This window comes from Homo sapiens, chromosome 8, assembly GCF_000001405.40.
Source record: "Homo sapiens chromosome 8, GRCh38.p14 Primary Assembly".
NCBI lineage: Eukaryota > Metazoa > Chordata > Mammalia > Primates > Hominidae > Homo > Homo sapiens.
This window is the reverse complement of record NC_000008.11, coordinates 17,490,399-18,053,216: the sequence shown is the minus strand read 5'-3', so window position 1 is coordinate 18,053,216 and position 562,818 is coordinate 17,490,399. Positions and strand designations below refer to the sequence as shown.

The 562,818-nt window shown below is 39.9% G+C and overlaps 7 protein-coding genes, 5 long non-coding RNA genes, 1 other non-coding gene and 1 pseudogene across 77 annotated transcripts, besides 21 other annotated features; 7 read left to right on the top strand and 7 right to left on the bottom strand.

Annotated features, from left to right (window-relative positions):
- The first annotated feature begins 12,869 nt into the window (after window positions 1-12,869).
- Window positions 12,870-19,229, top strand: LOC124901894 (uncharacterized). The gene is made up of 2 exons (XR_007060836.1): window positions 12,870-12,989; window positions 19,051-19,229. It is a non-coding gene; the product is annotated as an uncharacterized LOC124901894 (long non-coding RNA).
- PCM1 (pericentriolar material 1) lies at window positions 23,269-130,229 on the bottom strand. 33 transcript variants are annotated; one of them, NM_001352633.2, is made up of 42 exons: window positions 130,029-130,229; window positions 128,437-128,504; window positions 118,359-118,511; window positions 117,900-118,083; window positions 117,511-117,628; window positions 115,838-116,083; window positions 114,208-114,477; window positions 113,356-113,526; window positions 113,059-113,175; window positions 105,854-106,031; window positions 102,493-102,602; window positions 100,031-100,247; window positions 97,564-97,747; window positions 96,440-96,613; window positions 95,796-95,953; window positions 95,442-95,677; window positions 93,052-93,203; window positions 92,773-92,902; window positions 91,043-91,183; window positions 89,926-90,116; window positions 88,449-88,649; window positions 86,999-87,218; window positions 86,744-86,889; window positions 86,047-86,237; window positions 83,469-83,640; window positions 80,530-80,888; window positions 72,462-72,647; window positions 67,598-67,770; window positions 67,130-67,258; window positions 63,238-63,358; window positions 61,541-61,675; window positions 59,598-59,734; window positions 46,820-46,954; window positions 43,473-43,670; window positions 42,549-42,608; window positions 41,851-41,980; window positions 41,390-41,550; window positions 39,181-39,253; window positions 38,377-38,633; window positions 27,764-27,856; window positions 27,559-27,673; window positions 23,269-25,580 (listed from the first exon to the last, which is right to left on the bottom strand). In NM_001352633.2, exons 5-42 carry the CDS (start codon window positions 117,604-117,606, stop codon window positions 25,555-25,557), a joined length of 6,189 nt encoding a protein of 2,062 aa, NP_001339562.2. In that variant the 5' UTR covers window positions 117,607-117,628; window positions 117,900-118,083; window positions 118,359-118,511; window positions 128,437-128,504; window positions 130,029-130,229; the 3' UTR covers window positions 23,269-25,554. The 33 variants fall into 33 exon arrangements, 32 of the variants coding, with proteins under 32 accessions (NP_001339562.2, NP_001339579.2, NP_001339564.2 ...); NM_001352650.2 differs by having other exon boundaries at window positions 61,517-61,675; window positions 72,462-72,626; NM_001352635.2 differs by lacking the exon at window positions 113,059-113,175 and having other exon boundaries at window positions 72,462-72,626; window positions 95,442-95,680.
- Window positions 126,425-126,484: an enhancer, noted in NCBI's record as "active region_27050". NCBI's record gives its function as "activates an Ori minimal core promoter by ATAC-STARR-seq in GM12878 lymphoblastoid cells {active_cell/tissue: GM12878}" and the evidence as "EXISTENCE:reporter gene assay evidence [ECO:0000049][PMID:35858748]".
- LOC124901867 (uncharacterized) lies at window positions 128,230-132,189 on the top strand. The gene is made up of 4 exons (XM_047422505.1): window positions 128,230-128,303; window positions 128,990-129,060; window positions 129,451-129,708; window positions 129,871-132,189. The coding sequence occupies exons 1-4, from the start codon at window positions 128,230-128,232 to the stop codon at window positions 130,551-130,553; spliced, it is 1,086 nt and encodes a 361-aa protein (XP_047278461.1). The 3' UTR covers window positions 130,554-132,189.
- Window positions 129,202-129,261: an enhancer, noted in NCBI's record as "active region_27049". NCBI's record gives its function as "activates an Ori minimal core promoter by ATAC-STARR-seq in GM12878 lymphoblastoid cells {active_cell/tissue: GM12878}" and the evidence as "EXISTENCE:reporter gene assay evidence [ECO:0000049][PMID:35858748]".
- Window positions 129,723-130,017: a silencer, noted in NCBI's record as "tiled region #9839; HepG2 Repressive DNase matched - State 1:Tss, and K562 Repressive non-DNase unmatched - State 1:Tss". NCBI's record gives its function as "represses a minimal TATA promoter and a strong SV40 promoter by Sharpr-MPRA in HepG2 and K562 cells {active_cell/tissue: HepG2 | K562}" and the evidence as "EXISTENCE:reporter gene assay evidence [ECO:0000049][PMID:27701403]".
- Window positions 130,412-130,861: an enhancer, noted in NCBI's record as "active region_27048". NCBI's record gives its function as "activates an Ori minimal core promoter by ATAC-STARR-seq in GM12878 lymphoblastoid cells {active_cell/tissue: GM12878}" and the evidence as "EXISTENCE:reporter gene assay evidence [ECO:0000049][PMID:35858748]".
- Window positions 132,743-133,037: a silencer, noted in NCBI's record as "tiled region #2266; K562 Repressive non-DNase unmatched - State 9:DNaseU". NCBI's record gives its function as "represses a minimal TATA promoter and a strong SV40 promoter by Sharpr-MPRA in K562 cells {active_cell/tissue: K562}" and the evidence as "EXISTENCE:reporter gene assay evidence [ECO:0000049][PMID:27701403]".
- On the top strand, window positions 137,230-150,431 carry LOC124901892 (endogenous retrovirus group K member 25 Env polyprotein-like). The gene has a single exon (XM_047422511.1). The coding sequence runs from the start codon at window positions 143,656-143,658 to the stop codon at window positions 144,793-144,795; it is 1,140 nt and encodes a 379-aa protein (XP_047278467.1). The 5' UTR covers window positions 137,230-143,655; the 3' UTR covers window positions 144,796-150,431.
- Window positions 140,145-140,933: an enhancer, noted in NCBI's record as "H3K27ac hESC enhancer chr8:17769793-17770581 (GRCh37/hg19 assembly coordinates)". NCBI's record gives its function as "activates a minimal SCP1, AML or CMV promoter by ChIP-STARR-seq in naive H9 embryonic stem cells {active_cell/tissue: H9 hESC(naive)}" and the evidence as "EXISTENCE:reporter gene assay evidence [ECO:0000049][PMID:30033119]".
- Window positions 140,934-141,724: an enhancer, noted in NCBI's record as "OCT4-NANOG-H3K27ac hESC enhancer chr8:17769002-17769792 (GRCh37/hg19 assembly coordinates)". NCBI's record gives its function as "activates a minimal SCP1, AML or CMV promoter by ChIP-STARR-seq in primed H9 embryonic stem cells {active_cell/tissue: H9 hESC(primed)}" and the evidence as "EXISTENCE:reporter gene assay evidence [ECO:0000049][PMID:30033119]".
- A 7,247-nt stretch (window positions 150,432-157,678) lies between the features above and the next one.
- FGL1 (fibrinogen like 1) lies at window positions 157,679-188,828 on the top strand. Of its 5 annotated transcripts, none has more exons than NM_201552.1 (9): window positions 157,679-157,770; window positions 161,410-161,536; window positions 167,646-167,725; window positions 171,038-171,218; window positions 178,696-178,855; window positions 179,101-179,198; window positions 184,213-184,301; window positions 184,482-184,669; window positions 188,466-188,826. In NM_201552.1, exons 3-9 carry the CDS (start codon window positions 167,663-167,665, stop codon window positions 188,623-188,625), a joined length of 939 nt encoding a protein of 312 aa, NP_963846.1. In that variant the 5' UTR covers window positions 157,679-157,770; window positions 161,410-161,536; window positions 167,646-167,662; the 3' UTR covers window positions 188,626-188,826. The 5 variants fall into 5 exon arrangements, with proteins under 5 accessions (NP_963846.1, XP_047277533.1, NP_004458.3 ...); NM_201553.1 differs by lacking the exon at window positions 157,679-157,770 and adding an exon at window positions 157,813-157,992; NM_004467.4 differs by lacking the exon at window positions 161,410-161,536 and having other exon boundaries at window positions 157,693-157,770; window positions 188,466-188,828.
- Window positions 188,829-192,147: 3,319 nt separating this feature from the next.
- Window positions 192,148-192,749, bottom strand: LOC124901893 (uncharacterized). The gene is made up of 2 exons (XR_007060835.1): window positions 192,449-192,749; window positions 192,148-192,259 (listed from the first exon to the last, which is right to left on the bottom strand). It is a non-coding gene; the product is annotated as an uncharacterized LOC124901893 (long non-coding RNA).
- Window positions 192,750-231,020: 38,271 nt separating this feature from the next.
- On the bottom strand, window positions 231,021-251,875 carry MTUS1-DT (MTUS1 divergent transcript). 4 transcript variants are annotated; one of them, NR_186406.1, is made up of 4 exons: window positions 251,475-251,873; window positions 244,212-244,275; window positions 243,530-243,620; window positions 231,021-232,859 (listed from the first exon to the last, which is right to left on the bottom strand). It is a non-coding gene; the product is annotated as an MTUS1 divergent transcript (long non-coding RNA). The 4 variants fall into 4 exon arrangements; NR_186404.1 differs by lacking the exon at window positions 251,475-251,873 and adding an exon at window positions 249,351-250,737; NR_186403.1 differs by lacking the exon at window positions 244,212-244,275 and having other exon boundaries at window positions 251,475-251,875.
- Window positions 251,520-251,709: a silencer, noted in NCBI's record as "silent region_18965". NCBI's record gives its function as "represses an Ori minimal core promoter by ATAC-STARR-seq in GM12878 lymphoblastoid cells {active_cell/tissue: GM12878}" and the evidence as "EXISTENCE:reporter gene assay evidence [ECO:0000049][PMID:35858748]".
- On the top strand, window positions 251,696-409,415 carry MTUS1 (microtubule associated scaffold protein 1). Of its 13 annotated transcripts, NM_001363058.2 has the most exons (16): window positions 252,123-252,156; window positions 257,664-257,721; window positions 297,256-299,500; window positions 309,418-309,613; window positions 329,384-329,545; window positions 337,316-337,450; window positions 339,965-340,003; window positions 368,675-368,889; window positions 377,965-378,031; window positions 397,152-397,354; window positions 398,551-398,656; window positions 399,719-399,792; window positions 399,936-400,031; window positions 403,255-403,371; window positions 406,138-406,235; window positions 407,078-409,415. In NM_001363058.2, the coding sequence occupies exons 3-16, from the start codon at window positions 297,410-297,412 to the stop codon at window positions 407,289-407,291; spliced, it is 3,813 nt and encodes a 1,270-aa protein (NP_001349987.1). In that variant the 5' UTR covers window positions 252,123-252,156; window positions 257,664-257,721; window positions 297,256-297,409; the 3' UTR covers window positions 407,292-409,415. The 13 variants fall into 13 exon arrangements, 12 of the variants coding, with proteins under 12 accessions (NP_001349990.1, NP_001349987.1, NP_001349986.1 ...); NM_001363061.2 differs by lacking the exons at window positions 252,123-252,156; window positions 257,664-257,721 and adding an exon at window positions 251,696-251,756; NM_001363057.2 differs by lacking the exon at window positions 257,664-257,721 and having other exon boundaries at window positions 407,082-409,415.
- Window positions 251,750-251,809: a silencer, noted in NCBI's record as "silent region_18964". NCBI's record gives its function as "represses an Ori minimal core promoter by ATAC-STARR-seq in GM12878 lymphoblastoid cells {active_cell/tissue: GM12878}" and the evidence as "EXISTENCE:reporter gene assay evidence [ECO:0000049][PMID:35858748]".
- Window positions 251,890-252,009: a silencer, noted in NCBI's record as "silent region_18963". NCBI's record gives its function as "represses an Ori minimal core promoter by ATAC-STARR-seq in GM12878 lymphoblastoid cells {active_cell/tissue: GM12878}" and the evidence as "EXISTENCE:reporter gene assay evidence [ECO:0000049][PMID:35858748]".
- Window positions 287,424-287,923: an enhancer, noted in NCBI's record as "H3K4me1 hESC enhancer chr8:17622803-17623302 (GRCh37/hg19 assembly coordinates)". NCBI's record gives its function as "activates a minimal SCP1, AML or CMV promoter by ChIP-STARR-seq in naive H9 embryonic stem cells {active_cell/tissue: H9 hESC(naive)}" and the evidence as "EXISTENCE:reporter gene assay evidence [ECO:0000049][PMID:30033119]".
- Window positions 287,924-288,425: an enhancer, noted in NCBI's record as "H3K4me1 hESC enhancer chr8:17622301-17622802 (GRCh37/hg19 assembly coordinates)". NCBI's record gives its function as "activates a minimal SCP1, AML or CMV promoter by ChIP-STARR-seq in naive H9 embryonic stem cells {active_cell/tissue: H9 hESC(naive)}" and the evidence as "EXISTENCE:reporter gene assay evidence [ECO:0000049][PMID:30033119]".
- On the bottom strand, window positions 304,987-305,099 carry RNA5SP256 (RNA, 5S ribosomal pseudogene 256; annotated as a pseudogene).
- Window positions 318,658-318,707: an enhancer, noted in NCBI's record as "active region_27047". NCBI's record gives its function as "activates an Ori minimal core promoter by ATAC-STARR-seq in GM12878 lymphoblastoid cells {active_cell/tissue: GM12878}" and the evidence as "EXISTENCE:reporter gene assay evidence [ECO:0000049][PMID:35858748]".
- Window positions 371,560-371,639, top strand: MIR548V (microRNA 548v). The gene has a single exon (NR_036103.1). It is a non-coding gene; the product is annotated as a microRNA 548v (primary transcript).
- Window positions 377,803-378,097: a silencer, noted in NCBI's record as "tiled region #14364; K562 Repressive non-DNase unmatched - State 22:ReprW". NCBI's record gives its function as "represses a minimal TATA promoter and a strong SV40 promoter by Sharpr-MPRA in K562 cells {active_cell/tissue: K562}" and the evidence as "EXISTENCE:reporter gene assay evidence [ECO:0000049][PMID:27701403]".
- Window positions 391,243-391,537: an enhancer, noted in NCBI's record as "tiled region #10631; HepG2 Activating DNase matched - State 5:Enh, and K562 Activating non-DNase unmatched - State 22:ReprW". NCBI's record gives its function as "activates a minimal TATA promoter and a strong SV40 promoter by Sharpr-MPRA in HepG2 cells, with weaker activation in K562 cells {active_cell/tissue: HepG2 | K562}" and the evidence as "EXISTENCE:reporter gene assay evidence [ECO:0000049][PMID:27701403]".
- Window positions 393,335-393,835: an enhancer, noted in NCBI's record as "H3K27ac hESC enhancer chr8:17516891-17517391 (GRCh37/hg19 assembly coordinates)". NCBI's record gives its function as "activates a minimal SCP1, AML or CMV promoter by ChIP-STARR-seq in naive H9 embryonic stem cells {active_cell/tissue: H9 hESC(naive)}" and the evidence as "EXISTENCE:reporter gene assay evidence [ECO:0000049][PMID:30033119]".
- On the bottom strand, window positions 403,260-406,138 carry LOC124901891 (uncharacterized). Of its 2 annotated transcripts, none has more exons than XR_007060833.1 (2): window positions 404,665-406,138; window positions 403,260-404,568 (listed from the first exon to the last, which is right to left on the bottom strand). It is a non-coding gene; the product is annotated as an uncharacterized LOC124901891 (long non-coding RNA). The 2 variants fall into 2 exon arrangements; XR_007060834.1 differs by having other exon boundaries at window positions 403,260-403,654.
- Window positions 410,073-476,784, bottom strand: PDGFRL (platelet derived growth factor receptor like). 2 transcript variants are annotated; one of them, NM_006207.2, is given in 7 exon segments: window positions 410,084-410,604; window positions 419,004-419,143; window positions 424,437-424,730; window positions 432,015-432,166; window positions 463,452-463,749; window positions 475,910-476,081; window positions 476,457-476,784. In NM_006207.2, coding segments are annotated over 6 exon segments (1,128 nt in total). In that variant the 5' UTR covers window positions 475,965-476,081; window positions 476,457-476,784; the 3' UTR covers window positions 410,084-410,415.
- Window positions 442,035-447,571, top strand: LOC107986919 (uncharacterized). The gene is made up of 2 exons (XR_001745819.2): window positions 442,035-442,177; window positions 447,171-447,571. It is a non-coding gene; the product is annotated as an uncharacterized LOC107986919 (long non-coding RNA).
- Window positions 460,523-460,817: a silencer, noted in NCBI's record as "tiled region #10035; K562 Repressive non-DNase unmatched - State 23:Low". NCBI's record gives its function as "represses a minimal TATA promoter and a strong SV40 promoter by Sharpr-MPRA in K562 cells {active_cell/tissue: K562}" and the evidence as "EXISTENCE:reporter gene assay evidence [ECO:0000049][PMID:27701403]".
- Window positions 475,596-475,645: a silencer, noted in NCBI's record as "silent region_18962". NCBI's record gives its function as "represses an Ori minimal core promoter by ATAC-STARR-seq in GM12878 lymphoblastoid cells {active_cell/tissue: GM12878}" and the evidence as "EXISTENCE:reporter gene assay evidence [ECO:0000049][PMID:35858748]".
- Window positions 475,736-475,795: a silencer, noted in NCBI's record as "silent region_18961". NCBI's record gives its function as "represses an Ori minimal core promoter by ATAC-STARR-seq in GM12878 lymphoblastoid cells {active_cell/tissue: GM12878}" and the evidence as "EXISTENCE:reporter gene assay evidence [ECO:0000049][PMID:35858748]".
- Window positions 482,651-559,148, bottom strand: SLC7A2 (solute carrier family 7 member 2). Of its 12 annotated transcripts, XM_047422113.1 has the most exons (14): window positions 559,050-559,148; window positions 558,720-558,782; window positions 550,915-550,957; window positions 509,502-509,899; window positions 508,611-508,766; window positions 504,374-504,539; window positions 502,783-502,916; window positions 501,231-501,453; window positions 498,518-498,657; window positions 494,820-494,922; window positions 492,684-492,889; window positions 491,107-491,273; window positions 489,506-489,614; window positions 482,651-488,267 (listed from the first exon to the last, which is right to left on the bottom strand). In XM_047422113.1, exons 4-14 carry the CDS (start codon window positions 509,875-509,877, stop codon window positions 488,071-488,073), a joined length of 1,977 nt encoding a protein of 658 aa, XP_047278069.1. In that variant the 5' UTR covers window positions 509,878-509,899; window positions 550,915-550,957; window positions 558,720-558,782; window positions 559,050-559,148; the 3' UTR covers window positions 482,651-488,070. The 12 variants fall into 12 exon arrangements, with proteins under 12 accessions (XP_047278069.1, XP_047278070.1, NP_001357267.1 ...); XM_047422114.1 differs by lacking the exon at window positions 550,915-550,957; NM_001370338.1 differs by lacking the exons at window positions 558,720-558,782; window positions 559,050-559,148 and adding an exon at window positions 555,980-556,129 and having other exon boundaries at window positions 550,915-550,960.
- Window positions 515,038-515,537: an enhancer, noted in NCBI's record as "H3K27ac hESC enhancer chr8:17395189-17395688 (GRCh37/hg19 assembly coordinates)". NCBI's record gives its function as "activates a minimal SCP1, AML or CMV promoter by ChIP-STARR-seq in naive H9 embryonic stem cells {active_cell/tissue: H9 hESC(naive)}" and the evidence as "EXISTENCE:reporter gene assay evidence [ECO:0000049][PMID:30033119]".
- Window positions 515,538-516,039: an enhancer, noted in NCBI's record as "H3K27ac hESC enhancer chr8:17394687-17395188 (GRCh37/hg19 assembly coordinates)". NCBI's record gives its function as "activates a minimal SCP1, AML or CMV promoter by ChIP-STARR-seq in naive H9 embryonic stem cells {active_cell/tissue: H9 hESC(naive)}" and the evidence as "EXISTENCE:reporter gene assay evidence [ECO:0000049][PMID:30033119]".

The following is a 562,818-nucleotide window of genomic DNA, read 5'->3' as shown; positions in this document are numbered from 1 at the left end:
TTTGTTTTTTTGAGACAGAGTCATGCTCTGTTGCCCAGGCTGGAGTGGTCCAGTGGCGCCATCTCGCCTCACGGCAGCCTCCACCTCCCAGGTGCAAGCAATTCTCCTGCTTCATCCTCCAGAGTAGCTGGGATTACAGGTACCCACCACCACGCCCAGCTAAATTTTGTATTTTTAGTAGAGACGGAGTTTCACCGTGTTGGCCAGGCTGATCTCGAACTCCTGACTTCAAGTGAGCCGCCCGCCTTAGCCTCCCAAAGTGCTGGGGTTACAGGCGTGAGCCACCATGCTTGGCCGATATGGCAATTTTGATTGAATTCAAAACTCTTCCCAAGATAATTTAGTAGTACATGTATCAATGAAAGTTAAATAAAAATTAGTTTTCAAATATAATTCCAATTTCTGTAAATTCTTGAATGCTTGTACAACACTGCTTTAAATTTATCACTCAATTAGGCATACAAATTGATCCTTAATGATTTTTCAAAAATTTGAGGAGATCATAAAGTCTCGGCCAAGAATTGTGTATAACAATTTCAAATAGAAAATAGGTTATAAAAACACGTTAAGAAAATGGCCGGGCTCTGTGACTCACGCCTATAATCCTAGCACTTTGGGAGGCAGAGACGGGTGGATTGCCTGAACTCGGGAGTTCAAGACAAGCTTGGGTAACATGGTGAAACCCTGTCTCTACTAAAATACAAAAAATCAGCTTGGCAAGGTGCCGGGCGTCCGTAATCCCAGCTACTCAGGAGGCTGAGGCACGAGAATTGCTTGAACCCAGGAGGCGGAAGTTGCAGTGAGCCAAGATCATGCCACTCCACTCCAGCCTGGGCAAGAAAGTGAAACTCTGTCCAAAAAAAAAAAAAAAAAAGTCTATAGTTTTGCATTTTTATGTGTAATATCTCCCCTGATGCTTTATCTTCTGTTCATTACTTAGACATTTCATAATTAATATAAAGAAAATGTAATGAATTTTTCACCAAGTCCATATATCCCCTCTCGTTTACAAACACTATCCTTTTCAGTATGTACTGGGACATACAAACAGGCCAAAAGGTAACAAATCTCACATTGTTTCCATTGCTTCATCACCAGCCTGGGTGACCAGCGACACATGACTTAACTCCTTGCATCCCCATATCTGCCTTTGTAAAATGAGGGTTTAGATCCAATTTTCTCTAAGGATTCCTCTAGCTTGATAAATCTAGATTTAAATTGTGTCTCAGTTGCGCAGGGAATCCAGTAGCAGCCGACACCCAGGTGTGGTTGGACTCGTCAGAACCATTGTAGTCTTTGTTAGTCATACACATGCATGGGTGAAATCTAGTCAAAACTTTCATATCAAGTATTTCAAAATGATGCTCTACTTGGCAGAAAGCACATGCAGTTTGGGCAGTCACGGGCAGGTAGCCAAGATGCCTCCAAAGTGGCCTGTGAGCTGCAAATGACAGTTTCTACATGTATAACATATACAAAATATGATGTATATTTTAGTAGAGATGGAGTTTCATACATATATACAATTTATATATACACATATATATATAATTTGTACACACACACACAGATTTACAGTAAATATGTTTAAATTTGAAACCATAGTACCTGAGTTCAATGCCAACCCTCACTGAATGTCAGAAAAACATAGTAAGGCTGTGCATGGTGGCTCACACCTGTAATCCCAGCTCTTTGGGAGGCCAAGGCAGGAGCATCACGTGAGGCCAGAAGTTTGAGACCAGCCTGGGCAACATAGTGAGACTTGATGTATACTAAAAATCAAAAAATAACTAGCTAGGCTTTGCAGCATGCACCTGTGTCCCAGCTACTCAGGAGGCTGAGGCGGGAGGAGCACTTGAGCCTGGGAGATGGAGGCTGCGGTGAGCTGTGATCGCGCCACTGCACTCAAGCCTGGGTGACAGAGCAAGATTCTGTCTCAATTAAAAAGAAAAAAAAAGACATTTACATTATGCTCTATGATAGTCTAGTGGCCTACACAAATTCTGCTCTTCCCATGTTGTGGATATGAAATAATGAGGCAGGGTTGATAGCATTATTTCAAAATATTATAAGAAGTAGCAGTTCTAAGAAGTCAACTGCAAGGCTATGCATGTCCAAGGCTGTGTGTGGGTGAGTGAAATCGCCTTATGCCAAGGAGCCATAACCAAGGGGAAATTACTTGATGCATACACCAGTTCTTGCTTTTCACCTGCTCGGTACAATGGACCATACATATTACCAAATGGAATAAGTAAGACTTTTCATCTTAGTTACTGAGAAAAAGTATTCCTTGGTAAAGCAAACACCCAGTGATTGGCTCTGTTATTAAAGAATTAAGTTTACTGTCTTACTATAGAAAATCAAGTTTCAGTAGTTGAGTTTCATTACATTTTTGTTTCTGATTGTTACAGTTGCTGGGTGGGAACAATGTGTAAAGTTTTCACTTGTTTGCTTTCAAGGGTACTGACTTCATAATATATAGACATATACACACACACACATATACACACACACATATTCATGTGTGTGTGTGTATATGTCTCTGTCAAAGACACATATGCAGTAGTTTTTAAGTTATTACATTCATTGCCAATGAGCAATGGTGTATATAGGGGAAGATGAACTTGAGACTTGTTCTGGTGTTGTCTCTGGCACTCAGTTTTCCTATATTTAAAATGTGAAGGAAGTAAGGCACTATGAAAGATCTTTGATATCTGCAAAATTTTTAGGGCTGTCAAAGACAAGGGACTGTGAAAAGTTGACAGCCCTTTGTTGTTTGACTGGGTTTTTTAACCAAAAGAATATAGAAATCTATAGCGATCATATTAATATGTATTGAATAATACTACTGTCTTATAGACCAGATAAAAATTAATATTTTTAAAATCATTCTCCATGTGGAAAATCTGCTATAGCCAAAATAATCTAATAATATTAAAAATATTTCCCTATCATCTCCTTAAGTTCTCAATATGCTAAAAGCTAATATGATGGATTTTTAAAAATCTTAAGTGGTTGTTTAGGAAAAGTTATTATAGTTCTTATTTTTTTTAATCATATAATTGATAGACTGTTCTTCTGGATCCAAGATTTCAAGGGCTGAGTACAGGTGCTTAGTTAACTTGCATTTCTTTTTTCAACTTAGCTACGTAAGAACAGTGACAAATCTAGCATTAAAAATATACAAGAGCGGCCAAGCATGGTGGCTCACGCCTGTAATCCTAACTTTGGCAGGCCGAGGCAGGTGGATCGCCTGAGCTCAGGAGTTCGAGACCAGCCTGGGCAACGCGGAGAAACCCCATGTCTACTAAAATACAAATATTAGCTTGGCGTGGTGGCGGGCACCTGTAATCCCAGCTACTGGGGAGGCTGAGGCAAGAGAATCGCTTGAACCCAGGTGGCAGAGGTTGCAGTGAGCCAAGATTGTGCCACTGCACTCCAGCCTGGGCAACAGAGCGAGACTGTGTCTCAAAAAAATAAAATATACACAAGCTAATAAAAAAATTAAAGTGGATTATTAGAATCATGACCAAAGCAATTGTTATTTGGTGTATCATTCTGTATAAAATACTTTAAAATTTTAAAATATCTGTAGATGTGCCAAAATAGTGATAATACAAGTGTAAGGTTTTTTTAATTTTAATTTTGTTTTTCCATAAATTATTGCGGTACAGGTGGTATTTGGTTACATAAGTTTTTAGTGGTGAATTGAGAGATATTGGTGCACCCATCACCCGAGCAGTATATACTGCACTGTATTTGTTGTCTCTTATCCCTCGCCCCCCTCCCACTCTTCCCCCCAAGTCCCCAAAGTCCATTGTATCATTCTTATGCCTTTGCATCCTCATAGCTTAGCTATCACATATCAGCGAGAACATATGATGTTTGGTTTTCCATTCCTGAGTTACTTCACTTAGAATAATAGTCTCCAATCTCATCCAGGTCACTGCAAATGCTGTTAACTCATTCATTTTTATGGCTGAGTAGTATTCCATCATATGTGTGTGTGTGTGTGTGTGTGTGTGTATATATATATATACACACACACACACACACACACACACATACCACAGTTTCTTTATCCAATTGTTGATTGATGGGCATGTGGGTTGGTTCCACGATTTTGCGATTGTGAAATGTGCTGCTATAAACGTGTGTGCAAGTATCTATTTCGAATATGACTTCTTTTCCTCTGAGTAGATACCCAGTAGTGGGATTGCTGGATCAAATGGTGGTTCTACTTTTAGCTCTTTAAGGAATCTCCACACTGTTTTCCATAGTGGCTGTACTAGTTTACATTCCCACCAGTAGTGTAGAAGTGTTTTCTGCTCACTGCATCCATGCCAACATCTACCATTTTTGATTCTTTGATTATGACCATTCTTGCAGGAGTAAGGTGGTATCGCATTGTGGTTTTGATTTGCATTTCCCTAATCTTTAGTGATGTTGAGTATTTTTTCATATGTTTGTTGGCCGTGTGTATATCTTCTTTTGAGAATTGTCTATTCATGTCCTTAGCCCACTTTTTGACAGGATTGTTCTTTTCTTACTGATTTGTTTGGGTTGGTTGGAGATTCTGGATATTAGTCCACTGTCAGATGTATAGATTGTGAAGATTTTCTCCCACTCTGTGTGTTGTCTGTTTACTCTGCTGACTGTTCCTTTTGCTGTGCAAAAGCTCTTTAGTTTAATTAGGTCCCAGCTATTTATCTTTGTTTTTATTGCAATTGTTTTTGGGTTTTTGATCATGAAATCCTGGCCTAAGCCAGTGTCGAGAAGGGTTTTTCCAATGTTGTCTTCTAGAATTTTTATAGTTTCAGGTTTTAGGTTTAAGTCGTTAATCCAACTTGAGTTGATTTTTCTATCAGGTGAGAGATGAGGATCCAGTTTCATTCTCATACATGTGGCTAGCCAATTATCCCAGCACCATTTGTTGAAAAGGGTGTCCTTTCCCCACTGTGTTTTTGTTTGCTTTGTTGAAGATCAGTTGGCTGTAAGTATTTGAGTTTATTTCTGGGTTCTCTATTCTATTCCTTTGGTCTATGTGCCTATGACAAATTTATTTAGAAGAAATATTTTCTTATCTTTTCATGCTTTGCTTTAGATATTGCTACAAACTTTATTTAATAGTAATTTTAAATTTTGACTAGTAAAGTTATGTGAACCATGTACGGCAAAATAAAGGATTTCACTTAGACTTGTTTGCAGAGATAGCACCTTAAGCTTCCATTAGATCTGTTTTTATCAGCTCATCTTATCTCTGAGCTACCTGACACTTTATCTGTCTCATCAGGTACAATCATTTAAAAACCACTGAGCTAGGTTATCTTAAAATTTTCTTTAAAATATGCAAATAATATATTTATCTTTTTTGATAAAACATTTAACAAACAGAAGTCTCCCCTTTACTTCACTCTTCGAAATTCCACTCCCCTCCCCAGAGGTAACCTCTTACCCATATTCTCTGTTTGGCTCTGCGTTCATGTTTGTTTGTGTTTGAGATGGAGTCTCACTTTGTCACCTACGCTGGAGTCTCACTCTGTCACCTAGGCTGGAGTGCAGTGGCACGATCTGGGCTCATTGCAACCTCCGCCTCCCCAGTTCAAGCGATTCTCTTGCCTCAGCCTCCCAAGTAACTGAGATTACAGGCACCTGCCGCCACGCCCAACTAATTTTTGTATTTTTAGTAGAGATGGGGTTTCACCATGTTGGCCAGCCTGGTCTTGAATTCCTGACCTCAGGTGATCCATCCACCTCAGCCTCCCAAAGCGCTAAGATTACAGGCGTAAGCCACTGCACCCGGGCTGTTTGTTTTGAGAAAGGGTCTCACTCTGTCACCCAGGCTGGAATGCAGTGGCACAATCATGGCTCACTGCAGCCTCAACATCCTGGGGGCAAGCAGTCCTCTCACCTCAGCCTTCTGAGTTGCTGGGGCTACAGGAATGCACCACCATGCGCTGCTTCTTTTTATTTTTTTGTAGAGACAAGGTCTCATCATTTTGCCCAGGCGGGTCTCGAACTCCTAGGGTCAAGTGATCCTCCCACCTCAGCTTCCCAAAGTGTTGGGATTACAGGCATGTGCCACTACACGTAGCTTTTGTTTTTCATTCAACAGTATGGAGCTCTTTGCATGTGACTGTTTATAATTTTTCTCATCTTTTTTAAGTGCTTTGAAGGATTCCAAAGTATATCGATGGACATTTAGTTTGTTTTCAGAGCTTTGTAGTTATAAGTAATGCTGCAGTGAACATCATATGTTTACATATCTAACAGTTTATATAATAGATAACAGATACACAATAAAGAATAGATGTGGTAGGTGCACATTTATTTTGTAAGATACTACTGAAGTGCTTTCCAAAATGTCTGAATCACTGCACACTCCCAGCAGTGGGGAGAATGCGTTTTTCCCCAGACACTCAGAAACAGTAATTACCATAGCTAATGAATCTATGACATCAGTGAACACACTTGGAAGAGTGAGAGGATTACTCTATTCCCATCACCGCGTTCATTTTCACAGATTCCTAGGGCACCCTGCAAAAGACATTCCTGGGGAGATGGGGCCGACAGGGCTCCAACCCTAATCTGACAAAGGGTCCATTGTGACTACTGATGCACAGGTGCCTGTGTCAGGGCAAGTGAAAGGAGAAGGCACATCAGAACAGAGAACCCTCTAACCTGGGAAATCTGATCTGAAAGGGTAGCAAAAAAGAATGTGATTGTGACTCCCATGTTAAATACAAAAGACTCTTAGCAGTTGCCCTGTGTTCCAAGCCACTATTTTTGACCAAGATCAAATCAATAGCCTGTAACCCACATACTTCATGTAGAATTCAACCAGCTCACCACTGAGTGAAAACCACGGCAGGCACTGTACTGGGCTGGCTAAGAAACAGCCCCTTCCCTGAAGGATCATACAGCCCAAGATGGTAGTTAGGAGAGTAAATCACTCAGTGGGATTGGCCATGATGGGAGTTGGCACAGGGTAAACACAGAAATGAGAAACTGCAGCCCAAAAGGGAGGGCTGGAGAAGAACAAGGCCTTGAAGAATGAGCAGGAGTTCCATGGATAAAGAAGGAAATAAGTGGTTTCACTGACAGAGAAAAAGAGTGTATATGAAGCATGGAAGCATGAAACAGTATGACCAGTTTGGAGAACTACAAGTTGTCAAGTGCTTGCAGCAACGCAAGGTTAGAGAGGTCAACAGATGGGTCCAGGGATCTATAATTGCCATTTTGTAAATCAAATCATGTTGGAAAAATAAATTTACTTAACATTCACACTACCCTCTTGGTTGCTGAGTCACTGAATTCCAGAAGCCTCTGGGGACAACAACTCATTGTAGCAGAGGAAGAGAAAAAAGATGCTACTCTGTCCTCAACGTTACTGGTTAGAGACAGAACCAGGCTGAAGCGACCCAGTGGTCTTATTCATAAGGGCAAGATGAGGTTCTGCGAACAGTTCTCCATGTAGTGGTCTTTGAATGCCATCCTAACCACGTATCCAGGGGACTGCTTTTAACATGATTGCAATCTTATAAGTACAAATGGGCCAGCACCCTTCTTCCTATCCTTTCTAACCACCTGCAACTCAGTAAAGAAACGAACTCTGCAACTCCCATTTATTCATTCAACAAAATATATAGGCAGGAAAATGTCATTACAACGTATGCTTCTAGGCAGGATGAAATAACAGGAGTCAGATTCACCTTCTACCTGATACCACAGAAAAAACAGACAAAATATATGAAATGAAGATTTTTAAGACATTGGATATGAGATATCTGAAAGGTGGGAAACAAGGAGAGCCCTGCTTGCCCCAGCCTACTGCCATGCCATGGAGAGTTTGCATGCCATGGAGCAGAAAGAGGGAGCAACGGTAGAGCCTGGGGTATCTCTGAAGTGTGATAGAGCTGGGTGTAAGTAGCAGAGGCAGCTAAAGATTACAGGGCAAGGGCTGAGTGTGGAGAATAGCTATAGGAATACAAAAATATCCACACCCAATAATGTAAAATATACAATATCTGACATCCAATGAAAAGTTGCCAGGCATACAAAGCAGCAGACAAAGATGGTTCCTAATGAGGGAAAAAATGAATTAATGAAAATCAGCCAGAAATAACACAGATGATAGAATTAGCAGACAAAGATGTTATAACAGTTACTCTAATTGTACTCCAGTGCTCAAGAAGGTAGAGGAAAGATTAAGTTATAGAAACATGGTAGATATGGAAAATACTCAAACCTGATAAGGGGCAAATATGAAAGCCATACAGCTAATATCATACTTAATGGTAAAATACATTTCTCCTAAGATTGAGAACAAGGGATTGTTGCCCACTCTTACTACTTCTATCAACATTGTACTGGTTGTTTCAGCCAGTGCAACCAGGCAAGATAAAGAAGTAAAAGGCATCCAGATTGAAAAGGAAGATGTAAAATTGTTTTTTTTTTTTTTGAAGATGACATGATTGTCTATGTAGGAAACCTTTGGAATCTACAAAAAATTTTAAAAATTACTAGAATCAATAAGTGAGTTTAACAAGGTTGCACGATGCAAGATCTCTGTATAAAATCAATTATATTTCTATCTTCTAGCAATGAATAACCAGAAATTGAATTTCAAAACAATACCATCAGTGATGCAGGAAACTCTGTGAGTTTGCAAGAGGCAGAATAATGACCCCCAAATACGCCCATGTCCTAATCCCCAGAACTTGAGCATATGTTACCCTACGTGGCAAATGGAACTTTGCAGATGTGATTAAGGACCTGCAGTGAAGGAGATTTATCCAAGTGGACCTAATCTAATCACATGGATAGCAGATAATTTTTTTCTGCTCTGTCAGAGGTGTGACTACTGAAGAAGGGTTGCAGTGAGATGCAATTCTGCTGACTTTGAAGATGGAAAAAGGAAGCCGTGATCCCAGGAATGTGTGTGGCCTCCAGAAGCTGGAATGTGCAAGGAAATGGGTTGTCTCCTTGGGGCCCTAGAAAGGAAGGCAGACCTGCTGACACCTTGATGTCAGCCCATGTGATCTATGCTGTAATTCTAATCTATAGAGAACTGTAAGATAATACATTTGTTGTTTTAAACCACTAAGCCTGTGGTGATTTTTTATGGCAGCAGTAGCAATCTGTATAGGATAAATCTGCAAATTATCAGTAAATCCTACACACTGAATACTGTAAAACATAGCTGAGAGGAATTAGACAAAACTTAGAGCTATCATGTTCATGGAAGACTTGATGTTGTTAAGATGAAAATTCTCAAATTGACCTATAGATTCAAACCAATCCCAAACAAAATTCCAGCAGATTTTCTAGTAGAAATTGTTGATTCTCAGGTTCATATAGAAATGCAAAGGACCTAGAATAGTTGAAGAAATCTTGGAAGTTGAAAAGTTGGAGGACTTATACTACCTGATTTATTATAATAAAGTTATAGTGAGGAAAACAGTGTGCTAATGGTATAAAGACAGACAAATATATCAGCAGAATTGAAAAGAGTCCAAAATTAGATCTGCACACATAATACAGTCAATTGATTTTCAACAAAGGTGCAAATGGAATTCAGTAGAGAAAGGATAAGCATTTTCAACTGTGATGCTGGGGCAACTGGATGTTCAAATGCAAATACATGAACATTAATGAAAACCTCACACATATACAAAAACTAATTCATAATTGATCAGGCTGGGCACTGTGGCCCACACTTGTAATCCCAGCACTTTGGGAAGCCAAGGCAGGCAGCTTGCTTGAGCCCAGGAGTTCAAGACCTGCCTGGGCAACATGGCAAGACCCTGTCTCTACAAAAAATTAGCCAGGCATGGTGGTGCATGCTTATGGTCCCAACTACTTGGGAAGCTGAGGTGGGAGGATCACTTGAGTCCAGGGAGGTTGATACGGTTTTGCTCTGTGTCCCTACCCAAATCTCATCTTGAATTGTACTCTCATAATTCCCACATGTTGTGGGAGGGATCCAGTAGGACATAATTGCAATCATGGGGGTGGTTTCCCCCATACTGTTCTCGTGGTACTGAATAAGTCTCATGAGATCTGATGATTTTATCAGGGGTTTCCGCTTTTGCATCTTCCACATTTTCTCTTGATGCCACTACGTAAGAAGTGCCTTTTGCCTTCTGCCATGATTCTGAGGCCTCCCGGGCCATGTGGAACTGTAAGTCCAATTAAACCTCTTTTTCTTCCCAGTCTTGGGTATGTCTTTATCAGCAGTGTAAAAATGGACTAATACAGGGGTTGAGACTTCAGTGAGCCATGATCGTGCCACTGCACTCCAGCCTGGGGGACACAGCAAGACCCTGCTACAAAAATTAAAAACTTTTTTTAATTGATCAGTGAACTATAAAGCCTCTAGAAGAACATGGGAACATCTTTGTGACCCTGGGTTAAGGAAAATTTTCTTAGATATAATGCTAAAAGCATGATGCTTAAGAGGAAAAAATTAATACGTTGGACTTCATCAAAATCAAGAGCTTAAGCTCTTCAACAGGCACCAAAAAGAAAATGAAAAAACAAGCCTCAGAGAGAAAATGTCTGCAAAACACTTTATCAGATAAAGAACTTGTATCTATAATACATATAAAACTCACAACTCAAAAATAAGAAACCTGACAACCATGTTTTTAAAATGGACAAAATATTTGGACACTTCACCAAAAAGATATATGGGTACCAAATAATAAGAAAACAACCGGCAGGGCGAGGTGGCTCACGACTGTAATCCCAGCACTTTGGGATCCGAGGCGGGTGGATCATGAGGTCGAGACCATCCTGAGTAACATGGTGAAATCCCATTTCTACGAAAGATACAAAAAATTAGCTAAGCATAGTGGCACCCCTGTAGTCCCAGCTACTCGGGAGGCTGAGGCAGGAGAATTGCTTGAACCCTGTAGGCGGAGGTTGCAGTGAGTCCAGATTGTGCCACTGCACTCCAGCCTGGGCGACTGAGTGAGACTCCGTCTCAATAAAAAAAAGAAAGAAACAAACAAAGAAAAAAAAAACCTATTTTTTTAAATGCGCAAAATGTTTGAATACTTCAAAGACAATATATAGTTGGTAAATAAGCACATGAAAAGATGCTCAATATCATTAGTTATTAGCGAAACACAAGTCAAAACCATAATGGGATACCACTACATATGTACTAGAATGTCTAAAAATTGCAAAGACTGATAATACAAAGCACTGGCAGGGATGTGGAGCACTGGGATTTTCCAAGTGTAAAGGTGGAATAATGTAAAATGGTACTTTGGAAACAGATTAGGCAGTTTCTTTTAAAGTTAAATACACACACTTAGCATATGATAAAGCCATTCCAATCCTAGGTATTTACTCATGGGAAATGAAAGCATGTCTATTCAAAAAAGTGTACAAAATTTTTCAATAACAGCTTTACTTGTACTAGCCCCAAACCAGAAACAACCTAAATATGCATCAAGAGATTAATGAATAAACAAATGAGTATATCCATGCTATGGAATATTATTCAGCAATACAAGGCAATGAAGTATCAGTACTTGCTACAACATGAGTGAATGTCAAAATATAATGCTGAGTGAAGAAAGCAAGACCAAAAAACATGTATACTGCATGGTTACATTTAGATAAATTTCTAGCAAATGCAAACTAATCTGTGGTGACAGTAAGTCAGGGCTTGTCTGGAGATGGGGTTAGGTGGGGGAAAGGTGAGAGGGAGGGATTACAAAAGGGCATCGGGAAACTTTTGGGGACGATAGGTATGTTTATTATCTTGATTGTAGTGACAGTGTTACATGTGTCAAACAGCAAATTGTACATTTTAAAGTATACTTGATTATATGTCAATTATCCCTCAATAAAGGTGTGAAAAACGTATTGAGAATACATTCAACAATACAGATGGTTGGCTAGGTATTGGAGATACCATGTTGAACAAAAAAGACAAAGCAAGGTCTCTGTCTTCATGGATTTTAAGATATTAAGCAAAGAATCTTCCCTTCCATTTCTTTCATCAGTTTCCACTTCTGCCCACATACTTGTTCTCTCTGGTGATTCTTTATTGTGTGACAGGAGCAAACTGTTATCACCAACAGGATTTCTTAAATCATCGCCTCAGGTAAGGGCTGCTAGAGTTGGTTGATCTAACAGTTTGAAACTAGAGTTTGCAGCTATTTGGAATAGGATGTAATTTTCCTATTTCTGTTTACAGAGAAAGTTATAATCATTTTTGTGCTTAGAAAAAGCCCGTTCATTTTCCTCAGAAGAGCCAGCACTGGGTTAGTAACAAAGGCTCAATTCAAAGACACCTAAGAAGACATTAAGAAGAGTATGTGTTCTCTGGCTACAGGTGAAGAGGCTGGATGTTCTATATCTACATGTGGCTTTCTCTTTTCCCTGTGAACCTTGGGGTTGGGTGTGAGAGGATGTGAGTGGTAACTAATGGCAGGTCTGGGGCAAGAGTAATGAATGCCTATAGGATTGACTCAGGTGCTAAGGCAAATTCCTTAAACATACTGGGGTGCAGAATGGTTTGTATCAGTATGGATATGCACACAATCCACCAAAAAATGGCTGATTACAGGATCGGTGAGGCATTCATAGGCTTTATGTTTTTCTTTTCTTTTCTTTTCTGAGACGGTGTCTCCTTCTCTCGCCCAGGCTGGAGTGCAGTGGCGTCATCTCAGCTCACTACAACCTCCGCCTCCCAGGTTCAAGCGATTCTCCTGCCTCAGCCTCCCCAGTAGCTGGGATTACAGGTGCCTGCTACCACACCCGGCTAATTTTTGAATTTTTGGTAGAGATGGGGTTTCACCATGCTGGCCAGGCTGGTCCTGAACTCCTGGACTTCAGGTGATCCGCCCGCCTCAGCCTCCCAAAGTGCTGGGTTTACAGGCGTGCACCACCATGCCCAGCCCACAGGCTTTAAGTCCTGGCAACAGCTACTCTTGACTGGTTGGCAGCATCACCGTGAGCACTATGAGCAGGTAGGCAACACCCTGACTGGGGTGGAAGAGTTGGCAGACTGTGCCAATACTTATTTTCTTAAAATTTTTGTATAGTATCTGACACATCCAAAAGCATATAAGTAAAGTACAGCTAAACCATGAAGCACCATAATGAAACAACAGTATCAAACCCACTATCAACTCACTCACACTGAAATTACCAAGTTTCTTCTCATGCCTTTCTCATTATTCTCAGAGGGAATCACTGTCTTAAATTTCATCTTTAGCCCTTCCATGCTTAAAAAAAAACAGTGCATATGTATATATTCCTTATCCATGTATTAGTTGTTTTGAGCAATATGAAGATAGAATCATACATATATAATATTCTGTGACTGCTCCTTTCTTCAACATTGTTTTTAAGATCTGTCCATATTCTTACTATAGAAAAATTTATCAATCTTTTATGGATTGTTTTTGTGTCTAAGAAATCTTTTCTTACCTCAAAGTAAAAAATCTTCTCATGTATTTTCTTAATCAAGTTTGCTCTTTCACATTTGTCTTTAATTCACATGGAGTTGGGTTTTTATGTATGATGAGAGACAAGGGAGATAATTATATTCTTTTCTACATGGATAATCACTGAACGGCATGTAGTGATTAGTTCTCCTTTCACTACTACTCTATAACATCCTTTGTCAAGTATAAGACCTTATGTATGCTTGAGTTCCTTCCATTATTCAGTTTGTCCATCCCTGGACCTAGGTATACTATCTTTAAGCAGTATAGGTTTATGATAAGATTTTATATTTGGTAGGGCAACCACTGCCCCTTCGTTGCATTCTTTTGCTTCCAAAGTATCTTGGCTATTTGGGGGCATTTGATACTCCCTATTACTTTTAAAATTAGTTTATCAATTCCTTGAAAAACTATGTTGGAATTTTTATTTTTTTCCCCCAAGTTTTATTTTAGAATTTGAGGGTACGTGTGCAGATTTGTTAAAAAGGTATACTGTGTGGTGCTGAGGTCTGGGGTATGAAGGAATCCATCACCCACATTGGGTGAGCCGAGAACCCAATAGGTAGATTTTTAGCCCTTGATTCCTCCTGCTCTATCCCTTCTAGTAGTCCCCAGTGTCTTTTGCTCCCATCTTTATGTCCATGTGTGCCCAGTGTTTGGCTCCCACTTATAAGTGAGAACATAAAGTATTTGATTTTGTTTCTGCATTAGTTCACTTAGGATAACAGCCTCCAGCTGCATCCATGTTGCTGCACAGGACATGATTTTTGTTCTTTTTTATGGCTGCATAGTATTCCATGGTGTATATATACCATATTTTCTTTGTCCAATCCACTGTTAATGGTCATTTGGGTTGATTTCATGTCTTTGCTATTGTGAATAGTGCTGCAATGAACATACAGGCGCATGGGCCTTTTTGGTAGAATAATTTATTTTCCTTTGGGTATGTATCCCATAATGGGATTGCTGGGTTGAATGGTAGTTCAACTGTCAGTTCTTTGAGAAATCTCCAAAATGTTCTCTACTGTAGCTGGACTAATTTACACGGACTTTTGATTTTGATTGCATTCAATCTTTAGGTCAATTTGGGGAAAACTGAAATCTACACATTATTGAGTAGTATTCTCAAAATGTATTGTACGTCTCTCCATTTATTGAGATCTTCCTTAATGACTCAGAAAACTTTATAATTTGTCCATCTTTTGTGACATTTATTTTTATCTTGTATTTGTAAGTTTCAAACAATTTTAAATAATTTCAAAACATGGCTTATTAATTGCCGATGTATAAAAATGATTTTTAAATTATCACCTTATATAACACAATTTTGCTAAACACACTTTTTCAAATGATTTGTCTGTAGATTTGGATTTTCTTTGTTGACAACAAATCATCTGTGAATAATGGCAGTTTTTTTTCTTTCCAAATTCTTACACATTTTTTCTTGCCTGACAGTGTTGGGTAAAACCTGTAGTTCAGTGTGGAATGTAAGTTATACTTAGGGGCATTCATTTCTTTTTCATGGTTTTAAAAGAGATTGTGTCTAATTTTTTAAACTGCAGTTAAAGAAGTTCTCAAATCAATGAGGGGCATAGAGTCTAGCAACAGAATAGAGTTCCACATATATGCTCTTTCCTTCAACCTTTCTCTTTTAATTAAAGTGCCAGGGAAGAATGATGGTAAGGGTGGGGAAGTAGAATAGTGTGTGAGTTGATATACTATTGACGACTTTCATTGTACTTCTTCTCAATAGTGGCCTGATTACTTTTTTCTCTGTTATCACCCTTTTGAGCTTATCCTTAGTTTACAATTAAACTCGTTGACATGACATTTTCCAGTGGAAGTAGAATGTAGAATTTTTTAAATTCCATTGAAAAGCCACTATCAGAATTATTGCCAGCTATTATAATATTAAAGACCTTCAGTAATTATAATGTAAGTTCAGAAAGATTTCAAATTAACCTTTTCCTCTACCCGAACTTCTTTGTATAGTTTTTCCTTGATAAGTCTGCTGCTTTGCTGATTTGATACTGCATTCCACATAAAAAGAATCTTCTTACTTGGCATAGAGACAGCCTTCAAAGGGCTTGACCAGTCACTGATGTCCTACTTAAACCTTGTTGGAAATACAGTGTCGCTGGAAAGTTGACAAAAATTTATATGCCCTCCACCCCCACCCCAGCCAAAATATATATATACACACAGACACACACACACACACACACACACACACACACACACACGAAGAAACTAACCCTCTAAAAAATAGCAAATAGGAAACAGCACTGTTTTAGGTGGAAATGTAGGCAGACGATGGTGGCTGAACATTTTGATAATATTGTAGGCTATTCCCTGAGCTCCCATTTGATCAGCAAATTGTATACAGTCAAAAATGACAGACACTAATACTGTTCTTTCTCCTCTGCCCTACTCAACCAAACTCTGCAGTTACAGAGAAATACCGAGGGCAAGGTTCCATTCATCTTTGAGGCCAAAGTGTTGATAAGGTTGGCCCTGCCCTATACCCCTCTCACATCTAGGATCCTCAATAACAATAAATATTTTGTGAACACTTGGGATATGTGGCCATTTGGAGAGGTAGACAGAGTAGAAACCATTTGCTTTGAAGAGTTGACATCAAGTTGTTTTTGTTTCCCTTAAGCTAGAGGTTCATTGAAGCACCAGGCAGTAATAATGGTGGTGATTTAATAACAATTACCCCTTTTCTAGAACAACAGTGCATTTGGAAAAATCTACCTAATCCTTTCCCTTTTAACATATCAGTATCTGACACTGAAATAAGCAATGCTAGAATACTGTGGGTAGCTGATGTACAGCAAATATTAGGACGACTGAGTTATTATCCTACTGGTAAATGTTGTAGGCAATAATATACAAAGCTAACAAATACTGACCACCAACTCTGTGTCAGGCCTTGTTTGGTTGCTGGGGATACAGTGTTGAACAAGTTTGACTCCTTAACAAGGAGAGACAGATGTGAATATACTAATCATGATAGTTTCAGATGGTGACAAGTATAGGAAGAAAAAAAAAAAGAAAATGATGGGATAGAGAATAACTGGAGGGTGTGAGGCAAATTTGATGGAAACTACGAACTCACATAGGCTCAGTGAACCCCAAGCATGATACACACATCCACATACACACGGGCATATCATATTCAAATTGCTGAAAAGTACACATTACACACAGAAGAAAAATGACAGCAGACTTCTTTCCAAAAAACTATATAATGTTCATGGATTGGAAAACTCAATATTGTTTCCATTTCCATTTCCTCCAAATTATAAGTTCAATGCAATTCTAATAAAACTCCCAGCAGGTTTTTGGTTTGTGAAAACTGAAATTGAAAATGCAAAACATGAAAATGAAAAGAACATAGCCAAAAATGTCTGCAAAAGAACAAAGTTAGAGGACTTAACGTTTCTTTTTCTTTCTTTTTTTTTTTTTTTTTTTTTTTTTTTGGGGGAGCAAGATGAAGACAAACTTTATTGAGTGTTAGAACAGCTCAGAGGAGATTTTTTTTTCTGTATCCCAAGTCATCAAGCAAGGACTTACGTTTCTTAATTTCAAGACTTACTATAAAGCTATAGTAGTCAAGACAGTGTAATACTGATGTAACAATAGACATATAAATCAACAGAACATAACAGAAATTCCAGACATAGAGCCACACATATATGGTCAATTGATTTCCACAAAGGTAACAAGACAGTAGGAAAAGTCCTTTGAACAAATGAAGGCACTGGATTTCTATATAGGAGAAAAATAGAACCTGATCCTTACCTCATACCATACCAAAAAAAAATTACTTAAAATAGATGATAGAGCTTAAATATGTAGGACAAAGAATGATTATCCATATATTTTATATATATAAAGATTCTTAGAGCTTAAGATATTTATTGTTAGGATTTCTAGCAATTAAATTGCTATGCCAAAGACGGTACCTTGAACTTTTTAGTGCACGTTGCCAAACTACAGGTGGCATCAATTTTTCTGGACCTTTTAGTGGGAAATTAGGGCAGGGGTCTCTTTCCAGAAACCCTTAGGAGATATTCTTCAATTTGACTAACAGCCTAGTTTTTCTGAAGGTTTTCCAATGATTACTTTAAAATCTATTGTTGTATGTTATCATTAGATTCACTGCATTTTAAACTTAAATTTCATGTTAATTTCAAATTATATCAATCAACTAATATGACTTACCTATTAGCAGACTTGGAATAGATAAGCATATATTTCATTTTCCTCAGCTGAAACTTTTCTCTCTGAAAAGTACTATTATAGGAATATTCCACTGTTTTTGTTAAAACTGTTGAAGTGGAGAAGAATCCATTTGCCATAGTTAAATAAGATGTCCAATCCTTCTTAGTAAAACATACTGATGACCTTGAATCTCTCTTCGAAATACTCAAATTTACTTGTTTATGTAACAGATATTGAAAAATTTCTACATTCCAGGATCTGCTTAAAGACAAGAAATATTGCAGTGAACAAAGCAGAGAAAAATTCCTACCCTTAAAGAGCTTACATTCTAACTGAGGGGGTGGAGAAAGACATAAAATAAGTAAAATATTGTTAACTGTGGATAAGTAATATGGAGAAAAATAAGCTGAGGGCAAGAAGATAAAAATAAACTGTGGGGAGGTGCAATTTTAGGTTGGATACATAAAGAAGATTCACTAAACGTCTGCCATAAAAATATCTGAGGAAAGAACATTCTAAGTAGAGGTAACAGTAAATGCAAAAGGCCCTGCATGCAATGATGCCTGGCAGGTCTGAACAGCAAAGAGGTCAGTGTGACTGAAGCACACGGAAAATAAGAAAGGAAGAGGTAGAGAATTGTCCTGTAGGGCCTTCTGAAGTCATTTTTGCTTTTACTTGGAATAAAATAGGAAGCTACTGGTATCATCTGAACAGTATCACTTTGGTTGCTGTGCTGAGACTAGATTATAGAAAGTCTAGGAAGTGACGGGTCTGGCCATTAGGAGGCTACTACAGGAATCGAGGCAAGAGATAAGAGTGACTTGAATAAAGATGGCAGTGGAAGAGGTAGTGAAAACCAGCTGGATTCGACTTACTTTTTAAAGGTGTAGCTGACCATATTTACTGAAGGGTTGGATGAAGGGTTTGGGATACAGAGTTGAGCCACAGACAATGTCAAGGGGTTTGTCCTAAGAAAGTAGAAGGATGGAACTGGCACGTACTAAGATGAGAAGACTAGAACAATCAGATGTGGGGCAACCAACAACTCCGTTTTAACACGTCAATATCTAGTATCTATGTGAACCTTAACATAAACCTTAACATACTTCCATATGAATTTTTTGAATCTTACCATACAGAAAGACTCTAACGCCAAGGGTGGCAAACTAACTTAAAGTATCATTTAGTTGTTTAAGGTTGGAGAATGGACTACAATAACTGACTAGTTTTTCAAAGCCTAGGAGTGGGAAGAAAAACAGTTTATTGTAGTATCCTTCTTCTGTGTTGTCGACTAAGTAACATGCCCCAAAAAGACTTGAGGAACAAGAAGTCCCTGTTTTTTTTTTTTCAGGCAGTGCCACCATGCCAAAGAGAAGTCCAGAAGCCTCCCAAGTCATAGAAAATGGACAAAAGTTGGGGTCACCTGAATCCTTGTAATTTAATCCCATTTTTGTTATAAAATAAAGAGTTACTATGGTTTTTCACTTTCTTATTCGCTGGGACTTCAATAAACACCGATAATTATTTGTATAATTGCTCATTCACTAATTTCCATTTTTAATTCTTTTCGTAAGTCTTCCTTTGAAAATACTAAAAGCATCCTTGGATCTAGGATAATTCTTCCTGCATTTCACAGATAGGAAAATGAAGAACAGCAGGGTTTTTGGGTTTTTTTTTGCATTGTACATTTCCAAATGTCATAGAAACCCTATCTCTTTGTTGCTTTATTATAATACTGTCCAAATATTTCCTGGTAAGGAATTGTAGGTTAAAACCAAAAGCATTCTAACATATATCTAATGTATATATGACTGCTAATATAGATAGAAGAAAAAAATTGAACTACATGATGTTACATAAATTGAACTTTTGAATCCTGATAAGCCCTGGAAGAGTATAGAAGTTTTCTACATAAAAATTGAGACTGACCACTGAAACTACCAGATAATAAGCTTCAGAATTATATGAAATACAAAATACATATACTCATTTGGCTAGAAAACACCACCTGAAATATGCTTTTTTTTTTTTTTTTTAGCTATTATATACTCAAATTCAACAGAATTCGATGGGCCACAAAAATAAGTTATTAGTGATTTCTCTATTGAATATTTGTGTAATATAAATTTGACAACTGGTGGTGGGGGAATACAGAGAAAGGTAGGGAAGGGCAGAAAAAAGAGGCAAAATTACATAATCCAAGGTAAATTTGAAAATCATAATCCAAAAAGCTATTTGAAATACTGATTTTATAACTTAAAATTCATTATCTGTCTTAAATATTTTGGAGGGTAGAGGGAAGAGTGAGGGAATAGAAAGATTGGAAATGGCAAAGCTGATACTGGGGGGAAACTGCACATCTAAGATCCAAGATCCATTATAATGAAGGCCCTTTAGTCTCTGTCACCTAAGAAAAGGAAAATCTACAAAAAAAAGTATATAGGCAGAACATGTTCACAAAGGACACATAGAAGCAACTGTGGGTTCTGGTGGACAATCAGTATTTAAAACTCTGCCCTGGAAATTGATTTAATGATACGTTGGTTAGAACATTGAAAACAAAGCAAAACCACTCCACATTGAGCGTCCCAAACCCAAAGATCTGAAATGGTCCAAAATGCAAAACCTTGTCAGTACTGACCTGATGCTCAAAGGAAATGCTCACTGAAGCATTTTGAACTCTAGATTTGAGATGCTCAACCAGTATAATGTAAATATTCCAAAATCTGAAAGAAAAAAAAAATCCCAAATCCAGAACTTAATCCATACTGAGTTGTCTTTTTTCTCCAACATAGGTAATTTGTATAGCACTTATACTCAAAACATTCTTATGAGCATTATTTCATTGAATAGAATAACCTATACCTATTCCCAGTCTAGGGAAATTCTCAATGTAACTGTGAGACAATAGCTGATGGTCACACTAGTAAGTGAAATTTTTATAAACAGCAATGAAGATGGGATAAGTCTAAATTTGTGTCCATAGTCTCACTAAAAGTGGTTTAACACAAATGTTGACAACTGCTAGTGTGAAATGACATAGCTCTTTGCATCTTTCAAAGTATTTTGTGATCTGATCCACAGAAAAGCTCTAGGCAGGAAGCTATTTATTAAAGGTGAGGATTCCTAGCAAAATAATATTTGCAACTATATGATTTGTTTTAAAATTAATCATGTGATTTGTTAAACCTACATATGGGGGATAGCCAACTAACTACACTTTGGAAAAGTCTTAAGGCAAGAAATACATTTACTATGTAAAAGAGATATAATAGAACTCTGTTGCATAGAAACTTTATACTGTGATTAGTTTTTAAAACAAGGAAATCAAGAGCTCTTTAAATTGCTGCTCCAAAATTTATTTTGTAACAGATTTTTCTAAGCTTATAAAGAAGAAATGAACTGGTAATTAGAAGTGTACATATATATGTATATACACACACATACACATACACAGGCTGAATATTGTTCATCCGAAATGCTTGGAAATAAGTCTTTTGGATTTTGGATTTTTTGAATTTTTGAATATTTATATTTACTGGTTGAGCATCCCAGATATGAAAATCCAAAATCCCAAATGCCCCAATAAACATTTCTTCTGAAGGTCATGTCAGCACTTAAAGTTGTGGATTTTGGAGCATTTCTAACAATGGATACTGAATCTGTTTGTGTATACGTGTGTGGGTGCATGCTTGCGTGCATCAAAGTCATTTGTAGGCACAGAGCTCCCTTCTGTTCCTTAATTTTCAGAAAATGATACCAGTGAATCTGAGGAAGAAACCAGACATGTAAAGACAGGGACTGTAAGAGTAACAATTAGAGTTGTACAACGGGAAATGCTGGCTCTTCCAGTCAAGGTGACTTGGAAACTTTATTTGTGTAGTGAAATAAGGGAAATCTAGAGTCAATCTCTTTTTGACAGATGAGCTGATTAAAGAAAGTTGGACAGGCTTGGTGAGGTGGCTCACACCTGTAATCCCAGCACTTTGGGAGGCCGAGGCGGGTGGCTCATGAGGTCAGGAGTTTTGAGACCAGCCTGGCCAATATGGTGAAACCCAATCTCTACTAAAAATACAAAAAAAAAATTAGCCGGGCACGGTGGCAGATGTCTGTAGTCCCAGCTACTCGGGAGGCTGAGGCAGGAGAATCACTTGAACCTGGAAGGTGGAGGTTACAGTGAGCTGAGATTGCACCACTGCACTCCCGTCTCGGCAACGGAGTGAGACTCTGTCTTCAAAAAAAAAAAAAAAAAAAGTTGGACAAGAAACGAATCAGTCTATTTTTGAGTAAATGTAAGAATGTTCTCTCTAGAGTATATATGTTATTCATGCTTTTTATTTGCTGTATTTTATGATGCTTTGACATCTTTAAATGCTTGCTGATCAAAGAGGAACCACCCCATTCAGGGTCTGTCTCTTAGTGATAGCAAAGGTTCTTTGAGATAGCAAAGGTCTTTCTTAGCGATAGGTCTCTTAGAGATAGCAAAGGGCTCAGCCAGGAGCAGGTCTTTCATACACATACCTATCAATCCCAAGTCTACAGCCCCAACCACACTCATCTAATACTTGCACACTAAGCCACTATTTATCCATCCTAAATCATCCTAGGACAAGGTCCCAGAGAATCAGACACCATCCCTATGGCCCACCAGTATTATTCAAACTAGCCAATCTTAAACCATTTACTCTACCCCGCCTGGCATTTCCTAAGGAAATCTCAAAAAAGGATCTAGCTAGTCTTGCTCCTTGCTCCTGTCTTATGCCACGTGACCAAAATTTGGTGCTTTGCCCATGACCCTATATAGCATGTGGTAACTCAACCTCTTTTTTCCTTTGAGACAGAGCGTCGCTGTATCACTGAGGCTGGAGTGCAGAGGCATGATCTTGGCTCACTGCAACCTCCACCTCCCAGGTTCAAGCGATTCTCCTGCCTCATCCTCCTGAGTAGGTGGCACTACAGGCATGTGCCACTATGCCCGGCTAATTTTTGTATTTTTTCGTAGAGACAGGGGTTTGCCATGTTGGCCACACTGGTCTTGAACTCCTGACCTCAGGTAATCCGCCCGCCTCGGCCTCACAAAGTGCTGGGATTACAGGTGTGAGCCATCGCACTGGCGGTAATCCACTCTGAAGCCTTTGAGTATAATAAACTTACTTCTTTGAAGTTTATTCTTCCTGTGGCCAGTGACTTCTATCATACCATTATTCAACATATACTTTTTTTTGTTTTTGTTTTTGAGATGGAGTCTCGCTCTGTCGCCCAGGCTCGAGTGCAGTAGCACCATCTCGGCCCACTGCAAGCTCCGCCTCCCGGGTTCACGCCATTCTCCTGCCTCAGCCTCCTGAGTAGCTGGGACTACAGGTGCACACCACCACGCCCGGCTAATTTTTTGTATTTTTAGTAGAGACGGGGTTTCACCGTGTTAGCCAGGATGGTCTCGATCTCCTGACCTTGTGATCCGCCTGCCTCGGCCTCCCAAAGTGACATTTAAAGCTGTCAAGTCACCACTGTGGAACAAATTCTAAAACATAAATGAGCATGTGAATTTAAAAGAAAATACAATTCAGGGTTGTATACAGGATATATATTTATTAACAGTGAAAAAGCATTTACCCAAAGTCAATGTTACAAAATACAAAGAGTACCTCCACAGTCTGGCCAGCTCATTATTTTAGGCATTATCTCAACCTGCATAAAGTTCTCTCTCACTCATTTTGAACTTTTCTCCCTCTATCTATCTGTAACCAAAATTTTTAACTTCAAAATTAGGACAAATAGGAATACTGAATGCCTAACCCTTCAGCAATAGTTACTAGAGAAAACAGATTAAATAAATATATCTGCTCTCAAACCCTACGTATTTTAAAACTAAATTATCTACTAAAATAGAAAAACAATAGACTTAGATTAATAGCAGCTGTAACACCAGTCAAATAAGCAATTTTGATAAGGTTCATAGGTACTATGGTAATAACTAAGATATAAATACAATTTTTCCACTTTAATATGCATGCAGACAGAGAGAGAAACACAGTATGTAAGGCTGGGCTTGAGTACCAAAACAGTTTTTACCCTTTCCTGCTTAAAGTGGAGAAAATAAAGAATTTGAGTGTGCATGTAACATAACTTATTGTTCCAATTTCCCTGAAGTTAGTTAGAGCACCTGGATAAGAACTCCGAATTCTGAATTGGTAATTTTCTGAATAGGTTTTATTAAAGTTGAAGATATATTGTCTTCCATAATTTAAGTAGCAATACAGTAAATGTCCTCGCAGGGAAATCCTCATTTAATACTCCTTGAATGGACATTACACTGAGGTATACAGCAAGTTAACTTTTTTTTTTTTTTTTTTTTTTTTTTGAGACAGAGTCTCGCTCTGTTGCCAGGCTGGAGTGCAGTGGCATGATCTCGGCTCACTGCAACCTGCAACCTCCACCTCCCGGGTTCAGGCTATTCTCCTGCCTTAGCCTCCCAAGTAGCTAGGACTACAGGCACGTGCCACCTCTCCCAGCTAATTTTTTTATTTTTAGTAGAGACGGGGTTTCCCCCATGTTGGGCAGGATGGTCTCAATCTCTTGACCTCGTGATCTGCCCGCCTCGGCCTCCCAAGGTGCTGGGATTACAGGAGTGAGCCATGGTGCCTGGGCAGCAAGTAACCATTTTAAAGAAATACTCTCAACAAGTTCTTTTTTTATGGGGTATTTCAGTTGTTAACAAAGTTAAAATACTTATTGGAACTAATTCTTTGTATTTTATTCGAGGAAGAAGAATCTATAAGATTGACTTACTCATTGTTGACTGGTTTTTTGAAGCCTTACTGGGTATATGGACAGTTTGGGATAAAAAGCAAATCAATCACTTTTCAAAAGCTGACTTAAAGTCACATAAACTTTCAATACTTCACCTGCAAATCTGCTTCAACCTCACTACACACAAAAGAAACTGCTATGCTTTGGCTTTAAATTACCATCTCAATAGGCAAGTTTATCTGAAGGCATACAGAATCTTACTATTACAGAAATTTAGTTGTATTATTTATCCCCACTTGAAAAAGTTAAGTTTTTCATTTAAAATTAACCACAATGTTACTTCTCTGTGCAGAAATCTCCCTAATTATATAAAGCTTATTTTTTTTACTTTTAGTCTGAGGCGATGTAGATAAATATTTTCCAGAATTTCAAATCCTAACAAACAGATGATAATGATGTAAGTTCTAGATACTGAGAACCTATGTTCTAAACTTATTATCCAATTTCAATGGATTAATAAATATTCTATAATAACTTCATAGGTATCCTGGATATCTTGATAATCTGCCCTATTCTTGCACAGGAATAGGACCTGCAGGTATCTAAAAGAAGAACATCAGACCCAACAGCAGCAACACTGGCATTAGTTGGAAGACTGGCCTAATGGATGGGCTTTATAACAAATAATATATTTCTCTAACTAACTCTTAACCATTGCTCTTCTCTGAGCAGCCTAAAGTTATATAAAACATTGACTTGCTGTATAGAATTCAATATAATTTCCAAAAAAGATACTTTATAGATAAGTCCAAACTTTATTTAAAACTACATTTTAAATTCGTTACCAAACATCACAATGGGGAAAAAAATGAAGACCCAAAAAAGAAGGGGGAAAAAAAAAAAAACACAGTGTGTCAAGGCTTAAATCTGTCCAGAATTCAGTTTCTGATGTTTTAAACTACCATGGGGAGAAATGACCACACCTATCAAAAAAGCAGTGTCAAACTAATTTACATTTTTATACAGATCAGATGTTTATTTAGTATTGTTTTCATATATGCATTGAGTATGTAAGGACAGAGTTAGATGAGCCTCTGAAGACATCTCATATACTCTGGGCTCCCACCGTTTCTGAAAAACAGAATAAAAATGCTTTATAAATTACTTATCGAATTACTAGAATTTAACATTGTTCTCTGTCATTAAAGCTTTTACTTTTAATATAACGTTATTATAAAAGAAATCCTAAATTAGCTTGCTAATACAATTCCCTAATAGCACACAGTAAAAAAAGAATAGGTGAGGCGTTTCTGATTCAACAAGGCAGACTGAGCAGATACTTCGTGTCTCTCTAAAAACACTCCACTATGAAAAGAAAACAACTATAGAATAGAATAAATCTACACCAACAAAAGACTGGTTGTGAGAAAACAGAAGAGGGGATATCAACAAATTACCAGAATGCTCAATGCAGATGGAAGCATACCCAATGACAGTGGAGGAAGCTGCAGTTCAAACACTTGCAAGAGGCTGCAACTGAGAAGGGTACCATATTCTAACAGGTAGAAGTGGGCTGAAAACAGAAATTAACTGAAGGTCTGATATCTGAAGGGTCTTTCCTTCTCCTCAACTCCATTTCCAGGAAAAACAAAAACAATGAGATATCATGCAATTTTCATCAACTGATGAACTGATGGAGAACAACAAAAAGAAAACCCTTTGATCCTGATGCAAGAAACATTGAGTGGCTCCAGAGCTGTGTTATTAGACTCATACAGAAAATCTGAGACTATCGCTTGGCTCTACAATGAATGATATTTATATAGAAGCAACCTCAGAGAAGGTATAGAACCATTTAATTATATTACGAAAACAAAATGTAAGCGTATATAATAGCCTTAGTAATGTAAGAATATGGGTAAAACTGAACAGAGAACCAGGAAGAAAGCAGAGGAGGAGCAGCAAGGGATAATGACCAAAGTTGATGGAACAAAATGCACATATACTTAACCAAAATTGAAAGTAAAAAATAGAACAAACAAAAATAATATGAACACTGAGAGGAGGAGGAGAGAGAGGTAGGGCTAGATACATACTTGTCATCGGGTAGAAAAGAGGTATTATCTGCATCTTAAAAACTAAGAATCATAATATTTAGAGTTATAGTCTCCTAAAGAACTAAAAATCAATAATAAAAAGTGGGTTTTTGGGCTGGGCATGGTGGTTCACGCCTGTAATCTCAGCACTTTGGGAGGCTGAGGCAGGCGGATCACGAGGTCAGGAGATCGAGACCATCTGAGTAACTTGGTGAAACCCCGTCTCTACTTAAAAAATACAAAAAAATCAGCCAGGCGTGGTGGCGGGCGCCTGTAGTCCCAGCTACTTGGGAGGCTGAGGCAGAAGAATGGCGCGAACCTGGGAGGCGGAGGAGCTTGCAGTGAGCTGAGATCACACCACTGCACTCCAGCCTCGGTGGCAGAGACTCTGTCTCAAAAAAAAAAAAAAAAGTGGGTTTTTGCTATTTATAATATTTTTGTACCTTTCTTAAACCATGGGCATGTCTACATTTTTTTTTTTTTTTTTTTTTTTTTTTTTTTTGTTTCAGAGAGGGAGTCTCGCTCTTTCACCCAGGCCGGAGTGCAGTGGCGCTATCTCAGCTCACCGCAAGCCCCACCTCCTGGGTTCACGCCATTCTCCTGCCTCAGCCTCCCGAGTAGCTGGCACTACAGGCGCCCGCCACCGCGCTTGGCTGATTTTTTGTATTTTTAGTAGAGACGGGGTTTCACCATGTTAGCCAGGATGGTCTCCATCTCCTGACCTCGTGATCCACCCGCCTTGGCCTCCCAAAGTGCTGGGATTACAGGCGTGAGCCACCGCGCCCAGCCAGCATGTCTACATTTTTTAAAACTAAAGATGTGAATAGAAAAAAATTATCTGACACTGTTTTATAAATAGTTGAACTAAAATTCTTACAGAATTACACTTTCTTTCTAGTATTTGGCTTAAATCTCCCAGGTCAGTAGTAGCATATTTAAAAAATAAAACACAATAGTAGTATGAAGATTCAATGATTTTTCAATATGGCAAGATTTAAATTGATAACTCTTACCAGGTTCTTTTAGTGTCTCAGAATTTCCAGCTAATTCTTCGGTCTGCATTTCACATATTTCACCAGATAAATGGTTTTTCTGTTCTTCTTCTACCATTTTCTTTCTTAGATCTGCCTTTGGAATGAAAATTAAAAATACAAATCATTTTTCATTTTAACAGTATTTGTTATGTAAAGACAAGTTTAATTAAAGACAGCTAAATACCTCTGAATATATTGTCAGTTTCAGTGGTAAATCTTCAACTTTTACAAAATCTTCTTCATCAGACTTTTGACTTATATTACCAGATTCTGCTTCCTGTAATGTAATGAAAAAAAAAAATACATACTCTAGATCCAAACCAGTCATCCATGTAAAGAAATAGTGAATTATTTTCTCAGTAATTCTATCACATTTCGTTTTCTTCTACATTCAGCTCTATGAATAATTTAGAAATATGCAGTTCATAGGAAAAGCTACAATCACAGCTGTGAAACATACTGTCAAGCTGTTACCATTTTGTCACAAAAAAAAAAAAAAAAAAAGGCAGGGGGGCAGTTCATACATGCTGAAGAAATAGTTACAACCAGGACTAAAAACAGAAAGACAACTCTTGTTTTTTCATATGTTTACTGAACACGAGAGCTGTACCCAGCAGAATGTAAGTAACCACTTACAAACTTTTCAGTGTATCAACTCTGATGGGGCTGTTAGAAAGCTGAGGTATGAATTTAGTAACTGTCTTTTGTGATCACCTTAAACTGTTTTTCCTAAACTTGAATTCTATTTTTTTCCCTCCTAGTTCTCCCTTCTGATTTTTAATAGTATCATAATTCTACCAATTATCCAAGTAGAAATCTTAGGTTTTTCTTCTTCTTGCACTGTTTCTCACCCTGCTCCTGTTCAGCTTATATTTCATACTTATATAATAGTAGATCCCCCAATCTAGCTTGATAGTATATGCTATAGTCAGCAGATTAATCTTCACAGCCCATAAATTTGACCATTTCACTTCCTTGCACAAAAACATTCAGTAGGATCCCTGACTAAAATTCAAATTCAAGAGCTTTTATAATCTACCTTTGACTTAATTTCAATTAAATGTCTTCTATGGCAACTAGACAATGATCAGATAAGAATAAATCTAACCAGTAATTTTCGAAGTTTTAAATGTATAATTGTACTCGTAGTGAGGCAAACAAAAGAGTTAGAAGAGTTACTCTTTGTACTAACGTTTTTCAAAGATTATAAGCCCCCTTTCTAAGAAATTATGAATCATAACTGTAAATATATATTTAAGAAGAAATTTTAAGACACAGGGCCTCACTCTGTTGCCCAGACTGGAATGCAGCAGGGGCAATCATAGTTCACCATAGTCTAGAACTCCTGGGCTCAAGTGATCCTCCCGCCTCAGCCTCCTGAGTAGCTAGGACCACAGGCCTGCACTCTCACGCCTGGCTAATTTTTAATTTTTTGTAGAGACAGGGTCTTACTATGTTGCCCAGGTTGCTCTCAAACTCCTTTTAGTTCTATCCAACAAAAGCATTGATTGGAAATGACCCAAGTTAAGTTTCACTTATGTTTGCAATTCAAGGAAGATTAAGGCTGTTTTAAAGGCCTTTGTTTTATGGGGGTTTTGGTCAGGTATTTTCAGGCCTGATCTCCATTTTAATTTTGCTTTAACAATTCCCCCCTTTTGGCTGCCCTCTCAGCTTGAGGGTGGCCAAATGGAGTAGCATTATCCTGTAACCACTACTGACACAGAAGTTGGGATGAAAAGTCAGGTAAAGTTGTTATCATCAAAAGTTATGTTGGGATTCAGTCATGCACCCTCCATCAAGTTTACACAGTGTTAGCTTCCCTGATGGCAATCATCTGACGTGTGAGTGGCTGCTGGAAAGCATTTGAACCCCTTGTGGGGATATAAAGCACAAAGGAAGAAAACACAGTAACTGTAGCAAGAACTTAAAGATCCCTCTAAGCAAAGATTCCCAGGGGCCTAAAATTTAACCAACTGAATAAATCAATGGAGGAGGCCTTGCTTATCTGATAAAAAAAATTCTGATTTATTAAGATCTTTTAAATTTGGGGCAACAATATCTAATTAACATAAAAACAATACGTTTCACCCAAAGCTCATCCCTGTGAGCAGCTAAACTTCTACTGGAGTTCCAGTGAGACCAAATGACTCATCTCAGATTGTATTGCTTGAAGAGTATCGAAAGTATCATTAAAACTTTTTTTCAAGGGTTGCTGAAATATCCATAAGCCATTTTTCCAATTCAGAGACTGCCAGCTAAAGAAAAAGCGATCTTACCAAAGAACAAAATCTAGAACCCCTTCATATATTCGAGTTTGGGAGATCACAGGGAGTTCTTTTGTAAGGGATCACTTCATGTACAAACAACCCCAGATTAAGAATTTCACAACCATTTAAAGAGTCATATCTGGTCATTTTAGGTAGGAAATAGCCCAAACCACAGTGTCCAGACCATATAGGTGAAAACATTTATATATTTTGTTGCCATACAAGATGAATAATCCAGTATTACTGAGAGAAAGGGGCAAAGGAGATCCTATTACCCACCAATTGGGAATGATGTGATTGTCATGGTTATTCTCTGTCATATCTGCATCTGCACACTGCCAGGTAGAATGGTTATGATTTAAATAGAAAGAGGAATAAAAAAACACTTCTATGTATTACACATGGGTACCATCGCCAAATAAGGATGACTTGTTTCCTTTTCAAATATGCCCTGAATACTGATCTTAAAAACCCTATTGTATACAGTGAAACTACAGGGGTATTCCATTTGCCTCTAGAGTTTCCTTTGAACCAATGTCAGTTTCAGTCCGTTCTCTACTAATATAGTCAAGGGTATCATGGTGAAGTTCTGATTTTAAATATGTGTCATTATATAGGAGAGCAGTCTCCCTAATTGGTGTTAAATCATAAAGTCTGACTGCATATAGGGAGACTGGAACCCTGGCTAGATTAGGCCCAGTTCCATTAAGGTTTTCTGTCCATAGTGATAAAATTACCAGCAATAAAATCAATAGTAGTTACAGGACATACCTTTGCTTCTGTAACTTCTTCCCAGTGCGAAGTCAGTCAACCATAAATATCAACCAACCTGCTAGGGGAAGGATACCAAACCTTTTCATAAAACCAATTGCTCACCCAAGTGTGTGTGGGAGTAGATTTCGGTATTAGTTGTGATTCCATTCATCTATATGACTACATGGCCAGCAATTGCTTTGGTTGAGTGAGAGTGGCTATTCTTTGAACATCAGACCTTAGAGGATATTCTGTTTGAGTAGGAAAAGTTCCCAACAAAAGTTTGAACATTTTGTGTTAATGCAAAACCAAATCAAAACTTAATGAGAAAAGTTTTAAATGTAGTCGTTTCATTGTGGTGGTAAGTTGTTTACTTCACGATGCCACCTGCTCCTAGGGAAAGGCTTTCCCTTTTATATCTTTAAGTCACCTATAGGTTGTCAAGTCCAAGAGTCTAAGGAAGCTCTCTCTACTTGAGATAGATGGACCCAAGGCTGAAAACCCTGAAGTTTTGCTGCATTGTGAGTAGTAAGAGCTGTCTGCTACAGTCCTTTCCAATGAGGCTCAAGGGCAATTTTTCTCTGCTGTTGTTTCCAAAAGATCCAATCTCCACGTTCTAAGTTATGGAAGCCAGTCATAGATCATCACTGGTAGGCAGTTCACAAAAAGCCTCCTTCAGCTGGTAGAAATAGACTTTTGCATAATCCATTAAGGTCTTAGAGTATTGAGTCATTTCAGAGCTAACAAATACAGGTGATACATGGGGTTCTGGTATTAAAGGCATAGGTCTTCCAGTTATTTCATAAGGGGTCAAATTTGTGTTTTTCTGTAGGGGTTGATGTAATTGCCATTAGGGCTAGTGGTAAAATTTTTGGCCAAGGTAATCCAGCTGACAATTTAGCTAATTTTAGTTTCAAGATACAATTTGTCCATTCAAGCTTTCCAGAAGACCGAGGATGACAAGGCCAATGGTAGTGCCACCGAGTTTGAAAATCCTGTTTATCTGATAACCTGTTCAGGAAAATGAGTTCCCTTATTACTGGAGATCTCTCCAGAAAAGCCCCATAAAGGAAATACATTTCCTAAGAATTTTTTGCTACTGTTGTGGCATCAGCCTTTCTATAAGGGTAAGTCCCAATCTATCTTGCAAACAGGTACACTACCGCAAGAATGTACTGATACCTCAATGAGGGTGGCAACTGAATGAAATCCATCTGCAGACCTACATATGGTCTAGCAGGTGGCAGAAATCTTAAGGGTCTTTCCAGCTTTATGAGTTTGACAAGCCACACTGCTGTAAGCCATTTCTGCTTTCATAATCTTTTTCATAATCTGAAACGTTTTTCTTCACCATGATGGTTTGTAGAGTGCAGGGCCTTTAATAATAATGACAGTTTGAAGGACTCAGGAAGGACCAGCTGGCTGTCTGGGCCTTCACTGAGTCCTTGTTGAGCATGAAATTTGCAACCTTTAAGATTCCATTTTTGTTGTTTCAACTCAAGTGCACAGCATTGTTTACTGAACAAATTATCCTGAGTGATTTGATCTTGGTCAATTCTGTGGAGTTCATTCAAAATGCATATTTTGTCAATTTCAGACTTGGCCATAAAAGTCCACACATGCATTTCCTTGATACTCAGGTTCAGTCCTACGAGCATGAGCATCATTTTTATTAAGAGCTACTTGTGAGGGCAGCAGAATAGCTGAAAGAAGCTCATCTGGCAGAGGTCCAGTACTGATGGGGGTTCCACTACAAGTGAGAAACCCTTTGTTTCCACAACATTCCAAAATCATCACTCACTCCAAAGGCATACCTATTATCTGTATAAATGGAAAATGATTGGCATTTTGCTATATGGTTAAGTCTTAGATCACGTAATTCTTCGGGTTGTCCTGACTTAAACTGAGAAAGAATTCCCTTTTCTATTAGTTCATACTGAGTTGTTACAGCATGTCTTGCTCAGTATTTCTTCTCTACAGTTTTTTCATAGGATCCATCAATAAAATGTATTTATTCAGAATTATTTAATGAAGTTTTCCATAAGTCAATGTGAGGAGTCAATAGTTATGATACCACACACACAGTTTTGGTCTTCCTATTGTTCAGACAGAGGCAGCAAAGTGGTAGGGTTAAGCAGACTGACATCTGAGATAGAGATTAGAAGGTGACAGGAGAAGGATATCATAAAATGTTAGTCTACTTATTAAGACATGTTGGATCTGACTGGAAGGTAATGAGCTTTCAACTGCACGTGTAACTTGTAGGTAACATTTATTCCCTAATACTAGGTCAGATAAAGTTCCTATCAATTTAGCTGCTGCTGTCACTGCTTTTAGATGGTTTGGATATGCTCTGACAACTCGATTTAACTGTAACGTATAATAAGCAATGGGTCAGTAGCTTCCTCCACGTTTCTGAGTAAGGACTCCTAAGGATGGATTATCATATTTGATAATCCCAAAGTGAAAGGTTTTAAATAACTTGGGTATCCTGAACCTGAAGGGGTTATAAGGCCAGGTTTATTTTATTGAAAGCTTGTTCCTAATTATCTTCCCATGGCAAAGCTCTGGGACAGAGATTTTTCTAAATTCAGGCAAGGGGGAAGCCAGCAGAGAAATGTGGGACTCAAGATCTGCAGTATCCCATAAGACCAATGAACTCCCTTAACTGCCTTAGTTGTGGGCCTAGGGAACCCTTGGATTGTTTTTATTATTTCAGTTAAGAGGAAAATTCTCTCTGCAGTCAGATCACATCCTATGTAATGGACCTTTACTCTACAGCAGGGATCTGCAACCCCCAGTACCAGTCCAGGGCCTGTTAAGAACCAGGCCAAATAGCAGGAGGTGAGTGGTGGGGGGAGCCAGCGAGCCAAGCTTCACCTTTATTTAAACCTACTCCCATCACTCACATTCTCACCTGAGCTCTGCCTCCTGTCAGATCACTGGCGGCAACAGATTCTTGTAGGAGCTTGAACCCTATTGTGAACTGCTCATGCCAGAGATCTAGGTTGCGTGCTCCTTATGAGACTCTAATGCCTGATGCTGTGTCATTATCTCTCATCATCCCCAGATATGACCATCTAGTTTCAGGAAGACAAGCTCAGGTCTCCCACTGATTCTGCATTGTGGTGAGTTGTATACCAATTTCATTATATAACGTAATAATAATAGAAATAAAATATACAAAAATGTAATGCATTTCAATCATCCTGAAACCATCCCCCTTACCCCAGTCCATGGAAAAATTGTCTTCCATGAAACCAGTCCCTGGTGCCAAAAAGGCTGAGGACAGCCGCTCTACAGAACTAAAGTTTTGCCATTGAGGCCTTATGTCCATTGTAAGCTAAAAGTATGAAAGATTATCTACATATAGACAGAATACAATTTCTATGGAATTGTAAGGTTGACAGGTCTTGGTATAATGTCTGAGAAAAACAAGATAGAGCTTCAGCGAACCCCTGTGGCACTACAGTCCAAGTATATTGCTGGTTCTTCCAGGTATAAGCAGAGAACTACTGGCTTACTGGAATACTGAAAAAGGCAGAGGAAAGAAAGATTACACTGTGAACCATTTAGAATCTGTAGGCACATTAGATAACAAAGTGTTAGGATTTGGAATAGCAGGAAATCTTGGATTGACAATTTATTGTATGTTTAAGTCTTGAACAAATCTCCAACTTTGTTATATATTATATGTTATATATTTATATATATATATGTGTATGTATATGTGTGTGTATATATATATATATATATATATATATACACACACACACACATATATATATATACATATTTTTTTTTTTTTGAGACGGAATCTGGCTCTGTGGCCAGGCTGGAGTGCAGTGGCACGATCTCAGCTCACTGCAACCTCCACCTCCCGGGTTCAAGCGATTCTCCTGCCTCAGTCTCCTGAGTAGCTAGGACTACAGGTGTACATCAGCACTCCCAGCTAATTTTTATATTTTCAGTAGAGATGGGGTTTCACCATATTGGCCAGGATGGTCTCAATCTCTTGACCTCCTGATCCGCCCGCCTCGGCCTCCCAAAGTGCTGGGATTAAAGGTGTGATGGATTTCTTAACTGTAGGATTATAGTATTATAGAGACAAGTACAAGGAATTGTTTTATTAAATCCTCTATAACTGGGTAAAGCCCTTGGATTGCCTCTGACCCTAGGGGGCATGAGGGCAATTTAGGCAATGGCTTGGAATAATGTATTTGTATTTTTATAGGCTTACCACTTTTAATCTTCCCTTTGTCAGTTGAGAAACAAGCCCACAAACATCTGGGTACTTCAGAAAGGTCTAGGTTGGTATAAGAGTGAGTTTCAATATGATCAATTCCTGCTTGTAGGAAACAGAGCAGTTCAGGTTTAGAAGGGTCAGGAAGCTCTAAAATTAACTTTCCTTCCAGAGAGAACTTTAAGTGCCCTCTCAATTTAGTGTCATATTGTAGGAAGGCATGCTTTTCTGAGATTAGTCCAACTGTCATTTAGACTGGTTCACAGAGGATTCTCTGAACTTGATTGGAAACGTGAAATATTTTCTTTCCTCCAAGGGACTGGCTGATTTATTAGCATGGGGTTGAAAGTGGATAAGGTATCCACCAACACTGTACGTGACTCCCACTGATGCTGATCTTAGTTTCCTCCCCATGTTTGTTTAAGGGCCTTATGGAGAGTAACATACCAGAGAATCCCTTGATGTCCCATTGGTGTTGATTATTGTCTTCAGAGTCAAACCCTTGGGAACTTTTTTTTTTTGAGATGGAGTTTTGCTCTTGTTGCCCAGGCTGGAGTGCAATGGCACCATTTTGGCTCACGACAACCTCCACCCACTGGGTTCAAACGATTCTCCTGCCTCAGCCTCCTGTGTAGCTGGGTTTACAGGCATGTGTCACCACGCCTGGCTAATTTTGTATTTTTAATAGAGACAGGGTTTATTCATGCTGGTCAGGCTGGTCTTGAACTCCCGACCTCAGGTGATCTGCCTGCCTTGGCCTCCCAAAGGGCTGGGATTACAGGCATGAACCACCATGCCTGGCCCAGCCTTGGGAACTTCATCTAATGAGGAAATAGTCTGGCCCAACACAGGTAGGTCCATTAGAGGACTGGTCAAGCGTGGAGACTCTTTTCTTCAATGGCCTCTTTACAGAAACTGATTTTTTTCTAGTTCTAATGTTCTCTCAAAATGTTCAGCTATGGTGACTAATATAGCCATATCAGTGACTTGCCATCCAATCTTGTGTTTTTTAATCAAGTCACCAGACTCTAGTCAGAGACTATTAATGAATAAAACCATAAAAACCATTTCAGTTCCCGCAGGAAATACTCCCTGCTGTATTTTAAGACCAGAATGTTTAACAAATGAGATTTCCAATTTAGCCGTGTAATCAGAAATAGATTCAACTTTTTGGACTAGTCAATCTTTTGTGGAAAGACCATGGGGATAGCTTCTAGATGTTTTCCAGTTGTTTTTGTAGCATCTTTTGGGCTATCCACAGAAGTAGCTCTTAAAGGGTTGGCAATACTCTTCTGAGGCTTATGCCATCCTGCCGTAGTCATCCATTAACATGCTTCCCCAGTGGCTAATATCATGCGTAGAAACTGACAGAAATCAGGAAGCCCAGGGTCATTCTAAATCTACATTCCTCAGCAAACTGTTTTGGATTTTCCTTGGGATTTGGAAAATCTTTTGCTATGGCTCTGAGTTCAGCTTTTGACCCAGAAGTAAAAGTACTTACAGGAGCCAGACCTCGGTGTCCTGGCTGAGGGTCTAACTAAGCAAAGCATTAGCCTAACTTCCTTTCTGTCACATCGTCCAGAGTGAAAGGGTAATTGTGCAAAAGGATTAAGATGACTGAACAAATGGGTTAGTGGACTCAGAATAATTAGAGGAGGATAAGCAGAGTAACAGGTCAGAGTGAAATCACTCCCTACATACAATTCATTTTATTTTGGTTGTCAATTCACTGCTTAAGCTTTTCATCTGTCTTATTTGCCTTTAGCAAGGAATCTTTTAGCAAGGCAATTTTGGAATTATGTCTTTTAGAAGCCTGTATACAACAATCAAAAACTGCTTCCCATTGTTTCTAAGGCATTTAGGATCCCTTCTTTTCTAATGTCCCCATAAACAATTTTATCTAGATTAAAACTTCTCCACTGTAACTTTAACTCTTCTCTTCTCTGGTAAAGTGTAACCATTTCTCCAGAAAGGCATAGTTAAAGGCATAGTTTCATGTTCCTAATTTCTAAACATAAAATTTGCTAGAGTTCTAGAAAGAGGGGTCCCAGAGTCTTTAGGTGTTAATGAACCCATAATACCCTATCTTTCTAAACCTCACCTACCTGAGGCTGCCAACTGGACCCAGTCTAGTTACTGTCAAACATCTAGTTCGACCTCTGGATCCAGTAAAAAATAAAATTACCCAGCTGGGTGCGGTGGCTCACGCCTGTAATCCCAGCACTTTGGGAGGCTGAGGCAGGCGGATTACAATGTCAGGAGATCGAGATCATTCTGGCTAACACGGTGAAACCCTGTCTCTACTAAAAATACAAAAAATTAGCCGGGTGTGGTGACACACGTCTGTAATCCCAGCTACTCGGGAGGCTGAGGCAGGAGAATCACCTGAACCCAGGAGGCAGAGGTTGCAGTGAGCCGAGATCGCGCCACTGCACTCCAGCCTGGATGACAGAGCGAGACTCAGTCTCAAAATAAAATTACTCAGATAAACTCAGAGAGCTCAGGACACAAACTGTGGAGCCTGAAATCCGAGAGGGACTTACCCAGGACCTCCAGATGCAGCGAGAAAGCAGTGAGCACAATGGACACCTTTTGCCTGGTTCCTCGATGCTTCCAGAGGCCACAGGGGGTCTCTTTCAAATCCTACTCTGACACCAAACTGTAAAAGACAAATCTGAGACACAATAAAATTTTACAGTTTATTTGAGTAAGAAGCAATTCAGGAAGTGGGAACACCAGACCAAAAGAGATTTAGTGTTCCACTGACAAAATATCAGAGGCAAGTATTTATTTGGAAAATGTGGAAGTAAAATAAATTATTTGCTTGGTTTGCAATTACAAAATTGTCTTTTATCAAGTACCTTCTCAGAAAGTCCCTAGTCACATATCCATATGTTAGGGGGCTACTTATGACAGGCTGGGGTTAAGCTTTGGTTCTAACAGAAGCATTTATCAGAAATGACCCAAGTGAAGTTTCATTTATGTTTGCAGCTTAAGCAAGATTAATTACTTTAAAGGTTTTTGCTTTCCTCTGCTCAAGTATTTTTCAGACCTGGGCTTCACTTGAATTTTCATTTAGTAAGTACTATCATGAGTACAGATTTCCTAGTTTTTTTTTTTTTTATCATTCACTGTATAAAGATTCTGTTGTCAAACTGTTTTATTTCCTATCCCAAGTGTAAACCTTTAAGTTTATTGAAAATTTGCAATATATTCTAAACAGTTGAGAAGAATAGGTAGTATAAAGGATAAAGGAGGATTCATGCATCATTACCACTTCAGAGCCGAACTTAAGATGAAATCTTTTTATCCCTTTGGTTCTCAAAATTATAAAACAGCATGTGGGTTTTGAGATGGTCATCTTAATTCACTATTACCCTTCTGCTAAAGTTAAAGTGTGAATTAGAAAAATGTTCCAACATGTTCTAAACCTAAACACAAAATGGTTTACATGTGGAGAATGCTAATCTGAAAATGAAGAAATATGCACAGAAATGAAAAGTAAAAATATTTGGAAATGTAAATGATACATACATAGTCATTCACTAACACTGGAGATTCAGTATCAGGACTTCCAGCCAGAGAGCTTTCAGGAGTTTCCTGAGCAGATTTAACTTCTTTGACTCTAGGCACTAAGGGTTCCATTTCAGGTAAACGTAACGGCAAAGGGTTAGGCTGTTGAGTTGAATCAACAGTAGGAGGTGACTCCTTATGGGCAGCACTATTTAAAGGTTGCTCATCTTCCAAGATATTGAGGTAACAGGGTTTCACAGGACAGTTATTTTGGTCATCTGTCATCAAAAGAAAGTCTTAACATTAGTGTAATGCAAAAAATGTTAAATTTTACTATTATACTAATAAAGACAATACGCCTGAATAAGAGCAATCAAGATATTTAAGACCAAAAAGAAAAGGCAACTACAAATTTTCCTTATCAATGGTTCCCAAATTTAGTTGATCAAAATCACCTGGGAGCATTTTAAGACTCAGATTCCTGAAATCCACCTGATTTCTAAAAAATTAGGACTTTCAGTAATAAGGCCTACAAATAGATTTTTTTTTTAAATCTACCATTATTTGTATCTAAAGATGCGATGCTCTTGACAGAATTTTTGTCTGTGCAGGTAAATATTTGTCACCTTTTCTTTATTGTTTATAGAAACAAATTCTTATGTTTTCTACAAAGGATTTATAGGGAGAAGAAAAACATACATCAGGTCCAAAGTACTTTCAAACTAAGAATTTTAGTGTTTTCTGTGTGTGTTTTTTTTTTTTTTTTAGCTTTAAAGCAAATAAAGGAAATTATCTTAAAATCAAAGACTTATTTAGATTTCTTACTTTTACTAGTGGCTTCTCGTTCCAATGGGACATTTTTGCTTTCTGCTGTCTTTTTAAAGTCACGTTGTAGGACCTAGAAGGGAAAAATGTTTTAATAGCAGGGCCTGAAATATATGGTCACTATAAAAGAGATGATTACTAGTGTGTAGTTTTTGTCCAACCCAAGACCTTCATACAAAGAAATTTAAAAGTATCTTCTAAAACTATTTCAAGGAGGCGGCTTTGGTTGTGATTTCAAGATGGCTAAGTTAAAGGGTTTCCTTGTTGCCTTAAAAACACACACACACAGTATAATACAACTGGAACGAACAGACTGCACTGTTCATTTTTTTTCAGACTCTAAAAGACACTTAATGCAGACAAGAAGGGAATGAAGGAGGAAGTGACGAGAGGAAGATGAACAAAGCTAAATGCCTTCAGCAGGGAGAGGAAACAAAAACTGAGATTCACCTCATAACTGTAAGTAACAGATCTAGAAAGGAAGACATGATGATGTTGGGGCAGGAGCTGGAGATGAAACGGTGGTGGTAGTTGTTTAAAACTGTTTAAGGAAAATGTGCCTACGTAGGTTCTCTCCTCCCACCTCAACAGAAAATGGCAGATTATATTTTAGAGAAATTAAACTAGTGAGCCCCAAACCTGGGGCCACTGGGAGTAGAGGTGGAGACACAAATGACACAGTAAAGTATCAGACTGGTGTAGAAGTAATTGTGGGTTTTGCTATTGAAAATGACCAAAACCACAATTACTTTTGCACCAACCTAAATAGAATACTGAAAACAGAATAATCTAGTGCATGCCTGTATAACGGTGGGACCTCAGCCCCATTCCCAATCTAGCTTCAGAATATCAGCAGCCAAGCTCATACACTCCAGGCAGGACGACAGTGAAGGACCCTAATTTGAAGAATCTAAACCATCTCAAAGAAAAGACCAATAGATACTAACATTTAGAAGTTTGTAGGAATATGCTGGCTGTCTCCCCAAATGCCCTACCTGCAGTGAAGCCCAAAAGAACCTTAACTTGCTTTTTGATATATCACTGTTCAATATAAAGAACCAAGGTTCAGCAGACATTTGAAAACGGAAGGTAATGCTTCTGTGAAATAACAGGGCACTATTAAAAAGTAACAATCAGAAAAAAAGAAAGTGTTCAGAAGTTAAAAATATGACAGCTGAAATAAAAATAATTTCATACAAGTGTTAAAGTCAAAGAAAATCTCTCAAAGTAAAACCAAAAGATAAGGAAAAGAGGAGAAAATCAGAAGATCAATCCATGAGTACTAATAATATCTGATAATTACAGAAGGAGAGAAAAGAGAAAATGGTGTGGCAGTAATAAAGAGAATTTAAAAATTTACCAACTTGAAAACAATCACTGAGTATCCACTGCAAATAATGAAAAAAGACCCCAACAAGGCACATCACAGTAAAATATCCAACTCCAGAAGAAAAGATCTAGACCAGGGAGGAAAATAACATATAAAAAAGCACCGCCTCATCCATAGAGTGTATGTTCCAAAACTGTGGATAGCACCAAACCCCATTTATACTGTTTTTCCCCTACACACTTATCTATGATAAAGTTTAATTTATAAATGGAGCACAGTGAGAGATTAACAATAACTAATAATAGAATAATTAATTCTCTTGTGCTTTGGGGCCATTAAGTCAAATAAGGGTTGTTTGAACACTGTTATACTGCAAGTCTATCTGCTACCCTAGATGGCTATTAAGTGATTAACAAGCAGGTAGTGTATACAGTGTAGACATGCCGGACAATGGAATGATTCACAACCCAAATAGGAAGGAGAGGGCCGGTGTGAAATTTAATCACACCACTAAAAACAGTGTATAATTTAAAACGTATAAATTATTGGATGGGTGTGGTGGCTCATGTCTGTAATCCCAGAACTTTGGGAGGCTGAGGTGGGAGGATCGCTTGAGCTCAGGAGTTTGAGGCTATGAGCAATGAGCTACAATTACACCACTGCACTCCAGCCCAGAAGACTGAGCAAGACCCTGTCTCTAAAAAACAATCATAAAAAATAAACTGGTTTTTCAGATTTTAATAAGCATATTAATGAGGCTTGCATTCATGAAACCTGAATATTTAGAAGGATCTACTTTGATTAGTTAAAATAAGGCTGATGGAAGTTTGATTAGTTAAAATAAGGCTGATGGAAGTGTGTCAGTCAATACGGGAATACCTGTTCATCATGTTCATTTTCTTCAGTAGCTTCAGTGTTAGCCTGGAGGGAAGTCTGGACATCCACAGGGCCTTCTTCAAATTCTTCCATTTCTTCATCCTCATTTTCATCTTCTCCACTTCCATAATTAGTTAAAGCCTGAGTTTCAGCTTTAGACAAATCTAAGTTGATTAATACACAATTTTTAGTAAATTTCAGCACATAATCTTAACAATAGCTACCACTTACTGCATTCCTGCATGGCACAGATGCTTTATATACAGTATCTGAAATCCTCAAACAGAATGTATTAAAAACTTACAGTGCAGAAAGTCTAGATAATTTAGTCAGGGTCACAGTGAAATTCAAAATCAGAGTTCTTTGACACTTAATTTTATACTTGTTACACTCCACCAAACTGTTCCAATAAATGACCTACAAAAAACTAAAGTATAAAGATAGTACAGAGCCTTTAAACTTACTAATAGACACTGGACATCCTTCACTTTCTTCATCTTCCTCTTGATCAGAAATATCAGATCTTACATTTTTGGGACCATCATACACCTCAGATGTTTGAGTCTGCTTAACTGTTTCAGTTTCATCCTTGTCCTAGACACAAAAATATTTGAGTAATTAATTCCTTAAAGTACATGTGTAAAAGGTATATAGTAAGTCTATCGTATTAATAATGATCATTATCTAATAAAAAATACAAAGAACCATTTTTGATAGTCTAGTTTTATTTTTAAAATAAAAAAGTGTCAGGAAAAAGGTCATTTGATGATACAGTCTGCTTTCAAACATTAAGGTGAAAGCTGTTAAAATAATTTTATATTGTTTCAAAAGCATTATTTGTAGGCTTTTTATTTTTTTGAGGCACAGTCTAGCTCTGTTGCCCAGGCTGGAATGCAGTGGCATGATCTCGGCTCAATACCACCTCTGCCTCCCAGGTTCTAGCAATTCTCCTGTCTCAGCCTCCTGAATAGCTGGGACTATAGGCACACGCCTGGCTAATTTTTGTATTTTTAGTATGGACGGGGTTTCACCATGTTGGCCAGGCTGGTCTGGAAATCTTGACCTCGTGATCCACCCGCCTTGGCCTCCCAAAGGGCTGCGATTACGGGGGTGAGCCACCGCGCCCAGCCATATTTTTAGGCAAAAATTAATTAGCACATACTTTGTCTTCATCATCAATCTCTCCAGCAGGTGAGCCATGATCTTCAAGAATCCTTTTAGCCTTTAAAACAAATCAATTACACAGAATTTAGCAACATACTTAGATACATAATTTAGCATTTCTCATGTCTCAGCCTCCCAAAGTACTGGGATTATAGACCTAAGCCTGGCCTGTATTACTTTCTAATCATTTATTATAGTATCATGCTGTTTTATTTTCATCAAGCTCTTAGCAACGTCTGAAATTTATTTATATCCAGAAAATAAATATCATGAAAAGTGTGAAATGGACAGCCTGACTTCGTCTACTTTAGATTCTAAGAAAGAAGAGCCATCTCTGTTTGGGTCTTGGCTTGTTTCCTTCTCATAAAAGAGGGTCAGGAAAAGGGTACACATCTAGGGAAAAGGCTTCCTGGTATGCCTCAACTTGAGGCAGAACAGTCATCCAATCTCACCTGTGATCAAAATTAATTTGACAAGGCAGAACAAACTACAGGGAGGTAAAACCAAAGCCCTAACTAATAAGCATTTGTGTTGACTGGGAGTGACCTCTGGGTAATGCATATTCTCGAAGAATCTACAGGGATCAATAACAGACATGGCAGGCACCTGGCACTGGCCCAGGATCAGATCCCAGTCCTTCTCTCATCTTTCAAGACCTGAATACAGGACAATAATGTGAACTGGTTATCTGACAATGTACATTTAACATCAATTCCTGCCCGCATTCCTGATCTTTAGCAACTGCTGTTAGTCCTCAAATTCCACAAGTGACTAGCATATGTAATGACTTATAATGTGATTAACTGGTATTACTAAAAACAACTACTTTTGCTGAGGTAAAATGTGATTTCAGTTAATAATAATGATCAAGAACTGTATTTATGTGTCAATTATCCTAAAAATCAAAATGAACGTTATTTACCTCTTTGGCACAAGATTGTATCACTCCAGTTGCTTCTATTTTCCTTTTGCATCTCTGTTTAACAGTTATACTATTATTATCCAAATCTTGCATAAGCTTAAAGAAAGCCAATTCATTGAACAACACTTCAGATATCTCTACAAGAAGATCTTCTCCACAGTCTTTCAGTTTTCTGCCAGCAAATTTTGCCAGTGAATCCTATTCAAAGATAAACCAAATAATTTTTAAAGACAGTAAACTTCAATTATAAAATACTATTACTTTTAAGTACTGAAAAACTTAAAACTAATGTTTATGATTACTAAGGAAAGATAGGTTGTTAGTATTACTAAAGAATACTGCTATATTACTAAGTGGGAATGTTGCTAGTCCTGCTTAAAGAGTATACACAAGGGAAGAACATATATGGTCATCTATATTTAGTCCCTATTTGATGTAACTGCTGGGCACAAATGAATTCAGACAGGGATTTCTAATACCAGAAAGTTCCCTGACAGTACAGGAGATACAATATATACTACAGTAATAAATACTAAGTGCTATGAAAGGAAAAGACAAAATCTTCCACCTCTAAATGTACCATTAGAATACTTTTAAAGCTTCCACCTTTACTTAAGACAACCATTCTAATTTAAATTTTTCTTCAAAAGTAAACATTAGTTCTATTCAAGTTGATATATAGGATCATGTTTAAAGCTTCCTCCTTTACTTAAGACAACCATTCTAATTTAAATTTTTCTTCAAAAGTAAACATTAGTTCTATTCAAGTTGATATATAGGATCATGTAAAAGAAAATAGGATTTCAAGACCCTCTACATTTATTATGTCAAGGAGGAAGTTAAGCCCTGGCAACTTGAACGTTGGTGATTTCTTCTTCTTAGACAACACATTAACTCTTTTCCTCACTGTTCTTGTTCTGTAAATGACTAGGAAAGATCAAGAGACCAGACCTCCTGCCTCCCAACCACTGATGTTTGTTACAGATTAACTGCCTCCTTTACTGTCCTGTACCTAAGTCAGATCAGGGGGCAGAAAAGACTCATCTTCCACCTTTTCTGAAACAAAAACATCACCTCAACTAATTAGACTGTTGTAACTATGCATTAAAGCCTTATATAGAAAGATGCTGAAACTCTGTTAAGCTTCTCTAAACTCTGTCCACATAAATTAGCAGTCCCCAACCTTTCTGGCACCAGGACCTGGTTTCACAGAAGACAACTTTTCCCCCAACCATAGCTTGGGGGAAGGTTTCGGAATGATTCAAGCACATTACATTGACTGACTGTGCCCTTTATTACACTGTAACATATAGTGAAATAATTATACAACTCACCATAATGTAGAATCAGTGGGAGCCCTGAGCTTATTTTCCTGCAACTAGATGGTCTCATATGGGGGTGATGGGAGACAGTGACAGGTCAGGAATTAGATTCTCATAAGGAGCATGTAACCTAGATCCCTCACACGTGCAGTTCACAGTAGGGTTCACACTCCTATGAGAATCTAATGCTGCTGCTGATCTGACAGGAGGTGGAGCTCAGGCGGTAATGAGAGCCGTGGGGAGGGACTGTAAATACAGATGAAGCTTTGCTCACTCGCCTGCTGCTCACCAGCCTGGGGGTTGGGGACCCCTGATATAAATGATCCCAAACTTCTGATGTCTATTCTTTGGAATCTGTGCTTCCCAGGCAGCTATCCCTCCAACACTGTGCTTGAATAAACTCTCTTTAAAGTAGATTCTGACCCTTTTGATTATTTTAGGTTGAGAATCTTCAAATAAGGAAGTATACTGTATACATTTTTAGTAAAACCACTCCTCTTTTTCCTTCTAAAATATGGACTACCCTATTTAGCAAACAGGCAAACAACTATGATGTTCAATGCCTGCTCCTCTCCCCCACCAAAAGACTATCTTATCTAGTACAGTTATGGTAAAAACGTACATATGCTGGGTGCTTTGTGGAAAAAACAATTCTTGAACGGGTTTCAGAAGGAAAAATGTAGAAGATGGTAATTTAAGCTCTAGCTCATAAAAATTTTTCAATACTCTGGGCAATATTTAACGTAAATTAACTTGTATTCTTCATGTATGTCCTCTTGTGAAAAAATCAAGAACGGGATGAAAGAAAAGCAGTCAAACCTTAGACTGAGAAAAAAGTCTTTAGAAATTAATGCTTTGGGATCTGTCCACAATTATCATAGAAGGCAAAACTGAGGAAGGGCTACATGGATCTTGATAAAAAATATTTAAATTATAATTTCTCTTTCAGCCTTATTCTAAAATGGAGTTTCCTACAATGCACAACACCATCAATGTTTTGTAGTCCTTAGAAATTATCTGTTAGTACTAATAACTGCTAACGGGGCCAGGACAATTTGTCCTTTAGTCCTAATACTAACAAAATGGAAAATTACAGTGATACAAATTTGCATCAAGCCCAAGGTTTAAAAAAAGTTAATAGTGATTATCTAAAACCAGTTTAAACACAGAAATAAGAAGCAAAGCCAAGTTTCATAAGAAAATTCTGTAATAAAGATGAGAAGAAAAATGTATCACCTAATGTGGAGTAAAAATACACATCACTGAACTATCTCAATGGAAAAACATTCAGGTAAATATAAAGGTAAAGATGTTTGTCATATGGAATAAACAAGGTAATTTTATTAACACTAACATGGGATTTCTCAACCTTGGCACTGTTGACATTTAGGGCCAGATAATACTTTGCTATGGGGTACTGTCCTGTGTATTGTCAAATGTTTATCAAGATTCTTCCTGGTCTCTACCCATTAGTTGCCAGTACCTGTCCTCCTCTCAGCCCTCCTACCTTCTCCACACTACTTGCTGTGATAAACAAAATGGCTGCAGACACTGCTAAATGTCTCCTAGAAGGCAAATTCTCTCCCAGTTACTGACTTACTATAATTTAAGCGTACTGGTACACCCTAAAAAGTCTCTACAACCAGCTGGTCTCTGGCTTCCAAAATTTCCCTGATTAGTCAAATTACTTTAGCCAATTATTTTAGAAACAGCCACAGAATACTTTGTAAACATTTCAAACTCAAAATGTTTTCAGTGAGAAGATAAACCAAACCAGTAAAAGCTTATAAGAGACATGCCTTAGAGATGACCAAATTAAATGAAGATACAAACAGGACCTAATAATACAATATTATTTTAACCAAGTGACAACTAAAAAGTATTACAACATCATCCCAAATGGACGCTAGATTGGATGTCCACCAGAATAAATTGTGTAATGCAAGAAAATGCCTCACCCACCCCCCGAAAAAAAACCTTACCACACAGTACATATTGGTAAATCATACAAGTATAAACTCTTACCTGTAATATACTTCCAAGTTGTTTATGAAAGAACTTTACAAACTCTTTGCTCTCATCATTTTGCTGGGTAAGGGTCAAAACCATGCGCCTTACTGAAGTTAGAAGCTGCGAGGAGCATACTTCATCCATGTGCTCCTGAGAAAAATCCTAGTTGGTTAGAATATAAACTTACCTATTGTTTAAAAAAAGAAAATCAATCCATATAATACAAAATGTTAATTTTTAATTTTCTTGCCGTAGATGCTCCTCAATTTTCAGATGTCTGTTTAGAAATATCCATTCATAAGAAAAGCCAAACTCCTACTTTATTCATACGTATTGAGAGGTTTGGCAATTTTGACCCACGAAAGCAGATGATGGCCAGTAAAAGAACTGGCTGATCCAGTACTTTTCAGCACTTTCTTTCTGTACTTTTCTGTACCTTAAGGAGAACTATTCATGCTAGTTTCCATTTTGCCAATCTTTCTGTTTTCATTCAGTTAATTTCAAATACTCTTACAAGCATACTCACCTTGTACCCAATTCCCTATTATTTTCTAACTCAGGGTTTCTCAACCTTCACATTATTGACATCCTGTGCATTGTAGGATATTTGGCATCATCCTGGCCTCTACCCACTAGATGCCAGTAACACCTCCTCCCTACACCACCTCGACAACTAAAAATACCTTTAGACATTCTGAAATGTCTTGAGGGTTAACATCACCCCCTAACTTTCTTAACAAATCACTTCAGTCAAGTGTCTCTTCTTAAACTTCCTTGAGAAGCATGTGTGAGCTACAAAATAATATGAATCATGGTTAACTTTCTGAGGTTGAGTCCATAAATCATCGATATCAAGTAATCTCAAGGTTCTAATCCTTCTTATTCTACTAAATCCATTTAAGCAAATCCTAAACCTTTTCTCAGTTCAGTCCCCCCCACCAATACATATCTATAAAATGAGGGTGCCAAACTAGATGTTCAAGGTCCCCTCTCAGACTTAAGCTCATTTAAAATAATGTATGTGTCAAGACAGGCGATTTAAAAAAAAAAAAAAACAACAACAACAACACAACTGTCCCTGTCTTCAGAGAGTCAAATACTATGCAGGAGTCAGATACGTATATAAATAATCACTATAAGCTCCGTGCTGTCTGGTAGATAACACTTTTTTAACTGCAGGTATTCTTATTTATCACAAAATACAGTGGCTCACAGGAGACATTACTTACTGAATAAATAAATATTTTTAAAAAGCACCCACTAGGTGCTCTAAGGAGCTGTAGGAGCATACTGGAGGCAACAACAAATATTTCTGAAGAAATATTTCAGCCAGGCAGAAAAGAGTGAAAGTATTTTACCTCTTGGATAGACAAGACAACTTGTACAAACAGCTAATACGTGAAAAAGTAACAGTAGATATGGAAAATGTTGAATAATGTGAAGTGAATGTACCTAGATGGAGAGTAGCTAGAGGGGGAAAGCACACCAGATCCAGCAGTGAAGCCACTTGAAGACTAAGGAGTTTGGGTAGGACACGGCTTAGTAAAAATGCACTTCATGCCTATTACGACAGGTAGTCTAAGCAAAAGGTAAGAATATGAATTAAGGTCATGCTACTAGAAAGAAGAAAGTGAAGTCAAATTGATGACTCTAAGGAGGAGAATACATTTTTGACTCACTAGTGATGACATAAAGAGAGTCAAGAAGTCTAACTCAGGTGACTGGGTGTAATGCTGCCTGGGCATAATTAACAAAGAAGTTCTACAGTCCTACAAAAAAAGTCAAGATCTGAAGTGAAATGAGACATCATAAATAATTAAAATCAGATTATTAGTTCTACTCTTTACTGGCCTCAGACACTTTTTGAAATGCTAAATTAGTATTTATTATTTCATTTCCTCATGAAATGAAATCACTTAAATCAGGGCTACACAGGTAAAGTGAGAAGGAACAATTTAGATTTTACACAAGGTGACAAGATAAGTGTTGTGATTTAGGTAACTCTAGATATGCTAGTAGCGCTTAAAAGGTCAAATGGAAAACCTATTAAATGAGTGTCACTAGCCACTTTAGCCAACTAAAATACCATTGATATTTCCTAATATCTTAGACATTTAAGAAAAATCACTTTAAAAAATGTAATTCTTTTAAATTCAAGACTTTTTAAACATTTCACAGACTCAAGGTGACTTCTATTTCGCTCAAGTATTAAATATTTTATTGTATAACAGTTTCTGAGCAGATAGCATGTAACTTACATAATTCTTCCATCAAATCAGACACAAAAAAGTAAAAACAATCAATTTCCTAACTGAAGGCTGCACTCCCTAAGCATAAGGATAGATCATTTAGGCTTTTTTTTTAACCCTTATAAAGTAACTGTACATATCAAATAAATATTACTACAAGCATACCTATTAGTTTTTAAAAGACATGTTGACAAATATTTATTGTACTATTAATGCTAAAATAAAAGTATAAAAGCAAAAAGGCAATACTTTAGGCCTAAGATGAAAGCAAGCATTAACTAAGAAAATTTAAACCAATTCACTTGAGGCAATGGTTTCAAGCTCTGAGATAAATATCTATATAAAAAATCTATATTCTTAAAATTTATAAGTATATTCTTTTATGGAAGGTAAATATATACATATATTTATAAGTAACAGGAAATAAATTCACAAAACACTTGGTAAAACTGATGTATTTATGCCTTATCCCTCAAATTCTTTTTATCCAGTATCTTAAGTGCTTCTTGGCTGTAGGTACTATGAGATACTATTCTAGGGGGGAGATACAAATAATTATGATCCTTTGTCATAAGTGCTATAATGAAGGCATGAATCCAGTATCTCAGGAACAGTGAAGAGAGGAAGGAATTCTGCCTGTAAACACATGCAATAACATTTGGGCTGGCTCCTGAAAAACAGGAGAAACTGACAGAGAAAGAGGAGAAGGTCATTCTAGGTAAAGGACATAATGTGGGCAATGTGCCTTTTTCAATAATGTCAAGTAGGACACAAGGCTTAAGAGGCCAGACCAAGCTGTAAAAGGTTTTATGAGTGACAATGAACCTGGTCTTTATCCTATGGGCCAGTTGTTTTCACACTTAGAGCGTCTAAAGAGCTCAACTACAGTTGAGGGTTGAAGATTCCAGTCATTTATTAATTCATTAATGTTTACTGAGTGTCTACAATGTGCATGTACTATTTTTGGACAGTGACCAAAAGAGATTAACATCTCAGATGTCATGGATCTTGTATTTTAGCATGGAGAGGCAGACAAATATTACATAGGTTAAAGGTGGCGTGCAAGCACTAAGCAGGTAAAGGATAAGGCAGAGGTTTACTCAGCAAAAGTTAACATTTGACCAAACAGTTGAGTTCAAGAAAACAAGCCATGCAGGTAGGTATGTGAAGGAAGAGCATTCCAGGCAGAAGTATTAGCAAGTGCCAAGGCCTCAGAAGTGCTAACAACTCTAGTAGGAGAGTTGAAAGGTCAAAAAGTGGGCGAAGGACATGAACAGACACTTCTCAAAAGAAGACATTTATGCAGCCAAAAAACACATGAAGAAATGCTCATCATCACTGACCATCAGAGAAATGCAAATCAAAACCACTATGAGATATCATCTCACACCAGTTAGAATGGCAATCATTAAAAAGTCAGGAAACAACAGGTGCTGGAGAGGATGCGGAGAAATAGGAACACTTTTACACTGTTGGTGGGACTGTCAACTAGTTCAACCATTGTGGAAGTCAGTGTGGCGATTCCTCAGGGATCTAGAACTAGAAATACCATTTGACCCAGCCATCCCATTACTGGGTATATACCCAAATGAGTATAAATCATGCTGCTATAAAGACACATGCACACGTATGTTTATTGCGGCACTATTCACAATAGCAAAGACTTGGAACCAACCCAAATGTCCAACAATGATAGACTGGATTAAGAAAATGTGGCACATATACACCATGGAATACTATGCAGCCATAAAAAATGATGAGTTCATATCCTTTGTAGGGACATGGATGAAATTGGAAACCATCATTCTCAGTAAACTATCGCAAGAACAAAAAACCAAACACCGCATATTCTCACTCATAGGTGGGAATTGAACAATGAGATCACATGGACACAGGAAGGGGAATATCACACTCTGGGGACTGTGGTGGGGTCGGGGGAGGGGGGAGGGATAGCATTGGGAGATATACCTAATGCTAGATGACACATTAGTGGGTGCAGCGCACCAGCATGGCACATGTATACATATGTAACTAACCTGCACAATGTGCACATGTACCCTATAACTTAGAGTATAATAAAAAAAAGAAAAAAAAAAAAAGAAAAAAAAAATTTAACAGATCTCTCCACAAAAAAAAAAAAAAAAAAAAAAAAAAAAAAAAAAAAAAAAGAAAGGTTAGAAGCAGCGGCAAAAGGATAGTAAGGCCATTTAGGAACTGTTGCAATTGCCCAGAACAAGGCTACGTGTTTCTGTTTTTACATGGAATAATCTGGACACGATCAGCTGACTTTTTCCTCTCAGCTGTAAAGTCAGATACAGAGAAAGCAGTTTCTACAGGTGCTTTCTCAAAGATCTCTCTTCTCTCAAAACATTCCAAAAAAAAGCAATTACTTCTGCTGAGGGAAGAAATATGAGCACAATGGAAGCAATTCTCTGTGGTACATGTCTTACAAAGAAAAGTATGAGTACAATATAAGAAACTAGCCCAGTGACAATGTATTTTGTAGTTTACCATATCTAGATGAAAAGAAAACAATTACTTTTCACTTCTAATTGTTAAAACTTCCATTTTAAATTAGAATGTAATGAATGCCATCTCAGAAAGAAGTCCTGTCTTCCTATTCCATTTGTTGCACATGTCTCCATCTGCCCTGATCAATGTTGTTAAATGAAATTAATAGTACTGCTTACCAGTCTGATACTATCAATGTTGATGGGAATATAAACTGGTTAGTTTCTCTGAAGGACAATCAGCTTGTCTAAAAAGCTTTAAAAATGTTTATGACCTTTGAACTAAAAATTTTATGTCTAAAAATTGTTTCTAGAGAAACAAAAGTAAACAGATTACCTTCAATCATTCAATAAGTGTTTGTAATAGTGGAAAAGAAACCAGAATAAACACAAATATTTAACAACAGGGACTGAAAAAATAATTAATAGAAAATTGTATTTTATGACTACTTGACCTCATAGCAGCCATCAACATAACTAACTCCTTGCAGTCCTTCTTGGTCAACCCTGGCTCCGCTTTTGTACAACTTACAAATGCTGAATCACCTGGTCCCACATCACAGTTGCAAGGCCCCTTTCTATTCTCAAATCAAATGCCCTGGCTTTAGGCAGCAGCTATATGCTATAATCTACCTTATGTCTATCTCCAGCTGTGCCTGGAATTAGCTGAGTAACCAAATGACTACTTGACCTCTCTACGATTGTCTAAAAGACAGTTCAATTTTAAAGTACAAAATAAAACTCTTGGCTGGCACAGTGGCTCGAGCCTATAATCCCAGCACTTTGGGAGGCCCAGGCGGGTGCATCACTTGAGGTCAGCGTGGTCAACATAGGGAAACACCATCTCTACTAAAAATACAAAAAGCAAGCCAGGCATGGTGACAGGCACCTGTAGTCCCAGATACTTGGGAGGCTGAGGTGGGAGAATCGCTTGAACCCAGAAGGCAAGGGTTGCAGTGAGCCGAGATCGCGCCACTGCATTCCCGCCTGGGTGATAAGAGTGAGCCTCTGTCTCAAACCCCACCCCCCTCAAAAAAAACAGAGCTCTTCATCTCCCCCTTCTCCCAAGCCTTCTTCATTTTGGTAAATCGTATTTCCTCCTAGCCAGTTTTCTCTCTCTCTCGACACTCTACCCATTAGTAGGACCTACTGATTTCCTAACTATATCCCAATTACGTATTTCTTTATCACCACCCTTATCTAAGCCACTATCATTTCTCTTCTGATCTCACTGCACTCCTGACCCCCTTATAATCAATTTTCTAAAAACAAGCCAGACTTTTTTTCTCTGCTTAAAATCTTCTAGGAGTTTCCCTTCAAACTTTGAGCAAAGTCCAAACTTCTAACCATGGCCTGTAATATTTTATACAATTAGCCCTTGCCTCCCTTTCAACTTAGTCTCATACAAATATCCTCCAACCATATAGACTTTCCCTCTAGTTCCTTCAACACGCGAAGCTAATTCTCACCTTAAGGCCAGTGCACTGTCTAGAACAATCCTGGTTTACACTGGCTCCTTAGTCACATCTCTACTTAAATGTTCCCTCATTAGAAGCTTTCCCTGATCATCCAATATAAAACAGACACCATCATATCACCAAATTTTAATTCTGAGCATGGCCTGTATCATTAACTGATAAACAGTTACTTATATGTCTTTTATTTACTTATGTTATTTCAGAGTGTATTCCCACTCTAGCATGCAAGCTCCATGAGAACAAAGGCCTTGTTCACTGCTAGGTCTGCCAAACCTGGCATTAAGTAGGCATTTTATAAATATTTTGGAATGAATGTTGTGGATCCATTAAAAAAAAAGGCAGGGGTGGAGCAAGATGGCAGAACAGAAGCCTCCACCAATCATCTTCCCCTTCTGGAACACCAAATTTTAACAACTACACACAAAAAAAGCACCATTATAAGAATAAAAACCAGGTGAGCAATCATGGTACCTGCTTTTAACTTTGTATTGCTGAAAGGGACACTGAGGGTAGGAAAGACCATCTTGAATTGCTGACGCCACCCCTCCCCCAACCCCAGGCAGCACTGACTGCAGCAATGCAAGTGACTCCTTCTGCTTGAGGAGACGAGAGCAAGGAGTAAAAAGGACTTTGTGTTGTATCTTGGATACCAGCTCAGCCACAGCTACAACAGGGCACCGGCAGAGTCGTGAGGTCGCCATTCCAGGCCCCAGCTCCAAGATGACATTTTTAGATACACTCTGGCCCAGAAGGAAACCCACTGCCTTAAAGGGAAAGACCCAGTCCTGGAAGGATTAATCTTGGCTTAATCTTAACCTGCTGACTAAAGAGCCCTTGAACCTTGAATAACTGACAGTGATACCCATGTAGTATGCCATGGGCCTTGGGTGAGACTCAGAGATGTTCTGGCTTCAGGTGAGATCCAACGTATACTGAGCTGTGATGGCTATGGTGAAAGATTCCTTCTGCTTGAGAAAAGTAGAGGAAAAAGGGGACTTTGTCTTGCACCTTAAGTACCAGAGCGATCACAGTGGGGTAGAGCACCAAGCAGGCTCCTGGGATCCGCAATTCGAGAACCTGGCTCCTGGACAGCATTTCTGGACCTGCCCTGGGCCAGAGGAGAGCCCACTGCCCTGAAGGGTGAGTCCCAGGCCTGGCAGCATTCACCACAAGCTGACTAAAAAGCCCTTGGGCTTTAAATGAATATTAGCAGAACTCATGGGCCGGTGGTCACAGTGGTAGCCACCAGGAGAGACTCCTTTGCTTATGGAAAGCAGAGGTAAAAGTGGGAAGGACTTTGTCTTGTGGTTTAAAGGCCAGCTTAGCCACAGTAGGACAGAATACCAGGTAGATTTCTAAGCTCAAGGACAGTATCTGTGGACCCATTAGGGACCTGGGGGAACTCACTGCCCTGAAGGGAAAGACACAAACCTGGCTGGCTTCCCCACCTGCTAATAGTAGGAACCCTAGGGCCTTGAGCGAATTTAGGCAAATTTAGGCGGTAGTCAGGTAGTGGTTACAGAGGGTCTTGGGCAAGCCCCAGTGCTGTGCTGTGCTGGCTTTAGGTATGACCCAGCACAGTCACAGTGGTAAGTCACCAAAGGGGTGCCTCCATCACCCCATCTCCATCCAGCTCCAGGCATTTCAACACAGAGATTCCATTTATTTGAAAGAAAGTAAAGGAAGAGAACAGAAGTCTCCACCTGGTAATTCAGAGAATTCTTCTGGATCTTATCCAAAATCACCAAAGTGGTATACCGCTATGAGTCTGCAAAAAGCACAGTGTTTTTGGGCTTGGGACCCAAGTCCCTTTGAATACCTGGAAAGCTTTCCCAAGAAGAATGGGCACAAACAAGCCCAGACTGTGAGGCCTACAAGATACAAGGCCTATATATAACTCTTCAATGCCCAGACACCAACAAACATCCACAAACATCAAGACCATACAGAAAATCACGACCTCAACAAAGGGACCAAAAATCATGACCTCAACAAAGGGACCAAATAAGGCACCAGTGGCCAATCCTGGAGAGAGATATGTGACCTTTCAGACAGAGAATTCAAAATAGCTGTCTTGAGGAAACTCAAACAAATTCAAGATAACACAGGAAGGGAATTCAGAATTTTTTTTTTTTTTTTTCAGACGGAGCCTTGCTCTGTCACCCAGGCTAGAGTGTGGTGGCACAATCTCGGCTCACTGCAACCTCCGCCTCCCGGGTTCAAGCGATTCTCCTGCCTCGGCCTCCCAAGTAGCTGTCATTATAGGTGCGCACCACCATGTCCAGCTACTTTTTTTTTTTTTTTGTATGTTGTAGTAGAGGCGGGGTTTCACCGTGTTGGCCAGGCTGGTCTCAAACTCCTGACCTCAAGTGATCACCCGCCCCAGCCTCCCAAAGTGCTGGGATCACAGGTGTGAGCCATAGCACCTGGCCGGGAATTCAGAATTCTATATTCATAGATAAATTTAATAAACAGATTGAGATAATTTAAAAGAATCAAGCAGAAATTCTAGAGTTGAAAAACGCAACTGACATACTAAAGAATGCATCAATCTCTCAATAGAATTGATCAAGCTAAAGAATTAGCTTGAAGACAGGCTCTTTGAAAACACACAACTTGAGGAGACAAAAGAAAAAAAAAGTAAAACACAATAAAGCACACCTACAGGATCTGCAAAATAACCTCAACAGGACAAATCTAAGTTATTGGCCTTAAAGAGGGGGTAGAGAGAGACAGAGGTAGTAAGCTTAACAACATTCAAGTACAAGAAGGTTACAGAAAACCAGGATAGTTTAATCCAAATAAGACTATCTCAAGGCATTTAATAATCAAACTGCCAAACATCAAGGATAAAGAAAGGACCCTAAAAGCAGCAAGAGAAAAGAAACAAATAACATATAATGGGGTTCCAATATATCTGGCAGTAGACTTGTCACTAGAATCCTTACAGGTCAGGAGAGAGTGTCATGACATGTTTCAAGTGCTGAAGGAAGAAAACTTTTACCCTAGAATAGTACATCCAGCAAAAATATCCTTCAAACACGAAGGAGAAATACTTTCCCAGACAAAAGCTGAGGGATTTCATCAACACCAGACCTGTCTGACAAGAAATACTAAATACTTTATTTCCATCTAAAAGAAGACATTAATGAGCAGTAAGATATCGTCTGAAGGTACAAAATTCACCAGTAATAGAAAGTACACAGAATATTATAACACTGTAATTGTGGTGTGTAAACTACTCTTAAGTGGAAAGACAAAATGATGAACCAACCAAAAATAGTAGCTACAACAACTTTTCAAGACATGGTACAGTAAGATATAAAGAGAAACAACAAAGAGTTAAAAAGCAGGGAAACAAAGTTAACATTTGCATAAGTTTTCATTTTGTTTGCTTGTTTGTTTATGCAATCAGTGTTATCGGTTTAAAATACTGAGTTATAAGACAGTATTTGCAATCCTCATGGTAACCTGAAATCCAAAAACATACATATAACAGATACGAAAACAATGGATGTTAAAAAACAAGAAAAGCATGAGCAAACCAAACCCAAAATAGAAGAAATAATAAAGATCAAAGCAGAAATAAATGAAATTGAAATAAAATACAAAAGAGCAACGAAACAAAAAGTTGGTATTTTAAAAGATACATAAAATTGGCAAACCATTAACCAGACTAAGAAAAAAAGACAAAAAACCCAAATAATATCAGAGATGAAAAAGGAGACATTACAACCGATACCTCGGAATTCAACAACACATTAAAAAGATGATCCATCGTGACCAAGTGGGATTTATCCCAGGGATGCAAGGATGGTTCAACATAGGTAAATCAATCAATGTAATACATCATATCAACAGAATGAAGGACAAAACCCATATGATCATTTTAACTGATGCTGAAAAACCATTTGATAAAATTCAACATCCTTTCATGATAAAAGCCCTCAAAAAACTGGGTATAGAAGAAACATACCTCAACATACTAGAAGCCATATACAACAGACCCACAGCTAGTATCATACTAAATGGGGAAACACTGAAAGCCATTCCTTTGTGATCTGGAACACAACAAGGATGTCCACTTTCACCACTGTTATTCAACATAGTACTGGAAGTCCTAGCTAGAGTAATCAGACAAGAGAAAGAAATAGAGGGGATCCAAACTGGAAAGGAAGAATCAAATTATCCTTGTTTGTATATGATATATATATAATCTTATACTTGGAAAAGCCTAAAGACTCCACAAGAATACTATTAGAACTGATCAACAAATTCAGTAAAGTTGCAGGATACAAAGTCAACACACAAAAATCAGTAGCATTTCTATATGCCACCAGTAATCTCATTTACAACAGACACAAATAAAATTAAATACCTAAGAATTAACCAAATAAGTGAAAGATCTCTACAATGAAAACTATAAAACACTGATGAAAGAAATTTAAAAAGACACAAAAAGGGAAAGATATTCCATGTTCATGGATTGGAAAAATCAATATTGTTAAAATGTCTGTACTCCCCGAAGCAATCTACAGATTCAATACAATTGTGATCAAAATACCAATGACATTCTTCACAGAGAAAAAAGAATCCTAAAATTTATAGGAACCACAAAAAAAGCTCAGAACAGCCAAAGCTATCTTGAGCAAAAAGAACAAAACTGGAAGAATCACATTAACCTGCCTTCAAATTATACCACAGAGCTATAGTAACCAAAACAGCGTGGTACTGGCATACAAACAACAGAAACACAGACCGACAGAACAGAACAGAGAACCCAGAAACACAGACCGATAGAACAGAACAGAGAACCCAGAAACAAATCCACATACCTACAATAAACTCATTTTCAACAAAGGTGCCAAGAACATACAGTGGGGAAAAGACAGTCTCTTCACAATAAATGGTGCTGGGGTAACTGGATATCCATATGCAGAGGAATGAAACTAGACCTCTATCTCTCACCATATACAAAAGTCAAATCAAAATGGATTAAAGACATAAATCTAAGACCTCATACTATGAAACTATTATATGAAAACAGTGGGGAAACTCTGCAGGACATTGGTCTGGGCAAAAATTTCTTGAGTGATACCCCACAAGCACTGGCAACCAAAGCAAAAGCAGACAAATGGGATCACATCAAGTTAAAAAGCTTCTGCACAAGAAAAGAAACAAACAACAAAGTGAAGAGACAACCCACAGAATGAGAGAAAATATGTGCAAACCATCCGACAAGGGATTAATAACCAGCATATATAAAGAGTTCAAACTCTATAGGAAAAAATCTAATAATCTAATTTTAAAATGTGCAGAAGATCTGAAGACACACTTCTCAAAAGACGACATACAAATGGCAAACAGGCACATAAAAGGTGCTCAACATGATCACGGAAATGACAATCAAAACTACAACGAGAAATCATCTCACCTCTGTTAAAATGGCACTTATCCCAAAGACAGGCAATAATAAATGCTGGCGAGGATGTGGAGAAAAGGGAACTTTCATACACTGCTGGTGGGAATGTAAATTAGTACAACCCCTCTGGAGAACAGTTTGGAAGTTGCTCAAAAAACTGAAAATACAGCAAGAGCTACCATATGATCCAGCAATCCCACTGCTGGGTATATACAGAAAAGAAAAGACATCAGTGTATTAAAGGGCTATCTGCACACTCATGTTTGTTGCAGTACTGTTCACAACAACCAAGATTTGGAAGCAACCTAAGTGTCCATCAACAGATGAACAGATAAAGAAAATGTGGTACAGACACACAATGGAGTACTATTCAGCCATAAAAAATAATGAGACCTTGTCATCTGCAACAACATGGATGGAACTGGAGGTCATTATGTTAAGTGAAGTTAGCCAGGCACAGAAAGACAAACTTCATATGTTCTCACTTACTTGTGGGAGCTAAAAATTAAAACAATTTAACTCATGGAGATAAACTGTATAAGGATGGTTACCAGAGGCTATGAAAGGTAGTAGGGAATAGGGAAGATGGTTAATGGGTACAAAAAGTAGTCAGAATGAATGAATAAGATCTATTATTTAACAGCACAACAGGGTGACTACAGTCAATAATTTAATTATACATTTTAAAATAACTAAAAGAGTATAACTGGATTGTTTGTAACACAAAGGTTAAATGCTTGAGGGGATGGATACCCCATTTACCATGATGTGATTATTACATATTGCATGCCTGTATCAAACTATTTCATGTACCCCATAAATATACACACCTACTATACACTCACAAAAACTAAAACTAAAAATAAAGGTGATAAATCCTGAAAAAATGCAGCAGAAAAATAATGATCTAGAAAGAAGTTTATGATATAGTAAATGAAAAAGGCAGAATATGCACATGTGTATAAAATATTACTGAAAGGTTCAGAGAATGTTGGTAGGGTGAAAAAATTATGGGTGATAGTTTTTTTGTTGTTGTTTACCTATACCGTTGAACTTTATCACAATAAGGTCTTCTGTATGAATTAAAAAACAAAACATAGAAGGTTTCGTTTATTTTTTAAAATAATTGCTTACCTTCAAAAAAGGAATGACTTCTTTCATAATTGCTTTAATTTGCCGGTCCAGCTGCTGAGTATCAATTCTAGGACATGGGATGGTAGAAACTTCACTTACAGGTTGTTGTGAACTACGATTTTCAATAACGGGAGTTTCTAATTTTTAAAAAGAAAATACATTAGCCTAACAAAGCCTATTATATATACATATATGCCTTTATGTTGAAATTTGAAAAATATTAAATTTGATGATTTTATGCTAACATAATACAAAGAAACATGTTTGTAGTTTAAGCACCCCTATCAATTAAAATAAAGTAGTAATAAAACCACCATTAGATATCACATATTTAAATTTTTTACATAGAATTATTATTACTTGTAATCAATAAAAAATATACCTTCAAAATCTAATACCTGAAACCACAAAAATTCTAGAAGATAACATTGGAGACACCCTTATAGACACTGGCTTAGGCAAAGACTTCATGACCAAGAACCCAAAAGCAAATGCAACAAAAACAAAGATAAACAGATGGAACTTAAACTAAAAAGTTTCTGCACGGCAAAAGAAATAATCATCTGAGTAAACAGACAACCCACAGAGTGTGAGAAAGTCTTTGTAAACTACGCATCTGACAAAGGACTAATACCCAGAATCTACAAAGAACTCAAACAAATCAGGAAAAAAAAAAAAAAAAAACCATCAAAAAGTGGGCTAAGGCCAAGTGTGGTGTCTCACAGTTGTAATCCCAGCACATTGGGAGGCTGAGGTGGGCAGATCACTTGAGACCAGGAGTTCAAGGCCAGCCTGGACAATATGCTGAAATCCCATCTCTACTAAAAATACAAAACTTAGCTGGACATGGTGGCACATGCCTACAATGCCTGCTACTCGGGAGGCTGAGGCATGAGAATCACTTGAGCCTGGCAGGCAGAGGATGCAGTGAGCTGAGATTGTGCCACTGCATTGCAGCCTGGGCAACAGAGCAAGACTGTGCTCAAATTAAAAAAAAAAAAAAAAAAAAGTAGTAGTAGTAGGCTAAGGATATAGACAACTCCTCTCAAAAGAAGACACACAAATGGCCAAAAAACTTTTTGGTGATGTTGAGTGAAAAAATGCTCTAACATCACTAATTATCAGGAAAATGCAAATCAAAGCACAAACTACAATGTGATACCATCCTACTCCTGCAAGAATGGCCGTAATTTAAAAATCAAAAAATAATAGATGTTAGTGTGGATGTGGTAAAAAGGGAACAATTTTACACTGCTGGTGGGCATGTAAACTAACTAGTACAACCACTATGGAAAACAGTATGAAGATTCCTTAAACAACTGAAAGTAGATCCACCATTTGATCCAACAATCTCACTACTAGGTATCTGCCCAGAAGAAAAGAAGTCATTATATGAAAAAGATACTTGCACGTGCATGTTTATAGCAGCACAATCTGCAGTTGCAAAATATGGAACCAGTCCAAATGTCCATCAATCAACGAGCGGATAAAGAAAATGTGGTATATGTATATATGTGTAGATAGACAGATATATTTGTTTATTTATTTATACACCACAGCATACTACTTAGCCATAAAAAGGAACAAAGTAATGGCATTTGCAGCCATCTGGGTAGAGTTGGAGACCGTTAATCTAAGTGATGTAACTTAGGAATGGAAAACCAAACGTTGCATGTTCTCACTCATAAGTGGTAGCTAAGCTATGAGTATGCAAAGACATAAGCAGGATACAGTGGACTTTGGGGTTTCAGGGGAAAGGGTGGGAAGGGGGTGAGGGATCAAACAATACACACTGGGTACAGTGTATACTGCTCAGGCGATGGGTGCACCAAAATCTCAGAAATCACCACTAAAGAACTTATTCATGTAACCAAACACCACCTGTTCTCCAAAAACCTACCGAAAACAAAAATATATACCTTCTAAATTATTAACTGTAGTACCTGCACCAGCACCATCTCCATCCTCAATAATCCTGCAGGTGCATCTCATATTTGAGTTACTTTCAGCCTCAGTCTTCATACGCTCATATTCTCTCATTCTGGCTAATGCTTGATCTAAGTGAATCACGGTGTTACCTACATTTGGAACAAAAATATTTTTTGAGTATGTAAAAGTGAACTTTTTCATATATTCCTCAAAATGCATTAATAAAAAAATGTCCAAACAAAAGGGAGGAAAATTAGCTTTAACAAGTTCTACACACTATACTACTTGAGCACTTCATATACATTGTCACACTTATTTAATCCTTAAAATAATCCTATATAGTAGATGACATTACTTTCATTTGCAGAAAATTTAAGTAACTTGCTCAAGCTTTCACAGACAGTTCAATGTAGGAACAAGGATTTAAACTTAGTTATCAAACTCTGAAGCCCATATTTATTTCATTTTGTTGTTTCATTTAAACAATACAAGTGAATTCCAAAATGTCATGCAAATTCTGATGAAAACAACGCAACCTAAAACAAGCAAATTAGGTAAGAAAAAGGCCTATCAATGAAATTTCCCAATTCTATGTCTACTTCAGACACAGCTACTGGTGCAGGTTTGTAAGAAAAAAAAAAAAATACCAGTAAATGAAAGAAAATACGTAGGAGTCGAAGTATTCTGGCAACTCAGAAAGAGAGGGACAACCTAAGGGGTGAGGGTTGGCAGGCCACACAGTAATTTTTCTCTGTAATGGGATGAACTCAATGCAGACCCAAATAAGCATTTACTTAGAGGTCAGCTAAGGCTGAGTCCTCAATAATTACAATAAGCAAAAGGAAGACTTTTGTTTTGGCGAACAGTAGGAATGTAATGATAGGGCAAGGCTAAGTCCTTTTCTTTATAGTGGAAAAATACCTTTGAAATAATCTAAGTCTTCTCTTCATCACGTGAACAAACACTAGAGTAACAGGACATTACATTATTTTATCAACTAAGCACCCTGGATGGCAAATGACTGAATTCTCAGGTTCTCTTTTGATTGGCCACAGTCTAGAAACGTATCAAGTATCTACATATTTTTCTTTTCCTTAAATTTCCTTTCCAAGTCTAGGACTCGAATTTTTTCTCCACTGCAGCCAGGCAACCCTCTAAACCTCTTTTGTTTTACAGCTGATGGGAGAGGGGGAAAAAAAAAAAAACCCAAACAAACAAAAAAAAACAACCAAAACCATTTGCTATGCCTGAGAATTACTTGAGGTTTTCACTACAGGTTATTTAAGAAAACTGACTGCTTAACTCAAATTACAAAGTTAATATTTTTATTAAAAATATGATTAGATGAGGCCTGAATTGTTCCCATGAATTAACTAGATGACCTTAAACGATGACCTTTCCTTTAAGGAAAAGGAAATTAACATTTTCTGAACTCAAGCAAGTAAGTTACATTATATTTTCACAAGAACATAGCAAGGTAGGTTAAAATTCCCATTTCCTTAGTATATGCAGAGTCAAAAATGTTGGATGATTTGCTCACAGGGTTAAGAGTCAGAAGATTCTTGATTTTAGACTGATAGATAATTAAGTCCACATTCTTTCAACCACACACACTTCGCCTTTCTAGACTTGTTTCCTTATCAACGCCAATTCAAAGACTGGACCAGATCAACTTAAAGTTGTTTCTAAGATTATAAACAATTCTGCTTACCTAGATCATCTGTTGCAAAAGGCTCAAAATTTGATGATACAGACAGGACACTAGCATTATCAGCATCATTTTGCTCACTTATTTTATGGGTTTCTCTTTCAAAGTTCTTCTCAAAAGTTTCCTAAGTTACAGTAAAACAAACAAAAATCACTAATACTTCTAAGAATTTCATATTAATAATCTAACAGAGATAACTAAGTATTTACATAAAATTGTACACTTAAAAGATATTCATAAGTTTCCTCAGTATTCTGTCCAAACAAGATGATAATATAACCAAAGTTATTAAACGCTGAATACAGAGTCACAGAGAACAGTGATATAAGTAGCCTTGCAGAATATTTATTATGTAGATAAACACACACAAAGACAGCTACTGATTAAATTCTAATTTGGCAAAGTTAACATTTTACATTATTTCTATACTCTCAGGGACATTCTCCTATCTCCAAATGCTAACAATGTCTAGTAGCTTACTCTACCTGGTTGTCTCACATCAGAAAAGAAAACATCACAACATCATTTGCATTTTTAAAAAATAAACTTTATTGAAATATAATTAATATACAATGCACTCACTTTAAATGTACAGTTTGATGAGTTTTGACAAATGTATACACTCATGTAACCAGATTCCCTAAAGATAAAGACCATTTCCACTGGCCCAGGACGTTTCTTCACAACCCTCTACAGTCAATCTCCACCACACCCTACTCATGATTTCTATCACTGTAGATCAGTTCTGCTGGTTGTAGAACTTCATACAAATGGAACCAGCCAATATACACTCTTCATTGTCTGACTTTTCACTTAGTATGTTTCTGAAATGAATCCATGTTTTGTGTTTCAGAAGTTCAGAAATTATTTTTTAATGGCTGCACAGTATTCCACTGTATAGATATACCACAGTTTGTTTATCCATTTATCTCTTGATGCTTCAGTTTGAGGCTATCATGACTAAAGATGCTATGAACATTAATGTGCAAGTGTTTTTGTGATGCATATTTTCATTTCTCTTGGATGAATACCTAGAAGAGAAATTGCTGGGTCACATGCCACGTTTATGTTTATAAGCAACTGCCAAACTGCTTTCCAAGTGGTTGTGCAATTTTACATTCTCATAAGGACTGTGAGAGTTCCAACTGTTCCACATTCTCACCAACACTTCTTATTGTCAATCTTTTCATTTTAGCCATTCTTGATGTGAAGTGGTATTTTCTGTGGCTTTAATTTGCATATTAGCCATTCATATATCTTCTTTCATTAAGTGCCTGTTCAAATCTCTTGCCCAGTTTTTACTGAGTTGTCTTACAACTGAGTTGTAAGCTTTATACAGTCTATATATCAGACAGTTGTCAGATATATATACTGGGATTATTTTCCCATAACAGTATCTTTTGAAAAGCAGAAAATTCCTATTTTTGTTAAGTCTAATTTCTTAATTTTTTCTTTTATAGTTAGTGCTTTCTCTGTCCTAAGAAAACTTAGCCTATGTCAAGGTCATAATTTTTTCCCATTTTCTTTTAAAAGTTTTAATAGTGTTGGCTTTTACACGACTTTAGGTCATTTCAAATTAATTTTGTGTATAGTGTGATGGTGGTAGGGTGTCTCACTTACACTTTGATTATGACATTTTACAGTTGTGTTCTTTCCCTTAACTAATGATCTTTTTAAAGTTTCCTATCTTCAATTATGAAATCAAACATTTGTCCCTGATTAAAGGAAATTTAGACATTAAGGAACGTATTTTAGGAATAGGGAAACCATTTTTTTTACTGTTTCAAGTAAGACTTGATGTGCTTCAAGTCTTCAAGACAGATGTGCTTTTACCATTTTATTATCATCGGGAGCAGGAGACACAAAGTGTGTTTTCTTCTTCCTAAACCTCAGTGTCTCCACTCCATCCTCCTTGACTTACAGCTCCCAGATTCCCAGTTTCACTTTCATTTCTCTCTTCCCTAGGCAAGAGAGGTATCTCTTACACATCTTAATATACGTTTGTAAAAGCTCCAAAAATGAAGCTCAAGAAGCATAGAAGCATCTAGAGAATGAGGCTCTGAATCTGTCCAATACAAAAAACACCATATGGCTATTTAAATAAAATTTAAAATTTAGTTCCTCAGTTACAATAGCTATACTTCAAGTACTTGCTAGCCACATGTAGCTAATGGCTACAGCATTAGACAATGCAGACATAAAACAATTCCATCACTATAGAAAGTTCTACTGGACACTGCTGCTTCAGATCTGTGAGTATCAACACTGGATATTGTGGTGCTGCTGATTAAATGGCATTAGTAAAGGGAAGATGTTGACCTTAATGCTGAATTTAAGTTTTGGAAGAAATATCAAAGAACTGATTTAGTTACTTAATTAAAAGTAATACTAAATACAATTACTATCCCAAGTCCTTACGTATCAAGTAGTACAGCATCTTTAAATTTCATTTAACTTTAAAACCTTCTTAGGTTAACTTTATCCTAAACTGTAGCTCAACTTTCAAAATGTGCTATCGATGGTGCAAACCAATGTGCTCCAATCTCTTAAAATAAATGGAAGTAATGCTGCCTGTATGAAACTTGGATAAAAGTGAAAGCACTGGAATTAAGGATATAAAATTATTGAAAAATACGTCTAGGAATGGAGACTGTTCATTCTCTCTCAAGTTGTTTCAGTGCCCAATAAACCTTAATATAATTTAACATCTATTTTTAATGTATTCAAGCAGGTCGCATTTCATTTCCCACAAAAAGGAATACACAATTTTCAATTAGTTATAACAATCCAAAGGAGCAAACACTGACTGACACTAATTTACATTTCACATTGCAAAGTTAATTAAAACCATGTAGTTTTTAGACACAGGTTTATGTTATAGTACTAAAGGAGTCAGAGTCCAGTGGGAAAACATTTTAAACAGAAAAGATGAGCTGGGGAAGTTATTATTTTAAACACGAGTAGAAGTTAAAGAGCAAAAATTCAGAAAAACTCAGAAATTACTGTATCTGAAAAGGAAAGACAATCCTTTGAGAAAACACTGGCTTCAGAAAAAACTTAGTATTAACACTTCAACAAAAGGCAGAAACAGTAAATTCCAACTCTCTACCTATAGCTGATATTTGCTAATCAACTACGAAACTCTTACCCATGTATCTCTAGGTGCTAGAGTTGTCATAAAAAAAGGAATGTATTTGCTATCCCACGACCACATGAAATATTTTACAATAAAATCAAGGCCTGAACCTTGAAATAGGTGATTCCCAAACACCTAGCACATTATCTCCTCAATATACTAGCAGTTCTGTCACTGTTATTCAATCAACGATGTGCTAAGTGCTATTTGGAGGACACAGCTTACTGAATTTATACCATTCTCCTTAGCACTCTTCTCCATTTCCAGGTCCTTTTTACTCTATTCAAAATTTTCTCCATGAATTAGAATACATTAAATTACAATTTTTTTCCTGGAAGACTTTTGTCTAGGCTTTTTTTTTTTTTTTTAACCCAAAGACCTGATTTATCCTGTATTTATTCATTCAAGTGTTTTTACTGTAATCTGATACCTGTTTTACTGAATGTCTTAAATAAATACAACATACATTTGTAAATGTCTTTTAAGAGTCAGCCCCTATACTGGGTAATAACAACATAAATATGGCTATCTCAGACCTCATAATCTATCATACATACATAATTTTTGGTGTTTGCTACCATATTTTGATTGCATATTATATCTCGCCCTCAAAATAAAATAACACATTATACCCAAGTTTTAAAAAAAGCTGAAAATCAAATATATTAGGTCTACCTACAATTTGACAATAATCTATTTAACTTTTATTTACTGCATACTAAAATTATATCTACAATTCACTAATCATTATCAGCTTACATCATCAGTAGTAGCAAGGCTCTCACTAGGAGTAAGTTCTGAGTTTGATGCTATCCAAGTACCAGAGTTTACTGACTTTACATTTTCTCCTTTTTCATGGCTCTCAGAAATATGTCTGGATACTATGTCCTAAATAAGAAAATAAGATCATCATTTATATAAAACATACATGCTTAATCATTCATTTATATTACAGATTCAAAAATAAAAGCAGATGGAAGGAAAAATGTACTGTTTCTACCCTCACAGGTTAAGTGTGAGGAAGTAGACAAAACACTGAAAAAGTACTCAAAAAAAATACTTTAATGCTACTTAAGCTATACAAAAATTTTAAATAAAATGTCAAGAAAGCACATAGAGAACAGATGAAAATTCATATGGCACATGCTTCAGTCTAAGACAGCAACCAGAGATAATCATGAAGAAGGTGATAATAGGGTAGGAAAAATTATGTTAGGTACCAGATACCTGCAATGCATATAAAGCCCTCTGTCTCAAGTAGTCTGTGTTTAGTAGCTGCAGCTCATGGAAGAGTTCAATAAGAAAATGTGGACGAGATTCATTTTGAGAAATTAATGTAGCTACTTCAGAATAAATAGTATCTCGCAAAGCTTCAAACATGGAAAAATCACTCCCAGTTTCTGGAATACATAAAAGACCAGAAAGTTAATATTGATGAAGTACCTTCATGACAACTTTTATTAGCTAGTATCATTACTCTCAGCTTTAAATTATCTAAAAATTCTATTTTAGACAATTCTATTTCAGAGCTTTTAAAGTAGAAAAGAAGCTTAATATTACCAAGATAAATAAAATCTTAAAATATCAAGATATGCATTTTATACTAAAAATGAAACTTTAATGAATAACATTACCTAGCATTACTAAGAACCATGTTTATTTCTGATCATATAAAATATACAGAAAATATTATACATTTTATAGGAAAAATCAGTGAAAATCTTTCAACACTTAGAAATAAGCTAAGTGCTAATTTCTTTTTTGCTTTTGCTAATATGGACTTCATTACAGAAAAGGAAGTTTGTATATTTTGTTAATGTTAAAAAGAATAAACTGAATGCTGCCAATGAAAGCTACTAGATTAAGGTCTATCCAGTATAGTCTACTAATTATCAAATCTCATACATCACACAGAAAAGTGCTGTGATGATGAGTAACCAAATCTGTAACCTAACATAATAGGTCAATTTCACCATTGTGTCTTATTTACATACTCAGTGTATATTGGAGCAGGCAAGTGATCCAACTGAAGTTTTCAGTTTCACAGAATCTAGGCATCACTCTATTATTTAGCTACAATTCGGCTAAATTTACTTGTTGATAACACAAAATTATTACACTCAAAGGTATCCATTTAAAATGTTGAGTATCTTAATACATTGCGCTTTCAAAGAAGTATACAAGATCATAAAAACTCATTTTTGTGAGAGGAATAAGAAAATGGAAAAAGAATGTGCTCTAATAGAAAAATTTTCCACTACTTGGCTAATAATTTAATATCTTCAGGTCTCAATTTCCACAAGCATGAAATAATAACATTACTAATATAAGATATCAATAGAAAAATATATTAATTATATGTAACAATAAATATGCAACTTCCCTATTTTGCCTCAGTTACAGGTATAAAATCAAGTGATACACTAAAGTTCTCGTAGTTTTAAGGTATGAACTATCACAAAAATGACACTTATTATAATAAGCAGGAACCAAAATTATCTCTGTAAGCAATCTCTTCTAATGGGAAAAATCCAGGTAAAAAGAATTTTGATATGCAAACTTTTATCTTATATACTATATTGCAGTTTAATCATACTTAATTTAAAAAATTCATTTCAAAGCTATAACTGTTTAATGACATATTTAATACCTCTGTATGTGATAAAATTATCAATCTAAATTGCGTATCATTAAAAATTAAATTATTCTCAAATAATGAATATGCCATTTAAACACAAGCTTCATTCCCCCACCACTTCTGCAGTCAAGAGGTGGAAAGTTTATGCCAGTTTCTCCTCCTGAACTGAAATTTATTAGCTTTGGCTGGAAAAATCCCTAATCTTAATCAGGTTTCTCTAATTCCATCTTGTTTTTATATCCTATTTTCAGAGTTCCTTATTTTCAAAGTGCCACTGATATATTCAGCTTTGTCAGTTCTGGATCCTTGTTTTGTATCTTTAGATTCCCCTAAAGGTTCCATTCAAACTGGCTTTTACTTTTCATTCATGTAAAGCTGCAAGAGGAGTTAAAAAAATATTTACAACTCTAAATCACAAAGAACCACATTTAATGAGAATACTTATATTAGAGACTAAAATAGTATTTGGGAATCTTTGTAATTTCCATGATCTTTATTTATCACGTCTTTGCATGTAATCATTGTTTTGTTTGATGACTTTTCTAAGATGCTGACTGAAATGGAAAGATAAACTATAAAAGTAACTATATTTCTAGGTCTAAGAAATACTAATGCTTTGAAGAAGTACAAAATAACCTCAAATCAAGTACTAAACCGTAAAAAAGGTTTCTGTTACCCTTATGAATGTGTTAGGTTACATACACTAACAGAATATGAAAACAAAAGCAGCAAATTTTACCAAGAATTATAAATGAATGGGTTCAGAATTTTATGAATATAAATTATCTTTTACAATAGTCACATAACATATATACTCTCAGCTAAATTTAAAAAAGAAAAAAATCAGGACAATAAAACCTTTAGGACCAATGGGAAAAAATTAACAAAAAGTGGACACCAAAACTACGCAGATTGTTACCTGGCGCTTCATTGCATGCATTTCTGTTAGACTGCTGTAGTATTCTCCTAGCATGTGCTGTAGGAAAGGGCAGACATAAGGATGAACATAAAATGTGTATGAGTAGTAAAGACAGGGTCTATAACATGAATAAGTGAATGAAAAAAAGAAATAAGCGAATTTCTTTAAAATTGTTTGCCTGAACTAAGGCTTACGCTCTACTTAAAAATAATCTCAAGAAAAAAAATCTCAAAAGGTTTGCTATAAACGTATATTAAGGCGACCGATGATGACTATCATAATAAACTTCTATCATTCATTTTTAGAAGCATACACATCAAGGTGAACCTCCCACAACACCCACGGGAGAAGAAGACTGCGTAATTTAATACTAGCAGTCCTATTATGCTATACTCTAATAATCATATGTTATGAGTACAGTTACAAAAAGTAACATGCCTTACATGCTATAAGGAATTTTAGGGTAATGATTAAAACTAAAAATAAATCTTTTCAGGGCTGGGCATGGTGGCTCATGCCTGCAATCCCAGCACTTTGGGAGGCCGAGGCGGGCGGATCACGAGGTCAGGAGATTGAGACCATCCTGGCTAACACAGTGAAACCCTGTCTCTACTAAAAATACAAAAAATTAGCCGGGCGTGGTGGCACGCACCTGTAGTCCCAGCTACTCAGTGGGCTGAGGCAGGAGAATCGCTCGAACCCGGGAGGCAGAGGTTGCAGTGAGCCGAGGTCGCACCACTGCACTCCAGCCTGGATGACAGAGCGAGACTCGGTCTCAAAAAAAAATTTTTTTTTTAATCTTTTCAGAATGTAAATATGTAAACTTGTGTATATTTATATATTCAAACATTTTTTAATTCACCAAAATTCAATCATTATATTTCACTAAGTAACAGTAATAGGGCCTGAAGTACTATGTCCAATTATTATTTAAGTAATTGATACTCAGTTTATTAAGACTTTCAGTTTAGTGTCCTTCTTCGACCTCTACCGGACTGTTTATTTTTTGAAGATATCACTATTTGGTAGAGAGTAAAAGGAGATGAAAATTATAAAATTTTAGTAAAATTCTGGGTTCAGAAGAATAGGATTGATATTTTTGCAGAAAGGAACACAGACTTAACAGAAGCCCAGCTTCTAAGTTCAGCTTTACCATTTCCTAGCAATGTAAGCTTGAGAAATTCATTTCAAAATGCAAACAAATGTGATGTTTCTTTTCTGATTACAAAATGATAAATGCTCATTATGAGTTTAAAGATGATAAAACCACTATTAACATTTTGATGCATTTTCTTCCGGCCTTTTTGCTTTCAAATTTTTGTTTATACATAGTTGAAACCATACTGTTGAGACAACACTAAATCTTAATGTCTTTTTTTTTTTTCCCCTTTTGTCTTCTTAGGATGGATTACTACAAGTACAATTACTGGATTAAGGGCATGACTTCTGAAGCTTTCCAGGAAAGTTGTACCAGTTTACATTACTGAGCCTTTATGAGTACTGAAAAACAAAACAAAAAAAAGTTCCCTCTTTGACCATGTTTCCTCCGAAAAATGGAAATAAAACCAACTCAGCATTATGAGGCTCAAATGAGATTTGTTGGTAATTTGAAAATAATGGAGCATGGTACAAAAGATAGCTGCTGTTATCATTTTTAAACAAAAAACGCATGCATTTTATACTAATGTCAATGAAAGCTACTAGATTAAGGTCTATCCACTATAGTCTAATGTCATGTTATTGCCTCTCTCTCTCCATATTTCTTTGAGATGCTCTTTACAAATTAGGAAACTACTGGTGCTTTTATCTGCTGCCAAGGGACTCAAAAAAGTGACAAACAGGGAAATACTATAATAATGTGATTAAGGCAACAAAATAGGTTTACACAAGCTACAAGGAAAACAGGAGAAAGGGGAAACTATCCTAGCTTGGATTAGAATGGAGTTTCAGAATTAAAATTGTATTAAGAGTCCAGCAGAGAAACGAACTTACAAAAAAGGCAGAAAGGACTTGAGATAGAAAAACAGCTACCAAGGTAAGAAAGAATGTGATAGCTATACAAAAACTCCAGTTCAGTGCCACAGAAAGAAAAAAGTTCAAGGCAGAGTGTGTTGAGAAATGAGTCTGGAGAGGCAGGAAGGAACCAAATCCCTGATGGCCATGTACGTTCCATGAAGGCATTCAGACTTTATCCTGTAGGCACAGTAAGCCAAAGGATTGAAGCAGGAGATGACATGATTTCATATCTAATTCTTAATCAGATAAGATTTTCAGAATTTGAAGAGTTCCACAATTGTAACTATCCTTTGTTTAGAATTTTATTAAAATGTGTCCAAAACTATTAAATAGTATAACACAAAATATTTTCAGTTTTTATTTTTCAGTATCAAGGAATGTGTACTATAATTTCCACTATAAAACCTTCCACATGATAGATACGTGTGAAACACCAATTTTAACACCTGCTTTATTATAGCTTTTCAAATCTAAGCTGAAAACCTCCTTATATTAATGCAAACCAAAAAAGAACATACCTGAAGATATTTCTGTAGACCTATTACATTTTATTATTTTTTCCAGTTGCTCATGATTCTTTCTGCTGAATACTTTTGCTTGAACAGGCTCTTCAGTCTGGGCTGAATGTCTGTTCCTACTTTTGCAAGGTTCACATGTGCTAGACATACTGGCACTTTCATACCCTTGAGTAAAAAAAGTGACAACTGTTATCAGTTGCAACTAACTCAAACTAAAAGGGAAATCGGTTTCCATTGTGTAACAGTACAGGTAACTCAATTTACAATGCTAGGAAGGCCTGGTATAAATAGAATACAAAACAGTAAATATGTCTTGGAGGTATCTTTGCAATACCCTTTGGAAGCATGAGCTAACAGTAATAAATCTAACCTTCACTGTTCTTTGATACTCATCTTAATGAGTATATTCCAATTCGAAGTATATGGCAGACCTTACATGACCCCAAATCTCTACTAGAATTCCAAGTTAGCAATTTTTAATATTAGGAGACATAAGAATCACATCCGATATATACAAATATCCATTATAGAGGGAGAGTAGTCAAATACATTTGCCTTTCTTATTGTTATCTTTTATGTGACATGACTTGGTTTAAAAGGTCTTACCCACTGATAGGTTATACATATATTCTATAAAATTTTCAAGTTTTTAAAATATTTTGGTATATATACAAGGTAGAAATTCCTTTTTTTTTTTTGTTCCACATGGATAGGTGGCTATACCTACCCTCTTTCCACTGAATTAAAATACACATCGGTCAATATATTAAATTCCAATATTTGGGGTTTTACTTTTGGACATTTATGTGTTCAACTTAGCTATTCCAATGCCATTTTTATTCATTTAGAAACACAAGTTATACAGGATGATCAAATATCTGCTAAGGCAAGTCCCACTAGCTTCACTTTTTTCTTGACTATTCTTGGGCATCTGTCCTTCCACATAAGCTTTGTTGTTTTTTGTTTTTAATTTTAAAAACAATCTCTGGGGACTCAAAATGGAATCAAATTAAAAGTATGTATTAATCTCAGGAGAAATGGTATTTAATAATCTTATGCATTTCCATCTTTTCCATCTTAAGAACATGGTTATGTTTTTATATTTGTTCAATCTTTCTGATGTTCTTCAAAAATACTTTATAGCTTTTTATAGACCTAGTACTTTCCTTGTTAAATTTGTTCCTTACATTTCATACCCCCCACTCAAACACTTAGAGTACTACTATGAGAAGAGCGTTCCTCTCCACTTTCATGCTACTGGATATTACAACAGAGAAAAATATTCACACACTTATTCCATAACCAGCCACTTTAACAGTTTACCTTGTAACTCTAGGAGCTACTTTCCAGTATCTCTTGGGCTTTCTTAGTATACAAAAATGCCACTAGAAAAGAACACATAAAACTTGCTTCCTTCCTTTTCCAATATTTACTACCATTATAATTCCAATTATTTGACCTAATGCTTCCCAAATAATGGTAAATAATGATGGTGGGACAGAAGGAATCCCTGTTTAGTTCCTAACTGAGATAGAAATATCTCTGGAGTACTTTCATTTACAATGATGTACACTGGCTAACAGTCTTTATTACACTCAAATAACTGCTTTTTTTTTTTTTTTCTTTTCTTTTGAGACTGAGTCTCATTCTGTTGCCCAGGCTCAAGTACAGTGACACAGTCTTGGCTCATTGCAAACTCCACCTACCAGGCTCAAGCAATCCAACTGCCTCGCCCTCCCAAAGTGCTGGGATTACAGGCATAACTGCCTTCTTATACCCATTTTACTTCAAATTCTCATGAGAATAGCTTCTATGATTATTTGTCCCTTTGATAGAATAAATTATGTTGACAGATTTCCTGGTAACAAATCATCATTACATGTCTGAAATAAACTCTAGTGTTGATAGTCTAGAATTCTTTTGATACAATGGCAGATTCAATTTGCTAATATTTTATTTTTACTTTTGAATTTATATTAGTGAGACTGATCTACTGTTTTCTTTATTAAACTGTTCTCTGTCTTCTTTATCTTCCCCTGTATAAAGGTCTCTATTTTGATTCACAGGTTGTTTCTTTAGTTTTCCTCAGATAGGATAAACTAGTATCTCCTTTTCATTCTGACATGTGGAGGGTCCTTTGGCTGAGTACAAGGTTCCTGAGTTGCAGTTCTTTGTCAACTGTGTAGCGTCATTCCACTTTTTTCTACTTCTGCTTGTGTGGTAAGGAAGATTGCCTGGTGTCGGTTTGGTTCTTTTTCTTTGTATGCAACTTGGTCTTTCATATGGAAGCTTAGAGGATTTTTACTTTTTCCTTGGAATTCAGGGATTTTGCCAGACTCTGCATAGGTGTTTGTGTGTTTCCCTCACTTCTCTCCTGGCTAGACAACAGCCAGCTGTTCTGATCTGCAGTCTCAAGTCTTTCTTCATCCCATCTATTATTTAGTTATTGCTTGTCCACCTGGTTTTTTATTTTCCCCTTCAGAACTTCTTGTAAGTCTCTAATCGTCTTCTCTTGATTTTATCTGTTAGTACTTTCATTCCATTTAATGACATAATTCTTCCCCCTGATTTTCTAGGCCTGTAATTTGGAACTTAATAGCACGTGTCCTCTTTTTTAAATAATCTAAACATTAAAACTTAATGTCATTTTTTTCTAGCTCTAAAGAATTTGTTATAATTCAATCTGCTTATGTGCCCTTATTATTTTGTTCAAGTGTATTTGTTCAATATTTTGTTCAATAATTCTATTTTCACTAGGTTTTGCCTCTTTCAGTGGTCTACTTCTGTTTTCTCCCTGGTAACTAGGTCCCTTTTATATGCACTGTTATATTCACTGGCCTAGTCATGACTCTCACCTTCTCTTAAGGCTGGACCCAAATGCTGGATAGCTTTAATAATGGCAAGATGAGGGTGCATGGAAGTCTCATTCCTGTGGTCAAGCAACATTTTCGCTAGCAAGCTGTCAGTCCCTCATCAAGACAATGAGAGGAATCTTCTCTACTGCTTAGTCTCTTCAGCTGCAAAGACTAATGCTCTCCCATGTACAGGGTTAAGGAAGACTGCCACCTACTTACTCAATAACCTTTCTGCCAACTAGTAGCTTGCAGTAGCAAAACACTGCTACTCTTGGGGGTAAGGGGAAGGGTTAATAACAGGAGGAATTGCAAGGATCTCCTCCAACATAGCTTTCTCCAAGAATCATGGAGATCTGACCATGCTCCTGACACTCTAGGAAAAAGCCAGCAGACCCTAAAGCCTTGCTTGCATCTTCCAGATCACCGCACAGGTCTACTAACAACAAATAATTTTCCCAAATATTGTCAATTTATTATCTGTGATATCCCATCTAGATTCAGCCCTCCCTCTCTATTTCCAAGGCCATTATGTAAGACTTCATCATCTCAACTTTAGGTTCCAGGTTTTTTCACTGGTCTCTCAAACTAAAGTTTAGCCTCTGCCACCGAGTCTGCATGAAATTTACTGAAAAGAGAGACCTCTTGATTATTATTGATCTTAATATAAAACCAGCAATAAAGAGTATGAGTGCCAAAAGCAATATGTAAAATGACATGACTGGTAGTACTATTGCTCATTTAATAACATACAATGATCTAAAGAAAAAGATTTTAAGTATGTTATTCTAACATGAACATTTATATAAGTGAAATTAAACATTTAAATGCTGTTACTGTATCACATGAAAAGTGATGAATAAATTTTAATCAAAATTAAAATGCACTTAATGTGGCATATACGAAATTCTCAGTGGGGAGTCCCAATAGGTACTTTAAAAAGGAATACATACAGTCATCCTCCAAAATAGCTGAAACTGTGAAGAGAAGTAGGCTATAATTATTAAGATGCTACGAAAAGAGAAAAAAAAAAAACTGGTTTTATATATGAGTCCCAAATTAAAAACATCAAAGGCTAGATTTCCAAAGTTAAGGTACTAATGTGTGACTGATGAGAGATAAGGATGTTATCGCCTATGCCACTTCACCACTCTTTCCCTTTCTCATTCTGTTTTTCTCAGCATGAGGGGGTGACATTAGTAGAAGAAACAGTACTTCTACTTGAGCCTCCACTGAAGGGAAAGAGATCAGCCATGGCACTCTGGAGACCTTGCACATGTCCAAAGAGCGCAGAGAGGTTAAGGTCTGAATCACAGTGCAAGCTGTCTTGGCAGAAGGCCATGGAATCATCCTGGAACATGGACAAGAGAGGCTTGTGAGAAGTTGCTATATGGATGGACGTTTTCCACTCACCTCTCTCTTGCCCCAGGATGCTTCTGTCAGGAGAGTTTCCCATCTCCTCTCAGGTTCTAATGAAACATGAGACCTTTCTTCCTCAACCTTGTAGGGTACATTTGCAGACTAAACAGGCTTAGCTGCAGTATAACAATGATTCCTCAGCAACAGGGTGTCCCACCATTCAAGGGACAATCGTTAGCTAGCCCCTTTTATTTCGGTGTCACTCTTTTCAAGTGTGAGACAAGGGGCACAGAGAAATGGCACCTTGGACTACTTTTTTCTCTGCCTAAGTAATTAATAACTGTCTAAATTCAAAAAGTTGACTAGTTGTTTACCAGCCAAATCTGTCAGGCCTTGCCTTGCCTAATGTTTCACGTCCATTTCATGTCCATCTTCATTAGTGTGCAACAGGAAAGGGAGGAAGGAAGAAATGAAAAGATTCAAGGACAGTAAGAACCCAGAAGGCTGTACCTTAACAGTTCTATCCAATTTTCCAAGAAAAGAGTGAAGAAAATCTTGGCTACTACTAATAATATCAGAAGAGTATAGTGTAAACAAATTATAGGTCTGATAACAGAAAAACTCAGTAAGGCAGGAAATCACCTTCAACTCATAAGGTCTAAGTCTGAACTCAAGTTTAAAATACGATTATTACATAATTTATATATTCTTACCTCATATGCAATATCTATTTTCATATATAAAGACCTTCTAAGGATTAAAACACATTACCATCATGGGAAACAAAGTTATATGAGATTTATCAAGCTACTTCTGAAAGAATGTCAACATGCACAAAAAACACATATATATTTGGATCAGTCTAGTAAGTATGGGACAGTATAACTGGCTGTACCATATCTCTCAAGACAGCAGTGTAATTCCCACTATGCTGAAATATCTGTCATATCCGTTCCCAATTCCTCTCATCCTGCTTGTTCCCCACTCTATACTTTTCTTACTGTAGTAACAATTTGAAAGGCTTTCTAAACTTTTCCCCACCCACCTCTATTTACCACTTCCTTTAAGATATAATAAAAATTGGTCGGGCGCTGTGGCTCACACCTGTAATCCCACCACTTCCGGAGGCCAATGGGGGTGGATCACCTGAGATCGGGAGTTCAAGACTAGCCTGACCAACGTGGAGAAACCCCGTCTCTACTAAAAATACAAAATTAGCCGGGTGTGGTGGCACATGCCTGTAATCCCAGCTACTCGGGAGGATGAGACAGGAGAATTGTTTGAACCCGGGAGGTGGAGGTTAAAGATACAGTAAAAATCCTTTTTTCTAACAAATCTTGACCATTCCTATAGCACAAAAGGAACAAAAACCACATAAACCAGTGTTCTAGTTCAGTACTTTTCAGACTTTCACGTACATATCTTCATACCAAAAATCTTGCCAAAATGCATACTGAAGAAAAATACATACTGATTTAGTTGGCATAAGGTGAGGCCCAAAAGCACGCATTTCTAATAATATCCCAGATGATGTAATGCTGCTTGTCCACAGTTCAGAGTTTGAATAGCAAGGATTGAGCTAATTTGATTTTACCCCATATTACTTCGGCTCTGCTATGTATAGTTTGATTCTGCTATCAAGCCTTTTATTTGTGTGTGTGTGTGTGTGTGTGTGTGTGTGTGTGTGCCTTAAAGTGGGGCACTCACTGACAGATGGTCTTGAATGCTTGTTGAGCAAATGTGACTGTACATTTCAAACAGCAGGTATTTTTATACTTCAATATGAAGGACAAGAGCACAAAGATCAGAATGTCAATCTTTGTCTTGAAGTTAAAAGGCTGAATTATATATTTGGAAAAGTAATTCCCGAGAATAAAGGGGTTTCAGAAAAATTAAAACATACCAATATTTCTAGGGTTAGGTGGTCATAGCCATAAATTAGCTAAGGTTCCTGTAAAATCTGCTACTTGAAGTGTAGTCCACAGACCAATACTGGCAACACAAGAGAGTCTGTTAGGAAGGCAGACTCTCAAGTCCCTTCCAAGTCAAATGAATCAGAATCTGCACTTAAAACTGTATTCCTAAGGAGATTCATGTGAAACTCAAGTTTATGAAGTATTGCCCTATCAGATTCAAATTAACTATCTGAATGAGACAATGCTGAAATTTAAAATGTCAGCTTTTCTTCATTTATTTATATGACAAAGAGCATCTCTGTGAGGGCAAAGCACTAGGAAATAGAAAGTTCTGAGTTGCCTAACGGCCCTGTCTCTAAATGGCCATTATCTACTTAAATCTTCTCTGGTAGCACCAACAGTAATCTTGGAAAAGCGCAGTAACTTTCTGAATAGCTTCAGATTACCAATTAATTTACTAAATAAACCAGCTTCTCCTAAACCTTTATAACCAGAAAATTACTTCAAGGCTGATAATGTGTATGCTAAGAAAAATGTCACCTCTTTCACTCCTGTTCAAACTTGCTTTTTAAACCATCCGTCAGATTCTTCACATGGGGTTCAAGGTAGGAGCCAAGGACTTCAAGGATAGATGAATTACTGAAATTTTTAAAAATGTGCCAATATTCTCTTGTATCTGTGGTTTTCATTAGATTTTTCTAAGGTTTCATTATCCAAAAGTGATTAAGATGAAGGTTGCCAAAGTTTACAAGTGTATTTTCTTACTACAGGATTTCTCAGGGCATTTACTATACTTGTATGTGTTGTGAACTTCCAAGAAAGGGAGTTAGCAGTGTGCAATGCATTTCAAACTTTCCTGATTATAAGCCTAGAATACTTTGTTCTTAAACACCAATTTTTTTTTTTTTTTTCTGACAGAGACTTGCTCTGTCACGCAGGCTGGGAGTACAGTGGCATGATGTTGGCTCACTGCAACCTCTGCCTCCCAGGTTCAAGCGATTCTTGTGTCTCAGCCTCCTTAGTAGCTGGATTACAGGCACGCCCACCATGCCCGGCTAATTTTTGTACTTTTAGTAGAGATGGGGTTTCACCATGTTGGTCAGGCTGGTCTCAAACTCCTGCTCTCAGGTGATCCACCTGCCTCAGCCTCCCAAAGTGCTGGGATTACAGGCATGAGCCACCGCAACTAGCCTTAGGCACCAAATACTATCTCCTTAAACTCAGAACAACCTTTCAAGGCCATAGCCCATCCTTTGCAAACATAAAAAGAATATCCTTCAGCTGTAACACTGCAGATTTTAGCTAATGAAACTATTTTTAACCTAGTACTACACTTCAGTAAATAATTCAAAAATCACAGAAAACCTATTTTTGTAAGAGGTATGACTAACACCATAAAGAAAATTTTAAAAAAATTTTTTAAACAACTTTAATATGACATTCAATGGCAAGACTGAGTAAAATATGAGTTTACTTCCAGAAGGACTTAAGCCAGCCTGTTTTAAAACTGGTTTTATCATATGATATTCAAAAACTGCAATGTATTTAGAAGCCCACTATTCTTTAAACTAATCAATCAAGAATCCATCTAAAAGTCATGACCAAAGAGTTGGATGCAGGATCTGATACAATAGCAAAAGAAAAAAAATAGTAAACGTGGGCATTTGGCAATTTTTCAATAATCTACAAAACTGAAGCTTTAAGAAGTACAAAAAATAAATGCCATGTTTTACAACATTAATCCAGAAAATTAAACCCTATTTCGAATATTATTTTGTAAAAAAAAATTATATATATAAAGGTAACTAAAAATGACTGTTCAACTAAGTCTAGAACAGCACCTGCACATCTAGCCTTACTGAAACTATATCTATGTCAACATGTCAAAGTAAGATTACCAAAATTTACACTGATCAACATTCAACAAATTTCAACACTTACTGATGTTTTTAACTCTGCTTTTCAGCTGAGTAGAATTCCTCTTCTTACTTTTTGACTTGGGAGTTTTATCTTTAGATGCCAGGCTGGCCTGTGCAGACGCTTTTCTTGTCTTGAATGTTTTAGTCACTGTTGTTGGATCTACTGGATCAGGCATACTGCTAAAGCTTTCCAGTGATTCTTCATCAAACTGGCGTCTTCTTCCGTTTGTATCTAATTGATTTTTGCGGTTACTACTTGTAGATTTTTCTACAGACACTGAAAATCCAGTCTTGATAAATGGTTTCTCTACTTCACCTTCTTGTTCATATAACCATGGTGTCCTACTGCTTTCCACCTCCTCTTCAGGCAGTTTTTTATTCCTTACCAATGAAAACAAGTTTTTATAAGTTAACAACTATAGTTTACAAAAACTCCAAATACACTGAATTTATAGTCTACTCGAGTAGATTTAGGTGAATAAAATTGTCAACAGGCTATAAAAATGTTTTCACAAAAATACACATTAAATATGCAAATATCACATAAGCTAAGGTAGTAAATTAGTTTTAATTCTGGACCCATCTCACTAAACCACTTTTACTGGCAAAAGTTCCTTATCAAAGATCTAGCATTAGCAATGGAAAACAGTGGGAAAGAAAAATCAGGCTAGCTGCAGTGGCTCATGCCTGTAACTCCAGCACTTTGGAAGGCGGAGGCAGGAGGAATGCTTGAGCCCAGGAGTTCAAGACCAGCCCAGACAAGTTGGTGAGACCCCGTCTCTAAAAAAAATTTTAAAAATGAGCCAGGCACAGTGGCATGTGCCTCCAGTCCTAGACACTCAGGGGGCTGAGGCAGGAGGATCCCTTGAGCCCAGGAATTCAAGGAGGCAGTGAGCTATGATCGTTATCAACTGTACTCCTGCCTGGGTAACAAAGTGAGACCCTGCCTCTAGAAAAAACAACAAAAAGAAAAATCAAGGGAGGATGGGATATACAAGACCCAAAAGTTGGAAGAATGGCTCAAAAAGAGCTATAGCAGAGGGCTTGGGAACATACATGGATTTGTGTTCACCTAAAGCAGTTCAAGTAGAACAAGAATTTGGTGAATACAATTGGTCATTCAATTAGCAATTTATTTCTCCACTCCTTAAGTCCGTAGTTCTATTAGTCTACTGTCATTTCTCAAATTTTATCTGCTGAACACTAGCATCCCTTAATATTTAATAGGTACTCATCGGTCGTCTAGGTTGGGGAGAAAACACATAAAACAAAGTTAAACAGGTCTGTAAAATATCTCACAACTTTTAATATGCCAATGTGCTTTATAAATCTCTTAAAAGTGGTAGTGGGCAACAAGTCCAAAACTTTATCACAGAACCTAGCGTGAACAACAACACTGCTCCTAATAGTCTGGGAGACAGTGACCTACAGGATTTAACTCAAGACAAGGGTTAGAAACCTGTAACTTACAGACCAAATTCAGCCTGCTGCCTGTTTCCATATGACCTGAGAGCTAAGAATGGCTTTTATATTCTTAAATAGTTGGAAGAAAAAAAGTTAAAAGTTTGTGACAAATGAAAATTATATGAAAATAAAATTTCTGTGCCCATAAATAAAGTGTTATTGCAGAACACAGCCATACTCATGTTTACATATTGCCTATGGTTGCTCTTGTGCAAAACTGTCACAGATGAATGGCTATGATAAACACTATATGGCCAGCAAGGCCTAAAATACTATCTAGTCTTTTATAGGAAAAGTTTTCTGACCCCTGAATAAGACTACAGGATTTTATCTGACTTTTTATCTCTAGTCATTTAATTCCATGAAATTACAATAGTTGAGATTTTGGGAAATGAGGTCTAATCTGAAGTAGGCCAAATATCTAAAATAATATTAGACATTCAGATCCATCCTAAAAATGATATAAATAATTTAAAACCAGAGTAATTTTTTACTATCAATTATATGAAAATAATGAAGTAGGGACATTCTAATAGGAAAGTCTATTCACCGAAGCTTTGAATAAATGTTTACTGCTCGTGATGGATATTCATTCAACAATCATTTCTGAATGGCAACTGTGAACTAACACTGTGTTAGGCTTCTGACAACAGAATACCTTTATAGAGCAACATGAGATTTAACAGGAAAAAGATAGAACAACCAAAAAAAAGGAGTCAACAAAGTAACGGATGTTAATCATAGCACTCCTAGTGGTGAATACAAAGTTGGAATTCTCAGAGTTATTGGTTAATCGAGTAAAAAAAAAAAAAAATCCCAGTTAATGACTCAGTAATTAAACAGTGTCAAAATGCTAATATAAGAGCCTGAGACCTTCCTAATCACATAGCTAAAGAGAAATATAATGTGAATTATATATATTTTTATGGAGTAGGAAAGACAATCAGAGAGATACATCTGACAGACTAGGTTCAACGGAGCCAACCTTTCACACTGAGTCAAAAACTCTGTTTCAGAAGAAATCCTAAATATCATTAATACCATGCATCCTCAAAACTTATGAGACAAAAGTTGTTTTTATAATCTAATAGTACTCAACATTATATTTGAATAGGCTTTAGGAAGTGATTCTAATCAAGAGCTAGGAATCAAAAAAAGGGATCATCACTTAACAACTATCTTCTAGCAGTTAATATTAGTTTCCAGCCCTAAGTCATTGAACAGCAAACTGCTTTAACCGTAAAGACAGGTATCAAATTAGAGACAAAACAAATCCTATGAGTTACGCCACATCCTTCCAAACAACTTTTAATGTACCAGGGTTACCAGGAAGTATCTGGCATCTCATCTACTGATACGTCAAAGTTTCATATTTCCAACATCATCAAGCCAAATCATCACAAACGTCCTCCCTAGTTGTGTTTTCAAATTACACATAATTAGATGTAATCACAAAAGTGAATGTTTAAGCAATAAAAGACTGTTTACAATCAGTACCTTGGTTTCTCTGCTCCAATAGAGGAACTGCTTTCAAAAGGTTTTGGAAAAGCCATATATTCTGTTTTTCCTGAAGAATTCTGGGCTAAGGGTTGCTGCTGTTCACTGGGTGTAGAGATATTCTGAGAAAAATCTCCAAAATTAGAAGGAAATAAAGGGCTGAAATTCATACCTAATCAGTAAAAGCAATGGGTAAGAGAAAAATAAATAAATGTCTTTAGCTTTAAAATGAAATTAAAAGACAGTTTTAATTAAACATGTCATTCAAATCCACCAAAACAAAAAACTGTTAATTAAAAAAAAAAGCTAATATTTATCCAATCACTGTTCACAGCTTAGGCCACTATGTTTTAGGCATTGGTCAAAGACAATTAATAATCCCCACTCCCTTAAGAGCTAAAAGTTAGAAATAATGGTACCTGACATTTATCAATTACTGGGTGACACACTCTACTGCAGGCACTTTACATGTTACTTGGTTTAATACTTAAAACCAAGTAACTTATAAAATAGATACTGCATTCATTTTACCAGTGAGCAAATACGGTTAGAAATCAAACGTCTAATAAATGAAAAAGATGATTAGATCTCAGGTCTGTATGACTCCTACGCTTATGTTGTTTCTACTCTATTTTTATTGGGAAAGTAGAATATAATTAAATACTTACCAAATACTGTTATGTATCAGAGCTATTTGCAAGAGGCTACTAACAACGTGTGGGGAAAGAGACTGGGAAGGTTTCACAAAAATTGTACTGTTAAGAAGAATGAAGAGCCTTTATATAGAGTTGGTGTGGGTATGAAGTATATTTTAGTAAAAAGGAAGAGCATTTGCAATTTCTTATTACTTAAAAGTCTACTCATGTGATGTTTGCTGCCAATATTAATTGACACCCAAGAACTAAAAAGTCTCTTAAATTTTTTATGCCACTGTCTTGAAAATCCTATAAAGAAAAAACACTGTGGTGTGTATATATATATATATACACACACACACACACACACACACACACACACATATATACATCCATATATATACACATTGCTGGGCATAACACTGTAATATATGTATGTAAGAAGTATTGAGTACATATATATTGTGATTATATATATATATATTCACAAAGCCCTCTCAACCTTTTTTCTCCTCCTATATTCCCTGCCAACACCTTTAACTCCTCCTCATGATTCACCTCATATAATCGGTCACTTAACTTATTCACTCTATCACTATAATGTCTTTCAGTTACTCCTTTTTCTTGATCCCTACTGACAAGGCCTAAGGCCAAGCTATCATTCTTTCCATATTATTATGACAGCCTTCTGTTCACCAGCTAAATCTTCACTCCTTTCCTCCAACTTCTCCCGAACACTTTCACCAGTGTAATCTTTCTAAAATATAAATTTCATGTTATCCCTTGCTCAAAGTCCTTCAATGGCACCCTCGTCTGCAATATAAAACCTAAGCTTGTTTGCACATCATAAAATCTCTCTGCCACTCTTCAACCACATCAATTACTCTTCCCCTAAATACTAGCCACACTTAAATACCTCTAAATTCCCTGAGTGATGTACTATTTCATTGCTTTATAACTCTAAGTGGTTCTATTAGAAAGCCCTTTCATTTCTAATCTCTCTGGAAATAAATTCTATTCATTCTTTAGCTTAAATATCAACTCTTTTTTTTTTTTTTGGCGGCGGAACTGATTTGCTGACACTTCCCAGCATTTGCACTACTGTTATGGCACCCGTGGCACTGTACTATAAGCATTCATTAACAGCATCCTCACTAGACCCTGAATTCCTTAAAGGATCAGTGTCACTCATCTTTAGATCCCAGTAACTTACATAGTGTCTGGTACATAATGAGTGCAGAAAAAACCATCCAAAGAAAAGCTTAAGCTAAATGTGCTCTCCTTTAGTCTATTAGCATCCCCCTAACAAGACATGGTACTCCTTTAGGAGAGCACTGTCTTATTCATCTTTACTCTCCCAGCGTTTTACACAGTGCCTAGTATACAGCAGCCATTGAACAGGTTCTCTTTCCTCTTAATAAATAGTTGAAGCAATCATTCCTAAGTAGTTTACTTAATTTCATTAGCAACCGTATTATTAAAGTTTGGTTTAAAAGGAACAACGTAGGCTGGGCACGGTGGCTCATGCCTGTAATCCCAGCACCATGGGAGGCCAAGGCAGGTGGATCACCTGAGGTCGGGAGTTGGAGACCAGCCTGACCAACATGGAGAAACCCCATCTCTACTAAAAATACAAAATTAGCTGGGCACGGTGGCACATGCCTGTAATCCCAGCTACTTAGGAAGCTGAGGCAGGAGAATCCCTTGAACCTGGGAGGTGGAGGCTGCCGTGAGCCAAGATCATGTCACTGCATTCCAGCCTGGACAAGAAGAGTAAAACTCCGCCTCAAAAAGAAAAAAAAAAAAAAGAGTTTGTAACTTTCTTTGCAAACATTTCCTACCCCACTCCAAAAGAAAATGTTAAAACATCTAGGCAATAGACAAATTACGTTGTTCCAAACACTTTGCTTTTATTTATTTTCTCTTTAGGTTAAGTCACCTACCTGGTGCAAATGATGAAAAGTTAGTAAATCCAGGTATATTGAAGAGATTTACAGGCTGTGTTGGAAAGCTGAAAGGACAAAATAAACTGGGAGAAGGAGGGTGCGATGCACTACTGCCTCTTTCCTTGCCTCCAGGTTTTTCTGGATGCTGATTTTGCTGGCGCATAAGTTCATTTAGCATTTGTTTCAACCTACAAAGATTTAAGTCAGTAATCTAAGAATCAGTTATATTGCCATATATATAAAGTACATTCAGGAAGAATACATGTAAAAAAATGATTCAAAAGCATGCAGACAAACTGCTCTGATACTGTAACAAATACGTGCTTGCTCTATAAGGCTTAATTCAATAACTTTCCCTCTGGAACAAGAAATGAACTTAGTACTTCTGTCCGACAGTCGGTAAAACTGTAAGAAAATCACTTTTTTGTTTGTTTATAGCTTCACTGTGGTACAATTTACACACCATAAAATCTGCCAAAATATAAGTAAAATTCAATAACATAAATTTATAAAAACAGAAATCCATGGTATTAAAAGGAAACATTAGGTAAATCACCACTTATAAAATTCTCAAGGGAAAGAGAATGTCCAAATATGCAATTTGGTCTTGCTCTTTTCTCCCAGAAGCTAACTGTAAAACCTCTGCTCAATGTTAGCTCTTATACAGTCTCAATACTTCTAAGAAACAGATTACCTCTGAACATTATTCTGTTGCCATGTTAGCTGAGTATAGCACTGGTTCAACTGGTGCATTATGAAGTGTACTTGAGGAGATGCAACATTGCTGGGCATAACACTGTAAGGACCCGTGAGAAGAGTTTGTAGCAGACAAGATAGAGTCTATTGAAAGAAAATGTTTGTTAATAGTTACTGATGACTTGAGAAAAATTTGTATTGCTTCAGAAGTTATAAAAATAGACGAAAAATATACTTTCATAGCAAATTTTACCTGCTGGTCTTGCATCAAAGTCTGACAAATACTGACACTAAAATCAAGCTGTTTCTTTAGCTGATTGATTTGTTCTTGCCATTGTTCTTTCTCTTCTACGTAAGAGAGCTCTGACACCCAACGAAGGTTTTCTTGCCGTTGCATGCTGATATTCTGTTGCCTTGTCTTGGCTAAAGGACGATAATTTTCATCTGCCGAAAAAGGGCAATTGTTCTTCCACCTAACACAAGATTGAAAGCATTAAGTCATCATACATAATAATTTGGTTTTTAAAATACAGCAATAAACTCTGATACTCAGGCCTATGGGCCAATATTCTGTTTTAAATTAAAAGAACATACAAAGTATTAAAAAATATAGAGGGGGGAGAAGTCCAGATCTTTAGCTTTGTACAATTATTAGTTTTCATTAGTCTCCAGTCTTTTTCATGTATGTTTTTACACAGCAGTGTCCATATAATTAAGTATTCTGCAAAATAAAAATATTTATTATGTCACAAGTAGTTTTCCATTCTTCACGCTTTAAGTTCAACCACATAGTATTTCATCAAGTGGAGCTACTGTATCTACTTCACCATCTGTTATTCATGAAGAAATTTTCAGTTATAATTATTAGTAACAATGTAATAACATCTTTGTTGGCAGACTCTTTTCACTATCTACAATTTGTTATTTTTGCTTAATTCTCAACAGCAGGAGTGAAGACTGATCCAGTTTACCTGGATCTACTGGAACAACATTCTTGTGGTATAATAAAATATCTATCTGTTCTTTGTGCCTGGTTCCTAGCACAGAGCTCCTAAAACCCTTGGAATCTCCCAAGTGATAATGTCTTTTGTTATCCGTAACAAGCCCCTTTCAACCAGATGTGAATTTTTGCTAATGAGAACAATCACCAACAGTCAACAATTTTATCAATTGCGCTTAAGCAATGAAATCTCCTAAAAAACCGTAAACAGAATTCAGGCAGCTTCTGGGTCACTGAACACATCAAAGTGCTGGGGAGGGTGGGACACACAGAGGAAACCATGGAAGCTCTGCACACCTCCCCAACCCACACACTGTCCTAACACACCTCTTCCATTTGGCAGTTCAGAATCCTTTATAAGAAATGAGGAAACGTAAGTAAGTCTTTTCCTGTATTTCGTGAGTTGTTCTAGCAAATAAACCTGAAGGGGATTGTAAGAACTCCCAAATTTCTAGCCATGTTGCACAGAAGTGTGGGTAACGTGGGGACCAAGCAGTTGAAATTGAAGTCTGAGGTGAGGGCAGTCTTACTGAACTGAGCCCCTTAACTTGAGGGGTCTGCACTAACTCTGAGTAGTTAGTGTAAAAATTGAATTGAGTTGTAGGACATTCAGTTGGCTTGGAGAACTGCAGAAGTGCTTGCTGTCAGTCAAAAAGACCTGAGCCTCTTAAATTAAGCACAAAATTAAAATACTGAAACTAACCTATTTTTAGTTTCCTTTCCATTGTAGGAGTTATGATTCACACTGTTAGAAGGACACACAGAAAAGTTATCATTGGAACTGGCATCTTGCTCTTCTTCCTCCTCTTCATCTGTCCGAACAATTCCTTCAGAAAGGTAACCGTCTTCATCTCCTTCTTCATCTAGTGCACACTGGGTAGACCCTCCCCAAGTTGCCATCGTTCTAGTGATTAAGAGACATAAAACAGATGTCATTCTGGAGATAAGTTAAATACTCTGCCACCTACTATGTGCCAGACATTGTTTCAAACATACATATACATGTCTGTATATAAAATTTCATTTAATCACAATAACTATGCTACGGGTGGCACTCTCCCTATTGCTGTTATATACAGAATATGTTTAGTTTGCCTTCCTCAAAACAATTCTTCAAATACATTTAAATAATCATCATATCCCCTGGGACTACTTCCCAAAGCTAAACTACCCTTAACATTTGCTTGAGGGAGTTTTCAAGATCAGTGCAGTTCAGCAGAACTTTCTATAATTACGGCAATCATCTGTATCTGTGCTATCCAATACAGTAGACACTAGGTACACATGGCTACTGAGCACTTAAAATGCAGCTAATATGACTGAGAAAATAAATTTTTAATTTCATTTGATTGAAATTTAAATAACCACCTATATCTAGTGGCTGCCATACTGGACAGCAAAAATCCAGACCAATGATTCTGAAACCAGATGCTCATCAAAACTATCTGAAGAACTCTGTAGAAGAACAGACGTGTAGTACCCAGAACAGAATAAAATATTGTAGATATAGTCTGATCAGTAAAATGCATATTGGGACCCCAAGAATAGAAGTTCATCTGAGAAGAGAGTAGGGCTTGGTGCAAAACTCCAGAAATTCCAGAAATGCCATCTGAGGATATCAAAAGGGAAGGTCATAAACAAATCTATATTTCAAAATTTTTGATATGGTTACTACTATATAGCTAAATAATTCACTGATCTTATAGATGACCAACTCTTTTAGAAATATTCTAAATATGGACATTTTAAACTGAAATCCTAAAAACTAAATGATTATAATAAAATGTTTTAAGATCCTTAAGAACCTTACAAACAGCAGATACTCAATTTAAGCAAAAAAGGGCCTATTTCTGGCCTGACAGAAAAGCACTACAAAATATCAAGCATTTTCTTTTTATAAACTTAACTAATAAGGCTTATACACATAAGAAAATCTGTATCACCATTTGATCAAGTGCCATAGTAATTTAAGACAAAAGAGAAAGCTGATGCTACGAGAAGTCAGAACAGAAAGTGGCTGGATTCAATTAAACTGGGTCACAAAGGTGGTAGTTAAACAGTAGCCTCACTGAAATAGCAGATTTGTGCTGTGATGTAGAGGAGAAATGTGGCTGCCTAGCCTACAGGTCAATCTTCGGCAGGTGACATTTTTAGAAAAGTGATTTATGCAGCTCTCTTACTTTTCTGTTCTACTTTGCTGAGGAGTACATAGGTTCTCAGATCCATCACTTCTCAATGACACAGCCACTGGAGATGCAGTTTCAGCTAGACCTTGCCTCCTCTGATGTTCAGCCATCAGAGCTTCAAGCTGCTTTCTTCTCTGTCGCAGCTCCTCCCTCAACATTTCATGTCTTCTCATTTCTGACCACAACTATTTTTTTTAAGAAACCAGAGTTAAATAAATATTTGGATTTGCTGTAGCCTAAAAGAGTAAAAGACTACTAGTATTGTCAGTATCAACAAAGGTTTCTATTCTCATTCTCTCCTTTTCACACTAACATGTCCATGAAGGTTAAAATAATAATATAGTTATGATTACAAAAAAATCAGCCAATTTTTTTTTTTTTTTGAGACAGAGTCTCACTCTGTCATCTGGGCTGGAGTGCAGTGGTGTGATCTCGGCTCACTGCAACCTCTGCCTCCCAGGTTCAAGTGATTATCCTGCCTCAGCCTCCTGAGTAGCTGGGATTACAGGCGCCCACCACTACACCTAGCTAATTTTTTTTGTATTTTTTAGTAGAGATAGGGTTTCACCACGTTGACCAGGCTGGTCTTGAATACCTGACCTCATGATCTGCCCACCTCAGCCTCCCAAAGTGCTGGGATTATAGGTGTGAGTCACCGCACATGGCCTATTAATAGAAACAAGTAGAACTCAAATATACTTCAGAAATTATTTAGGAAAAATTATATTTTCTACAAACCACATATAAATAAAATGTCAAAGGATAGGTCTTTCTAACTGAAATGATTACTATTTGCTGCAACTACCCCCCTATATATTTCTGCCAAATATTTACTAACAAAGAACATGGATATTTTTAAAAGATAATTACTTTTTAGAAAAAATTATTTAAAACTTTTCAATTAAAGTTTAAAAATTAAAATGTTTTATCTTTCTTATATTATTATAATCTATTACATTTTTGTGTCTACTAAAAAAGGCACAAAGCAGACTACTATTTACAAACATGTTTCAAGGATATTCAGTTTCCTTTCTTGAGATGTGCCTTATTGAAGAAAAAAAAAGGAAAACAAAAGACTAACTCAGGAACAAGAGAGTACAATTTACAATACCTCATTATCTACTATTGAAGAATCTTCAGGCTCAAAAACAGATTTGCTTGTACTGGTCTCGTGTTGATTAACAGTTGGGGTTGAAGTAACAGCTGGCATATATTTTTTGGTGGGACAGTTACCCACACTAGCAGCTGACAGCTAAAAAGGAATTCACAAAAAACGTTATGAGGAATTAAAGCAATTATATTAATTTCATAAAAGCAGTTACTTTAAATATGGCACTAAGGCTCTAGTGCCATATTTAATCTGCTATCAGACCCTGACTTCCATCATCATCCGAAGATAACATGAAATAAGAAAACAAAGATGAAAACACAAGCTGAGGTTAACAAACACAAGCCCTCAGAAACAACAGAAACAACAGGGATAAAACATAATGGAAAATTTTGTATACTTAACCCACCTTTGCAACATATTTCTCTAGACATTATTTAGATTGGAGATAAGGAGAGAAAAAGGATTAGATACAGTAGGAAAGGCAAGGGTTTAGAAAATGAACACAGTTGCCCTGTTTTCCTTTCTTTGAAAACACAACCTAACTGAAGATAAAGCTAGCCAATAGGCCGGGAGCGGTGGCTCACGCCTGTAATCCCAACACTTCAGGAGGCCGAGGCGGGCGGATCACGACGGCAGGAGACTGAGACCATCTTGGCTAACACGGTGAAACCCCGTCTCTACTAAAAATACAAAAAAATTAGCCGGGCGTGGTGGCGGGCACCTGTAGTCCCAGCTACTCGGGAGGCTGAGGCAGGAGAATGGCGTGAACCCAGGAGGTGGAGCTTGCAGTGAGCCGAGATTGCACCACTGCACTCCCACCTGGGCCACAGAGCGAGACTCCGTCTCAAAAAAAAAAAAAAAAAAAAAAAAGCTAGCCAATAAACTCTGGGAAAATATCAGAAGGAATTATTATCCCCTTCCCATATTATTAACTGATTATTTGATATCACCAAAGATATCTTATTTTCTGTTCAATCTCAAGACCCATGTATAAGATCCTAGTTAATAAGCAAAAGTATATACAACTTACTCTTTAAACCACATACAGTTATTTTCCTTAGATATCTTATGGTGGCTTAAAGATTTTATTATATTATTTCAGGCCAGTAAAAGATGGAAATGCTGGTCCATAACTGCAAAAGTCAAATCAGAATATTTTAACATAATAAACAGTTATGAGTACACATGTTCTGAATCTATGGCCAGCCAGCCCAGTAAGAATGAAAATAATGAGTCAATTCCTATGTGCTGTCTTTTACACTGTAAACGTATAACCCCAACTCTTCATTAGTTCATCCACTTCATTAATCACAAAATTACTAGATATAATTCTGTCACCTTAATACTAGAAAAAAAAGAGTAGTTTCTCGCGCCTGTAATCCCAGCACTTTGGGAGGCTGAGACGGGCGAATCACGAGGTCAGGAGATCGAAACCATCCTGGCTAACACTGTGAAACCCTGTCTCTACCAAAAATACAAAAAATTAGCCAGGCATGGTGGCGGGTGCCTGAAGTCCCAGCTACTCAGGAGGCTGAGGCAGAAGAATGGCGTGAACCTAAGAGGCAGAGCTTGCAGTGAGCCAAGATCACGCCACTGCACTTCAGCCTGGGCAACAGAGTGAGACTCTGCCTCAAAAAAAAAGAAAAACAAAAACAAAAAAGAGTACTTTCAGTTGACCTAAGGTTTTAAACATCTTTTTTCAGACAATTAGAAATAAATTTCATAATTACCTGTAAGTCAGGGCATGCCGTTTGCAATGCTTGAATTTTCTCCTGAATGTCAATCAGTTTCTTTCTTTCTTCCTGCAATTGTTTTAGCTCTCTCTGTTGCTGCTGTAGTTTAGCCTCATAAAATTTCTCTCTACAATTAAATTGACATTATATTTATGGACTCCAATAAAATGTGATGAAGCATTAGGCACAACATAACACAGTACCTAGCTGAGCACCTTCTCCAAAACAGGCACTAAATTTTTATTATATTAAATGAAGGCCAAAAGCTTAACATACCTTGCCTTTTCATTTACTCCAGTATCTTTCTGTGTTTTATTGGCATTTCCTCTAGTGTTATTTGAATTTTGCTTGGTGTCTTCTTCTGCTGGGTAGAAATCATCCAAATTTGATGCACTGGCAGAGATAACTCCTTGAGCTGCATCATCATCCTGAAAGAGCATCATTACATTAAAACAATCTTGATACCTCAAGACATTATCCAATTCATACCTTAGTAAATACCACTAGTCTGTAAAATTTACATAAAAAGATTAAAGCAGTAAAGAAAGCACGTTTGTATACATGTGTACACGTGTTCAATATATATTTGTTTACACACGTTTGTATTTGCATACATGTTTATCTCACCTCAATAACTCTTCTTATAATTGGGAAATTTGGAAAAGGCCAATTCCAGTAATGGTTAAACAAGCTACGGTATATCAATAAAATAAAACACAATCAAGGGTGTGGAGAAACGAACTCTCACATACCACTGCTTAAAATATAAAAAATACATATAGAAAAATATGAATACATATCAAAAATTCTATACATATAGAAATATAAATACATACGGAAATACATATAGAAAATTGCTCTCTAGAGACCAATTAAGTTGTGTCCTTTAAAATGTACACCAACTGACATAGTAGTTCCACTTCTCCAAATCCTTCTTAAAAAACACAAATGCACAAAAGCTTGTGCAAGTATATTCTTTGGTGCATTGTTTCTAAATAGCGAAAGATTGAAAACAAGTATATAGTAACTGGATGCTATTATACATTAACTAAAGTCCATCGATATACTGAAAACTGTACTGCAGCTACAAATAACTATGTACTGTGTGTATATATATATATGCAGTATTATTTATATTTTATAATTATCATATTTGTGTTTCTTAATTACTTATAATTATATAGAACTATACTGACATGAAAGTTCTCTGAGACAATGTGGAGTGGGGAAAAAAGGAAAGCTATAAAATAATACTTAGTGTATTATATATACAGTTTGTAAAAACAAAGAAACATACCACAAAACGTCATGTATTTTTTTAAAAATAGGTGCATAGTGATGTACCTAACTGCAGAGAAAAGGCCTAGCAACTTCAGTGAAGAAGAATAGGATTATTAATGGAGGTAAAGACAGAGTTTATTAGTAATATGTACTTTTTGTGCCTGCAATCTGAGCACTTTGGGAAGCCAAGGTGGGTGAACTGCCTGAGGCCAGGAGTTCAAGACCAGCCTGGCCAATATGGTGAAACCCCATCTGTACTAAAAATACAAACATTAGCCAGGTGTGGTGGTACACATCTGTAATTCCAGCTACTCGGGAGGCTGAGGCAGAAGAATCGCTTGAACCCGGGAGATGGAGCTTGCAGTGAGCCAAAATCATGCCACTGCACTCCAACCTGGGTGACAGAGCAAGACCTTGTCCCCAAAAAATAAATAAATACAAATACGTACTTTTTTTGAACCGAGAGAGCACGCTCACCTTTTACTTGAGTAATTCAAAGTACATAGCATTTCAAAAGAAACTGTTAATAAAACTTGAGGTTTTTCACTCACAAAAACCATTTTATATGATTTTTATATATATATACACAACACCTTTATAAATGTGTTAATAGTTACACGGTAATACAATTATAGTTAATTACATATTTATACAATTATAAGTGTAGGCATATTTTGTGTTAATAGTTATGTAACTATAATTGTATATTTTTACATTTGTATAAATATACAATTGTACATTATAGTTAATTGTGTAACTATAATACAAAATATGTATAAACTGCTTTTTAAAATTTATGATTAATAGTTCTAACTTTAACCTTACTGAATAAGATAACATATGGTTTTTCTTTTATATACAGTAGGTTAAGATCGCAGGCTCTGGTATCAGGAAGTCTGAATTCTGGATTGGACAGTCATATAAACTTCGGCAATTAAGATCTCTTTAACCTATTTAATGTCTACCTCATTGAGATGCTGCAAGTTGTACATAATATAAGGCCAGAGTTGTCAGCAAAACAACAAAAACAACAAAACCTCTTCTGTTTTTGTAAATAAAAACAGCTATATTGTTTATAATAAAATAAAGCTATATTGGCAAATAATCATTCTCATTTATGTATTATGTATGGCTGCTTTTGCATTGTGAAATTGTGACAGATACTATATCGCCACAAAGCCGCAACTATCTAACCAACTCACTCTTAATTTAAAAAGGTTGCTGACCTCTGACATACAGCATGTAAAGTGCTAAAAATTTAAACCTCACATATGATACATAAATGTGTATTAGTATAATTAAACCAAAGTAATTATCATACACAAATTTTACTTAAGACTGTACTATTTGACAAATAGGTTTTTAAAAGACCAAGCAATATTTACCTGTACCATAGCAACAAGATCTTGTAACTGTCTAAGTTTCTGTTTTGCAGCCATAAGTCGGTTGATCTTCTGTTCAAATTCAGCATCTTCTGGATGCTCATCAACCAGACTGCTCCTGTGACTAGATAATGAAGCTCCACTGACTCCCTCCTCTTCTGCTTCTTCCTCCTCCTCCTCATCATCTTCACCTTGTGCAACATGAATCTCCTGTTCCCCTTCTCTATTATATCGACAATCTGCTGAAAACATGTATAATTAAAACCAGTAACTTTTAAAGGAAAGAGCACACATGAACGAAAACCCACTTTGTAAGAATAACACAGCAAAATTATATGTAAATACAGTCAGTCATACCTAAAGAAGGAGGCATGTTTAGAGCCCTTATGTTGGCAGCAGATCTGTTGTTAATTTCACAATTAGAATTAACTGTTCGCCCATCTCTATTATTAGAAACACACTGTGCATTACTATGACTATTTACTTCATTCCAAGTGGAAGCTACTTGTGGATTTCTAGAAGAAAGAAAACAGCCTGAAGTCATTTAAGGCACAAAAAAAGAGAGAAAGAAATCCAAGTTTAGAACTGCTAATAAAATAACACCAAACCAAGCACATTGTTGGCTATTCCATTTAAATTCAAATTGAATAATCGACTCCTGCTTTTCATTAACTTCTGCATATGTGCTATTTAAGTAGAAAAACATCTGAAAAAATGAAAATTACGCCTAAAAAGAAAAAGACAGCAAAATGCTAAGTTAGATACATCTCATGATTTACTCGAATTCAGTCTAACAAAGGGCAAATTTACTGAACTATTGTACTCCATACTTCCCTATTCATCTTTCTTCACAGGGCAGAGATGATTACACTGACCAAAATAGTAGAAAGCTTAAATAAAAGGCAAATAGTAAATACTACAACGAAGTATTTTTGTTCCCACATTATAAGTATCAAGACAGAATGAATATGCTGGAAAAACATCCCCAGAAAAGTTCTTACCGAATGTTAGTAACAGGCTCGGAATTTTCATGCTCAGAATCATATTCTGACTCTTCAGTTTCTTCATCTTTCCTGTTTTCATTCACAGCATCTGTCATCATGTCTGACGTTTGTTCATAATAATGAACTAATTCTCTTAGCTCATTCAATCTCTTTCGAACTTCATTTAACTTCCTGATAAACAAAAAATTTATGTATACGATTTACACCCATTTTAGCAAAATAATACAGACATTATTTTCATATCATAGCAGCTAACAGAAACAAAATTTAGACCTAATGGAATATCCACCTAGTGAACTCTCCAGGGGGTATGACTGTAAAATAATGAGGTTAATGCCAAGTACAGCTTACTCAAAATCTCACATTATTTTCTTATGCTGTTTTAGGGACAAAAGTGTAAGAAAACCAATTTCAATTTAATTGTTCATTTTAAGCAGGTGTAAATGTTAATAGCAGAAAACCTGATGTCAAAAAGATTTCTAGTTTCTCAAGTATCAAAAGTGTGAAGTACTACTAAATACTACCTCTCAGGAAAATCAGGTATACAGACATTACTGAGCATGTATGGAAGGTTCTTGATTTGTCTGCACATATGAGATCTATACACTACATACTACGTTTACCAAAAATAAAAATTAAGTTAGCTGAGTTCTTACTGTAAGTGCCAGGAACTGCGCCAACGTTTTTTAATGAAAACATATTTATCAACAGGTATATTATCATCCCTATTTTGCAGATGAGGAAATACAGGCTTAGTAAGGCTAAGTTATTTGTACAGGGTAACACAGCCTTGTGTGATACAATTTCAGGGCTGTCTGATTCTACAGCCTGGTCTCTAAACCATCTGAATATAGAAATATTTTAACTGTAATCTTATTTTTGATCCTTTATTTGAAAAACAAGAAAGTAACATCAGTTCACAGAAACTATGTTACATCACATCTCTTAGACAACTCAAATTATGCCCACACAACACACACACGCCTCTTCTACCTATCCCTTAAGAATGTTTACAACAATATTAAATAAATCTCGTTTTGCAGAATTTTCAACATAAAAAAAAAAACAGAATTTATCCCTATTATTTAACTTCATGTAAACAATGATTATAAATGTTTTACTGGAGTTTTTCAGATGGATTGAGGTGGCCTTCGTTTTCACTCTCATTCTGAGATACTAGAGAAGCAGTAGGATAAGGAACAGATGATGTGAGGCTATTGGATTCTCCATTGACAACCGGTGCCAAGCCTACAGAAGCAGAGGGAGCTGAAGTACTTCTCTGATCGACACTCCTTTGTGGAGAGGCTGAAGAAGGCACAACAACAAAAAATTTTTTTTAATCACCAGTTACCATAAACAAACACATACAGTTGGCTTGGATATTGAAAACTAAAAAGTAAAAATTAACAACTTAATTTCTGCAGATTTAAATTTCAGAAAATTGTTTATTAACTTACTCCACAATTAAACACATCAAAATGTACAAAGACTTGTTTACCTCTTTCTTCCACAGGTTCTATCACCTTTACAATATAACCACTGGGTTAAAACAGAAAGGAAAGAAAAAAGATGGAAATTGACAAGAATAATGATATTCTACCTTGGAAAACTAACTAGAGAAGTACTCTAGTTAGTTTTAACTAACGAGTAAACTTGGTAACTAACTTGATAAACTTGGTTCTAGGTTAAGTTAAACAGGGCCACTATGAATCATGTGCAGTACTCAATCTGTAATCTTTACAGGGTAGCTGTAGCTGATTAGGTCTTCATCAGTTTTTCATACCCACAGATCAGGGGGATGTCACATCTGGACACCAAGAAGGAACTTTTCTTGCTCCAGGAGAGAAAGAAAAGTGTTAAAAGTGACTGTGGTACCTCAAACCATGAAATATTAAACAGCAATAAAAACCTGCTATTTAGATAATGGCTAATCCTCTATGGTCCTTGAACTAAATTTAATTACTTTCTATTTAACTTCTGTTACTATCAAATATAAATCATGCTTTCAAGAGGAATTAAAGATTAAGAATCTTTGCACTTCTCTACCTCCTACCATTTCAAAGGTGCTGTCATTTACCAGTATCTTTCTCAAAGGAACCATCATTATTTGTTGCTCACTTTAGTACCACAATTCCTGTAGGTGGTTTCCAGCAGTCTCCTCATTCTATTCCTTGACGAGTCTACCTTTTGCTGCTGCTCTCACACTGCTTCCCAGTGAGGAAAAAAATAGGCTTTAAGAGTCATCAGTATACGGAGTGCTACTTTATGCATACAAAACTGACGACAAGGACTTAAGCGCAACTTTCACATGTTAAGTTGTTTTTTTCTTTTCTTTTTTTTTTTTTTTGAGATGGAGTTTCACTTTTGTTGCCCAGGCTGGAGTGCAATGGCACGATCTTGGCTCACCACAACCTCCGCCTCCCAGATTCAAGCGATTCTCCTACCTCAGCCTCCGGAGTAGCTGAGATTACAGGCATGTACCACCACACCTGGCTACTTTTGTACTTTTAGTAGAGACGGGGTTTCTCCATGTTGGTCAGGCTGGTCTCGAACTCCCGACCTCAGGTGATCCACCCGCCTCAGCCTCCCAAGGTGCTGGGATTACAGGCGTGAGCCACCACACCCAGCCACACATCTTAGTTGTATTCATGTGTTTGTAAAGGATAAAAACTGGGATTATACTCTAGAGGAGAAAGAGACTAGCAGAAGTCAGAGAAAAGAAAGGAGTATGTTTTAGGACAGGAATATTAAGGTTCTTTTGTGGGTGGAAAAGGAAAAGGAGATAGGTGGAGAATAAGGACCAGAGGCTCCAGAGACAATGGTTTTGTTATTTTTAAATCCCTCATCTTTTCTTTAATTAGACAGCAGCTAGAATGTTTAAAGACTAGTTGGAAGTTGTCCCTACTGACTTCAATTTCTAATGCTTGAGCCTCTATTACTATTTGGATATGAGACAGGGGCCATGTTTGAAAAGGTATTAGGATAGGAACTGAAGACTAGATCTGATTTAGACAAAGAAGGTTAAACACGTGTGGAGCAAAAAAGATAACTCCCGCAGTTATACCTGCTTGAGATGATTATTTATATATTTTTTAAAAATGAATATAAATCCAGCAGTTGGAAGTTCTGGGCTCTCTAGACTAAACCATATATAAAAGTTTTTCATAGTTTTGTTTTTTGTTTTTTTTAATACACACTATGTTTCACAGTTTTGGGTTTTTAAATCAAAGTACTAACTGGATTAACTTTTCTTTAAGGGAAAATTTTGAATGTTAAGAAACAAAGTATTAATATGTCCACGTATCAAACAGTTGCCTTCTCTTCTACCTTTCCCTTATTAAAATCCTACTAATTTTTCAAGGTCCAACTTTATTCTTTCCCTTTTCTGAATTATAAAACTGATTTATCACCTATTTGGCTTTCATATATATTGGCTTGCAACTTAGAAACTTTTCATATGCAAGTCTTAAGTCCCTACAAATATTTTTGAGGAGCTATGTGTTCATTCACCAAATACTAAATTTATTATGTGACAGTATATATACTTGTGTGTCTTATACCCAATACTGCTGAACCAGATTTACTCACATGATGAATTGTTAAGATGCTGATCTCGAAGTGTATGAAGTTCTCCAAGCAATTTGTCCATTTTTTGTTTCTTTTCCTGTAGCACTCTCATTTTGCTAAAAAGTTCGACTTTCTCATCAGGTAAACGTTCTGAAGCTGATGGTTTCCTGCTCTGGGAAACCTCCCTAGTTAATGAAAGACTTTCTGCCTGTCTTCTATTGTCTGGAACAGCTGGAGGCTTATTAAAAAAAAACAACAAAAAAGAAGAATTAAGACTAACGCAATTAAATGCATTCTCATTTTTTAAATGCATAAATATTCTTTATAAAGAGAAAGAAATATTTGCTAGGCTGTGCTGGTAGGTAAGTATATACCCTTACTATTCCCAAATTAAATACGGTTTCCTGATATGCCACTATTAACATATGAAGTCATCCCTCAGTATCCATGAGGGATTGGTTCAAGGACCCCTGGGGACACCAAAAACAACAGATACCCAAATCCCTTATATAAAATGGTGTAGTATCTGCACATAATCTACACACATCCTCCTATATACTTCAGATCAGCTCTAGACTACTTATAATACCTAATACAATATAAACACTATGTAAATAGCTGTTATATTTTTAAATTTGCATTTTAAAAATTGTTGTGTTATTTCTCCCCCCAAAATATTCCTGATCCATGGTTGGTTGAATCCATGGATGTGGAACCCACAGATACTGAGAGCTGACTCTACATAGTTTTAGAGACACATGACCACACAGAGGTCTTGGATTCACTAGACATCAGTAATTGAATCAAAAGTAATAACAATGCCACGTTACATAAAATAAACCTTCAAAAATCTCATTCTCTCTCTTGCCTTCTTTCTAGAACTACCACTGTAAACTTTAACTTCTTAACCTATCAATTTTTCCCACCACTTCTCTCTCATGTTCCTTTATTTTTTATTTATTTATTTATTTATTTATTTATTTTTGAGACAAAGTCTCACTCTGTGGCCCAGGCTAGAGTGCAGTGGCGTGATCTCAACTCACTGAAACCTCCGCCTCCTGGGTTCAAGCGATTCTCCTGCCTCAGCCTCTCAAGCAGCTGAGATTACAGGTGCATGCCTCCACACCTGGCTCATTTTTGCATTTTTAGTTGAGACAGGGTTTCACCATGTTGGCCAGGCTGGTCTCAAACACCTGACCTCAAGTGATCCACCCGCCTCGGCCTCCCAAAGTGCTGGGATTACAGGCATAAGCCACCGCACCTGGCCTTTTTTTAAATTTTTTTTAATTATGAAACTTTGCAAGAATCCACTAGGGCTTAGGAAATCATATAATGAATATCTCCCATTATGCTTAGTCAAATTTTAAGATTTTCCCATATTTGCATCAATTATTTTAAGAAAAATATAACATTACAGATTTAACTAAAGCTCTGTTTGTACCCTTTCCAATGTCATTACCCACTCCAAAGGTAACCCCAACCTGGAATCAGGCATCTACCATTCTCTACATGTTTTTATTTTCTAATGCCTATGTATACATACATTAAAAATGTAGACTTTTTTTAAAATAAGGTAAGTGGGATCCTTCTTAAACTTGAATTTTGTATTCATTAGCAATGGCTTATTTACTGTAACTGCTATAAAGAATTTCACTCTATGTAAGAATTCATTAGCCCATTTCTGTTGATGGACATTTGGGCTGTTTCTGGTTATTTGCTATTAACACAGAGTTGCCATGAATATTCTTCCATCTACCTCCTTCTGAACATGTGAGAGTTTCTCTAAAGTAGGCCCCAGGTCTACCAGAAGAAATTTACTAGGTACTGCTATATAACTCTCCAAAGTGGTTGGGCCATATTCTCTCATTTTCACTTGGTCAGCAAGAAGACAAGAGACACTGCATCTTCAATCATACTCACTTCCAATGGAGAGGCATTAATTCATCCTTTCTTACCCAAGGCCCCCATATTGAAAATCTGCATTTATATCACTTACAAAGTGCATCAAATTATAACACTTGCTAACTCTCAAATTAAGAACTTTCTTAAAATTGTTAGTAAAATATTCCTTCAAATGAGAATTCCAAGGCTGTATAGAATCCCATGTATCTAGTCGAAGGACACAGATTTAAAGCAAAGTCTTAATCGTTGTGACCATTAAGTCTTTTAGAGGAAAAAAGAATACGTCATCCAGTAGCATACAAAGAAAAACTTCATTAATCACTTCCTTCAAAGTAAACTCTCCTCTAATTTAGTGATTCTTAAAGTATAGTCCCCAGGCCACCAGCATTGGACTGAGACGTGGAGAAGCCCACCCCAAATCCATGAATCGTAATTTTGAAGGTGGGGGGGACCCCACCAATCAGAAACCTACACTGCTCAACAATCATGCCAGGTGATATGTATGCTCACTGAAGTTTCTGAATCACTGTTCTAATTAATGTGATTTTTTAAACTCAACTATACTAAAACATCTAGGTTACCTGAGAATCACGAAGCTGATTATGAAAACGCTGAATTAAGTCATTCAATTCTTCATTTAGTTCAGATGTGATACTGACGCCAGATAAGCTACCTGCAGTTTCTGCAACAACTGGAAAGAAATTAGTAACTACTGATTAATGTAAATAATCAAACACCTTTTTTAATCTCTGAGAAGCTAAAAATAAATTTAAAAAAAGAATTTAAAAAGCTCACATACGTAACTTGAAACTAGTTAACAATCCGATCTATCTGCCAACAATCATTTTATTAGAAGTTACCACCTAACTTAAAAATAAAGGGATGCTCACAAAACTCTGGTAAAGTGGTTCATCTTTTCCTGTCCCAACATACAAGGAGGGTTACTATTACATTCCAATTAATAGTAGTGACTCAGTGGAGCAGGTCTAAGATCAGTGAGGAGTGAAAGGGAAAGTGATAGTGTAAAAAAGCACAGCTGATTCTGACAGGTTTCAATCTCCATGTTCTTGAATAGAATCAATTCTCCGGTAGAGGGGCTGGCAAACTTTGCTTAAAGGTTGAAATAGTAAATATGTTAAACTTTGTGGGAAATACAGTTTTTGTCTCGACCACCCAACTCTGCTTTTACAAGGTAAAAGCAACCACAGACAATGTAAACAAAAGGGCATGGCTGTGTTCCCTAAAACTTTATTTCAGGCAATGAGCCAAACTCAGCTGACCATAGTTTGCTGACCCCTGCAGTAAAATGGATAATTTATTGAAGTGGCTGTTTGTGATACAAGTCATACTAAAAGACTGTGGTTTTTATCTTCTTAATTTAAAAAAAATGCCCCCATATTCATAAAGCAGTTTTGTGACAACAATTTTCATGATAGTCACTGTTCTACTAACAAATAACTCCATCCTTAACCTGACTTCTAACTCTCCAACTCTAAAACAGACATTGGTGGCCAGGTACAGTGTCTCACACCTGTAATTCCAACACTTTGGAAGGCCAAGGTGGGCAGATCACTTGAGCGCAGGAGTTCAAGACCAGCCTGGGCACCACAGTGAGACCCCATCTCTACAAAACTACAAAAATTAGCCCGGCGTGGTACAGCACGCCTGTATTCCTAGCTATTCAGGAGGCTGGGGTGAGAGAATCACTTGAACCTGCGAGGCAGAGGCTGCAGTGAGCCAAGATCACGCCCACTGTATTCCAGCCTGGGTGACAGAGCAAGATCCTGTCTCAAAAAAAAAAAAAAGATAAAGAAAAAAGACAATTAGTTATAAATTGCTTCTGTTTTAAAGGAAAACACTACCTTTTTTCCACTGAGAACTGAGAATTTCAAGGCTATATAGAATCCTATATGTCTAGTCAAAACTCTATGCTGAGAAGAAAGAAATTACAGTAATTATATGTAACTTGTTAGTTAAATGGTGAAAGGGACACTCTTTGAGGTAACATAATTATCCCAAGATAATGTCTCATATACTAGATTAAATACTGTAATTGTAGCTTTCCATGGCTTTTCATTAGCATGCCCCTGCAAAATCTCATAAATACAAGACTAAATTTGTTTTAAAATTACTAAGCTAAAATTCTTTTTGAAATAGTATGAAGTTCAAACTCATGTGCATTATACTCCTATTCTCTGACTCATAATAGTATTTTTTAAAAAGAAATTATCTGCTTACTTTCAAAAGTTCATATTCAGAAAAAGAAACAAGACCCCTGACCTACAATTCAAGAAATGTAATTCTGCTAAAATTCTATATAAATCTAGGCAAGCCACAAACTCTGTAGAGTTCCTTCTCTATAAAACAGAAATAAGAATTAAAGCTCTGACTAACCTAGAAATCTCTGATGATCAAAGGAGATTATGCAAGTTTAGAGATTAATATTAACTACCAAAGGAAAGCTTTTAAATCTGATATTCCAAACTCGAAAAATATTTAAAAGGTTAGTCATTAACCAAACTAGTACTAGTCATTATGTTAAAGCATTTTAATTATCTTTTCCTAAATTATCTGTTTCCTAAATATAAAAGCTAATGGTACTTTAAATTTTACAATGGAGAAATGGGGACAAAAATCTTTGTAATTATTACTGTATACAGTACTCTATACAGCTATATCATTACTACAAAAGAGTAAGTTATTGACCAGGCACGGTGGCTGACGCCTGTAATCCCAGCACTTTGGGAGGCCAAGGCGGGCAGATCACAAGGTCAGGAGTTCAAGACCAGCCTGACCAATATGGTGAAACCCCGACTCTACTAAAAATACAAAAATTAGCCAGGCATGGTGGTGCGCACCTGTAATCCCAGCTACTCAGGAGGCTGAGGCAGGAGAATCACTTGAACCTGGGAGGCAGAGGTTGCAGTGAGCCGAGAACATGCCATTGCACTCCAGCCTGGGCAACAGAGCAAAACTCTGTCTCCAAAAAAAAAAAAAAAAAAAAAAAAAAAGAGGTTATTTGAAAGTCATAACGTTCCTTGTGAAAATGCAAACTTAAATTAGGTATAACAGGGATTAGACAGGTGAGCCAGTGGGCTAGGTTTGGACAGCAGAATAAACTGATTCACAACAGGGTAGCCTCAGTGAGAACCTAACTCACTCGCAAAAACAAAGCGCTCAAAGAAGAGAAATTATTACTAAAAGCAGACAGTGGGGGATAGACTATTAGAAAACATAACTTAGTTTTGTTGACTTTTAATAACTAATCATCTTTTTTTGCAATTTAACGAGAAACTAAAATAAGTTTGAAGGTGATGATAAACGTACAAAATTAGACTCAATACTAAGAAATTCAACACAACTTTCATCTAATTCACACATGGCTATGAGGAAAGGAGGAAGAAAATTTCTGAGTCTTACGAAGAATGTATACACTATAAATATAGTTCCAAGGAGCTAGCATATACAAAAGGATACCTAATTAAAATAACAGCTACTAGCTACTACTAACCTTGAAGGTTAAAGACACTTTATAAATTTACTCACTGCCTCACTTAAGGTTTTAACCCTTTCTTGGGAGGCAAGCAAAGAATGACAATCCTAGCTGAATAAAATAGAAAAAAAGGAAATAAACGCATCATGAGCCTTATCAGTCTGAGGTACAAAAACAGAACTACAGCCTGTCTCTTTTACCTCTTAAGGGTACTCTCTGATGAAAAGGAGAGAGATCTGGCTATCTGCATGGTATAGTATGATGGCCAGTTGTCCCTGCAACCTTTTCTGCATAACCAGAGAAAAGCACAGGAAAGTATAAGCCTCATATGAAGGTTTCTAAACTAGACAACAATCAAGATCTGATTATGTAATAATCAGCATCCACCCTGCAATACAATTATGTATGAGTCTTCCTTACAAAAAGAATATTCTCAGACTGTGACATACCAGAATCATCCATCACTGCAATAGCTTGCTCTGCTTTATGTTGCAGAGCTAGAAGTGCAGCCTGCCGTCCCTGTAGAGCTCTTAGTTGCTCCTGCTGTTGTAACATTCTTTTTAATAAATCATGTTGTTTCTTCAAATTTTCTATCTCTTCCATAGGCTCCTGCTGAGGATCTCTGGCCTGGAAAATAAGACCAACAATACTTGTATCTGACTATTAAAATCCATGTTGCGGTTTCAATTATCAATGGCAAAGTATACACATTGATAACAAATTATTAAATATACAACCCTAAATATAGTTTTAGTAGACATCAAGAAAAAAGAGTAAGAACAGAATGATGACACAGAGATATATATATAGCCTGCCACTTAAGAGGTAATTTCACAGTAAAAAGCTACATAATCAATGGCTCAGCAGGAAGAGGAATGAACAAAAGGAAAAGAAAAAGATATACAAAACATAAAAGGCCAAGAGGGACACGGACACATGGACACACACACACACACACACACACACACACACACACACACTGAAGAATCTAGGCCCCTACAGAAAAGGAGCACATTATACTGGGTTAATGACCTGAAAGTCTTGTAATCCTAGCACTTCGGGAGGCCGAGGTGGGCAGATCACAAGGTCAGGAGTTTGAGACCAGCCTGACCAACATATGAAACCCCATCTCTACTAAAAATACAAAAATTAGCCGGGTGTGGCGGTGTGCGCCTGTTATCCCAGCTACTCAGGAGGCTGAGGCAAGAGAATCGCTTGAACTCAGGAGGTAGAGATTGCAGTGAGCTGAGACTGCACCATTGCACTCCAGCCTGGGTGACAGAGCGAGACCCCGTCTCAAAGAAAAAAGAAAAAAGGAAAAAAAAAAGACTAGAAGTAATATTTAAAAACAACAACAAAACCTAGAAAGTAGGCACACCTACTATTTCTAACAAAGGACTGAAATTTTAAAAATACATTTTTTATTTGATAATCTTATGTAAAAAGATTTTCATTTAATCACATCATATTATCAGACATCTAAGAAAATAACGAATTTTATATTCGTCATCAAAGGCATCATTATTTTCCTCTTAAATTATGCTCATTCATCTGAGTCTGATGACATAAAATGGAAGTAACTACTTCCAAATTCCCCGAAAATGCTAGGAGGTTATCATCTAGTCTAAAAGTAGAGGGATGGATTAAATAAGTGGCACTTACAAAAAATGATGAAATTTTAAGTGTTAATCTTAAAACTATTCAAAATGTAATCCAACAAGAAAATGGAAAAGCAAAGCAGAGACAAATTTAAATACAACCTGGAAACAATATATTACAAGCTAAATTATACATCGAAACGTATACCGTAATTGTATTTTTCATCACCGATTTACCTTTTAAAAAGTCTTTTATTTTAAAAGTTGAACGATTTTACCTAATATTTACATAAAATATTTCACTTTTGTTTCACTTAGTCAATTTTAAATTTGTACTGCTAACAAATTTTTGTCGGGTTATGTAAATTTCAAATAAATGACTAAAGAGAGCAAAGAAGTTCAAAGATTTCTTTTGAAAGTAAAAATGCACTGATCTACACTTGCTATGTACATTTGATTCCCAGAGAAATTATGGAGCATGCAGATGGGCTCAAGAGAAACTCCCTTCTGGGTGACATCCTTTACAATACTATATAAAAATTTCTTTACCTCCCCAAGTAGAACTCATCAGTATTGTGAATGAGCATGAGTAACTGTGGTAATATTTTACACTGTGACTTGGAAATCCATAAAATTAATAAGTAAACAAATAAGTACATGGCAAAGAGTTAAATATTCAAGAAAGTTATGATCAAATAGGAAGTTGGCTATAATTAGATTATTTCATGTAAACATCAGAGGTGCCTAGTCAGTGCCTCTCTATCCTAGACTATCTCTAGACTTCATGAGCATGGGAAACAAATAGCCTACCTGGATCTTGGTAAGCCAATATTTATTAGAGGTTTTTCTGTTGTCTTGAACCTCTAATAAACTGAAACTTTTAACAAATTAAGTACTGTTTACTCAGTTCTCTCCTATCCTATATAAGGGGAGTTACCTTGTAAATATTTACATCCATTTCCGTGGAAATTCATCCTAGTCTGGCTTATTTCCAGACAGTTTACATCATTAGGAAAAAAACAACTTTGAAGGGTAGGGATAATTATCAATAGCTAGCCCTCTCAGAATGCAGCAAAAATAATTTTATAATGATTTCATCAAAGTCAACGGTAAAATGTAAAACCAAATCAAATAGGTACAGATATCAATGGAAGGGGTAAAACAAAATCTCTCTAGGTTGATCAAATACTCCTCTAGCAAAGCATAAATTATAATTAGGAGAAAAAAATATGCAAATGAGAAAAAAGCGTACTTTCTAAAAAGTTCTTTAATCCTTATTAGTCACAAAACTGTGATAACCTAATCATAAAGAATTCTAAGCTATTAAACACAATTATCTTCAGATTTCTCACTAATCTAAAAATGAATTCTCAATTTTCAAAATTAGTGAAATATTACTACTTAATAACTTTCACATTCATATAAACAACATTTCAGACTGATGCTCAAAAAAACTGAGCCAAAAGATGGGAGTACAGCCTATGATGAAATATACAGAAGGGAGAAAATAAAAATATCTAGGTAGGAGTAATAACATACCAGGAAGATGGCACCTGGAATAGAAATCCAAAAAGGATGCTAGGTGTATATTAATTCTTCAAACACATATTTTTCTTTAAACTTTTTTTGAAAAAGTCACTTTCACCAACTATATTTTTAGTTTACAGATTAAAAAAATAACTTAGGCATCAAACCCTGAGTTGTAAATATGTAGTAGTCCAATTTCAGAGAACCCTCAATCTTCCTTTCCTCTACTCAACTGAGGTTCTCCTAGTAATTATTAATGGATCCTAATGTATTTTGACAGCTTCAGATAATTATGTACTTCAATTTCTTCATGTGAAGGTTGAGGAACTATAAGCCTAGAGAAGATAAAGTTGTGACTTATCCAGTGTCACAGTTAAGGGAAATCAGGTTCTTAGGCTCTAGTCTTCTTTACGTCATACTATCTGCTCCAAATTATGTGCTGGGTTCTAAATACAGAAGTATAAGACATCATGTCTGAAGAACCATAGCTGGTTTAAAAGACAGGGCAATCTCACACGAAATAACTAGCAATGATGAAAATAATGGCAAAACACAGGTACAAGGTACAAAGAAAGCTTATAAATTTTAAGAGGTGAGATTAAGTTGGGGGCCATGAGTATAGGAAAACAATGAACGCATGGCTACTCGTAGAAGGCTTTCTTTTGCCTTCTTCTGACATCTTATACAAGATGTCATCATGTCTTAAAATATTTCATAAAGTGGAATGTGCCCTTGGTAGGCAGCTCTAGAATATCAATCATTTCATATCATGCGTTAAGTCTCAAGGTTGCTTTCAACCTTGAATCGCATGTAAGACCCTCAACTGTGTTTTCCACTATTCTAACAGAATACTACATTTTGAAAAGATTCTAAGGAGGAAACAGGGGTGGGGTGGTAAGAATGACAGTTCCTGCAGAGTAGAGAAAAAAATAAACACAGGTGGTGAGAATTAAGATTTTTTCCCCTGAAGAAATTAAAATGTTTTTACAAATAGAATACTAACAGAACAACGAGACAGCCTTAAGAATCAAGAAAGTCAAAATGAAATAAATGCCAAGAAGAGAATTCAAAAAAGAATAATAATCACTTATAAGGATATTATTCAAAGAAACCTAAAAACAGCAAAGTGGTTTTTAAATTATATGTAATGCCTTAAGAAAAAAAGAACTGGCAGATACTGCATTAACTGTTAACTCTTAAATTTCGCTTGTCACTATTCAGAAGGATTAAAGAGAATAAAATTCCAATGGTTACCTATTATGCTTCATGTTTATTTGCTCTTCTCCAATGCCACTAGTTTTTAAAATAATCAGCTACTTTATTCACTCTACTGGTGAACTGGGGCACATTTTACTTGATATTTGATATAATAAGATTCCCATAACTAATTTCAAACTGTGCTCTCAAATTCTTGTAGGAACCAGAAAAAATAAAAAAACTGCCAAAATACTAGAGGTGAAGTTTTACCATTTGTAAATAGCCACACACACCAAAAAAAAAAAAAAAATACAACAAACCCATAAAATAGCCACAAAATGGGAAAGTGTAGTCCTAGGTAATAAACCAGTAATAAAACATATGAAATTAGTCTTACCTATACTCAATTACTAAAATAGTACTTTGCTCCTGCCAACAGATACATGCACTTTTATAAATGGTATTTTTATTCAAACTCTTTTTTTTTTTTTTTTGAGACAGAGTCTCGTTCTGTCACCCAAGCTGGAGTACAGTGGCAGGATCTCGGCTCGCTGCAACCTCCGCCTCCAGGGTTCAAGCAATTCTCCTGCCTCAGCCTCCTGAGTAGCTGAGATTACAGGTGCATACTACCACACCTGGCTAATTTTTCGTGTATTTTTAGTAAAGACAGGGTTTCACTATGTTGGCCAGACTGGTCTCGATCTCCTGACCTCGTGATCCGCCTGCCTCGGCCTCCCAAAGTGCTGGGATTACAGGCGTGAGCCACCGTGCCCGGCCTATTCAAACTCTTTTTATGTGGAACTACAAATAGTTGTCTTTAACTCTATCTGGAATGCCATTATGCAAATCATGGAAAATTAAAAAACCAATTAAACACTGCAGAAAAAACCAGCAAAAAAAGAGGCAACCAAGTCAACTGGATAATTTTTCTAAAAAAAGCAAATGAAAGGGGTTTCCAAAAATAAAAATATAAACCAAAAAATCTGACAAACTACCATCTAAATTTATTTATTTTTATTTCATTATTTTTTTTTTGAGACGCAGTCTCACTCTGTCACCCATGCTGGAGTGCAGTGGCTCACGGCAACCTACACCTCCTAGGTTGAAGCGATTCTCCTGCCTCAGCCTCCTGAGTAGCTGGGATTACAGGCGTGCGCCACCGTGCCCAGCTAATTTTTGTATTTTTAGTAGAGACAGGGTTTCGCCATGTTGGCCAGGATGGTCCCAAACCCCTGACCTCAGGTGATCCGCCCACCTCAGTCTTCCAAAGTGCTAGAATTACCACGCCTGGCCCCATCTAAATTAATAAACACAAATATCAGAAACAAAGGGCAACTGACTGATGGTCAAGGTTTAAGAACGTGTTATAAATTATACTCGCAATTTATAAAAAAGGGAATAAATTACATTTCAAAACCTTTGTTAATATAAATTAAAAACAGCTGTAAGCTATAATCCATGGAGAGGTATATAACAAAGTAGAAAAAAAACAGTAAGGGACAGAATTTTACTAAAGCAAATTACAGTATGACAACTATATTAACAATTAATATGTAAGAGTAATAGCAACAACAGAAAAGCAAATAAAGAAGAGGAAATATGAACAGAAGAAGTGCTCATTTAGAGACTTCCCAAGTTAATATTGTAAAGTATACCTTTGAGGGAAATCCACGTTTTTGGCTATATTTCCTATTAGGCCTCAGTTCCCTGTCATTCTGAGGTCTGTCACCTTTCCCTTTTGGACTTGTAGTAACGTCAATGTCTGAAACCTGTTCTTGTGAAGCTGAATTCCCTAGTTTGTCCTCAATGCACGGCCGAATTCTCAGACTAAAAGATGCCTCCTCCTTTATTAAATAGTGTAGCATATTAAATTCTTAACACAAACTCCTGTTTAACATATAAGCCAGCCTTGTAAAACAATTTAAAAAGTACCAGTCCACCTTTTTTTTAAAAAAAAAAAAAAACAAAAATCAATCCACATCCCCCTCCAAGCAGCAGTATATTTAGTCTTTTAAGTTTTCTGTAGACTAGACTGTTGCTTACTGTAACTAAGCAAGTACCACATCCTGCGGAATTACCATACCACACAGTTGTTAAAGCACATTTTTAACATTTACTCTGCTACATGTTATTAGTCAACTTTCATACCGTCATTTTATATTATGAAAGAAATTGCCATCACAATGAATACTTTATATAAATTACAATAAATCTATACAAGTTCCCACTCCTCCCCAACAGAATTCCTTTACCCACATCGTCCTAACCCTTCCATTTCTGCTGGAACCTAAGGAAGAAATTATGCCTCGCACCACTGTAAATAGAAAAAGAATTTCCCCACAGTAAAATCCATTCTTCAACAACTGTTTGGATCAGGCTCTCTAAGTATCTCCTGTTGAAAATAATGTAGAGAAAAGAAATCCAAATCACCTCTTCAAATTAGGAAGGTCCGGGAAGAGAAAGGAGGCAGGTAAGAATTATGCAGGTCAATACTAATAGGAAACAAACCTTCAAATTCCTAATGCTGAATGGCATTTTGAACACCTCAAAACCCGAAGAGATATATGCTTATCCTCTCAAAACAAAAGCTTTACTAGCCTGTAATAGGTGTTAAAAGCTTAATAATGCATGGTTATAGGCACGCCTGTTTAAAATGCCTAAAAACACCCTAGCATTGAACCACACTAAGTTTTAGAAATCTTTCCTCAAAGTTCTGTAAATTACTATTCTTCAGAAAAACAGTACTTCAACAAATTCCATTTTGCCAAGTCAGCAATTACAGCATTTTTCTCATTGTGAATAAGTCACAATGTAAATGCTATCCTGTCCCATTTACTAGTCTTTCTCTCGATTTTTCAGTCATCTGGTTTTGCTCCAGTACTAGGATAGAGCCCAAAAAATGAAAAATTCTAATATCCTTAACGTGTCCTCAGTGACAAATGAACTTGGTTATTTCCAAAAGACTACATGCTAAGTAATCACTAATGTTGCCTATTGCCCTTAATTCCACCATCCATTTTAACTTCCTCGATGCTTCTTAAAATTAGTGAAGCTTTGCTTAACAAAACAAACTACAAAAACAATGTTTCTATAAACTGAAGATCAAAAATTACATTTTCAAATTAACCATTAAAACTATTTTTAGTGTTAATAAATAAAACTTAACTTCCGTGTTTAAATACAGAAGAACACATACAGCATTAACAATTTGAGGGGTTCTTCCCTGGAATACACTTTTCATTAAGGAACGCCTATAAAAATAACATCTTGAAAACTGGGAGAAAAATTTAAACCTTCATTTCCAGCACTTTAATTACCAAAAAGCCGCTTACCGTGGTATCTGAAGCCTCAGACTGCACATCTATGTTTAGCGATGTGCTCTCAGCTACAGAACCAGATCCCACAGCTGAATCTATAGTCCGAACATCCTCCTCCTCATTTTCTCTAGCCTGAAATATTTTAGCGGTATAAATCATACAACTATTAAAATGGGCAATAAATTGTTATAATGGATGGCATGATTTTTTGAAAATATGTTAACTCCTCTGGGGTGGCATCAGAATGTCATCAGTAAATACACACTGAGATACTACAAAAATAATATGTTATTTTAAAAGTCGAATACTTACAAGGATTTTTTTAAGAAATTTCATATATGACTTCTCTTGTTCTTTAAGGTGATCTATTAGATGAGTAAGGCGCTCAACATTAGCAGATCTCTCATTTTTCTCTACAAGATCTTCCCGCATGGAACTAGCTTTAGTAATATAATCGCGAATTTGAACAAGCCTGCTTACAATCTGCAGGGGAAATATTTTTTTTAAAAAAAGCATGAAAGTACACAATATATAAAACTAAGGATAATTAGTTCAATAGCAACAGTTTTACAAATTTTTATTTCGAAGATAACCAAAGACACTTGGATTATTGTGTGAATTAACACATGCAAAAAATCTGAATCCAGCTTAGATTTTAATCAAGACATAATTGGTAATACTAAAAACTCCAATCACTGTCAATTCAAAAATACATTTCAAAATTTTAATCTACAGTATCTGAAAAATTTTACTTCTACAACTGCATACAATTTTTTATATAAATTTTCCTAATGTTTATAAATTAATTAAATGTATTATAGTTTTACAACTTTTCAAAAGAATATTTGCCATTTTAAAAAATTCCTACAAAAATCTATTAATCACTTTCCTTCCAATCCCCCTTTACTAAAAACTGGCAATATGCTATTTTGTAAATAAACAGAAGCCTTTAACTAACCTGAATATGCCATTTCTAAAATATTTTTGGATAAACAGAAATTTACTCTATTTTAAGTAAATCTGGCAGATTAACAAAGGAGGTCAGTGAAGCACTTTAATTCCACCCAACTAAAATTCCTGTGTGCGTAACCTAATTTTCTAAACCTTACTGTTGGTATTTTGAGGTTTGTGTAAAGAATGAGCAAAAGAAACAAACGTTATCACCTGGCTGCTCTCCATTGCAGGTTCTCCCCTCCCATCTTCTTCAGACACCTGACAGTTTTGCAAGAGGTCATTACTTAAAGCAGAAGCAAACAACTCTTTACACTGTGCTGATCCAATCGTTTCTCTGTTTGGGGGGTTTGTAGATGCATCTTTGCTCTTGTTAGTATTAATCTGCATAGGCAAAAAGTTGAAGGGCTTTCGGTTTTCACTAAGCTGACGTTTGTTGTTAGCAGCTGTTGCTCTACCTTGGGAATCACTTCCAATGCTTCTCTATATATGAAAAAGAAATCAAATCACACAAACATTAACCTTATGACAAAATTTTGTTTTAACCCCAATGTTCTTAGTTTCGCCATCAGATATTGATTCAGAAGGTGCACACAAAGAGCTTTGCACTAAGACCTGAAAGAGCTTTGGCTCTGTAACAGTCTTTCACTACAATATGAAAATTTGATTAGCATTTTCTAGACTTCACTTTGCTGAGACAATTCAACTGACGAATATGAACAAGGTAAGTCTAAATGAAGTACAGCTTGAGTACCCCTTATCCAAAATATTTCAGACAAGAAGTGTTAGGAGTTTCATTTTTTTTCAAATTTTGGAATATATGCATAAACATGAGATATATCTTAGGAAAGAGACCGGAGTCTAAACATAAAATTCATTTATGTTTCATGTGCACCTTATACACATAATCTGAAGGTAATCTTATACAATATTTTTAATAATTTTGTGCACGAAACAAAGTTTTGACGCGTTTTCACTGCAGACCATCACACAAGGTCAGGTGTTAAATTTTCCACTCATGTTGGCACTTAAAAAGTTTTGGATTTTGGAGCATTTCGGATTTTCGTATTAGGGATGCTCAACGTGTCCTAGGACCATGGATCACACTTTAACTCATATTGCTTTTTATTACTTGCTTATAGTATTTTTATACGCTTTGGACCCAATGAATCAATGTAATTAAAGTTGTGTCTACATGAAGAACTGTCTGAAAAAGTATTCAGCTCAGTGCCTGATATACAGTTAAGTGTTCAATAATTGATAAATAGATATAAATAAATGATACATGATCATTACCAACATCATTATCAGACTTGAATCTACCTTTCTACATTTTTGGAAATGTGTGTGTCTCTATGACATATAGATCTAAGAGTAAAATATCTCTCAAGAATTTATTATCATTTCTACTTGTTTTTAGATCTAAACTTTATTTTGGTGATTATAAACAGAAAATAGTTTCATTCTAAACTTGAGGTAACCCAGCACATCCCACACTTAGCCAATGATATATATACTAAACTGGAACTTTCCATTACTTAATACCATTTTATTCAGTTACCAAAATGCAAAATTTAGTTGTATAGTAAAATCACTTGAGTTAGTCATATAACATAGTATAAAGTCCAGAAATGCATGTCTTTAGCAAGTTTAGAAATGGGACTTCATTTCCTTCTAAAGAAGACAGGACCATCCCCAGTGATTAAAATTCTTTCCATAGGCACAGAAACTTTTTTTAAAAATTACATAAACAGCTCAATTTTTTATTCCTAAGACAAATTATTTAATCCATTTCAAGTATTTCTCACAGTAATAGCTTCATTTTTAAAAATAATTCACAAACCTGATCTAAATCACTGAAGTTTATCCGCTGTTTCAGTTTCTCTAATTCTGCCTGCTCTGGGACAGACATCTGACTCATGTATCTACTGTGTGGGAACGTATGTGGAGTCTTTGTTCTTCGCCTTCCAACTCCTGGTGACGACTCCGGAGAAATATCATTGGTTACTCTTTTATCACTTTCTACACCAAACTTTTTCTTATTCTTTTCTGATGATCTATTTGCTTTCTTCTGTTGGGCACCCCAATCCTTTAAAAAAGTAAAAGCAAAAATTAACATGGCCTGTATCAAACCAGGAAAATAGATTGGTATAATTAAAAAGTTTTGGTCAGTTTTAAAATTAAAAAAGACAAGACATTTTTGACAGACTTATACTCCTAGAGACAAATATTTACTTCTATTAACCCATTTTCCCCTCATTACATCTACCTTAATTTTATAGCCCATCCTTCTGAAAAGAGATTATTTTCTTATCAAGATCACTAACAAATACAAATCCTCAAATGCCAACCCTAAAATCAATCTGAATATTTCCAAGAGGATTTTTTTACATTGTGATTTTCTATTATAAATAGTGAAATAAATTACAGATACCTTTACCGATCTCCTATAAAGTCAGTACGTATCAAAAAGAGATCTGAAATCAAATCAACCTAGGTTCTAAACCTAATTACTGTTTTCTGAAAAAACACTCCACTGTGTGACCCTAGGCTATTTATTTTGCTTCCTATAGTCTCAGTTTCCTAATCTCTAAAATAGTGTCACCTTCAAAATAGGATTAAAACTAATTAGTACCTAGCATTTAGTAAGCAATAAAGACAGCTATTATTTTTATAGGTAAAAATGTACATGGTAACAGCTAATATGGAATTACAAAAAGTGCTTATAGTTTCAAATAGAAAACATTTTTATTTACTTAGTTAAACTCACATAACCTAATTCATTAACAAAAAGGTCTGTAAATTCCCACTTTATCCAACTGGAAAATTCTTTTAGTACTAGTATAGTAAACCACTTGGGATATTTTCCTTATTTTAACAAAACCCCCTTCTTTATGAACTGTCCTTCCACCCAATCTATGAGTGAATATTCCTGCCAACCTGTTACACTACTTACACCTCACCCCACCCTCGCCACAGAAGACTGAAAAAAGAAACACATATCTAATCCAAATTAGGATAATCATACTACAAAATTTCAAATTGGAACTAAGAGGTAACTAGTCAGTACATAACTGCACCCATAACTAAAAGGTTTAGAACAATGGGACAGCCACAGTATATCACATGGACCAGAGGAGAGAAAACTGGTCTGTAAAGAGAAAGGTGTGTTAGGCAGATGCACTCAAAAGCAGAGTTAGGGTGGTGAAAACGTAATTCTTGATAATTTCCCAATTCCTTCTCCAAATCCCTTCCTAAAACCCAGCTGCATGTCTTAAACATGGTTTCCATAAAAAAAACACTTTTACATCTTTATGTAACAGTAAATCTGCTTTGGGGCTTAAAAACTCAATTTGATTTGTGTCTTCAATTAATATAATAAACGGCCCAGGGTCCCTTAATGTCTTGGCCAGCAAGTGTATACAAAGAGCATCAGTGAGTTAAATTTGGTCAGGGGGAAAACTGCATTTTAACATTAATAGCCAACAACACACCATGAAGAGTAAGGAATCATACCATATTGTTGAGCCTGTCATCAACATTCTCATTACTCCAGTTTGGTAAATCCTGATCATTCATGCCATCTTCAAAGGGACCTCCTCCTGTGGCCATACTGGATTTAACAATTAACTCTCTGCGAAACAAGTTAAGAACTGAGCTTTATAACACATAAAAACAAATTCAATTTTCAAATCATTCCATGAAGTTTAGCAATACAATCTTTGAAGCACTGATTTTTATGAACTAAAATGAGGCACTGTCAACCACATCACAGACAAATTGATTTAGCTGTGACAGGCATATTATGATTAAAATGAGCTAGGTAGTTGGAATGACAGAGAAGGAAAGGAAAACCCCTGAATATACCTTGTGAGCACCAGTCTGCATGCTTGAAGATTACTTACTTAATTCAACACAGTTCCAAAGGGTAGAACAATAAAGTAGGAAAAGTGTCATAAACAGCTAGACCCAGAACTTCTCCCAGGAAAGAAAGTATCTCTGTTCTGACAATGGACTTGGGATGAAGATGATACCCTGAAAACACAGGCATTAGTTGTATGCCAAAGAGTCAAAGACGGGAGAACTGCTCTGCAAGAAACAAGAAGAAAATTTTGGTTTTAACAGGAAGGTACAATAGCAAGATGATAAGAAGGTAGGGAAAGAGAAGCAGGACTAGGGCCAAAACATCCAAAAGTGCAGTGGCTAGAAGACATTTTAAGAATAGTGATGCTTACTACCCTAGTTTAATTTGTATTAGTGCTTTCTCTAAATCTTGGTAAAGACTACCAAACTCTAATCCTCCCCATAAAAATGGGGTTTTTGCTTGTACATGTGAAAATCAAGAAAGGGACTGAATTTCCTACCTGGGTCAAAGAGATGAGAAAAAGCAGCAGCAATGGTGGAAGTAGAGGTTCAAAGGCAGAGATGATCATCAGAAAGTAAGATTTCTGCATAATCTTGCAGAAGACTTTGGATTTCCACTAGCTGTGGAATTGTACAGGTTGAAAGGGTGCTAGCTGAAAGAGGAGAGGTTGAGATAATTTTATCTAAAATTCAAGGGACATGAAAAGTCATTAAACTACACACAAAAGCACTGACATTCAAAAGAGACAGTTTGGCCAAGGTCATTCAGCTAAAAATGGCAATAAAAAAATATTAATAGGCTGGGTGCAGTGGCTCACGCCTGTAATCCCAGCACTTTGAGAAGCTGAGGTAAGCGGATCACTTGAGGTCAGGAGTTCAAGACCAGCCTGGCCAACATGGTAAAACCCCATCTCTACTAAAAATACAAAATTAGCCGGGTGTGGTGGCAGGTGCCTGTAATCCCAGCTACTCGGGAGGCTGAGGCAGGAGTATGGCTTCAACAGAGGAAGCCAAGGTTGCAGTGAGCCGAGACTGCACCACTGCACTCCAGCCTGGGTGACTAGCAAAAAACCATCTCAAAAAAAAAAAAGATTAAAAATTAAATAAATAGTAATAATGATAAAAATCCAAGTTGCTTTAATTCTAAGACCCTAACTCATCCCATTCACTAGAGAAAAAATATCAAAAGGATTATCAACTCTGAAAAAGTAGAATTTGTCCCACAGATGTTTTGATGCTAGAATATCTATTAGAATAACATATTACTTTAACAAATTATATAGCAAATTAAATTTTATCTCAAAATAAAAATGATAAAATTCAACGAAGTATTAATTTTAAAAATCTTAAAAATCACAAATACATTGACCCTTCCTGTTATATTTCACTCTTTTTTTAATGAGCATATATTACTTTAATAATTCTCTAAAGAGTTGAAAGTAAGTATAAACAAGCAGTCAACATTATGCTTAAAATAAGACATGAAGGACATCTCCAATAAAGACCAAAATAAGAATGCTACATATCAGTTACTTGGCATTCTTTCAGAAATTCTATCAAGCAGACAAATATGAAACAGAAATATTACCACTGAAAAGAGAAAAGGTGGTATTCTTAAAGAGTAGGTATTTTTTAAAAATCTAGAGAACGTCAAAATATCACCAATACCACTTAAACGATGCTACTTATAATAGTGACAAATATATAAAATAACTAGGAGTAATAATTTGGCTCTATGTCAAGAAGCACTATTAAACTCTATAAAACAATATGGGAGAAAAAATGTGAATAAGTAGAAAAACTATCTTCCATGATGGGATACTAAATATTACAACCAACCACTTTTTCTAAATGTAGATTGGCTTAATGTAATTCCAGTTAAGATCCCACTGGGATTCTCCTTAGAACTTGACAAAATAATTCTAAAATTTATCTGGAAGAATAAACATATCGGAAAAAAAAGTTACCATCTGTAAAATAAAAGCAAGGATAGCAACAGAGGTCAGGAGGTTAGAATGCTAATCCAAATTAGCTGTCTATATGGTTTCAACAATGCTGTCTATATGGTTAAATCAGTACTAGCTCAGGAACAAAAACCCTCAAATACATGTAATCAGAAAAATGTAGTAAGAAAAACTAGTAACAGCTAACGCATTTTATTTTGCTTACCACATGCCAAACACCATGCTAAAATATTTCACGTCCATTATGTCATTAAAGCCTCACAACAATTCTATGATGTAGGAGTGAGCACTGATACAACAATTTGCTAACAGATTTGAAAAAGATACATTTAGAGCTTTAACAGTCTTCCTTAAGTGGTATTCTTCACCTCAATCATAGAAGAGGGGAAAAATCGTTTGAGTCACTACTTTCTCAATTCTCCCAAGGATGGTACATATCCAGTACCATCCATCCCAGACACACAGAAAAAAAGTTAATTCACAGTAAACAACAGATGCCTTAGGGTATTGGAGCTTAATTCTCTCCCAACTGAGAAAGGCTGCCTTATATCATACTATCAAAATAGTCAAAGATTAAAACAGAATTTTAAACATCAATTAAGATTTTAAAAAGACAAGAAAATTGAATGGTTTTTAAAAACAGAGAACTTACTAAATTTAGAACACAAAGAAATAAAAAATAAAAAGTTCAACAGATTTTATTCACATAAAAGTAAATTCCTAAGTGTGCTGAGAATAGTAAATGAGAGCTTGGGAGAAAAAAAAATCTCAAAGAAATACTAAGTATAGTTAATACCTTTGTTATACAGAGAATTTGTTTTAAAAAAATAAAACCGGAGAAATATAAGCAAAACAAGTAGTTTGCAAAAAAAAATACGAATATATAAAGTCCAGCTGCAAATTAAAATAAGAAACTATTAAATTTGCTAACTTTCATATAAATTACATATTATCTAATCCTAATGACAGTAAAAGGAAAATGGAATTCTCAGACACTACATTGAGAATATAAACCAGTATAACATTTCTGGAAAGCATTTTGGCAATACTGTATCAAGAACTAAAACTGAATTTTTGACGCAGTAATTCTACCTCTCTATATGCAATCTAAGAAAACAACCTTAAATATGGTGGAAAGAACTATAATGAAGTTGTTTATTACGCTATAATTGTGATAAATTAAAAAACAACACTAAATGTCAAATGACAAAATCAATGCTATTAGGCAAACTGTACTACACTTGCTGGGTAGAATACTAAGTACCCTTCAAAATATGTAATTATGAAGCCTGGACAATATAACCTGTCGGTGTATCATGGAAAAAGTAATATAAAAAAGTAAAAAAGCAGTATGAAAAATTATACATAAATTTTTTTAAACAAAAGCTAAGAAACTTTATTAAAGTGCTTTCACAAAAGCAATTATTGGTTACAGGGTAGGCACTGGTGATTTTTCTTCTTTTTTTCTGTCTCATATTTTCAGGAACAGTTTACGTAATTATTTATACTAGAAATATATTTTAAAACTTTAAAAAATAATACCCATAGAAGTATATCCAGTGAACCAAAATGACTCATTTAAATAAAACATTTTGCAACTACTGTATTCTACATATACTGACATAATTTGTAATACTGAAGAATAAAACAGCCAGGCAACAGAAGTGATGCCATATTTAAAAGTACTAAAAGCAATTGTTTTGAAACGTAAATTGGAAGGGAAAATTAAGATATTTAAGTCAAAATTATTACATATCATTTTTATCTTAAAAGAGTATGTTAGCAATACTTTCTATTAATAGAATAATGAAGTAATAGTAAAGTAAGATAAATGTATTAAGAATATATCTGGGCCAAGGTCGGCGTTACCACAAGGTCAGGAATTCAATACCAGCCTGGCCAACATAACGAAATCCTATCTCTACTAAAAATACAAAAACTAGCCAGCCATGGTGGCACACGCCTGTAGTCCTAGTTACTCAGGAGGCTGAAGCAGAAGAATCAATTGAACCCGGGAGGCAGAGGTTGCAGTGTGCTGAGATCACGCCACTGCACTCCAGCCTGGGCAAGAGCAAGACTCCATCTCAAAAAAAAAAAAGAATATATCTGGAGAAAGAATGTTTTACGCATTCTATTTCCCTATCACAATAAATTCCCCCTAAAATGCAGAGCTTGTTCCAAAGACCTATTTCTGGCTAACGACTTTGAACACTACTAAAATAAGTTTCTAAAACAATTTTAAAACTGTACACTCTAATTAGTTTGGGAAAAACAGATGATTTTTTTAGTATTTTTTAAAACAAAATTTACTAAAGTCTAATCTATCAGGTTGGCAAAATGAACAATTTCATCCACTGTTACACTGTGATTGCCATAGGGGGTAGAATACTTTGTAACTTAATGATGACACCAAATGTGTTTAAAAGGCACAGCATTAGTATGCCTTTAAAAAGTAAAACTATTAGTATGAAGCTAAAGAAATAATTGCATATGGATGAATTCTTTTTTTTTTTTGGAGACAGAGTCTTGCTCTGTCACCCAGGCTGGAGTGCAGTGGCGCCATCTGGGCTCACTACAAGCTCCGCCTCCCAGGTTCACGTCATTCTCCTGCCTCAGCCTCCCCAATAGCTGGGACTACAGGCACCCGCCACCACGCCTGGCTAATTTTTGTTGTATCTTTAGTAGAGACAGGGTTTCACCATGTTAGCCAGGATGGTCTCCATCTCCTGACCTCGTGATCCGCCCGCCTCGGCCTCCCAAAGTGCTGGGATTACAGGCGTGAGCCACCGCACCCGGCCACATTCACAACATTTCCCAAAAATACTAAGTATCTCCCTCATAAGAGTAATGGCATGTTATTTCTCTTCATGTCAACCTCTTTAACCACCTAAATGTCACCATTACAAATACAGAATCTCTGCCTTCTAAATTTTATTCTGTAAACACATTAATATAAACTAGTACTTACAAGTACAGAAAGTATTCCAGTAACGGTCAGGCGCAGTGGCTCACGCCTGTAATCCCAGCATTTTGGGAGGCCAAGGCAGGCGGATCACGAGGTCAGGAGATCGAGACCATCCTGGCTAACACGGTGAAACCCTGTCACCTCTACTAAAAATACAAAAAATTAGCCAGGCGTGGTGGCGGGCACCTGTAGTCCCAGCTACTCGGGAGGCTGAGGCAGAATGGTGTGAACCCAGGAGGCGGAGCTTGTAGTGAACCCAGATAACACCACTGCACTCCGGCCTGGGCGGAAGAGCGAGACTCTGTCTCAAAAAAAAAAAAAAAAAAAAGGAAGTATTCCAATAACGAAAAGACTAAGGATGTACAGAATACCAATTCAAGCAAAACTGCTGTGCAGGATCAATAGGAGTTGGTGACTATAGTCCCCACCTTATCTGCAGTTTTGTGTTACAGGATTATAGTTCCCCATAGTCAACCATGGTCAGGAAACTGGTGAGTAAAGTACGTTATTTTGAGCGACAGAGACCACATTCTTGTAACTTTTATTACAGTATACTGTTGTGACTATTCTGTCTTATTAGTTATTGTTAATCTCTTACTGAGCCTAATCTATAAATTAAACTTTATCACAGTTACATACATACAGGAAATAACATACACATAGAGTTTGGTACTACCCACAGTTTCAGGCATGCACTGGGGGTCTCTGGAAGGTATCCCACACAGAATAGGGCAGACTACTGTATTACAACACGGGCGATAAAGAAGCAGAAGAGTTAAAGGATAGTAGAGTTAAAAGATAAAGGATAAAGGTTGCTAGAAACTGGGTATGTGACACACAGTTAAACTGATCAGAAAAGAAACAAGTTTTCTTTGTTGAGAGAGGATGATGATGAGTTCAAGTTTTAGAAATGGAGAGTTTGATGTGCCTATAATACACCCAATAAAATTGTCCGGTTGACAAATAGCGATCTATCTCTCAACAGAGAAATCTGGGCTGGAGAGTCATCCACTCAAAAAGTGGGACAGAGGACTCAGGGAGACGATAAAGAGTAAGAGAAGACCAGATCTTAAATACACTGGTATTAAATAGAGAGGCAGAGGAAAAGGACACGCTAATACACTAATAAGGTACAGAAAGACAGGAGGGAAACCAGGAGAGCCTGCCAAAAGGGGAAAAGTGTATCAAGTAGAATGTGATAAGAAACCAAACAGTTACCTTGCCAGATAAGAGAAGTACTGAGAAGTATCCTCCTAGATTTAGCAACAAGGTTACTGTTGACTTTGGTGAGAAATTTCAGCAGGGGTAGTGAGGGTCAATTCCATAACTGGAATGTATTATTGGAAGGAAGAGGGAAAAAATAAAGAAAGTCATTAGCTAATATTTTTAAGGAATCAGCCTATGATGAGAAGCAAGCACAGACGGTCATAAGGAAAGTTTTATTAAAATAGAAGTATCTTGAGTACGTTTACAATTTGTTGGTAAGGAGGGAGATACTGGTCGGGTGCGGTGGCTCACGCCTGTAATACCAGCACTGTGGGAGGCTGAGGTGGGTGAGTCATCTAAGGTCAGGAGTTTGAGACCAGCCTGTTCCAAACTGCGAAACCCTGTTTCCACTAAAAATACAAAAATTAGCCAGGTATGGTGGCACATGCCTGTAATCCCAGCTACAAGAGAGGCTGAGGCAGGAGAATCGTTTGAACCCGGGAGGCAGAGGTTACAGTGAGCGGAGATAGTGCCATTGCACTCAGCCTGGGCAACAAGAGAGAAACTCCGCCTCACTTTAAAAAAAAAAAAAAAAAAAAAAAAAAAAGAGGGAGATACTAAAAATGCAGAAGAGAAAGGAGATAAGCAACTAGCATGTGGGCTCTGAGAAAGCGGGGGCCATTGGGGTCTAGAGCAAAAGACAAATGATTAGCTTTAGAGAGGAAGAAGAACATCTCTTTAATTGAAAAAAACCAAGAAAGGATGGAATGGGTTGGAGGCTGCTTAGCAGATGTGGTGGTAGGAAACCAAAGGTGTTCCTAAGTGTTGTGAAGTAGGAAGGACTGTACATTAAATGTGAGGGTGAGACAGCAGTGTCTGAGAGAGCGTAGAAAAGTAGGGAATGGAGAATGACCGTGGGCAGCACTACGGACTCAGGGAAACGAGAGACTATTCACTCATATAACACATACTACAGATATTTTTTTCCAGCAGTGCTCATATCCCTCAATATAAACACTCCACTGAATCCACCCAAGGTTGAAATTTTGCCATGCAAGTTAAACAGAAAGACAGTAAGATAAGAAAGTTGAAACTGTAGGAAAACAATTGGTAGAAGTGATTGATGACAGTACTACGGGTAGCTGAACGGGGATAAAAATAAAATCCTTCTACTTTAAACACGCACTTCTACTCATGCTATGCCTTACTAAACGAAGTTGAAACTGTTACTTTCAAGTTTCATTTAGCTATTTTTAACAGCCTTAGTGGTTTTTTTTTTTTTTTTACAAAGACACAAAAATGAAAATATACTATGGCAATTTTAAGCTACTTTCAATGACTTTTTTTTTTTTTTTTTTTTAAGAAAATCCTGTTAGGCTGGGCGCGGTGGCTCACGCTTGTAATCCCAGGACTTAGGGAAGCTGAGGCGGGCGGATCACGAGGTCAGGAGTTGAAGACTAGCCTGATCAACATGTTAAAACCCCATCTATATTAAAAATACAAAAATTAGTCGGACGTGGTGGCACGCGTCTGTAATCCCAGCTACTAGGGAGGCTGAGGCAGGAGAATCACTTGAACCTGGGAGGCAGAGGTTGCAGTGAGCCAAGACTGCGCTGCTGCACTCCAGTGGGTGCCAGAGCAAGACTCCATCGCCAAAAAAAAGAACATCCCGTTGCAGGATTCTAACTATAGAGACATATTACAGTAGAATATCACAGTATTAATTACCATGAAAATACCTATGACTACAGTTTACCTTTGAAATAAGAATATAAGGTAAAGAAGAAATTCAAAGTAATCAAATAATCAGGCTGGGTGCAGTGGCTCACACTTGTGATCCCACCACTTTGGGAAGCTGAGGCAGGCGGATCACTTGATTCGCCTGGTCAACATGGCGAAACTCCGCCTCTACTAAAAACGCAAATATTAGCCACGTGTGGTGGGGCGTTCCTGTAATCCCAGCTGTTTGGTAGGCTGAGTAAGGAGAATCAATTGCTTGAACTCGGGAGGAGAGGGATGCAGTAAGCCAAGATAATGCCACTGCACTCCAGCCTGGACAACAGAGCAAGACTCTGTCTCCAAAAAAAAAAAAAAAAAAATCAAAGTGATCAGTAACGAAAAAAATTATTTTTTTCTCAAATGGCATTAAATTACTCATAATCACCTCTGAAAATATCCAAGATATGCCTGTACTTTTCCTGACAGTAACTGGCGCATGGTTTCACTTTCTACTTCATTCCCTGCTTGCATGAACTAAACACTTGCAATGACTTTTCTAGGACTCTGGCCTCAATTCCAATATCCATCTCATCTTCTCTATTCCAATACTGAACTGATAATTTGTTCAGGATCCTGAACTTCTGAAGTTCCTCTTTCTGATCATAAGTTTTTGCATTCTACTTCTCTCACTTGATTCCTGCTGAAACTGCTCTTAGCCTTCCTGAATACTACCAGCCCCTTGATCGTTTCTCTCTCCCTAAATCCATCAATCCCTTGATTCTTTACTCAAACCCAAACCCAACTAAGTCATTGCAAAAATGCCTTGCTAGCTAGCATCCTTCACTTCCTCACCTACTTGCGTACTGTGTCGACTCAATTCTGGCTAAACTCCACTGTCTGTTTTCTCTGCTACTATTCTCAAGCTGTCAAAAAGTGGGGAAATGATCATAAAATGGCATTGCCTGTGATCACTATTAAGATATACTACACTCTACATACACATAGATACTTTTAAAATGTAAATTTACTCCATGAAGAAAGGCACCCTGTCTGTTTTGCACACTGTTTTATCTGTAGTAGTCATTACATAGCACGTTGCCTAGCACTCAAATCCGTAAAAATGAAAGTACTGATAGGTATTTCTGGTTGTCTTCTTAGTTCTGTACTGTGAATCTCACAGCCTTACTAGTTTCTCCAAGTCTCAAATCCACTTTCCTCCTTCAGAAAAAAATGGCCAAATCTCCTATTGAAAAAACCCAGGTCTTCCAATTTAAGTTAACTCAATTACCCTTTATTTTTATTCGTCTTATCCATCATCTTCCCCAATGTGCTAAAAGGAAAATCTTATAACTAATTTTGTAATTATTGTTTATTTTACTAAAGCCCACCATACAGCAATCACTGTAGTATTAACAACTCTAACACACACATTCACATGTGACCTTTCCCTTGAGTTCCATTTTTCTTGCCCTGTTTTGTTAGTCTTCCAGTTTAAAAAAAAAAAAACCCACTGAGAATTATAATTAAGATATACATCAACTACCTATTCGTATTTTCTCATGACAGTCTCATTTCAGGTCCTCATAGGAGAGCTATAAAATAAAAATCTGTCTGCTTTTGTAGAAAGCAAGAATATATATTGATTTCTACAAAAGTTTCTTTTTTTTTGAGACGGAGTCACACTCTGTTGCCTAGGCTGGGGTGCAGTGGCACAATCTTGGCTCACTGCAACCTCCTGCTCCCAGGTTCACGCCATTCTCCTGCCTCTGCCTCCAGAGTAGCTGGGACTACAGGTGCCCGCCACCACGCCTGGCTAATCTTTTTTGTATTTTTAGTAGAGATGGGGTTTCACCATGTTAGCCGGATGGTCTTGATCTCCTGACCTCGTCATCCGCCCACCTCGGCCTCCCAAAGTGCTGGGATTACAGGCGTGAGCCACTGCGCCCAGCCAATTTCTACAAAACTTTCAAAATGAACTTTCTTAAAATTTTAAGAGTAGAATTAAATTTAGGTTATTTATTTCTGAGGTTTTTTTCTGAAGAGCAATTATTTCTAAAAAGCTTTTAACAAACTTCTAATTATCTTTTAGCCATTTTTCCAAACTGCCCTTTGCAAACAATTATTGAACTTCTCCTAGTGAACTTACATTCTACAACACTGACTTTATTCTGCTGGACAGAGAATACCTTTATGTCACTTGCATGTGACAATGTACTATGCGCTAAAAGTAATGTTTCAAGTAACTTTATACCAGGAAAGGGAGATCGAAGTACAAAAAATAATAATAAAGTAATTTTAGACAACTAAATTTCGGTCAAGGTATAACAAGTTCGACAAGTAGAGTTCATGAACAGCCAATTAATAGGAATGTTGTAGGAGAGAACTTGAGATTAAATGGATTTGGAAAGAGAGGCTATCCAGTTATAGGACAAATTCAAACAGGTTGAAAAAATTCTGTGAAGACAAATAAATTTCAAACGGTACTGCATAAACCATTCTAGTAATTAATAATTAGGAATGACAGGGCCTTTCCGAACAAAGATATACCGGCAGGCCAAAGCAGCACGCCGAAAAGCAGAGCAAACAGGGCGGTGAACCCAGAAAGTTTGTTTACTAAGCAGAGAGGATCCTCAGTCATGCACTGTAACTGTGACAGCAGTGTCCACCATAAAGTCTTCTCCAACTCTAATACAAAGGATAATACAGATAATAATGTCAAATTACCTGTTTAGAAACTAGTTTTTGCAGCTCAGAAACTGCTCCTTTCCCGCTCCACACTTCAAAGCTGTTTCCTAATTAGGATTAAAAATATGTATCACTTAAGTAAATTACTTACGCTATGAAATACAGAATAAAAAATACTTCAGTTTTGGTCTAAAGTATGTTTAGAAAGATCAAAAGAAGGGGAAAAATATAACTTATTCATATTTTAAATTTAAGTTACCTCAATTCTTTTGGAAAATAGTGTGATATGCATAAATGCTTAAATCCCCTAAACTTCTGAAATCTTACCAAACAGCAAAGTGATATCTATTTCGGAACAGTGTAACAAAGATGGTTAGCCCTAACTATCCTTTAATAGTCTATGCCAAAGTTTACTCCTCTGATTGATCGAGCTTCCTGTTACTCAAACTATGTAACAACCTCGTATATCCGATGATTTTAAAAATGTTTGCTCATTTAAAAGCTACTGTACTTCATAATAAAATAACCTCGTCACTACATAAATACCAGGTTTACCTTCAATTCAAAAACTCTGTATTATATTGGTGTTCAGGGGTCCTCACCAGGAAGGTGCTAGGGAAAGAAAGGAGCAGGTGCACCCGAGGCTCTGCAACACCCACTCCGGTAACCAGAGAACACCAGCAGGCGGAGTCTGGAAAGCGGTTATGGGGCGGGGGTGGTAGGGGCGCCCAGAAAGCCCGCTCCTTCCAGCGCCCAAACACGAACCGTCACCCGTAAGACACACAATACAGACCTCAACTCGCTCAAAAAAACAAAACAAAACAAAAAAAATTAAACCAGGCGAGTTCCTGGGGAGTAGGCTGAGGGATGCAAAGTTGGCGCGCCCAGCCTCCCTGGCGGGGCCTAATCCCCAAACGCCAGTTTCTGTAAACCAAACAACGTTTCCCCCAGTCCCACTTGGCATTTAGTCTTTCCCGGTTCTAGGCCCAATTCTAACTAGATAGGTAGGAAGGGAGAAAGAAGGGGCAATAATTACTCCATTAACCTTCCCAGGAACGCCTCCCCCGGCCCATCGGCTCCCACAGCACCAGAGACGGCGGAAATCCTGCAGCTCACAGCCCAACTGCAACTCTTCAGAGTCGCGTCGCTCCTCATCCGCCCTTCTACACCCCAAACTCTGGACACCGAGAGTTCCACAGAGGGAACGCGGGGAAGAACTATGGCCACCAAGGCCTGTTTCTCTAAGAACTCGACCCAGTGCCCCTAGCACCCAAACCAGAGTCCCCGCTCCGCTTCCTCCGCCCGCAAGGGGTATAGCCGGAGCCACCGGGACGCAGAACAGCCTCCCCGACAGGGCCAGCAGGAGGGGCGAGGAGGCAAGAAGGGAGTCCTGCAATCACCAACGCGTCGCGAGGTGCTCACCCGGGGATCCCGGCGATCAGTCCTGAGGGAGCGGGCGGACTGACCGCCTAGGGCACGGGAAGCCCGGGGCAGGAAGACCCGGGAACCTACAGAGGAGGCGTGGGCCCGTGGCCAGACCCAACAGGGCCGAGTGTCCCGGAGCCGTTACTCTCCCGCCTCTGGGGCGCGCCGCCCTAGGTTGCCAAGGGCTGGGGACGCGCAGGCATTACCTCTACAAGAAGCAGCCTCTCCTGTCAAAGGCAGAGCGACAGTCAGCCCCCACGACCCGCCGCCGGCAGCGGTCGGCCCTCGGAGACCGCAGCAGAGAGGCCCACACGTTTCCTGGCTGCCTCGGCCCCAGTGGCCGCCTTTTCGACCTCAGCTACGCAGCGCCAACCGCCGCAGCCACCGCCATCTTAGGATCTCATTGTGGTGGGAGAAGAGGGGCGGGGGTACTGCAGAGGGGGCAACGCGCGGCGGGACATGCGCCGTCTCCTCGGCAACGGCCGCGCGGGGGCGAGAACTCGCCCGGGCGGGAGCCGCAATGCGAGCTAGACTGGAGTCATGTGACCCGCCGGAGTCTGTGGTGTCGCTTCTGGCTCTTTAAGCCGAAAAGAGATTACACCAACGAATCCGCCCCCACCCGCCCAGGAACTATGTATCCCAGAATGCCAACTAGACCTCGCGTTCTAAACGCCTGCCGGCCACAGGTGGAGGACTACAAATCCCAGCATGCCGTGCGCTTCCGGCGCTGATCGCGGAGCGTGGGGCCCTAGGCCTATGCGGAAGTGCATTGATCCCTCAGCCCGTGGAGAAAGAGCGGAGGCGCTGTGCGGTTTTCCGTGGGGGTGTCAGCTCCGGCCCGTGCCGGAAGAAGGAGCCAAGACCGGGATCGCTTTTTTGCCCCTTCCTCACCCCACATTCGGTCACGAAGAGGTGGAAACAAAAGGACACTTACAATGTAGTCCAACCTCCTGATTTTACATATGAGGGGATTGTTCCACGGAAGTTAAACAATTTGCCAGACGTCATTATGTATCTACTGAGTGAGAGAATCATAAATATTGTTGATAGTTAACGCCACTTTTGGTTAATGTCCCTTTTCCTTAAAAGAGCCAGATGATTTTAATCCAAACTTAATTTCAGTAAATTTTCTCTGAACTATCTTTTTATTTATACTCTCCTGTTACAGCTCTATTAAGATTAATAAATTGGCAGGTCCTCCCTTTAAAAAACAAAAATCAATAAAGTCACAAGGCCTTCAATGTGCCTGACTGGAAAGGTAAAACACCTGTCAGTTTTAGTTGAGTGCAAGGGCATTCTTCTAGTTTTACGCAGTTTATAATTATGGAATAACTTTTTAAGCAAAATAAAGGTAAAAAGAAGAATTGCATTCTGGGTTTCAACAACAAAAACAAATTGTTCCCAAAATAGTAGGTCTGCATCTCAGTACGCAATTCACATAAAGCTCTTCTATCCCACTGCAATCTGCCACCGTAGGTTCAGTCGTGAGTGCATTGATCGTTGGTCAGACACTTTTTCCTCATATTCTGTGTGTGTATCGCTAACTACTGCGGTAGCAAAAATATAGTCCCTGCCCTTGAAGAGCTCATATTTTAGTGAAGGATGCGGAAGTGGAGTGTGATGTAAATAAAGTTTGTGTTGTAAGAAAAAGTGCTGTGGGAGCTCAGAACACAGCAGCTAAACGCTCAGGTGTTTATTGTAGTCCAGAATGCCCTATCCTAATTCCACCACTCCAAGATCCTGGACAAGCGACGTGCCTTTCTGAGCCTTAATTGCCCCATCTATGAAATGAGGGGGAAGGAATGATACTGCCTACCTTGAAAGGATTTTTTAAAAAATGTTCTCAGAGTTTGTTTTATGCCAGGCACACTGTAAAGCACTTCGGCTGTTGTGATTTTCTTGATCCTCACAGTTACCCTGAAGAGGCTGGTTCTGAATCTGACCCGTTTTGGCAATGAAAGATTATATAAATCAAACTTGTAGCAGCTGCAAGTGGTAGAGCCTAAATTTAAACGGAGGTCTATGTGATTCCTTTAAGATTTTTTTTAATTAAATACAACGCATATAAAAACACTAGTATATGTTGAGGCCCGAAATATTAGCTATCATCATTATTTTGCTTTATACATATGTATTATTATTAAACGTATGTAGAAGCTGTTATCATTAAAACAATTCTAATAAATTCAAAAGCGTGAAATTATAATACGTACTAGTCATTATGTTTTCTGAATTTATGAAGCTCCAGAATGTCAATACTATTGTTTATTAGGAGGTAGGAGGAATTTGAGAAATATTTACATTGAAATGTAGAAGCTGTTATCATTAAAACAATTCTAATAAATTCAAAAGCATGAAATTATAATATCTACTAGTCATGATGTTTTCTGAATTTATGAAGCCCCAGAATGTCAATACTATTGTTTGTTGGGAGGTAAGAGGAATTTGAGAAATATTTACATTGAAAAGGGGATCTCAAACTCAAATATGAGCATTACTGATCTTTGTAAGGGAAGAAGGAAAGAAAAAAAACAAGAAGCGATAAAATTATACCTGGCTTTCAGAAATTTAACATCTATTTTTAGAAACAAACTTTATCAGAATGAATCGACTTAGTGTTAATAGTCCGTCACTATGCCAAACAAATGATGTAGACACTGATTGCTGTGGTAATTTAGATTTTTAAAATAGGGATGTTTTGTCTCAGAGATAATGATAGCTCTAGGATTTATAGGTAGGATGAAATTAGGGGCAGCAGTCTGTGGAAATGTAGATAGGAAACAGAAGAATGGCCTCTAAGAGATAAACATTGAAACTGCCTTTCAGTTTTCCACATTCAAGAGAACAACCTAACACATGTATTAAATATGCAGGGGGTGGAAGTTCCAAATTGCAGAATGATGTTCAAGGAAGTGGGATATACCAAGAACACAGATCACACATCCAGAGTAAGCAATGGACAAAAAACAGACTGGCTGAAGTAGAGGATTTATATATGGTAAGTGATGGGGAGGTGGGAGAAGGCAAGGTTTATTACCAGGTTGGGGCCAAACTATAGAAAGTCAACTACTTATCTAAAGAGTGTGGACTTTGTTCTTCAGTTAGTGTGAAACCATTTGAGACTTTGGAAGAGGTCAATGCTGTAATGAAATGGTTATTTGAAGACTTCAATCTAGTGGCAATGTTTTGTAAAGACTAGGAAAAGAAGACAAGGAGAACAGGTGCCAACCTGTCATGAAGTAATGAAGGCTTGGCCTAAGGTAGTAGCAGGATGAATAAAGTAAGGGATTTAAATTTTTATTCACATAAACTAAATCAGTTGTTATGATGTGAAAATACTATTTCTGTTTCTTGATATTTGGTAGGACACTAACCAGGTGGTACTTATAAGATAACACAGCCGGGCACGGTGGCTCATGCCTGTAATCCCAGCACTTTGGGAGGCCGAGGCGCGTGGATCATGATGTCAGGAGTTCGAGACCAGCCTGACCAACATAGTGAAACCCCGTCTCTACTAAAAATACAAAAATTAGCCGGGTGTGATGGCATGTGACTATAATCCCAGCTACTCAGGAGGCTGAGGCAGGAGAATTGCTTGAACCTAGGAGGTGGAGGTTGCAGTGAGCCCAGGTCACACCATTGCATTCCAGCCTGAGCGAGACTCTGTCTCAAAAAAAAAACAAAACACTTGGTGCTATAATGTTTATCTCTTTAATGTATTCTGTATGCTCCTTATCCACAGATGGATTGTAAGCATGTCTGTAACAGAAATCCAGCCGTTTGTACTTTTTAATCTTTGAAAAACAAGTTTTCTGCAATACCTAGTTTTAACCTGCAGATGGTGACAGAACTTAAAGGAAAAATCTTCAGGGACAAATCCACTACTTTATAACTGCATGTTATTTGTTTTTATTATGTGATTTTTTGATACACCCAAAAGAATATATAACATACATGTAAACTCTATAGTACAATACTGACAACTGGGCGCATTATATGCCTGTAATCTCAGCTACTTGGGAGGCTGAAGCTGGAAGATCACTTGAGGCCAGGAGCTCCAGACCAGCCTGAGGAACTTAAGGAAACTGTTTCTACATACATACATACATGCATACATAAAGTACAATAACGAGCGAAACACTCAAGAACCCACAACCTAACTTTGAAAATAGAATTTAATCAAAACGTGTCTGGGTACAGTGGCTTATGCCTGTAATCCCAGCACTTTGGGAGCCCGAGGCAGTTGGATCATTTGAGGTCAGGAGTTTGAGACAAGGCAACGTGGCGAAACCCCGCTGCTACTACAACTACAAAAATTAGCCAGACGTGGTGGTGCGAGCCTGTAATCCCAGGTAGGTTGAGGCAGGACAATATCACTTGAGCCCGGGAGGCAGAGGTTGCAGTGAACCGAGATTGTGCCACTGCACTCCAGCCTGGTGACAGAGCAAGACTCTGTCAAAAAAACAAAAAAAAAAAAAAGAACTTAAGATGTTTAAGGACTGCTCCCTGCCACATTTTCTTCAAACTCTTTCCTCTTTGCAGACATAAATACTATCCGGAATTCAATGTTATTGAATTCCTTCATTTTATTCATGTAACTATGGATATCCCTAAATAATATGTTTTATTTTGCTTGTTTTCAAGCTTTATATAAATGATATCATACTGAATGTATTTTTGCTTTACTTGCTTTTTTCATTCAACATTGTGTTTCTGCGACTCATCCATTTTAATGGGTATAAACCCCAAATTTATTAAGAGCAGAACGTAAAATTAATTTTTGAATATTCCTGAAAAATATAACTTGGCTTTCTGGGTAACTTAATGGAAGAAGAGACTGGTCATGCCAAACAAAGGACTAATTGGAGGCCTCTGACCTAGTTCTTACACCTTTTGGTTAAATTGTAGCACGGTTAACTTCTCTACCTTTTAATCTAGCCCAGAGTTTCTTAACCTTGATACTATTGACAGTTTGGGCTGGGTGATTCTTGTTGTGGGGCGGTTCTGTGCGTTCCGGGAGGTTCCGCAACATCCCTGGCCTCTACCCACTGTATACCTAGAGCAAACCCCTGTCCATTGTAAAAACCAAAAATGTCTCCTGACATTGATTGCCAAGCATCCTCGGGAGTTTGGGGAGGGAGATTTTTCTCCCATAACTCTTTTGCTCAAAAACTTAAAAGTTGATGTATATAATCTAATCAACCAGCCATTATATAATTATGTCAACGAATTCTATCAAATCCACATGCGTAAGTAATGTTTCAAGGCTCTTTTTACTTTGCTCTGTTTTCCCCAGATCTAATTATCAGAACATCTCTCATTACTGCCTAGTTTTGATTCTTTATTATTAGATTTGAAAATACCTAATTACTGCCGTCGACATACAATATTAACGTTTGTAACGGTCTGAACTGCCTCTTCCTTCATAACCAATTTATGTTCTTTTCTTTCAAAAATCACTCATTTAATGGATGTAACCTTCGTGATTCTGACAATTTCATCTATAGTTGCATTTCATCAGTTTTCACATGGCTTTACTTCTACAGAGTTGTGATTACTACATGATTCTTCCTGTATTTTTCTTGTATGTATGTTTTTACGTCATCTTCTCTATTCACTGAAAATGTGGTCAAAGCTGCAATCATGTAGTAAAATCTTGAGTAAATTGCTTCCTTCCCAAGACACACCAAGTTGGAGAGGTTTAAACGGAGAGATATGAGTAACCATTTTTTAAAACTACAAGGAAAATAATCCACATCTTTTTCCTTGTTTCCCACCAGCACTATACCAAAACAGTTAAACCAGAACTATGTAACTAGATATATGTTGGTAATTAAGTAGAAAAATTGGATAATTAGGTGAGGGAGTTCCAAAAATATGGAAATATGGGCTGATACAGATTTTGTTTCCTAATTCATAGGAAAAATGTTAGAAAGGCATGAAAATTAAACCTCAGCTTTCACTTTAAAAAAGCTGTTAATCAAAACAAAATGATATGAAATAAGGACTCAAAATTATCATGGTTATAAGGAATAATCTGGAGTGATTTTATAAAAGTTGGTTTCTGGGTCAAATAAGTTTTTATTCACAGAAATAAAGAGATCTGCAGGTGACAACTAGATTTGTAATATGCATCCATACGGACTAGCAGAGGAGTATGTGGCATGATTGGGGTTACAATGATTCATGTTAAATTCACGGCATTATGTAGGAAAGCTACAGCTGTATATATTATAATTTTTTTTTTTTTTGAGACAGAGTCTCGCTCTGTCGCCCACGCTGGAGTGCAGTGGCACGATTTCAGCTCACTACAACCTGCGCCTCCCGGGTTCAAGCCATTCTCCTGCCTCAGCCTCCCAAGTAGCTGGGACTACAGGCACCCGCCACCACGCTTGGCTAATTTTTTGTATTTTTAGCAGAGATGGAGTTTCAACGTGTTAGCCAGGGTGGTCTCGATCTCCTGACCTTGTGATCCACCCACCTTGGCCTTATAATTTTTTATTTTACCGTAAAAAGGCTTCCACATTGCATTTCTCCTTCCATGAGAAAGATCCCAAAGTCAGGGGAGAACTAGCAAAACACACGTGAATTCAGATTAACCAGGTAAGAGAAAATGCCCTCTCCTTACCAGAAGAACTAAATAATTTCCAGGGCTAAAAACCAAGGACGTTGGATGGCAGGCCGGTCTATCCAAGACTCTCCCCAATCTAGATAAGGAAACAAGTAAAACTCTGATAGCGGGTGAAACACACTGGTATAGAGGAGAGGTTTGTGGGTCAAAACAGGGGCTTGGATGTGGGCCGAGGTAGTCGAGGGCCAGCGTACAGTGTGCCTGTTTAAGGATTAACAATATATGCTTTAGAATAGTGCTTTATTAATATAGTCATGAATCATAAGAATAGCTTGTGCTTAGTCCAACAATATAAGAATCAGGCGGTGAGCTTGCTTGACTGACCACAGAGTGGAACAAACAACCGCAGGAAGTGTGCGGAGCCTCTAAGCAAGAAAGCTTGCTTATTGCTCAACCTCCCACTTGAGTCCCTGAACAAAGGTCTCGTGGGAAGGGAAGCGACCCCTGCTCCATTCCCCAGAAGGGAACAGCAGGAGGCTGCTTGTAAAAGAGGAGAAGTCCTCTGCGGTAGAGATGAGGAGGAAGTCTTCTATCTCTCGCTCGTTCCCAGAGGCGGAGAGCTCTGCTGCTCTGCTGATGGTGCTTGGAGTGGACCACTCCTTTGATGCACAGGCCTGTGGTCTGACGGGCTATCTGCTTTCACATCCTGTTCTGTTAAGCCCCTCTGCCACCTCTCCCCATGGTCACTCTATGATCACCCAACCATCTGCCCACCCTCAGCCCATAGGATCAAAGGAATTGTACTCAATAAACATCAGTGGAATCCAGAGCTCAAGGCCTTCGCAGTTTCCGTGTTGTGATGGAACCCTGGACCCACTTTTGTTAACTCTTGAACTTTGTGTCTTTATTTCTTTTCTCATTCCTTCATTTCCACCGGGAAGGGGAGAACACGCATGTGGTGTAGCGGGCTGGTTCCCCTACATCTTTGGCACCCAGTGTGGGCTCCTTGTACCCAGGTGGAGTTACACCTGAGCATGGTCATTGCGGAGACCAGTCTGTCGAGGGACTCCCAAGAACGTGTGGTCGGCCTTGCGGTAAGCTTGTGTGCTCGGAGTATTCCAGGGACACCATGGGACAATCGGGAAGTAAGCACTCTGCTTACTTACACTTTATCAAACTCCTCTTAAAGAGGGGGGTAATAAAGGCTAGCACAGAAAACTTGATTACTCTGTTTCAAACAGTAGAGCAGTATTGCCCTTGGTTTCCTGAATAAGGTACCATGGATTTAAAAGATTGGGAGCAGGTTGGAATTGCCTTAAAACAAGTTCATAAGGAAGGAAAACTTATTCTTCTAACGGTCTGGTCAGACTGGGCTATGGTTAAAGCAGCCTTGGAACCGTTTCAAATGGAAAACGAGGTTTATCCTCCGGCAGAAAGAATTCCAGCGGAGGAAGGCGGTGCTGCCGCCAATATAAATATAAAGGAAGTTGAAGGAGGAGAGGATAGTGAAGAAGATTTTGAGGAAAGTACAGACAAACCTGGAGATGACTTAATTTCTTTTGAGGAGCATGTGGGACCTCCAGCTGCTCCTAAAATAGAGAAGCTATTTATGCCAATATGTTTAAAACAAAGAAGGGCCTTGAGGAATCTTTGGCTCCTCATTGGGATCATCCGGAGTGGCCACCTCCAATAAGGCAACGTAACCTGGAGCCTTGGAGGTTTGAATCTCCAATTTGCCCTGTTTCACGAATGGATAAATTAGGGGCTCAGGAATCAAGAACACGTTTTGCAGCACCAGTACAGCATAGGGCTGCACTGCCACCTAATGTCAATGAATCACCATTTCAAATGGTTATTCGGCAGGCTAGGTTAGCTGGAGATCCCGATGCCTGGCAGTTTCCAGTAGTTTTGGAACTCCCACAGCAGCAGGGTGGTGCCCATCAGGCGGTATGGGAACCATTTTCTTTTAAGCTGCTTAAAGATCTCAAAGCAGCTGTTGGTCAGTAAGGTCCCAATTCGCCTTCTGTCCAGTCACTATTACACTCAGTAACTCAGGACAAGCGATTGGCCCCGGACGATTGGGAGATTTTAGCAAAAGCTACTCTTTCGCCCTCCCAATTTCTTCAATTTAAAAGTTGGTGGACCGATGAGGCTCAAAATCAAGATCAAAAAAACCGTGCTGCTAATCCTGTTGTTGCCATTTCACTTGAACAACTGTTGGGAGTTGGGGGCCAATGAGGAACTGTACAACAATTAGTGCTTCAGGATGATGCCGTTGAGCAAATTCGCAATTGTTGCTTGAGGGCATGGGAAAAAATTCAGGACCCGGGAACTACTTATCCCTCTTTTAATTCTGTCAGACAAGGCTCAAAAGAACCGTATCCTGATTTTATTGCTCCTCTTCAAGATGCAGCTCAGAAGGCTCTCACTGATGAAAGTGCCAGGAAGGTGATTATAGAATTCTTGGCTTATGAAAATGCCAACCCTGACTGTCAATCACCTATTCGCTCTGTGAAAGGAAAGGTTCTGGTGGGAGTTGATGTAATCAATGAGTATATCAGGGCATGTGATAGATTGGTGGAATCATGCATAAGGCTATGATAATGGCTCAAAACATGGCAGGATCAAAGGTGGGAGATCCAGTGAAAAACTTTTCAGGCAATTGTTATAACTGTGGGCAATTTGGAAATACAAAAAAGGAATATAAGAACAAATCAAACAAACAATCCAGATCTAATCAAACAAAGGAGCCACCTGGCTTATGTCCCAGGTGCCAGAAGGGTAAATGTTGGGCTAAACGGTGTCACTCCAAATTTGATGAAAATGGCCAACCCTTGCAGGCGCAATTGGGAAATGGGAAGAGGGGCCAGCCTCAGGCCCCACTCCAAACTGGGGCATTCCCTCTCCAGCAGTTTGTCCGTCAGTGGGCACCAGTGCCCTTAATCCCTCAAGTGACCACCACAGTAACATAATTGGCGCCAGTTACAACAGGGGGCGCTGCTTTAGATTTATGTTGCACCAGAGCTGTGTCTCTGCTTCCAGGGGAACCACCTCAAAAGGTGCCCTCTGGAGTATTTGGCCCTTTACCTGAGGTAACAGTTGGACTTGTTTTAGGGAGATTTAGTCTAAATTTAAAAGGAGTTCAAATTTATACTGGAGTGATAGATTCCGATTTTGTGGGAGAAATTCAATTGGTTATTAGTTCTAGTATTCCTTGGAGTGCAAGCCAGGCAGAGAGAATTGCTCAATTGTTGTTATTACCTTATTACCTAATTGTTGTTATTACCTAAGTAGGAGAAAGTACAGTAAAAAGAGAAGGTGGTTTCGGCAGCACTGATAGCAAAGGAAAAGCAACTTATTGGGTAAGTCAAGTTTCTGAAAATAGACCTGTGTGCACAATAACGATTCAGGGAAAACTCTTTGAAGGACTTGTCGATACAGGCGCTAATATTTCTGTTACAGCCCTGGATCAGTGGCCAAAAACATGGCCCAAACAGAGAGCTTCTATGGGTTTAATTGGAATAGGCATGGCATCTGAAGTTTATCAGAGTGTTACAATTTTACACTGTTTAGTACCAGATGGACAGGAAGGCACCATCCAACCTATAATTACTGCCATTCCCATTAATTTGTGGGGAAAAGATTTGTTACAACAGTGGGGTACGGAAATCACCATTCCCTCTATGATTTACAGTTCAGAGAGTCAAAGCATGATGACTAAGTTGGGGTATACTCCTGGAAAAACATTAGGAAAGAATGAGGATGGAATAACTCAGCCAATTGAAGCTTCAGTTAAACTTGACCGAAAAGGAATTGGGTACTCTTTTTAGGGGCGGCCACTGTTGAGCCTCCAAAGCCCATCCCATTGAAATGGAAAACTCAAAAACCTGTGTGGGTTGATCAGTAGCCGCCTCCTCAGCAAAAACTGGAGGCATTACATTGACTAGCAAAAGAGCAATTAGACAAAGGACATATTGAACCTTCTTTCTCACCGTGGAATTCCCCGGTTTTTGTAATTCAGAAAAAATCCGGTAGATGGCGCATGTTGACCAACCTACGAGCGGTTAATGCAGTCATTCAACCGATGTGGGCTCTCCAACCGGGGTTGCCATCCCCAGTCATGATTCCAAGAGAATGGCCGGTGGTAATAATTGATTTGGGTCGGGCGCGGTGGCTCACGCCTATAATCCCAGCATTTTGGGAGGCCGAGGCGGGAGGATCACGAGGTCAGGAGATCAAGACCATCCTGGCTAACACGGGGAAACCCCATCTCTCCTAAAAATACAAAAAATTAGCCGGGTGTGGTAGCGGGTGCCTGTAGTCCCAGCTACTCCGGAGGCTGAGGCAGGAGAATGGCGTGAACCCGGCAGGCGGAGCTTGCAGTGAGCGAGATCGCGCCACTGCATTCCAGCCTGGGCGACAGAGTGACACTCCATCTCAAAAAAAAAAATTTGATTCGAAAGATGGTTTTTTCACCATTCCTTTGGATCCCCAGGACTTTGAAAAATTTGCATTTACAATATCTGCTATAAATAATAAGGAACCAGCTACTAGGTATCAGTGGAAAGTTTTACCCCAAGGAATGTTAAATAGTCCTACAATTCGTCAAACTTTCGTTGGGAAGGTCATTCAGCCCGTCCAGGATCAGTTTCCTGATTGTTAATATTATTCATTATGTTGATGACATTTTATGTGCTGCTACAAGTAGGGATAGACTTATCAAATGTTTTTCTATGTTACAAGAAATGGTGGGGCTTACAGTTCTCGCTATAGCGCCAAATAAAATTCAAACTACTACACCCTATCATTACCTAGGAATGAAGGTGGAGGAGAGAACAGTTATGCCTCAAAAGGTAGAAATTCGTAAGAAGTCCTTAAAAACTTTAAATGATTTTCAAAAATTATTAGGAGACGTTAATTGGATAAGGCCCACCTTAGGAATTGCCACTTATGCGAGGTCTGACTTGTTTGCTTTGCTGAGAGGGGATCCAAATTTACATAGCAAAAGAACTCTGACGCCTGCAACAGCTTCAGCTGTTAAGAATAATTGAGGAAAAAATTCAAAGTGCTCAAGTCAGTAGAATAGATCCTAGTGTTCCCTTACAGCTCTTGGTGTTCCTACTCTCCATTCTCTTACAGGAGTGATTATTCAAGATGTTGACTTGGTTGAATGGTCTTTTTTACCCCACAGTACAACTAGGACTTTTTCAATTTACTTAGATCAAATAGCTATTCTTATAGGCCAAGCCCAATTAAGAATAGTTAGATTCACTGGCACAGATCCAGATAAAATTGTAGTTCCTTTAAACAAAGCACAGGTTCAACAAGCCTTTATACATTTATCAGAATGGCAGTCTAATTTAGCTGGTTTTGTTGGCCATATAGATAATCATTACCCTAAAACAAAAATTTTTCAGTTCCTAAAATTGGCTACCTGGATTTTACCTAAAATAACCAGTTCTATCCTCTTGGAGGGGGCTGTAACTGTCTTTACTGATGGCTCTCAGAATGGAAAAGCAGCTTATACAGGACCAGAAGAAAAGGTTATTCAAACCCAGTTTCATTCTCCACAAAGAGCTAAGCTACAAGCAGTTATATTTGTATTGGAAGATTTTGATCAACCTGTTTATATTGTCTCTGACTCTGCCTATGTGGTTCAGGCGACAACAATGGTAAAAACAGCTTTAATAAAATATATTTCTGATGATCAGCTAAATTTTTTGTTTAGTTCACTTCAACAAGCAGTTAGAGTTTGAAATTTTCCTGTTTATATTACACATATTCTAGCTCACACAAATTTACCAGGACCTTTAACCCAATTAAATAATCAAGCAGATTTATTAGTGACACTTGTTTTAACAGAGCCTCAAGAATTCCATTCATTAACTCATGTAAATGCTGCTGGATTAAAAAATAAATATTCATTTACCTGGAAACAAGCTAAAAATATAGTGCAACATTGTCCGCAATGCCAGGTGCTACAGCTACCTACTCAAGAACCTGGAGTTAATCCTAGGGGGCTTAAACCAAATGCTCTTTGGCAAATGAATGTGACTCATGTCCCATCACTGGGAAAACTTTCTCTTGTGCATGTTACTGTTGATAATTTCTCTTGGTTTATCTGGGCTACGTGCTAAACTGGAGAAAGTACAGCTCATGTAAAACGACATTTATTATCTTGTTTTGCAGTCATGAGTGTGCCACAGAAAATGAAAACGGACAACGGACAAGGATATTGCAGTAAAACTTTTGAAAGTTTTGTTCAGCAATGGAAATTTGTACACACTACAGGAATACCCTATAATTTGCAAGGTCAGGCCACAGTAGAAAGGGCCATTCGGACTCTTAAGACACAATTGGAAAAACAAAAGAAAGGGGGAAGCAGTAAGGAGTATACCACGCCCCATAGGCAGTTACAATTAGCCCTTTTGACTCTAAATTTTTTGAACATTTCCAGAGATCAGGTCTCCACAGCAGCGGAACAACACTTTTCTGGACAGAAAGTTAATTTACATGAAGGAAAAACGGTCTGGTGGAAGGATACCAGAACTAAAACTTGGGAATTAAGAAAAATTATGACGCGGGGAAGGGCTTTTGCTTGTGTTTCACCAGGAGACAATCAAACACCCATTTAGATACCCAATAGACATTTGAAATTCTGCAATGAACCCTACACCGACCGGACAGAAGAAAGGGAAGAATCCAAAGAGGAAGAAGACTGGTCCCTCCGACCTGTCCTTTCGGGAGCTGAGAAAGATGACGAAGCTGAGCGTCTCAGAGAAACAACAGAAGACGGAGAAGACCCGCCAGGCTACACCACCGACATGAGAACAGATAAAGAAGCTGACTCAAATGGCAGAGGGCAGCCTAAAGGAGAAACAACTGGCAATTATCCCGGGTAATATGATCTTGGCTGCCTTGATGGTAATTACCGCGGCGGTAAGTCTCCCTGCTGTCTGGACTGAAGAAAATTTTACATACTGGCTTCTGTTCCATTTCCTCCTTTAATTAGGCCAGTTACTTGGATGGATTCCCCTATTGAAGTTTATACAAATGATAGTATTTTGGATGCCTGGGCCGATTGATGATGGCTGTCCTGCACAGCCTGAGAAGGAGGGTATGTTGATGAATGTAACTGGTATGAATACCCTCCAATTTGTTTAGGAATTGCTCCTTGATGTTTACCATTGCAAATACATAGTTGGATAATCTATGTACCTCCTCATAATCGTTCCCAACCCAGTTATCACGTAGTGAGTGGAATGTCTTTCCAACCTATCATGACTGTAAAAACTTATGGGGATGGTTATTTTCGGTCAAATTTAAAAGTAAAAAATTACAAATCTCAAGGACTGGCTTGTCCTAAAAGAAATCCAAAATGGTCAGAAAAACTAGAGATTCTTGCTTGGGACAACTGTGTAGCAGATGGTGCAGTAGTTTTGCAAAAGGATTCTTATGGAATAATTATAGATTGGGCCCCCAAAGGATCCTTTGCCAGAAATTGCACTGGACAAAATGCTGGGTGCGCTGAGGATTCCTTCATGATAGATTATAGAGAAAGTCCCAATAATCCCCCCACTTTAGTTAGAAGATTGGAATCACTATATCCATTGAAATGGGAAGATAAAGGTACTGCTCCTCCCTGGCCAAAGATAATTAGTCCAGTCATGGGTCTGGAACATCCAGAATTGTGGAAGTTGCTTATGGCTACCTCCGGAATGAGAGTGTGGAAAGGGGAAGCATCATGGGGAACAAGAGGTAATAAGCTACTGTTTACCATGCTTCTTCAGTCTAATCAGTCTATTTCTCTTCAAAGTTGTGTTAAACCTCCTTACATGTTAGTTGTTGGAAAACTTATCATTTTACCTGACTCTCAAACCATTACTTGTGACAATTGCCATCTGTTTACTTGTATTCATTCTACTTTTGATATGAGGAATAGCATTTTGCTGGTCCGAGCACGAGAGGGCGTTTGGATTCCAGTTACTCTTAATAGGCCTTGGGAGACTTTTCCCTCTATTCATGTAATAACTGGAGTTTTAAAAGGGATTCTTAATCGTACAATAAGATTTATTTTTACTTTAATTGCTGTGATTATGGGCTTGATTGCTGTCACCACCACCGCGGCTGTGGCAGGTGTTGCCTTGCATTCTTCCATTCAAACTGCTCATTATGTTAATGCCTGGCAGAAAAATTCCACCAGATTATGGAATTCTCAGGCAAAAATTGATCAGAAGTTGGCCAATCAAATTAATGATTTGAGGCAAACAGTCACCTGGATAAGAGATCGTTTTATGCATTTAGAGCATCGTATGCAAATGCAATGTGATTGGAATACATCTGCTTTTTGTATTACTCCTTATTCTTATAATGTTACTGAACATCAGTGGGAAAAGGTCTGATGCCACTTACAAGGAAGAGAAGATAATCTAACCCTGGATATAACTAAATTAAAAGAACAGATTTTTGCAGCATCGCAGGCTCACTTAAATTTGTTGCCTGGAGCAGAAATGCTTGCTGGAGCTGCAGATAGGCTCTCGGAGCTCAATTCTATCAAATGGATTAAAACTCTGGGAAGCTCTGCCATTGCTAATTTTGTTTTAATTTGTGTCTGCTTATGTTGTCTGTTTTTAGTCTGCAGATGCGGAAGGCAGCTCCTGAAAGAAAATCAAAACCACAAGCAAGTTATGATTGAGATGGCTGTTTTAAATTTAAAAAATGGGGGAAATGTGGGTCAAAACAGGGGCTTGGATGTGGGCCGAGGTGGTTGAGGGCTGGCCTATGGTGTGCCTGTTTAAGGATTAACAAAATATGCTTTAGAATAGTGCTTTATTAATATAGTCATGAATCATAAGAATAGCTTCTGCTTAGTCCGACAATATAAGAATCAGGCGGTGAGCTTGCTTGCCTAACTGCAGGGTGGAACAAACAACCACAGGAAGTGTGCGGAGCCTCTAAGCAAGAAAGCTTGCTTATTGCTCAACCTCCCACTTGAGTCCCTGAACAAAGGTCTTGTGGGAAGGGAAGCGACCCCTGCTCCATTCCCCAGAAGGGAACAGCAGGAGGTTGCTTGTAAAAGAGGAGAAGTCCTCTGAGGATAAGGGGAAAGTCTTCTATCTCTCGCTCGTTCCCAGAGGCAGAGAGCTCTGCTGCCCTGCTGATGGTGCTTGGAGTGGACCGCTCCTTTGATGCACAGGCCTGTGGTCTGACGGGCTGTCTGCTTTCACGTCCTGTTCTGTTAACCAATTAGTTGGACTTTAAGGATTATCTGTAAGTTAAACATAGAGTATTAGCTTATACAGTGGAACAGTAAATAATATTAACTTGCTGATGACGCATGCTACCCCCTCTGCCACCTCTCCCCATGGTCACCCTGTGATCACCCCACCATCTGCCCACCCTCAGCCTATAGGATCAAAGGAACTGTACTCAGTAAATATCAGTGGAATCCAGAGCTCAGGGCTGTCGCAGTTTCCACATTGCGATGGACCCCTGGACCCACTTTTGTTAACTCTTGAACTTTGTGTGTTTGTCTTTATTTCTTTTCTCATTCCCTCGTCTCCACTGGGAAGGGGAGAACCCGCGGGTGGTATAGCGGGCTGGTTCCCCTACAAGGTTGACCAAACTTTTTCTGTAAAAGACCAGATATTAAATATTTTCAGCATTGTATGCTATACATTCTGTTGCAACTTCTCAACTCTGTGGTTATAGAATGAAAGCAGCTACAGACAGTATATAAACAAATGAGCATGCCTATATTCCAATAAAACTTTATTTGTAGACACTGAAATTTAGATTTCATATAATTTTCACAGGTCACAGGATATCGATCTATTTGTGATTTTTTTCAACTACTTAAATATATAAAAATGGACCATGGGTCGAGTTTAGACTGTGGGCGATACAATAGTTTGTTGACCTCTGATGTAGAGCACTAAACACTTAAGTTCTTAGATAATTAATGTTAGGTCAGAGGAGAAATTAGCAATGGAAGAAAATTCAGTTTCATTACTTTACAGGATGGTTATTTTATGAGTACTATTTTGAACTAATAGAAAGAGAGGGTATAAAGCCAATGTAACCGAATGATATTTGTAGGTATTAGTTTGTACCATATATTTTCTTTCTTTTTTTTTTTTTTTTTGAGACAAAGTCTCACTTTGTCACCAGGCTGGAGTGCAATGGCACAATCATGGCTCACTGCAACCTCCACCTCCCAGATCCAAGTGATTCTCCTGCCTCAGCCTCCCAAGTAGCTGGGACTACAGGCATGCACCACCACGCCCAGCTAATTTTTGTATTTTTAGTAGAGACAGGGTTTCACTATGTTGGCCATGATTGTCTCGATATCTTGACCTTGTGATCCACCCACCTTGGCCTCCCAAAGCGCTGAGATTACAGGCATGAGCCACCATGCACAGCCACTGTACCATATATTTTCTTATATACTGGATTTTGTTTTTCCCCATTCAGACTAGAGGTAGGCATGCATTTCCTCTGCGGATTGTCACAGCCAGCAATATTAGAAACAACAGATGAAAAAAGATTAAAATCAGAGAAGCTCCCACTCCCACAATTTGCCGGGGTGGAAAGAGGATGAATTGGTGGGAAATCAAAAGAATGTGATGTTTTCCCTTGCATTGCTGAAAAGGAAGCGGGGGGATTTGCGGCAGCAATCTGTGTAGTCCCTCAGGCTGAGGTCCCAGTGACTAGAGCAAGAATAGACAGTTGTAGTGATATTATACCAACTTCACACCACCCCAAACCCCAGAAATCATATGCAACCCCCAGACTGGAGAGAAACTCTAAATTGTCTGATATCATGCTGAAAGCAGTAGAGAATCAGATTTCTCTGAGCCCATGGAATGGAGCCTTGAAATTCAATTAGAAAACAGCTGCAGTTATTTCACATGTAAATTGTCAAAAGACACATATCCGCTTTACTAACATAGAACAAGTATCAGTTACCTGAATGCTCTCAAGCCTCGAAGTTGGTGGGGAAACCATGTTTCCATTACATCTACAGTGGGAAACCTAACCTCACTTGCTGGCACCTTCCAGGATCTTTGGAGTCAATGTTTTTCTATTATTTCCTGCTTTTACTGAATTACTGTAATTTCTCTCAAGTCTAGCCTCTTTTGGCTGTTCTTTTTCTCCACTCTGCATCATTCCCAAAGCAACAGCCTCTTTCCCTCTTCTCAAAATGCTGCAGATACAAGGCATCTCTGTGTAGTAGATTCTTACGGAAGATTCAGGCAGGGGAAGAGGAAGAGGAATTTAGGCTGCACCAAACATCTTAAAACTGACTATTTAAAGATCCTTGCTCTTTAAAGATCCTTGGCCATAGCCCAGAACTTCTCCCTGGCTGCCTCTTGCTCAGCTCCCTGGCATCTTGATGTATTCCTTCCTCACATCCTCCTCCCCATTCTTATCTCATTCACTCCTTCCTTTTTCACACCTTTCTTCTTGGGTTACCTAAGGAAACTCGAAAATCTTCATTAATTCTTCATTAACAGAATAATTTTGCCCTTCTAGTTTCACTGCTAGCCTATTTCAGCCAGGCCTATTATTAAACACTGTTCTTCCTCTATGACTATGCTAATGAGTATGACCTATTTCCTCACCATGGAGTTCTGAGAAATTATTTCTTTTTTGAAAGCTAAAATTAATTGCACAAGGCCCTGAACAATCCTGATTAGCAGATATTGTGAGAAGAGACATCTCCATTTCCCTGACATCCCCTCCCATTATATTCAAGAGAAGAACAGGGCATGGCTAACTCGGTTCTTAGGGGCCAGTGTTCATTCCAAACCCACAGTGCAGGGAGGAATTAGAGACCACATGTGGCTCTCTAGATGGGTCCCATTTTTTTGCTTGTTTGTTATATTCCCAATATTTTGTCATTTTTAAAAACATTCTCATGTGGTCTGGGGCCATCCATCATTACCTTCTGCAGCAATAATTCCACTTCTGATCTGGTGAAAGCTTCTCATGGATTGTGTGTGTGTCTATGTGTGCGTGTGTATGTCTGTATCTGTGTGTGTGTTGGATGACAGAACTATAGAGGATTGGGAAGATGTGGAGATAAAGATTCTCCTGGTGATGTTACGCTCCAAGTTCAGATTGCCATCAGTGGCTTGGGCTTCCACTCTGCTTCTTTCTTCCACTCTTCACCTCTGATTCATCTAGATCCCTGCACAGGCTGGAATTATGTTCTAAGCCTGGGAACCCCACAGCCTCTGTGTAAAGCTAACAAAGCCCATAGCAAATGGATAAGACCCTGCTTCTAGAACAGTCTACTTCAAGTCAAATCGTGGCATATATGATGTTAAGCAAGTTGCTTGCTCTCTTTATGTCTCAGTCACCTCACTGGGAAAATGGGAATTAAAAATAATAATACATATCTCAAAGGGCTACTCTGGAGATTACATGAATTAGTACATAGGAAGTGTTCAGAGAGTACCTGGCTCATAGTAAGTGACTTCTAAATGTTGACACTTAATTTAAGTTTACAGAGAAGGCTCTGTGCCAATACTGACTTAGGGCTACAAGGTCTCAGGATCCATTCCCACACTCAGATTTTAACCATTGATTTCAAAGCACCCACACATGCCAGGTTGGCTGGCTCATGATGGCTTTAGCCATTGGGACCACCTGAGCGGCTTCTGGATACTGACACTGGGACTAGCTAGATCACCACATAAAAGAAATCAGATTTTAGCTTGTTGATTGTTGACTTGATGGAGAACTTCTAAGCCTTTTTAAGTAGAGAAGTAATGTGGTCTTTTTTTGCATCAAGATAATGTTTTATACTCTGTAGCAGATGGTCTGCATGAGGAAGAAACTGGGAGCAGATTGATCAACTAAGAGATACCAGTAGATTATGCCAAGGTGATGAACACATGAATTAAGGTGACAGCAGCAATGGCGCTGATGGAGAGAATTTACCATTTAGAAGGTAGAATCAGCAGAACTTATTGACTAACTGGAAATGCAGGATGAGGAGGAGGAATGTTCTCTGATAATCCCAAGATTTTGAAGTGGGTAAATGAAGTGAGTAAATGCTGGTTTTGCCAACTCACTATCTTCTTTCGAAGGCAAGCCTTTCTTCCCAAGGGGAGGGAAGAGGAAGAGAAGAGACTATAATAAATTTAGTCTGAGCTAACAGGCTACTGGACAAACACTTCTGGAGTTACAGAGAGAAGTAATAGCTGGAATGAAATATTTGGGAGTTGTTAAACACTAACATTCAATGGACCAAAAAGGAAAGAATACTCCATAAAGGAAAGATGGAAAACTTGGAGGATGCCCAGAGAACTAAGAGGGATGGGTTTTATAAAAGCCTGTGGAAGAAGAACTTTTGAGGAAGAAGGAGCAGCCTGAGAATTCAGCGAGAAACTGCCATGAGGAGTGTTGTGGCATCTTGTAAGCAGCCGCAATTGCAGTAAAGGAGTCAGAAGTCACTGGCTTTAATTGAGGAGTTCATGGAAAGAGAGACCGTGGAATCAGTGAGTGTGGACTGTCTTCTTAAAAAATAAGCATAGTTGAAATGGAGAGAAAAATAGGAAAGTTACTAGAGGCAGGAGTAAGAGAGATTTTAATTTTCTAGGGTTTAATAGACTTGGGCTTGTTCATAGAGTAAAAAGGGGAAACAACTGTGGAAGGAAAGGGTGAAGTCAATAGTGAAAAAGAGGAAGGTAATCAACCTAGCTCTAGAGAAGAAATGAGGAGCTGGGGATTAAAGCACACGTGGAAGGATCATAGTACAACAGGTGGAATCAATACCACAGAAGCAACCCTCAAGCAACAAGGACCTGGGGTTGGTGGATATATACCTACTCTTGGTCTCCTGCCACCTGAGAGGAAAATTCTGATGTGGGGCTCTCAGAGGTTTCAGTAGGTTGGAGCCTCAGTTGTCTATGAGTGTACCCCCACTCATTAGGTACTTTTTGGCTTTCCTCCCTGTTCTATTTCATTTGACCACACCCTTGTTTATGCTCCCTGGAATCACCTCCCAAATAAACTACTTGTATCCAAATCTTTGTCTCAGGCTCTGCTTTCAGGGAATCCCAATTTAAATAGTTGTTGAGCAAGAACATTATCCCAGACTTTGTGAATCCAGGTCACAAAAACATTTTTCTTATATATATCTACTTTTCAACTTTCTTGGTAGCAATTTTGTTCTGCTACAAGGTCTTCCATTACAGATTAAAGAAGTTTCTTTCACCTTTCTTAACTGAAATGTAAAATTCTTGTGCTAAAGCATGAGTAAATTTGGGAATCTTAGTAAAATGAGTTTAGGGGCATTGTATTGTCTGCATCAACGTTCACTGCATCCACATTTCACAAATAGTTCTACATTATTAAGAATAACATCATGACTCTTTCATTCGTTCTGTAAAGAATGATGCAGCAGGCTGGACATGGTAGCTTCCTAATCTAACATTGGAATTATCTTCATGAAATGATGTATTATCTTTGGTTGTACATTGCTGCCTCACTCTTTTTTTTGAGACAGGGTCTTACTCTGTTGCCCAGGCTGGAGTGCAATGGTGTGATCTTGCCTCCACCTCCCAGGTTCAAGTGATCCTCCTGCCTCAGCCTCCCTAGTAGTTGGGATTACAGGCACCTGCCACCACAGCTGGCTGTTTTTGTATTTTTAGTAGAGATGGGATTTCACCATGTTGGCCAGACTGGTCTCAAACTCCTGACCTCAGATGATCCACACGTCTTGGCCTCCTAAAGTGCTGGGATTACAGGTGTAAGCCACCAATCCCAGGAGCCAGCCTGCTGCCTCCTTCTTTACAGAACGAATTAAACAATCATGACATTGTTTCAAGACAGAAGGAAACGAAAATTTATCGCATATTTTCTATCAGGCATTGTCATAAGCACTTCATGTAAGTTATCAAGTTTAATCGTTACCAATTTTGAATATTTACATTATATGCTAATACAAATAGGTGATATTACTATTCCATGCATAATAAATATTTCTGAGCTTCTATTGTGTGGTGTGCATATGCTGGGTGCTGTGGATATTGAAATAAGAAAAAACAAGCCCCTGATCTCCCTGGAATGAAAAGAGAAGCTCCAGTACACAATATAGTGATGTGTGATATAAGAGAAGTAAATACATAGGAGAACATCTAGCCTTGGTGGATGGGCTAGGAGAAGGGCTGGTGGCTAATTAAGACTTATTTCATTCAGAGAGGGTACATAGAAATTAGAATAGGCAAATAAAAAGGTAACAACTATATACATCACAGCAATAGAAAAGGGTACATGTATTATGGTTAATTCATTGGTGAAAGAGTCATTGGAGATGCAGTCTTAGGCTTGCCGAGCATCTTTATTGAGCCAGGCAATCTTCCATTAAACTGGACAGATCCCCACCTTTCATTTCTCTTGAAATTTCCTAATTTTGTAGTAGGAGAATGGCACATACTATGGAGCTTTTCTTGCTCACAACAGATCACCCAGCAGCCACATTTGACAAAAATTTTGGGGCCAGGGAGTAAAGGTGTGGCCTCAGTGTGTGGGTGCCATATATCTAGGTGTACACTGAAATACACAGATGGCTGGGTGTGGTAGCTCACGCCTGTAATCCCAGCACTTTGGTAGGCCGAGGTGGGCGGATCATGAGGTCAAGAGATCGAGACCTCCTGGCCAACATGGTAAAACCCCATCTCTACTAAAAATACAAAAATTAGCTGGGCATGGTGGTGCATGCCCAAGTCCCAGCTACGTGGGATGCTGACGCAGGAGAATTGCTGGAACCCGGGAGGTGGAGGTTGCAGTGAGCTGAGATTGCACCACTATCCTCCAGCCAGGCAACAGAGTGAGACTCTGTCTCAAAAAAAAAAAAAAGAAAGAAAGAAAGAAGAAAGAAAGAAAGAAAAAGAAAGAAAGAAAGGAAAGGAAAGGAAGGAAGGAAGGAAGGAAGAAAGAAAGAAAAAGAAAAAAACAGAAAGAAATACCGATGACTGGGCTAATTGGATTCTCCCTCTTAGGGATGTGAGATTTGTATGGACAGACACAGAGGCCAGAATTCCACTGAAATTAAAACATTTTAAGGGCTGCATACTACAGAATAAATCCAAGAACACATCTTTGAGAGATTTTTGGAGCTTTCCTTATTCTGCCTTCCCTTGGCTTGTATCAGTCTGTCACTGATTGTACTACTTACCTCAGTCCGTAACCCTCCAACAAATCCAATTATTTTTGTTCTAGATGGCTGAAGTTCATTTCTTCAGATTATAAACAACAACAACAAATAAAACTAGTATAAGTGTATGACTCTCAAATAGGGCCTCAATATTTCAGAATCTTTGATCGCTGGAGTCAAGCACACAATGTCTATTCTAAAAGTTCTAGAATTTTTCCACAATGTGTCTCTGAGGGGGAAGCAGGAAAAAAACATTTCAGTCTCAGAGGAATCATTTTGTAGTATACTCTTGGTCATGCCTATAGGAGTCAGGGACCTAGCCTTTGTTTTTGAGGGAGTTCTAGTTATTGGCAAAGTTATCCAAGTGCAAATATAAATTTTTAAATGTAAATTTTAAAGGTTTCATATGCCCGGTTATTGTCCCAAATGCACATGCAGAAAAATAAGTTGTGCCTGATGAACTAAATGTGGGCTAACCAACAGATTAATCAGAAAGTATGTGTAATTGTAGACAATGAATTTTTTTGTCTCTCAACCTAATGTACAGTTATTTTGAAGTGAAAGGAAACTATATCTCAGGGAATTATATTTAGATTGTCTTCCTTTTTCTAAGAAATAAAAACTGAGTAAAAAAAAGACAAAATTTAAATTCAAATGGGCAAATATATTTTTGTCAAATGTATATTTTTACATTTTCTGCTAGAGTTCAGAAATTTTGTCAGAATAGCTTGCAACCCTGAGGATTCTACTTTCAGATATTGTCATAGTGGTAGGAATCACGCATTTTCCAATTAGTTGAATTCTTCATGAAAAGATAATATTTTAAAAGTCTAAAAACTGGAGAAAAGAGGTACATATAGAGACTGGATTTAGGCATCAGGATGAAAAGATACACTGCAAATTCATCCAAAAAAAAAAAAAAAAAAGCAGATACATCATCACCGAGGAGTAGAATGAAAGCAAGTATCTTCTGATACCTTCCATCTTCCGTGTTCCTAAAGGCGTATTTTAAAATGTGGTTTTACTTAACACGAGCTCTTGTGTTCTTTTTTCCCTACATATTTTTATACAATATAGCTAAATTTCTTCTTCATGTGTTACGGGTAAAAAATCTGTTTTCTATTAGAATTTACGTGTATTTGGTTAAAATTGTTTTTTTAATGACATGTGACCTTCTGGGGAGATTCTTCTTTAATAAGAAAGATGTTATTATTCAGAAGCATAAAATAAATGCCAGTCCACAGTCCTTGCAAACACACAGAAAGAAAAACAAACATATTCCTCAGCAAGAACACTTTTTATTTTTTGTGGCAGAAAAAAAAAAAGAAAACATCTTTGTACTCTTCCTGCTAGGGAACCAATCTAAAATTAGTTTGAGAATCAGAGGGGAAAAAAATCCAAACACATAGGTGAGAAAGCTCTGAAAAGATGAGTAGTGAATAAGCGTTTCATTTTATCTTAACTAGTATGCAGGGGAGGACATAGGTTGTGTGGAACCTGAAGCTACACATTTGGGAGTATCTGCCAAATGTCTATCAGTATTACTTTTTACATGCCTCATGTAGCAGGCCTAGAGGGAGAGCAATCCAGATGTGAGCAAAAGAACAGAGAGCTCTGGGAGGAAGAAATAATGGTGCAGTGACAAAATTCCTTCTGAGGCATTCGACTTTCCTGTCCAGGAGCCTCAGAGTTACAGGCAGAGTTCAATCATAGAAGCAGAGCTTCTAGGATATATAAGGGATTTGACTTAATGCAACTGTGGGAGCTGGTTAAGTACTCTTTGAAAGGCAGCTGTCTCCAGGGATGATGTTGGAGCTTGAAGTACGAACTGCAGTTAAGCGAGAGAGTAGATGAGCGTAATAGAAGCAGGAGCTGGAATCTATGAGGACGGACTGAAACCTGTGTCAGTTCTTGTTGCCTCTGACCTTGGTTGATGTGGGTGTCCTACAGAAGCCAGACCCATTTGTAATGTGCTAAACGAGGCTCCAAATTATATCCAAAGGGAAGTGAAACAGCTGGAGGCTTAGCCACTATCTTAAGGCCAACGAGATACGTTACAGCATGGGAGAGCTGCAAAGATGGCTGCCACTTCCTTTCTGCCTGCCAACTGCTCCTAATGGAAAACATAAGGCAAAAGGAATTCTGGGAACTGTAGTTCGGCCTACCCAAGTTGACACATTACAAAGCACCTCAATTTTTCTTTTCTTCCTCTTTTTCTTTATCCACCTTTACCCTTATTTTTCTAGTTCATATTGTCAGAATCTTTCCCAGAAAGTGTGTGTGAAGGTGGAACTATTTATTGATCATCTATTAATGTAAACTTTCTGCTAGTTACATCAATAATGGGAATACTTAGGATAACTCACTAGTAAAACTGTTTTAGTTTTATTAATTTTAAAATGCTTCTCCATTGAAATTTCTGAGACCTACGTTATGTGCAAATAAACTTTCTAGTTTTTCAGGACTCTGCCTGAGATGACATTGAAACCAGCATTTCAGGAAGGAATTTGATTACCTCCACCTGAGGAAGCTCTGCTAGTTGTGTGGAACGAAGACTGTTCTTAACAACCCCTTTCCTTGATATCTACAATACGCTCCGTTCTAAATATTTTAATAAAGGGCACATTTGAAGTTTAAAATGTTATCATTGTAATCAGAGCATGGAGTTTTATAAGTCCCATAAAAGGGTGCCTCCTGAACTGGGAGTCAAGTTTGGAAAATATAACCATCAGAAATTTATGCTGGTAGAATACAGTCAAGGATATAAGATCATTTGTCTGAGTCTAGTTCCTCATGCAGCCTTAAGTAGACATGTTCCTCGCTGCAAGCTTGAGTGGACTGGAGGCGGCAAGATCTGGAATTAAACCTTCCCACGGTGACTGGGTCAAGTATCAAATAATGGACAGGTGTTCAATCTGGCAGGCACAATACAGGGTCCAGAGGGTTTGGATGAAAATTGTGCTGTAACTGATGTATTAATTGAAGAGTTCTCTGAAAAAGGTCTTCCAAAAGGAAAAGGAAAAAAGAATTGACAGTGTCCGTTTAATGTGTTTGAGAGCCTAATCAGCCTGATCTTGGTGGGACTGTACTTGTTGTCCTATTATATCATGCTTTTCTTGTACTTTTTTCAGCCAGTGATCTCAGGTCTCATTCTCATTTCATAGCTTTGGTGCAGTTGTGCAAGGTCACAACTCTTCTTTCTTGCTTTTTTTCTTTTTCTTTTTTTTTGACAGGGTCTTGCTCTGTCACCCAGGCTGCAGTGCAGTGGCGCGATCTCGGCTCACTGCAATCTCTGCCTCCTGGGTTCAAGTAATTCTCCTCCTCAGCCTCCTGTGTAGCTGGTACCACAGACGCCCACCACCACACCTGGATAATTTTTGTAGTTTTAGTAGAAACTAAAAATACATGGGGTTTTGCCATTTTGGCCAGGCTGGTCTCGAACTCCTGACCTCAGGTGATCCACCTGCCTCAGCCTCCCAAAGCGTTGGGATTACAGGCGTGAGCCACCGCACCTGGCCATAATTTTGACCTTTCCTGATGATAGTTCTTCCACCATGTTATGGCAGTACATCCATGGAATAATGTTACTCCAAGAAAATTTGGCTTTTGGAATTCCTCCACAAAGTATTGGCCCTAGAGTAGTCCTTACTGCCTGATTAACTTTTGCAAGTTTCTCCTGAGGTAATGATGCTAGCCAAGTTTCCGAAAGACAGCATAGTCTACCTTTAGTAGAAAAGAGGACAGATTCTGAGCAGGATTGCCTTTGAGCCCAGCTATACCTCTTGTTAGCTGTGTGACCTCGTGCAAGTCACTTAAACCTCTGTGTCTCAGTTTCGTCATTTGTGAAATGGAGATCATTAACAGTACCTACTTATAGGGCTGTGTGGCTGAGTGAGTTGATAAAATTACCATGTTTAGCACATGATAAGTATACCACATGTTAGCTGCTGTTAATGTTATGTCCCTCCAGTGAGGAAATGAACACAAGGCTAAATTATTGCTTGAATGGGGACAAAGCTAAAGGCATACAAGAAGGAAAGATAAGTTTGTATTTCAAAATATGTCATTTTACCACAGAGATCATTATTGAATTAGCCGAATAATCCCATATTTTTGCTTTTGAAATTTAACATTAGCAGCTTGAATTCTCTACAATTATGAATGTATAATTTCCACTTCTTCTGTGTGTGTGCAAATCACTTCAGTCTAACTGGCTTTTTTTTTCCTTCTTTTTTCCAGTAAATCAACAGGATTACCTTTCCCTTAATAATCTTCAAAATGTCCACGTGAAGGACAGGAAGATGTTTAATGGGAAGACCAAACATCGTCAGTGCTCAAGTCCAGTAGATAACAAAGAACAGAAAGAAAACAAAACTTTGGTATTTTACTGGAATCTGAGTGAATAAATAGGGACCACAGGACAAATGGCAAACAACTGCTTGAGTTACATCAGAAGGAAAGAAGAAATGATGAACCCAGATTTCCAGTAAGAAACTGTTACACAATACGATTAATGGAGCTAACAAGTGCCTATTACACATTAGAAAATCTTCTAGAGGATTTTAAAACAAAAGGAACAACTTGTCCAGAGTATAATCGATGCTTCCAGTTAAATTTCACAATTTTGCACCTCAGGGAATACTTTTGTTTTTCTTAGAGAGCAAATAAACTGACCATTTCACCTTGGCAATTATTAACCTGCCTTGTTTTTTATAACTAGGAAAAATTTGGCTTATCTCCATATTTTAGTTGAGATGACATATTAATTCATATTTTTGTGGGTAAAATGTTATTACCCTTAATACAAAGCAAAGTTTCAGCTGGACTTCGTTTTTACTTAATCTTCAATGGAACATTATTGAAGTTACAGTACAAAAATTCTCTGAATGAACATAATAATAAGTTGTAAAATATATATATCTTTATAAAGATATATTATTGGATCTTTCACAAAAAGTCATACAAGTGGGGAAAAAAGAAAAATATCAGAGTATTGGGATTTGTCCTTGAATCTTCTCTTTTAGCTTTCTTTCAGTTAAACCTGTGTCCACATGTTTGTTTCTGGATTGAAGCCAGAATCAACATTGTCCCTATTTCTAATCAAATAATGGAGAAATAATTACAAATTCCCAATGCAGTTACAGGATCCTGGGAAGCAGAGTGTCTGGATGGAACCTGAGCTGGGTCTCTGACTCACTTCTGACTTTAGGCAAGTTATTTAATGTCTCTGCATTTTTGACATGCTTGTAATAATGCTAATTTATTTCACAGGTATGATAGTAACCAAAACTCAGGTAACAACCATTAGCTTTTGCAAGAAGTCAGGTTGACTAGCAAGGAGTCTGCTTCTGCTACTTGGAGAAGAGATTTAGAATTATGTATCTTTTGTTACAGATATACAGATATACAAATATACAGATATACAAATAAGGTATGTTAGAATTACAAATGAGGAAAATGGAAAATTTTAGAGAACTTAAGATATTCTCAGGAATTATTCTAAAGCTAATCAAAGTAATATAATGACTTTCTAAATATGTATAATTACATTTTGAAATGCTTTATTGTTTATATGCTACCAGACTAGGGGGTGCCTTTTTGATTATTGGATTATCTTAATGGTAATGAGATGAACATTTCAGGACATCAAGAGACAGAGGCCTGTCAAAAAAATTTCATTAGCCCTTTATTTTTTACTAAATCTAATGCTAAGCAATATTTATATACCTTATATAATGTATATATAATCTATAATATATACATAATTATGTATAATAATGTTACGTACATACATATACATATATATACAGTGTGCGCAGGTAAAATTATATGATATATAGGTGCATCACCCAGAGCATTTTCAAAACATACTTCCATTTATGCAAGAGCCAGAATCAAACATTGGAATAAGAAAATTTCTTTTTTAAGCTCTAGGCGTTTTTTGTTGTTGTCGTTTGTTTGTTGGTTTTTTGAGATGGAGTCTCACTTTGTATAATTTCCTTTACATTTTGAATGAATTGCATGGGAGTTTGACGTAAATGATAGGTTTACAGTTTCAGTATAAAAAATTAAAAATAAAATGGACTATATGACAATTTTCACTTCAGAAGTCAAAAAACTTCAGAAACATTTTTCTTTATTGCATTTCTTGAGGGATCAACTATATTTAGCTTTGTAAGGCTTTCAGTGAGTATGGATTCTTAAGAAAAATACAAAAGCACAGTTATATTCCATTTTCAGAAAGAGGAAAAAATTTGGAAGGAAATAGCTTAAAAGGAGTCTCTAAGCTTGTGTTTATGGGTACATTTTTAACTCACTGACTTAGGTTATAGTCCTAAGCATTATAGTCCTATAGCGTTTGTGAATGCTAACTTATTAAACATACTTCGTTCAATAACTTTTTCCTTCCTTTTTATTTCTTTTATATATCCTTTTACAATGCTTGCTTAAAACATACCAGTTTTGAAATGTTTGCATGCTACTAATGTACTTCTGTTTTGTAATTGTTTTTAAAAATTATATATTATTTTTAGAACTTTTCATTTACAAATTTAATGTCTTCATCTTTAAATTTAATGCAGCGTAATTAATTAAATTTTTTTTAAATATAGTGGGGAAGGAATTAGAATTTATAGCATTAAAATTATGTAAAATAATATAGTCCACCAAAGAACAGCCATTTGATAACAATTTTAATTTTATAATAATTAAAAGTTTTGATACTGCCTAAGGCAAAAATATTATAAAAGAAATACAACTAATTGTGCAATAAATGAACAGAATAATTTGATACAACTTTACTGTAAGCCAGATGTGCAGAAGAAATAATGGTTTACTATAATGAATGATGGAGACCAGAATTTCAAAGCAAGTTTCTTAATGCTTAGCATTTCTTCAATATTACAGAGAATGTTGGTTAGAATTGCAAAGGAGGAAAATGGAAAATTTTAGAGAACTTAAGATATTCTCAGGAATTATTCTAAAGCTAATCAAAGTAATATAATGACTTTCTAAATGTAAATAATTACATTTTGAAATGCTTTATTGTTTATATGCTACCAGACTAGGGGGTGCCTTTTTGATTATTGGATTATCTTAATGGTAGTGAGATAAACATTTCAGGACATCAAGAGACAGAGGCCTGTCAAAAAAATTTCATTAGCCCTTTATTTTTTACTAAATCTAATGCTAAGCAATATTTATATACCTTATATAATGTATATATAATATAATCTATAATATATACATATTATGTATAATAATGTTATGTTCATACATATACGTATATATACAGTGTGCGTAGGTAAAATTATATGATATATAGGTGCATCATTCAGAGCATTTTCAAAACATACTTCCATTTATGCAAGAGCCAGAATCAAACATTGGAATGAGAAAATTTCTTTTTTAAGCTCTAGGTGTTTTTTGTTGTTGTTGTTTGTTTGTTTGTTTTTTGAGATGGAGTCTCACTCTGTCACCCAGGCTGGAGTGCAGTGGTGTGATCTTGGCTCACTGCAACCTCTGTCTCCCAGGTTCAAGCAATTCTCATGCCTCAACCAACACAGTAGCTGGGATAAAAGGTGTGTGCCACCACACCTGGCTAATTTCTTTGTATTTTTAGTAGGGACGGGGTTTTGCCATGTTGGCCATGCTGGTCTCAAACTCCTGACCCAAGTGATCTGCCTGCCTCAGCCTCTCAACGTGCTGGGATTACAGGCATGAGCCACCACGCCTGGCTAAGCTCTAACTTTTTAAGCTAATTTATTCACTTCTGAAATAAAGTACTTGATCCCACAAATGCATAAGAAAACTTTAATCAAATAAAAAAATTTTTCAACAAATAACATTAAAGCAAAGTCTAGAAGATACAGACATTTCATGATTTTTAATTTTTGACTCCTGAATATTATCTGGGAGCGGATTAAAATAATGAAAATTTGTTTCCTGTCACATAAAAAAAGAGGACATTATTTTTACTACTAATCCTTAGCAGTTTCATTTATCAAGGAAAAATCCTAATCAGTAATCTATTAAATACATTGGTTATTTTCAGTCAGAAGAACAATTTGAGTTGGAGTCACAAATAAATGGTATTTATGTCATGTCGTTATGCTGATTTCCCAGACTAGTGTAAATATACTTAGTGAAAGTCTCTTTTATTTCTTTAGGCAAACAATTTTCCCTCTCTGAGCCTCTAGTGTTGATGATATTTGACTGAATGATGTCACTTCCTCTAATTATATTTTCTCTGCATGTTCTAGTCTCGGGGAACAAGGCTATTTCTAAAATCTCTTTATATTTTTTAAATATTTTGTTTTCCATCTTTATTTTCTTTTGCTTCCTTATAATAAAATGTTTTTGTTTCTTATTTTCTGTAACATGAAAAATACTTTATGACTGTATGTCTGTGACTATGCAATTGTTTATGTTTAAGAAATTGCCATTTGCATAAGGGCATTTATTTTTTTCCTTTATGCTACTTGAGTTTTGTGATAAATTTTAAAATTAGATAGTTAAAGACACAAGGGTACAAATTTAAAAAGCAACATAGCTATTATAATTTTGCTCAAAAAACATATTTATTGCCAACTGAAAACACGAGTCAAACTAAAAACTTATTATGAGATAGCTATGGTAATGACCTTGGCCCAGTGAGAGAGCCAACTTTCAAATATCTTAGGTATTATGTTTTCAGGTATATATTTTCTTTTGGGATTTTATAAATCCAAATGTCTCTTTTAAAACCAAAATAAGCTGTTACATATTGACATGACATATTTGCAAATCACAAAAAAGTTTATGAAAAGCATAATTCATTAAGAGTAGTTATTTTTGTTGTTGCTGGAAGGGTGAAGATGGAGGGAATCTGATAAAGACATCTTATAAATTCAACAGACACAAAAGAATTTGATCTCCCATAAGCAACTGTGAAATTACAATAACAGATCCTGGGAAGTTCTACAATTCTAATTCAGGTTTACAAGTTTTCTTCTCATCTATTCAGTAGATATTTTGTCGAGTACCTGTGCTAGGTTCAGCTGTGCCCCCAAAACATGTACATTCCTAACTTTTATTACCTGTGAATGTGATCTCATTTGCAAATAGGGTCTTTGTACATGTAACTGAGTTAAGATGAGGTCATACTGGATTAGGGCAGACCCTAATCCAATGACCGATGTCCTTATATGAAGAGGGAAATTAGACACAGAGACACACAGAGGAAAGACAGCTATGTGAAGATGGTATCAGAGAATAGAGTGATACTGCCACAAGTCAAAGGATGTCAAGAATTGCTGGCAACCACCAAATGCTAGAAGAGTCCAGAAAGGATTTTCTCTTAGAGCCTTTGAAGGAAGTATGGCCCTGTTCTTCTTGATTTTGGACTTGTATCCTCCAGAACTGTGAGATAATAAACTCCTGTTGTTTTAGGCCACTCAGTTTATGGTAATTTGTTATGGTGGCCTCAAGAAACTAGTACAGTACCTAACTATCCACCTAGCATTAGGGCAGTATACATAATAGATGTAGCCACTCACCTCTTCGTGCTTACATTGTACAGGGCGGTTGGAGTAGGTAGACAATAAACACATATATTATAATATTTCATTATATTTGGTGATAAGTGCTAAGGAGAAACTGAATCCATTGTGATAGAGATATGAAGTGTGTGGGTGATGTTGTTTGCGTGTGTCTCCACCCAAATCTCATCTTGAATTGTAGTTCTCGTAATCCCACATGTTATGGGATGGACCCAGTGGAAGGTAATTGAATCATGGGGGCAGCTACCCCCATGCTGCTGTTTTCGTGATAGTGAGTTCTCCTGAGATCTGATGGTTTTATAAGGGGCTTTTGCTTGGCTCTTCCCCTTCCTGCCATCATGTGAAGAAGGACATGTTTGCTTCCCCTTCCACCACGACTGTAAGTTTCCTGGGGCCTCCCCAGTCATGGCAAACTGTGAGTCAATTAAACCTTTTTCCTTTATAAATTACCCAGTCTCAGGCAGATCTTTACTGGGTAAATTTATAAAATGAGAATGGACTAAGACAGTAGGGGACAGCTGTTATTTTATATGTGGTAGTCAGGGAAGGTATCTCTGGGAAGGGAATACCTGAGCAAAGACCTGAAGGATGTCATGGAGCAAACCACAGAGATTTTCAGAAGAGCATTCCAGGTAGAGAGAACAGCAAGTGCAATCGCCCTGAGAAGTCTGTGTATTTCAGGGTTTTCCAAAAATGCCAAAGAGGCCAATGTAGCCAGAACAGGCAAAAATGATGGGAAAAGAGATGTGTTGAGGAGGTGGATGCTCACAGATTATGTAAAGCTTTGTCGGTGAATGACCAAATATCCCGGTTTGCCCAGGAAAGGCTCAGTATAGAATGTTGTCTCATTGTAATTCTAAAAAATTGTTTGGAATCTTCCATTGGTAGCTTGGGCCAGACATTAGCAATAGAGGTGGTGAGAAATGATTGGATGTTGTATAAATTTTGAACGTAGAGTCTTTCCTTAGGAAAGTTACTTTGCTTCACTATTTGAGCTTCCTTTAGTAAAAAGTAAACATAATGTGTCTTCTAAAGACATCGTGAGATTTCATGTGTTGATGATGTATTAGCAATTTTGTAAACATATTTTAAATGGCACACATTAATGTATTAACATGGGAGGCAGCATTGATATAAAAACAGGTTCTTGCCAATTTGTTCTCTCTCTGATCAAGTAAGCTGCAAACAGTATATTTTGAACCTATTTTTTTGGTATTCATTGTAGTATAAATGGTTATAATGATTTTCAAGTGTGTTCTTCCTATCTAAACAATATGCATTAATTTGAAACAATGAAATTGCCATTTTTCTAAGTCAGAAATGTTCAAACATCTGCCATTTCTTATAGTTCAACATAATACAGTAAGAAAGGATTAACCAGGCAATAAAGAAAGAGGTTCAGGAGATTTGGGAGATATTCCCAGGGGATATCCCCAGAGGCTGAATGGTCCTGGAGAAATCATAAGCATCCTTGTGCTTGTTTTCTTATTTTCACTGTGAGGCTAATGAAATAAAATAAAATGGCCAATTAAAATTTGATAGTGTTTTGATAGTGTTGTTGTTGTTTGAGGTGGAGTGTCGCTCTGTCACCCAGGCTTAACTACAGTGAGACAATCTCAGCTCACTGCAACCTCCGCCTCCCAGGTTCAAGTGATTCTCATGCTTCAGCCTCCCGAGTAGCTGGGATTACAGGTGTGCACCACCACACCTGGCTAATTTTTGTATTTTTAGTAGCGATGGAGTTTTATCATGTTGGCCAGGCTGGTCTTGAACTCCTGGCCTCTGGCGATCCTCCCACTTCGTCCTCCCAAAGTGCTGAGATTACAGGCGTAAGCCACCACGCCCAGCCAAAGTTCGGCAGAGTGTTTAGTGATGCCCAAACACAAACACAATATGGTTTCAGATGAGTATTCCTTATTTTTCCAATCCACGTTAGACTTGGGGAAATAGCCCTTGTCCCCTTGATGATGGGCCCTTTAATGTAAGTAATATTGCAGCCTTGCAGAGGTACATTCTACTTGAATGGCTAGCTCATTTTTATATAATGCCCCAGGCCACGCAGGCTGCTTGGCATCTTTGTGGAACTACGCTTACTGTCCCATCAAGCCTGTTTAGCAATTATTGTGTGTCATTATTAAAATATTATTCTCTTATTGTGAAGAAAAGATACTAAAGCATGCTGTAGGTCAGTCATTTTCTAGTGACAGGGATTAGAGGACTAGAATCCATTCAATTTTTAAAACTTTACCTACGAATAGTTAGAAAATATATGCTTGAAATAATCTCATTCTAGTTTATTGTTATTGTTTATTTTCTAAGCCTTCTTTACAAATATATTTTCCCACTGTAATTCAGTTTAAATGGATGGTTTTTACTTCTTAATAAAATTATTGACTATTGATTTATATCTGATACAATCCTTTGTAGTATTCAATGCTGATGTTGAAAAAATTCAGCCACAATGAATAAGGAGTGTTCCCAAGGACCCTCAGACAAAAAAAGAAAAACAAAAGAAAACATGAAACTACCCCCAGGATCGGAATGAAAATGTATTTGCTCCTAACATCAGATGTCTTCGGTTTAGAATACTTATTTCAACTTGAAATTTTCTTAATTTGTAGACATAATCTTGACATCTGGGAATAAGAGATTTAGGACACTACTGCATTGCAAATGATGACTCTTTAGTGCAGTCAATGTTTTTATCTTAAAGAAAATGATTTTACCTTTCATGACAATAATAAATGTGACCTAGAAAAGTGTTCCTTAAATAATTCCAAGCTTATTATATTAATTAGCGAATATTAATTGATAGCAAACCTAATCATCTTTTCTTCTAATTTGGTCACGACTTCTGTTCCTTTGCAATCCTATTCTCACCCCATTTTATCTTTTATAAAAATACACAGAGGGTGTCTCTTTTTCACATTGGTAAATGTTTTAAATATCAGAAAGTTAATTTTCTCTATTTTTAACATAAGCAAATATTTTAATATAATCAATTATATTTAATACATTACATATAAAAACATCTACTATTTCTATTACTGGGCCTAAGATTACTATTTCTATCACTGGGCCTAAGACTACTATTTCTATCACTGGGCCTAAGATAGGTACATACTCAATATACAATTGAATTTTAAAGAAAAAATATTTACTAAGATAAAATAAAGAGTGAAATGCCAGAGTTCTTATAAATTGTTGCTACAAATTATATCATATGTTTAAAAGGATAACTTTAATGGAAAAATGGGTCTAGAGATACTTTTTTTTTTTTTTGAGATGGAGTCTCGCACTGTCACCTGGGCTGGAGTGCAGTGGCGTGATCTCGGCTCACTGCAACCTCCACCTCCCAGGTTCAAGCAATTCTCCTGCCTCAGCCTCCCAATTTGCTGGGATTACAGGCACCCACCACCACACCTAGCTAATTTTTTGTATTTTTATAGAGACAGGGTTTCACTATGTTGGCCATGCTGGCCTCAGTGATCCGCCCGCCTCGGCCTCTCGAAGTGCTGGGATTACAGGTGTGAGCCAACACGCCCGGCCCATCTTGGTTATTTTGTTCACAGTGTTGGGTGAAAGGGTTAAGTCATGACTAATTGCTATCATATGAATTTCTGCCCAGTGTTGTAATACAGAAATTTGGTGTTTCTCTTTAGACCATTTGATGTGGACAGAGAATGAAATGTAAAATATGCCTCTCTTCAGAAAGAAGACTTACGTTGAAAGAAATAAGCAGAATAGTGTGCCTATACCTTTTATACCTCTCCCAGGTGCATGAAGGAGGCTTCCCAACTGGTGGGATTCTTTGGAGAGCGATCAGTCAAGGAAAAGCCTCCTTTGATGGAGAATCCTCCAATGTCAGTCTCTGAAGATCTTTTCGGTGAAGCTCTGCTGTTCCTCCAGCGAGGAATCCTATGTTCTTTGGCCTGGAAAGTGGTAGGAAGAGTGTAGAGCCGGTTGCCTGGCTGCAAGAGAAGAAGCCTGGGAAAGCCTCACCCTTTTTGAACAGGGTCTCTCTCCTCCCCTCCAGCACTTCTGCTGTCATGTCACCTGGAGCATCTCTGGGCAATCTTAATAGAAAGTAAATCTTCCATATTCTGAAAGGGTACGAGAAGCAGCATTCACCTGGCTGCACAGGATTTAGATGAGGATCTGACTGTTAGCCCATTTGCCTCTACCTTCACTTCCAAGCTAGCAGTGCCTCCAATCCAGAATCCCCTAGGGTGCTACACTGTGACTTCTCTCGCTTCTCATGGTGCTCCTCTCTACTGCTGCTTTGCCAATTCCCCTACTTCTCTTCTCTCCTCTCCTCTCCTCTCCTCTCCTCTCTTCTCCTCTCATTTCGTTTCTTTCTAGACAGGGACTCACTCTGTCACCCAGGCTGGAGTGCATTGGCACGATCTCGGCTCACTGCAACCTCCATCTCCCGGGTTCAAGCAATTCTCCTGCCTCAGCCTCCCGAGTGGCTGGGAGTACAGGCGCCCACCACCACGCCTGGCTAATTTTTGTATTTTTAGTAGAGACAGGGTTTCGCCATGTTGACCAGGCTGGTCTCGAGCTCCTGACCTCGAGTGATCTGCCCACCTCGACCTCCCAAAGTGCTGGGATTACAGGCGTGAGCCACCGCACCAGGCCCCCCACATGCCTTTTTATCATCTACCAACTTGCTGACATTGCACACTAGCTGTTCTTTCCCTTTCTCTTTGACTTTGTCAGTTCGCATCTTTTAAACTTTTTCTTCACTCATTTTCTAGTGGGCTTTGTGAGAAGGAAAAAATTAAATTCATGTGTTCAATCAAACCAAAAGTCCCCAACTCCTTCTTAACTCTTACCTTCAAAACTATACTTAGCCCATTGTTTTCCAGTAAAAGAGGAAAGTATGTCAGTATAAACAGACTGTAGTTTAAAGCAAGGAAATTACATTTTTCCCTCTGAGAACGATTTTGCCTCCTGAGGAATAATTCCGTAGAAGCAACAACAGTTATTGGGGTCACCACAAGAATTAAATGCTAGGGATACCAAAATTAGCAAGGTGTGACCTTTGCTTTCAAAAATCTTACTCTAGGCAGTGGCTCACGCCTGTAATCCCAGCACTTTGGGAGGCCAAGGCGGGAGGATCACTCAAGCCCAGGAGTTTGAGACCAGCCTCACAACATAGGGAGAAAAAGACACAAGCTCCATAAGCAGAGACCAGCGTGCAGATTTTGACTACGCCACTTCCTTGATGTGTAACATTAAATAACTGATTAAAATGCTCCTGTGCCTTTCCACAGCATAACACAAACAGCACATTAGGATAGCGAAAAGAACCAGAGTCCTTCCTCTGTTTTTGTGATGAAACAGATTCAATTCTAGTTAACACTCAGTGTCATTCTGTGTGGTGAGAGGCTGGGAAAGTCTGGGAGAATTTCCTCGGCGACTCTAAGATTAGGGATGGCCTGCGGCTGCATCCGACTTCCTGGAGCTACTGAAGTCTGAACTCTGGTCTCATGAAAAATTCAAGGTTGATACATTTATAAAATTCTTTTTGTTCTTGCAGTTTTTTCAAGGGGGAACATGGCAAAGGTGTTCAGTTTCATCCTTGTTACCACCGCTCTGACAATGGGCAGGGAAATTTCGGTAAGCTTCTTGGGAAAACTATTGTCATATTTATAATGCCTGCTTTTATCTGAATTTTCTTTCATTTTGCATTAAACCTATAGTGACTTGTCATTGAAAAAACTTAACTATGTGGGAAAAGCAAAGAGGCTGGTAGAAATACTGGACACATAGTAAAGCAGCACTTTAAAGCGCTTTACATTTTTGCAGGGGAGGCCGAGATGGGTGGATCACAAGGTCAGGAGTTCGCAACCAGCCTGGCCAATATGGTGAAACCCCATCTTTACTAAAAAAAATACAAAAAATTAGCCGGGCGTGATGGCACGCATCTGTAGTCCTAGCTACTCGTGAGGCTGAGGCAGGAGAATCCCTTGAACCCAGGAGGCGGAGATTGCAGTGAACTGAGATCATGCCACTTCACTCCAGCCTGGGCGACAGAGTGAGACTCCATCTCAAAAAAAAAAAAAGTGCTTTACATTTTTTTAAATAAAAAGTATTCATAATAAATAAGTAATTTTTAAAAATTCACTGGAGTTATTTGGTTGGAATATTAGAAATTTGAAACTGTCCATAGTAATTAAAATTAACCTTGAGCTTTTCAATATTGAAAAGTGTAAAACTAACCAGATTATTTGAAAGTAATTACATCGAACTTGTGTTGTCCTTCATTTGTGAATAAAAAAGACAAAACATTCATTCAAAGTTCTTGGAGAAAGAAAACTCCTAGGTTTTAAATAAGCTTACTAAATATGCGTATGCAATCTCATAAAGATTGGGCATACTTGACCTGTGATGTCTTCAATTATTTTAAAATTGCATAGTGCACTATGTTTAACAATATCACAACCGATCCCCCACTGTTGTAAAACAACTCAGGACCCAGACACCATAAAATGTTCTTGCTGTTCATTTTTTAGCCTATGTGACTCAAGGTGCTAAGCAAATAACTATCTCAGAAGGGATAAATCTGAGTGTTAGGGATAGAGTAACAAGAACAAATAAGAAGTAATCCTAGAGAGGCCTGGTGCAGTGGCTCACGCCTGTAATCCCAGCACTTTGAGGGGCCGAGGTGGGTGGATCGCTTGAAGCCAGAAGTTTGAGACCAGACTGGGCAACATGGCAAAACCCCATCTCTACTAAAAATACAAAAATTAGCTGGGTGTTATGGCACACAACCTGTATAGTCCCAGCTACTTGCCAGGATGAAGCACAAGAATCGCTTGAACCAGAGAGGCAGAGGTTGCAGGGAGCCGAGATCGCACCACTGCACTCCAGCCTGGGCAACAGAGCAAGACTCTGTTGAAAGAAAGAGAGAGAGAGAGAGAAGGAATCATCCTAGAAAAATGGCTGGGAGAGGTTCTGTGACTTGGACCTAGGGATGGGAAGAAAGGAAAGAAAGAAAAGAAAAGAAGGAAGGGAGGGAGGGAGGGAAGGAGAAAGAAAGGAAAAGAACAAAAGAAAAGAAAAAGAAGAGGAGAAAGAAATCATTTTAGAAAAATGGCTGGGAGAGGTTCTGTGACTTGGACCTAGGGATGGGAAGAAAGGAAAGAAAAGAAAGGAAGGAAGGAAGGGAGGGAAGGAGGGAAGGAGAAAGAGAGGAAAAGAACAAAAGAAAAGAAAAAGAAAAGAGGAGAAAGAAATCATCCTAGAAAAGATATCTGGGAGAGGTTCTGAGAAAGGAAACGTAAGGGAAGAGGAAGGGAAAGGGGAAGGGGAAGGAAAAGGGAGAAACCATCCTAGAAAAATGGCTGGGAGAGGTTCCATGACTTGGACCTAGAGATGGGAGGGAGGGGAGATGTACTACATATATATATATATAAAAAATATATATATATTATAGACTATATAAATATAAATGTATTATATATGCATATGTATTTGATATAATATATACTATATAAATCCATTATGTAATTTTATATATACGTATATTATGTATAAATATAATATATTATATAAAGTAGACTATAATATAATAAATACAATTATATTACATTATATTATATATAAATATATTTAATATATTATATATTATTTATATTTATATATTATATAATATCTATTCATTTATATTCATATATATTCATATTATATATTTTGTAATATATATTATATATTATTATTATATTGTATATTATTTTATATATTATATATTATTATTATATTATATATTATTTAATATATTATATATTATTATATGTTATTTAATATATTATATATGATATATATGATATATTATTTAATATATTATATATGATATATATTATATATTATTTAATATATTATATATGATATATATTATATATTATTTAATATATTATATATGATATATATTATATATTATTTAATATATTATATATGATATATATTATATATTATTTAATATATTATATATGATATATATTATTTAATATATTACATATGATATATATTATATATTTAATATATTACATATGATATATATTATATATTTAATATATTACATATGATATATATTATATATTTAATATATTACATATGATATATATTATATATTTAATATATTATATATGATATATATTATATATTATTTAATATATTATATATGAGATATATTATATATTATTTAATATATTATATATGAGATATATTATATATTATTTAATATATTATATATGATATATATTATATATTATTTAATATATTATATATGATATATTATATATTGTTTAATATATTATATACTATATATTATATATTGTTTAATATATTATATATTATATATATTATATATTATTTATATGCATATATAATATATATAATATATAATATACATTAAATATACATATTTAAAAGTATTTATACCAGACAGCCATTCAAAAACCTCATTTATTATGGAGATTTACATGCCAACAGTACAATTAACTTCTATAAACCACATTACTGTTTAGAAAACACATAAGCAATGTCATATAGAGATTGAGAGCACAGTCCTTGAACTGAATTTGAATCCCACCTCCGCTTACCCACTGGGCATCAAGACTGAGCCCTTTCCTACCGCATGGAATTGTTATGAGGATCAAAGGAGACAACTATAAAGCTCCTAGCATAGCGATTCCAATTATTTTATATTATTTGATCTTTTGAGTCCAGGAGTTTTCGCATAAGCCATAATTTCCAATTCTTCAAATAGTAGGCAGTATTAGAACTTTTCAAGCCACTTTCTCTTTGGAATAATATTCTGAAATGGGAACTGGAGACAAAATGGAATCACTGATTTATCCAAATGTTTAAAAAGCACTTGTTTTCCATGAAAATGAGGTGCATACTCATCTCATCTCACCTGTTTTGCAGGCGCTCGAGGACTGTGCCCAGGAGCAGATGCGGCTCAGAGCCCAGGTGCGCCTGCTTGAGACCCGGGTCAAACAGCAACAGGTCAAGATCAAGCAGCTTTTGCAGGAGAATGAAGTCCAGTTCCTTGATAAAGGAGATGAGAATACTGTCATTGATCTTGGAAGCAAGAGGCAGTATGCAGGTCAGAATGGACTTTTCTTAAGTGTTTCTATAACTTACATTATGCACCCATGTACAGTGATGGTGCTAGTTATTTCAGGCTTTTCCTATTTCAGTAACAAGCAATATGAAGCATTATATCTATTGTAAATGTCTTCTTTCACACTTTACTTTTTTTTTTTTTTTTGAGGCGGAGTCTTGCTCTGTCGCCCAGGCAGGAGTGCAGTGGTGCAATTTTGGCTCACTGCAAGCTCCGTCTACCAGGTTCACACCATTCTCCTGCCTCAGTCTCCCGAGTAGCTGGGACTACAGGTGCCCACCACCAGGCCCGGCTACTTTTTTTGTATTTTTAGTAGAGGCAGGGTTTCACCATGTTAGCCAGGATGGTCTCGATCACCTGACCTTGTGATTCGCCTGCCTCGGCCTCCCAAAGTGCTGGGATTACAGGCGTGAGCCACCGTGCCCAGCCGACACTTTACTTTTTTCTATCTCTGCCAGGGCATTTAATGTGAATGCTAAATATCTGAGAATTTATATCATTTAATAAGAAATCAGGACAATAGATTGTTTAAATACTGATGGACACAGCCAAGTGCGGTGGCTCACGCCTGTAATCCCAGCACGTTGGGAGGCCTAGGTGGGCGGATTACAAGGTCAGGAGATCTAGACCAGCCTGGCCAATATGGTGAAACCCCATCTCTACTAAAAATACAAAAATTAGCTGGGCGTGGTGGCAGGTGCCTGTAGTCCCAGCTACCTGGGAGGCTGAGGCAGGAGAATCACTTGAACCCAGGAGTCGCAGGTTGCAGTGAGCCAAGATCGTGCCACTGCACTCCAGCCTGGGCAACACAATAAGACTCTGTCTCAAAAAAAAAAAAAAAATCCGTGTACACATGGCAGATTACAATTGGGAATTTTTGCATTTGAGCTTTGTGTTTGTGTATCTTTCCTTGTTGCATGTATGCAGTTTTCCCTTCTGAAATCCTAATGTGCATTAGGGTGGCAAATAAGGTAAAAAATAAAGGAGCAGAAAAAGGAAAAAGAACCAGAATTACTAAGGAAAATAAAAGAGTAGTTTTTTATATGTATATTTTCTGATTTCATAATGTTCCTTTCAATGAGGTATTTCTCCCCAGAAACTAAATGATTTTAAACTGGCAACACATTACACACATTGCTGCACAAATCATTATTCTCTATGGAAAACTGTTCACTTGAATTCCTCCAGAAGTAAAAGGTATCTTTTAGAGTAAACGACGATTGTCAGAAACAAAAAGAATGCTAGCGAAAGCACTTTGTCCATATGTCTATTCTAGCACTACCATGCTACATTGTAATTTCTGTTTATGAGTCTATTGAGGTCAATTAACTGGGCACTCTGTGAGGTCTAGAATGATATTTAATGTACTTTTATCTCCCTGTTGGCTATTAGAGTGCCTGAAACATAGTAGATCCTCATATTCAGGAATGAAAGGAAGGTAGTTCATAGGGAGAGGAATAGCAAGATAAGCAAATATAAATTCGGACACCTATTTGACTAGAATTGAAAGACTGTAGAGGTCAAAGAGTTGCCAATCTTATGGGAATAGAAACATGTTTATTTTCTGCTTCTAATCATACAAGTGTAGGATATAGGAGTTGTGAGAGTCTATGCTTCCATAAAATGCTTCAGGGCACCTGGCTGGCTCACACTGTAGCGCATGAGACTCTTAAAATGCTCCCTTTTTTTCTACCAAGATCCTTATCTCCCTCTGCTCAGACTCCTCGCCCTGGGCTCCTGCTTCTCTTATGGCCAGCATCTTGATCCAACTGCCCTCCCTCTGGCCCTTAGAGATCAGAAAGAGGCCAGAGCCAGTGGTCTGCAGTAGTGGGGATGGCTATAGCCTGAAGATGGCCAGTGCCTCTGGAGCCAAGAGGAACCAGGGACAGTTCGGGTAAAAATGGGCTTGGGAAGCAAACGGACTATCGTTTAAGGGATGAGCATACAGATAAGTGATCCCAAAAGAACATACAAAGCTGATCTCAAGGGCGAGGAACTCGTAGATGCCAGTGGATCATCATTACTCCAAATTTCAAACCAAGCCCAAGACTTGGGGTTTCTATTTGAACACATTCTGAGCAGGTTATTGGCACAGACTCAAGGGTCAATCATGGCAGGGGGCAGCTAATCAGATGTTTGTTCCCAGGCCTCTACAACCAGTCATGGGAAGACTGAGGCTTAAGTGCTGTATTAGTCCGTTCTCATACCGCTATAACGAAATGAATGAGGCTGGGTCGTTTATAAAGAAAAGAGGTTTAATTGGCTCATGGTTCTGCAGGCTGTAAAGGAAGCATAGCAGCATCTGCTTCTGGGGAGGCCTCAGGGAACTTACAATCATGGCAGACGGCAAAGCAGAAGCAGGCACATCTCACATGGTGGGAACAGGAGAAAGAGAGGGAGGAGGTGCGACACTGTTTCAAAAACCAGATCTCATGAGAACTCACCACTCACTGTAGAGTACCAAGAGAGATGGTGCTAAAACATTCATGACAACTCCACCCCCATGAGCCAATCGCCTCCCACTAGGCCTTCCCTCCCACACTGGGAACTACAACTCAACATGAGATTTGGTGGGGACACACATCCAAATCATATCAAGAGCTGAAGATCCAGTCCTTGTGTTGACACTGCTGGGGAGCAGACTTTGGGAAGTAAGGGGTCACCAAGGAATAAGGCAAGAAATCAGTTACTTGGAAATTACGATGCCAAGGTCAGAGCAGGATTAACTGTACAAGCAGGAGTTAGAAGAGTCATATAGAGATGCTTCAGAAAAAACATTATAATTATTATAAATATAATACTGTTATAATAATAAGACAGATGATAGGAATTCTAGATGACTGTTTTTTGATATAAAAGCCAAAAAAATCAGAATTCAGTAGATTAAAACAATATTTTTCATATATTAATTACAAGCATGAAGAAGAAAAAGGGGAAATAAAATATAAACACAGTTCAATTGTTCTTTATATTTTAGCATATAGGGAGATAGTACTGGAGAGGCTACTAAGAACAGATACTCAATAAATAAAATATATAACATAAAAATTCCAATAAAGTATAGTGTTTTATATATATATAATATGGTATAAAATATATAAGAACTTGTTCACCTCAAAGTTTATGTTTTTGGTGTCCTTAAATTGAAAACAATTAAATATTCATACATATAATCTGTAGAAATATAAATCTTTTCTTCTTATTTACAAGTTACTTTATTATTACTAAATTAGTTATTTTCTGAATTCTAATTTATCTGATGGTAGAAAACACCCAATTACATACAACCTAGCAATTTGTGCAAACAATGCACTAGGCACATGATTTTCTACAGCATACTATTAAGCTGTATCTTTTTTTAAAGAATTTGGGTGCTAGCGGATTATGAATTAAAAGGTTACTGTGTCAAATTCACATTAACTGGTGGCAAGAACAAAAATCTGGCGTCACCACCGCCGTTCACTTGACAACACCACTGGCTCCAGCATCTCCCCTTCTTCAGGAGCCCCCAGTCTGCATGTGAGTGTCTTGAGGCAGGTTACAAAGTGGCCTAAGGTGTTGACTCTGGAGTTTGATTTCAAAGTCCAGCTGCCCATCTTGCTAGCTGTGGCCTTTGGGGACATTACATAACCTCTGTGTGTCCCATATTCCCCATCTGAAGAATGAGAATAAGAATGCTGTGTATTTGTTGTAAGGATTAAAATATATTCAAATGAGTGAAAATATTTTGGCCAGGTGCCATGAATCATGCCTGTAATCCCTGCACTTTGAGAGGCCGAGGTGGGAGGAACACTTGAGGCCAGGATTTCAAGAACAGCCTGGGCAACATAGTGAGACTCTAACACTATAAAAAAAAAATTGCCAGGCTTGGTGGTGCATGCATGCAGGCCCAGCTACTCAGGAGGCTGAGGCAGGAGGATTGCAGAAGTTTGGGGCTGCAGTGAGCTGACTGTGCCACTGCACTACAACCTGCCTGGGTAACAGAGTGAGACCCGTCTCAAATAAATAAATAAACAAAATAAAATGAGTTAATATATTTAACATCGTAGAGCAAAAGAAGTACTCAGTGAATGCCAGCTATCTATGGACATTATTATAGCCTTGTTTTCAAGGAAGAAAGCCTACTCACTCTACCCTACAAGAGTATCGCATTCTCTCAATATTAATTTAATTGCACATTTAAAAATAACAAAGAGAGCAAAATTGGATTGTTTGTAACACAAAGGATAAATGCTTGAAGGGATGGACACCTCATTTTCCATGATGTGATTATTATGCATTGCATGCCTTTATCAAAATATCACATGTACCCCAACAAATACATACACCTACTATGTACCCACCTTCCTTTATCCTTTTTTTTTTTTCCTTATGTTGCCTGGGGGTGAAGATGGCGGTAGCAGGGCCAGTTCTCGCATATCCCAACATGCTCTGGGGAGTGGCAGCTGACCTCTGTTGCTTACCTCTTTTTGTGTTTAGAATGTGGGGTACTTTGTGCCTTTGGTTCTCAGCTTTGTGCCTCAGCCACCATCCTGAGACAAGAGGAAAAAGCCCATTTGGCAGGCTGTCATGTCACTTTATGAGCTTAAACATTCAGCCTTCCAACATGGCTTACTTTCTGCATGATCAGAGAAAGGACACACATAACCCAGTTTAATACAGTGTTTGTCAAAACAGAAGGCAGGATGCCTTGGCCTCTGTCTAGTATTATGTAAATATTCAAAATTCTTTTTCTTTTTTAAAAAAAAAACTCCCATGAACACAAAGCTCTTTAACCTTGCCTTTCTTCTACCTATTCTCCAGGGAGTTGAGTGGGTCAGAACATTTTGAAAATCATCGTTTTAAATATCAAGTTCATATTTTAAATTCTACATTTTTCATACTTTCTGCTGTTACGATTTAAGTCTCATTTCCCAAAGCAGGCTTCTTAACTTGTTAGCTATAAGCAAATTGAACTACTGGTGCTTTTTTGCTTTTTTAATGTTTATTTATTTGTTGGGGGTTTTGTTGTTGTGTTACTGTTTATTTCAGTTAAAAGCTTTTCTTAAGTTGTGTTTGGCATTTTCTTCTGGGGAGAAGGAAAATTTCAAAAACAAGACCAAAGAAATAACAAACTCGCAGTTAGCATAAAATAATAACAAGTAGAAAATTTTGGCTGAAACCTCTATATTCACTAAGTTTTCCAGAGGCAAATGTTATAGCTAATCACTTCCATATTTGCCTGGAAAATAGTTTGATCCTTGTGAGTCTTTAGTATTCAGCTCTTTGGTAGGAAATTTAATGTAAGCAAAAAGCTTCTTTCCAAATAGGGCTAAAATCTGCTTACTTTAATAAAAGTGTTGTACTATATACTTGACTACAAGATGTAAACTTTATAACAACATTGAACTAATTTTAGATAATCATTTTCTCATTGTTTTGCTTCTTGTTTAATTGCCAAAACAGGATCCTTTTTATAATTTAGCATGTATATGAACGCATGTGCTTCTGAATCTTGAAAATAAATATATGAATAAAGCCTAAATCATTACAAAGGTAAACATCTCACCAAAGCAGGAGTATATGGTTGGTCCCAACCATGTGAAGGCTTTATAAAATGACTAAGGTTCTTTCTTTTCTTTTCTCTTCTGATGTCTATGGCCTATTCACCTACTTAATGTGCAATATATTTTATCTGTAACAAAACAAGAGAGTTGTAAATTTGGCAATCTAGTATCAAAACAATGAACATTTGTTTTTAAATCTTTAAACATCTTTAAAATATGCTACAAGAATGGAATTATCCAATAAGAAAAAAATTTTTTGTTAAGGAAATTAACAAAGCGATAAGGGTAAAAGTGAAAGTTGATGATGTTATAGTATTTTTATTCAAATGTTTGTAGACGGCTCTTCTTGAGATTGTTTATAGTGACCACTACTTCAATCATCCTAAAACCTAGCTTTCTATGCATCTGAACAATAGAGAGGTCCCCATTTGCCACGTTCTCTAAGTCTGTACAGATCAACCTAGGTGAGACCCAATGGGTATTAATTTACATCACCCTCAAGTGGCTTAAGGAACAGACATCACCATTTGGCAGGGTGTGGTGGCTCACACCTGTCATCCTTTCACTTTGGAGGCCGAGGCGGGCGGATGGCCTGACCTCAGGAGTTTGAGACCAGTCTGGCCAACATGGCAAAATCCAGTCTGTACTAAAAATACAAAAAAATTAGCCAGGTGTGTAGGTGCGTGGCTGTGATCCCAGCTACTCAGGAGGCTGAGGCAGGAGAATCGCTTGAACCCGGGAGGCGGAGGTTGTAGTGAGCCGAAATAGCACCATTGCACTCCAGCCTGGGCGAAAGAGCAAGACTCTGTCTCAAAGGAAAAGAAAGAAAGAAAGAAAGAAAGAAAGAAAGAAAGAAAGAAAGAAAGAAAGAAAGAAAGAAAGAAAGAAAGAAAGAAAGAGAAAGAAAGAAAGAAAGAAAGAAAGAAAGAAAGAAAGAAAGAAAGAAAGAAAGAGATATCACTTTTTGGTGACAAAGGGGTAGCTACATTTGCTTCAGTGTTCAAAGAAATACCACAGCAAAAAAGAATTAAGGGATGAAAAGAATAGCAGAAGCTTGCAGTTTTTAGCAAAAACATCTAAGAATGTATGGACTTTTAGAAACTTCAGTGGGTTAGTAAAAAATCTAATAAGGCTAAGAGATTATAAGATTTTGACAAGATTATGGGTGCAGCACACCAACATGGCACACATATACATATGTAACAAACCTGCATGTTGTGCACATGTACCCTAGAACTTAAAGTATAATAATAAAGATTTTTACAAGATTACTATTTTGGGTTCATTTTCAGATGTCCAGAATGATTTATCATGCTCTAAGTCAGGATAACCTGTAGTAACTTTGGTGTTAACATTTCTGCTTTCATTTTAGCTTCATGGGTGAGATAAATTTTACTATTCCGTCTGATAAAACTGTAAGTTCCACCTAAATATACTGTTATTAACAGACTACTCATAACTTGTTTTTTTTAAGATTGTTTTCTACAAAACTCAGAAATTAGAAACTAAGCTCACACCTGTAATCCCAGCCCTTTGGGAGTCTGTGGTGGGAGGATAGGATTGTTTGAAGCCAGGAGTTCGAGACCAGCCTGGGCAATATAGTGACACGCCCCCATTTCTTAAAAAAAATGTAAAAGAAAAAAGAAGAAAGAAACAAAAAACTAGATTCTTATTTCACTCCCCTTTTTTCCTCGATGATTATATCAAGGATTCAGGTGGCAAATTTTAGCAAAGGAAATAAAACTTTCCTAATATCCACTGGAAGATGTACAAGATGCAATTTTAAAACGCTGATTTCTATACCATGTGTTATCTGTCTCCAGTGATACTGAGTAGTCTCATTCAGAGGCTCCCTAAGGCGGGGGGAGAAAAAGACACATAATGAATGTTACATTACCTTGTTTTAAAAACAGATTGTTCAGAGATTTTCAATGATGGGTATAAGCTCAGTGGATTTTACAAAATCAAACCTCTCCAGAGCCCAGCAGAATTTTCTGTTTATTGTGACATGTCCGATGGAGGAGGATGGACTGTAATTCAGAGACGATCTGATGGCAGTGAAAACTTTAACAGGTGTGCTAATTATGATGTAAGACTTTATATGTAGCAGCAAATGTGAGATTTATAAGTCAAATATTTTGATCATATCCTGAAGCCTATTAATTAGACAGAATTTCAATCTCTCTAAAGAAGAATACTGAAAATGAATTAACTAATCAAGAAAATATTGGAGGTGGTGGTAGCAGGGGGTGGGTGGTGGTCGCTTTGGTACCACAAATGGAGTTTGCTCTAATCGGCTTCCACTTTACCTTTTTTAGAGGATGGAAAGACTATGAAAATGGCTTTGGAAATTTTGTCCAAAAACATGGTGAATATTGGCTGGGCAATAAAAATCTTCACTTCTTGACCACTCAAGGTAAGGTTTGAATGATGTCAGATTTATTTGAAATATAATAAAAACAACACTAAAATTTTTTTTTAACCAAATTATAGGCAATGGAACTAATTCAATAATTGCTATGATTTGCAGATGGCAGTGATAACTTTTGGGCAATAATCCCAAATGTAAAATGTGGCTGCCTAAAATTAGAAACAGAAAAAAAAGCTAGAATTGGGTTGCGGGGAATTGTTTTCACATATATATTTATGAGAAATATCTAAATATATTTATAGATATATATACATTCTATACATAGTATATATGTAGCTATATATAGATATATAGAATATAAGTCGCTATATGTATCTATAGATATATATAGAATATATATATATTCTACTTCTGAAAAGGATATATAATGTCATAATTATTCCTTTTTGATGCCTTGAGTTCCTGGAGATTATATATGCTGTATCAGTTACCTAATGTCACAATAATAACGTGTAACAATCCTCTTCCAAAGCTTAGTGGCTTAAAATCAACAACCATTTATTACTTCTCACAAATCTGCAGGTTGGCTGGGTGATTTTGCTGATCAGGGCTGGGCTCTGCTGATCATGGCTGGGCTTGCTTATGAGTCTGCCATCAACTTCCTCACTGAAGTTGCTGCTCTGGGATGGAAGGATTCAACCTGGCTCCATAGGGTCTCTCATCTTCCAGCTAGCTAGCCTGGACTTGTTTTTGTAGCACAGGCAGGGTTCCACAAAAAAGAGTGGATGTATATAAGTCTCTTGAGATCTAGGCCCAGAATTGGCATGGAGTCATTTTTCTTCTATTGGTGAAAGCAAATCACAGGAGCAGCTCAGACTTTTTTTTAAAAGGAAGTAAACAATAGGAGGAGCTATGAAGACATATTATGAGAGAGAGGTGAACAATTGGGCAATTGGTGCTATTTTTCCAATAAAACACTATAATATATGAAATGTCCATGTTTCCACATACATCTCATCTTTAATGCTGAAATTTTTTCAAAGCTGCAACCAATTTGAAAGAAGTTTCAACCTACCACCTGTATCCTACATTAACATTTTACTTTGCTTGTTTTTGTTACGTATCTATCCGTTTGCCCATTACTCAATCCGTCCATCAATCCATCTTTTCTGTATATATATTTCAAAGTAAATAGCAGACATCTGGATGTCTCCCTATATACTTTTAAATTCTTATCTTTAGAGTTTAATATTTGTCTAAAATATCATTGTTTTGATAACGACTTTTCCCAGCTTCTATCTCCCATGTTCTTTTGCTCCAATCCATTGTCTTCCCTACCTCTGTTGTAGTCTGAGATTATCATCAGTCCCACTCAAGTCTGATCCTGAATCCTTCATAAAAGGCAACTGTAATGCCCAAAAAAGCATGCTAAGTTACACTGCAATTGCATTAAAAATAAACAGCTGGGCATGGTGGCTCATGCCTGTAATCCCAGCACTTTGGGATGCTGAGGTGGGTGGACCCCTTGGGGCCAGGATTTCGAGACCAGCCTGGCCAACATGGTGAAACCCCATCTCTACTAAAAATACAAAAATTAGCCAGGCATGGTGGCACAGCACTGTAATCCCAGCCACTTGGGAGGCTGAGGCAGGAGAATTGCTTGAACCCAAGAGGCGGAGGTTGCAGTGAGCCAAGATTGCGCCAATCCACTCCAGCCTGGGTGACAGAGCAAGACTCTGTCTCAAATAATAATAATAATAAAGTAATTAAGATAAAACAAAAGTTCCTTTGTTCCATCCAAGTTCTGGAAAGCTATTGGTGTTTCTATATTTATAGTAGTAGGCTTATGGTTATAAAGTTCTTTGAGACACTAGAATGATAAACATTAGACAGGATGAGTAATCCTAGAAACCTTATACTTTCTTTGTATGTCCTTCTTATGATCAGTGCTCTCTAAATTTACATAACGCTTCCTTTCCTTCAACATATCTATTATTCTAGTTTTAAGTGTTTTATGCCAGATATATAAAATTTGCCATACCAACTTCTGTTTCATTTGCACATTGATATTTATCTGGTTTCTTATTGAAACTATGAAAACCCCAGAGCAGTAACCCTTGGCTCTTTCTAAATATATGAAATTCAAACGTATTATTTTTTAAGTTATTATGATGTACATATTTTCCCAGAGGAACTTTGCCAACAAACCTGTTCCTTTTCATATATCAACTTGGTACTCAGGCTGGCTAATCTCGTTGGAGAAAAAACGTGTTTTTCAGTTCCTGGGCCCCCACCCACGTATCCCATCAATCCAGACAATAGCCAGTGTTTTTGTCTCTGCATTCTTTAATTATGAGAGCATTACGGCTAATGAATTAATGAATTACCTCTGAGAATAGCTTTATCCCCACTACATAAATCTCAACTAGAAGTAGTGGCAATAAAATTGATTTAGAAATGGTAAATATAATTTGTTTACTTATTGAACAAAGAGACATTTCAATGTTAGCCAAAAAATTGAGTCTTTATGTCTCTGTTATAATAGAAGTTTTTTTTTTTTGTTTTTTTTTTTGAGACAGATTTTTGCCTGTTGCCCAAGCTGGAGTGCAGTGGCACAGCCTTGGCTCACTAAAACCGCTGACTCTTGGCTCAAGCAATTCTCATGCCTCAGCCTCCTGAGTAGCTGGGATTATAGGCGCACACCACCACACCCAGCTAATTTTTGTATTTTTAGTAGAGACGGTGGTCTCACCATGCTGACCAGGATGGTCTCAAACTCCTGGCTTCAAGTCATCTGCGTGCCTTAGCCTCCCAAAGTGCTTGAATTACAGGTATGAACCACCGCATCTCGTCTGTAATAGAATATTTTTAAAGACAGTTGACTTAGCCTGCCTTGCTGCTCTTATACACTCTACAGTCTTTTCTCCTGTGACCTTTACTACCTTGAGAGAGCTCCCTGGGGCAAGGAAATTGTGGTGCTAAATCAACAAGCCCAAGAGAGGCCCGCATCACCTCTTAAAGGGACTCCAGTCTTGAGGAATCCAGCATTCCCTGCCCCAACAGCCTTGAGTTTGTTTATAGGACTCCTTCAGGATGTTCTCGTCCTGGTGTGTGCACCCTTAAGCTTGAGGGGAGGCTAAAAAATGGCTTTTTTTTTTTGAGACAGAGTCTCACTCTGTAGCCAGGCTGGAGTGCAGTGGCGCGATCTCGGCTCACTGCAACCTCTGCCTCCCGGATTCAAGCAATTCTCCTGCCTCAGCCTCCTGAGTAGCTGGGATTACAGGCACGTGCCACCATGCCCAGCTAATTTTTGTATTTTTAATAGAGACAGGGTTTCACCATGTTGGCCAGGATGGTCTCGATCTCCTGACCTTGTAATCCACCCAACTTGGGTGTGAATAGAACTTGGATATGCAGCCTGGGATGTCCACAAGTGGATCCAAAGCCCCTTGCTATAAGTGATGGAGATGGGGATGGAAAGAGAGAAGAGGCCAACCAGAGATGGGGCCTAGGTGATAGGACTATTCAGGGACTCTCTTTCCCAGTGCCTCCATGGTCTGGCTTGAAACTCCAAGGAAAGTGAGGCTCTAAATTCTAACCCGACCTTACAGGTCATTGTTATATCTTATTTATCAAAGTAGGAGGATAGAACACATGTGATCTAATAATTTGATTTATAACATTTGGTGCCCCTGACAAGAGTTCTGTTTCTGAAAAAGGAATAGTCTTTGTTATTTCCAAACAATGGGAAAAAAAAGATTACTTGAAGGTAGCAATTATTTTAATCATTTTAAAAACATAATGCTCTTATATCGCCTAGAATTTTTACAGTCATTAAAGTATATCTTTAATGTTTAGAGATTTTTTGTCATCATATATCATTCTTTAGCATATATAAAAGATAATATGTACCCAATACATTGTATTCTTTTTTTTGTTTTTTTGTTGTTTTTTGCGACGGAGTCTCGCTCTGTCGCCCAGGCTGGAGTGCAGTGGAGCAATCTCGGCTCACTGCAAGCTCTGCCTTCTGGGTTCACGCCATTCTCCTGCCTCAGCCTCCCAAGTAGCTGGGACTACAGGTGCCCGCCACCATGCCCGGCTAATTTTTTGTATTTTTTAGTAGAGACGGGGTTTCACAGTGTTAGCCAGGATGGTCTCTATCTCCTGACCTCGTGATCCGCCCGCCTCGGCCTCCCAAAGTGCTGGGATTACAGGCGTGAGCCACCGCCCCGGCCCCATTGCATTCTTAAAATGCTTTCACATGTAGATATCAGTTCTTCAGAAATACCTTTTTACTCAGAGTCATTGATGTTAGTATATTTTCCAGTAATTATCATCATCTCTGCCATTGAGAATGTTGGTGGTACAGCATTTCTCCAGAATGTTTCCTTATTGCCTCTGAAATTCTCTTCCAATGACATCCACTCTACATACTTTGATGCTAAGAGTCTCTTGATCTTATGAGCCAGTATCAAACGAAGGTTTTCGGATAACAATTAGGATTCATATTTCTTCCTCAAATTATTCTTAAAGGGTTTCCTGGCTGATCTTTTATGCTATCAGGAAAATAACCAAGTTCAGGCATATGCAGGCAATGGCAACTACATTTTACAAACCTAGTGGCTCAGCTACTAGAGATTACACAATGTCATTAATAGCCACCATTTATATTCAAGATCAACATTCTTACTGAAATCAAGAAAAAGAGGTCAAACTATTAAAGGTAAAACGTCGACCCTTTCATTGTTAGATTGCTTTAAGTAATCACTTATTTTTTCTGTTGTTCATTATTCAGTGAATTGCACTAGGTTTTACCTCTAAGAGATCTAGTAGACATTTTTTAAATTTAATATTGTATCCATCATTTTTTTTCAAATAAATTACACGATAAAATGTTCATGTTATATATACAAAGGAGTCACTGTTTAATCTTTGAAAACTGATTCTTGGCCAAGGGAAATGGTAAAATTAAAATAGAGCTGTGAATTATTTTTAAACCGCAGTAGTCCGTGTCATGTCACACATTTTTAAAAATTATAATTGCTTGTTTCTTTTTTAGAAGACTACACTTTAAAAATCGACCTTGCAGATTTTGAAAAAAATAGCCGTTATGCACAATATAAGAATTTCAAAGTTGGAGATGAAAAGGTACTACAATTTTCTAAGAAGTAAAACCGTGAATAAATGCTTAAAATGTGCAATATAACCCTGGAGTCAGTGGAAATAAAAATATACAATAGAACCTGTTCTTTTGTTTATGAAATAAACTTAATTTTAAAATGGTCATAGAGGAACTCCACTGACAGCAGAAATGCCCTTTTTCTTTAGAATTTCTACGAGTTGAATATTGGGGAATATTCTGGAACAGCTGGAGATTCCCTTGCGGGGAATTTTCATCCTGAGGTGCAGTGGTGGGCTAGTCACCAAAGAATGAAATTCAGCACGTGGGACAGAGATCATGACAACTATGAAGGGAACTGCGCAGAAGAAGATCAGTCTGGCTGGTGGTTTAACAGGTTTGATGTCTTATGAGCATAGTTGTAATGGAGTTGATGATATCTCACTGATAGACATTAATTATCAATATAATATGTATGGTAATGTTAGTCTTTATTTATAATATTAGTATTATTAAGTAATCATTCTCATTAGAATTCTTCAGCAATGAAGTCGTTTTGAGGATTTGTTCATTGTGTACATTAGTAAAGTGTAAATGTCATAGAAATAAATTATTACTTTTACAAAGATCATTTGCAAACTGAATTATGGATGAGTTATAAATAGAAGGCCACAAATTCACACAAAGAAAGAGAGAGCATGTATATATATGGAGACTATTTGGCATCCTAATAACCAACTAGTTCTTCACCTGACCATATCACACAAAAGAGCCACCGTTATTGCTGTAATGCTTCTGTATAGTACTACTTTTCAATCACTATGGCTTTCATTAATTCATTGAGTCTAAGCCTCTCCCAATACAGAAATTTCCTTTACAATAATCCAGAAACCTAATTCTACCCTCTGACTGAATACATTCATGTTACTTTATCAGCAAATTCATTCCGTTTTTGATTGTATATAGTTGCTTCTTTTTTTACTGATACAAAATATTTTATATATTTCTGGGGTACATGGGCTAATTTTTGCATTTTTGGTAGAGATGGGGTTTTGCCATGTTGCCCAGGCAGGTCTCGAACTCCTGGCCTCATGTGATCCACCTACCCCGGCCTCCCAAAGTGTTGGGCGTGAGCCACCGCACCCTGCCGAATTCATAAGTTTTAAATTGCATGTCATTCTGAGCAGAGATTCGCACCATTGGATTCTTTCTGCCCAGGAGGTGGGTCACCCCTCTGTCTAGCGTATCCACGCTGAAAGCCCTCCCTGCCCCAAGACACTTAGTAGAAGTCTGAGTTATCAGATCCAGTGTTGGAGTTTCATAGTGCTCGTGTTCGAATCATGCTTATTTGATTTAATAATGGTCCCAAAGCACAAGAGCTGTAATGCTGACATATTGTTATATAATCATAATCTTTTATTATTAGTTGTTGTTAATCTCTTACTGTGTCTAATTTATAAATTAACTTTGTCATAGGTATGTATATTATAGGAAAAAACAGAGAACTACTATAGATGGTTTTTTTCCTTCCTACACCCAAAAGATTTTTCCCCCTAGCGTTCTGAAATTTTACAGTGACATACACTGTCGTGGTCTTCTTTTGGTTTACTGCAGTGGGTACTCAGTGGTTCTTTTGAATCTATATCATGTCTTTCAGTTTGGTAAATTTTATTTTCTTTATCTGCTCGTTACTCACTTCGTAGCTGTTTCGGTTATCAGACTGAAAAAGCATAGTATCAATATATAGAATTTGGTATTATCTGTAGTTTCAGGCATCCACTAGGGGTCTTAGAACGTATCCCCTGCAGATAAGGGAGTACTACTGCTGTTGTAAAAATAGTCATCTTTTCTATATTTTGCTTTTTTAAAAAAACATTTGAGTCCATTTAAGATTTGATCATTTATAAAGGAACTGGAGTATTTCCAGCAGTGTGAAGGAGAGAAACAAATTTCACTCTCCTGCTTTGCAAATTGAAGGTGATGATGGTGTTTTCCTTAGTGGTTTTCCTGTTATTTTAAAAACCGTCTTCTTCACCTGTTCCTACTCCTTTCTTTCCCCCTTGTTCTTCTAAGTCAGCATGACATAAAACTTAACGTGTAATTCATGAAGTCATCTGCAAGCATCACCAATGTTTGATTTTGAAAACAATTCCATATACAGAAATAATTACTAATAGTATCCTGAGATCAAAACCATGTACTTTATCCAGCTGACTGGCTTCTAAGGCATCTGAATGAAAACTACCATGTATATTAATGTGGGCAAAGGAACGATTTACCTGACTTTAAAGAAATGGGTTCAGGGAGCACAAAGAAAGGCCATTCATTAGGTGGAGCCTGCCACAGAGCCCACATTATCCTTGGAATCAAAGGGGTTGATAAGGCTGTGCAATTGGAAAATCAGTAGGCATTAAGGGAGAGAAAGTAGATTGTTTTAGAAACTTGGTGCTACTTCTACCATGCCTACTATCAGTGAGTTCGACTATCATCTTTTCTTCCTTCTTACTGTTGCTTTTTTTCTGTCCCATAGTTCTTCTAATTTACATGAAATGTTGGCACTTCATAAATATTACCCACCTATAAAATGTTTTTTTCCACATAGCAAACCAATCACTGCGAGTTGATGTCTTTTCTTTGTTAGTGTAGCATTTCACGTGAGTGTTCACAGCCACTTCTTCACCAAGGAAGACCCAATCATCCCCTAACCTAGTTTCAAATCCAGGCTGTTCTAAAAACTAAACGATGCTAGAAAACTGGTCTCAGAATAGTGAAGGTTTCTTATGTTCATCACAGAGTCAGTTTCCTAATGGGATTCAAATGATAGACCAAATATAAAAATATAGTTAGCAGATGTCTCTAGATAGACAAATATATGCCAAAATATATATTCTGGAGACTCAATTTACAGTATTTTCTTTTTTTAACATTACTTTCCATGCTGTTTTAAAAACACAGTAGGCTTTGACATTTGCAGACTTGACATACATATTTTCAATTAATTACGTCCATTTAAGTTAGGAGGACTTCGAGAACGCTCAGTAGGAGTGAATCATTAAGCTGATAAGTGATTCAAGCCAGCCACTCAGCCTTTACGGGTAGATTATATGCTTTTTTGATTCAATAATTTGGGTTTTTCCATAGATGTTCAGAACTACCTCTTGTGAATGTTCTCCTTCTATCCTAATTCTGACATCTTTTCATTAATTTTATCAATAAAGAAGTATATGGCAATTAATTTCATAACAACACACATAAACTTATTGCATACTGTTACATGTAAATTATACATATCAAGGACAAAATTTACAGACTCCAAAGGAGGAAAGAAACATTTTTATATTGTCGATAACCTAACCAGCTTATCTAGATTGGTGCAATATATGTAAAAAATTAACTCAGCAACTAGGAAAAAATGATTATTGGTTGATGGGTGGCAAAACTTTAAATGGTGATTTAGGTTTGTTTGCTTACCCTTGAGATTGAAATAACTGATAGGCTAGCAATTTAAAGAAGGGGACATACGGAGTTTGAATTATGAAAGCTAAGTCTTAGCAGCAGAGGAATGAACGTGTGAGTGCAAATTATCCAGGAAAGCCAGTAGTAGAGCACCTTGCCCACGACTTGCTTTGCTGACACTCACCTTAGCTCTTGTTAAGTATGAAATTAACACTGTTCTGAGTCAGGAGGTTGTAAGGCTGGAGGTTACAAGGATGCGTTTTTGTTTGCTTGTTTTAATTTTTTGTTTAAAGAAAATCAAAAATTGAAATGCTTATTTTTCAATGCACTGTGAGTGGCCTGGGTTGTATTTTCAGATTTGTAATGGCAGTAAAACTCACCATTTTAAAATACCCATCTCTGAGGCCAGGCGCAGTGGCTCACACCTGTTATCCCAGCAGTTTGGAAGGCTGAGGCAGGAGGATTGCTTGAGCTCAGGAGTTGGAGACCAGCCAGGGCAACACAGTGAGACACTGTCTCTATTATTAAAAAAAAATTAAAAAATAAAAAATAAAATACAATAGCCATCTGTTGTAGAAATTTCTCAGCTTTTGGAAACTAGTAAATATTTACTTGTCTGAAAAATGGCAGAATTCATAGTTCAAAAATTTTGAGCATTTGTAGCAAAATAAAAGGGATTCTGAACAATATTTTTCCAGTCTGATTGTTGTTTTCTTTTTTTTTCTCCCTTCCACTAGGTGTCACTCTGCAAACCTGAATGGTGTATACTACAGCGGCCCCTACACGGCTAAAACAGACAATGGGATTGTCTGGTACACCTGGCATGGGTGGTGGTATTCTCTGAAATCTGTGGTTATGAAAATTAGGCCAAATGATTTTATTCCAAATGTAATTTAATTGCTGCTGTTGGGCTTTCGTTTCTGCAATTCAGCTTTGTTTAAAGTGATTTGAAAAATACTCATTCTGAACATATCCATGCGCAATCATGATAACTGTTGTGAGTAGTGCTTTTCATTCTTCTCACTTGCCTTTGTTACTTAATGTGCTTTCAGTACAGCAGATATGCAATATTCACCAAATAAATGTAGACTGTGTTAATATTTATTGAATCCCTGTGTGCAAAGGGCTCTGATAAGAGCTTATGTCAGACAAAACATAAAAAGCATGGATTATATACCATGACTTAGGAGATACAAGCATAAATGCATAATAAATTATGAATGCAATTGGCAAAACACATGACAAAATCCAGCAAATAATGGATTGCCGAATCAACCGCAGAGACAATAAATATTATGAGTTGGGATTTGAACTCAGGTTTTGGATTACAGAGTGGAAACTTTTAAGCACAACCCAGGATCTTAATCACTACAAAACGCTACTCGTATTTTTAGGAAGTTTATGTAGGTTATACACTTCTCTCACAGGGCTCATTTTAATTCTTATGCCAATCCTGTGAGGTTATTATTATGTCCATTTAACAGAGCTGAGAATCAGTGGGTCTGAGTTTTTGTGACTGCTCCAAGTTACAAAGTAGGGGAACAAGGCCTCAAATCCAAGTCTTCTGATGCTAAATCAAATATCTTGCCACCATCCTATAGCTTCTTCTGGGTAGAACTTGGATTGGTGCAGAATAGGGAGAGAACGTTTCAAATGAGAGTAAAAGATACTCCAAAAGGCTGGGCACGGTGGCTCACGCCTGTAATCCCAGCACTCTGGGAGGCTGAGGCAGGTGGACCACTTGAGGCCAGGAGTCTGAGACCAGCCTGGCCAACATGATGAAAACCCATCTCTACTAAAAATACAAAAATTAGCTGGGCGTGGTGGTGTGAGCCTGTAATCCCAGCTACTCGGGAGGCTGAGGCAGGAGAATTGCTTAAACCCAGGAAGCAGAGGTTGTAGTGAGCTGAGATCGTGCCAACCTGCACTCCGACCTGGCCAACAAAGCGAGAAGCCATCTCAAGAAAAAAAAAAAAAAAGATACTCTAAAAAATATTTGTGTGTCAACTGTGTGTCAGGCACAGAGGATACAGTTAAAGCCCACACGGAGCTTAGTTTTTTGGTAAACACATACACTAATCATAGAATCACAAAATATACATAATTATAAAAGCTGATATGTATGAAGTAAAGATATGTGCCTGGGGAATGTTTACCAGGAGGATCTGACCTGGCTTTGGGGTAGGAGATCAGAAAAGCTTCCCAGAACAACTGACTTTTTGAGCTGAGACCTTTTAAGAAGGTGTACGTGGGGAGATATTGCAGGCAGAGGGAATCATGTGTGTTAAGTACACAGAGCAGGAAAGTGCTTGGGAACAAAAGCTTAGAAAGCCAATATAGTTGAGTGATCCTTAAATCCTTAAGCCAAGGATTCTGCCACTTAATGGCTATGTGACGTTGGGTAGGCAACTTAACTTCTCTGAGCCCTAGCTATCTCATCTACAAGGTAACGATTACAATAGTACCTGCCTCATAGGGGTGCTTTGAGAATTATAAAACTATAGCACTTGGCATAGTGCCTCGCACAAAGTAAGCATTCAATAAGAACTAGGTGTGTTGACTTGTGAAGTAGGCATTAAGGGACAGTAATGATATAGAGGCCCTTGAAATCATAGGCCACATAAGGATATTAAGGTTAGTTGTACTTTATTCTCTAAATCAGTGTTTCCCAAGCGGCACTTCTCAGTCTTTAGTGTCATACAAACCAACTGAAGATCCTGTTAAAATGTAACTCTGCTTCCAGGATGGGGCCTAATATTTGGGTTTTCTAAGAAGTTTCCAGACAATGCAGATACTGCTGGTCTAGAAATTACACTTTGAAAAGCAAAAAGCTAGAGAGCCATAGTTCTGTGAGACATTGGTAGTTCAGTACAGAAAGAAGAAAAGGGCTGCCTGATCAAATAAATTTAGGAGATGACAAATTCAGCAGAATTCCACAGGTTTCTTCTCTTGGGAATTTCTCAGTTCTCTAATTTTTCTAATGTGCGTTCTGAAGCTCCAAGAAGGACATATAGTATGTAGCATTTTTATATCTAATTAAGAGTATGTTCTGGTGCGAGGTATAAATTGCCTGACTACGGAAGTCCAAACAAATAAAGATTTCTTCATCTTACGTAGTGAGAACTCAGGAGGTAAGTGGTTGCTGACCTATGTTCAGTGCAGCGTGGAGGCTGATGACCCTGCAATTCATTTAGCCCATCCTTCAAAATTGCAAATTATCTACCACGGTTCCTGCTTTGAGTTCGTGTTGAAAGCAGTAAGAAAAGCGAAGGGTCAACAGACTTCAGTTATGCCTTGTTGGTCAGAATTGTATCATATGTTCACTCTGTCTGGAAGTATGATCAGGAGAAAGAATATTTATTTTTATGATCTCTGTAGAATGTGCAGGCAAAGGAGAAATGTTTGCCAGGGTTCTTGATTGTTTTTCAATGTGGTCTTGTGGGAACAGTGTTCCATAAAACACACGTTGGTAAGCTATAAATAATGGATCATCAGTGACAATTTTAAATATGGGCTTAATTGCTCAAGTAGTAGCCTGAAGAACTCACACAATTAGGAGATCAAAAGAAGAAAAGCTTTTAAAGGAGAAAAAAAATGATTCCACAGAGAAGTGGGAGGGGAGCTAAACAAATTATGGCGTCAAACCTCAGTATGATAGTTTTTCAATGCAGAAGGAGTGATTTTAAAAATTTAAAATGCCATAAAATAATGGAAGAGAAGTTCTAATGAAATATCTTCGGACTTAGTGATAATGCTATTTGTGTTATTAAATCCGTTTCAGTGGAATGGTAGGGAGCTCTAGGCCAGGAAATAAAAGCAGTTAGAGAGAATAGATTGGGGCCTGGAGCAGTGGCTCACGCTTGTAATCCCAACACTTTGGGAAGCCTAGGTGGGTGGATCACTTGAGGTCAGGAGTTTGAGACCAGCCTGGTCAACATGGTGAAACCCAATCTCTACTAAAAATACAAAAATTAGCTGGGCATCATGATGCATACCTGTAGTCCCAGCTACTCGGGAGGCTGAGGCAGAAGAATCGCTTGAACTGGGGAGGTGGAGGTTGCAGGGAGCCGAGACTGTGCCACTACACTCCAGCCTGGGCGACAGAGTGAGAGACTCATCCAAAAAATAAAAAAGAGAGAGAATAGAGATTGGTCATTTGAGGAGTTTGGATGTAAAATAGGGAAACTGGACTGATTTTTTCTGAATTAGGAAGACCCCAGCCTAAAATAAATGTCTCTGAAATTTCACCATTAGTGAGCTATTTATTAGACTTTATCACTTTTTGAAATGCAAAATGCTTTTAATTTGTATCAGCTGATTCCACTTTAAGGTCAACAAACTCGTGAGTGTTTTGAATTTTTTTTTTTTTGATAGAGCAAAGTGTAGAGAAAGTGCAAGAAGCATGAACAGAGAATCCACTGGATTAGAAACTCTTTATTTTAGAGGCTGCATTCATCTTGTTGACAGTTTTATCTCCAGCTCTCCGCACAGTGTCTGACACATGACAGGATCTCGAATGTTCGTTGACTGACTGATTGAGGAAATAAGTAAAAAAAGAAACCATATAATGAATGTAAAGTGTATAGTTCATAGAAGAGTGCTACTTCATTTGATATTACAGAACTTATGGCCACTGGTTATTTCTATGAATATCAAAATATTGGATCCTACAAAATCAGTGTCTAAAAATAGTATCAAATTTAAGATCCCAGATACTTACTTTTGCTTTTTCTTTCCTCATTGCTAGTAAAGAATTTACAAGGGCCAGGCGCAGTGGCTCACGCCTGTAATCCCAGTACTTTGGGAGGCCAAGGCGGTCGGATCACCTGAGGTCAGGAGTTCGAGACCAGCCTGGTCAACATGGTGAAACCCCGTCTCTACTAAAAATACAAAAATTAGCCCGGTGTGGTGGCACACGCTTGTAATCCCAGCTGCTCGGGGGGCTGAGGCAGGAGAATCACTTGAACCCGGGAGGTGGAGGTTGCAGTGAGCCGAGATTGTGCCATTGCACTCCAGCTTGGGTGACAGCGTAAGACTCTACCTCAAAAAAAAAAAAAAAAAGAAAAAAAGAATTGACACATGAAGATATCCTATATAATCTTATGCACATAGCAAAGTTTTTGTTGGTATTTTATCAGGACTATGAAAAGTAAGTTATATCCTCATTGATACTTAAAAAAGATATACATATCTCATATATATGTGGAAAAAATCTGCATTTTATGTGATAGTGGTTACCTCAGGGGACTGGGCTTGGAGACGCAATGAAAGGACACTCCTTTTTATATTTCCTACCATTTAATGTTGTGAAATGTTTTATCATATGTGCATAGTACATATTTAAGAATAATACTTTTTATATAAACAAAGTGAATAAAATAGGTTGTTCGTCCTAAAGAAACAAATCAAATAACATTAAGGACATGAGTGTATCTGGTATATTACATGTAGGTTTGGCAATTTAGTTCATTTCAAAAACAAAAACAAAAGTCCTGAAGCTAAATTGCTATCAAGCTGCGCTGTGAATACAGCAGCCACCAATCACATGTGACTCCTGCTTACTTGAAATAAGGCTAGTCCTTATTCAGATGAGCTATAAGTATAAAATACACAATGGATTTTGAAGACATAGTATCCCAGAAAAAGAGAAAATACCTCCACAAATAAGAATAATTTTTATGTTGATTACATTGTTAAATAATACTTTGGATGGATGAGGCTAAATAAAATATATTACTAAAACTAATTAGATCTCTGTATTTGTACTTTTTAAATGCCATTATTAGACACTTTACAATTATATATATTGGCCAGACGCGGTGGCTCATGCCTGTAAACTCAACACTTTGGGAGGCCGAGGTAGCCGGACCACTTGAGGTCAGGAGTTTGAGACCAGCCTGGTCAACATAGCAAAAACCCGTCTGTACTAAAAACACAAAAATTAGCAGGGTGTGGTGGGGCACACCTATAACTCTGAGACCCTGAGGCATGAGAATCGCTTGAACCTGGGAGGTGGAGGTTGCAGTGGGCTGAGACCATGCCATTGCACACCAGCCTGAATGACAGAGCAAGACAGCCTCAAAAAAAAAAGAAAAGAAAAAAAAGAAAGACAGAAATTTTAAAATTACATATATTGCTCTCATTACCAGCTTGTCTTATATTTTTATTTGAACAGTAATGCCAAAGAATTTTCATCTAACCTGTATACAGCGTGCCTACAATCTGCATAGATAGTATATGTCTGTTTAGATGTGACTATTGAGTGAATTAATGTTTTTAAAAAACTAGATATACTTTTCTTTTTAAAAAATATATCCAGGCTGGGTGCAGTGGCTCACGCCTGTAATCCCAGCATTTTGGGAGGCTGACACAGCTGGATCACCTGAGGTCAGGAGTTCTAAACCAGCCTGGCCAACATGGCAAAACCCCGTCTCCACTAAAAATACAAAAATTAGCTAGGCGTGGTGGCGGGTGCCTGTAATCCCAGCTTCTTGGGAGGCTAAGGCAGGAGAATCTCTTGCATCTGGGAGGCGGAGGTTGCGGTGAGCCGAGCCGCCATTGCACTCCAGCCTAGGCGAGAGGAGTGAAACTCCATCTCAAAAAAAAAAAAAAAAAAAAAAAAATCCGCTCCAACAGTTAAAAAAGTAAACCATTTATCAAACACAGTGCTAAGTGTTGCAAATACAGCATACATAAACATGGTTTGCCTTTGAAGAACTTACACCCTACAGGGGAGATGTTTCCTTTTTAAAATGCCATTTATAGAACAATACTGAGGCTATTGTAAGCCCCAGATGTCGCTACAAAGAGGGACAGCTATTGTAAAATCATGTCAAAATAGATTTACCCGGCTTATTAGAAAAAGGCTAGATATTCTTTCGTCTTTCATTCATTCTCTTGTAAGGGGTTCCAAAGAGATTTTTTTCAACTTTTATTTTAGCTTCTGGGGGTACACATGCAGGTTTGTTACATGGGTAAATTGCATGTCACTGAGGGTTGGTGTATGAATGGTCCCATTACCCAGGTAGTGAGAAGAGTACCTAATATGTAGTTTTCCAACCCTCCCTCCTCTAGTAGCCACCACTGTCTAACTTTGCCATCTTTATGTCCATGTATATTCAATGTGTGCAGCTCCCACTTATAAATGAGGATACGTGGTATTTGGTTTTCTGTTCCTGCTTTAATTTGCTTAGGACAATGGCCTCCAGCTGCATCCACATTGCTGCAAATGACATAATTTCATTCCTTTTTATGGCTGTGTAGTATTCCATAGTGTACATGTACCAATTTTCTTTACATAGTCTATCGTTGATGGGCATCCAGGTTGGTTCCATATCTTTGCTATTGTGAATGGTGCTGTGATGAATATATGAGTGCCTGTGTCTTTTTTGTAGAATGATTTATTTTCCTTTGGATATATACCCAGCAGTGGGATTACTGGGTTGAATGGTAGTTATATTTCAAGTTCTTTAAGAAATCTCCAAACTGTAGGCTAGGCACAGTGAGTGACTCACACCTGTAATCTCAGCACTTTGGAAGGCTGAGGCGAGTGAATCACCTGAGATCAGGAATTCAAGACTAGCCTGGCCAACATGATGAAACCCCATTTCCACTAAAATACAAAAATTAGCCAAGTGTGGTAATCTCAGTTACTCAGGAGGCTGAGGCAAGATAATTGCTTGAACCCAGGAGGCGGAGATTGCAGTGAACCGAGATCATGCCACTGCACTCCAGCCTGGGCAACAGAGTAAGACTCTGTCTCAAAAAAAAAAAAAGGGAAAAGAAATAAATATCCAAACTTCTTACTGTTATCCACAGTGGATTAACTAATTTATATTCCTACCAAAATTGTATAAGTGCTCCCTTTTCTCCACAGCCTCATCAACATCCGTTGTGTTTTAGATATATACATACACACACACACACACACACTATATATATATACGTATATATATATACGTATATATATACATATATATACGTATATATATACACGTATATATATGTATATATATACGTATATATATATACGTATATATATATATATACGTATATATATACGTATATATATGTACATATATATACGTATATATATATACACAATGCAATAGCTTTTGGGGTACAAGTGGTTTTTGGTTGCACGGATGAATTGCATAGTGCTGAATTCTGAGTTTTAGTGCGGCCATCACCTGAGTAGTGTACGTTGTGTCCAATATCCCTCAATCCCCTTTCACTCTCCCCACTTCTGAGTCTCCAAGGGCCATTATACCACCCTATGTCCCTTTGCCTACCTATAGCTTAGCTCCTACTTATAACCAAGAGTATATGGTATTTGGTTTTCCATTCCCGAGTTACTTCACTTGGAATACTAGCCTCCAGCTCCATCCAAGTTGCCATAAAAGATATTACTTCTTTCTTTTTTATGGCCAGGTAGTGTGAGTAGTATTCCACAGTGTATATATGCCACATTTTCTTTATCTACTCATCAATTGATGGGCACTTAGCTTGGTTCCATATCTTTGCAACTATGCATTGTGCTGTGATAACCATACGTATGTAATTATCTTTTCGATATAATGAACATCTGTTTTTTTAAATCTTTTTAACAATAGTCATCCTGACTAATGTCAGATGATATCTCATTGTGGTTTTGATTTGCATTTCTCTGATGATTAGTGATGTTGAGGATTTGTTCATATATTTGTTGGCTGCATGTATGTCTTTCTTTCTTTTTTTTTTTTTTTTTTAAGACGGAGTCTCGCTCTGTCACCCAGGCTGGAGTGCAGTGGCGTGCTCTCAGCTCACTGCAAGCTCCGCCTCCCGGGTTTATGCCATTCTTCCGCCTCAGCCTCTCCCAGTAGCTGGGACTACAGGCGCCCACCACCAAGCCCGGCTAATTTTTTTAAAAAATATTTTTAGTAGAGACAGGGTTTCACCATGGTCTCGATCTCCTGACCTCGTGATCCACCCACCCCAGCCTGCCAAAGTGCTGGGACTACAAGCGTGAGTCACCACGCCCAGCTGCGTATGTCTTTCAAAAGAGATTTTTGAATGGTGGCTTCTAACCTCATCATACACATGTTCCTTAAAATTTGCAGACACACACACACATTCACACATAGACCAGCTTGGTTTTGACAAGTCCTAGTGGCTATGGATTAGTGAAATTATATGTTTCTGGTTGTGCATGCATGGCTTGTTTGTATTCATTTCTTTTTATGTAGGTTTGAATACAGTCTAGAAGAATTCTATGTTGGGCACGCCTTGTGCCATAAGACTATGCGATTTGCTCACACATTACAGTATGTGCCAATCATCAAACTCTATAGAAGGAACTGATATGATAGAAATAAAAAACAGATAGGAAACAATAATTTTATTTACTTATTTATTTATTTATTTAGAGACAGGGTCTTGTTTTGTTGCCCAGGTTGGAGCGCCAGTGGTACAATCATAGCTCACCGCAGCCTCAAAGTCCTGGGGTTCAGTGATCCTCCCACCTCAGCCTCCTGAGTAGCTGGGACTACAGGTGTGTGGCATCACATCTGGCTATGAGAACATAATTTTGGATGGAGATTCAGTTATTGTTTTTCCAGTTACTAAGCCCTAGAGACTATTCCAACTTTAAAAATGAGAATTGTTTTTATTATTAATTTTTTATCATTTGTAAATTTTTTAAATAAATATGTTTGTTGCTTTTTAGTTTTCTAATAGGATAAATGGTCTACTTCTGATACTATCGAAAGTTTCTCAGGTGCTGAAGATCAGCATTCATAGCCCAACAAACAACTTGAATTTGGAATGATCACTTCTCTGAAAGTTAGTTTCCTCATCTGTCAAGTGTGGACATTAAAACTGGCTGGAAAAAGTTGTTATGTGAGTTGAATTATGAGATACAGTGAAAAAGCATCTAGCACTGTGTCTGGCAACATAGTAGGTCATATTTAATCTGACTGAAGAGAGATAAATGAAATTATAAGCAACAATTATGCATTTAATATGTTCACGAGCCCAGATATTTACCTCACCACCCAAATTCAAAAATTTTTTGTTTGTTTTTTGAGACAGAGTCTTGCTCTGTTGTCCAGGCTGCAGTGCAGTGGTATGATCTCAGCTCATTGCAACCTCCGCCTCCTGGGTTCAGGCAATTCTCCTGTCTCAGCCTCCTGAGTAGCTGGGACTACAGGCACATGCCACCCCGCCTGGCTAATTTTTTGTATTTTTAGTAGAGATGGGGTTTCACCATGTTGGCCAGGCTGGTCTTGAACTCTTGACCTCAAGTGATCTGCCCACCTTGGACTCCCAAAGTGCTGGGATAACAGGTGTGAGCCACCACGCCCAGCCAAAAACTTCCAATATTAGCAGAAACAATTGTAGAATAAAATAAGAGTAACATGGACATCATATCAATTCTTATTTCAATAAATGCATCTTCTTAACTCCTGATACTTGGGGAACTGACTGTGTGTACGTGATACACTATGTGACACACAGTGGCATGCAATTTGCCTCTAGGAATTAAACAACCAAGTTTGCTCCTCTAAAGGTTTTTTTTAATTTCATATGAGTTTCCTAAATCTAACCTAACTGATCTTGTGATACCAGATGGCTGCTCTTTAATAACACTTAAAAAAAACCACAGTTTATTTTTCATCTGATCACGACATGTTCTTGTAGAAAAATTTAAAATGCAGAAATGTTTAAGGGGGGGAAAGCAAAAACTACTCATCAACCAGAGCTAACCCATGTTACCCTTTGGAGATTATTCTTCGGTTTTTTTCTTTTGCTTTGCTAACAATAGTTAGGGAAATGCATTTAATACGTACATTAAATACATTTAATCCTATGTAATGTAGGATTGTATTTTCCTTCTTTTACTTAATGCAGTACTGTGATTTAACTATATCTACAAGTTATTAAAATATATTTTCATACATAATTTTGAAGTTTCTATAAAATATTATCATAAAGGGTGTGAACCCGGGAGGCGGAGCTTACAGTGAGCTGAGATCGCGCCACTGCACTCCAGCCTGGGCGACAAAGCGAGACTCTGTCTCAAAAAAAAAAAAAAAAAATTATCATAAGGTTCTTCTTCTGATTGTTGACCATTCAAAAATCTTTTAATTATTTTTTAAATATTTAGGCTATTTCCAATTATTTGTTATAACAATGTTGTAATAAATATATTTCTACACAATAATTTTATTTATTTTGTTTTCTGAATTATTTATAAGATAAACTTGCAGAAGTGGAATTGCTGAATACCTTTCCCAAATGTTGTGTCAATTTGACTTTCTTGGGCGGAATAAGAATTTAGGCTTGGCCACCAAAGTAGCCTCATCCCAAATGTTCAAAGATTAGTGTTTTCTTTTAGAAATTACTTTTCAAATTTTTTCATCATTTTAAACTGTATTCAACCATAACTCTAATTTATTTAATATTTTACTCTTTTGAATAACCATAGGCAAATTGTTTTATCCTTTGAAGGAAACATGCTGCCAGTTTGATAATTTAACAATTATTAAGAACTACTCTGTGTGCAAGTATTGTTTTCATATGATGACTTCTTTTCCTCTGGGCAGATACCCAGTATTAATCCACACAGCTACTATCAATCCCAGGAGTGTGATTGCTATCAATGAGTGGATAAAGAAATTGTGGTATATATATATATATATATATATATATATATATATACATATACCATGGAATACTATTCAGCCATAAAAAGGAATGAAATAGGCCGGGCGTGGTGGCTCACGCCTGTAATCCCAGCACTTTGGGAGGCCGAGGCAGGCGGATCATGAGGTCAGGAGATCGAGGCCATCCTGGCTAACAGTGAAACCCTGTCTCTACTAAAAATAAAAAAATTACCCGGGCGTGGTGGCGGGCCCCTGTAGTCCCAGCTACTCGGGAGGCTGAGGCAGGAGAATGGTGTGAACCCGGGAAGCGGAGCTTGCAGTGAGCCGAGATCATGCCACTGCACTCCAGCGTGGGTGACAGAGCAAGACTCCGTCTCAAAAAAAAAAAAAAAAAAAAAAAAGGAATGAAATAACGGCATTTGCAGCAACCTGGATGGAAATGGAGACCATTAGTCTAAGTGAAATAACTCAGGAATGGAAAACCAAACATAGTATGTTCTCACTCATAACTGGGAGCTAAGGTATGAGGATGCAAAGGCGTTAAGAATGATACAATGGACTTTGGGGACTTGAGAAAAAGGGTAGAAGGGGGAATGAGGGATAAAAGACTACACATCGGATATAGTGTATATTGCTTGGGTGATGGGTGCACCAAAATCTCACAAATCACAACTAAAGAGCTTACTCATGTAACCAAACACCACCTGTTCCCCCAAACCCTATGGGGAAAAAAAGAAGAACTACTGTGTGTTAGGTGCTGTGTGAGGTCACAGTGATGTAGCCGTGAGCATAACAGAGTTCCTCCTCTCAAGAAACCGACAGGTCTGGTTTTGGAGAAAGACAAGTAAACACATAGGCAGTTACTCTATACTGAGTGATAAACAAGATGATCTTGGGTTTTGCTATTGCCCAAGAAGATTTGAGTCAAGCTCTTTGGGGTTTACCTTTTGTCTTCACCATTTCCTAGGTGGTCAATTCTTTTACATCTCTGTGTTGAATATTCTCATCTCTAAAATATGAATAATATTATAACTATCCCATGGTAGTGTTGAGAGGATTAAATGAGATAATACCATGCTTGGCACATAAGTATTTCATAAATATTTGCTATGATGATGATAGAGAAGAAGATAACAAAGGAATTTGAAATGGTAAATTGGAGTGCTGTGTGACTTTCACCAATAGTTGAACTTGTAAGACGAGACGAGATGGTCAGAGAAGGTTTTCCAGAGGAGATAGCATATGAAATAAATTGTCAGTCTGCATAAACTATATCTTCCAGAAGAGCCCAGCAGTGCAGGTTTTTAATGTTGCTGGTATTTAGAATACTCAAAAAATGAGGTATTAAAAATTGGTTTAGACATGGTATGGTCCAGTGGGCTCAGGGGAGCCTTAGATTCTGACAACATTCCTCAGGGTTATTACAAACTCAAGGAAAATCTTTCCCTTTTTCCTTTTATTCAGCACAGCTCAGTTTTTAACCTATGTTACGTTGTTCTTGTTTTGTTGTTGTTGTTTATTTGAGATAGAGTCTTGCTCTGTTCCCCAAGCTGGAGTGCAGTGCCGTGATCTCAGCTCACTGCAACCTCCAGCTCCCGGGTTCAAGCAATTCTCCTGTCTCAGTCTCCCAAGTAGATGGGGCTACAGGCGCACGCCACCACGCCTGTGTAATTTTTGTAATTTTAGGAGAGACAGGGTTTCACCGTATTGGTCAGCCTGGTCTCGAACTCCTGACCTCAGGTGATCCACCCAAAGTGCTGCAATTACAGGTGTGAGCCACCGCGCCCAGCCTGTTTTATGTATTTTGATTCCACATAACACTTTGCAGTTTGTTTATGAAAAAAGAAAGCCTTTTAATCTCTAAAAGAAGGTTAGATCTCTTCTTCATTTTATAGCTCAAGAACATTTCTGGCCAGGTGTGGTGGCTCACACCTGTAAGCCCAGTGCTTTTGTGAGGCCAGGGAAGGAGGACAGCTTGAGGCAAGGAGTTTGATGCCAGCCTGGCCAACAAAGCAAGAACCCCATTTCTACAAAAACAATAAAAAAAAAATTAGCTGGATATGGTGGTGTGCATCTGTAGTCCTGAGAGTACTTGAGAGGCCGAAGAAGGAGGATCACTTGAGCCCAGGAGTTTGAGGCTGCAGCGAGCTATGATTGTTCCACCACATGTCAGCCTGGGCAAGAGAGTGAGACCCTGTCTCCAAAAAAAAAAAAAAAAAAAAAAAAAAAAAAAAAAAAAATCTGCATTTTTTTCAGATGACAGGTGTTTCTGGTAATGGAATTTCTTGGTCTCTTGACTCAGAACAATTAACAAGCGTTGTAAACCCAAGACTGTATCCTGTGTTCTAATAAATGTCAGCACTTCATTCAAAACACTGCCTGAAAAAGCACATACACCCGGTAAAAACTATGTTGCTTGGTTGGCAAGTCCAAGACAAGCTTCAACCTTTCGAAGAGGATAAGAGCGAATTAAGTATTCCATCATAGCAAGCTGACTGAGTCTCGGGAGAAAATGACACAAGGTATTGTCTCCTTAACTCCCGCGGTGTTGGCACGACTTTCAGTTTCTAGGCCTTTCTAATTATAGATGTGCTGTGCAGCACTGCCTCCACCTGTATCTATAATAATAACAATATTCAGCACTTAACATTATCAAAGACCTTTCCAGCTTGAACTAATTAATTCATACAATTCCAACCATCTGGGACAGACAGTATTATTATCCAGGTTTTACAGACACAGAAACACTTCAAAAGACATTTCTCCAAGGTCATACAGTAATTGGAATGGGGCCAGGAGCATATCTTAGAAGAACTAGAATTTTACGTTTATTAGAAGATGATAACCTTACCCAGACTGTCTAGATGTGGGGGTAATTTGATATTTTTCTTCAGGGTGCCACACAGATGCCCCTTTGTTGCATACTACGTCACTGTTTGCTTTCTGCAGCAGCTTCTCTCCCAGAGAGAATGATCACGCACGTCATAATTTTCTAGAATACCGGGTAATTTTGGAGCTCTTAAAGCTGGCTAACATATGCCAGCTGTTTCATCTCTTTTATTTCCCTGCTTTATTCCACCTACAGCATCTCTTGACAGTTGAGTGGTATTAGAACACAGAGCTCCTGAATTGTAAAATGAAACCTTAGAAAAGTCTGCTAGCTATAAAGCCTTCCCTGTCCTTTCTGGTGACCAACTAATTGAGATTCTTAGGAATCACATGCTCTTCAAAGAAAATCCTTTATAGAGAATACTAGCTTTTTAATCACTATTTAAAAAAAAAAAGAAAGCTTAAAAATAGCTCATGCTTCCCTAGTTACAGGAAAGTTACATTTGAAACTACAGGAAGTCGCTTTGGGGTGGAAAATCACCAATCCCTTTCAACTTGTGTAATATGCTAATAATTGTGTTCGAAAGAATCTTAATGTCCTCATACATTTACTCATGTTGAACAGATAGGAAATAAATAACACTTTCTATAAAATTATCTCTTTCTGAAAAGTCAGAAGCAGATAGACTTTTACTTAGACAATGATTACGCAAAATAAAGCAATGCCAAATTAAAATAAAATTTTAACAAGGGCGCTCCATGTTGACTCAGAGATCAGCAGGATTGGGAAAAAGAAAACTCTGAGAACTTTTGGAGTCTATTAGGAATATGGTGAATGTGATTGAGAATTCTTTCTGAATACGGATCTTTTGAAATCCAGGTTCAAAGAACATCTGTATATTGTTTGTATGTGAGTCACCACGCGGTAGGATAAGTAACGCAGAGGAACTAGGAGTTTGGAGGAACTGGGTATTTTACTCTCAAGGCTGGTTTTCATACCAAGTTTTAAGCCTGGGCTGCTTCATTTTTAAAAAGTTCCATAAATAAATCTGATTCACCGCAAAGTTTAAAGATCATTTCTCAATACTTCCCATTCAGAGAAGCTGAGCAGTTTTGATGTGTTCATTTCAGTTCAAGGACAATCTTTCTGAACAAACCTAAAAGCGATAAAAGTTTATGTGAAAAGTTTGGATTTATATTCTCATACAGTTTTCTGAAACAGAGCAAGAAAAGAGTAATTCAATAAAGCTGTGTGCAGATTTATCTATCAGGTGTGCTCCCTAAATTCTTCAACAGCCTGATAAGTATCATTTACCTGGAACCAAGACGCTTAGACAGCTGGTAAGTTCCCCACTCTCATTCCTCCAGTCAGCAAGCCCAGGCTGGACTACCTGCCAAGAGGCCATGAATGCCAGCTGCTTCATGATTTAATTAAAAATGAATCCCTGGAGCTCATTGATCACTTTAATTTGTTTCACAGGAAAATAATGTTAATCAAAGCACAAGTGCCTGGGCGCAGCGGCTCATGCCTGTAATCCCAGCACTTTGAGAGGCCCAGGTGGGCGGATCACTTGAGGTCAGGAGTTCGAGACCAGCCTGGCCAACATGATGAAACCCCATCTCAACTAAAACTACAAAAATTAGCCGGGCATGGTGGTGGGTGCCTGTAATCCCAGTTACTCAGGAGTCTGAGGCAAAAGAATCGCTTGAACCCAAGAGGTGGAGGTTGCAGTGAGCCAAGAAAGCACAACTGCACTCCAGCCTGAGCAACAGAGTGAGACTCTGTCTCAAAAAAAAAAGCTCAAGTTAGGGTGGTACACTACTTTTCTTTACACCATCTTCATCAGCATACAAATCTTCCTGAAAGAGTCTATTTAGAAGCTAAAACTTTTCCATGCTGGTCTCAGGCCCAGAGCAAAAAGAAAATAAAAGAAAGAAATTGGTAAATTGTGGGGCAGTCTATTCAACCATTTTCATTTTCAGTTACTCCTTTTTTTTTTCTATAACCATAAATAAAACCTGCCAAAACACAGAGCCTTCAATACCAAGATCTGATGAGTCTCCCATTAAGAGTACTTTCTGGGCCTGAGTGTATTTTGACATGCAAATATTTAAAAATAAATATTTGTATATTTTACCTGAAAAAAATATTTTGTTCAAATTTCCTAAAGTAAGAGAAAAAAAATATAAGAAGTCTTCCTCTGCATGAGGGGGAAAGTTTATGAAGTGGTTCATCCAAGAAAGTTCCAACAGGGGTGGGAGAGGAAGATACATTGTCAGCTTTTTCCAGCTTGGGTGTTTATGAGTTTGGCAAGAAGGCGGTGGCGAGGGGGTGGGTGCCAGACCCGAGGCCCTTTAGAGGGTGGCTGTGACCTCTGTTCTGTCATCTTGGTAGGACACTGTGGCCACTGTTTGCAGAATCAGCTGCAGTTATGTCTCTTTTCCCTGTCTGCACAGTGGGGTCTTACAGAGTGACTGAGTCTACCTCAGGCAGGATGTTACTGGAAATTTATAGCATGCATTTGTTTTCCCTCCAAAGCTATATTTGCAAAGGATGCCGCTCATAAACAACACTCCTCACAGATCAAATTGTAGGTGAATCTAGGCTTCTTTTCCTTCCTTTACCCCTTCCTCCCTAAGATGCTGGCCAGCGCACTGGAACACCCTTGAGCTTGGTCTGGAACCTTTGCATCCGCCCCTCCAGTACTTGGCATTCTCTGCATCAGGCTGTTCAGTGTCTTCGGGAGGCTTCATAGGTGGGCCTGGGGCCAAGTTCAGCCACTGCCCGCTCTCGCTCTGAGCACTGATTGTCTGGGACTTGTACATTTTCAGGTATTGATTCACGAGTGCCTCCTACGGTGCTAATAAGGGTGAGCTAGAACGTCTTCCCTTCCTTCTCAGGTAGTGGAAATGCCCTTTAATAATAGTTTATAAAAAACAGCTTTATTGATTTTGGGCCTAAGTTCACTGATGGGAATTACTGGGCAGAAAGGAAGGAGACTGTAGTTGGATGCACCTTGGAAAGCATATCAAAGACATGGCCACCTACTTTTTCAGTATGTTCTACAAAACCTAGGCACACAGGACCTCATTGTCAGGAGAACTTGTTGCGACATTTCCTGTTCCTTATCATTTGGAAATATTACTATCAAAGCTGAGCTGGAAATTGACTATCGGGTTTGCAAAATCCAGAAGAATGAAGGTCTAGAGGTGTGTCTGTTCCTCTGTGTTCAATACAGCAACTGTTAGCCAGGAATATGTATTAACCAAAGACCACTTAAGGGAGGATACGCAGCATATGTAAAACACAAACAACATAAACAGAACCATAATCTCCTAGGCCCCTAGTTTTCAGTTTAAGATCGGACTCACTGCGAGCTCCTAAAAGGCATGTTTGTTCTCTAAATAAGTTTTCCTGTTCCAGGCTGCCAGATGAGATGTCACTGCCAAGGCAGCCGAATTCACTGCAAGTTTCCAGGATCAGGTTTCCTTGGAACAGGCTCGCACATGGCCTCTGTCTTCTAAAGCTGATTGCTTTGCCATGGTGAGTGCTGACTGCAAAGTGATCTAGCCACACTCTTGCATAATACTTCCAATGGTTGTATAGTTAGAGGCGTACATAGGGCATGCACTTGACTAAGCTACTGGGTTTAATAATCCCCTTTCCTGAAGTCCATTAGACCTCAGTTCTACAAACCTTTAGCTGGATGGTTTAGGTATAAGTAGGACTCTAGAAAAGGAGATGGGGCTATCAATCTCTGTGGGCCTCTGATATCAAAATTTTCATATGACATTATGGTGCAGTGGTCTTTGTTAACTAGTTACCTTAAAATGCTCTATCAAGGGATTAGTTCAACATTTATTTGACAAACATATTTTGAGTAACAGATGGGTTATTAGCCACTACAACAAAATAATGAAAAATTTACCTATGCAGAGTTCATAGTCAAATGCAAGAACACAATAAAATAGTTAGAATAGAAACACAATATTATAATATACAGTCATGTATCACTTAACAACAGGGATACATTCTAGGAAATGCATCTTTAGGTGATTTTGCTGTTGTGTGAACATCGTAGAGTATACTTACACAAATCTAGATGGCTACAAACCTGTATAACATTTACTGTACGGAATACTGCAGGAAATTGTAACACAATGATAAGTATTTGTGAATCTAAATATATCCAAACATAGAAAGAGTACAGTAAAAATATAGTATTATAATCTTATGGGACCACCATTGTCTATGCGGTCCACCATTGACCAAGATGTTCTGATGCAGTGTATAACTGTAGATAAATTTTTTGGTTTTGTTTTACAATAGCAATCCATACAAAATGCTGTGGAAACTCCAAAGAATAAGCTGCTGGTTAGGTCTGTCTTAGGGCACGGAAAAAGTCATTTGGACAAAATTAATACAATATTTTTCACAAATATGACGTAGCTACCAAAAATAAGCTAATATGATCTTGGAGTTCACTAATAGAAGTATAACCATCTAGAAGCTAGAATAGTAGACACAGGTAGTAACTACTTTGAGCTTACCCAACTATATATGGAGTATTGGGTTCAATTTGGGACCAGCATTAAAAGGATATTAAGAAATCATAGCTCATTCAGAACAGACCATCCACATTGGAGAAGATGAGTAATATTTAGCTCGACTGGAATATCCAGAGAGGACTCCAGAAGAAACATGCTAGCAGTCAGCAAATATCTGGAGGGCTTTTAATGGAAAGATGCATAACATTTATTCCATAAGACTTCAAGAGTAAATTAATAAAAGAAAATACATAATAGATGGAAACTGTGAGTATATTAATTTTGACTAAAGTTAGAAAGATCCTCCAAAGAATCCGAGCCATCTAAAAGATAAACTGCTTCTTGAGTTGATAAGAGTATCACCATACTTAACTGAGGCTGAACCTTCCATACAGAATATTGCAAATACACACAAGCATCACTTGGGTGGTTAGGCTGAGTGATTTTCGGTCTCTTCCAAACCTTAGGCTTTATGATTTGGAGTTGTGGTTTTAATATTATACATTATTTCCAAAACATAGCAATTAAAGTAGATGGCTGTTCTTTTCATCTGTCCCTTCCAATTGTCTTATGACTAGTGCGTGACAGTATTGGGTAATGAATGAGTCACTTGGCAAGTGACAGTCTTAACGTACTACACCAAGGTCTTTGGAGGCATGTAATGAAGGTCAATAATAATCTCCTCCTTCTCCACCACCCAGATTTTAGGATTCAAAACTTTTGAATAAACTATACCAAGAAATAAACAAAGTTGGCACGCTGATGTAGAGCAAACCATGGAGTTAAGACTGGGAAAGAAAGAGCATCAGGAAGAGCCAAGCCATGCAGTGAAAGATACAGGGGAGTCCCTCAACAAGAACAGAGATAAAGTTGATCCTTAATGCAGTGTTTACTGCGTGCCAGACACTGTGCTAGGAGCTTTATCTCTACTTACTCATTCATCCTACCAGTGACCCCGTGACTAGGTTTTATAATAATCACCCCCACCTTGTGACGGATGAAGAAACAGTCAGATAGAGGTTAAGTAATAATGCCTAAGATCATGCAGCTAGTAGGCTGGGATTTGAATTCGGTTACCTTGGCTCTAGAATCCGCACACTTAACACCTAATCACACTTTACAAAGTATCTCTAAGCTGAAGAGAAAGAAATGAGTCATGGAGGAAAGAAATCAAGGCAATTGTAAAGAAAATTGACTAAGGAATCACACACTAGCAATTTCAATTCTCGAAATTCTACTTTTCAAAGACAGGTAAATGACTACCAACATGAAGGTTTTGTGTAAACCCAGTAAAAAAAAATTTCTTAGCACAATTTTAATTCTCTCTTAGAATCATTTTAATAAATTCACTTTAGAATGTCCTTTAGCCAACTTGACATTCCTGCCTCATGGATCTGACCTGACACCCCGATGATAAAATCCTGAAAAGATTCATTTTGCAACCGTCTGCAGGGACAAAGAGAAGAAAGTACTTCTTATCATCATTGTCTCTGTACCAAAACCCCAGCTCGGATGGATGAATGAGGACTCAGGAGCCCACAGACTCAGAGCAATTAGAAACTATTACGTCCTGCACATGGCTGGGTGAGCAGTGGGAGAATATTTACAATCTCAGAATGACGTTTCACCACGTAAGCCCTTAGCCCTAATCTGCATCTGATACTGTACATCAAGATAACATAAGGCTCCATCTTCTCCAGATCCTAGATATTTTACTCCTCCTAATCTGGTGTAGTCAGTGGTAAGTGAAGAAAGAGCTTGCAAACATTCGTTATCATTTCTAGTGTGCTGTCTTTGCAGAAACCTTAAGTCAAGCTGCTATGCAGAAATTTCAGCCTCTCTTTTCTGCCTAGCCAGCAGGATGTATCCTTGAACTTGAAGGTAGGAGCTGACTGAATTCTACCTTTACCAATTATATTTGATATGTTCCAGTTAAGTTTTACAGAATGCAGCATATGATATACCAACGGATTATTAACATGCATTAGGGACATCATACAAAATTTATTTTGGTGGATGTGACATTTCCAACAATTTCTAAAATTCGTTTACTGAAATCCTATGGGCTAATCCTAATCAAATCCTACCTAGAGCCACTGGGACAATAGACAAATGAAAGTCCAAAGTAAAATTCCAACTATTGACTGTGAATTCAAGCCCAAACACCAGGAAGGTGGAGAACTGGCCCACAGGGAAGTTTGAGAAACATCTAAAGGCATCTGCAAGCCCTAAGCATGTGTCATTTATTTATACAATGTGTGTTTTAGAACGCGGAAAACCATAAAATTGGACAGAAAACCTCTAATAAGAATCAAAGCGAAAGATCTGTGGTCAGTAGGGGTGCCAAGGGGAGAAGGGTGGGGAATGGTTCCACCCCCTCTTCCTCCAATTTCTGACTCACAAATTTAAAGCAATTAGAAGCAAGCGTCTCTTAACAAAAAGCATATTCACTGGGTGAAAGTTATTCAATAATATTTTCCTCCAAGTGTCCCACTGATGGAATCATTGCACACCACTGCATGGGTAAAGTGTAATTTTACCAAGCCAATTCCATATTTAGCAAAGGCAGTCAGACCCTTCTGCCTAGATTAATACTCAGTACTTTTTCAGTCTTTTAATCTTTCAAAGCTGTAAACGTAATATTTAGCGTGGAAATACGTATTTTATTATATTAAACAGAATGACTTTGTTTTCTTTTTTATTCAGGTGTAAAGTGCGTGAATCTTAACCCGATGAATTTTCATGTGTATTCATTGGTGCAGAACTACTTAAATCAAGATATAGAACATTCCAGCATCCCAAAGGCTCTGTCACATCTCTTCCCCGTTACTGTTCCCTGTCCTTGAACTTTGAAGCAATTACTGTTATACTATTCTAAATTTCATCACCATCATTTTGCCTGTATTTGAACTTTACACACACACACACACACACACCCACACACACACGCACGCACACACACGAGTAGGTACTTTTGTGCCTGGCCTCTTTTGCTAAACATTTTTCAGTGAGATTCACACATTTTCTAACATGCAACAATTGTTTGTTTCTTCCTGTTGCTTGTAGTAGAATCCATTGTATGAATATACCCGAACTCATTTACCAATTCTACTATTGTTGAGCTTTTGGGCTGTTTTCAGGTTTGGTTTATGATGAATATAGTTGCGATGAACATTCTTGGAACATTCTTGCATATTCCTTTTGGTGGACGAAAGCATTTGCTTCTCTTCTATATGTACCTTGTGTGAGGTATACAGATGTTTAGCTTTAGTTTAATCCTGCAAAACTATTTTTCAAAGTTATCTTTCCAACTTATACCCCCACCAGCAACGTATGAGACTTCTAGTCGCTCCACATTGTTTCCAACAGTGTGTATTTTCAGGCTTTTTGTTTTGTTTTGTTTTGTTTTTAACTCATCATCTTGATGGGTACATCATGGCATCTCAATAATAGGCATTTCCCTGATAACTAAGAGACTGAGCACTTTTTCATATACTCATTCCATTACGCCCATTGGGTAACTTCTTTTGGGAAGGATCTATTCGAGTCTTTTGGCCCATCTTAAAATTCAGTTGTTTGTCTTTTTCTAAGGGTTTGTAGGTTTCCTTTATATACGGATATAAGCTCTGCAAATATATTCTCCGTGGCTGTGGCTTGCCTTCTCATTCTCTTTTGATGGGTAGTTCTTGCGTATTTATTAGTTTTGTTTTTGTGGTTAGTGTTTTTAAACAGCAGTTTAAGAAATCTTTACCTAAGCATAGAAGAGGACGAATTAAGTACAAGACACATGAAGGCTTATCCTATCATTCTGAAGTTATACTGCTTGATAGACTTGTCTGACATTCTTGATAATTAGTTTCATGTCTATACTAAGCAAACATTCTTAACCATACTATATTATTTAGATGAAAATATTTCTTCCTCCCTATATATTATTTGTATAAGAAAAACATATTAAAAATTACTTGGTTATGGCCAAGAGCAATGGCTCATGCCTGTAATCCCACCACTTTGAGAGGCCAAGGTGGGCAGATCACCTGAGGTCAGGAGTTCGAGACCAACTTGACCAACATGGTGAAACCCCATCTGTCTGTACTAAAAAATACAAAAATTAGCCAGGTGTCATGGCGGGCACCAGTAATTCCAGCTGCTCAGGAGGCTGAGGCATGAGAATCTCTTGCTCTGGATGCGGAGGTTGCAGTGAGCTGAGATTGTGCCACTGCACGCCACCCTGAATGACAGAGTGAGACTTTCTCTAAAAAAAAAAAAAAAAGAAAAAGAAAAAATATTACTGGGTTATGTGGGGAGAGGGGGTGAATAGGCAGAGCCCAAGGATTTTTAGGGCAGTGAAATTATTCTGTATACTACAATGGAGGATATATGTCACTATGCATTTGTCAAAACTTATACAATATACCATATCGAGAGTGAATCCTAAATATGGGCTTTGGGTGATAATGATGTGTCAACATAGATTCATTGATTGTTAACAAATGTACCACTTGAGGGTGGAATGTTGATTATGGGAGAGATTATGTACGCGTGAAGGTGGGAGACATATCGTAACTCTCTGTACTTTCTGCTTAATTTTGTTGTAAACTTAAAACTGCCCTAAAAAATAAAGTCTACTTTTATCGATTTTGTTTATCGTTTCAAAGAACCAATTTTTCCTTTCACCAGTCCTTTTTGTTGATTTTTTTCTCTATTTCATTTAGTTCTGCTCTGATCTTTATTTATCTATTTTCTTCTACTAATTTTGGGTTTGGTTTGTTCTTGCTTTTTCAGCTCTTCTAGGTGCATTGCTGGATTGCTAATTTGTAACATTTCCACTTTTTTGACATAGGCATTTATTGATATAAACTTTCCTCTTAGCACTATTTTTGCTGAATCCTATAGGTTTTGATATGTTCTTTCCATTATTTGTTTCTAGAAATTTTTTTTATTCCCACCTTAATTTCTTTGTTGACCCAGTGGTCATTCAGGAGCATGTTGGTTAATTTCCATATATTTACATATTTTCCAGAGTTCCTCTTGGTGTTTTGTTTCGTTGAATCGGAGTTTCACTCTGTTGCCCAGACTGGACTGCAGTGATGCGATCACGGTTCATTGCAGCGTTGAATTTTTGGGCTCAAGCAATCCTCCCACCTCAGCCTTCCTAGTAACTGGGACTACAGGTATGTGCCATCACACTCACACCCAGCTAACTTTTTTGTTTTTTGTAGAGATGGGTTCTCACTATATTGCCCAGGCTGATTGTGAACTCCAGGGTTCAAGTGATTCTCCTGCCTTGGACTCCCAAAGTGTTGGGATTGATAGGCATTTTGGTATTGATTTTTGGTTTTATTTATTTATTTATTTATTTTTTTGAGACACAGTCTCAACCGATTCTTCTGCCTCAGCCTCCCAAGTAGCTGGGATTACAGGTGCCCACCACCATGCCCAGCTACTTTTTGTATTTTTAGTAGAGAAGGGGTTTCACTATGTTGGCCAGGCTGGTCTCAAACTCCTGACCTCAGATGATCCACCCACTTCAGCCTCCCAAAGTGCTGGGATTACAGGCTTGAGCCACCGCGCCCAGCCAAGATATTACCTGAACTTAACAGACTTATATGCAATGGTCTCACAGAGCACTACCTTGTGCGCACACAAAAAACCATATCATACAATCAGGTAAGTACATGTGTTTTCTCCACATTTATAGAAACTTACCAGGGCAATATGTTTTTAAAAGTACAAAGGCCCCTTTATATGACCCACTAAAGATAGCTAAGGTGTTTGAGGTGAAAAAAGGTCTACCTTCATCTCCAACTTTTAAGAAAAGCAGCAAGCATGGTGATTACGGAAGGGACCAGTATTCGAATCCTGGCTCTATTACTTACTGGCCAACTAACCTTGGACATGTTTCTTAAACCTCTCTGAGCTTCTGTTTTCTTATCTGGAAAATGATAATAATAGTACCTATCTTATAGGGTTGTTGGGAAGAGTGAATGAATTAATGCATGTAAATTATTAGTAAATGTTCAATAAATGTTAGATTTTATTATTATTGTCATAGAGTATCACATTTGGTATAGTTAAAATTATACTCAGTTTTAGATGAAGAAACAGTATAAGAAAAGTTAAGCTTACATAACATTAGCAGTAGAACTTGTCCTTCAACCCACATCTATTTTTTGTTTTGTTTTGTTATTTTTGAGACAAGTCACCCAGGCTGGAGTGTAGTGGCACAATCACAGCTGACTGCAGCCTTGACCTCCTGGGCTCAAGTGATCCCTCCACCTCAGCCTCCCAAGTAGCTGGAACTACAGGCGCACCCACCTGGCTAATTTTTGTATTTTTAGTAGAGATAGGGTTTTGCCATGTTGCCCGGGCTGGTCTCAAACTCCTGGGTTCAAGCGATCCACCCGCCTTGGTCTCCCAAAGTGCTGGGATTGCAGGTGTGAGCCACTGCGCCCGGCCCACATCTGTATTTTCATGGGCTTTCAATTCACCATGTGCAAATTGCAAATTATTTACTCTTCACCAGCATTGACAGGTCTGAATTTGGGTAAAAGTTAATGAGAAATAAATACAAGAGATACTAAAACTTTTCACGAAACTTCTTGAGTTACACCTTCTATGTAATTCAGTATTAAAACAAACATTTAAATGGATCATGTCTCAAAAGGGGACTCATTGGTTTAAACTAGATTCAAAGCTCCTTGATGGCAGAGGGGTATCTTCTATGTCATTAGAGTAATCATAACAGTAGAGTGCTGGGCATGGCATTGATTTACCGATCACAGAGAAGACTTTTTAAAGCAATTTATCTAGAGATGCTACCTTCAAAACGGGTTACATTTTAGATTTATAAAGTTTTGAAGTTTTGCTTACGTTCTCTAGAGCCTGGTGACTTTTTTTATTTTTTTAGGTGGAGTTTCACTCTTGTTGTCCAGGCTGGAGTGCAGTGGCGTGATCTTGGCTCACTGCAACCTCCGCCTCCCTGGTTCAAGCGATTCTTGTGCCTCAGCTTCCCGAGAAGCTGGGATTACAGGCGCCCACCACCACGCCTGGCTAATTTTTGTATTTTTAGTAAAGACGGGGTTTCACCATGTTGGCCAGGCTGGTCTCAAACTCCTGATCTCAGGTGATCCGCCCACCTCGGCCTCCCAAAGTGCTGGGATTACAGGCATGAGCCACCGCACCCAGCAGACTTCTAATTCATATACATTTTTATTTCTGCTATGGAATGTGAAGCGTTTTACAGCACCAGTGACTCATTGCTGATGTTACTGCTAGAACAGTGGTTCTTGGCCGGGCACGGTGGCTCATGCATGTAATCCCAGCACTTTGGGAGGCTGAGGTGAGTGGATCACCTGAGGTCTTGAGTTCAAGACCAGCCTGGCCAACACGGCAAATCCCCTTCTCTACCAAAAATACAAAAATTAGCTGCGCATAGTGGCACATGCCTGTAATCCCACCTACGAGGGGCGCTGAGGCAGGAGGATTGCTTGAACCTGGGAGGCAGAGGTTGCAGTGAGCCGAGGTCATGCCACTGCACTCCAGCCTGGTCAACAGAGCAAGAAGACTCTCTCAAAAAAACAAACAACAACAACAACACAAAAACGTGGTTCTCAAATTTTGGTCCCCAGACAACCAGCAGCAGCAGCACCTGGGAACTTGTTGAAATGAGAATTCCTGGGACTTGCCCCAGCCAGTCTGAGTCAGAGAATCTGGGGGATGAGGCCAAGCAATCTGTTTTGAACAGTCCCCAGGTGATTCTGATGCACACTAAAGAAGCTTGGAAAGAATGTGCTGGAGAAAAAGGATTATCATCTTACCCATCTGAGTACGTAGGGTAAGTTGACTTATTTATTAATAAAGTGAACTTCAAACTCTAGAAACCATATCAAAGATAATCATTTTATTTGAGGTCATTTGATTTGTTTATCTGTTTATTGGACTACAAAATATACGATTCAAACTTTAAAAATCCAAAATGATATACAAAGAAATTTCTCGGCCAGGCGGGGCGGCTCACTCCTGTAATCCCAGCACTTTGAGAGGCCGAGGCGGGCAGATCACTTGTGGTCAGGAGTTCAAGATCAGCCTGGCCAACACGGTGAAACCCTGTCTCTACAAAAATATAGAAATTAGCTGGGCGTGGTGGCAGGCGCCTATAATCCCAGCTACTCGGGAGGTTGAGACATGAGAATCGCTTGAACCCGGGAGGAAGAGGTTGCAGTGAGCCAGCATCGCACCACTGCCCTTCAGCCTGGGTGACAGAGCAAGACTCTGTCTCAAAAACGAAAAAAAAAAAACCTAAGAAATTTCTCCCTTTCACTCCTATGTCCTAGTGGCAAACCAAGATGATAGGTTAGTTTTGTATATTTCCAGGGTTATTTTATTAACATAGTAACAAGTAGATGTATTCTTTCTTTTCTACACAAATTATAGCACAATATGCAGTGTTCAAATGCAGCCATCTTTAAGAGCACTCAAAGGTATATGGTTTCAACACTGGTGGGCTTTTCCACATTTTGCAAAAGAGATGTGCTTTCTGGAAACTTCTTAAAATAAAGATTTGTTTTGCACTTACGTTCTTCCATTAAACAAATGCTAATACTGTATACTAACAATGTATTTTCTTTTTAGTTGACTTTCAAAAATCTCATTTAAACAATTGAATATATAGAGTTATCACCAACACCAGGTACTATTTCCTCTATATTATTTTCCAAAAACTCATTCTTCTACCAATGCCACACTTTCATCTTAGAGAGCTGGTTGAGCTTTTGGATTAAAATTTAAGCCATGTGTTGTTCATCCAATAATGCTAGAATTTATTCCAAATTACGCTGAAGGCCATTTGCTTTTTGCCTCCAAGCATCAAGAGTTATATTGAAACTCCTTTCAAATTTACTTCTATTCTGTTTGCCCACATCTGGCATAATGCCAGTTCATTTTTAACTCAAAAAAACAACCATGTTCTCTTCTTTCCTCTTTTAGCAATATTACCATCCTGACACTTGATCCCTGCAAGCAATTATCTGATTTCTTCACGTGTCCCTTTAATATTCTTTAAAGGAGTCAAAGCATTTAAAATAGCCCTTTTGTCTGTGCCAAATGTTCCCAGCTGTCTCAAAATATGAACCAAATTATGTACCAAGGGATTTATCTTTTGAAAATGACATCTACAGTAGTGATTCTAAATTTCCTAACTTAGAATTCAAGGCCCACAATATCCTGCTTTTTCAGAGCTATCTCACTTGATTGAGCTTTCCACCCCATAAAGATTGTCATTTTTAGTTTCCTGTATCTTTGTGGTATATTTCTTTTTCTGTGTCTTCATGAAGGCCGTTCTGCTATGCTCGTCTATCAACTTGTTTCCTACTCCATCTCAAGGTTTTGCCATGTGATCGAAACCCTCCGAGAATAAGATGCTTTCTAATTTGTATGTAGGTACATTTCATCTTATTGACCTCTATAGCCATCCTGTGATATAAAAGCATAAGCATGGTTACCCATGTTTCAGGTGAGGAAATTGAGGCCTAGAGGGCTCAGTCATCCTGGATTCTTCTGCATTAACAAGCTGCTCTACTCACTTGGCAGTCTGTACTGCCTCACAATATTACCTTTGTACATATGCATGACTTGTCATCATAACTGCATCTCCAAGGCAGTTCATCTCATTGTTCCTTGTATTCTCCCCTGTGACTTGAACATAAAAGGAATTCAGTAAATATTAGCTGTTCGACTTGTTAGAAGCCAAGAGTCATAAAACTTTTGGCTCAAAGAGAGCCTTTGTGATTATTTAATGAATCCTTGAGTTTGTCAAACTGGTTTGAAGTCTGTATAGCACTGGAGGTAATAGGTACAATGCCATTCCTTTTGTTAGAAGACATGAGATAAAATTATTTTAATTTTAAATAAATACTGACATATAATGGTATGGAATATTAACATTAAAGTTGTAAAATGAATCATAAAACAAGTTTTTTAGACAAAACATGAAACTTCAAAGAAACTCCAGAGAAATATCAGAACTGTAATTAGCTGTTTCAGGCTATCCCAGGCTTCTGGAGGTGGGAGGAGGGGGTAAATATTGAAGTCTGGAGAGGTTAAGCAAATTGCCCTAAATCACACATTAATTCAATCAATATTGATTCAGCCCCCACTACTAATTGTGTAAACACCAAGGTTGCAATGACAAGCAAAACAAGACATTGACCACATAAAGTTTGTATGTAAGTGGAGGTGAGAGGAGGACAGCGTTGTTAAATTAATATTCAATATGCATAAACTATATAAAGCAGCCCCTCTCTTGGTCAGTCCAGCAGAAAAAAACTTTATTGCAACTCTTCAGAAAATACCCAAGAGAGTCCATCTTATTGCAAAACAGAAAAGCTTTAACATCTTTTCCTGTGTCTTACATTCTCAGTGTTTCTCTTTCCAGTTACTCACTGATAAAAATGAATTTTCCTAAGTTCTTCCTGACCGTTGGCCCGAGAAGTTCTTAGCTCTTTGACCTCTTACTCCTATCTTTTCCTCTTCTTCCATCTGTTCTATCCTCAATGCAAATGAAGCTACCTCCTGGCGAGAGTTTTCTTTAGTGATTGTGGTGGTGGAAAAAAATATGAAATCTTATGAATTGGTTTTTTGTTCCTGTTATATTTTTTAGTGACACAGTACAGTAGATGTAAAAATGCAGAGAATTTGACTTAGGCTGGGGTTAGGGAAGAATCCTTTGATGAAATAATCTTTTAAGGGAGGCTTGGACAGTTAAATGAGAACCATATTAACAAAGAAAATGACGTAAGAAGATTTCAGGCATAGGGATCTTAGTCAAGGAGACTCCAAGGTAGGAAGACACAGGGAAATGACAAAAGGCCATTATGGCTAGAATACAAGGCAAGAAGCTGCCACGAAGAACCTGGAGAGGGAGAAAGGAGTCCAACGATCCAAAGCCTCGTGGACCACATTTAGGATTTGATCTCCTTCTCTGAGAGCGTTGAGAAGCCATCGAAATGAAGCAGGGCCGGGCGCAGTGGCTCTTGACTGTAATCCCAGCATTTTGGGAGGCAAAGGCAGGCGGATCACTTGAGGTCAGGAGTTCGAGACCAGCCTACCCAACATGGCAAACCCCATCTCTACTAGAAATGCAAAAAGTAGCTGGGCATGGTGGCACACGCCTGTAGTCCCAGCTACTTGGGAGGCCCAAGAATCGCTTGAACCTGGGAGAGAGAGATTGCGGTGAGCCGAGATCATGCCACTGCACTCTAGCCTGGGTGATAGAGTGAGACTCTGTCTCAAAAAAAGGAAAGCAGGGCAGTGACATGACCAGATTTGCATTCTGATGCAAAGGATTGGTGGGGACTAGAAATTTGGGGAGAACAATTGATAGGTTTCTGTTGAATTGAGATCATGTCAGGGGAGATGGAAAGCAGAAAACTTCCGAAGTTCTTTGGGAAGAACTGGTCAGGACTTAGTGATAGATTGGATATGGATGTGAAAGACAGAGAGGTCAAGGACAACTTCTAAAACCTCTGGCTTCAGTAACTGCATGGATGATGGTGACACACATGAAGAGAGGAAAGTTAGAAGAGCACCAGAGTTTGCAGGGTAATTTTGAAAGTCAGATGGCTTAAAAATGAGACAGAAAGGAAAAAAACAAAGGCAATAGTGATTTTGCCCCAGCAAGTCATGAAGCTTCCATTTTTTCTTGAAATTCTTGCTTGAATGATTTATTTATTTATTTATTTATTTATTTATTTATTTATTTATTTGCGACAGAGTCTCACTCTGTTGCCCAGGCTGGAGTGCAGTAGCACGATCTCGGCTCACTGCAAGCTCTGCCTCCCGGGTTCACGCCATTCTGCCTCAGCCTCCCGAGTAGCTGGGACTACAGGTGCCCGCCACCACGCCCAGCTAATTTTTTGTATTTTTAGTAGAGACAGGGTTTCACCATGTTGGTCAGGCTGGTCTCGAACTCCTGACCTCATGATCTGCCCGCCTCGGCCTCCCAAAGTGCTGGGATTACAGGCGTGAGCCACCGTGACCGGCTTGAATGATTTTTTATATCCATTTATCTCCTCAATAACAATCTAAAAGGCACATAGAAAGCACTTTGAATTTAATTTGTTATTTTTTCATTGACATTGAAAGAATGACATATACATGGTATCATTTAGTTTAATAAAATAGGTAGGAAGTGAGCTCATTCTCAATTTTATATATTATATTATGAAATGTAAGTTTCGTGTATGTTCATAAAATGAGTAGGTAAGAGATATTCAGGGTATCTGTCACCATATAACAAATCACTCCAAAACGTAGCAGCTTAGGAAAAACTATATTATTGTATTACTATTTCTCATGATTTTGGGGTTCAACTGAAATAATGGAGTTATTCTCTAAAGCTTCCATAGTCACATATCTGGCTGGTGAGTTGATGCTACTGAACTTTTGCCTGGGACACCCACGTGATGGAACACAGTCACCTCTCCATGTGGCCTCAGTCTCCTCACAGTGTGGGAGTTGGGTTCCAAGACTGATCGTCCTAAGAGAGCCAGGCAGAATCTGTGTTAACTTGTAGGACCTAACCTTAGAAGTCGCATGGCTAAACTGCTATATCACAGGCCTGTCTGGATTCGAAGAAAGGGAATATAGTCCCCATCTCTCAAAGTGAAGAGTGACAACTTGCATGATAAGATGAGCAGGTAGAACGGGAGGTGTTGTTATAACCATCTTGGCAAAAACAATCTGCCATAACAGAGAAGAGCAAATGGAAGTACACTCTTCTTTGCTGGACAGTATCTATAATAGCACTTGGGACCAAGTAAGTATTTGTTCAATGAATGACTAAGCAACTAGAATAGGATACACTATCTTCCAACTCTGATTCTTGTTTATTACTTTTCATAGTTACTCTTTGGCTAGAATCTTAAGTATAAAGAGAACTAAACTAACGGAAAAAACTTCAGATTGAATAGTCTTATGAAGTTCAGATTTATTATTAATATATTATATATTTATTTATAAATGATATATAAATAGTATATTCAGTGGCTCATGCCTGTAATCCCAGCACTTTGGGAGGCTGATGCGGGAGGATCGCTTGAGCCCAGGAGTTCAAGACCAACCTGTGCAATATAGCGAGACTGCATCTGCAGGAAAAATAAAAAAAAATTAGCTGGTCATGGTGGCATGCACCTGTCGTCCCAGTTTCTCAGGAGGCTGAGGTAGGAGAATTGTTCAAGCCCAAAAGGTAGAGGCTGCAGTGAGTAGTGATTGAACCACTGCACTCTAGCCTGGGAGACAGAGCAAGACCCTGTCTCAAAAAAAAAAAGTATGTCTAATTACTTATTAAGTATAAGTTTAGTCTTCATATTTTTAAATATTCTAATTCATCTGAAATAAAGTATTGTAAATTCACCTTAAGAGTAAAATAATAAAAATATAAATTATTATAATGACAAATATTTCATTTCAGTGGTCTGGTGGACAGAGACTAAATAGTTAGAATAATCAATGTGGTGGGCTTAATAATGGCCTCTTAAAATGTCCATGTTCTAATGCCCAGAACCCATGAGTGTGCCCTTATACGGCAAAGGAATGTCACAGGTGTGACGAAGTTAAAGACTTGGGGATGAGAAGATTATACTGAATTAGCCCCATGGGTCCTAAATATAATCACAGGTTTTCTTCAAAGAAAGAAACAGAGGGACAAATTGGACTCTGTTAGAGCAGAAGGCAAAGCCAAAGACATATTGGAGAGAGGGAATGGGAAAGGGAAAGAAAGAATTCTCTCCTGGAACCTCTCGATGGAACCAGTCCTGCTAATAGCTTGATTCCAGCCCTTTAAGACTCATGTTAGCCTCTGACCTCCAGCATGGTGACAGAATAAATTTGCGTTGTTTTAAGACACTAAATCTGTGGTATTTTGTTACAACAGCCATAGAAAACCAATACAGCCAACAAAATGATAAAATGGGGAAAAAAATTTGCATTTGAAATAATTCAAAGCCACATGTTCTTCAGCTGGCATAAATAGGAAATAGATACAGTTAATTTAAAATGCTGAATAAAGATTATAGGTATTAAAATGAGTGTATATGATTGCAAAACCCTATGCAATCTATGTTAACATTTTTCCTTTTGAGGCTGGTAGTGTAGTAAACAACCTTCCTCCTTCCGTTCCTTCTGTCCTTCCCTCCCTCCCTCCTCCCTTCCTCCCGCCATCCCTCCTGATATAGTTTGGATGTTAGTCCCTTCCGACGCTCGTGTTGAAATGTAATCTCCAGCGTTGGAGGTGAAACCTGGTGAGAGGCAACTGGATTACAGGAGTGGATCCCTCATGAATGGCTCAGCGCCATCTCCTTGGTGATGAATGAGTTCTTGCTCTGAGTTCACTCGAGATTTGGTTGTTTAAAAGTGTGTGGAACTGGAGATCCTTATGTTAAGTGAAATAAGCCAGGCACAGAAAGACAAACATCACGTGTTCTTACTTATGTGTGGGATCTAAAACTCAAAACAATTGAACTCATGGACGTAGAGAGTAGAAGGATGGTTACCAGAGGCTGGAAAGGGTAGGGCTGGGAGGAGGGCAGCGGTGGAGGGAAGGTGGGGATGGTTAATGGGTACAAAAAAAATAGAAAAAATGAGTAAGACCTACTATTTGATAGCACAACAGGGTGACTACAGTCAATAATAACTTAATTGTACATATAACTAAATAACTAAAAGGGAGTATTTAGATTTTGTGTAACAAAGGATAAATGCTTGAGGGGATGGATACCTCATTCTCCATGATGTGATTATTACGTATTGCATGCCTGTATCAAAACATCTCATGTACCCTATAAATATATACACCTACTATGTACCCACAAACATCAAACATTTAAACATTTAAAAATAAATTTTAAAAAATTAAAATGAGAGTATGTGGCACCTCCCCCATCTCTCTCTTGCTTCCCCTCTCGCCATGTGAGACACCTGTTCCCCCTTTGCCTTCTGTTATGACTGGAAGCTTCCTGGGGCCCTCATCATAAGCAGATTCGAGCATCACACTTCTTTTTTTATTTTTTTTTTTGAGATGGAGTCTCACTCTGTTGCACAGGCTGGAGTGCAGTGGCATGATCTTGGGTCACTGCAACCTCCTCCTCCTGGGTTGAAGCAATTATCTTGCCTCAGCCTCCCAAGTAGCTGAGACTACAGGCATGTGCCACCAAACCTGGCTAATTTTCGTATTTTTGTTAGAGACACGATTTCACTATGTTGGTCAGGCTGGTCTTGAACTCCTGACCTCAGGTGATCTGCCCGCCTCAGCCTCCCAAAGTGCTGGGATTACAGGCATGAGCCACCGTGCCCCGCCCAGCACCACACTTCTTGTACTGTCTGCAGAACCATGAGCCAATTAAACCTCTTTTCTTTATAAATTATCCAGTTTCAGGTATTCCTTTACAGCAATGCAAAAACGGTCTAACCCACTTCCCTCCCTCCTTTCTTTCTTTTTATTCATATCAGTATGGACTCATACATTCTAACTTTACTCAATAGATTTTAACCCAGTATTACTATTATTTATATTAATGTGCAATTTTGCCAGTTTGGATTAGTGGGAACCACTTCAAGCCAACCCGTGTCCTTTTGATATGTGGCTATCATATTTTGAGCCTATCCTTACAGATACAATAAGATGTTCCTGATTCATCTTCCACTTTTCCTGCTCTAGTTTTGGGATCAGCATTTCTTCAAGGTTCCATTTATTAGAGTAAAGATATTTACAGACAATGATCTGGGTAGCAGCTGTGTTCTTTGCTGAAGGCCCTTCTAGGTCCAATGAGTGGATAGATTTAGGAATCACATACACTTACATAGACACATCTAAATACATGTATATACACATCTATGTATTTCCATAACTATTGCTACCTCTATCTACAAATCTATATCTAGATACTAAAAAGCATTATTTCATATTTGTACCTCTGATTCCAATCTACAGCTTGGTTTCCCTTTTCAATGTTTCTAACTTTCTCCGTGAACAATTAAAAACCTGGCTTTCATTATCCTCAATAAATTCATACATTTGTTCCAACCTAGAATACACAAAAACTCCTGTTGGAATTGCTAATCCACTGAGAAAAGCAAATCTACTAGAGCTGATACTTGTTTTCGGTTCTTTGTCTTCGAGGTAACATTTAAATATCATGAAATTCACAAATCTTAAGTGTGCAATTTGATGACTTTTGACACATGTGTATTCTGTATAACACTCTATCAAAATTTAGGGCTTTTTTTTTCACCCTAAACGTTCCCTAATGCCTCTTCCTAATTAACACCCCTGGCAGAGGCAAACTCTTCTTTTTTTTCCATTCCAGATTATTTTTCCACCATAGATTTTCAACACATATTTTCTAACCTCTTTGAGAAATTTATGTAAGTGGAATCATGGAACATACTCTTTGTATCCAGCTTCCTTTACTCAGCACATCTGAGAGATTCATCCATATTTTGGATATATCAAGAGTTCTTTCCTGTGGATAGTTTGTCATTGTTTGAGTGTACAATATCACAATCTGTTTATCCGTTCACCTATTAATGAGCAATTCGGTTGTTTTCAGTTTTCGGTGACCATGAATGTCCTCATTCATGACTTTTTGGACCTGTGTTTTAATCCCTCTTTGGTAAACATTTAGAAGTAGAATTTCTGGGTCATAGAGCAGGTATATGCTTAACTTTATAAGAAATTACGAATCTTTTTTGTTTTTGATTCCCATTAGCAATGTATAATAGTTCCACTTGCTTCACATCTTGGTCAATATTTGGTGTCTTCAGTACTTTTAATTTTAGCCATTTTAGTTGGGTGTAAGCTAGTATTTCACTGAAGATTTAATTTGCATTTTTCCAATGACTAAGAAAGAACTTGATCATGTGCTTATTGGACATGCATAATATTTCCTTTGTTGTGTGTCTATTACAGATTTTATTTACTTTATTTCTTGCATTGGTGTCATTACTAATGAATTGCTGCAGTTATTTATATATTCTCAATACAAGTCTTTTGTCAGATATGTACATTACATTTTCTCCCAGTCTGTGGCTTTCTGTTCATTTTTAAAGTGTCTTTTAATGAGAAGGCTTAACTTTTGATAAAGTTTAATTTATCTTTTAAAACAATTCTGTGGTTGTTTTCTGTTTTAAGAAATCTTCACTTACCTGAGGTTTTCACTGTAGACTTAGGTTTTTTTTTTAAAGACCATCTATAGTTTTAGCTTTTATATTTAGGTCCCTGGATGAATGAGGTAGAAGTTATGGTTGTTTTGTTTCCACATAGATATCTCGTTTTCCCACATAATTTATTAAACACTTTCCTTTCCTCACTGAATTGTCTTGCCACCTTTCTTCAGAATGAAATAACCAGATAGGTGTTGGTCTGTTTATGCCTCGTACTTTGTTTCATTGATCTATGTGTCTATCCTGTTGCCAGTATTACACATCTTATCATAATTTATGTTAAGTTTTGAAGTTAAATAATATAAATCCTCCAGCTTTGTTCCTTTATTTCAAGATTGTTTTGGCTATTCCAGGCCCTTTACATTTCCAATAAGTCTTAGACTCAGATTGTCACCTGTACTAAAATGCCTGCTAGGATTATAGTTAAAATCATTGTGGGGAAAATTGACATCTTAATAATATTGAGTCTAGCAACATTTGGACGTGGGGTATCTCTATATGTGTTATTTAATTGCACTGATTAGTATTTGTAGCTTTGAACATTGAGGTTTTACAGATCTTTTGCTGAATTTGTTTCTAAGTATTTTATGTCTTAAAGCTATTGTTAAAGTAATAACCTTAATTTGATTTAAAAATGTGTTTACTGTTAGTATTTAGAAATGCAATTGATTTTATATTGAACTTGAATCTTGAAGTGTTGCTAAATTCACATTAGTTCCAGTAACTTTTTGTAGATTCCTTAAGATTTTCTATATAAAGAATTATATTATCTGCAAATAGGAATCAGTTCCTTCTTCTATCCAATTGTTCTGGTTTTTATTTCCATTTTTTGACTTATCAAACTGGTTCAGAAGTTTATAGAATAGAATAGAACTTAAAGGAGAAGAGGCATCTTTGCCTGGTTTCCAATCACGTAAGAGGAGTTGCCTCTTTAACTGTCAAGTGTGATATTGACTGATGCTGTATATCAGGTTGAGGAAGTTTCTTTTTTTTTCTTTTTTTTTTTTTTTGAGACAGAGTTTCGCTCTTGTTGCCCAGGCTGGAGTGCAATGGTGTGATCTCTGCTCACTGCAACCTCCGCCTCCTGGGTTCAAGCAATTCCCCTGCCTCAGCCTCCCTTGTAGCTGGGATTACAGGCATGTGCCACCATGCCTGGCTAATTTTTTATTTTTAGTAGAGACAGGGTTTCTCCATGTTGGTCAGGCTGGTCTCGAACTCCCGACCTCAGGTGATCTGCCCGCCTCAGCCTCCCAGAGTGCTGGGATTACAGGCATGAGCCACCACCCCTGACCTGGAAGTTTCTTTTTATTCCTAGTTTGTTGAGAGTTTTTATCACAAGTGCATCTATTGAAATTATCATGTGTTTTTTTTTCTTTATTCTGTTAATATGGTGAATTACACTAATTTTCAAATGTTGACCAACTTTGCATTCCTGGAAGAAACCCCACTTGGTCATGATATAATATCTTTTTAATATATTATTGAATAAGTTGGTTAATATTTTGTTAATGATTATTGTGCTTGTATTAGGAACATTGGTCTCTAATTTCCTTTGTTCATGTCTTTGTTAGAGTTATGCTGCCAAAGTCAGATAACAGTATTTTGATGGCCTTGTAAAATGAGTTGACACGTATTTATTTTTCCCGTTTTCTGAAAGAGCTTATGTAATAGATGTAGTTATTCAAATTTTCTATTTTATCTTGTATCAAGTGTGATAAGTGGCCTTCTGAGTAATTTTTCATTTCACCTAAGTTGTCACATTTATTGACATAAAGTCGATTATAATATTCTCCTATTACCTCTTATTCCTCACATAGGTAATGTGTGTTCTTTCTCTTATGGTCTCCTGTCCCACTCCTCCATTTTTTCAGTCTCACCAGAATATACCCATTTTATTTATCTTTGCAAACCCATTTTATTTATCTTTGCAAAGAATCAACTTTGACTTTGTTAAGTTTCTCTATTGTGTCTGCTTTCTGTGTTGTTGGTTTTTAGTCTTATTTATTTTCCTCTCTTTTACTTACTATAGTTTTCATTTCTCCTCTTTTTTCTAGCTTTTTAAGTAGAAAGATCATTGATTTGAAAGTTTTATCTTATTTGATATAGCCATTTAAAACTCTAAATTGTCTTCTAAACCATGCTTTAGATGAGTCTCACAAACTTCTATTTGGGAATTTAGATTTTTGGAAGGAATGTACTTTTGTGATCATTCAGTTCCATTTTTTCCTAATTTTTCTTAGGATTTCTTCTTCAACACATTTAAAAGCATACTGTTTAATTTCTAACTATCTGGAAGTTCTTTTCGATATTTACTTATAATCTAATTATAATCCGAGAATATATTCTGTAAGACTTCAACCTTTTGAAATTTACTGAGACTTATTTCATGTCCTAACTTATGTTCTATCTTGATGAATGTTCTACACGCAAATATGTCCTGAAGTTGTTAGGTATAGTGCTCTATACACGTCAATTAGGCCAAGCTGTTTGATAATGTTTTTCAGATATTCTAAATCCTTACTGATTTTTTGTTACCTTATTGTTTACTGAGACGGCTATGTTAAAGTCTCACTCAAAATTGTGAACTTGTCTATTTCTCCCTTTAGTTCTGTCAATTTGGGCTTATTATATTTTGATGGTCTATTACTAGGTACAAATACTTTCATGATAGTATCTTCCTGATTAATGACCCTTTTATATTATTATACAACATCTTTATTTCTGGTAAAACTCTTTCTCTTAAAGTGTATTTTTTTTAATTGTTAAAAAAAGCCTTTCCAGCTTTTTTATGGTTTCTGTTTACATGGTATATACTTTCTATTCATTTACTTTCAAACTATTTGTGTTTTACAATTAAAGTGCATCTCTTGTAGACAGCATATCTTTGATTCTTGCTTTTTTAAATTCATTCTGACAATCTCTACATTTTAACTTACATATAATATAATTATAAATACTTTTGGATATAGGGCTATCATTTTGTTATTTGTTTCTTATTTGTCCAGTCTGATATTTGTTTCTCTGCTCCTCTTTTTGTGGCTTCTTTTGTGTTAATACAATATTTTAGTATTTCATTTCAATTCTCTATTGGTTTTTTTTTCTTTAGAGTCTAACTCTGTCACCCAGCCCAGGCTGGAGTGTAGTGGTGCAATGAAAGATAGCTCACTGTAGCCTTGAAGTCATGGGCTCAAGTGATCCTCCTGTCTCAGCCTCCTAAGCAACTAAGACTACAGGTACACGCCACTGCACCCAACTATTTTTTTTTAATTTTTAATTTTTGTAGAGATGGAGTCTTTCTTCATTGCCTAGGCTGGTGTTGAACTCTTGACCTCCAGTGATCCTTCCACCTCGGCCTCCCAAAGTACTGAGATAATAGGTATAAGCCACCATACCTGGCCCCTGAATTTTTAGTTCTACTACTTTACATCATTTTTTAGTGGTGATTCTAGAGATTGCAGTATACATCCTTAATTTTAGTACAATCTGCTTAGTTAATATTACATCATTACATGTAAAATATGTCTTGCAACTGCATAATTTTATTTGCCCAATTTTTGTGCTATTTTATCATATATATTACTTCTGCTTATTTTGTAAACTTTACAATACAGTGTGATAATTTTTACTTTAACCCTTCATATGTCCTTTAAATAAGAGAAGAAAAAATGTACCCATTTATATATATATATCCATATATTTACCATTTCTGGTGGTCTTTATTCATTCTTGCAGATCCAAGTTACCATCTGCTATTATTTCGTTTGTCACCTTAAGAATCTTCTATAGCATTTCTTGTAGTGTGTGTTGGTTGGTGATTCATTCTCTCACTTTCATTATTTGAGAATGTGTTTACTTCTCTTTCGTTTTTTTTTTTTCTTTCTTTTCTGAGATGGAGTCTGGCTCTGTCGCCCAGGCTGGAGTGCAGTGGCATGATCTCGGCTCACTGCAAGCTCCACCTCCTGGGTTCATGCCATTCTCCTGCCTCCGCCTCCCGAGTAGCAGGGACTGTGGGCGCCCGCCACCACGCCCGGCTAATTTTTTTTTGTATTTTTAGTAGAGACGGGGTTTCACCGTGGTCTCAATCTCCTGTCCTCGTGATCCGCTGGCCTTGGACTCCCAAAGTGCTGGGATTACAAGCATGATCCACTGCGACCGGCCCTTCTCTTTCATTTTTGAGGGACATTTTCATTGGATGTGGAATTGGGTGGACAGTCTTTTCTTTCAGCACCTGAGAGATGTAATTCCATTGTCTCCTGGAATCTATTATTTCTCTTGACTTGTCAAAATTTGATTAATCAGTCCCCTTTTTCTCATGTGTAGTTTACCTATGGACATTTTCAAGATTTTCTGTTTATCTTTTTTAAAAAATTATTTTACTATGATGTATCTAGGCATAATTTTCGGTATTTTTCTTTCTGCTTATGTTTGTTGAACTTCTTAGATCTGTACAATTATATTTTCACCAAATTTTGGGAAATTTTTGGCCACAATGTTTCAAATATTTTTCTTTTATTATTATTTTTTTTGAGACACAGTCTTTCTTTATCACCCTGGCTGGAGGGCAGTGGCATGATCTTGGTTCACTGCAACCTCTGTCTCCTGGGTTCAACTGATTCTCCTGCCTCAGCCTCCTGAGTAGCTGGGATTACAGGTGTGTGCCACCATGCCTGGTTAATTTTTCTATTTTTAGTAGACATGGGGTTTCACCATCTTGGCCAGGCTGGTCTTGAACTCCTGACCTCAGGTGATCCACCCACCTCGGCCTCCCAAAGTGCTGGGATTACAGGCATGAGCCACCACACCTGGCTGATTTTTCAAATATTTTTCTGCCCCGTTTTCTACCTCCTCTCTTTCTGGGACTCTAAGTATATCTGTGTTCATATGTTTGTTGTTTCTTCATAGATCCTTTACTCACTTTTCTCAATTTCTTTTTCTTCTCTGTTTTTCAGATTAGATATTTCTGTTGATCTTTTTTTTTTAATTCACTAATCTTTTCTTTCACTGTTTCCAATCTGCTGTTAAGCCCATTTTAAAGACTTAGTTATTATATTTTTTTCATTCTAGAATTTACTTTGGTTCTTTCTATTTTTCCACTGATATTATCTTTTAAGATCTTAAATATATTTAAAACAGTTTTAAAAAGATCTTTTCTGTTAATTCCAACATCTGAGACATATTGGAATAGATTTCTATTGATTGAATTTTTCTTGACTCTGGGTCAAGAGATATGCTGTTTCTTTGCATGCATGTCTAGTAAGTTTTGATTGCGTCTGGTGCATTTGATGAGACATTTTACATACTCTTGATTTTCTTATTTTTTTGGCTGAGTGTTGAGTTTTGTTTTAGCAGGCAGTTACCTAGCTGGACTCAAACCCCAAATTTTTTCTCCCTTGTCAAGGCATTAGCTGAAATCTCTACTCAGTTTTTCAGCCTCCTGTTTGGGTTCCTTGGAGTCTCCTACACAATACACAGTTCAGAGATCTGCAGGAATGTGTGCAGAGAGTTTACACATGGATTTAGAGGCTCCCATATCTGTGGCTACCATCTTTCTGAAATTTCTCCCCTCATAATCCAGCCATATTGGCAGTCCCAAATTCTGTCCTTTAACCCTTCAAGCAATTAAAATTGTGGTTTTAGCTTCAGTTCTAGCTTCTTTCTACCACAAGGTCTGGGGAGTATCCTCAACTGAAAAACCATATTTAGTTCCCTTCTTTAAAGGATTCCCTTCTTATTTCTGCCTGCTTCTAGACACCCTCCAGTGCCTTCAGATAGACATTATTTACATTTTTTTCACAGTATATAATTTTGATCTGCAGGAGATCTAGTTTGATGCCAGCTACCCTACCATTACCAAAAGTGGAACTCCAGTTGACTACTTTTTTTTACTTAAAGATAATGTGATCTTTTTTTTTTTTTTTTTTTGAGACAGAGTCTCGCACTGTTGCTCAGACTGGAGTGCAATGGCGCAGTCTCAGCTCACTGCAAGTTCAAGTGATTCTCCTGCCTCAGCCTCCTGAGTAGCTGGGAGTACAGGTGCCTGCCACCATACTCAGCTAATTTTTTTTGTATTTTCAGTAGAGACTGGGGGGCGGGGGGGCGTTTCACTGTGTTGGCCAGGCTGGTCTCGAACTCCTGACCTCCTGATCCACCCACCTCGGCCTCCCAAAGTGCTGGGATTACAGGCATGAGCCACCGTGCCTGGCTGATAATCTGATCTTTTAATCATTGGCATGTGTGAAGCAGAGAATGAGAAGGAGGGCTTACCTAGAACCTCAGGTGATTACACTGAAATAATTTAGATAATTTAGTCACAATTCTTGAATGATTAGCTCATGGTACGTTAAGGACAATGTTTTTCAGTAAAATAACTTATTGTAGTTCTTAAGGGAAATGTAATAATAGGGAAAAATAAATGATATTTCAAGGTTAATTGCTATTTCATATCGCCATAGTAAGAAAATTGATATGTGGAGTCTAAATAATAAAATAACCAATTAGGCTGGGTGCAGTGGCTCACATCTGTAATCCCAACAGTTTGGGAGGCCAAGGCGGACAGATTACCTGAGGTCAGGAGTTCAAGACCAGCCTGGCCAACAGGGTGAAACTCCATTTCTACTAAGAATACAAAAATTAGCCAGGCATGGTGGTGCTGCCTGTAATCCCAGCTAATGGAGAAGCTGAGGCAGGAGAATCACTTGAACCTGGGAGGCAGAGGTTGCAGTGAGCCAAGACCACGCTATTGCACTCCAGTCTGGGCAAAAGAGCAAGACTCTATCTCAAAAACATAAAACAAAACAAAATAAAATAAACAATTAAAAATAAAAAATAAAAGGTTTTATATAAATTACAAATAATTAGGGCAGAGACTACATTGTATGCTTTGTTTTATACATCATATAATGGACTTTTTAGAGTATCTATACATGCTACATATAGGAAGAAATAGTTCTGAAAATTCTTCAGGTGACAAAGAAAATAATAACAGATGGTAACTTGGATCTACAAGAATGAATGAGGACCACCTGAAATAGAAAATATGTGGATAAATATAAATGACTTTTTTTCTTCTCTTTATTTAAAGGACATATGAAGGGTTAAAGTAAAAAGTAAAGTACATATGAAAAGAAATAGTTTCTTTTTAGTAAATACTTTTAGATTAGTTATAAAAACAGTAAATGACTATCATGTATTTCATTGTATTTTTTCATAACAATAATTGGCCTCTCTTATAAATTTACCACATCAAATGTATAACTGACATGTCTGATATATCAGATTGCACTCTTTCATTTGAATCTGCTTTATGGAAGAGAAGACATATATACTTGAACAAAGGGAATTCTCACTGGATAAATCTCAAATTGGATAAATCTGTGAAAACCATCCAATTAAAAGGGCACTGAGGCTGCTTGAACATATTCTATAAATTGCAAACTCAGGTTTAAAACAGCTTTAAGAAATTCTTGATAAATGGCCTTTTTATTAAATAAAATGATTTGGTTCTTTCTTCAAAGAAAGCAAAAATACACCTGAAACCTTTAGCTTCAGGCCACTCCAAAAGCTCCATTCCTCATTGGTTGCATAACTTCATTTTAAAGCAATTAAAATCGTGTCCGGTAAAAACATGCATAGTTGCCGTCTTTACTATTTTCATATTCTTCTGAATAGATCAGTTACAGCTCAGGACAAGTGTCATTTGAGAACTTGATTGACAATGACAGCACTGACTAGATTAAACAATAAAGATCTAAGTTCTAGTACTCTCTTATTGAAATAAAAAGAAGGAAGTATATTTGCCAGTCACAGGTCTAAATATCTTTCAAACCTATTAAACTTCCTGAAAGCGTTTCCGAAGGACAACTCAGGAATCAATATAAAGTAGCAGAGTGGCTGCTTTGTTTGCCTTCCAGAAAGCACTGTAGAAAATAAATATTTAATGGTAGACAAACCAATATGCTGAGTGTAAGACATAATAATGGCTTGAGACAGTAGACCGAAGTATTGTTACATTGAGAGATCAAGTGAATTACAATTATTCTAATGATAAAACCTTTTAAGTCTTTGCTTTATGGTTATTGTCCTTGAACCTCATCACATGCATGTAGATACTACAGACTCATAATTATCCACTCTGGATCCATGAGCCTAAGGTTGAATTTTACTTTCTTTTTCCTGGTTTATCGTTTTTACCTAGAGTACAACATAGAAGACACGTCAACAGTCTAATATGTTTTTTAAAGGTCATTCACCTTGGTTTCTGTACTAAAGATAAGGAATAGTCAGATCAGGCATCAGCTAAGAAATCTGGGAACAGTTGACCTAACGAAGGTTTGGAATCAATTTCACTGAGAAAATTTCCTCATTTAAAAGCAGTGAATTTGTTAGTTCACTTCCTGAGAAATGCAATGGATGCAAAGGAATTCTTTTATTCCCTCAGGGTTTTAACCTTTTTCTGTGCTTGATTTTCTAGAAACTTTAGGATTACTGGAGCCCAGTGGCTGTGTCTGTACAAATTATTGAGTAAGGGAATGAAGACGGACAGGACTCTGTGTGTGTGTAGAGGGGGAGGGAGGCGGCTATGAAAAGTCTCTCTTTTTAAATAACAGAACATGTTTACCACATCATTATTCCTTCTCAAAATATTTTTTAGAGCAGTTTTAGGATCACAGCAAGATTGAGAGGAAGATACAGAGATTTCCAATATATCCCTCCCCTCATATATACATAGCTCCCCCGTTATCAACATGCCTTCATTATTACATCTATCTCACTAAACAAAATTCTTTTTTCAGTATGCATCTATTTTCTCTTTCAAATTCTTGATTCAATAATTCATTGTTTTGATTTCCTGGAATCCTCTTGAGATTTTCAGTTTTTTCCTTTTTTTTCACACTAGAGAAATGAATGGAGATGTAGACATGAGATGTAAGGACCAGAATTTGGAGGTCAATTAAAGCAATTAGCAAATAGAAATCATCTAAGCTATTAAGACTGATGCTGTCATATATATATACACATATATATGTATATGTGTGTAGATCTATACATATACATATATGTATACATATAAACATATGTGTACATATACATATATGTATACATATAAACATATGTGTACATATACATATATGTATACATATAAACATATGTGTACATATATACATATATAACATACGTATATTATATATGTTATATAACACGTATATTATGTTATATAACATACGTATATTATATATGTTATATAACATACGTATATTATATATGTTATATAACATATGTATATTATATGTTATATAATATACATATATTATATATGTTATATAACATACGTATATTATATGTTATATAACATACGTATATTATATATGTTATATAACATACGTATATGTTATATAACATACGTATATTATATATGTTATATAACATACGTATATTATATATGTTATATAACATACGTATATTATATATGTTATATAACATACGTATATTATATATGTTATATAACATACGTATATAATAAACATGTATACATATGTATATACATATATAATATACATTATGTCTATATACATATACATATATAATATACATATATTAATATGTATATTAATATGTATATACATATTAATATACGTATATAACATATAATATACATTATGTACATTATATAACATATGTAATATACATTATGTACATTATATAACATATGTAATATACATTATGTACATTATATAACATATGTAATATACATTATGTACATTATATAACATATGTAATATACATTATGTACATTATATAACATATGTAATATACATTATGTACATTATGTAACATATGTAATATACATTATGTACATTATATAACATATGTAATATACATTATGTACATTATATAACATATGTAATATACATTATGTACATTATATAACATATGTAATATACATTATGTACATTATATAACATATGTAATATATATATGTGTATATAAAAAACATACCTGGAAAAAGCAATATAAATGTCTGGGTCTTACTCAGTAGCCCAGACTAGAGTGCAGTGGTGTGATCATGGCTCACTGCAGCCTCAACCTCAGTCGATCCTCCTGCCTCAGCCTCCCACGTAGCTGAGACTACAGGCTTGTGCCACCACACCTGGCTAATTTTGTTTGTATTTTTTGCAGAGACAGGGTTTCACCATGTTGCCCAGGCTGGTCTGGAACTACTGGACTCAAGCAATTCACCTGCCTTGGCCTCCCAAAGTGCTGGGATTACAGGTGTGAGCCACTGCACCTGGCCTACATTTATATATGTCTATATAATTGTATAAAGTTATCATGGGTTCAAGTTGTTTACTTCACCTTGTTTCACATAAACATATCTATGTATTACATCCTCCATTTACTTGTCATTTTAATTTGTATATGGTAATACACCATGGTTTACTTAAACATGTTAATACTATTGGGCATTTGAACTGAAGCTAATTTTCCCCATTATAGGTAAGGCTGCAATGAAAATTGCTTTATAAGTTAGTTTTCCTTTCTCAGGGGAAGGAACGGGTAATAGGTCAAAGAGCATGTTATAGATTACCCCCCAGAAATATGTAACCATTTTACATTTCTACCATTAACATACAAAATGTACGTCTGCCTTCCTCCCAAAGACTTGTCCAGGTTCAGTTTTACAAGCTAAAAAATGTCTTCCAGGCTGGGCGCAGTGACTCAAGCCTGTAATCCTAGCACTTTCAGAGGCTGAGGCGGGTGGATCACCTGAGGTCAGGAGTTTGAGACCAGCCTGGACAACATGGTGAAACCCCATCTCTACTAAAAATACAAAAACAGGCCGGGTGTGGTGGCACGTGCCTGTAAACCCAGCTACTTGGGAGGCTGAGGCAAGAAAATCGCTTGAACCCGGGAGGTAGAGGTTGCAGTGAGCCAAGATCGCATCATAGCACTCCAGCATGGGTGACAGAGTGAGGCTCCGTCTCAAAAAAAAAATAAATAAAATAAAAAATAAAAAATGTCTTCCAGTTTAATGCATCTGTAAGAGAGTCTTCATGTGAGTTTAATTAACCTTTATTTTCATTTTTTAATAAAACTGATTTTTAAAAACACAATGATGTAGTCTAAATGTTCCTAACTGCAAACTGTCCATTCATCAAGTGGAAAGTGGTTATTGACTTACATAATCATTTATTTTTTCATATATTTTGGGAGAAAGCTATTATCACGTTATATTTGTAATATATCTATTCTATACTGGAAAGTTTTCTTTATAGCATTTTTATTTTACATTTTGTTGCATGAAAGTTAAAAAATTTAAATCTGCTCAATTAATCACCCCTGCTTCCGGTAACAACCTTTGTTTTCTGCAGTGATTAGAAATGCATGTTCTCCAGGTTGGGCAACATAGTGAGACTGTGTCTCCACAAACAATTAAAAAATTAGCAAGGCATGGTGACGCATGCCTGTAGTCACAGCTACTTGGGAGGATGAGATGGGAGGATTGCTTGACCCCGGGAGACTGAGGTTGCAGTGAGCCATGATCACACCACTGCAATCCAACGTGGGCAACAGAGTGAGACACTGTCTCAAAAAAGAAAATAAAAATGCATGTTCTTTTTCTCATAGGAAATAGATAAACCACTCTTCCATTTTTTAAAAAGGGCTTTTACTTTTTGATACAGCTGGAATTTATTATACTGTTTGTTTCCGTGTATTTACGTATCTAACATGATGTTTTTTCCAGCCTGTTAGCCAACTATTTGGAAGACAACTTATTATGTGGTTTTCCCTTGCCCTATAGGTTGGATTCTTTTTTCCGACTGTAATAACCCAAGGCCATAAGATTTTGATCATTGTTGCAGTGTGTTCAGTTTTCCAAGTTTGCTGAGTTCATCCTTATTCCCAATGAAAATGTTTTGATAATGTCATCCATTTATTTTTCACTATTGGTTCTCACAGGAATTTATAACTGCAATAAATTTATATATTAAACATTTTTAATTGATGTCTTATTTAATCTCTCTAAAAAAGAATGTAGCATAGTTATTTAGGTATGTTTACCTTTTTTTATTAGAATTTAATCAACTTATTTTTCTTCAACTTTTAAGTTCTGAATACCTTTGCAGGATGTGCACGTTTGTTATATAAGTAAATGTGTGCCGTGGTAGTTTGCTACACAGACCTGCACAGATCAACCCATCCCTTAGGTATTAAGCCCAGCATCCATTAGCTATTCTTCCTGATGTTCTCCCTCCCACCATCCCACCTTCTTGGAGAGGCCCGTGTGTGTTGTTACCGTCTATGTGTCTATGTGTTCTCGTGGTTCAGCTCCCCCTTATAAGTGAGAACATGCGGTGACTGGCTTTCTGTTCCTGTGTTAGTTTGCTGAGGATAATTGCTTCCACCTCCATTCATGTCCCTGCAAAGGACATGTTCTCATTCCTTTTTATGGTTGCATAGCACTCCATGGTGTATATATACCACATTCCCTTTATCCAGTCTGTTGTTGATGGGCGTCCAGGTTGATTCTATGTCTTTGCTATCGTGAATAGTGCCACAATGAACATACGTGTACACGTATCTTTTTATTTTTACACGTGCACGTATCTTTGTAAAAGAATAATTTCTATTCCTCTGGGTATATACCCAATAATAGGATTGCTGAATCAAATGGTATTTCTGCCTTTAAGTCTTTGAGGAATCACCACACTGTCTTCCACAGTGGTTGAACTAATTTACACTCCAACTAACAGTGTAAAAGCCTTCCTATTTCTCCATATCCTCTCCAGCATCTGTTGTTTTTTGACTTTTTAATAATAGCCATTCTGACTGGTGTGAGATGGTGTCTCATTGTGGTTTTAATTTGCATTTCTCTAATAATCAGTTCTTTCTTATGTTTGTTGGCCACATGTATGTCTTCTGAGAAGTGTCTGTTCATGTCCTTTGCACACTTTTTAATGTGATTGTTCATTTTTTTCTTGTAAATTGTTTAAAATCCTTGTAGACTCTGGATATTAGACCTTGTCAGATGAATAGATTGCAAAATTTTTCTCCCATTCCGTAGGTTGTCTGTTCACTCTGATGATAGTTTCTTTTTCTGTGTAGAAGTGCTTTAGTTTAATTAGATACCGTTTGTCAATTTTTGCTTTTGTTGCAATTGCTTTTGGCATCTTTGTCAGGAAATCTTTCTGTCCCTTCAATCAATTTTTTTAAGAAACACATCTGTTTCAAGTTAATTTTATTGCTGGGTTATTTAATGTATTATTGATACGGTAAATTCTGTCTTCTAGTTGTGTATAACTATTTTTTGTTTGATTCTGCTGACATTTTAAGTATGCAACCATGTAACATGTAAAACACACTTAAATCTTTCTACATTCTCTGTTTAGTGATAGTGGTCGTAGGGGTACCCTCTGTATGTTTCTGTTTTTTAAGTAAATTGGCTCAAGTGTTTCTGACTTGTATTTCTTCATTAAGAGTTTTTTTTTCTTTTTTTTTTTTTTTTTTGACGGAGTCTTGCTCTGTCACCAGGCTGGAGTGCAGTGGTGCCATCTTGGCTTACTGCAACCTCTGCCTCCCGGGTTTAAGTGATTCCCCTGTCTCAGCCTCCTGAGTAGCTGGGACTACAGGTGTGCACCACCATGCCCGGCTAATTTTTTGTATTTTAGTAGAGATGGGGTTTCACCATGTTGGCCAGGATGGTCTCAATTTCCTGACCTCGTGATCTGCCCGCCTTGGCCTCCCAAAGTGTTGGGATTACCGCTGTGAGCCATCGCACCTGGCCAAAAGATTTTTCTAACAACAGATTATACAATTAATTCTGGTTCTTTTCATTAAAAATTATCTTTATTTTTAAAGTTATGTATTATTTTTGAACTATACATCTGGGGTTGAAACACAAAAGTAAATCAAATGTAGAACTCCAAAGAGCTGAGTTATAAGAAGGCAGTGTATTTGGTGGTTCAAGGTCAGACTGACCTGGATTTCAATCCTAATCCTGTTATTTATTAGCTTCGTGACACTGGGCATATTTATAACTAGACTGGGTTTCAACTTCATCACTTATAAAATGAATATAATAGTATCTACTTGCTGGGCACCATGGCACATGACTGTAGTCCCAGCTACTCAGAAGGCCAAGGTGGGAGGATCACATGAGTCCAGGGCTTTGAGGCCAGCAGCAGCCTGGGCAACATAGCAATACCTGTCTCTTAAAAAAGAAAAAGAAGAAGAATGCAATAATAATATCTACCTAATAGAATTGTTATGAATATTTAAACAATTAATACATGTAAAGTGTAAAATGACTAAAATCGTGCATGGTACATAATCAAGGTTTGGTATTATTTTTATAATCATCATAATTAATCTTAATATCTCGTAATTTTAATCAAGAAATCTTTGAATCCATGATGAATATTGATGTGGTTAGGCTTTTGTGTCCCCACCTAAATCTCATCTTGAATTGTCATCCCCAGGTGTTAAGGGAAGAACCTGGTGGGAGGTGATCGGCTCATGGAGGTGGTTTCCTCCAAGCTGTTCTCATGAGAGTGAGTGAGCTCTCATGAGATATGATGGCATTTCCCCTGGTTGCACTTACTTCTCTCTTGCCTGCCGCCATGTAAGACATGCCTGCTTCCCCTTCCACAGTGATTGTAAGTTTCCTGAGGCCTCAGCAGCCATGCAGAACTGTGAGTCAATTAAACCTCTTTCCTTTATAAATTACCTAGTCTCAGGTAGTATCTTTACAGTAGTTTTGACAAACACTAAAGGACTTCACAAGGTTCATTAGTGCTGACTCAGGTGCCTCTACTCTGTCGCACTTTAACTGATTCCTATTCCATCAGGGAGATTAAGTTTCTCACAATTCCATGTTGAATGAGCATAGGACTTAGGAAGACCTGAAGATTCTACTTCAGAAGATGGGGGTGATTATTAGATTAAATCAAATCAAATAATATATGTGGAAGCTACTAGCAAAATATCTGGCACATAGATCTCAGATAAAAGCTGGTTGCCTTCTGCTCTTTTTTCCTCTCTATGGCACCCTCTGAGCATTCACAGGGACTTCTGCCAACCTGTTTGAGCATTTCATGCTTGGTGCTGTCAAGGAGTACTCACCATATATAGCTGGTGGCTACCAAGATCTATCTGATGGTGTTTGGACTCAAAACACACCCCCAAAATAAAGGCCTCCAAAATAGTCTTACAAGTAAAACTTTTTTTTCTAATTTTCTCATGTCTTCTTGTCTAAGACTAAGACTGGTCTAAGACTAAGGTCCCTTTCTGCTTCAAGGCTTGCCATAGAAACTAGAATCCCTCTTCCCCAAGGCGGGTCATACAAATGAGAACCTCTTTGCCCCAAAGCCAGCCATAAAAAACCTAAAAATATTACTCTAATTTTTCCTGCACCTTTCTGTGTAAAACCTGGTCATAAAAAAATTATCTGAGCTACCTTATTTAATTATAGGCCATACGATCCCCATTCTAGAAAGGGTCCTGCCCTACATGCAAAAGAAAAACATACATACTCAGAGAGACACATGGGCTGATACGGGCTGGCTGTGTCCTCACCCACATCTCACCTTGAATTGTAACAATCCCCACGTGTCAAGAGTGGGGCCAGGTTGATATAATTGAATCATGGGGGCAGTTTCCCCATACTGTTTTTGCAGTAGTGAATAAAACTTGGTTTTATAAATGGGAGTTCCCCTGCACAACCTCTCTTGCCTGCTGCCATGTAAGACATGCCTTTGCTTCTCTTTTGCCTTCTGCCATGATTGTGAGGCCTCCCCAGCCATGTGAAACTGTGAGTCCATTAAACCTCTTTCCTTACAAATTTCTCAGTCTCGGGTATGTTTTTATTAGCAGCATGAGAACAGACTAATACACAGGTCTTACTATCTAAGCTTACCGTTTAACCCAGGCCTTCCTGGGTTTCCCTACTTTGTCTATTAACATTAGATGGTACCCTTTTTGTCCAGTTACATTTCTACATGGTTGTCCATACTTTATTGAACCTAAACATAAAAATAATTTCCAGGCTGGGTTCGAGGACTCATGCCTATAATCCCAGCACTTCAGGAGGCTGAGGTGGGGGAATCCTTTGAGCCCAGGAACTCAAGACCAGCCTGGGCAACATAGCTAGACCCTGTCTCTACTAAAAATAAAATAATTAGTAGGTTGTTCATTCCTGTGGTCCCAGCTACTTGGGAGGCTGAGGTGGGAAAACCCCTTGAGTCCAGGAGGTCGAGGCTGCAGTGAGTTGTGATTGCACCACTGCACTCCAGCCTGGGTGACAGAAAGACCCTGTCTCAAACAAAAACAAACAAAAAAAGATAATTTTCTCTATATCTTTGGGTCTTTATTCTAAAGGCTCTCATGTACACGTTAATAAAATTTATATACATTTACTCCAATTAATCTGACTTTTATGAGTTGATTTTTAAGCAAATCTTCAGAGGACAAAGGGGATATTTTCCTTGTACCCTTACAATGGTCACCTGTATCCGGGGGTCATCATTTTTTAACCTTAAAATTCTGCCACAAATATAGACAAAGGACAAAAGATAAAATAAAAAACCCGTGGACAACATCTATAACAAAATTAGGTGATGAAGTGTCTCCACGAACCCTAGAACATAAGGAATTGAGGAAAGCCATAGACAGATACAAGGGCTAGGTGGTATCAGCAACTGTATAATAGAAAGTGGAGGGAATTCATGAGACTCTGATAAATCTGATAATCTCAAAATAGCAAGCAGGCAATTGCTGGAAAGCTTGGAGGTTCCACTTGGGAACAGCAGCTGAAACTGGAAAAAGTTTTGCACACTCCAAAGTCAGGGGAATGCAAAGTGTCTGACGGGCACAATGAATGTTCCAAACTAACCACCCAAATTTCCACTCCTGGACAAGCACTGCACAGAGAAGAAACTTCTTGGAAAAGAATGCTCATTGTACGGAACTGGGACGATAGAGATCAAGGAAAGACGGGGTCCAGATGAAAGCAAGGAAAGAAAACAGAGTCTGACCATCTCAGAAAATAAGCCGCGATTGCCGGGCGTGGTGGCTCACGCCTGTAATCCCAGCACTTTGGGAGGCTGAGGCGGGCGGATCACAAGGTCAGGAGATCGAGACCATCCTGGCTAACACAGGTGAAACCCCGTTTCCACTAAAAATACAAAAAATTAGCCGGGCGTGGTAGTGGGCGCAAAAAATTAGCCGGGCGTGGTGGTGGGCACCTGTAGTCCCAGCTACTCAGGAGGCTGAGGCAGAATGGCGTGAACCTGGGAGGCAGAGCTTGCAGTGAGCCGAGATCACGCCACTGCATTCCAGCCTGGGCGACAGAGCGAGATCTGTCAAACAAAAAAAAAAAAAAAAAAAAAGTAAGCCCCGATAGTTTTAACCACCACACAAATACAACAAAAAAAGAGAGCGATCAGGTTGTGAAATTGGAAATGCTTTCCCAAATCCTACCTCCTCCTGAAAGTTTAAGAAAATTATTTCATATTTTTTTAAATGAGCAAAAAAATACCAAGATTAAATCTCATACAAAATTACTGTCAGGAAAAAAAGAGAAGAAACTGAAAAACATCCCTACAGACAATGCCAAAGATGCTAAAAAGACATACCTACAGAGCAGATGCAAACCATGACTTATTATTTCAATGTGTGCTAGAAGACATTAAAGAAATCATCCAAGATATGGAAAAAACAAGAAAAATGAGAATTGGGAAATATCAGAAATGAGGTGATAGATATACTTAGGAAAAAGATGTAGAAACAATAGTCAAAAACAGAGACTAGGCCAAGGAAAAAGACGTAGAAACAATAGTCAAAAACAGACACTAGGCCAAGGAAAAAGACGTAGAAACACTAGTCAAAAACAGAGACTAGGCTGGGTGCAGTGGCTCATGCCTGTAACCCCAGCACTTTGAGAGGCTGAGGCGGGAGGATCCTTTGAACCCAGTAGTTCAAGAACCCAATAGTTCAAGACCAGCCTAAGCAACAAGTGAGACCCCATCTCTTAAAAAAAAAAAAAAAAAAAACTAAACTGAAAGTAATGGAAGAATAAATAAACACAGAGAATACCTTAAGAAGAGAAGATGAAAGAGAAAAAATTTTTTTTAATTGAAGGAAAGTAATAAAAAGGGCTTGAGAGAAAGAAACAAACTTAGAGACAGGCAAAAAAGATATACAAAAATATGTTTAACAAGAGTTTCTCAAGAAGAAAAACCAAAGCAAGGCACAGAAGGACTACCAAAAAACTATAATGAAGAACATTTTCTTCAAATTAACAATATATGTATTTGAAGCTACGTAGTGAAAGGTTATACTACATACCTGGAAAAACTGACCCAGGACTAGTAACACCATAACTTATTATAATGAAATTAGTAGCTAAAAAAATATATTTTTCAAGACAGTGTCTCTCTCTGACCCCCAGCCTGAAGTGCAGTGGTGTGATCACAGCTCACTGTAGCCTTGACCTCCTGAGCTCAAGTGATCATCCCACCAAAATTACACATTTTAAAGGGGAAAAAATTATTTTGGGCTTCTAGGCAAAAAAAATCCACTTATAAAGGAAAAAAAAATCAGATTTGCCATCAAATTTTTTTTAACAGCAATGATTTAGGTAGAAGAAAAATGGAGTAACATATTTAAGATATTCAATGAAAGAAAATGTGAGTCAGTAGCTTTCCAAGATAAAGGCAGCATACGAAATGTAATCACTGTGCAAAAATTCAGGGAATATTGTTTCCATGAGCACTTCCTGAGGCATCTACTTGACAAAAACTTTCATAAGACAACCATATGTGGTGTATATCACATTTATTGACCTGTATGTGTTAAACCATCCCTGCGTTCCTGGTATGAAACCAACTTGATCATGGTGTATTATCTTTTTGATATGCTATTGTATTTGGTTAGCTAGTATTTTGTTGAGAATCCTTTTGTTGAGGATTTTTGCATCTATCTTCATCAGGGATATTGGTCTGTAGTCTTCTTTTTTTGTTATGTCCTTTCCTGGGTTTGGTATTAGGGTAATACTGGTTTTATTCTATCTTTTGGAATAGTTTCAATAGCATTGGTACCAGTTCTTCTTTGAATGTCTGATAGAATTCAGCTGTGAATCCATCTGGTCCTCGATTATTTTTTCTTGGCAATTTTTCTTATTACTGTTTCAGCCTCACTACTTGTTATTGTTCTGCTCAGTTTCTGATTTATTTTTATTTCTGGTTTAATATAGGAGGGTTGTATATTTCCAGGAATTTATCCATCTCCTCTAGGTTTTCTAGTTTGTCCACATAAAGGTGTTCATAGCAACCTTGAATAATCTTTTGTCTTGGAAGACAAAATGGGGTGCAGGAGGGATGGTTTTGGCCTAAACTGTTTCAGCTCAGATCATCAGGCATTAGTTAGATTTTCATAAGGAGCATGTTACCTAGATCCCTTGTATGTGCAGTTCACAATAGGGTTCACACTCCTATGAGAATGTAATGCCACCATTGATCTGACTAGAGTTGGAGCTCAGGTGGTAATGCTTGCTTGATGCCACTCACCTCCAGCTGTGTGGCCGGGTGCCTGACAGGCCAAAGACCAGTGGCAGTCCGCAGTCCTGGGGTTGGGGACCTCTGATCTAAAGAACTAACTCTATAAAAGAGAAACTGAGATCAAGTTAGGTCAAATCAATGAAAACATATCTAGGTGTCAAAGCTAAGTCTTCTAAATCCAATTTGCGTCCTCAGTTCTGGAGGGATAATGATATTTTTGTGTTTTATTCCCTATTTAAGATTTGCAGATAATCAGTTTGCAAATTAGTGAAGAGTCACCATAATTTTGTAGGTACTTGATATGGTTTGGCTCTGTGTCCCCACACAATTCCATCTTGAATTGTCATCCCCACGTGTTGAGCGGGGGATGGTGGGAGGTGATTGGGTCATGGGGGCAGTTTCCCTCATGCTCTTCTCGTGATAGTGACGGAGTTCTGACAAGATCTGATAGCTTAAAAATGGCAGTTTCCCCTGCCCTCTCTGTCTCTTCTGCCGCCTTGTAAAGAAGGTACCTGCTTCTCCCTTGCCTTCTGCCATAACTGTTAAGTTTCCTGAGGCCTCCCCAGCCATGCAGAACTCTGAGTCAATGAAACCTCTTTCCTTTATAATTTACCCAGCCTCAGGCAGTTCTTTATAGCAGTGTGAAAATGGACTAATACAGTCCTCAAAAAGAGATCAGAAGTATACTTACCCAAAATAGATCAATCTTTGGTAGTGTTAAGTGTCCATCCTGGATTTCTCAGTGTTCTAGATGCCTAAAAGTAAGATTGTCTTACTTCTAGGTAACCAATCAGGCATTAATTTACAATGTTGGCATACTGCAATGTGGTTTAGGAATAGTCTGTGCTCACTCTACAGAGAAAAGAACGAGGCTAATATTTTCAGTGGCCCTTTCCTGAATTGCCAGCCCATGTTTAGAAGCATGATTATATTTTGAGGAATGCTTATGTGACAGCATGAGGGCTAATGCCTGTTGTTCATTTAGTTTATGGTTCTCTTCCTACATTATTATGATTTGCAAACATTTGTTAGCTAACATGGAGCGCTTTGGCCTGCTTGACTGCATCCCTTTTGAAAATGGGGAGGATTTCAGAGCCAATCAAGAATCAGGAACTATGAATCAAGGCCAAAAATTGCAAAAGGAATGAACTGGAGATCAGTTAGTACATCAGGCCTGGATGTGGCCTGGTGTTAGCACAGAAAGACTGAACCCACAAGCCTTCCTGACTCTTTGCACTCTTTTTAGGTGATCACTGGGCCCAATCAACAGGGCCCAAGGGGGAACAGAGCAAATTGGAAGGCTGCTGGCAGTGGAAGCTCTCTTAGGGCTTTTATTTGGTCAAGAGAACAAGGCCAGGGGTATAAATTAAAAGCAAATTCAAAAGGTCTAAGTAAAAAAAAAAAAAAATGCTAAGTAGACTGTGGTAGTCTCAAAGGTATGAGGCCTCGAAGCCACAGACTTGTTATTAATATTTGTCATGAAGCAGTAAATACTCTGAAATTGAAAATATATCCCCTTTTTAAGGAAAGACTCAATCTGACTGGAGTAAAGCCTGACCAAGCCCAAATGTCACACAGTTATGAATCACTGTCAAGAGTGGATTATGCAGACGAGTAGTTTCTTTAGCCATGACATTTTAAGCAAAGTAAACATTTTCGAAGTGGTTGCATAACAAACTGGTGGTACTATATTTTTCTTAATTTCTTCCTAATATGAGGAGGCCCACAGCAGAATTACAGGACAACTTGTTTGTGTGTGAACTAGAATAATTTTGGCATCATGTTATAAGAACTGTTCCTTCTACAGAGTCTATAAATGGAACAGGACTGTTGAAGATGCCTTCCATGGGATGGGGAGATGGAAGAGTTTTTCAAACTTCTGCAGGTCATTTTGATAAGAGGAAGCTATATTTCTTCATTTTTTCTACTGCTTTGAACTTGCAACAAAAAACTCCTTTCTTGAGATACTTAAAAATCTTCAGACTTTGCCATAAGGACCTTTTTTTTTTTTTTTTTTTTGAGATGGAGTCTCGCTCTGTCGCCCAGGCTGGAGTGCAGTGGCACGATCTCAGCTCACTGCAAGCTCCGCCTCCCAGGTTCACGCCATTCTCCTCCCTCAGCCTCCCTAGTAGCTGGGACTACAGGTGCCCTCCACCATGCCCAGCTAATTTTTTGGATTTTTAGTAGAAATGGGGTTTCACCATGTTAGCCAGGATGGTCTTGATCTCCTGACTTCATGATCCGCCTGCCTCAGCCTCCCAAAGTGCTGGGATGACAAGGTGTGAGCCACTGTGCCCAGCCGGCATAAGAACATTTCTATTCTGCTAGTCACCTTCTGGGGCATTAAGAAGACAGTCCAGGGCCAGGTGCAGTGGCTCATGCCTGTAATCCCAGCACTTTGGAAGGCCGAGGTGGGCAGATAACTTGAGCTAAGAAGTTGGCCACCAGCCTGAGCAACATGGTGAAATCCCATCTCTATAAAAAAAATACAAAAAGTAGCTGGGCATGGTGGCACATGACTCCATTCCCTGCTACTTGGGAAGATCAACTGAGCCCAGGAGGTCGAGGCTGCGGTTGAGCCATCATGGCACCTCTGCACTCCAGCTTGGTTGACAGAGTGAGATCCTTTCTCAAAAATAAGAAAATAAAAAAGAAGGCCAGGCGTGGTGGCTCACACTTGGAATCTCAGCACTTTAGGAGGCTGAGGCAGGTGCATCATGAGGTCAGGAGTTCGAGACCAGCCTGGCCAACACAGTGAAACCCTGTCTCTACTAAAAATACAAAAATTAGCTGGGTGTGGTGGCAGGCGCCTGTAATCCCAGCTACTTGGGAGGCTGAGGTAGAAGAATCGCTTGAACCTGGATGGGAGAGGTTGCAGTGAGCCGAGATCGTGCCACTGCACTCTGGCCTGGGTGACAGAGCTAGACACCATCTCAAAAAAAAAAAAAAAAAAAAAGAAAGAAAAGAAAAGAAAAGAAAAAAGAGGAGAGTCCAGTTGGGTCTTCAAGTCCACTGAGAAAAAAAATAGATAATCAAGAACCTGGGAGTTATTGGTAAATAAATCAGGGCCATTTACTGCTCTCACGTTCTCTCTTTCTTGTTATGCAGCCATTGCTACAGCTGGTCAGTTTGGGTATCTTACCACACATGTCTCACCATCTTTGGACACAAGAATTAAAAGTCATAGGCCGGGCACGGCGGCTCACGCCTGTAATCCCAGCACTTTGGGAGGCCAAGGCGGGTAGATTACCTGAGGGTGGGAGTTTGAGACCAGCCTGACCAACATGGAGAAACTCTATCTCTACTAAAAATACAAAATAGCTGGGCATGGTGGTGCATGCCTGTAGTCCCAGTTATTTGGGAGGCTGAGGCAGGAGAATTGCTTGAACCTAGGAGGTAGAGGTTGTGGTGAGCCGAGATCACGCCATTGCCCTCCAGTCTGGGCAACAAGAGCGAAACTCTGTCTCAAAAAAAAAAAAAAATCATATGACTATGTGTAATATACACATTCTCTTCACAAAAACAAAGAAAAGGTCATCGACAGTATCACAAAATTCCAGCATTCTGGGACTTTGCCAGAGATTACCGCAACTTCTGACAATGCTTCAGCACCTGTCTAATGAGTGCTCACTAGAAAATTTCTGGAATGTTGTATAAAGCAACTGTGTTTACCTCTGTGGTAAGGGATTTGTGGAGATGTTCACGTTTTACCATGAGCATATTTGACTTTCAGAAGTATATCTGAAGAAGCTGCCGTCTTTCCACACTTCTATTTACAGCCAATCCTTGATCTCATTATGCTGTTATAAGACCGGTCCCTGTCTGGGTGAGTAACTTCCTCAAGTTGAGTTTTATTACAATACTTTTGTTTTTTTGGCCAGGCACAGTGGCTCACGCCTGTAATCCCAGCACTTTGGGAGGCCAAGTCTGGAGAATTGCTTGAGCCCAGGATGGGCAACATAGCGAGACCCCGTCTCTATTAAAAAAAAAGAAGAAAAAAACTTCTAGTTTTATTCACAGTCACTATGAAAAATAGCCACATGAAGTTCCTTATGGTATTTTAATAGTATATTGTCATTTTCCATTTTGTAGTCTTGAATTGAAAATGAGTGACAAAAATTTTTCTTAAAATTCAGTGCTAGGAAAAGTTTTTCTTCCTTTGAGAAACTTTCAGCCTCTTTTGAAAATGACAATTATGTAAGCGGTTGGCGTACCTGGGTCTCAGGAAGCTCAGTGTTTTAATTCGTTGCTCAATAGTATGTTTACTATTACCTGTATGCTTTTCCGGGAATACCATTTTATACTAAAAATACTTACACTTTGAAATATTTATTTTTAAAATGTACTGTTTCTGTCTTTTAAAGATGTTCAACTCCCTTCTCAGTGAGATGGTGCCATAAGGAAACATAAATAAAAAAAAAGGGACCCGGATTGGGAACAAAGGCAATGACTCCATGGAGTTCCCCTTGAGAATTAAGGCCTGGAATACTTTTTTCATTTCTGATTGAATGCAACTTTGGTAAAGTTATCTGGAAGCCCTACCCAAGGGAGATGTCACTGCTAATCAAATTGCAAGGAATTTACAATTTGCTAATTCATCGTTTTCACCACACTTGTGTTAGAGTTTTATGTACCAAAGTTGTCTTTTTTAGATAAACTAGAGAAGAAATAGGGTCAGAAGCATCTATTGAACATTTTTTTTTTTTTTTGAGATGGAGTTTCGCTCTTGTTGCCCAGGCTGGAGTGCAATGGCGAGGTCTCTGCTTACCGCAACCTCCGCCTCCCAGGTTCAAGCGATTCTCCCGCCTCAGCCTCCCTAGTAGCTGGGATTACAGGCATGCACCACCATGCCCCCGCTAATTTTTGTATTTTTAGCAGAGACGGGGTTTCTCCAAGTTGGTCAAGCTGCTGTCGAACTCCGAACCTCAGGTGATACACCTACCACGGCACCATGCCTGACCAATCATTTATTTTATCTATAAGTGAAATTCGTTCACAGAGAAACTTTGGTCATTCCTGATGGCAAAACTTCATGCGGTAAAACATTTTAAAATATTAGAATGGGTTCTGTTATTTATATGGCTCAAAATCCAAAAAAAGTACAAAATTGTATTTAGTAACAAATTTCTCTTCTAATGCTGCCATTTAACTATCCAACTCCCATCTCAAGACACAACCAATGTTATCTGCTTCTGGTATATCTCTCCAGATATTTTATGGGTTTTTGTTTTGTTTTCTTTTGACACAGGGTCTTGCTCTGTCACCAGCTTGCAATGCAGTGGCACAATCATGGCTCACGATGGCCTCAACCTCTTGGACTCAAGCCATCCTCCCACCTCAGCCTCCAGAGTAGCTGGGACTATAAGCGCATGCCACCATGCGCAGCTAATTTTTGTATTTTTTATAGAGACAGGGTCTAAGTTGCCCTGGCAGGTCTCAAACTCTTGGGTTCAAATTATCCTCCCCCTTAGACTTCCCAAATAGCTGGGATTAAAGGTGCAAGCCACCATGCCTGGTGGCTTATGCTTAGTTTATGCTTATACAAACATATCTATATATGTATCTATACAAGTTTGTATCATTTCCTCCCTTTTAGTAGAAATTGTAGCATACTATTAGGTAATTGTTTTGTGTTAAAAAATGCACATGACATAGATTGAAGATCATCTCATAAAAGTACAAAGAGCTTTCTCAGTCTTTTTAAAAGCTTTCATAAGATTTCATTTTATGCCTATATCATGATTTATCAGTCCTTTACTAAAGAATATTTGTATTTGAAATATATCTTATTATAAACAATGCTGAAATAAACAAGGTTGTAGATACATACCATTTCTCCTGTGTGTTGTAAGATAAACTCTTTTTTTTTTTTTGAGACAGAGTCGCGGTGCGTTGCCCAGGCTGGAGTGCAGTGTCACAATCTCGGCTCACTGCAAACTTCGCTTTCCAGGTTCAAGGGATTCTCCTGCCTCAGCCTCCCAAGTAGCTGGGATTACAGGCGCCTGCTATCATGTCTGGCTAATTTTTGTATTTTTAGTTGAGACAGGGTTTCACCATGTTGGCCAGGCTGGTCTCCAACTCCTGACCTCAGGTGATCTGCCCGCCTCGGCCTCCCCAAGTGCTGGGATTGCAGGCATGAGTCACCGTGCCACCACGCAGGGCCAAGATAAACTCTTATACGTATAGTTGCAATATTGTTAGGTATCCTGACCTTCCCCCTAGGGAGGTCATTATAATTTACATTTACATTTTCATTGTGACTGCTAGTCTACACTTTTACCAACACTGTGATTATCAAACTTTCTAATCTTTGACAATCTGATAAGTGAAAAAATGGTTTCTCAATACAGTTGCAATTTGCATTTTCTTATGGAGGAAAAAAAATTGAGCCAACTTTTTTTTTTTTTTTTAGAATAAAGAGCCACAAAGTTATGTGAGTTATTATTTTATCCTTAATATTGCTCCTGGAGTCTGTAGCAGGTCAGCATCAGAGTTCAGAGATCAGGAACATGGCAACATGCCCAGAACCAAGATGAAAAGAAAAGCCAATAGGCCCCATTTCATGAATATTTGCCTTGAGGAGTCCCTGAAGATGTCCCTAGAAGTTAACTTCTGTTTTTATGTGGAGACAATTAGAAGCTAAGTTTCAGATTCCCCAATGCCTGCGTAAGTAGCTCTAATTACTTAGCAGAGCATTGTATGTTTCCCCCCTTCAAACCACCTGACACAAAAATGAAGTAAAACAGGTTCTATATTTATAGATATAACTAAGCCACACAATAGGATTGTGGGGTTTAGACCAAATCATCTAGGTCACATCAGGGTTATAAAGATTAAATGATATGTTTCACACAAGAACTATTCTGCTTAGGGATGGAGGCTTGTTGCTAATTAGCATAATTGCCTCGTGACTTGCGGAAACTATGTCAGCGTTTTGTTTTGTTTTTGTGTGCTTTTTCAGAGGGAGACTCATCTGGTGGTGTTAAATACTATATCTATTTAAAATTAATCACATGCCTTTCCTAACAACACGGATCATGCTAGTTGCATCTATCTTTACAACAGGGATTTCTGAAGCAAATGAGAGGTGTCATTATGTAATGGAATTAAAAGAGAAGATTAGGAGTTAGGCTGGCTGGGTTTGCACTTGCCCTCACTGGCTGTGTGACCTTGCGCTAGTCACTTGACCTTTCTGAGCTTCAATTCCTCATTTGAATAATGGAGATAATCTGACCTATATACCCCTGGGTTTTGTAGTCAGGAAATAATGGATCATTGTACATATGAAAAGTCTTTACAACTATCAATGGCAAGACATCTGTCAGTTATTCTAATATTCATGGTATAGAAAACTGTGAAATACAGAGTCCTTACGTCTATTCTCCAAAAAAGTTCACTTCTCTTTAAAAGCTTTTAGCAAACCACAATCCAGGTAATTAAAAAGGAAATATTAAAATTTTGTTCTCAGGTTGTCTGACATTTCACGGTTCAGCAATGTGACATCTCTCACAGGCAGAATAGCATCTTCGGACAAGTTTTCTATTAAAAATATGCTTTATAGAAGAAAATATTTTACGGACCTAGAAGACAGCTGTCGATGAAATTTGCTCAGTTTAGCAAACAGCAAGGACTGTGTTTGTGTTTAGAGAAAAGTAGGTCGAGCCTAGTTTATCTCCCTGGGGTTCTAGACTCCTTTCCACGTTGTATCTCAAGCTCTAATAGCTGGAAAGCTACTTTCTTTAACCTTTAATACACACTTGCTAGTAAACTTGCTAGAAGCATGAAGATAATACAGACTGCGAATCAGCCCTTCTAAGAGACAATCACGACTCCTTCCTTGCAAGCTTCCGCCCTGATAATTCTGCAACCTTCCCACCTTCTATACGCCCCGCGGTGCGAGGCCCCTCGGCCTGCAGGTGGCCAGAGGCAAGCAGGAGTCAGATCCCCCACCTACCGCGGCCCGGCCTGGGCCCTAGCGCTGGGTGCGGCGGAGCCCCGGGCTCCTGCGGGGACGAGCGTGGTCCCGGGACGCGCGGTGCAGCCAGGTGCGCCGGCGGCAGTGGCAGCCGCTGAGCGCCGCGTCGCACGTGGCAACAGGTGCAGCGCTGTCCCGGGCTGGCGCCGGGGGGCGTGGGGCGCGTCCGCACTTAGTCCGGGAGCGCGCGGAGCGTCGGGATTGGGACCCGAGAGCGGGAGCGGAGAGCGGGAGCGCCCGAGCGGAGTCCAGCGCCCCGAGGTACGGCCTCGCACGTCATTCAGGTTCCCCGAGGGCCGTCCCCTGGGACGGCGGCTGGCCTTGGTCTCCCGCAGCGAGCCGCTGGAGTGGAGCCTTCGGAAGGAGCCGCCCCGGGTTGGGGCGGGAGGCCCGAGTTCGGCTATTTACAAGTTTCCCGAACTCCCCGCCCTGCTCCACCCCCTGGCGGCCCCGGAGGCGGGGAGGCGGGGAGGCCGGGGCTCCGGGTCCCGCCTGGTAGCCGCCGCAGGCGTGGGGTGGTGCCGCGCCGCGCGCCCCCAGGTGCAGACGCCGCCCCCGAGACCTCCGGGGCGGGTTCTCGGCGACCCCGCCAGTGGTGCAAAGGGCGCCAGCCCTCCCCGCCTCTGCGTCTTTGCTCCCGGAGCGCTTGAAGGAGCTGCGGGTAAGTGCGCGCTGGAATCTGTTCCCGCTGCCCGGCGGCCGGGGTGGGGAGGGGACAGGCGAGCGCGCCGCCCAGGGTGACGGGACCGGTCCTCGGGGAGGGGAGGGGGCGTTCCAGGGGCCTGGGGGCCGAAGCTGAGGGCTAAAGGGGGCGGCAGCGCCGGCGGAGCGGAGGCGGGTCTCACGTGGGCCAGCGCAGAGCCTGCGGAAGGGACGGATGCGGATCTCGTCGCTGTCACCTTGAAAGTGACCGAGGGGCTTGACTGTGGACTCCTTACGCCGCCCACCCGGGCCCGGCGGTCCCAGCCTTCTCGCAGGGCCCCTTCTCAGCAGAAGCAAGCGGGGCCGAGAAAGCGGGTGGAATAGGGTTGCTGCAGGTCCCAAAGACCCCTCGTGGCGCCTCGCTACTTTCTGCAGCTTGTTTGCACTTTTTCACGCTCTAGAAAAATCTCATCTTAATTAAGGTGACCTTATTGACTACTCTATAGTGCTTAGTGGACTTAGGTGTTCACTGAGGAACGTTTTTGTTCTTTTTTGAAGACGTACTCCTTTCTACCAAGTTGTTTGTTGATTTTTGACTTGGAGTAATTTGGGACTAGGAAGGAAGAGGTTAATTCATTTAGCCTGCGTAGTTACACATACTCTGTTAAATACTGTTTGTTTGAAGTAGTCAGTGTTCTAAGAAAGGAAATCCAGTGTGTTTTGTTTGTTTCAATGAAACCAAAGTCTTAGGCAAAACGGTGCGTGGAAGCTTTCAAGTTTTGCCAGGTGCAGGTGATCGAAAGTCAATCATCACTAAATCACAGCGCTGGGGCTGGAGGGTGGGAGTAGGGGTGTTACCAGTGAATTTCAGGAGGAAGGGAGGCAATGCAGGAGGGAGGGGATTAAAAAAGAGAGTCATTGCTTCCTGGGAACCAGTGACCTCTTTAAGGAGGGTATATACAAGATAACAGTGCATGGACAACTTTAAAAGGAATTGCATAAACGGAATTGCAATTCTGTAGACAGTTTGCTTTTTCAGGGATGGTTAGGGCAGGAAATGATACACAACTTAAAATGGTGATGTCCTGTTAGTACAGTGCTTTACAGTGTAGAAAGTGCTGTTACAGATTTTTTTTTTTTCATAGGCAATATATTCCATTAGGAAAGCTATACAAAGAAAAGATTAGAACTACATGCTTATCCTTAAAACCAAAGCTAAAAAACCTTAGAAGTGGAATTTAGTTTAAAATAATATGTAGTTATTTATGTAACTTGCACCACGTTTTTTCACCTGTTCTTTTTAAAATCAGGTTTATGAAGAGAAAATAATTCTTGGTAAATCTGCTTGGTAGAAAATCATGCTTGGAACAAGACCTTTTAATTATGTCAATAAGTCAAGGTTACATTTTGGAGTATAATAGGATTATAAGATTCTAGATAATATCTTATATTTTTTGGAAACTAACCTGCAGTTATTACACTCAAGCATTTAAAAAGCCTGTTACTTAATAGCCCTGTTCTGTTAACCCTGTTTGTTTTGATTTCAAAAGTAATCCGTGCTTGCTGTATAAAAATAGGTAGATTGAGAAAAGTGAGTTAAGCAATTTCAGCAAAGATAATCACAGTTAATATTTAAGAAAATACTTGTTAATATATAGAAAAATTTTTTATAGTTATATAGTTTATCTAAATATACTATTGCGTGGAGGTTTTTTCCTGATTAATGTATCATGAAAAATTTTCCATGTCATGAAATCTTCAGAAATCTTAGTGGCTACTTAATATTACATTACATAGATGTATCAAACTGGTTTTCATTTATTTCCACTTACTAAATATACTTTTGCAACAAATACGTTTTTAAAACTTTATGTGCAGGGTTAATATCCTTAGTGCCCTTGAAATACAGTTGATGGTTGGAAGATCTCCTCATACATATTGACCATTTGCTTTCCAAAAAATGTTTAACCAAATTATGTTCCCACCAGCTCTCTGTGAGAATACTGGTGTTACCGTATTCTTGTCAACATGTAGAATCATCCTTAAAGGGAAAAAAAAAAAATTCTTCCCAGGTTTATAGGTGAACAGTGCTTTCTCTATATTTAAACTTCAATTTCTTTGATTACAGATGATTTGAACACCAAAGAAATCTAGTTGTTTTCCATTTTGAAATTTGATGTAGTGCCAGATTTTTCTCCTGGGATATTAGTATTTTTCCATTAATTCATAAGAGCCTTTTATGGATTGATAGTAAATCTTTGCCATTCATATTGCAGATACTTTTCCCATTTTATCTTTGCTTTATATATTTACAGTAGTTTTGACATACACAAATTTCTTTAATGTTGATAAATCTGTTGACTTTCTCAAAACAGAATTTTTAACACTTCTAAATCGTAGCTTCAGAACTATATGTGACTGTGGTAGAAGATTTAAAAAAAATTTTCCAGCCGGGTGCGGTGGCTCACGCCTCTAATCCCAGCACTTTGGGAAGCCAAGGCGGGCGGATCAGGAGGTCAGGGGTTCGAGACCAGCCTGGGCAACATGGTGAAACCCCGTCTCTACTAAAGATACAAAAAATTAGTCAATTGTGTTGGCATGGATCTGTAATCTCAGCTACTTGGGACGCTGAGGCAGGAGAAGCGCTTGAACCCGGGAGGTGGAGGTTGCAGTGAGCCGAGATCACTCCAGTGCACTCCAGCCTGGGCAACAGGGCAAAACTCCATCTTAAAAAAAAAAAATTCCCCAAATTCTAAATTAGAATCTTTTCAAATTCATTGCAAGAACTTCCATATCTTGGGTTAGAGACTGTTGCAAAACTAATTGCATTTGTTGATGAGAAGCCACTGGGCCTGGTATATACTATTAGGAACAACATCCTTTGAAATCAGAGCAGAAAGTTTTAAATCCCTAAGACTGAATGTTTTTCAGATCTGTTATTCTGTGATTATACAAAGTAGGCTCACACTCCATTTATTGTCAGTAATCTATTTGTAGTATCATTTTGCCAGATTCTTCTTTTTATAGTCATTATTGTGGTTTCATACGGACTTGTTGATGTCCAGACAAATGTACTGCATACGTAGTTAAAAAATTTCCTGGATTAATTTCCAATACTGCTACTCAGCAAAGTATTTATTTGGGGGGGCGGGGGAACACGTCTTCCTGATATCTCAAAGTTGGGTTCTTTCTCTGTGTTGTGAAAGCTTGAATATACCCTGAAAGTCCTCACTAAAGGAAGTGTGTTCTCCATGAGAGCCTGAGTCCCTTTTATTCCCCAAGCTTAGAGCGTAAGAGTAAGCGATAGGACCATATTTGAGCCATAAGGATGAAATTGGAGTTCAGGATCTGCGTGCTTAGGGGCACTTAAAAATGGCCTCAGACTTTCTCTGGAAGAAGGCAGGCCCCGGAGGGAGGTGACCACTTAGCAGCGGATACAGTGGTGACTGTGGCCTCCTGAGAAGGAGGATGAGCGATCCCACCCACAGGAAATGAAGGACTAGATGGGATGGTATGAACTCAGCTAGCTTGAAATCTGGCCCCGAAAAGCCTACTTTGACCAGGGAGACTTTATACCTGGTTTTGGATGGTCCAGTATAACCAGGAGTTGAATTTGACTTGTAATTTCTTCTAACTTTTTATTTTATTTTATTTTATTTTATTTTTTGAGACGGGATATTGCTGTGTCACCCAGGCTGGAATACAGTAGCATGATCATAGCTTACTGCAGCCTTCACGTCCCAGGCTCAAGCTATCCTCCCGCCTCAGCCTCCTGAGTATCTGGGACTACAGTCATGTGCCGCCATGCCTGGCTAATTTTTGTATTTTTTGTAGAGACAAGGTTTTGCCATGTTGCCCAGGCTGGATTTGAACTGCTGGGCTCAAGCAAATCCTCCCACTTCAGCCTCCCAGAGTGCTAGGATTAGAGGCATGAGCCACCGCCCTCAGCCTAAAAATTTATTTTGAGATGGAGTCTCACTCTGTGGCCCAGGTTGGAGTGCAGTGGTGCGTGCGATCTCAGCTCACTGCAACCCCCACCTCTCAGGTTCAAGTGATTCTCCTGCCTCAGCCTCCTGAGTAGCTGGGATTACAGGTGTGCGCCACCATGCCTGGCTAATTTTTGTATTTTTAGTGGAGACAGGGTTTCACCATGTTGGCCAACTTGGTCTCGAATTCCTGACCTCAAGTGATTGCCTACGTCAGCCTCCCAAATGCTGGGATTACAAGCGTGAGCCGCTGTGTCTGGCCTAAAAGTCCGGCCTAAAAATTTATTTCTAAACCAAGTTTTGTAGATGATTGCCCTGATGATGGTTATTTATTTATTTTCTTAGAGAAAAATCCCTCAGTAATCTTTGAATTTACTCTTGGATATGGGGCAATTTTCCATGATGACATTAATCATGACTTTTTCTTGCTCACTTGGCCTTAGAAATGGTAAAAGAGACTTCCATTTTGGAGGTGACAGATTTGGGGGCTCTTTGCCATGTGGATACATAAGATAAAACTTCCTTTTCATACCCTAGAAGCAGATTGGCAACTTGTGATTGCTCTGATATATAAATGTTACACAATCAAGGAAGAAAGGGTGGGTTTTCTCAACAAGTTTAGAGTGTGAACAAGGTCGAACTTGGAAGTGCTTCACTTAAGTAAATAGCTTTCAGGTACTTTAGAAGTACGTATTTGCATATAAATCTTGATTACAAAATAACTTTGTTCATTAAAGTTTAGACTTCAAGCTGTATATTGTAAAGTAATAAAAATGTATTTATTCAAAGATAAACTGCATTTAAATCTTGCTAGCAGGCCCATATCTAAAGTAAGAATGTTCTTGGGGCTGGGCGTGGTGGCTCATTGTAATCCCAGCACTTTGGGAGGCCAAGCCAAGCGGATCACTTCAGGTCAGGAGTTCTAGACTACCCTGGCCAACATAGTGAAACCCCATCTCTACTAAAAATACAAAAAATTAGCTGGGTGTGGTGGTGGGCGCCTGTAATCCCAGCTACTCAGGAGGCTGAGGCAGGAGAATTCCTTGAATCCAGGAGGCGGAGGTTGCAGTGAGCTGAGATCGCTCCACTGCCCTCCAGCCTGGCCAACAGAGTGAGACTTTGTCTCCAAAAGAAAAACAGAAAAAAAGAATGTTCTTGGGCCTGGCTCAGTGGCTCACACCTGTAATCCCAGCAATTTGGGAGGCCAAGGCAGGTGGATCACCTGAGGTCAGGAGTTTGAGACCAGCTTGGCTAACATGGTGAAACCCGACTCTACTAAAAATACAAAAGTAGCTGGTGTGGTGGTGGGTGCTTATATCCCCGCTACGTGGGAGGCTGAGGCAGGAGAATCACTTGAACCCGGGAGGCGGAGGTTGCAGTGAGCCGAGATCGCATCACTGCCCTCTAGCCTGGGTGACAGAGTAAGACTCTGTCTAAAAAGGAATAAAAGGAATATTCTTGTATACACATTAGCTACATAAATAAAAGTAAGAAAAACACACATTTTACCCTCATTCTAACCTAGAAGCTTTATTGCTAGGACACAGTGTGAACTCATCTAAAGGGAAGAACAGACTAGGAATGGATCAGTCTTTCAGGTAAGATGTATTGGAAGAGGTTTTTAAACCATTAAATGACCTTATTCTTTTAAATGCATAAATGTGTACCTTATAAGTAAATTGTGTCTTAAGCATGATGCAGAAGAAAAGAAAATTAGTATTTAAATTTGAGGACTAATCAAATATAATTATTCTGATCTTCTACTGTTAACTAAAACATTTAAGGACATTTTGTGTCCTAAAATGACATTGAAAAGGGAATCTTGGGAAAGACTCATACTTATCAGGAGACTAGGAAGAAGAGGCGTAACATACATTCTTGTGTAAATAATGTTTGTGACAGTGTTCATTAAGTCTTGACTGTTGGGTAGTTAGCTTATCTTTTATGCTTTTTGTACATTGGAAACATGGTAATATTTAACTCAGGTGTTATTTACACATATACCAATCTGGATGAAAAGAATCAATATTTCTTCACCTTATTTCAGATAAGCAGTTCATAGGAGGTATTCAGCAGTGTTCAGTGACAAATAAGAAATTTATTTTCCTTAATGTTTATTTTGTAGATTTTTGCATGATTGTTAGCTATGAATGATACGAAGTTGAAACTGCATGTCCTCGTAAAACATAGCTCCCTTGGCTAGCTTTACGGAATGAAAATAGAAGCCAGCATAGATATGAGCAGTTTCTGAGATGACATTGAAACATAGACCTACCCCCTTCCCCTGACCTCTGTGTCAAGGTGGTTGAGTCATATTTCCCAGAATTCTGATTAAGTCACCTTGCACTGTTAAAATCTTATTTTTTATTATACTGTAAACTGCTATACTGTTAATCATTTCGTTGTTAATCAAATTACAGAATTGAACCATATTTGCTTATTACTGTGACCCTAAGCCAACAGGCTTTAATTGAAGTGAGGATTGCAGAAGTCCTCCTTGCTGGTGGGTCAGGATAGGGTAGAAGGATATTGGAGAATGAGAAATGGATTTAAAAGGGCTGAGCCATGCCAAGACCTAGCTACCAAGAAAAATTCACGTGTTGTATTAGATCCCCAATCTAGGCCCCACATACAGAACCAAGTCATTTATACGTAGTGTATAGTTAGGCTTATATTTCATGTAAAATGATAAATAAAAAGCATGAGTAAAAATCCTTGCTGTTAGAATATTATGTTTGATTTTTTTTTCTTTTATCTTTTTTTTTGAGACAGAGTTTTGCTCTTGTTGCCCAGGCTGGAGTGCAGTGGCGTGATCTTGGCTCACTGCAGTGTCCGCCTCCTGGGTTCAAGCGATTCTCCTGCCTCAGCTTTCTGAGTAGCTGGGATTACAGGCATGCACCACCACGCCCGTCTTCATTTTTTATTTTTAGTAGAGACAGGGTTTCACCATGTTGATCAGGCTGGTCTCGAACTCCTGACCTCAGGTGATCCACCGGCCTTGGCCTCCCAAAGTGCTGGGACTACAGACGTGAGCCACTGTGCCCGGCCTGTGTTTGGTTTTCCTCAGCCTCAGCCATTTTTGAGCACTTTCTATGGGCCAAACACTGAGGTAGAAGAGAAAAAAAAGAATTTGACCTCTTTTCTTGGAGGAGTCAGAGAAACCCCAATCATTGTGAAAAGTGCAGTTTTGGAGATGTTAGTAAGTGTTTGTGTTGTTCGAAATATTCTCCCAGGTTGTTAACGTTGGGCTTTGCATTAAAAATTCCACCTGCTGACTTGACCAAAGTTTGGTCACGTAGGTTGTATTGACATTCTTGGTTATATAAAGCATCCTTGTCATTAATCATGCTTACCCTTTTCCTTCTCACCAAAAGGATTAAGAAGGAAAATACTTAGCACTGTACTCTTTGGCGTCTCTTAATTTCTCTCAATGAGAATCTTTAGTTACCTTTTCCAGTATATTTTTGCTACATCTTGTAAGCTCCTTAAGGATAGGGTCTAAATGTTCGGATGCTGGGTACATTTTTACTTTTATAATTATTTCTCCCAGATGTGGTCTGGAATAAATCATCTAGAGCTCTGATGGCATGGGAATTTGAAATTCTTTTGTCAGATAGTCACAGCTACTGGAAGGTCTTTTAAACCACAGGTATTAATTTCCTTATTGCTTTTCTGTGCCTTGCTCCTTGCCCTCTCCTCTTGCCCTCACCCCCTCATCCATTGTTTCATACTCAGCAAGCAGAGGGAAGGTAGTTTACCCTCAGTCTTGTGTCCGACTGAACGGCCATGGCTTTGGGAGCAGAGCATCAGAGCTGGAAGGTGCCAAGTTTCCTGATGCTTCTGAGTTACTGTTTTATTATGAAGAGTCAGTTTGAGAACATCTGGCATACCCATGTGCAAATACATGTACGTAATTGATTCCACTCATGATTTATGACATTCCCTATTCGTGCAGACAATCGCAAGTTGACAATTTCTTTTGACTAGGGACTTGGGCTGTTTTCTGTTTAGAGAAAAATGTATGTACAACTTAGGAATTCAGATAACTTTGCAGTCTAGGATTCTTTTTTCTCATTACATCTAATAAGATTTGTGTTTCAGAGTAGTTTTGCATTTATGTAAAACTTTTCAATAGTTCTCTAGACTTGCTGGTTATTGAACTTGATTTAATGCTGTGAAGAAGTATTTTCTGTTTAAGGGTTAAAAAATTGTTTTGCTTTCAGATTTTTTTTGAGACAGAGTCTTGCTGTGTCACAGGCTGGAGGACAGTGGTGTGATCTCGGCTCACTGCAACCTCCGCCTCCCAGGTTTAAGTGATTCTCATGCCATAGCCTTCTGAGTACCTGGCACTACAGGTATGCGCCACCGCGCCTGGATAATTTTTGTATTTTTGGTAGAGACAGAATTTCCCCATGTTGGCCAGGCTGGTGGCAATCTCCTGGCCTCAGGCGATCTGTCCACCTTGTCCTTCCAAAGTGCTGGGATTACAGGCGTAAGCCACCATGCCCAGCCTTCTGATGTTGCTTTATAGTGTTTTTGATGGCACCTCTGCAAAGGGATTTACTTACTCTTAATTTGAATTTAAAAGAGTAGGGTCAGTTAATGAAAAGGGAGGTAAGAAAAATCCTACATTTCTGTTTCTATGAGAAAACCTAAACCATTTTATATTGCAGATAAGACTATTTTGTTGGAAAGTTCTGGTTACAGCTTATTAGGCTGAACATTTAAAAATGTATAACCTTGTAGATATATAATCAAATGAAAACTATTTTCTCCTTATATGGTGTGAGTTGTTTTGATCTTGAATGATTAGCCCTCCATCCTTCAGTGCTAGGGACTGCTTTTCTTCTCTCCTTCCTCCTGTTTTTATTGAATTTCAAATAATAAATAGAGGTATTTCACCATTTAGCTAGATTTTGCCCACCATGACATCCATTATGAAACCCTGGGGACATACTTTATTATAGAATTGGAAAAATGTAATGGGTATCCAGGACATTTGGTGCAGTAATGTCATAGAGAGTGCACAGACTTAACAGGCAAAATTGGGTTCATGTCTGAGATTTTCCTATTAGCCATGTGACCTTGAGTGAAATTTCATTACCTTTGCTCCCCAGTTGGCTCATCAGGACGCTGGAAGGTGGGGGTAGTACCTTGTCTCCTGGGGTTATTCTGACACAGGTGCCAGGTATATAGAAAATGATCAATGGGTGCTAATAACCTTCCTTAGTCTCTAGTTTTAAATTAAATCTTCTGATTCATAGATAGGTGTTTCATTTAATTTCTGCTGCTTAGCCTTGGAGGTGTTGCTTGGATCTGCTGGTGCTGTCGGTTGGGAGTTAAATTCTAGGCTCAGGAGGCTGATAACTTTCCCTCTTCCTTAGGAGGAATTGATTTGTAGCAAACATTGGAGATTGTTTATTCTCAGACTCCAGCTTTGTCACCTCTTGTTTTTCTTGAAAGTTTAAGTCTAGTGAGCTGCTGATACTCCATTTGAACTGTGTTTTCAAAAAATCAATGTAGATACTTTTATCTTTGGTAAAGTCTGTAAATTATGTTGCCTCTTTGCTATCAGTCAGCACATTCGAAAGACAATTGAGTCATCACTTTGAACTAATCTTGGACTTGTGGATATTACAGTACTAAGGTTCCCTGTTCTGATTTTTCACCTGTAACATAGTCCAGAATATTTGTATTTTAGAGTTTCAATTGTAAAATGTTACTATTAATATACAGTATTTAAATATAAAAGCAATTTTGTATTTTCATCTTTTAAGCATAGTGAAATATTAATTCCCTATGTTTGTGGCAAGCACATTGTAAATATGATATTAAGAACTGATCACATCAGCCCTGCGGTTGGGCAGAGCAGGTCATGAGTGCTTTCTTTTATACTGAAGGAGACTGGGGACCAGAACTATTTGGATAAATGTTTTGTCTTATGGCGAGTAAGTTATGGAACTGGGACTGGACTTGTACCGGTCCATTTCCCACACCCAGTATGATGCTGTTATTTGACTAGTTTTAATGCGAGTGGAAGTAATAAGTTTCTGTTGCCAGGATTTTCTATACATTGGTGCTGAAATGGGATAAAACTTCTCCCCGCCCCCACCGATAGTTTGCTTTGTCACCCAGGTTGGAGTGCAGTGGTACGATCCGGCTGACTGCAACCTCCACCTCCCGGATTCAAGCGATTCTCCTGCCTCAGCTTCCTGGGTAGCTGGGATTACAGGTGCCTGCCATCATGCCCGGCTAATTTTTGTATTTTTGATAGAGATGGAGTTTCACCATGTAGGCCACGCTGGTCTCGAACTCTTGACCTCAAGTGATCCACCTGCCTTGGCCTCCCGAAGTGCTGGGATTATAGGAGTAAGCCACTGTGCCAGGCCAAGTCATGCAGTAGTTATGATATGTAAAATTTCAAATGACATAGCTGAGAATTACGGTTTATTTTCACATTTTCTAATCACAGAACGTAAAGCCGAATGTTAAATGTTGTAAGCCATTCAGATTAGTAGCACAAGTGAAAAATTGACAGTTAGAGATCATTACAATCATGAATTCCACTTACATAGGACTTTATAGCTTTCAGACTGCTTTTTGCAATAAGTCCTAATAGAACTGTATAGAAACAATCATTTGAATAATTAGATTTTTTGTATCTCACTTCATAGATTAGCAGTCTGTGGTCTTATATGCTGGATAGCAACTACTATTTTTTTTCCTGAAACTTTTTTTTTTTTTTTGAAAGGGAATCTTGCTCTGTCACCCAGGCTGGAGTGCAATGGCTTCATCTCGGCTCATGGCAACCTCTGCCTCCCGGGTTCAAGCAGTTCTCCTACCTCAGCCTCCCGAGTAGCTGGGACTACAGGTGTGTGCCATCATGTCTGGCTAATTTTTTGTATTTTTATTAGAGGTGGGGCTTCACCATGTTAGCCAGGATGGTCTTGATTTCCTGATCTTGTGATCCACCTGCCTCAACCTCCCAAAGTGCTGGGATTACAGGTGTGAGCCACCGTGCCCAGTTGAAACTTTTTTTAAAAGTAGAAATCTTGAATTCTGTTTCCTTATTGTAAGCTACTGAGCGGCAGGTAATTAGTGGAGGAAATGGAGGTAATCCCAGATGGAAACTGAAGTAGGAGGTGAGGCCAGTGTCAGAACTGGGAAGAGACGAATGCCCTCACAAAACCACAGTTTCAGCTGAATATCAGTCATGATTTTTAGCCCTAAAAGTCATCAGTTCTCTATTTCCAAATTGTCTTCTAAGGAATATATAGGGTTAGGACTGTATAAATAGGCCCTGGTTGGAGGTTGGCTATCGTTGGGCTGCTGCTGTGAGTTAAATGTGTATATACAGTCACCTTCTGTTAAAGAACTCTTGCTAGCAGAAAGCCTAACATAGGTAATCATTTTCAAGAAAAGGGTGCAGGAAGTCGATGTTTAATAAAGGTTGGGAGGTATAAGGTGAGGTGCCAACTTGCGTAACTACACACACATAAAGACATTTTCCATTTGGTGTTGGCGTGATTCAAATGGAAAATTATTTCCTTTTCACCAAGTGGACTTTGGAGAGAGAGGACAACTCTGAAGTTTCTAAACAAGGAAATGTTCATGGTCATTTAACACTTTGGGGTAAAGATTTTATATTTCAGCTGTAAACTCTGCCCTGCCCACGCGATCTACCCCCACGTCCCTCAAACAGTCTGAGCTACCTTTTAGGTAGTTTTTAAAAACTAACTGCATATAATTTAAAAACTAAAAGTGGCCGGGGGCAGTGGCTGACACCTGTAATCCCAGCACTTTGGGAGGCCAAGGCGGGCAGATCACCTGAGATTGGGAGTTGGAGACCAGCCTGACCAAATGGAGAAACCCTGTATCTACTAAAATTACAAAAGTAGCCAGGTGAGGTGGCTCATTCCTGTAATCCTAGCTACTGGTCAGGCTGAGGCAGGAGAATCGCTTGAACCTGGGAGGCGGAGGTTGTGGTGAGCTGAGATCGTGCCATTGCATTCCAGCCTGGGCAATAAGAGTGAAACTCCGTCTCAAAAAAAAAAAAAGACAACTAAAAGCATGCACAGTCTGTACATCAAATCATTTCTTTAGCATAACTGTACAGTCTTTGAGAGTGCCTTTGATAAGCCCTGGGGGTAGATGGTGCTTTTAATTATTTACTTCTATACAAACAGCTCATTGTATAAAAGTAAATACTTTGGACCCAGTACTATCCTGAAACTTACTGTTTTGCCTCTTGTTCTTTTTTACTGATTTTCATGACAAAGGTTACTTTCTGATGGAATTTTGAAAATCATCTACAATATGATGTGATATCTAAGAGAGCAAGGGCTTTATTTTGTTCCTTCCTCTGGGAGGAGTATTTAGAATTGTGCTTTTTATTTTTGTTCAATAAACTGTTGAAGGAATGTTGACTTAGATTGAGAAATATAGTTGAGATTCTCAGAAGTCGGCTGAGTTAGGACTGCAGGCAGCTGGCACATGATCCTTCCTAGCCTGCTTTTCAAGGTGGTGGTTTAGTCTGTGGCTGTCGTACCCTACTGGGTTGTGGACAGAGACCTACTTCAGTGGAAGGTTCTAGATGAATATGTTCAGGATGTAACAGTAAAACATGAAATTCTGAGTAAAGAGACAGAAACGGTAACTAGTAGCTATCGTCAACATTTAAGGGTTTCTGTTGGGTAGGAAGGATTAGTTGGCAAGCAGATTACAGAAAAAGAATGCGGAAAAAATCTGTAGATTCCAATAAGAATTCATGAATATGTCTCAGAATACACACTGCTGTTCACTACCACATGATCTTTGAAACAATTTTTGAGATAACATTAAGTGTGATGAAATGCAGTGCACCTGGCTTAAGTGTGCAATTATATGAGTTTTGACAAATACATATTGGTGTAACGATCACACCAATCAAGATACAGAATGTGTCCATCACCTTAGAATGTCTTTTTTTTTTTGAGATGGAGTTTTGCTCTTGTTGCCCAGGCTGGAGTGCAAGGGCACGATCTCGGCTCACTGCAACCTCTGCCTCCTGGGTTCCAGCCATTCTCCTACTTCAGCCTCCGGAGTAGCTGGGATTACAGGCACCCACCACCACGCCCAGCTAATTTTTTGTATTTTTAGTGCAGGTGGGGTTTCACCATGTTGGCCAGGCTGGTCTTGAACTCCTTACTCAGGTGATCCGCCTGCCTCGGCCTCCCGAAGTGCTGGGATTACAGTGTGAGCCACTGTGCCCAGCCAGAAAGTCTTCGTGACTGGATGAATAAACTATTGAGCTTTGGTCATCAGAAAAGTGAGGATGATAATAAGGCTTGTTTTACAAGGTTGTTGGCATAACAGTAGCAATGTACAATTGTGTATTAGAAAGTTTCCAAAAATTTTATTTAACTCTAAAACGACCCTATGAGATGGATTGTTGAATCAGTTTTTGTCCATGAGGAAAATGAGGCGAAGAATATTTTTGGCTTGTAACAGGTAACCCAGTTCCTGAGTCAGTTTAGGAGCTCCTTGATAAACGTATGCTTCTCATATCAGGTGGCTATAAGGTCCATAGCTGTGCAGACCTACCAGGTGTTTAGGTGATTTCGTTATTGTGAGAAGGAAGGTGGAAATAGATCAAGATTACACATTGGAGTAGAGTTTAATGTCCATTGCTGCTATTTATTAACTCTGTGTTTTGAGCAAGGTACTCAACTTCTGGAAACATCAGGTTTAGCATCTCAGAGGAGGAGGGATGGGGGAATGTGACTGTCATGTGACCTGTCTGTCACATGGGACTGTCTACTGGGAGGATGACTGTGGGAACACTGTGGACTTTGAAGAGCTGTGCACTGATGTCGTTATCTTTACCCATGCTGGAGGCTGTGGCCTGTTCCTCATCCTGGCCTCACAAACTGTGCTGGCCTGGCGTGGAGCAGTGGAATTGACAGGGTGTCAGGGAGCGGTGGCCCCTCCTTGGCAGTCCTTGGATTTGCCAAACACTGTGTTTACACAGCGCTTTCTCTCACCAGCCCTTATGATGTCCTGAAGCTTCCGATCGCTTTTCAGCAATGAGGTCAGCCTCACTCCACAATGCTTGTCAAGTGTACTAGGAAAGAGTCTTTTTTAAAAATTCAACTTTTATTTTCTTTCTGAAATGTATAGCTGTGATACAAAACAGTATATGCTGGTTTGAGGTGGAAGAGTTCATAAGGGATCCGAAGAACTGATGTACTGTGGCCTGAGCGAAAGTCTCTTGTGATAAAGCGCTACCCCTGCAGTGTTAAATGTTGGTTGTTAACGTAGCACCTTAACTCTTAATATCACATATGAAACCCAGCTCCTTCATACCGCTCGGGTGGATCCATTTCTTCCAGCCCCAGCCAGTCTCTCAACTACGGAAGCAGGTGGGACACTTACACATTCACATTGTGACCCCAAATGGAACTTTATTTCTTTATAACCCAACTGCCTCACACATCCTCATTTCACCTCACTTGTAGAGAACATATAATGTGGCAACCTCAAGATAACTCAGTGTTTTTTGGTTTCAAAGAGTCGCTTGCAGATAAATATCTCCTTGAGGATTTTAAGTGTGGTCAGTTCACGCTTCCTATCTGAGGCTCTTCTCTCCTCTGAAGGATGGATTTCCTCCTTCCTCAGCGGCTCACCCACTTCTGAGATGGTGCCTGGGTCCTTGAAGAGCTTTTATCTGAGATGGTGCCTGGGTCCTGGAGGAGGTTTTAGCATCATGGCAGCGGGTGAGGACTGTCTGCTGCCAGGCACTGCCTTCCAGACCTCTCTGGTCTCTACGGAAGTAACTCATCGGGCTTGGTCTTTGGGTGCCTCTGTCCTAGGCTCGTGCGTGTGTTGGTGATGTGGCTTCCATTGCAAGAAGGGTCAGAATACACTGACCTTCCTTGACGTGTTCTAAGCTGCTTTTTTTTGTTTGTTTTTTCCAGAGATGGGGTCTCGCTCTGTCACCCAGGCTGGAGTGCTTTGGCACAGTCTTGGCTCACGGCAGCCTCTAACTTCTGGGCTGAAGTGATCCTCTGGTGTCAGCCTCCTGAGTAGCTGGGACTATGGGCATGTGCCACCATGGCTGGCTAATTTTTAAATTTTTTAGGGACAGAGTCTCACTGTGTCGCCCGGGCTGGTCTTGAACTGGGTTCAATAGATTCTCTTGTTTTGGCCTCCCAAAGTGCCGTGATTACAGGCATGACCCATGGTACCTGGCCTTAGGCCTTTGCTGATCCATCGGCCCTCTCAGTACTTCCCTTGGTGTATTTCTTTCTCTCCTGGTCTGTTGCTTTGATCTTTGCAGAGGTGAGAAACTGCCCTCCAGATCTGCCTTTGTCATCTAGATCAGAGGTTCCAAATGTGCATCTGTGACCCTGGGGTACCTGGTGACAGAATGTTGACTTGAACACGGTGAGATGGAATAAAAATACAGTGTACCAAGATTTTCATAAGGCTAAATGTATATTACGTAAACTAAAGGAATGTTCTTTATGCTGCAGTTTTGTACCCCTTTCACTTTTTGTATTAAAATAATGTCCTTTTATGATGTGTTGGCAGTCGTACAAATTTTGTCTGAAGTGCCCCTCTTGGCAAAATTAAAGCTGACATCCCCATGCTGTCTCTGCAGAGTTTTGGAGTGTGGATGTCACAGGTCCATAAAATCTGAAAGGCTGAGAAGCACTCACCTGCCTATGCCTTAGTCTCAGCTCAAGCTTTATCTTCTTCTGGAAGTGACATTTCACTGTTTTCTCCATATCTGTAACAGTGGAGCCTATTCTCTGGGTCCCTTTAGCCTCCAGTCGCTTCTACCTTTGCAGTTTTTGTAATTATTTACTTGTACATTTTTGTCTTCCTGGCTGAACTGGAGGCTCTTTGGAGGCTCTTTGAAGGCTGGGACCATCTTGTTCAGCATTGTGTCCCCATCACCTAGCAAAGAAGCTGCATGTGATAGAGGACCTAGGAATGTTTGTTGCATGAATAAAAGTTCTTGTTATAGGTGGGGCGCAGTGGATCACACCTGTAATCCCAGCACTTTGGGAGGCCGAGGCAGGTGGATCACTTGAGGCCAGGAGTTCAAGACCAGCCTGGCCAACATGGTGAAACCCCGTTTCTACAAAAAATACAAAAATTAGCCGGACATGGTGGTGCACACTTATAATCCCAGCTACTCAGGCAGCTGAGGCCCGAGAATCACTTGAAGCCGGGAGGCGGAGGTTGCAGTGAGCCAAGATTGCACCACTGTACTCCAGCCTGGGTGATAGAGCAAGCCTCTGTGTCAAAAAAAAAAAAAGTTCTTCTTGTTATAAAAAGGTCACTCTGTAACAGGGATAAGGAAGCTGACAGAGTGGTGTGAGAAATGCCCCCATTCTGTAGCCACGGAACTTCTCGGAGACTGTTCTGCATGCTATTGTATACATTCCTCTCTTTGTAGCCAGTTGGAACTCAATCGTAAAAATTACACAGGGATCATTTCATTCTTGAAAGTCTCTTAATATGGTGGCTCATGCCTGTAATCCCAATACTTTGGGAGGCCGAGGCAGGCAGATCACCTGAGATTAGGAGTTCAAAACCAGCCTGGCCAATATGGTGATACTTCATCTCCACTAAAAATACAGAATTAGCCGGGCATGGTGGTGCGCACCTGTAATCCCAGCTACCTGAGAGGCTGAGGCTGGAGAATCACTTCAATGTGGGAGGTGGAGGTTGCAGTGAGCCGAGATGGCGACATTGCACTCTAGCCTGGGCAACAAGAGTGAAATTCCATCTCAAAAAAAAAAAAAAAAACAGTTGTAAGAAAATTAGCAGGGTTTAGATTGCCAACTAAAACATCTTACACTGATGTAACAGCAGGGAGTAGGAGTATTCTCAACTGTAAATGTGGATTCAGTTAAACCACACTGCCATTTTGCCTATAACGGCTAAGCTATAGGAAGTTAGTATCAAAAGGAGAGATGTTATTTTATTTAACTTATGATTACTTTATGAAGAGTTGAAATCATTTGGAGAAAGGCATGAATGGATACTGAATTATTTGCTTTTAAAACGTTTGGGGGCTGTTGAATTCCACAAATCTCAATTGGGTGAGTGTGGGTAGAACATTTCTCTGCCATCTTTCAGTGGAAATCTTCATTGCATTCATCTCTGCCTTTAAGCTCTGAGTGACCTTCATGTCATCGGGGCCCATAGGTCTTTGGGAATTGGAGTGGTGGTCCGGGCCACTGTCAGTGGTATTTGTTGACCACAGCAGAGCCTCAGATTGCCGTTAAGGATGGAGTCTGCATGTTACTGAATTGTTTTTTGAGAAATTACTGCTGGGGGTACTTAGTTGGTGTCTGTCTTGCTTGAGCTTCAGATACCAGTGATTGTAAAGGCTGTCACCAATAGGCTGTCAGGCCCTTGGAAGTCAGACTCAAGGACCGTCTTCATGGAGCCTCAGGCTGAGTTGAACACAGTAGCCACAGGGATACAAAGCTAAACAATGCCCAACTTGTGAATTTCCACATTCTTCTCATAGCACAACAGCATGCGCATTGCATATCTTTTTATTTAAAAAAAAAATTACATCATCTCCTCCTCCATGTCTAGTGAGGACAGATTCTAAGGCCTGGTATGCTCCCTCTTCCTACACTCCCATCTAAGAAAGGCAAATAGCGGCCAGTCCTGGAGTGCTGAGACTTTGTTCTGCTTATGAGGGCAAGAGAGGGAACTTGGCTGGTCCATGTTGTGTTCCTTTGTTTTCCTGGCACACCCCCACCTTTAGCAGTGTTTGGAAAATTCCAACTCCAGAATGGATGGAATGGAGAGAACACCTCACTCACCTTCACAGCCAGAGACTTCACTGGGCAGGTGCTTATTGTCAGAGCTAGGACCAGTGAGCAAATCGTCTTTATTTCTTGGAGCTGTAGCTCAGAGTCAAGCCAGGTTGCCTTCTCAAATACAAGGGCCAACATGTTATCCTCATTGCGTTCTTAAGGGCGTGTGTGTGTTTGTTTGTTTGTTTTGAGACAGAATTTCACTCTCTTCGCCCAGGTTGGAGTGCAATGGCACGATCTTGGCTCACTGCAAACTCCGCCTCCCAGGTTTAAGCGATTCTCCTGCCTCAGCCTCCTGAGTAGCTGGGATTACAGGCGCCCACTACCACACCCGGCTAATTTTTGTATTTTTAGTAAAGGTGGGGTTTCACCATGTTGGCCAGGCTGGTCCCGAACTCCTGACTTCAGGTGATCCACCCACCTCTGTCTCCCAAAGTGCTGGGATTATAGGTGTGAGCTACCATGCCCGGCCAGGTTTCATAAGGTCTTCATTTAATGTTGCCAGTAGAAACCTGGGAATGAAACATTTTTTACACTGTAGACTTGTGGTTTCAGAAAAGATGTTACAATTCTTTACAAAATCCAAGTTAGGGATAAAGAAAAGGGATCAGTTTTGATGTCATGATGGCCTTGGAGGAAAGGTGTGATATGAAATACATAAATGTATTTTCTCTGTATTTTTGGATGTACTCTCCCATAAAACTTCACTGTTAAAACATTTAAACCTAATTTGAGGGTCTTATGCTTCATTTTAATAGTGAGATGGAAAAACCAATCAAATATTTATCTTGAATTTGTAGTTCTTAAAATTCAAGTTATTATAGTCTTGTTTCCTAGAGGCGTAGCAGAAGATAATGTATAGTTTTAGGATCAGGTGTATAGTATCTCTGGTAGACCTTTTCCAATTAGAAATGATACAGTATATGGTTATGTCTATAAATAGCACAAGGGAATATTTAACTTACTACATCATCTTGGTATGCTGTGCTTTTTTTGAAAAGTGACTAACATTTTCTTTGAATATTTTTATCAATACCTTTTCCCAAAGCTGTTACACACATCTGAAATCTCACTGTTATGAATGGACATGACATTTAAGGGGGGAAAAAAATCCCATCATTGAGTTGTTTGAAATTTCCTGGCTAAAATCCATGTATGAGTAGTATATCTGTGTCAGCTTTGATTTGTTAGCCCCATAAAACCACGGACTTGCCCATTTGAAATGGGAGCCCAGCCTTGGGTCTGGCCAACCGAGGGCCATCAGGTTAGAGGGCGCTGTCCTTGGAGGGCCTTTATAGCACTTAGGACCTGAGACTTGCTGTGTTAGCAGTGGAGTGTTGCTAATCCCACAGGGACCTGCCTGGCTTCTGAAGGGTTTCTCTCTAAAGGCGGCCTCATGATTATCTAGGGCCAAGTCAGGAATCAGAGGGGCTGCCAGCCCAAAAATAGCCACAGCCTACAAAGAGGGACCTCATGGCACAGAGCCACCACTGCCTTCCTGATGCCAGAGGTTGATCACATGATGGGGGCAGGAGGCCGTCGAGCAGGAAAGGGGTGCTGTCTAAAGACAGGTGTGGCCAGTGCAGGGGAGAGCCAGCATTTCTTCTTGGCGTGTGTAGGGGGAGGTTAAAGTCTTAGTGGTTGATTTAAAAAATTTTAGAAATGAAAGTAAATATTGAAGTTAGTCATTTTATGAGGCTAGGCTTACTGGGATATGTTTCTGGATAATTCTAATTTGTAAGAAACTCTTGTGTTTAATATTAATCACTGTCATTCAGAGGAATCGAAACAGTAACATGTCTTGTTTCCTTATACTGCCTTTGAACACAAAGTGAAGCCTTGTTTCAAAACTTGCAGACAACAGGCCATTTAAACAAAGACTACACATTTTAAGTTGAAATTTAGGGGAGGATTATTTAACATTCTTACTAATAACTCTTTGGTTACAATGTGGTACAAATTGTATGTTGAAGTCATATGGGCTGGAAGAAACTTTGATTGGAAATTCAGACAAAATCTTTTCAGAATGGTAGTTGTTTGCTGATTGGCTATGAGATATTTGAAACGTAGTATTTCTTTTAGAGACTCCTTTGTTCCATTTTAGGTGGAAACAGATCACTTGAGAAGTTGTGCAAGTAAATAATCCGTGGTCAAAAACAGGCACACTCTTATTCCTTGAAGCCTTCAGGGTACTTATGGAGATCTGATTAGATAAGAGGATAATTCTGTTTGCACACCTGTTGATTTAGGGGTGAAATGTCATTGAGTTTCCTAGATTCTTCCACAGCCCCTCAGGATTGACTATGAAGTGTAAGCTGTGTCATCTGATTTGTCATGGCAGTGAGCACTCCCTTACCTTCGATGATGCCTCACGTCACCTTTTGCATAAAGGTTAGTCTGTTGCTAATTATTGTCTTAGGTCACTGGGTCCCTTTTTTGTATTAGATGTGATAGGAGGCCATTAGAAGGCTTGGACTGAGGAATGGCAGGAACTGAGTACAATTCAGAAGGATGACTCTGGTTGCTGTTTTGAGAATATATTGTAAGGAGGCAGAGGCTCATGATTTGACCAGTTAGTAGTCCCAGAGAGAGACAGTGGTGGCTTGGACCTGGGATAATAGTGAAGGTGAGGAATGCTTGCTTTTGAAATGTATTTTGAAGGCAGTGCCTGTCGGAGTTGCTACTGGGGAGAGAGGGAAAGAGGCAGATTATTGCTGACTCCTAGGTTTTTGGCTTGAGGTATATTCATGGTGTCTTTTGTTGAAAACCAGGAACACTAGGACAAGAAGGAAATGGGCAGGGGTCTGGAAGCCCAGAGTTCCCTTTTAGACTTGAAGCTTGAGATTGTATCAGACTGTTCTTGCATTGCTAGATTGAAATACCCGAGGCTGGGTAATGTATAAAGAAAAGAGGTTTAATTGGCTCATGGTTGTGCAGGAAGCATGTTGCTGGCATGTGCTTCTGATGAGGCCGCAGGCAGCTTCCAATCATGGCAGAAGGCAGCAGGAATCTGTCATGTCACATGGTGAGAGCAAGAGCAAGGGGACGGGGGAGGTACCACACTTTTTTTTTTGGCTGTCCCTTGTGGAGCAGGGCAAAGCCATAGGAAGTGTGCCCAGAGTCCGCTGCCACACAGTTTCAACAACCAGATGTTGCAAGAACTGACTCCCTCTTGTGGACAGCCCCAAGCCATTCATGAGGGATCCACCCCCATAACCCAGTCATCTCCCACCAGGCCCCACCTCAACCACTGGGGATCACATTTCAACATGAGATTTGGAGGGGACACACATCCAACCCATGTCAGAGATTCCTGTTAAACATGTAAGTGGAGATGTCACATTGACAGTTGAGAATTCAAACCTGGAGCTTTGGGGAAAGATCAGTGCTAGAGATGAGTATGTGGGAATTGTTATCGGAGTGTATTTGAAACAAGAGTGAGTGAAGGAAGAGAAGGAATAAGGGGCTGCCCCCGCCCCCCCTCCAACACTTGGATGTTGATCAAAGAAGAATCTCTTAGAGGCATTTGCCAAAGAGAAGTCTGTGAGTTTAGGAGGAAAACCAAGATAGAGTAGGGCCTCTGAAGCCAAGTGAAGGGGGCCTTCTTTAAGGTTGATTCCCGTATTGTGAAGAGGTTTCGATTTGTCAAACTGGGACCATTTTTTCCAATTTTTGGTGAGAGAGAGAGTGAGTGAGTGTCATTATCATTTAGAAACGTTGATAAGCTTCAGGAAACCTTGTTAAATAAATAATGGCAAATTCAGCCAGAAGTAAGAACAAATACAACAAATCTTTTAAACACCAGAACATGGGTTTTAGTTTACCCATAGGCAACCTCATTTCAGGGAAATACATACATGTGTTGATCATTTTTGAAATATTGACAAGGATTGGAGGAACGTACTCCTTGATGGTCCCTGAAATCCAAAACACATCATTACGTCTCCTGGTCACTGTCTTTAGGCTGTTTTAAAACCTTCATTTACTAGGGCTTCTTATGTAGGAGGCCATAATCCTTATCACAGCAAAATAGTAAACTGTAACCACCCGTCACATGTTGAAACAGTTGAGTTGCTGTTAACTACTGCTGTAATGACACATTTAGAAACCTTTCCAGTCTCTGCCTCCTTACCTACTACTTATTCCTGGGGTCTAAGCTTGTGTGACTTGTTCAGAGAGGCCTTCCTTGACCCCTAATCCCGTAATAGCAATCAGAGCATCCATGCTTTCCTATGTGACCTGTAGTTTGTTTGTATAGTTGTGTCTATTTTTTTGTCTATTTTGTTCACTCTGTACTAGCTCATAGCAGAGCATTTGGCATTAGATGGGCACTCAGTACATTTGATGAATGATGAATGTCATCCAATATTATAAAACAGACACCTTACAGGTGCCTCAGTAGCTTTGGTTTGGTGTCTGAGCTCAGTGTCTTCTTTATTTTTATTTTTATATATTTTTGGAGATAGAGTCTTACTCGGCCACCCAGGCTGGAATGCAGTGGTGCTATCTCAGCTCACTGCAACCTCCCCCTCCAGGGCCCAAACGATCCTCCCACTTCAGCCTCCCAAGTAGCTGGGACTACAGGCACCCACCACCACACCTGGCTAATTTTTGGATTTTTTGGTAGAGACAGGGTTTCACCGTGCAGCTCTAGAACTCCTGGGCTCAAGGGATCCGCCTGCCTCCTCCCTCCAAAGTGCTGGGATTACAGGCGTGAGCCACCACACCTGCCCTCCTCTTTAAGTCTGGTTTATTGAGGTATAATTTACATATAGCAGAATTTGCACTTTTCGGGTGTATAGTACAATGAATTTTGACAAACACCTGTAGCTGTGCAACCACCAACCACACTCAGCAAAATAGATTTTCATTATTTCAAAGTTTCCTTGTGCCCCTTTCAGTCTTTGCCCATTCTTAGACAAACACCAATCCTGTTCCCTTAGATTTGCCTTTCCAGAATATTATATAAATGGAGTTATAGAGTATGGAGACTTTTGTGTGTGACGTCTTTTGCTTAGCGTATGTGTTTGAGATACATCTGTGTGGTTTGTGTATCAATGGTTTACCTTTCTGTTGTGGAGTGGTATTTCATCAGATGAATGTACCACAATTAAAAAAAAATAATCTACCCGTGATGGACATTTGGGTTATTTCAAGTTTTTGGCAATTAGATTTTTCTTCCTAGTTTAATAACACAGGCAAGATAATAAAATGGCATCAGTGACCCACAGCTCCATACCCCCACCCACATCTGTTTTTGTTTTCCTGTGTTGCTTTTTCTACATATTTTACATAGCAGGAATCATAAAACACAAAAATATTTTTCCTAGTTTTGTAAACTGCATAATTTATAAATAGTTGCATTTTATTGAATCACTGTACTGTGGTTTTCTAATTCCTTCTTGTCAACATTTTCATCATTTCTAAGTCTTCACAGATGTGGAAAATATACTGAAAATCTGCTGAAATATTTCCTATAATAAATTTCTGACGATAGTTTTCTTGAGACTCTTAATGGAAAGTCATAAAAATTCAAGCAAATAGGGACAAAAACTGGATGGGTGTGATAAGGATATGGAGTCCTTCTAAGAACTTAGTGTCTGGCAGGTTCTCAGGAACCAAGTCAGTGAGGCAATCTAACCTTCACTGTTTTTCATTTCTGCTCCCCTTGGTATGTTGGTCCCATCCACGTCTCTGTAGAGATTTGCTTTCTCTGCTTTTGGGTGTGTGGAGAAGGTGGCTGATGCACAGCGCCTGGATTTATGTTATTTAGTTCCAGGGACACACTGTGCCTGACATCTTTTTTTTTTTTTTTCTTTTTCTTTTTTTGAGACAGTGTCTCCCTCTGTCACCCAAGCTGGAGTACAGTGGTGTGATCTCAACTCACTGCAGCCTCTGCCTCCTGGGTTCAAGCGATTCTCTTGCCTCAGCCTCCAAGTAGCTGGGATTACCGGTGTGCGCCACCATGTCTGGCTAATTTTTTTTGTACTTTTAGTAGAGATGGAGTTTTGCCACGTTGGCCAGGCTGGTCTCGAACTCATGACCTCAGGTGATCCAACCACCTTGACCTCCCAAAGTGCTGGGGTTACAAGCATGAGCCACAGTGCCCGGCCATAGCCACCTGTTTCAAATCCAAATGCTGGGGGTGGGAAAATTGCATACTGTTAGACTTAAGTGTCTGCACGAGGGCTAATTCACTAGTTCATTTAGTGGAACCCACCTCAGTGAGTAGGAGGGGCTGTGTTCAGAGAAAGGGGGTTGTTGTGGACTAAGCCCACACCCAGGTTTTCCATTTTAAGTAAGATATCATGAAATCAAGTCTTACAGCTGTTGAAATTGCTCTCCGAAAGCGCAATTACAATTAGGTCTTAAAAGAGGAGAGAGCCCAGGGAGTATTACGCATATATTTCCTTAAATTTGTATTTAGATAGGAAAACAGTTGTTAATAGTGATTAAATATCACTCATCGTCACCTATGAGTAATGTTTAATAGCAAGGAAAATCTAATTTACAGTCAACATTTATTGAATGCTTTCTTTATGTAAGCCTTGTATCTGAGATTTTTTTTTTTTTTTTTTTTTTTTTTTTTGAGACAGAGTCTCACTCAGTCACCCAGGCTGGAGTGCCGTGGTGCAGTCTCACCTCACTACAACCTCCACCTCCCGAGTTCAAGTGATTCTGCTGCCTCAGCCTCCCAAGTAGCTGGGACTACAGACATGTGCCACAATGCCCAGCTCATTTTTGTATTTTTGGTAGAGACGGGGTTTCACCACGTTGGCCAGGCTGGTGAACTCCTGAGCTCAGGTGATCCGCCCACCTTGGCATCCCAAAATGCTGGGATTACAGGCCTGACTGCACTGGGCCTCGTATGTGAGACTTCTGTGTATTGTCTGTAGGTCTCTGCAGGGATTGTTACCAGGATCACCCCCGCCCCCACCGTCAATACCAAAATCTGAGAATGCCTAAGTTCGTTATATAAAATATTGTAGTCTTTGCATATAAAAACACATCCTTCCATAGACTGTAAACCATCTCTAGGTTACTTTTAATACCTAATGTAAGTGCTATGTAAATACATTTATACTAGTTATGTTATAGTGTATTTTGTATTGTTGTTTTTTTTTCTCCCGACTATGTTCAATCTGCAGTTGGCTGACTGTAAATACAAGCAAGTTTGAAAGACCACTCAGCACCATGCTGCATTCTAACTGAGGTTTGTTTAACCCTGCAGAAGGACCTCGTTATTAAGTGGGCTTTGACTGGGAATATTCCATGAAGAGGTAGTTGTGTCATTCTTTGCCTGCAGATGGGACCGGCGCTGATGCTGAATGGCTTGGCGGCCCAGTAGGAACCTAAGCACCTTGACTTCACTCTGAAATGCCTGCGTAGTCATGCGACTCAGTATCGGGCTGTGTGTCTTGTCACTTTTATTTTTAGGCCCCCACTGGGGTAACCCAGGTTGGCCAGGCTGCCTCACCAGGAGACTGTACCTGAGCTCTGTTTGCCCAGTGCCTGGTGGCCATGGGTCCAGATGTTTGTCCTAGTAATTTATTCTAAACAGCTACATCGAAAACATCTTTGTCAGCATACTTGCTGTGGTTACTATGATAATTTTACTCTTCTATGATATAATGTCTCTTTTATGATAGTTAAGTTAATAGAGTGAGAATTTCATTGAAGATTTTAACAAAGAACTTGCAAACTTAGGAAACTTGTTCATATGTACACATGGCTGCTTTCTGTGCGACCATCTAGCTTAGAAAAGCTTCCACCTGGCAGGTGTGTAGGGCGTGATGCATGCTGTCGTGTAGACCCTTTACATTTGAGGATTTAGCATTTGAGGTCTCAGATACTCATGATGCAGCCTGAAGTTTCAGGATCCCGGAGGTGGTACGGTATTTTTCTCCTATTCTGTAGATTGGGAAGGTTGAGGTATCCAAAGGTGAAGCCATTAGCTCTGACTCTTCTAATTTGTGGTGTTGCTTTAAAAAAAAAATTATGGTAAAATATATATAACATGAAATTTACGTTTTCAACCATTTTTGAGTGTACGGTTCAGTGGCATAAAGTACATTCACAAAGTTGTGTAACTATCACCAGTATTTTCAGAACTTGTTCATCATCCCACACAGAAACTGTACCCATTTAACAATAGCTCCCCATGTTCCCCTGCCCCAGCCCCTGGTAACCTCGAATTGACTTTCTGTCTCTATTCATTTGACTACTCCAGGTGCTTTATGTAAGTGGAATCATCCAATATTTGTCCTTTTCTGGTTTTTTTTTTTTTTTTTTTTTTACTTATAATATTTTCAGGGTTCAGCCATGTTGCAGCATGTAACAGAATTTCATTCTTTTTTATGGCTGAATAATATTCCACTGTATGTATAGATCACATTTTGTTTATCCACTCATCTGTCAGTGGTGGCCACTGACACCTTTGATGGTGTCCACTTTTTGGTTATTGTAAATACTGCTGCTGTGAACATGGATGTACAGATTTCTTGGAGTCTCTATTTTCTGCTTTTGGGGGTATAAGAGTGGAATGCTTGATCATATGGCAATTCTATGTTTATCTCTTGGAGGAACCACAGAATTGTTTTCCATAGCTGCTGCACCACTTGACATTTCCACCAGCAACGCAAGGGGGTTCCAATTTCTCCATATCCTCACCAGCATTTTGATCATAGGTGTCCTAACGAGTATGAAGTGGTATCTGATTGTGGTTTTGATTTGCATCTCGCTAAAGACTAATGATGTTGAGCATCTTCTCATGAGATTCACCCCAATGCCTGGTGGCATCACCTCCGCTTCCTTTTCTTCACATTTTAGAAAGGGGTAAACTTACTTTCATTTTCTTCCCCAGTCCTTATCCTCTTCTGATTTGAGACTGAGGTGGTACTAGCCAGAATCAAGTAGGAAAAGCAACACCTTTGTTTCTTTTAGACACATGGAAACAAAGTCCTAACTGGTGTTCAGCTGTTTGGCGTTTATGCAGATGTGAAGGGCTAGTGTTTTCCCAAACTAGTAGTAGCTGCATTGTGGTTTAAATGGGTTTCAGATTGGAGGCCAGCCTGGGAGCTTCTTAACAGAATGCTATTAAGAGAGAAATGCTGTTAGTAGCGTTTATCTAGGAAAACGAGCTTTAAGTTAAATAAATCTCCAGGCAAACTTTGGAAGATTATATGCTTGTGGGTTGGGGACTGCCTTTACCAGCAGGATTGTTAAGGTCATATAATGAGGTGAGGGAGCTAAAGGAGAGAATGTAGATGTGAGGGCTGCACAGTGGGGAAGAACATGGACGTTGGAATGGTTAGGTGTGCCTCCTAGTCTTATTTTTATATAGTGTGCTGTGGGCCCTGGCTTCCACCTCAGAAATGCTAGTCATTGATCCATGCATGTGTAGATCTGTGTCCAAGCTGGTTGACATAGACAGGAGTGATGAGGGACATGTCAAGAGTTCTTCCTGGAAAGACCCTGTGGGATTTTGGTGCTCCATTGCTATGATTTGAATGTGACTCCCAAATTTTATATGTTTGGAGGTGGAGTCTTTGGGAGGTAATTAGATTTAGATAATTTCATCAGGTGTGGACCCCATGATGGGACTGGTGGCTTCCTAAGAAGAGAGACCTGAGCTGGCAGGCTCTTACTGTCTCACTATGTGATGCCCTTCTCCATGTTATGACACAGCAAGATGGTCCTTACCAGACACCAGTTTTGTGTTCTTGGACTCTAAGCCTGCAGAACCCTGAGCTAAATGAACTTTGATGGCTTATAAGTTACCCAGTCTATGGTGTAGCAACAGAAAACATAGTAACATATACATCAAAGTGAGGTATCTTACCCTAGATTTGCCTTTATGTAGGAAAGCCATTGATATAGACACTGGGCTTTTTGGCTTGTTTCAGGTAACCCCAGAGCATCTCTAGGCCACCTCTAATGACAGTGTGGCTAGCATGACTCTTGAAGACTCTTCCCCTGCTCCTGCACTACGTATGGTGATCTGAGACGTTGCAAAATATTTAAAAAATTCGGTTCAGAGACATTGATTTGCAGTGATGTTTAATACAGTCTTTTATTTTCCTTGGGGCTCTGATTCCTAATCTTTTTATTTTACTGTATATCTTTTTTCCTCTTGGATCCTCTCTGGCATAACAGGAGTAAAGAGAAATAATAGTCCTTCAGCCTAAATTAACATCTCATCCCAACTAGGTGAAAGTGGGGGAAAGTTGTGCATGTGTGTATATTGCATGAACAATATGGAAAGGAAGGATAATTTAGTTCATAGTAGTTTTTCTTCTGAACGTATCTTTGGGAGTTTAATCTCCTTTTGATTCTCTAATATGGATTAGTCTTGTTATATAATCTTCAAGTCTTTTCCATGCCAGTACTTTTCAAGGGCACCTTATGTTCATATGGTTTTTCCTTACCTTTTATTCCTTTGTGTGTTTTTTTGGTGCTGAATTACAGGTGATTGTTTCAGAAATTAGAAGAACTACTCTGGCTGTTTACAAAGTGATGATCTGAAATGCTTTTACTTAGTGCCTAGATTTTCTCTAACATTGAATGATAGTGGGTTATAAGAAGAAGTTGAACATACTTTGTCTGGTTTTGGGCCTAGTTTCTCTTTGTAGGAAAACTTAATCTGCTTTGCAACAACCTACTAGAGTACTGAATGTACTGGTTTCTTATGTTAATTGACATCAGTGATTGTAGCCATAAGTGCTTCCTTGGTATGACATCAGTAGAGAGTACACTGGCCTCTTCTACTGGGAAGCAGGACCAGATAATTATGTTTTAGCAGATATAATATGACAGTCATAATTATGAATCTCTTTAAATCCTCTGTGGTACAGTCAGTAGGGATATTGAAAACAATAGGGATTCAAGTTTGGATAATGCGAGTGAAATATTTATTCTTGTTTTCACCTGTAGCTTTGGGACACAAAGTATTTAATATAGTATAATGGTGTAGGACATCTTTAAATGTTTCAGTTATTTTGTTTTGTACATGTGTGTCTAGTTTCTATAGGCATTCCTTTTAATACATACGATGTTCTGAAGGTAGGATTAGTCTGCAGTATTCATGCCATTTCAAGGATAAAAATTAGAGTTTTATCCTAAATGCACTTGTATTTTGCTTTCTTTCATACATTTATGAGGCAAGATGATGGTAAACTAAAGGAGAGGAAGGAGATAATTCTGATCCTGATTCTGCTTCTAAATCATTGTGTCATCTTAAAAGTCATCCAGGCCACTACCCTGCACAATTCTGGGCCACCATGGCCATCATCTTTAATGTAAATGGACCAGTGAAGTTTCTGTCCATAGAATGTGGTGTGAATGGTGACTCATAGAGTTATGCAGTAGACACTAGTAGAAATCGTAACTTCTTTTCTCTAGATCTCAGTTTTCTCACATACAGAACTAGTAGATTGGGTTAAATGAACTCAGCCACTGTAAACACTGGACGATGAATTATCCATGTTAGTCGATCTCTTTTCCATGAGTGGACCCTGTTTATCGGAAAATAGTAAAATTGTCTTTGTTGTAAGAGTTGTATTTAATTTCAAGAGAATCTATCATAGGGTTTGTTTTCATGCGTAGACTGCCTGCTTGCAAGACTTCTTGGCATGCATTTCAGGTGTCTGATTCAGACAATCTGTTGTTGGAATTTGAAAGACATTTATTTAGGGACTACACTGACTATTTTGTAAAGTAACAGCTTTGATGACACTAGTTATTCACATTGCTGAGAGCAGATACGCTGGCCCAAGATTCTGAATAAAAGATTTGCAGATCTTTTAATTGCAATGTCTGTGAAAGAAACGTTGATTTGAAAACTTCATTGCATGAAGCATGTATTTGATTCCATTGGAGCATAAATTTATTTTGTTTTGATATTCAAAATTCCAAAAGTAATTACAAATATTTAAATAATTATATAAATGTATAAAGTAAACTTACAGTGCAGCCCCCTGCCTCCCCTTCCTCATCATTGACCTGAGATGGTGAACCACTGCTAATGAGAAGGTATGTATCTTTCAGGAACTTTTCCTTACACAGATTATTTTATTTATTATTAACTTGATAATTTTTGAGCAGTCTGAAGTTCCTAAGTTTAAAGGATATAACACTCCTAAGAACTTATTGGTATAGGTAATTAGTCAAGGGAGTGAGAAGTACAATTGTAGCCAGATTAATGTAGGTTATTCCTTACATCTAAATTCCAATTATATTATAGATGCATACTTAACATCTTACCTTTAAAACTTTTTTTCTTTTTCATTATCCAAATCACTGGAATATTCCAGTTTCTTTAATCCAGAAGCAGTCACCCAGCCACAGTGAATGCTGATTTAATCTGACAGGCAAAAGTGCCTTCTGTTTTCAGAGATGATCTGAAAATTGCTTAAAGAACTTGTCATGTTTTTGTTTGTTTACAGTTTTATTGCAAGTGATGTGTACAGTATAACCAAGAAACATCTGCGTACAAGTTTTCTGCCTGTAAAGCCTCAGAAAAGTCTGTGATGTTTCATTGGCAGAGAGTCCAAGGAAAATTCTTTAGTTTGGAAGAATAAAAAAGTCGTTACACTCAGCCCTATTACTGCTGCAAGGCTGAACTGTCTTTGAATAATCATAGTCCCCAGAGAGGCTTCATTGTACGGTCTGGTGTTTGTATTTCCTGTAGTCTGGTTGCAGTTTCTGCATTGCTCCATGAAAAAGACAGTCTCTGAGGTGCAACCAAAGGCATTAAAAAATTTTGTTTGGACAGATAACTCGAATAAGACATCTCTTGCTTAAGTTGATAGCAGTTGGTTTTGATATTCTGAGGAATATAGGTAAGTTAGCTTGGTATGGTTGATTTGGGGCATTTAAATTAAAACCACTCAAGTTTCAAAAGGGATTTTTTTTTGAAGCTGCTCTTTAAATCTTAGATGCTTTCCACCTGCTTATATTTTGTTTGTGGTATTTATCATACTTTATTAGATTACCCCTACTTCAGGCTAAATTCTAGAACGTTTGAAAATGCTAAGATGATTATGCAGAAAAGTGAGTATCCCCTTATGTACTTTTTGTAAAGGATAATAATCAAATGCAGGGCTCTGCTTTGGGTTAAAATATCAAGTACAAAAACTCTCATTAAGCAACATGTAAAAATGTTGTATATTATTACAAATGACTGTGGTTATTTTATGGTTACACCAACAATTGTATGGAGTGCGGCAGGAAATTATTATGTATTATATACTTTATATGTCATCTGAAGTGTCTAGAACCTTGCTTATTTCTCACTTTTGCATTGTGATTCTGACTGTAGTGCTTCCCCCCCAACCCCCCCCGTGTGTGTGTGTGTGTGTGTGTGTGTGTGTGTGTGTGTGTGTGTGTAAGCAAAGAGTGTGGCAGTGGGTCAGAGAGAGAAGAAAACTGAAACTGCTTGAGTGCTTATGATTTAAAATGATCTGAGCATTTTAATTTGGCTTTCATGTCGTCTTCACAGCAAGAGATGAGGATTGAGGGAAACACAACTTTGTTATTTCTGCTGCTTTTATGATATGTTTAAAGAATATAGGATGCCCTGAAAATGTTAAACCATTTTCCTTATTAAGATTACTGACTAAGGGCCGGGCGCGGGTGGCTCACGCCTGTAATCCCAGCACTTTGGGAGGCCGAGGCGGGTGGATCACGAGGTCAGGAGATCGAGACCATCCTGGCTAACGCGGTGAAATCCCGTCTCTACTAAAAATACAAAAAATTATCTGGGCGTGGTGGCGGGCGCCTGTAGTCCCAGCTACTGGGGAGGCTGAGGCAGGAGAATGGCGTGAACCCGGGAGGCGGAGCTTGCAGTGAGCCGAGATCGCGCCACTGCACTCCAGCCTGGGCGACAGAGCGAGACTCTGTCTCAAAAAAAAAAAAAAAAAAATTACTGACTAAGCCTTCAGAAATGCAGTTTTAAGAGTTTGTGAATGTGTAAGGTCTTCCACATGCTGGTTTGGAGGTTTTAGGAAGTTGTTGAGCCAAAAAAAAAAAAAAAAAAGGAATAAAAGCATTTTTTGGAATGAACTTGAGGAATCAGAATTCTTGAACCTTAGCAGGTCAGTGAATTGATTTTGTCTGGAATCTTTATACTTCCCGCAGGCTTTGCTGGGAGCTTCTCCTTCGGGGTGCTGTCTTTGCTATCACCAGCTAGGGGCTTGCTCCTCCACCCCCAAGCAGAGGCTTTTTAATTGCATAGTGTGAGTTATCTAAGACAAACTGACTATACTGTGCTATTGACTGAGTAAGTCAGTTTTCCACTCCAATGCCCATTTAAATTGTAACCATATTAAAAAAACAAAAACAAAAATCCCCCGAAAACTCCAGAAGTGTAAACAAAATACCATTAATTGTTTAATCTTTATTGGTGTAAACATGATTTTTTGGGAGATTCTTTGACTTTTCTGGTGTGTTGATATCAGTTTTAGAGGACTTTGGAATGCTGTCTGCCCACCAGGACTCTCTCTTCTCTGCTGGTGGTCTTGTAATGGTTTTTTGTTTTTGTTTTTTGTTTTGGAGGTAGGAGACTTCTATCTTCTTATAAGTCACTTGATAATTTTTGACTGTTTGTATAAAAATGTTCTAATTGCTGCAAAAAGGCTCTTAAAGATATTTTAAATACAAACCTCATGTGGCTTTGAGGGTGGGTAGGGAAAGGGGGTGATATATTTTTGTTGAGGTCATTTTAATTTTTTTTTTTTACCATGGCATAAACAGAGTTTCTCTCATAGCTTTCTTTGTTGTATATGATTTTCTTTTAAAAAGTCTTAAATGTGTGTGTTTTAGAAAGAAGCAAATTAGTTTTCCTTGGATAATTAAACTAGTATCTGTCTCTATGCTTAATAAATTATTCATTTTAACCCAGATCTCTTATTCATGTTTTGAACCTCTCTTTTATTTATTTTGGATTGAGTAAAAGACCTTCAAGACCCTGGAAAATCCTGAATTAATATCCTGAGCTCACATATTAGTTTATTTGAAGAAAGAGAAGAGAGAACATTATAAAACTCTCCTAGTTTATACTCAAAGCGTAAATCCTTCGTGTATCTCTCTAGAATGTGATACATTATTTATACAGCTCTCTGATACTATCTGCTGTGGCTTCCTTCTTTAAATATTAATGTAAGTGAAGTAGTCTTTTAAAATAATGTTTAATTCAACAGACCTGTATTGGGCACATATTGTGTGCCAGCCTCTCTGCTGCTCAGGGCAGAGGACACAGCAGTGGCCTTTTAAGCGTGTCTGGCTTGTCCTCTCCTTTGCCTCGTGCTGCCACTGCCAGGAGTTCCCATCTGCCCTAGCAGTTTCGTGCGTCTAGTCTCTCCTCACTAGGACATCTTCCACCTTTAGCCAATTCGAAGCATCAGTCTCCATCATAACTCCTTTGGCAGACTCCCATTGCTCTCAGAGTAGAAGCCAAACTCTTGAGCTGACCAAACCGTTGGCTCTTTATCTTCATGTTCCCCAACCCCCAAACTTGGAGCATCTTGCTGCACTTCAGTCTCTTTCACACCGTTTTTTTTTTTTTTTTTTAAGAGACAGGGTCTTGCTCTATCACCCAGGCTGGAGTGCAGTAGCGTGATCATGGCTCACTGTAACCTCGAAATCCTGGGCTCAGGCAGTCCTCCTGCCCTCAGCCTTCAGAGTAGCTGGGACCATAGGTGTGCACCCCCATGCCTGGTTGATTTTTTTTTTTTTTTAAAGAGATGGGGTTTTGCTGTGTTGCCCAGGCTAGTCTCAAACTCCAGGCCTCAAGCAATCCTCCTGCCTTGGACTCCTAATGTTTTGGGATTACAGCTATGAGCCACTGTACCCAGCCCCTTTTACCTCCTCTCACTCTTTTTTTTTAAACTGCTAATGGAAGCTTTAATCACCACATGGAAAAACAATACATTCATATATCAAAATTGGCCCCAAATTCCTTATCATCATCATCAACAGTCTAGAAATGAAATGACACATAATATAAAACTTTCCTGTTTATAACTAAAAGATTTATGAAACTGTTTTTTATAAATGCCTTTTTTTTTTTTTTTTTTTTTTTTACCCTGAGGATGATATCACCAAAGTGAAAAAAGAAAAGTCGGTCATTATCAGCTGGAATGTATTCAGCATAGAGTTTTAAAAACCATTTGTCATTATTCTGGAGTGATTTCCATTCATTCTCCCCACCCACACTATGTGATGATAACAGGAAAAGATGGCAAATGGTTGTGCCAGTCTTATTATATACTGGTCATATAATTCTCAAATATACTGATCATATGATTGTCAATTCAGTCTACCTACTAAAAGAAGAAAATAAAATTTTAACATCCATTAACTCTGCACTATCATACTTTAAAATATGATTAAAAGAAAGATCATATTTTAAAATATACTGGTCATACAATTCTCAGATATACTGATTATATGATTCTCAATTCAATCTACCTACCAAAACAAGAAAATAAAATTTTAACATCCATTAACTCTGCACTATCATATTTTAAAATATGTATCAAAATCAATTCTCTGTTATAAAAGAGGGGTTGGCTGTACATTCTCAGACCCCACAACAACAACAAACCACCAGAAAACCAGGACAATACTTTCTTACACAGGCTCCTGCCATGCGTTCTACAAATTTCATATAAGCCAACTAGGTAAGTTCAGAGTTCGCATAGATTGCCTCACAAATACTTAACTCTGGGCTCTTAGTCACCTTCAGATAAGATCTGCAAATGTCTAAAAGAAAAATAACTCCCAAATGGTGCAACAGTTATTCCAGTCAAGTGCTGAGAGAGGTTTGCCTATTAAACTTGAAAAAAGATAGCCATGTTGAGTAGTAGGAGGAGATCTCATGGAGGAAGGAGACTTGTATGTGGCCTTTGGCATGAGTGGGAATTAAACATTTTCTCATTCTCATTAAGGATGATGATTACTTGTGTACTGGGTGTACTCACATGTGATGGTCTGCAGACATTTAATTACCCATTAGTTGCCAAGTTTCTGTTCTTTTTAAAATTGCATGGATACTGATAAGACTTGTTTTTGCTAATACCGTATGCTTTCAGTTTTATGATCTTTGACAGCTGTAGCAAACTTGAACTTGGTGACAAAAATTCACTAAATCGGCACCCAGTGTCAACCAGTCTTAAAATGCCTCTAAAGTGACAATTAAGCTTTTTTATTTAAACAAAGGTAAACTAATGCTAGCATAAAGGTCTCTTAATTTGTAGTGTATAATTTATAGTATGTAAAGTATATAATTTCATATAGTAAATGATATCTTAAATGATAATTAGTGGAGAGGATTTGTGAAAAGTAAGAACCAATTTTTGGTGCTATTTCTGTTTGTTGTTAGGTAATTTAGAAGCCCTATGGTACCTGATTTTGTGAGTGGTTATTTTTATGAAGAGATGTAGTAATGGACTTTACGAGAAAATTGAGAGTATACTGTCCTTGAATTGAGTTGACCTGTCTCTGAAAGAGCCAAGAAATAAAAATAAAACCAAAAAAATTGTGTGTGCATTTGTGTGTGTGTGTGTGTGTGTGTGTGTGTGTGTGTGTGTGGTGTCTGTATTTTAATGATGGTGAAGTATAGATGACAGCTAGTCTTTTTTTTTTTTTTTTGAGACAGAGTCTTGCTCTGTTTCCTAGGCTGGAGTGCAGTGGCATAATCTCAGCTCACTGCAACTTGTGCCTCTGGGTTCAAGTGATTCTTCTGCCTCAGCCTCCCTAGTAGCTGAGATTACAGGTGCACACCACCACGCCTGGCTAATTTTTGTATATTTTGTAGAGAAAGAGTTTTGCAAGGCTGGTCTTGAACTCCTGACCTCAGGTTATCTGCCTGCCTCGGCCTCCCAAAGTGCTGGGATTACAGGCATGAGCCACCATGCCCAGCCAATGACAGCTAGTTTTGATTCATCACGGCAAGGTTCCCCAATTCCTGGGCTGTGGCCTGTTAGGAACAGGGCTGCACAGCAGGAGGTAGGCTTCAGGCGAGGGGGCAAAGCTTCGTCTGTGTTCACAGCCACTCCCCATCGCTTGCATTAGTGCCTGAGCTCCACCTCCTGTCATGTTAGCGACAGCATCAGATTCTCCTGGGAGTGTGAACCCTATTGTGAACTGTGCATGCGAGGTATCTAGGTTGCGAGCTACTTATGAGAATCTAATGCCTAATGATCTGTCACTGTCTCCCATCACTTCCAGATGGGACTGTCTACTTACAGGAAAACAAACTGAGGGCTCCCACTGATTCTACGTTATGATGAGTTATATAATTATTTGATTATGTATTACAATGTAATACTAATAGAAATAAAGTGTACAGTAATCATAATATGCTTGAATCCTCCCCCTCCTCCTGGTCCGCAGAAAAGTTGTCTCCCATGAAACCAGTCCCTGGTGCCAAAAAGGTTGGGGACCACGGGATTAGGGCATAGACTAGTTCAGGGGTCAGCAAGCTACAGTCCACGGCCAAGTCTGGCCCACTGCCTCTTTTTTGTAAATCATTTTACTGGGATGCAGTTGCGCTTGTTCATTTCCATATCGTCTGTGGCGTCTTTGATTCTACAACAGCAGACTTGAATAAATGCAGCACAGACCGCACATCCTGTAAAGCCTAAGATATTTTATATTGGCCTTTTTCAGAAATGGCTTGCCAGCCCTTGGACTAGATTAACGTGTGAAGACGTCTTAAAAGAAGCAGACCTGGGGAAGATATAAAGATGAAACAGGAACAGGGAAATTGTTCAGTGTGTAGGGGATGCATTATTATAAACTATTGTTTAATGGGTTTTCTTTCATAAAATTGCAGGTACATAGAAATTACCTTTTTTTTTTTTTTGCAGTTTTCTTTCATAAAAATGCAAGTGCATAGAAATTACCATTTTTCCCTGCTATTTTAGAACCTCTTAGCTTGGATTTCTGAACAATATCAGTGAGTAAGAGGATAGGTCAGATGTCACCAGCTACCCTGATTCTCTGTATCCCCAAGGATTTGTAGATCATAGAGTTTTTTCATATTAAACAAGCACAGGCCTGTAACATCTTTGTTTTGACAAAACAAAAGATGACTAAAATGACATAGTTCTTAACTGTTGTTCTCTTCTTTCAAAGTAGTTACAGTATTTAAGAATATCTATCATCACTGTTCTTTCCCCACCAAAAAACCCTTTAAAACATTCAGGTATAATTTATTTCTTGCTCGCTGAGATCTGGGTGGCTGTTTACAATTTGTGGGCACTAATCCTCCAAGGAGGGATTCAGGGATCCAGGCTTGTTCCATCTTGTGGTTCCGTCATCTTTAACACGTTTCCACACTTGGCTTGCTTTGTTCATCTGTGTGGTCACATAAGAACATGAAGGATTATGTGTGAGTTCTATGGTCCAGGCCCAGAGGTGGTACATATGATGTCCACTCACATTCTGCTGTCTGGAACACACAGCATTACCTGCAAAACACATAGAAACATAATATCTGTGTGCTAGAAAGAAGAGGAGATGAGTTAGATAACCAGCCAGCCACAGTTACTTGTGTTTCCCTTTGCCTGGGGCTCCAGGCTGGGTAGGGTACTGTTAATCCTGTTGCCTTAGTGCCTCCAGCGAGTATCTCCCTCAGTGCACCGTCGTCCTGGCTCTGGTGGGCAGCTCATTCCCAAGAGAAAAAAAGAGGTCGGGCCATTCTGGGTTTGTGCAGCTAATTCTCACTAAATTTACAAAAATCCACTAAGTCACTTCACTTCTCCTGGATGGAGTGAGTCAAAAGCCAGGAGTGTTATACAAATTAAACTCCCTCCACGTGGAAGGAATAAGCCGAAGTGGTATGGAAACAACATTCTCTGCATTTCCAGTTATTTTCTAGATGCAAAATATGAGCTGTCTTGAGAGCAGCATTCAAAAGCATAAATTAAGAGTCCAAATGTAGAGAAAGTCTGTATCTACTTTAAGAAATGGTACCGGCCAGGCGTGGTGGCTCACGCCTGTAATCCCAGCACTTTGGAAGGCCGAGGTGTGTAGATCACAAGGACAGGAGTTCAAGACCAGCCTGGCCAAGATGGTGAAACCTTGCCTCTACTAAAAACACAAAAAATTAGCTGGGCGTGGTGGTGGGCACCTGTAATCCCAGCTACTCAGGAGGCTGAGGCAGAGAATTGTTTGAACACGGGAGGGGGAGGTTGCAGTGAGCCAAGATTGCGCCATTACACTCCAGCCTGGGGGATAGAGCAAGACTTCGTCTCAAAAAAAAAAAAGGTACCATTGGATGTGAAAGCAGTCAGCCCTGACAGCCACTGTTGTTTTTGATCTGGTCAACTGGACAGGTGTTTCTCAAAGCTCTTTGCCGCATCTTTGCTAATCCAAGGTGGCCCATGGACCAAAAGGATTGGTATCACCAGGGAGAAGGATAGAAATGCAGAATCTCAGGCCCCATCCTTGCCTTCTGAATCAGTCAGTTGACCAACCAAAGGCCCAGTTGATTTGTGGGCACATTAAAGTCAGAGAAATACTGTTTCAGAATAAAAGGATGTAATTTCAAATTTATACTTGTTTTCTAAATTATTTAAGGTATAACTTGTATTACTTCATAGCCGTCCACCATTTTGAAATGCATTAAATCAACTCTAGTTTCCTGCTGTTGATTTAAGCAACTTCATAGGAAATCGTTATGCTTTTAGGAAATTGACCACCAAGTACTCCTCTACTCGGTTCCTAGGTGGTAGACATGCTCCGTTAAACGTAGTGCTTGAGGTGGCTATTAAGTTTGATGAAAGGTAGGCTGCAAGAGCAAATTTAAGAATGTAAGCTTGCATTATGAAAAATAGTAGGAAGTTGAGGCTTAGAGTAGAACTGTTAGCTACCTTGAATGGTTTTAACAGGAGGTGGAGTCTTATGAATATATTTTTTATAATACATGCTGCTGATGACATTTTGTTCAGCTGCTTAATTTTTGTTTTTGTTTTGTTTTGTTTTTGAGACAAAGTCTTGCTCTGTCACCTGGGCTGGAGTGTGGTGGTGTGATCTCGGCTCACTGCGACCTCCGCCTCCTGAGTTCCAGTGATTCTCCTGCCTCAGCCTCCTGAGTAGGTGGGATTACAGGCACCTGCCACCATACCTGGCAATTTTTGTATTTTTAGTAGAGACGGGGTTTCACCATGTTGGCTAGGCTGGTCTCAAACTCCTGGCCTCAAGTGATCCGCCCACCTCGGCTTCCCAAAGTCTTGGTATTATAGGCCTGAGCCACTGCACCAGGCCTCAACTGCTTCGTTTTTAGTAAGATAAAATGATAGCTTAGATGTTGTGCCAATGTCATCTTTTTTGATTCAAGGGAGGTTGAAGATCAGGTAATATTTTGGGTTTTAAAGCTTACAGAGCTAAACTACTATTGTGATTTGTGAGTTCTTAAAAACTTTTAAGAAGACTGATAATGGCTTTATGATTTGGAAGCTATAAATTATAACTGTATTTGTATTCACATCTTAAAGGACTGGCGTGCCATATATTAACATAAATAAGTAGTAAAATTACATTCTGTGTGGTTATAAAGTAATGAAGCCAGTTCTTATGTTTTACTTTTGGAAACATTCTTGATTTTATAGTTATAATATGGTGTTACAAGGTTAACTATATTAGGTCCAAATTATTAAGCTAGACACTGTGGGTAATAGGGAGATATAGAAGACATCTACTCTTATATAAGCCTCTATTGAGTTTCTAGTTCAGTTGGTGAAATAAGGCACACAGCTATTGTATAATCTGCTATTGACAACTGATTTGGTCACGTCATGCAGTTGATTTCTCAGAGGTTTCTCATTTGTAAAATGAAGTTTGAATTGGATCTTTAAAATTTCTTCTAGCATTAATATGGTAATGATGATGAATTCTATTATATGATAATAATTGTAATTAATATAATGATTCAGTTCTTTAGGTGTGTCTCTTCACATGAAGAAATAATGGAATTTTTTATCTTTGGGGAATAAACAATCACTTTTCTTAAGCTAAGATTTAGAAAGTTTTTTTTCCAAAGGCATTGGAATTATACCTCAAAGCTTGTACTAGTAGTTCTTTGACCATTTCTTTCAGCACATATTTACTAATTTTTAATCCTTATAAATCCTTAGGGAAATATATATTTTGGTAACCGTTTAAGAGGAGCTGCTCTGTTACATTCCCAGCTCTTTAATAAGTGGGGAATTTGTTCTCTCTGGTCCAAAATGTTCTCTGAAAAAGATCTCCTTGTTTTCCCAAATGATTCTCTTAGAAAGGAAACTTGATCATTCTGCTTTGTTCTGGAGTGTTACACAAGTGTTATACCTTTGTTCTGGTGTTATACCTTGTTCTGGTGTTATACCTTTGTTCTGGTAGGTAGTACTACCAAAAGAGAACTTGAGAAATTATCCCTTTGGGTGAGGATGGTTTGTTTCAAGTTTTTTTTTTTTTTTTCCCTCCAGCACACTCTCTGTCTTTTTATTTTTTAACTTTCTGCATCTTGTTTAATCAAAATATTTCTAAGATGGCAACTTTGAAGGCTTTACAAATAGCAACTACAGCAATATGAAGACTTTGCTTATGAGTCAGGTGAGATGAAGGCAAAGAATATATATGTCGAGCAAGTGGTGCAAGCTTAGGACCCATTCTTAAAGTCGGGGAGAAATAAAATAGGCAGTAAAACAAAATGGCCAACTTTTAACTCTTTTGACAAACTCCTGAGCGAAGGCCGGTCACCCCTTTTCTGTCCTTGGCTTTGTCTTCATGGTGGTGGTGGTGGTGACTTAAAGCCATTGTTTTCTTTTCATGAATGGTGAGGTTGATCTTCCATCTTGCTGGAACTGATCAGCTTAACTGCAGAACCTTTTTGATATCCAAATCCCTGTACCACTATTTTTTTACTCTTGTCTACAAAGTAGAAGAGATGTCAGTAAATTTATTTTATATAAAAACAATCCTTAAGTATTTATGAACACATGTTTGTGGGTTTTTTAGTCTCTTTGCTCACCAATTTGAAATTTGTTTTATTTTGTTTTGTTTTCTTTTAATAGTGATAGGGTCCCTGTCACCCAGGCTGAAGTGTGGTGGCATGATCATAGCTTACTGCAGCTGTGAACTACTGGGCCCAGGTGATCCTTTCTCCCTAGCCTTCTGAGCAGCTGGGACTACAGGCATGCACCACCGTGCTAAAAAAAAAAAAAAAAAGAAAAGAAATCGTAGAGGTAGGGTCCTGCTATGTTGCCCAGGCTAGTCTTGAACTCCTGGGCTCAAATGATGCTCCTGCCTCAGCCTCCCAAAGTGCTGAGATTACAGGCATGAGCGACCACACCCAATCTCTTTTTGTGAATTAAAAAAAAATCATAAACCCAAGTGTACTAAAATGTTAAGTGAAAGTTAAATGGTTGATGGCTTCTTTATTTTTCTGTTACTCTTGTAAACCACTAGCTTGTAAATCTAAAACATTTAACCTTAACTTTAGTGGCGTTTCACAACCGTTAAAAATGTTTTTATAGTATAATGACATGGGAAAATGCTTCAGAGACAATGCTGACCACAGTATATGAGTCTTAAAAGCAAAACTCAGTATATAATATATATATTTTATATTACGTATTTTTATATATAAATATATAAAAAGAAAGAGAACTTTTATATATATATATAAAATATACATATATAGTAACATGCACATTATAAAGAATCCTGCCCCCTTTTTAAATATAGCAATTTGGCAAATGATCAGATGTCAAAGATTGTGAAGATTTCAGTTTAGTATTATTTATAAATGAGAAAAGCTGGACCCCTTTTCTACAAAAAGTTTTTTAAAAAAATTAGCTGGGCATGCTGGCACATACCTGTAGTCACAGCTACTCGGGAGGCTGAGGTGGGAAGATCGCTTGAGCCTAGGAGGTTGAGGCTGCAGTAAGCTGTAATCACATCACTGCACTGCAGCTTGGGTGACAAAGTGAGACCTTGTCTCAAAAAAAAGAAAAATAAAAAAAGACAACTGGTAAAAACAAACATAGGACTAGTGATAAAATTATTTATCCTCTTACATACTTATTTAAAAAATAACCTTGGGGCCGGGCATGGTGGCTCATGCCTGTAATCCCAGCACTTTGGGAGGCCGAGGCGGGCGGATCACGAGGTCAGGAGATCAAGACCATGCTGGCTAACACAGTGGAACACCATCTCTACTAAAAATACAGAAAATGAGCCGGGCATGGTGGCGGGCGCCTGTAATCCCAGCTACTCGGGAGGCTGAGGCAGGGTAATCGCTTGAACCCGGGAGGCGGACGTTGCAGTGAGCCGAGATCGCGCCACTGCACTCCAGCCCGGGCGACAGTGCCAGACTCCGTCTCAAAATAAATAAATAAAAAATAACTTTGACATATGAGCCCTTAATTCAATTTATATGAGGTTTAAAAATCATCTTTTATGCACTTCAGAAGAGGAAACTTGAGTAATAAAAATGCCATTAATTGAAGCTAACAATTATTTACAAAGACAGTTCCCACGATCTATGCTAAGTGCGTGTTTGCAGTGCACTTTGCATATATTTGCTTATGCCACAGTCTGTTAACTGAGTATTAGCTGTTAGGGAAGCAGAAAGCTGTAGCATATTTAGTGCTTTTGGAAATTATATCCCCTGCATGTAAGCCTAAAAATGAATAAATATATTTCTTGATTTAAACATTTAGCTTGGATGTATTTTATACTGGAGGATTAAAAATGTTAATTTATGTTTCATAAAAGCTTTTATTAAGGCTCTTGCCAATAAACTATTCAGTGATTTCACTAAGGAGTTATATGGTAAAAAGGGTTCACAAATTTACACTTTCCATCAGTATATAAATCACGCAGCCTTCATTTTTGGATTCAAAATCGCTTTTTGGATGTGTATGTGTGCACATGCTGTTGAAATCAACATTGCAGCCTTTCTTTATTCCATTAAAGGCTGGTATCAGGATGCTTGGCCAGAAAGACACAGAGCACTGTTAGCGAAGAAAACTGATCGTTTCAGTTTTAACATAGTTCCTATTCTGGTTTTATTCAGGCCACTGAAGTTTGAATGCAGAGAAAACGCTGCAAGATAGAAAAATGAGACCTACTCTTCATTCGGCAAGTTGAATTAACACACGAAATGGCATTTTTTCCCTCCCTCATGGATATTTTTTTTTCTTTACAACAGTACTGTGACATCGGATTGACATTGAATACTAGGATTAGAAAATTAGTTCAAGTGTGTGCGTATCTGTTTGCAGTAGTAAAAAGAGTTAACAAATTTACACTTTCCATCAGAATATAAATCACACAGCCCTCATTTTAGGATTCACAATGACCTGTTTGCAGTCCTAGCTTGAACATTTGGACCTTTCTTTGGCACTGCAGTTTGACCAAAAGCATAATAAAATTTAAGTTATTTCCCAAAAGTGGCCGGGCGTGGTGGCTCATGCCTGTAATCCCAGTGCTTTGGGAGGCCGAGGTGGGCAGATTACCTGAGGTCAGGAGTTCGAGACCAGCCTGGCCAGTGTGGTGAAACCCTGTCTCTACTAAAAATACAAAAATCAGCCACGCATGAAGGTGTACACCTGTAGTCCCTGCTACTCAGGAGGCTGAGGCAGGAAGATTGCCTGAAACCGGGAGGTGGAGGTTGCAGTGAGCCGAGATTGCATCACTGCACTCCAGCCTGGGTGGCAGAGCAAGACTCCATCTCAAAAAAGCAATAATAATTTATTTGCAAAAAGTTTTAGATTTAAATGCTTTCGTGGGTGTTTTAATGGTTTCATTTTTAAGTGTACAATTCAGTAGTTTTCAGTATATAACATTGTGCAGCCATCATCAGTACATAGTTTTAGAACATACTCGCAAAAGAAACGTCATCCCAATTAGCAGCCACTTTAGGTTTTCTTATTCTGGACATTTCATGTAAATAGTGTCATATAGTATGTAGACTTTCATGACTGGCTTCTTTCATTTGATATAATATTTCAAGTGTAATATTATATCCGTGTTGTACCATGTGTCAATATTGCATTCCTTTCTATTGCTGAGGAATATTTTGTCAAATGCATAAGAGTACATTTTGCTTTCTGCTCTTCAGTTGATGGGCATGTGGGTTTCTACTTTATGACTATTATGAATAGTGCTTCTATTTAGAATCATGTACATTTGTGTGCAAGTTCCCATGTTGACATATGTTTTCATTTTCTTCAGTAGATTCTTAGGAGTAGAATTGCTGGGGCATGTGGTACTTAAGTCTTCTTCGGCCACCATAACAAATTATCATACACTGGATGGCTTAAACAACAAAAACTTACTTTCTCACAGTTTTGGAGGCTGGAAAGTTGAAGATTAAGGTTCTTTTCAGGGTTTGGTTTTTGGTGAGAGCTCTCCTACTCTTCTCAGTGTACCCTAATTTGGTAGAGAGAGGGGATGAACCAAGAGTGGGAGAGCATTCTGGTGTCACTTTCCCTTCTTCTAAGGGCACCAGCTCTGTTGGATCAGCACTCCACGCTTATGACTGCTTTTAACCTTAATCACCTCCTTAAAGGCTCTGTCTCCAACATAGTTACATAAGGGGTGGGGGTTTGGGCTTGACATATGAATTGGAGAGGGGTGGGGAACAGTTTAGTGTATAACATAAGGTAACTCACATTTCAAGGGACTTCCAACAGGGTACCACTGGAGCCTTTAAGAATCGACAATTTTTTTTTCCCCTTCAATTTGGAAATAGCATATGTTTAAGATAGGAATAAAAACAAAGGAGAAACGTGAGTTCTTGATTGATCTTCAGCTGATTTGCTGGGCTTTCATGGCCTGTCTAATAATCACTCTGCATGGAAATAATAGGGGGGCCCTTCTGAGAATGAAAGGGACATGTTTACTAATCATCCTGGGACAACAGACATACTTTGGGACTGTCATAAGCAAATTTGGGTGAATTGTCACTCTGTCAGCCAACAAGAAGAAAATACTATTGCCAGATTTACCTCCTCCTCTCTTTGACAAGTCCCTGGGAGTGGGGGAGAGGCATATCAGTTATAAAGTCAGGGACAGGGTTAACGAGCAATGACCCCATCTTCCATTTTGCCCCATTTGCTATTCCCTCAAATTAAAAAAGTATCTTGAAAAGCGGTGATAGATTGCCTGATTATATCTCAGTTACCCACATCAGTAGTTGTGGGGTCTAAATGTGAACATAAAGTGATTGAAACTAATCACTTAGTGATTGAAACCAAGGGGTGGCCTGTTAATTTTTCTTATAGTTACTTGAGTTAAACATTTTATTTCTTCCAGGGAACAACAAATCATTTAATCTTCAGAGCATCTTAGACTGAAAACCTTTCAACTGTGCTGAAAAACCTAGAAGACAGACCATTTTGCCCACCCTCTCATTTAAAAGGAATTGAAGAAGAAATAAAATGGCAGAGGTTTAAGGTTACTATTCAGGATGACTGATGATAATTCAGATGATAAAATAGAAGATGAATTGCAAACCTTCTTTACCAGTGATAAAGATGGAAATACACATGCATACAACCCGAAATCACCACCTACACAAAACTCTTCAGCCAGCAGTGTGAACTGGAATTCTGCCAACCCAGATGACATGGTGGTTGATTATGAAACTGACCCTGCTGTAGTTACTGGTGAAAATATTTCTTTAAGCCTTCAGGGTGTTGAAGTATTTGGTCATGAAAAGTCTTCTAGTGATTTCATTAGTAAGCAGGTGTTAGATATGCATAAAGATTCTATTTGTCAGTGTCCTGCACTTGTAGGTACTGAGAAGCCCAAATATCTGCAACACAGTTGTCATTCCCTAGAAGCAGTTGAGGGCCAGAGTGTTGAGCCATCTTTGCCTTTTGTGTGGAAGCCTAATGACAATTTGAACTGTGCAGGCTACTGTGATGCCTTGGAGCTAAACCAAACATTTGACATGACAGTGGATAAAGTTAACTGCACCTTTATATCACATCATGCCATCGGAAAGAGTCAGTCCTTCCATACTGCTGGAAGCCTGCCACCAACTGGTAGGAGAAGTGGAAGTACATCTTCTTTATCCTATTCCACTTGGACATCTTCCCATTCTGATAAGACGCATGCAAGAGAAACTACTTATGATAGAGAAAGCTTTGAAAACCCTCAAGTCACACCATCAGAAGCCCAAGACATGACTTACACAGCATTTTCTGATGTGGTGATGCAAAGTGAGGTTTTTGTTTCAGATATTGGAAATCAGTGTGCATGTTCTTCAGGAAAGGTCACCAGTGAGTACACAGATGGATCACAACAAAGACTAGTTGGAGAAAAGGAGACACAAGCACTAACACCAGTTTCTGATGGCATGGAAGTCCCCAATGATTCTGCATTACAAGAGTTCTTTTGTTTATCCCATGATGAATCCAATAGCGAACCACATTCACAGAGCTCATACAGGCACAAGGAAATGGGCCAAAATCTGAGAGAGACAGTGTCCTATTGTCTTATTGATGATGAATGCCCTTTAATGGTGCCAGCTTTTGATAAGAGCGAAGCTCAAGTGCTGAACCCAGAGCATAAAGTCACTGAGACTGAAGACACACAAATGGTCTCCAAAGGAAAGGATTTGGGAACCCAAAATCATACCTCAGAATTGATTCTAAGTAGCCCGCCAGGACAAAAGGTGGGCTCGTCATTTGGACTGACTTGGGATGCAAATGATATGGTCATTAGCACAGACAAAACGATGTGCATGTCAACACCAGTCCTAGAACCCACAAAAGTAACCTTTTCTGTTTCACCGATTGAAGCGACGGAGAAATGTAAGAAAGTGGAGAAGGGTAATCGAGGGCTTAAAAACATACCAGACTCGAAGGAGGCACCTGTGAACCTGTGTAAACCCAGTTTAGGAAAATCAACAATCAAAACGAATACCCCAATAGGCTGCAAAGTTAGAAAAACTGAAATTATAAGTTACCCAAGACCAAACTTCAAGAATGTCAAAGCAAAAGTTATGTCTAGAGCAGTGTTGCAGCCCAAAGATGCTGCTTTATCAAAGGTCACGCCCAGACCTCAGCAGACCAGTGCCTCATCACCCTCATCAGTGAATTCAAGACAACAAACAGTCTTGAGCAGAACACCGAGATCTGACTTGAATGCAGACAAAAAAGCAGAAATTCTAATTAACAAGACACATAAGCAGCAGTTTAATAAACTCATTACTAGCCAGGCTGTGCATGTTACAACTCATTCTAAAAATGCTTCACACAGGGTTCCAAGAACAACATCTGCCGTGAAATCGAATCAGGAAGATGTTGACAAAGCCAGTTCTTCTAACTCAGCATGCGAGACCGGGTCCGTTTCTGCGTTGTTTCAGAAGATCAAAGGCATACTCCCTGTTAAAATGGAAAGTGCAGAATGTTTGGAAATGACCTATGTTCCCAACATTGATAGGATTAGCCCTGAAAAGAAGGGTGAAAAAGAAAATGGGACATCTATGGAAAAACAAGAGCTGAAACAAGAGATTATGAATGAGACTTTTGAATATGGTTCTCTGTTTTTGGTAAGTAATATATATATATTTTTTGCATGCTTCAGAGAACTGTGGAGAAAACTGAGATGTGTTAGCATTTAGTTATCTATTAGTCAATAATATTGCAGAACCAGGTGGGCAGATTTACATTTAGTTGTTAATTCATTGTCTTGTCAGTACTGGGGTGTTAATAGGTTTCAATACAACAAAACTGCATATGGAAAAAAAAATCCTCAATTTCAGTATTTTGTATCAAGTATCACCGTTCCTTTTAATAGTGTGCTGAAAAATGAAGTTACTTTAATATTTTAGTATAATTAGTAGTTTAAGTGCCTGATACAATCAGGTTATATTTTATTTTTCTGAAAAAGTTGGGTTGTCAACTTTAAAATGTATTGGACAGCATTTAAGAAAGGGCTTGGGAGTGCTGGTAAACATGTCAACATAAAAATAACTCCTGGACTCTTGCGGAGGAGGCAGCTCTGGGAAGTAGAGCCCTCTTGTATGAGCAAGAGTGTTCTTGATTTTTCCTCTGACCGGCCAATAATGATTTTTGGCAAGTAATTTTTCGAGACCCAAAGATGAAAGGATTGGACCTAGTGGATGTGTGAAGCCTCTTGCAGCCTTAATATATTAATTCCTGGTATATAAAATAAAATCTTTTACTTATGTATAGTGAAAAACCAGTATGTTTTCCATAGCGCCTGTCTAAAATATTTGGGGGGGACCTAGAGAGTGCTGTTTAAAGAATAAAGAATTCACATGCAGTGTAAAGGTGATTTTCCTTTAAACATGCATGTGTTTTTGAGAATAGTGTGTAGAAATTGGTTTTCTGGGTTTTAAAAACATTTGACAGGCCACTGTTGGTCGTTGGGCATGTGTCCTCAGCCCTATTTTTGGCAGTGGGGACTTAGGTGTATTTTCAGCCCCAGACAGGCTGTCCTTGGGTGCCTGTCCTCTGGGCCAGGAAGGGAGCTAAGTGCCAGCGGAGAAAGGCAGGTGTGACACAGACAGCCTGTCCCTTGGAGGGCTCGTGGCAAGAGGAATGAAGCACATAGAATAGCAAGTGCAGAAGGGCTGACTTAGGTGTGTCTTCAGGGTGCATGGGGACCACAAGGGAGGGAATTGTCAGGTCCGTTTAGAAGACAAGGTTAGGAAAGACCGAAGATATTCTAGATTCTCTAAAACATCAGTTTAGACATGTTTGGGCTTTAACAACCAGTCTTCTCTATTTGGAAGAAGGGTACACCACAGTGATTTCTAAACTAATGAGTTCATCCGTTGTTTCAAAACTCAGATTTAGTTTTTAAGTTATCTTGAAGTCAAACTTAGAAAACCGATATCATTTATAATTTTAATTTTTTTGCAAAATTAAATTACAACATACTCTTAATTCTAATCAACATTCTTAGTTTGGCATTTACAGATATACATAGAAACACGATGTTTATTCTCTTGATTTATGGGAGACTTTTTTTGGTGTGTCAGTCCCCAGCTACCAAAAACTCTATCATAAAGTTTCTTTTTCTTTAATGACATTTGTCTTGAATTTAAATTGGTTGTGTAATTTTGAAACTAAAAGTTTTCCTGATTTGTGCATTGAGTCTTAGGGTTATGTTGCCCCTGTGCAGCTTGAAAACCTGTTTTTCAGGCTCCCGATGTGGTACTGAGGTAAGGATAGAATCATCAGGTTGAAATGGATCCTAGTATGTCTTGGAGAAACAGCACTTTTCGCCTCAGGAATCTGGCTGTTAGGATTCATAATTAGATATGAAATACTTTGTAAGTCTTGAAAGATTGTCCCATATTCGCATATGCTTATCAACTGGCATAAGGGACTCTTTTTTCTTTTTTGCTTTCTTTTTTTTTTTTTTTTTTTTTTTTAAGGCAGAGTCTTGTTCTTGCTCTTTCGCCAGGCTGGAGTGCAGTGGCAAGATCTCGGCTCACTGCAACCTCCGCCTCCCAGGTTCAAGCAATTCTCCTGCCTCAGCCTCCCAGGTAGCTGGGACTACAGGCGTGCACCACCACATCCAGCTAATTTTTGTATTTTTAGTAGAGACGAGGTTTCACCATATTGTCCAGGATGGTCTTGATCTCTTGACCTCATGATCCACCTGCCTCGGCCTCCCAAAGTGCTGGGAATACAGGCGTGAGCCACTGCCCCCGGCCTACTCTTTTTTCACGATCATGTCTGAAGCACAGTGCTCTCTAATTTTGCTAGTTTACCTCTTGCACATTTCCATGTCTCTGGGAAGGAGGACTGGAAAGTGTCTGGGCAGACCCTCATAGGCCACTGGCTTTGCACTTACTGTAGAGAGCTGAATGAATTTGCTGCGTGTTTTCCTGAAACATGAATGTCGGTTGGTCACTTCAGCAGCACTCAAAGGCTCTTACTGCCCTGGATTGACGAAGAGACCATGCTGGAGGGATGTTAATTTTCTTTTTCTTTGAGATGGAGTCTCCTCTCTCACCCAGGATGGAGTGCAGTGGCGCGATCTCGGCTCACTGCAACCTCTGCCTCCCAGGTTCACGCATTTCTCCCAAGTAGCTGGGACTACAGGTGCACATGCCTGGCTAATTTTTTGTATTTTTATTAGAGATGGGGTTTCACCACGTTGGCCAGGCTGGTCTCGAACTCCTGACCTCAAGTGATCCGCCCACATTGGCCTCCCAAAGTGCTGGGATTACAGGCGTGAGCCATCGCGCCCGGTCGGATGTTAATTTTTACTGTTGCTTTGTTGGCCTTGGCCTGCCTTAGGCCTTGAGTTTACTGAATCCCTAGACTGCCTGCAACCTCACAGCTCATTGGTGGTCAGGGTGTATCTGAATCTTTAGAAAAGTTCTTATTTGGAAGAAGGAACTTGATTTTTATTTGAAACGGGGCTAGATGTAGCTCCTCACAACAGAGGTTATGTGTTCATGATAGTGTGTGAGATAAAGGGAGTGGAGACTTAACCTAAAAGGAAAGGAATTGATATTTATTCAGTGCTTGCTCTGGGTCAGGCACTTTGCTCAGGTGCCTTAGTTATATTATGCCATTTAATGGGCCCTGTAACGCTCAGGTGCTTTCCATACATTGTTATTTACTCTTCCCAATAACAACAGGGCAATTGTTGTCGACATTTTAATACTTCAGCGAGGTCACTTAAAACTCACACAGCTGGTAAATAGTAAAATTGGGATTCACACTCAGAGCCCTCACTTGAATCCTGGCCTTTTCTGCTCCATACACCATACGGTTTCAAAATTTTTGGAATGTTGGCTCTGAAAGGCAAAACAAGTGATTTGCTGAAGATTCACTTTTGTAAATTGATGAGCAGTTTGCCTTACTTTTTAAAAGAAGGTTTTCTCTGGGAGGTTAACTTTTGGGTTGCTTTTTAAAAGAAGATTTTTCTCTGGGAGATGAATTTAGCCAGCTTTAATTTAACCTAGCCAGAGACAGAAGATCTTTGTTAGTTTGTGTACAGTCACTTGCTTTTCTTGGCCAATTCTGTATTGTTCTCCAGTGCCAAAACATGACCTCCAGCTGTTCTCATGGGTGATTGGCCTGCTAAGTTATTGTTGAATTCACCTAATGTATGAATTCGACTGCCATCGGCATTGGGCTTTATGTGTATCTATCGGAAATTAACACTTGAGATTTATTAAAGAAAGAAGAGTGATGACAGGGAACATGCTGCTTTACAAGCACGGATTTTAGAGTAGTTTCAAATTGTAGCTCCACCATTTACTGGGCAAAGTGACCTCTGGCAGGTTACTAAGTCTCTATTGAGCTCAGTTGTTCTTTGTGTCAAAAAAAGGGTCAAACTCTGTAATATATTTGAAGAGATTTATTCTGAGCCAAACATGAGTGACCAGTGGCCCATGACACAGCCCTTAGGAGATCCTGAGAAGATGGGCCTAAGGTGATCGAGGTACAGCTTGCTTTTACACATTTTAGGGAGACATAAGACGTCAATCAGTACATGTAAGGTATACAGTGGTTCTGTCTAGAAAGGAGAGACAACTGGAAGTGGAGGCAGCTTCCAGGTCACAGGCAGATTTAAAGATTTTCTTTCTTTTTCTTTCTTTTTTTTTTTTTTTTTTTGAGACAGATTCTCTGTTGCCCAGGCTGGGGGTGCAGTGGTGTGATCTCTCGGCTCACTGCAGCCTCTGCCTCCCGGGTTCAAGTGATTCTCTTGCCTCAGCCTTTTGAGTAGCTGGGATTACAGGTGAGGACCACCACACCCAGCTAATTTTTTTGTATTTTTAGTAGAGACTGGCTTTCCTCATGTTGGCCAGGCCGGTCTCGAACTCCTGGCCTCATGTGATCTGCCCACCTCGGCTTCTCAAAGTGCTGGGATTACAGGTTTGAGCCACCACCCCCAGCCTAAAGATTTTCTAATTGGCAGTTGGTTCAAAGAGTTAAAGACCTGGAATCAACAAAAAGGAATGTCTGGGTTAAGATAAGGAGCTGTGGAAACCAAGGTTTTATCATACAGATGAAACCTTCAGGTAGCCGGCTTCAGGGGGAGTTGATTGTAAATGTTGCTTATCAGACTTAAAAGAGTCTGTTCTATCAGTCTTAAGGTCTTTGTTGATGTTAATGCTGGTCAGCTGTGCCTGAATTCCAACCCTTCGGAGAGTATAATTATGTCTGACTCCCCCTTCCTTTCATATCCTGAACTAGTTTTTCAGGTTAACCTTGGAATGCCCTTGGCCGAGAGAAGTGGTCCCTTCAGATGGTTGGGGGGCTTAGAATTTTATTTTTGCTTTACATTAATGTAAAGGGAGAATTGCAAATTGTAGTTTGGTGTTGGAATTCACACTGTGAGTAAGGCTCAGACTCCCATTTCCTCTATGTAGAATAGAAACATTTATTGGGTGCATACTATGTATTATACATATGGTGATGATTGTTAGGATGTAGGGAAAAAAGAGACCCTGTCTGAGTGCCTAGTGCAGTGGGTAATACTGTTGCAGGAGTTTTTCTCAACCCATTTGTAAAACTTGCGATGGGGGTGCCCCATTCAGCCCGCCATGCTCAACCTCTTGCGGGCAGGAGTGTGTGGGCAAGTGAGTACAGGATCCAGCCAGCCACTTTGAGCACCGGCAGGAGCATGCTGTGTGCAGGCCCCACAGTGGTGCCCAGGTGGTGGTGTCTGTGACCCTAAAGCCCCAGAGGGCATGCTACAGTGCTCTCTTGGCTCCACCATCCATGGACACCGGTGTGTCATCAGCTCAGTGGGCCCTTTGCCTCACTGTGTGGGGCAGCTGCCCTCCAGTAGCGAGGGCAAAGGGTCAGTGTGATAACCTTTTTTGGGTACCCAAAGTTGGTGGGTCCCAAGCTCTTGTCCACTGTCCAAGAAGAATTGGGTCACATGGACACCTGAAGGATGGTGGAGGCAGATAATTTTATTTAGCAATGAAAGTGGCTCTCAGCAGAGAGGGTAGCTGAAGACGGGACAGGACGGGCAGATAATCTTCCCTAAAGTCTGGCCATCTACACTTGGCTCTTCTCCAAAGCTAAGCCATCTCTCCTCCAAAGTCCAGCTGTCTGTCTGCCATCCAAGTACTAACCAGGCCTGACCCTGCTTAGCTTCAAAGATCAGGCGAGATTGGGTGTGTTCAGGGTGATATGACAGTAGACTCAGCTGTCCTCTGAAGTCTCCAGTTGATATGATTTGGCTGTGTCCCCACCCAAATCTTGTATTGAGTTCCCACATGTTGTGGGAAGGACCCAGTGGGAGGGAATTGAATAATGGGGGGGCAGGTCTTTGCCATGCTGTTCTCATAATAGTGATTAAGTCTCACAAGATCTGATGGTTATTATAAGGGAGAGTTTTCTTGCATGAGCTCTCTTTGCCTGCTGCCATCCATGTAAGACATGTCTTGCTCCTCCTTGCCCTCTGCCATGATTGTGAGGCTTCCCCAGCCACGTGGAACTCTTAAGTCCAATTAAACCTCTTTCTTTTGTAAGTTGCCCAGTCTCATGTACGTCTTTATAAGCAGCGTAAAAATGGACTAATACATCAGTCAAGCCGCTTGTCTCCCCTACCAAGTGAGTCTGGGGTCTTTACATGAATGGGATGTGGGGGGCAAGGCAGGCCATAGGTAGTTTTGGAAAAGGCAACTTTCAATTGGTAAAAAGACATTATTCAGAAAGAACTAATTAGGAGAGAGTGGGCAAACAGGTTTAGAAGTTCTCACTTTAGGCTGTGGGTTTCAGGGTTTTTGCCTTGAAGGTGGGGTTTTGCTGGGGACCTGCCCCCGTCTGCCTAGAATTTCTCTGCCTCCTGCCTCTATCAATACAGTAAACAGGCAAGGGTATGTTGATTGCTAAGTTGGGAGTGTGAGTAGACTGCTGTGCTGCAGGAGGGGGAACAAGATGTGGTGGTGGGCAGAGTTGTCAAGGAAGGCTTATAGGGGACATCACATGTTGTCACTAGCTGGAATTTGAAGGGCAGGTATTCTGGGTAGAGTACAAAGCTGAAGAAATATGAGAAGATTTTCTAATTTAGGGGACTCTAGGTAGGTGTGGTGGGAGCTGGGAGAATGGAACCCTGAGCAGTAGGGAATAAGGTGAAGAGGATGGCAGGGGCTTCCATATGCAAAAGGATTGCTGGGCCTTGTGAAGAAGATGTTATCTGGAAGACAGACAGAAGGTGTCTAACCCTATTCGAGTTTGAGAGAGATTGCCCTAGCAGGCAGATAAAAGATGAATTGAAAGCTGGAGAGACCAGAAAGATCCTGTGGACATCGTTTCAGTAATCTTGCTGAGAAATGACAGCAGATGGAAAAGAGAAACAGCTTTCATTGTTGAAGTTGGGTGCCTGGGTATGTTGTGGTGAATACAGGAAGAGATAAGTTTTGAGATAGATAGGAAAGTAAGATTAATTTTAGAAAATGCTTCATGTTCTTGTTCTTTAAAATGGGGTACAATAAACCTACCAACTTCACAGGATTATTATGAGGGTTAAGTGAATTGATACATATACTTAGAATTTAGAATAGTATTCTATACGGGCTATATGTTAGTAAGTTAAGTAGAGTCATATGGTTTGGCTGTGTCCCCACCCAAATCTCATCTTGAATTGTAGCTCCTGTAATTCCCACATATTGTGGGAGGGACCTGGTGGGAGATAATTGCATCATGGGGGTGGTTTCCCCCATACTGTTCTTGTGGTAGTGAGTAAGTCTCATGAGATCTGATGGTTTTATAAGGGGAAACTGCTTTCCCTTGGCTTTTATTCTCTCTTGTCTGCTGCCTTGTAAGATGAACCTTTCACCTTCTGCCATGATTGTGAAGCCTCCCTAGCCACGTGGAACTCTGAGCCCATTAAACTGCTTTTTCTTTATAAATTACCCAGTCTCAGGTGTGACTTTATCAGCGTTGTGAAAATGGACTAATACGTAGAGGTGCTTGAAGGATGCTGAGTTGGGATGTATAGAAAGAAGTTAGGTATATGGGAAACTCAGGAGAGAGTACTGGTTGAACATGTGGATTTGGATGTACCAGTGTACACGTGGCAATTGAAACAGCAGCCAAGATCATGTAGGAAGAGTACATGGTGAGGAAAGAGAACAGGGCCAAGGCTAGGTCTTCATGAAGACTAGCTGTATCAGTCTGTTCTCACATTGCTATATAAAGAACTACCTGAGACTGGGTAATTTATAAAGAAAAGAGGTTTAATTGACTCACAGTTCCACAGGCTGTACAGGAAGCAAGGCTGCAATGTCTTGTATGACTGGAGGAGGAGGAAGAGAGTGAGGGGGCAGGTGACACACCCTTTTAAACAACCAGATCTTGTAAGAACTCACTGTCATAAGAACAGCAAGGGGGAAGTCTGCTTCTATGATCCAGTTACCTCCCACCAGGTCCCTCCTCCAGCACTGGGGATTACAATTCGATGTGAGATTTGGGTGGGGACACAGATCCAAATTATATCACTAGCTTCCAAAGGTACAGAAGAATAGGACCCAGAAAAGGAATAACCGGACAGGTAGAAGGAAAACCAGGAAAGAGCTTTGTCAGGAAACCAGAGAATGGAGTTATTAACGTTCGATGTGTAGAGAGAGCCCCCAGGGGAAGGATTGAAAACTAGCTTGAATTTAACTTGTGACACTGGTGATCTTGAGTACACTCTCACTAATGGGTACAAAGGCAGAATATGGTGAATTAAAGAGTAAGCTGTGAAGAGTTTTAATTGTTTCATAGTAAAAATGAAAATTGAATACAGTCAGCCCTCTGTATCTATGGGCTCCACATCTGTGGATTGAGCCAAACTTGGACTGAAAATATTCAGAAAAAAAATCTGCAGTGTTTCAAAAAGCAAAACTTGAACTTACTACATGCTGAATACTATGTTGAATCCACCTGAAACAAGTAATAGGTAGATGTTGTAAGTAATGATCGTGGAGATGATTTACAGTATATGGGAGGATGTACATAGGTTATATGCAAACCCTACACCATTTCATATAAGAGATTTGAGTGTCCATGGATTTTGATATCTGCCAGGGTCCTGGAACTAATCATTTTTGATACCGAGGGACAACTGTACACGTTCACTTAGAAATTGTTCCTTTCACGTAGCTAATACCACAAGGAAGTGGTATGGGGAAGGTATGATCTGGATTAAAATTTTGTTAATGAAAAAAGCCAAACTCTAAATCATTTGAAGAGACTTATTCTGACCCAAATATGAGGACCATGGCTGATGACACATCCTCAAGAGGTCCTCAGAACATGTGCCTAGGTGTTTGGGTTACAGCTTGATTTCATCCATTTTAGGGAGACAGAGGACATCAGTCAATACATTTGAGATACACGTTAGTTTGGTCTGGGAAGATGAGACATCTTGAAGTAGGGACTTACAGATCATAGGTGGATTCAAAGATTTACTGCTTGGCAGTTCGTTGAAAGAATTAAGTTATTGGCTCACGCCTGTAATCCCAGCCCTTTGGGAGGCCGAGGCGGCAGATCACGAAGTGTGGAGTTTGAGACCAGCCTGACCAACATGGCGAAACCTCATCTCTACTAAAAATACAAAAAATCAAAAAAAAAAAAAAAAAAAAGAAAACATGGTGAAACCCCATCTCCACTAAAAATAAAATGCCAAAAAAAAAATACAAAACTTAGCTACAAAAATATAAAAATTAGCCATCTCTACTAAAAGTAAAAAGATTGATGGTGGTGTGCACCCGTAATCCCAGCTACTCAGGAGGCTGAGGCAGGAGAATCACTTGAACCCGGGAGGCAGAGGTTGCACTGAGCTGGGATCATGCCACTACACTCCAGCCTGGGCGATAGAGGAGACTCCGTGTCAAAAAACTAAAGAAGTTATTATCTAAAGACCTGAAATCAATAGAAAGGAGTGTCTCGGTTAAGATAAGATAAGGGGCTGTGGAGACCAAGGTTCTTATTATGTAGATGAAATCTCATACGTGGCCGCCTTTAGAGGTAATAGATGGCAAATATTACCTATTTAGACTTTTAAAAGGTGCTAGACTCTCAGCTAATTTCTTTGGGACCAAAGATCTGGGAAGGGAAGAAGATTCTCTACAGAATGTAAATTTGCCCCTACAAGAGACAGCTTTGCAGGGCCATTTCAAAATGTGTTAAAGAAAAATATTTTGGGGTAAAATACTTCAATTTCCTTCAGGGCTTGCTGTCTGTCATGTGATGCTAAACTAGAGTCAGGTTGGAATTTAGTGTCTTTTTGCTATAAAGAGTCTGTTTTGTCTGACTTAAGGTTTCTGTTTTAATGTTAATTCTGGTCAGTTGTGCCTGAATTCTAAAGGGAGGAGAGTATAATGAGGCATGTCTGACCTCTTTGCCATCATGGCCTGAACTTGTTTTTTAGGTTTCTTTGGAATTGCCTTGGCCTAGAGGAGGGGCCCATTCAGTCAGTTGGGGGGCTTAGAATTTTAGTTTTGGTTTACAGTCTTAACTGTTATTTTCACAGGGCTCTGCTTCAAAAACAACGACCACCTCAGGTAGGAATATATCCAAGCCTGACTCCTGCGGTTTGAGGCAAATAGCTGCTCCAAAAGCCAAAGTGGGGCCCCCTGTTTCCTGTTTGAGGCGGAACAGTGACAATAGAAATCCCAGTGCTGATCGAGCCGTATCTCCTCAGAGGATCAGGCGTGTGTCCAGTTCTGGTAAGAATAAAATAGTTCAATAGTTTATGAGTTAATTGAATGTAAAATTGGACAGTCATGATTATAGGTCTAATGCCTTCTGTCACTAAAGCAGTTAGCCTTTTGTGGATCAGCATCCTGAGCACAGGAGGTAGAAAAAGAAGATGACAACATATATCCCTTATCTTTGAGCAAGGCAAAGGCTAGTTGAGGAGAGAGGTATAGGTGTATAAACCATCTTATAAGCTATTCAGAAGGATGTGTACATAAATATACAATTGGGTGGCTGATGTAAATTTGAATCATTTCATTAAGTTTTTTCAAATGGTTAAGTGCTTAACAATGCTGAAGTGTTGTACGGTAGGTCCCTAGTGTGCCCTCAATACATGTGAAGAGATTAATTTTTTTTTTAATTTTACTGAAAGATGTATGATAGATTTAGGAGGGATATGAGGGTGACTAAAAAGTTAAATTTTTCTAATGTGAACTTTTATTTATGTTGGCTTGTATCTTACAATTTGTAATTTTAAAGTCATGTTAGGCCAATGAAATGTGAGCGCCTCAAGAATAGCTATTAAGTATCATACTAAATTTGGCGGACGTACAGATCTGTGTTACAAAGAAATGGAAAAGTCATCCCTGTGTCACGGGGATGAAAAGCCTGCTAGCCATTCCAATTGACTGAGAACATCTTGCAAAGAACCCACCTTACTTCTGCCGGTACAGCCTTGGGCAAATTAAAGTCATGTCAAATCAATTTAGTAGTAAGTTCCCTTATACAAATAGTTATGTGTCCACACACGTGAGAATGTTTTATGGAAACTAATGAAAGCGAGCAAATCCCAGAAGATCTCTGTACCTCTCTACAATTTAGTATTTGTAGGTTTCATTTTTCAACCCTACCATGAAGCCTCAAGTGTGAAAGCCTGTAATGCTTAGAAATGTTTTACGGGCTGTTTATTTAGATTCAGGCCTAGTGTCAAGGTCAAGGAGACATGACCACAGAGGCGTGAGTGGAGGAAGAGGGGTTTGCAGCACATGGCTCCATCCCCAGAGGATCTGGGTGGAAACAGGAATTCATTAGCTTGGAGTGTTCATCATCTGGGAGAAAAACAGAGGCCAAAAGCCATTGGGAGAAAGAGTGATTCTTATTTGGGATATTGCCACACCTGGGGAGTCAAGGCATGAGTGAGATGAAAGCTCTAGTCCTGGCTGGGTGTGGTGGTTTATGCCTGAAATCCCAGTGCTTTAGGAAGCCAAAGTGGGCCAGGAGTTCAGGACCAGCCTGGGCAACATAGCAAGACACTATCTCTAAAAAAAAAAAAAAAAAAAACAACAACAACAAAAAAAAAAAACAGCTGGGCATGAGAGCATGATGGTGTGCCCTTGTAGGGGCTCCTCAGCTATTCAGGAGGCTGAGGCAGGAAGATCACTTGAGCCCAGAAGTTCAAAGCTGCAGTGAGCTATGATCATGCCACTGTACTCCAACCTGGGCAGCAGAGCAAAACCCTGTCCCTTGGTGGTGAAGAAAAAGCTCTGGTCCTTACTGTAGTTGTCCAATAAGGCTCATGGTGCTTGCAGAGAATGGGAAGCTCCCTTCCTCCTCTGTGAGGAACACCTGTAGCTTGGTGGCACTGGAGTGTGGCCCCTGGCCTGCAGTTAGGAGCCCTGTGTTTTAGTTCCACTCTGGCCCCAATACGCTGCCTGAGCAAGTCTTTTACTCTCCCTGGGCTTCATCTTCACATCTTGAAAGTGTAAGTGTCTGAGAATCTAAGACCCTGTCAGCTTTTACAGCCCTTACCTTTCTAGGGACAATTTGGAGCTCACCTAATTTTCTGAGTAACTGCTGTTACTGGTATGATTCTCTGAATTTCGTGGGGCTTGAATCCCAGAAAATCTAAGCGCACATACTTTTAAGAAATGAGGCCAGTACCCAGGATACATTGAAAAAGATAGAATCCTTTTATGTAGGCGATCAGTCCCACCCAGCGGGGAAGTAGTTGTTAAGTCCTTTTACTCTGTGTTGCATAATGTGTCTTAGAGAAAAGTGGATCTGTTTAGTCTTAGTGAAAAGACAGGGCATGCTTTTGAGCTTTTATCATCCTGTGTCGATGAGCTTGATAACTGAGTTATGCATCCAGATTTTTCAGTCTGAGTTAAAAACTAATTACGTTTTACTGGGTGGTTTTCTGTATCTGAATGGAAACAAAGTTAATGTAACTGGAAACATTCTGGATTTGAATTTGAGTTTTGTATTTGACTGGTTAGAAGACTTTTATGGTCTGAATACTTGGGTCCCTCTACATTAATATGTTGAAGCCCCAACCTGCAATGTGATTGTGTTTGGAGACAGGGCTGGTGAGGAGGTGATGAAGGTTAAACGGGGTCATAAGAGTGGGATCCTAATCCAGTAGGGGTGGTGCCCTTAGAAAAAGATGAAGAGATGGGCTTGGCATGGTGGCTCACGCTTGTAATCCCAGCACTTTGGGAGGCTGAGGCAGGTGGATCACCTGAGGTCAGGAGTTTGAGACCAGCCTGGCCAATGTGGGAATGTGGGGAAACCCCTTCTCTACTAAAAATACAAAAAAAAAATTAGCCAAGGGTGGTGGCAGGTGACTGTAATCCCAGCTATTGGGGAGGGTGAGGCAGGAGAATTCCTTGATCCCAGGAGGCGGAGGTTGCAGTGAGCCGAGATAGCACCATTGCACCCCAGCCTGGGTAGCAAGAGCGAAACTCTCTTTCAAAAAAGAAAAGAGGAAGAGACACTGGAACTGTCCTCAGTATGTGAGGTAGAATGAGAATGTGGCCATCTGGATGCCAGGAAGAGGGCCCTTGCTGGGAAGCAGATCAGCTGGCACCTCTATCTTGGACATTCCAGCCTTCAGAACTGTGAGAAAACAAATTTCTGTTGTTTAAGCCACCCCATCTGGTATTATTACTATTATGGCAGCCTGAGCCGACTAAGAAGACTAATTTGATTCTACTGTATTATGTTTTACAGAAAAATTAATAGCAACTAATTTTTTTGGATGCTCTCAGTAAATTGAGAGGTGTTTCTTAATCGCCACAGAGTTAAAAGTAGAACAGAAAAATCAAGGAGCAGAAACAATGTGCTTTTAGATCCCCGTGATCCTGTTGCCATTGATTGTACAATGAAGTGTCTGTGTGTATTAGCAAATTGAAACCAAATGGATATCCACCATACTGACTCACAGTTACTCTGCTGAAAGGTAAGCGGCAGAAATGTTCCAGCCAATTTGGCGTTTTCAATAAATCCTTTCAGAACACTTAAGTAGAAAACCAGACCCAGTATTGAAACAGCCATTTTCTTGAAGCTTTAAAATGAATGTGAGAAGGAATTGTAATTAAACCCAACACAGCTGTTCTTTTTCCTTTTTCTTTTCCTTTTTTTTTTTTGAGACGGAGTCTCGCTCTGTTGATCAGGCTGGAGTGCAATGGTGCAATCTCGGATCACTGCAACCTCCGCCTCCTGGGTTCAAGCGATTCTGCTGCCTCAGCCTCCTGAGTAGCTGGGATTTACAGGCACCCACCACCACGCCCAACTAATTTTTTGTATTTTTAGTAGAGACAGGGTTTCACCATGTTGGCCAGGCCGGTCTCGAACTTCTGACCTCAGGTGATCCACCCACCTTGGCCTCCCAAAGAGCTGTTCCATTTTACTTGTCAAAATGTGGAAATATATTATATGAGACCAGATTATAAGAGATTATAACAAACCAAATCTAAACTACCTTTGCTTCTTTGGAAATATACTGAAATAAGATGAGATAGTGATGAAAATTATTTGTAGTAGTAATTATTATAATGTCAATGATAGCAGCTCACACTGTTAAGTATATGTCGGGTTCCAGGCTCAGTTTTAGTAATTTCATCTATAAATTCATTTAATCCTCACAGTAACTTTGAGGCTTATCCCTATTTTATAGACAAGGAATCTTCCACAGAAAAGTTAAATAATTTGTCCAATGTTAAACAGCTGGAAAGTGGCAGAGGTGGGATTCAGACCAGCCAGTGATGCTGTTAACCAACACATTATTAATCTCAATACTATTAGTATGGCCATGAGTTTTGTTTGTTTGATTTATTAATTTATTTATTTATTTATTTATGAGATGGAGTTTCACTCTTGTTGCCCAGGCTGGAGTGCAATTGACGCAATCGTGGCTCACCACAACCTCCCCTTCCCTGGTTCAAGCAATTCTCCTGCCTCAGCCTCCCGAGTAGCTGGGATTACAGGCATGAACCACCACACCTGGCTAATTTTGCATTTTTAATAGAGATAGGGTTTCTCCATGTTGGTCAGGCTGGTCTCCAACTCCCGACCTCAGGTGATCCACCCGCCTCGGCCTCCCAAAGTGCTGGGATTACAGGAGTGAGCCACCGCGCCTGGCCTGAGTTTTATTTTTAATAATAAAGTCTAATTTGTTTTTTTGTTTGTTTGTTTTCTGTTTGTTTGTTTTTTTGAGACATTTTCACTCTGTCGTCCAGGCCGGAGTGCACTGACTCCACCATAGATCACTGCAGCCTTGAATTCCTGGACTCAAGAAATCCTCCTGTCTCAGCGTCCCATGTACCTGGTATCACAGATGTGTGTCAGCATGCCCAGCTGATTTTTATATATTTTTGTAGAGATGGGGGGGTCTCACTTTGTTGCCCAGGCTGGTCTTGAACTCCTGGGCTTAAGTGATCCTCCCACCTAGGCCTCCCACAGTACCGAGATGACAGGCATGAACCACCACACCAGGCTAACGTTTAATTTTTTTAAAAATTAAAATTCTTGTTGCCCAGCTGAATGGTTTAGAAACTGTGGCACTTTTCTTTTCAGGCCTTGGTTTAAAGCTTGATGTTAACTCTGATGTGAATGATTTTATGTGGCTATTGAAAATTAATGCTGCTTCAGGAAAAATAGCTAATGCATGCCGGGCTTAATACCTAGGTGATGGTTTGGTAGGTGAAGTCAACCACCATGGCCCATGTTTACCTATGTAACAAACCTGCACAGCCTGCACATGTACCCCGGAACTTAAAACAATAAAAAATACAGTAATAATAAAATTAATGCTGCTGAATAAATAACTGCTGAGTAAATCCTTCATGATCAATTCAGACATCTTTAGAGAGACCCGCCTTCACTCTCTTTTGGAGGCAATACCAGCTTTTCCCAGGTTTTAGATGATAAATATCTGTGTTCTTCTCTACACACATGAGTTGCCATTTCAGAGGCCAGCCTGAGCCAGGTAGGATTACAGAAGTAGCGCAGAATGCTCTCCCTGCCCCGTGACTCCTGTGAGCTGAGGAGGGAGAGTGCGTGTTTATGCAGCAAACACAAAGCGGCACAAAGAATGGTGATGGGTGGGGAAAAGGCCCCATGAGAAGAATGTCCAGGGGTGGGTCGGTGAAGAAAGGCCTCCTGAAAGAGATGGTTTTTGGTTTTCTTCTAGAGAAAGAGAAACCACATTTCAAAAGGGCAACTCTTTATTTCAGTTGAGTTTATTGTGGGTTAATAAAGTAAATTCCTTTCAAGACAGTAGTCCGTCCGAAACTTGCAGTGACTTGCCTGTCATCGCAGGTTTCTCTTCTTTCTTGCTAAGTTATTTCCTTCGTGGTTTATGTAAACTGATTATTTTTTCATTCATTTCGTGTTAAGGTAATTTCAAATCTTCTTCAAATTACTTTTATATCCTTTTAAACTTTTCTAGGTGAGAATTTGAGGGAGACAGTAAGCAAAATTATGAGAGATTTTTCACATACTTGAATAAAGTAATTACTAAAAATCAGAGGTTATTACCCAATAAGTTATTCTAAAAGCCAAGTTGAGGCCGGACATGGTGGCTCACATCTGTGATCCCAGGAATTAGGGAGGATGAAGTGGGAGGATTACTTGAGCCCAAGAGATTGAGACCCACCTGGGCAACAGAGTGAGACCCTGTCTTTACAAAACATTAAAAAATTAGCTGGGCAAGTGGCACACACTTGTGGTCCTTGCTACTCAGGAGGCTGAGGTGGGAGGATCACTGAACCCAAGTGGTTGAGGGTTCAGTGAGCTATAATTGTACCACTGCACTTCAGGCTAGGTGACAGGGCAAGACCCTGTCTCTGAAATGTGAATAAAATTTAATTTTAATGTGTCGCTAATAGATGTTTCTATATTTTTATGTAATTAAATTAGTTTCCTTAAAGTGTGTATCAGGATCTCTTTTCATAAAAATAGTATTAGTCACTAACATGTTTTGAGTGCCTGTGTGCGCCAAGCACAGTGCTAAGCCCTCTTTTAAATGCATAATCTCATTTAATTCCCACAACTCCTAGTAGGGATACTGTGATAATCGCCATTCTACAGATGAGGAATTTGAGGGTCTGAAAGCTTCAGTAACGTGTCCAAAGTTACACAGTGGGGTAATTGGTGGAGACGGGAAATGGGCCGGGTGTTCTGGCCCCACAGTCTGTGCTCTTAACCCTGGTCCTTTACGTGCATGCAGAAGTCTTGACACACTCCTGTCTTCTTTCATGGACATATGTGAATTCTTCATTAAACCACATATGTGTGAAGGAGAATGTGGGGAAGGCTGGTTTGTGCTAAGAACTCTTCTAAGTGCTGGAATGAAGTGCACAGAAGAGACCCGTTCCTTCCATTAGGGAGCTTAAATTCTAATAAGGGGATTAAGAAAATAAATACATTTTTGGATTCATGATGATGAATCCAAAAATAAAAGAGAAAGAGCCAAACATGGTGGCTCACGCCTATAATCCCAGCACTTTGGGTGGCCAAGGCAGATGGATCACTTGAGGTCAGAAGTTCGAGACCAGCCTGGCCAAGATGGTGAAACCCCATCTCTACTAAACATACAAAAATTAGCTGGGTTTGGTGGCCGGTGCCTGTGGTCTCAGCTACTTGGGAGGCTGAGGCAGGAGAATCTCTTGAACCTGGGAGGTGGAGGTTGCAGCTAGCTGAGGTCGCACCACTGCACTCCAGCCTGGGTGAGAGAGCAAGACCCCATCTCAAAAAAAACAAGCAAAAAATAAAATAAAATAAAAATAAAGCAGTGAAGGAGATTAGATTTTTAAACGGTTGGTCAAGAAAGGCCTCACTGAGAGGGCGACATTTGGGCAAACACCTGAAAGGAAGGGAGGAGGGAGGCATTTGGGTGTCAGGCGGGAGGACTTTCCAGGCACAGGGACCAGCCGTGCAGAGACCCCGAGGTGAGGCAGGGTGTAGGGTGCGTGAGGAACAGTGAACCACGCACTGTGTGTGGTGGGGGCTGGAGGACATGGATGGGCGGAGGAGGTCAGGACCAACCAAGCAGGGCCATGCAGGTGCCTGCGAGGCACATGTCCTCTTTTCATCCTCACGGACATCATCACTTGTAAATGCTTGATCTTTTCCAGGCGTTTCACACAATTCTTACTTGGCAGTAATTATGGAGAAGATTGCTTTGTGGAATGACTCATGAGTAGGCTTAATATGTCACAGTGCAGGCTTGCCCATTCATTCAAGAAGTGCTTAGAGTCGCTGCTCTGTGTTGGGCAGTGTACTAGATTCTGAGACTACAAACAGGATTAAGCAAATATGCCCTCTTAAGGAGCTTACTGGTTGGAGGGTGAGGGGATAAGGGGGTGTCTAAGCAAATCGTTCCAATGAAAACTCTTGGCTCTTCAGATTCCACCTCAGCTGTCCTGGCCTCTCTGCTGCTTTGCATTTATAGTGCTGTATGCTCATTATTTCCTTACATGTCTGTCTCCTTCTAGACGGTGAAATCCATAAGGATAGAGTTCAGCTCTTAGTTATTTTCATATTTTCCAGTGCCCAGCACAGTGTACTGGTTGCACAACAGGTGTTTAAAAACATTCCTTGGCTTGATTTGAATGGAGACCTGTGCGAAGCACTGTGTATCCACAGTAAAGGAGCAACACTAACTTGTTGTGAGGGAGAACTGGAGGAGAGGCGGTGACATTTGAACTGTTTGGAATGCGCCTGCAGGAGCTTGCCAGCAGAGGAGGCTGCTGGGGTTGCTGAGGGTGCAGATGTGGCCTTGTCAAAGGATACCATGTGCTTGGGGAACGTCAAGGCCAGAGTCAGCATGCCTGGAGCAGACGTGTCCCGGGGTCAATGACAGATGAGCCTCTGCCTCGAGGGAGGTAGAGGCTGATTAGTTCTAATAATGTAGACACAAACTTGCACGAGTGCTACATATTTTTTGGGAACGGATAGTAGAATGCATGTTTAAAATAATTAGGAGACAGAGTGTCTGGCCACTTCTGTTGGTGTGAACAGTCCTAAGTGTCTCCCCAACCGCCGCCTTCAGAGGCTGGATAGGTGGTGGGCCATGAAGTGAAATGTGGAATAGAGTAGCAAGAAGTTTTCCGGAGGAGAATAGTGAGTTTAATTCGGGGCATGTGAAATTGGAGGAGGCTACAGACTGGGAAGCACCTCAGAGGGGTATGTGCATGCCTGAGGTTTAAGAGTAAAAATATGTAGAGACTAAGGAAACCATCAGAAAAGAGCTGACATAAAGATATAAGAGACAGGCCCAGTGGCTCCCGCCTGTGGTCTCAGCTACTAGCTACTCGGGAGCCTGAGACAGGAGGATCTCTTGAGCCCAAATTTGAGTCTACAGTGAGCTATGATTGCACCACTGTGCTCCTGCCAGGGTGACAGAGCGAGACCCTCTGAAAAGAAAAGAAAAAAAAAAAAGTTGGTGTGAAGTTTTGAGGTCTCAATGATCTCACCACCTCATTGCTCAGTGGAGCTCTGCTCATAAACCTTGACTCCTAATGAGCCAGGAGGCTCACTGTGCACCTTCTTTTGTTCTTATCAGGCATTATTAGCATAGGTGTCAGATGGTAAATAAATTTGCTGGTGAACATGTGAAGACCCTTGTTTATCTCCTTTGTATGGTAGCTGGGAAAATGAAGCAACACCTTTAAGTCTTTGGTTTATTCCCCTCTGAATTTAAATGTTCCTGTAGTTGTGGGACACATGTTCCAGGCCTGTGACTAAGGCAGTTATTTTTGTTTAATCCCCACCTGAAGCCACAGACATCTTGTGAACATACTTGCAGAGGCAGGTACTGACAGCATCACCGAGAATGCTGCGCTTCTGTGGAGTTCGAGTCATCGTGAGAACTTCCCTTTGTGGGACTTTTTGCTCCTTTGTCAAATTACTGCAGTCTTAAGACTTGCCGTGTTTTTGTTATGACTCACCTGTGTTGCTCTGCCTTTGTCTGGGGAGCTTACCCTTGAATTTAAGCAAATGAGGATAGTTATACAGAGTCCTATTGCCTTGATGAACTCAAGAAGGTGGAATAGTAAAATCACTATTTGCAACATATAAATCTAGAGTGTTACTGAAATATTCTGTGTTCTGCAACGTATTTACTTAACAGATAGAGCGTGTATGCTAGGTAAGTCATGTACCAGACACTGAGGGATTGTGGGATGAGTAAGATGTAGTTTTTGCCTTCTTGGTATTAACTGCCAAATAGAAGAGGTGACAAGTTCTTGTTTCATCACATTTGTTCTTATAATACTAAAATTTAATAAAAAGAACTGTAGGATTTTGGAAGAGGGTGTAATTACAAATACCAAAGTTCGCTTAATGGTTTTCTTTCTGTAATATAGGAGATTATATAATGTAATAGAGTTACACTCTTAAATAGGTAGGGGCCAGGCTTGGTTTAATGTTGATGCTTTGTGCTGTTTAACTTTTGCCCCCTGAGATCTGAGAAGTAAGGAGGATGCACATGTATTGAGCTATTTTTCAGGACTTGACTGAGATACTAGAAGGTAGAATGAGAAGAGGAGTTATGGCTCAGAATATAGAATGTAGAGATTGAGGTCAAAGTCAGTAATGATGGTGTGAAAATACAGAGGAGGGCCAACAGGTGATTAGGACACAACAGATTGGCTTTCTGGCAGTCAACAAAGAAGAGGCTGACCTAGAGCCTCTTGTCAATGTCAAGAAAGGGATGCGGGGCCCTGTTTTATTCTTTACCTCTTGTGTCTTGAATTTAACCAGGCAAATTGGATAGTTTATCAAGTTTACACTACTCTCTTCCCAGTAGGCTATTTTAAAGGTATAGCATTTTAAATTAAAAGTGAGAAAATAAACACCTGTCATCTTACCACCACCAAATAGCTTTTAACTTAAAAATTTATGACTATTTGGTACCTTTTCTTTTTGCATATTCTCATGCACATATGTTTATGTATATAATGGAGACAGTGTCTGCTGTTTTTTTTTTTTTAATTTTTTTGAGGCACAGTCTTGCTGTGTCGCCCAGGCTGGAGTGCAATGGCATGATCTTGGCTCACTGCAACCTCCACCTCCCTGGTTTAAGCGATTCTCCTGCCTCAGCCTACCGAGTAGCTGAGATTGTAGGTGCCTGCCACCACGCCCAGCTAGTTTTTGTATTCTTAGTAGAGACAGGGTTTCACCATGTTGTTCAGGCTGGTCTTGTGCTCCTGACCTCAGGTGATCCACCCACCTCGGCCTTCCAAAGTGCTGGGATTACGGGCGTGAGGCACCGTGCCCAGCGTGGATCATGTATAGTCTTGAAAATCATAGTTAGGACTTGGAGTTTGAACTGGAGTGACTTAAATGTTAATGGGATCACTCTGAGAGTTGTGTTGGGAGTAGATTGGATATGGGTGAAGTAGGAACAGGGAGATCAGCTTGCGGGGGTCGCTGTGATGGCAGCAGGAGGTTATGTTTTCTCGGACCAGGTTGTGGCAGTGAGGCCCGCTCAGATTCTAGGTATGTGCTTGAAGGTAAAGCCAGTGAGGTTTGCTTAGATTGGATTGGGGGTGAGAGCAAAGGGAGGAGTCACGGATGAACATGACCATGTTGGTGTGAGCAATGGAAGAATGGTGCAGCCTTTACCTGAGATGGGAATGGATGGTGGAAACACAGATGTTGGGAAGGGGAGATCTGAAACTCAGTTACATAGAAATGATTGATAAGAGGCCATGTGGAGTAGAAAACTGGATATGCAAGTTTGAAGTGCGTGGGAGAAATCTGGTCTACAGATATAAATTTAGGATTCAGCACCATATAGAGGATATTTAAAGCCACCAGACTGGATGAGAGCCCCACGGCAGTAAGTGTAGAGAGCACAGGTCAAGGATAGCTCTGGGGTGCTCCCTGGACTCTCCAGAGTCAAGAAGGAACAGCCAGGAACGTAGGGGCATCCCTGAAGCCAAGTAAGGAAAGCCTTTCAAGAAGAAAGGAGGAACCAATTGCATCCAATACTGTTGGCAGGAGAATGGCGCAGTTAAGAACACAATTTACAGCAGGCGACAGAAAACCCAACCAGTGGACATAAACCAGAGGCTGTGTGTGTTTATTCCTCGGGAGGGCTAGAGGCAGGCTGTTCCAGGTTTGACGATTCATAAATGTCCTCTTTCTGCCTCTCCACTCATCTCACATCAGCATGTGGCTTTGTCATTGGCTTTTCAGTTAAAATATGGCTGCTAGGAGTTCCGTGTGCATCCCACCACTTCCTGTGACTGCATTCAAAGGCTGGAAGCAAAGGACGGCATCTCAGGGCAGGGACCTCCTCCTCTCTTTGTTTTTCATGGGGACACCCATGCAGCAGCTCCCCCTTCGCCCTCTTGTCCTTATGTCTGATGGGTACAGACCAGATCTGGCTCTTGCCCCTACTGGCATGAAAGGTTGGAAGCAAGTATTTGACTTTTTAAACTCTTCTATGGGGTTAAGCAATGGTGATGGGGATTAGGAATGACAGTTGGCTCACCAGGAAAGGTGTTAGACACAGTGAGGTTAAATAAAAGAATAATAATAAAAGTTATCAACTCTTTGTATTCATTGTTTCATCAAGAGCTTTCGCTCACTTATATTTGGGGGCATAGGATTTTTTTTTGATCTGCTGCTGTTCATTTCCTTTGCCTGTTGTTTTTATGTCTTTTTATTTTGCATATGGTGATTTCTTAATTTTTTTTCACTTTTATGTTGTCAAATACATTGTTTCCTTTAACTTTTCCTGTGTTTTTATGCATAATAAGACGGTCCCTACTCAAGAAGACTGACCTATGTTTAATTATTTTTTTTATGGTTTCATCTTAAGCCCTTTGCGTTGTAATCCAATTTAATTTATTTTGGTGGATGGCGAGCGCTGACAGCTAATATTTGTATGGTACTTTGTGCCAGATGCTGTTCTAAGCATTTTAAAATTATAAATTCATTTAATTCTCACAAGAACCTATGAGGTAAGGAGTACTCCTATCACCCCCATTCTCACATATGAGAAAACAGAAGTGCAGAACGGTGAGGAACCTGCTCACTAGGCAGTGTGAGGTGGCGCCGGGTTTGAACCTAGACGATCTACCTCGAGATTGTCAACTATTAACTACTGTACCGTTCTGCTTCTCAAATTTTAATTTGGCAATTCAAATATCTTAATACCACAAATAAGTATGTTTTTGCTGATTTAAGATACCTCCCTTATCCTATCCTATCCTGAATTTTTATATCTCTGAGATGTATATACCACCGTATTAATCTGTCAGTATGGTTTTATTCCAGTAGGACTTTTATTATTTTATAATATCTTACTCCAACTAGTTGCACAAGTTCCTTGTTTTTAACTTAAATTGTGGCAAAATATATATTGCACAGAATGTGCCATTTTAACAATTTTTTAAATGTACAGCTCTGTGGCATTAAGTACATTCACATTTTTTGCAGCCATCCTCCATATCCATCTCCAGAACTTTGTTTTCCCCCCTGAAATCCTGTATCCATTTTACTAACCCCCAGTTCTCCGTCTCTTTCAGCCCCTGGCACTCACCACTCTATGTTCTGTCTATATGCATTTGACTATTCTAGTAATCATGAAAGAGAATCATACATTATTTATAACTGGCTTATTTCACTTAGCACCGTGTCCTCAAGGTTCATCCATGTTGTAGCATGTGTCAACTTCCTTTTTAAGGCAGAATAGTATTCCGTGGTATATCTGTACCACCTTTTGTTTATTCGTTCATCTGCCTGTGAACAGTAGGGTTGCTTCCACATTTTGGCTATTGTGAATAATGCTGCTGTGAAGATGGTTGTACAGATACCTGCTCAAGTCTTTCACTTTTTTTTTTTTTTTTTTTTTAAAGACAGAGTCTTGCTCTCTTGCCCAGGCCAGAGTATAGTGGCATGATCTCAGCTCACTGTAACCTCCACCTTCCAGGCTCAAGTGATTCTCCTACCTCACCCTCCCAAGTAGCTGGAATTACAGGTGCCCGCCACCATGCCCAGATAATGTTTTTTGTATTTTTAGTAGAGATGGGGTTTCACCATATTCGCCAGACTGGTCTCAAACTCCTGGCCTGGCCTCCGGTGATCCCCTGCCTTGGCCTCCCAAAGTGCTGGGATTACAGGCACGAGCCACCACCCCCGGCCTGCTTTCACATCTTTTGGATCTGTACCTAGACATGCAGTTGTTGGATTATATGGTAACTTCAGGTTTAATTTTTGGAGGAACCACCATACCATTTCCACAGTGGCTACACCATGTTACATTCCCGCTAGCCTTGCACAAGGGTTCCAGTTTCTCCGTGTCCTTGCCAACACTTGTTAATTTTTTGTTTTTGCTTTTTTTTTTTTTTTTTTTGATGATAGCATCCCATTAGGTACAAAGTGGTATCTCGCGCGATTGTGATTTGCATTTCCCTAGTGACTAGTGATGTTGAGCATCTTTGCATGTGCCTCTGGGCTATTTGTTGTCTTCTTAGGAGAAATGTCTATTCGAGTCCTTTGTCCAGTTTTTAAATTGGGTTTTTTGGTATTTTCGTTGTTGAATTGTAGTCTTAATGTTTTTCTGTTCTAAATTTTTTTTTGGCTATTCTTAATTATTCTAGATTACTTTAACATGTTTTAAAAATTCAATTCCTGCGTTTAAAAGCAATCACATGTAGGTTCAGATTGCAATAGCATTTAATAAGATATCAATTCATGGAAGAATTCACATGTGTACACTTGTTCAGAACTTTTATTTTTCTCATTTTTATAATTTTCACAATAGAATAGCACTTTTTTGATAAATTTATTCACAGAAACAGTGCATATGTGTGTGTCTATGTGTGCAATTCCTTTTTGTTACCAAAGTAAGGGATTTCTTTTTCTGTTTTTTCCTGGCACATAGGAAATATATGGATTTTGTATAATACTTATTTGGTAAGAAGCCCATCAGGTTTATTTAATATTTATACAGTGATACTCTACCATTGAAGCTAAGTTCTTAAACATGTATATTTAGTGTTGGTGAGAGAATTTGGTCCCTTAAGCTTAATTGGAAGTGGACCTGCAGCCACGGTTTTGAGTATGTATAATTTATTTCTCTTATAACTTGTTAACTTGTTTGTCACTTTTAAGTTTCCCCTGATTTTATAATAATTCCTAGTTACTGTAGGTAATTACTCTAAAGGTAACTGTCTCTAAGTAGTTGAGTTGTATTTAAGGAACCCAAGTTATATAATTATAGCTACAGACATATTCTCTGAATTAACTGGAAAAAAAATACATATTCTCATGTCTCGTATTTTAACTGTGTCTGTTAGTTTGGCATTTTCTCTTTCTTACTTAGTAGTTAGTGGCCTTGCCACTTGTGTGCCATACTGATATATTTCAAATGGACCTCAATAATCTTTTCATTTTTTAGTTAAAATTCTCACTTCTCTAACCCTGGCAGGTGCTGGTACACTAGCTTCCTATCTTTTTCCCTGATTTCAGTCTTCAGTCAGTTCTGCACACTGCTACCACACAATCAAGTTCTGATGTAAATGCTAAAAAAGCCTCACCCTCCCCGACCCCCCCAACCCACATCTTCCCACCATATCCATCCCTAACATTTAAGGTCTAAAATTATGAGTCTGGCATTCAATGCCATGTCTCACCCAACTGTAAACTACCTGCCTCTCCAGCCTTATTTTCTTCTTCCCACCTGTGTTCCTACTAAGCTGTATAAACTACAGAACAACATACCTTATGGTGAGACATGATGTTTTCTTTAGTTTACAGTTTTTACTGAGAACGTCTAATTCTGTGGCAGGATGTCAGGTGGTTCTGGCTCTGTATATGTTTGAACTTTGTGATTACTTGCACTTGCCTTACTAGGTAAGCACATAAATACTTGTGTAAGACACACCTTCATGTGAATCTATTGTCCAGATTTTTATTAAGATGATCTGTTTTGGCCAGGCACGGTGGCTCACACCTGTAATCCCAGCACTTTGGGAGGCCACGGCAAGTGGCTCACTTAAGGTCAGGAGTTTGAGACCAGCCTGATGAAACCCCATCTCTACTAAAAATACAAAAAAATTAGCCGGGTGTGGTGTTGTGTGGGTGTAATCCCAGCTTCCTACAACACAAGTTGTGCAGCACATCTGTAGGACGTATTCATCTTGCATAACTGGAACTTTCTACCCATTGAACAACTCCCCATTTCCCTTCCCCACCAGCCCCTGGCAAGCGCCATTCTACCATTTTGTTTTACAGAATAGGATAATATTAATATTAACACTATCCTGTTGTTCACTTAATCTTTCCATTGAAATTTTAGTTTTGCTAGGCGTCTTTTACTGATTTTTATTGTTGTTAAATATAGTATACTTACTCAGGTTTTCTGAGGTGAGTATTTTAGTAAATTGGTTGATTAGTGAAGGTTTGCTTCAAATCCAATAGACTGTGTTACTATCTAAGGCAAAGTGGAGGTGTTATTCCTTCCAGATTTTCCCTACATAAAAGATGGTTATAATTACAGAATAAAAACCAATCTGTTGTCTATACGTAAGTCTATGCTAAGTGCACGAGCTTAAAATAAACCACTGAGGTCAATAATATCCTGCAAGTAGATCTTAAATCTTTATCTTTCTCATCTGGGATAAGTTACACAATACGATATGACCTGGTAAATGTCACCTTTTCGGAACTGTAACTCAGAGAAGTCCTGTATTGATTTCACTGTTTAAGAATTTAGCGCCTGTGTTACTTGCAGTCTCTCAATTAACCTAATATTGCTATGTTTTAGTATTGCCAACTTTACCGTTAAGCTAAACGTCGGGACTGTTGGTGAAATAGTTATATGTCTTTGTTGCATCCGTACGGTTTTCACCATTCCGCTGTAGGAGCTCCTGTCCAGTAAGAGCTCCATTCTGAACTCTGTCTGCCTCCAAGCCTCATACTTTTCTTTAACTGAGATGTTTCTATTCTGTGGCATGGCCGAGGGAACACTGGGCAGGTGGTTAGACACTTGGATTCTAGGCCTTACTGTCACTGGCCGGGTATGTGACCCAAGTAAGCCATTTAACCACCTAAGTAGTCTTCTCATCTATTAACTGGGATAGTAATAGTCACACACTGTTAGGATTATTCTATCAAAGAAACTAATCTTTTGGTGAAATCGGCATTCATTATCCTCATTGCTCATTAGTCAAGAGCCATGGTGGAATTGGGAAGACTTTGGTGAGGACTGGCTGCCATTAGGTGTAGGGGATGGGCCTGGATGGGGGTGACAATGAGATAGGGGAGGTCAGGGAAATGATATTTGGTTGCCGGGGTAAGCTTTCCTCTAGTGCAGCTGTGTGAAGGTACAGGTCTTCTGTAGTAATTCCCAGGCACACTCAGAAATGTCTGCAAACCTAAGTTGTGTTTAGAAACAAAGCTATGAGGCATGCATTTCTGAAGAATAAGCTGATTTCCAAAATGTAGGAAGCCTTGGCTGCACTGTGGCTGTGGCCCAGTCATTTTGATCTGTTACGTGCCCAACCTTGCTTATTAGTTTTGATGATGACTCATCAGTGTTTCTGCTGAAGGGGCGGCAATTTGGCAAATTTATATTCTAAAAATCTGTTTTCCTGTTCTTCCTAAAGCAAGTAAAACTGGTGGCTAACCATAAATTTTTAAAGTGTGTATTTGCTATCTAACAGTTGCTAATTATTGTAAAGGATGTAAAGAAAAAAGTCTCTAATAGACTGAAGATTCAAATAAGCTTGTAAAAATGGGTTAAGCACTGAATGCTTCAGTATAGATGATGGGAGAACACATTATCAAAATACATCATTTACTGTTGGCATTTAAAAAAATGAATTTGTTGAGGAAACATTTATTAAGTCTCACTCCATGCTAGACCTTTGCCAGTTCCTGAGGACCAGAATTGAATCAGGTGCTCTTCCTGATCTCAGGAACCTTAGAGATGGTCCAAGAAGAATGTGGAGGCAAATGCTGTGATAGAAACAAGTACATGGTGTGAGGAGAAAGCAAGGCTTAGTCCACGGCATTCAGAGAAGGGTGTCCTGGCAGGATAAGCTCACAGAGAGGTCCTGATTCTCAACAGTGCTTCAGAAACTCCAGGTGCATTTTAATCACCTGGGGATCTTGTGAAACTGCAGGTGGTGATTCAGTAGGCCTAGGGTGGAGCTGCAAATGAGTAGCAAGGGTTCAGAAGAGAAGCTTGAGCTGACTTTGGATTCACTGGACAGAAATAGGGGAGGGGATAGAAAGGAGGCCGTTCAGTCGGAAGGATGGGCGTAAGCAGAAGAATAGAGCGAAATGACTGGAGAGAAACCACGAAGGGGTGTGTGTGTATGAAGGGGTAGAGGCATGGCCTGAGGGGGAAGAAGTGGGTAGGGATCAACCCCACATTGCCTTTTAAGCCTGTGAAATTAAATATTAAATAAAAGGATTGAAACTACGATCACCATCCTATAGATTGGGGTGTGCAATCTTTTGGCTTCCCTGGGCCACATTGGAAGAAGAAGAATTGTCTTGGGCCACACATAAAATATGCTGATGATAGCTGATGAGCTAATAAAAGAAATTGCAAAAAAATCTCATAATGTTCTAAGAAAATTTATGAATTTGTATTGGGTTAGCGTTCAAAGCTGTGCTGGGCCGCATGCTGTAGATGGTGGAGAATCCCAAATTTTAGATTGGGTCATGACCTTAATTTTCACATTTAGGAGATTAACATGATGGAGTTGGAAGGGATGGAAGGACAGGATTTTAGGAGTCCAATACAGTTTAGACAATGATATAAAGGGTTAAATAAGGATTCAAAGGGTGGAAGAAGAGCTCTTTGAAAAGAAATGATGTGCCTGTTGGAATATTAATAGAATAGCACATGATGTGCCCTGGTGTCAGAGAGAAAGCGAGGTTAATCGGAGCAGAGCACACATGGATGTAGGAGAGCCATACAAGAGTGAGGCTGGAGCCGAAGGAGGGGAGCTTAATGTGGTAATTTCAAATGCCAGGCCTGAGGAGCTTCAGCATCTTTTTCTCCATTAGGATGAGGTTTTTATGAGCAAAATCGCTAGAACAAAGCAATGGGCATTACTTTCCAGCAGCATTATTTGACTCACTTATGGGATCCTTAGTGATACGCAACAATGTCATTTTCATCAAAGGTCTTTTTCAACTCTGGGTAGTCTTCAGTTAGGTGGTACTGGTAGCATTGGGAGACAGTGCTAGAATATATGGGGATCTGGGGAAGAAAAGATGATTCCAATGGTTTGAAGCTGGAAAAAAATAAAAAATAGGGCTATATGGCTGGGTGGGGTGGTTTACACCTGTAATTCCAGCAGTTTGGGAGACTGAGGCGGGAGGACTGCTTAAGGCCAGAAGTTTGAGACCAGCCTGGGCAACAAAGCAAGATTTTTAAAAAAATAAAACAGTGGAGCTATAATTAGCATAAACAGGAGCATGTCGGTCTAAGATGAAAACCTAGAGTACTCAATAAGTACTTTAAAACATGAGTAGCCTTGAGATTCAGAAGGAAGATAGGGCTGCAGGTGAGAACATGGGATTCATCCGCATAGGACAATGGTTAGAGGAAAGTAGAGAAAATAGACTCTCCAAGAGAATGGGCATGAGGAGGGTTAAGAGCGAAAGACTGGGCTTGGGAAATGCCCATATTTAGGTAGCAGGTTCGTGAGCATCAGGAGAATGTAGTTTCAGAGATGCCAGAGGATACGCAGCCTGTATATTTATTTCACTGATAAGTGGAAACATTTTTACTGCAAGAAAGAGTTGCAAGTTGGAGTGAAGATCATTTAAGTTTGGCAAATAAACTGTGTGGGGAGTAAAGAAGAAAAGGTGAGATTAAAAAAAAAAATCTTAATAGTATAGCACCACCTGGTGTTAGAACATTAGGCATTTTTCAAATGAAATTTTTGCTTATCAAATTGCATTTTTCTTCCTGTTTGGGTGATTTTAAAATTTTCCACTCAGGAGAATTTTGTTAAAGTTTTCAGTTAACGTGAGTTCTGTTTTCTGTGTATAAATGAGTGAATTTCCTGAGATCTCTCTTTCATTCCAAAGATGTATTTGGACTTGGTTCTTATTTATTTCTTATATGATAGCCTATTGTCCTAATGGATTATTTTTTTTTTAGTCACCAGTATGGGGGGTCGTATCAATTTGTTTATTTTTTTATTTCAGTTTTGCCAAAAGCTGCTTTCTCATGATTATTCTGATTGATCATCTCCTTCAGAGAACATGTGTGAGTTAATTACTTTAGGAGACAGGGTTACTCCTACACTTCTCATATCCTAATTGCCTCATCATTTCTGCTCTCTTGCCTCTAAATGATCAAAAATAAACATGTCTGCGTGAAGCTTTCATCTTTCATCTGAAGTTACATGATTGTGAACATTCATTTTGTGTTTTGACTTTGTTGTTAGTGCAGAAGTTTGAGTTTACAGGCTTAAAAAGTGCCAGCTTTCGGGATGAATAGCACTGGAAACTTTTTGTTTTTTTTAAACCCCAAGGAAAGCCTACATCCTTGAAAACTGCACAGTCGTCATGGGTGAATTTGCCTAGACCACTTCCTAAATCCAAAGCATCTTTGAAAAGTCCTGCGCTGCGGAGGACAGGAAGCACCCCCTCAATAGCCAGCACCCACAGTGAGCTGAGCACTTACAGCAACAATTGTAAGTCGACTTTATATCACACTTCGGGGGTTGTGGAAACAGTCATTACAAGAAAAACTAATGCTCTGCAAATAATTAGAATTTTTGTTTCTGGGGTTTCAGGAAAAATAGGCATACTGCTTCCTTGGAGTTGCTCTGAAAGTTTGGCAGAAAAAAAATTCTTTGAAAAACACTCTTGAAATAATTATGTGTTAAAGTATATTTTTGCATGAAGGATTCGAAAGTGCATCGTCTGAAGTGATGGTGTTTTGGAGGTTTAAGAGTAGCAACCCAGGGGATTTGGACTCTAACTGGAATCAGAAAAAAAGATTATTTCAGTTTCATTTACTTTGCAAAAGACTATCTCCTGTGGAATCTTTGGATGCTAGATTTTGTGTAATAGGACTAATATAACTTGAATCCTAATTCTAAAAAATTGAAACTCAGGAGAATTTTGTTAAAGTTTTCAGTTAACGTGAGTTCTATTTTCTGTGTATAAATGAGTGAATTTACTGAGATACCTCTTTCATTCCAAAGATGTATTTGGACTTGGTTCTTATTTTCTCATTTCCTTTTTTATACTTCCCCACGAAATAATTCATAAATTTAAACCATCTTGGAGTGCCCGCTGTGCACAGACACCATGATAGGCGCAGTGAGGAGCACAGGATATAAAAGAAATGGCCCTTATTCTAAAAAATAGTTGAGGAGAAAAAGAAGGTATTTTCATGGATGATGAGAATACCAATAAAACCAGACACAAGGGTGTGGAGAGGAGTGGCGAACTGATCTCTTCAGTTTGACAGATCAGTTTCTTCTTTTGGGTGAGGAGTTGGGGACAAAGTGTAATAATGCTCATGAGGCTCCTCTGGGTGTGGAGCAGTACTTTAGGATGTCCATATTTGCTTTTATTTTTTTCTCTCAGGTAACTTCTGCTGTTACCCTGATATTTATATAGAAGGTGATTGAGGCTCAGAGATGTTGTCACTGGTCTAAAATCACACAGCAGCTATGTGAGGGAATTGAGAATGCATTTTTTGTAGAGAAGGCATTGAATTAATGACCGAATTAATGAGCACATTTCCGACGGGTCACCTAGCAGCAGTAGCTGGACTCATATGAGAGTAAGTAGCTGCATACCCTGGCACTTCAGGAATACTGGGATATGTGACTTGCAATTAAACAGGATTGTTACCAGCTTTACTGTTGGAATTTTGAAGGTGTGGCACAAAATCAGGCTTGCATGTAAGAGGGAACTCTGAATTTGAAAAGGTAATTCACACGTGTATTATTTTAAGCTCTCTTTGTCTTGCAAAGCAATTTTAAAGACAAACTGCCAAAACAGAATCACCAACATGCTCTAGAAAAACTGTTGTGGCAACAGAATTTGTGGCACTTGAAGCAGACACAGTCTGTAGTGCCACAGCCCCGTGTTTTCCATCGACATCCATGTTGACTTGGCCACCGTTTCAGTACTGTGTCTGATGCTCCTAAGGAGGCTGTAAAGTGCTTTTGTCCATTCCTTTTTGTCTTTTAACAAAGGGGTTTACCATACACCCACAGAGCCTGTCTAGTGGCGATGTGTTCCTGTTGCGGATTAAGCATTCAAATCAGTGAGTCTCTTTCTTAGTTTGATTTGCTAGCTGGTTTAATCTGTTTTGTGTAGTGCCTTGGAGCTTACGCATTTTTTTTTTTTTCCCTCCATTCGAATTCACTAAGAGCAAGCATGAGGGATATGAGAGTGAACATGGCTGCAGTTTTTCCTGCTTAAGCTTGCTTTGATCCTTTTAAATGACTGTACCAGGAGGATTTCGCAGTTGTACAGAAACTGATATTTCTTCAAAAATCTTTATCAATTCTACACTCACCCCACCGGCTGGTTCAGAGAGGCACTATGATGCTACCTTATTGACACTGCTGGTCGTGGGATCGTACAGCCTTTGTATAATTCCTTTGTTAGCCACGTTTACTGGGAAAAAAAGTAGGTCGACGATTTCTGGTTTCTTTTCTTTGTAAGCATGCTTAAATTTTTATTCAATAAATTGATTTAGGATCTCTTGACTTCTGTTTTTGTAACTTGTAATTTATGGTAATGGTAGTATTTGGGGGCATTTTGTATGTATATTTAAGATGTGAATGCTTCTGTGTAGGACCAATTTTGTTGTCTCTTTTATGTGTTTTGCACTCTTAATATAATTCAGCAGCATCGTTAATGTTCTGGCACATGAAATTATCCTATTATCAAAGACTTTTTGATGGTTTAATTTCTTATGAAATAACTAGTTTTTGTGTGTATGTAGCTGGTAGTTGTGCAAGTGTAGAAAAATACTTTTCTAAAATTAAAATGGAAACATCACATCTTTATTTTCCTAAGTTGTAACTGAAAGTATTAAACATGTATACTTTTAAAGGCTACCTCAAAACATGAAAAAATCATCTCGCGCTGAAAATTTCCTGTTTCTGATAATGGGTGGTCATGTTAAGAATTAACTTCCTCTTTTGATCAGTGTTCTGATTTATACTGGCTTAAGTATTTGAATCCCTTTAACAAATATTGGTTTCTCGCTTTGTCTGCTTGTTTCTTTGTGATGTGATATCTTTAGTGGCATCATTTAAGAACTTCTGATATAACACAGTGCTGTTGTAAAATTAGCACTGGGTTCTCGGAACTTTGGGATCCTATAGAAATAATGTTACTAAATTTTTTAAATGACCAAATCAAAATACGTAAGGCAATAAATTGTTCTTATTTGGGAATTTTAGCAGGTTCTTTGTGTGTGTTCTTTTAAGTGTAGAAAATTTCAAAGTTACGATCTTGATCCTTTTGGATATTAGTGTAAAACATTTCACAATGGTTTCTATACCAAATGTGCTCATTTATAGAGGTTAAAGATTATAAGGTCTTTCACACTCAGATACCTAATATCCAGTTTTTAAGATCATTAAAGTAACTGGGTAAAAATAAATGATATATTGTATGTCATGAACAGAGTTGAAGATTTGGGGACTATTGTGCAATTTAGAAGGGGGTCTTGGGAGAGTGTATAACTTTGCGATGTTAGCAGGAAAGTAAGGTCCAAAGACATTACTTCCTCTTCCACTTTGGCCACAAAACCATGTTTATATTTGAGAGCCAGATGGTAGGGGAAATGTAAGAGGTGCAGACCAAAGCTATTTGCATTCTCCTGGAAATGGAAGGAACAGAAGGAGACTGAATAAAAGAAATGGAGTGTTCTTTCCCTTCACCTTCACTGACAGCCCTGGCTGAGTGGGGTGTAACATGCAGAAAAGGGCACTAACCTTGGACCCACCTTAGTTTGTTTTTTGTTTTTTGTTTTTTTTTTTTTTAGATGGAGTTTCGCTCTTGTCGCCCAGGCTGGAGTGCAGTGGCATGATCTCAGCTCACTGCAACCTCTGCCTCCCGGGTTCAAGCAATTCTCCTGTCTGAACCTCCCAAGTAGCTGGGATTATAGGCATGCCCCATCATGCCCGGCTAATTTTTGTATTTTTAGTAGAGATGGGGTTTCACCATGTTGGCCAGGATGGTCTCGAACTCCTAACCACAAGTGATATGCCTGCGTCTGCCTCCCAGAGTGCTGGGATTACAGGCATGAGCCACCACGCCCGGTCCCACCGTAGTTTTCCTACTAACTCATGTTAAGTTGGACTATCTTTGTCTTTTCTTAGCCTCCAGCCTCCATACTCTCCTCTGATCAATGACAAGGGAGGACTGGGTCATCTTCAAAGTCCTTGCAGCAACAAACATTTCTGACCCTTTTCACTGCAATAAGACAGGGCCTCATTGTTTGGCAGGATGGTGTTTTGAGTTGTTCAAGTGATTAAGCTGATAAAGAATAGGGTGGATCTTATTTACCCTTAGTTTTTTGTTTTTTGTTTTTTTTCTTCTCTCACAACAGGAATGGGAAGTGAATATTGTCTCACCTGCCAACACTGGTTAGTGGCCAACACTGGTTAGTGGATAAGAATTCGCCTGTAGGATGGTGTCAGTGGTTTCTCAGGGTGCCTCCAGGTTCAGAGGGAAAGTTTTGTGTTCAAGTCGTGATGTCTGTCATGGGTGAGGCTAAGATGAGGAACAGGCGGTAGATTCATTAGGCTCCACATCACAAAACATGTTAGTACTTACGCACTTCTGAATGGACTATTTAAAAAGGAAATATTATCCAGACCACTGTTAACTTTGTTCTCGTTCTTTCTCTGTTCACGTTTTTCTAGGGTATATGTGAGACATTCTTGTTATTATATAGTTGAGTGATATTGCTTTTGAAATTCAAAAGTTTAGATTTCAGTAGTACTTTGATTTTAAGCCAAGTGGGCAGATGATCTGGCACAGTGGGGAGTGTTAAACTGATTCACATAAAATTCAAGAAATGAACAGAATGTTGGCTCTGTGTGTATATACATAATGTAATAAAAGCGAATTTTCACTAGGTGTTAGAATGTAGTATGAATGTTAGTTTGCAGATAAAAGTCTGAAACAATGAGAAGCCCTTTTCTTTTTTTTTGAGACAGAGTCTCACTCTGTTGCCCAGGCTGGAGTGCAGTGGCACGATCTCGGCTCACTGCAACCTCCGCCTCCTGGGTTCAAGCAGTTCTCCCACCTCAGCCTCCTGAGTAGCTGGGATTACAGGTGCCTACCACCACGTCCAGCTAATATTTGTATTTTCAGTAGAGACAGGGTTTTGCCATATTGGCCAGGCTGGTCTCAAACTCCTGGCCTCAAGTGATCTGCCCACCTTGTCTTCCCAAAGTTCTGTGATTACAGTTGTGAGCCACTGTGCCCAGCATGAGAAGCCCTTTTCTAATAGGAAAATCATGTCTTCTGCTTGGGCTTTCCTGAGAATATCCCTTAGTTTTTCCTTTTAGACTCACCAGCTCCTTTATTTCACTTGAACCACACTTTGGCCATGGGGAAATGAAGATAAAGATTCCAGAGAATCTGTTATTCTGGCATAATTGAGACAGTTGGGACCAAAGATGACAAAGGGGCAGTTTTAAACTACATATTAGATCAGGTTGAGAAGTAGGTGGCCACATGAAAAATTTTATGTATTGTCTCTTCAAGCCAGCAGTGTTTAGTGTCCATGGCTCTCTAGAACACTGTCTTTAGGATGATTCTGAGGATGCATCCAGCCTCAGTGGGACTGAATACCACAGTGAGTTGTGAAGGCAAATGCACTGTCTATTCCCATACCCGATATGGGCGAATGCACTGTCTATTCCCATACCCGATATTCAGACCCTTGTTATTCATAGATAGGTGATTCAGCACAGCTAGGCAGTGGTCAAGTCAGCACCAGAACTAGGATATTTTACATCCTGTTCCATTGCTGGAAACTATTATGCATCTCTTATATTGGAATTGTTGCCGCTGAGGACTTTATTGTTTGGATATAATGACTCTGGCTGAGGGAAAATTTAGATAGCATCAGGATACTCAGTCAGTTGCCATGTTAGGAACAGAAATAGAGGGCAGGGGAAATATTTGAAGAGCATTATGACTCATGGTGGTATACATCCTTCAAGTTGGGGTTTACTGGAAAGCAGTGGGCCAGCCTAGAGTACAGTAAGTAGAAATTGAGAGAAAGATATTGTTAGTCATAAAATTATGTTCAGCTCAGTACAGGTTGTGCCTGCCATTAGTAAAGCAGAAAGCAGGTACAATCGTTGATCATAGAGTATATGAATATGTATCTTGTATATATAGCTTTCATGTAAATATGTATAAAATATAAATGCATGTGTGTTTGTACCTGAGTCAAACGCAGACATTTTATCCTTGCAGTATGAATTCTGACTTCATGTTGCGTGTTATGAAGCTGATGATGGGTGTGGTGCCGGGTTGATCTAGTGTTGTATTGAGTCTGAAAAGTGGCAGTGAGACAGCTGATTTCCAGCACACCACCTCCTATTTTGCATGTGACAGAGAGGCAAGGGACACAGGAGTACCATCCCTCATGAAGAACCTGTCCTTTACTTTAGTGAAAATCTTTTTACTGATCTCTTTGTGAACCGTGGGCCTTTGTGTCTCTAAATTTTAGAAAAGAAAAGCATGAATTTAGAATCATACAATTGCATATTAGGTCTGTAAATTGAACTCAGTTTAATTTTTTAAAATATGAATAAGTGACTTATTTGTTGCTGAATATAATCAAATACGGCTTCAAGAAAAGTAAGACTAAAATCCAGATTGTTATAATTCCATGGTTAAGACTGTCTAATTTTCTTTGTTGGATTTGATTCAGCAAAAGCTAAAATGCTAATTGAAACCCAATATCCATTTTCTATGAACATCTAAAAAGGGTTCTGTTGAATGTTGTAATGGCGGTGTCTTTAATACTGTCACTCCCATTAGCTTCCTGTCAACTTTGGAAAAGCCAAGTCTCTAGGTTCTAGGGAAGGTGAGAATTGGAAAAAAGGACAGGAAATTGACAGAATTTTCTCAGCAGGAGGGAAAGCTCTGTGTTGATTTGACCTAATATTAGGAATGTTATTTGGGCACGAGAACAATGAACAGATGGCTCATTGTACAGGGCCTGGGTGTGGATTAGGGGAAAATAATAGCACGCCTGTACAAAGTTTGAATGTGATGTGTATAAGCACTATTGTAGCAGTTGGAATAGGTTAGCCTAGTGAAAAATTTCTAGCTGTCTTCACATTTATAATGCATTTGTAAACAAGGTAGGTATCTTAACCCTTTGCTAAGTGAGTGAAGTGAGAAAAGGGATCATAGTTGGTAATAAAGAAATTTATAAGCGTTGAATAGTAGAATAGAATTGGGTGCCTAGAATTGGATATTGATCATTATTTGGAAACAAACAGGCTAGGTGCGGTGGCTCACGCCTGTAATCCCAGCACTTTGGGAGGCTGAGGCGGGCAGATCACGAGGTCAGGAGATCGAGACCATCCTGCCTAACACAGTGAAACCCCGTCTCCACTAAAAATAGAAAAAATGAGCCGGGTGTGGCCGCGGGCGCCTGTAGTCCCAGCTACTCAAGAGGCTGAGGCAGGAGAATGGCGTGAACCCGGGAGGCGGAGCTTGCAGCGAGCCGAGATCATGCCACTGCACTCCAGCCTGGACGACAGAGTGAGACTCCGTCTCAAAACAAACAAACAAACAAACAAACAGTAGAAAATCCAGTCTGGATTGGTGGAGGGGAAATTTTTACACATAATATAAAAAGATGGTTTTTGTTATTGAGGTAAGATTCCCTTTTATGTTTTTGCTTTGGAGCTAAAACATAAAGTTTACTTTGGAACAAACTTCCTTTGTTCAGGGCAGAAGTTAGCATTTTAACTCCTTGCTGTAGGAGCAAGGATTTGAACCAGAGCGTGTCCTTATAGCTACCAAGGAGTCTGTATGTTACTGTTCTTGTGTCATTAACTAGCTGACTGTGCGAATTCTTCCTTGTCCCCATGGAGATGGGTGCTCTTCCTAGCTGCACCTGGGGCATTCTTGTTACATAGCATGAAGTGGCTGTATTATTTCTTCCCCAACTCTTATCTGGGATGAAAGCTGAACTGGACAAGATGCATAAGCTTGGACTGTGCCAGGCTAACCAGGATGTGTGGTCACTCTGATTATAGCCTTTATTTCGCATCCCTGAGACACAAGCTACCTGTTATCCATGTTGTATTCCCAATGTTCAGTAATGACTGGCATGTCGTAGGTGCTTATTGAGCATTTGTTGGTTCAAGGACAAAGGAATAAATGTGGAAGGTCGAAACTGTGTTTATCTATACAATAAAATGTACTTTTCTGTTTTATTACAGCTGGTAATGCCGCTGTCATCAAATATGAGGAGAAACCTCCAAAACCAGCATTTCAGAATGGTTCCTCAGGATCCTTTTATTTGAAGCCTTTGGTATCCAGGGCTCATGTTCACTTGATGAAAACTCCTCCAAAAGGTACAGTCCTCATTGTGGTTTGAAGAGGGAGGGCAAGACGCTTAAAGTCCTTGGCTTGTAGAAAGTTAAATTTTGACAATTAGGTTTATGGTATAGTCAACAATGATTACAAATATGTTGAGAAAGGAGATATAATACATTTTTGCACTGAGGAAATTGTTTTTCTGACAGTTGGTAGGTTCTATAGTTAAAAATCATTACGTGTAAGTCAGCAGGCAGAACAAAGGTATAAGGTAGAAACAGCAAAACTTCAGGAGTTAAATTATTCTAAAACAGTGCTCTAGAATAGTGAGAAAGGAGTAGAAATGCATGATTACTTTTCATCAGGGTAGATGTTTTATGTTTATTACTGTACTTGTGTCTTCATGTCTTTGGTCTAAGACATTGTTCTTCCTCTAAATGTTCTTTATCTCTGTTCCTTCTCATATCCCTCACTTTTTATTTGCTGTGATTATGAAAAGTAATTTTCAGGTTTACAAAATATGTGGTATACACTTAATGTGCAATGTTTTCATGCAGCTTTGTCTCAGTGGGGCCAAAGCACATCAGAAGCCTTCTTTGTGCCACATGCGGTGGCTCACGCCTGTAATCCCAGCACTTTGGGAGGCCAAGACAGGTGGATTGCTTGAGGTCAGGAGTTTGAGACCAGCCTGGCCGACATGGCAAAACCCCATCTCTACTAAAAATACAAAAATTAGCTGGGCATGGTCGTGTGTACCTGTAGTCCCAGCTACTCATGAGGCTGAGGCATGAGAATTGCTTGAACCCAGGAGGCAGAGGTTGCAGTGAGCCGAGATCGCGCCACTGCACTCCCGCCTGGGTGACAGAGTGAGACTCTGTCTCAAAAAAAAAAAAAAAAAAAAAAAAAAAAAGCATTATTTGTGCTTAGTGAACTGAAGCTTAACTAAAGCCTGAGCGAATAATTGTGAGTGAGAAACTTGACCTATAAAATGAGACCCACATTTATGTTAGAGAATTTGGAAAACACAGAAACAAAGAGTCTTCCTTAATTCTGTCAACCAGCAATTGCTGTCACATTTCCTTGTGACTTTTTTCCTCTGTATGTATATGTTGTTTTGTTTTTATTCCAGCAAAACTGAGGTAATAATGAATATACTCTTCTGTATCTTGCTTTTTATTAAGTTAGTAGTGTATCAGGAGAGCTTCTTCACTTTAAATGGCTATTCTATGGTTGTCCACTTCAGTTTATAGTGGGCAACTTCTGACTTTTATTGGGGTTTATTAATACTGAGATGAACCTCTTCAAATGTGAGTCAAGATTCATTGTTTCAGATTCTGGTTACTTGTGGATATCCCAGAAGGAGGAATTACTGGGTTAACCTGCATGAAACTCTTTGGATTGTTAATATCTATTAGTAACTTTCTCAGAGGTGTTACTCTGTCACAGCATCCTCCTTAACATGTCTCTCTCTCTCTCTGTGTGTGTGTTTAAAGGATAATATGGTACCTTGAGGCTGGTTAATGTATGTCAATACCTTTTCTTTGTACTGAATTGAAGAGAAAATAGGCATGAATTTTAGGAGTGGGTTGAATTCTTCAGTGTGCAGCAGGTTGTCATTTGCCTAGGGAGTTAATCAAATTTCGGAGGCACCAAATGACCTCTTGCTGAGTTGACATCAGGTTGGAAAACTGTGGTTTTTTATTGATGATGATAAAGCCCCATGATCCACACAGCAATAATGAAGTTAACGCTGTTGAACTTTGATACTAAAATAACTTGCAGAGAATGAGATTCCATGGACAGCTTTGTAGAACAGGAGACTCAGAATTCTAAAATGCCTCACTATTGAATGGATAGGTTATGTCGCAACAGTTTTACCTGTGTGGGAATCAGTGCTTTCCATTGATAACAGCCACGTATTTTAAGAGATCATCATCTCTGTAAAATTTCAGATAGAACATGGTAGCTGTTCTAACTGGTATCTGCAGATGATTATGTCCTAGAAACAACTATTTCATGTTAAGTAGAAGCATCATAGATTTCTTTTAGTGACTTACAGCTGTGTACCTATTACCCCTCCTGATTTTATATTTTATCAGTTTGGAGGAAAAACTTCTATTTTTCTTCATAGCTGAATAGAAACGGGTAGTTTCGGAAAGCACACGGGAGTGACTGTCCTTCGTGAAGTCTGGCCTCTGCTCTCCCGGCAGCAGAATGGCATATGTGCACAGTCTGTGAATTCAGTACTGTTAAAACTTGAACTTCAGCTGTTCTTGACTGAAAAAATACTGCGGCTTTTCCTTTTAAAACTGGTCCTATTTAATTTGTGGTGACTTCATATCATACTTAAACATTTTGATGTTATGTGAAATATCACCTTATATTTAAAATGCACTTGACAAAAGTTGGTTGAATCTCGGTGATATTTCCCACCGGGAACCTGAAATGTAGCGATTGATTGTTTTTGAAAATAATTCTTATCAACATGGTTTGTTTTTATGTGATATGTCAAATAAAACATATGTATTTTACATGTTTCTTTTATATCTTAGGTCCTTCGAGAAAAAATTTATTTACAGCTCTTAATGCAGGTGAGTGACCACTTTATGGATGGCGATAAAAAGAATCTTTTTGTAAAGTTATGTTACTACAAGTATTTACAGTGATTTTTTACTGGTGTGCTTATAAGTAGAATTTCCAATTTGAGGTGTAAACCTAACTTTTTATGACGGGTCGCATAGCATTAAAATACGGTAAGCATGACTGGCCATCTAATGCATGAAAGGACATTGTATTACTAATAGATAGTTATAGTCTTTTAAAAAATGATTTTGTTAATGTGGTCTAAATGAAATGGAAAATGTACTTCCCCCAAGATCAATGCTATTTTGAAATTGGATATTCCTTAATTTTTAAGTGGTCTCAATATTTGGTTTTAGCACCTTTTCCCAGTTCAGCAGCCTATATTTTTATGTTTTTTTTTTCACACTTTCACTGGACTTAACATTCCCAAGATAGCCTGCAGCCTCCACTATTTGAACCACAGCTGAGAATCCAAAACTTTATGTCTCTCAAGAACCCATAAAAGATTTCACAAAATATCTTCACTGCGATTCCTATACTTTGGATGGATGGATGGATGGACAGACAGACAGACCGACAGATAGGCTGGGCCCAGTGGCTCACACCTGTAATCCCAGCACTTTGGGAGGCCAAGGTGGGTGGATCACTTGAGGTCAGGAGTTCAAGACCAGCCTGGCCAACATGGTGAAACCCCATCTCTACTAAAAATACAAAAAAGTTTGCCGGACGTGGTGGTACGCTCCTGGAGTCCCAGCCACTCAGGAGGCTGAGGCAGGATAATTGCTTGAACCTGGGAGGCAGAGGTGGCATTGAGCGTAGATTACACCACTGCACTCCAGCCTGGGTGACACAGTGAGACCCTGTCTCAAAAAAAAAAAGATAGATGGATTGATCTCTCTAGATAGATAAGGTCTCCTGTACACTGCCTACATTGTCTTATTTTATATACAGTGATAAAACAGTTATGTGCCTTCTAAATCCATGGCAGATTAGAAGAGCAAATCAGAAGAAACGAAGGTACAAGCATCGCTCATTTTCTGGAGCCTTGCAAATACTGTGCTTTTTGCAACTCTACCAGCATCATTTTTCCAACAGCAGTTGCTCACTTCATGTCTGTGTGTTACATTTTGGTAATTCTCACACTATTTCAAGCTTTTTCATTATTATTATATCTTTTACGGTGATCTGCGATCAGTGATCTTCCATGTTACTGTTGTGATTGTTTTGGGACACCATGGACCATGCTCATCTAAGACAGTGAACACAGCTGATACGTTTGCATTTCAAGTGCTCCACTGACTGGTCCCTCTTCCATCTCTCTCCCTTTTCTTGGTCTTCCTTATTCCCTGAGACACAATAATATTGAAAGTAACCAATTAATAGCCCTATAATGACCTCTGAATATTCAAGTGAAAGAAAAGTTGCATGTCTCTCACTTTAAATCAAAAGATAGAAATGATTGAGTTTAATGAGGAGGGCACATTGAAAGCCAGGATAATTCAGAAGCCAGGTCTCTTGTGCCAAGCAGTTAGCCAAGTTGTAAATGGAAAGGAAAAGTTCTTGAAGAAAATTAAAAGTGCTCCTCTAGTGAACACTCAAATAAGAAAGCAAAACAGACTCCCGGCAGAGAGAAAGTCTGAGTGGTCTGACCAGAAGATTAAGCCAGCTGCAACTTTCACTTCGGCCAAAGCCTAATCCAGAGTGAGACCCTAACTCTCTTTAATTGTATGAAGGCTGAGAGAGGTGAGGGAGCTGCAGAAAAAAAAAAGCTGGAAGCTAGCAGAGGTTGGTTCATGAGGTTTAAGGTAACTCTTCATAACATGAAAGTACAGGGCGAAGCAGCAAGTGCTGATGTAGAAGCTACAGCGAGTCATCCAGAAGATCTAGCTGGGATCATTTGATAAAGGTGGCTACACAAAACAACAGACATTCAGTGTAGGTGAAACAGCCTCATATTGAAAGAAGATGCTGTTTAGGACTTGCACAGGTAAACAGGAGAAGTCAGTGCCTGGCTTCAGATGACAAGCTGTCTTATTAGAAGCTAATACTTCTGGTAATTTTAAGTTGAAGCTGACGTTCACTTACCATTCTGAAAATTCTAGGGCCCTTAAGAATTACGTTAAATCTACTCTGCCTGTGCTCTATAAATGAAACAACAAAGCCTGGATGACAGCGTATTTGTTTACAGTATGGTTTGCTGAATATTAAGCCCATTGTTAAGACCTACAACTCAAGAGATGTCTTTCAAAATACTACTGCCGACTGACAGTGCACCTGGTCACCCAAGAACTCTGATGGAGTATAGTATAGTGTATTACATAGTAATATATAGTACAAGAGTATAGTACAGGAAGATGGATGTTTTCACACCTGCTAACATAGCAGCCACTTTGCAGCCCATGGATCAAGGAGTAATTTTGACTTTCAGGTCTTACTATTTAAGAAGTACATTGTGTAAGACTGTAGCTGCCCTAGATACTGATTCCTCTGATGGAACGGGGCAAAGTCAGTTGAAAACCTTCTGAAAAGGGTTTGCTCTTCTAGATGCCATTAAGAACATTCGTGATTCATGGGAGGAGGTCAGAGCACCAACGTGAATAGGAGTTTGGAAGAAGCTGACCTAACCGTCATGGATGACTTTGAGGGGTTCAGTGCTTCAGTGGAGGAAGTCACTGCAGATGTGGTAGAAATAGGATGAGAACTAGAATGAGAAGTGAAGCCTAAGGTGTGACTGCATTGCTGTTGATCTCTGGTAAAATTTGAGCAGATGAGGAGTTGCTTCTTATGAATAAGCAAATAAAGTATCTTCTTGAGATGGAATCTACTCCTGGTAAAGATGATGTGAACACTGTTGAAATGACAAAGGAGTCCGAATATTCCATAAACTTAAAGCAGTGGCAGGGTTTGAGAGGATTGACTCCAATTTTGAAAGACTCTCTGCTGTGGGTAAAATGCTATGAAACAGCATCACGTGCTACAAAGAAATCTTTCATGAAAGAGTCAATTGATGTCGCAAACTTCATTGCTGTCTTACTTTAAATTGCCACAGCCACCCAAACCTTCAGCAACCACTACCCTAATCAGTCAGTCAGCAGCCACCAACATTGAGGCAAGATGTTCCACCAGCAAAATAATTCCTGCTCACTGAAGGCTCAGATGATCTTTAGCATTTTTTAGCAATGAAATATTTTTAAATTAAGGTGTTTTTTTTTTTTGAGACAGAGTCTTGCTCTGTCGCCCAGGCTGGAGTGCAGTGGCATGATCTCTGCTCGCTGCAAGCTCTGCCTCCCGGGTTCACGCCATTCTCCTGCCTCAGCCTCCCGAGTAGCTGGGACTACAGGTGCTCGCCACCATGCCCGGCTAATTTTTTGTATTTTTAGTAGAGACGGGGTTTCACCGTGTTAGCCAGATGGTCTCCATCTCCTGACTTCATGATCCACCTGCCTCGGCCTCCCAAACTGATGGGATTACAGGTGTGAGCCACCACGCCTGGCAAATTAAGGTATATATTTTTTTAGACATAATGCTGTTGCACACTAGACTATAGTGTAGTGTTAATATAAGTTTTATATGCACTGAGAAACCAGACAATTTTTGTGATTTGCCTTATTATGTCATGTGTCTTATGGGGTGATATATATCTCCCAGGTATGCATGTAATGTTACAGAATGTTGACTACAGTTTGTTCACACATTGTGAGTGTCAGGTGTTAAGGATGCAGTCCTGAGCGAAGAATGAGCAGGGGCCTTGTCTCTGGAGAGCTAATAGGATAGTTAAAAAAATAAAATAAAAAACCTGCTCAAATAGACATGAATCACAAATGCACTGAGTTCTAGGAAGGAGGGTTGTCTTGTCCTAGAAGAGAGGTCCGGATTGAAGGCTGTCATGTGAGGGAAACCTGGGCAAGAGGTATAAATTTCTGAGCCTGTTGTGTAAAGAAAACAGGGTGGGATAACATTACATCATGAATAACATGAATAACAAATATCCTTGATGCCCCATCAGGTGTATTCAGTTTCCTCAGTGTAATAAGCAGGGAAGTGTGGGGAAATTATCTCAGAATTCTTTTTCTTTTTTTTTTTTTGAGGCAGAGTCTTGCTCTGTCGCCCAGGCTGGAGTGCAGTGGCGCGATGTCTGCTCACTGCAAGCTCTGCCTCCCTGGTTCACGCCGTTCTCCTGCCTTAGCCTCCCGCGTAGCTGGGACTACAGACGCCTGCCACCATGCCCGGCTAATTTTTTGTATTTTTACTAGAGATGGGGTTTCACCGTGTTAGCCAGGATGGTCTCGATCTTCTGACCTCGTGATCCGCCCGCCTCGGCCTCCGAAAGTGCTGGGATTACAGGCGTGAGTCACTGCGCCCAGCTATCTCAGAATTCGTAACCTTTTGTAGGCTCTTAAAGCTAGGAAGACAGCCATGCAGAATGATCTAAGTTCTAAAGATCCCCAGGATGCTGAGTGTGAATATATGTGGTTACTAAAGCCTTTATAGGGTAAAAATGCAGAAGAAACTCTGCTGTACACATTTAGGCTTTTATTTCCTTTTAAGTTTCTGGTACATCCTAATATCTGGGGAAAAAAGATAGCTAATATTCTATGGAATGGCTTTGTTTAAAAATTAGTTAACCATTATCAGAAAACTGGCTCAATTGGTAGCTCTGTGTTTAACAGTTTAAGAAACCTCCAGGCTGTTTTCCAAAGTGGCTGGACCACTTTATATCCTCACCAGGAGTGTATGAAGAATCCTGTTTCTCCACAGCCTTGTCAACACTTGGCTTTGTCTGTCTTTTTTATTATAGCTATCCCTACTGGGTATGAAGTGATACCTCATTGTTGTTTCAATTTGCATTCTGACAGCCAGTGACATTGAGTGTCATTTCGTGTGCTTACTGGCCATTTGTATATCTTCTTTGGAGAAGTGTCTATTCAAATCATTTGCCAGTTTTAAACTGGGTCATTTTTATTGTTGAATTGTAGGAGTTCTTGTATAGTCTGATATTAGACCCTTGTCAGAGTTATCATTTGCAAATATTTTCTCCCAATTCTTGGGTGTGTTTTCACTTTCTTGATAATGTCCTTGGAAACATAAACGTTTTAAATTTTGACAAGGTCCACTTTATCAACTTTTTTTCTTTTGTTGCTTCTGCTTTTGGTATTGTATCTCAGAAACAGTTGCCTAATCCAAGGTTGTGAAGATTTAAGCCTGTGTTTTCATTTAAGTTTTTTTTGCTATTCTAGCTGTTATAGTTAGGTTTCTGATTCATTTTGAGTTACATTTTTATATGGTATGAGATAGAAGGTCTAATTCTTTTTTGCACATGGACATCCAGGTGTTGAAGACATGTATTTCCCCCATTTAAATGCCTTGGCACCTTTGTTAAAAATAATTGGTTAAGAATGTGAGGGTTTATTTCTGATTTCTAAATTGTGTTCTTTGCATTTATATGTTACCTTTGCCAGTGCTACACTGTCTTGATTAGTAAGTTTTGAAATCAGGATGTGAGTCATTCAACGTCTTTCTTTTTCAAGATAGTTATGGCTATTCTGGGTCCCTTGATTTTCTGTATGAATTTTAGGATCAGCTTGTCAATCTCTGTAATGAAGTCAGGTGAGGTTTTAGGAATGTAATCTAATAATTCCAATTCTAATAATTTCTGTTACATTGAATCTATAGATGACTCTGTATATATAGAATGTATTCTAAGGGGTCAACATTGCAGCTTAATCTAGATTGTGTGGTAGGCCTCTGTATTTTCCCGAAACCATAAGCATGACTTTCCCAGGTTCTTCTCGATGGTTAGTTATTATCATGACTTAAGACTAACCTGGTATTATGAGGAGCCTAGTGAGGAAAAGTTACTGTGTGGACAGAGGACCACAACAAAGTGTGTTTGCTTTGGAAAGACGACTTTGATGCTGAAAAATGATGCTGAAAAGCCAGTGACTTTGGGTGGATCATTGAACCTCTTTGATAATAGTTTTCTATGTAACTGAAAGGGTGGATTTCTAGATTTCTCCCTACTGTGATATTCTGTGACTGAAAATCACCTTGACTTTTTTCATATTCTGCTGGAAATGAGTCATATTTTAGCTGATACAGAAGACATTGCCTCCACACATAAACATGTTCCTCTGAGTGTAAATTTTTAATCGTTGTACTATGGCTTTGAGATATTTTTATTTTAAAGCTGTAAGTAGTGGTGGAGATTACAGTTGAGTTGACCAACTTCATATTCCTTAGTTCTAGTAAAATAATCACTTTTAATTATAGCAGTTTGCCAAACTTCAAAAAGTTTAGCATGTAGTTTAGAAATCACCCTTCAGCTTTTTAAAATTTGTCGTTTTAAATGAAATTTAGATAAGTGTATATCCTGCTTTGTCATTTAACATATAGTAATCACTTTTACATTTAGCAGATACAGTAACATTTAACTACTTTTGAATATTTAGGGTGCTTCTGTATCACATTCATAAATGATTCTATGATGAACATCTATACAATTAGCACTTTCAACTTTCAATTTCTTGTGATAGATTATTAAAAGTAGTATCAGGAAATCACAATATGTACCCATTTACAGTCACTTCACTCAAATAGCCAAATTGTTTTCCAAAAGCTTCATATCATTTTATACCGTGGTTGACATAAAAGACACCTGGCTTCATCATACCTTGGGTCAACATTGGATATTATTTTTAAATTTTTTTGACTAACATAATAGTTTAAAATGTTACATCATTGTTTTAGCTTGACCTTTATCAATTAAAGAAATTACATTATCTCATAAGACAATGTAGAAAAGCAGGAGGAGAACGAACTTTTAAGGCACGGGATGTTGGTTTAAACCTTCGTCCTGCTGCTTTCTATTTGTGTCCTGACCTTGGGCTAGTTGCTAAGCCTCTCCAAGTCTCAAATTTCTCGTTTGGAGACATGGGAATATTGGGGAAATAATTCCCAGAAAGGCAATAATATGACATCATAGAATTGTTTTATAAAAGGTTCTCAAATAATAGTTAAGTCAGCTGCTAGGAACGGTAATGATGGCGATCTTTTACATTGTTTTTATAATTCTAGGGGCTTATTTTTAGGGTTCTTTTCCAGGAAGTTGAATTATTTTAAATCTCTAAAGCAAGCAGGAAAGACTGCTTAAAGTCAAGAACCAACCTCTTGGGGTCTAACTGTTGTAATTTATTTAAACGTTATGACGCTGCAAGATTGTAGTTGATATTGACTCTAAAAAAAATCTTGGCTTACTGCTGATAAGGAAGATGTCACACATACCACAGAATACTATTATTACCTTGGTTCTACCATACACTAAAGCCACTGGCATACCAGAGGCATCAGAGCTGTATTTATCCAGTACCCTGATTGGTTTACACAAGATCATCACTCTCAGGTGCCAGAGTGTCTGCCTTGGAAGGTAGAAAATGCACTGGTCCTTCCGCAGTTACTTAGTAAAGACATCACAGGAGAACAGGGCGGCTTTCTTGCCTTCTTTTGCCAAGTGCTGGGAAGTGGTTGCAAGTTGCAAACCTGCTGATGAGGTGATGCCGAGGCTGCCAGGGTTTCTTCTGGTGAGAGTAGAGAGAAGGCTGTTTTTTCACTGTTGTTTTATGATTAACATAACTTTCCCCCTATACTTAAAACACAGATGCTCTTTTCATATGGGATACATTTTTGTTTCAAATTGGTGTTGGGGGTTGTGAGGAGTGGATCATTTAGTAAATCTTCTTGAGACAGTGACTACCTTTTTAGCAGGAGCTAGATCTTTTTCACATATATACAAAGTATTTCAGATAAATTAGTTTTAAACACACAAAGTAATTAAAACACTAAGAATATAGACTTAAGTAGAAAAGATCTTTCCAGGAACACTAGTATAATAGAAACGATTAATAATTAGGACAACAAAAGCTTTAAAAAACCTTAGAAACAGGCTGTGCATGGTGGCTCACGCCTGTAATCCCAACACTTTGGGGGGCCAAGACAGGTGGATTGCTTGAGGCCAGGAGTTCAAGACCAGCTTGGGCAACGTACTGAGACCCCATCTCTACCAAAAATACAAAAAAATTAGCTGCACGTGGTTGTGCACACTTGTAGTCCCAGCACTCATGAGGCTGAGGCAGAAGAATCGTTGAACCCAGGAGGCAGAGGTTGCAGTGAGCTGAGATTGCACCACCGCACTCCAGCCTGGGTGACAGAGCAAGACTCCGTCTCAAAAAAAATAAAAAGAATAAAAATCATTAGAAACAGTATTTATAAGCAAAGAACAAACTGAGGTTATATTAGCACATACTCTGTGTAGAGCTCTGTCAAATCAGCAAGATAAAGACAACTCTATAATAGAAGCTAAATGGACATACCACCCAAAGAGATCTACAGATTCAGTGCAATCCCTATCAAAATCCCAGTGTCATTTTTTTAAAGAAATAGAAAAAACAATCCCAAAAGTCATATAGAATGACAGAGGACTGCAAATAGCCAAAACAATCTTGACAAAGAACAAAGCTGGAGGCATCACAGTTCCTGATTTTAAAGTATATTACAACACACAGTAATTAAAAGAGTATGGTACTGGCACAAATATAGAAACATAGACCGATGGAATAAAATAGTCTAGAAATAAATCCGTGCATATACGGTTAGCTAATCTTCAGCAAGTGTGCCAAGAATACACAATAGGGAAAGGATAGTCTTTTTGTAGATAGTACTGGGAAAACTGGACATCCACAAGCAAAATAATGAAATTGGACCCTTATCTCACACAGTACACAAAAATCAACTCGAGATGGATTAAAGACTTAAATATAAGATCTGAAACTATAAAACACCTCAAACAAAACATGGGGCAAAACTTCATGTCATTTTTCTTGGTATGACACCAAAAGCCCAGGTAACAAAAGCAAAAATAGACAGGTTGGAGTACATCAGATTAAAAATCTGCAGAGCAAAGCAGTCATTTAATAGCATGAAAAGGCAGCCTATGAGATAGGAGAAAACATTTGCAAACCATACGTCTGATAAGGCGTTATTTACCAAAATAATTGAAATCAGGATGTTGAAGAGATACTTGCATTCCCATGGTCTGTCGCCCCCAATATTTCAATGTAGGTTATTTTTGTTTCCTGTAAGTGTTGGCCGGTCTGAGAAATAAAGAGAAAGAGTACAAAGAGAGGAATTTTACAGCTGGGCCTCCAGGGGTGACATCATATTGGTAGGTCCGTGATGTCCACCTAAGCCGCGAAACCAGCAAGATTTTATTAGGGATTTGAAAAGGGGAGAGGGTGTATGAACAGGGAGTACGTCACAAAGATCACATGCCTCAAAGGGAAAAAGGCAGAGCAAAGATTACATGCTTCTGAGGAAACAGGACCAGAGCAAAATCAGAAACTCCTGATAAGGGTCTATGTTCAGCAGTGCACGTATTGTCTTGATAAATATCTTTACAGAAAACAGGATTTGAGAGCAGAGAACCGGTCTGACCTCAAATTTACCAGGGTTGGTGTTTCCCAATCCTAGTAAGCCTGAGGGTACTGCAGGAGACTAGGAGACCAGGGCGTATCTCTCTCAGTCCTTTTTTTTTTTTTTTTGAGACAGAGTCTGGCTCTGTCACCCAGGCTGCGGTGCAGTGGCGCGATCTCGGCTCACTGCAAGCTCTGCCTCCCAGGTTCACGCCATTCTCCTGCCTGGGACTACTAACTGGGACTACAGGTGCGCACCACCACGCTAGGCAAAGTTTTTACATTTCTAGTAGAGACGGGGTTTCACCATGTTAACCAGGATGGTCTCGATCTCCTGACCTCGTGATCTGCCCGCCACAGCCTCCCAAAGTGCTGCGATCACAGGCGTGAGCCACCGCACCCGGCCAAGCTATCTCCACCGCATAGGACAGACACTCCCAGAGCGGCCGTTTATAGACCTACCCCCAGGAATGCAATTCTTTTCCTAGGGTCTTAATATTATATTCCTTGCTAGGAAAAGAATTTAACGATATCTCTCCTACTCGCACGTCCATTTATAGGCTCTCTGCAAGAAGAAAAATATGGCTGTATTCTGCCCGACCGCGCAGGCAGTCAGACCTTATGGTTGTCTTCCCTTGTTCCCTAAAATCACTGTTATTGTGTTCATTTTCAAGGTGCACTGATTTCATATTGTTCAAATAAACATTTTGCAATCAGATTGTTCAGTTAATGCAATCATCACAGGGTCCTGAGGTGACGTACATCCTCAGCTTACAAAGATAACAGGATTAAGAGATTAAAGTAGGACAGGCGTAAGAAATTATAAGAGTATTTTTAGAGAAGTGATAAATGTCCATGAAATCGTCACAATTTATGTTTCCTCTGCCGTGGCTCCAGCCGGTCCCTCCATTCGGGGTCCCTGACTCCCTGCAACAATGGTCATTGCCACATTATGATAGCCAGGATGTGGGAACAACCTAAATGTGTCCATAGGATAAAGCAAATATGGCATATATGTGCACTGGAGTATTATGCAGCCTTTAAAAAGAAGAAAGTCCTGCCATATGCTGTGATACAGATAAAGCTGGAGGACACTATGCTAAGTGAAATAAACCAGTCATGGGGCAAATACTGTATGATTCCACTTATAGGAGGCATCTAACATAGTCAAAGTCAGAAACAGAGTAGAGTGGTGGTTGCCAGGGAATGGGAACTTGATGTTCAATGGTACAAGGTTTGTTATGCAAGGGCGAAAAGGTTTTCGAGATGTTTGTTACAGCATTGTGCCTACAGTTAACAATATTATATTGTTCTTTTAAAATTTTGTTGAGAAGGTAGATCTCATTAAGTGTTCTTGCCACAATTAAAAAAACTAAACAAAAAGAAAGGGAAAAATAAGTGGATGGACAGAAAAGAAATATATGAAGGACTAAGGAATATATGAAAAATGTTTACCAAATATGAGTTAAAATAATGTGCTCTCAGTTCTTGCTTATTTCTTAATGTTAGCACCTGGTACTGGCGAAGAATAAGAAACAGCACTCATATGTACAGCTCCTTGGTAAATTACAGCAGCTGTAGCAGAGAGCAAACACCTTCCACCCGGGAATTCTGTTTTTCAGAATTGGTCCTAGGAAAGTAATTTATTTACTTATTGACTGCTTTTCAGAATTGTTTACAATGGGGGAAAATTGGAAACAACCTATATACCTTACAGGAATTAAGTTCGTTGACATTTTAAAGACATTTTTGAAGCCATTAAAATAACAATATAAATGCTTATTTAATCCCATGGAAAGATAAGTGTGAAATTTTTAAGTTTAATAAGTTTATTAAGCTTATGTTAAGTTTAAAAACAAATTGGAGAGCAGTCTGATGTGTAAGTAATTTAAATTGAAAAGAAAATTCTGGCCGGGTGCGGTGGCTCACGCTTGTAATCCCAGCACTTTGGGAGGCCAAAGCAGGTGGATCACAAGGTCAGGAGATTGAGACCATCCTGGCTAACACGGTGAAACCCTGTCTCTACTAAAAATACAAAAAAAATTAGTCAGGCGTGGTGGCGGGCGCCTGTAGTCCCAGCTACTCAGGAGGCTGAGGCAGGAGAATCACTTGAACCCGAGAGGTGGAGCTTGCAGTGAGCCGAGATCACGCCACTGCACTCCAGCCTTGGCGACAGACCGAGGTTCCGTCTCAAAAAAAAAATTCTACGATGAACATATGAGGTTTTGTTTTTTAAAAACAAACATTGTACATGAATTAAAAGCATTACTGCTTTTAATTTAAACTCTTATTTTGCTTATTGCAAAATAAAAGGCAATGTCACTGTTCTTTGAGAGCTTATCATCTTACAGGTGGGTGGAAGTTGATTGTTTTTCTAATTGCTTTGTGTTAATTTTTTGATAATTACAATTTATCTTCGTACTGAGGAAGAGGATAGTGTGGAAAAATTGGGCCTTAAGTTGAAGTTTCTACAACTGGAATAGAGAATTGAACTTACTACATTAAAGACTGTGAGGAGTAAAATGAAGAAAATGTTGCAATTAATGCTGTGTTAGGGAAAGTAAGGAGATAAATATAAAGATTAATATTCCATATTAGGCTAAGGAAGATTGGTTGGATAGAGATGCTTGAATCTCCACACAAGTCACTTGGTTTAAATTTTAATCTTCTTCCTCATTCTTTATGATCATTAACAACAACAAACAATAACAGATAAATTGAAGGCATTTTGTAGCATCTAAGCACCCCATACAGATTATGCTAGATTCTTGTCTAGAATCATGACATCATTGTTTTCTAAATCACTGATTTAAAAAAACACATTTCTATGCAGACCAGTGGAATTTCTGTTTGTTTGAATATACTGTGATATTACAACATACTGACTTATGAAACATTCTGTATCATCCTCTTTTGTTATTTAAGCCTTAGTATAGACTTTACACATCGTTTATTTTTCTTTGTGTCATTATGAAAACTCGGCTCATTTTGTAGGCTTTCTATAAAATTATTCTAACACTTAAACTTTTTAATTTTTTTCTGGCTGCATGATTTTTGAAAAAAAAAATTAGGAAAATACAAAAACATATAATAAAGAAAAAATAGAAATCCTCCCTCTTCTACCTCCCAGAGCATTGGTGACATTCTGGCATGTTTGCTCCAATATACTTAATCGTTTTTGTTTAATGTTGAGATCCTACATTGCATAAAATTTTAAATCATGTTTTTGTTTTCCACTGACATCCTAACACAGGCTCTGCTTCATAAAGACTCATCTTTTTTTTTTTTTTGAGGAGTTTTGCTCTTATTGCCCAGGCTGGAGTGCAATGGCACAATCTCTGCTGATTGCAACCTCCATCTCCCAGATTCAAGCGGTTCTCCTGCCTCAGCTTCCTGAGTAGCTGGGATTACAGGCCCCTGTCACCATGCCCAGCTAATTTTTTGTGTTTTTAGTAGAGACGGGGTTTCACCATGTTGGCCAGGCTGGTCTTGAACTTCTGACCTCAGGTGATCCCACCTGCCTTGGCCTCCCAAAGTGCTGAGATTACAGGCATGTAATCTCACCACCGCGCCCGGCCCATAAAGACTCATAGCTAACTTTTACAACTACAAACTGTTGTACTTTAGGCACTAAAATTTCCTTATTTTTTCCTCTACTGTCCTTGGTGATGCCTATCTTTTCCTCTTAAATTAAGACTTTTAAAAATAACAAAGATGCTTTTTTTAGGTACTTCTCACATTCGTTCAATTTCAGAAAATATGGAGTTCCTAACTGGTAACAGATGATCAAATAATCAAAGAATTTTTTGGAACCAATTTTTTATCTTGGCTCCCCCCAGAGGCATATATAGTATAAAAATAGTTGTGACCTGAAAGTAATTGCTTATCCAGTTATTTAAATGAGCAAACGTAAAGTGTGTAAGAGAGTGCTTGGAGCAGTAGATTGTAAGCGATGGCCATTTGTTTATGGACTGCCAAGGCAGCTCCCTTGCTTTGGTGCACTTGTGCTGCACGGCCACCAGGAGGCAGACTATGTTTGGGAAAGAACTGAATTTAGTTTATTCCTGCAGCTTCTTGCTCTGCTGTTAAGAGATATCATTAACAATGTTTATTTTCAATATGTGTGGTTATAGCTTAATGTAATTCAAGTAAAAATGTTAATGAATCTGATTAATCGATGATTAGATGGTAATTTCTTCTTTTAGGGAGTCTAAAGAACTTCCCTTTTAACAAGGATAATTTAAGGCTGGGCGTGGTGGCTCACCCCTGTAATCCCAGCACTTGGGAGGCCGAGGTGTGTGGATCACCTGAGGTCAGGAGTTCGAGACGAGCCTGGCCAACATGGTGAAAACTCATCTCTACTAAAAATACAAAAATTAGCCAGGCATGGTGGCGGGCACCTGTAATCCCATCTACGGAGGCTGAGGCAGGAGAATCACTTGAACCCGGGAGGCAGAGATTGCAGTGAGCAGAGACTGCGCCATTACACTCCAGCCTGGGCAACAAGAGTGAAACTCCATCTCAAAAAACAAACAAAAACAAACAAAAAAGGATAATTTAGAATTTGCTGTTACTGAAGAAACAACAAACACAACCAAAAGAAAGAAAAACCACCTCCTACTATATGGAGTGGTGGCATGTCTGTTTTTAATCATGGCAAAATTTGACTCTGTTCTTCTGTTTGTTTTTAATGCTGATTGGTTTCTTGGTTTTTACAAGGTTTTGGGAGGTAGAGGAAAAGGTTCTGGTATATTTTTAGTATGTAGAATCTGGAAGGAAAAGGTGTTCAGGTTTTTTAATAATAAACTGGGATGAAGTAAAAGGCAACACCTAGAAGCAGCTGGCCTTGATTTTAATTCCTTGATCATTTAGCTTCAGTTGCTGTGGTGCAATGTATGTAGCAGGTTTTTCGTCAGTGTATGAACTAGGTGTATCTTTCTCACAGGAACCCTGGACAGGTTATTGGGTCTGTCTCTCTTGCTGACAACCTCTAAAATGGCAAGTTGGGGGCTTGAGTGAAGAGGGAGGGGGCTTGAGGGAAGAGAACTTATTTAAATTTTCTCTTCCTCCCTCTCTCTTCCCTGCTTCATACCCTACTCTATAGAATTTCTAAAAGAACTGCTTCCTGCTAGTTTTAATAGCACTTAATAGTGTTATTTATGGTAACAATTCTGCATTTATTTCTGAGTCTTATTTTCTAGGAAATCTTGGAAACAGGCATAGGACATTTTTAAAACATTGTTTTGTTTATAACATTTTTAAAAATGTTAAGAGCTCAGGCTATTCGTGGTTTAATGGAATTAGCTTAAGTGGGCATATTGTTGTTGTTAATTCTTATAACCATATCTTTGTTTTTCAAGTTCTTTTGGTTTTGCTATCATGTTTTAACATACTTTTACAAGCCACTCTACTGAAATAAAAATTAGTAGATAACTGGCAAAAGATATTCATAACTGTGCCCTCCTCACACTCCTAGTCTTGAAAGACCACTATAAGAGACCACATGATGTTCTATAAATGCAATTACTCATGCAATAAATGTAGTCTTTAGAATATGCCTATCTGATGGACTATTCTTCTGGAACTCTGATATTACATCTGATAGAGAAACCGTATTAATCTTTTACTGTTGATTATTTGTGAGGTCCTCAGCATGTGGGAATTAAAGTTGAACTTTAACCTTTTGACAATCTGTCATTAATATATTAGAATAGAAATTTTCTTAAATATTGTAGTTGAGAACATTTATTGCCTGAAGTCTTTAAAAAAAAAACTTTTCCAAAATACCAGGTTTAAATGTAGTTTACATGTAAAATATCTAGAGAAAAAATGCTCATGTTATCATTGTGAATATAAGGAGTGAAAAATGTTAAAATCAGGACACAGTTTACTTTCAGGAAATCCTAATTTTTTTCTAATTATGAAAGAAACATTAGGCACTTGAAGTAGTTAATTTCCCCTAGCGATCTTTCAAGTGGTTACAGGATCTGTGACATTATTGGTTGTTCTGTAAAGCTCCTGAGACCACCCACTTTCTCCTCCCCTTTACCATCTCGGATGAAAACCATAACAACTCCACAAGCATGCACAGTGTGATGTGGTTCAGAGGCAGCTTCTAGACCTGCAGGAGGGAGATTGTATTCAGAGGAAGAGCATCATTTTGGCAACATCTGAAAGTGAAAACGGAAGCCAGAAACACTTGGCCAGCCCTGGGGGATTTTTTTCTTCTATGCCTCTCTGGTGGAATGACATTTGCTGTGTAGGCATCTTTCCTCTGACTGTATTTCTTGGCCTTGAAGAGTACTGAGTTTAAAAAGACAGTATGTGACAGTCCATGGAAATTGCCTCTTCTGTGAAATCTCGCCACCTGCTCCGAAGACATGTTGTTGTCTCCCAAATTCTCCTTATCCACCATTCACATACGACTGACGGCCAAAGGATTGCTTCGAAACCTTCGACTTCCTTCAGGGTTTAGGAGAAGCACTGTTGTTTTCCACACAGGTCTGTCTCGCATAGATCTCTGTTTAGTGTTGCACGGGGGATGTCTTCATTAATTTGCAGATGTTTATCAGAGGTTTTTCCAAGGAGACAGATAATTGGAGGAAAAAAGCTCTCTCTAATGAGAGATGAGGCTTAATTTAAAAATTGTTTTCTGTTGCTTCAGCACAAGTGCATAGTACTTTTACTTTTGGCAGCAGATTGTGTTGTTTGTGTTGATGGAAGGCAGAATTGTTGCCTTGGTGTTCCCTAGCTCTTTTCTCCATCACCAGCCAAATGTGTGAAAATCAGCACCTGTTAAATTATATTTTAGTTCCAGTGTTTGGGAAATAGGACACAGGTAAATTTAGAAGAATATTTCCTGTTCGCCTGTGTAGATGAGAAGGTTCCCATCGTTTTTCATTGGATAGTTTCTCAGTCAGATTTGACAGTTAATTTTAATATGCTAAAAGATTTCTGTATACTAAACACTTCTGACAGAAAACATCCTAATGGTTATGGGGAAGTAGTAAGTGAATCACAAATCTAGTTTTCCAATCTTCATAATAAAAGTGTGTGCAGTCTCAAAATACTTCCCCTGAGGTTTATGTTTGTATCTGCTTATTATTTTCGGTGCCTAAGATGAAAATAAATTTAGTATATATTTTAGGCACGTGGTGACCTGTCTGCTCACTTTTAGGGCATTGGGTTGGCCTATGTTGCTACTTTTGTCCTAGATGATTTTACAGCTACAGTAAATTAAATCAGTTTTATTCTGTAAAATATGTTAGCTGGGGTGTTTTTATATTTGTTTTGGGCTGAATAGCGTTAGGTGTCACAGGAATGTTTGATGAGGATGTAAATAGATTTTTGTTTCTGCTTCATGTGCACGTGACCCCTCGTGTTTCTTATTTTCCACGTGGCTCATCTCTGTCCCTGGTGATTTGTTTTCAGCTGACTATTTTTAGTTTTCCCAGAGGCATCTCCCTTCTCTGTGGGAGAATTCTCATTTTTTCCAGCACCTCTCTCTCGTGTTTCATAACTCCCCTTGACCTGTCATTTGATTTTGCCAGCCTCTCCCTTTCAGTCTGAGCTGACGGTAAATGGGGGGAGGCAGCGAGGAGGAGGTCAGCAGTGGCCCTCCTCTCCCAGCTCAGGGCCGCTGCAGCCCTTCCAACTGAACAAATTAATAGGGGGGAAAAATAACAAAGGGTGCCCTATATTTGCAATAATTTGTCTGATCTAAAGTAGCTCCAAATAGCTTTTAATTTTAAAGAGTTCTTTTAAAAATACTGTAATCCACGCTCCAAGTTAAAAATCAAACAGTATGGAAGGTTGTGCAGTCCTAGGCAAGCCTCTCTCTTACCCAGAGTCCCTGTCTGCTCTCCGTGGAGACAGCCGCTCTCAGCTGCTTGCATAGTGTTCTTGCACGTTTCCAGTCACATGTAAATCTATGCAGGTCTTTTTTATTCTTTTTTGTTATACAGAAATAAAAGCGTACTATATATTCTATACCTTTTTAAAGTTAATGTGTTTTAGATTTGCATGTGATCACATGTTTATCTACCTCATTAAAAAAAATAGTTCTGTAACATTCCATTATTGGGTAAGTCATGATTTACTTAACCAGTGCTCTAGTAGTAGACATTCTAAGTTGTCTGTAGTGTTGTTGTGAAGCAGATAGCTTTCCAAGACAGCGTAAGCAAACGACACAAGGCTTCTATTACCAGGGTTTAGTTGATAGTGATGTATTGGACACATTTTATTTTCTAAACTTACGTAAAACTATTTTCTGTTTATTTGCAGTCATAATTTTTTGAGCTAGAGTTCACATAGAGGTGATCTAATCTGTCTTATACCAGGAAGTCTGAGGCCCAGAGAAGTGAATTCGCTTGCCCAGAGGCACACAGTAAGTGCCAGAGATAGGACTAAAACCTGGGACTTCTATTTAGAATTTTTGGCGTACATATTTTCCAGCTGCAAATTTTGCTGTAATTTTGTTAGATCCAAGGAATAGCAGGGATGGAGGAAGCGTTTTGTGTGTTGGAGGCTTTTTAAAATCATGTAAGGAATATAATTCTGCTTACTCCCAATATCAGTCTTTGATGGGCTTATCCATGTTATGTCATTTTAACGTCCGAGAAATCGTCCGTCAAGTGGGTAATTCATGCCGTCATGGTGACTCTTATCTGAATGGACTGTCAGCAGTAACTTGGGTTGGTATCCTTAGTGAAGGAAGTGGTGTTGGTTGCCTCAGTGCAGTGGTGTTGACCTGGATCCCAAGAGGCCTGGATTGTAGCCTTGATTCTGCTGGTGACCAAGTGAATAGCCCTGTGCACCTAACCTCACACGGCTACAAAATAAGGGAACCACAAGAGATGACTTCCAGGTTCCCCTTAGCCTCCAAATCTGTGAATTTCTGGCTGAAGATTTGAAAACCCTCAGTGTATTACTCTGCTTGGAAATTCATCTTATCTAAATGATTTGTCTCCTTATTTTTTTACCTCCTAAATTCAGTTAATACTCATGAATTATCTGTTTCTTTTCATGACACCATGTGTCTGGTCATCAAACCCCACCTTTGGTTTTTGTTGTTTTTTTGTTGCTTTGTTTTAGATGGAGTCTCGCTCTGTTGCCTAGGCTGGAGTGCACTGGTGCTGTCTGGGCCCACTGCAACCTCCGCCTCCCAGGTTCAAGCAATTCTGCTGCCTCAGCCTCCCGAGTAGCTGGGATTACAGGTGCCCACCACCATACCCGGCTAATTTCTTTGTATTTTTAATAGAGATGGGGTTTCACCATGTTGGCCATACTGGTCTGGAACTCCTGACCTCAGGCAATTCGCCTGCCTCAGCCTCCCAAAGTGCTGGGATTACAGACATGAGCTACCACGTCTGGCCAAACCTCACCTTTGAATCATTACTTGTCCTGATTTATCCACAATCAATTGGTTGAAAACTCTAAGACTCCATCATTTGAAATCTTGATTTGTTTTTACCACCTGCCATTACCCTAGTCCAGGCATTATCATGTTGAAGCATTGAAACTGCTCTTCCTGGCTGGTGCCACTGGCTCACACCTATAATCCCAGTACTTTGGGAGGCCAAGGGAAGAGAATCACTTAAGGCTAGGAGTTTGAGACCAGCCCTGGAGAGTTAATGAGACCCTGTCTCTATTTAAAAAACCACACACAAAAAATTAATAGGTAAAAAGTGGCCAAATATGAACACTTTTGTATAATAAGTCAAAAGTAGCCAAATAGGAACAGTTTTGTATAATCCAGCCTAAGATGTTGACTGGGCTTTCTGAAGAGCTTAGTATTTGGTCTGTGCCTCCAGCCTTTCCCTTGCTTCTAGACTGTCTTTCACATTACAGATTAATTCATTCGTTTCATAAAGAAGTACCCGTTAGATGAGTACTGTGTACCAGGCATAATGGTAGGTGCTGAAAGTATGACTGGGACTAAGTCCCACATGGACCCTGCCTTCACACAGCCCACTGTTTAACAGAAGGAGACAGAGCACCAGTTAATAATGCAGGGTGTGGACTTGTGCCCAAGCAGCTCTCAGCAGGTGGAGGTACCTTTAATCCAGGTCCTCCAGTAGAAGTGCCTTTTAAGTTGGGTCCTCAGGAAATGGAGAATTTACTAAGAAACAAAGTGTTTCCGACAGAGAAAACAGCATGTAAAAACCTTGAGGGGCTTGAGGAAGGGCTCCTTCAAGGAAACAAAGGAGTTGTAGTATTTCTGAGCATAGAATGTGGTGGGACGGGGGCTGGTCATTGTAGAGATCCGGCCAGAATAAGCTTTCTCATTGATCCCACGCAGAGGGCACTGGGCACTCTGATATATTATTACTGGGTGGTATCCATCACTGGCAAAGCGTGTTGTTGGATCGAGGTTATCTTTCCTCTTTAAACAGGGGAGAGGAGGAAAAGAGTGAATTTGTCAGGAACTGTGCGTGATGTTGCAGGACATTAGGCACAGATGAAAATCTAAGAAGTCCAGTGATGACGTCACTGACATGGAGAAGGGTCAGCAATAGTCTTTTTACCAAAGTATTAAACTCGGTCTATTTCGGAATTCTACCTCAACATATTAGTTCTATTTTTATAATGAGTTAGTGGAGGGAAAAGACTTTGCTAAGAAATATTCCCTGCCACTTAGCATTCAGTTTTTCTATGAAGCTGGAAATTCTTGTATTAATTGCTATGAAGAGTGCCATTTGAACCTCACAGGTTAATTTCCTTCTTGACTCCAGTGAAGGCAATTCAGTACGCTAAAGACAGAATTCTTTCTGCTGAGCTAGTGACATTAAAAGTGATTACTGCAGCGCAAGGGAGGAACATGTGTACGTACGTATCGAGGGATGGCAGAGGTAGTATCAGAACAAAATATTTCCATTTACTTTTGCCATTTTATTTTATTTTGAACTTTTAGGTTCAGGGGTACATGTAAAGGTTTGTTATATAGGTAAACTCATGTCACAGAGTTTATTGTACAGATTCTTGTACAATAAATAGTTTATTGTACAGATGATTTCATCACCCAAGTATTAAGCCCAGCACCCAAGTTATTGTTTTCTGCTCCTCTCCCTCCTCCTACCCTGCACCCTCAATTAGACCCCCATCTGTTGTTTCCCTTCTTTGTGTTCGTGAAGAGAACCGTTTTAAAGAAGTGTTCAGTAACAGGCAGGCAGAATGTGAATGCGTTTGTTTAATTAGGATGAAATTCATCAAATTATGTTCTCGCATTTGGTATTCACTTTTGACTCTTTTTAGATGGAATTAACAGCTTCACTAAGAAGCAACTTGTCTCACCTGAAGAAAAGCAGCTTTGAGGTTGTTCGGTGGCTCTGCCGTGTCAGGAATCCTCATCTCTGCTGTCTTCTTAGCCGTGTCCTCATGATTGTTGCCTCATGATCTCACAGTAGCTGCTCCAGGAAGGAAGAAAAAGAAATGAGGAAGGGGTGGTGCCAGGTCGCTTAAGCTTCCGTCTCATTGGCCGGGTCTTAGTCACATGACTCGACCTGGAAGGGAGGCTGGGAAATAGAGCGTGTGACTTCTCTAGTCTCTGTCCCACAGACAGGTATAAAATGTTATAAGAGCTCTATTGGAATATCTGCCACAGAGAAGGCAGAACAGGTATTTCTCAAGCGGATGTTGGCCGATTATAAATGAGGGGAGTGTATTATTTAACAAGTTGGATCTTGCAACAGGCCTTGCTATTTTTTCTCTATTCTATGCGTTTTGGAGGGGCATTGATTACCTGTGTGTAATGGTTCCATTAAACTTTCAAGTTATTTTGTCGTTTGGACGTAAGTCTTAACATTTGATTTTTGATCTCTTGAATGAATTTTCAGTTATAAAATACATTGGGAAGAATGTGTTCAACTTTAAATGTGGCTTTTGTATGCTTAATATGTTATTAGCGCATTTATGGATGTGTTATGGATTAGGAGGGCATTTATTCATGTACTGTTAAGGTGACAGTAAGTAAACTTCAATTTCTCTTGTGTTTTTCGTACTACAAAATGTAGACGTCAATGAAGCCATATTAGAAAGCTTCCATTAAAAAAAAACACATATATTAGCATTTGCGTGTGAAAAGGTAAAATTCAGGGATTTGTAGAATGTAGAAGAAATCAAAAGGACCAAGGTGAAGAAGAACGAGAGATGTAGTCTTTCACTGCCCCTTAGTTATCTTACTGTGAATCCAGATTCTTCCTTTCAGCCTCCTTGAAAGCAGTCATGAAAGATTTTGCTGGCCTCTTGCCACATAGACAAGCATTTGCTAAGAACTGGTGTGATGAATGGCATGATGCTGAAAACGTTTTGTCGTGGATTGATTCCAAGCTTCGGTAGCTGTGGCGGTTTTAGAGCTGTAGCTTTGCCGTGACATGAATATCTGCCCTTTTGTAGTTACAGCTTTCAATTGAAGAAGACAATAAAGTGTTGAATGGCAAGTTTTGCTCACAATAGGTAAGATTTTGATAAGTTTTTAAAAGTGAGATGTTGAAAGGGACAGTATGTCCTAATTTGACAAGTTTCAGATAACTAGAGTTTTACTACACTAAATTATGTTTTAATGTAGTATCTACTTTTACACAAAAATGGAAAGTAAGTAATAAATTACGGTTTAGAGTTGCATTCAGAATGGGAAGGATAGCAGTGTTTTTCATCAAGAGACACTGGAGGAATATGGCAAGCTGTATATAAGTAAATACTTGTTTTGTTAGAACAATTTATTCTGGTTAATTAATAGATAATTACCCTATAAATTAATGTAATGATGCTTTTTATGAGCTTTAAAGCCTCTTTCAGAGCTAAGAATAATATTTTATTAATAGTATATGCATATTATTTTCTTAGAAACACAACAGGTGTGATTTTAGAGGTATCTAATATTGAATATCATATTTCTGTATTTATCTTAGGCAATACTTTGGGTCATTTTAGTACACGAGGGTCCTTTTTATAAACATCAGCAATTATGTGGCTCTGTGGAAAATTAAGAGTAATAGAGCTTTCTTTTGGGGTGAGAGATTTGCCTTTTTTCTCCCTGGTGACCTGAGTCCTAGGCACGTTTCTTCCAAATTGCTTGTCGACAGTTTAGTATTTTGAGAATGATGTTCTCTTTTTATTTATTGTTTGTATTGTAAATATTTCTAATGTTTAATGTTTTAATTGGCTATTTTAATTTTCATTTCTGTTATAAGATAGTCTGTGTTTTTCTTTTCCTTTGGGAAGATACCCAGCAGTGGGATTGCTGGGTGAATGGTAGTTCTATTTTTAGTTCTTTGAGGAATCTCCATACTGTTTTCCATAGAGATTGTACTAATTCACAGTCCCACCAACAGTGTATAAGCATTGCCTTCTCTCCACATCTTTGCCAACATCTGTGGTTTTTTGACTTTTTGGTAATAGCCGTTCTGGCTGATAGGAAATGGTATCTCATCGTGGTTTTCATTTGCATTTCTCTGATGATTAGTGATGTTGAGCATTTTTTCGTATGTTCTACTTTTTCCATATGTTGGCTGCTTCTGTGTCTTCTTTTGAGAAACATCTGTTCATGTCCTTTGCCCATTTTTTATTGGGGTTGTATTTTTTCTTGCTAGTTGCTAGCGTTCCTTGTAAATTCTGAATATTAGATCTTTGTCAAATGCATAGTTTGCAAATATTTTCTCCCATTCTATAGGTTGTCTGTTTCCTCTGTTGACTGTTTCTTTTACTGTGCAGAACCTTTTTAGTTTAAGTCCCATTTGTCTATTTTTGTTTTTGCTGCATTTGCTTTTGAGATCTTAGTCATGAATTCCTTGCGTCGGCCAATGTTGTGAAGAGTTTTTTCTAGTTCCCTCCCCCCACCCAGGAATTTTTATTTTTTCAGGTCTTACGTTTAAGTCTTAAATCTGTCTTAATTTTTGCATATGATAAGAGATAGGTCTCCAGTTTCTCTGTTCCAATTTTCCCAGCACCATTTATTGAATAGGGTGTCCTTTCCCCATTGTATGTATTTTTGCTGACTTTGTCAAAGATCAATTAGCTGTAAGCATGTGGCTTTATTTCTGGGTTCTCTGTTCTCTTCCACTGATCTATGTGTCTATTTTTAGACCAGTGCCATGCTTTTTTGGTTGCTATAGGAGAGAGGCAATGCCTTCTTAAAAGTACTTCTGAATGTGGTGAATTTATATTAACTCTTCTTTGAGTTAGGAGTCCATTTTAGGTACATAAGAGTATGAGAAATTTGGTTTTTTCCTGCCAGCTATATGGAAAATAGTTTAGGGCAAGTTTGGACTGTTGCTTCAGGAAAAATTTTATAAGCGTAATTAACCCAAACAGGAATTTTTTATATGAATATGCTTTCTATTCTCGAATATGCTTTCTATTCTCTAATCTGCTTTTAATGTGAAGAAAAGAAGTAGAACCCTTTTTGATATAATATGAGCTATTGCAACGAATTCTACCAATATAGTAATGAAAAGTTTAAATGGTGAGGCATCCTAAATCCTCCTCCCTCCCCCTACAAATAATTGGGCTTGGCTTGGGGTTTTTTGTTTGTTTGTTTGTTTGTTTTTGAGAACGGAGTCTTGCTCTGTCACCCAGGCTGGAGTGCAGTGGCGTGATCTCGGCTCACTGGAACTTCCACCTCCCGGATTCAAGTGATTCTCCTGCCTCAGCCTCCCGAGTAGCTGGGAGTACAGGCAGGTGCCACCACACCCAGCTAACTTTTTGTATTTTTAGTCGAGATGGGGTTTCACTGTGTTAGCCAGAATGGTCTCAATCACGTGACTTTGTGATCTGCCCGCCTTGGCCTCCCAAAATGTTGGGATTACAGGTGTGAGCCACCGCACCCGGCCTGGCTTGGGTAATTCTAAATGTCTAAACACTGTGCTTTGCTGAGCTTAAAATTTTCCATTTTCAGTAAATGCCATGTCTACCTAGAAATAGAAAAATATTATATGTAAATAGAAAAATATATGTCTCCTAAATTATTACTGTTAACTCTTTTAGAGTAAACAGCTAATGAACACTAGAAAACTTTATACAAACATAAACTAATAATTGACATGAATGGTAACTTTAAAAAACTGTATGTAAGATTGCATAGGCAGGATAAGCACCTGCCACCAGATGCTGGGGAAACTGACTGAAAGAACTTCTGTGTCAGTGTCCCTGTGAGGGCTTTTAGATGTGTACGATTAGATTAAGGCAGAAAAAAGGGAATTTTCTGTCTGTCCATGCCGCTAGCAGAGAGAGACCTCTCACTAGCTTCTGAGTTCATAACCTATGTTTTGTCAACCCACAAACATCGGTTTTTAATGCAATATGTTGTAGAAAGGACTTACCATCCAGTCAGTGACTGTCACCTTTTTACAGATAGGTTGAGATTTGGAGTTGAAGAGCTGAGCACTAGGGAAACATGAGTCAGCAGAGATCTTTGGTGTCTTTGTGCCTCTCTGAGCAATACCACCCTCTTATGTGATACTTCTCCTGTCCCCGCAAAGCACCAGGGCAGGTGCACACCCACCACAGCAGTGCCCTCATGGTAGATTTTAATAAATATATTTCATGAGTGAGTGAGTAGGTCAGTGAGTATACACAAAAGTGGACAACGTTCGTTTCCAAATTCTGTGTTTAGTTTGTGTTTCACGGAACCCAAGGCAAACTCCCTCAGTAGGTCTGGTCTCTAACTTGATTTTAATAATTGGAAAAGCCAGCAGATTGAGGAAATGTGTGGCTTCTTCAGCCTAGAATGAATGTGTCCTCAGCTGCTAGTATGTGGTTACGGTTAGTCCATGTCTTAATGGTTAGGTTTTTCTCTCAAAATTGTTTTTGGTCTTGGGATTTGGAGGTCTATTTGCCTAAGTGATTTGAGCCTGAGAAATGGGCATCTTCCTCATTAACCAACTACTTTCTTTAAGAAGATGATACATGACTTCATTGCACTAGTTTTAAATCTTATTAAATTGAGGTTTCTGAATAGAAAGAACAAAGATAGCCAACAGGGTCATCCAGCTGCTTTCCAAATGAGCAAATGTCTTTGGTTCTGGCCTTCGTTTTCCTGATGGAGGCTGCCATTTCATTAGAATGAGTCCCAGTAAGGCTGGATCACAGCTGATGGTGGTAATTATCTTGTTGAGATAAATCTGAATCGATATAGAAGTTGACGTTTAATTTTAAGGTTTCTGATTAAATTGGCCCTTTAAAATCAGAACATGTTCTGTTAATAGGTACAGTAAACAAAATAATTTATACTTCTGTATAAAACCTTTGTTATCAAAACAGTAACATGCTAATAAGCAAGGGTAAGGGCAAAGTTTGGCTGATAATATGCTAATTTCACGTTAGTAATGAATCCTGCAGGATTTAAGGGAACCCCTGGCTTTTCAGTACTGTGAAGTACGTATTGATGAGCCTTGGGGTTTTGAGCGTCATTGGAGATTTTTGCATCATCTCTGATCTTCAGCTGAGCCAGGAGTGCTGAGAGTGGGAAGCATGTGGAAACTGGGTCATCGGCTGCCATGCGGTCACACTTCATCCTTAGGGAGCACAGTATATGGAGCGGAAGATGGTGACTGCACAGCACGAGTTTCCAGCGCCACGGAGAGGGCAGTCTGTTGGCTCATTTGCTCTCATTTTAAAATTTGAAGACACGTACTCTTAGACGAATACATCAATGTGTTCTTTCCTCCTTAATCATAAAGCTATCCTGAGTAATCACTTACAAACCCTGCGTAATGTTTAGATTCCTGTGTAGTTTCCCCAAGGAAAAATTCTGCATAGACTATTTCCTTCATAGCTAAGTATTATATAAAAAATGTATGTCCTCGAATTTCACTTTAACTGTCTGTTAAAAGTGATTTTATTTACTTCTTATATTTAACTTTTGAATAGGTAATATATTTACCCCATGGTTAAAAAGTATAAAAAATGCTTCAGGATACTTTTTAGCTGTCTGATTCCTATTACCTTCCCTTCAAAAGTAAACATTGTTAGTACAATTACATGTATTCTGTGATATTTTTGTTACGGATTTATAAGCAAAAAGCAAGAATCTTGAAGAATATTTTCTCCAAAATATTAATATAAAAGACTCACCTCTCAGATTTTGTAAATAATTATAAACCAACAGTTTTAAAGCTCTGAAATTGTGTTAAAAATAGCGTTGATTAGCATAGAAATTCTAGAAAGAGAGGCAAATGTTACTCAGGACTCAGGAAATGATAAAGGAGTTATCAATAAATGAATTTTTAAGTAAGTTTCGGTAGGACATATACAAATGATATCAGGAGAATGAACTGTGTCTATATTTGTTACAGTAAATTCTAGATAGTGAAAGAATTTGAACATTTTTGTTTATAAAGTTATATAACACATAGATGTTTATATGTAGGTTTGTTAAAATGAGTTATCAGATAATGGGCTTATATGTATTATAGCAAGATATTATTACATTTGTTGCATAAATATTTATTTTTATGTATGTCATATATTACATCACCACCTAATCCGCTTTCCAAAATGTGTGGGAACAGAAGAGGCTTAGCATCAGAGGCCTGGGTTCTGACTTTGAATCTGGATTCCCATAGAAGTTGTCTACATCCAGGGAAGACATTCACACCTGTGAGCCTTCTCTTCCCTATCTGGGGTTATTGGGAGGATGAAAAGAAAGGGAAAGTGAGAGCACACTGTGATGAGCGAAACACTGTGGAATTGTTATGTGTTATGTGACAATTTCTAAAAACATTTAGGAAATGACATGAAAGAATGCTAATCTCATGGTCAAATATTTAGATTATTTTTCATTAGTATGTAACTAATAATTTGTTCTTCCTTCAGGGCTGTAATATTACGATATTAACTTGGCTATTTTCTACATCTATGCAAGTGACAATTATTCATAAGCTACTACTAATAATTGCTAATAATAAAGAGTAATGGATAAATACTTCCTCTCATCAAGTATTACAGAGACACAGTGGGACAATGGATATTTTAGTGATTTTAGAACTGAGAATTATCAAGTATTAATACAAATATGACTTATTTAACCATGTAATGCAGCCATAGAAAATAAGAGCCTTTTTTTCCCTGTTTTTAACTTAGTTTATTCAATATATTTAGCCATTTGTTCTTAGAAAGTGAGTACTGATGTTTCTTTAAGCAATCACTGTAGTAGCTTGCCTTTTCCTGAAAAATTAGAGACAGTAATTACTAAATTTCTTTAAAAGTTGTTTCAGATTTGCTACCACAGAACGTGGATGCTGTAATGAAAGACTGTTAGAATAAGGAAACTTTTTTTTTTTTTTAGTTTCTTGTGTCTTTTTTCCAGATTTACATTTGTTTGGATTACTTGGCTTGTTTATTTCAAGAACCTAAGCAATTGATGTCCTGTTTTTCCAATTCTGTTTGATATTCAAAATGACACATTTGGAATGGTTCCAAGACTGAACAGTTTTTTATTTAAAACAGAGTAATACCCAGGGCACCATTGCACAGGAAGGGAATAATCACTTAGCGTGGCATTTTGGGTGGATTTGGAGTGTTAGCATGTGCTTTAAAAAAAAACTGTGTAAGCCGTTATTACTACTTGGGAAAAAAGACCAACAAAGCTTGTGTTCGATAGAAAATGGAATAGTATAGTCAACAGTATAGTACTCCTAACAGTGAACTTAAAGAGGCAAAATCTGAGTATATTTTCGATGTATGTTATGATTTATTAGAGATTAGGAAATGACTCATCTGCGGTATAAATCTGTGTAATGGCTAGGCCATCATCAGGGAAAAGGTAAAAGATTTGTAGAAAATGTATGGGAGGAGAGAAAGGCATTTAATTTAAAGTCCAGTGATTTGTGTGTTCCTTTCAGCATATGAGATCAGAAAAGTCAGGCTTCTCTTCAGTCAAGGTTTCTCTACCAATTTAACTGGAAAATGAGAAACGAGGAGAACAACATTTTGCACCCAGTTTTTGTGTTTCTGGGTTGCCAAATCCATTTGTGTCATGTTCCTAATTCTCTGTTCCCCATAAATCTTTTAAAGTCATAAATGAAGCCACGGTCCCTGTTCATGAATTCCAACCGTCTAGATCTCCGATTCATTCCAGTTCTCATCCATATGCATTCCTTACAGCAACATAACTTAAATGGATTTCTGTGGCTTATCTGGTTGTTTTTGAATCCTTGTGGTGGTGATTTTAAAAATTAACCTCACCTATCTTTGTACCTATGTTAATTCGTTTTGCAGTTGAAAAGAGCAGGCAAAAGAATCCTCGAAGCTTATGTATCCAGCCACAGACAGCTCCCGATGCGCTGCCCCCTGAGAAAACACTTGAATTGACGCAATATAAAACAAAATGTGAAAACCAAAGTGGATTTATCCTGCAGCTCAAGCAGCTTCTTGCCTGTGGTAATACCAAGTTTGAGGCATTGACAGTTGTGATTCAGCACCTGCTGTCTGAGGTAAGGAGGTGCATCCTAGAAAGAGCCTTTCTACTTGAGGTCGGGGGAGCACGGGGAGGACTTGCTCACACGCTGGCCTTGGGAATATCTAGGTAAATGATGGGAAAGATCAGGTGTCATTCATCCCATTACATTTTTGTCACTTCACCAGATACTTGAGTCGGTCTCTAGCAATTTGGGATGGAAACATTTTCTCACTTCCTTTTTTTCCCCTAGAGTCTGTTGGTTAGAATGGCAACAGCAAAAAACATAATTGCCTCTTACGCCGGTGTATGCCTCTAGACCTAAACTAGCATTAGCATTTTTTTCACTTAATTTGTGTGTTTGTCTGTGTGTAGCTTTTCATATCACACTTAGTTTAATGCTTTGAAAAATGACGTTAGTTATATTTATGGATTAAAGAGCACTTTTGAGTTAACTCCCTGAATCATATCTGGGGATTCTTTCTGAAAGTTCTGTTTATTCCTAAAACAATCTCTGTGGTGCAACAAAAGCAAAGCAGATTTGCCGTGTTGTTACTTTTCCCTAATATTCTTCAGGGATGTTATTTCAGGAACTGGCTAAAATTCATTGAGAAAACCAAGTTTATATCAACATGTTACTGACATAGCAATAAAAGCTGTAATTATCTCAGGGGGCAACTGATAAGAATACAACTTGAGCTCTTCAGACATTTTTTAAATCACAGTTTTAAAGATGGCTATACATGATAATGCAAAGGGGAAAAAAAAAGACTGGCTCAGTACTGTGGCTCATGCCTGGAATCCCAGCATTTTGGGAAGACGAGGAGGGAGGATCGCTTGTGGTCAGGAGTTCAAGACCAGCCTGAGCAACATAGGGAAAAAATAAAAATTAAAAGCAAAAAGAAAACTGTTCAGTTTGGTTGTTCTGTAGTTTTGTTCAGATCAACAAACCTGTCCTGGTTTCATACAGAGGCCCCTGTAATATGGCTGCCTTTTTAGGGAGTGGGGAGAGAGAGAAGTGGATGAGACTTGGTCTGTGCCTTGGAGAAACTACCAGACTAGTAGACAGTTTCAATGAATTCTCTTTTTTTTTGAGACAGACTCTCACTCTGTCGCCCAGGCTGGAGTGCAGTGGCGCCATCTCAGCTCACTACAAGCTCTATCTCCCGGGTTCATGCCATTCTCCTGCCTCAGCCTCCCGAGTAGCTGGGACTGCAGGCACCCGCCACCACGCCCGGCTAGTTTTTTGTATTTTTAGTAGAGACGGGGTTTCACTGTGTTAGGCAGGATGGTCTCGATCTCCTGACCCTGTGATCTGTCTGCCTCGGCCTCCCAAAGTCCTGGGATTACAGGCATGCGCCACTGCGCCCAGCCTTAATGATTTCTTGATGAGTATTTTACAGCTTTCTCCAGATTTTTTTGTTTTTGTTTTTGTTTTTGTTTTTTTTGAGGGGAAGTTGGAGACTACTTAGGGTTTTAGTAACGGTAATAGTATATGGTATTTTTGTTTCTCTTTCATTTGTAAGAAAGGAATCAAGAGTGTGTTTATATAACCAAGTAAGCTAACTAGAAACTGTATACTATCAAATGTGGGGAACAATTAGTTTTTATGTTTAGAAATAAACCAATTATTTTATTTTATTATATCTAGCCTAATAGCCCCCATCCTCAACTGTTTTCTCTCCTTTCATCCTCCTCATGACGTCAGTCAAGTCCTGTGAACTCTCATTTCACAGTGCTTTTCCCCTTCCTATGTCTTTGCTGTCCCCATTCATGCCATCCTTGCTCAGACCCTGGATAGCTTCCACTAGATCATGATAGCAACTTTTTTTTTTTTTTTTTTTTTTGGGATGGAGTCTTGCTCTGTCACTCAGACTGGTATGCAATGGCGTGATCTGGGCTCACTGCAACCTCCACCTCCCGGGTTCAAGTGATTCTCCTTCCTCAGCCTCCCGAATAGCTGGGATTACAGGCACCCGCCACCATGCCCGACTAGTTTTTGTAATTTTCTAGTAGAGACAGGGTTTCACCATGTGGGCCAGGCTGGTCTTGAACTCCTGACCTCAGGTGATCCGCTCACCTCGGCCTCCCAAAGTGCTGCAATTACAGGCGTGAGCCACTGCGCCCAACCTGTGATAGCACCTTTTTAACCAATCATTAGGCTTGTACTGTTTCTCACCTATAATCCATCCCAAGCACTGCTGACAGCGTCCTCTTACCAAAGCATCCCACGCTGCTGATTAAATCTTCCAGTGGTTCTCCCTTATCTACAGCTGATGTGTCCAGTGTGGTAGCCACTAGCCATATGAGACTGAGCATTCGAAATGTAAATCCGTTGAATTGAGATGTGTGGTAAGTGTACAATACACTTGGATTCCAAAAACTTAGAATGAAAACAAAGGATGTAAAATATCTCATTAACAACTTTTATATTGAATATATTGAAATATTATTTTATATATATATTTGGGTTAAATAAAATACGTTATTAAAATTAGCTTCATCTTTTTCAACTTTTCTCAGCGTGGCTACTAGGAAATTTATAATTACGTAACTCATGTTATTTTGTTTTGGGGAGTCTGGTTTTCAACTGGTACTATAAGGCTCTTTATCATTTGGCAACAACTGCCCCTTTTAATGTTATTATCATGCCCAGATGCTGTAGCCGTACATAAAGAGATGGAGGAGAAGCAAGAGGGATTTATTGAATACTAGGTTTGAGCAAAAGTAATTGCGGTTTTGCCATCATGCCAAAAGCTACAGTTACTTTTGCACCAGCCTAATATTTACTAAGTGCCAGATATTCTTACTTACCTTATTTAAATCCTCACCAAAGACACGAGTTGGAATTTACAAATATGAAAATTGAGGCATAGAGTTAGGTAATTTGCCTGCTATCAGACAGCTAGCAAGAGGAGAACCAGGACGTAAACCTAGGTCTAGGAAGCTATCAACTAAAAATGTCCTGTAAACTTCCTGTACGTCATCCATTGTTCACGTATCATTACTGGGTTGCTGTCCTTGCCCACAATACCTACATGTTCAGGTCGGTTTTACAGCAGCATCACATCACCACTTGCATTTAATTTACATAGATTCAGTACACAAACAACTGAAGGAAGAAAAATGCAGGCCGGGCGCTGTGGCTCACACCTGTAATCCCAGCACTTGGGGAGGCCAAGGCGGGTGGATCACCTGAGGTCAGAAGTTCGAGACCAGCCTGACCAATATGGTAAAACCCCATCTCCCCTAAAACTACAAAAATTAGCCATGTGTGGTGGCATGTGCCTGTAGTCCCAGCTACTCGGGAGGCTAAGGTAGAAGAATCACTTTACTTTGAGAGGTGGAGGTGGCAGTGAGCCAAGATCGCACCACTACACTCCATCCTGGGCAACAGAGCGAGATTCCAACTTAAAAAAAAAAGAAAAAAAGCAAATTAAATGAAGAACACAAGTCCACCTTGTATTCCCCCCAGTGAACGAAGGCCCGGGAGTCAATTTGAGATGAAGGTCAGGAGTCCACCCTTCCTTCATGTGTCTGCTCAGTCCCCGAACACCTCTTGTGGCGTGAGCATTCTATACTCTCTGCTATCTTAGTGTTTAAAGATACTTTTCCCTCATGCAACCTGGCCTCTAAACACAAGCCGAGGCCTTTATCAGGTGCTCAGTTATAGAGAGAGTTGATCCAACGCTAGAGGAAAAAAATTCACTGGGTTGGATCTACAGAGAGATGCATTGTCCACAAACATGGCAAGCTCCTAGTGAATTTCCCAGACAATTGTACTGTGTGTGAATTTCACCTTATACTTAAATTTAGGTCCTGACAGCCAAGGAATTGTGACTGCACTGAATACAGCTCCAGAACCCGCTTTTTTTTTTTTTTTTTTTTTTTTTTTTTTTTGCGACAGTGGCCTTGCTCTGTCACCCAGTCTGGAGTGCAGTGGCGCAATCTCAGCTCACTGCAACCTCCGCCACCTGGGTTCAACCAGTTCTCCTGACTCAGCCTCCTGAGTAGCTGGGATTACGGATGCCCACCACCATACCCAGATAATTTTTGTATTTTTAGTAGAGATGAGGTTTCACCATGTTGGCCAGGCTGGTCTTAAAGTCCTCACCTCAAGTGATCCACCTGCCTCGGCCTTCCAAAGTGCTGGGATTACAGGCATGATCCACCACTCCCAGTCCAGAACCCACTCAGGAATGATTTCCTGGCCTTCTAGATCTACGTTCTGTTCCCGTCTGGATTCCAGGAGCATATATGCTTCTCTTTCATTGTCTGTGTTATATTAGAGATACCGGTTTAATGCTTGTTTTTGCTTTTTAAGACAGGAAATTTACTGAAGGCAGGATCTGCATCTAGTTCTTTCTTATGAAACCACCCCAGCAGCTTTAATAGTCAACACAGTATATATGTGAGTGAACATATGAACGGAGAGGATGGAATTCCAGATGTAGGATGAGCATAAAGTCTTATGTAAATGTTCTTTGCTCTCTTTATTTTATAATCAGCAAATATTTACTGATTGTGTAATGTATACTGAGCACTATTATAAAACAGTTGGAGGCTAGGCATGGTGGCTCACACCTGTAATCCCAGCACTTTGGGAGGCTGAGGCGGGTGGATCGCTTGAGGTCCAGAGTTTGAGACCAGTCTGGCCAACATGGCGAAACCCTGTCTCTACCAAAAAATACAAAAATTAGCCAGGCATGGTGGCATGTGCCTGTAGTCCCAGCTACTCAAGAGACTGAGGCATACGAATCGCTTGAACCCAATAGGTGGAGGTTGCAGTGAGCCAAGATCGCACCACCGCACTCCAGCCTGGGTGACAGTGAGACCCTGTCTCAAAAAATAAATAAATAAATAAATAAATAAATAAAATAAAAATAGTTGGAGAAAAAAAATCATGGGTAAAGTTAAACAATTTTAAAAACTCCCTTAACCTTTTAGTTCCCATTCCCATTACAGAAGTATATATACTGTGTTTATACACACACACACACACACACACGCGCGCGCACACATGCATATGTATATAAAATAGATACAGATACACATTGTATACATATACATTATGTATGTTTTTTATATACATGATATACCTATACATTGTATGTCTATGTATTTTTATATATGTATAATATATAGGTATTTGTGTGTGTGTGTGTATATATATTTTTTGTTATTGCTAACCTTTTCTAAATGGCTTTAGAGCCTTCGATTATGGGTGAAAATGGTTAAGAGAATCTTGCAACTACCATGCTTTTGTTGCAAGTCTACTTAGTAACTATAAGTTTCCCACTGTAGTGGCAGACATATTTCATTACATATCAGACATTCTTATATCTCATGAATCTGAGAACTAATGTCACACTCTGTTTCGCAGAAGACACACTAAAGTTATTTTAGTTTTTTTCTAATTCTTGGTTTATCCTTGCTTAGTTAGACGGTATTCTGCACAGACAGCCAAAGTGAACAACAGTATTGATGGTAGTAATTAAGCTTCTTCCTAAAAGGGTCTATTGGGTGGCTTTCTAGGTAAACTTGAACAGGGCTGAGGTCACCCTCCCCAAACCTCTAATTCTTCAAAATGCCTCCACATCTTTTTTTTTTTTTTTTGCAAGTGGAATTTAACCTAAAGTAGCACCTGAACAAAGGTGAATTTTGAATGGCACTAGCAGTAAAGTTGACTTGGAACAAAAAAACATAGATGCATTGAGCAAATTCACTGTGTGGGTGATGGGGAGGAGGTCAGATGCAGCACACGTCTGAGCCATCTGATGTGGCTATTCTCTGCAAGATGCTCTATGCTGTTGATGCTACTCAGTGGCTAGCAAAAATGCAGGCACACCGATGGGACCACAGCCAGAGACTAAGTGCCTGTGTCCCAGGGACTCCTAATTCAATTATGGTGAATCCATTTTTTTTTTCTTGAGCATTTCATATATTTAATGCCTGAGCATAAAGGCATCTTTATATCCAGATTTCCACCTTTCTCTTTTTTCACATTGTGTGTAATTCTGCATGTTACAATACAAAGAGAATTGAATCAACCTGTTATCTAGACGGTTAAGAGTTTATCATCTAAGAGAGAAACACTGATCTAGGAGCAGCTGAGTAAAAAGAAACAGTAAATCAGTATCTAAAGGACATAATGCATTTTATCATCTACAAGTAAAGGGTAAGTACATGTAAAGGCCAAGCTACCAGGGAGAGTCAGGCAGAAACTAACCCTTAGTATGTGTCTTTTACAGTATGGGCACTGGGGTCAGCATTTCATCTATGGATGGTATTTAAAGCCCTTGGTTTTTTTCATTACTGCTTCCCATCCGATGAGGTCATCTGCCTTGATAGATGACCAAAAGAATTGAGCCTGGATGTTCTAGTTCTAGGTAGGCCCCATGCTTCTTGAAGGCAGGGACCATGTCTTAAATTTCTTTTATATTTTCACAGCATCTGCTATGAAAAATGCTTAGTTAATTAGTTTGAAGTAATAAGTTACCAACCAATTTAGAAGGGTAAATGGTCTATGCATTTGGAGGAGGGGAATGGTGTCACATTACAAGGGAAGAACCAACTGACTTTTGCACAACCCATTTAGACAAAGAGTGAAAGATGACCTCAAGGTTTTCCTGTTACTGTTACTGTGCCTGACAGAGGTTGGAAGATGTCAGTAGTTTCTGAGGCATTAAGGACAGGAACGTGGAGTGCAGTGGAGTTGAAGTTTGGGGAAATGTCGACATGCTTGGTGAAACTCCCTTTCCCAAAACCTCCCTTAATAAGCAAAAATATCACCTGGTGTATTTTTGCAGTAGAACATAATGATTTCACACAATTTTTCTTTGCAGTTATACTAACTGTAATTTTTAATTTCTTTCATCCTCCCATTAGTTTCCATAAATTTGAAAAATGATTGAATTTTCTTGCCATCTCTTCCTTCTGTTAGTAACTTGGTTACTACTGAAAAGTGAATTTTAAGCAAGTTCACCAAATGAGTTTCAGGATTGTTTGTGGGCATTTAGTAAAGCTGTCTTGTTTTTCCTGTTACTTGAGTGGTAAAGCTTCCTGGTGTTTACTTGAAGTAGATTACTAAACAAAATTCAGGCTTAAATTTGATATTACGAGAAGTATTTATGATACATATTTTTATGTTTTTCTTCCATTATTATGCGGGCTGATTTTCCTCAGGCTTTAATTTCTACATTAGAAAACCAATTACTTATTATTTTAAGAAACTCTGACTCACTGGTGATTTCAGAACAACTTAATGCCATATTTTTAAAAACCAAGCATTTAGAATACCATTGAAGCCAGAAAGGTACTCAGTGAAAAGTGGGTCTTAAATCCCAGTCCCTGCTGACCACGTTTCAGTGCTGGCGTTTAGACTTGACTTCCGTAGCTCTTACTGAGAGGTGAGAACAAAGTAAAAGTTAAAAATATATGGGATCTCCAACTCTCAGATCAGCACTTCAGACTTATTTTGAAACACCTCTCATTTCATAATGTCATTTAAATTTGTAAACGACAGCATGCCCCTTTCCTTGCTCTTCACCTAGTTCATAACCTCATTTAGTATATGGGCTTCGAAGAACAAGTTTCCCTTTTCTATTAGTAAGTGTGATCAAATAATGACCACAATTAGAGAGGGGAAGAAAAAGGCTCACAAGTCTAAAAATAACTCCATTATCCATGCAGAGGGGGTCAGTTTTTTCTTTCCTCCGTTGCAGCTGATATTTAACTAAATGGCAATCGATCAGTCTAATGCCTGCCTCTCGTTTTTCATAAATGAAAGGCTGTGGCTTTAAGTAATCACAGGCTGCCTGTGCCAAAGGCAGAAGCTGCAGTATCAGCTTCTGTGAGTGAGGAATCCGAGGCACACGGTAACCTGCAGGACATGAAGTAAGACGCCCGAGGGCCAATGGCGCGCCTCCTGCTAGAGCTTTGAATGTAGACAGACCCGACTGGTGGGTGGCGCGGCCACCTGTATGCTTCTTGCACAGTGCGAGGGGTGGGGGGACTTGGAGACAGAAGCTGGAAAATGGGCTGCCCCAGCAGCAAACTGTGCCTCTATTCTCCATGTGCAGCAACAAGGGTAATTAGTATTTGTTTATAGTGCTTTTCTGGAAGAATGTCAGGACTACTGCAGAGGCTGTCTGGAATTCAGGGAAAATGCTTTGAATGACAAGCAACTCTTGCCTGCAAAGGCCGGGTCTCATGATCTCTGCAACGCTGTGATCAGGATGTGGTGGGAGCTCCGTCTTGGGTGATCCTCGTGAGGGCATTTTTCAGCGAGCTTTGAAATTCTTCATTTTTTTTTTAGTTACTCCCTGGTGCTAGGGAATCTACCTTTTAAGGAACTGTATGTAATTACTGTATTTGTGTAAGTATGTGTGTATGTGTGATTGCCGGGAGTTGCTGGTAACTTGAACATTATTCTTCAGCTCAAGGTTGATACTTGCTTCTCTGATACTAAAAACAGCCATCCGGTTTTCTTTGGTTTGTTTCTCTAACATCGATTTAGAATTATCACTGATCCAAAATATCATAATCCTTAGAAAATGGTATGTAGCTGAAAAAAATTAATTTAATTTTGTCTTTAAAGGATTATCTTTCTGCTATAGCTTTCTAACAAACTTTTTGTCTTTCTTTTAGAAGGATTGGCATTGTAACGAAACTTTTTTATGTGCAAATATAGGACAAAGTGCATATATGTGCTTATGTTTAGAACATTAAATATTTATCTTAAACTGATTAGATGTTTATTGCCCTTGGAGGAGGAGAACGCATTACATCTTAAGTACAGTATGCATTAGCCGAAAGGTTCTATGGATCAGCAGTGAAGCACTGGCTCAAAGTAAATATTTCTAAATGGGCCATTCACTGCGTCAAACCAAAGTTTCACTGGGACCTGCAAAAATACAGATTTTTGAATTACGAATTTCCTTAACAGCTAAGGGACAACTGTGTTTCTTTTAACAACACAAATTGTTAGCCTAAATGATTCATATCTTGGCTTCCCAATACTGGGTCTCATTTTCCTAGTGATAACAAATGTGTACCTTACTGAAAGGGACCCTCTTGAAAGCATGAGTAACTTGATGTGTGTTTTCCGCAGCGGGAGGAAGCACTGAAACAACACAAAACCCTATCTCAAGAACTTGTTAACCTCCGGGGAGAGCTAGGTAAGAGCTTTTTGTTGTTGTTGTTAAATTTTATGGGACAAGGGGAACACTGGAAAATGTGGTTGTCCTGTCTGCGTTGTGGCTGGAGTTGCATGCTGGGAGCTGTTGGCACTCCCTGTCTAGTATCTGGGCAAACACTTACTATCGACATTTCTTTTGAATCTTGGCAGCTTGACCTTCAGTTCACAGAATTCCTGGCACTGATCTGACTAAGCCTAGCAGAACTTCTGATGAGCAAAATATTTCTCTTGCTGAAGAGAGGGACAGAGTTATTTTTGTAATTGTGTGAATTCCTGTTAAATAATGTTGTCATTTTTTTTTCTGAAGCACTTTTCATATGAGAATAGTGAAAGTTTCCCCTCTTGATAAACAGTAAATCCGTTGTACTTCCAAGGGTTGGTTTGTGAGTAGTGAGTATGAAGTTGAAAGGATGCTGTCCATGAAGGCAACTTGGCTGAAAAAGGCACGTTCTATGCTAATCTTACTATTTGGAGGGGGGCTGATGGTTCACCACCTCCCCGCTCCACAGGGAGCCCCACGTCTCAACACCTACCACCCAGCCCTGCAGTTTACATGTCTCAACACCCACCACCCAGCCCTGCAGTTTCCAGGTCTCAACACCCACCACCCAGCCCTCCAGTTTCCAGGCTACGCTGTTATTTTAGTTCCATTCTCTCCTGGAAGCCCTTAGGGTTCATGGAACAGACACGACACTGCCTTTGCTTTGTTTTGCTTTTCTCTTTTCTGTTTCTTTTTCTTTTTTTTTTGAGACGGAATCTTGCTCTGTCACCAGACTGGAGTGCAGTGGTGCGATCTCGACTCACTGCAACCTCCGCCTCCCGGGTTCAAGCAATTCTCCTGCCTCAGCCTTCCGAGTAGCTGGGACAACAGGAGCACACCACCACACCCAGCTAATTTTTGTATTTTTAGTAGAGATGGGGTTTCGCCATGTTGGCCAGGAGGGTCTCCATCTCTTGACCTTGGCCTCCCAAAGTACTGGGATTATAGGTGTGAGCCACCGCACCCAGCCGACACTCCCTTTTCTACGTCAACTCGTATCTTGGAGTGATCTGACCGCTTTGGGGTTCTTCTCTCTGCCCTGGGCTCCTCAACCTAGAGAATCAACTTCCTGCTTCAGCTTCAGCCAGATCTGGAGCTGACCATTCTAGGGCTTATTTCCTTGCCCTTTGCAGTTTTCTGTGTGTGTTACAGTCTCCACCAAAATATGCCCAGGTATGTTGTATGAATAATGCAAGGTAACATCCAGAGAAGCAAATTGTGTTCACCCAACTCTAGGAGAAACTGCCCTTTTTTCTTTTGGACAAGACCACACTGCCAACCTGATTTGCTGGATTTGAACACTCTTAATTCTCCCACCTTCACCACAGCAGAAATCAAACGGCAGTGAACGTGGGGTCAAGACTTTGTCTGGGCTGGGTGTGGTAGCTCACACCTGTAATCCCAGCGCTTTGGGAGGCTGAGGTGGGAGGATCACTTGAGGCCAGCAGTTTGAGACCAGCTTGAGCAATATAGCAAGACCCTGACTCTACAAAAAATAATTTAAAAATCAGCCAAGCATGGTGGTGTGTGCCTGTTGTCCCAGCTACTCTGGAGTGTGAGGTGGGAAGATTGCTTGAGCCCAGGAGTTCGAGACTGCAGTGAGCTGTCATTGTGCTGCTGCCCTCCAGTCTGGCCAACAGAGCAAGACTCTGTAAAAGACTTCTCTGCATTCATCTTCCCTTTTCCCCTTCCAGTGGGAGGTGAGGCCAAATCCCTGACTAACCGTCCAGATTCTTAATACCTAGCCAAGACATCAGTCCTCACTTTATTTTAGGCTGTGGAAATGAAGGCCTCTTTATGGAAAAGTAATTTTAAGACAGATGGAAACTTCAGAATCCCAAAGACTTGAGAGTTCTGGTGAAACAGTTCAAGGAAATCCCAGCTGAGAGACAGCCCAGCTCTCAGACTTTGCAGGCTTTCTGCCATGTTACTTAACTTGACAGCAGCCCTTATGATTACCTAAATGACCAACCCAACTTGCTTTTGTCCATGCCTTAAATAACATAATTAACAGAGTTAGAAGATCAGGAAAGAGGCCTTTTTGTGTGTGTTTCAGAGTTCATTATAACCCAGTGGAAGTGGAGGTGAGCCTACCTAGAGGTTCACATTTCAGCCTCTCTCCGAAGACAAGGCAGCAATGAGAATGGAACACTGTGCCCATTCGCTCTGCTTCAATGAAGGATGCTCTTTTTACATTTTAGTGGACAGCACAATTAAGCAACCGCAGTTGGGGCCCAGGGATTCAGCACCTCCAGTGAGTCAGGTAGCCTGACAGGAAATAGCTGTAACAGTCTGTGCCCACTGTCACCTTCCTATCCTTGATAAGGAAGCTGTCCTGGTGCACTGCTTCTCCTGCCTCCCGAGTGTTGGTACAGTGGGTGGCCTATCCAGATCCCCAGTCACCCAGTGCTGGCTTCTTAGGGAATGTGTCATTGCTGCTGTTGCAGCAGGCATACATCTGATGGTAACCGTTCTCCGTTTGGAGAAGGGTTTTGGTTCTGTAAGTGGAGGGAAGCGAAACCTGTAAACACTTGTGATGAAGCGGTCCAGGAAGAACACTCTCAAGGCTGCCAGTGGGATTGTTAGTTTCAGCATGAAACTAACTTTGACATTGACATAGCAAAGTTGGGAACCCAGTTTTAAATTTTGAGGCAGTAAAGTGGTTAGGCTGATGTTGTCACACTGTCCGGGGCCACATTTGTGGTAACTGAGTGACTTAGGACAAGTCACTTTGTATCTCTTCTGTCCCAATTTCATCCTCGGTAAAAATGGCGATGCTAATTGTCTGCCCCAAGGGTGGGTGTGAGGATTACATGAGGTAATGCATTGTAAAGCATCTAGCACCAAGTGTTAACTGCTATTAAATAATAGGTATTAGGATGTATGCAGCTTGACAGCTGTGTAGTAATTAACCACACTGGCTGTTTTGTGAGGGCATCATCTATGCTACAGAAAGGAATAATCATTAGACTAAATATTCCTAGAAATCCCAAACGACAGGCTCTTCAAACTCAAGTGGAAATGAGACCTCATCAGAGTATTCTCCTGATCCAGTAGAGTGTGGTGTGTGGAGTCAAAGCCTAGGTTTTTGTCCATCCACTCCTAGTTGGATGTTACCTAACTTCTTTGAGTATGGTTTTTTCGCTGGTGATATGAAATCAGTATGTATTTTGCTGCGTTATTGTGGAGCTTGAATAAAATAGTAATGCATATAAAGCAGTGGTGTAGTGCCTGGCCCATCACAGCAACTCAAGAAAAGAGAGCTGCCACTATCGCCGTCATCAAAGCACCCACTTCTTCCCTCCAAAATAATGGGGGTGGGGCGATGGGAGTTGGTGTCACTCTCCCATTGGGTAATTTTTCTTCACCTTCTCAATGAAAGTTGAGACAAGGTACCCAAACTACTAAGAACTGCAAAGAAAAAGGACAGTTCATAAACTCAGGAGCACTGAAACCCAGGTAGAGTCTGTGCTTTCCACCTTCCGCATCTAACAGCCTCCAGCTGTCCCAGCATCCACTGACTTTCCCGTTGTTCCCTCAGTCTCACTGTGGCAGTGTCCAAAGCAGCCTGTGTGTTTCCACTGTCTGAGCCACACTCCCTTCATGGAAGCACTGGTTCTTTGCTTCTGCAGAAACTCTTAAAAGTGTCCCTTTGGTCCAGTGATTTTTTGATACTCTACGTTGATGTCTTTACTGTCTCGTGTTTTCTTGTTACCTTCAGGTATAAAGTCCATAATTGTAGGGATTCTTTTCTGTTTCCTATGGAAAAATAATATAATATGCTTTCTGTTTTCTTGGGTACTCGATAAATATTTTTGGGTATTTTAAGTTTTAAAGTTTTTTTTTTTTTTAGAACAATGTATGAAAATTAAGATTTTTAAGTGAAAAGAAAACAGCCGGCAGCTCCACTGCCCTGACATAACTTTATTTGCATATTCCCTTTTCTTAGTTTATATGAATATATACAACTTCATACTACGATTTTTTAAATTAAGGTGTAATTTTCATACAGCGGAATGCTAATTATTCCATCAGTTTGACAGACATATACTCCTAAAACCTACATCCTTATCAAGCATAGACTATTTCTGTCAATCCAGTAAATTCCCTCATGCCATTTCACAGTGGAACACCCCTCCCCCTAGAAGCAAACACTGATTTAACCTTTATTATCAAAGGTTTTGTCTGAACTAGATTCTCATTTAAATGGAAAGATATAGTATGCTGTTTTTTGTCTCTGGCTTGTTTCATAATACTTTTGAGATTTGTGTATGTTAAGTGTCTGCTCCAATCTTTTTTTTTTAAAGACAGGGTCTTGCTCTGTTGCCAGGCTGGAGTGCACTGGCACTATCTCGGCTCACTGTGACCTCTGCCTTCCGGGTTCAAGCAGTTCTCCTGCCTCAGCCTCCCGAATAGCTGGGATTATAGGTGCATACCACCATGCTGGGCTAATTTTTGTATTTTTAGTAGAGACAGGGATTCACCATATTGGTCAGGCTGGTCTCTAACACTTGCCTCAAGTGATCCGCCCGTCTCGGCCTCCCAAAGTGCTGGGATTACAGATGTGAGCCATGGCACCTGGTCAGATGTCTGCTGTGATCTTTTTCACTGGATAGGTCAAGCACTTTTCCACATTGCCTCATAGTGTTCATTATGATCACCTTTAATGGGCTGGGGGAAAGTCTGTCAAGTGGCTGTCCCATACGTTCACTTACCCCTTAAATAGTGTCATAGTATATAGCAAGGGTTTCATTGCCAGCTGTTTTCTCATCCATTCCCATGGTTTCCGCTACTACCTATACAACAGTGACACAGATTTATTTTTCTAGTTCTCTCCTTCCCAAGCTGCAGATGCTTCCCAGTGAGGGGCTGCCCCCAGGTGAGCCAGTCCAGTATAATCAGACCTTCCTGATGGTCCAGCCCCTTCCTTCCTGAGCGCCATGCAGCGTCTCCTCATTCACCCCTGTTCCTCAGCTTTGGCAGGGTCGATATGATTCACTTACCACCCAAGCTAACAACTGAAATCATACTCCTGTTCCCCCATCCTCCACGTGCATGTCAGTCTGTGTCCTAAATGCCACTTGGATCCATCCCTGCTCAGCATTCTGGCTGCTGCTGTTTTAAGTCCCACAATTTCTCACCTGGAAGATACTGCAACAGCTACCCAATGGGTCACCTTGCCTCCAGGCCTGCGCCCCCAACTCCACTTGCGGCCAGGATCTGTACTTAGAGTCAGGCTGACATGTGTCTCTACTGGACATTTTGTTTTTTTTGTTTTTTAGAAGGAGTTTTCTACCCTGTCACCCATGCTGGAGTGCAGTGGCATGATCTTGGGTCACTGCAACCTCCACCTCCTGGATTCATGTGACTGTCCTGCCTCAGCGTCCCGAGTAGCTGGGAATACAGGTGCGCACCACCACGGCCGGCTAATTTTTGTATTTTAGTAGAGACGAGGTTTCACCATGTTGGCCAGGCTGGTCTCGAACTCCTGACCTCAGGTGATCCACCTGCTGCGGCCTCCCAAAGTGTTGGGATTATAGGCTTGAGCCACCACTCCTGGCCTGTACTGGACATTTTTAACAAACACAAAAGACTCTATTTTGGCCTTGGGGGAAAAAATCCAGACATACTAAGCACACCATTTATGATTTGACTGATTGAAATCTTCCAGTCCAAATTCACGTCTAGGCACTCTTTCCCCTTTGTTCAGACCTCCTTTCCCCTCCCAGGCCCCGGCCATGGGTTCATTTGCACCTCTTGTCCACATCTTTTGCACGGTATCCTCTCTGCCTGGAGTGCACTCTCCTCTTTCCACTCCCCTCCCGTCGCGGACCCCTCATGCTCCTTCTCTTTTACTCAGTTTTTAAGTCTTAGCTAAAATATCTTCAATTGAATTTCACCCAAATCTTTCAAGTAAGTTAACTGTGCCTTCTAGTGTGCTTTTCAAAGCACCCTGTACACATTTAAGATTTTGTTCTTACAGAGATTTGTTTATAGACCTCTTCTTGCCATCTAGAATTAGGAACTCTTCAAGGGCAAGGCCAATAGCTCCTTAATTTTTGTAGTTCTCCCACCTTGTGCTTGGCACTTAGCAGGTGCTTAGACTTCAATCAATGAATGATTTTATTACCAACAGTGGTAGCTAGGGAAAGGTAGTTTTCTTCTTAAAATATGCTAATACTCAGTGTTTTTTATGCACAAATGTTTTTCTATAAACCGTTTAACATTTCTATGACAAACACATATGGACACAAAGAGGGGAACAGCAGACACTGGGGCCTGCCTGAGGGTGGAGGGCGGGAGGAGGGAGAGGAGCAGAAAAAATAACTATCGGGTACTGGGCTTAGTACCGGGGTGATGAAATATTCTGTACAACAAGCCCCTGTGATTCAAGTTGACCCAAATAACAAACCTGCACATGTGCCCCTGAACCTAAAATAAAAGTTTAAAGCAGAGTCAGAATAATTAAAAAATGAAATCCACATCTTGAAAAGAAAAGATAATTGTCCTTTAGGAATGCATAGTCATAAAGGAGAGCTGTAACTCTCTTGGATACATTTTATATTATGTCCGACAATCCCAGTTAATCAGATCATTTTGAAAGTGTCAGCCTTGGAAATAGATTACAGTTAAATGGTCTACATCTGCAGCAGACATTTTGCCTCTAGGATAAGATTCTTTCCAGAGTCATGTTGAATAACAGCTGGTGCAATAGAGGGCCATGATTATGATCTTTAGAGTTCTTTTTGCTTTTCATTAATGTTAATCCTTGGAATCAGACTTTTCATCTAAATCAGGGGTGTCCAATCTTTTGGCTTCCCCGGGCCACGTTGGAAGAAGAATTGTCTAGTGCCACACATAAAATGCACTAACACTAGCAAATAGCTGATGACGAAAAGAAAAAAATTCACACATCTCATAATGTTCTAAGAAAGTTTACAAATTTGTGTTGGGCCGCATTCAAAGCTGTCCTGGGCCACGTGCAGGCTGTGAGTTGGACAAGCTTGATCTAAATTAATGAAGATTATTTTGTATTTCAAAATTATTTTTGAGCCATCACAATTAACAGCTAACTCTCATCTTTTTATACATTAGTCCTGATTATTTCTATTTTGTGAAACAAGATTTTAATCCTTAATTCACTAAAAATGCTTGCCCTTCCTATAATAGTGTAAAAAGACCAGTTGATTTTTGTGCATGAAAATTATGAGCTAGGTATAACAACATCGTGTGTTTGGTGCCTACTCATCCCTAACAAACAATGTTCAGCTCTCAGTCTACTTCTCTGCATTGTATTTATAAAAAATAAATTGTGGCTCAGAGGTTAAGTAACTTCCCAAGGGAAGCTGGAAAGCAAAGAGCTTGCATAAGAACCCAAGATGGCTAGACCACCAATCTTCTGGTAGTCACCACAGGGAAAGTTTGATGAAATGATTTAAAAGATTGGAAAACTATTTGAAATAAACGCTCGTTTGCATTGATAGCTACTTTTGGAATATTTTTCTTCTAATCAAGAGTTTAAGAAATATTGTTAAAATGTATCTTACTGAGGAAAGTAACTTGCAAAAAACAGTACATTGCCAAAAGCAGTATACACATTGCCTAATCAACACTTAACCCAGTGTCTATGAACTTCACATTGCCTCACGCCATATGGAATGTGTTGATTCATTCACTGTTCCGTTTTTATCTACAATTTTGGTTTAACAAGGCTATGTATTTAAAATAATTTTTAAACTCTTTACAGGTAAGTCACTTTTGAGTTGTAAAATTCCAGAAGTGACTTTTCTTGAAGTAGGCTTTAATGAAAAATCTATTAATATACTGAAAACCAACTGTACACCAAAACAGGGCTGTTTATCTCCCTGACTTGTTTGAAGACTGAGTTGATAGCCACCTCAGACTTAGCTCATTCTCTTCCTATCCACATCTGCCCTCAATTTGGACTTTGGTTGGCTGTATTTATAAGTAAAAGGCCATGTTCTTTCACCTGCAGATATGCAGTTTTACCAGTGGTACCTGTGTTTGAAACCCACTGACTGTTCCTCCTTGTCCTGTTCCTTGTCCTAACTCCAGTCTCTCAACTTGGGATTTTCCTAATTTAATACCTTATTGTGTAGAATAGTGGCTCCCAAACTTTATTGTGTACGAAAATAGACCTGGTTGAAATGCAGATCCTCAGTTCTCATGCCCATTGCTTCTGACTTGGTTGGCTGGGGATGAAGTCCAGGAATCTGCACTTTGTTTTTTTTAAACCCCAACGTCTCCTATACCCATCATCCTACTAACCCCTCTTTGGGCTTTAAGGAATAGTAATAGGTGCTTCCCAATTACAGAAGGAGAGGCAGCACTTCTAAAAAGATGTTGTGTTGATGGGGAAGGTGATCCCTCTTCCTGACCTCTGGCCCTAGTGTCCTCAGGTTAACAGGAGACCAGTTTTTCTTCCTTATTAGCAATATCTGAGTACAGCTTTGGCTACCTGCAAAGAAAAATAAAGCAAAACCTTTCCCTTAATGGAAATTGAGGAGGAATCTGCACTTTTAATGATCATCCAGGTGGTTCTCATGTAGGTGCCCCAGGACTACCCTTTGACACTGCTCTAGCTGCCTAGAATGTTGTTTCTTTTATGTAAAAAAATACATACATATCTCAAGCATAGTAAGAATAATATGAAGTAACTCCGAGTGAATTGAGTCCATTCTTATAAATAAGCTTTTAAATTTTACACATGCCAAGGACTTTTAGCAGCCTTTTTGACCCTCGTGCTCTAAAAATGATCCGTCAGTGAGGAGAAGAGGCAGAATGAATAGTCCCTGACTTAAAATCATCCTTTTTTTTTTTTTTACATTGAAACTCTTGATTGAAACAGGATTCCTTTAAAGTCAGCCTCACTTTTTCTCAGGCCTGAATCTTAGAACATATTGTCAGATATTCAGCTGTGCTCTCGCCTCCAACCCACTTTTATTCCTAAATGTGTTCGTTTATACACGGAGTGTTTGCTGTTGTGATTTAAAAAAAAAAAAAAAAAAAAAAAAGCATCTGTTCTGCAGCATGCTGGCCAGTGAATGAGCTGAAAAACAGCAAATGGCCTTTGCAGGCTTCTCTTCAAGGGTGGGAGGAGGAACACTGGCAGGGAGAGGCTAGAACCTTAGGGGAGGCCCGGCTGGTACCTAGGCACCAAGATGGAGATGGAAGACAGGCTGGCTGGGTGGAATTGTCTTCCCACCTGTGAGTCACACTTTGTCAGCACTACCCAGTATAGGGGGGGAAAGGTCATTTTTTTACCTGCCTTATCTTGGAATCTTTTCAGCAGTGCTTCCACAAGAGAATTAAGCCCTACTACCCTGAGGCATCCATGGTACGTGTGAATTAACTTTGTCTTCTACATCTCAGGCTGGGAAAAATAGCCAGTCAGATCCCGCTGGGTGTTCTGTGGTTAGGCTCTCAAAGAGGCTGGAGTTCTAGGGCCGGGCATAGTGGCTCAAGCCAGTAATTCCAGCACTTTGGGAGGCTGAGGTGGACAGATCGCTTGATGCCCGGAGTTTGAGACCAGCCTTGCCAACATGGTGAAACCCCATATCTACTCAAAACACAACAACAACAAAGAGGCTGGAGTTGTAGATCCAGCTCCGTTATTTCCATTCTTCTTTGGTAAAATGAGATGTCTGATAATACCTATTTTATTCGTTCAGAGCATTGTTACATTAAATGAAACAAATGTGAGAGCACCTTGTAAAGTATGAACTGAGTTTTAAAGGTGAAGTGGCATTTATGGGAGGATTGATTTGATTGTGCAGGCCTTTTGTAAAAAGCAAGTTCCTAATAATTTATGATTTATGGAAGACTTTGAAATGAGCTCTTAGTGATTTGTTGATTTAATGCCCAGGAGTAATCAGAAAGGCATTTGGAGATAATTTGGAAATGTAGAAAAAGAACCTGGTCTACCACTTGTCTGCAAAATTTCTTGGTCATTTGACAAAGTATCTTTAGAGAGGCAAACCCTGGCACTATGTGAGTAGGGGATTATTCCACAGGCTGGGAAGACTTTCTACAAAGCATAAGAGTAACTCTGTTTCACTTTACTATCACCAATCTATACTGTTGGCAGAACAGGTGGTATTTGTTCCTACCTTCCATATCAGGACACGGAGGCCCAGGAAACTGGACATGCCTATTTGTGGGATAGTCTGGGTCCCACCTTTTTTTTCTTCTTTAGGCCACTGCCTGTCCACAAAGCATCAATTTGATGTTTAAAAATGACTTCTTGGTTACTTGTTCAGTGATGTTACTACCTCCAGTTTCAAACCAGATCAGACCTTGGCTTAAGGGGGTCACCTACATAGTCGCTTGCCATGGACGTGTGTCAGGATCGGATTTCCTCGGATTTCCCTTAGTAGAATGTTATGACATCATCACACTCCTACGGTAGAATGTAGTGTCCCCTCCTGCTTCTGGGGGTGGGGCACAAGAGAAGTGACAGTTCTGTTTACCCCGAGAAGTGTAATGGGTATGTACTGTTGAAGAAAGAAGTGAAGGAGCCCAGAACTGAGAGGAGGAGGCCGGTTTCCCAGGCGGCCAAGAGAGAGTGAGGGGCCCACTGCAGGCAGAGCTGGAGGCAGGCTGCTCTTCTCCATCCTAGATGGTGCAGAGAGGGGGATTTCGGGGTGGGGTGGGGGAGAGTCGCCACCCACAGCAGGCTGGCCAGAGCGTCTGGGAAAGGAGTATGTGTGCAGTTTGGGAATGGAATCATCTCTTTTTCCTGTTCGTCTCTTCTTTCTATGGTATTCTCTTATGTGGCGCTATGAAAATTTGCCTGGCACTTTTCTTTTTTATATTTTAGTTCTGATTTACATAAAATCTCCTCCAAATTAGGAAAATTCTATTGCGTATAATGTCAAGAACAATAGTAGCGGAAGGGAAAGACTTGAAGTGAGTGTACACTCCACCATAATAGCTACGTCTGTGTGTTCATATGCATCAAATTTGAATACGAGGCCAGCAATGCTGCTTTTTAACTGTTATATTTCTGTTATGGAACCCTAAGCCTGTCTTCCAGGAGTCTTCAAACACACTGGAATCAATGGACTCTTGCAAGCCGTAACAGTTATACAATTTATCTGCAAAGTTACTGTGGTCAGGCACTGGGGTGAGTGCTTCACCTGTGCTATTTCATCTTCTAGAGAAGGGACTAATAATATCTCCACTTTAAAAATGAAGAAATGTAGGCTTAGGCCAGGTGCGGTGGCTCATGCCTGTAATCCCAGCACTTTGGGAGGCCGAGGCAGGCAGATCATTTGAGGTCAGGAGTTCGAGACCAGCCTGGCCAACGTAGTGAAACCCTGTCTCCACTAAAAATACAAAAATTAGCCGGGTATGGTGGTGCATGCCTGTAATCCCAGCTACTCAGGGGGCTGAGGCAGGAGAATCGCTTAAACCTGGGAGGCCGAGGTTGCAGTGAGCTGAGATTGTGCCACTACACTCCAGCCTGGGTGATAGAGGAAGCCTCTGTCTCAAAAAAAACAAAACAAAACAAAACAAAAAGTAGGCTTAGAAAGTTTAAGTAATTTGCTCAAGTGATGTAGCAGCTGAGTGGTGTGACTGAGATTTGAACCCAAGTAATTTTGGCTCTATCCTATTAGGACATTTATTTATGTTCTTGAGCATTAAAATATTTTTGGTCGTCTCATAATGAACCATGCTACTCAGATATAAAAACTAGGAAAGCACTGTATCATTTCAAAAGAATATTAACAATGTCGGGCCATGGCTGTGTAATGCTTTTCTCTGTAAACAGTACATTTATCAATCAACAAAGGGAAATGAGTCTCTGTGAGATGGAAATAATAAAAGTCTGACCTTCCCCTCTGAGAAAAAGCCATGAGGACTAATTAAGTAATGGCTCCACTCCAGTTCTGCAGGGCTAAGTAATGAAGGACCTGGGAGGACTCCAGCTCTGTTTTCCAGAGATTATGTTTGACTGTGGCACTGGGCATTTTCCACATATCATCTTGATAATTACTTGAAAAGCAAAACTTAAAGCATTTCACTGATTACGATTTTTTTTTCTTGCTGAGATATCCATGATTTAAACTGTCAGGGAGGGTCACTGGCCTAGAATTCTTCTTGGGTGATTCATTGCAGAGTGAAAATACTGACTTCTAATCTCAATGTGGCCTTACATTTTAGAGATGTTTTTGTACATGAGTTTGCCTTCCTTTCCTTCTTCTCCTTCCTCCCCTTCCCTCCCTTCCTCCTTTCTTCCTTTTTCTTTTTTTTTTTTTCTCTTTTTCCTTAAATCCTGAGAACTGTATTTCCTCTTTTAAGCTAGATTGCTGGAGATAGCTTTCATGGTTTACAAACATGTATACAAAAGTTGCCCAGCAGTTCTCCTACAGATGGTGGTCTGTTGGTGTTCCTAATCATATATGTGCTTTTTTAAAAAATAGACTAATGGAATGATTAAAACAACAGAGGCCAGGCACAGTGGCTCACACCTGTAATTCCAGCACTTTGGGATGCTGAGGTGGGCGGATCATGAGGCCAGAAGTTCGAGACCAGTCTTACCCACATAGTGAAACCCCATCTCTACTAAAAAACAAAAAATTAGCCAAGTGTGGTGGTGTGCACCTGTAGTCCCAGCTACTCGGGAGGCTGTGGCAAGAGAATCGCATGAACCCGGGAGGTGGAGGTTGCAGTGAGCCGAGATCGTGCCACTGCATTCTAGCCCAGGTGACAGTGCGAGACTCTATCTCAAAAAAAAAAAAAAAAAAAAAAAATAGGGACAAAAAGACTACTTTGACTTTGTGTTTGTCTAATACCTTCTTTCAAACATTCGCATGTCCATGCTTGCTTGTTGCAAATTCGAAACAATTTTATGTTTGGTTTTGGCTTTGTGGGGTGTCTGATTAATTGAAAGTGAGTGGAATTCTGGAGAATGAGCAAGAAGAGACTAGGCTGAGGATAGGAGTGAGAGCACACACAGGTGGCACCATAAATCTCTCCTAAGCTGTAGTCAGTGCACAGGAAAGTCCATGGCCTAAAATCGGGGTTATGCACGCCCCCCACCGCCACACACACACGTTTATGTCACAGCTGCCGAGGAGCACTCTGAGAACCTTTAATACAGCGTTTACATGTGCATCCTTTAAAAAATACTTCATGAGTCTTTATGCCAAATAAATGTTTCCTTCGCAGCCCAGGCCACTTCCTTCAAACGAAAGCCATTAGTGTGAGCGATTACTGCAGCCCAGCTGTTCCCCAGCAGCACACCGGGCCAGTAAACAGAGCAAAGGTCTGTGCACAGCTGCAGGCTGATGTCACTGTCTGGGGCTGGGCCTGCTGCTTTGGACTATTACAATAACAGCAGTGAACCTCCTGTTCCCCCATCTGACCCATTTTCTCCCTTTCTCTTTCCCGTTTCTTCCCATGTGTCCTCTCTTCACCTCACTTATCAAAACGTCAGAGCTGCCTTTTTTTTTTTTGGTGAATAGAGGGAAACAGCCCTGTCCCATGGCTAATAGGAAAGGACTTCTGTGTATCCTATTTGGTTTTAAAGGCTGATGTGCCACAATTACATATTCAAAGCGACAGTATTTTTATCATAAACAGATGTGTTAAAATCAGCCAGGGTAGTCTGCTATTAACGTCAGCTTCGAAGCTCTTCTAGCCCAGGGCTTGGAGGCAGTCTCTTGTTTATTGCTGAGTCCCTGAGTTCACTTAGATGTTTCTGTCCCAGATATGAGCTTCCAGATGGGTTCAGATCTTGTTCCTGCTTTTTTATTTTTTAACTTTGGAAATACCGGAAATTTTAAGAGAAGCAAGTGAAAAGCCTGCGTGAAACTAGAATTTCTCTGACTAGAAGCTATTTGATACCTTCACCAACGGCTTGCAAAGTATGTTTCTGTTGTAGGTTTTCATAGAAAGTTCTAATACGAGATTCACACGAGGAGCCTTCAGAGTCGGAAAGTTACTTGGCAGAAGCTAATGCAGTGTTTACTCGTTTGACTAACATTGGACTTCTTGAGTCATTTTTTCTTCTGTGGTTACTAGTGTAATAGAAGGAAAAGTGAATGTGCAGAGAATGTTCTCCAGCAGTCAAGACCATCACTATCTTTCACTAAATTCTTTTAAAGGAGAAAAGAAACTTTTAATATTCAGTCCCAAAGGCTTGAGTTGCGTGCGATGGCCCCTGTAATCTGGCCTCCGTCTGTCTTTTTGGGTTCTATCTTCTCTGCTTTGTGAGTTTCTTAATCACCAAGGCTCACCGTTCTGTCGCCCATCATTGCTCATGCTGGGATAGGATTTTCATCCTTGATGCCTCAATTTTATTTCTATCATATGGCTTAATTTGAAAATCTACTGACCAAATCATAACCACAGTGATGTACTCATTAGGATGGCTGTTACATATATTTGAAAAAATCAAATAGGTTCTGGTGAGCATGTGGAGAAATTGGAACCCTTGTGTGTAGTACTGCTGATGGGAATGTAGAATGGTTCAACCACTATGGAAAAGAGTACCATAGTCCTTCAAATAATTAATAATAGAATTGCCATATGAGTCAGCAATTCCTTCTGGGTATATACACCAAAGAATTGAAAGCAGGGACTCGGGCATGTATTTGTCCCCCGGTGTTCATAGCAGCATTATTCACAGTAGCCAAAGGTGGAGGCAACCCAAGTGTCCGTGGATGGTAAGTGGATACACAAATGTCATCTGTACGTGCAATGGAATATTATCATTATTATTATTTGACACGGAGTCTTGCTCTGTCACCCAGGCTGGAGTGCAGTGGCGTTATCTTGGCTCACTGCAACCTGCACTGCTTGGGTTCAAGCGATTCTCCTGCCTCAGCCTCCCGAGTAGCTGGGACTACAGACGTGCGCCATCATGCCCCGCTAATTTTTGTATTTTTACTAGAGATGGGGTTTCACCATGTTGGCCAGGCTGGTCTCGAACTCCTGAACTCAAGCGATCTGCTTGCCTTGGCCTCCCAAAATGCTGGGATTACAGGCGTGAGCCACTGCACCCGGCCAACAATGGAATAATATTGAGCCTTCAAAAGGAAGGAAATTGTGACACATCCCACAGCTTGGATGAGCCTTGAGGACATACGCTAAATGAAATAAACAGTCACAACAGGACAAGTACTATTTGAGTCCAGGTATATGAGGTACTGAATGGTCAGATTCATAGAGAAAGAAAGTAAAATGGTCGCTGCCAGGGCCTTGGGGAAGGGGAGGGGATGGGTTGTTACTGTTTAATTGGTACGAAGTTTCAGGTTGGGGGGAAACGTTCTGGAGAATGGATGATGACAAAGCTTACACAACGATGTAAGTGTATTCAATGCCACTGAATCATACACCTAAAAATAATTAAAATGGTTAATTTGGTATCTGCTTCATCACAGTTTTTTTGTTTTTGTTTTTGAGATGAAGTCTTTCCCTGTCGCCAGGCTGGAGTGCGGTAGTGCGATCTTGGCTCACTGTAACCTCTGCCTCCCGGGTTCAAGCGATTCTCCTGCCTCACTCAGCCTGCTGAGTAGCTGGGACTACAGGCACACACCACCACGCCCAGCTAATTTTGTATTTTTAGTAGAGATGGGGTTTCACCATGTTGGCCAGGATGGTCTGGATATTTTGACCTCATGATCTGCACGCTTCGGCCTTCCAAAGTGCTGGGATTACAGGCGTGAGCCACTGTGCCCAGCCCTCATCACAGTTTTTATTTATTTATTTTTTAATTGTTTTAAAAATCTGACCAAACCTTTGGTCCACCCTGACTGGACGTAAACTATCCTGAGTGCCACTCCCTGGGCCCCAAGGTCTGGCCTGGTCCTGCCACTTCTCCTCTGTCTGTTGTCTCTTCCAGTAGAGGCCCCATCATGCGCCTTGCCAGCCCCAGCACAAGAAACAGCTTGGTAGAAAAGAAGGGGCACGGGCTTTGGGTGCAGGCAGAATCAGAATTCAGACTGCTCACCGAAACCCATCCTCTCACGCTTGCCAGCTCTGTGCCCCTGGGCAGATGATTTAGCCTCTCTGTGGCGGTTTCCTTATCTATATGTTTAGGAGGGTCCTCTGTGAGGGTTAAACAAGATAAAGAGCCCCATTCTGTGCCAGGCAACGAGAAATAGTTTTTGTTTTGGGGATTTTTTTTTAATGTTAAATCTTTGCCCTTCAATAAACATTTGTAGATTGATTTAATTTTTAAGGGTTCTCTTTGGCAGACACTATTCCTGCCATTATTTCAATGTGGCCTCCTTTTCCTCTGAAAGAATACTGACTGGGGGCAAGTGACTTGGGTATTTCTACCACCACATGGCAGGTTCCTGAGATAACAAGTTGACACCATTGTAGGAAATCTTCCTAAGAACCTGCCATTTTCACGTTCCTTAGGCCAAATAATTATTGATCTAAATTGTCCTTTTCTGTGCCCTAAAATAATCTTCTTCCTTCAACTCCTGATATGTTATTCCTTTCCAAAGAGAGGTAAGGGTTAATTTAACAGATTTGCCAGCAACCCTGTCGTATTAATCCACGAGTACTCTGGGGATGTGGACAGCATGTGTATCCCTGACAGTTACAGTAGTACCCTGTCTGCCTGTATTTACACATCGGTGACAGAAGACTGGGAATGTCCAAAGTCAGGCTTCCTAAGGAATTCAAGATTTTCTAGGATTTATTGTAGTGTGTGTACATATATCTTTGGTTGTGTTCTGCCATGTATTATATTGTTAGTCATTCTATTTTTGGTAGTTGTAGGGAAGAGCTAAGATGTTCTGATTTTCAATTATGTGTATCAGATTACTTTGCCCTTTTAAAATATATTAACTGGGAGGCCGAGGCAGGCGCATCACGAGGTCAGGAGTTAGAGAACAGCCTGACCAACATGGTAAAACCATGTGTCTACTAAAATACAAAAATTAGCTGGTCGTGGTGGCATGTGCCGTAATCCCAGCTACTGAGGAGGCTGAGGCAGGAGAATCGCTTGAACCTGGGAGTTGGAGGTTGCAGTGAGCCAAGATTGTGTCATTGCACTTCAGCCTGGGCAATACAGCAAGACTCTGTGTGTGTGTGTGTGTGTGTGTGTGTGTGTGTGTGTCTATATATATAGTGTATATATGTGTATATATGTATTATATATGTATATGTATATGCATGTATATATGCATACATATATGTACATATATACACATGTACACATAGATATATACATATATGCATGCATACATATGTATGCATATATACGTGCACATATGTACCTATGTATACATATATAAATTTTTTTAACCTTTCATTTTATATTGCTTTTTTTTTTTTTTTTTTTGAGATAGGGTCTTGCTCTGTTGCCCAACAGTTGCAGCCTCAATCTCCTGAGCTCAAGTGATCCTCCCACCTCAGCCTCCTCAGTAGCAGGGACTACAGGCCCACACCATCATGCCTGGATAATTTTTTTTTTTTTTTTTTAATTTTAAGAGATGGGTTTCCCTATGTTGTCCAGGCTGGTCATGAACTCCTAGGTGCAAATGATTCTCCTGCATCAGCTTCTTTTTTTTTTTGAGACGGAGTCTCTCTCTGTCGCCCAGGCTGGAGTGCAGTGGCGGGATCTCGGCTCACTGCAAGCTCCGCCTCCCGGGTTCACGCCATTCTCCTGCCTCAGCCTCCCAAGTAGCTGGGACTACAGGCGCCCGTCACTACGCCCGGCTAATTTTTTGTATTTTTAGTAGAGACGGGGTTTCACCGTTTTAGCCGGGATGGTCTCGATCTCCTGACCTCGTGATCCGCCCGCCTCGGCCTCCCAAAGTGCTGGGATTACAGGCGTGAGCCACCGCGCCCGGTCTCAGCTTCTTAAAATACTTGAATTATAGCACAAACCACCGTGCCTGGCCTATGTGGGTGCTTTTAAGATGTGTTTTTTTTTCCCTAAGATATTTGTGCTCTGGTGATTTGCGTTTAATAGAGGCTAATATTTTATTTTTATTAGTTTTGAAATAACAAATTATAATCAACTCAAATTAACTACAAGTTTAAGGTCCACTTGTTTCTTTTTTTTTTTTTTTTTTTTTTTGAGACAGAATCTCACTCTGTCGCCCAGGCTGGAGTGCAGTGGCGCAATCTCGGCTCACTGGAAGCTCCGCCTCCTGGGTTCACGCCATTCTCCTGCCTCAACTTCCCGAGTAGCTGGGACTACAGGCGCCCACCACCACACCCGGCTAATTTTTTGTATTTTTAGTAGAGACAGGGTTTCACCGTGGTCTCGATCTCCTGACCTCATGATCCACCTGCCTCGGCCTCCCAAAGTGCTGGGATTACAGGCGTGAGCCACCGCGCCCGGCCGGTCCACTTGTTTCTTATCCCTCGTCTTTCCTGCTCTTGTGTGAGCTTCTACCACACTGGCTGGCTGGGAGAGGGAGGAGTCGCTTGTCCTAAGAAATGTCTCTGCCTGGCCAAGGCTCTTTTCTTGACCACTGCATTGACTGGTCACCACATGAGAGGGGATCTTCTCTTAGAAACCTGGGTCTTCTGAAGTACTTCTCTTACTGCTTGGGAGTCAGTTTTTTGAATGTGGGGTGGGGGGGGGTTTTGTTTGTTTGTTTTTGAGATGGAGTCTCAGTCTGTCACCCCGGCTATAGTGCAGTGGCGTGATCTTGGCTCACTACAACCTCCGCCTCCCGGGTTCAAGCAATTCTCCTGCCTCACCCTCCCGAGTAGCTGGGATTACAGGCACCTGCTACCATGCCCGGCTAATTTTTGTATTTTTAAGATAGACAGGGTTTTACCATGTTGACCAGGCCGGTCTTGAACTCCTGACCTCAGGTGATTCCCCCACCTCAGCCTCCCAAAGTGCTGGGATTACAGGTGTGAGCCACTGCGCCCTGCCCTCGTGTTCCTTTTTACAGTTCACTTCCATACTGTTATATTTGAAGACATGGTCACTAGAGACCCAAGACATCATGGGTGTATGCTTCAGGTGTCATCACAGCTGTGTGTGACTGTAATGAATATAGGACATTTCACAAATAAAATGACCTCTTCCCTCTTCTTTCTCCTCTGTTTTCAGTCACTGCTTCAACCACCTGTGAGAAATTAGAAAAAGCCAGGAATGAGTTACAAACAGTGTATGAAGCATTCGTCCAGCAGCACCAGGCTGAAAAAACAGAACGAGAGAATCGGCTTAAAGAGTTTTACACCAGGGAGTATGAAAAGCTTCGGGACACTTACATTGAAGAAGCAGAGAAGTACAAAATGCAATTGCAAGAGCAGGTCTGTGCTTTTGCAGCCAGAGCTTGTCTGAGGCCTCTGCTGCTTACTTGAATCCTGGTTGCTCTTCACATCTTGATGAGCTTCTCTTTTTTAGTCTAATAGGTATAAAAAGCATGTTGTTGTTGTTTATTTAAGACAGAGTCCCACTCTGTCTCCCAGGCTGGAGGCTGGAGTACAGTGGCTTGATCTTGGCTCACTGCAGCCTCTGCCTCCCGGGTTCAAGTGATTCTCCTTCCTCAACCTCCTGAGTAGCTGGGACTATAGGCACCCATCACCATGCCCAGCTAATTTTTGTATTTTTAGTAGAGACGGGGTTTCACCATGTTGGCCAGGCTGGTCTCAAACTCCCAACCTCAGGTGATCCGCCTGCCTTGGAAACAGTATCTTTTTAATTGAATAGTTTTCTTATGACCAAAGGAATGTATTATGTTAAGTGAAAGAAGGGAAGAAAAGGAGGAGGAAAAGATAAAATTGAAAAAACAACCCTTTCTTTCTACCCAGAAATAATCCCTTGTAAACATCCTGGTGGTGTGTTGCCAAACTATTGTTTTGCATTTCTTTCTTTTTTTTTTTTTTAGTGGCATCTGTTTAAATATCCCATTTTTTTTTTCACTGAATAAAATATCAAACCTTTTTAATTTTGTAGCTCCCTTTTTAACTCAGTTTTTCATTTAGTAAATATCTACAGAGTGCCTACTCCAGGCCAGGCACATGCTAGGGCCTGAGTGGTCAAGTGACAGGCGCAGAGCATGTGGCCCTGTCACTGTGAAACATATCCTCGTTCCTGGTCATTCCTTGTGACTGATGCAGCCATTTCCATCTGTCACCCTGGAGAGCCTCTGTGTCTGTGTTCCTGAGGGTAGGGAAGGAGACAGAGGAGAGTTGAGCGGTGAATCCCAGTTGCGTTGCTCTTCATGCATTCTTTGTGTGTGCACATGTGGGGACAGAGTCTCGCGACATTGCCCAGGCTGGACTTGAACTGCTGGGCTCCAAGTGATCCTCCACCTCTGCCTCCCAGAGTGCTGAGGTTACAAGTGTGAACCACTGCCCTGACCTTTGTATGTGTTGAGGAGCCTTTAAACTAGAGCCCACGCTTACCTGTGAAGCTGTGACGTCTCCTAATGTGGTTGCTTTGCGTATTCAACTTAGGACATTTGGTTTTACTGTTAAACCACGGTTTTGTTTGTTGCTTACAGTTTGACAACTTAAATGCTGCGCATGAAACCTCTAAGTTGGAAATTGAAGCTAGCCACTCAGAGAAACTTGAATTGCTAAAGAAGGCCTATGAAGCCTCCCTTTCAGGCAAGGATGCTTTTTTTCCTCTTTAAACAGAATAAAATCTGAAGGAACCACATGATGTTTTAAGATGGAAATGATTCATAACTTCCTGCTTCAGCGAATGCCCTGTGGCCTTCAGGCTGGGGTGTTCTTGGTTCCTTTTTGCGTGGTTTATTGTTAACAGATGCCTTTTCCCACTAAGGATGCAAATAATAGTTACAAATGCCAGCCTTGTGTTAAATAGGATGGGCTTTGGAAGACTGTAAAGGCCATTTTGGCGGTGGTGGTTGCCAGCTTAGGTCCCTGGGAAGTGGCAAGTACAAGTTTCTATCTTGTAATCCACAGTAAAGGATCCACCCCAAGTGCTCCTGCACAGCAGTGTTGCTGTGAAATGTCGATGCCACTTATTGAATAGAAAAATAGTCTTTTCTATTTTTCATCTGTCATCAGTGGGAGGGTGTAAGCCATTGCTTTCAGAACAGAATCGGCAGTGTCGCTCACAGTCTTTCTACTAAACCAGTTGCATCTTACAGAGCAGCGTGGATGAGTGCTAAGAACCGGCTGTGTGACCTTCAGCAAGGACTTTCTCACCACAAAAATAGAGTTGCCCAAAGTCAGGCAGAGGTGATAATGTGTAAAAGTGACTGGCTCCAGGCAGACTTGTAGTGAACATTGTTTTTCTTCCTTCCTGCTAGAAATGAGTATAATTTTAGACTTATGTTTAGGTTATGAAGAGCAAATTGAAAAGAGCACAGGGTTTCCAGACCAGGAGTCTGGAGTGGCATTTATGAGAGCCTGCCCTGAAATGGCACTCAGTGTTGTCCTAAGGTCGCATGGCCTCTGTGGGCCATGGTGGGCTTCAGTGGGCCTCAGGGCTCTCAGTCATAAAATGGGAATGTCTACCCTAACCACCTCTCAAGGCCATTTTGAGAACAGATGGCCAATTTACATAAAAGCATACTATAGATGTAAAGTAACGTCATACGGCTTCATCATCAACCCCTACATCTATATGCTTTAACTGTTTTAGAGTACATTGATCTCATAGAATGTTATTGCCTCAAAAATATCCGTTTATTTTCCCAGAAATTAAGAAAGGCCATGAAATAGAAAAGAAATCGCTTGAAGATTTACTTTCTGAGAAGCAGGAATCGCTAGAGGTGGGTGAATGTCAATATCCCAGTATCCCCCACAAAAAAAAATATCATTTTTGATTTTGTTTGGTTTTAATGTTTCTGTGTACGTATGCTGAGTTTCTGGGGTTTTCTTGTTAACTTAAGTTCCACATTTCATTGTGTTTTAGAAGCAAATCAATGATCTGAAGAGTGAAAATGATGCTTTAAATGAAAAATTGAAATCAGAAGAACAAAAAAGAAGAGCAAGAGAAAAAGCAAATTTGGTAAGTTGTGTGTGCTCCTTTATCAGTATGGAATTTTTCTTCTCAGTTGCCTTTTAGAGTCATTCAAGTACTCAGCAGCCAGAGAAATAACACAGGTTGGGAATCCTTCTCATGTCTGGCAATGTGCTTTCTAAGGTGTGTAAAACAACTGCTTTGCTTACTGGCGTCTTGTTTTACCATCCTAAAATCTGACATACGGATGAAGTCCAGGATGTTTCTGGTGGTCTAAGCTAAAAAGAAGGAAACTACCAATTAGGATTAGAGTTTTATGTGAAGACTTTATTTAAAAAAAAAATCACTGTATTGAGATAAAACAAACTACAAAGTTCACTCTTTCTTTTTTTTTTTTTGAGAGGGAGTCTCACTCTGTCACTCAGGCTGGAGTGTAGTGGCGTGATCTCGGCTCACTGCAACGTCCACCTCCTGGGTTCAAGCGAGTCTCCTGCCTCACCCTCCCGAGTAGCTGGGATTACAGGCACGCATCACCATGGCCAGCTAATTTTTGTATTTTTAGTAGAGATGGGATTTTACCATGTTGCCCAGGAAAAGTTCACTCTTTTAACATGTAAAATTCAGTGGCTTTTAGTATATTCATAAAGTTGTCCATTGGTCACCAGTACCTCTTTCTAGAACATTTTTATCACCCCCAAAAGGAACCCTGGACCCATTAGCAGTCACTCCCCATTCCCCCAAATTCCCCAGCACCAGGCTCTCCCCCGTCTACTTTCTATCTCTATGGATTTACTTATTCTGAGGAATGAATAGAAAAGGTTGATTGTAGAACATGTGGTCCTTTTAAGACTGGCGTCGTTTACTTAGTATAAAGTTTCCAAGGTTCATCCGTGGTGTAGCCTATGTTAGTATTTCATTTCTTTTTATGGATGAATAATATTTCGCCGTATGGATAAATGTCAATTCTGAAAAGTACAAATCTCTTGGAAGCTGAAATTTCTTGTGGCACATTTGTCCTTTTTCCCCAGCCTTACCCCAACCTTTGTCTTTTTGAAAAAAATTTGTTTCCTTGCTGCTTCTGCCTTTAGTACCACTGTTTTCATTTCATGTTTATACTCTGAGACTGCAGAAGCAAAGCTTTTCTCCACTTCAAATCTCTGGCCAGCTCTAGAAAGTACATGTGTGGATCTCTCAGTGAGACCTTCTGCAAATAATGTCATTGGGAGACCCTCTAGCTATTTGATAACATTAGATGAGCTTATATTCAAAGAAACTTCAAAGCTATTTATTCTAGAAGATTCTTAGGAAGAGTCAGTGATTTCAAAAGAAATCTAGACTTACATGCAGGGATATGCAGGGTATAAACTTTATTGATGGCTCAGGAAACAGGTTTGAAAGAGCTTCCGGTACACAAAGGGGATTCTTCTACTGCAGCCGCTTTTGAAAAGCTAAGGCAGAGTCAGAGTGAGGAACACAGAAGCATCCAACCGCTTCTGTCACGTAAGCATGCTGAGGCTGCGGAAAAAGAGTGCGTCTGACTGTAGTCCGGGAGAAAGGGATGGGCTGGCAGAGGAGGAGGAGAAAATGCAGAGGGTACAAGTCTTGTAAATGCTCTAATTTTAAAACTGACGGTAAGTTATGCCATTTCCCTCTAACAAAAATGAGGTAGGATTCGCTATTTTCAAGGTAAAAAAAAAAAAAAAAATCCTGCGTACAAGGGTAACACTGTATAAAATGTATGAAATTTAAAAATTGATACTTAGTATTTGCATGTACTTATGGGGTACGTGTGATGTGTTGAGACAATCATAGACTGTGTAATGCCCAAGTCAGGGTATTTAGGGTATCCGTCATCATTATCATTTCTTTGTGTTTGGAACATTTTATATCTTCTCTTGTAGCTATTTTGAAGTACGCAATATATTATTATTAACTATAGTCACCCTACTATGTTCTTGAACACTAGAACCTATTCCTTCTGTCTAACTGTATGTTTGTATGCATTAACCAACCTCTCCTCATCCCACCCCACCCCACCTCCCACCATACACACGCATACCTCTCCTAGCCTCAGGGAACTATCTAAAGAACCTAGAATTAAAGATGTATTAGTCCCTGCCCTGACCCTTTCCAGCTCTGGAAGCTTTCCTGATCTTTCCTGAGTAGGGCGCTTAACCCGTGGAACACGTTTCCTCTTTCTGTGTGAAGTAAGGGGTTTGGATTAAGTAATCCCCGAGGCCCCTTCCTGGATTCTCCCTAAGGATTGGTCCAGAGCAGAAACCAATGCCCCGGAAGATAAGCTTGATGACCACACCACCGACTCTTACCTAAGACGTTGCTTCATTAAACATATCTGATCAGTGGACCATATGCTGTTCTTCTGTAGCATAAATTTTGAATGGTTTAGTTGAATTTCCGAATAAAGCAAGGAGTGGGTGGGCGGTGGTGGGAAATCCACACTGATGGTGTGCTCTCAGAGGACGCCTCCCCTGATGTAGCATTTATTTTGGAGAGTTTTGTGTTTTTGAGACAGGATCTTGTTCTGCCACCAGGTTAGAATGCAGTGGTGCATTCACAGTTCACTGCAGCCTTGACCTCCTGGCTCAGTTGATCCTCCCGCCTCAGCCTCCTGAGTAGCTGGGACTGTAGGCATATGCCACTATGCCTGGCAAACTTGTAATTTTTGGAGAGAAATTTAAATAGGCTGTGTACTCCATGCCGTGTAGGTACTGGGGTGTCACAATAGAAAATGATAGTATTATGTCTGCCCTAGAAGTATGGCCCAGTCAACGTAGCCCCATCATAACAAAAATCCAAACACTCAGGACATTGTTATCCCTGTTGTTTTCCAGAGAGCCGTATAATGCACTGCTTTTTCTTTCCTGATCAGTTTGTTTGGTAGGAGAGAACTGTTGTTCCCTGTTCTCCCAGAAAATGCCAATAACTGACTCACAGATTGCCTCATCTCCAGCCAAGATTCTGTTTTGTATGTAAGCAAAGTTTTTCTCTTGATACAATAACATGTTTGATGCAACTCACATTTTTGCATATTAAGTTACTGATAAATAAGTGAAATGTTTGCTTTCAGTATTAGGACCAGTCTTCGACATTAAGGTGCTCTTGTTTTTCACCTCTTTCTTTGAAATTGCTCTAAGATGATGAACATCTGTCGCTTGCTACTTGTCTAATGTCTCAATCTAATCAAAGATTCTTTCTGTTAAGAATTTGAACTATGTGGAATAAGAGCAGTATCTTGCTGTGTCCTTTCCAGAAAAATCCTCAGATCATGTATCTAGAACAGGAGTTAGAAAGCCTGAAAGCTGTGTTAGAGATCAAGAATGAGAAACTGCATCAACAGGACATCAAGTTAATGAAAATGGAGAAACTGGTATGTTTCCTTCAGAATGAAAGAGGATCTTACAAATGGGGTAATATGTGTGAAATTGAGCCCTGCATTTTAGAACTGTGGAGTTGGGTTAACTGCTCCTAAAGATATTTAGAAATTATACAAAAGATAAAGTTCACATTTTCTTTCCAAGTTTGTTCCATATTTATTCATTGCTGCCTCCTAGAATGTTTTCTTTTTCAAGGAACATGTAAAACAGCACCCAGTCCTTGGAAAAACTACAAACAAATCAGGCTTATATTTCAGTGGTATTTTGGATCTTCACCTGCATAAGAAAAATGTTTAAATATCTATGTAAAATCAGTACTTTAATATACCAGCCACCCTGGACAGGTTTCTTAGATCCAAAACAGTTGGATACGTTTAATAGAAATGAATAGAAATGAATTTAATAGAAATGAATAGCAATACTATTTATCAAAATTCTTCATCTTGCTTCTTGTGAATTAGCATGTGATAAAAGAATCGTGGGCTGGGCGCAGTGGCTCATTCCTCTAATGCCAGCAGTTTAGGGAGGTTGAGATGGGTGGGTCACTTGAGGTCAGGAGTTCGAGACCAGCCTGGCCAACATGGTGAAACCCTGTCTCTACTAAAAATATAAAACTTAGCCGGGTGTGGTGGTGGGTGCCTGTAATCCCAAGTACTGGGAAGGTGGAGGTTCCATTGAGGTGAGATGGCACCAGTGCATTCCAGCCTGGGCGACATAGCAAGACTCCATCTCAAAAAAAAAATTGTGCTATAATAAGATTAATCCATTTGGACAAGTAGCAGGTGTTACCAAAAATATGAATTAACATTCACTTTGCAGTGTCTAGAACAGAGAACGATGTTAGTGTGAGTGGCATGTTCAGTGTTCAGCGTCAGTCTTGGCCCGGCCCTGAAATACAGCTGCTGCCAGCCAGGACTCTAACCAAGTTGGCAGAGTTTGGCAAGGCAGCTTAAGTGATCCCCGCCCTCGCGGTGCCTTGCTGTTGACTGTCCAGCTGCCGCATGCTACTGGCCTCTTCTCCCCACAGTGATGAGTGACTCAGGCTTCTACAAGTGCCTCATTCAAACCCAAACCAGCCCTGGACAGTAGGGGACATGGGGGACCTCTCTGCTGCTTGGTTTGTGTTGGTTTGGCGTTTGGTTTTCTTCTGGAGACTATGACTTCTGTTGAGGGAGATAACGGCCAAGCCCCTGTGTGGATATACCAGCATTTTGAATTATCAGGAAATTTTTGTAAAGGAAGGAAAGGAACTCATGGTTGTTAATGGGCCAACCTAGTATACATACCAGTTCCTGCCAAAGGTCGTCCTGTTCGACTGAGTCTGGTATCTTCTAATCTGGTAGTCAGGGATGACTCAGATGATCCTGTTAATAGGACTGCTCCATATGCCATTCATGCATCAAAACTTTCAAAAAATCATGTGCAATAAATCAGACTTTGCTGTAAACTTACCAACACATTTAATTTCTGATGATCTACTATTTGTTTCTTGCCATGCCCCAGAGGTATCCTGATAATATCCTTCAGCCTTGCATTGTGTATGTGTGCAAGAATGAGTTGATACAATGAGAGGGAGACCCACTGTTCCCTTCATATTTGTAAATTACAGGCCTCTGATGAAATTAAGAGACTTAGAAGCACAGGAAGTTTTCTAAGAAAGACAGCTTTCCCATGAAACCGGCACTGCCCATAATCAGCTCTGTGACATTATTAGGACTAGTTTCCCTAGGATGAGATATTTAAAGGACAATACCTCCCAATCTCAAATTCCAGGTTTTTTTCCACGTTGTTTTATCTGGGAATCCTTCATAATTACTGAACGTAGACTCCTTTTCTGGAAAGTGATTTAACCTGAACAGGTTGTCCTGAGCTGCTTCTGGATAACAGGATGTCTTAAGAACAATCAGGTTCCAAACTAAGCAACATACTCAAAGCGCGTTAGTCCTGCTACAAGGACAAGGACTTAGACTTAATCCTGACGGAGCTATAATATTGCCTCTTCATAAAGCCTTACCTTTAGAAAGTGAGTGGGGGATGGAATCAGGTCTTCATCATGTTAAGTGATTAAATGTCCTCAGGCATCTTATCCTTTCATCTCTCCGCTGATCAGTTTGTTTGCCTTGAAAGTTCAGCCTGCACAGGGCAGCAAGAGAACAGACCTATCTATCTTCAGCTGACCTGAGGAGACTCGTGGCATGTTACTTCTTTGATGGCATGCTCTAAGAGCTCTATCGAATTGAAGCTTTGTATGGCCACTCAGACGCAAATGCTGAAAACTTACCATGAAACTGAGTTCAAGTCCATAGTAAACGTTGCCAGGGACTGTGAATTGCTGGCCTGTGAGTTTTCATCAGATGTGGGAATCTTTTTTTTTTTTTTTCCAGCAAAATTCACCGTAAGGAGATAGATAAGCTTTGATAAGTGTGGGCAGTGTGTCTGCAGGGTTTATTTCACATTGAAACAGAAAGAGGCACCAATTCTTAGAGAATTCCAAAACAACATGACCTGGAACAAATCTGTTACCCACTCGTATCAATATTTAAGTGTCCTGGCATACATGTTTTAAAAATACCCAGCCGCTCTGTTTTGCTGTTTTAAAATCTTTTTCAGTATGTTTGTTAGTGTATAAATATTTTAATATGGAATTGCATTTTCCTTAATTAAATCTCCAAAGTGTGCTTGTGTCGTGAGGTGCCTTAAGAAATGAGGGGTTTTTTTTTTAATATTGTATAAATGTTGGAATTCTTGTTTATGCCAAGGTGGACAACAACACAGCATTGGTTGACAAATTGAAGCGTTTCCAGCAGGAGAATGAAGAATTGAAAGCTCGGATGGACAAGCACATGGCAATCTCAAGGTAAAAATAAAACAGTGCTGTTTCTCCCGAGCTCCCCGCTCCCTTGGACATCCAGTGTACTTTCTGGACACGCTCTACCCCTGCACCTCCTGGAAATATGATGGAAGCAGATGGTTAAAAGGGCATTGATTTCTCTGTGGAAAATATGATTGTAGTAGTTCATGCTTTTACCAAAGCGGCCTGAAAACTGTACACTGAGACCCAGGCCAGCAAGCCTGCTCCCACGGCCTCTGGCTGCCTCTGAGAATGCTTTCAGACAAAGAGCAACACAAAACCAAATAGAAAACAGCCTGCAACATAAGGTAGTCATAAAACATGTCGAATATTTGCAAAAGTGGCTCTCAGCCTACTATGAAATTGCCCAAAAAGTACAGTTATTATTATATATTTTTTTGAGATGAGGTCTCACTCTTCTGCCCAGGCTGGAGTACAGTGGTGTGATCTTAGCTTACTGCAGCCTCCACCTCCTAGGCTCGAGCAGTCCTCCCACCTCAGCCTCCTGAGTAGCTGGGACTACAGGCACATGTCACCATGCGTGACTAATTTTTGTATTTTTAATAGAGACAGAGTTTCGCCATGTTGCCCAAGTTGATCTTGAACTCCTGGCCTCAAGTTATCCACCCACCTTGGCCTCCCAAGGTGCCAGGATTATGAGCTTGAGCCACCACGCCCGGCCTGTGTTTGGGTTTTCTTAGCCAGCCAAATACCTGTGACCTTGTGCAGGATTCTGTTTTATCCCAAAGGAATAATTTTGGACTTTAAAGTTTCAAACGCTAAGAAAAATTTTTCAAGTTTTTTTTTTTTTTACATAGATCTCATGGTTTCTGGCCTTTTTCTTCAAGGCAGCTTTCCACGGAGCAGGCTGTTCTGCAAGAGTCGCTGGAGAAGGAGTCGAAAGTCAACAAGCGACTCTCTATGGAAAACGAGGAGCTTCTGTGGAAACTGCACAATGGGGACCTGTGTAGCCCCAAGAGATCCCCCACATCCTCCGCCATCCCTTTGCAGTCACCAAGGAATTCGGGCTCCTTCCCTAGCCCCAGCATTTCACCCAGATGACACCTCCCCAAAGTCCACAGACTCTCTGAAAGCATTTTGATGCAGGTCTGCAGGACTGACCCCAAGGAGGAACGTGGGCACAAGAGGTATATCAGCACACGTGTGATCACCGTAGGGTAACTGGAGCGTCACCACCGGCGGAATCGCAGCTTCTGAGACTGGAACTCTGGAGGAAGACTTTTGCCTCCGTCCAAAAGATTCCTCCAAAAAAAGATTTAAAAAAAGATTTCGGCATCGACACGGACGTTGTTGCACAAAGCACTTAAAGAACGAGAGCATCTTGTTCATTGCCTTTTTCACCTAAGCATAGGGGGAAAAACTCTCAGGGCCCTATTAAGATTTATAACCTTTGTAATGTTCTTCACCACAGACACCTTCTTGTGAGTTTTCAGTCTGACTGTGGGGGTGGGGGGTGTGAATGAAATGGATGTCACAGAGTGTCATGTGTCTGATGCAGCCTCCTCTGCTGTGTATTAAATGTCAAAATCTGAATATATCTGGATATGTACTAATCAAATAATAATCAATCAATCAGCATATACATTTCAGCCAAAGCCATAGAAGAAAAAGCAATAGTTGCTTGAATTATGATCATCTACCACCAACTCTGCTCAGCCCTGTAACAGGGTAGGGAGAGGGTATAACAGGAAGAGCTTTGACTTGTCCCTGTCTATACATTCTCTGTATCTTTTGGGGGTAACTTCTTGGCAGTTTTTCAGTGTTCAGCCATGTCAGTTGAAACTAGATTTTTCTGTAGATTTTTTACTTACCCATGTGAGCCTAACACTATCCTGTAATTCATTTTCTCAGGCTATGTGTAAATGTAGAACCCTAATTTTTCTATAAAAAAACAAACTAACTAACTAACTGTGTAAAGAAAGAAAAAGGGAAGTACCAATGGGTTTTTCCACCTTATTTTTACCTTTGATCTACCCTTGCAGATTTAACCTGTCTTCTTCCCTCCCATTATTCTCATTTTCCTTTTACCTTTCTCCACCATCCAGAGCCACAAAAGCAAACCTTCTACCTCCTACCTACTTTTCTCTGGGACAAGGATAAAGGAATATGATTTTCCAGAGCCCCAGAGCCAGCTCATCTTCCAGGTGCTGAAACCACTTTCCAAATAAACTAAAGCCTGGATTTGATATTACAAATTTTGGGAAATCTTAGAATAAAGAACGAGAACAAGGAAGTCATTGGCTAGTATAATTAAGAAAGGTAGGATTCAGTGCTTACCGATGATGCAGTACTTGATAGAAGAAAACAGTCTGGGAGGATAGCGCTCATTTTTCAGTTACCCTTTAAGGAGTCCCTTTGTCTTTGGGAAAGTAGCAGAATGGTCCGCTTCTTTCCCATGAGTGGAAAATGTGGCTTGTCCAACTCTCCTCCAGGTTGCATTTCAGTTTCTTTCCAAAACTTATTACCTCCCCTAATCCTGAGACTTTGGAAAAGGTGGAAGGAAGAACTGTTGCTTTATCTCCCCCTCCCTGCATGTGTCAACATTGTGATGTCAGTATTTACTAATCTACATTCAGTGGCTGTACAAATAACAGCTGTAGTAAGAAGAGATTCAGGATGCTAGAGGTGAATATTTGGGTCATTTACATGTACACTACATAGCAAGTTGATACTCATGTTGCATGTTCTTTTAAATTAGTGATTTTGTGTCTTAAGTCTTTAACTTCCAATACTTCATCATGTATGTAACCTTCCATGTTTGCTTCTGATAAATGGAAATGTAGGTTCACTGCCACTTCATGAGATATCTCTGCTCACGCTTCCAAGTTGTTCTCAATGACATTAGCCAAAGTTGGGTTTGCCATTCATCCCCTAGGCATGGTAAATCTTGTGTTGTTCCCTGCTGTCCTCCGTATTACGTGACCGGCAAATAAATCTCATAGCAGTTAATATAAAACATCTTTGGAGGATGGGAGAGAACAGGAGGGAAGATGGGAAACAAAATAGAGAATTCTTAAGATTTTGTTTAAACCAAATGTTTCATGTAGAATGCAAAATGTTGGCACGTCAAAAATATGAATGTGTAGACAACTGTAGTTGTGCTCAGTTTGTAGTGATGGGAAGTGTATTTTACTCTGATCAAATAAATAATGCTGGAATACTCAAGAATTGCATCCTCTGACCTACTTCATTCTTCAAATTCTTCATTTTTACAGCCCTGTGACAGCACAGTAAAGGTCGTATCTCCTCTTAGTTTATATTTCCCAGGAATTTCCACTGCAACCGCAGAGTTGGTCATGGGCTCACAGAGCTAGAGTGAGAGGTAAGCTCTTCTTCTCTAAATTCAAAGCTATCTATGTTTGACAAATAAATTTTGGCTGGCTGTAACAATTTCTGCTGTATAAGAAAATTGGACAAACTTGGTAAATATTTTTGAATATCGTAAAAAATGTCTAAACAAAGTTGAATGTTCTTAATCTATGCATCTATTTCATATTGAAAGCTAAACTTCTAAAAACTTGTTCTAGTTATTGAATAGACTAATCTACAATTACACCTTTGAGTGCAGCAGTTTAAAAAAATGAAGTGTCCTTGAATTTTTTCAGTACCTTCATAAATTAACTCACATTTGTTAAAGTTGCTACTAAGACAAAATGACATTTCTAAGCATTTGAGTCTGGAGTTGTTGCTTGTGGGTAAGTAGTTGAACTGTATCTAGTACATTTTAAAATTCTAATATATTGCGGTGATATAAAAGAGAATACTTGGTATTGACCCACGTATCACCACCACCAAGTCTTTCTGGATGTATTTTAAGTCAACTTAACTTAAAAAACACTTATCCCACTTTTTATTTTTTACAAAAACGTGCTCATTTAATAGAAATGATTGATTATATAAAATTGTTTACACATGTATAAAAACTAGGAACACGTATGTAGGTAAGCAATCAAAATCATGCTTTCTGTTAGAAAAGTTAACACTTCTGTGAATAGACTGGATGACTTCCTTTTAGTTTGGATGTCTGGGTCGGACTCACGAGACGCTGGGGTTGGGGTGTGGTGCTTGACATCAGCCTCTGGCAAAGCACTAATAAAAGGAACCCCAAAGCTGACTGTGTACACAAATGGGCTTTCCATAAGTTCATTACATTTCCTTTTCCAAGTCAGGAAAACTCAACAGTGGTAGCTACTGTGGTCTGTCCTTGAAGATTCTGAGCAGTGCAAATGTAATATCCTGCATCAATCGTCTCAAAGTCTTCCACTGTAATGACACTCTGGGAGATTCTCGTGGTGTGTCCCAGTCCTCTGTGGATCAACCTCCAAGTGTCTTGGATCGTCACAGGCCTTTCATCCTGTTTAACGACACCCACAAAGACTGAAGCAAGAGGGACAAGCTGCTATAAAGAGCTCCCACTCACCCAACACTGTTGAGCGTTCCTTTCAGAGAGCAAAGCACATGCTTATAAAAGACTGTTTAGTATGCGTAGCTCATAAGCTGTGGAAGCTTCTACACTGGAATCATTTTAGGTTGCATTTTTTCCAAACAGCCCTTGAATTTCATTACGTTGTTTGGCACTGTCTTTCTGCCCTTTTCTTCTGTAAGGTTTTACTTAATCTAAAATGTATGCTTTTAGAACTCCAAGGAAGTGGAACTGGTATTAAGCATAAGCAGGGACAAAATTTTCCACTGGCCCCGTTCTTCACATTGCCCACTTTCTTTTCCTAGCTAAGTGGTTCTTACCTACAGAACTGAAAGTCAGTAGCCTGAAAAAGCACCCACTGTATAAATGACTAAGAGCTCCCAATTGCTCAGATTTGAGAGAGGGAGAAGTATGATTAGGCCAGTGTGCCTTAGGACTCTAGTGGGAGAAAAGTTGTACCAAGGATGGGTAAGATAATGTACTACATGACAGGACCCCTATTTCTACAAAGTGCGATGGTCACTTTTGAGATGTCCACCCAACTCCAGTGATAAGAACATAGTATTTTCTGAATTCATGTAACAGAACTAATATATCACTAAGTGAATACCTTTTCTCATAAAATACCAAATAGCAATGTGGCGGGGACCTCTATTGAAAATCATCAATGTCCTGTAAGTATGACCAACACGTTTGATAATCAAGTGCCTGGTACCAGGATGCCGGAAAACACTATTCCCCAGAGACAGTTATTTTCTACCAATCACAGCCCATAGGCCAGAAGGATGTCAGCTACTTAATGTGTCTTGTGGAGGCCAAATCTCTTCTGGCAACAAAGGGATTATTCCGTGCTGGGAGCAGAGCTGTTATTTTAGCAAGCAGAACATGCACAAGGGCTAAATACGCTGCAATTGCTTTTATGAGAAGTCTACTTTAAAATTATCTCTGGCCTCACAGCACCTTTTTGGCGTGGTCTATGTCCACTTGGTGGATGTCTGCTCACAGCAGCTTGCCATGGGCACAGCTTGTATAGAGAACACTCTAGCCAAGTGAAACACAGGAATAGAAAGGAGCAGCAGAAAGAGCCCTATGGGCTCTCTCAGTCCCCAAGGAAGCCATTTCTGACTTTGTCTCACAGAGATCCCTGGAGAGGGCTACCAGAGAAACTGGGAAAAGACCACAGGGAGAAGGAAACTTCTAGCTGAACTTTGTAACAATTTTGACCAAACACAGTTTCCTGGACAGAACTCGGGTGAGGGGGTGAAGCAGGAGTGCAGACACAGCACAGAAACCGTGGCAGGTAGGAGATGTGAAATCTGAAAACCCTGTTTGCTTTCTTATCCAAGAGGCTGGTAGCCTGGGACAAGTTCTCAACCCTGCTCATCCACTGCCTAGAAACAAACTCGGTGCTGTTGGCAGGGACAGAGGGAGTGAGACCGGCCCTTTGGGCTACGTGGGAGCTGGGTGAGGCCTGTAACTGCTGGCTTTCCCCCACTTCCCTGGTGACCTGCATGACACAGCAGAGCAGCCATAATCCCCTGAGGAACATAACCCCATTGGCCTGAGAACCACACCGCCAGTCCCAACAGCAGCCATAGCAAGACCCGCCCAAGGAGAGTGTCTGAGCTCAGACACGCCTAGCCCACCCCCAACTAATGGTCTTTTTCTACCCACCCTGGTAGCCGAAGACAAAGGACATAATCTCTTGGGAGCTCTAGGGTCCTGCCCACCACCTGATCCTCCCTATACTACTGCAGCTAATGCTGTCTTTAAAGTGCCACCTCCTGGCAGAAGACCAACACAAAACTAGTGCAATAAACGAAACTACAACTAAGGACCCTCACAGAGTTCATCCATTTCACTCCCCTGCCACCTCCATTAGAGCAGCTGCTGGCATCCATGGCTGAGAGACCTGAGACATCAAAGGACTCTGTACAGGCACCACTAAGTACCAGCCCAGAGCCCAGTAACTCTGCTGGGTGGCTAGATACAGAAGAGAAATAACAATCACTGCAGTTTGGCTCTCAGGAAGCCACACACATAGGGGAAGGGGGAGAGCACTGTATCAAGAGAGCACCCCATGGGACAAAAGAATATGAAGAGCAGCCCTTGAGCCCCAGATCTTCCCTCTACCATAGTCTACCCAAATAAGAAGGAACCAGTAAAACAATTCTGGTAGTATTTCAAAACAAGTTTCTTTAACACCCCAGAAGATCACACTAGCTCACCAGCAATTTATCCAATCCAAAAAGAAATCCCTGAATTGCCAGAAAAAGAATTCAGAAGGTCAGTTATTAAGCTACTCAAGGAGGCATCAGAGAAAGGTGAACTCCAACTTAATTAAATCAAAAAAGATACAGGATATGAAGGGAAAAATCTTCAGTGAAATAGATAGCAAAAATAGAAAACAATCATAATTTCTGGAAATGAAGAACACACTTAGAGAAATGCAAAATACATTGGAAAGTCTTAGCAATAGAACTGAACAACCAGAAGAAAGAACTTCAGAACTCGAACATCAGATTTTTGGATTAACCCAATCGAACAAAGACAAACAAAAAAGAATTTAAAAGAATGAACAAAGCCTCCAAGATGTTTGGGATTATATTAAACAAACAAACCTAAGAATAATTGGTGTTCCTGAGGAAGAGGAGAAATCTAAAAGTTTGAAAGACATATTTGAGGGAGTAATCAAAGAAAACTTCCCTGGCCTTGCTAGAGAGCTACACATCTGAATACAAGAAGCTCAAAGAACACCTGAGAAATTCATTGCAAAAAGATCGTCACCTAGGCACAGAGTCATCAGGTTATCTAAAGCGAAGATGAAGGAAAGAATCTTAAGAGCTGTGAGGCAAAAGCACCAGATAACTTATAAAGGAAAACATGTCAGATTAACAGCAGATTCCTCAGCAGAAACCCTACAAGCTAGAAGAAATTGAGGCCCTACCTTCAGCCTCCTTAAACAAAAGAATCATCATCTAAGAATTTTGTGTACAGCAAAACTAAGCTTCATAAATGAAGGAGAGATACAGTCTTTTTCAGACAAACAAATGCTGAGAAAATTCGCCACTACAAACCCAGCACTGTAAGAAATGCTAAAAGGAGCACTAAATATTGAAACAAATCCTTGAAATACACCAAAATAGAACCTTCTTAAAGCATAAATCTCATAGGACCTATAAAACAAAAACACAATAAATAAATAAATAAATAAAAACCAAGGTATTCGGGCAACAAATAGCAAGATGAATAGAATAGTACCTCACATCTGAATACTAATGTTGAATGTAAATGGCCTAAATGCTCCATTTAAAAGATTCAGAATGGCAGAATGGGTAAGAAGTCACCAACCAAGTATCTGCTGTTTTGAAGAGACTCACCTAACAAATAGGACTAACATAAACTTATGGTAAAGGGCTGGGAAAAGATATTCCATGCAAAGGGACACCAAAGTGAGCAGGAGTAGCTATTCTTTTTGTTTGTTTTGTTTTGTTTGAGACAGAGTCTCACTCTGTCGGCCAGACTGGAGTGCAATGGCTCAATCTTGGCTCAATGCAACCTCCACCTCCCAGGTTCAAGTGATTCTTGTGCCTCAGCCTCCTTAGTAGCTGGGATTACAGGTGCAGGCCTGTCTTATAGAGGAGTAGCTGTTCTTATATCAGACAGAACAAACGTTAAAGAAACAGCAGTTAAAAAAGAGAAAGACGGACATTATGTAATGATAAAAGGACTTGCCCAACAGGAAAATATCACAATTATATATATATATATATATATATATATATATATATATATATATATATATGCACCTAATGCCAGAGCTCCCAAATTTATAAAACAATTACTGTTACACCTAAGAAATGAGATAGACTGCAACACAGTAATAGTGGGGAACTTCAATACTCCACTGTCAGCAATAGATAGGTAATCAAGACAGAACATCAACAAAGAAACAATGGATTTAAACTATAACCTAGAACAAATGGACTTAAGGGCTATTTGTAGAACATTCGACCCAACAACTGCAGAATATACATTCTATTCATCAGCACATGGAACATTCTCCAAGAGAGACCATATCATAAGCCACAAAACAAGTTTCAATAAATTTAAGAAAACTGAAATTATATCAAGTACTCTCTCAGACCACGGTGGAATAAAATTGGAACTCAATTCCAAAAGCAACCCTCAAAACATACAAACACATGGAAATTAAATAACCTGCTCCTGAATGATCACTGGGTCAAGAATGAAATCACGATGGAAGTTAAAAAATTATTTGAACTGAATGAAAATAGTAGCACAACCTATCAAAACCTCTGGTATACAGCAAAGGCAGTGCTAAGAGGAAAGTTCATAGCATTAAATGACTACATCAAAAAGTCTGAAAGAGCACAAATAGACAATCTAAGGTCACACCTCAAGGACTGGAAAAACCAGAACAAACCAAACCCAAACATAGCAGAACAAAAGAAATAAAGATCTGAGCAGAACTGAATGAAATTGAACCAAAAAAATACAAAAGATAAACAAAAAGCTGATTCTTTGAAAAGATAAATAAAACTGATAGACTATTAACAAAATTAACCAAGAAGATCCAAATAAGCTTCAGTTAGAAATGAAACAAGATATTACAACCAATACCACAGAAATACAAAAGATAATTCAAGGCTACTGTGAACAGCTTTACATACTCAAGCTAGAAAACCTAGAAGAGATGGATAAATTCCTGGAATTATACCACCCTCCTAGATTAAACCAGGAAGAAAGAGAAACTCTGAACAGACCAATAACAAGCAGTGAGATTGAAATGGTAATTTAAAAAACTGCCAACAAAAATAAGCCCAGAATCAGATGGATTCACAAATGAATTCTATCAGACATTCTAAGAACTGGTATCAATCCTATCAACATTATTTCACAAGACAGAGAAAGAAGGAATCCTCCCTAAATCATTCTGTGAAGCCAGTATCACCCTAATACCAAAACCAGGAAAGGACATAACAAAAAAGAGAAAACTATAGACCAACATGTTTGATGAATATAGATGCAAAAATCCTTAACAAAATACTAGCTAACCAAATCCAACAGCATATCAAATAGATAGTCCACCATGATCAAATGGGTTTCATACTGGGGTGGTTTAACATACACAAGACATTAATGGGATACACCACATAGAATTAAAAACAAAAAATCACATGATCATCTCAACAGACACACAAAAAACATTTGACAAAATCCAGCATCCCTTTATGATTAAAACCCTCAGCAAAATTGGCATAGAAGGGACATACCTTAAGGTAATGAAAACTGTCTATACTGAATGGGAAAAAGTTGAAAGCATTTCCCCTGAGAACTGCAACAAGACAAGGATGCCCACTTGCATTCAACATAGTACTGGAAGTCCTCGCCAGAGCAATCAGACAAGAGAAAGAAATAAAGGGCATCCAAATCAATAAAGCGAAGTCAAACTGTCGCTGTTTGCTGATGATGTAATCATATACCTAGAAAACCCTAAAGACTCCTCCAAAAAGCTGCTAGAACTGATAGATGAATTTAGCAAAGTTTCAGGATACAAAATTAATGTAAACAAATCAGTAGCTCTGCTATAAACCAACAGCAACCAAGCTGAGAATCAAATCAATAACTCAACCCCTTTTATAATAGCTGCAAAAAATATATATACTCAGAAATATACCTAATCAAGGAGGTGAAAGACCTCTGCAAGGAAAACTACAAAACACTGCTGAAAGAAATCATAGATGACACAAACAAATGGAAACACATCGCATGCTCATGGATGGGTAGAATCAATATTGTGAAAATGACCATACTGCGAAAAGCAATCCACAGATTCAATGCAATTCCCACCAAAACACCACCATCATTCTTCACAGAACTAGAAAAAACAATCCTAAAATTCATGTGGAACCAAAAAAGAATCTGCAGAGCCAAAACAAGACTAAGCAAAAAAAAAAAACAAATCTAGAGGCATCCCATTACCTGACTTCAAACTATACTATAAGGCCATAGTCACCAAAACAGCATGGTACTGGTATAAAAATAGCACATAGACCAGTGGAACAGAATAGAGAACCCAGAAATAAACCCAAATACTTACACTGATCTTTGACAAAGCAAACAAAAGCATAAAATGGGGAAAGGACACCCTATTCACCAAATGGTGCTGGGATAATTGGCAAGCCAAATGTAGATGATGAATAAGACTGAATCCTTATCTTTCACCTTATACAAAAATCAACTCAAGGTGGATCAAATACTTAAATCTAAGACCTGAAACCATAAAAATTCTAGAAGATAACAGTGGAAAAACCTTTCTAGACATTGGCTTAGGCAAAGAGTTCATGACCAAGAACCAAAAAGCAAATGCAACAAAAACAAAGATAGATCGGGCTTAATTAAACTAAAAAACTTCTGCACAGCAAAAGAAATAATCAGTAGAATAAACACACAACCCACAGAGTGGGAGAAAATTTTTGCAATCCATACATCTGAAAAAGGACTAACACCCAGAATCTACAAGGAACTCAAACAAATCAGCAAGAAAATAACAATCCCATCAAAAATTGGGCTTAGGACATGAATAGACAATTCTCAAAAGACATACCAAAGTCCAACAAACATATGAAAACGTACTCAACATCACTAATGATTAGGGAAATGCAAATCAAAACCACAATGTGATACCACCTTACTCCTGCAAGAATGGCCATAATTTAAAAATTAAAAAATAATCGATGTTGGCATGGATGTGGTGAAAAGGCAACACTGTTACACTGCTGGTGGGAATGTAAACTAGTACAACCACTATGGAAAACTGTGGAGATTCCTTAAAGAACTAAAAGTAGAACCACCATTTGATCCAGCAATCCCATTACTGGGTATCTACCCAGAGGAAAAGAAGTCATAATATGAAAAAGATATTTGAACACATGTTTACAGCAGTACAATTCACAAGTGCAAAAATATGGAACCAGCTCAAATGCCCATCAATCAATGAGTGGATAAAGAAATGTAGTATATATACCATGGAATACTACTCAGCCATAAAAAGGAATTAAATAATGGCATTTGCAGCAACCTGGATGGAGACCATTATTCTAATTGAAGTAATTCACAAATGGAAAACCAAACATGGTATGTTCTTACTGTTAAATGCGAGCTAAGCTATGAGGATGCAGACATAAGAATGACACAATGAACTTTGGGGATTCAGGGGAAAGGGTTGGGGGGAGGGGTGAGAGATAAAAGCCTATACATTGGGTATAGTGTACACTGCTCAAGTGATGGATACACCGAAATCTCAGAAATCATCTAAGGAACTTATTCACGTAACACACACCTACTGTTCTTAAAAACCGATTGAAATCAAAAATGACAAAATATATTAAAAACAAAGAGAACACTCTGAAGGACCCCAGGAGGAGGTTAGATTAGACTCTAGTTGGCCCAGAAGATGGGATTGAAAGACTGAGGTGGGGGCAGGAGGAAAGAGGGAGATCCTTCATTTCCCTTTCCTCCCAATGTCCTTTTTTTTAAAAAAAAACCTTTTATTTTAGGTTCAGGGGTATATGTGCAAGTCTGTTATATAGGTAAACTCGTGTCATGAAATGACAGATCATTTCCTCACCCAGGTATTAATATTCAGCCTAGTACCCATTAGTTATTTTGCCCGATCTTCTCCCTCCTCCCACCCTCCACCCCCAGGTAGGCCCCAGTGTGTGTTCCCCTCTATATGTCCATGTAGTCTAATCATTTAGCTCCCACTTAAAAGTGAGAACATGAGGTATTTGGTTTTCTGTTTCTGTGTTAGTTTGCTAAGGATAATGGCCTCCAGCTCCATTTGTGTTCCTGCAAAGGACATGATCTCATTCTTTTTCATGGCTGCATAGTATTCTTTGGTGTATATGTACTATGTTTTCTTTATCCAGTCTACCATTGAAGGGCATTTAGGTTGATTCCATGTCTTTGGTATTGTGAATGGCGCTGCAATGAGCATTACTGTCCTTTCTTACTTAAGGGTTTAAAAAAAAAAAAACCTGCATATGAAGAGGGTACATTGAGCAAACTGACTAATGAAACTCAATCTCTTATTTCCTGTCCTTAAAAGAAATTCATTTTTAAATATACCGAAACATCTTCAAAAAAAACAAACAATACCTGGCCCCCAACATAGCCCCACATGTTTCTTGCACTTCTGAAGTTATGGCATATAGCACTGGGTGGGGACGAAGCTGTGAATTAAAATGGCTGGCTGAGATGCAGAGGCTGAGACGCAGGGGCTGAGATGCAGGTACAACACTTACCTTCTGCCCTGGGAAGATCCAGGTGAACTCCACCTCCACATCGGGCTCCCCCAGGACAGTGCAGAGCACACTGATGTCGTCCCCACTTTTCACTTTGTTTGAAGAAGCCAAGATGGTTGTTGAGGGAGGGCCACTGGGAACTGGAAGCAAGCACGAAACAGGCAGAGTGAGACCCCGAGTGTAACCTTGAAAACAAACCTACAGATGCATTCTTTTCCATGGAGAGAGATGGAATTTTCTGCCTTTCTCACAGCTCCCTGACCAGTGCGAGGACAGTGTGAGCCCACAACTTGGGGCTTCCTTTGAAGCCACCTTTATCTGTTGACCTTGGTGGTCTGGAATGGGGTAGGCACCAGGACTCCCAGGACAGCCTCCAAGACTGTGATTAGGAGAGGAAGCTCAGAGGTCCATCAGTGGTCATGTGAAGAGAATGAAGAGGTGAGGGGGAAGAAGTCCCTAGGGAAGAAGCAGGGAGGAAGTACTGGGTGGTGGTGTCCACAGGGGTGGCAGGGAGCAGATAGGTGTGTGGCTGACCATCCGCAGAAGACGAACAGAAAATCTAAATGTACAGATGTGAAAGATGTTTGGGCATGAGTGCTACCTGGGTCTGCAGTGCCTTTGCCTCATCATGTTTCAGAAACAAATTTCTTCATTATGGGGAATTCACTCAACAAGCTGTCTATTTATTTAGAAATGGGGTCTCTGTCACCCAGGCTGGAGTGCAGCTGCGCGATCTCGGCTCACTGCAAGTTCTGCCTCCCGGGTTCACACCATTCTCCTGCCTCAGCCTCCAGAGTAGCTGGGACTACAGGCGCCTGCCAACAGTGGTGCAATCTTAACTCTCTGCAGCCTCAAACTCCTGCATCCTGGAGGAAAGCTCAAGCCATCCTCCCACCTGTGCCTTCTGAGTAGCTAGGATTAAGGTATGAGCCACTGCACCTGGCTAGTTTTTCAGTTTTTTTGGTCTATGTTGCCCAAGCTGATCTGCAACTCATGGCCTCAAGCAATTCTCATGCCTTGACCTCCCATAGTGCTGGGATTACAGGTGTGTTAATGAGCAATTTTGATGGCAGCCTTGAGAAATGCTATGTGCTAGCAGGTGGGCCTAGAGCAGGGAGGGTGATGGACCTGATCTCTGAGCCCTTGGAATCTGTATTCTAGCAAAGGGGCGGGACACTGAGTGAGTCATCGTATGGTTAATTTAAAATGCTGTGTTAAAAGCTATGAAGCAGAAGCCCAGAGTACTCCAAAAGGCCAGAATAGAACAGTCTGAGAGCCAGGAAGGGCTTCCTTGAGGAAGCGCTGTTTGAACTAAAATCTCAAGGCCGAGCTTCAGAGACAGGAACAGGAGAAGCAGGGAGACACCAGCAGGCTGGGAATGCCCATGTTCATGGCCCTGGGTGAGAGGCAGTGGCGGAGTGGAGGAGGGCTGGGGAGAGGAGGGGAGGGAGGAGTGAGACCTGGATGGGGAGGAGGACAGAGGTGAGTCCATGTGAGGCCATTCAGGCCACGCAAAGGATTTGGACTTTGTTTCTGGGAGAAGTGGGAACCTACTGATTGGTTTAATTAAAATCAGGGAACGGGCACAGTGGCTCACTCCTGTAATCCCAGCACTTTGGGAGGCTGAGGTGGGCAGATCACCTGAGGTCAGGAGTTCGAGGCCAGCCTGGCCAACATGGTAAAACCCCATCTCTACTAAAAGTACAAAATTAGCTGGGCATGGTGGCGCATGCCTGTAATCCCAGATACTGAGCCTGAGACAGGAGAATCCCTCGAGCCCAGGAGGTGGAGGTTGCAGTGAGCCGAGATCACACCACTGCACTCCAGCCTGGGCAACAGAGCCAAGACTCTGTATTAAAAAAAAAAAAAATCAGCTACAGTGTGGAAAATGGAGTGGAGAAAGAAAAGGTGGACATAGGGGAAATGAGAAGGTATTCACATAAGTCTAGGGCAGAGACAATGCTAGCTTGATCCCTTTTTTGCAGTGAGGATGGAGAGAAACAGTAGGATTTGAAAGTGATTTAATGAAAAAAGTAGAAAGGATCGGGAGGAGGAGGGAGGTTAGCTTGGCTTCCAGCCGCAGGCCTGACCCGTGGGTGAAGGTAGTGCCATCACCAAGGCAGAGGAGGAGGAAGAACCAGGTCCAGGGAGGATGGCACTGAGGCCAGGGATGGCACGCGGAGGATGGAGGACCCCGAAGCATCTCATTGCACACCTGAGGTGGACGGCGGACACGTGGACCTGATGCTCCTAGATCCGGCCACTTCCGTTCACTTGGGAGTTACCAGTGTACAGATGTGAAGCTGGCCCAGGGACAGAACAAGGAGTGGGAAAGAAGGGTGCCTGGGGGAGCACCAGCATTTCAAAGTTGATAGAAGGCTAAGAGCTGACCAAGAAGAGTGAGAAAGCTGTGGGGGAGGTGGGGGAAGCTGGGAAAAATGGAGCCAGGGCAGAGGCTGTTCCCTGCAGGTGAGGTGGAATCCAGGAGGACAGGGACAGACTTTAATGGCATGGGGGTCCCCGAGTACCTTGGCAATAGCCGTTTTGGTGGAAGTCAAGGGAGAAGGCCAGATGGGAGTGGGCAAAGGAGTGTGTGGGAGGAAAGGAAGTGGAGAGGGACATGGAGAGCTCTTTCATTCAGGGACTTGGTTCTAGTGGGGAAGAGTGGTGGGCTCAGCAAAACACTGGGGGAGGTGGAGCAGGGCTGTGAGAGGGATTTGGTAACAGGGTGTAAGGGGCATGGCCTGCTGAATAAGCACCATGGCTGAGAACACGAGGCATGACAGAACCCAAATTCTAACTTCAGAGAGCAGCTCACTCTCGGGGCTACTGATCCCCCCGACAGGGTGGCTGAGAAGCTCCACTGCAGGGGATGGACTCTGCCCACACGTACCACTCTCCCCTGGTCAAGGTGAGAGTTCTCGGAGAGACTAAAGTCACCTTTGAGGGACTACAGTGCCAGAAGAGAAACTATTTCCCCTCCTCCCTTGCAAGGCTGGCAAGAGGGTGCTTCACTCCAGAAAGGCGAGGGAGCGGCCTCAGAGAACTGCTTGCCAAGGAATGTGGGGGGTGTTGCAGCGTTCTGCAACGCAACTGCTCCTAGCCTGCCCCTATGCCATCAGCCCGGGGCAAAAGAGCTCTGGACAAGATGGCAGGGTGGGGGACTTCGAGAAGTAAAGAGGGCCCAGACTGTGTCTCCACTGTATGTTCTGGTGGCCACGTGCTCTGGAGTCAGGTGATCAGGTAGACACAGAGATGTCAGGACTCCAGGCTCTTTCAGCCATGCTGCAGCTCAGAGCAAAGAAGTTCATACAAGCAGAGGCAGCCTCCAGCTGAGGGTCCAGGAGAAGGCGAGGCTGCATGGGACAGGGCCTAGGACACCAAGGGGGCTTGTGACAGGTGAGTCCCTATCACCTGTGACAAACCACTGGAGTCACTATCTGTTCCCATCAGGCTAACAGACAACAAGCCAGGTCAGCATTTATTACCAGGGACTGCCAGCTCTCACTTACTTCCTCTGACCTCTCTCACTTACTTCCCCTAACCTGGTGCCCCAGCAGGGAGGGGAGGGGAGGGGAGGGGAGCGGAGGGAACTGTGGCCTCCGACTCAGAGCTGCTGCACTCACCATGGAGCCTGCATGTGACAGGAAGAGCAGAAAGCAGGCTTGGATGAATTGTTGGGACTGAAGATTTTAAACAAACAGTCTTAGAAACCAGAATGAGGCTGTCTTACTCACCCAGCAAGCCTGTTGGATATCAAAGGGAAACTCGACATGACCAACAGATCTCCCTACCCTCAGGAAAAGGGGGATTCAACACAATGGAACGGATGGCAGTTACCAGGGAAAAAAGTATTTCATGTATAAATGCTATGAAATGAAACTCCTCACTAAAATGGCCACATTGAAAGAAGTAGTTCCAATTTTAATTGAGAGACTGATCATGTTTCAGTTCTGTCAAGAGTAAGGGAGTAAGGCCAACTGGAAGAGAATGAGGCGGGAATTTGAGAACTCCAAGTGTTCTGTGCACATTGGGGAAAACAGAAGAAAGACGGGACAAAATGCAGAGGACACCAGGCAGGGTAGACGAGAGATGGGGGATTCATGGCCATGCCCTCTACCCTCCCATGGGAGTGTCCCAACAGCTCTTAACTCTCTGAGTACAGGCATGGGGAGAAGGTTAGTTGTGTTCATCCGGGGTGGTTCTTTCCTGGACAGGAGAGGGGAGTACAGAGAGGAGGGCGTGCCGGGTGTGGGTAGTGAGTACTGATGTGGTGGGACCCAGGATCTAAGCCTCATGGGTGGGGAGGGCAGAAAGCCCTCAAGAACAGGGTGGGTGCAGGTGAGGACTGTGGCTGAGGGAGTCATTGAACACAGAATCCTGGGAAAGTACAAGCCTGTGTCACTGGAGCTGGGGTCAGCCCCGGTGGTTGCTGTCACAGTGGTTGTGGTTGACATGTTCACATTGTGATGAGGGTGGGAATATCTGAGGTGGAACGGATGAGGGGTCCATGAACCTGGCCAGTGGGTACCAAGTCGATATCAAAGTCACCCTAAAAATGGAGTGACAAGCAGGGCCATGAACCAAGTGCCAAAATGTTCGATGAATGCATGGGAGTGACAGGAAAGGAAATGAGAATGCTGGTAGAGCCCCCAAAGAGCAGAGGTTCCCAACAGAAGGGCAGAGAATGAGGGTTGGCAGGTGGCAATGGGTACAAGAAGGATGCCAGCCTTGACGTGGGAATGAATGATGTCCTTAGGAGACAGCAGATTTGGGTTTAGACCAAGAGGCTGGGAGGATGCTCTAAAGGAGTTTGGGGACATAGAAGACCTGATCCAACACAGAGGCAGCACCAGAGTGAACGATGGAAGGATTTGGCTGGAATGGAGAAGAGGGGTTTTCGGTCAGGGTCATAACAAGGAAGGAGAACATCCATCCTAGAAGTGGTGGGGCAGAAGGGAAGCCTTTAAGAACGGCATAAGTGGGCCGAGCATGGTGGCTCACACTTGTAATCTCGGCACTCTGGGAAGCTAAGATCAAAGGATTGTTTAAGCCCAGGAGGTCGAGACCAGCCCAGGCAAGGTAGGGAGACCTCTTCTCTATGAGACAAAAAAAAAAAAAAAAAAAAGTTAGCAGGGCATGGTGGCTCATACCTGTGGTTCCAGCTACTCAGGAGGCTAAGGAGGGAGGGTTGCTTGAGCCCAGGGCTTTAATGCTGCAGTGAGAAAATGGTTGTGCCACTGCATTCCAGCCTGGGCAACAAAACGGGACCCTGTCTCAAGAAAAAAGAGAAAAAAAAACAACAACAACCCAACAACAATGAAACAAAAGGCACTCATGGAGCTTCCTTATTCCATCTGCAGGCAGGGAACAGCAGTACCTGAAACTGACCAGGGGACTAACTAGAATCTAGGCAGGGGTGGCCAGGCTTACCCGCCACATAGAGCAGCTGGTACTTGACGGAGATCTGAGATCTGCCCCCGGCCTCCGCCCTGCAGTAAACCACACCCTGGTGCTCGGAATGAGGTTGCAGATACACAAAGCCCCGCTTCATGTCATAAACAATGTCCGTTCCATTGGCTGGGATCTCCTTGGCTGGGAATTCCCTGTGGAGCGTGACTTTGGCCGACAGCACGGTCACCCGACAAGGAACCACAGCCTGTCTGTCCGGGTTCAAGTAGACAACATCGAAGTAGCTGGGAGAAGGTACAAAGAGTTCTCCTTTCTCTGCAAAGGGAAGGAAGACACAGGCTTATTCACTCCGGAGACGCAAAGTAAAAGCACCCTTAAGGATTTTGGCAGCATACTCTGAATACTGAGTCCTTAGGAGTAGGAAAGGCCGGGTTTTCTTTTTTTACTTTAATGCTTTTCATTTTTTGGAAGAATGATTTAACTTCCTGTCTCCTTAAAGAAAACAGAAGGCTGGGCGCGGTAGCTCACACCTGTAATCCCAGCACTTTGGGAGGCTGAGGCGGGCAGATCACGAGGTCAGGAGATCGAGACCATCCTGGCTAACACGGTGAAACCCCATCTGTACTAAAAAAAACAAAAAATGAGCCGGGCATGGTGGCGGGCGCCTGTAGTCCCAGCTACTCGGGAGGCTGAGGCAGGAAAATGGCGTGAACCCGGGAGGCGGAGCTTGCAGTGAGCCGAGATAGCGCCACTGCACTCCAGCCTGGGCGACAGAGCCAGACTCCGTCTCAAAAAAAAAAAAAAAAAAAAAAGAAAGAAAGAAAACAGAAAAGGTATCAGTACAAGCCCAGATGACGCCCATGGATCACCACCATGAGGAAGCAAGGAACAAGATTTAAATTAAGATTTAACATATTAACCTTTAACAAGTTAAAGTTTAACATGCCCAGCCTTACTTCTTATACTATAATATATAGTTTGAAGTAAGTGACCACACTAGTTGCTTTAAAAATATATTTGCAATCTGGCCAGGCGTGGTGGCTCATGCCTGTAATCCTAGCACTTTGGGAGGCCGAGGCGGGTGGATCTCCTGAGCTCAGGAGTTCAAGACCAGCCTGGGCAACATGGTGAAACCCCGTCTCAACTAAAAATAAAAAAAAAAAAATTAGCTGAGTGTGGTGGTGCGCGCCTGTAGTCCCAGCTACATGGGAGGCTGAAGCATGAGAATTGCTTGAACCCAGGAGGCAGCAGAGGTTGCTGTGAGCTGAGATCATGCCACTGCACTCCAGCCTGGGCAACAGAGCAAGATTGCGTCTCAAAAAAAAAAAAAATTGCAATCGGTAGCTTCCATCAACAAAAAAATGTGTTAAAGCTCATTTGAATAATTATAGATTACATATGTCCCCTGAAAATGTATTTACATCCACTCATGTAGATGACACACGTATTACTTAAAGTAGACAAGCACATTGGATTTTAGATTTCCACAAAAAATCAAGCTAATAAGCTGTAAACTACATCCAAATTACAGCAAACTCAATATTTAGGAAAGCACTTACTAATGTGATTTTATGATTGTAAGTTTTAAACCCTTAGCAGTTGTAAAACCTTGAAACCATCTGCTGCTTGTGGGTGGAGAAATCAGCCCCACAGCCACAGTCAGTAACTGCCAGCCAGGAAGCATTTCCCAGTACATCAGAGCTCCCCTGGGAGCCCCAGCACGGTGACAGTGTCCTCAGCCTGTCCTCACACAGCCCAGAGGATCTGGCGCCTGCCAAGGTTAGCGGAGGGGAATGGCGTCGGCTTGAAGGAGGAACCCATCAGTCTCAGGTCTGCTCTCGGCTTGGCCAGCACCTGGCTGGGAATCCTCAGCCAGTCTCTTATCTCCCCCCATTTCCTCTGAAATTACTCTGCCTGGTTCTTTAAGCTCAGATGATGGCATTTTTATCTTACTGAAATGGGAGAAACGAGGACTGGCCTACCAATTCTGTCCTTAGGACAGGCAAGAAACTCTGGACTGGGCTTTTGGGGGTATTTTTGTTGGTGCTGGTGGCTTTTCTTTTTTGGCATGGTACATTGAATCCTTTGTTTTTCTGGATCATTCTGTGAGGGAATATTACAGTATTTGCAAAGAGAAATCTTCAGAGCTAGTGATACCCCAATACGTATTACATGCTTTCTTGTGTTTTCCCCACAGTGTTCCTGAAATAAATAATTTTTCTTGGCTTTCTTCCCCACTTGCCTTCTTTGTGTCACAGTTAGATGGTGTTTTAGGTTGGGGGCAGAATTCCTGGACACATCATCAAATGGTTCATGAGCCAAGAGTTCTTGGGCTGTAAGTACCAAGTTCACTAACACGGAGATCCTTCCTCCTGACTCTAAGACGAGGGAAGAGTATATCATGGCTCAGAGAGTCTCCGTCTTTTACATGGGTTTCCATCAGGCTGGGAGGTCTGTGCAACTTCATAAGAAATTGGCTTTCAGGCTTAGGTAAGGGGTACCTTTGTCAACGTCATGCCTAATGTTCATGAGTTCACACAGAGTCCATCTACATGGCCTCAAAGGCATTATTTTATTTCCTCATGCTTCAATGTCCACATTTGTCAAGAGAAGAATCTGGAGTGGATAATATTGAAGATGTTTTCTTAGCAACAACACTTTAGGATTTTATGATTGCAAGATTTAGAGGCAACTTTTGTTTTAAAAGTGTGTAGAATAATCTGAAGCGATAAGCAGAGCCATTAGTCGAATAAGTGAACCGTGTGAATTTAAGAACACAAAAATATCTTCTTGTATTTTTATTTTTTGAGACAGGGTCTCACGCTGTTGCCCAGGCTGGAGTGCAGTGGCACCATCATGACTTACTGCAGTTTCAACCTCCAGGGCTCAAATGATCCTCCCACCTCAGCCTCCTGAGTAGCTGGGACTACAGGCACGTGCCACCATGCCTGTCTAATTTTTTATTTTTTAGTTTTTCTAGAGTCAGGGTCTCACTATGTTGCCCAGGCTGGTCTCAAACTCCTGGACTCAAGCAGTCCTCCTGCCTTGGCCTCCCAAAGTGCTGAGATTACAGGCATGAGCCAATGTTCCCAGCCTTACTTCTTATACTATAATATATACTTTACTTCTTATACTATAATACATACTTTGAAATGTGACCAAACCAGTTGCTTTAAAAATATATTTGCAATCCGTAGCTTCCATCAACAATAACAAAGTGTTGAAGTTTGTTTTAATAATTATAGATTACACATGTCCCCTGCAAATGTATTTATATCCACTTATCTAGAAGACAAATGTTTTACTTAAAGAAAACTAAACACATGGGATTTTAGATTAAAAAAAAAAACTCGACCAGGTGCAGTGGCTCACGCCTGTAATCCCGGCACTTTGGGAGGCCAAGGCAGGCGGATCATGAGGTCAGGAGACCGAGACCCTCCTGGACAACATGGTGAAACCCCATCTCTGCTAAAAATACAAAGATTCGTTGGGCACTGTGGCGCATGCCTGTAATCCCAGCTACTCGGGAGGCTGAGGCAGGAGAATCGCTCGAACCGGGGAGTCGGAGGTTGCAGTGAGCTGAGATGGTGCCACTGCACTCCAATCTGGCAACAGAGGGAGACTCCATCTCAAAAAAGACAAAAAAACAAAAAAATGCGGGGGGGGGAGGGATAGCTTTAGGAGATATACCTAATGCTAAATGACGAGTTAATGGGTGCAGCACACCAGCATGGCACATGTATACATATGTAACTAACCTGCACATTGTGCACATGTACCCTAAAACTTAAAGTATAATAATAATAAATAAAAATAAAAATAAAAAAATAAATAAATGCAAGTTAACAAGCTATAAACTAAATCCAAATTACAACAAATTCAGTATTTTGAGACAGTCTCACTCCGTCACCCAGGCTGGAATGCAGTGGTGCCATCTCGGCTCACTGCAACTTTGACTCGCTGCCTCCTGGGTGTAAGCAATTCTTGTGCCTCAGCCTCCCGAGTAGCTGGAATTACAGGCGTGTGCCACCATGCCCACCTAATTTTTGCATTTTAGTACAGAGGGAGTTTCGCCATGTTGGTTAGGCTGGTCTTGAACTCCTGACCTCAAGTGATCCGCCTGCCTCGGCTTCCCAAAGTGCTAGGGGATTATAGGCATGAGCCACTGCACCCAGCCAGGAAAGTACTTATTAATGTGGTTTTCCTACGTATAAAAATTAGAGCCTCAGCCTTTTACTATGAGAAAGCTCTGCTGCTGGTAATGTTCTCATCCTTGATCTGGGTGGGAGTTACATGTGCCTGTTTGCTTAAGGATAATTTATTGAGCTGTATTCTGAGAATTTGAATGTTTTTCTTTACATATGTTATACTACAATAAGAAGTGAAAGAGAAGCAGGGAAAACCTTCCAAGATCCTCCTGGATCAAGATGAAAGAGGAAATACATACGGCAATTATTTAATCACAAACTGCACACTAACAACAGTCAGTCCCCCAAAAGAAGCTTCAGTGTTTTTAATCAAACTCTAGGAAACATACAAACATAATGAATGACAAACATTTCTCCACATGGGTAGCCAGGAAACACATGTTCTGAAAGAATCCTGAGCCAGCAGTGAGAACCTCAGCTTCTGTAACAGCCCATCTTGGTTTCTCAAAGCCATCCATGCTTGAAAAGACAAATTGCCAAACCCTATAGTAAAAATCCAACTGGACTCCTAGCTTAGTGTTGACAAATAAGAAAAAATAAATGATGTATAACACATTAGGTCAAATGTGTTACAGCATTTATTTTTTTTGATCAAAGTTTCTTGATAGTTGGAATGAATATATTTTAGCTTTTCTTTGGTTCCCAAAATTAGTTCAGTTAAAAAAAAAACAAAAAGGTTCCGCCTCCAAAACTCAAAGAGAGCCCGTATTTTTTTTTTTTGAGGTAAAGTCTTGCTCTGTCGCCCAGGTTGGAGTGCAGTGGCGCAATCTTGACTCACTGCAACCACCAACTCCGAGATTCAGGCGATCCTCCTGCTTCAGCCTCCTGAGCAGCTGGGAGCACAACTGTGCACCACCACGCCCAGCTAACTTTTGTATTTTTGTAGAGATGGGATTTCTCCATGTTGGCCAGGCTGTTCTCGAACTCCTGACCTCAGGTGATCCGCCCGCCGTGGCCTCCCAAAGTGCTGGATTACAGGTATGAGCTACCATGCCTGGCCAAGAGCCCATAATATTAATAGGATATTCTGCCCAAGCTAAGCCTGCAGTTCAAAACCTCGACCAATACTTTGGGAAGACACAACAGTGCTAATCTTGGCAAAGAATCTTCCTTCTGCAACTTGAAATGTGGAATCAGTCATTGACTTGAATAACAGACTTTTATTCATCTTAGTTGGTTGCTTTTTCCACTGTTGCTTCACAGCATGGTATAATACAAAGGGCACATTTACAATCTTGTGTAGCGAGTTCCAAAATGAAGATCCAAAGAGATTGCCTATGAACAATTATTAGCAATTCTCCTGACAACACCAGTTATGCTAGCTAGAATCTGGCTATCAGTCCATCCTTCACCTTGTCCTACAAAAGGTTCAAGGCAGTAAAAACACTGGATCCTGGGTCAGAAAAACAGGTTTGGCTCCTTATTGTGCCACTACAGGTCCTGGAACATTGAGGCTCAGCATGAGCATTAGTACTTCTAGTATTTTGGAGATAATAAAATAGCTTTTGCTTATTTCCCAGGGATGTTGTGGAATGAAACTGATAGAGGCAGGAGGCAGAGAACTCTCCTAAGCAGATACGGGAATGTCCTTAGAGAACCTCTGACCTACCAAGGTCATTGTGCACAGGGGTCTTGCCTAAACATACCCCCAGTGAAAAATTCCATCCCTTAACACACATGCAGTAAGGGAAATAAATCAACGTGGAGTGACTCAGATTAAGGGCCTGCAGGTACACTGAAAGGATGGGGTGGAGCCGCCAGGAATTCACGCCTCTTACAAACAGGGAACCCAGCCCTACCGAGGGAACATAGAAGCCCTTGTATTCAATTGTGTGGAGAGCAACCTGCAACCTGCTTTCAGGACCCCTCTTTTTGCTGAGAGCTTTCCTTTTCGCATAATAAATTCTACTCCACGCACTCTTTTAAGTGTCTGTGTGCCTAAGTTTTCCTGGCATGAGACAAGAACTTGGATCTCTGAACTAAGGAGTAAAAAGTCTGCATCAAAATGAGATACATGTGCTTCCAGAACTGCAGCATACCCTACTAATGCATCTCCTTGCCAGAGAGGAGCTATTTGGGCAGGAAAGGACAAATACATAAGATTGTACTAAAACATTCTTTAATGGTCAGGGCATAACATCCTTTGGGTCATAGGCCTATGTCTAGGTCTAGGCCTATGTCTAGGTCTACGTCTGAAAGGTAGGTGGATTCAAGGCATGGAGAAATTTCATGAAAGTCCCTGCCCAGGCACTAACAAAGGATTCTGGTTTCACCTGAAATGTCTTGGACGACAATAGGACGAGGGTGGCTTTGTAAGATTCCTGAAAGCTCTTACTGACTTCTGAACCTTGCTGGAGAACTTCATCCCCTAAACTTCAGAACTTAGAGAACATTACAGAAGAAAGAGGCTGAGCAGTTATTCTGCACACGTGTTTCTCAAAATGCAAGCTCCATCTTCCAGAAACATACTTTGCACTGCAGAGAAGAGTTCTCCACTCTGACCTGAACATTTTGAGGCAGTCCACTGAGGCTTAGGGACAGGGACTGGAGACACAACAGCCACAATCTTTGGGAATCTTGCCCCCGAAATCTCAGCTCATAGTATTCACAAGAACAAACAGGGCTGAGCAGAATGGCTCATGCCTGTAACTACAGCAATTTGGGAGACCGAAGCAGGAGGATAGCTTGAGTTCAGGAGTTCGAGACCAGCCTGGGCAACACAGTGAGACCTCACTTCTACCGAAAAATCAAAAAACAAAATAATAAAAAGGACAAATGGGAGGTCTTTAGTGAAGCATCCTATGGAGTTTCCAAAAAGAAGATGGTCATAGGTTCTGAGAAGACAGTGATGAAAGTCAACAGCAGCACTGTCCAATAGAACTTTCTGTGATAAAGGGAATGTTCTCTCTCTGTGCTGTCTAGTACAATAGCCATTAGCCACATGCTACAGTTGAGCACTTGAAATGTGGCAAGTGCACTGAGAACTTGTTCTTAATTTTATTTCATTTTAATTTTCATTTAAGTAGCCACACATGTTTAGTGGTCACCGTATTGGGGAGTGCAGGGACAGACCCTGGAACCAAATGGTTTGTGTTGAAATCCTGTTACCACCACTTACTTTCTGTGTGACCTTAAGGACTTATTTAATCACTCTAAACCTCAACTTTCCCATCTGAAAAAAAAAAAAACAGGAATAATATTAGTATTTGCCCTGAAGGGTTACGGTAAGACTTACATGAAATAACTGATGTAAAGCATTTAGCCCAGAGCCTGGCAAACAGGAAGTGCTCTGATTGTCATTATTTGCTATTCAGCATGCAGTGGGGGAACCTTCAGCTCTCAGCCCGGTCCAGAAGTTTGAAGAGTTCCATTAATGCACCAAGTATTTTACCTGTAAAAAAGATGTAGGTGGAGCCCGTTTTGGCCTCGTCCTTCCTGCAGATGTAGCCGCTGCAGAGCTGCACCCAGCAGCTGAATTCACCTGTGTCTGCCGAGGTGGAGTTGACCAGAGTCAACTGGCCGTAGCGCTCATTCTGCTTGACGCTAGGAATAAAAGACACATGAACTCAAAGCAAGTCAGACCTGGCTGGGGCCCTCCAGCTGTCACACTCGGCTCCACTGTTCTCTGGGCAGACTTGCCCCAATCTTTCTCCGATGTCATAGAGTAATATAAGAATGTGTTTGACTTGTCAAACACCCCTAGAACTTAAAGTATAATAAAAAAAAAAAAATGATAAAAACTGAAAAAAAAGAAATCAGGAAAAAAATGACATTTTTACCTTTTAAAGTTCATTCTAAAACAATTTGAGCAACATGATGGATTATTCGGCTTTTCAGCGTAATACAATGAGGTAAATATTTTTTGCAACAATTCAAAAAATTTTATTCATAACCGTATTTCTGGATTTTACTACTGTTTTCATATTTTATGCAGTGATCAAATACATAGAAATGTTAATCGTGAAAATGCAATATTATACATTTGTCAAAACTCAAGGAATGAGCAATACAAGATGTGAACCCTAACTTAAACTACGGACTTTAGCTAATAATGATGTATAAATATTGGTACATCGGTTGTCAAAAATGTACCACATTAACGTAAGAAATTAATAATGGGAAAACTGTGTGCAGGAGGGGAGGAGGTAAATGGCCACCCTGTATCTTTTTCTCCATTTCTCTGCAACCTAAAACCACCCTAAAAAGCAAAATCTATCACTAAAAACTGAAATATTCTGTTTTAAGAAAATATGAATATTATTTTCACCATACATTGCTACATATTTTAATAAACCAATGTGTCACCACTAAAATAAATTTCAAAAAAAAGAATGTGTTTGGCAGTGGTTCATGCCTATAATCCCAGTGTTTTGAGAGGCCAAGATGGGAAGATAACTTGAGGCCAGGAGTTTGAGACCAACCTGAGCAACATAGCAAGACCCCATTTTTACAAAAATTAAACAATGAGCCTGGCATGATGGCTGACTCCTGTAGTCCTAGCTACTTGGTAGGCTAAGGCAGGAAGATGGCTTGAGCACAAGAATTTGAGATTCCAGTGAGTCATGATCACGCCACTGCACTCCAGCCTGGGTGACAGAGCAAGACCCTGTCTCTAAAAAATAAAGAGTACGTTTCTGATAAATGGGTGTGTGGGGGAAGCAGAGAGAAAAGCCTCTCCTCAAAGGAAATAATAAATGTCAAAGAGAATTCCTCTTCTTGGAGAATGTAATTGTCCTCAGACCTGCGGTTTCCTTAAGTAAAACCATTGGTGCAATAGCTATGCAGCCTCAGAAGTTCAGCCAGAAAGCCTTGGCCTGGTGTTTTGCTTTCAGCCTGTGTCTCATGAATCGTTTGTAAGCAGTCAACATAAATGAAAGCACACAGCATTATGCAATATCCAAAATCCCTTTCATCAATAAAGATAAGTCTCTGCATTAACTCTTAGAATCTTACACATGCTACATTATCATGTTAAAACCAAAAACTTTCTTTTAGGAAGAAAACGCATTGGCTGATAAGGTCCTGAGCCCAAAGTATGCATACAGCCCACTTCTAATAAAGTATTTAAAGGGTTTGGGCATTTCGACTTTTCCTCTGACCTTACTCTATTATTTCTTCTTTTATTTTTCTTCCTTATCTTTTGTATTTTGTAACTTGTTGCATGGCAAATATATTTGCAAACCCCTTCAGTTTCTTTCTGAAATGAAGAGGGGCATACATATTTATTATTAAACACTAGCATTAGCCAATTTCAATGGTAATTAATTCTATTATATTGTGGCACAAATCCAGATGTATCAGATTTATCATCCTCACACTGGAGGTTCCCCTGAGGCTGAGAGCCTCAGCACATGGGGGCGCCAAAATAAGCAGTTTTAATCTGGGGACTCATCTCGAACATCCAAATGCTTCGCTCTTCTGAGATCCACATACTTTTATGATGTAGCTGAGATTCTGCAGTTTATCTTGCAGCAGAATCAATACCGTGACCAGTTTACATTTAGCATAGGGAAAATGTCAGGTGAGTTGGTCCTGAACGCAGCCCTGTTCTGGTTCACTGCGGAATAGCTTGTTTTGTCCACCAGTTCTGCCAAGTGGTGCTTCTGTACTCCCACGCCATCAACTGCCTCCCTTACCCTGAACGGAAATCTCTCCTCCTTCAGGAAGCTTCTAATTAGGATCGACTCTCAGGAATCTCCCCACTTTTGCCTGACATAATTGACTTCCTTGTTCTCTACCCCTCGGATACCCCTGGCTTCCTGTCATTACACTAGATGGTACAAGCTTTGAGGCAGGAACTGAACTGTATTTGTTTTATATTCTCTAAGCAACAAATCTGTGCAGAGTATGCAGTAAGGACTCCCTAAACATGAGCGAATTGAGTTAAACCAGTGATGGAAAAGGAAAGAATCTGGAGAGGCAGGCATCCAGCTCCCTATTTTGCAGAGGGGGAAAACTGAGTCTCAGACAGCAGAAATGACTTCCCTGAAACCCACAGCTTGTGAATCGCTTGTGAGCAAGTCTTCCTTAAGTCAATTAAGTATGTTCTGAATACCACTCATTAGATAAGAAAATACATACAAAGCCCCTTGTGCAATGCCTGATTCATTGTGTTATCCCAATTATATCTTAATTACAGATGAATAGTAGTAATCATGAAGATTACTATAGCCATGACAAATAGTACACATGCAGCACTGGGGATAGTTAGCACAGCAAATAAAAAATGGTCGACCCAGGCCAGGTGCGGTGGTTCATGCCTATAATCCCAACACTTTGGGAGGCTGAGGCAGGAGGATCGCTTGAGCTCAGGAGTTCATGACCAGATTGGGCAACATAGCAAAACCCCATATCTACAAAAAATTAAACATTAGCCAGGCATGGTAGTGTGCATGTAGTCCTAGCTATTCAGGAGGCTGATGTGGGAGGATCTCTTGAGTCCAGGAGGTCGAGGCTGCAATGAGCTATGATTCCCACCACTGTACTCCAGCCTAGGCGACAGAGCAAAACCCTGACTTAAAAAATAAAAAATAAAAATGGAAAGATCAATGCTAGTTTTAAGGATGAAGCTAGATTTCAGCAAATTAAAAAAAAAAGAAAAGAAAAGGGAAGGGAAAATGGAGGCGACAGTCTCCCCATGTGGACAATAATTTCTGGCCACATTCCCGTAGAGCTCAGAACCAGGGTACCAAATCAGCAGGCAATCAGTAAATTCACTGCGCATCTTCTCTGGGCCGAGCATTTGCTAGCACTGTAGTGATAGAAAGTATAAGATGCCATTCCTACTGGGAAAGTAATTAGGCACGTAAGAAATTAACACTTGGGAATAACCCTACCACCAGTGTGCAATCTGCATGCTGTATCTTTAGTAGGTTTGGGGGCGGAAGGAAGGAAACGCACTGGAAAACAGTTCTGCATTTTTCCACCCCCTCTTCTACGCAAACAATATAAAACAGGAAACAAATTATTTAGTGGGATTACAGTTTCAGGGCCTGGATTTAGAATGTCCATTTCTACCAATGGTATCTCATCGTCTAGGCAGCAGACTACGCAAGGGGTTGGAAGTGACCGAGGGCCTCTGCAGGCTGAGTCCGTGTCACGCAAGGGAGACAAGGATTCCCTGAGCCCTTCAGAGCCAGTGTCTGTACAGAGATGCTTCATCAAAGACCCTTCCTTTCTGTGTAACCGCTGAACACCATCCCCAGGGATGGAGAAAGTGGCGAATGGGGAGTTTAAGTGGAGCAAAAAGAAGGTGTCATGACCAAATGCCAGGAAAAAGCGTCCTAAGAGAAGCAGAATTCACATTAACAGGAAGCAGCTCTGAACACGCCAACACATCAGCTTGCCTCTGGCCTTTTCTTTCTAAACTAGGAGTTCTAGCCCTGACCCACAGAGATCTCAGTGATGGCCAAGTCCATGTTTCAAAGTGAAAGTGTTCAAATTTTAAGACCCCGTGTATGTGTATGTGTGTGCATGGCTTCCAACACGCTCCCCTGGCCTTAACACACACAGAGTCTTGCTCCCATCAGTGGAGGACTGAAGCTTCCTGTATTTAGCCCAGGCTGCTCTCTCCTGGGGGTGGCCTAAGTCATGAGATGGCACAGAGGAGGGAGCTGACAGTCCTCAGATATAGGGACCGGTGCATCTTACTTGGGGCAGTGGCCAGTTAATAGTAGTGGGGTCCATTTCCTGTCTGCCCCGGTGAAGACTCTGCAAGCCAAGGGCAAGGGTGAGCCTTGGGTTACAAGATAATGATTCATTGGTATTATACCCACACATACTTAGTAAGTACAAAATAAATGGGAGGTGCTGGAGAGGACAGGAGGGATGCAATGATGTCTAGAGAAGTCCCTGCTCCCGAGTTCTCCTACACAACATGCCATGAGAACTCCGAGGAGAGTAACCAGCAAGAGCCTCTAGGCCAAGAGGGTCTTGGTACAAAGGAAGGATGTCAACATGCGCAAATCGAGGGCATGCAGTCCCAGGGAAGGAGGTCTCCAGAGAGAAGAAAAAAGGCAAGTTTGTGCAGAACAAAGCGATGTTATTCTGGACGACAAGTTGGCTGAAGACTGTGGTGAAAGGCATAAAATCATGAACTTGGGCCAGGCGCAAGTGGTTCATGCCTGTAATCCCAGCATTTTGGGAGGCCGAGGTGGGTGGATCACGACGTCAAGAGATCGAGACCATCCTGGCCAACATGGTGAAACCGCATCTCTATTGAAAATACAAAAATTAGCTGGGCGCGGTGGTGCATGCCTGTAGTCCCAGCTACTGGGGAGGCTGACGCAGGACAATCGCTTGAACCCGGGAGGCGGAGGTTGCAGTGAGCTGAGATTGCGGCACTGCACTCCGGCCTGGTGACAGAGCAAGGCTCCCTCTCAGAAATAAATAAATAAATAAATAAATAAATAAATAAATAAATAATAACAATAATAAAATAAAATCATGGACTTTGGAACCCTACTGACCAGATTCAAATCCCAGCTCCACCATGACCTTCAGAGTCCTTAGCTACAGCTCGTCTTCCACAGTCTGGCTTCACCTACTCTTCAGACTTGTAGTAACAATAATGATAGCTAATGCTTGTTGAGTGCAGGCACGCTGCCAAGCTCCGTAAACAAGTTCAGGACTTAGAACAGCATCTGCCACAGAGAAGTGCTCAATACATCTTGTTTATTCGTTTAGAGATAGGGTCTCGCTCTCTTGCCCAGGCTTTGAGTACAGTGGTGCAATCATAGCTCACTACAGCCTCAAACTCCTAGGCTTAAGGGATCCTCCCACCTTGGCCTCCTGAGTAGCTGGCATGTGCCACCACATCCGGCTAATTTTTTTACATTTTTTTGTAGAGACAGGGTCTTGCTGCGTCGCCCAGGCTAGTCTTGAATTCCTGGCCTCAAGCAATCTCCCACCACAGCCTCCCCAAGTGCTGGGATTACAGGCATGAGCCACCACACCCAGACTCGAAACACTTTAGAAATTGTCATTATTATGGTCCCCCTGGTTCTCACAGCTACATTAAGTTGGAGGTACTATTTTTCCCCTTTTACTGCTTGAGGGCACCGAAACATAGAGAAGCAACTTGTCCAAGTTACTCAGCTATTGAGTGGCAGAGCATCTAATCTAGTGTCACACAGACTCAGGTTACAAACACTTATAAATTAAGAGGGCATGGATTTTCATCCTACAGAAATGAAATGAAATGAAGCAATTTTGACTGAGTGATGGCACCTCTAACAGCTTGTAAAATCTGCTAAGTATAGCTATGCACACACACACACTCCCAAATCACAAACAAAAATATGAGAGATCCAGTTAAATGAGCTCAGAATTTTAAATTCCATAGTAGAAACGGTACACTGTTTTCTATTAAGTCAACACTAAACCATCCGGTAATTAATTAAAGGAAACAAGAATGGGACACCCATCAGTTATTAAGCATCGACTTCATAACTGGCAATACGGAAGAGACACTTTACTTTTTCTCAATCCCGTGAGATGGCAATGATGAGACTTATAACAATAACTGAAACTTAAGCAGTGTTTAATATGTGCTAAGCAATGCTGTAAGCCCTTTACCCATTTTGACTCATTTGATCCTCATGAAGCCCTGAGAGATAAGTGCTATTATTAACCCCACGTGGCAGGTGAACAAACAGGCTGGAGAGGTTAGGTAACTTTCCCAAGGCTACACAGGAAGTGTTGGAGCTGCCAGAGAAGAATTTGAAGCTCAGTTCAAACAACTTTCCCAGGGTGCCTCAGGTAGATAAACAAAGATTTTCTGCTTTGAACGCTCTGTGCTGCCTCTGTTGGAAAAAGAGAGACCCCCATCTCTACAAAAATGTTAAAAATTAGCTGGATGTCACGATGCCAGCCTATAGTCCCAGCTACTTGGGAGGCTGAGGTGGGATGATCACTTGAGCCTGGGAGCTGGAGGCTGCAGTGACCTAGGATTGTGCCACTACACTCCAGCCTGGGCAACAGAGGGAGACCTTGTCTCTAAACAAGTTTACAAAATTAAAACATAAATATCCTCCTTATTCTACATTCATGTGAAAAACTGTTAGGCCTCTACCACATGCAAGGAACTGTGCCAAGAATCAAGAGCGATAAAGACTCGTGGGTATTTGCTTGTCTGTGTTTCAAGTGTTTACACAGGGCCTGTATTTCCTGTAAGTCTCCGTCTCAGAACGTGTCAGAGAAGAATGGCTGAATGATATGCAGGAAACGTGCCATATGAACAGAGTACAGATCCTGGGAAACAGACAGCTGGGTAAAACATACTGAAACTGTCACTGTTTATGTTTCTTTAAAAAAGAAAGAAAAAATATGCATGATGATCTCAGGGAAACAAATATGCAAACTAAAGGACTTCAAAGTGAATATAGTTCTTGTATCAGAAATTAGGCTGGAATAGCTCTATTCCTCTATCATCTATCAATCTATCTATTACGAATCAATCTATCATTTATCAGCCTATCATCTACTGATCTATCATCTATCAATCTATCATCTGTCAATCTGTCTGTTGCCCATCTACTATCTATCTATCATCTATCTCCACATTTGCATACTATCCAAGGAACTATTCAAAATCCTTGCAATGTGATACAATATTTCCACCTCAACAACCAGTTACGTTGTGAAATGTGGCTCAGGTCTCTCTACTGCAATCACTTATGCCAGATTCCTCTGTATTATTATCTTATTATTATTTTTAAGGTAGCTTTTCTTTTTTGAGATGGGGTCTCACTCTGTTACCCAGGCTGGAGGGCAGTGGTGTGACCTCCGTGGGGTTCACACCATCCTCCCACCTCAGCCTTCTGAGTAGCTTGGACTACAAGTGCACACTACCATGCCTGGCTAATTTTAGCATTTTTCTGTAGAGACAGGGGCTTCCTACGTTGCCCAGGCTGGCATCGAACTCCTGAGCTTGAGCAATCCACCTGCCTCGGCCTCCCAAAGTGCTGGGATTACAGGCATGAGCCACTGCGCCTGGGCTTCTCTGGATTATTGAAAAAGAAGTCACCCTAAGCACTTCCCCACTACTTCACGGGAGACTGCACACGCTACATCCCTCCAGCCCTGCCGGCATCACTCTCACCCCTGCAGGTCCTATTCTTGGCACTGCCTGGACTCTGCCCGCCATACTGCGAAGTCCCCCTTCCCTTTTCATTTCCCCTCTGTCACCTGCTGGGGTCATCATTCTTTTTGACCCTCTGTCCAGCATATCCAGGTCCTTTACAAAGGAAAAGCTCCTCTTCCTCCTTCAGATATTCTCTAGACTCTGAGAAAATGAGAAGCGTATATCCCCTTGACACCACAAACCAAAACCATACCTGACACACCAGCGATCCTCCCAACAGAAAATCCCCTCCAACCACCTGGAACAAAGGCCTTAAAATACGCCCAACAATTCCACCCAGAGGAAGAGATCCTTGCTACCTAGATGTTAGCTACCGCAATGACAGTGATCGTAAAAAATGGGGCATGATCTAAGAGATGGAGAGACCCAAGAGATTTAGCTAAACCTACTACAGTATTACAGCCATAACTCACAAAAAATATTCATGGTAGATTAGGTGCAAAGTTAATCATGAAAGAGTTTGAATATTTTGATAATTTTACACATAAAAATATTCACAATAGATTACGGGAAAAGTTAATCATAAAAGAGATAGAATATTTTGATAACTTTACACATAAAAAATATTCACAACAGATTAGGGGGAAAGTTAGTCATTAAAGAGTTTGCAGATTTTGATACCTTTTTTATACTAAATACAAAACTAGAAGATTCAACATTACTGTGTTAACCACGTTTCTTGGGGTTTTCAGTGATCTTTCTCCTTTTTGCTTATTTATAGTTTTTAAGTTTCTAGATCAAATAAGTATGTGTTATTTTATAATAAGAAAAGAAAAACTGGGCCAGGTGTGGTGGCTCACATCTGTAATCCCAGCACTTTGGGAGGCCGAGGTAGGTGGATCACCTGAGGTCAGGAGTTTGAGACCAGCCTGGCCAATATGGTGAAACCACATATCTACTAAAAATGCAAAAATTACCCGGGTATGGTGGCAGGTGCTTGTAATCTCAGCTACTCAGAAGGCTGAGGCAGGAGAATAGCTTGAACCCGGGAGGCAGAGGTGCAGTGAGCTGAGATCATGCCACTGCACTATGGCCTGGGCAACAGAGTGAGACACTGTCTCAAAAAAAGAAAAGAGAGGAGAAGAGAGGAGAAGGAAGAAGGAAGAGGGAAGAGAGAAAAGAAAAGAAAAGCTATAATAAAAGCAAAACAAGTAAAACTGCTTATAAAGTGTGAAACAGATACTGCATAAATGCGTAAGCACAAGGGCTCATGTGTATTTAAATACCTGGAGGTTAGTTTTACAAAGTGTTGCCTTTTTAAAATGTGAATTTCCAACAGGCAGGGCCACCAAGAATTCCTTTAGAGGCCTAAAACTACTGTGTATTATTTTGTTCTGATTAATGGAAACACTGCCAACTGGAGTATAACACATCATTTGGAGTGCAGCATGGCTGTTTCTTAGCCATTCTGCTCCCCTGCCTGTGTGGACCTGCCGAGGCTGTGCCACCTCCCCTGGAGTTTAACCCAGGCTCCCAGATCTTAGCAAGCCTTCCTTCTTACTTGGTTCCCACTCTCGGCATTTCTAGTTCTTTCCACCGAGCTGCAACTCCACCTGTCACCCAGGCTGCTATCACCATTGACTCTCTCATTTCTCCTCTGTCAGCTGACAAATCAGTCTTTCTGGAGAAATGTCTCCCCCATCCCCTTCAGATGCCTTTCATCACGTATCAGATATACTTTCCTGAAAATCATTTTATCATTACCTCCAGTTCTAAATATTAGCTTCTCCCATTGCACACAGAATTGCACGTTACCACCTCTGCCTGGTATTCCAGCTCCTTTGCTCTCCCAGCCCTTAAGCTGAGTAACCCGGTGTCTTTAGCCATCTAGCTCCTCACCAAACCCAGACACATCGGCTCATTTTCACCTCTGAGCCCTCCACGCATCTCTTTCCCTCTGAAGCGCTCTCTTCTTCTATCTGACCAAAACGTGGTTACTCGTCAGGGTCCTATTCCCAAGGAGGCCGACCATGTCCAGTGGCCTTTGTAAAAGGGCGGTTAAGAGCATGCACTCAGGAGTCAGCTTTCCTTGGTTCAAATCCTGCCTCTACCAGTTACTGGCTATGTGACCTTGAACTACGGTTAAAGGTGACAGTGTACAGAATAGAAGAGAATTCAGTGAGTGAAAGTGGGTTGAATAACTTATCTAAGAGTCCTTACTTTTTGCCTCCCTTTTTTATCCAATGTGAGTTAAGTACAAGTGCCAAGAGTACTTTCAGAACTGAGAGGGACCTTAAAGATCATCTGGTTGGATGTCTCACTTTACAGAGATGAACTGACTCATCCAAGGTTACAAGGCCAGCTAGAGGCAGAGCTGGGAATGAAATCCCTGGGGACTCCTGAGAAAAGAGAGTTTGGCATGCCTCCCACTGCGTACCGCAAAAGAAACATGAGTTGACTGTTTTAAATACGTAAGTAAGTCCTAACCAAATGAATGACTTGGAGGAAATTTACAGATGATTACTTTCCAGATAGGCACTCACCATGTAGAGAAATGCATGGAAATAACAACGAAATCATCAATTCTCGTGTAATTTTTTTTGAGACGGAATCTCACTGTCCCCCAGGCTGGAGTGCAGTGGTGTGATCTCGGCTCACTGCAACCTCTGCCTCCTGGGTTCAAGGGAATCTCCCGCCTCAGCCTCCTGAGTACCTGAGACTATAGGCATGCGCCACCAGGCCCGGCTAATTTTTGTGTGTTTAGTAGTGACGGGGTTTCACCATACTGGCCAGGCTGCTCTTTAGCTCCCGAGCTCAAGGGATCCTGCCACCTTGGCCTCCCAAAGTGCTCGGATTACAGGTGTGAGCCACCGCGCCTGGCCCTTCTCATGTAAATTTGACAAGGTCATCTTTCAAACTTTGTGACCATATAACTCAGATGTATATGGGTTACTCACACTACAGGTTGAGAATCCCTTATCCAAAATGCTTGGAACCAGAGGGGTTTGGACTTCAGATTTTTCTCAGATTTTGGAGTATCTGCATCATACTTACTAGTTAAGCATCCCTAATTTGAAAATCTGAAATCTGAAATGCTCCAGTAAGCATTTCCTTTGAATGTCATATTGCTCAAAAAGTTTCAGATTTTGTAGCATTTCGGATTCCGGATTTATGGATTAGGATGCCCAACCCTTACTATAAATCTGGCAATTCTAATCTTACCATGTAGCAGAAGCTCATCAGCACTTCTCTGTGGGTAACATCAGAAAAACATGCCCCAGCTCTGCTCAGCTGAACGCTCACAGCCACATACTTGGGAAGAATCGGCCCTGGAAGATGAGTGAGGACAGAGGACAAAGGAGCAAGCCTCTGCCACCCTTGCTAGGAGAACAAGCTGTGAATTACTAATGGGCAGGCGTGCAGGCACAGTGAGTGTATTATGGCCAAGTCAGAATAGTGAATGCAACAGCCATGGGGCCTGGACCCATTTGCACCCAGCACAGTGAATTCACTGCGGGGAAATCCACCAAATCTCCCTCCTGCCAACGTTTTCAAGGTAATCGCTCATAACAATGCCACTTTGATGGTAAATCTTCTGAGTAACATCAGAAACCTAAATAAACAAACTGTTTTCTTGGTGTAGAGACTACAGAGATCTTGGGAATATGGCTTGATTTGAGTTTACTTTACTAAAAGCTGTGCAACATGAGCAAGTCTCTTAGGCTCTGTGGCTCAATCTAGTCACTTTTTAAAACGTAGGGTTCAAGCCACATCAGTGGTTCTCCAACCTGGCTGCATATCACAATCTTTTGGGGGAGGTTTGATGCTGTTCTCTTTGGCTCTTATTTTTTTTTTTTTTTTTTTTTTTTTTTTTTTACAGAGTCTCACTCTGTCACCCAGGCTGGAGTGCAGTGGCGTGATCTCAGCTCACTGCAACCTCCACCTCCCAGGTTCAAGCGATTCTCCTGCTTTAGCCTCCTGAGTAGCTAGGATTACAGGTGCACGCCACCACACCCAGGTAATTTTTTTTTTTTTCCAGACAGAGTCTCGCTCTGTCGCCCAGGTCGGAGTGCAGTGGTGCAATCTCAGCTCACTGCAACCTGCGCCTCCCAAGTAACTGGGACTACAGGTGCCCACTACCACACCTGGCTAAATTTTGTATTTTTAGTAGACATAGGGTTTCATCATGTTGGCCAGGCTGGTCTTGAATTCCCAAACTCAGGTGATCCACCAGCCTCAGCCACCCAAAGTGGTGGCATTACAGGAATGAGCCACTGTGCCCAGCTGGCTCCTATTTTATTATCACTATTTGAGACAGTCTTGCTCTGTCACCCAGGCTGGAGTGCAGCAGTGTGACCATGGCTCACTGTAGCCTCAACCACCCACCCCAGCCTCCCAAGCAGCCAGGACCACAGGGTGTAGCACTATATCCAGCTAAAACTTTTTGTTTGTTTTTAAGAGATGGGGTCTCACTATTTTGCTCAGGCTGGTCTCAAACTCCCGGGCTCAAGTGATCCTCCTGCCTCAGTCTGCCAAAGTGCTGGGATTACAGGCATGAGCTGCCTTGCCTGGCCCCTCCTTGGCTCTGCTTTGTACAAGTCTCTATCTTATCTTCAAGGCCTGGTCTCCAACAATCAGGTCATCACTTACACAATGATTCCATTTGCCTCACCAACGCCTGCTCACAGCTGCCTTCTCTCCTTCCTATCAGCCGCTCCACACTCACACTTGACCACACACTGTCTTCTGTTGCTCTGTCCTTGTATCTGGTTTGTCTTTTATCTCACTAGTTCTTAAGCTGCTTGTCGTTGGGACTATTTCTGTCTTTTTTCCCCCCTCATAAGCATTCTGACTTAGTAGACTGCCTTTATATATACATTAAGCAAACGTTAATGCTATTTAGCGTGCATTCTCCTCAGCAGACCAACACTGAACTGAAGGCTGTGACACACTCGCTCTGGTCACCCCTCCGGCTCTTGTATGGGACAGTGCCTCCCTCTGCCTCCTTCCCCAGGATGCCTACCAGCTGATGTGATATATTGTGCCAATGCACGAGCCACCTGGGTAAATAAACGCATGAGGGCACGTTCAACATTGATTCACTTGTATCAATGTTGGTTGACTCACAGGGCCCCCAACCCCCTACCTTTTCCCAGCTATGAAGTCAAGTTCACAAACAACAGTGCTGTTACAGGGAAGGGTGAGCTGGTGCTTTCTGACCTCTGCTCCAATGTAACTGAGACACCAGATCTCATCTGGGATCTAGGCAGTGGGATGGAGAGAGAGGAGTGCTTTGGACAGTAGGATGTGGTCTGAAAGGCAGAGACCAGGGGCAAATCAGGATGAACTCCCAAAGGCAATCCAAGCAAAGTCTTTGAGCAGGAAGGCACCAAGCGAGGCAGGAGACAGGCCCCTGAGGCCCCAGGACAGAGTGGACAAGTTGGGAATGCAGGACGGGAAGTGACAAGAGAAGGTTCTGGGCGGACTCCCCAGGGCAGCAACTTAGCAGCTGCCCACCTGCAGCCGGCTGTGTGGGTGGGACGGAGCCGCCAAGGCAGCCAAGCCCGGACACTGGAGGCAAACCTCTGACATCTTCGTTTTGCTTTTTTATAAATGTGCCATTCTACACAATTATACACTAGTGGACATAAAATTTCCCATTTTACATCTTATCCTTTATTCCTCTTTTCTTGCTCCCTCCTTTGACATATCTTTCAAAGCTGTTTTATTTACATCTTCTATATTCAAATACTTGGCCAAAAATCATGCTACTAACACACCAGTGTTTACATTTGAGCATTAAATCCCAGACGTCACCCACATGTATACTTACTTGTTAAAGCAACATTTCACTCATAAAATACATGCAATCACTGGTACTATAAACAATGCTCCATCTTGCAAGATGCCCCAAAATTATCATCTAACATAGTTGGTGATATTCCTACAGTGTCTTTGGTTTAACGCACTAGCTTGACTGTATTGTCATTTTCTTACTGTATTTTAATTCTGTGCAACACATCTGGGATAATCAATCCTAGACTTACCAGAAATGCTCAAGAAATGAAATGTTTTGTTGAAAGAAACTTTTTTTGTTGTTTTTTTAAATACATATTTGGTGTAGGTAGAAACATTATTTTTAAGTAAGAGTTAGCAGAAGACGTTTTCCCCAAAACTATAGAACGTGCTTCAACCAATTTCCCCTACTCTAATGACTAGATCGACGAGCAATGGGTGATCTAGAGAACCTTGGGACCATTAGTATGAGCATCAGTGAGCCCTCCACAGTGCTATGGACACAAAGAGTTTGTAGGGGATTGAGACACACGTCTAAAACGTTTCTTAAAACGAAACTCGCAGGCCAAGGCAGGTGGATCACTTGAGGTCAGGAGTTTGAGACCAGCCTGGCCAACATGAGGAAACCCCATTTCCAATCAAAATACAAAAATTAGCAGGGCATGGTGGCATGCACCTGTAATCCCAGCTACTCAGGAGCCTGAGGCAGGAGAATTGCTTGAACCTGGGAGGTGGAGGTTGCAGTGAGCCCAGATTGCACCACTGCACTCCAGCCTGGGTGACAGAGCAAGACTCCGTCTCAAAAAAAAAAAAAAAAAAACAAAAAAACAAAAAACGAAAAACTGGCTGTTTCTTATGATTTACCTCCTTTGGGTACAGTATGGTGAACAGAAATAGCTCACCGATATTTAGGTGGCTTACTATGTGTGCCAAGAGGTTTACACGCATGACCTCATTCTATCCTGAGAACAGCACAATGAGCCTCGTTCTATTATTACCTGCCCCCCACCCTTGTCCTGAACGGAACATAGCTGTGTTTTTCTGCAAGCTGAACGCTCTCAGAACATTGAGTACACTGGGGGAAGTCTTGTATCCTGCAGCCTCCACCCACCCATCTCTGGGGAAATACGGAGGGCCTGCAGCTGGTGCCAGTGAGTCTGGAAAGAGAACGCTCTACCTTCAGCATTGGTTAGGTCACCTATTTGTCATTTCTGGGGTGGAAGACCATTTGAAGGCAAGTATTAGAGTTTGGGGGTGGCGTTTCCTTTTGACTGGCCACTGCAAATTAGACCCCAATTGGACCCATGCTCCAGATAAGAATGAAGGCAAAGTGAGAGCCTCCTCATCTTCATTTGTTCTGCTCAGAAAATAAAATAAAACGAGCTTTGGAGGAAAGTGAGTTCGCATACAAAAGACACTCACATAATGATATGAATGCACTTAAGTGTACTGAACTATCTCCTTAAAAATGGTTAATATGGTAAATTGTACGTTCTGTGTATTTTCGAAAAATATAAATTATTTGAAAAAAAATACCTTACTCAGCATAACACCAGAGTACTCTCCACAACATTTACCAAAGTCTGTGCAGATTCTTTCTCAATGGTGGGATTCTTCTGTTGATAACCACTTAAGATATTTCTCCTTTTCTTTTAAAATGTCTTCCAGACTCTCCCTCCAGATGCTGGATGACATGATGAGCCTGGCTGGGAGCCCACTCTCTGCTCCATCGGCCCACCCTCCCTTTGTGTTGTCTGTGGGTGGAGTAAGCTGTTGCCAACCGTGGCCAAATGAAAAGCCCGATGCCCTCCCTTCTCTCTAAAAGCTATTTATTGTTTTCCGAGGAGCCAGCCATCAAAGAGATCTCCTGTGCCCCACGCACTCCTCCCAACTCCCAGTTTTTGACTGAAAAAATGCTAACATCCGACCAGATACCAGAAAAACATCCTGAAAGACAATGCCTGGACTCTTATTTCCTAGGGAGCAGGACCAGGGCTTATTACCACATCAGCCTATCTTGTTTTTACTGCTGTGATGTTGCTGACAACATAGCTGAAATCTCCAACGTCTCCTTGTTCCTACCAGCATTGATTGGTTATATTTAAGCCTTCGTCCAGACCCACTTATTCTCCGTTTCATCTCATTTTCTTCCCTGGCTCAGCGCGGTGCCAAGAATTCTCTGGCTTTACACCCTGGAAGTGTGTTATGATGAGATTCAAGAAACAAAATGTGTGCAGAGAAGATGCAAATGGGTCACGTTGATCTCCCAGCAGGGGTTATTCAGATAATCCAGAATATTCTTACACAAAGTTTTTAATATTATCAACAAAATGCAAGAAAAAATTTAAAAAATTATTGCAAAAAAGCATGAGGTCCAAGAACACATCTAAAGACCCCAGTTGGAGTGAAATGGGTATGGGGCATGGGGAGGAAGGATGGAGGCAACTGACACAGGAAGAGACATTGTCTTTCTTCTGAAGGCAATGAGGACGGCTAACCCTCACAATGCGGTTTATATTACTCAGCATCTTCTTTCAGTCTCTCTCCCTCCTTCCTTCCCTCTCCCTGTCTCTCTCTCTCCCTTCTTTCATTCTTTCTGGGACAGAGTCTCACTCTGTTGCCCAAGCTGGAGCGCAGTGGCATGATCTCAGCTCACTGCAGCCTCCACCTCCCAGAGTCAAGCAATCCTCCCACCTCAGCCTCCCAGGTAGCTACGACTATAGGCACACGCCACCATGCTCTGCTAATTTGTGTATCTTTTTTCGTAGAGATGGGGTCTTGCCATGTTGCCCAAGCTGGTCTCAAACTCCTGAGCTCAAGTGATTCACCCGCCTCAGCCTCCCAAAGGGCTGGAATTACAGGCGTGAGCCACCATGCCCAGCCATGCATTTTCTTTGTATACATATTTAGAAAGGCTTTAAATCCTCGACTCATAATTGCCCTAAATTTTGCTCTAAATTTTTTTTAAATTTTATTATTATTATACTTTAAGTTTTAGAGTACATGTGCATGACGTGCAGGTTTGTTACATATGTATACATGTGCCATGCTGGTATGCTGCACCCATTAACTCGTCATTTAGCATTAGGTATATCTCCTAATGCTATCCCTCTCCCATCCCCCCACCCCACAACAGTCCCCGGTATGTGAAGTTCCCCTTCCTGTGTCCATGCATTCTCGTTGTTCAATTCCTACCTATGAGTGAGAACATGCAGTGTTTGGTTTTTTGTCCTTACGACAGTTTGCTGAGAATGATGGTTTCCAGCTTCATCCATGTCCCTACAAAGGACATGAACTCATCATTTTTCATGGCTGCATAGTATTCCATGGTGTATATGTGCCACATTTTCTTAATCCAGTCTATCGCTGTTGGATATTTAGGTTGGTTCCAAGTCTTTGCTATTGTGAATAGTGCCGCTATAAACATACGTGTGCATGTGTCTTTATAGCAGCATGATTTATAACTCTTTGGGTATATACCCAGTAATGGGATGGCTGGGTCAAATGGTATTTCTAGTTCTAGATCCCTGAGGAATCGCCACACTGACTTCCACAATGGTTGAACTAGTTTACAGTCCCACCAACAGTGTAAAAGTGTTCCTATTACTCCACATCCTCTCCAGCACTCTAAATTTCTTAATGTGGCCAACAAGGCCCTCCATGGTCTGCCTCACCTCCCATCATCATCTCTCCTCCTAACCTCCTTCCCACTCCCTCGCCTCTGACCGCCACATCTTACCCACCTGCCCTTCATGCTCCAAGTTTTATACTCTTTCCCACTTCTAGGTACTTCCTTCAAACACTTCTCTCTTTCTGGAATTTCCTTATATCTTGCTATGCCCTTCCTTACCCAGGGAACTTTCAAATATGAGCTTGAGTTTCCTCCTCCTTGACAGCATACTTCGGTTAGCAAGGCACTTGCTAACAGACTTTAATATTTTATTAAAATTGCTTATTTAATTGTCTTCCCTAAGATTAAAAGATCTATGGGATATAGAGATTTTATCTATTTTGCTCACCATCTTATCTCCATCATCTGCCTAGCAGAGACCACAAACATAGTAGATGCTTATGATAAAACAGTGGGAAGAAAGGAACAGGGCAGAGGAGTCAAGAAACAGAGTGTTCGACAAATGATAACTACTGTTGTCAGAAACAGTACCTTTGCTATTTCCGATCTCAAAGACAGGAGATGTTTATGGGATCTGGGATGGACTGAGTCTGGAGGTAAAACCTGAATCAATTTCAGCACCTGAAAATACAGTCATCAGCAAGTTTATATTAGCCTCGAAGGGATCAACTACACTGTTCAAGGGGGCCACTGCTCCTGAAAGACCCAGCAGGGGACAGGGGCATGAATAAATTTGTCCCTGTGTGGGTACATACACTTACAAATGTCTGCTCCCTTTTTAAAAAATGTGTTTGTTGGGCTGGGCGTGGTGGCTCATGCTTGTAATCCCAGCACTTAGCGAGGCCCAGGTGGTGGGTGGATCACTTGAGGTCAACAGTTCAACACAAGCCTGGCCAACATCGCAAAACCCCGTCTCTACTAAAAACACAAAAAATTAGCCAAGCTTGGTGGCGCACGCCTGTAACCTCAGCTACTTGAGAGGCTGAGGCATGAGAGTCACCTGAACCCAGGAGGCAGAGGTTGCAGTAAGCTGAGATCGTGCCACTGCACTCCAGGCTGGGCAAGAAAGAAGACTCTGTCTCCAAAAATAAATAAATAAAAATAAAATAAAATTTGTTTGTAAAATGAATTCTATACTGTTTAAAATACAACTTGAAACTGTGACCACTACGTAGCCTGAAAGGCTGAAAGGACCATAGGTATAAGTGGGCACATATTGTATCCACTCAGTTCTCATTTGGAATGTTTCTTCATTTACTGGTGATAGGAAGCCAGTTGTAGCACAGCTGAAACCTGCCATCTAGTGGACCTTCTCATGACAGGGTTTTGCAAACAAGCATCGCAGAGTAGACCAGAACTCCAAGAGCATCCTGCAGTTACGCTCTTCCAACAGAGCTCTCCTTTCCAAATAGCCCAGTATCAGGTTTTCACACTCTGGCATCCAAAGAGCTACCCTAAATCAATGTGGAATTTCAACCACTTTCCACGCAAAGCTATTCCACCAAGAAAAATCAATGCCTCATTCTGGGTATCTGCTTTTCATTTCTGTTTTGAATCTTTAGAAATCAGGTTAGTTTAGTCTACAGCTTTAAAAAAAAATTCGATGATTACTCTCTCTTGCCTGAAGCTACCTCCATCAGACCGAGAGTGTACTGTGATCTGAATTTATCTCAACACACATACCACAGAGCTCTGAAGTGGGGCAGCCGCTCTGCCTCAGGAACTAGGGCTCCCAAGTTCTGGGACTCATGCAGCCACTTGCCAGCTTGTCCCTCTGACCAGCCACATCTCCTCTATGACTCTCAGTTCCCTTATCTGTCAAAAAGTGGGGCTTCCTCGAAGACATACACATGGCCAATATGCCCAACATACTAATCATTAAAGAAATCCAAACCAAATCCACAATGAGATACCCTCTCACACCGGTCAGAACTGCTAGTAACCAAAGCCAAAAATAACAGATGCCGTCAAGGTCATGGAGGAAAGGGGAAGTTTACATACTGCAGGTGGGAATGTGGATTCATTCAGCCACTGTGCAAAGCAGTTTGGATATTTCTTGAAGAACTTAGAGCTACCATGTGGGCCAGCAATCCCATTACCAAGTATGTATCCAAAGGAATATAGATAGTTCTACCACAAAGGCACAAGAATTCCTATGTTCATGCAGCACTAGTCACAAGAGCAAAGACAAGGAATCAACCTAGATGCCCATCAATAGTAGACTGCATAAAGAAAATGTGGTACATACACACCATGGAATACTACACAACCATAAAAAAGAATGAAATCATGTCCTTTGCAGCAACATGGATGCAGCTGGAGGCCATTATCCTAAGTAAACCAACACAGGAACTGAAGACTAAATACCACATGCTCTCACTTTTAAAGGGGAGCTAACCATTCAGTACACCTCGACACAAAGACAGGAATTATAGACACAGGGGCCCACTTGAAGGTGGAGGGTGGGAAGAGGGTGAGGACTGAGAAACTACCTATCGGGTACTAAGCTTATTACCTGGATAATGAAATAATCTACACCAAACCCTCGTGACATGCAATTTACCCACGTAACAAACCTGCACATATACACGCTCAACCTAAAAGTTAGAAAGAGGAAAAAAAAAAAAACAAAAACGGGGGTATAAGTTAACAATCAGAAGGTCCCTTTCAGGTCTAAAGTTCTTTGAGCTTGCTCCCAGAGTCTCAGGTCACATGATCTCAGGGGCCTGACTTTAGATCCCCTGCAGGCTCAGTGCCTCTGGCACCATTCATTCATAGAAATACATATGGAGGACCTGGGGCATGCTGGAGACTGTGCTGGGTGTGAGGAAAACATCAGGGAATAAACAGACACCCTCTAAGGTTAGAGACTACAGTCACTGCTGTTGTGATAGGAAGAAGTGGGACAATTCAAGAAATGCTTAGATAGTAGCATCATTGGTTGGATGCGGGAGTGAATAACGAAAGTGGTTTTCAAGTGATTCCCGGGCCTCTGGTCAAGAGCAACTGGATGGAATTAGTGCCATTCTCTGAACTGAAGGACACAGGAGGATGACCAGGTGTGGAGAAAGATCATGAGCTCAGTTTGTTTATTATTTCTTTAGAGATGGGCCTTGCTCTGTCTCCCAGGCTGGAGAGCACTGGCACAATCATAGCTCACTGCAGTCTTGAGCTCCTGGGCCCAAACTATCTTACCATCCGAGCCTCCCAAGTAGCTGGGACTACAGGGGTGCACTACTATGCCTGGCTAATTTTTAGAGGTTTTTTTGTTTTTTTTTTTTAGAGATGGGGTCTTGCTCTGTTGCCCAGGCTGGAGCACAGTCACAGATCATAGTTCACTACAGCCTCAAACTCCTGGGCCCAAGTGATCTTCTCACCACAGCATCCTGAGTAGCTGCAACTACAGGCATGTACCACCACACCTGTAATTTAAAACAATTTTTTTTTTAGAGATGGGGGTCTTGCTGTGTTGCTCAGGCTGGTCTCAAAGTCCTGGCCTCAAGTGATCCTCCCATCTTGGCCTCCCCTGTTGCTAGGATAGATGGTTCAGCGTAAATAAAAGCTCATGAAAGATCCAAGCAGATATTGTGAGCAGGCAGCTAGGTAGCTCAGTCTGGAGCTCAGAAGAAACGTTTAATGTAATATAGGACAAATCGAGGGCATTCGCCAGCAAGTAGAGAGGAGTGTATAGAACCAACATTCAATGTCTGGAAGAGTGGAGGATTCAGAGCTGGTGAAGAGGACTCCAGAAGGGCTGTGAGACAGAGAGAAAACCAGAAGGACACAGGACTGCAAAGGCCAAGACACGATGCTTCACTCAGCTAAATGGAGTTGGTGCAGGAAATCTCAAGGCATGGAAAAGCGAACTCTGGATTTAGTGCCCTTGTTGACCTTGGTGAAAAAATGCATGTGGAGTAATGGGGCCAGGAGCCAGGTAGAGTTATTGAAGAATGAATAGGAAAAAGAAAAAAAGTGAATACAATGAGGACAGAGACTCCTCCCAGGGAACTGGGTGTGAAGGTTATCAGAGAGGAAGATGGCTGCAGGGTGCATGGGGGTCAAGGCAGAATTTCTTAATTTGGTGAATATTGATGAAAAGGACCCATAAATCCTTTTCAAGGAGATGTTGATGATCCAGAATGAAGAGGCAGTAAGTGATGTATTGAAGTTCCTGGGAAAGTAGGTAGAGATGAGATCCAGGGCACGGATAGTGCTTTGGCCTTAGGAGGGAAAATCCTCATCCTTCTTCCCGTCACTGGTAGATCAGGGAAGGAGGACATATGATCAGAGAAACTTAAGGTGATTAGAGCTCCAATTTCTTAATAAGTTAGGGGATAATTTCATTAGCTGAAAGTCAGAGAGATGAAGATGAGAGGTTTAAGAAGAGAGAAAAAGTGACCTTTCTAGAGAAATGTATTGATTTTGCCAAGCAAACGTGAGGTGGCCACATCTACTGGCAGCCACGGCCACGTGGCGAGCTGTACGGCTCCTTCCAGCAGTCCTCAGGGTCCATGTGCAGACAAGAGAAAGTAGATGAACAGGGTCATTTAGGGTCGCAAGTTTCCAAGTGGAAATGAAGGAAGAACAGAGAGCAAAGGAACTTAGGACATATTCAAGAGTTCAGTAGAAATGACAGAGCCCAGAATTGGAGACTATTATTCTAAGTAAAGTAACTCAGGAATAGAAAACATCATAAGTTCTCACCGATATGTGGGAGCTAAGCTGTGAGGACACAAAGGCGTAAGAATGATACAATGGACTTTAGGGACTTGGGGGGAAGAGTTTGGGGCAGTGAGGGATAAAAGATAACAAATATGCAAATATGGTGCAGTGTATACTGCTTGGGTGACGACGGGTGCACCAGGATCTGATGGCTCACACTAAAGAACGTATGTAACCAAATGCCACCTGTACCTCAATAATTTATGGAAAAATAAAATTTTAAAAGAGAGAGAGAAGTAAAGACATAAAGGTGCAATGTGGATAAAGAGGGAGAAGGGAGAGTCAATGGACTAACGGCTCTATGAGGTCAAGTAACAATAGGTTCTGTATTAGTCTGTTCTCACATTGCTAATAAAGACATACCTGAGACTGAGTAATGTATAAAGGAAAGAAGTTGAATGGATTCACAGTTCCACGTGGCTGGGGAGGTCTCACAATCCTGGTGGAAGAGCAAGGGATGTCTTACGTGGTAGCTGGCAAGAGAGAATGAGCACCAAGAGAAATGGGTTTCCCCTTAGAAAACCATGTGATCTCGTGAGACGTATTAACTACCATGAGAACAGTATGGGGGAACTGCCCTTATGATTCAATTATCTCCCACTGGGCCCCTCCCACAACATGTGGGAATTACAGGAGCTATAATTCAAGATGAGATTTTGGAGGGGAAACAGCCAAACCATATCAGGCTCTGAGACAATGGGGATGGATCCAGGTGACACAGCACCATAGATATGAAATACATTAATACTTTGTTGTTTGCCTAGCTGACCTACCTCCCAATACATGCAGTGTACACATCAGTACTCAGTAATTATCTTTAAATACTGAATGAATGAATGACTAAGAACTGACTTCTGACATGCGGCCTAAACCCCTGTGGAAGCCAAAACATACTTCCTGAGCTCTGGTATGTGTCAGACATTGTTCTAGGTGCTAGGAATCTGATGATAAACCACAGATGTGTTATTTGCCCTCAAGGGGTTTATTCTTTCAGGAGGGAAGAAGGACACAGATCCCAGATTATAAAGAAGTAATCAATTAAATAAACAAATAAGCAATAATATATTCACATTCCAGATAAGGCAACTGGGTTCTAGGGAAACTACTGATCACACACCACTTTGCTGGTTAGTAATAAACGGAAGATTCAAATCTAGCTGTGCCTCAGCCTCTGGCTTCTCTGTTCCACAACATTCTTTGTCTTTATTCTCACTGCAGGAAACATATAGGATAAGACATTTATCCTTATTGAGTAAATTGAATGCTTTCTCTGTGTTACACATATGAACCATGAGATCAAGTTATTTATATAATAATGTTTATAAATGCACTATTTATGATAGTAAAAACTCAAAAAGCCACAAGCTGGGAACTAGGTAAGAACACAATGCTATATAACATTGATGGAATACCATATTGTCATCAAAATCATAAGGAGATCTACATAAAAATCCATATGAAATCACTGCAGGTTACAACACATTAACTTACTGAAATATTGCTTTAAACAAATTCCCAAATCCCAAATTCATAGTTGAGTGGGTCCTTAGAGACCATCTTGTTTTACAGGCTAAGAAACTGAGGCAGCATCCTTGCTAAAACACCACTGTGAAAAATCCGTAAGAAGAGATGGATTTCTGCATCCTCCAATCCTAGAGAGATGCCAAATTATATTTGGGTGCCATGAATGTTTTCTTCATATTGTGTTTTAATCATTTACCAAAATCACTGATGAATAAAGCCAGATACATCAATTCATTGAAGTATTTAGTAAGCAACTGTGACATTCCCAGCACTTTGGGAAAAAAAAATGTATATTGCATTTTTCTCTACTTGGGCATTTTACTTCCTAGAGCTCTAAAGTTCATTAGATCTCCTTCTTCTTCATTAATTGCTCTCTCTGTTGGCCTGCTTTTGTAGGTGAGTGTCAAGAACATTTCACAATTTAGTAGGAAAAGATGAAGCAGTCAGAAGATTACATTCGGATAAATGTGGTCGTGCTTCCAGAAAGCCAACAATATTGGTTATAACTACAAGGCTTGGCTGGACGAGGAGGCTCATGCCTGAAATCTCAGGACTTTGAGAGGCCAAGGTGGACGGATCACTTGAGGCCAAGAGGTGTAGACCAGCCTGGCCAACTTACCGAAAGCCAGTCTCTACTTAAAATACAAAAATTAGCCAGGTGTGGCGGCAGATACCTGTAGTATCAGCTACTCGGGAGGCTGAGGCACTAGAATTGCTTGAACATGAGAGGTAGAGGTTGCAGTGAGCTGAGATCGTGCCACTGCACGCCAACCTAGGCGACAGAGCAAGACTTTGCCAAAAAACAAAAACAAAAAACAAAAAAAACTACAAGGCTTTGTTGGATGAACACCTGGGGAGCTTCCAAACCCAACACTGTCATAGCCCTGGAAAGAACTCATTCTACGGAAAAAAGAAAACACAGAATGAATACTTCTCTATCCAAAGGCACCACGTTCTGGGAACGATGTCAAGAGTCCGTTTCTTGAATCTCTGGTGTGAAATACATCGTGCCCCCTTGAGGGCAAATAGCACATCTGTGGTTGATATAGCTATGACTAGATGTTTTTCACATTTTTTCACAATGTTTCATAAGTTTTTGGAAGCCCACATCTGTCATTACTTTCTTCTAAGGCTCTTGCTGTGCTTCGAATGAACACTATTCAAAGAGTCAAAATTTGTTTTTTCACATGCTGAATATTTCTCTTCAGATTAACGCTCACTTTAGAGTCTTTAAAATGTTTTCAAATGCATTTTAATATATAATTTAGATATATTTGAAAATACTCTTAGAAAATACTAAAACTTCAAGCATGGAATCCTCTAAGCTTAAGATGCTTTGTGTAGGAAGTCAAAGACTAAATGTTCAGAATAATTTAAATTATATCAATTCTGTTTTTTTATAAAAAGTGCATGAATCTGACTTTGGTGAATAAGGTCGTTTAAAATGTACGTGGTATTGGAGGCAGGGCCGGTCCTGCGGGCGCGTTGGCTTCTTCCCACGGAGTTACGTGCAGCCCATGTGCCTGTGAGCAGCCTGGCAGCCGATCTGGCCAGTGGGCCATTTTACAGGAACTGAGGTCCAGAGAGGACATGGACACCCCCAGCCCGGTCAGAGTCACACGGGGCTCAGTGGACGGCCTTGGATTGAATGTGGGCTCCTAACTGCCTCCGGCCACTTCTCACAAACTGGGATGGCCCAGGTCCCCCAGCAAGGGTACCCAGCAAGGGTAACTCTGGGGCTTCCTGGCTGGTTGCTTCCCATTGGCTGCCAGCTGTGTGATACCACAGGGCGGAGTCTGTGGAGGCCCCACCCACCTCCTCTTGTCAACGGCCCCATCTGCCAGTAAGGTTGAGGACTCCCAGGTTTCACCCACTGGAGGCTCAACCTGAGGAACCCTGGCCATGGTGGGTGGGTTCACCTTGGGTTGACTACCCATTGGGCCTGCCTGCCCCTCCCTCAAAAGGCCCCTCGAGTTGTACAGGCTGTTGGGAGGTGGCTCAGCCTCGAAGGGCAGGCTGCACACCTGTTGACCTAAACTCACTGGACAGACTCCAGGTGGACGCCAACTCCTCAACAGCCCCATAACCTTAGCTCTACCTGGGGTACCCAGCACCCCCGCCCCACCACAGGGCTAGAGGCCCTGAGACCCTGAAAAAGGGGCGGGTAGTAGGGAAGGTGGAGGCACACTCCTCTCCTGTTGGACAGGGGAGCTCTGAGGTCAAGCCCTGGGCTCAGCCACGCAGAGACCCTGGCTGCCCTGGCTCTTGTTTGTTTAGGTCCAGGTTCTGCCCAGACCAGGGCCCAGGAGAGTTCTCAGGAGGCTGAGAAACCTCCAGGCCAGACAGAAAGTTGGGGCCAGAGCTGGGTTTTAGAGATCCTACGGGATCCAAAATAGGGCGGCTACCTAGGTGGGGCATGGCCCCTACCCGAGAACAGGAGGGTCCTCCAGAGAATGTGCCACCATCAGGGATATGAGCTGGGCCTGCCCAGACCCTGGGCACCTTTGGGAGCAGGAAAACTCAAGTGGAACTTGGAAAGGCTTTGAACGCCAGGCTAATGGTTGAGGGGATGGTGGGCAGGGAGGGAGGGCAAGGAGGCTCCCTCTGGCATTTGGGAGCAGGTGAGTGGAGGGCGGAGTCCCTGGAGGTGGCTGCAGTCCCTTAATGGGGGGCCTTGCTCTGGGCATGTGGGGCTGTCCCTCCATCCAGAGCTGGCCCAAGACCCATAGGGCCCTGAGTGCTGGCAAATCTCACTGCTCCTGACCCGGCTTGTGTATTCAAAACACAAACAGTAAAATCAACATCAGGATGTACATCAGGAAAAAAAAAAAATGTACGTGGTAAATCCCACTTGCGGGTATACATCCAAAAGAATTAAAAGCAGAATCTCAAAGAAATATATGCACATCCATGTTCACTGCAGCATTCACAACAGCCAGAAGGTGGAAGGAGCCTAAATGCCTATCGCTGGATGATGGATTACAAAAATGTAGTCTAGGCCAGGCACAGTGGCTCACGCCTGTAATCCCAGCACTTTGGGAGGCCGAGGTGGGTGGATCATGAGGTCAGGAGATCGAGACCACGGTGAAACCCTGTCTCTACTAAAAATACAAAAATTAGCCAGGCATGGTGGCACGTGCCTGTAATCCCAGCTACTCCAGAGGCTGAGGCAGGAGAATCGCTTGAACCCGGGAGGCGGAGGTTGCCGTGAGCTGAGATCGCACCACTGCACTCCAGCCTGGGTGACAGAGCAAGACTCCATCTCAAAACAAAACAAACAAAATAAATGTAGTATAGGCCAGGCATGGTGGCTTACACCTGGAATCCCAGCACTTACAGGAGGCTGAGGCAGACAGATCAGTTGAGGTCAGGAATTCAAGACCAGCCTGGCCATCATAGTGAAACCCTGTCTCTATAGAAGATACAAAAATTAGCTGAGTGTGGTGGTGTGTGCCTGTAATTCCAGCTAGTTGGGAGGCTGAGGCAGGAGAATCGCTTGAACCTGGGAGGCGGAAGCTGTACTGAGCCGAGATCCCCCCACTGCACTCCAGCCTGGGTGACAGAGCAAGACTCCGTCTCAAAAATAAAATGTAATATATACATTTAATATAATATTACTCAGCCTTAAACAAAGAGGAAACCACGTCATAGGCTGCAACATCAAAGAACTTTGAGGACATCATGCTGTGGGAAATACGTCAGTAACAAAAAAAACAAATACGCTGCATGTTCCATTTATATGGGGTACCTAGAGTTGTCAAACTCATAGAAACAGCCAGTAGCAAGGTGACTGCCAGGAAAGAATGCTAGGAGAGGGGTTCAGTGGGCACATAGTTTCGGCCATGCAAGATGAAAACGGTCTAGAGGTCTATTATACAACCATGTGCCTATAGTTAACAATACTGTACACTTCAAAATTATTTTTTCTTTTTTTTTCTTTTTTTTTTTTGAGATGGAGTTTCACTCTTGTTGCCCAGGCTGGAGTGCAAAGGCACGATCTCGGCTCACCACAACCTCCGCCTCCCAGGTTCAAGCGATTCTCCTGCCTCAGCCTCCCTAGCTGGAATTACAGTCATGTACCATGCCCAGCTAATTTTGTATTTTTAGTAGAGACGGGGTTTCGCTGTGTTGGTCAGGCTGGTCTCGAACTCCTGACCTCCGGTGATCCGCCCGCCTCAGCCTCCCAAAGTGCTGGGATTACAGGCATGAGTCACTATGCCAAGAATTTTTTTTTTTTTTTTGAAACAGTCTCACTCCTGTTGCCCAGGTTGGAATATAGTGGTATGATCACGGCTCACTGCAGCGTTGACTTCCTGGGCTCAGGTGATCCCACCCTCTTAGCCTCCCAAGTAGCTGGGACTACAGGAATGCACTACAAAGCCAGGTTAAATTTTTTTTTTCCGTATTTTTAGTAGAGATGGTTTCATCATGTTGCCCAAGCTGGTCTTGAACTCCTGGGTTCAAGTGATCCGCCCACCTTGGCCTCCCAAAGTGCTGGGATTACAGGTGTGAGTCATCATGCCTGGCCTTCAAAATCATTAAGAGGATAAACCTATGTTATATGTTTTTTACTGTACATAAATATATATAGTGGTAAGCCTTTCCAGATTTCTTCCAAGCAGAATATCCATACGTTCCCCCTTACGCACTTCAAGTGTGGAAAGGGAAACAGGAAGAACGGATTCACTTTCTCCCTCTCCAATCCACATCCAGCCCACTCACCTTTAAGAAGGACTCTATCCTGTTATATCCACAATGCTAGAGGGTAGAGTCAGAATAAAAATGTGAAAGATGTCTTAATACAACAGGATAAGAGAGATAAGTAGACAGTTTAATATCACTTATACGTCTATTTTTATTTACTCTCAAGGTGTGTGTGTAGAGTAGTGTGTGTGTGTGTGTGTGTGTGTGTGTGTGTGTGCATGTATGTGGGTTTAAGAAGGACAAATGTATCAGGGAGGCTTGTCAGTCAAACATTAATAGAGAAAGCTAACCGCCAACCACTCAGCTAAGTCTCAGTGAAAAACAAAGATGTTGAAAGAAAATAATAGTAGTTTTCAGTGTGAAGAGAGCTGGGAAGAGGAAACAGCAAGTGCTGTGGGAACACATAGCTGGGGGGGCCTGCCATGGGTTTCCCAGAGACAGTGATGCCTGAGGTTAGCCCGGTACTGAGGGGCCCAAGAGTGTTCCTGGCTATGAAAGAGCAAACTCGAAGTCCCCAGGAGCCTGGCGCTTTTGAGAATCTCACAGGAGCCCAGGGCAGCGAAAGCAGAGTGTCTGATCGAGATTAGAGGTGACTCCAGAGGACGGCAGAGGTCAGCGAGGGCTTCACTGCCATATGAGGATGCTGGACTTTATCCCCAAGGGCATCCACCGAGTGGTGAGCAGGGAAGCCACACGCTGAACTCTGACTTTTAAGTGTTGCTCCAGCGGCAGTGAGAAGCCCTAGCCCAGGTGTGGTCACCGCAGTATCAGAGATGGGAGAGAAGAGCGCCTCAGACAGGGGACAGTGACTCCAGGAATGCAAATGGACAGATTCCCATTCCTGGAAGAAGGCTCAAGTGCTATGAAGAGGGAACTGAGTCATGTATTAGGTTGGCGCAAAAGCAATGGTGGTTTTTCATCATTACTTTTCATGGTAAGAACAGCTATTATTTTTGCACCAAACTCAGAATTTTGAAATGTTAAAGTGAAGGCTGAACTGGCTTAACTTGGTGACCGATGGGATGTGGAGAGTGTGGGGGAGAGGGAGGAGGCATGGATGCCGCCCAGTCTTCTGGTTGGGTAACCAAGTGGATAATGATGTCCTTGAGGGAGATGAATTTCTGCAAAAACACAGTTTGTGTGGAAATATAAATCGTTGTGAACATGCAGAGTCTGAGATACCTGCCCTCTGCAGCCTTTCTTTCTTTGTTTCTTTTTTGAGACACAGTATCGCGATGTTGCTAGGCTGGAGCACAGTGGCCTGATCTCGGCTCACTGCAACCTCCGCCTCCCAGGTTCAAGCAATCCCCTCCTGCCTCAGCCTTCCGAGTAGCTGGGACTAGAGACATGCACCACGCCCAGCTAATTTTTATATTGTTAGTAGAGATGGGGTTTCACAATGTTGGCTAGGATGGTATCAATCTCTTGACCTCATGACGATCCGCCCGCCTTGGCCTCCCAAAGTGCTGGGATTACAGGCGTGAGCCACCGTGCCCAGCCTGCCTGCAGGCTTTCTTTCTCCCATTCTTGTCATCTCAGACAACATCTGGTATTTCTCCATTGTAAGTCCATCCTATTTCTCCATCATATACGGAAATAGGGCCAGAAAGAATCTTAGAAATCATGTCATCCCCTACCCTTCATTCTACACATAAGGAAACTGAGAACTGGCAGAGTTTAGGAGACTTCACCAAGGTGCACAGGACTGTAACCCCGTACACACCCCCTGACGCAGAGCCCATGCTCAGGTTCCTCCCAGCACCCCAGGAAGCACGTGTTTCTTTCTTGCTTCTCACACTTGCCGCTGTCACCATGGTAACCACTCTTCCTGGTCTAGAAGCCTAGCCTCCTGAAGGTACTCATTCAAACATGAGAAATCATGGGCCTTCTTACCAGTTGAGGCCTCTGACTGTAACAGTCATAGACTTATGAACATCAAAATAATCAGAAGCAGCCAGGCGCGGTGGCTCACGCCTGTAATCCCAGCACTTTGGGAGGCCGAGGCAGGCGGATCATGAGGTCAGGAGATTGAGACCATCCTGGCTAACATAGTGAAACTCTGTCTCTACTAAAAAAGCAAAAAATTAGCCAGGCGTGGTGGCAGGCACCTGTAGTCCCAGCTACTTGGGAGGCTGAGGCAGGAGAATGGTGTGAACCCGGGAGGCGGAGCTTGTAGTGAGCCAAGATGGCACCACTGCACTCCAACCTGTGGGACAGAGCGAGACTCCGTCTCAAAAAAAAAAAATTAATAATAATAATAATAATGAGAAGCAGTTGAAAAGTAGTTGAAGTTGATATCTGGTCAAGTTGCTCACAGAAATCTCCTGTTAGGTCATTTCAGTTTTCATTATGATTACTTAAAAAAACAACATAAAACATTGAGTCCATTAACTTTCACGGTATGATTTTTTTTTATTTTTTTGAGACGGAGTTTCACTCTGTCACCCAGGCTGGAGTGCGGTGGTACGAACTCGGCTCACTGTAACCTCTGCATCCCGGGTTCAAGCGACTCTTCTGCCTCAGCTCTGCCTGAGTAACTGGAATTGCAGGTGCATGCTACCACATCTGGCTAATTTATATTTCTTGTAGAGACGGGGTTTCACCATGTTGGCCAGGCTAATCTCCAACTCCTGGCCTCAAGTGATCTGCCTGCTTTGGCCTCCCAAAGGGCTGGGATTACAGGCATGAGCCACTGCACCTGGCCACACAATATGAATTTTTAAACATCCATCTCTATGCATAATAGTTTTCTATAACATTTTGGTTTCCCATAAAATTCCACACATCATACATTTTCATAGAAAATTGTCATATGGTTTTGTCACATGGTTTCCTGTAAAATTTCACTCTTTCAGCAAATGTTGGTAGGATTTGCAATTTTTTTTTTTTTTTTTTTTGAGATGGAGTCTCGCTCTCTGTCACCCAGGCTGGATGGAGTGCACTGGCACTATCTCGGCTCAATGCAAGCTCCACCTCCCAGGTTCGCACCATTCTCCTGCCTCAGCCTCCTGAGTAGCTGGGACTACAGGCACCTGCCACCACGCCCAGCTAATTTTCTGTATTTTTAATAGAGACGGGATTTCACCGGGTTAGCCAGGATAGCCTCGATCTCCTGACCTCGTGATCCGCCCACCTCGGCCTCCCAAAGTGCTGGGATTACAGGCATGAGCCACCGCACCCGGCCTGCAATTGTTATTAACTGGGTAAAGAAATAAAATCTGTGACTTTTGCCCTTTGAGCTTCTATTTTTATGATCTATTAGGGTAAAATGGAACATGTCAGAAACAATGTGTAATAATAGTTAAGAAGGAATTTTGTTAACTATTACAAATCCTCAACCCTACACAGTTTTAAAAAAAAATGCTTACCTGAGGCGAGAATCCTTAAAGGTGTCCAGATACGCAGGGTAGCTCCACCCAATTCTACTCCCTTTACATCGAAGCTCTACAGTTTGCCCCGCCAGCAGACTCAGGGTAGCGGCGGGTTTCTGGAAGCGACCTTTATCCAGCACTTGCATCATGATAGACTGCGTCTTTGGTGCTGAATTGGCTGAGTCCCTGTCCTTCATTTTAGGAATTTTGGGCTTCACCTTCTTGTTGGTAGGTTTGATTCTATTCTCTCCTGGTTCTTTTGGACGCTTGTTCTTGGGAAGGTGTTGGCCAGTAACTGCAAAACGTAAGGAGAGAGAAATGCGCTGTAGTAATGACATTTTTGGAATATTTGAGGCCAATAACTTTTTTTTTTTTTTGAGACAGATTCTTACTCTATTGCCCAGGTTGGAGGGCAGTGGCATAATCTCAGCTCACTGCAACCTCCACCTCCCAGGTTCAAGTGATTCTCTTGCCTGAGCACCCTGAGTAGCTGAGATTACAGGTGCCCGCCGCCACACCCAACTCATTTTTGTATTTTTAGTAGAGACATGGAGACAGGGTCTCAGCACGTTGGTCAGGCTGGTCTCGAAGTCCTGACCTCAGGTGATCCACCTGCCTTGGCCTCCCAAAGTGCTGGGATTACAGGAGTGAGCCACCATGCCCAGCCCTCATAGCTTTTAGGTAACTCTAGAGAAGATAACTTTTTAATCCTCCCCTCCTCATATGTCAATATTGTTTTCAGTAAAAGTCATGTAATTATCATCTTTTGATTAATTTTAAAACATTAAAAAATATTTCAGCTCCAAAGATATTATTCAAATTCAGCAAAACAGTTCATGTATGAGCTAAAATTTGCCCTTAGAAAACAAAAATATTACTGCCTGTAGTTCACACCGTCTCATAGTCTCCAAGCAGTCACACAAAACAGCAGAACTGAAGCCATTCAAGGCTGTTTGTTTACTTTGCAGTCTATATGTTGTCACCATTCATTTTGATTCTACTGTTTAAACACAGAAATCTGTAGCTCCACAGAGACTGGGGACACAAACTGTGCTGAAAGTGCACGCAAAATATTTTGTGTTTAACGTTAGAAACGGAATCTCACTCTGTCACCCAGGCTGGAATGCAATGGCATGATCCTAGCTCACTGTAGCCTTGAACTCCTGGGCTCAAGTGATCCTCCTGCCTCAGCCTCCTGAGTAGCTAGGCCTACACATATGTGAGACCATGCTGAGCTAATTTTTTTTTTTTAAAGATGGGGCCTTGCTATGTTGCCCAAGCTGGTCTCAAACTCCTGGCCTCAAGCAACCCTCCCACGTAGGCCTCCCAAAGTGCTGCAATTATAGGTGTGAGCCACTCTGCCCAGCCAAGATTTTGAACCACAGTGAACTTTCTCTCAAAACAAATGGTAAAGCAGACATTACATTTGTCAGGGGCTGGCGATGTCTAGGTAGAATAAAATGCTTATTATTAAAGAGTAAATATTATGTGTATACTAATCTGAAGCTTACATATAAATTATCAAAACTCAACTGTAACTGTAGCAACGATTTAGAATTTCACCAACAAAATGTCTCTGGGGAAGGAGTATTTTATCACCAACATTGTTGAGAGTTGCTGGCAAATAGTGATAATAAAAAGCTAACTGACTTTAAGTTGCTTTTGTTGTCATTTTTGCCTTCTCTATAAGTAAGGCACCCTTATTGCCTGCATCCAGGGAAGAGTGCCCCCACTGTTCTGCCTGTGGTGGGCCACCGGACTCTAAAAATCTCAGCTAAGCCCCTTGCAGCCACACAGTTGTGTCCACTCAACAAGAATGAATAGGGGACTGTAGGCCAGGTGTGGTGGCTCATGCCTGTAATCCCAGCATTTTGGGAGGCCAACGCAGGTGGATCAGTTGAGGTCAGAAGTTTGAGACCAGCCTGGGCAACATGGCGAAACCCCATCTCTACTAAAAATACAAAATTAGCCAGGCATGGTGGCGCATGCCTGTAATCCCAGCTACCACTCGGGAGGCTGAGGCACAAGAACTGCTTGAACCCGGGAGGCGGAGGTTACAGTGAGCCGAGATCACACCACTGCACTCCAATGCCTGGAGACTGAGACTGAGACCGAGACTTGAGCCCACAAGTCCGAGTTTATGATGAGCTATGATTGTACCACTGCACTGCAGTCTGGGTGACAGAGCAAGACTCTCTCTCAAAAAAAGAAAGAAAGAAAGAAAGAAAAGCCCACCATTATCATGCCCAAGAAATCTGTGCCCCATAAATACTTTAATGCCTGTGAAATTAATGAACCTCTGGATTAAGGTCTAATTTGGTATTCTGTGTATCATGTAACAGGAATTCAAGCTACCAGAAATGACAATAACCATCTGTAAATCCTATGGAATTTAGACAAACAGAGCTACTTGTCTGATCCTTCTAAGCTATCACATCTTGTGTATCTATGTTACTCAGGAACATGAGATTATCTGATTTTGGAGATTATGCATCCAAATATTTGCTATTATCTATGCAAAATAATTTGACCTTTTGACCAAATAGCCCCACCAGCTGATCTAACTGTATAGCTGGTCCAGCTGCCTGACCACAGAATTGGCCTGTGGTTTGATGGCAATGATGCAAAGCTAAAGGAGCCAGCCTAGTGTCCCCACAGATACCCAGACGGTATTGGAATTGAGTGACTCCCAAATCCCATGTCTAACTGTTTAAAAGAATATGACTCTTCAGCCTAACTATGTCAATTGGTTATTTTTCAAAGACTTAAAAAATACAAGAATTCATACTATAAGTGAACGTCCATTACCATTGAATTTTTGAGACTATTGCATCGTATAATTTATAGAGAAATAGGTGGCAAAATTCAAGAACCATTAAATATCATTACTAGCTTCAGGTCCAGGCCTGCCACTTACTGGCTGTGTGACCTTGGGAAGCTACTTGCCCTCTTCTGTTTCAGTTTTCTCATCTATAAATTGAGAATGATATGGTAATAACTACCTCATAATAACTGTAATAATTACTGTGGGAGTTAAATGAGTTAATATGTCAAAACTGCTGAAATTAGCATCTGACCTACAGTAAGTGATTGCTAGCTAAGTGCTATTTGTTTTTTTATGGTTGTCACATGAGATCTCTATGATGAACTTGTGGTGGAAACAAAGCAGATATTAGTCTCTTTAATGTATAGATGCCAAGTAGTTCACTCCAGGTCATCAAGAAGGTAGTGAAAAAACAGACCCTCTGACTCCAAGTCTAGAGCTTTCTCTGGCTCATGCCATTGCCTCTCCATCCACTTAGAGATTAGCATATTGTTGCTTTTTCACTTTATTTGCACAAATCTCATGCACCATGAGATTCTTTGTTTGATGTGACATGGAGTTCCAAGCCAAACAGAACCTGATGCTGGGGATGACAGCCTCCTCTTCCTGGAAGAGCTGGAGGTGCTTTTCCAAGGCACACACTGGATCCCCTCGGTGAGGAGATGTTGGTCAAAACCTCATCTCCAGCTGGGTGCAGCGGCTTATGCCTATAATCCCAGCACTCTGAGAGGCCAAGGAAGGTGGATCACTTGAGGCCAGGAGTTCAAGACCAGCCTGGCCAACATAGTAAAACCTCATCTCTTCCAAAAAATACAAAAAAGTAGCCAGGCATGGCGGCACACGCCTGTAGTCCCAGCTACTTGGGAGGCTGAGGCATGAGAATCGTTTGATCCTGGGACACGGAGGTTGCAGTGAGCTGAGATCGCACCACTGCACTCCAGCCTGGGCAACAGAGTGAGACTCTGTCTCAAAAAAAAGAAAAAACAGACAAAAACCCCAAAACCCTTATATCCAAAATAAATAAACAAATGTTACAAAGCAAGAAGGAAGCAGGAAAAAGGACCATGATTATTCATCATCAACTGAGAATCACAATCAAATCTTATTCATCAAAAGTGACCTATTAGCCTAATTCAATAGAACTGTGTTGGAGGAGAAAATAAATTCATTAGAAGAATCATTGACTGCAGCCTGGATGAGATTTCTTGTTAAGCACAGTCATTAATATCAAAGCGCTAGAGCTGTTGGGTTTTCTCCTCCCTGATGGGCAGTAAAGGGGAAAGGCCATCCCTAAAAGTAGCTCCTCAGTTAACCACACCATACATTCTTCTGAGCCACTCAGTTGCTTCCCAATTAGTTATATACACTGAGAGATGCCACTCTCATTTTTCCATTTTTCATGAAACACCCCACAGGAACACACACACTTTTCCAAGAACAAAGCTGAGAAGGTGGGAAAGCGATACTATGGAGAGGAAAATGTAGCAAGATGTAGCAAGCCCTTCCTTTCTCTCTTCCTTTCGAGAACCCCACTCCAAAAAACCCACCTACTGTCAGAGATTCGAACCAGAGAGACTCCATCTTGAATAGGGGCTGGGTAAAATAAGGCTGAGAACCACTGGGCAGCATTCCCAGGAGGTAAAGGCATTCGTCACAGGATGAGACAGGAGGTTGGCTCAAGATACAGGTCACAGACACCTTGCTGATAAAACAGGTTGTGGTAAAGAATCTGGCCAAATCCCACCAAAACCAAGATGGCCACGAACGTGACCTCTAGTCATCCTCACTGATCATTATATGCTAATTATAATGCATTAGCATGCTAGAAGACACTCCCACAAGCGCCATGAGTGTTTACAAATGCCATGGTAACATCAGGAAGTCATCCTATATGGTCTAAAAAGGAGAGGAACCCTCAGTTCCAGGAATTTCCCGTCCCTTTCCCGGAAAACTCATGAATAATCCACCCCTTGTTTAGCATATAATCAAGAAGTAACCGTAAGTATAAGCAGCTGAGCAGTCCATGCCGCTGCTCTGCCTATGAAGAAGCCATTCTTTTATTCCTTTACTTTCTTAATAGATTTGCTTTCACTTTACTTCTATGGACTCACTCCGAATTCTTTCTTACACGAGATCCAAGAACTTTTTCTTGCGGTCTGGATCAGGACCCCTTTCCGGTAACACTACCACTGTTTAAAGTATCTTTAAAAAAAAAAAAAAAGCAGTTTCTGAGAATTAGATCCTTCAATGCCAGGATAAAGGCCTCAATCTGAAGTATTTTCCACAACACCTGTTAGAATACAGTTGATGACGCTCTTCTTGAAAAACTCGATTCACATGGCTCGCAGGACCCTGTGCTGCCTTGGTTTTCCTCCTGTGTCACTGACAACTCTTCAGTCTGTGGCAGCTCTTCCTCATTTTCCTGACCTGCCTGATCACTCCTCTCTAACTACTCTTCACTCTCTAAGTGACCTCACACAATCCCGTGACCCCTGCAGCATTTATATGCTGAAAGCTGCCCTAGCTCCTGTCCTGACCCCGCCTCTACACTCCAGATCTAAATATCCTGTTGCTTATTCAGCATCGCCACTTGAAAGACTAGTAGGCATGTCAAAGTTAGCATCTCCAAAATTTAGCATCTCAAATTTAGCATGTCTGACCTCTGAATGCCCCTTCAGACATGCTCCTTCCTGATGCTCCCTTTATCAGCAAATGACAATTGCTCAGGACAAAAACCTCCAAGTCGCACTTGTTTTAAATTTTCCTCTCCTAAGCCACATCCAATCCAGCAACAAATTCTTTTGACTTCATCTTGAAAACAGACCCTGAACTCAGCCTCTTTTCCTTCCATCCACTGATACCAGCCTGGGCCAAGCCACTTACCATCCAGACATTTATACTATCTCCTAAGCAGCCCCTGGCTTCCACTGTATCACTCCTTCGGCCGTCTATGTGGCTATAAAGGGATAGCTGAGGCTGAATCATTTATGCAGGAAAGAGGTTTACTCAGCTCACAGTTCTGCTGGCCAGAAGATTCAAGACTGGGCATCTGGTGAGGGCCTCAGGCTGCTTCCACTGGTGGCACAGGTGAAGGAGAATAGGTATATGCAGAGATCACATGGAGAGAGAAGAAGCAAGAGAGAGAGAGAGGGGAGGTGCAAGCCTCCTTTTAACCAGCTCTTACATGAATTAGTGGAGCAAGAACTCACGCTATTAGTTCTATTACCTCCAGGAGGGCAACAAGCCATTCATGAGGGGTCCACCCCCACGACTCAAACACCTCCCATTAGGCCCCACCACCAACACTGGTGATCAAATTTCAACATGAGGTTAGGAGGAGGTCAAATATCCAAATCATAGCATTGCACCTCTGGCCCCCCAAAACTCATGTCTTTCAAATACTGCAAATTACAAGCATCCTTTCCCAATAGTCCCCGAAATCTTAACTTGTTCCAGCATCAACTCAAAAGTCCAAAGTCTCATCTGAGCTTGAGGCAAGTTCCTTACAGCTGTGAGCCTGGAAAATCAAAAACAAGCCTTCGCCCTCCCCACCCCTCTAACTTGGCTGGGTGAAGCCCACATGGCTGATCTGACAGGTTGGAGTTGAATGTCTGTTTGTTTTCCAAGGTGAGGGTGCATACTGCTGGTGGCTCTCTAATTCTGGGATCCCCACATGAGCCCTGTTCCCATGGCTCCCCTAGGCAGTGCCCTGGTAGGGACTCTCTGTGTTAGTTCTGCCCCTGTAGCAGGCTTCTGCTCGCACACTCAGGCTTTCTGATACATCCTCTGAAATCTAGGTGGAAGCTAAGCCTCCATCACTCTTGCATTCTGGGAATATGCAGACTTGACAACATGTGGAAGCCTCCAAGGTTTATTTATAACTTGTGCCCTCTGGAGCAACCTCTCTGTTCTGCTTATTGGCCTCTTCTGCTCTTATTCGCCCATCTGGAACCACACCTGGGACCTTTTAAGTGAAGGCTAGAGCTGGTGCACCTGAGATAGGGGCAGTAGCATCCCGAGGTGGTGCACGGCAGAAGAGCAGCAGGGCCTGCCCCCCAAAACCATTCTATTCTCCTGAGTCTCTGGGCCTGGGATGGGAGGGGCTCCTCAAAGATTTCCAAAATGGCTATAAGGCCTTTCTCTTATTTTCTTAGCTACTAGCATGATTCAAGCAGTCTCTCAACTGTGCCCTTGGATTCTTTTCCCAAAATGCTCTTTCATTCTCTGCCACATGGCCAGGCTTCAGATTTTCCAAACTTTTACTCTCTGCTTCCCTTTTCATAATAAATTCTACCTTTAGGTCATTCCTTTGCTGCTGTAATTGATCTTGAGCCTAAGTTTTTTTTTTTTTTTTTTTTGAGACAGAGTCTCACTCTGTCACCAGGCTGCAGTACAGTGGCCTGATCTCAGCTCACTGCAATCTCCTCTTCCCGAGTTCAAGCGACTCCCCTGCCTCAGCCTCCCAAGTAGCTGGGACTACAGGTGCGCACCACGACATCAGGCTAACTTCTTGTATTGTAATAGAGACAGGGTTTCACCATGTTGCCCAGGCTGGTCTCGATCTCCTGACCTCATGATCCGCCTGCCTCCCAAAGTGCTGGGATTACAGGCGTGAGCCACCCTGCCCGGCTGATCCTAAGCTTTTAAACCCAGCCACACCCACCACTACTTGAGCACTTTGCTGATTAAAAATTTCTTCTTTAGGATACCCTAGGACATCACTCTTAAGTGTGGCCTTCCAAAATCCCTAGGGCATGGACACAATGCAGCCAAGTTCTTTGCTAAGGCCTAACAAGGGTGACTTTTCTCCAGCTCCCAATAAGTTATCTGTTTCCATTTCAGACCTTGTCAGCATGAACTTTACTGTCTATATTTCTATCAACAGTTTAGTCACAACTATATAACCAATCTCTAAGAAATTCCAAACTTTCCCTCCTCTTGCTGTTTTCTTCTGAGCCCTCCAAACTCTTCCGATTCTCTGCCCAGTACCCAGTTCCAAAGCTGCTTCCACACTTTCAGGTATCTTTATAGCAATATCCCACTCCTTGGTACCAATTTTCTGTGTTAGTTCATTTCGCATTGCTATAGAGGAATACGTAGGGCTGGGTTGTTTATAAAGAAAAGAGGTTTATTTGGCTCATCGTTCTGCAGGCTGTACAAGAAGCATGGAACCAACATCTGCTTCCAATGAAGGCCTCAGACTGCTTCCACTCAGGGCAGAGGGCAACGATAACTAGCAGTGCAGAGATCACATGGTGCGGTGGGAGGAGGAGGGACCAGACTCTCTTTAACAAGCAGTTCTTGCTGGAAATAATACAGAATCCACACATCCCCAAGGGAAGGCATTAATCTCTTCATGAAGGATCTACCCCCAAGGCCCAAACACCTCCCATGAGGCCCTACCTCCCACCACCACCACCACATGGGGGATCAAAATTCAACATAAGATGTGGTGGGGGCAAACCATAGCACCTACCTTTGAAAACATAAATCAAATTATGGGTACTTCTTCGTTCAGAAGCCTCCAGTGACTTTCATCTCATCTAGAAGCCAGCCCTAAATCTTCCCATGCCCTACAAGGCTTGGCCAGCTCCCGTCCCACGCATCACAGCCACAGCCACACTGGCAACCGGTACAAGCCCATCTTGAAGCTATTGCCTTTGTGGTGCCCCTGGAGTGCACAGCTTTGCTGTCAGCTACCTCCGGGGTTTGCTTCCTTGTTTCAGGCAGGCTTATGGCTATCCATTCAAACGGCATCCTCACACCCCGCCTCAGTCCTCTCCATGTCTCACCCTGTCTTACTGGTTGAATTGTGTCCCCTAAAAAGATATGCTGAAGTCCTAACTCCCAGGTATCTGTGAATGTAACCTCATTGAGGAATGGAGTCTTTGCAAATGTAATCAAGTTAGCATGAGGTCATTAGGGTAGGCTCTCCTCCAATAGGACTGATGTTCTTATGAGGAGACACACACACACACACGTATGAAAATGCCATGTAAAGACAGACACGGGGAGAAGATGGTCACATGGCAACAGAGGCAGAGATTGGAGTGATGTGGCCACAAGCTAAAAAAAATGCCAAGGGGTTGCTGACCACAACCAGAAGCTAGTGGAGGCAGGGAAGGATTCTACCCGCATCTTAGAAGCTGTGTGGTGCTGCTGACACTGACTTTGGACTACAAGCCTCTGGACTGTGAGCAAACAAACTTCTGCGGTTTTAAAGCCTCCCATTCCGTGGTACTTTGTTATGGCAGCCCTAGGAACCTAATAGACCCTGATTCATGATTCTCGATGCCACTTACCACTTCCTTAAATTGTATCTTTACTTCTTTATCTTTCCTCTCCCTTCATTGAGCACCACAAAGAAAGGGTTTTAAAACCTTGTCTAGGTTTGAAAACCATCAGTCCTCTGACCACCAGATCTCTCTCTCTTGCCCTCAAACTTTTCTCTTTCTGTGTTTTAAGGATCAGAAATGGTTTTGTATGTCAAACATGCCAGCCAAGATCCTAAATGCTTCAAAGCATTCATTATGTGCATTCATAAACAATAAGGAACTTTAGAATTCTTTTTTTCATTAAAATATTTCTGTACTAATTTTTACTCTTTTTTTTTCTCAAAAATAAACGAAGACACGAAAGTGTCAAAGGCTCTTGGTTAGAGAATCCTCGTCATTGTGTCTCTGTCCTTACCTTCTTAGAGATCTGGCTATATTGCTCTCAGACAATAATGAATGTCTGTAGTCCTCCAAGAAAGAAACCCCTTTCACCAGATGCAAAATAAACCCAGGTTACTGAAGACCAGATTAGCATGGATCAAGGATCTCATGTTATTCAACAGAACTCGTTGCACAAATCAATATTAACACTTCAGTGTTTGCTCCTGACATTCAATAAAAATATGTAGGTAATCAAAAGTCAGGAAATATTTGTGATTTTATACTTTTCAATGTGAAAATAGAAGCACCCTATTAATAAACTCGGTGGCATGTATTCCATATAAATGCTGAAAATCAGGTGCTATGATTGACATCTCAACGTGGAATCTTGGATTATTTATTACCTGTTTTCATCCCTCAGTTTCATGCCATGAAGTATTATGTGCCTTTCCAGCTCCCCATCTTCATGAGGAGAAAGAACATTACTTCCAAAAATTTAAAGCATTTTGTCATTGGGAGCAGCCAGCTTCATTGGGTCACAGGCCAGATGTTCACCCCCATACACACTTGCAGGGAAGTCTTTTCCTCTTAGAAGGCTGTCTTTGGCTAGTTGTGGTGGCTAGCACAAGTGGAAGTCGCAGTGAGCTAAGATTGTGCCACTGCACTCCACCTGGGTGACATAGCAAGACTCCATCTCAATAATAATAATAATAATAATAATAATAACAATAATAATAAAATAATAATAAAGACTGTCTTTTAGATGTGATCAGAAAAACTAAAAGGCAGTGAAACAAGTTGAGTCATGGACCTTGTGTCTGTAATTTGTGCTTTGGGATGGCCTTGAAGGCAGGATATTCCCAACCTGCCAATCTGAGACCAGCACTGGAAGGGCCTCCTGTGTAATCCACTCTCCTTAGTAGCTCCTGGCCACAACTCACAACACAACTCAAAACCAAAAACCATTCTTAATAGGTTTAGCCAAACGGTTACATAACTTAATGAAGCACTGTGTGTTCACTATTGTATCCATAAATAGTCCATACATTATAGATATGTGTGCTTTTATTTTTATCTTTATTTTCTTGAGATGGAGTCTCACTTTGTCGCCCAGCTGGAGTGCAGTGGTGCGATCTCGGCTCACTGCAACCTCTGCCTCCCAGGTTCAAGCAGTTCTCTGCCTCACCCTCCCAAGTAGCTGGGATTACACGTGCCCACCACCACGCCCGGCTAATTTTTATATTTTTAGTAGAGACGGGGTTTCACCATCTTGGCCAGGCTGGTCTTGAACTCCTGACCTTGTGATCCACCTGCCTTGGCCTCCCAAAGTGCTGGGATTACAGGCATGAGCCACTGTGCCCGGCCAGATGTGTGTACTTTTATAAACAAAATCTTCGTGCTATTATCACCTAAAATTTATGAACTATTTCTTACATTCAGTCTGTATTCCACTTTCTCCAATTGTCTCATAAATGCTTATTGTTTGTATGGATTACACTTAAAGAAAGGGTAAATTTAGTCAGATGTTTGTAATAAACTCACATGGGCTGGGTGAGATCCAGGAGGCAGAATGGAAGTCAATTTCTGAGCCTCTAAGACTGGCAAGTTGGGTATAAACAAAGGAATGGCTGATTTGAAATTATTTTGCCTGGCCATCTCCTGCCCTATTCAAAAAATGATACTACAAATTACATTTCTGCCTTTTCAGCGGTTGCACACAAGGGCCTGCCAGGAGCATTTTAATATTGCATTTTACAAACTGAACTCATGGCAACTTCTCTCTGGGCAGAGTTAAGTGTTACTCTCCCAGTAGAAGCTCTGCCTACGTTTTATTAAGCAAAGCTCTAGGCTGAAGGACCCTCATGCTCAACTTCAAGTACCACGACTATCTTGGATTTTGCAAACTACAATGCGGTATTTTTTTGGCAAATGTAGTTTCCTAGGAAAGAAAGGAACTGGTCAGGATGAACGAGTGGATAAAAATGTGAGCCAGGTCGAGCTGGCTCCAGCATGAAGTTGCATAACAGCAAAAGCTACTTTTCCACTAAATCTAAGCAAAAATTGTGTTGTAGCCCAGGAATTTCAAGAGAGGGTTGAGGACACCAGGAGGCACCCAGATGAAACATGTACTGTACAAATAACACCCATGGAGTGAATAGAGCAAACAAAACATTTAAATGCTAACAATAATATATAATACACACCACAGTAATACACACACCCAGACACACAGAAAAATAACACCAGACCCTGTGGTCACGGGTGTACACGACAGGGTGGACCCAGGACAGGTACACATTCAAAAACGCGCAGCGGTCATGGTCCCATAAGCTGTACCAAAAAAATGCATTTTCTTCACCATTTCCCATCCAATTAGATAAATATAATAAGCCGTGGGCTTTTGATTCGTTTTGAAGTTTCATACACTGACATTTTTGTTCGAAGATCTAGGCAGATCTTGCAGGATTCAAGCAAAAGGTGGTAGACGAAAACACGCCCAGAACTGCGAGGGGAGGGGGAGGTCACCTGGAACTCTGCAACCGAATCAGCGATTGCCGAGCTTAGGTGGCACTCGCTCTCAGCAGCAGAGGTCCCAGCCACGCCGCTGGGAGGTGGAAGCGATCCGAGGCTCCCGCCCCACCTCCCAGACCGACACGTTGACACTGGGGGCTGGACCAGGCGCTGGCTGGGGATGCTTGGTTCGCCCGGAGATGGGGACTTGGAGAGGTCCTGGTGGGCTCCTAAGGGTCGGGGTAGCTGCCACCACCCCTAGAGGGCTCTCCGGGCAGGCAAAGAGTGGGAGGAAAGGAGACCCCACCAGGAGGGGGCAGGTGCACCGGGCAGGCAGTGGCGCGGGGGCTGAGCCACCGAGGGCCGAACGTTAGACCAAGAGCTGGCAGGAGGGCGGCGGGGGCTTCGGGTCCCGGCTAAAGTCAGGGCACAAGCTAGGTGGCCCCGCGCCCAGAGTCACTCACCATCCTCCAGCGCTTCGTGCACCAGCAGAAGACCAAGCAGCAGCCAGACCTTCATCTCGGGAACCTCGGACCTCGGAGCGCAGGAGCGCGGCGGCTGCGCGGGGCGGGGACGCAGGGGAGGCGGCGGGCGAGGGGCGGGCTCCTGGGACGCCGAAGCGGGAGGATTCGGTTTCTTCAGGAGGAACAAGGTTTGGGGGAAAAAGTTGGGGAATTTTTTTTTTTTTTAGTTCTCTGTGTAATGTGACTTCTCCTGCCCCCTGGCGGAGCCGCGGTGCGCAGCACTTCTTCCCAGCGCGGGGAGGAAAGGCTAAGCGTGAAATGTACATTACAACAGCCATTCCTTGAATTTCTCCAACGCTTGGCGTTTTCACCAAGGTTATCAAGTTCAAGAAGGATCAGCGGGTGCTGATGGGGTCACTTTTAACCACGATTGTCCAAATGTTACCAGCGCCCGCCCCACCTCCTCAGGCAGAACCTGAGTGCTCTGTAAAAAGTGCTTCCTAAATTATTTCTGTTCATTCCATTTCTCTCCCCCACATGCACTCACTCACAGGACCGTTGCCCCGGGTTCTTGCTGCTCCTCTGTGTCTGGCCAGAGTTGGTCTCCGCACCCAGCCCTGTAACTGCTGGTGGGGGTGGGAGGACGGGTTCATTACAGGAATAACGTGGAAAATGAGACTGTGCAGACAACCCGGGCCTCTGGTGGTGAGGCAGGAGAACAGGGAATTAGGGTAAGCACGGGCTAGGGTATGAGCAGGAGAACAGCAGGTGCAGCCAGTTCGCAGAAGCAAAAGATCAGCAGGTGCAGACAGTTCTAGGCATGATTAGGCGGCACACAGGCCACATCCTCGCTCCTCTGATAACAAGGCAGAAGTTTCCACTTCAGCCTCGGACTGGTCGCAGGCCAGTCCTTCGTAAGGTGTAACCAGTTGGAGGCCTCTAAAGGGAACCCAAGGGTGTTGCCAAGTTCTTTTCGCTTTATAAAATCCCTGGGGAGCGTCAGGCTCTTGTGGCTTGCTGCAGCGCCCTCTGTGAATTGTCTTCTATAAATCTACGTTTTCCTTCCTCCCTTCTGTTGCTTTGTTTTTCCTTGCTTCTTTCTTTCGTTACTCCGTGCATTTCGTTCAATTTTTTGTTCAACAGGCCAAGAACCTGGACAACTCTATCAGGTAACAGTGGGGCAGAAGATACGGGCTTTCACAAGTCCCTCTGCAGAGAGCCATCCTGCGTTTCTGAGCTTGCAGACTCTCATGATCAAAGCAGTTTGCTAGCGGGGGAGATGCCTGTGTGTGTTCCCCCGGTGAGAAGCAGCCCATCTCATTGTAATCTTCAGCACCAGGCACTGCTATTAAAGGGAGCTCAATTCTAAATAACAGGAAAGGGACTTGTCCCTCAACACCCAACGAAAGAAGTGCTGCCATTTATAACAAACTAATGCTTCTCAGTCACTTCTGCAGGAGGAACCAAGAATTCTATATTCTGTTGCCAGCTCTAGCCGGAGCTTTGCCACTCGCTTGCCTTGCGATGCAGAGAGCAGTTGGCTGGGAATAAAGACCAGAGTTCAGATGCTGACACTGGCACAAACTCTCCATGCCTCTCAGAATTCACTTAACCTTCTGGGTTTTAGCATCTCTTGTTTATTAAGAAAGGGAACTAGGTGATTATTTCAACAGGAGTTTGCTATGTGATTAACATTACGGCTATGAAGGTTGAGACATCATCTCTCATGGCTACTTTTAAGGAGTGAACAAGCATTTAGACCACTGCAATGTGGTGTGTCAGGTTCTGGGGAGAATTCTGAGCAAAGGACTTGGAGCATGCACACAGGAGAGAGTAAATCTGCCTAAATTGCCCCACCGTGAGATTTCTTTTCATTCTGACCCCATGAATTGACTGCTTAACTCTCACTCCATGTTGGAGCCTGGGGTTGGGTCTAGATTCCTCCTCTCGGTCGCAGTATCCCCTCCATGCTGACTATGCATGTGCCAGGTCCACCTCTCTTGTGCCATTATTGTCAAGCTTCACTGCCCTGGCTCAGCTACATTTAGCCGAGAGTCGTCCCTCTTTCTCTTGCCGCTTAGAGGCTCTTCTTGGGGGGCTGAGGCGAGAGAGTCATTTGAGCCTGGGAAGCGAGGTTGCAGTGAGCTGAGATGGCACCACTGCACTCCAGCCTGGGCGACAGAGAGAGACTGTCTCAAAATAAATAAATAATAAATAAATAAATAAAAGCAAAGAAGAGAGGCCTCAGAGAATACCCATTCTTCTGCCACCTTGCTCTCAGATTTCTGCCATTCAGAACTATAAGAGAATACATTTCTGTTCTTTAAACCACGCACTCTGTGGTTCTTTGCTATGGTAGCCCCAGCAAATTAATACAGGGGTCTGTATTAAGATGGGAACAGAATTCATAAGAAGTATAAGGGCTTCCCAAGACACGTAGCTATTTCATCACAAGGCTTATTATCCTTGAATGAGACAATCTCAAGATGATTTTAAATTTGAAAACAAAAACTGCCAAAGCTGTATTTTTCACAGGTCTTATTTCACTATAAAAATCCACGTGCTTTGTCTCTAGGGTGAGAAAGAATTTTATTATTAGAATGTCGTGTTGATCTTTTCCATTCCTTCTCCAACAATTACTATAATGTTAGCCAATTAAAATAAACATTATCTTGCAGCTCTAAATCAAATACAACTTGAAGCCTGCTTTCCCAAGGCCTGATTTTTTTTTTTTGTATGTTTAGCTTGTATCTGGTCACCTTAATGGACCTTCTTAGTAGCTTAAATAGTTTTCAGTTGATCTCTTGGGTTTTTAGATAAACGATCACATTACCTGTAACACCCACTTTTCTTTCTTCTCTTTTCTTTGAGATAAGTCTCACTCTGTTGCTTAGGCTGGAGTACACTGGCATGATCACAGCTCACTGCAACCTCCACCTCTCCGGCTCAAGCAATTCTCCTGCCTCAGCCTCCTGAGTAGCTGGGACTACAGGTGTGCGCCACCATGTCTGACTAATTTTTGTATTTTTAGTAGAGATGGGTTTTCGCTGTGTTGGCCAGGCTGGTCTCAAACTCCTGACCTCAAGTGATCCTCCTGCCTCAGCCTCCCCAAGTGCTGGGATTACAGGTGTCAGCCACCGTGCCTGGCCATTTTCATTATCTATTTTAATTAACGGTAGCTTTCTATGCTTACCCATGAAATCTCCCTACTCCATTGCCTTCCGTGCTTTTTATTTGCCCCTTTGAAGTGGTGAATACCATTAGGAATTTGTTAGGTAAGAAAAAATCAGCCAATATTTTGGGCATCCCTTCTCCATCCCCAAGATAAGGACACGTAACTTCTCTAACTAGTCTTCGTTAACTACAGACATACAACCAAGATGATTTTTTCACAAAAATCTATCAGGGGAATCCGCCCCCAATATTTCAACGTAGGTTCTTTTTATTTTCCTTAAGTGTCGGCCGGCTGAGAAATAAAGAGAAAGAGTACAAAGAGAGGAATTTTACAGCTGGGCCGCCAGGAGTGACATCATACATTGGTAGGACCGTGATGCCCACCTGAGCCTCAAACCAGCAAGTTTTTTATTAAGGGTTTCAAAAGGGGAGGGGGTGTAAAAACAGAGAGTAGGTACAAAGATGACACGCTTCAAAGGGCAAAAAGCAGAACAAAGATCACGTGCTTCTGAGGGAACAGGACAAAGGTCAAAAGCAGAACTACTGATAAGGGTCCAACAAAGATCACAAGGCAAAGGGCAAAAGCAGAACCACTGAAAAGGGTCTATGTTCAGCGGTGCATGTATTGTCTTGATAAACATCTTAAACAACAGAAAACGGTTCGAGAGCAGAGAACTGGTCTGACCGCAAATGTACCAGGGCGGACTTTTTTCCCCACCCTAGTAAGCCTGAGGGTACTGCAGGAGACCAGGGTGTATCTCAGTGCTTATCTCAACTGCACAAGACAGACATTCCCAGAGCGACCATTTATAGACCTCCCCCCAGGAACGCATTCCTTTCCCAGGGCATTAATATTAATATTTCTTGCTAGGAAAAGATTTTAGTGATATCTCTCCTACTTGCGTGTCCGTTTATAGGCTCTCTGCAAGATGAAAAGTATGGCTCTTTTTGCCCGACCCCACAGGCAGTCAGACCTTATGATTGTAACTTCCCTTGTTCCCTAAAAATCACTGTTATTCTGTTCTTTTTCAAGGTGCACTGATTTCATATTGTTCAAACGCACATTGTACAATCAATTTGTGCGGTTAACACAATTATCACAGTGGTCCTGAGGTGATGTACATCCTCAGCTTACGAAGATAACAGGATTAAGAGATTAAAGTAAAGACAGGCATAAGAAATTATAAAAGTATTATTTGGGAACTGATAAATGTCCATGAAATCTTCACAATGTATGTTTCTCTGCCATGGCTCCAGCTAGTCCCTCTGTTCGGGGTCCCTGACTTCCTGCAACAAAAATCAATGCTTCGAGGTTTTAGCAGGAATAAAATTTAGTGGTTTTAAATATGGGACTCCCTGAAGACTTCATTCTGATAGAAATGCCAGACATTTTTGACACTCCCAGAGCCACTCGTCAAGGGACATCTTAGGGTAAGGTAGGGATCCCAGAAACTTAGTCTACTTAAAACCAATGAAGCACAAGACCTTCCTAGCTCCAGGATGTAGCATGTTGTAAAGATGCATCACCTATTCATTAGTTGCAAGAGCCTCTAAGTGGCAAGGGAAAGAGGGACTACTCTAAGCCAAAATGTAGAATAGGAAAATTGTGACTTGAGAGCTTTGGCCTCTTTTTTCTTTGCTCTTTCTCTTTCTAGTCTCCTCCCTCCTCTTTCAACTGTCTCTGCCTATTTGCCTTCTCTTGCTTATTTGCTCTAAATGCTGTTTTTGAAAAGCATCTATTATCAGTCATTTACACTTGTGCACCAATTAAAGTCAATGGTTCTGTTTTAAGAACAATGGCGTGACAACCTGATTTCTACCAGAGCAGTGAAATTGTTGGTCCTTCCATGACATCAGTGAGCAGGTAGGGAAAGATTCCGGTGACTTGGAGACTCAGCCACTGGGGATGCCCAGAATCTTGAACTTTGACAATGTTGTAGTATTTGTGGGCTAAGGGACTCAGAGCTCAGAAACTGGCTTGGAGATTGGGGCCCACCCTGGGCTATATAGTACTCCTGGGTAGTGCAGTCTCTATCCTGTGGGTTTCTCTTCCTCTTGACTGCTGCAGTCTTAATAGAGTAATAAGAACTCTTTACCCAGAGTTTATGACATCTGAAACTCTGATATCTACAACTATTTAAGAGGTGGCTATCAATCTGTTACTAGGAAGGTTTATATAAGTAAGTGAGTATTGAGCTGAGTCTCTTTCTAGTTTAACTCATACTTTGATCTGTGTTCATTCATTCATTTACTTTTAGAGACAGAGTCTCGTTCTGTCACCCAGACTACAGTGCAGTGGTACCATCATGGATCACTGAAGCCTCAACCTCCTGGACTCAAGTGATCCTCCCACCTTAGCCCCGAGTAGCTGGGAATACAGGCACTCAGCTAATTAAAAAAAAAAAAATTGTAGAGACTGGAGTCTGTGCTATGTTGACCAGGCTGGTCTTGAACTTCTGGCCTCAAGCAATCCTCCCACCTTGGCTTCCCAAAGTGCTGGGGTTACAGGCATGAACCACCAGGCCCAGCCGCTTTGACATACTTTAAAAGACAAACTGAGATAATGTCATAGTGAGAGTTATTTTTGTATGTCTTTGAGAATTTTTTGAGATAGTTTACGGGATGAAATAATTTACTCTTTCCACACAGATGAGGACTTCTCAGCACAATCTCTTAGCAATCCATGGGCTTTGAGCCCTTAGCCCCAAAAGGAAGCCTATCTGAGTCCTTCTTTAAACACTAAGAAGATCATATTCCTCTCTCCGGGAGCTTCTGGCTGGACCTACAGCCCAGAGACAACTACTGGGGGATTATTTCATGTGATCCCATGGTGACAAAACAGAGAGGTAGGGCACCACTACCTCACAGCAACCCTAATCACACAAAAACTAAATTGTTTGAGGCTTCTACTTGGCAAGTAGTTTGCTTTTTTAGCTTGGTTTTTAATGCTTTCTAAATTGATAGTAAAGTTTTTAAAATTCAACATGTTCCCTCCAATTTACTAGAAACAATAGGAACTGCATACACAAATATGTTTCAAAATTAAACAAGCTAACTCAAGAGATGTGTAATTTTAAGCAATTTAGAAACATTTTAAAAATCCGCATTGAATTCTCCCTCCCTATCAAAGAGTAAAAAGTTGATAATCATTCACCATACTTAAAAGTATCCTAGTGGACATACAACTGATCACCAATGATTAAAGGCTATGATTGGTGGAAAGAACATTGATGAACTTCTTACAGATCAAAGCAATGTCAAAGTGAATGGCAGTCGTAGTGATAGGATCCCAGATGTGTGACTCTGGGGTAGCATGCTTCAAGAGCAACTGGTATTTTTTGGAATGTGCCATGAGTATTGAGGATATGTGAAGACATCTCTTTCATCTCACAGGACTTGGTAGTCAGTCATACAGCAGGCCTTAGGCTGCCAGCTTAGTATTCTTCAATTGTTTCAATGTAGATTGCTTATATTTCTGAGCTTTAAAGATTTCCAAATAAATAAGGAGTTTAATTTAGGTAAGTATGAAATGTGTGCTTTTGGTATGGGTAACATCTGCATTCTATATTATTACATATTAAAATTTATTTTAAAAATACACCACATCAGAAAGCATATTTTACAGTGGTAAAGCAGCAGTTTTTATTTATTACAAATTCTAAAAAAGAATCCAACTTTATAAGTAAAAAGGAACACTGATGATCACTTAAAACATTTAAATTTAAAATTACTACTAAAAAAACCCTGTACATTCACACAAGTCCAATGCCTTTGTTGGTTTTTACAGACATAGAATTTCTGTAGGGTTTTGGGCCCTATCAACAATTTTTATTAAGTACTGCAATAACAAAATACAGCAATAAAACAACTGGACACTCCTAGGGGACACCAAAGATAAAGGGCCCATTAATCAGGTGTAGGCCAGAGAAACCCAACCTGTTGGCAATATGACGCTCTTTCCCAACTGGGTCTTGGTGAGACACGTGGCACAGCAAGGCTGTCAGTGCATGTGCATAAATTGTAGACCAGGTCCCACTATGCTACTTCAGGATTCAGCCAGCCCTTCTATGAGTCACAGAGGTCCCTTGGTCCTTATTCATCTTGATATACTCATGGGATGTTTGGAATTAAGGAGCCCAAACTACCTTACTTGCATTTGAAGTCTTTCACTTCATATCCTACCCCATCAGTCTAAGAGCCCACCCAACAAGGGTAGCTACACATAGATGCTCACACTCTATAGGCTGCCTGATCCTGGAACCAGCCTGGGGCCCTGATTATGATCTCCACGGGGCTGTCAGTGGCTAGGGAAAGCTCTTTAAGACCCAGCGATCATGGCAGTGGCATCAACCATGGTGAATCAAAGTTAAGTATAATGCTCCCAGCAAACAGTGTTACCAGTTGGGTTGAGCAATAACAAAATGCATTTGAAATCAGTAAGACTAAACCGTGTATATACAAACAATAATGAATATTACAAACACCAACAACCACAACAATAACAGATCAGGCTTCTCAAAATCCAGAAACCGGAAGGCTATTTTAAAGTGTTTAATATAATCATGTAAGGAAAAAAAATCTCCCCAAAACAATAAAGTCAAGCAATTTCATATCTATATGAACTTATTTTCATATCTATATGACTAAAAAATGAAAATGACCTTTGCTGGCATTATTGCTACGCGAATATCCATACTTTCCCCCTTGATATTTAAGGACATGTGGGAGAACTTTATAAACAAGTAAAGTGTGCAGAGAAGGCACTGTTTTGGCACTAGCAAAAAGGACAGTTAATTTCACATGAATCACGTGAACTTTAATAACGCATGATATACATGCTAAACTCAATCCTTTAAAGCCCTGCGGAAACTGTATTTTTTGTGGTAACAGTTGCTTGAAGCGTATTAGGAGAAATCATGAGCAGTATCACCGGAAAGGGAGAGTCAGAATCTTGGCATGATTTCATCACGCCAAGGTGTGATGTTCTGTAATCTCGGAACACACCCTGATTTAAGAGGAGGGAAGGCAAGGCTCAAGTGCTCCCTCTGTCATCATGGGTATTGGAGGCCGATGGCTTTTCCTTATGCTTCCTGCTAAGCATTTAAATAAATTTAGAAAATAGGTAAAAATAGATTCTAATTAAAGTGTTTTATTTTTATTTTTATTTTTTTTGAGGCAGGGTCTCACCGTTGCCCAGGCTAGAGTGCAGTGGCGTAATCTCAGCTCACTGCAGCCTCACTCTCCTGGGCTCAAGCGATCCTCCCACCTCAGCACCCCCAGTAGCTCTGACTACATGTGCATGCCACCATGCCCAGCTAATTTTTGTTTTTTTTGTAGAGACAGGGTCTTGCTATGCTACTCAGGCCGGTCTTAAACTCCTGGGCTCAAGCGATCAGCTTGCCTCGACCTCCCAAGATCCTAGGATTATAGGTGTGAGCGAGCCACCATGCCTGGCCTTAAAATTTTTTTAACAACTACCTGTAAGCACTCAGGACTTAAAAAGTATTTTGACTAATATTTAAAATTTTAAAGTTTTTAAAAATTTCTTTTATTCATAGAAATTAAAAGAAAACAAATAGTCTCTTATTTTTTAAAGGAGGGTAATTCTGAAACTAATATTTTCTATCAACTACGGCTGGTGATGGTAAAGTTCTATATATTAATGTTACTTTTTCATATATATCTCTCTTAAATGACACTTTGGCTTTCGTTCTCTCAATGTTTATCTCTGGGGAAAATGTGATTAAGATAATCAGTATTTTAGTATATATCAAAAGTTCTAATATAAGTTTTCCTCATAGTTTTTAACAGAGTTTGCATAGCTCTATTCTTAAATGTAGGACTGCCATTGCCTTTTGGTGGTAATTCACAAATTATTGTTTTTTTTTAAGAGTATAAAATTTGAGGTGCCATTACAAGAAATTCTCACTGAAAATGTTGAGAATATATTTCTTAATGTAGAAAAGAAAAGTAATTTAAGCTGCTTTTACTCAATCACAAAAGAATTTGCATATGTATTTCTTAATTACTGGAGAAGACTTTATATAATTTTGATTGATTACTAGTCAAAACTCTACAAAACATTTAGGTAATTCTGAGAAAGAAAAAAAAAATTTAGTTGAAAACATTATGAATTCACAAGCAGAAACAGAAAGGTGCCAAAGAGCTGGTGATACTGACTTTTGCTAATAAACACCTACCAGGACAGATCAGTCGGAAAAGGTGTGGCAGCAGCAAGTAAACAGGAATCCCCAAATGCCCCTACCTCTTCTCCATTCCAGATTACAAAGCACCTGCTATAATGTACTAGAGTTTAGTGATTTCATATTAGAAACATTATAAATACGTCTTAAAGAGTCTATAGGAAATATACATATAAAATCATAGTATATTTTAAAATAGTTTAAAAACTAAAAATTAGGTATAAGCATATCTATCAACATCAAACATCAATTTTTCTCCACATCAGTTGGGTTTTGTACCCACCTAATGACATAGTCAAAGCCCACCATAAACCCAACTTACTTATACACTGACGTTAGAGATACACACACACAGATATATATATACACTCATACAAACATATGTAACTGTTAACAAACATACAAACACACACATCCGTTGAGTCTTCACAGAAAAAAAGGCACAGTGGCTGACAAAGCATCTTTTCATAGATATTTGTGTCTGCAAAGTGTTTCAATGTGGAAAAATAATTTTTCACTAAATTCTGCTTCAAATTGAGCACAGTGGGCATAACAGTTTTAGCTGCCTATCACATTCTAAACAAGTTTCTTGGTTTCGTTACAGTAAAAGATTTGAGTGTTCATATATAACAATTGTTCACATTTCCTGTGTGAAGGGTCTATTCTTGATTGGGTATAGAATCAAACGGGTTTTCAGCGTACTGTGACAACAGCAAGGATTTATGAGCATGCCTACAGTCCCTACCAAAATACCCGAGCCTGTGCTTATCCAACTCCTTCTCTCCAGTAAACCACGCAGCTTGAGAGAAAATTCTGGGCTTCAGATTTTACCATGTGCACCCTGGAAGTTGTGGAATGTCCGTAATGAGTTCTGTGTCATGGATGCTATAACGCTAGCAGCCAGAAACCCAGGCTTTCTACCTGTTTCTTTGATGTTTAATCACAATAAACTCCTGGCTATACAAAACCATCGCAACTTGCTTTTTAATGGCATCAATAAAATAGCTCATTTCTTGGAAGACCCATGAGGAAAACGAATGTTTTCCTTGTCTTGGGATTACACGGGCCAGCTAGCATGCCTGGTAATGTTCACCATGCTGTCCTGGGAAATGTCACCCAGCCTCATCCAATGAACTATTTAATGATTTGTACGAGAAATAGTTCATGAGAAGCAAATACACTGCAAATAAACAGTCCACTATTAGGGAATCCTAAAAAGTAAAATATGACAATTAGAGAATCTTACATGTAAAAATTTGTTTACTCATTTACAAGGGTTAACTGTGTTTATATAGCTTTAATTCAATTTGATTCTTTTTAGTTTCCAGTTTTAAATAATCATGTTTTTTAAACCAAAATGTTTGATTCCCCAATCACTGATGGGTTATTGTATAACACTGGAGCTTGTATTATTAGGCTTAGTGTAGTCATTTGAAAGCAAATGGAATAAAAAGTGCTACACAATTTATGGGGTAGGGGGAGAAAAATATTCCTAAATGTTTCCAAAGGAAACATCAGAGGCAAATTAGATCCAAAGCCCTTAAATTGGGCCATTTGCCATTTAACAATGGAACAGGCCGTTCCTATCAGAACAGGGGGATTTTCTCTTCTTCTATCCCTTCATCTTTCCCTCTTTGCATGATGCTGCTGTAGCCCCCTCATCTCTAAGACAAGACAAAAGAAACAGAGAAACAAAGAAGTGAACTCTGGGCCTGACGAGGTTAAGAAAAAAACTAAACTGTGATTAAGTAAGTAATGGAAAAAGGAGGAATCATTCCACTAGTTGTGTGGTCTGGGAGAGTCTGTTGGCTTATTTTAAGTCACTTTTTAGAAAAGGATGCTTGGGGTCTACTTATTCAAGCATTGGTCTAACTCTTTGATCTTCAAACATATTCTCATTACGGCCACTCCATGAGCTTTCTGGCCCTGGTGACTATCTTCACTTTTTAATTTAAAGGGTCCCAAGTATATCACAGTGCCTCTCTTAAGTCCCTGACTGGGGATACGTCATTCACAGCAAGTGAAGACCTCGTATTTTAGGACCACTGTTTGCAAAGGAGACAAAAGTTCAAAAGGATGCCAACTAGTGGCATGGAATGCCACTCCTGGCCTGTGTAGTGCAGCAGAAGCAGACACCCCTGTTGGCTGAAGTTTGAGCAAACTGTCATACCTCACAGGAAAAAAAATTTGCATTAAACCCACTGTTGGCATTCACAACTTATTGAAAAGTCTCTTTCCTTATCCCCTCATCTTACCCCTAACCAGTGACAGACACCATGATGAGTAACTGCATTTTTGGCATCCCCTAAACTGACATTAATGAAGTCAAACAAGGTAAAGCTACTAGTATTTCCCCAACTGCAGGGGGCATAGATGAAACCTCTTTACATTCAGTGATTTCCCTCTATTTCAGTATGTGCAGTATATGCCACCGATTAATGACGACACTGGAAAAATGTAACACAATAATAGTAAAACACCAGCTAACTTGTAACACTCATGTTCCCAAGCATATACATAGATACATACATACACACATACATACACACTCCCACTGTTTGGGGGCTATTCATCACTGATGAATGAAACTTCCACTCAGGAGGTTTCCCCGTGCACATAATTCACCATCTGAGGAGATGCTGTCCAGATGAGTAAGTATAAATTAGGGTGAACTATGTATGCAGCAAACCCATGACAACCCAGCATGCTGATGACATCCCGTTACGGTTTACTCAGTGTAGGATATGTATGCTAAGACGATGACCAGCTCTGCTCCTGCAAGTGTTAGAATTCACTTGTCTTTTCATGGAATATGAAAGGTGAACTGAGATTTCTTGGGTGATGGTCATTTGCTTGAATGGCAGATTTTTCTTCTGCTGCTGCATGAACGTTGTCTGGATAAGCATCTTCTTCATTGTTTTCATCTCTCAGATGACCCTCCAGGCTGTGTCTAATGCCATAAGAAAAGTAAATCAGGAAGCCTGTTGGGGCAGGAAAAAAAAAAATCAATGTTTCAGGTATGTCAGAAAATGACTTTTAAGTTATTGAGGTGGAAAATGTAGAACTTAATAGAGTTTGTCTCTTTCCTTTCTGTAGTACTTTAGAACGGGGGTCACCAACCCCTGGGCCACAGACCACTATTGTTAGGAACCAGGCCACACAACAGGAAGTGAGCAAGCAGTCTCTAGTATTTACAGTGTATTTACAGCCACTCCCCATTGTGAACATTACCACCTGAGCTCTGCCTCCTGTCAGAGCAGGGCAGCATTAGATTCTCACAGAAGGGACTGCACACGTGAGGGATCTAGGTTCCATGCTCCTTATGAGAATCTAACTAATGCCTGATGATCTGAGGTGGAATAGTTTCATCCCCAAACCATCCCCCACCCTGTCCATGGAAAAACTGTCTTCCACAAAACCCGTCCCTGGTGCCAAAAAGGTTGGGGACCGCTGCTTTAGAAGAATGAAATGCAAATGTAAGATACCCCACAGAAGGTGTCCTTGATCAATATTTTCCTGGTAGAATGTGCCTCTCTATTGTGAAGACCCAAACTTTATAGACTGTATTTTGCTCTCAACAAGTTTTTCAATGTTTATATGGAAAAATTTTAATTGATGTTCTTAGAAGTCAATACTGTACTTTAAACAAAATGATATGTGGAATAAAGTCTCAAATTATACCCTAAATACAAGTGGTGAGTTATCAGAGTCAAGATCAGATATTTTGCAAAGTACACTCTGTATTAACAAAGAGGACACGGACATGCTTTACACGTGTCACTGTCACCAGGAGAGTCCGAAGAACTGTATGCAAAGCAACTGTTTATTAACAGCCACACTGACTGTGTGGGGATCAGGAGGCAACGTTTTAAGTACCCTCCTAAGATCACTGCAGACATGTAGGCATTTTGCTGTTTTAGTTCTATTTTAGAAAATTGGTTGTGAGTTTTGGGTTGATATAAAATGACTTTTTCTGGGTTTCATTTTTTTCACCCATAAGTAGAAGGAAATAGAGCCTACATGGTTCTACAGGGTTAGTGGGAGATACTGACTTAAAAAGGCATCTGAAAACATCTGGAAAAGCACTCGGACATCCCTAAGAATTAGGAAAGAAAGAAGCGGGAAAAAAAAGCCTTTATTCCCAGGATGGGGGAGAGGGCATGTTTCTCTCATCACAGCACATGAAATAGGAAAGAGAACCCGACATTAAAAGACCTACCAATTGCCATCCAAATGCTGAATCTGACCCAAGTGTCTGCACTTAACTGGACCATCAAGTAAATGTTCACCAAGATGCTGAACGCTGGCAAAAATGGTAAGAATGGAACCTGAGGGGGAAAACAATCCTTTTGAACATACTCATATTTTGAAGCATATTCCCCAAGTTATTTCAACAGGGTGGCAATTAATTTGGCATATATACTTTCACACCACGTCAATCACAGTTAAAACCACGCTTCTAGAGACCATAAAAGGAGAATCACATCTTAGAGTATTTACTAAAGCTCAAGGCACCAGGGGATTTATCAGATTCAGTAACACCTGCACAATCAAAATAATATTGGTTTTAGGATTTAGCTTTCTTTGGGGTTTACTGATTTCATTTAGACACACAAAGGGGAGACCTCTGAAATGTGGGATACATATGGTTATCCCAGGTACATCCTCCCAGGAAGCCCTCTTCAAACCCAAGCCAGTATACGGTTAGCTCAAATGGGACAGGATAGTTTAACTTGCAGTGGAGGAGCTTATCTTTTTAATGTTCAATTTAGTTTTATTTTATTTTTAGAGACAGTGTCTCACTCTGTCACCCAAGCTAGAGTGCAGTGATACTATGATAGCTCACTGCAGCCTTGAACTCCTGGGTTCCAGTGATCCTCCCACTTCAGCCTCCTGACTAGCTAGGACTACAGGAATGAGCCACTACACGCAGCTAATTTGTTTGTTTGTTTTGTAGAGATGGGGTCTCGCTATGTTGCCCAGGCTACACTTGAACTCCTGGCCTCAAGCAATCCTCCTGCCTTGGCCTTTCAAAGTGCTGGGATTACAGGTGTGAGGCACCACACCCAGCCCAAGAGGAAAGGCTTTTGGTAGGAACAAAGTTCTCATGAGAAGGCAGTGAATTTCTAAAAACAAAATACTCACCCTACTTTTTTGATATTATAGCTTCTTTAACATGAAATTTGTTTACTATCATATATAATAATATTGTGATAGGAACATACCCAAGTGTTTGAAAAGGCAGTAAGAGGACCAATGTAGAAGGAATTCTGTACAAAAAGGAACATATCGAAGGATTCTGACACTCTCATTCACTGGCTAACCACATTAGAAGTTGTTGAGGCAGGTGGATCACCTGAGGTCAGGAGTTTGAGACTGGCCTGGCCAATGTAGCAAAACCCTATCACCAGAAAAATACAAAAATAAGCAGGGCACGGTGGCTCACACATATAATCCCAGCACTTTTGGAGGCAGAGGTGGGTGGATTATTTGAGGTCAGGAGTTCGAGACCATCCTGGCTAACATGGTGAAATCCCATGTCTTCTAAAAATACAAACATTAGCTGAGTGTGGTGGCGTGCACCTGTGATCCAGCTACTGGGGAGTCCGAGGCAGGAGAAGTGCTTGAACCCGGGAGGCAAAAGTTGCAGTGAGCCAAGATCACTTCGCTCCATTGCACTCCAGCCTGAGTGACAAAGAGAGAGATTCCATCTCCAAAAAAAAAAAAAAAAAAAAAAAAAAAAAAAAAAATACTTACCAAACTAATTATACAGAGAAAATGAATACAGTATTTTGGGTCTCTAATCCTCATTACACATACCATGAAGGCTACTTTTTGCTGATTCTGGGGCTGCCTCCAGATGGTGAGAACGATGGCAACGAAGAGAACAAGAAACAGCGCGAGGAGAGCGAGGCTCCAGGCCTCCAGCCTGGTGATGGCATGAACTCCGTAAGTGGTCAAGACACTCAGGCCCAACACGAGGAAAGCTGCAGGGGGATGTGTAGATAACAGAGTCAGCACACTGTGCTCCACCCAGATTGCTTGGTGCAAAACAGCATATTCTGATAAAACACTGACTTCTGTACACATCTACTTGGCTAAATACAAAGAGTCTTCGCCTTGCCCTTTCTTCTTTTTCATTGAGGAGAGAGATGTCCAGTTGCAGGGATTTAAGAACCATTGCTTATTTACTCATTACTCTCCCCTCCTTAGAACCAACCGCCCCTCCTAGTGTTACTCACTGGCATTATCTGCCCACGTGCCATCTGTGTCCTCACTGGTTACTTTCAGACTAGAATGCTGTCGGGGTTGGATACTTCCCTTTTTTCAAATGGGAAATGGCACATCTGGTTATTTTAAGCTGTCGTAAACATGGACTGTGATATGAGTTGGCTGTGTCCCCACCCAAATCTCATTTTGAATTGTGGCTCCCATAATTTCCATGTGTTATGGGAGGAACCCAGTGCAAGATAATTGAACAGTAAGCGGTTTCCCCCACACTGTTCTCATGGCAGTGAATAAGTCTAGCGAGATCTGATGGTTTTCTAAGGAGAAACCCCTTTTGCTTGGTTACCATTCTCTTCCCTGCTGCCATGTTAAGATGTGCCTTTCGCCTTCCACCATGACTGTGAGGCCTCCCTAACCACGTGGAACTGTAAGCCCATTAAACCTTTTTCTTTATAATTTACCCAGTCTTGGGTATGTCTTTACTAGCAGTGTGAGAACAGACTAATACAGACTGCTAATGTGCAAAAATAATATATCATCTGCATCTTTTCTCCTTGTTTTAGAGAATGACATCACCACCCCATCTCTGACCATCAAGTCTGCTCTAGGGGCAACTCCTATTTGCTCTGAGAAGCCTGTGCTTCCCTACTTGCCACCAATTATCCTGTCCTGTAAAGGCCAGTGAGAGTACGGACCGTCTCTCTTGGCATCCCAGGTGCCCAGTGGAGTGCCTGACACACACGCAATGTTCAATAAATGTCATTGAAAATATGAATGAATGATTACGTAACTGTGGGTAAACAAACAAGGATTTTCTATATTATTGGACAATTCCATCGGGTTCCAGTCAGGTTATTGGCAGGGGTACGTGGCCTGATGCTTTCACCCAGAGGGCATCCTAACCTCTAATGAATGTGCCAGTTTGTATTTCTGTCACTCTCGTCTTGAAGTATTCCTTCCTCTTTTGTTCAATTATCAAGATACAATAAATTTATACAGGTAATATAAAGATGATCTCAACCACTGGTGATGCTTTAGGTGAAAATTTCAGGGTGGTTGCTAATATATTCTAGGGCAATGTTAGGCCCTCTTTTCTCTTTCATATCATGCCAGCTCTACTCACACACATCTTCTGGGTCTGTACAATGTAAGCAGAGAAGAAGACTTACCTAGGAATCCTACCAGAAAGCTCACGAGAGAAGCTGACTGCTGTGTTGGCAGAAGGGAGGGGCAGAAGAGGGTCCGCATGCTGAAGCCCTGTCTCTGCAGCATGGTGACCTGGGACTCACTCTTCGAGGTTACCCTGGGAGACGATCCCAGACCATCTTTCTCAGGAGAACATTTGGGCTGGTCGTAAGATAAGCCAGGCTGGTACCTATTTCCAAACAAACATCTATGTCTTTATTCTCAAATAGACATTTGGCCCAAGTGAAACCAGCACCTAAAACCTTAAGTAAGACATCATACAGAGTGATAGTGTGTAGAGTAAATCAACACTTATGACTCCAGTCCCAGAGCATGCTGAGCCAGGACACAAACCTTTCCGATAAAACAACTGCAGCAAAATACCCCAATTTCCCCCAGTAGTCACCAAATCAGAGTCATACAATAGATGGCACAAGAAAGTGAAATTGTAAAGTAAGGCAATCATGAAAAAAGAATGATTATTCTGAAATTACCTATGTCCAAAGGAAATGCGGTTCATGAAAACAGCACAGAAGCTCTGGGTAAATTTCAGCTATAAAATAATGCAGTCACCAGTTTGGCATTCAAAGGCCTCATCACAATCTGTCTTTCTGGCCTCATCCTTCCCTACCGATTCTTCTAGCTAAACCCAGACAAGCTCATCTGACCATCCTGCCACTTCTACACCCATTGCATGTCATTTTCCTTTATTATTTTATCCTCCTCCTGTATAGCTTATATCAAGACATCAGCCGTGATATGGTTTGGCTGTGTCCCCACCCAAATCTCACCTTGAATTGTAGTTCCCATAATCCCCACGTGCCGTGGAAGGGACCCAGTGGGAGCTAATTTCATCATGGAGTGGTTACCCTCATGCTGTTCTCATGATAGCAAGTGAGTTCTCATGAGATCTGATGGTTTTTCTTCTTTCGTTTTGTTATGTTTTTTTTTGAGACAGAGTTTCGCTCTTGTTGCCCAGGCTGGAGTCCAGTGGCGTGATCTCAGCTCACTGCAACCTCTGCCTCCTGGGTTCAAGTGATTCTCCTGCCTCAGCCTCCTGAGTAGCTAGGACAACAGGTGCCCACCACCATGCCCTAAGGGGCTTTTCCCCCTTTTGCTCAGCACTTCTCCTTCCTGGCAGCATGTGAAGAAGGACATGTTTGCTTCCCCTTCCACCAAGATTTTAAGTTTCCTGAGGCCTCTCCAGCCCTGTGGAACTGTGAGTCAATTAAACTTCTTTCCTTGATAAATTACCCAGTCTTGGGTATGTCTTTATTAGCAGCACGAGAATGGACTAATACAAGCCTGCTTCTCCTCCTAGTGTCTGCCCCAGGCTTTTCAGTGCAGCCTCTTCTCCTTCTTGGCAGCCTTTACTTATCCTTGAAAATAATATTTTCCCTCCATATAAAGAAATAGGCTCACTGAGAAAAAATACATGAAAGTATACAGGAGAAATTCAAAACCAGCCATAATACCATCAGCCAGTGTTAATCACTGTTAGCACTTTGGTACAATTTCATCCAGGCATATAATGTCTATATCGGCATATATGATTTCTTCATGAAAATTTATTATTTAAATAAGTTCAGACACTATATATAACTATAGTTTTATATCCTGAAATGGATATATTTCTCCATAAAATTAATACCATTTTATTTGCTGTAGAAGAGTTCAGTGAACAAATGTAGCCTCATTTATTTAACCACTCCTCTAGTGATATTCAGGTTAGTTTCATTTTTTCACTATTGTAAATTACCTTTTCCAGAAACATCCTTTACATACATCTGTGTGTGCCTCTGATTAAATCTTTAGCACAAAAATTTTTACAACTGAATCAATGGAACAAAAAGCACAGCATTTTTAAGTGTCGTTAGACATTATGAGAAATTGCCTTTCATGTAGATCAGGCCAACCTATCACTCATGGTCAACTTGCATTTGATTCTTTGCTAAAGACCAGATACGCTTCTTCCACTTTTCATTGCTATTTTGTTAGATGTGACCTCTCACCTTGGTGAGACTGCTGGCTCCCTGGAAGCCAGGAGAGTGAGGGCTCATTTTCTCACTCCCAGAGTCCCTCGTGCATGGTACACCCTGTAGAACCACCAGGTGACTCACCTGAGGATGAGAACACAGGCTGCCACCAGAGAGTAGGCCATGAGTGTGCCAATGGACATCATGTCCACAAGCGCCTTCAGGTCAAACAGAAAGGCCATCAAAGCTAGGGGGAGAAGAAAAGAACGGTGAAGTAAACGGCCCAGGAGGAAATTCCATACAGTTACTAACGTTCAAGTCAGGGACATCTGACTGCCACTTCGTTTTAGTACCAAGGATAAGTCAACCAGAGTGTAGAAAATATATCTCTCACAGTTAATAAGATGTTCTTTAGGTCATATAAACTGCTGATAGGACTTCAAAAACCCTCAGCTCTCTGGCAACTATCCAAGGCGCATTCTACTTGGATTACATAAAAAATATTTGGCCTGACAAAGAGTGAAAACATTACATGACAGAACACTGTCATTGATATTTCAGAAGAAAAACACTGCTAGGAAATACTGGCTAGCTCCTTTTTTAAAACCACAAAAAAACATTCAAACAGAAGGTGCTTTCATTATAGATATTATATAACCACTTTAGTTTCCATATGCACTGAGTTATAGACAACTCAATTCTTTTTTTCTTTTTTGAGACAGGGCTCACTTTGTCACCCAGGGTGGAGTGCAGTGGTGCGATCTCGGCTTACTGCAATCTCCACCCCCCTGGTCCAAGCGATTGTCATATCTCAGCCTGCCGAGTAGCTGGGACTACAGGCGTGCGCCACCACACCTGGCTAATTTTTGTATTTTTCGTAGGGGCAGGGTTTCACCATGTTGGTCAGGCTGGTCTCGAACTGGCCTCAAGTGATCCACTGGCCTCGGCCTCCCAAGATGCTGGGATTACAGGTGTGAGTCACAGTGCCCGGCCTGACTCAGAATTATTTTAGTAATTCTGATAAAATAAAGTAAAATAACTTTCAATTAAATTATGTTTATGAAACAGACTAAATTCTACTACGATTAAAGCCATGCATTCCAGGTAGACTTACTAGATCTGAGAGATCAGTTTCTGGTCCTGCATACCAAATCCCAAAATACTAAGAGACAAAACATACTTTAAACAGTTAAATAGCTTAACTTCCACTAAGCAACTGTTTTCTCCACTGAAACATCAAAATAGTGACAATATTAACTTGAATTTAGCATATAGTTTTCTGTGTCATAGTAAGTAGATAACATCACATTCCATTTATATGATGTTTCAGATCCCTCTACAAGATTTAAATCTCTGTGATCTCATTTTACCTTTGAGTCAATGATCCTATGAGAAGGGAAATCATTTATGTTTAGGCATATAAAATGGCTGGATTTGACAATTTTTGACCCCAAACTCAGCAATTGTGAGTGGTTTTTCTAACAGAATTATCCCCATCTTAGAGATAGGCTAACTTAGCAAGGCCACGACTACCCGTCGGGGCAGAGTTCCCCTTATCCAACAGCCCCATGTTCCTTCTACAAGATCACAGTGTTTCTTTTAACACACTGCGTGCCTCACTTTGAAAATTCTTTGCTGGGCACAGAGGTTCACACCTGTAATCCCTGCAGTTTGGGAGGCGGGGCCGGGCAGATCACCTGAGGTCAGGAGGTTGAGACCAGCTTGGCCAACATGGTGAAACCCCATCTCTACTAAAAATACAAAAATCAGCTGGGCGTGGTGGCACGTGACTGTAATCAGAGCTACTCAGGAGGCTGAGGCAGGAGAATTGCTTGAACTCGGGAGGTGGAGGTTGCAACGAGCCAAGATCGTGCCACTACACTCCAGCCTGGGTGACAGAGTGACACCCTATCTCAAAAAAAAAAATTCTTCATTGCTCATATACGTCAGATTATTACAATTTTGGTATGCTTAAAAATCACAGAGAGCCAAATAAGGTAGCCAAGAGAGAAGAAAATGATAAGTTGTCCACACAAGCGCTCTGATCCAAGTTAAGAACAAGCAAAGTAAGGTATGGGAGTACAAAATCACAAAAATATTTTAGAGCATTTTAAAAAGTGGTCTATTATAATTATCTTCTTTTAATTATTAATTTTAATATCTTAACATGCCACCAAATTAAATTCTTCCTGAATAGAGAAAGATAAGCTTTTAAAAATTCTGCATCATTACTGGCAAGTATTTTACCGGAAAGAGAAAATTTTTTATGAGTTAAATAAAACGTATGACTCTTTGTCAAAAAATATTTATAAACTACCTTTAATATCATGTGTTGTTTAAAAATAAAATGGGCTTCACATCATCTGGGCAAACCTTCATTTTAGGGGGGCAGAAATCTAAGCCTGAGAAAATAAGTGACTTGACCTTCTAACATAGTTTAAGAAAGGGCCAGATTTATAAGAAAATGTTTACAAAGTGAAAGTGTTTAAACAAATACATTCTGACCCTGAAAAAAATTCCATTTTACACAGAATGAAGCACTAGCTTTTTCTAAGCTAATTTCCTAACAATTCAGAGCCTCAACGAAATTGTCATTTTGGTTTGAATTTATAGTGCCAAGATTGTTCATTATTTTATGTATAAAGCTTGCAAAAGTCTTTCTTTTGCTTCCTGTAACAGTACCTTTAAGGCCATTGTCTGGATCTAGAATCTCACTGAAATTTTCTGCATGAGATAAGGATCTGGCCAAAGGTATTTTACATGGATATTAAGATGTGCCAAAAGACTAGCAATCTGGATTTTCTGAACATAATTTAAGTACCAAAACTGTTGAAAGGAAAAATAGATTCCTGATGGAGTTGGAGAGGATATGTATGTTCCTAACTGTTAGATGGCTGCGATGGCCCTGGAAGCAAGGATGCCCACCATACTGAGGATGGCGATCACAAGGGCCAAGCATAAATCATCTTGAATATTTCTTATTAATAATGGGTAAAGCTTAATTTACCCTATGGTCCCTTAGCAATATTCGACGTATATCCTAGACCAAAAAATTGAATCATTATTTTAAAATTAATATTTCAAAAATTAAGCAAGAATTCCTTAATCAGAAGTTTATGTATCAATAATATAATTTTGTGTGCTAGTTCATCAGAAAAGCAATTCATAATATTTAGTGAAGAGCTATTATAACCCTTTGTACATTTGTTAGAGCCCAAAAGATTAAAATAACAAAACAGTAAAAAAAAAATCCCAAAGGGTCAATTAAGAATGAACTTCATTATACCACCGCCACCACAATTTTCACATGTTAATCCCAATGCTTGTATACTAATTTTTATCAGTGATTTTGTTTTTTTTAACTTACATGCACAGCATGCAGACCCTCTTTATAAGTCCATGCATGCGAATTAAATGTTCCAGTCTAATGCTCAAGAAACCTAAGTTTGTAAAGCTTACCAGAAATGACCCCTGCAGTCAACGTGGCAGCAACTGGTGACTGCCTCTTACTCACTCTGGCAAGAAATCTAAACAGTAAGCCATCCCGGGCCATGGCAAACAGAATTCGGGGTAAAGGAAACATAGAGCCCAGAAGACTAGAACAGAAAAATTCAAAATCCACACATGAGTTATTTTAAGGATTATTCTAGACAGGTATAGACAGGTAAAGACTGGACACACGAAAATGCAGAACCAAAAAATTCAAAATAGGAAACACTCACAAAAAAGTGACTGAACTTCTTGGAAATCAAAAAAGAAAACCACCTAGCTTTGTATTTTTAATGCAGAGTCCTTGATGAAAAAGATCCCCCGTTTCTGAAGAAAAGTCAACTCTCTCTCACCTGCCACTGCACCCGATGATAAAGTAGCAATTATTGGTGTCTTCGTTTTGGAATTGATTTGAGCTAGACATTTGAAAAGCAACCCATCCTCCGCCATAGCATAGATTACACGAGGCATTGGGAAAATGGATCCAAGAAGACTGAATAAAAAGCAAACACATGCAGTATGGCAAACATTCATGCAAGATTACATCCCCGAACGGAAATAAAATAATTGTATAATATTCAGCATGACAGTTGTAATTATGAAGTCATATTATTTATATTAATAATTATGTCATTATTTTTTAAATGCACTATGATAGGGCATTTAAAAAATTTGCTAATATTTACCATTGTGCTATTCATTATTCTGTTACAGATAAGTACGCAGCAAAATTATCAGACTAAAAACAATATTGCAAGTAATTTGTGTGTACCCACAATTATTACCAAATTAAAACTAAATAATTAAGACTTAACCAAACCAATATTATTAAGACATTTTTAGCAGCAACAACTTGGAAAATAAAATTACTAATTTGATATGTAATTAAAGAAAAGACTAAGTAATTTTATTTCATAAGCAATAGTTGCAACCTTTATTCAATAATGATATATTTTTTGCATTTATTGTACCAGTATTTTTTCTCATACACCCTGATCTTGGATCAAGTTAGTAATAATCCCCAGCATCATAAGATAATCAAGGTAGAAGAAGGGAAAGAAGATCAATTTACGTAAATGTAGTATACAGATGTGGCCACAGTGAAAAGTTAGCAGCTGAAGTTTAGTAAGACAGTTTTTGCTTGAGATGTTCGGAAGTACTTTTGTTTACTAGCTGCACCATTTCACACATTACTTAGTTGTGAAAAATAACCATGTAAGAGAAAACAAAAAAAGTATTTTATTTAAAAATCCTTCTTATTGATTTATTTTATTTGCGACAGGGACTCACTCTGTCACCCAGGATGGAGTGCAGTAGTACGATCATAGCTCACTGTGCCCTCAAACTCCTGGGCTCAAGCGATCCTCCCACCTCAGTCTTTCAAGTAACTGGGACTGGGACTAAAGGCGCATGCCACCATGCTCAGCTAATTTCTTGAATTTTTTGTGGAGACCGAGCCTTGCTACGTTGCCCAGGCTGGTCTTGAACTCTTTGCCGTAAGTGATCCTCCCGCCTCGGTGTCCCAAAGTGCTGGGACTACAAGAGTGAACCACTGTGCCTGGCCCTTCTTTATCTTTAATAAGGCTCTGTTGAGCTTGGCCATAGATGAATCTTTGTCCATCCCTTCTAAGGCCATGGTAGCACGGTATCTTCACAGTTCAGACTTTTGAAATTACTTGAAGCTATTCAAAATAAACCTCAAGGCCGGGTGTGGTGGCTCATGCCTGTAATCCCAACACTTTGGGAGGCTGAGGTGAGAGGATAGCTTGAGCCCAGGAGTTCAAGACCAGCCTCGGGAACTTAGCGAGACCTCCTCTCTATAGAAAATAAAAAATTAACCAGGTATGGTGTTACGTGCCTGTATCCTAGCTACTCAGGAGGCTGAACTGGGGAGATCACTTGAACCCAGGAGTTCGAGCCTCAGTGAACTATGATTATGCTCTGCACTTCAGCCTGCTTGACAGAGCAAGACCCTGTCTCAAATAAATAAATAAACCTCAACACTAGCAGATGGCTGAGAAACCAAGAGTGTCTAATTGCTACTCAATATTGTCTTAACTAGAAAATAAAAGGGAGTTTGAAGGGAAAAAATAAAGCTAGGCTGGTGAATTACACTAAAAGACTTCTTTTTCTAGTTTCAGACTTTCAGAACCTTATTTTCAGTTAAAAAATTACTAATCTGCCAAAAAGATTAATTTTCTCTTTGCAAGACTCTTCTACCATGTGGCATGATAAAAAACTAGAACGAAATATCTGACTCATATGTTAATTGAAATAAGGGTAGCTGAGGAAACCTGGGAAATGAGTTCTAAAGTATTCAAACAAGCAGCTACTGAAAATCTGAAAACTTGGGATTCAATGACCCTTTTCCCTTCACATATTTATATGAATTTCCACCATTTATTTAAGAATGATAATTTCTATTTCTAGACCAACTTCACTCTGATTGGTGCTTCCCTTCACATATTTATATGAATTTCCACCATTTATTTAAGAATGATAATTTCTATTTCTAGACCAACTTCACTCTGATTGGTGCTAAGAAGAAAAAGTCTCCATGTTTCACAATAAAAAGCACATTATATTTTTAAAAGACAGAGCATAAGTGTCCACTCCCACAGGCTCAGTATTACTTGAACAGAGTGTGGCAAATGCAAGGTCTGTACATACATTCTCAGATGTCTGAAGAACTACAAGTATCACCAACGCCAATAGAGAAAGATTTTAGGACAAGAATCCTGAAGTTTCATAATGCCTATATACATGACTACATGCCACAGATATATTTGTGTGTGTGTGTGTGTGTCTGTGTGTATCAATGCCATATGTATTTCTACTGAAGCCTGGACCATCACTATCTTAAAAAACTGACTCAACTAACAGCAGGGGAGTTTATCCTTTAAGATTTTTATGTGGAAATTCTGAGCAAGCCAATCAATAAATACAAAGTTGCATAATATTTTGTTTCTATTAGGATACTTTTTAAACAGACAAAAGCAAATTTTTAGACACTGACTACTTTGTAGAGTCCCAAACAGCCCGTGCCCCAAAGGCGATGCAATGTACCTTGTTGACAAGGCGCAGAGAGAACCAGCTGCGACGACATATTTGGCAGGACCCCATCCCACATATTCAAACGCTACAGGAAGGGGGCTTTTTTCATCGAGGAGGTAGTACGGCATCATAAGTGTTAAAGCTGCAGAGACCCCAAAATAGGCCATAAAGCAAACAAGCAAAGACGTCACAATTCCAATGGGAATAGCTTTCTGGGGATTCCGAACTTCTTCACCTAAGGAAATATAAACAAAAGATGTGTATGCTTAATAAAACATCAACAGGTAAAGAAATTAAATTGTGTGAAATTCTTCCTCTTCTCCAGGGTAGTTCTCCTCTGCTTTTGTCCCTTTTCTTATCTTGGTCCATCTATTTTATTTCATTTTATTTTACTTATTTTTGAGACAGAGTCTTGCTCTGTTGCCCAGGCTGGAGTGCAGTGGCGTGATCTTGACTCACTGCAACCTCACGCCTCCCAGGTTCAAGCAATTCTCCTGCCTCAGCCTCCCGAGTAGCTGGGACCACGGGTGTGCGCCACCACACCTGGCTAATTTTTGTATTTTAGTAGAGATGGTTTGCACCATGTTGGCCAGTCTAGTCTCTAATTCCTGGCCTCAAGTGATCCACCCTCCTCAATGTCCCAAAGATTGGGATTACAGGCGTGAGCCACTGTGCCCAGCTGATCCATCTGTTTTACATGAAATTTCCTCTATTCTTGAAGGTACTTTCTTATTACGTAAAAATCCGATTCCCAGAGGGAGAAGAGGAGAAGTCATGCCAGTCAGTTTCCTATCGCCAGGAAAGAAAAAAACCAACCAACCAACCAAAACCCGTAACATAGCAGCACTACTAAGTGTTCAGCGATAGAATAGCAGTCTTAATCCATTTGGAAAATGATTCATCTACAGAGATTAAATGACTGCTGTGCCATTCGGTAGGCCCTTAAGTATCAAGGCTTCAGATGAAGTTATTTCACCTATTTGTACAAAGTTCTAATTTCAATTTAAAAAACAGTATACTTTGTACACTAATGAGACTGAATACTCAAAATGTGGTCAATTGTATGGCCACACTATGACGTAAAAATAGAGGAGGCATTTAGAGAGTGACTCCGGCATGATTATGATGTTGTATAAGATAACATAGAAAGAACTGACACAATATTTTTTCTCCCACTAACAAAGAGACCATTTAAGAACATGATCATCATGTATGGCCCATGTGACAGCACTTCTGGACTGAAGGTTAGGGATGGTAATAATGACTCACATTTATAAAGTAATCAACAGCTGGCAAAGTATTTTTCATATGCATTATTTTAGGTAATCTTCCTACTATTTGAAGAGTAGGAATTGCTCTCCCAAACTTACTAACTGGAAACCAAGGGCAGAGAGTTGCATTCTTTCTTTTTATCATCAGCAGCACGTGTCACAGCTGGGCCTGGAACTAGTGCCCTTCTTACCCGAAATCCCTCTCTCTTTCCTGGACCCTCTGCTACCACACACGGGTACTCGTGCACAACAAGGAACACTCCTTCTACACTGAGCCAAGACACTGCTCTTACCAGTTGTTGCAATGCAGTCAAATCCCACAAAGGCATAAAAGCAAGTTGCAGCACCAGCCAACGTTCCCGTAAAGCCATAAGGCATAAAGCCACCAGCCCCATAGATACTTGTTCCGTTTTCAGAAGGTGGCTCTCTAAGAAAGAGAACAAACACATTGGAAAGTCACTTTGACAGAAAACTCTCCTTCTGGTGACTTTTCTCAGACTATATCCTTGGAAGGTGGTTGTGTTTATTAGCTCTTTGAAGATGATATACATAAAATTAAAACTTTACTCTCTCACCCTGTGCTACAGAATGTGGTGGTGCCACTAACAGTGACCCTCCTGTGTCACTGACACCCAATTACAGGCTGATTGATAGCACATGTAGAAGCCCCAGACCTGCTCCAGCTGAACCCACAGCCAGGGAGGATTTTGAGAGCAGAGATTCCACATACGAGCCATGCTCTGGGACAAAGACCAGAAACCTCTTCTTCTCATGGATGCTTATTCTTAGGAGAATTCATTCTTCAATTCATAAAGCATCGAGTAAGGCAGAGTATATGTCTCTAACATTCCCTAAGAAGACATTTAAAAACACGAAACAAAACTTCCTAGTCTTGATTGATAATAATGAAATTGAATATTTTATTATATGTTAAAAACTATGTAAGTTTATAGGATACCAATTTTTTCCCTTATTGGAATGACTAAACAACCTCTGTCAAGAAAAACATACAGGTGTACCCCATTCCATGCAATAGATATTTGTGTAATCTTATGTCTGCTTGTGCAACTAACAACATTCTCCAAAAAACAAGGTCTGAAGATTACTAAAGCATTAAGAGAATACAATAAAACTGAATGGTGGTCCTGAAGGAAGAACTAAAGGATGCAGGACTCAAAAATACTCATTGTTATTTAGTGGTGGCAAACTGCTGGGGGGAAAAGATCAAGTTTTTCCAATGGTTAGGATCTTCCCTTGCTCTTTCCCTAAACCCGGAGCAGAGCTTGAGGCTGGGAACCAGCAGCTGCATGGGTTCACACAGTTGCTCCAAAAGGAGCATACCTATACCTTTAAGTTTGAAGGGAATCTGGGAAGAGGGGTCTTGGAATGGAACAGTCTCTCAGAAGGGTCTCAGAAGCAAGAAATTTGAGAACCACTGCTCTAGAAGAAAACCCACATATGCCTTCTGGTATGGTTTGGCTGTGTCCCCACCCAATCTCATCTTGGATTGTGGCTCCCACAGTTCCCATGTGTTGTGGCAGGGACCCAGTGGGAGGTGGTTGAATCATGGGGGCAGGTCTTTCCTGTGCTGTTCTTGTGATGGTGAGTGGGTCTCACAAGAGCTGATGGTTTTATAAGGGAGAGTTTCCCTGCACAAGTTCTCTCCTCTTGTCTGCCACCATGTGAGACATGCCTTTCACCTTCCGCCACGATTGTGAGGCTTCCCCAGCCATGTGGAACTGTGAGTCCATTAAATCTCTTTTTCCTTATAAATTACCCAGTCATGGGTATGTCTTTATTAGCAGAGTAAAAATGAACTAATACACCCACTTAAAATATTTTCTTAAACAAGAAGGAGAAAAAAAAAAACCTCAAATATTTTACCTGGCACTTGCTGATATATTTTTGAGAAACTCTTCACTAATCTTCCAGTTTGCCACATTTCCTTTCACAAACCCAGCAACCATCACAAACAGAAGGACGAGAATATTAACAGCTGTGAAGACTTTATTCACCCAAGCAGACTCTTTTACTCCAAAAGACAAAAGACCTATGGAAAAAGGGCATTTCAATTTTTATTTAGCTTTAGGAAAGGCAATAGCATTTTGAGGCAAATACATGACTTTAGGATATTATTTCACCAGCATTCATGTCTTTAATTTCCATCTATCTACCTCTACTGCTAGTTCTTACTCATTAGTTAATTACCTAATTCTGAAATGTCTTCTGAATGCAACCAACTCAATTTCGGAGGCAGGTCATGCTCATAGAAGACACTACACTTTCTAAGAAACATAAATCTAGTAACTTTGGCCATCTTTGCCAGTGATAGGTAAAGTAACATCTAATTTCAAGGTAAATGGTTGCAAACTATTTTTTCTTTTTTTGAGACAGAGTCTCGCTCTGTTTCCCTGGCAGAAGTGCAGTGGTATGATCTCGGCTCACTGCAACCTCTGCCACCTGTGCTCAAACAATTCTCTCACCTCAGCCACCTGAGTAGCTGGGACTACAGGTGTGTGCCACCATGTCTGGCTAATTTTTGTATTTTTCGTAGGGTTGGGGTTTCGCCATGCTGGCCAGGCTAGTCTAGAACTCCAGACCTCAAGTGATCTGCCTGCCTCAGCCTCCCAAAGTACTGGAATTACAGGCACTTAAGCCACAATGCCCGGCCCAGTTGCGAACTTTTAAAAAGTAAACGCTAAAACATTTGTCTGCCATGCACACAAAATACATAAACAAAGATAATACTTCAATTGTGCCAAAAAAGTACTTTGTTAAACCTATTCTCATTTTAATAGCTGTATATTCTGATTGCAAAAGTGATCAATTTCTATTCAAGTACTTTGAAGACACAGAAAAAAATATAAAAAGATCAACCGTGCTTTTCCCTCCCAAATTTTGTAAACACACACACACACACACACACACACACACACACACACTCTTTTGTGCCAGTAAATATATAATCTCATTTTTAACAGCTGCATAATCTTCGACTATATTGAGGTACTACACTTTAATTCATCCCTTATTTATAGACAATTAGATCACTCTTTGTTTGTTACAATTATAAATAGCACTGACATAATAATTCTTTTATAAATATCTTTCTACACTTTCCATTTACTTCTATACAACAATTTTCTGCAAAGTAATACTGCATCAAAGATATGGACTGTTGGTTCCTATTATCAAAATATTCTCTGGAAAGTTTGGCTCAATTTAAAGTATCTATTTTTTCTATTAGGATATTCTATTCATATTGATTATATGATTTGGCTGTGTCCCCACCCAAATCTCATCTTGAATTGTAACTCCCATAATCCCCATGTATCATGGGAGGGACCCAGTGGGAGGTAACTGAATCATGGGGGCAGGTTTTCTGTGCTGTTCTCATGATACTGAATACACCTCATGAGATCTGATGGTTTTATAAAGGGCAGTTCCCCTGCACATGCTCTCTTGCCTGACACCCCGTGAGACGTTCTTTCCCTACTCGGTCACCTTCCACCATGACTGTGAGGCCTCCCCAACCATGTGGAACTGTGAGTCCATTAAACCTCTTTTTCTTCATAAATTACCAAGTCTTGGGTATTTCTTCATAGCAGTATGAAAATGGACTAATACATTGATTTATAAAATTTATTTATATATTAATGCCATAAGCTCTCTACCTGCCATGTACAACAGATTATGTACATGTAGAAAAGTTATCAGACTGAAAAATAAATTTTCCCTTTTTAGTTTCTACCTTGAAAAAAATCTCTTAAACATTAACCCAAAACACCTACTTTGCTTCCTTCTAGTATTTTTCTAATTATATTTATCATATGTATATCTTTAACCCATCTGGTATAAGATTTGAATTACGGACCTAAGAAAGTTTATCTTTTACCATTGAGCAAATGATTGCTGTGAAAAGATGATGCCACAGATTTAGTTGTTTGTTCCCCGTATCTATACCACCCACCATCAAAAAAGCAAATTTTTCCAAGCAGAGATGAAAGAACTTGAATTTTATTTCTACCTGTGTAATTCCTAGAATCATATATTAACCATATAAAGGAAAGCTGTATGGTCAACACAATTCCTGACTCTGTAATTGTAAGTTAGGTTAGGAACCACTGCTATATACCTCAGAGAATAACAAAGCCACCTTTATATTTCATGTAAGTTTCCCAACAGCATATATGCACTGTCTACTCTGAGGTCTCATCTCCCACCGGAAGATTAGACACCAATGAATATCTCATCTAAGCAGAGCATACACTTCCCGTGTATCTTTAGTAAAACAACGGCTTCACGTAAAAAGACATTTGGTGTTACGATATGAATAGGGATTTACATAGGAGGTTTTGATCTTCAGAGATTCTAAGAACAAAGTTAAAACATAAGCTTCACCTATAATTAAAGGAAAGATATGATGGTGAATGAACACAGGACAAATGAGCCAAGACCTGAGTCTTGCTGTGGAATTAAACTATGTTCTAATTGTGTCACAGCTACATGCTCTTCGTCATTTAGAGATTAAAGTTGAATATTTTAAGTTCATTAAAATGATCCCTAAATAAAATATGATGGAAATAATTTAACGCTAGACTGGTTTCTATTTCTAAGCTAGACTGCTTAGAAACCAAAACAAAAATCAATTCTTTGTTGAAAAACAATTGGTGCAACTTCTCTTGACATTAGACTCAAAATGCAAAACATTTTAGATCTACGCACTTTGTTCATGTTCTTATCCCTATCCGTATGTAAAACATTTGATTAATGACTCACTTTTTAAAGGGTAAAGCTATTTTTAAAATTATATAATTTTTGAGTAAACATTTCAAAAGAGAAAGATATTTCTGTCTCACTCTTCTAACAAGGGAGAAAACAGAGATAAGGTCGGACAAGAAAGCATGAGGCAGACTGCCCAGGGTAAAGCAAGGAAGAAGTAGGAACAGACATGGTTTTTACTCTTAGGGCAATCCTTGATGGACATAAGCAGGACTGCAGGTAAGAAGGAGACTCAAAAGAGAAAACGTGGCCAGGCATGGTGGCTCACGCCTGTAATCCCAGCACTTTGGGAGGCTGAGGCAGGGGGATCACTTGAGGTCAGGAGTTTGAGACCAGCCTGGCCAACATAGTGAAACCCCGTCTCTACTAAAAATACAAAAATCAGCCAGGTGCGGTGGCGCGCACCTGTAGTCCCAGCTACTCAGGAGGCTGAGGCAGAAGAATCGCTTGCACCCGGGAGACGGAGGTTGCAGTACCACTGTACTCCAGCCTGGGCGACAGAGTCAGACTCCATCTCAAAAAAAAAAAAAAAAAAAAAAAAAGAAAATGTTCAAATAGTTAAAACAAATATAAGGAGACAGAGCAGGGATTAGCTATGCCTATGAAATAAAATCAGCCACCACGTGAGTGCTTACTAGGAACCAAACGAGAAGGCTATAGGAGGCAGACACTGATGCCCTCATTTTATGTACGAGTGAGGGAAAGATTAAATAAATTGTTCTATGTTCTAAAGCAGAGTGAGTGGCACAGCAGGATTGAAATGTGGTTATTAGAATTCCTGTGCCTCCTAAAACCACTATGCTACAATACTGACAAAAACTGGAAAATCCTAGTACTAAGTATGTTTGCCTATATAATGTCGACATTACAAAATGACAGGTGATTAGAACTTGCTTCCTTTACAATCAAAGGCCTACATTATATAGATGAAGCCATGTCAGAAAAACAGAAATTCTTCTAGAAATTGCAAATATCCCTAGTTGTATCTAGCAAGATGAAATAATGCCAAGAAATTACACATTCTTCCTTACTGAAACCACCGCTATTCCTGCAAACCTGCAATTAACGATTTAAAAAATCAATGTCCTCATCCTATTATTTAGTGTGTACCAGGTGCCATTTACTCAGAAGTGCTATTTTTACCATTGCACACAATTTAGACTTAGGTTAAAATGTGATTCCAGCCAGTGATAAACCCCACAGATGTCTAACAGTGACATAAATGTGTAAATATACTAATCTCATCTTGGGAACTCAGGCCCCAAATTCAGAAGTAACCTATTTTCCTGAGACAAATAGTGTGGCTCATTCTGCAGAGACTCATAACTGGTTTTCTTACCTGCTAGAAGTAATATAAGGCACACAGCAAAAAAATCGGGATATTCTGCAAGACCAGTGTAATTCATTCTGAAGTATGTCCTCAAAAACTGACCAATCTGTTTGCTAAGAAGTTCATCAAAGGTGCCACTCCAGGCTCTTGCAACACTTGATGTACCTTCCCAAAACAGAACAGAGAATACGAAGTCACTGGGGGCAAATTAAAGTAGCATCATTTGCTACTCTATTATAGGATAAACATGAGTTCACAAAAGATTGAAAATTTTAATCACATATACAGTATCTGGATATTTATAATCATACAGTAGTCATCAAATGTTCAAATCCATAACTCTGGAATCAGGTAACTTTATTTGCAATAAAGAATTATAACTTAAAAAGTTTGCAAGCCCACTAAAAGGCATAGTCAGAGATGAAGCAAAAATCACAGAATTTTGTGGCCGGGTGCCGTGGCTCACACCTGCAATCCCAGCACTTTGGGAGGCCGAGGTGAGTGGATCACCTGAGGTCAGGAGTTCGAGACCAGCTTGGTCAACATGGTGAAACCCCGTCTTTACTAAAAATGCAAAAAATTAGCCAGGCATGGTGGCAGGTGCCTGTAATCCCAGCTACTCAGGAGGCTGAAGCAGGAGAATCGCTTGAAGCCAGGAGGCAGAGGTTGCAGCGAGCTGAGATCACGCCACTGCACTTCAAGCCTGGGCGACAGAGTGAGACTGTCTTAAAAAAAACCCACAGAATTTTGTAATTAGAAGGAGACATTTTCGAGATGACAAAAATGAGACACACAGACATCAAGTGATGTACCCAACACCTACAACTGAACCTAAGGGCTGTGACTCAGGGCTGCGATTTCTTCCATTCCACACAAGTTAGATTTCTTTTTGAAACATACCTATCACATACGATAAAATGAGATTCCAGCCAGTGATGAAGGCCCACAGCTCTCCGACAGTCACGTAGGTGTACAAATATGCAGACCCCGTCTTGGGAACACGGGCCCCAAATTCGGCATAGCAGAGGCCAGCCATCACTGAAGCCAGGGCAGCAATGAGGAAGGACACCACGATGCTGGGGCCCGAGTCTGCCTTGGCCACCTCCCCAGCGAGGACATAAACCCCGGCCCCAAGGGTGCTTCCAACGCCCAGGGCAATGAGGTCCATGGTGGATAAGCAGCGGCATAATTTGGTGTCTTCTAGACTGTCCAGGGTCACGATTTTTCTCCGGATCAGACATCGGGCAAAGGTCAGCGCGGCTCTGCAAGGAATCATTCTGACGTCTGACGAAGGCGACCTGAGCAGAAGGGAGGAGGTTAGAAGCTGATCTGGAATTGTCATCCCTCCCTTTGGTAACCTAGCTTCCAGGCACAATTAGAGTATGTGTGTGTGTGTGTTTGTGTGTGTGTGTGTGTGTGTGTGTGTTTCACTTGTTAGAAGAGATGCAGTGACCCAGAGCAGTCAGAAGGAAGGTTTAATAACCAGAGCCTCGAATTTCCTGTAGTTCAATTTCCTGTAGCATACACGTCCCCTTATAAGAGACTGCAATAAATGGCTTATGTGGCAAGCAAAGGAATATAGCAGCCTTGGGTGATTAAAAAGATTTGCCATTCTTGTTTGCATATTATAATTTTGTGTTTCTGTTTTTGTTTGGAAACAGGATCTCACTCTGTCGCCCAGGCTGGAGGGCAGTGGCACAATCTTGGCTCACTGCAGCCTCAACCTCCTGGGCTCAAACAATCCTCCCACCTCAGCCTCCGGAGTAGCTCAACCTCGGGGTTACAGGTGTGAGCCACCATGTCCAAGCTAAAAATTTCCTAAGGATATGTTGATAGAAATATATTTCAAGAGATGGCTAATTTCATTCTCACTACAAGGAAAGGAGTGAATTGCCTCATCTTTTGGGTTCTGTCTCTCTTTACTTCAACCATCCATTTAACTCAGGTTCTTTTTCTTTTTTTTTTGAGACAGGGTCTCACTCTGTCACCCAGGCTGCAGCACAGTGGCGTGATCATAGCTCACTGAAGCCTCAACTTCCTGGGCTCAATCAATCCTCTCGCCTTAGTCTACTGAGTAGCTGGGACCACAGGCATGTGCCACCACGCTCGGGTAACTTCTTTATTTTTCGTAGAGACAGGGTCTCACTATGTTGCCCATGCTGGTCTTGAATTCATGGGCTCACGCAGTCCTACCTCCTTGGCCTCCCAAAGTGCTGGGATTACACGCATGAACCACCATGCCTGGCCCAGATTTTTCAGGCCTTACTAAATACCAGGAATTGTGCTGGGAATATGTGTAGAATGATCTCTTACATAGATGGGGTCTCTAGCCTTACAGGACTTAGCTATCATCTAAAAGCACGTAAAAACTTAATCATTACGTATTCTACAGCTTTATCAAGCATGTGTGAGCTTCTCTGTTTTCATTTTAAACAATGAATGTGAAGCAGATGTGAACTTTTTAGAATTTTTAAAAAATCACCTCTCAAGGCCTGCTGAAATCTAAAAGTGCTATTCAACTATGCTTTAAGTATGAATTTGTACTAAAATACACATGCTTATTATATTTGAGATTTCTAGATAAATAAGTCCAAAGTCCATGCCAAATATTATTCTATGTTCTTTTAAAAATGGAATGAATAAAGTAGACAAAAAGTCACACTCCCCACCTCCTGCAAGCCTAAACAATCTAACACTGAAAAAAAATCAGGTTATAAAACAAGGTGTGAATATTAGTTAAGAAAAAATACATAGGCATATATTACAGTAAAAAGACTTAAAGCAAAACATTCAAAATATCAACAGTAATTATATTTAGATGGTGGGTTCTTCTCTGTATTTCATATGTTACATTGCTAATACCTATTTCTAATTTGTCTCCAATGAATATGTACAACTTATATGCAAAAGAAATATCAAAAATGAAAGAGCTGTACATGGGATTGTCTACCAAAACATATAAGTCAACAGATGAGAAAATAACTGAGGAACATTATCCACACATCAATATAAATATAAATACAAGCTTCCAATAGTGAAAGCAGGTAAGTCAAAGAATATGAAGAAAAGCCTAAGGAGAAATAAAAAATAGAGGACACGTTCCTTGATGATAAAAACAAACTTTCACACATCTTCAGTATCTTCTGTGCCAACCTGACAGAGTGCCAAAGCATGGCACTTCACAAATGCTTATGGGAAAATCTGCAAAGACGTTGACATCTCCAGTTTTGCCCATATTCAGGTTTTCAACGTCAAAACCTATCAATGCTTCCATAAATCAAATGTTTATCAATTTCTACCACTGGCTAACCCTTAAATAGCCCTTTCTCATATATCTAGAAGATAAGTGTTCTGCTTAAAAAGAATTGAGAAGCAAAAAGTTATATAAAAACCAACTGAGGGGGCCAGGAGGGATGGGAAAGGTAGTTACTAAATGCTGAGCTTCTGTAATATTTAAGCATTTTTATACAGAGATGTACAAAGATCAAGGAGTAGGAACCACTGCCAACTGAAAAGTGCTCAGAAACAAAGACCCACTGAAGTTCATTAACGATTTAAGATCACTTGAAAATGAGACATGTCATATACAACTCCGGGAACACAACTGATAAACATACCCATTTGTCATTTAACCAAATAAAACATGCCCATGGTGGAGTACTTAATTAACCTTGACTTTTATGAGAAAAAGATATAAATTCTACGACTATTGCATATTTAAAGAGAAAGGATCTGGAAGGAAGCAAGGAAAACAAAGGACAGATTCGGGGGCTAATAGGATTGTGGGTAAACTTTTTTTAAATCCTTTTTTCCTGGTACTGTGATTATGATGTTATTTGTGAAATTTCTAAAGAAAAAACAGCATAAAAATAAAAGAATAAGCAAGTCGACCAATAAACAAACCTCCTGTGAAAACGTTAAAACAGTAAAAGCTTTTATTATTAAGCTACCCAAAATGAATAAATTAGTGATGGTCATCTCTTCAATACGAAATTGAATTTAATTCACTCCAGATTACACAGGAAGCAGGACTGCTTATAGAAATGCACAGCTTTAATCACATAAGATATGATTTCTACTGCTTCTGTCCTATTTTTTTTTCTTTTTTGGAGGGGTTGGGGGGAGGTCTGTGTAGGCAAATTACTTCTTTCCCATTAAAGATGAAAAGTATTTTATGGGTAGTCAGGTTCTCCATGTTACTCTGGGGAAAAAAGACAAAGATCCCATTTGTCAAGCATTCATTTGCTTTTGAGTAATTAGAAAAACATACGTCAGAAACTTCTCAGAACTGGCAGGTTACTCGATGCCCTTTGCAAACAATCTCAACTACGCACAGCCTGGTAAAATACGGATTGCAAAAGCCACAATGCAGAACTAATTTTGTAGGACTATAATGAGATGGGAGAAAAGTAAGGAAAAAACATATTGGGTCAATTTAATGAGTCATTTTTAAACAAACATTTATTGAGTCCTAGCAGGTGTATCATGCAGTGCTTAGCAGATGAAGAAAGTGTATCTCGTACTTTTGTAAAATATGCTTTTGTCGAGACACACTGATATATGAAAGGAGTGTGGCAACAAGAGAATGAGAAAAAAAATTTGTGTCTAATATTAGTGATATAATTTGATATGTACATATCTTTGAAGTTTTTATAACTTTAACATTTTTAAAAAGATAAGCTCCCCATATGAAATGGTTATGACCATCTTACTCTCATTTTTACAGGGGACTTACTGCCCAAGAAAAACATCCCTCCTACTTATACAACAAATACGAATGCAGAGATACAATGCAGGGGTTTTGGAGGTGATTCCATTAATCTGGAGGGCATAGACTTTGTTTTTCCAGGAGCAGATGATCTGCACCATTGTAACCATTGTCAGTTATTGCTACTGTGACCAAGGACTCATATTTAATACGAAACCTACACGCATGTAGTATAAGAACAATGATGCAGATTTTGGGAAGTGGCCCATACAAAACTCACACCCCTGTCCTTGGCCTTAGAATATAAGGCTCTGATCAACATCCCTATGAGGTCACAAGTGATTCTGGCAATACCAGAAACAGATATCTTTCTTCAATAAGCAATTATTTTATTAATTGCTGAGACAGTGGCGTCTCTTGAGGAAGATAAATATGTGCATATTAGCTTAGATCTGAAAATAGAATTAGCGAAGGGAGGGCTGGAAGGAACTAGCAATATGCTGTGCTGCAGAAAAGTCTCTGAATGATTTTCATGAGCCTAATGATACATGTGAGATCTTTCTTAGCCCCACGCCCATTGTGCCCCAAACTTAAGTATAACCATTTCTACGCACCTTATTCCTTGATAAGTCCCTATTAATTCTTGCCAAAAAGCTAAATTCCTTCCTCAGCAACTTGGAATTACCTCCTTCTAAAACTTCTTCAGCCCAGGCCATCAACTTGACAGTATAGAATTTTAGGTCTAGTAAATCCCTAACCCTGATGACATTGACGGAGCAAACTTCCTTTCAACGATTCCAGGAAATCTTTCCAAATCTGCTAATCATAGTCACAAGTTGATCCTGGATTTTCACTTTAGTTCAAAAGTTTGAAGTTGCATTGAGTCACTTAGAAATGAATCTTTCCCTTCCTCCCCTAAGTAAAGGTTGACATTTCAAACTTAATCTTCTATATCAGTATCCCAGGCCCTGACAATAAATCTTACAGGAGAAACTTGCTGTCGCAAACCGGTGGGGCAGGTGTTCCAATAAACCCTCGACAAATTAGTTTGTCTGAGTTATAACCACTTGTTTCTATCTTCATTCCAGTTGCTAGTTTCGTGGTGAGACATCTGCTCTTTCTGTTTTGGGACTGATGGAAAAAAAAGTAATTAAATCGTATAGATAAGTAGGGATCTTTACCATACTGTTTTTGCCCTAGATCTTTTTTATTTTGCAATGTCCAAACCCAACGTTTCTACAATGTTAAAGTTCCAAGATAAATTTTCAAATTATAACGTGGGTTAAATAATTTAGTAAAGAGGAAAAAGATATAGCCATGATACCATGGATTTATTGACTTTTATTCTTTTTGCTAAGTTTTGAGAGATTAATTTCTTTACAAATTCATCAAAAGTATAATGTAGGATAAAAGACTATCACATGTGGTAACTGTTCAGCCTTGATTAGCAAAAACAGAAACCACAAAACTTGGCATTCAGTACTTAAGCCTGAATCTTTCTGGAAAAACACAGAACACTCTTCCATATTCACTTCACTTTTACTGGGTCCAAAACTTATCTTTTCTCCAAATCAAGTCTTCTGAATAATTTCTTCCTCCAGAGTTTTCTCCAGAGAAGTTCGTGCAAGTGTAGACATAGGTAAAAACAAAAAACACAACTGAGGCCACTACAAAGTTACAAGCACTGTAATAAAACCATTGATATTTTCTCCCATTTTATACCAAATCAGTACTGCCAGGAAGTTAGACTAAAAACATAGTATTTCAAATTTTCTGATATAGAATCCAGACATAGGCAAGCATTTTTCCCAAAGACATTCAACAAATAAAGGGCTGATAGAGAATTCTGGGAAGTCTGTAAAGACAGCTGCTGCTTCCAAACATGTGACTCCATTTCACTTTAGTGAAGGCAACATCACAGTGGGAATAAGGCATACCTAGTTAGCTCAAAGAGATGCAGAAAAAAAAATTAAATGAAGCATCCAACTTTTGTGTTTAGGCTTGGGGAACAGAAGAAGCAAAACTTGAAATGAAGAAAGCAAAGCCCTCAGCACCTTGGTAACCGGAGTCCCTGCCCAGTCAGCACACTGCGTTCCCAACCAGAGCTGGGTGTCAGGCTTGGGCACCAGGCAGATGCCCATGCCCGTAGGTCTCCAGCAATCTTTGGCTAGTATGTCACTCTGACTGCCAGTGGGTACAACCTGTTCCCTCTCCCCAAGCTGCTAGGACCTGTCACCTTATATGTGCCTTTGCAAACATGAGGAATGGCCCCTTCCAGAATTTTTTACCTTACCTGGGATCCCGCCACTGCCTCCTGCCCTCCCCACAGCACTGTCTTCATACCCCGAAGCCAAGGATCACTGGACCAGAGAGACATCTGACTCAGGGTTAAACAGTCAAAGGCTGGGAATGCTCAATTAGATGTTCTTGAAGCTCTTACGAACAAAATGATTAGGTCGGTCAAATGGTCTAGTGCAGGCTGAAGTCACACACACTGGGGACCAGCTTGACAAGGTGCAGAAACCCACAGGCTGGCAGTAGAAGCCACACAGGGTGGGCTGGGCACGGTGGCTCATGCCTGTAATCCCAGCACTTTGGGAGGCTTGAGGAGCACTTGAGGTCAGGAGTTTTGAGACCAGCCTGACCAACGTGGTGAAACCCCATCTCTACTAAAAATACAAAAATTAGCCAGGCATGGTGTTACGTGCCTGTAATCCCAGCTACTCGGGAGGCTAAGGCAGGAGAATTGCTTGAACTCAGGAGGCAGAGGTTGCGGTGAGCCAAGATCGTGCCACTGCACTCCAGCCTGGGCAACAGAGCGAGACTCCATCTGAAAATAACTAAATAAATAAAAGAAGCCATACAGTGTTCATTCAGAGGAGGACAGTCTTGTGAAAGGCAGCTGCCCCAGCAGGGAGGCAGGGCAAGAGGAGCCTGGGGAGCTTTTCTGTCCCCCCAGGCCTTGCTGCGCTTCTAACGCTGGGTGTGCAAGATTCCCCGACATGGTTTGGACACACCTCCTGTGCACTTCAGCTATTTAGAGTGGTCTCTGTTCCTTGAAACCAGAAGCTAATGGCGAAGGTCAAGATGGTACTGAGCGGGCCTGCTTCACCCCACTCTACTCCCACTGTCAACTCTTCCAATCTGCTACCTTCAGCCATTTCTGCTACATTTCCTGGGAATTCCTCTTCTTTCCAAAAGGAGGTTTCCGTGATAGAATAACTCTAATTTGTTCACTTTCCAATACCGTACTTAAAGTGTTTAGCCTGCATTAGTTCTGCCCTTTACCCACAGACGTATATACTCTCTCCTTGAAAAAAATAGCTTGACATAAGGTAGAATTGTTTGTTCGTTTGTTTGTTTTGTGGCAGGCTGGAGTGCAGTGGTGCAATCTTGGCTCACTGCAACCTCCGCCTCTCGGGTTCAAGTGATCCTCCTGCCTCAGCCTCCCAAGTAGTTACAGGCACCCGCCACCACATCCAGCTATTTTCTTTTTTGTATTTTTGGTAGAGACAGGTTTTCCCCATGTTGGCCAGGCTGGTTTCGAACTCCTGACCTCAAGTGATCTTCCTTCCTTGGTCTCCCAAAGTGCTGAGGTTACAGGCGTGAACCACTGCACCCGGCCAGAATATCTTTTCTTTTTAGACATACATACAACCAATCTGGATTATCGGTAACATCATTTCTCCCAATGCCCACTGTTGGAATGAGGAGCATGTAAGAGCTAGTCAGGGCCCCAGGAATACCAAGGGCTCTACAGTACTTACTAAAAACATTTAAAACTTTTTTTTTTTTTTTTGTGCCAAGGAATTATGGAAGTAAGCTAGCGGCAGAGCGATAATTCATGTAATGGAGGAAAGGATATCGAGGGAAGCACCGGGAATATTTTACCATACTGGAGAAGGTTTTTTAAGCTTCCTGAATCAGAGAAGTCTCTACAACACTTAAGACTTCAATGTTAGTGGGCTATCTTTTGTTAAAAAATGTAAAAAAAATTTTTGTTTTGAGATGGAGTGTCCCTCTTTCACCCAGGCTGGAGTGCAGTGGCATGATCTCGGCTCACTGCCACCTCCGCCTCCCGGGTTCAAGCGATTCTCCTGCCTCAGCTTCCCAAGTATCTGTGACTACAGGCGCCCACCACCACACTTAGCTAATTTTTGTATTTTTAGTAGAGACAGGGTTTCACCATGTTGGCCAGGCTGGTTTCGAACTCCCTACCTCAAGTGATCCGCCTGTCTTGGCTTCCCAAAGTGCTGGGATTACAGGCGTAAGCCACCGCGCCCGGCCAAAAATGTAAATTTCTTATAAATACTTCCACTACTTTATTCGTTCCCCCAAATACTTGAGGCACCCTATCAGGCCCTGAAACAACCATAAATAGGCTGCCCCAATTCTTCCCTCGTGCCACCTGCAGTTGCACAGACACACAGATGATGGCCATTGCAATATGAGACAGCTATACTTGTGCATAGGGGAAGCAGGGCACTGCAAGGGCTCCTAACTCTGACTGTGACGGGGATACAGGTAGTTAGAGAGGTCTTCCTGGAGACAGCTATGTTTGGATGAGTTAAATTTAGCCATCTGAAAGCTCAGTGAGAAGGAGGGCGGGAGGGGGCGGTGGGGACACAAGTGTTCTAAGCAGAGGGTGTACACAGCAAGAGTAAACAAGTAGAGGGTAGTTCAATCCACATAGAGCTTAGGGATGGGGAAGCCAGAGGTAAGCAGAGCTAAGCAGAAGGGTCCCTAGGCCATGCAAGGAGCTTGAACTTGACCCTGGTGGCAATAGGAAATCACTGAGAACTTTAAGCCAGACGTAGAATTTGAGAAACATCATTCTGACTGTATCATAAATAAGGGATGAGAAAGATCAAGACTGGAGATAAGGAAAAAGGTAAACAGGCTACTCAAATTATCTAGGCACAAGGGACTCTTAGCTGCTCTAGGGGAAGGGCGGTGGGGTAAAGAGATACAGGTGGACAACAGAGCTTAGCTTCTCCACCTTGAGAGTCAAGGAAGAGGATGAGTGGGAAGGGACACACGGATTTGTAGACTATTGAGCGCCTATTTCACTCCAAAGTTAAAACATTAACTTTACATGCCATATAGTTTACAGATAAAAATAACAGAGAATCAACAAATTATGTCAGATTGACTTCAGTGTAACTTTGTGCAAGGAGGGTACTGTTTTGTCTTGTTTTTTTTTTTTTTTTTTTCCATTTGAAACTTGCACTCCTGTTCTAAAACTGAAAAAGCAAACACATAGAGATGTTAAATACATGCCTCAAGAATACAGCTAAAATTTCCACACTGAGCTCCTTGAATTGTCAGAATTCCAAACAGAGTAATATTTGGCATGATATTTTCATGGAACAGAGTATTTTAAATGAGTGGGTTTTCTAGCTTACTGAAGATTCGATCTCTGAGTCTTGGCAATGCCCATCAAATCTTGCCACAGTTCAGTAACCCTCCTCTAAATGCTGTTGGATTTCAGGGTGGTTATCCGTTGTGATGACAGGGGTCCGAACTGCTCATCCTTACAAAAGGGTAATCACTTCTCAGAGAAACTGTTTAAAAAGATGACCACAACTGTTGTTTAAAAATCAAACCACTCAATATTACCTTAATTCCACTTTGAATCCACTGTCCACATAAATTAGAGCTAACTCAAGGATGCCAAGGAAATCCCAAAGACCTGGATGAAACCATGTTCCTGCTGCCCTTTTTAAATAGCCTGTGCCCATCAATAATAGACAGGATAAAGAAAATGTGGTATATACACACTATGGAATACTATGCAGCCATCAAAAGGAACAAGATCATGTCCTTTGCAGGGACATGGATGAAGCTGGAAGCCATTATCCTCAGCAAAATAATGCAGGAACAGAAAACCAAAGACCACATCTTTTCACTTATAAGTGGGAGCTGAGCAATGAGAACACATGGACATAGGGAGGGGAACAACACACACTGGGGCCTGTCAGGGGGTGGGCTGAGGGGAGGGAGAGCATCAGGATAAACAGCTAATGCATGTGGGGCTTAATACCTAGGTGATGGGTTGACAGGTGCAGCAAACCACCATGGCACGAGTTTACCTATGTAACAAACCTGCACGTCCTGCACATGTATTCTGGAACTTTAAATAAATAGCCTGTGCTTGGGAAGTGACCTTCACTTTTCTCTGGATTAGTAACTGACTTTCAGATTAAAGATGCCAGAAGTATGTGCATGGACCAGGAGGGTAGTGGAGTATAAGAAAGCTTTTTGTCTAAAAGCGAAGAGCTGAGAAATACTTTAGAACACTCTGGTTTCCTGTAATTATTCTCTTTCCAAAGAGAGCCAAAGTGTATCCCTTTCAAATCACCACCCTGCACCCACCCCGTAAAAGTTACCTAATTTAATTAATTGTTAGAATTCAATCACTTTTGTCTCAATGCTAGGCAAAATTCTTTCCTTCAACTGTGGCAGAAGTGGAATTTAACCAGAATTCACATTCATTTTCAGTTCAAGTTCAAGAAATTTAGAGGGAAACTGAGTTGAGATTTATGGTTTTGCTGAAAAGTCATTTATTGAAACAAAATGGTCACTTTTGAAACTATATTTTGAATTCTGAAAAACACGTTCTGATTTGGTTCTTCTTAAAACACAGCAACAATGTATGAGCATAGATTTTTATCGTTAGCTTCTTGATAGATTGTTGAAATGCTGCTATTGGCTCAGAGAAGTTTGCAAGTTCATACTGGCTTCAGATAAATCTGAATAAAATACTCCCATTGTGTGCTCAGAGAAAGCAATTAAAAGGGTGCTGGTTCTTCATGATTCAGAGCCTCTAAAATTTCTATCTAGAACATGCAAACCAAGAACCATTTACAAAATTAAAACAACTGGAAATAAAGTGGTCCTTAAAATTGAAGGTCCTTAAAACTGAAGGTCCTTAAAACAAGGCCACTATAAAGGTTTTAGAGGACAGAAAAGTAAGTTATAGTTTAAGTTTTGTTTTGGGGTAACAAAAGATTAAAAAATGAGTGTTGTTAAAAAGAAATTTGAGAAACTCCATGAGTAGTACGATATATGTGTATATGGATATATTTTTAAAATTTTTGCTTAGATTGCAGGGCGTCTAATGCTTTTTATTTTTATGAATTATATTCTTTGTAAAACCTACTTTTCACACTTTATTTAAATACTTTAAAATTCCTATTGATGTGCTTGTCACATTTCTATTCTACTTATTAATATGCCATAAATGTGAACAATTTCTCCAATTAAGTTTTCTCCAGACTTTGTTTTAATTTTTATATTAACTGCATAGACTGAATTCAACTTATTAGCTGTTCAACAAACTGTCAGTTTCTCTAAAAGATCAAGACTTAAGACATTTCAAAAAAAGCAAAAAAATAATCTAAAGGCAATTTCCAAACAAAATTCCAGGAGGCAAGGGGATACAGGTACAAAAGGACAAGTAAACTGGCCATTACCATAAAGCTTGATGTCTGTGGGTAAGGGAAGTCCAGGGTACTACTGGCACACACAGGAGGGGACTCCATGCTCACACTGGGATTGGGGTCAGGAGGCAGCAGGGAAGCTTTCCTGGGGAAAGCCATGACTAATCTGATTCTTCAGCCATTATTCCTCCCTAGAATTGCTGGGGTTTTTTTTTTTTTTTTTTTTTTTTTTTTTTGAGATAGAGTCTTGCCCTGTTGCCCAGGCTGGAGTGTAGTGGCGCAATCTCAGCTCACTCCAACCTCCGCCTCCCGGGTTCAAGTGATTCTCCTGCCTCAGCCTCCCAAGTAGCTGGGATTACAGGCACCGCCACCACACCTGGCTAATTTTTGTAGCTTTTTTAGTAGAGATGGGGTTTCACCACGTTGGCCAGGCTGGTCTCGAACTCCTGACCTCAGGTGATCTGCCCACCTCAGCCTCCCAAAGTGTTAGGATTATAGGCATGAGCCACCGTGCCCAGCCACATTTTTTTATTAACTAAGAAATATCCATAATCTTTAAGACTCATTTTGAAATTTTGACAATTTATTTAATCAGTCACTTCTAAAATCAATTAGAAGTCCAAATTTTCCTCTTTGTTACTTTACTTGAAACAATTCCTTCCTTGGAAAAAGATCTTGAATTTTTGCACAAAAATTTAATGGCAACTATAGTTATTTCCCTGATAAGTAGAAAAAAAAACCCTTAAAATAATCATATTAGTCTATAAAGTCTTAATCAGAAATTCCTAAAAACATGCATTTTGATTTTTAATTCTGAATAATAATAGCTTAAGTTACTATAAAATTTAAAATTCAAACCATCTCATAAATATAAAAACTATTTTGGAATCATTGATCAATAGGAATTTTAAAATATTTAAATAAAGTGTGAAAAGTAGGTTTTACAAAGAATATAATTCATAAAAATAAAAGGCATTAGACACCCTGCAATCTAAGCAAAAATTTAAAAAATATATCCATATACACATATATCATACTACTCATGGAGTTTCTCAAATTTCTTTTTAACAACACTCATTTTTTAATCTTTTGTTACCCCAAAACGAAACCTAAACTATAACTTATTTTTCTGTCCTCTAAAACCTTTATAGTGGCCTTGTATTACATACAATATACGGCCATTGTACAGCTGCAGTATTTTCAAATAAGAAGACTGTAAGAAGAGAGAGAAACTCCCTTCCTCCCCGCTCTTGCTGCTTCTTTATAAAGAGGAGTTTCATCTGACCTTCAGGTCTTTCAGCACTAAGATGCAGACAGAGAGAGAGATATCCTATCTTAGGCTCTGAATTACACCATTTCCAGGAAACCAGCCCTGTTATCTCCCAGCCCTGACTTTCAATGACAGAAGAGGAAGCAATTATTTGAAACCACACCGTATGGAGATTTGTAAATGAATTAGCCTTCCTTCATTTTAAATACGCTTAGAAATATTTAGAAATATCAGCATACTTTAAAATAACAATTAATGCTTATTAAATTTAAATTATTATATAAAGAATGAGATTTCAGTTTTAAGGCTTTGAATCTACTTACTGGCTGGATGCAGTAGCTCACACCTGTACTACCAGCACTTTGGGGGGCCAAGGCAGGAGGATCACTTGAGGTCAGGAGTTTGAGACCAGCCTGACCAACATGGCGAAACCCGTCTCTACTAAAAGTACAAAAATTAGCCAGGCATGGTGGCACGTCCCTGTAGTCCCAGCTATTCAAGAGGCTGAGGCAGGAGAAACGCTTGAACCTAGGAGGCAGAAGTTGCAGTGAGTCGAGATTGCACCACCGCATGCTAGGCTGGGTGTCAGAGAGAGACCCTGTCTCAAAAAAAAAAAAAAAAATCTATTTACTCACACTTGTACCTAATCTGCCTTCTGCCAACTAACTTCAGCAACTTGCCTGGGTTTCCAAACCATCCCTCTGTGACCTGGCCCCAGCCTGGCTTTCTAGCCCTGCATGTTGCTATTCTCCAACGAGTACTGTAGCCCAGTTTGTCCTCCTACTACCCTTAGCACATAAGTCTTCTGGCTCACATAAAGGTGAAAAGGTTTTGACTGAACTGCATGTATCCAGCTGCCCCCACCTTGCCCCCTTGCCCTCTCCCTCTGTCCCGGCTCCCAGGCCATCCGAGCTACTGCAGGGACACAGCAAGAAGGTTCTTTCTTATCCTCTCTGTCAGCTCCTGAGCTTTCCTTCTGACTCAAAGAAGCAGCGGCGGACCGGGGATGGGGGGCAGGGGGGAACGTAGAAAATTAAAGCTAAGAAACCAGGCTTATTTATATAGCACGGGGTAGGAGGCAGGGAAAAGCTAGCAGCCTGAAAAATGAGAACCTCCCGCTCATTCACCTGCCAAGAGAAGCCGGCAAGAGAGATAAGAGGGTGTGGAGAAGTGCTGGTGTTGAATGCAAATGGGGTCTCCTTCAAGACGTATTAGGTTGGTGCAAAAGTAATCGTAGTTTTTGCTACTGCTTTTAATGGCAAAACAGCAATTACTTCTGCACCCACCAGCCTAACACAAGGGAAGGTTGAAATTCCTTTTCAAGGGACTTTTGGCAGCTTCTTTGAAAATGTCCCTCTGGGCCAGGCGTGGTGACTCACACCTGTAATCCCAGCATGTTGGTAGGCCAAGGTGGGCGGATTACTTGAGGCCAGGAGTTCGAGACCAGCCTAGCTAACATGGTGTAAAACCCCATCGTTACTAAAAATACAAAAATTAGCTGGGCATGGTGGTGGACACATATAATCCCAGCTAATCGAGAGGCTGAGGCAGGAGAATCTCTTGAACCCAGGAGGTAGATAGAGGTTGCAGTGGGCCAAGATCACATCACTGCACTCCAGCCTGGGTGACAGAGCAAGACTCTATCTCTCAAAAAAAAAAAAAACAAAAAAACAAAACCAAAAACAAAGAAAATGTCCCTCCGTAGAGACTGAGCCCCATGGCACTTGGGTAGGATTGACACTTGCTTATACAATGTGTCCTCTTGCTCCCCCATCCCCAATGAAGGGAAAACTGCTATATATATACCATCACTTCTAAATAGTATTTCGCTGGCCATAAATGACTGGCAATTGAGCCCTAGAAATGAGCTTGATAGAACAAGTCAACTAAGGGCAGCAGAGAGAACATTAAGAAAAGGGAAGAGATGGTTGTACGTACACAAGACGTGTGGTTAAGGACAATTACTGTGATTGCAGCAGACTGTAAGGAAAACCAGTGCTACTGAACAGAGTGCAGCAGAAGTGTCTAAATAAGTCTGCAAAGGTTTTTAAATGAATTTCAATTATTTAACAATCCCCCAGTAACATTTAATGTTAAAGCCTTTATAATGCTTTTTTATTATAAAGTACATGTAAATACATTTTAGAAATCTTAACATCACATTTGAAACTCTAGTGGATGCTTTTTGTGGGGACCCTAGAGGAAACTGGTCCCCTCTCATCTTCCCTTCAGAATTCCTTTCATCCCCGACAGGCGGCCATGTTGTATGGGCCCCGAGAGCCCCGAGTTTCAAGGACATCCTGTCTTCTCCTTATGCAGCTCTCAATGCTTTTATTTCATGGAGCTCTCCTCCTATAACTCTTACCCATTAGTCTAACTCTGCCCTAAGAACAAATAAAGAAAAGTCTTCTCCTTCAAGTAATTCCAAATAGCTACCTTCCCAAGATTTCTCTCCCCTCATATAAATATATTAATTCAAAGTGTAATGACCAGGCCGGGGGCAGTGGCTCAGACCTGTAATCCAAGCACTTTGGGAGGCGGAGGCAGGCGGAGTTAACTTCCTCAGAACCCTAAGCCTTTGACTGCCCTAGGAGTTTGAGACCAGCCTGAACGACAGAGCAAAACCCCGTTTCTATAAAAATTAGCCAGACATGGTGATGCGCACCTGTAGTGCCAGCTCCCTGTGGGGAGGCTCAAGTGGGAGGATCCCTTGAGTCCAGGAGGTAGAGGCTGCAGTGAGCCATAATCATGCCACTGCACTCCGGCCTGGGCAACAGAGTGAGACCCTGTCTCTAAAAAAACAAATAAACAAAAAAAGCGTAATGGCCACACCGAAAAACAGTCATTAGCTTAAAATATGAACCTCTCAAGAAAACAAAGGGTTCCAGATGTAGGGAGGCAAATATAAAGCCTAATTAGCTTATAATAGTCCTCCATTTTGTCTACTTCTATTAATTCTTTTTGCTTTGTTCTTAAAAACCACCTCGACAGTGTACGGAGCTCTGCTGGGTCTGCTCCTCCCTGTCTCCTCAGCTGTCTTCTGCTTCCTCCTCCTCCACTTGAGCTGCCCTGGGCTCCTTTAACTTCCTCAGAACACTAAGCATCTGAGTGCCCCAGGGCGTTCTGCACTGTTGTTTCTTCTTCCTGGAAGGTTACTCCTTCCCCTCTTCGCCTGGATGGCTCCCAATCACCCCTGACACTCCCTTGAGCTAAATTAGGTCACCCTGTTCTCACAGAACTCTATTTTTATGTCACATAAAAAAATCCTAATTAGTCAACTACTTAGATGAAGACAGATTTTACTCCTTGTTATGTATTGAATTGTGTCCTCCATCCAGAAAAATATGCTGAAGTCCTAAAACCTGGTACCTTATTTGGTGACCTTACTGGGAAACAGGGTCTTTGCAGGCGTTATCAAGTTAAGTCACTAATCCAGTAACACTGGTGTCCTTATAAGAAGAAGAAAATGCCATGTGAGACACACGAAGAATGCCATGTGATGACAGAGGCAGAAATTACAGTGACGCAGCTGTGAGCCAAGTAACGCCAAAGATGGATGGCCACAACCAGAAGCTAGAAGAGGCAAGGAATGACCCTCCCCTGCAGGTTTCAGAAGGAGCACAGACAGTCCAGCTGCCACCTTGATTTTGGACTTCAAGTTTCCAGAACTGTAAGACAAACTATTTGTTATTTTAAGCTACCCAGTTTGTGGTACCTTTGAATGGCAACCCTACGAAATTAATATATTCCTTTAGATTACACGTTTCTTGAAATCGAGGTCTATATTTATTCATTTGTCACATCCCCAGTGTTTTCCCAGTGACTGAAACATGGATAGGAGTAAACATTTGTCCAATGAATGAATGAGGGAGTGAATGATTTATATTTGGTTTGTAGTCGGCTAAAACCCTCATGTCTTTTTTCTCAAATATTTCTATATAGCGTGGTCCTCTTGGTTCCATTTTGCTACACTGATTATTTTAAAACCTAAATTCAGCATTTTAAGTTTCATATTATTTGAGGTCATGTTATAACACAAGTCTGTCAATCATGCATTAAGTACCCTACCTACCTGTGTATCACTGCAAATTTGAAAAGCAGGTCTTCTATGTTAATCCAAATGAATGATTTTTAAAAGTTAAACCTGACAGAGCCAAGGGCAGAGTACCATGGCATGCCACCAAGATGTCCCTTCAGGATGATACTGACCCATTGATCAACACTCTGGTATTATCATGCAACCAACTGGAAATCCACATTTCTCTCGAACTTATCCCCAGGTTATCACAATATATTAAGTGCTTTGCTGAAATCCTAATACATTATGTTGAAACTTTCCAAATTCGCCAGTGTAATAATCGTGGAGAAAGAGGGCATGCAGTTCGTTAGGCATAACGTGTTCTTAGTGAACTCATGATGCTTTCTGGAGATCAGCTACTTCTCTTCCAACTAGATACCACACGCTGCTGAAATTTTTCTGATGGATGGTCTTCAGCTCCCTGATCCATGGTTTCCAGCATCTACATTGGCTTCCAGTTTGAAAATAAAGGTGACTACCTCTTTCCTTTCTTCTTCTCTCTTCCTCATACTTCAGGGCACCTCCAAGATGATCTCTACTCACTCCACACACACACATCTAAAAATTCCTCCAACATCATGAGATGTAATTCATCCAGACCTGAAATTGTGAACTAGTTTTAACAGTGAGGTTCTCTCTCACCAACTCGGGCTTCAGGTCCTTTTCCATCATGCGTCCTGTCCTCCTAGTCAGGTGGCCCTTCTTTGTGTAAAGACAAAAGCAAAATAGAGATTTAGGAGCTCTGCTTCCCTGTCATCTGCTGCCACCATACCAGGCCTCTCCTTTCTTGTTCGCCTTCCTATTTTACAAGCTTCCAATCAACCATTTCTTTGCCATTTTTCACAAACCCATACTTTTTACTTTATTCTTCCACCTTTTAAATCTGAATCCCTCAAATGAATTCCCATGGCAGCTACAATGAAACCTTCTGGTATCCTCCCCTCTTGTTCCTAACTCAGAGCATTCGTTATCAGACTAGGATTTTGATTGTATTTGTCTTTTCTTCTTGCCAAAAAGCATCACCTTTTAGGGTTACAGTCCATAGAATTATCTTCATATTTTCTCTGGGTATTTAGAAATCTGCTTTTTAAAAATCTAGGGTATAGAGATTGAGTCCACTAGCTAGTCATGAGGGAATGTTCTAAGGTATATGCAAATTACTTCCCCATCATGAAAAAAGACAAACATTCTATGAATACTACCAAAAAGTAAAGCTTGTGTAAATTTTTTGAACTTCCCAAACTCTCAGTACTCAGCCTCCCTATTTCATGTATCTTACATCACCAAAGACCAAGTTTGTTTAAGAATCCTTCACTGGAAGGTTTCAGCAAATCCCGCTTGCAGGAATGTGCTGGTTTGCAAGCAACAGAACAGTATTTCATCATCTACCTCTCTAGCACCATCCAGTTGCTTAATGTACCCTGAGTGCAAACTCATACACAGCCAATCACTGTTGAGGCATGTAGGATTCTACCATGATAATTTAAAAGTAACCAGTTCATTGTCAAATTAAAACCCTAGCAAACAAATCCTCCCGGATTATCACCTGCACCTCCCTCAGGACTCGCCACTCCTACTGTTCATACACCCAAACCCGTATCTGTATAGTGTCCTTTTTCTAGGACATCTTGCTGTGAATGCAAAGATAACTTGTTGAGAAATAAAAAGAAAATGGGACAAATACTAATAATTGCCACTGTGATTTTTGGCCACTTTCTTGTTTCAGATTCTAGAGCTTGTTTCTTATTGCATATATTTAAGGTCTACATCATGATGTTTTAATATACATAGTGAAATGGTTATGACAGGCAAGCAAATTAGCATATCCATCTGATCACGGTTATCCCCTTTTTTAAAAATAAGACTTCTAAATACTCTATTTTCTTCAAGTAGAGGAATACTCATAATGAAGATAGGCCTTCTAATGAGGGAGAAGAAGAGCCCAGCATCTCTAAGACACCCAGAAAGAAACCCATTATTCAACTTAAGAAGTCAAGGCAAACTAATCTGGTGGGCTGAAAGGATCCTTTTAATAGATAGGATGTGATGTAGAGAATGGGGGGAATATGTGGAAAAATGGTTCTGTGTTAGATTACAACTCTGTCTAGATGCAGGGAGAGAGCTGAGCTCTGAGTCATCCCTGACCCTTGCCCCAGTCAAAAATTTTTGGTAATTTCTCCACTTCCAAAAGTTAAAGTGCTATCACTATAAGCAGCAAGTGAGCACAGGGAAATTCATCAAGTATGCTAAGAACTTGCTCCTGATTGCACACTGGCTCTGTATGTTAATCCCTGCTACAAACAAGCTAAAAAAAAAAAATCAGGATTAGATGCGGAAGTCACAACTATGTACATAAATACATAAGTTCTTCAGCGGTGATTTCAGGTGCACCCATCACCCGAGCAGTGTACCCTGTACCCAGTGTGTAGTCTTTTATCCCTCACCATCCCCAACCCTTTCCCCTGATTCCCCAAAGTCCAGTGTATCATTCTTATGCCTTTGTGTCCTCATAGCTTAGCTCCCACATGTGACTGAGAACATAACAATGTTTGGGTTTCCATTCCTGAGTTACTTCACTTAGAATGATAGTATCCAATTCCATCCAGGTTGCTGCAAATACCATTATTTCATTCCTGTTTATGGCTGAGTAGTATTCCATGGTGTGTGTGTGTGTGTGTGTGTGTGTGTGTGTGTGTACACACACACACACATATATGTATATCTCACATTTTCTTTCTATACTTGTTGATTGATGGGATTTTTGAGCTGATTCCACATTTTTGCAATTGCAAATTGTGCTACTATAAACATGCATGTGCAAGTATCTTTTTCATATAATGACTTCTTTTTCCTTTGGTAGATACCTAGTAGTGGGACTGCTGGATCAAATGGTAGTTCTACTTTTAATTCTTTAAGGAATCTCCACACTGTTTTCCATAGTGGTTGTACTAGTTTACATTCCCACCAACAGTGTAAAAGTATTCCCCTTTCACCGCATCCATGCCAACATCTATTCTTTTTTGATTTCTTGATTATGGCCATTCTTGCAGGAGTGAGGTGGTATTGCATTATGGTTTTTGATTTGCATTTCCCTGATAATTAGTGATGTTGAACATTTTTCCATATGCTTGTTGGCCATTATTTTATCTTCTTTTGAGAATTGTCTATTCATGTCCTTAGCCTACTTTTTCATTTTTTTTTCTTGCTGATTTGTTTGAGTTCTTTGTAGATTCTGGATATTAGTCCTTTGTCAGATGTATAGACTGTGAAAGTTTTCTCCCATTCTGTGGGTTGTCTGTTAATTCTGCTGATTATTTCTTTTGCTGTGGAGAAGCTTTTTAGTTTAATTAAGTCCATCTAGTTATCTTTGTTTTTGCTGCATTTGCTTTTGGGTTCTTGGTCATGAACTCTTTGCCTAAGCCAATGTCTAGAAGGGTTTTCCCAATGTTATCTTCTAGAACTTTTATGATTTCAGGTCTTAGATTTATGTCTTTGATCCATCTTGAGCTAATTTTTGTATAAGTTGAGAGATGAGGATCCAGTTTCATTCTTCTACATGTGGCTAGCCAATAATCCCATCACCATTTGCTGAAAAGGGTGTTCTTTCCCCACTTTATGCCATGTTTGCTTTGTTGAAGATTAGTTGGCTGTAAATATTTGGGTTTATTTCTAGGTTCTCTATTCTGTTCCACTGGTCTGTGTGCTATTCTTATACCAATACCATGCTGTTTTGGTGACTATGGCCTTATGGTATAGTTTGAAATCAGGTAATATGATGCCTCCAGATTTGTTCTTTTTGCTTACTCTTGCTTTAGCTATGTGGGCTCTTTTTTGGTTCTATTAGGATTGTTTTTCCTAGTTCTGTGAAGAATGATGGTGGTATTTTGATGGGAGTTGCACTGAATTTGTAGATTACTTTTGGCCGTATGGTCATTTTCTTTCCTTTTTTCTCCCTCCTTTTTTTTAAATTTATGTTCCAGGATACATGTGCAGAACATGCAGGTTTGTTACATGGGTATACATGTGCCACAGTGGTTTGCTGCACCTCTTAACCCATCATCTAGGTTTATATTTTTATTTTTTGATACAGGGTCTCCCTCTGTCACCCTGGCTGGAGTGCAGTGGTGTGATCATGGGTCACTGTAGCCTTGACTTCTTGGGCTCAAGCAATCCTCCCACTTCAGCCTCCCAAGTAGCTGGGATACGGGGGCACCCTCCATGCCCAGCTAATATTTTTATTTTTTTATAGAGGTAGGGTGTCACTGTGTTGCCCAGGCTGGTCCCAAACTCCTGGGCTCAAGCGATCCTCATATCTCAGCTTCCCAAAGTGTTGAGATGACAGGGATGAGCCACTGTACCCAGCCAACCCCTCTTTTAAAAAATGTACTTCCTAGAAGTCACAAAGGAAGCTTTCCCTCACTAGCTATTAGCTAGAATTTGACCCTAGTATGCTTCAGGGGAGACACAGGACCTAGTCTTTATTTCAGGTGCTCTTGTAGATGCCCAGCTAAAAACTGGGAAGCAGATGTTGAGGACAAGCAGCATCCCCTGTTACATTGTCTGAGAAAATGTGATAAAATATAGTAAGAATCCTCCCCAGTCTCTGTCCCCAGGTACTTATCAGGGTGGTACAAACAAGCGCACAATCTACTCAAGCCCCGGATGCAGGTTCAGTCCTGCTTCTTGTAGTCAGCATGGCCAAGTTGACATGATTTGGCTGTGTCCCCACCCAAATCTCATCTTGAATTGTAGCTCCCATAATTCCTATGTGTTGTGGGAGGGACCTAGTGGGAGACAACTGAATCATGGGGCTAGTTTCCCCCACACTGTTCTCATGGTAGTTAATAAGTCTCACGAGATTTGATGGTTTTATAAGGGGATACCCCTTTTACTTGGTTCTCATTCTCTCCTGTCTGCCACCCTGTAAGACGTGACTTTTGCCATCTGCCATGATTGTGAGGGCACCCCAGCCATGTGGAACTGTGAGTCCATTAAACTTTTTTAAAATAAATTATCCAATCTTGGGTACGTCTTTATCAGCAGCGTGAAAACAAACTAATGCATGCATACAGCCTGGGTCATTTTCCTCCTCTTACCTAGGAGGCTCTGTTGCCAGGCAGCCACTACAGTCATTAAGGACACAGTCTCAGTAAGATTCTGTAGCCTCTGTTAAAAGAACTTTCCAAACACAATTTCTTTAAGCACTGGCCACTGGGTAACAGCTCCCTGTGGAAGTGGCTTGACAGAAAACTTTAAACAGGGAAACAAGGGCATGAAGAAACTTGCTTCCACATTTGGGTTTGATTTCTTCCTTTTGCAGCTGGCTGTATGCTAGCAATGCATAATTCTGGGCACGGACACAAGACCTGGGTTTTCAAGGCTTCGGCTCTTGAGATTTCCTCCTTGGCCAAGCATACCGCAGCACCCCATGCTAATGAGAGGCTTGCTGCCAGAAAGCTGAAAAGAGGCCACAGCCCAGCGCCACGTCTCCCTGTGAAGAGTCCCTGTCTCTGGGGCTACTGGCTCCTGCCACGGCTGTCTTCACTGGGTGGTCTGATCCAGGATGGAATTCCAGAAGCACTTGATGGATGGCAGACAGGGATGAGTGTGAATGAAACATCAGAACTCCCTCAGTGTAATTCCTTAACCAAGACGTTTACAGAAATTAATGAGACAGACAGTGTGCCTAGAATTAAGTATCAAGGAAATATCAGAATCCTGCCAAATTCATCTGACGTAAATTCTTACAATCCTACACTCTGTCCTCTTGCCACCAATTCCGAAGAACCAACATAGGCCATTTACGAGGTTTTTTGTCTGTGGGGAAAACACAAAGTATACCAAGCATTGCCTAAGCTCTACAAGTATTTCCCTTCATTTTGTTGAAATATAAACATTTATTTGACCTCCCTCTATCAAAATATACAATTTCATATTTTAAATGTATTCTTTTTAGAAAGCAAGTATCCTAAAATGGCTCAAGGACTACCAAAAAAAATAGTAGAAGAAAATGTAGTTACCTTACATATATTAGCCTAATCAATAATACCAACAAATCAGCAAGAGTAACTATCATTATGGTACTATGTGTTTTCTTTCTAAAGGAAATCTCATCTAAAAAATACTAAGCCTGAAACAGGCTTATATAAGGTCATTTCCGTAACATGTATCTTAGCTGTAGGTTAAAAATCTAAATAACTTTAAAGCAATTAACAGAACTGATTTGCTTTTAAGACACTTAAATATCTTTTTTCTTCAGTATTGTGTGGTCACAAATCAATACTGGAGTACAAAATAAACATGCTGCTCTATTTAAAAATATCCTCTGCTTAAGCTCATCTCTACTTACAGATACCCTTTTATTCCTCTCAAGGTCCTTCTCATCTCCCATCTCCTCCTTGAAACTTTTTTGTAATGAAAGTAAATTTCTGTTTGGAAAAGTACTCCTTTTTTTTTTTTTTTTTTTTTTTTTTTTTAAAGACAGAGTCTCACTCTGTTGCCCAGGCTGGAGTGCAGTGGTGTCATCTCGGCTCACTGCAACCTTCACCTCCCAGGTTCAAGCAATTCTCGTGCCTCAATCTCCCAAGTGGCTGGGATTACAGACGTGTGCCACCACACTCGGCTAATTTTTGTATTTTTAGTAGAAATGCGGTTTCACCATGCTGGCCAGGCTGGTCTCAAATTCCCAACCTCGGGTGATCCGCCCACCTCGGCCTCCCAAAGTGCTGAGATTACAGGCATGAGCCACTGCACCCAGCCATGATATTTTTTATAAAAGGATGTGTGCGTGTGTGTGCATTTTATGTATATATACACATACACCACATACACAAATATTCTCATGAACCCCTATGCTTCAGATAACTGTCTTAAAATATAGTTGGAACATATGTCACAATAAAAAAGTTTCTCCCTTTAATAATTCTTTCCTAAAACATGTTTGCAATTGGTTACACATAACCTATGTTTCAAGATTTAAGATGCTTTTATCACTTATTGAAATCTCAAAATGCCCCAAATTCTACAATCAGTACCAAACAGCATTCAAAACTAACTATAATATAGCTTTAACATATATGTTTCACTCTGATCATCACTAATTCTTTCTCACAGAAAACTCTTCTTTTCCCAAGTCATTGTTGGGGAATAAGATGTTTCAATCAATCAGATGGTCTACTGGTAGACAACAAAAATGAATCCATTCCCAGGGTTCACAGAAGAAGAAGCAGGGTGCTCTCCTTGGATCACTCTAGAAGGTTTTATGGAGGAGACATCATAAAGAATATTTTAGGCAATCAGAAGTCTGCTTGGCAAGATGAATGTGAATATTTAGGAACCTGGCCACCTTTATTCAGAAGCCCCAAAGAAACTTTCATCCTCTTTAGGTAAGTGACCCTGAAGTAAACAAAGGAGATGATGATATGGCATGGAGAAAAGTTAGAGAAAAAGTGTGAAGGGTTTGAAGCAAAGACTAGGGAGCCACAGGCAATGAGAAACAAGCACCTAACTATATGGCAAGGTCATAGTGAAAAGAACCCAATACTCCACAGCCTCAGTGAAGGCTGACCCGGAGGGACAGGGCCAAAGGGAACAGGATTCAGATACAGGAAGCTCACAATTAGCCTAGGAAGAGAAAATGGCGACAGAAATATGGACGAAGATAGAGATTCTCATCACTGTTGCTTAAAAAGAATTCAATCATCAATTTATAATTTCAGAAGAGTTCTGATAAGTTCCTGGAATGAGACATGCTCCTAAAATATACTACCATCACTATAACTTACTTCTGCTGCTACTACTGAGAGCTAACATTTATCAAGCACGTACTATGTTTTAGGAACTAGGCTAAGTGTATTACATATATAAACCTAACTGAATTACCTATCAACCCTATGAGGTAAGTGCTTTTATTATCTCTAGTTTATAGGTGAGAAAACCAATGCTTAAAGAGGTTAAGTACTAGCTGCTTGTTACAAACAAAATATTTGTGTTCCCCCAAAATTCCTATGAAGTTCTGACCTGCAATGTGATAGTATTTGGAGGTAGGGCCTTTAGAAGGTAATTAGGGCTAGATGAGATCATGTGGGTGGGGCACCCATGATGGAATTAGTGTCCTTATAAAAAGAGGAAGAGCTGGTGTTCTCTCTCTACCAACTGAGGACACAGGGAGAAGGCTGCCGTCTGCAGGCCAGGAAAAGAGCCCTCCCCAGAGCTCAACCATGCTGGCACCATAATCTCAACTCCTAGCCTCCAGAAGTATGAAAAATAAATGTCTGTTGTTTAAGCCCCCAGTCTATGGTATTTTACTATGACAGCTCAAGCAGACTAAGATGCTAGTACAGATCAATGTCAGGACAATGTCAGACAAAATCAAGTCTGTCTGACTCTCCATAAATGAATATAATATAATGATTAGCATTTCAGAAGCAATGTAATGAAGCTTTGCAATTAAAAAATAAAGCTTCTTTGTTTGTCTTTTGCTAATGGTTTTGTTTTGTTGTGGCCACTGAAGTTTCTGATTAGTTTGCACCATCTAAAGAGACAAACACGAAGTTTACATTTTTCCAGAGCTCAGAATTTCCCATGATGAACACTAGGCTGAGGAAGGAGAGTGCTCTGATGAGCAAAGTGTTAACTGCCACATCCCAGAAAGTGAAGCACAGGCAGCTCCTACCAATAAATAGTCCAGTTATGAAGTACACATTCTAAACTGAGATGAAACACTATTCCAGAATATGCCTTAAGGAAAGAAACTTGTCACCACGGCTTGGTGAAAAGCCAATGTTAGCTGATGATGACATCATCTAGCTTAATATAGCACACTGAAGAGAAACTCAGAATCGATGGAGTTGCAGAATATTGTTTCCTTTACTTTTGGATGTTGTGCAAAAAAAAAAAAGAAAGAAAAGAAAAATGAATAAATATTTGAGACTATCATATGGGGAGAAAAAGTAATTCAAAGGAAAGGGGATTCCATTTTTAAGCAAGGCCACTGTACCCCAGACTTTGATATATAAAAATAAAAATTAATAATAGAGACGATTCATTGCTTTCCTATTATGTCTTGGGCTCTTGACTTACTTTATTTAACCCTCACAACCACCTCAGGAGAAATGTCCTATCTTTGCATGATGAAACTAAGGCTCAGAGATGTTAAGAAACTTTTCAAAGTCACAGAGCTGGATTTGAACCTAAGGTCTGTGTGGCTCCAAACTCCATGCCCTCTCTTCCATGCTGCATAACCCAGAAGCAGTGAGAAACAGAATGCTAGCAGTTCCCAGGCTCTCGGCAGCCCCCTAACACTCCGCTGATGAAAGAAAATTTGAAGGTCATCAAGATGTTACCAAAAATATATTTGAAAGACTTCAGAATTGTAAAACTTCATCTCCAATAGATTTTAACTTTTCAAATTCATGAACTATTACTGCCTTAAAACTGAAAATGTAATAGTTATTAAAGGTAAGCAATACGGGAAAATCAATGTTTAAGAACAAAGAAAGATACTAGATAAGCATCAGGACTTAAGTCTGTATTAAAAATTCCAACACACATTAAAACTTATACCTCTAAGCTAGAAAAATCTCCCATGATTTAATAGAAGAAGGTTACCTACAATAAGCAGCTGAAGATTTTCACGGCCTTCACCAAAACATGTAACATTTTCTAGTACACTTGTGTGCATTTTACAATTTATCCAGTTCATTTCTAACCCATCTCTGGGCTTCTCAATCTCTAATATTCTTGATTCTCTTCATATTCTTGAATTCAAAACACATTTCAGAACAAGCAAAGTCTTCTGGCCCTACAAATCACATCTTTTGTGGTTTCATTTTGCCTGGATTTTATTTCGAATGACCTCTGATAATATCAGGAACCTCTTCCTTCTATTGCCAAGTTTTTGTTTGGTCTCATTTTGTGCCTAGAAATAAATGAGTATAAGTCAGTTAAAGTCAACATTATTTTCTTAATCCATGCAAGGAATGTGTGTTTAAAGTGATGCAAAGGGGGAGTGAGCAGAGATATTGGATCCATATTTAATACATCATTTGAACTTTTCGTATAGAATTCCCACCTTAATGCCTTAACAGCACAAGCCTGCTTCTGCAACTTTTCTGTCCCCTATTTCAAAGTCCTCTTCAGTGTTGATTGTGGGGACAGGGACTAAGCCACAACATGAACCCTCAGTGTACCATGCATGAAGACAGGGATTTGTTTGACTGCTCTGTTCACTGGTTTATCCCAAATACCTAGAGTGCTTGGCACATGGCAGATACTCAAATATTTCCTGAATCAATGGATACTTGGCATCCATGTTTTTCTTGAATGCTTAAACCATCTTTTTCTTAAGTGCTGACCAGTTAAGTTCAGTGAAGAGTCAACTGGATGGGGTGAGGGGTCTGGGAGACCATGTCATCACTTAAAGAGCAATGAAAGAAACTGCAGGTGTTCAGGTACAATAAGCAAGGGTACAGCTGTGGCCCAAAGAGGGAAGAAGCCCTGAGCTAGCTAATAATCTCTACGAGTTACCACCCATGTGTCTTTGGACAAGTCACTGGCATCTCGGTCTTCTCATCTTTAAAACAGACAACACATAGGCCAGGTGCGGTGGCTCACGCCTGTCATCCCAGCTCTTTGGGTGGCCAAGGTGGGTGCATCACCTGAGGTCAGGAGCTTGACAACAGCCTGGCCAACATGGCAAAACCCTGTCTCTGCTAAAAGTACAAAAATTAGCCGGGTGTGGTGGTGCACCTGTAATCCCAGCTACTTGGGAGGCTGAGGCAGGATAATCGCTTGAGACTGGAAGGCGGAGGTTGCAGTGAGCCGAGATCTTGCCACTGCACTCCAGCCTGGGCGACAGAGCGAGATTCCATCTCAAAAAAAAAATTAATTAATTAATTAATTAAATAAATAAAATAAAACAGTTATAGAACTATCGTAAGGAGTAAGTGGACAAGCAAAGTGTCTGACAAATAGCAAAAAGTTTTAGAATCACGAATAGGTATTATTGCTATATTTAGTTTCTTTTCATTCTTAGGGAAAAAGACATAGAAAAGAGATGATAACTTTCTTTAAATACATGAATGGCAAGATGTAGGAAGGCAATGATCCTATGTATTTACTTCAGAAGACAGAACTACTAATAAAGGATATCATATAAAAAGAGTAAGGCATTGATCCAATAAAATGCAAATCTCCCTAATAAAAAGTGTTCCTACCCATAAGAAGCTGCCACCACTAAAGCTATCAGATGTCTGTCATTACTTAAAACAGAGGACAGTTGATTGAGGAATTTTGTGGAACAGTTTTAGTTAGAAGGGTATTAGACAAGGTTATCTGCCAACTCAGATTCTAAGATTTAATGATAGGATTTTTATTTTGTGGCTGAAAAGTAAGGCTTAGCCCATGGTTCTCTGTACTGTATAAACCAATAGTCAGATATGGGTAGGTACATTACAGCAAAGCACACATTGCCAAAAACCCGCCACCCCACTCAACATCCCCATCCTTCAGAAAAATGGCAATCAGGCAGGGCACAGTGGCTCACGCCTGTAATCCCAGCAGTATGGGAGGTCAGGCAGGCAGATCACGAGGTCAGGAGATCAAAACCATCCTGGCCAACATGGTGAAACCCCATCTCTACTAAAAATACAAAAATTAGCTGGGTGTGGTGGCATGTGCCTGTAATCCCAGCTACTCAGGAGGCTGAGGCAGGAGAATCGCTTGAACCTGGGAGGTGGAGGTTGCAGTGAGCCGAGATTGCGACACTGCACTCCAGTCTGGAGACAGGGCAAGACTCCATCTTAAAAAAAAAAAAAAAGAAAAAGATGTGGCAATCAAAGGCAATCAAATAAATTCACAGGGACTAAAAAATTAAAAACCACAAGCTATGTCCTCATTATTGATGACTTTGGAAAAGTACCGGGTGTATCACACCATTACATACTGACTATTTAGATCAAATAAATATTGAGTTGGTAAACGTTTCTTAAGTTTAAAGGTTCATCTGATGCAACAAATCTTTTTTCAGTGTTAGCAACTATAAAGTCCCTCCCCTTTTCCTGGTACCCTTGCATGGAATATTTAATTCAGCATAGTAGGCACTGCCTTTACCAATATAGCTCTACCCATGTATGTACTCATTACATAAAACAATTTCCTACAAGATCAGAAATGAAACGCTGTTTTATCCACTTGGCCCAGACAATAACAGTATCAAATACCAGAAATATTCATATTCTAAACTAAGAGAAGATTTTATCTTTCTCATTTCAGTAAAACTTATCACAGGGTCTCCACTGCCTTTATGCTCATTACTGCTATGATTCTGAGACTTCAGGTAGTTGTAACTCATAAACTTGAACAAGTAGAATCTGCTTAGGAATGAGGCCTTTATTGAACATTTCTATAAGACATCATCTTTGGCTGAATCAAATGATAGTAAAGCTAGCCTAAGAAATGACTGTGGAATCTAAGAAGCAAGGCAAGGACCTTCTACCAAGCAAAATTGAGTTTCTGTGCTACTCAGAACAGCTATAAAAGGGAAACCTGAACAACTTACATTTTTAAGTTATTCTAGAATTAGCTTCCAGGGTCAACCTCCACCAACGGCTGCTGTGCATTTCCCCATCTCTTTCTTTCTAGATATATTTTTGAGAAGGGAAAATATTGCATTATATGCCATTGTATTCTCACGTATTTAAAGAAATCTAAAATAAAAACACGGGTTTTCTGGGCTCATTCTACTTCTATTCTTCCCACAATGTCAGGGACTCTGCAGGGTTCTCTATAAATGTTGGATCAATCACTGCTCCCAACTCAAATGCGTGTTTTGGGACACACTGTATTTTTTTTTTAATTGATTCCTCTTTGGTTTAACACAGTTTGCCACCACCCCTTTCTATTTTGCACTAGCCTGTTTCATTCATGTCTGTTACTTACCTGGATCCAGGGAATTGGGATGAAATTGCTGAGAGACTCTGTGGGGTCAAGGAAGCCTCACTAATGTGCCGAGGTGTTTTTACTCCCAATAAGGGCTGACCATATACCCTTGTAGAGAAGAACTAAGACTATTACGGGTCAGTGATATTTACATGCTATTTGCAGTTCAAATTTACCCAGATTATTTTTAAATCCCTGCCATTATACACATGAATATAGAATATAACTGATCCTCAGAATAAATAGAACTTGATTGCTACTTTTTTAGAGGTAGAAATGTTGAGCAGGATGACAGGTTTTTGGCAATATGTGCTCTGGTGTAATCCACTTACCTATAACTTAATCTGAGAATGAACGAAACTTTCCCTCTTAGCGCTGTTGTAAGTGGGACAAAAAGTCAATTTTGCTTGGTCAAATGTCCTTGCCTCGCTTCTTAGATTCCACAGTTATTTCTTAGGCTAGCTTCACTATCATTTGATTCTGCCAAAAATGATGTCTTGTAAAAATGATCAATTAAGGCCTCATCTCAGCAGATTCTACTTGTTCAACTTTATGAATCACAACTACCTCAAATCTGAGAACCACAACAGTGATAAAGATAAAGGCAATGGAGATCCTGTGATAAGCTTTACTGAAATGAGAAAAATAAAATCTTCTCTTTTAAAATAAATGGAACTTTTTCTATCTTTTAAAATCATGGAAACAAACCAGGCAGGTTTTAAACTTCCTTTTGTGTGAATGGAGGTAAAAGTGGATGATTCTGGTTTTTGTTTCAGTTTAGAGCAAACTTATAATTATAAAAACCCTTCAGACTTCAGTATCCCTTAGGATGACTACTACAAAAAGAAAAAAAACCCAGAAAATAACATGTATTGATGAGGATATGCAGAAATTGGGATCCTTGTGTCCACGGTAATGTAAAATAGCCACTGCTGTGGGGAACAATATGGCAGCTCCTCAAAAAACTAAAAACAGAATTAATATATGATCCAGCAATTCTACTACTGGTTATATGACCAAAAAAACTGAAAGCAGGGTCTTGAAGAGATATTTGCACAGCCACGTTCACAGCAGCATCGTTCATGAAAGCAATCACAAAAGGCATTCTACAAAACGGTGGAAGCAACCCAAGTGTCTATCATGGAGAAATGGACTAATAAAATGTGCTTTATACATACAATGGACTATTATTCAGCCTTAAAATAGACGGAAATTCTGACACATGCTGCAACACGGATGAACCTCGAGAACATCATGTTCAGTGAAATAATCCAGCCACAAAAAGGCAAAACACTGTCTGATTCCACATGTATAAAGTTCCTAGAGCAGTCAAATTCACAGAGACAGAAAGTAGAATGGTGGTTGGCCAGGGCGGAAGGGAAGGGGAAACGGGAAACTGATTAAACGGTACAGAGTTTCAGTTTTGCAAAATTAAAAAGTTCTAGAAATCTGTTGTACAACGATGTGAATGCATTTAATGCTACTGAACCCTTGGCTAAGATGGTAAATTTTGTGTTATGTCTACTAACTGCGATTTTAAATATAGGGGGAAAAAAACCCACCATGAGGGATAAGAAAGGTTATATATTTTTCACTCCACTCCACTTGGGGTTCTATGTGTTTGTTTGTTTTGGGATGGAGTCTCGCTCTGTCACCTAGGCTGGAGCGCAGTAGCACGATCTTGCCTCAGTGCAATCTCCACCTCCCTGGTTCAAGCGATTCTCCTGCCTCAGCCTCCCAAGTAGCTGGCATTACAGACACGCGCCACCATGCCCAGCTAATTTTTGTATTTTTAGCAGACATAGGGCTTCACCATGTTGGTCAAGCTGGTCTTAAACTCCTGACCTCAGGTGATCCACCCTCCTTGGCCTCCCAAAGTGCTAGGATTACAGGGGTGAGCTGTGCCTGGCCTAGGGTTCTGTTTTAATGATGGATTTTGGACTGTGTGTCTCCAGGGCCTTGAAAAAAAGCCATATCTTTTGTTACTCTACTCCACATAGAGAGACAGAGAAACACGAATTAAAGCCTGACATACGATATACGTTCTAAGAGCTCACAGGACATCCATGTCCTTTTTGTGTATGTCTCTACCTAAGTACAAAGAGAAGTTCTGTGCTCCAGAAGCATTCCATAGCCACTGAACAACTATGTCTTAAAAGAAGAAAAAGGAAACTTTAGAATTTATCTTCAGCCAAGTACGCCAAAGATTTCCAAATGAGATTATTTTCTTACAGAACGACAGATCATGTTGTGAAATCACAACATAGTTCCATAGTGTCAGTGTGTTAGGAGGTGGGGTATAGAAAGAACATAAATTTTGGTGGCCAGCCCTAGCATGGGTTCCAGCCCTCTAAATTTTAACTTTCAGAGTCTAAATTTTAAATGGAAAATTTTTTCAAGTGGGAAGGTTTTTGTTTAGAATTGTAAAGCCCCCAGTTTATTAGCTTCTAACAGTAATTATAAAATGATTATTATCCTTGAAAAACGTCACCTTCAGTTATTTCTGCCAGTAGCTTTTTTAAAGTATAGTCAATATGTTAATGTATAATGTTTAATGGTTTAGCGATAGATTATATTACTTGAATAAGAACTGAACTGACTGAATTCTATCTATTCTGTGAATAATTTGTACAACAAATGTAATAACAGGATGTCAAAAACCAGTAACTGTATTAGTCTAATTCAAATCAAGCACTGAGCCCTCCCTAGCTCCATTTAAAAACTTGTGAAACAATGACTACACAACCAACGACTGAGAAAGAGGAAAAGTACTTAGGGTTCTTCTGATTCTTTAACAACTCCTCCCTCTTCCTAGGCACTGAAATAAAAGTGCTGGAAACATCAACGCTGCAGGACTAGGGATGAAGAAGTTAAGGAGAAAATGCTTAACTTTTTTCTATAGATTTTTTTTTTAATTTTACTTTAAGTTCCAGGATATAAGTGCAGAATGTGCAGCTTTGCTACGTAGGTATACGTGTGCCATGGTTTGCTGCACCTATCAACCTGCCATCTACGTTTTAAGCTCCGCATGCATTAGCTATTTGTGCTAATGCTCTCCCTCCCCTCGCCCCCAACTCCTCAACCGGCCCCAGTGTGTGTTATTCCCCTCCACGTATCCAAGTGTTCTCATTGTTCAACTCCGACTTATGAGTGAGAACATGTCCTGTTTGGTTTTCTGTTCCTGTATTAGTTTGCTGAGGATGATGGCTTCCAGCTTCATCCACGTTCCTGCAAAGGATATGATCGCATTCCTTTTTATGGCTGCATAGTATTCCATGGTGTATATGTGGCACATTTTCTTTATACAGTCTCTCACTGATGAGCATTGGGTTGGTTCCATGTCTTTGCTATTGTAAACAGTGCTGCAATAAACATGGGTTTGGATGTGTTTTCCTAGTAGAATGATTTCTATTCCTTTGGGTATATACCCCATGATGGGACTGCTGGGCCAAATGGTATTTCATTTCTGGCTCTAGATCCTTGAGGAATGGCCACACTGTCTTCCATCAAAAAGCGGGCAAAAGATATGAACAGACACTTATCAAAGGAAGACATTCATGCAGCCAACAAACATATGATAAAAAGCTCAACATCACTGATCATTAGAGAAATGCAAATCAAAACCACAATGAGATACCATATCACACCAGTCAGAATGGTGACTATTAACAAGTCAAGAAACAATAGATGCTGGCAAGGCTGTGGAGAAATAGGAACGCTTTTACACTGTTGGTGGGAATGTAAATTAGTTCAGCCATTGTGGACGACAGTGTGCCAATTCTACAGCTTTTTTTCCTAGTTATAGATATTCTCAACATTTTACTGTTTTTAAATACATAAGTATTGTCATTTATGTTATCAGTTAGGCAATTTTGACGTTTCTGCAGATACTTTCGTACACAAAAAAAGGCCAGCTCACTCTTTTATTATTATTATTATTATTATTATTTGTTTATTTTGAGACAGAGTCTTGCTCTGTCACCCAGGCTGGAGTGCAGCGGTGCTATCTTGGCTCACTGCAACCTCTGCCTCCCAGGTTCAAGCGATGCTCCTGCCTTGGCCCCCCAAGTAGCTGGGATTACAGTCGCCTGCTATCACGCCCGGCTAATTTTCGTACGTTTAGTAGAGACGTGGTTTCATCATGTTGTTCAGGCTGGTCTCAAACTCCTGATCTCAAGTGATCCACCTGCCTTGGCCTCCCAAAGTGCTGGGGTTACAGGCGTGAGCCACTGTACCGGGCTTCAATTCACTCTTACATAATGCACATACCAATGAAAAATAGGTAGATACAGTTCTGCTTGAAATGAAACACACAGGCTTCTTCCGAACCCAGAATTTCATGATTTACTAAAGCTATTCATACTGCATATCATGTCTTTAGAGACGTGGAAGATTCCATTCAGCAAATAATTTCAGTAGCTGTTTTAGTGAAATGAACACTGGAAAAAGATTACTTTTCTCTACCATAAAACATTGTTCTGCATACATCACTTTGTTGGAGGCGAAAAAATAAAAATAAAAATGATTGCACTCTTGTTTCTCTTTTTATTGTACTTAATAATAATAAAGAAATTGTTGGGCGTGGTGGCTCCCGCCTGTCTTCCCAGCACTTTGGGAGGCCAAGGCGGGTGGATTACTTGAGGTCAGGAGTTCGGGACCAGCCTAGCCATCACGATGAAACCCTGTCTCTACTAAAAATACAAAAATTAGCCAGGTGTGGTGGTGGGCACCTGTAAACCCAGCTACTTGGGAGGGTGAGGCAGAAGAATCTCTTGAACCAGGGAGGCGGAGGTTGCAATGAGCCAAGATCACACCACTGCACTCCAACGGGCGACAGAGCGAAACTCTGTCTCAAAAGAAGAAGAAGAAGAATAAGGAAATTATACTTAGTTCAATAAAATGAGCACTTTTCTTCCAATTCTTGAAAATAGCCTGAATTCTGATTCATGGATACAAAGTTAGATTTCAGATTATATAGTTCAACTTTACTGATTTCTCTGGTCCAATATGCAATGCATTAAAATGACATGATGAAGGAAAGGCCCATTCTTTAAACAGATGACTCGAACTTTCAATTACAGTTGGTACCAACAACTACAGCTGATGTCTACAGTCCCCACTCCTAGAGCTGCCTCCACTTTAGTAATATCATTCGCCTGCCTTACACCACCAGCATCTCCAACTTTCACCAACACACGCCACAGGAGCTCACCACCAAAAGGCGGCAACGATCAATCAACTGAAAGTAAAACAAAATTAAAAATAAAAATTCAACTCTACTAAATACTTCAAAAACTGAGAGAAATAATGTGGGTCCTCAGGGTTTTTAAAATCCTTATAAAAACTAATATATTAACATACTACCATTACTAGTGGTTCGGTGAGATAAATCAGGCTTTCAATCTTCAGCCACTTGACCAATTTATCTTTTTTATTATTTGTTTATTTTTATTTTTATTTTTTTTGAGACAGAGTCTTGCTCTGTCTCGCAGGCTGGAGTGGTCTCGCCTCACTGTAACCTCCATCTCCCAGGTTCAAATGATTCTCATACCGCAGCCTCCTGAGCAGATAGGATTACAGGTGCCCACCACCACACCCAGCTAATTTTTGTATTTTTAGTAGAGATGTGGTTTCGCCATGTTGGCCAGGCTGGTCTTGAACTCCTGATCTCAGGTGATCTGCCTGCCTTGGCCTCCCAAAGTGCTGGGATTACAGGCATGAGCCACTGTGCCCGGCTCAATTGATCATTTTTAAAAGTAGACAGGGCATCCAACAATACCTAGAGTTAGCAATGCAGGAAGAATACAAAAATATTTTACATAATTTATAAGAGTAACAATAAGGTTGTTTGTCCTTCACATTTCTCTTGTACTCTGTAGCAAAAAAGACCAGAATAATGTAAATATGTTATTCATTATTCAAAAAGTTCATGTGATCCATTTCAGTAGAGAAAAAATGCACTATCAACAGGAATTTTCTGCCAAGTCTGCTCTTTTTTTGTTTGGTTCACTGAACTAAGTGCAAACCATCTGTTATCTATGATAATCAGAAAAAGTAAAAAATTCAAATAGCTTTTTTTTTTAAAAAAAAAGAGAGCACAATAGCACTCCAAACAGAACATACTTGTTTAAAAGCACCATTTATGAGGTTGAAACCCTAATGACTTTAAAAGTCTTTTTATTTTTAGATTAAGACTATATTTTCCCATTTTCTGGTAAAAGTATGCCATTTAATAAACTTGTTCATATCATAAGAATGTCACTCTACGAAAATAGCTTATCCAAATATATTAATTTCCAAGAAATTTCAAAATCTAAAAACTTCCTTTTCCACTCTTCCTGTAACACTTATTTCTAAATGCACTTCATCAGCTTCAAATATCTCTTTGAAAAATAATTTAATAGCTCATCATGAAATCTTTAGGGCATATTTCTATTACATGTTATTGTTAAATTAACAGAGTTTTTAAAATTTACTCATTTGTATTTTTTCTTTTTTCACTGACATGTAATAATTGTACATATTTATAGGACACAGAATATTTCAATATGTATATACTATAAGCAATGATCAAATAAGGGTAATTTGCATATCCATCACTTCAAATATTTTTCATCTCTTTGCATTGTGGATGTTCAAAATCCTTTCTTCAAAAAATTTAAAAAGGCCAGGTACAGTGGCTTATGCCTATAATTCCTGCACTTTGGGAGGCCAAGGCGAGAAGATCATTTGAGGCCAGGAGTTCAAAACCAGCCTGGGCAACACAGTGAGACCCCCGTCTCCACACACACAAAAATAATAATAATGCACACACACACACACATTTAAATAGTTTCCAGCTTTTTAAAATTATATAATAAATTATAGTTAACCATTAAAATCTAAAAATGTTAAGTTGTAATTGTACTGATCCCCAATTTAAAAATTCCACATAGGCCAGACACAGTGGCTCACGCCTGTAATCGCAGCACTTTGTGGGGCCGAAGCGGGTGGATCACAAGGTCAGCAGATCAAGACCATCCTGGCCAACATAGTAAAACCCCATCTCTACTAAAATACAAAAAAAATTAGCCAGGCATGGTGGTGCCCGCCTATGGTCCCAGCTACCTGGGAGGCTGAGGCAGGGGAATCGCTTGAACCTGGGAGGTGGAGGTTGCAGTGAGCCAAGATTGCACCATTGCACTCCAGCCTGGCAACAGAGTGAGAGTCTGCCTCAAAAAAAAAAAAAAAAATTCCACAAATAAGTAGTGCATTCTAGTAATTATTATTTGTTTTCACAAAAACAGAATGGTCTGATTTTTCAACATGCTTGGACTCTAGTCTTCACTCTACCCCTAGCTGTCTAACCTCACATGAGCCGAGATTGCGCCACTGCACTCCAGACAGGCAACAAAGCAAGAGTCTGTCTCAAAAAAAAAAATTCCACAGAAGTAGTGCATTCTAGTAATTATTATTTGTTTTCACAAAAACAGAATGGTCTGACTTTTCAATATGCTTGGACTCCAGTCTTCACTGTATCCCTAGCTGTCTAACCTCAGATGAGTTACACCTCTCAAGATCTCAGTCTCTTAACCTATAAAAAGAGCGTTCTAAAATGTCATTCTGAGGCACTTACTTCTCTTCCATATTCGTCTAGCACCGTGCCAGAAACTTGATAACTGTCCACGGCGAGGGAGGCTAGAAAGGAACGTGTCCAAAGCCTCTGAAATTTCGCACAGGACAGTTTTAAATGTACTGTGAAGTTTACGCTTTAAAATACAAAACCAACTACCACAACAGTGTCTCACCATTTTTATAGTGATATAACCAAATGAATTTCCAGGACACCTAGACTTATTCATGTTATCAATCCTCTTTAAAGAAAATAGTGATTTTTGTTATAAAAATGAAATTCTGCTAAGTTTCAAGAGAGTTTAAAGCAGGCACCAGCCCAGCACTTGTTTTCACAGCTCTAGTACTACAAATTTTATCAACACCCACTATTGTCTCTGAATGGCATGTAAAAGTGCTCTGTGCTATGTTCTTGATGAATTGTACAGACACAAGTCCTACTCCACCTACACAACCACTATGCCACAAATGCAACGCATTTAAAAGAGGGCTTTCTTTTGCAATAAAACATTACAAATCCTAACTACAAGTAAAGCAAGTGTTGCAAGAGATAATTTTTCAGTAGCTAAATCAGCATTAAAATTCCTCACTTCGTCTCAATATTATACCTTAAGCATGTTATTAAACAAACATTAACTGTAAAAGGAAACGCTATGGGTTAGTTATTTTACATTGTAAAAACTGATAAGGCCCTGCAAGGATGCTTCCACTGGTCTTTAGTATGATTCAGTTCTACTCAACTGTAAGTTTATTAAATCTCAGAGATTTCTACAAGAATATCCGTATCAGACTGACATTGAACTGGCAAGATTAGATTTCAAATGTCACACTAAAGATGCTCCAATTTTAGATAAGAAAAGAGGGCACTGACTATGCTTACCCATTTTTTTTCTGTTTATGTCAGACATTTACAAATACTCAGTTTAAATTATCTCAGCCAAAACTCAAGTAAATTTGTTTCTGGCCCATAGGAAGACATTGAAATCTACGAGTCTAAGAATCTGGAGGAAAGAAAGATGGCGAGGCTGGAGATCACTGAAGTCAAGTATACCCTTGAGGCCAGGGAACAGCATCCACCATGGCACTAGTTGAGAAGGGTCATTGCTATGTTACTGTCATACCTCTGTGACTCAGAGTGACCCCAACTGCCACATCTACCTCTGGGCCAGTTCTCAGCCCCAACTTGGAGGCCATAAGCGGTCTTCTTCAGCAAGAGGAAAGGATGCATGACCAAGAAGGCCCCATCCTGCTCACAGGATTCTCTCCTAAGATATTTCTTCGAGAAGTTGAAATGGTTTCTGCATTCCAAGGTTCTTATCTTGGGTTTCTGAAACCCTAGTTGCCCACTGGTTGGAATGTGGGAAGTCTTGACCTTCCAGAAATCTTACACAAAATTGCCAGAGGGAAGAGGCACAGTTTACATACAGATGTGCATTCTTTTTTACAGGGAAGTGAACTGGATGGGATCGGGTGGGCGGCGGGGGGGTGGGGGGTGGTACATGCTTCCATCACTTAATTTCCTTAACTCCCCTAAAACATCAAGGGAGCCACTGCTGCACAGAACAGCTGCTATGATCTTAGAGTTCTTCTTTCCCACAGAGGCACGAATGTAAACAGAATGGCCAGCAGATCGGAGTAAAGGAGGAGGAGCTCCTTCTCTGTGTATCAGGGAACTATGGGAACCATTCATGCAAATGCCTTTCATTAGAAAAAACTGTAAAAGTCACGCAATCTTTTCTTTTTCTGGACCTGAATTTCTTTAGTTCTCCTGTTTGAGTCAGTTACTCAATCTTTTAAGAGTTGCAGTAAAATTTCAGAGACTGCTCAAACAGTATGGCGCTTAAGTTGTAAATATTATACAATTCTACCTAAAAAGAGTATGACCTTTAACTTCTCCAAATGTATTAATAAAAGTTGGTAATAAAGATGAAAGCCAAAGAGAAGACGATGTGGTAGAAGAGTAACTGAGAACATATATGGGTTCTCTAAGGAATGCATATAGAAATACAATTGATAAACCGGATAGAATTAATTGTTACTTTGGTCACTCAAAATGACCTCAATTTTATCCCATAATAAGAACCACTGGCAATTCTATCAAGTATGGGCTCCGCCAATTAGAATTACATAAACATTTAAAAATATCACTGCAATACAAGACTTTAAAGTATGAAATAATTTAAAGTGCAACTAATTGAAAGGTAAGGGTTTCAATCCCCTAGACACTGAACTCCATAAGAAACTGACCAGTGGTCCAGGAGAGCCACAAGATCTCATTTACCACCGGCCTCAATCTCACTAAGCACTTGGCACATTCTCAGAGGGCACACAGCTGGTGCCCAATACTTACTCCTCACTGAGGCTCACTAAACACTCAGCAGTGCCATTTTGTTTCAGGATGATCAATAAACTGAATTCTTAGTAGTTTGTTATTCTTCTACCAATGCCTTCACAAAGGTCCAGATCAATGCAAAACGCCAGGCCTCTGAGTTGAAATCGAAATCTCACTTTGCTTGGGGAATCACAGCCAATGTGACTTCACTTTCTTGCCATAGGCTGCTGTGGAACAAAGGTAAATTCCTCATGTGGCCAAAACACACCTGAGTGTTGCTGAGGACTTAAGGATGGAGGGTCAAAACTCACCCCAGGCTCCTTCTAGGTTTCCCCAGAACTCAAGAGCAAAGACGTCTCCCAAACAATTGCTTAAATCACAACTGAATTAAAGAAACCACTTAAAACTTGCTGGTGAATTCAAACATAAATATAAAATTGTATTGTTTCATATGATCATTAAACAAAAAGTCCATACAGAGTAGCCTAAAGCTTTGAGCTCAGGCTTTTCCCACAGGAATTCATACCCACATTGATACAAATTATCATGAAGAGTTTCCATTTGAATTTTTGTCAGGACAAGTACCTTGGCAAGTTGCAAATATTCTGCGAACTATGAGCGCCGCGTATGAATAATAAGTACTCTTTGATACAAATTATCATGAAGAGTTGCCATTTGAATTTTTGTCAGGACAAGTACCTTGGCAAGCTGCAAATATTCTGCGAACTATGAGCGCCGCGTATGAATAATAAGTACTCTTTGCTAGAACAGATAAGGAACACCGCGGGAGTGAATATAAAGTGAATTTCAGGAAGGAAAAAACTCGCGATCTAAAGAAAAAGCCACCCTTCTGAAGCATAAAATTTTTTTCAATAAAGATGTTTTCAGCCGGGCGCGGTGGCTCACACCTGTAATCCCAGCACTTTGGGAGGCCGAGGCGGGCAGATCATGAGGTCAGGAGATCGAGACCACCCTGGCTAACGCGGTGAAACCCCGTCTCTACTAGAAATACAAAAAATTAGCCGGGCGTGGTGGCGGGCGCCTGTAGTCCCAGCTACTCGGGAGGCTGAGGCAGGAGAATGGCGTGAACCCGGGAGGCGGAGCTTGCAGCGAGCCGAGATCGCGCCACTGCACTCCAGCCTGGGTGACAGAGTGAGACTCTGTCTCAAAAAAAATAAAATAAAATAAATAGAAATAGAGATGTTTTCTACTTGAAGCAAAAACACACAGAAGAAATTTGTGAAAATTTTATTTACGAATTGACTTATGGAAAGTTCATTTAAAATTTTATTAACTTATATAATATTTTTAAATAATAATATAATGAACATGCACCCAGCACCCAACCCAAGACCTAAAATGAATACTATTTACTGCCCATGTAAGAACCAATCATGGTATTATAGCAGTGTGCCGTGAAGAATTATGATTAAAGAATTTGGAGCACCTGAGGTCCATTGAACAAAAACCTTGTGAAGTGATTCCCCTAGGAAAAATGGACTCATTCCAGGATTCCTTTAAATAATCTGCCTGAGTAGACTAAAAACTGTGAATCAATTTCTTGTCCAAAACCCCCTCCACCCAACCTCTCAGGAATGATTATCAAAAATTTTCTAAAAGGTACATTCACAAGAACCAGGAACCTGGAAAGTGAATCAGTGATACTCAACTCCGTAACTTCATGGAAATCTTCCTTGTGCAATGGAAGAGCAATATCTTATAGGAATTGAAGTCCAGTAAAGATTCTTTTAAAATATTTTTTTCTTCTACTAGGCCAATGGTAGGACACTAAACTGAATGTGTTCCCTTCTAACAGAAGAACTCTTCCCTCTCTAATATGGAATAGGCACAAATCTTTCCACTGTCAACATTTTTTTTTTATCAGTCCTTTTTCCATTCCAACGTGCAAGCCAAGATTGAAATCAGCACTAACCTGTAAGGGCTCACTGCTTTCCTGCTGGTCTTCAGAGAGTCTCCTGCTGGGAGAAGCAATGATGGGAGTGATAACTAAAGGACTCATGTGATTTCTCCATTCTTTTTTTTTCAAACCTCCACCTCCCAGACTCAAGCGATCCTCTCACCTTAGCCACAGATATACTCCCACCATACATATATATACGTATATATATAATTATATATACATATGGTGGGAATACATATATATATATAATTGTAGGACGACTTAGGAGGACTTGATGAAGCCAAAATGGGTTAAGGAAAGAAGAGAATTTTCCCCACAACTGTGGGAAAAACTAGTAAGAATCAACAAGGGACATACAAATTCTTTGTTGTGTATTGTTCACCAAATATTCCAAAAATGAATATAACACAGTTGGGACTTTTTTTTTTTTTTTAAGCTCCTGTTACAAAGGTCATGGAATGTTCTCGCATCACTCGCCTTCCCGATACTGAATCCCAGATTAGGCTCAGTTCTGTAGAGGGGGGCTAGTACGCAGCAGTGCCAGAATGGGTGTGTGGGTATTGCTTTCATTTTTTTATCTCATTTTACATATTTTATATTTTATGTTTTGCAGGAGGATGGGGATACGGTGAAAAATTAAATTCATGACATTTGCAGCACTAGAATGCTCCAGCTTCATGATTCAGTCTTGGGTGTATAAAGTCCCGTATCAAGAAATTTCAAGATTTTCCACAACACATCACATCCATACACACCCAGAATAACAGGGGACCACATGTCTCTGAAGAGAGAGATTCATACTAAAAGTCTAAATAAAAGTCTAAATAATACTAAAAGTCTAAATAAGAGACGTGACCCACATATTCAAATCCAGCCTCTAAAATAGCCTTATTAACTCAAATCTTCTCTCAAGTCAATACTAATTATACTTACCAGTGAGGTCAGCGTAACAGCAGCAGAGGCCTTTCTCAGAAATATTTAAACTTTAAGAGTCCATAAGAGGCCGAGCACAGTGGCTCAGGCCTGTAATCCCAGGACTTTGGAAAGCCGAGGCAGGCGGATCACTTGAGGCCAGGATTTCGAGACCAACCTGGGCAACATGGTGAAACCCCATCTATACTAAAATTACAAAAAGTAGCCGAACATGGTGGCACACGCCTGTAATCCCAGCTACTCGGGAGGCTGAGGCATGAGAACTGCTTGAACCCACGAGGTGAAAGTTGCAGTGAGCCAAGGTCGCACCACTGCACTCTAGCCTGGGCGTCAGAACGAGACTCTGTCTCAAAACAGAAAAAAAAAAAAAAGTCGATAAGAATGTGAAAAGCAACAGCATACTGCTTGCTTCCATAGACTGATATATAACAGTTTCCATTACTAAGATGGACAAGAAAAATTAATAGGTGATTCATGCTGTGATTACCTTAACTAATTGAAGCCTGATGGAAATGAACTCCTACTTGGCTGGGATTCTGTGTGTGTGTGTGTGTGTGTGTGTGTGTGTGTGTGTGTGTGTGTATGTGTGTGTTGAGACAGAGTCTCGCTCAGTCACCCAGGCTGGAGTGCAGTGGCACGATCTCGGCTCACCGAAACCTCCACCTCCCAGATTCAAGCAATTCTCCTGCCTCAGCTTCCCAAGCAGCTGGGATTACAGGCACCTGCCACCAAACCTGGCTAATTTTTGTATTTTTATTTTTTATTTTACTTTAAGTTCTGGGATACATGGGCAGAACACACAGGTTTGTTACATAGGTATACATGTGCCATGGTGGTTTGCTGCACCTATTAACCCAATTTTTATATTTTTAGTAGAGACGGGGTTTCACCATGTTGGCCAGGCTGGTCTTGAACTTCTGGCCTCAAGTGATCTGCCCGATTTGGCTGCGTTTTGTCAATATCATCCACAACATTTCCATAACCACAAACACCACTTCTAAAACAAGAGCTAGAAAGTCAAGTAAAAGGGAAATATAAGAGGAATGCGGACAAATTTGTTACTACTAGTAAAATAAAAATGTCCAGCACATGTGATTTTGATGATGAAATAGTAGCATCGCCTTCATGTATTAGAGAGAGCATGTAAATTACTTGCTTTGCGGCACAGACAGGTCTGAAATCGTCTGCTTAGAAGTGGTGGTATTTTTTAATAGAGTACAGCAAAATAAAAAACTGCTCTTAAAATCCATCAATGGAGTTCCCCAAATGTAAACATAATTATAGAATCCCTCTAAAACCGGAGTTACACATTACTTTTTTGATTTTCCAGTGTACAGAGTAGAAAGTAAGTTTTCAATGAAGGAATAAATACATTTGAAGACAGATAAAACATCTTTTCTCAAACTGTTGAAATCAGTGGCATTCACTCAACAATAAAGACATATAAGCATGTGTTATGTGACACATACTATATTAGGTACTAAAATGAAAAGTTATTAAAATGGAAGACAATGACAAGAACAATTCCATTAGTTTTCTGTTGTCATTCAAGGTTGTATCTATATGGTTTTTAATATCCAGATTAAAGTTTTAGAAATTAATTAACAGCTTCGATTTTCAAGCCCATTTAGACAAGTGCTATCACTTAAGTGAAATCTTAGTTAACTAAGTTTTTCAGGATTCATTTGGATGACAAAGCATTCAAATGATGCACCCAAAACTAAATATGTGAGTATTTAGAAATATATTCCACTGAAAGCTTTTGCTTTTGTTCTAAATGTTTGGCATCTAGTAGGTAGTCTATAAGAGTCTTTAAAATCAGTGTGTTCATATCTACATGTTTGGGGGAAATAAAGCAAACAGCAACATGAAGGTGCTCCCAAGATTCTGTTCTGAAAGTTGTCCACCAAAGGGCACCAAAGTAAAACCAGCAGATGGCTCTGAACACACAGAGAGAGAAGGGGGGAGAGAGAATGGAGGGAAGAGGGACAGAGAGAGGGAGAGAGAAATGAGGGAGAGAGGGGGAGAGAGAGAGAGAGACAGAGAGAGAGGAAGAGAGAAAGGAGGGAGAAGGAGGGAAAGAGGGGGAAAGAGGGATAGAGAGGGAGGGAGAGAGGGAAAAATAAAACAAGAGAAGACAGAGGCTAGGTGAAATAGAGAAGTTGCCAGAGGACTTCTGGGAAAAAACATTTGAAAAGGAAGGACTGAAAAGAGAAGAAATGGGCACAACGGGGACTCCGGGTCTGGCCATAACAGCCAGGAGAAACAAGGGCTTAAGCCAGGAGGTCTGAAAAGAGAACAGAAGGTAGACCACCTAGAATGGGGACAAGGCACTTCCACTCTGCAAAGGTGAGTGTGCTTGCAGTGCAAAGCAAGAAACGTGAACTTTAAAATTCTTCAGGCACATGTGTTCAAAAGGCAAAGATACATGAGAATGCAAGATGAAAAACTCCAGCGCAAGATCAGGCTTTTTAAACTGCCACAGCTCCCCTGTCTCCCCAGCTAGCTTCTATTCGCCTTCCCAGGCTCCTAAGCCCAGTGACAGGAGAGACTCTGGAATGATCAGAGATTCTGGAATGAAAAGAGCTATGCCCACTGCTTAGGAGGCCAAGGATTCTGCAAACTGATCCCCGCAGATACCACAGCGCTTTACTCTGGTCTCCAAGGCCATGGCACACCCTAAAAGATTAAAATGCCTTAAGGTAAATGACCATTCCCAGATGAAGGCACAGAATGTAAACAAAGTGTGGGCCGAGGGAAGAAACTTGAAAAATCACAATAAAGTGGCCTCCCAGAGCAGGCAACTAGCAACTTTGTAGGAAAAGGAGAGGGAAGAAGTCCTGTGTTCTGCACTGAGAGATCATTTCATGTCACGCTTCAGTGCAATTAAAATAAAAAAGGATTTACTAATTACAAAGCAATCCTAACAAGGTACATAATACAGAATATTCACATCTTATACATCTCCTAGAGAAAGATTACAAACACAGAATGTTTCACCTTCCGGAGGAGATAATTATTAACTTTTAAAGACTAGCTCAGGCAAGAATGAAAAAGTATCAAGTCAAGGCCACATACATTCTAATTTTATAACCCAGGCGGCCCTGGATGGGATTCAGAGAGCTCTTATTTGAATAAGATCTGACGATATCCTCTCATTAAAAGGATTAGTGTTTCTGCACAAACGTCTAGATAAATCTTATTACTGGTCCAAAATTAGTCACCTAAAGGCTTTAGCCAGTTTTGCACAAATATTTACAACTCTGAAGAGGCTGAGTACTTTTTCTCTTGAAATCCAGGCACTATATCCACTTCAAAAGCCACATATGATTGTGGCTTTTGCTGAGCATATTTCTTTTCGACGAGTTGAAGATGACAATCTCTCAATACCTTACTCCATAGACTGGATGTAAGCGTCAAAAGAGGATGAAAAGGTACTTTCTGAACGGACAGGTACTCTGGGGTGATGGGTTGGGAGATTCTCTAAGCCTCAAGAACAGCGTTTCATGAAACGGGCTTATAAAATACAGCCCATCTCAAACGGATTTTAAAAGGCACCCAGTTACTTTAAAATACCCAATACAAACACCAAGACGGGCTATTTTACCAGGTCCCCTGCAGAATGTGAAGGGGCTTCCAGCGCTCCAAGCCGGCTTTCTAATTTAAGCCAAGAACCGAAAAGGAGCGAAGGCGGCTTCGGGGACCCCGGCAGCGTGCAGGGCCAGGAGGTTCAGCCTGCCCACCCGGAGAGGGGTGCGCCGAGCTCCTCTGGAAATAGTGACTGAAGGGTCCCCGCGAAGTCGCCGTGCCAGCCCCTCTCCCAGTTCCAGCGGTCCCCGAAGTCCCCGGGCAGAGCCGGCTGCACAGGGACCGGACGAGGCGAGGCGCATTCCGGGGCGCAGCCCCGAGGACGAAGGTCCACGGCTTCAGCCCCAGCCCACGGCCCCGACTCCCTGACGAAGACTCGCTGGAGCGCGGCCTCAGGGCAGCTGCGCGCAGCTGGACTCGTCCCCGGGAGCCCTCGACCCTCTAGTTCCCCGCCGGCCCCAGGGCGCCCTCGCCCCGCTCCTTCCCCGCCGGCCCCAGCGTCCGGGCTGCCCCTCGCCCGCGGCCTCTCGGCGGGGCTGGAGACCTAGCAACTTACTGGGGCTGGGTTGGGGTCGCGCCAAGAAGGCGGCGGTGGGCTGCCGGCTGCAGCGCGTCGGGGGCCCGCGGCTGGGGGACGCTGGAGCAGCGGCCGCCGCCTCGCTGGTCCCGCGAAGAGGAGCGCCCGCCGGCCGCGCTGCAGAAGGAGGGCTGGGCACGTGGGCGCCCCTCTGTGTAGCCACCCGGGGCGGGGGCGGGGCGCGGGGCCGGGCGGCACCGCCTCCTCCGCGCTCCCGGAACGCGACCCCGAGCCCGCCTCCCGCCGGGCCCCGGCCGCGCTGACCAATCCCCGGGGTGGGCGGTGTGCGGCCGCTGCTCAGCGGGGTTTGCCTGGAGCCGAGCACACGTGGGCGGGCGCTAGCCCCGGGCTAGGCCGGTGGGCGCGGGCCGGGGAAGAGAGGCTGCGCGCGAGGATAAACTTCGTGCTCTCCTGGGAGGACCAAACCTCAAGGGCATTTCCGAATCTTCTAAGCAGAGTTCTAAGTGGGGTTTTGGTCCCCCCGTTTACTTTCCATTCTACAAAGATTTTGGAAATAAGAAAATAATAATAAAATATAATAATAGCAATGATAAATGGAAGCCCAGGTGGATGTGCTTTGTCAAATGCAAACTAAACGTTGATAAATAATGTGCAGTTGCTATTTTGGAAGACTCCAGTGGTATGAATACGTAGTCACGATTGTTTGGGGGTGGGTTTATAGGAAATGACATTATTTCCAGGGGAGCAAGAGCAGAAGTTACACAATCAGGGTTTCTCCTACTGCGCTATTGTTTACTTTAGGAGTCTCTGATAAGATTAAGTCACAATGTGAAAGCCTGTTAATTTTCATCCAAAACGAAGCAAAACACGCACTGAATTGAACAATAAGTGTGTGTCAGTGTGTGTGTGTATATGTGTGTGTGGTTTGTCTTTAGAGACAGGGTCTCACTCTGTCGCCCAGGCTGGAGGGCAGTGACACAATCGTGGCTCACTGCAGCCTCGACCTCCTGGGCTCAAGCTATCCTCCCGCCTCAGCCTCCCAAAGTGCTGACAACTACAGGCTTGAGCCACCAGGCTGAGAATTACAGGCTTGAGCCACCATGCCCGGCCTATTACTATTTTTGTTTGACAGAAAGGTCCACTTTACTTTGCATAGTATTGGAGTAAACGTCCCTTTAACCCACCTACTAGTAATAACTTTGGCAAAGTGCCAGATTTGTATTGCTGCCTCACAGTACATATACAATTTTAATGTGATATTCTAAATCATTCTTCCCTTCAAGACATATATCCCCAAGATCATCTAATAAACGGTGTGGGGCTTCATTCCAGAAGATAGCACACACACAAAATCTCAATGTATCTCAGGAAGCCATCCATGGATTTCATCAAAAAGTGAAAGTGTAGGCTGGGGGTGGTGGCTCACGCCTGTAATCCCAGCACTTTGGGACGCCGAGGCGCGCCGATCACCTGAGGTCAGGAGTTCGAGACCAGTCTGGCCAACAGGGTGAAACTCCGTCTCTACTAAAAATACAAAAATTAGCCGGGCGCGGCGGCGGGCGCCTGTAACCCCAGCTACTCGGGAGGTTGAGGCAGGAGAATCGCTTGAGCCCAGGAGGCGGAGGTTGCAGTGAGCCGAGATAGTGCCACTACAGTCCAGCCTGGGCGACAGAGTGAGATTCCGTCTCAAAAACAAAAGCAAACGAACAAAAAAACTGAAAGTTTAAACAGCACTATGATTACGAAGATATTATCTGATAGACCAAATGTCTTAAGTAATAGAGACTGTCAAAGTAAACTTATTTTTACAGTCAAAAAAAGATTCCTTATGCAAATTATCATTAATAACATTAAGGGAAATGATGCGTGTGGACTTTTAACACCAGATTCCTCCTCAATCCCACGGCTAGGAGGCGTTGTTCAAGGGAGCGATGACTCAGATACTTTGTCTAATTTTTAAGGGTGAGTAATCTGGTCTAACATTTTTCACCTGGTTTAAAAAAAATAGAGATTCCTGGGAGTCGCGGTGGCTCAGGGCGGTTGCCCTGGCACTCGAGGAGGCGAGGCTACACGTTCGAGGCCAACCTGGTCAACATTGATTAAAATAAAGAAAGAAAAAATAAAAAAATAGAGATTCCTATTTTTAAACTTAAGCAATTATTTCCCCACATATTTTTACTTAAAGGCTCTGTGTTTAAATCTGTTTAATTTGTGATTAAGTTACAACACAATGATTTGGGATAAACAAATTTATCTGGAATTTGGAAACTGCCAATTTTGTCAGAATACCGATCTTTGAATTTATCCAATCTGCCCGCCGGCGCACTTCCTGAAGCAAGAACGTGCTGTGTTCATGTGTGTGAATAAGAACAACAACTTCATCTCTAAGCAAAAAAAGAGCAAATTCTTTCAAACAACTTTCTAACAAGATTGCTGAATATCTTTACACACTAGTTCTTGACTTAACATATTCCATTTCGTGTTTGAAATTATTGATTAACCCTGAATCCTGCCTCATAACTTTGGTTATTTCTCACCTTTAAAAATGTGTTTAGATGAGGAAAGAATAGGATGCCCACGGATTTAGTATGAGTCTCTTAAGACAGACTATGAGACAAGAGAAAATAGAATCGAATTTTTAGAAATGAAATATTTGAAACAGGTTAAGCTCTTTTGACTTCATCTTCATTTGCATTTTCTCTTGCTGCCCGGGGTTGAATTAGCATCTTTTTCCCAGTTGAGTAAAATTTGCACCCACCTTCTATTTCACGCTCCCTGGTTTATTGCCATCACTTTTCACTTTCAGCCGTCAAGTTTCCTCCTTAGGAATGAAGCAGAAAATCCAACTTAGTCATTTTCAGCAGAGAGAGTAGCCTAGGTTGTCATCTTCCAAAGATTTCACAAACATTCTTGCATGTCTGAACTCTTAAGGGTTTATGAAATTGCGGGGAATTTTAAGGGACTTTTGTAGCTGAATAAATTCCACACCCTGTACTCCCACACTTGCCAAATACAACCTAAAGTAAATCTCATGTCCACAAATAAGGGATTTACTTCAACTAGCAAGACTGAAGGAATGGATTCTTACTAGTTCTAATTTGTGACTCTATTATTCCCCAAACTATTTTAGCGAAGACAAGCTAAAATCCTCCAATTTTTTTCAGATGGTTGGATACTGGATACTAATGCTTGTGCTGTCACTGAATCAACTCAAAAGGGAAAAAGAGTTGGACCAGAGTCAGAGCACTAGCTATTTGTTTGTTTTTTGAGACGGAGTTTCCCTCTGTCACCAGGCTGGAGTGCAAGGGCACGATCTCAGATCACAGCAACCTCTGCCTCCCGGATTCAAGCGATTCTCCTGCCTCAGCCTCCGGAGTAGCTGAGATTACAGGCGCTCACCACCACGCCTGGCTAATTTTTTTGTATTTTCAGTAGAGACGGGGTTTTACCACGTTGCCCAGGCTGGTCTCAAACTCCTGACGTCAGGTGATCCCGCCCACCTCGACCTCCCAAAGTGCTGGGATTAAAGGCGTGAGCCACCGCCCCGACCCAGAGCACTAGTTTTAAGAGCTTTCAGGCCACCGCTGTTCTCCACTCGCCTTTCAAAAATGTGTAAAAACCTAGAGGTGACTTTCCACTGGACAGAGTCCATATCTGCCCATCCCTTAAGGCAAGCAACAAAATATTGAAAAAATGGTTGGAAAAAAAATACAACAAGTCCATATAAATGACAAGTCGTCTTTCAAATTCATCTTCTTCTACTTGTCTTTCAACTAAGACCAAATCACCGTTTTGCAATGATTTTCATTCTACATTGCTCTTCCTACAAATTTCCCTGCCTCCTGTCACTTGGTGTCTTTCTGGGGTTTCTTTACATTGGCCATTCATCAGGAATGGCCCTGAGCTCCACCCGCCCCGTGCTAGTCTCTAATTCCTTCTGCCAGGATTCCTGCTGGGCCTCTTATCTGCTGGAAAAAGTCAGTTTTCTTAATCTAAACATCAGTTAGCCTGTTGCTCTAAGGACTGAAAACCAGGGATTTAGGAGGGAGCTCAGATAATCTAAATCCTCTCTTTTCTTTAACCTTGATGAGGGTCCTAATTGCTCCAGAAATCTCTTCCTAATCATATGCAATGGACCTTTCGCAGTTCTCTTGTGCCTCAAACTCGCTCCTGCTTTCTTTCTTTCTCGAAACTATCTCCTCCTTGGCTTCCACGGTCTCTTAGTTTTCCTCCTACTATCCTGAATAACCTTTTGTCTTGCTTGCTAACTAAGGCACTCTTAAGATTAAATTATTGAATCATTCTTAACTCCATCAATCTTCACAATCTAGGTTGTTATGCTTTTTTTTTTTTTTTTTTTTTTGAGACGGAGTCTCATTCTGTCACCCAGGCTGGAGTGCAGTGGTGCACTCTCAACTCACTGCAATCTCTGCCTCCTGGGTTCAAGCGATTCTCCTGTCTCAGCCTCCCGAATAGCTGGTATTACAGGCACGGGCCACCACGTCCGGCTAATTTTTTGTATTTTTAGTACAGACAGGGTTTCACCGTGTTAGCCAGGATGGTCTCGATCTCCTGACCTCGTGATCTGCCCGCCTCGGCCTCCCAAAGTGCTGGGATTACAGGCGTGAGCCTCCATACCCGGCTGAGAGAGTAATTTTTACCTCCTTTTCTACAAAAGAAAAAAATTAGAAACCACTCATCATGCTGGGGCAGAGAACGACAGAGAACGTGCCACTGCACTCCAGCCTGGGCGAAAGAGAGAGACTCCGCCTCTAAAAAAAAAAAAAGGAGGGGGTAAGGGGGTAATCCCCTTTTATCCGCGGGGGGGTATATGTTCCAAGACCCTCAGTGGATGCCTGAAATCACGGATAGTACCAAACCCTATATGTACAATTTTTTTTCTATGCATACGTACTGTGATAAAGTTTAATTTATAAACTAGACACAGTAAGAGATAACAACAATAACTAATGATAAAATAGAATAATTATAACAATATACTCTAATGAAAGTTACACGAATATGGTGACTCTCTCAAAATACCTGATATTAACAAAAATAACTATGATTTACTGTGGATAACTGAAAACACAGAAAGCTAAACCGTGGGTAAGGGAGGGGAGGTACTGTTGTACTCATGTGAAAATGTTACTGTTTAGCGCCCTCCAGGGCTTCTCTGAAGCCACATCAGAACATTAAATTCATTGAGCTCAAACAATGACAAGTAAAATTACCCTCTGGTAGTGGGGGAAAAGGAGGAAGGACTACTGGTTTCTTGCTTTTAAAGGAAAAACTTTAGCCAAAATAAATTTAAAGGAGCTTAATTGAACGAGGAACAATTCAAGAATCAGGCAGCCCCCAGAATCACAGCAGATTTAGAGAGATTCCAGCAGAGCCATGTGGTGGAAGAAGGTTTATAGACAAAAAAAAAAAAAAAAAACCCAAAAAACAGGAAATGATGTACAGAAATCGGAAGTGAGGGACAGAAACAGCTGGATTGGTTACAGGTTGGCGTTTGCCTTATTTGAACACCTTTTGAACACCGTTAGAACAGTTGGCTACATTTGATTGGCCAAAACTCAGTGACTGGCACATGTGTGGGCTACAGGCAGTTTACACCTCTACTTATTATAGTTCACAATGTACAGAAAAACCTTTAGGCTGAACTTAAATATGTAAGGAGACAGCTTTAGGCTAAACTTGATTAACATTGTCCAGCATGACTTTGATGTCTTTAATTGTCTGGCTCAGTCTCACCCAACGCATCCTTTAAAATGCTTTATGAGTTAGTAAAGTGTCCTAATGTATGAGTGCTTCAGAGAGTATGTTTTTAAAAGTTCCACCTGTTTTATTTTTATGTTTGGATTGGCACTAATTGATGCCCTTCAGCAAATTAAGCAGCCTTTTTTCCCTTTTGTGACCCAGACAAAAAGGCAAAGTCCATTTTAATGATAGTCTGGTCCACCAGCTTCTTTATAACAAGTCAATGCTAGCTTACTCAGTCAGAAGAACATCTGGGGTTCTTCCTCAATTATACAGAAGAATTGAAACTGCTGGATCTGATGGGGCTTGTCCTCTAGTCTTAACTATCCAATTAAACTACACTGTGCAGGGTAACTGTGCATTTTCTCCAGAAGCTTTAGAGGAAACTTGCTCTTTTGTGCTTTTACCTGGTGCTATGGTTTGGATATAGTTTGGCCCAGCCAAAACTCATGTTGAAATCTGACCCCTAATGTGTAGTGTTGGGAGTTGGTGCCTGATGGGAGATGTTTGGGTCACAGGGCAGGGCAGATTCCTCATGAATAGATGCTCATGCAGGAGTAAGTGAGTTCTCACTCTGTGGGAATGGATTAGTTCCTGTGAAAGCAAGAGCAGGTTGTTAAAGAGTCTGGCTTCCACAATCTCTCTCATTTCCTCCCTCGCCATGTGATCTCTTTGCATACACCACTCATCTTTCACTTTCCACCATGAGCGGAAGCAACTGAGGCCTTCCTCAGATGCAGCTGTCTAGCTTTGAACTTTCCAGCCACCAGAATCACAAGCCAAATACACCTCTTTTCTTTATGAATCACCCAGTCTCAGGTATTCTGTTACAGCAATGCTAAATGGACTAAGTCACCTGGAAATGGGGAGACTGAGCTCTTACAGCCAGGCTAAACCTGAAGAAGATCCTGGCCTCACCTGGAGGGCACTCCAGTTCTGCTTAGGTTTTTGTTTTGCTCTTTCCTAAGATTCAATGCTGGAGAAGAGATTATAAAATAAACAGATATGATTTCATATAAATGTGTAGTATAATAAAAAAAATTAATCCTACTGGATGCTAACTTAACTAAATTTATGATTTTGAGCAAAAAAAT

Coding starts and splice junctions, on each gene's coding strand:
- SLC7A2 (NM_001164771.2), bottom strand. CDS start 514,392: ATGAAGATAGAAACAAGTGGTTATAACTCAGACAAACTAATTTGTCGA. Junction 502,917..504,373: donor AATATATCAGCAAGTGCCAG/GTAAAATATTTG, acceptor TCTCTTTCTTAG/AGAGCCACCTTCTGAAAACG. Junction 501,454..502,782: donor TGACTGCATTGCAACAACTG/GTAAGAGCAGTG, acceptor ATATTTCCTTAG/GTGAAGAAGTTCGGAATCCC.
- LOC124901892 (XM_047422511.1), top strand. CDS start 143,656: ATGTCTTTCCAACCTATCATGACTGTAAAAACTTATGGGGATGGTTAT.
- PCM1 (NM_001352632.2), bottom strand. CDS start 117,606: ATGGCCACAGGAGGAGGTCCCTTTGAAGATGGCATGAATGATCAGGAT. Junction 114,478..115,837: donor ACTTCAGTGATTTAGATCAG/GTTTGTGAATTA, acceptor TTTCATATATAG/AGAAGCATTGGAAGTGATTC. Junction 96,614..97,563: donor AATCCATCTGAAAAACTCCA/GTAAAACATTTA, acceptor TTTGTTTATCAG/GAAGTTAAATGAAGTTCGAA.
- FGL1 (NM_004467.4), top strand. CDS start 167,663: ATGGCAAAGGTGTTCAGTTTCATCCTTGTTACCACCGCTCTGACAATG. Junction 179,199..184,212: donor TCACTTCTTGACCACTCAAG/GTAAGGTTTGAA, acceptor TTTCTTTTTTAG/AAGACTACACTTTAAAAATC. Junction 184,670..188,465: donor TCTGGCTGGTGGTTTAACAG/GTTTGATGTCTT, acceptor CCCTTCCACTAG/GTGTCACTCTGCAAACCTGA.
- PDGFRL (NM_001372073.1), bottom strand. CDS start 475,964: ATGAAGGTCTGGCTGCTGCTTGGTCTTCTGCTGGTGCACGAAGCGCTG. Junction 463,750..475,909: donor GCACGAAGCGCTGGAGGATG/GTGAGTGACTCT, acceptor TACGTTTTGCAG/TTACTGGCCAACACCTTCCC. Junction 410,605..419,003: donor GGATCTTCCCAGGGCAGAAG/GTAAGTGTTGTA, acceptor GTCGTTAAACAG/GATGAAAGGCCTGTGACGAT.
- LOC124901867 (XM_047422505.1), top strand. CDS start 128,230: ATGACAGGGCCTTTCCGAACAAAGATATACCGGCAGGCCAAAGCAGCA. Junction 129,061..129,450: donor GCTCTGCAACACCCACTCCG/GTAACCAGAGAA, acceptor TAACCTTCCCAG/GAACGCCTCCCCCGGCCCAT. Junction 129,709..129,870: donor GCTTCCTCCGCCCGCAAGGG/GTATAGCCGGAG, acceptor CTGACCGCCTAG/GGCACGGGAAGCCCGGGGCA.
- MTUS1 (NM_001363057.2), top strand. CDS start 297,410: ATGACTGATGATAATTCAGATGATAAAATAGAAGATGAATTGCAAACC. Junction 397,355..398,550: donor AAATGCAATTGCAAGAGCAG/GTCTGTGCTTTT, acceptor TGTTGCTTACAG/TTTGACAACTTAAATGCTGC. Junction 400,032..403,254: donor CAAGAGAAAAAGCAAATTTG/GTAAGTTGTGTG, acceptor TGTCCTTTCCAG/AAAAATCCTCAGATCATGTA.